This window comes from Felis catus, chromosome C1 (assembly GCF_018350175.1).
Source record: "Felis catus isolate Fca126 chromosome C1, F.catus_Fca126_mat1.0, whole genome shotgun sequence".
Classification (NCBI taxonomy): Eukaryota; Metazoa; Chordata; class Mammalia; order Carnivora; family Felidae; genus Felis; species Felis catus.
Window position 1 is genome coordinate 174,213,563 of NC_058375.1, and position 571,877 is coordinate 174,785,439.

The 571,877-nt window shown below is 35.1% G+C and overlaps 2 protein-coding genes and 3 long non-coding RNA genes across 10 annotated transcripts; 3 read left to right on the top strand and 2 right to left on the bottom strand.

Annotated features, from left to right (window-relative positions):
• Positions 1–56,540: 56,540 nt before the first annotated feature.
• LOC102901483 lies at positions 56,541–295,651 on the top strand. 2 transcript variants are annotated; one of them, XR_006583417.1, is made up of 7 exons: positions 56,541–56,939; positions 59,493–59,680; positions 112,223–112,285; positions 113,825–113,905; positions 119,494–119,636; positions 120,319–120,444; positions 293,497–295,651. It is a non-coding gene; the product is annotated as an uncharacterized LOC102901483 (long non-coding RNA). The 2 variants fall into 2 exon arrangements; XR_006583416.1 differs by lacking the exon at positions 293,497–295,651 and having other exon boundaries at positions 120,319–123,594.
• Positions 253,833–359,216, bottom strand: CALCRL (calcitonin receptor like receptor). 2 transcript variants are annotated; one of them, XM_011285418.3, is made up of 16 exons: positions 359,006–359,216; positions 338,556–338,623; positions 299,652–299,742; positions 299,378–299,491; positions 298,374–298,466; positions 295,515–295,650; positions 292,653–292,763; positions 292,447–292,559; positions 290,952–291,043; positions 273,741–273,867; positions 270,261–270,414; positions 268,206–268,266; positions 268,056–268,122; positions 263,121–263,339; positions 262,925–262,966; positions 253,833–257,227 (listed from the first exon to the last, which is right to left on the bottom strand). In XM_011285418.3, the coding sequence occupies exons 5-16, from the start codon at positions 298,425–298,427 to the stop codon at positions 257,012–257,014; spliced, it is 1,392 nt and encodes a 463-aa protein (XP_011283720.1). In that variant the 5' UTR covers positions 298,428–298,466; positions 299,378–299,491; positions 299,652–299,742; positions 338,556–338,623; positions 359,006–359,216; the 3' UTR covers positions 253,833–257,011. The 2 variants fall into 2 exon arrangements, with proteins under 2 accessions (XP_011283720.1, XP_011283721.1); XM_011285419.3 differs by lacking the exon at positions 338,556–338,623.
• A 207-nt stretch (positions 359,217–359,423) lies between these two features.
• LOC123379208 lies at positions 359,424–410,450 on the top strand. 2 transcript variants are annotated; one of them, XR_006583414.1, is made up of 3 exons: positions 359,424–365,763; positions 368,809–368,933; positions 409,337–410,450. It is a non-coding gene; the product is annotated as an uncharacterized LOC123379208 (long non-coding RNA). The 2 variants fall into 2 exon arrangements; XR_006583413.1 differs by lacking the exon at positions 409,337–410,450 and adding an exon at positions 377,546–378,461.
• On the bottom strand, positions 377,438–482,016 carry TFPI (tissue factor pathway inhibitor). 3 transcript variants are annotated; one of them, XM_045034116.1, is made up of 10 exons: positions 481,898–482,016; positions 459,167–459,299; positions 445,348–445,475; positions 416,664–416,786; positions 409,062–409,259; positions 401,071–401,109; positions 396,787–396,963; positions 395,743–395,928; positions 378,281–378,460; positions 377,438–377,584 (listed from the first exon to the last, which is right to left on the bottom strand). In XM_045034116.1, the coding sequence occupies exons 4-10, from the start codon at positions 416,770–416,772 to the stop codon at positions 377,478–377,480; spliced, it is 996 nt and encodes a 331-aa protein (XP_044890051.1). In that variant the 5' UTR covers positions 416,773–416,786; positions 445,348–445,475; positions 459,167–459,299; positions 481,898–482,016; the 3' UTR covers positions 377,438–377,477. The 3 variants fall into 3 exon arrangements, 2 of the variants coding, with proteins under 2 accessions (XP_044890051.1, XP_019693916.1); XM_019838357.3 differs by lacking the exon at positions 445,348–445,475; XR_002161619.3 differs by lacking the exons at positions 459,167–459,299; positions 481,898–482,016 and adding an exon at positions 382,147–382,171 and having other exon boundaries at positions 377,543–377,584; positions 445,348–445,639.
• LOC123379209 lies at positions 445,425–452,287 on the top strand. The gene is made up of 3 exons (XR_006583418.1): positions 445,425–445,535; positions 447,483–447,568; positions 451,137–452,287. It is a non-coding gene; the product is annotated as an uncharacterized LOC123379209 (long non-coding RNA).
• Positions 482,017–571,877: the final 89,861 nt, after the last annotated feature.

The following is a 571,877-nucleotide window of genomic DNA, read 5'->3' on the forward strand; positions in this document are numbered from 1 at the left end:
AGTGACACAGGCTTTCTTTGGTTAGCCCTTATATTTAAAATAATTAACCAGATATATATGTTGGCTAAATACATCTCAAAATCATATTTATAGAAAAAAATCAAATGGCAAAGATCCATACAATATATCAAAATTATGTAAAGTTATAAAACAATGCAAATAACACTATATATGTTTTTTATGAAATACATATACAATTAAAATATAAAAATGTGGTCAGAAAAGATACATATTAATTTAAGATAGTGAGGTGCCTGGGTGTCTCAGTTGGTTAAGCATCTGACTCTCACAATCTCAGAGTCATGAGATTGAGTCCTGAGTTGGGCTTTGTGCTGACAGTATGGAGCCTGCTTGGGATTCTCTTTCTCTCTCCCTCTCTCTCTGTCCCTCTCTGGCTTGCACATGTGCAGTCTCTCTCTCTCAAATAAAAATTAAAAAACCCTCATTTCAGATACTGGTTACCTGTGTCAGAACAAGGAGAATGGTATGAAATGGATTTCAGAAGTATCTGTAATGTTTTACTTCTTTAAAAAAAATTTTTTTAATGTTTATTTTTGAGAGAGAGAGTGGGGGGGAGGGGCAGAGAGAGAGGGAGAGACAGGATTTGAAGCAGACTCCAGGCTCTGAGTTGTCAGCACAGAGCCTTGAGGTGAGGCTCAAGCCCACAATCTGTGAGATCATGACCTGAGCTGCACTCAGACATTTAACCGGCTGAGCCACCCAGGTGCCCCATAATGTTTTACTTCTTTAGGAAAAGATTTGGATTTTCAATTCCAGGTAAGATAGAGTAAGCACACTTGCCTTTTCTCACTGAACACTGCTTTAAAATCTGGGCAGAAGGCAGAATGTGATTTATATACAGATCTTCCTTGACTTATAATGGGCTTATGTCCTGATAAACTTACCTTAAGTTGAAACTATTGTAAGTTGAAAATGTATTTAATATACCTAACCTACCAAACATCATAGCTTAAATGTACCTTAAATGTGCTCAGAACACTTACATTAGCCTACAGTTGGGCAAAACCATCTAACCCAAAGCCTATTTTATAAACAAGTGTTGCATATCTCATGTAATTCATTGAATACTGTACTGAAAGCAAAAAACAGAAAGCTTGTGTGGGTACAGAATGGTTTTAAGTGTATCAGTTGTTTCCCCTCATGATTGCATGGCTGAATGGGTACCATGCTGTTTATCACTAGCCTGGTAAAAGATCAAAATTCAAAACTTGAAGTATGGTTTCTACTGAACGTGTATCATTTTTGCAATGTAAGATAAAAAAATCATTACATTGAACATTTGTAAGTCGAGAACCATCTATACTGGTTACAGCTGACAGATTGGAAAGAAGATCAAAATTTGGCAGTCAGTTTGTCTTTATTTGCTTTTAGTCCTCTTTAACTGGAGAATGTAACCAATCACGTACTTTAATAGCTTCAATGTCACAACTCAGTACTGACATTCTTTTCCTGTTGTGTAACTTGTGATTATTTGACAAATCCTAAACAACTGGCCCTGGGGACATAGGCACAATTGTTGCAGTGTGCAGCTGAGTCAGGTAAAACCAACAGCCCAACTTTCTGCTTAGGGAGAGCCCCAGGGAACTGAAAAATACTCAGGAGATCATGGAGAGGAAGGAGCTTGGGAAAGTGATCCTGTAAAGTTGTATACATGCTCCTGAGCTCACCCCTGAGATGTGCACGAACAGATCTTGACCATACCAAAGATTTGGGGAACTAAGCAAACACACGATGGACCAGGTCCCATGCTGTCCATTGGGTGGTATACATGTGGGATAAATTCTAACAGCACAATGAAAGTTTTGAAAATGGAACTGATACTGGACCCACAGACCACAGAATGTAGGTTGGAACTTAATTAGGTCAGTTGTCTGCTAAGACAAAATATCAACATTCTCCATAGGATTTAAATAAGACTCAGATTCAAGTGATTGTTTTGTTTTATTAAAAGGCCTTGACCACAGGGCAGGAGAGTGGACTACACTGTAAGAGTTAATTCCAACAGCTTGGAATCATCCTGAGATTTCTACTCAAATAATAACCATACCTCTGCATATGGATTTATAGTACTGCTTTGTAACCTTGAATCTGAGAGGAATTGTATCAGTTTGTCAGTGTTATTTATCGATTACTTTGAAACTGATGATTTGCATCTGGTCTCACTGAGACACTGTAAGGCTCTGCTGTTGTGGCTGGTTATATGAGAATATACCTATATAACCAGCAAAACATATGAAACCTAAGCTGAGATACCCTTTTGGATTCCTTGGTTTGGAGATATTACATGCATACATCAGTGATGCCTGATCTGAGAGTGAAGATGTATCTGTTATGGCCTTTACAGAGGAAGGACAATTAAAGCCCCTGCCTTGGATACCTTACTCAAAGATGCATATCCATTCTTTATGCTATTGTTACATTGTATTGTTTTCTTGTAGATCTGAAGCATTGCCATTTTGGGTCCTGTAAATCTTCTTTAGCAATCAACGCTTCTTTAACTGCCCCTGTCAGAATTCCAAATGATGTTATTGGCCATATGCTATGTACTTGAAAGTCAAGTAATATTCTACCCTGAACATACCTCAAGCCTGAGAGAGATTTTTACAAAGACTTTATAAGGTTCAGCAGAAGAATAATTTCCCAAGTTTTGTCCAACTTAATTAAAAAAATCACCTATAACTATAAAGGAATGGGGACCAAAACTTTATAAGAAAATAACTAAATAACTCATTTATTGCTGATATTTTTACCCTATTCAGAGACATTTCTTCTCTTAGAATGTCTATTGGTAAGGTCTTAAGATTTGTATTTCAGTTAAACTTTGGCTGTGTATTATGGTCATGAAGAGTCACCGTTCAGATCTCCTACAAGAAGCTGCTGTGGGAACATAATGACGGTAGCTTGGACTACCACCCCTCTGAATCTGAGGCCAGGTAGCCCCAGACTGTGCCTAGGCAATGACTGATCACAGCAGGGTATTAGTGACACCAATTTCTGTCCGATACAGGATTCCTCTAATTTGATATAGAACATATCATATTTGATCAAATGTTGGGTCACAATTCAAGTCTCAGTAGAATGAGAATATTAATAAATAGTATGGTGTAGTCTTCTGGCCGTAGTATGATAACATTAAAGTTAATAATGATAGATCTACAAAAATCCAGAAAATAATGATTTTTGTTATCAAAATGGTAAAAATATCTAAAGTTTAACAATTAAGAAAAATGATATATTATGATCTATGAGATCAACTGAAGTAACTCAATTAGGAAGACTGAAGTTTGTATCTCCCCCCAAATCATAGTATAATAATTGCATTAGAAACAAGAAAGAATGAAAAGAAATGCCTCAATTTGAAATAAATACACCTGAAGAACATTTAAAAAGACAACCAAAAAAGGATAGCAAGAAGAGAACCAATAAAGATAAAAGGAGAAAGCAGAAACAAAGAATACAAATAATAAATATGTTTAAAAGCTGTTTATCTGAAAAACAAAACAATAAATAATCTAATAAAGTAAAACAAATCAAAAAGTAAAGACGGTGTCCCTATGTGAGCATTTCCTACATCCCTTCTACTCTGATAATTAATCCATCTGTTCCTTCAGAGCATCTGGAGATGGCAGGGAGCTGACTTGCCTGAGCCTTGGGCCCTGCGAGAATTCTGAAAGACAGAGCTGGCCCAGGGCTTGGGCTAAGACTAACACCCGTCACAAAGCATGTCAGTCTGTCCATAACACCCTGGGGAGAAGCTGAACAGTGGAGTGAGGCCTCCTATGCCTTCCATTACAATATAGGCTTCCAGAGAAATTGCACTACTGGTAACAGAAAACAAGTCAAGCAACACTCCACCCCTCACCTCCTCTCCAAAACCAAAACCAAAAGAAGCTTTAATAAAATTAAAGTAGCAAGTAAGAACTCATGCAAAGAAGAGTGTGTTAGGGCGGGAAATTTTTTTTTTTCCTTTCAAGCAATAGTTACAAATAGAAAAAAGTGTTCTCAAGAACTTTTGTTTAAAAAGTAGAATGTTTGTAGCAAATTATTCTGTAGGTGATTAAAATATGATTAAAGTTGAGATCCAAAATACTGACAGGAGTAATTCAATACACAGAGAAAACTTAAGAGCAAAAAATCTGAATAAAAATAGGAGTGTCTGACTGGCTCAGTTGTTAGAGCATGTGTCATGAGTTCAAGCCCCACTTTGGTCATTGATATTACTTTAAAAAAATCTGAATAAAATAGTAAATAGTAAAATAAAGAGTATATAACAAAATAATAGTAAATAATAAACATAAAATGTAAATAGGGCTCCATGAATAAAAATGCAAACATTTGTAAGAGAAAAAATAATGTAAAAATTAATAGAAGAAAATTTCATTCAACTGAAGAATGACAAATATCTACATTTTCAATGGCGAAAGTTACCCATTAAATGGGTTAAATGGTGTTAAAAATTTCACTAGTAAAGAAGAATAAAAACAAATCAGAACAGTTCCTCATCTGCAACCCCAGCTATTACAATATGATTTTTAAAAAAGTTATAGACTTCTGAGAGAAGAACCAAAGCTCAACCAAAGCCAAGTTTACATTTATCTGCCAGAACAAAAGATATTTGAGAATATAAAAACATCTTATTGTGTATCACACATACATATAAATCATGTGATCCTGAAAAGCAAAGTACAGAGGAAATACGCTAATTAAACAAGTCAATCAAAACAGTCTTATCATCATGGGTGAGGAATGAGCAGAGGAAGCAAGTGTTAGATGATGAATGGTATACATATGTATATAGTTACAGCTGAATGTCATGGACTGAGAATGCATAATAATAAGTCCAAATAAGAATCCTTGAAATGGAGGAACATGCTACAAAGAATACTATAATATTACTTCAGAAAAAACGATAAAAAAGAGTAAAATAAGAAGTATTTTAAGAGTTCATCATCTTATTGAGGTGTAGCAAGTAGGAAGTTATGGAAAAAAGAGTTTATTAATGTAAGAAATTTTTTTTCTTTCAAATAGTACAAAAATATGCTTCTGACTATGATGCTGGGGCAAAAGAAGAAGAGAACCAATAAATGTGTAATAACCTAATTAGATAGCATTTAAAAAGGACAAAGAAAGAAAATGAAATAAGTAGCAATTAGATAAATCAGCAAAATTAAGGAAAAAGAAAACAAGAATATAAAGAACAACAGGAAATAAAGTATAATGGACGGAATAGAATGCATATGTATTGGTCAGTATGCTATAGGTAAATGAATTGTATTTACTAATTAAAAGACAGGTTAATTCAAGAAGCAAAACTGAGGGGCGCCTGGGTGGCACAGTCGGTTAAGCGTCCGACTTCAGCCAGGTCACGATCTCGCGGTCCGTGAGTTCGAGTCCCGCGTCAGGCTCTGGGCTGACGGCTCAGAGCCTGGAGCCTGTTTCTGATTCTGTGTCTCCCTCTCTCTCTGCCCTTCCCCCGTTCATGCTCTGTCTCTGTCCCAAAAATAAATAAACGTTGAAAAAAAAAAAAAAAAAAAAAACAAAAGCAAAACTGATACATGATATTTCTAAGAAAAAATTGAAGTGATAGGGAGATAAGCAAAGAGATAATAGGCACACAAGCAAAACTAATTCAGGAATGACTATTAATATTAGAAAGGCTATTACTTATCTATAAAGGCAATAAATAAGGATAGAGATGGACATAATATCATAATGAAAAATGCAGTTTATGAAAAATATAATAATAAACACAGAATACACAAAAAATAGCAGCTAAAGATAATCAATACATTTAGAAATAAAAGGATAAACTCATAAAACAATTATATTGACAGAATTTTGTTAGTTTTTGAGACTTAGGAATGACTAGTAAGAAAATATAAGCAAGAAAATTTAATTAAATTGTTTTAAAAACTTGGCTTAATAATTTTACAAGATCTCTAAATCCCTAGACATTATGTTTTTTCATTTTTCTATGAGTTGACCAAAAATGGATTGTATATTGCCTATTAAAATATATTTTATGAAGAGTTTTATTAGGCAATTTCTCTGATTATATTAATATAAAATTAGAAATAAATAAAACATTATTGAAATATTAAATACCTGAAAATGAATAATCATTTTCCTAGGTAATCCATGGATAAAAATGGAAATTTCAAAATCATAAATGATCTAGCAAACAAGAAAGAAAAAACAAATATTTATATTGAAGCCCAGCAAAGAAACTCATCTACATTAGAAACATAAAATTCCACACATATGCACTAATCCAAAGAAAGCTAGTAGTTAATATAAAAGTAGAAATTAATGAAATGAAAAACAAAGAAAGTTAAGTATAAAGATTAAGTCCGTCTAAAAGCTTATTCTTTGAGAAAACCAACAAAGTAGACGACCTCTTAGAAATCTGAAGGAAAAACAAGAATATATTAGAAAAGGTACACAACCACAGAATTTGAAGTTATTAAAAGGGTTTTAAGACAGTACGGTATGTAAATCTATGAAAAAAAATTGAAAAGCCTAAAATTAATTGTTTGCTAGCAAGATACAAACTAACAAAGGAATAAAGATTATTGAAAATCTTGAATGAATCAATCAATGATGATAAGATTGGAAGACTGCTTAACCTATAGTTGGAAATGGAAAGAGGACCAGGTGGTTCTAACTTTTAAAAAATAGGTAATTGGAACATTAAACCATTTAAAACCTCAGAAACTATAAAATCTCCCTAATCTATTTACAATGTGAACATATCTTATATGTTATCTTATATACCTTCCATGTATACATAAGCTGCATATATAGGATATCTTAAATGTGTATCTTATGGCTATATTAATTGGTTAAAAAGGTATTAATAAAATGAAGAGCTATTCCTAAGTAAAGTAGGAATTATATGAAACAAATAGTTTTAATAGAAGCTATCCTGCACAATCTATAGCAAATAGTATTCTAATTAGCAAAACATTAATCCATTTAAAACAATAAACACCACAAAGAAACTCTTGATGTAGACTTTATCATTCATATTCATTTTGAAGATTCTAGCAAATTCATTAAGAAAAGAAAAAATGATTTGTGCAGACTTTGGCAAAGAAGAGCTGAAACTTTTTTTTTTTTTTTTTTTTTTTGCTGATAGTACATTTCACAACAAGAAAACATAAGAGCTTCTAGTTAAAAAATAAAGACAAATTAAAATAATTTGGTATGGCACCTGCACATATAATATACAAAATAGAGATTTTTGTCTATAATCTGATAAACGCTTAAAAACAGAAAGAGGGAAACATTTTCATTCACACTAGCAAAAACTTATACAAATGCTTATGAATGAATTCCACACTGACAACTTGGAGCCTGCTTGGAATTCTCTCTCTCCCTGTCTCTCTGTCCCTCCCCTGCTCTCTTTCTATCTCTCTCAAAACAAATAAATAAACATATAAAAAATAAAAATAAGGTCAGGACACATAATAATCATAAAATTTAATTAGAGAGCGTAAAGTGAGATTTGAGAAAATGGGAAATGTAAAAAGGATTGTCCAAATAAATACCATCCATTTTACATAGAGAGACATAAAATACCAGTTCTCCCATAATTAATTTTCAAATTTAATTCCATTCCAAATACAGCTTACTATAGCTAGATAGATGATAGATAAAGAGATAGATAGATATAGATATAGATGTAGATATAGAGATAGATAAGAGCTCACTAGATATAATATTATATATATATGTGTATATATATATATATATATATATATAAAGAATTGGTTAAAATTATCTTAAATGTCATTTAAAAGTATCTATGCCTAAAAGTATGCCTGAACAGTATCCAAGAAAAATATGAAAAAAGTATTCAGCATAAAAGGGACTTGCTTTTATCAGTAAATTAACTGTAATGTGTCAAAGAAAACCAGAGCCAGACAGTAAAGTGGTAATAACAGATTTATTCAAGAACTACTGCAATAGGAGGAAAGGGATCTCGGCATAGAAGCAGGCTCAAGTTTGAATATAACAAGAAAGAGTGAAGATTTATAGCCCAGAGGCATGGTGAGGAGGGTGTGGTAGATGAAAAATTACTAAGAGCTGACTTCAAGGGTAAGGAGACTCTTGCTAAACCAACTTAAAGACTAGATTTTTCCTGAAGGCTGGCCAGGTTGATTAGATATCAAGTGTGGGGATGAATAATTTAACCAGATATTGGTAGCGTGGGTGGGAGGGTGTGTCTATCTAAACTGACTTAGCAGGATTCTTTCTAAAACTGGGCTATATAGGCCCAACGGGGATGGGCACCTAAGTTGATGCTTAGTCCAGAAGAGAGCTCCAAGGAGACTGTCTGAAATTTGGTCAAGGAAGAGGCTTTGTCAAATGAAAACAATATTTGGCACTGGCATAAAAAAACAAATGATTAAACCAAAACTGACACTAGTATATACTTGAATTTAACACATGACTAAGGTGTTGTTTCAGTTCATGGAAAAATGATAATTATTTAGTAAGTGGTGTTGCTATACTGACTATCTGGGTTTTAATTAAACTAAACCTATATCTTATACCAGATACAAAAATCAATGTAAAACTAAAGCAACAGAAATGCTGCAAGAAAATGGTACTTTAGGGATGAGGAAGATCTTATTAATAAAGACAAGAAACCCACAAGTATAAAAAGTGATAGATGCTTTTAATTAAAAGGTGAAAAACACTGTTATAAATCAAGAAACAAATAATGGATTTGCAAAAGTATATTTGCAATGAAAAGAACAGAATGTTAGTATCTATAATAAAGAAACTCTTACTAAATGATATGAGTAAAATAAAAGAGAAAATCCAAATGCCCAACAAATGAGATGTTCAAATTCACTAGCAGGCAAGGAGAATATAAAATTAGATTAGATATTACTTAAATCCATTACTCTGACAGTGATTTTTTTTTAGTTTATTATTTCTTTTGAGATAGAGGGCATGGGCTGGGGAGGGGAAGAGAGAGATGGAGAGAGAGAATCTGAAGCAAGCTCTGAGCTGTCAGCAGAGCCTGATGCTGTCTTGAATTAACAAACTGTGAGATCATGACCTGAGCTGAAATCCAGAGTTGGATGCTTAATCAACTGAGCCACGCAGGTGCCCCATCTGATGATAATTAAAAAGAACTGCTGTTCTCATGGATTCAGGAGAAAAGCTACTCTCACATATTACTTGTGGAAGTATAAAGTATTAATGTTTTGGGGGGGGCGGGGAAGTATTCTGATCACATCTATTAAGAAAATCACTAACTCAGCAATTCCACTCTTAAAAATCTTTCCCATAGAACATGATAACTTATCCTCATTATTACTTAAGGATAATACAGATGTTTATTGATACCTTGCATGCAATGTGAAAAAACTGGAAACAAAGTTAATGTCCACTGAAAAAGAAATGTTTGAATAATAAGTTAAGCTATAAATACCTTAATTCTAAAAGTGAGTTAAACTTACACAAGTTAACTTTAAATAATTTTACATGGTCTTTTTAAGTAAGAAAAGTAAAAAGCCTATTATGGCCACATTTTAATTTATTTTATTTTATTTATCTTTTAAATTTTTTAAAAAGTTTTATTTATTTTATATAATCTCTACACACAATGTGGGGCTCTAACTTACGACCCCAAGATCAAGAGTCATGTGTTCTTCTGACTGAGCCAACCAGGCACCCCATGACCACATTTTATTTATTTACTTGTTTATTTATTTATTATTTTTATGTTATTTTTTTAACTTTTTATTTATTTTCAAGAGACAGAGTGTGAGCAGGGGGCGGGGGCAGAAAGAGGGAGACACAGAATCCGAAGCAGGCTCCAGGCTCTAGCTGTCAGCACAGAGCCTGACACAGGGCTTGAACCCATGAAACCAGAGATCATGACCTCCACCAAAGTCCGCACTTAACACACTGAGCCACTCAGGTGTCCCAACACATTTTAAAATATGATAAAAAAAAAAAATCTCTAATTAGAGTCATGTGTGAAGTGAAGGTAGGTGTTCATAACTTTTTTGTGTATGGAGAAAATTACATTTTCATGTTAGATTGTTCATTCATGTTATTTGCCCATATTGGATGTGGTGGGGCTATTGTGGGTGAAGGGGAGTAGGAGAGGTAGGAAATAAGGGCAAGCAAAACTAATTAAATAAAAATGTTGTACTCCAAAAATTCACATGTATTATATTATCCCATTCATTCATGTAAAGTTAAATATATGTAAAATTTTTAGAAAATTTATTAAAAATAAATAACAGTAAAAAATGAAAAAGTAAAGAAAAAATGTTCTATGTTGAGGACAATGGTAATATACTCACAGATATTGAGGAAATGAAACAAATTATGAGAGAATAAGTCTGAATAGTTTTCCAGTTAGGAAACAGAAACCACAGTTGTGGGGTTTGTTTGTTTTTGTTTTTGCTTTTAACAGAGAAAATGTAATGTAAAGAATGGTAGACCAGATTTGAATACTGAAAATCAAAAAAGGTCACTGAAGTATCACAGAGGTATCAAACATAGGAAACAATTCCCATCCTGGAGCTGGAGGGACCAAAAGGAAGAATTGAGATTAGTAAAATGTAGAGGCTTGGAGAAGGGGCCCATCAAGGATAAGACCCAGAGATCTGAGTTGGGGCAACAGGTGACTTTTGCACATATCTCCGAGGAGGCCCAATGGACCTGGTTCCTGGAGATTTGGGAAAATCGTGAACTGAAGCAGCTGTGCCTGCTTGAACCAAATGATGTTGCTATGGTACAAATCTAATACCTTAGACATGCAGACAGGAACAGGAAGCAATGAAAGGTCAAATTTCCTTAGTCTCCTCCAGTTTTCCAGAGTCTCTCCAGGAAATTCTCCCTATTGGTCCAACCCTGCAGGTTGTGTGCAGGGGAAATGGGTTTGCCCTGTCCTGGCCCCAGCATCGCATATGGTGGGTATGGAATGGTGGATTTCAAGCTGAGCGACACTAGTTTAATAACCAGCAGACCTATGTCAATACATTGAAAAATTGAGATGGAAGACATAATTTTTTTTAGAATAATATGAATTGCAAAAAGACACCAGAAGAAAAATAAAAACCTAAGGAGGTTAAATGCCATTAAGAAATTGAGTTAGTTATTGAAAACTAAAAATTTAACAATGTAAAAAATATATACACATCTATTAAGTCACACACTACATAAAACCTTCAAAGCACATAACATCCTGATGCTTTTAAGTTGTTCTAAAACATAGACATAAAGGGCAATTCTCCCTCGCTCCCACCATCCAGTCCAGTCTCACTCACGGCTCTGGTGCCATCTGACACTCAGATCCAGCCACACCCTTTCCTGCTCACATAACCCTCTGTGGCTCCTTGTTGCCTTCCAAAGAGTCCTGGAACCTCCCCATCTTATTCTGTCTTGCAAAATTGGCTTCATTTCCTTCAAGTGACCCTCACGTTGCCGCCATATAAAATTATTTGCCAAAACACACAGGATGTCTTCCACCTCTGCCCTTTGCTCCAACTGTTTCCCCATGGAGTCTTCCATCCCCTGTTCTCCCTGTTATCCCACAAAGCTGTAGACCTTTCAGGAGCCCAGTAACACCCATCATAAGGCTGGGTAATGAGGGTATCAGAATGAATCAGTGACTTCCTGCGTAGTAAACTATGCATCCATTAAGATTCACCTCAAATGGCTCTTGGATCAAGGCCAGTTTGCAGAAATTGTTTAAATTCAAATCCAGGTCCCGACAGGGCTTTTCTGTGAGAATTTGAGTGTATCCCTCCTCTTTCAGGGACCCAGTCTTAAAGTCTCCAGCCCTGCTAGGTACTCACCCACGTGATCAGCTCGCTGCCCACTGCATTGAATGGACACCACCCACTCTTCCTCTGTGTCTACCTCCTCATTACTCCTTGAACACAGCATACTCCTCCCTCCTCCTGGCTTTTGCTGTTCCAGGAACACTCTCCTCTCCCCAGGTGTTTGCTCCAGCTGCTCCCTGATCTTGGAAGTCTCTTTCAAACATCTTTTCCCAACCTTCTCTGTCCCATAGAAAGAATAATTTTTTTTCCTCCTTAGCAAATTCAGAAATTTTCTTAAAAGTTATCATTACTTCCTGGCAGAAAATTTAAATGTTCATATCCTCCAACCTATGCAAACTGTCCTTAAATTTTCTGTCCCTCCAGATGTTATTTTTCCTTTTACGTTTACAATTTCATTTTTCTATTTCCAAAAAAATAATAATTTTTTTAAAGAAGGAAATTCTCCTAACATTTTAATACCAATCTCTGAGAAATTAAGCAAAAAAAGAAAACCAAGGACTAATTTGATTTATGAATATGAAGTATCTAGTAAATTCAAAATATATATTTGAATAATTAGAGTGAATTATCTAAAAAAACTTTTATCTGTGTTATCAACACACTAAATGTAAAAAAGGATAAACATTTTTCTCTATTGAATGAATGTAGACACAGCTATGAACTTGTACTGATAATGAGCTGTACACACTCAGGTTGGATTGATGAACTATCATATATGCAGTGGTTCTCAATTCTGGGAGTACATTAGCTTCATCTAGAGAACTTTGAAAAATCCTGATCCCTAGTCAGCATCCCAGACCAATTAAAGAACCTTTGGGGAGAGGCCCAGCCCTCAGTATCTGTAACATTCTCTAGGTGAATACCATGTGAAGCCAAGGTTTCAAGTAGTGAATATAACCACATACTAGGTGGTTTTTTTTTTTAAATTTTTTAATGTTTTTATTTATTTTTGAGACAGAGAGAGACAGAGCATGAGCAGGGGAGGGGCAGAGAGAGAGAGAGACACACACACACACATGGAATCTGAAGCAGGCTCCAGGCTCTGAGCTGTCAGCACAGAGCCCTGACTCAGGGCTCTAACTCACAGACCGTGAGATCATGACCTGAGCTAAAGTTGGAGGCTCAACCAACTGAGCCACCCAGGTGCCCCTAGGTGGGTCTTAAATTTCAGAAGTTTAGTGAGTAGCAGTCCAACATCAGCCAATGAGCTTTGAAATAAACGTTTTTTTGCAGAACATTCACCTAATATTTTTAAAAAATTTTTTCAATGTTTATTTATTTTTGAGAGACAGAGAGAGACAGAGCATGAGCAGGGGAAGGGCAGAGAGAGAGGGAGACATAGAATCTGAAACAAGCTCCAGGCTCTGAGACATCAGCACAGAGCCTGACACGGGGTTCGAACTCATGAATGGTGAGACACTTAACTGACTGAGCCACCCAGGTGCCCCCATTCACCCAATATTTTAACAATTTTAAATTATTTTCTCAGTGCAGGGACCTGTTAATAACCAGAAACTTGACTGAGCCAAATGTAGAAGCCACAATCACTACCTTGTGAAGCATGCAGCACTTTGAAATATTTAAGTGTTGAAATGAAACTTTAACCGTTTCCAAATTTTCAGTTAAGTTTAATAAAATACAGCCGTTCCTTAAGCAATTTAAATGAGTGTTCAAAATAATAATTACTTTTTCCTCTGAAGTTAGTCAAGTCATTAGGATCACAAAAAGTGAATATAATACTGGTATGTGTGATGGTTAATTTTATGTGTCAATGTGTCTAGCCTGCAGTACCAGCTACTTCATCACATACCAGTCCAGATGTTGCTGTGAAGGCATTCTTAAAATGTGATTTACATTTAAATCAGTAGACTTCAGGTAAAGAAGCTCATCCTCCAAAATGTGGGTTGGCTTTAGCCAGTCTATTGAAAACCTTAGAGAGAAAGGTCGTGTGCCTTCAGGAAAAGGGAATTCTGCCTTTAGGCTACCTTCAGACATCAATTTTGCTCTGTCCCCAGCCTGACAGCCCACTCAGGTTTTAGTTTCCAGCCTCCGCAATCATGTGAGCCAATTCCTTAAAATAAATCTGTTTATATTATATATACATCCTATTGTGTCTATTTCTCCTGAGAAGCCTAATACAGTATGTTTAAATGCAAAACAATTAGGAAGCACCGAAAATAATTTTATTCCTATTCTCAACCCCACTCCTATTCCTAATGTTTCCCAATATAATTGCAAATTAAAAATTTTAGATTTTTTTTTTCTGTTGGCAGAAATATGAGATCACAGTGTCCCCAACTCAAGATGTTCTTTTGGGAGACATGTTGGGCCCAGTTCTCAAGGTATCTGCTTTGCCATCAAGTCTAGCTTCTGGTCTTAGACAGTTTATAGATCTGAGTGGGTTTTTTTTCCAGAAGGGAATTTTCAAGATCTGGCATAAATATTCTGACCTATTTTGGGAAGAGCATAGGAGAGATGGGATTGCTTAAGTTTGTTTTGCTTTTTCAAAACTTGTTTTTATTTTTGTATTTTCGGATTTCATACTCAAGAAGCCTCCCTACCACTGTGTTTAGTCTTATAAGGAATATAAAAATATTTTCAGTTATAAAGTCAATTACACTTTGTTTCCATAAGGCAATAAAATGGATGAAGCCATTTACATGATAAAATGAAGTGGGGTATTGAATATACTTTGAGTTAAATCTGGGTTTTTTGTTTTTGTTGTTGTTTTAAACCTTGAAATCTTCTGAATGGAAGTTTTGGTGCCTTTGATCAATCACTTAGGCAATTATCTCTATTATCCACTTCATTTTGTTGTCCTCTCAAGCAGCATTTCTTAAAATTGTTGAACCACACCTTCTTTTGATGTCTAGTTTAGACAACTATAGCAAAGTACCATATACTTTGTGGCTTATAAACAATGGAAATCTATTTCTCACAGTTCTGGAGGCTGGAGGTTTGAGATCAGGGGGGCAGAATGGTTGAGTTTTGGTAAGTCTTGCTTCCTGGCTCATAGATGGTTGTCTGTGCTGGGTCCTCTCATGGCTGAAGGGGCAAGAAAATTCTCTGGTGCCTCTTTTACAAGAGTATTAATCCTATTCATGAGGGCTCCACCCTACTAACCTAATCACCTCTCAAAGGTCCACACCCTAGTAGGACATTAGGTTTCAACATATGAATTTTATCAGGACACAACTCTTCAGTCTATAGCACACATCCTCTTTTGATTATTATGAAAATCTTACAAATCATTCTACCTTATCCCACCCACTTCTTTTAGGGAAAGAGCCTCACAGGTTGAGAATCTTTCTTGGTTAGGTGGAGAGAGGAAGAATATAAAATCGAGATCAACCTGCACAAGTTTTCCAACCTTTGTTTTCTGTAGATTTTGTTATGAAAAGAAATCTTCAGACAGATGCATTTTGAGGGTTTCTATCATTTCCCGAAGCCTGATACATACAATGTTTAAAGTTTCAGAGTTTTTTAATAATCTCTAAATCCGAGATAGAAGACAGCAATTCTTTCAACATACTAAGATCTAAAATATTCACTAGCATATTGATTTTTGCCATACAAAGATTTGATAATCTAAGGCCAGAACTCAGAGTGGCTTTGTCCCCTTCTCTTCTCCATCCTTAGGATATAAAGGTTTCCTCTCCTTTCATACTGTCACTATACAGCTGCAATATCTGGCAAAAGAGTGAGCTCAGGCAACAAAGCACTTCCTGGAGTCCTTACTGAAGGCGGGGGGAGGGGAGGTGGGAGAGGTGGCGCTTGGCAGTCAGTGAAGGGGAATTCAGAGCTGGGATGGGCAGTGAGGAGGAGAGCCAAGAAGACAACTCTACAGAGAGCTCAGGGTTGTGACTTGCATTCCTAATGTCCTGAACCACCTAGAAGTATTTGTTAAGCATGCGGGACTTCTAAAGCTGACTCTCTGTGTGATAGGGAAGGATAGGATAAAATGGGCAGAGAGGGAAAGGTTAGGACCTGAGGTCTCTGGGTGGAGCTAAAAACACATATTTTGGAACAATGCTGGGAGCATCTGACTGAAGCAAACCCCCTCATAAGATTCCTCTTAAGAGTATAACAGACATAGAGGCACCTTGGTGGCTCATTTGGTTGAGAGTCTGACTTCAGCTCAGGTCATGGTCTCACAGTTCATGAGTTCAAGCCCTGCACCTGGATTTGTGCTGACAGGTCGGAGCCTGGAGCCTGCTTCAGATTTTGTGCCTCCCTCTCTCTCTGCACCTCCACCACTTACATTCTGTCTCTCTCTCTCTCTCAAAAATAAAATAAATATTTTTTTAAAAAGTGTATAATAGACACTACCTACTCCCTCTCAGCTTCCCCTCAGGAATTTGACAATCAAAATACTTAACTAAAATAGGTAAATCATAAAACTTATGTTATACCAGGGACAGTATGACCATAGTCTGACATGCCTATATTTACCAAGTATGTATACTGGGGTTATAATCTACGTTTAAAAAATATGGATTCTTTTTAATTATCAGGTCATGGTCATTTTTAAATACCATTTAAAGCTATCCTAAGATATTATTTTTAACAACCGCATAATATGCCATCATATTTTTAACCAAATCTCTATTTAAAGTTTAGATTAGTGTTGTCAGTATTGTAAAATTTTAAGAATGCATTAGGTGTTCAGCTCAAAAGGCCTCTGTGAGACCCTATTCATTATCATGAGTCATTATATCAGTTTGAAGTGTTTCCCAGTAACAGTGATCTGTGAAAGATAAAGGCCACAAGGTAATTTTATTTCTAAAGCAGAGTGTCTCGTTCTGGGCACTATTCATATTTTTTGCTTTTTGGCTGAATAAGTGTTTATTGTGGGGGTGTTGTCTTGTGCATTCTGTGATGTTTAACAGCATCCCTAGATGTCAGTAGTGCCACTCACCTCCTACCCAGGTGTGGAGGGAAAACCACATTGGGTTGAGACCCACTGTTTAGAACCATTGATCTTTAGTTGTGTGTACCCATAAACCCATACAAGCTGTTTAAATGAGTTCATCTCTCAGGAGTGTTCTTAAGAGGTGAAAAAACTGTTGGAGAACTCCCATTAATGAAGTTAAAGTCATGTTTATGAGATCTATTTGAGCAGCTTATTAACCTCTATGTCCATAAATACAATCTGGCTCATTCCACTTCGCTGTGAATAATTACTAAAGGTCAATTATCAAAGTGTGCTGAGTAGAAAAAGAGAGATTCAGGTCACCTGGTGGCTCAGGCGGTTGCATGTCTGACTCTTAATTTCGGCTCAGGTCATTATCCCAGGGTCCTGGGATTGAGCCCCGGCATTGATCTCTGTGCTGAGCATGGAGCCTGCTTGAGACTCTTTCTCCCTTTCCTTCTTCCCCTGCCCCTCTCCCCTGCTCATGCTCTTTCTCTCAAAAAAAAAAAAAAAAAGATAAATAAAATTTTGAAAAAAGGAGAAATTCATGTCATCTTATCTGCAAATATAACTCAAAACATGTGTTCTCCTTGTGTTGTGCAGCATTACTTCTATTACAAACATTGAATCAATGATCTCATACCTTAGATACCTTTTCTCTTCATCTAGATTTTTATGATCTTTTTCTTCTGATGAAAAAGTTGTGTGCTTTATAGCTTAAAATGACTACGATGGAAAGTAAAAATGCAGAATTGCTGTGTCTAGTCACGCATGTTCTGTACTGCACAGATCCTGGCACTGCCATTCGGAGCACTTCCAGTGTAACAGGTCTGCTGCAGTTGGGGAACACTTGTTGCAGCCCTGGGACATTTGTCTGAATTGTACTCTCTGCTCTTTTGATGCTGTTGAATCTAAGCATCCTAAAGTTCAACGAATTTTACTCTATGACAGTGCAAAAACCTGTTTATTAATACTGACTGAAATGCCCTTTCACATGGTAGTGTGTGATTTTTTTCAACGTATCTCATCGTGGTTAGTCAAAAAACTGTTCCCTGGGTATGTTTCTTGGTATTTTTATTGTCAATTTCATTTCAACAAGTGCCTGTCAAGATGTGTGAAGCACTATTGGAAATACATATTTGAAATAAGACCATGTAGTTATGGAATCATCTACCTGAAAACCAGGTCAAGAATGCCAGCAGAGATTAAACAGATATAATAAAGTGTTCAATGAAATAACTTACTAAAAAAAAGGGCAAACTATTATGGGAGGAAAGAATTCCTACATGCTTAGGAAATGATTCTAAGGGTTGGCATTTGAATAGGAATTGCAGTGTGACTAGATTAGAAAAATGTTTTGACATTTTTTGACATTTCAGAATATTTATATGAGAATCAAGGGATGGTAAATAAAAGCTGAGGAATTTCTATGGTAGTGAAAATTTGCTGTTTATTCCCAGCATCCACTCCCTGTTCCTTTGGCAACAGTGCCAATTTTATTTGAGAATCAACTCCACATCGCCTGTTCTGTCCATATGCTTAAGTGGGGCTCCACGATATCTCAGGAGTGAAGCATGTGAACCAGTCCTAACACGATCAATGCATTGCATTTTCCTGGCTACAATGATAGATTGAGGATAGACATGGAGGACTCACTCAAACCTCTCGAGAAACAATGAGATTTTTGCTAATTTGCATGCTTTGCAGATAGGGGAACCTAGATGCAAAGCTAGAGAATGTTCCACAAGCTTCGAAGGGTAGAAAACAGTGAAGAAATGAATTTTAAGAATAGCGATCCCCTGTAGATATCAGAAATTGTTAGATAATACACTTTCTCTCACTTCTGTTTATTGCCTCAATTTATTCCACTGCGTATATGGTGTAGCACTATCATTTGAACTGTTGAAAGATAAACTGAGACGTATTAAAAATTTAAGAGTTTACTTGAGCAAAGTTGATTCACACTGGGAAGCACCAAACAGGAAATGTTTAGGAGCACTTCACTGTAAGAGCTTGGGGAGAGACTTTTATAAAGAAAAGGTGGAAGCAAAGTAAGAAAATTATTTGATTGGCTTAATGTGTGCCTTTTTTGGAAAAGCCTACTTGGCTGTTTGTGATTGCTTGTCCTTAGGTTTTGATTTCTTAACCATTAGGCATTTATAGGCATATTTTTTGATTTGCTTTACCTAGGCTTCTAAGGTATTAGAATCACCTCAGTCTAATGGCTTCCTTGTTTGATTAATTTAACAGTACTTATCAGATGAGTAAATGAAAGGTAATTTTTTTTGCAAGGATATTGAATTTGTGAAGAAAAATGGAAACATGAAAAAATGAACTATACAGAGACAATGATTTAATTTGATAATCTTAGCATTACTGGGAAAGGTCATTTGGGCTCATGTCTTTTAGTCACAGTAAGAATTGAATATACACATGATTCTTATTTTGACTTTTAATCAAATCGGTGATGGGGAAGATAAAGTTTGATGGGAGTCCAAAGTGATTATCAAAGGTCAGTAAGAGGGATGAGAGGTGGAGTTGAGCATATCCAAAGATGAATGCAAGGAATCTAAGAACTTAGGTTACTTGAAAATATTTCCCATTCAGCAATATGGGTGATAATGTTGGCCATAAATCTATAGTTCACTTGTGAACATTATAGTTGGCTCATGAGTAATGAAAATATTTATAAAATTTATAAATTTTATGATTGAATGTAGGCATAATACTTGGTTTCATTTTGTGATGGCAATGAAATCTGTTTATTATAAGAAGTCAAACTATGGCTGGTGATAAAAGGGCATTCTATCATATAAAAAGCACATGAATCTGGAATTATAGTTTCCAATTTTGACTGCACTACTGATACACTATCTGACGTTGGTCTCTCATTTCCCAGTGTGTATGTAAAATGTGGATAAAAATTCCAAGAATTTTTATGAAAAGAAAATGTTTGTGAAGTTGGTTAAGAAATGTGAGCCACAATGAATTATAATTATTATTATGAAACATTTTATGTCAGTAAAAGAAATGAAGTGAGCAGTTATGAGAATCTCTAATTTTTTCTGTGCATTATGTATTGTGACAATTTGATGTATTGGTTACAGAAAGTCTATTTTTTCATAAGATTTTTCAGCCCCTTTTAAGAGGAAAATGGCCCATTTGTTTTACATTATCCTTTTATTTCAGAATGAAAACAGCTGAAACACCATGCAGCCAAAGAATGATGTTATAACTCTGAGTACTACTCTGTACACTGTCTCAAATTAGAAATTTAGGGGTGCCTGGGTGTCTCAGTCGGTTGAAAGTCTGACTCCCGATTTGGGCTCAGGTAATGATCTCATGGGTCATGGGATCGTGCTGTTAGCACAGCCCACCTGGGATTTTCTCTCTCTTTCTCTCTCTCTCAAAATAAATAAGCAAACTTAAAAAAAAAAAGAAAGAAAGAGTCATCTAATCATAGAATTTTAATTCTGAAAGGTATTCTTTAGGTCATTTTGTTAACCATTTGTAGATGAGGAAATGAAACATGCAAAAAAAACTTTCATGACTTATTGTACATCTACCAGATTTTCTTGATTTCCAATATGGGTTTTTTCCCCTGTAAAATACAACTAAATTATGTTGTAAATTTATTGTCCACCAAATTTAAGGATGCTTAGGCTCAAGTTTTGCAGTATCTGAAGAAAGTACTCAAAATTTGATTATAACCTATAGTCCTTGGATAAATATGCCTTTTAGTAGAAATATTCTGACACTTCATTACTACAATTTTCAGGCAATGAAATCATCAAGGCTATATCAACCTGGTACCATCCATGGTTTAAGTGAAAAGGTGTCAAAATTGTGGTAGCATTTTGTAGACAGATAGAATCCAGCAGATTGATCAGACAGAAATCATAGATGACAGGGTACATTTTAGAGTGTTATGTTTGTGTCACTAAGACCTGATTCTAATTAATTTTTTTTCCACATTGTATTTATAACATGAAATAAAATTTTTGCAGTTGTATCAATTGGGGACCTATTCAGATTCAGTAATCATGTTAATCAGCTTAATCACAAAGATTTTAAATTTTCCATTGCTTAAAGACTATAGGTGAACATTTCCAATAAGACCTGAATATTTGAAAATTTAGCATTGTGGAGGAAAGCAAGTATTAAAGGGAAAACAGAAAGGAAGAAAGGACAGGATGAAGGAAGTGATGTAGTATCAAAGGAATTATGTATGAGATTTTGTTGGTGTCCTTCCTATATCCTTTTTACTTGATCAGAAAGCCATCCCCTAGCTGTGCAAATGTTGAGACTAACTCTTGAGAGTTGTCCTTTGCTGACTTGAACCTCATCTGCTACTATTTGGGAGGTTATGTGTCTCCCTATATTTAGGGCAGACAATAACTGACTAAAATATGGTACAAAAATCCCAGCCCTCTTGCTTCCAGGTGAGACAACTCTGTGTAATTTACACTTAGGACTAGCCTTGGACTGAATTCACATGCTTGCTGGCTCTTTCCCTTTCCCTATCCTTCCCTTTGTCTCATATAGGTTTTTCCTAAAGACAACTTCCCCAATAAATCATAAATGCCTGAATTCCCATCTCAGGCCCTGCTTCCAGGGAATTCTATTTAAGAAAAGGAAGAAAAAGAAATAGAGAAAGAAAAACAAACACACCCCAACCATGCTATCCAGCCTTGTGAGACTTTTATTATACCATTAACCCCAGGCAAATTGTAACACCTGATTTTGTCTTTCACTCTAATTCACTAGTGAACCTAGTCTTTTTCCAACCATCTATAAAATTGTTCACTAAAAACTCAATACAAGCACCTACTTGGAGCAAATACATGGAGTTCAGTTCTACTGCCCAAAGCAGATTTCCCATGAAATTCAAAGGAGAAGGAACTAGGGAAAGAACAAACTTGATTTCCTTGTTGAAGCCTATGCATTTCATTTGTAGGGATTAGTGTTAGAATAAATAAAGGTTGTTTTTACTTTATCCAGTGCATAGGAATAAATACAAAGAAACTTGTCATTAGAGAAGGTTAAAATAAAATTCACAGAATGTTTACTTAGACAAATGGTAACCATGCTGATTAATAAAGGGAAGTCAGAGGATACATTTCTAACATGAGGAAGCATTATCTGACATTTGACATGTAAAAAGCCATTTACCAAGCTTTTCCCACTAAACAGAGAAACAATATCATGTGTTTTGGGGGTAGTGGGGGGAGGGGTAGCCGTGGTGGAGTGGGCAGAAAGATGACCTAATTCCCAGAATTTGTGAATAGCTTATTACCGGGCAAAAGAGAATTATCAGGCAAATTTTTCCAAACAGTTCAAAACTGGGAGAGTGCCTGAATAACTGTAGGTGGGCCCAATATAATCAAGAATCCTTAAAAGAACCAGCAGGAGGCAAAAGAAAACAGTGTTAGAGGGACGATATATAAGGAAGAATTGGCTGTCTAGGGCATTGCTGTCTTTGAAAATGACAAATGGGGCAATGATCTAAGGCATTATGGCAGCTTCTAGAATTTGGAAAAAGCAAGGAAATAGATTTTCCCTTAGGACCTTCAGAAGGGAAGACCTGCCTCAGACTTCTGACTTACAGAACTGTAAGAGAAGAATTTGTATTGTTTTAAGCCACTAGTTTGTTGTAATCTCATAATTACAGCAGTAATAAGAAACTAATGCAGTATATAAACATATGTATTTTAAAATGTAATGTTATTAGACTTTTTCAACCATAAAAATAGAGTACATGGTCACGTCTATAAATTAAAAGATATATATAGCTTATATACATATATGAACTCAGTAATTTTTCTTTCTTAGTTATTGTTCATTCTCAATGTCATGTTGCATGTCATTCTCTACTTTTGCTCTCTTGTACAAATATAATCAAGCATATCACATATACAGCTATTCTTAAAACTAAATTAATTAATGTTGGCAAAAAGTGAAATTAACCTTGCTTTTTGCACTTGGCTGTAATGTGGGCCTTATTCCAGGGCAATTGGTTTAATCCAATCCTTATTTTTTTGAAATTTTCAATAGTGTTGCTATAGTATAATTTATTCAACCATTCCTCATTGAGAAATAATTATGTTTCTCGTTCTTTGTCGTTGCTGTTGTTTTCCTCTATGCCATGGCTTACAATGCTATAATTTATCTTGGTATGCATATCTACATGTGCTGAGACTTATGGATCAGTTTACAAAGTGTTGAATTTTTATTTTTTTTTCAGTCTTTGGCTTGTAGGCCAAATATGCCATCAGATGTAACAAAGATAATCTCTGAACCTCACTTTAAACATTTTATCCTCCTGCTATATTTAAGGTTTCAGCTACTGGTATGAAAAACAAATCAATTGACAATTTTTTTTAATTCAATTCCCAAGTCCATTTTACTAAAAAAATACATTAAAAGGAAAGAGTACTGATAAAGAAAGGCTGTAAGCAAAGAAAAGCAAAGGGCGTGTGTATTTACTTCTGAAATGATTACCAGAGAAATAGCTCTAATTCTCAATCTCTAGGTAACACCTGTCACCAGTTTGTTTTTTAAATTTACCACAGGATTCAGTTATAAGACATGCTGATACCTCAATGGAAGTGGAGAGTAATGGAGTACAAAACTTAACAGGGGAGTTAACTAGAATATAGAGCTGCTGCTCCTCTAGAAAAGTTGTTAAACATGTTATAATACCCCAACGAATGCACATTTAATTGGCTTTGATATGGGAAGTAAGATATGGTGTCCATGTTTTCTACAACACTTGGAAGGATAGGTAATACTTATTAATGGTATACTCAATATGTGAAATAATATGGTGGAATTGGAAACTGATTTTATCTTTGATGTCATTTTGTTTGTTTGTTTGTTTAAATTTCTTCTATTCCCTGGTAATTCCCCTGCCTCTGGATGAGATCTTTGACCAGCCTCGTGCTTCTTATAGTTATCTTGGGTAGCAAAAAATTCTGTGCTCCCTCCTAACCACAAAGACTCAATTCAATAATTAAAATATCCAATCCCAGGGGCACCTGGCTGGCTCAGTCAGTTGAGGGACCAGCTCTTGGTTGCAGCTCAGGTCTGATCTCATGATTTGTGGGATTGAGCCCTGCGTCAGGCTTTGCACTGCCAGTAAGGAACCTGCTTGGAATTCTCTCCCCAACTCTCTCTGCCCTTCCCCCATTCATGTGCTCACTCTCTCTCTCTCTCTCAAATAAATAAAAACTTTAAAAAGAAAATATCCAATCTCACATAGTGGGCAAAATGGCAAACTTCACTGTAAGTTAAATCTTCCCTCCCCCATTGCTCATGAACATTCCAGCTGGCAGTTTGCATTAGAGGTGAAGGTAGATGGCTTCTTTACCTTCATGGCTATCTTCTTAGCACTGGTATGATTGTCCTGTTCCTGGACCTTTGCTGCCTTCGCCAGGGTGGGACTATGGGAAGTATGAGGAATAAGTGGCAGGATTGTTCTTATAAGAGCTTATGTTGTATCTGATGTTGACTTCCTCTGGCCTCTGCTGTTGTTTTGAGGTGATTCTTTCCTGGGGGTTTAGTGTTCAGGGTGTTTACTCCAATTTTCCTGAAGCCCTCTCCACATGGATAGTAATTTTCTTTAATCTGTCCAGTAGTGATTCCCACCCAGTTTCTGTCCAGCCTTTCTCGGTGAGATTGCCTTGACCCTCGCAGAAAGCCCTCTTGGACATGATTCAAAACCTCTTTAGGCATGGGAGGCTCTGTCTCCCATGTGACCGTATATACCTTGTCTGTTGGAAAACCACTGTGAGATGGCCAGTGGCTTCCCTAACTAGCTCTCTCCTCTACTGCCACAGGCTGTTTTGACTGGCCTCCTGCCCCTTTTATAATCAGGCTTGAGTTGGAAACTAGACTGAGTATCCCCAAACTCCAGGGGATTATGTCAAACTTCTGAAGGAGTGGTCTCTCTGAAGCCTTGCTTACTTGACTTGGGACTAGGGGCAAACTCACCATGTGTCTGCACATGCCCCCTCTAGCTCACTAGCAATGGTCTCCTCTTCTTGTTTTCCAACCCCCTTTAAAAGCCAGAGATGAGTGAAAATCTAGAGTGAGTGAAAACTGATTCACAGACTGCCCTTTTGCAGTCCTGCTAGTATTTCACATGGGAATGTTGAAGTAGTTGGCACTTACTGTCCTGGATCTCAGTAGAAACTTGAGTCAGAAACCGCCCCATTCAATATCCTATTACTATGGTCAGACTTGTAGATCCTGGAACGTGCACAGCCATTGGCTAGAGCTACGCCCTGGAAGTGGTGTGGCTGGCAGGAATAAAACAAAATGTTGTAATATCCATGAGATAGGCTGATGTTCAATGTAGAATTCCAGTGTCAAAAGAGGTTGTATAGTTAGAAATTTACAGCAAAATCTAGCTCTAAGTCCTGAGGAAACAGCAAAGCTGAGAGGGAAAAATCTGCAGGTTGGAATCCAGGCTGTTCATGACACATACTACCCACCGATTGTTGATATATTAAACGTGTTTCTGTTGCTTCAAGTGCTATGTGAACTGGGTCTACTCTCAGGTATTAATGACCTATGTGGCGAACACCTGAATTATGCTAGCCACTGGGGGAATGAGCTATGTGCTGTAATGTGAGGTCTCTCTGAGGCCGGAAAGAAGAGAGAGACCTTATCCGTGTTTATTTTTGTCTTTGTCCCCTTCAATTCTTCTACTTGCTCTGCTCATATTTATAAGTAACTCCAGTTTAAGGGGAGCAATGGCAGATGAAACTGATTAAATCAAGGTGAATTCTGACACTTGACTAAAGCTTAGATGTGATTTGCATGAGAACCTGGAAACAAATGAAGGAGATAGAATTATCAGGGAATATAAATTGTTAGTGCTTCTATTTGTAGGAATAATTAAATGTTTTCTAAATTATTTTGTAATAATTGAATCAGAAAAACAATACTTGCTTTCTCAAGTCCCAGACATTAAAGAAAAAAAATTGCCTTCTGAATGTCTCAGCCTTCTTGGGTTTCATTCTATCCTGTTGCAGTGTTTCCTTTATTTCTAGACCAGGCTGTGACAGAAGGCCAATTACAATCTGAAAGAGATCAGTCACAGTTTTTGGTGTATTAAGAACATGTTCATATTAATAGATTCCTTCTAACGCTATCTCATATCACCATTCCCCAGCCAAGTTTAAAATAACATGTGTAATGCTTTGAATACAGAGATTTAATGCAGTTAAAGGTACCATTCTGTGGATGTTTTTCATGACTGTTATTAAGTGGGATTAACTCCAATCAGTAGGAAGCTGGCTTTTTGTCTTTGGGTCTCTAAGAATTGAAATATTACACTGAGCAATCTAGCGCCTTAATTTTCACTTTTTTGTTACTGTGAGTAGCATGTTGGGTATGAATGCATACTCTTTAGAGATAAGTCCTCTGGGGGACAAAAAAAGTCAAAAGAACACAGTGTAATTTAGTGTCATGGTCAGAGATACAGGTGGGATTCCTTCACTCCCATTCTTGCATTTAAACTTCTAAATCTTTAAGTTTGGGTGGGACTTTAGAGATCATGTAATCTGATTGCTTAATTTTATAGATGAGGAAATTGTAACCCATAATGGGGACTTGACCTTGATTAGCCCAAATAGATTTTGACACATTAATCCTCAGAATCACTTTTATAATACTGGAAGCCACAGATTGTCATATGTACATTGTTTATGTGAAAGGGTATCATTGTTTAAATGTGATTATGATCACATATAAGAATCATATGCAGGTTAACGATAGTTTGTGCATAAGTTATTTGGTCAGGAAATTAGTGAGATTGAAACTGACAACTAGCTCAAAACTGTCAGTTTTCTTTCTCCACTGTAATATAAATTTATTTGTTCCTTAAAACAAAACAAAAAAAACCCAAAACAAGTGAACAAAAGATTCAAATACAGACAACAAACTGGTGATTGCCAAAGGGGAGATGGTGGGGGGATGAGTGAAATAATGGGGATTAAAATACTTATACTATAAAATACTTATAAAATAAGTAATGGAGGGGTGCTTGGGTGGCTCAGTTGGTTAAGTGTCCAACTTTGGTTGAGGTCATGATCTCAGTTTGTGGGTTCGAGCCCCACATCAGGTTCTGGGCTGACAGTCTGGAGCCTGGAGCCTGCTTCGGATTCTGTGTCTCCCTCTCTTTCTACCCTTCCCCCACTTGTGCTCTGTCTCTCCCTCCCTGTCTCAAAAGTAAACATTAAAAAAAAAGTCCTGGAGATAAAAACTACAGCATAGGTAATATAGTCAATAATATTATAGTAATGTATGGTGAAGGAGGGTGACTATACTGATGAACACTGAGTAATGTATGAGCATTGAGTATTGTATAGAATTGTTGAATCACTATGTTGTACACTTGAAACTAATATAACATGGTACGTTAATAAGACTTCAACAAAAGAATAAAGTAAATGTAAAACATTTGTGAAGAAAAGAAAAAGCAAATTAAAAACTGTAATATATTTGAAGTTGAACATTTCTGAAGGCAACCACACTGGAATAGGAATCAAGGATGCAGGGTCCCATACATAAATGTGACAATGACAGCTATTTGAGAATATGTTTATTATATGAGTAAATGGAGAAGTTCACTGCCTTGGACTCCTCTTTATTCAGCTGAGGTAGCTGCCAGCTCCTCACCAGGAAAGAGGCTGCAACACCTCACCAGGAAGCTGGGTAGCCGTGCAAATCCAATCACTTATGATCCAAATGAGGGTACAGATTATTGAGAGAGGCTGACACTCAAGGGAGGGCATTTGTTTATCTTGCCCTGGGAACTGACACCTGGACATTTACATCATTTACTCACATGGAAATTGAGCCTGATCATTTTATACTAGCCTGTCTTTTCCATTTACTTTTTGATTTTCTCGAAATCATGAATTGCTTTTTGCAAAAGAGGAAAGGAGGGAACTAGCCTGCATTCCTTCTTTTCATCATAATGGCAATCAATCTTCAGACTTTACTGACACCCTAGATTTCCTAACGTATAAAAACCTTGAAGGCGTTGTATGGGAATGTGACAGTTTTGTGTAATACTATTCAAGATTTTAAGAGCAATGGGAGATTCTAAAATGCTCCCGTCCCTATTGTAAATGCTGTCATCTTTGCTATTTTACCTGTTGACAAATGCTAGGATTATGTGCTAGCATAGATTGATATTTCTTTCAAACTTCTGCCAGTTCCAAAGGATGAATATAGTACCAAAAATATAGGTACAATGGGAATATTTATAACCTGGCAATTTCATAGACAGAGAGAAAACATATTTGAGAAAGAGCTGAAGCAGTCTTAAGATATTCTATTGAAATACTTTATGTCTCCAAGGCAACTTATACCCCCTGTAACATGTTTAACAATTAATACAGTGTAAAATATGCCAGTATGTATTTTGATAGTCCATTGTCTTTCAAATGTGAAATCATTATTTGAAGCAGTTGTCAGAGTCTTCTATTAATGGACAAACCAGGTATTTCTGAACATGTACTGAATTTGTTTGGCCTTCCTGGAGGAGTTGAAGTTCCTTGTACACGCATATGTAATGATGTAAAAGGACCTTTTAAAGAAATCTCTGCAACTGAAAAGAACTGTAATAGGTACTTATTACAGGCAATGTACTGCATTATGTTTTTCACATATATTGTCTCCTTTGAATTTGGCAACACCCCTGCACATACAAAATAATTGCATTTGTTTTCAGATGAGAAATTTCAGAAACTGAGAAGTAACTTGCTTAGCTAGTTAGGTCATGGAAAGGTGGAGTCAGAATTATACATCAAGTTTGCCTGACTACAAAATTGAGAGTTGCATGGAGGGAGGTGAATGTGGGGCTATTTTTTTCCTTTCTTTTGAGAAAAGCATTGACTACATACACTGATTATTTTTTTCCCCTCTATTTATTGGCAGAGCTTGTAGGCAAGCTACAAGTCCTACATAAGGCATAATGGAAGAAATGATAAATGATGGTTAGAGATCTAACTTGATTCCCTTAACCCCCCAACCAATCCATTACTAAAATTTCTCTATTCTCTAGAAAGCACACCTCAATATAACCTCAGACTGCTGTTATTTCTATGACCCTCATTTCTATGACCTCATTTTTGCCTGGACGTCCACAATATTTTCCTCCTTCTCCCTGCTTCTGTTCTTGCCACCCCCTATTGCATTCTTCACATGCTAGTAGGGCAAATTTTTAAATTGTAATTTGGACATGTCAATCTAGTGAATAATACTCTTTACTATTCTTTCCAATCTGTTTGGAATAAAGCAAAAATTTCTTATTTTGGTAGACAAACTCCTTAGTAAGTAAGATGGTTTTTGGTTACCTCTCCATGCCTTCATTTCATACCACTCTCCCCAACATATTCCATTCTTTAGACACACCTTTTCTCTTTTCTGCATGCCAAGCTTTGTTCTACCTTAGGAGTTTGTATATGTTATTTTCTGCCTGGAAGTTTCTAACCCACAACTAGTTCCTCCACAACTAATTCTCCCCCACCCCCAGCACCCGCTATTGGTTATTAGCTTCAATATCAACTACTCAGAGAGGTTTCTTTGATTATCAAAACTAATATAAGCTCCGTTATGCTTTTTCTTAACATTTAAAAACAATTTGTCATCCCATACAGGGTTTTTTGTTTGTTTGTTTTTGTTTGTGTGCCAACTCTACCCTACTTAACTCTAAGTTCTATAAAGACTACATATTTTGGTTTCACCACAGTATATCCTGTCTTTACTTCTAAGCTAGGCACAAAGTTGGGGTTCAGTTGAACAAAATAAATAAAATTACCATGATCAACTTTGTTTTATTCTGTGATTCTTATTAATAACATGGAAATTTGAATCAATTACTAAATGTGTTTGTTGACTATTTACAATATGTCCAGTCTATTGGAGGAAAACTGACAAAAGATTAGTTATAGTACACCATTACAATGCAAGTGGACTCTTTCAGAGTTAAAGATCACCTACTATAAGGAACACAGAAGAAGGAACAACGAACATTGCTTAGGAATAAATTCATTGACATGGTGACATGGGAACCAGGTCTTAATGATGAGTTATAATTTTTTTCCAGGTTCAGAAGGTTAGACCTGGGTGTGAAGGGATATTTGGCTTTGGGTGTAGGGTAGGGGCATATCCTGATTGGAGTGCTGGTGGAAGAGGAGTCCAAAAGCCAAATTGCACTGAAAGACCTCCTATACTGGACCATGGGGTTTTTAATAGGGAAAGGACCTGATTCATCTCATTTTATAGAAAGGTGATGTGTGAGTAAAAACAAAAACAAAACAAAACAAAACAAAACAAAACATTGAAATTAGAAAAGACTGATGAGAATGATTAGGAGGTTATTGTGACATTCCAGAAAAAAATTGTTGAAGCTTTAATTGATTAATTAATTGACTTTTAATCTGTGCATAAGCACTATGACACCTGTTGGGAATTCAGAACCAGTTACCTAAAAAGAAGTAATTTAGAATATATTGTTTATCTGGGGTTGTCTGCATCTTTATACTTTATCAGTCCGTTTGACTTTTCCACATTTGACTTTACTATATGTTGTATAAAATACTTTACATTTGAAAACAGGGATTTCTCTAGCTGATCTTATATAATAGAAGTGTAGGGTACAACGAAATGAAGAATATGGTCAACTTTACAGTGTTTGAGAATATGTTTCAGGGAGTCTTCATAAAGTATATCATGTTTGAGCTAGGACCTAAAATATACAGGCAGACTCACTTCAGGCAGAGGGAGCTACATAAGTGAATGCGTGGAGGCATGGTATGAGCCAAGAATGGCAAATAATGTAATATGCTTGAGCTAAAGAAATCTCAGTAAGGATTCTCATGTGTCCATTGATTGTGGATTTTGGATGAACAAAAGGGGGCTCAGATAAAACACATAAATCTTGTCCTTTTTGGACTCTATTTGATCATGCGGTCCTCTAATGGTGAGATTGCAGCCATAACTGAACAAGTTACATGTGCTGTTTAAATGTAGCTGGATTCTCATCACTGTTAAGGATGTTCTAAATGTTCCTTTTTTTTAAATTCCTTGAAGTGACTATTTTAAATGTTTCCACCCTTCTTAAACTCCAACCTTGCCTCACCCAGTTTCTTGTAATTTATGGCTTTGAAGTGGGAGCCATCTGATAAGTGATGATGCAACTTCCTGTCTGCTGGTTTCAAAGTTCCTTTTCCCTCTGCCTATCTGACTCCTATCCCACATTCTTGTTCTTAATCTCTGTTACTCCATCAAACCGCTCTTTGAGAGTAATTAAATTTACTGTCACAACTTTTTGCCTCCCACTCACCACCGACCTCTTACGATCCAGTTACCTCCTATACTGCTCTTTGGAAATTAATCCTTTTGTTATGTCTTAAATTCCAGGGCAAATGAACTTTTTTCAGTCCATCTAATTTTTAGCTCTACTTTCTTAATTCTCCTTTACACCTTAGCCTTCATGCTTATAGTCTTTGACTACTCCCTTTTCACATCTTACCTTTTTTTTTTTTTTTTTGTCTTTCCACATGGATTAATTCTCCAAAATCATTTCCTTAAACAAATCTCTTTTTTCTCTAGATTCTCCTTTAAACTATTTTTGCTACATTGATATCAACTAAATGAATATCTTTTAGGGTCCATATCCAAATTTCTAACCTGGATTTTTGAAAAAAATTCTATATCCTGTTAGTTCCTTAAAATTAAGCAATATTTAAGATTTTAAGCCAACAACTCTTACTACCTTCTTCATTACGTTAGGCCAGCAATTTCTCAGTAATCCATGCCTTATGTGGCAAACTATTCCCCCTCCTTAATCTCACACATTTAATACTGCCACTTGAATGTTGAGACAATCTTTCATTTAGCTTTTCTTTTTACATTCTTATTGCTATATGTTGACTAAAACCCTCATTTTTCCTTGTCTATACAAGCATGATGCCATTCTGTTTTCACCTTTATCCTTTCAATATACTGTGGGTCCCCCCTCCCCAAAGTTTAAACCACTGGGGAAAAAATCCCCCCAATTCCTGGGTAATGAAGTCTTTAATGGCCCCTATTTCCTACCAAATTTAGAGACAAAAACCCAGAATATAACTGAAAGTTCTCCACTATATTTTATACTTCCTTATATAAAGATAATTTCTGATTTTAAGTTATTTTTAAAATAGTCTTATTTAATTTATGGATGGTATATTAATAATCTATTGCTGCAAAACAAATCACCCCAAAATTTAGCAGTATAAAATAATACACATTTAATACCTCATAATTTGTGTGGTTTGGGAATCTGGGCATGATTTATCTGAGTCTTCCTCATAATCTTTATGAGACTACAAATATTGCCCAGGGCTGATGTCTTCTCTGAAGGCTCAACTGTGGAAGGATCCATTTCTAAACTGTGTGGTTTTTGGTGGGATTTCATATTTTGATGGTTGTTGGGATCAGAGCTTCAGTTCTTTGCTGGCTCAGGCTACCATTAATTCCTTTTCATGGGGGATTCTTTAACATGCCAATTTCTTTCAATTAAAACCAGAAAAAGAGAGTGATCCAGCAAGAGAGAAGTTACTCTTTTATGTATCCTAATCGTAGAAGTGTCATGTCATCTCATCACCTTTGTCATATCTATTGATCACAAGTAATAGTTCATGCCAACATCCAAGGGCACACCCAAGGAAGGAAATTATACCAGAGGTTGAATATCATGAGACAATGATCACTGGAGCCATTTTAGAGGTATCCTGTGTCTAAGATATTGGAACAGGATATGGGTGTTAAACTGCAACTGGATAGCCCTATATTACAGCCCTACTGAGGGGTAGTCTCAACAGTACATAAGGAGAAGCCTTTTAGTGGGCAGAGGTTTGGATAATGCACCTGTTCATCCAATTTGTGTGGAAAGAGAAGTGGCTTTAGGTTAGATATGTACAGATTCCTATACATACTCCTATACATACTATATGTACATAGTTTAAAGGAGTTTGTATGTGTATGTGTGTGTAGCCAGTGGAAAATGGCTTGGCTAGCTGTTCAGGAGCCCAGAAAGAGAATAATTAGAAAATTGAAGATCAAGAGGTCTGAGGAAGAGGCATTTGGTTGTACATAGAAGTAGATATGAAGTCCAAAATCTTCATATCAAATGTTAATGCCAATCAGAGAACACCTATAAGGTAAGAGGCACTAAAGAACAAAGTACATTTAAAGACCTGGACAGGAGCCAGATTTTGTTACCAGCCATTCCCATGCTGGCAAAATGCACATATGAATAAAGTAAATGATGGAGGCTACGTGTGAATCCAAATGCATAGGCTCCAGCTTACTGAGACTGGTCTACTTACTACTGCCACAAAATGTCCACCCTGTTGATGACAAAGGCCAAGACTAAGTCTCTGGATACGGCACCACCTCTTTAAGGGATGAACTGGCCAGTTAGTGACAAGTAAGCAACATTGGATCATTTCCTTTTCCATGAAAATGCCAGTGATGAGCTCTGATAAGACATTTCAGGGGTGGGTTTGCATTTCCTACTTGTAGGATCCCAGCCAGCACTACTGTCTAAGTTCAGTTTACATCATGTTTGATCTACCAGCATGGGATCCTGATAACTTTGTATCCATCCAGAGGACCTATTTTATACCAAAGGAGGTGTAAAAGTGGGCCTATGAATATTGTGATTCACATATAATGATAAACAGGTGCACAAATATAAATATCTTTCATTCTGGCACAACACCAGACACCTTTGAAAGTTCTTCATCATTTGAGAACTGCCATCAGAGTCAGCTGACGCTGTCAGGACTGCATTGCAGCTCAACTTCTTCCTCTGCCTAATCTTGCTGTGTCTCTCCCACTTCTGCACAAGTGTTGGTTCCAAGCACACTTCTTATTATGAATTATGCATGCTAAAGTTTATCTCAGAGTCTGCTTTCTGGGTAATCCAATCTGCACAGTCAAAATGCTAGGAAATACTTCATAATAAATAGCAAGGGACAAAGTCATGTGCTGATATAAAAAAGTTCAAGGACATATTTAAATTAAAAAAATCATAAAAACATTCATATAATGAATGGATTCATGAAATTATAGTGTTAACTTATAATTAAAGTTCTAAAATAAGTTGAATAGTTGAAGTGAGATTTTAATGGAATAAACAGGCAAACTATTTCACTAATTTGACATGGTTTTTCTCAGTAAAAATTGCCAGCTGTACAGATATTTTAAATTCTAAAAATGACAATAATTGTGGCTTATGTTTGAACAGGAATTGTTCAACAGAACTGTCAAAATTCATAGGGTGTCATAAACCTACATAGACATAACATTTTTTGGAAAAATATAATTGTGGGGTTTTTAGTTGATAAATGTAAATTTCATTTCACATAATGTGAAATAAAGTTAAAATCTACGTGGTCTTCTTCTCTTGATCTATCATCAATGATCTATCATTTATATTTTGAATACTTTTTTCTCTATTACATTTGCCAAAATCTTTTCTATCTTTCTCTTGATGCCAAGATAATGAAATGATTGACAGTTTTGATTGCACTGGGTTTTCTCAACTGAAGGAAGAGATTTTCTTATTACTCCAACCCCACAATATACTCTCTGGAAGTAAAAGGATCTAAACTCCCCCACAAAAGCTCTTTTGAAATTATTTTAGTTACTCATAAACAGAGTGGTTAATTGTTTATAGATTAAGCACAACCTAGAATCAGGGAAAAATCTTTTAGGATGTCTGGGATCATTTATGTGCCTGTACTCAGCAAGAAAACTCTGGGACTGGACACATACACACACAGTCTTGGAGTGTGGCATTGACTGCTGGCTAGGGTAACTCAGTTCTCCATGTGGCCTGTCCATGTGGTTTTTCATCCTTCAGAATTATATTCTGAGCTTCTTACATGGTGACTGGCTTCCAAGAGAACCAACAGAACAACTCCTAAGACCTAGACCTGAAGTCACACAGCATAACTTCCATCAAGGAAGTCCCAAGGCCAGTCCAGATTTATAGGAAAGCGACATAGCTTTTACCTCTTGATGGGAAAAGTGGCCAAATTATATACAAAAGGGCATATTACATGTGAGGAATTATTGTATCTATCTTTGGGAATCTAGAACACCAAGGTTATGAACATGGCAGCACCTGCTATTAAAGGTGAGGGGGAAGGTCTGTCCGAGCAGGTGAAATAAGATTAGGAAGTTGAGTGAAATGAGGGAATGAACTTTGCCAACATAAGGGAAGAAAGAACATTCTTGCGAAGGGAATATCAATTGCAAAAGGCCTTGAAGGTGGAACAAACCTGGTTGTGTTGGAAGAAATCCTACAGCTTCTTATGATAATTCAGGCAAGAAATGGTTGTCTCTTTAAACCATGGGGATACTTGTGAGGGTGGTAGGTTATTTCATTTTGTATATGTTTTGAAATAGAACTGATAGCACTTGCTTTCAGATAGTATGTTGGTATGAAAATGAGGAATCAAAGATGATTGTAACATTTTGGGCTAAAATCTGGGCAAATGATATTACCATTTAACAAGATGAGATGGAGTCCCTTGAAGTGGAACAGATTGTGTATGAAAAATAAAACTTTAGTTTTGGATATTTACTTGTGATTCCTGTGGATATCCAAGTAGGCATGCTGAGTTAGAAACTGGATATCTGAGTCTGGAATCCAGCAGCAGGAATGGACCTATGTACAAAAATTTAGGACTCCTGTTCACCTGAGTGGCTCAGTGGGTTAAGAGTCAGACTTTTGATTTCAACTCAGGTTATCGTCTCATGGTCATGAGATGACGCCCTGTGTCAGGCTCTGTGCGAGCGTGGAGCCTGCTTAAGATTCTTTCCCTCTCCCCAACTTGCACTAAATCTCTCTCTTAGAAAGAAAGAAAGAAAGAAAGAAAGAAAGAAAGAAAGAAGAAAGAAAGAAAGATTAAAAAAAATTAGGACGGGGCGCCTGGGTGGCACAGTCGGTTAAGCGTCCCACTTCAGCCAGGTCACGATCTCGCGGTCCGTGAGTTCGAGCCCCGCGTCGGGCTCTGGGCTGATGGCTCGGAGCCTGGAGCCTGTTTCCGATTCTGTGTCTCCCTCTCTCTCTGCCCCTCCCCCGTTCATGCTCTGTCTCTCTCTGTCCCATGCTCTGTCCCAAAAATAAATAAAAAACGTTGAAAAAAAAAATTAGGACTCTGCATGTGTGATTTAAACAATATGGGATTTGATGAGATCACCCAGAAAGTGACTGTAAAAGGAGAAAAAAAGAGGCGTGGGGAGTAAGTTCTGGAACATTCCAACACGTAGGGGTTAGGAAGAGCAGAAAAATCCAGCAAAGAAAGCTGACAGGAGAAATAATTGGTGTGGACTGTTGGCTAGGGACACAGTGTCTTGAAAACACGTGAAGGAGGGAATTGCAAGAAGGGAGTTATCAGTGGTGACATGATACTGAGAAGTCAAGTTGGATGAAGACTGAGATCTGACTGTTGAATATGTATAGAACTTTGAAATTCAAACAGCTGTTTCAGTAGAGGGGGCAGCTAAGAGAGGAAGTGAAAACGGTGTATATAAAGAATACTTACCATCTTTTGCTTGTTTATTTTTCCTGAAAATGGAAACAAAGAAATGGGGCATTTTGTTGTTGTTGTTGTTGTTGATGGAAATGATCCACAGGGAGGAAAACATGATGATGCAAGAGAGAGGAGAATGGTAAAAAGTGGTGTTTATAGTTGTAAGAGAAATGAGAACAAATACTCAGGTGGCCCACTGGGACTTTTTATCACTTTAATAAAATAGAGGCTTTTTATCACTTTAATAAAATGAAAAGTATAGTTTGGGCTTAAGGACCTGCAAATTGGTAGATTTAATTGTGGAAGATGTGAAATTTCTCCTTAAAATTTTATATTTTCTAAGTGGAAATGAAAGCAAGGCAATAAGTTAAGAGTAAGGTAGTAATAATAGGGTTTTGAAACTGAGAGAAAAAAGGGGTGAAATAATAATTTTGGCAGAAGGAAATGTGAATTAACTAAAGAAATGTCGTACAGTCACCAGACAGCCCTAACAGACCACTTGGGGTTTGTGGTTGTAAATTATGTAGGCTAGTATAAGTTTGCTTTTCTTCAGCTACGCTCAGTTACCTAGCTAGCTTCAGGGGTAGAATTGTTACTGGGATGCTTGGTTCTTGTCCCAGATGCACCAAAGAATTGGAGCCCAGAGACCAAAATGGGGAGATAGATTTCATTGAGTAGATAAGTATAGGACACTTTCAAGAGAGAAAGAGGGCCACTGCCAGAGCAAGAGTGGCAATGGCCCCAAGAAGCTCTAGCCACATCCTTTTAAGCCTGCTTTCTACATGTTATTGGCTTTGATTGACATTTTTGATTGACAGCTGGTGGTTATATAATATTTTGGCTACTGCACATGCACCTACCCATGATGCATTCTGTTATGATTGTATTTATGTATTGTATAATTACGAGTTTCTAATGCTTTTGCTGTGACCTTAAAATAACTTAAGGGCAAGTTGTATTCTTTGTGCACATGCTCAGCTCTTGGAAGACCCCCTGGGCTTTTGAGCCAGCTCTGTGGCTCGCCCTTTCCTGTTCTGTTAGTCCTTAGAGGTGGCTCTAAAGGTGTGGCTGTTAACCCTCAAGGGTGGCACCAAGGGTGGCCAGCAACTGCTTTATCCTTCCTCACTCATGCCTAACTAACTGTCTAACATAATGGGTGACTTTTCACAGATGGAGTTTTTCCAGGTGAGATGGAATGAAGTCCAGATAACAGATATGAAAATCCCAAGGATATGCAAAGAGTAGCTAAAATGATGAATCATGGCATCCAAGCTAGGTGGGAAAGAAGTGGGGGAAATCAAGATGGTATTGGAGAATGAAAGCAGGGAGGGCAGTGAACTGAAAATCCTGGTGGAATGAGACTTGCAATGGTGTGACAGTACACAATTAAGTTTCTTGCAAAATCCTGAAGATGTGACAGTCTTTGGAGAGTGGCTGCCATGGGAAATGACTGTGGCAGCAGAGACCAAATGTGTCAAGAGTCCTGGGATAGGAATGGGATAGACAAGCGTTCATGACCAGAATTAAATATCCTGCCAGCCTAAATGGATGAAAATTGGGATTAGGATTTAATTTAATCTTAAGGAAAGAATCCAGTGTAGAATTTCTTATACACCTGTATATATATGTGCATATATGCATGTGTGTGCATTTCTGAGAAGGGCAGTGGAACTTGGAGAGAGTTGAATGTTTCCCCTTTTAAAAGATTATGTATTTTACAATTTACACAATTTAAAATATAATTTTTTAATGTTTATTTATATTTGAGAGAGAGAGAGAGAAGATAGAGCATGAGCGGGAGAGAGGCAGAGAGAGAGAGAGAGGGAGATACAGAATCTCAAGCAGGCTCCAGGCTCTGAGCTGTCAGCACAGAACCCGACGCAGAGCTTGAACTCACGAACCACGAGATCATGACCTGAGCCAAAGTCAGACGCTTAACCGACTGAGCTGCCCAGGTGTCCCTAAAATATAATTTTAATCAAAAAAGAAACAAGGCCTTACTGGCTATGCAATGAGTGCAATTTGATGCAGAGCATTAAGATATATAAAGAAAGAATGTCAATTTGATGCAAGTTGGTTAGTCATGGGAGTCTTTGAAAAAGAAGCCATGAAGGCAAATTTGGCAATTTCCATCCAAGCATTACCCAGGAGAAAAAGACACTTAGCCAACAGACTTTGAGTATACAGACTCCTGACTCGTTTGGCAAGCCTATCCCTATTTTAAGATGAATTAATCAGCTGTCTGAGCCTAATGCCATTAAAAATTGGATTCATCTAACTTCTTTGTTTTGATTCCACATTTATTAAACAACCTTCTGATTATTGTCTTTCCATGTTTTTGCCTACAAGGACAAAATGTGTTGTTCATATGAGCTTCAAAAATTTTAGTTCCTATAACAATTATTTCACAATGTAAATTAAGTCACATTCTGGTTTTATTTACCTCAGGAGCTTGGATAATGTGAGCTTGTTCTTGCGAAGTGGATTTGCTTTTGGTATGCTGACAAAATCAAGTTATGAGACATATAAAGCTGCAGGCCAATTCACGGGCCACAGTGAATCTACCCAGGTAATGAATATTACCCTGTGTGGCCTCTTGAGAGGAAGCCAGCCTTGCTTCTGGCAAACTCCCCTGCAATCACTGTGTACATCATCTACACTTGGAAACCTGGCTCAAACTTTGCCTCTTCTGTGATGCCTTCTCTGGGCTCTCCATCTACTTTCAGCTGTCTGGGAGGAGTGCATTTCAGAGATTACACAGTCAGCGGGGCTCATGGAGACGTTTGCCTGCTCACAAGCAAAAGTTCCTCGGGAGTCACTTCAGATTTCTTCTTCTAGGAAGAATGTATGACTGGTTGATGTCTGTCCTTAGAATCCCCTGAGCAAGTTATGTCTTCACACTTTGGGTCAGGAGGAGAAGGCTTTAATTACATCCTTCCTTATTCAAATGCGGTATTCCAAGATTCTTGCAGGCCCTGCATGCAAGTTTTCCTATTATAGAGATGGAGTAATTTATGGCCGGGGCAAGAATACACATCAGGATTTTTTTGTGTTAATGAAAATAGAAATTTTGATCACTGGCATGTACTAGGGCGCTGAAGTGGAAATATTTGCCATCTAGTCCTCAATGAAAGTATAGCTATGGTACTTGATATTCCAGGAAATCATTTATGTCAGTATATATAAGTCAGGGTGACAATAGAATTTGTCATGTAAACTAGGACACTTTTGAGAATGAAAGTGTACACTATAAAGTATGCCAGAACAGGTATAAATTAGAACTGTCTGGGGGTAAACAGAAAGGTATGGTTACCCTATATGGAGGCTGCGCTGAGGATGAGCCCGTATAGGTCAGTATAACCATACTGTTTATTAACAGCCATTATCTGCTAAATTGATTAGTTATTTGACAATATCATGTGCTATACTAGTTGAAAAACATTAAAAAAATTTTTTTAATGTTTATTTATTTTTGACAGAGAGAGAGAGACAGAGAGACAGAGAGACAGAGAGAGACAGAGCATGAGCGGGGGAGGGGCAGAGAGAGAGGGAGACACAGAATCTGAAGCAAGCTCCAGGCTCTGAGCTGTCAGCCCAGAGCCCCACGCGGGGCTTGAACTCACAGACCGTGAGATCATGACCTGAGCGGAAGTCGGATGCTCAACTGACTGAGCCACCCAGGCGCCCCGAAAAACATTTTAAAAAGATCACCCCAGAATGTAAAAATAAAAAGGATTTAAAAATTTATACCTGAAAACTTGCTTTGGTAGTGAGAGAATAAAGCCCAAGGGAGATTATTTTAAGCAAAAAAAAGTAGAGGATAAATAGTTTATTCAGCATAAAGGATCTCATTTGATTATAAATACTATATTTTATATTTATATTTTATATTTTTAATTACCAGGAGAGAGATTATATTACACAGAAAAGTTACATTGAAATTATGGCACTTTAGGGGAGGCGCTTTTCATTTATATATATATTTTTTTATTTTCAGAGGAAAGGAATAAAAAAATTCCAAAATTCTAAAGTAGCATATTACAAGCATATTCCATATAATTTGTCATCTTTTTAAATAATTCCATAGAATTTCATCAAGAAAACTGTAATTCCTTAAAGGAATAAAGGAATGGCTAATATAATTATAGATTTTTTGGTAAAATTCTGTATTTATCTAGGAAATCAGACTTTTATATATACCTATTTTTTAAATTATTTATTTTTTGTAATTTACATCCAACTTAGTTAGCACATGATGATTTCAGGAGTAGATTCCTTAATGCCCCTTATCCATTTAGCCCATCCCCCCTCCCACAACCCCTCCAGCAACCCTCTGTTCTGCATATTTAAGTCTCTCTCACGTTTTTTGCCCGCATCCCTGTTTTTACATTATTTTTGCTTCCCTTCCCTTATGTTCATCTGTTTTGTATTTTAAAGTCCTCATACGGGTGAAGTCATATATTTGCCTTTCTCTGACTAGTCAGTTACGAAATTAGACTTTTAATTTAGGTTTTCAAATACGTTTGCATAGATATCTAAAGCCGTGTCTGTTATGAGACTTCATTTTCTGCTGACCTTGTTGCCACGTTCTGTCCACGAGTGTGTAGAAGCGCCTGCGACCCCGTGGTGGTCCCTGCCCACCCGGCGCGGGGTCCCCGGGGCTGCAGCGGGTCCTGGGGGCGGGCTCCCGCTCCGGCTTCAGGAGGGAGCCCCCAGCAGGCTCGGAGGGCGCCCGCACCTCGCGCGGGTCCGCCAGCACGTGCCGAGAGGCGGCCGGTTGGGAGCTGGAGCGGCCGGTCCACCTGAGGTTCCTCCTGCTTCACAGCAGCGTCCTGCTCTTCCCTTTCAGTCTCTGTGGGATCTCAGTGCCGGTGGAGACCAGGCGTGACCCTCCGTGGCGGGGCGGCTCAGGGAGATGGGGCCGTGGGCGCACAGAACTTCCTCCCCGGCGCCCCCCGCGTCACACCCGCGGAGCCAGCTCCCTCGTGGCTGCTCTGGGGTGGCAGTGGCCACGCGGCGCAGACCTGGCAGAGGTGGGTTAGGATAAGACACCTCTCCAGAGGCTGGGGGTCAGCCCTGGGATCAATAACGGCGGAAGTCTGGCTTCCCGCGCCCAGGAGGCTGCCTCTGTCTGGTTAGAGAAGGTTCCGAGGCGAGGTGGCCACTGACAGGAGTGGCTCCGGGGACAGCCGCAGACTTCACCAGAGCTGGCTGGCCAGTGCTCCTGGAGGGTATGATACTGAGGGCAGCCAGGTTTTCAACGCGAGCCGCCAGCAGAAGCTTCTCCCAGGTCCTCTTGAGATTTATGAGGTAATGCTGTTACTTTTCCTTTTGTAGATGATGGTTTCGTTTGGAAGTCAAGGTTTGTGCCACCCAAATGGGTTCCTGATGAAAGGAGTTTGAGGGCATCCTGCTCCTTTATTTGCAGGACATCAAGGGCTCTGGACGCTGTGAAAGTTTTCTGTGAAGTTATAGGAATCCAGAATAACACCTGTATGGATGCCTCTTTGTGTAATGTGGAAAGGCTTGGTGGCATTTATCTTGAGAGGATTGGTTGTGAGAGTTATTAATATTGTTCATCAATATTAACTGCTTCTCTGGAACTGAAGAAGATTGTATTTATACGCCCTTTTAATGCTAGATGTGGCTTGTAACAAAAAATTATACAGATAAGGAGGTTAAAAATATGGGTAATAGTGTCTATTTCATTTATAATTTTTAAAATTTATTTATTTATTTTGAGAGAGAGGGGTGGGGAGCAGAAGTCAGGGAGGGGCAGAGAGAGAGAGAATCCCAAGCAGGCTCCGCACTGTCAGCACAGAGCCCAAAGTGGGGCTCAAACCCACACACCTTGAGAACATGACCCGAGTACAGAGTGCAAGTTGGATGCTTAACCGACTGAGCCACCCAGGAGTCCCTCATTATTTTTATAACATGGTGACCTCTGAAGTTGCTCAAAAGGGTAAATAAATTTTCAGGGAGGAAACTGAGAGGCAGCTCTAGAAAAATCAGCACTTACAGGTTTGAATATTCTTTTTACCTTTTATTTATAGTTTATGCTTGAAAACATTGACTTCTATGTCTGAGGTGTTTTACTTTGCTGTGGGAGAAATGCTATATAGTCACGGAAACCCTTTATAAATCTCTGTTGTGGCTACTCAATGATGAATGGCAATCTCTTTGAGATGACCCCAAGTCTCCATCTCCCAGTAAATGTTGTCTGTCAATTCCAAACATCTTCAAAATTTAGTTATGATCCATCTTTATTCTGGCTGCTATAACAAAATACGAGAGACTAGGTGCCTTATAAATAACAGGAATTTATTTCTTACCATTCTGGAGGCTGGAAATTCAACATCAGGGGGCCAGCATGGTTGAATTATATGGTCAGGACCCTCTTCTGGGTTGCAAACTGATACTTTTTATATCTTCACTTGACAAGAGAGTGAGCTAGTTCTTTGGGCCTCTTTTTATAAGGACACTAATCCCATTTATGAAAGTCCACCCTTATGACCTAATTACCTTCCAAAGGCCCCATTTCCAGAAACTGCCACATTAGGATTAGGGTTCCAACATTTGAATTTGGTTGGGGGAGGGGCACAAACATTCAGATGCATTGCCACATCCAGACATTCTTGTATGATGAAATAATAAACAGGTCATTAGGAATAATTTTATGTGCTTTTTCCTACTATAAAAATAAAACATTGTAGCTTTTCAATAACTACAAAAAGAATAAGAGAAATCAAAAGTGTGGTTCTCAAAGGTGGAAAACAATTTCTCTAGAAGTTGATATGGTATCTTGAAAACCAGATATGACCATTGGAACCCAGATTCAATTTTATTAAGCTTTGTCTATGTAGGAAAATATTAGTTAACTCTTGGCAGGAAATTACTGTGTATTCTAACAGTTCTCGAAGCAGCTACACTCTTGTACACTCTTGTATCTAATTGTTTTTTTTTCTCTAACTTTTACTGAGAACTTATTACTTCTCAGATATTGTTCTGATGCTCTACATGTAAAACTCAGCTTGTGCTTATAGCTGTGATGTAGGTGCGATTATTATCTTAATTTTAGAGAAAAATAACCAGAAGAACAAGAAAATAATTCATCTTTTATTATTTAGTTAATAACTGGAAGCACTAATATTTGTACCTTGCATCTTCGGAGATTTTTATATTAACCATTACACTGTGGTTATTTATTGAAGTTATGGCAAACGGCAGCAATATGTCTGAGATGATTCCAAGCTCCTAGCCTACAGCCTTGCACACAAAGACAGCCTAATATTTGTTTGCTATGTCCTTGTGTTTAAACAATGCAGAGCACTCTCCTTATTTGTACTAACCAAAAGTTACATGGCAACAAGAAAATATATATTTTGTCTCCTTTATTTGGATGAAATTAAAAATAGTAGAATCGGGGTGCCTGGGGTGGCTCAGTCAGGTAAGTAGATGACTCTGGCTTTTGGCTCAGGTCATGGTCTCACCTGGTGGTTTATGAGATTAAGCCCCATGTCTCGCTCTGTGCTAACAGCATGAAGCCTGCTTGAGATTCTCTCTCTCCCTCTCTCTCTCTCTCTGCCCCTCTCCTACTGAAGCTCTCTCTTCAAAATAAATTAATAAACATAAAAAAATAAAAATAGTAGAATTACTCACCTGTGTACACAGAAAATTGGAAATTTATAAAATTAGGAAGCAATAATTCTGCACAAGTATAGCCCATCTTAGCCCATTTTCAAGGTTATAAAGATTTTACTCAGAGCAGAAAAAAGTATCCTCAAAGATGCTGTGCTTTATCTTTTATGTTCCTAATGTTTCTCAAGAGGTATACTTTTATAAACTGTGAATCAAGCAATACCTATTGTGTAATACTGAGATAGACAGCAGTCATGCCTTTATTGTGTTTCACAGTGTATTATTTGGGGATTAAAGTGGAAAAAATCCAGATGGCTGACATAATTTGGGTGATTTTTCACTGTTGAATAGACATTACTGATACATAACATTGAAAGCCAATTTTTCAAAAAAAACTTTGGAACAATCTCTATCAAAGGGAATTGTGCCATAGCTAGTTCACTTTCCCAGAGAAAACAAGATGTAATCAGAATATGTTCTATCTTACTTACTGATTCTTTCATTTGCTTGGGATGCACGTAGATTCCTCTCCACCCAGCTTTATTGAGGTATAACTGACAAATAAAAACTGTGTATATTTACTCTGTAGTGATTGATTACTACAATCAAACACATCCATCACCTCACATGGTTACCTGTGTGTCTCTGTGTGGTAACACTTAAGATCTCTGTTAGCAAATTTCAAGTATATTATGCAGTGTTAATTATATTCACCATGCTGTACATTAGATCCTCAGAACCTGTTCATCTTATAATTGAAAGTTTTTACACTTTGGCTAACATCTCTCCCTTTTCTCCCTCCCCCACTCAACCCCTTGGCAACCATCGCTCTACTCTCTGATTCTGAGTTCAACCTTTTTAGATTCTACATAGAAGATTATGTATTTTTATGTAGTTTTTAATGTATACAAATTCAACTTGTGAAGCAAATATGTTAAAAACAGAAATAGACATTAAAAACTGAGGGAAATATTTTGGAAGTAGAATTCTTATTTGTTTAAGCGAATTGTCAAATGAAAATTAAACCCTGGGTTAAAACCTTCAAGATAGCAACTTGTAGAATTGTGTGTACAACTTCAATGGCAGTCAGTCCCTTCTTTGAGGCTAATTTTTTTGGTGAGATATTTCAGAAGCTCTAGCTTCAGCAGGAATGTGTAAACATAATTGTAAAGTGGCAAAAAGTCTTTTCAAATATAGAGTGCCTCTTTTTCTTTGTGTATCTGCAGCATCTAGATGAGTACCTGGCACAGAGCAGGCTAAACATGAATTATATGTAGAGTGAATGAATTAAATAAGATTTGTCTCTTTTGGATGTTTTAAGCTTTTTTTTTCCATAGAGGGATGCATTTTTATTTTTGTATCTGTTGCAGTGTATGCTTATCTTTCCTACTAGCCAATGAAATTGTCGTAGATCTTAAATTGTCTAAATCTGGCTTATGGGGGGCAGAGCATGTACTAGAATTTTAACAGGATATGATGAAAATATATGTTTTGTCACTTGATAGAAAGTTTAAATCCCATAAGAGAGTTGGGTTAGATTCAGTGAGACATTATCAGCATTCAAGAGAGCAGAATCTAAATATTATTTTTAGATTTGCATGCAGAAGGGAGAATTAGTCTAGAAAATATGGGAGAAGAAAGGCAAATAAAAATACCTGTCAGTATATATATGCTAATTGTTTAATAAAGTTGAAAAGGAACATATTTTAAATGTATGCATTTCCCTTGCAGTTGACTTAAACCATGTGTTCATCAGACCCATTTCAGACCATTCTGGATATATCTGTTTACTATTCTTTGCACTGGTCCCCAGATCAAACAAAAGTTCATGACAAAGTATAGAAGACAGTGAAATGTAGATGGGGGCAGGAATTTGATGTTGCTTGGGAGTTGCTTGTTGAGTACAGCATCCTCTGAGTAGGAAGCCATCTGTGGTTGAATAAGTATTTAATAAGTAGGGAGAGAAATCGGCAAAAGAACTATCTCTTAATTTCTTTTTGTAACACTAAAATGCCATAAATTATTTTCACTATTGAATTATAATTAGAGTAATATTAAAGAATTCCAGAAAGCGCATGCTTTGTAAAAGCTAACCCTAGAAAGTGTACGGGAGGTAAGGAAGATCAGCAGTGCCAGGCAGAGGATGAGAAGAGAATGTTGTTTGGTTGTGAAATATCATCAAAGTGTGTCTGCATTATATTGTTTGAAGTATTGAGGATATCTAGAAACCTGGACATGCCATTATTTATTTTCTAAAGCAAAAGCACACCAAAGGCCAAGCATAAATGACTTTTTTTTTTAATGTTTTTCAACGTTTATTTATTTTTGGGACAGAGAGAGACAGAGCATGAACGGGGGAGGGGCAGAGAGAGAGGGAGACACAGAATCGGAAACAGGCTCCAGGCTCTGAGCCATCAGCCCAGAGCCTGACGCGGGGCTCGAACTCCCGGACCGCGAGATCGTGACCTGGCTGAAGTCGGACGCTTAACCGACTGCGCCACCCAGGCGCCCCATAAATGACTTTTTAATTGATTAATTATTTGGTATTATTTGCCACTACTCCTCTCCATTTACATTTGATCATCACAAACTACCTGCTTACTAATCAAAATGTTCTCTTATTGTTTTATTTACTTTATGGTATGTGTCCAAAGAGCAAAATAAAACTTCTTGATACATGTGATCTCTGAAGAGCAATATTATAGATAATTATTTGTTCTAATATAGCATTCTGTGTTTAAGAACTAATTCTCATTGGTTTGAATATAAATTCTTACTTGTTTATATTTGAAATCCTGTTCGACCCATGTTTTCTCCTTGGCTTTTGAAAATGTTGACAAATTCTCAATATACATTATTTTGTATTCTCATGGATGAACCACTCTCTTTCTTAGCAGTTAGCAAAATCTACTTCTATGTGATCAGCCAACTGGCCCTATTGCTGCCTCTGAACTCCGATTTTTAACAAGTTCCAAGATACTTTGGGGGAAAATTGCAAGTGGAAGAAATATGAGCATTTGTTGAGATTCTCTACTATCTTATTAGAATATCATGTTTCTTGTCTCTTGTGGAGTAGAATTCTCACTTGTGAAAATGTTTCCCATCCAATAATTTTTCAAGGGTCCCAGGAGAATTCCTGGTCAATTAAAACTGAGAACTCTGTTACATAGTCTTCCTGAAGTCCAGGACCTCGCAGAGTGTTTGGGTAAAGAATAACATGCCAAAGTACACATTTTTGTTATTTGGAACAACAAAGTCCACAAAAACTGAAAGAAATTATTGTCAAAACTTTATATACCTATTTGGCTTTTATTTAAAAAAAATTTAATGTTTTTATTTATTTTTGAGAAAGAGAGGGAGACAGAGTACTAGCGAGGGATGGACAGAGAGAGAGAGGAAGACACAGAATCTGAAGCAGGCTCCAGGCTCCGAGCTGTCAGCACAGAGCCCAATGCGGGGCGGGGCTCGAATTCACAAACTGCAAGATCATGACCCGAGCCAAAGTTGGATGTTCAACCAACTGAGCCACCCAGGTGCCCATACCTATTTGGCTTTTAAAGTGCAGTGATTTATTTACCTTAGCCAGCCTGGCAAATTAACCTTACAAATGTAAGACTCTTTTCTCTCAACATTCACTCCTATGAGACTATTAACACTCAAATGGGCCCAGGTGTCACCCACATGAAAAATATTCTTGCATGTACATCTGTAGTCCTTGCATGTGGCCATGTTCTATAAGTTCAGTCCTTATATTATAAAGCCTTATAATGGAATCTAATAATAACTAGTGCCTTATATTTATTTATACAGTGCATTTTTAAATGTTTATCTTTGAGGGAGAGAGAGAGAGAGAGAGAGAGAGAGAGAGAATGTGCACGCAAGAGGGAGAAGGGCACAGAGAGAGGGGGACACAGAATCTGAAGCAGGCTCCAGGCTCTGAGCTGTCAGTACGGAGCCTGACACAGGGCTCAAACTCACGGACCAGGAGATCGTGACCTGAACTGAAGTCTGATGCTTAACTGACTGAGCCACCCACATGCCCCACAGGGCTTTTGACCTTAAAAAATTTTTTCACCTTCAATTTATTTTAATATTAGGATAATGCCTTATGATATTTGAATCATTTTAATTTTCTGTCACTAGAATGCGTTAAACAGATCGCAAACCAAATTCTGTAATATTTTTTTAAAAAGGCTGTATAGCTATGTCAGAAATAACTATATTCCATGTGAAGAAAGTATTGGTTCTACCTTGCTCCAAAGAGCCTGTGCAATATCTGAAATATTGTCATTAGTTCAAGATATCACTCTGTAAGAGCAGCAAATGGAGGCTATCCAGATTAAGCGTATTCTGCAGGGCATTTCTATGAAGAGTAGTTGAAATAGCTTGGAACGGTTATCTGGGAAAAGAAACACTAAGGGCTTCTGTGCAGTACTATAGGAATAAATAAAGACCAGTCGATGGAAGTTAGAAAGAGATGGAATTAAATTTATCTGAAGGAATATATTTATTATACATGCTGTATAATTCTTGCCTAGAGCTTTCACAGAAAATGTTTATTGTCGTAGATGACCAAGATGAATACATTAAACTTTCTACAAAAGGAGTGCTCTCATCGCCACTGCATGTATAGACAGAGACTGTATAAATTTTGGTTGAAAATGTTGCAGAAAGAATTCCTACATTGGGGGTGATGTTTGATATGTTCCACTTCTTAGTTGCTTTTCATATTTATGTATTTGGAGTTCCATAAATTCTTATCCATATTAAAGAGGCTTATATTGGTGTCTCTATGTTAAAAATAACTTTTACAAGATCAAATTTTCCTTTTAATGTGAAAGGTTTTCCCCTGACTTTGTAGATTTGAAAGTTTAATTTAGACTGAGTATCTTAGGAATTCATAGCCTGGCTTATTCAAAAGGGTCACAACGTCAAAATCACCAGTTCCAGACCATAGAATTCTAAGTTGTTTTCTTGCTAAGCCTCAATGTAACACGTTTCTAAGTAGGAAATGTCCTTAAATCTGATGAGAATTTTGGATTTCAACTCCATTTCTAGTTTCTGATCTGGTTCCACCTTTGGTTAGTGATGTCAAGACCTAGTCTGATGCCATATGGTGCAGCAGTAGCAGTCAACCTTGCTTCTTACCTTGACCTGATTTATAGTTCATGCTTCCCTTCCTGGCTTTGGCAATCCTTCATTATTCACTAAATACAAGCACTCTGTGGTTTTTGCAATACAAGAATAATTGGTGATAAGACCTAAAGGGACATGAGGAAGGGGGCAATACAGTATGGGGTGAGGCAGGGTCCTCCAATACTACCTTTCCTGTGCCTTATTCTCAGTGTCTTGCTCTCATCCTTTTGTTACCTTCAGAAAATCTTTTATAATACTACTGAGACCACACATTCCTGGACATATAAACACCATGTTAACAAATATCTCTGTAATGTGTTCTCCAAGACAGTATTTGGATATTTCCAAGTCATCTGACTTGGAATATGCTAGCTTTTGTTCATTCCTTATTTGCCCGTGTGGGAAGCTCAATTTCTCCATGCAAGATGTCTGTAGTTTTTCTTTTTTTCTTTTTAAAAAATAGACTTTATTTTTTAGAGCAGTTTTAGGTTTACAGCAAAATTGAGCGGGAGGTGCAATATTTCCCTCCTACTTCCTGCCCTTATACATGTGTAGCCTCATCTATTATCAACATCCCCCACCTGCACATCATTATCATGCAGATTGCATAGTTTACATTAGGGTTCACTCTTAGTGTTGTACATCCCATGAGTTTGGACAAATTTATAATGACCTGTATCTACTGTTATGGTATCTTACAGAATAGTTTCATTGCCCTAAACATCCTCTGTGCTCCACATATTTAATTCTTCCTCTTTACAACCCCCTGGTAACCTCTGATACCATTACTGTCTCCATACTTGTGTCTGTTCCAGTATGCCATATAGTTGGAATCATCCAGAATGTAGCCTTTTCAGATAGGCTGCTTTCATGTAGTAATACACATTTAAGTTTCCTCTATGTCTTTTCATGGTTTGATATGCATTTCTTTGCAGTGCTGAAAAATATTCTGTTGTCTGAGTCTACTACAGTTTATCCATTCACCTACTGAAGGATATCTTGTTTGCTTTCATGTTTGGCAAAATTATGAATAAAGCTGCTATAGACATATATGTGCAGATTTTTGCATGAACGTAAGTTTCACCTCCATTGGAAAATACTAAAGAGAATGATTGCATGGTTAGAGTATGTTCAACTTTATAAAAAAAGTCTCAAAATCCTTCCAATGTGTGGCTCTATCATTTTGCACTTCCACCAGGAATGAAATAAAGTTCCTGTTGCTCCATATCCTTTCCAGCATTTGGTGGTATTAGTTCTGGATTTCAGCTATTCTATTAAGTGTGTAGCAGTATCTTACTGTTTCAATCTGCATTTTCCTGGGACAGATGATGTGGAACACCTCTACATATGCCTGTTTGCCATTGGTATGTCTTTTTTGGTAAGGCATCTGTTACAGTCTTTAGACTATTTTTAAATCAGATTGGTTGTTTACTTATCATTGAATTTGAAGTATTCTTTGTATGTTTTAGATAACAGTCTTTTATCAGTGTGTCATTTGCAAATATTTTCTCTCATTAGGTGTTTTGTCTTCTCTTTACAATGCCTTTGGCAGCAGAGAAACTCAATTTTTTTTTTAATTTTTTTTCAACGTTTATTTATTTTTGGGACAGAGAGAGACAGAGCATGAACGGGGGAGGGGCAGAGAGAGAGAGGGAGACACAGAATCGGAAACAGGCTCCAGGCTCTGAGCCATCAGCCCAGAGCCTGACGCGGGGCTCGAACTCCCGGAGCGCGAGATCGTGACCTGGCTGAAGTCGGACGCTTAACCGACTGCGCCACCCAGGCGCCCCAACTCAATTTTAATGGTCTTCTTATCACTTCTCTCACGGATCATGTCTTTGGTGTTGTGTTCAAAAATTTAACTTAAAAAGTCATTGCCAAACCCAAGATCATTTAGATTTTCTCCTATGTTATCTACTAAGAATTTTATGGTTTTGCATTTTACAGTTAGATTTATGCTTCATTTTGAGTTAATTTTTGTGAAGGGTGTAAAGTCCGTGGCTAGATTTTTGTGTGTGTGGATGTCCACTTGTTCCAGCACCGTTTTCTGAAAAGACTTTCTCCGTTGTATTTCCTTTGCTCCTTTGTTGAAGATCAGTTGACTGTATTTATATAGGCCTTTTTATGGGCTTTCTATTTCTGTTCCATCGATCTGTTTTTTTCTATTCTTTCAACAATACCATATTCTCTTCATTACTGTAGCTTTTATAGTAAACTTGAAATCACATAGTGTCAATCCTTCAATATTGTGTTGGCTATTCTTTTGCTAACTTCATACAAACTTTAGAATCAGCTTGTTGACATTCACAAAATAACTTTCTGGGATTTTGATTAAGATCAAAATGGAAAGACTGGCATCTTGATAATTTTAAGATTTCCTACCCATGAACATGGAATGTGTTTCTATTTATTTATATCTTTCATTTATTTCATCAGAATTTTGCAGTTTTTCTCATACAGATTTGTGCATGTTTTGTTAGATTTATAACTTAGTATGTATTTCATTTTGGGGAGTGTTGATGTAAATAGAATCGTTTTTAATTGCCAATTCCAGTTGTTCATTGTTGGTTTATAGGACAGTGTTGACTCTTGTGTATTAACCTTGTATTTTGCAATCTTGCTGTTTATTAGTTTCAGGAAGTTTTTTTTTTTTTGTTTTTGTTTTTGTTTTTTTTTCCTTCAAGATTTTCTACATAGACAGTCATCTCATCTGCAAACAAACACAGTTGTTTCTTCCTTCTACAACAGTGTACCTTTTATTTCCTTTTCTTATTACATTAGTTAGGACTTCCAGTAAGATGTTGAAACAGAGCGCTGAGAAGAGACTTTGCTTTGTTCGTGATCTTAGTGAGAAATTTTATAGTTTTTCACCATTAAGTATGATGTTAGCTGCAGGCTTTTTAAAATAGGTATTCTTTATGAGGTTCAGAAGGGTTCTCTTATCTCCCTAGTGCCAATAATTTTTATCATGAATGGCTGTTGGGTTTTGTCATATACTTTTTCTGCGGGTATTCATATGTTCTTATTTTTCTTCTTAGCTTGTTGATGTGATATATTTATTAATTGATTTTGGACTATTTCAGCAGCTTTGAATAATTCTTTTTATACATTGTCAGATTTGATTTATGTTGAGGATTTTGCATTTATGTTTCTGATAAATATTGGCCTATAGTTTTATTGTAATGTCATTGTCTGGTTTTGATGTTGGAGTAATTCTGGACTCTAGATTGAGTTTGGAAGTGTTGCATCTATCTTTAAAAAACAATTGTAAAGAATTGGTATAATCTCTTCCTTAAATGTTTAATATAATTCACCAATGAACCCATCTAGTGGGTGTTGGTCCTTTCTGTTTTGGAAGGTTATTAATTATTGATTCAACTTATTTAATAGAAATAAGCCTATTCAGGAGTGCCTCGGTGGCTCAGTCAGTTAAGTGGCTGACTCTTGACTTCAGGTCATGATCTCAAGGTTCATGAGGTCAGCCCTGTGTTGGGCTCTGCTATGACAGTGCAGAGCCTGCTTGGGATTCTCTGTCTTTGCCACTCCCCCACACTCTCTTTCTCTCTCTCTCTTACACTAAATAAATAAACTTTAAAAAATAAAGAAATAAGCCTATTCAGATTGTCTTTTTCTCCTTGTATGAGTTTTGGCAGGCTGTCTTTCAAGAATTGATCCATTTCATCTTGGTCGTTAAATTTATGGGCGTAGAGTTGTTCATAATATTCTTTTAGTATCATTTTGATATCCATGGTATTAGTATTTATGTCCCTTCTTTCATTTCTAATGGTAGTAGTTTGTGTCCTCTTTTTTTTTCTTAGCTTGACTAGAGGCTTATAAATTTTATTGATCTTTTCAAAGTTTTGTTGACAGTCTCTGTTGATTCCCATTTTTCAATCTCATTGGTTTCTTCTCCAAGTTTTGTTCCTTGTGTTTACTTTGAATTTGCTCTTCTTTTTCTAGTTTCCTAAGGTAGAAACTTAGGTTATTTATTTTAGAACTTTCTTATTTTTATTATTATTTTTTAAAGTTTTTTTATTTTTGAGAGAGAGAGAGAGAGCAGGGGAAGGGCGGAGAGAGAGGAAGAGAGAGGATCCCAAGCAGGCTCCATGCTATCAGTGCAGAGCCTGATATGGGCCTTGAACCAAGAGGAAACCAAGAGCCAGCGCTTAACTGACTTAGCCACCCATGTGCCCAAGAGTTTTCTTATTTTTTTTTAATATGAAATTTATTGACAAATTGGTTTCCATACAACACCCAGTGCTCATCCCAAAAGGTGCCCTCCTCAATACCCATCACCCACCCTCTCCTCCCTCCCACCCCCCATCAACCCTCAGTTTGTTCTCAGTTTTTGAGAGTCTCTTATGCTTTGGCTCTCTCCCACTCTAACCTGTTTTTTTTTTTTTCCTTCCCCTCCCCCATGGGTTCCTGTTAATTTCTCAGGGTCCACATAAGAGTGAAACCATATGGTATCTGTCTTTCTCTGTATGACTTATTTCACTTAGCATCACACTCTCCAGTCTATCCACGTTGCTACAAAAGGCCATATTTCATTTTTTCTCATTGCCACGTAGTACTCCATTGTGTATATAAACCACAATTTCTTTATCCATTCATCAGTTGATGGACATTTAGGCTCTTTCCATAATTTGGCTATTGTTGAGAGTGCTGCTATGAACATTGGGGTACAAGTGGCCCTATGCATCAGTACTCCTGTATCCCTTGGATAAATTCCTAGCAGTGCTATTGCTGGGTCATAGGGTAGGTCTATTTTTAATTTTCTGAGGAACCTCCACACTGCTTTCCAGAGCGGCTGCACCAATTTGCATTCCCACCAACAGTGCAAGAGGGTTCCCATTTCTCCACATCCTCTCCAGCATCTATAGTCTCCTGATTTGTTCATTTTGGCCACTCTGACTGGCGTGAGGTGATACCTGAGTGTGGTTTTGATTTGTATTTCCCTGATAAGGAGCGACGCTGAACATCTTTTCATGTGCCTGTTGGCCATCCGGATGTCTTCTTTAGAGAAGCGTCTATTCATGTTTTCTGCCCATTTCTTCACTGGGTTATTTGTTTTTCGGGTGTGGAGTTTGGTGAGCTCTTTATAGATTTTGGATACTAGCCCTTTGTCCGATATGTCATTTGCGAATATCTTTTCCCATTCCGTTGGCTACCTTTTAGTTTTGTTGGTTGTTTCCTTTGCTGTGCAGAAGCTTTTTATCTTCATAAGGTCCCAGTAATTCACTTTTGCTTTTAATTCCCTTGCCTTTGGGGATGTGTCGAGTAAGAGATTGCTACAGCTGAGGTCAGAGAGGTCTTTTCCTGCTTTCTCCTCTAAGGTTTTGATGGTTTCCTGTCTCACATTTAGGTCCTTTATCCATTTTGAGTTTATTTTTGTGAATGGTGTGAGAAAGTGGTCTAGTTTCAACCTTCTGCATGTTGCTGTCCAGTTCTCCCAGCACCATTTGTTAAAGAGGCTGTCTTTTTTCCATTGGATGTTCTTTCCTGCTTTGTCAAAGATGAGTTGGCCATACGTTTGTGGGTCTAGTTCTGGGGTTTCTATTCTATTCCATTGGTCTATGTGTCTGTTTTTGTGCCAGAGTTTTCTTATTTTTTAATACATGCATTTAATGTTGTGAATTTCCCTCTAAGCACTGCCTTTGTTGCATCCCACCAGTTTTGATAAGTTGTATTTTCATTTTCATTTAGTTAAAAATAGTTTAAAATTTTTCTTGGGATTTCTCCTTTGATTTATGTGTTAATTAGAAGTGTGTTGTTTAATCTCCAAGTGCTTGGGGATTTTCTAGCTATCGTTCTGTTATTGATTTCTAGTTAAATTCTATTGTGGTCTGGGTGCAGACTTGATATGATATATATTCTTTTAAATTTGTTGAAGTGTATTTTATGGCCAACAACGTGGTCTACCTTTGTAAATGTTCCATGTCAGCTTGAGAAGAATGTGTTTTCTGCAGTTGTTGGATAAAGTAGTCTGTAGATGTCAATTATATCTAGTTGATTGATGGTGCTTTTTACTTCAGCTATGTTTTTGTTAATATTCTTCCTGTTGGGTATGTCCATTTCTGTTAGAGTAGTGATGAGGTGTCAAACTGTAATAGTGATTTCATCTATTTCTCCTTGCCATTCTAACAGTTTTTGCCTCAAATATCTTTATGTTCTGTTAAGTGCATACGTGTTAAGGATTGTTATATCTTCTTGGAGAACTGACCCCTTTATCATTATGTAATGTCTTCATTCTTGAAAACTTTCATGCTTTGAAGTCTGTTCTTTCTGAAATTAACATAGCTATTTCTGTTTTTTTTTAATTAGTGTTAGCATGGTATATCTGTCTCCATTTACTTTAAATCTATATGTGTCTTTATATTTAAAGTGAATTTCTCATAGACAACATATAAATGGGTTCTGTTTTTTTACTTACATTGACAATTTCTATTAATTGGTGTATTTAGACCACTGATATTCAAAGTGTTTATTGATATAGTTACCACATTTGTTACTGGTTTTATTTGATGCCTTTGTTCTTCTCATTTTTTCTTTCAAACTTTTCTTTCATTTGTGGTTTTTTTATTTAGATTTTTTTAAATGTTTATTTATTTTTGAGAGAGGGAGAGAGAGAGAGAGGCAGAGAGAGAGGCAGACAGAATCCAAGCAGGCTCCAGACTCCGAGCTGTCAGCACAGAGCCTGACACGGGGCTTGAACTTACGGACCACAAGATCAGGACCTGGGCTGAAGTTAGATGCTCAACCTACTGAGCCACCCAGGCACCCCTCATTTGTAGTTTTAATTGAGCATTTATATAGTTCCACTTTACTTCTTTCTTAGTATATGTTATAATTTAAAAAAAAATTTTTTTCATGGTTGCCCCAGAGTTTGCAATACACATTGTCAGCTAATCAAATAACACTATACCACTTCGTGGGTAATGTTAGTACCTTAAAATAACAAAATAATCTTAATTATTCCCTCCTATATCGTGTATACTTGCTGCCTTTCATTTTAAGCATTATATGTATACATTTTCAAATACATTGTTGCTATTATTTTGAACAAACTTATGTGTTTAATCAATTAAGAATAAGAAAAATAAGAATTTTTATTTTACCATCACTTATTTCTCTCCAGGGTTCTTCCTTTAAGTAGATCCAAGTTTCTGGCCGATATCATTTTCTTCCTTTCTGAAGGATTTAACATTTCCTACAAGGCTAGTCTATTGGCAACAAATATCTCAGGTTTGCTTGTCTGAGAAAGTCTTATTTCTCTGTCATCTTTGAAGAATAATTTCACAGGGTACAGAATTCTAGGTTGGTGGGGTTTTATTTTTTCAACACTTTAAATATTTCATTCCACTGTCCTTTTATTTGCATGGTTTCTGAGGAGAAATCAGATATAATTCTTATCTTTGCTCTCCCCCATAGGTATGACTTTTTTTTTCTTCCAGATTCTTTCAGGACATTTACCGTATCTTTGATTTTCTGTAGTTTGAATGAGGTATGCCTCAGTGTATATTGTGCATTTATCCTGCTTGCTGTTCTCTGAGCTTCCTGGATCTGTGGTTTGGTGTCTGACACTAATGTGGAGAAATTCTTAGTTATTATTTCATTAAATATTTCCTCTGTTCCTTTCTCATTCTTCTTCTGGCATTACCATTACACATATCATACACATAACTGTTGCCCCACAGTTCTTGGAATATTCTATTTTATCTTTCCCTTTGGTTTTCAGTTTTGGAGGTTTCTACTGAGATATCCTCAAGCTAAGAAATTCTTTCCTCTGCCATGACCAGTTGACAAGTAAGTACCTCAAAGGCATTCTTCATTTCTGATAGTGTTTTTGATATATAATATTGTTTTTTGGTTCTTTCTTAGAATTTCCATCTCTCTGCTTACACTAGCCATCTGTTCTTGCATGCTGTTTACTCTATCCATTGGATAAGTGGATATTAATCATAGTTGTTTTAAATTCGGAGTCTGATAATTCCAACATTCCTGTGCCTCTGGTTTTGATGCTTATTCTGTGTCTGTCTCTTTTCCCTGTTGGTATGCCTTGTAATTTTCCCGTGATAGCTGGCATGATATCCCAGGTAAAATAACTGCTGTTTTTAGGCTATTAGTAATGTAGCAGTAAGGTGAGTATGGGGAGAGGAAGAATGGTATAGTCTCATGAGTTGGTCTCAGTCCTTTAGTGAGCTTGTACCTTTGGACTTCCTAAATGCTTGTTAGTATCCCCTCTCTCCTTGGGCAGGATAGGATGACTGAGGGTGGGCTGGAATTGAGTATTCCCTTCCTCCAGGTCATTTAGGCTCTGATAAAGTCCCAGCAGGATAGGGTCTGGTTAATTTCTCCTGCGGGCAAGACATGTTAAGAACAGAATGCCCTCTTGTGTTTCAAAATGGTTACTTTTCCCGTTCCCTGACTGGAATTTCTCCAATATTCGCTGTGAGAACCTGGTCAAGCTTCTGGAGGTGAAACTCACAAAAATATGCCTCTGCCTGCCTTGACTGTGTTCCCCTGGAGCTTTTGATTCTGAGTTGTCTGCATTGGGCCTCCAGAAATTTATCAATTACTGTTTAGGTTTTCCTACCCTGGCCCTGGTTCTGTTACTCTGTGGTGGTTTCTGCTTGTGCATTTCTGCTCTATTATGTTGTGATTCTGTGTATTTGCCTGTTGGTCTCTCCAGTTTTAGAGACAGCAGTTTGCCCTGTGACCTTACTTCTTTTACAGATCTAAGAAGAATTGTTGATTTTTCAATTTGTTTCAGCTTTTTACTTGTTCGGATTGAGTGGTGACTTCCCAGCTTCTTGTATACTGGACTAGAAACCAGAAGTCTGCTCTTGTTTTTACAAGTACTCAGAATGTGTCAATTTGATGACTTTTTTCTTCTAATGTTGGAACAGATAATATTAATTATTTTCTTTTTTTTTTCAAATTTTAATTTAAATTCCAGTTGAGTAACTTACAGTATAATTTAGTTTTAGGTGTAGAATTTAGTTATTCATCACTTATATGTAGTACCCAGTGCTCATCACACCAAATGCCCTCCTTTATACCATGACCCATGTAACCCACCCCCCTTTCCACCTCTCCCTCAGCAACCCTCAGTTCTCTGTAGCCAAGAGTCTGTTTTATGGTTTGCCTCTATTCCCCCCCCCCCCATGTTTATCTGTTTTATTTCCAAAATTCCTCATGTAAATGAAATCATAGTAGCATTATCAACAATAGCCAAATTATGGAAAGAGTCCAAATGTCCCTCTACTGATGACTGGATAAAGAAGATGTGGTATATGTATGTGTATACACACACACACACACACACACACTGGACTATTACTCAGCCATAAAAAAAGAATGTAATCTTGCCACTTACCATGACGTGGATAGAGCTAGAGAGTATTATGCTAAGCAAAATATTAATCACTTTATCTTTCAAAATATACCCCTACCCCTGGCAAAAGTCAATTTATTTTTATAAGTAACAAAACATTTAAAGCATTTTGTGTATTATAGGATACTTTTCTCACATAAATCTATTCTAAGCATTATTTAAGTTATAAAATTGATATTTTTTAACTTGTTTTATTTTTTATTTTTTTAGATTTACATCCAAATTAGTTAGAATATAGTGCAAGAATGATTTCAGGAGTAGATTCCTTAGTGCCCCTTACCCATTTAGCCCATCCCCCCTCCCACAACCCCTCCTGTAACCCTCAGTTTGTTCTCTGTATTTATGAGTCTCTTCTGTTTTGTCCCCCTCCCTGTTTTTATATTATTTTTGTTTCCCTTCCCTTACGTTCATCTGTTTTGTCTTTTAAAGTCCTCGTATGAGTGAAGTCATATGATTTTTGTCTTTCTCTGACTGACTAATGTCACTTAGCATAATACCCTCCAGTTCCATCCACATAGTTGCAAATGGCAAGATTTCATTCTTTTTGATTGCCGAGTAATACTCCATTATATATATATATATATATATATATATATATATATATATATATACCACATCTTCTTTATCCATTCATCCATCGATGGCCATTTGAGCTCTTTCCATACTTTGGCTATTGTTGATAGTGCTGCTATAAACATGGGGGCGCATGTGTCCCTTCAAAACAGCACGCCTGTATCCCTTGGATAAATGCCTAGTAGTGCAATTGCTGGGTCATAGGGTAATTCTTTTTTTAGTTTTTTGAGGAACCTCCATAGTGTTTTCCAGAGTGGCTGCACCAGCTTGCATTCCCATACAATTGATATTCTAACTCCATTTCAGAAAATATGTTGCTCTTTTATGTGCATTGGATTACACAAACTCTGTCTAGCAGGTACTGTATTCTTGTTCTACTTCTCCACTAGGTATATTAGTTAGGTTGAGCCATCCTACCTACATGGTCAAATTGATCAGTGAACCATATGTTGCCAGACCACTTTTGCATCTCCTTAAGAAGCATGTGTATTACCTGGAGACCCTGGACTTGGACCTGGCTCAGCAACTACATGAAACTTTGAATTGTAAGATATATTGGATGCTGGCTTTATATTAGGTAAGAACATTAAAAATTATTATATGAGAAAAAAAATGTGTGGATATTGGCCACTTAAGGAGAGGTGAGTTGCTATACCCTGTGTTTGACCTCCCACAGTTATTCCTCTTCTTTCTTCCTCTGAAATTCTCTTTATTGTTCTGAATCCAGTTCATCTGATATTATTGGTTATGATCCAGTTTCTCCTTCCATAGTGATAATCATGTGATCTGGTTTCATAACAGTGATTGTTTTAAATTTGGACACATTATCCACACTGAGGTAAACAATTTTTAGGTGGGGGGTAGTGTGTAGACACTACGTGTTTCTCTTCCTTGGGATAATAAGTTTAAATTTTTTTTTTTTATTTTTGAGAAAGAGAGAGACAGAGTGTGAGCAGGGTGGGGTCAGAGAGAGTGGGAGACACAGAACCTGAAGCAGACCCCAGGTTCTGAGCTCTTAGCATAGAGCCCAACATGGGGCTTGAACTCATGAACCAGGGGATCATGACCTGAGCCAAAGTCAGACGCTTAACTGACTGAGCCACCCAGGCACCTGGGATATTAACTTTTAGAATGGCATAATCCAGAGCTACTTTCCTCTTCCCTGCACAATTACAAGAAGCCATTTTATTTTTTTTTTATGTTTATTTATTATTTATTTTGGGAGAGAGAGGGAGAGAAATAGATAGCTAGTAGGGAAGGAGCAGAGAGAGAGGGAGAGAGAGAAAGAGAGAGAGAGAGAGAGAGAGAGAGAGAGAGAGAGAGAGAGAGTAGGGAAGGAGCAGAGAAAGAGGGAGACAGAATCCCAAGCAAGCTTCACACTATCAGTGTGGAGCCTGGCGTGGGGCTCATACTCACAAACTGTGAGTTCATGACCTGAGCTGAAACCAAGAGTTGGATGCTTAACTGACTGAACCACCCAGGTGCCCCAGAAGTAGCCATTTTAAATGGAGGAAAAAGAGGCCAGTGAGGTTAGGATGAAGAAAAAGAATGAATCCTGACGATACTGTCGCATACCAGCAAATCCGCAGCTGTGCCTAAGAGAGAACACGGGGCAGCCAAATTAGCTGGGTGAGAAACTCACTTTACATTGATGTCTCACATGAGTTCTTGTACTTTGAAGAAGATCCATTACTAGGCATTACTAGGTTGATGCTGATTTGATAAAATCACTTGAAGACAGTGTTATCACAGGGTATGCATTTATTGTTTAAAATTGCCCTTTTGTTGCTTTGCCTTTTATGATTGTTTTGTACATTTTTCTGTTGTTGAAGTAGGAAAATGTATGAAGATGTACTTCATGTAAAAGATACCAAATACTTCTTTTTCACTGATTTCCACTAAAAGGCTAGCAATGGATAAGATCAATATGCTATATGGTCTCCGTTCAGACAATAAATAAGAGGGCTCCTGGTTGTCTCAGTCAGTTAAGCATCTGAGTCTTGATATCAGATCAGGTCATGATATCATGGTTCGTGAGATCAAGTCCAGCATTGGGCTTTGCACTCTCAGTGAGGAGCCTGCTTGGGTTCTCTCTCCCTCTCTCTCTGCCCCTCCCCTGCTGCTCTCTCTCTCTCTCTTTCAAAATAAATAAATAAACGTAGAAAAGGAAACATAAATAAGAAACTAAGTCATTCTTTCCTTAAACTTCACTGAACAATTCTAGTTGTTTTTGGAAAGTAGAGATATATTCTTAAAATATACAAAATCAGTGAGAACTATGCTTTAAATGTATTTTATTACAGAACTCAACTTTGTTAATAAAAAAAACCCAAACATTATCCATTTAGGTTCATGGATGGTGTGGGAGTGAGACCATAAATCACTGGGCACTGTCGTTACCAGCAAATTGAGAAACATTTAATGAGTGTTTTTTGGTGGGTTGCACTGTATGGATTAATCTTTTAGAAGCAGTTGCTTATTTGAATGGGGATGGAATTTATATATCTAATTTTGATAAGGATTATAGGCAGTATTCAAATTTGAATCGGAAACCTGGTATTGTAAAACATCTGCTGATTGTGGAGAGAAATAAAGTAAGCAAGTAAGAAATGTCAGAGGATCTGGTAACTAACATGGTGGTACTTGTGGTGTATTGCTATTCTAGGCTGTAAGAAAGGGGTCACTACTCTGAGTCTTGGGCACCCAAATAAAGCCTGTAGTGACTTGTACTCATGTTCTTGATAATTCCCTAAATCTATGGACAAAGGCAGGAGATTAAAAAAAAGGTTTTAAGGGTGATGTTTTGGCAGTTTAGATAATGGCACACTGAATATGTCTGGCTATTTGGTAATTTCTAGATTCTCTAAGGAAGAAAATAAATTTTTTTTTCTTGTTCTCACTTTGTTACATTTATCAAATCATTTCTTTTATTTAACAACAGCTGATTATCTCTTCAGATGCAAAATCCTTTAATATGTCAAATCTTTTCAAGGAAATGTGAAACTAAAACCACTCATACTCTTTAAAATTTTTTTATTCACTAATTCAGCAATCGTATTTTTAGAGAACACCTAATAATGCTAAGAAGTGTTATAACTACTGGGATATACAGATTAACATGTACAGCCCATGTTTGGTAATATAAATTGAAGAAGGAGGGAGTTGAACACATAATTTCAATGAGGTAAAAACTACTGTATTACAAGTTCTAAAGGGCACTAAAGAGAAGATGCATTAAATTGCCTGGAGAGTGACATACTTAATAGTTTAAAAATGCTTGTGTGTTTGATGGATAGAAAAATGTAAAGAGGGATCTAGGCATGTACAAAAGACTGGGAACTAGAAAGAACACAAGGCTTTCTGGGAACTATAAATAGTTCCAACTGGCCAAAGAACAGGCTGTGTGTGTGTGTGTGTGTGTGTGTGTGTGTGTGTGTGTATGTGTGTGTGTGTGAAATAGAAGGAGAGAAAACTGTTTGCATTACTTAAGGATTTTAAGGATTGTTTTATGTTGAGGAACAGATTTGCCAGATTTTTTTTTTTACATTTATTTATTTTTGAGAGACAGAGCACAAGTGAGGGAAGAGCAGGTAGGGAGGGAGACACAGAATCCAAAGCAGGCTCCAGGCTCTGAGCTGTCAGCACAGAGCCCGACACGGGGCTCAAACTCATGAACTGTGAGATCATGACCTGAGCCAAAGTCAGACGCTTAACCGACTGAGCCCCCCAGGTGCCCCGCCAGATTTTTTAAAAAATTTGTAATGTTTATTCATCTTTGAGAGACAGAGTGCAAGAGGGGAGGGGCAGAGAGAGAGAGGGAGGCACAGAATCTGAAGCAGGCTCCAGGCTCTGAGCTGTCAGCACAGAGCCTGACGTGGGGCTCAAACTCACAAACTGCGAGATCATGACCTGAGCCAAGGTTGGTTGCCTAACTGACTGAGCCACCCAGGTGCCCCAGGCTTACCACATTTTAAGTGGTGAAGAAATATGTTCACATTTTCTCTTTTAGAAACATTGTACTGGTTTCAGTATGCCTTAATTGAAGCTGCATGGAATTGAAGGTTAGAAGACAAGTTTATAGCCATAGTACAAGTTGATAAATATCTGTACTATATTACTGTACTATAAAGGGAATGGGGGAGGGTGCATACTTGGAAGATGTTTTAGGGGATAGATGACAGACAGCTGAGAACGTGAAATGAAGGTGATGAAGGTAAAGAAGTGGTCTAGATTCTTGGCTTGGGCTAATGGATGGACTAACAAGCTAATAATAAACAGTGAAGAATGAGAAAGCAGATTTTGGGAGAAAGGTAACGAATTCAGTTTTTCACATCCTGTGCTTGAGGTATTTGAGGGATAATCAGGTGGACACATCCAGAAGACAGTTATACATAAGGTTCTAGACCACAGGACAAGCCACTGACTAGGATAGAAGTCATTAAAGAACATGTAACAGTTGAAATCATCACTGTATGGAGAAGAGTAAACCTGCAAGGTTCACATCATGAGTAACACTAAAAATTAGAGGAAAATGTTACTGAAAAGGAGTAGTCATGACAGTAGGAAAAAGAAAAAGTAGTGTCATGGAAGCCATGAGCAAGAGAGACATCCAAGAAGTGGGAGTGGTCAATATTATGAGATACTGTATTCAGATTTAGGAAGATAAAGGTTGAAGGAATCCACGGATTTATCATTTAAAAAATTGTTGGGAGTCTTTAACAAGATTATTACAGTAGTTATGGAAGCCAAAACACATTTTGAATACTCCATCAGCTCAGTGTAATAGAGTCCTGACATATTCATAAAAAGATATGATTGTTTATCTTTCTTGTTTCTTTTCTTTTGCTATGTCACAGAACTAGAACAGCCAGAGAGGTACAGCTAGTGCTTCGGTGCCGGGTACTGTATGCTTTATGACCTTTTAAAAAAATGTAACAGCACATAATGTAACTAGGTTTCTATTTTCCCAGCATAGAGCTAAGACAGTAACTTTCTGTTTCCAAGTGGCTAGTAAATCTCAAATAGGAGTGGAAGCCAGGCATAATGTACAATTGTTATTCTATCTAAATGCATTTGATTTCTTAGTTCTCTTTGTTTCCAATTTTTCCAATTAAAGATGGTTGATGCTATTACACTTTATATAACTGAAAGCATAAACAAATCCAGATGGATTATTATAAGAAAAGGAGATATTTTACTTGGTGACAACCTTGGAACATATTAGAAAGATTTTTGAATGGAGTGATGTCCACTAATTGACTTTAAAGTCAACATTTGAAGATATAAACAACTAACCACTGGTGTGTAAAAAGAGATGTTTGTAAGAATTTATGGCAAACTTGTGATTTAATCCTTAGTCCTTGTATGTAAAAATGTTATTTCTATGTTTATATCTCTGCTATAAAGTCTTTGTTACATTATGTTTTTTACATAAAAACAAGTGGTCATTAAGATAAACATTTGTAATGCTACAGGCTAATATTTCTATCAGGTGGTAACAAAACCCTCAATTTTTAATTTAAATTTATCCTTTTTCTTGCCCTCCTTCCCCCAACTAGATAAATATTTTATAAAATAATGTGATTAGGAACACAAGGATTTGGAGTTGATTTGAATGATGGTTTTTTGTTTACTTTTGTAAATTCTATTTGTTTCTTGATATTTTACATCTTAAATTTCTTTTCAGCCATTCTGTTTTGTAAAATTACTTCCATGGGTTTTACAAAATATATTTTCTAAAATAATGCTTCAAAGTTTTAAACTAATTAATGGATGGTATTTTCCTTCCCTAGAATTTCGTCCCATGACCTTTATCTCAGCTTTCATTACCAAACGTACAAATCCTACCTTAGTCATGCTCCTCATAATTCATTCCTTTGATCCCTAGTGGACTTTGGAATATAGGCATTTGAGAAACTGTTCTGCATATTATTCAATAGTCAGAATAGGAATTGTGTTAACAAATTTGCGTCTAATTTTAACATGGCTACTGAGAGTCTATATTTTCATTTCCTGATACAATTTCCATCTGGCAGTGAACAAAGAGAAAATAGATGTGTTTTAGAAGGCAAAGCAAAATGATGTTCTTCTTTGGTTAGTGGAAGTGTCTCTTGTAAAATAATGTATATAGACTATTCATTGAAGCTCCAAAGCACAGATAGCATCCAGAGCAGTAATTTTGAATATTAAAATATGTTCTAAAATATTTTTATAACCTCAACTGAACAGTTTTCTTCCACTATAGAAACACATTTATTATTCTTTACTTTTTAGGATTTAATTATTAGAAAGTTATGTTAATATTTAATTATTACAGCAAACTGTTCAGTTTTAATAATGATTATTCTTTTTTTTTTTTTAATTTTTTTTCCCAACGTTTATTTATTTTTGGGACAGAGAGAGACAGAGCATGAACGGGGGAGGGGCAGAGAGAGAGGGAGATACAGAATCGGAAACAGGCTCCAGGCTCCGAGCCATCAGCCCAGAGCCTGACGCGGGGCTCGAACTCCCGGACCGCGAGATCGTGACCTGGCTGAAGTCGGACGCTTAACCGACTGCGCCACCCAGGCGCCCCAATAATGATTATTCTTAATATAGTCACTTTATTTGAGGGGATTAAAGACAGTAAAACGTGGAGTAAAACCTGACCCTGGAAGGGAAAACAAATTACAAATTATTTTTGTTTCTATTTTGATTTACTTCGTAATACTATTTTTTATGTGTGAGGTATAATGGCAGAATAGGCCTTTCTCAGTTGATTTTCCAATTAGTTAACAGACGTATACCAAGTCCTTCCTATGTGCTAGGTAATTTACCAAGTACAGAATGAACCAAAGAAACATGGAAATTATCAAAATCATGAGATTCTTTTCATAATGTTATTTATTACTGTCTGCCCTAGGCAATTTATACATTTTTTAAAATGTTTATGCATTTATTTTGAGAGAGAGAGTGAGTGAGTGTGAGCAGGGGAGGGGCAGAGATAGAGGGAGAGAGAGACTCCCAAGCAGACTCTGGAGCTGTCAGCACAGAGCCTGACATGGGGCTTGATCTCACAAATTGTGGGATCATGATCTGAGCCAAGATCAAGAGCTGGTTGCTTAACCTACTGAGCCACCCAGACACCACAATTTGTACATTTTTAAATATAAATATTTAAGAGATATATTGGTAGAAAGTTAAATGCACAATACATGGCAGATCGCATCTGTTAATGGTGTTGGGCTGATGTTCTATAGCTGAAGTGAGAGAGCTTTAGAGGATTGCTACAAAAGATCCTCTTGTGTCTATTTCTATCGTCATTTGGAAAAAATAAAAGCAAGGACTAAAAAAATAGATCAACCTATATTTGAAGAACAACAACAACAATGAAATCAACGGCTGTTCTGTCAATGCTGTCATATGAACTTTTCCACCTACACTCAAAATAAGCAGTTCTCTTCTGTTTGGGAAGTTTATATACCAATTTGGCACAGAACCACTTTGTAATGAGTAGATAGCTGAAGGAAGAAAAGCCAAAAACGTTTTAAACCATGCTTACAGGGGCGCCAGGGTAGCTCAGTCATTTAAGTGTGAGACTGGTCAGGTTATGATCTCAACGCTTTTGAGTTCAAGCCCTGGGTTGGGCTCTTTGCTTACAGCTGGGAGCCTGGAGCCTGCTTTGGATTCCGTGTCTCTGTCTCTCTCTCTCTCTCTCCCTCCCTCCCTCACTTGCACTTGCTCTCTCTCTCTTTCTCTCCCCACCCTTCAAAAATAAATTTTTTAAAAAATAAAAAAAAAAACCCATGCTTATAGTTCTAAGCAAGTAAGTTCTTCTCACTTTTTTTTTAATGTGTTCTTCATGAAATCCCTCGCTTATAAATTTTCTCTGAGAGATCTGCTGATGAAGTAGGAATATTTTTAAACAAAGAAGTTCAGGAAATCCAGTGTATTAAGAGGACAATCTCCCTAGCTCATGTTTATTTGCTTTCTTCTTTAGACAAGCTTTCAAAAGAACTCCTCTTAACAGCACTAAATTTATTATGTTTGTTGTCATGACCTATTATTGAGATAGCTATGGGACCATCCTCAGTTCATTCATGAACTTCTTTTCTTTACCACAGAATCCAGAGAGGAAAGAACCAAATGCATATTTATAATTAATTAAAACTGAATTTAGCTTTAAACTTCTAAGTAGAAGGCCTGACCTTAATGTGATTGATGGAATCATTTTGGAGATTTTCTTAATTTGGTTACAAGGAATAAAAACTCAAAGTATCTTATTTAAAACCTGGTGGAATTTATTAACAGGTTATTAGGTTATTTCATGGGATCCAAGAAAAATTTGAACAACTACTCCTTAGGAAGAGCAAAAAACAAGACAGTGCTGTGATTCTTAGCAGCAATAATATACTCAATAGTTTCTTAGAGAAGGGGGCTGGGGTGTGGACCTGGAAAGAATCCAACTGCTGCCTGCACTTCTGGCCCAGAATCTATCCTACTAGCATACTGAATAGCATTTCAGGGCATTTCTCCTTTCATACTCATACCATGAAACTGACCAACTAAAAATTATTACTAAGAAGGTAAGGAATAATAAATCCAAGGAAAGAAAGACAACGGAACATTGCCCAATGATCAGAGCACAGATTATCTATGTTGTATACCAGGATTCTTCTAAATAGGGTGCATCTTACTTAAGAAAGTCTAGCCCTTGGCTTCACAATGCCTAAACTATCCCTGAACTTGATTCATCTCAATTAACATCCTATTCTTAGGGAATGGAGTTGAATGATGGTTTAGAAGACCTTCGTGTCTTCTTAGATTCCAATTTATTAATCCAACTTATTAGTCCAACTTCTAATCATCAAAATTTCATATTTTGGGAGGAGGATGATATGAAGTTGTTGGATTTTTTTTATACCATTGTTGCTTGATAATCTTCTGAGTTACGTTCTATAATTCTGGTTTTCATTGAGCAGCTTATAAGCTTTGCAGTTCTACATAGTTTTTTCCTTTAAATTACCAGGGTGTCACATTCAACGGTCACTAGCATCCCTGCATTTTTAAAACAGAACCTTTTTTTCCCCTATCACTTCCCAGCTGTTTCTGATCTTATCTTTTTCACTCTGACCATATACTCAGCCCTAATTTTTGCCTTCATATTTTATTGGACGATTTACCACCAACCCTCTTCCTTTAGTTTCTCTTCTTGCTCTATTTTCCTGTCTTTGACAATGGCTCTTCTTTTTTATAACAAATTGGGCATGCTTATTTTACCTTAGGCAAAAGTTGAGGATAATCACTTCTCCAATCTCACAGAATCCTATTAGATGATTTTCCCACAAACATGAACATAGACACAGAAGTGGAATCAGGGGCATGTGGGTGGCTCAGTTGGTTGAGCGTGTGACTTTGGCTCAGGTCATGGTCTCCCGGTTCCTGGGTTTGAACCCCACATTGGGCTCCGTGCTGACAGCTCAGAGAATGGAAACTGCTTCGAATTCTGTGTCTCCATTTCTAAACATGTACATTAAACTGAACTTCTCATGATCTGTAATAATATTAACATCCAAATCATTTTGGAACTGGGCTTTAAAATCTTTAAAATATCTTTATTTACTGTGCATTAATCTAGTCATTTGGTTGCATAGATAGTACTCAAGGTTTAATTGATCATTAAATTGGATTTATAGTTCTTTAAATTATCAGTAAATCAAATTTATATAAGTGATAATTTAGGAGTACTGCACGAATATGGAAACCCTAGCATATTTTCTTTAAGTTGTTTTCAGAACTCTGATTAATGTTCATTTACATGACAAGAATACTATTAGAATTATAATTTATTCCAAGTATAATATGTTAAACATGTTTTTTAAAGCATGATGTTACCTGGCCACAAAGTCTGTTCCTTTTGAAAAAAGAATGTAAAGAACATTTAATTCCCAGGAAAGCAGCTTATTTCTTCTAAAAATATTAAACTTGACTATTAGAAAAATAAAGATGATACCTTACAGCATCAAGTTGCATTGTTAAAAATAAAATTAATATAAATTTTAGATTGGGTGGACAATACTCTAAGCATGGTTATAATGGTTTCTATTTGATCTATTGAAATTTCCAACATTTATGTTTATCAAGCAACAGAAAGAGAGCACAGGAATTCATCTCTAGCCATCTGGCTATTGGATGGGTGGTGGTAGATAATTAAAATTTCTTCTTCATTTGATTGGGGGTACAGATGGGTTTACATCAACTCATATGGGAGGTCTCATTTGTTCACACAGAATTTCACACTAAGTGCCTCTCAAGGACTTCGGGAAATCTCAATGGGTTGAATCAAACATATGGAGGAATGAGTCCAATCATTTTGGGTATTTTGCACTCCTGGCATTAATTTTTTTCTGGACAATGTGATTATCCCCTAGAGTACATCGTTTCTAAAGGCTACAATGCATGGCAATGTCTTTCTCCAGAATTCACTAGGTTCTTCTTCATTCCCTTGTGCACTATTGCCACGATGCTAGTACACTGAAATCTCCTAATGGGTGCTTCCCAAGCTGCTTGTGCTTTGCTGCATCTTCGTGATGCCAGAGCTGCCCCATGGTGTCTAGGAAAGTGGAAAGTGCATCCCTATTTACACTACACCATCTGAAAGGTCTTAACAGACTTCTAGTTTTACTCCTAATGTTCCCAAAAACCCAGTGCACCGTTTTATGCCTACCAATGCAAATGGAAACATAATGAGGAATCATTGATATCTTGGTTACTTTCTTATTGTCTCATGCTCTCTTCTCTGTGTACCACTTCTAGTTTTCAATTTAATTCATGGGACATTACATTGAATATTTACTATATAGTTCACATTGTTTTATTCTTTGTGAGGAATTAAAGAAAAATATAACATAATTCCTACCATAATTTTAATTGACTTATTCAGCAAGGATTCATGGAAATAGTGATGTAAGGGACCTAAACTAGTTTTTAAGGTAATTCATAGAGTTGATTCTTGCAGGGATGATGGGCATTCAAGGTGAAGGTAGAATTAGGGCTTGTCTTTGAAAACAGTGGACATTTTCAGTAAGTTGGTTTTGGGGAAAGAAAGAGAAAGGAAGTCTGTCTAAAGCACATGGATTGAGAAAAACAGATGTGGGAAGTACTAGGATATTGGGTAGCATGGGAAGGTAGAGCCATCAGGGCCTGGGAGGATATACTAAGGAAAGACAAAAAGATAGCTGAGACTTTGTAGAAGGGTAAACATTGTATGCTAAAGAGTTTGGATTTTATTCCAGGTGTATTGTAGAGAAATGGAAAGTTTTGTATCAAGAATATATGAAGAACTTTGTTTAAGGAAGAATAAATTTGTGCTTTGGTGAACTGGGAAAGCTAAAACTGATAATGTGACTCATTATCACAATTTATAACAATTGAGGCAGCCATTGTGTGCCAAATAGAATATTTACTGTTATTACTGAATTGGCTAAGGCCCAAATTTAGGAACAAAAGAGAACACTCGTTCATAAAAATACAGCAATCAACATTCAATTGGAAATAGCCACCCCCTGCGGTGACTCGTTGAATTGGCCAAATCCCAACAGTATTTTACCATCTTTCTTCCCAGTCACATAGGAAATAGCATGACAGAGGTGATTAAACATTGGCCTTGTGGGTTGAGTATTATTTCCGTGGAAGCCCATTCCTTATTTTCTAAGGGTGAAGGTGCTTTTAATAGTGTGTAGTCACATAAGGAAAATACCAGAAAATAGGGATTAGAGGTATCTGAACAAAGAGAGTAGCATCTAATTCTCTAGTTGGAAGCATGATAAGCTGCATACAAATAGGTCCACAATGATGTCATTCCAGGATCAGAGTATGTAGTGAGAGAGTCCTTGGGAGATAATTTGGGGATTCCAGGAATATAAGGTGTTTTCCTTTCCAGTTCCCTCCCTTTACTATTGGAAATAAAAGGGGATTGTGTTGTATGTTTTCTGAAGTTGGGTAGGGAGAGGGTTCTTGAACAGGATTTGTAGTGATCAAGGTGAGCAGGACTTGAAGGACCGTAGAGTAACAAATACATTTGGAAAAGTTTAGGAAACCTTGCATTATAAAAGAGGACCCCATCTCTTCCCATAGCTTCACGTGAAGGATCAAGATGTTAACATGAGGAGCAGAAACTAAGGGGCAACTTGATGGCACATCCAGTTTAGCAAAAGCATTAAGGGTATGTCAAAGGCGGACCCAGAAGGAGTCCTCCGCTTAAGGCTTTTGTGCAAAATAGACTAAATCACCATTCTGGGTGCTTTTGACACAGCCTTGAGAAACTGAGTGGGTACTGGATTTAATTACCCAATTGTTCTTTCAGCTGGGAGTTTTTGTGCCCAGCATCAAGGAAGGTAGGGGTGATGCTGAACATTGCCCCAAGAAAACCACATGCACCAACTATGTGAAGATCATTCCATCAGTAGAGAACATTGGTATCAGAACAGACTGAATCATAGTGATGCACGGAACACATCTTATTGGTGTGTGAGCAGTTAACATCTTTGTCTTCTCTATCTTCCTTTGTGCCTTCAACAGTAGTGAAACTAGTGCCTGGAAAACAAAAAAGGAGCTATCTCTGAGTCAAGCTAATTATGCACCTTCTCATTCTTAGTAAGCAGGAGTCACATCTCCTTTAATGAGAAGACATTAAACATGGATTCAAGTTTGAGAATGAACTTTTTAAAAAGTAGAACTGAGCCTTAAAAATAAAATGAGGCCATGATAATAGCCAAATGTAACAAGAAAATGATGGAATTTAGCCAAAATATCACTAAGTGGAACATAGCATAGCTAGAAGGCAATTACTGGGAAAATTAAAATCATATTATGCATATATCCTGATAAACTGAAACTATTCAGTAAACTGGTTACACGTTAAACTATGAAGGCTCGAATTTAAAACAACAACAAAGAAATGGAAACATAAGCCAAAATAATTATTTAAACTAATCTGTAAATTGCCCAGCTATTAAACATATCTTCTCTGTTCTTCCACTTCTATCTTTTCTTTTCAAATTAGCAGTTTTGCAGATATTGTAAACCATTTCCACACTTTGCATGTCCATGTTGCTAAGTCTCATATTTTTTCAATATTTTCCAATAAGCGTTTTAAGAGCCTTGCAGCACACTCAATCTCTACTCACTTCAGTTTCTTAAATCTGGTCATTTTAACTCTGGAAGGCATTATCTTTATATCTTTCTTCTATCTATATATAGATATATATCTATCTATAACCTATAGAATCTATAGAATCTATCTTGATTCTATATTCTATATAGAATCTATAGAATCTGTCTATAGATATCTATAGAAAATATGTATCTCTCTTCTATCTTCTGTCTATAGATATTTATAGATAGAACAAAGACGTATATATGCAAGAATACACACACACACACACGCATATATATATGTGTATATATATATGTATATATATATATATATATATAAGAACATAGTCTTCCTTAAATGCCCTATAAAATAATACTATTATTTACATGTACATTTTGATGATCCTCAATTCTCTAATGACATATATTTTCCTATGCAGTTTCTTTTTATTACTTGTTTTTCTTTCAAATGGGAGAATAAAAGGACACTTTTTAAGGAAACCAAAAAATGGATCTAAAAATTTAGAGTGAATTTTGTTTTGTGAAAAAAAATTGGGGGGGTCATTTATTTTTTTTAGTGAACTAGATTTAGATTTAGATTTCAGAAATTCAAGATGGAAAACATGCATCAGATTGATTTATTTGAAGCAATATACTAGTTAAAAGAACTGATCATTTTTATATAACTATTAGAATCACTGATTTATTTTAAAATATGCTACATGCATCACTGAATTTTTTCTTCCCAAATAAATTCTAACAACATGTCAACACACATAATAGAATTTAAATATAAATTGTACCAGAATTAAAAATAAATGCAGATAAGTTTTGCCTTTCTATGAAGGAACCTAGCTCTAATGAATAATTTAAGCCAATACTGACTTGAGAATATTATAAACAGTCAAAATACAGCCCTTATATTATTTCAGTACTAAGCTTACTGGGTTTGAGAGACACCTTATTCTCATGAGTGATATATTTACTTACCTAATAGGGTGGATAATTTATGTGTATGGCTTATACATGCATCATATATTATTTCTTATTTGTTTCAAGTTCAAGGTGAAATTGTAGGACACAATATCAAATTATGAGTTTACACATTTTTCAGCGCTAATAGAATTCTTATGTATTGGCTACAGATACAATGTTAAGATCTCCTAATCTAATTCTCCTTTTTAAATGAGTTGAGAGTTATGTCATTCTTTAGTGTCAGAACCTGAGTTTACAGCAAGGAATCCAAAATTCTCAGTTTAGTGTTGTATTTGCCCTACTCCCATGATGTCTGACTTCTAAGTAAATATCTTTTTTTTTTTTTTAATGAATAAAGACTATGATGTGATTGGATTAGAAGTGTGTATCACTTCTGTCACATGTAAAAGATGTTAAAATTCTTGGAAAATGAGAAAATGGTATAAGGTGATAAAAGATTGTTACTTAATATTTCTTAATTTCTTCAGTTCTTCTTCCTGACATCCCTTTGAAACCAGCATTTTTTTTTCCCCTCTCAACCAACTCCTTTCAGAGACGAAAGAGGAAGAATTAGAAAGAATATTATTCTAGGGTGTTTTAAGGCTGTTAAGCTGCTGAAAGATTTAAGTCTTTAAGTTTCAAAGAAACTAGGATGTAGTCTTTCCTGTTTTTGTGGTGAGAATACACAGATACGTAGTTAACATTTAAAATAGCCTATGAATAGTATAGCCAATGAACATCTTTATAATACTGTTATCAAAAATTTGGAAAATAGCATTTTAAAAAAGAAGAAAGTTCATTTTCTGAGAGGTATTTGTGACCTCAGTCCTCAAGAATTGCAAGTTTTTAAAAGTTCATCAACTTCAGGATAAAATAAAAATTCCTTAACTTAGTAATGGGAGACTTTGTGATTTGCCATTGCCCCATCTCTTTAGGTTTGTTTCTGCCATCCTTCCACATATCCCTTGGGCTTTTGTTACTCCAGGATAGGTGCAGTTTCCTAAACTTTCTTTCCTCTGTATTTTTTTTTTTTTTTTTTTTTTTTGCAAATGCTAGTCTTTCTGTCTTCCCCCAGCTCCTTGTGAAGACTTATCTCAGGTGAGCACCACTAGCATTCTGTGTAATCCTCCATTTGATAATTTTCAAATGATTTTTTTAACCTGTTTGTCTTGCCTATGTTAGGCAAACAAGCTTTTTATCACTTGATCTGTGATACATCTGGTGCTAGTTTTTGCTTGTAAAATATTTCTTCAATGAATACATACATACCTACACACACACATAAAGTGAGTGAGTGACTGATGTTAGAACGAAGACATTCAAATGAATGGAAACAAGTGCCCAATTAAGAGTTATTTCCTTTAGCAGATACAACCTTGCCTACCTTTTATGAGCATATCTTGTACTTTTTCTTTGAGATTTCTTTCTAGAAAAAATGGGTACTATGAAATGTTCTTGTATGCACACATTATTCCTAAAAGAATGGCATTTAGAGTTTCACAAATTGAGATGTCTTTGTCACACCTGGTGATATCAGCCAGGCTCACCTCTGACATCAGTGAGTTTACTATAGTTCATTTCTGCACGGATAGGTCCACTTATGGTATTAAAGACTCCTGAGCAGTACAGACATTTTAGCTAAACACAGATGGTACAGGATCACAGGGCTTCACCTCACTTAACATAATCAGTGTTCCTACTAATCAGTTTCAACTGGCCTCCGTAAAATTGGAATTTGCTTACAATTAAACCGTGAAGGAGACTGAAAATCCAGACAGATGTTTTCAATGGACTAACTCCTCACCGTTAATTATAAGAACCATCAAACTTTTAAATTGTAATTTTCATAGAAATGATGTGACACACACACAATGGCTATATCTATCATGGGATTTTTCTTTCTAGTTAATCATTCTATTTACCAAAAAAAAAAAAAAAAGCTAGCAATTTTTTTTTCATATTAAGCTTTAGCTGAAAAATACATGATCTATTTTTATTGGAAAAAGCTTCTCTTCCAGAGATGGATTTCTTTCATTTGTATTTTTAACACTTGTACATCAGAAAGTTTTAATTAAAAAAACTCACAAATGAGGCATTTTAGACTCCCAGCAAATTTTGATTTTAATTTTTTTCACACAGCTTCCAATGCTTTCTAGCCTACGTATTTCAGTTTGCCCTCCATGGAGATTTTCAGAATCATGTGATTAGAAGAGATGCTCATATTTCAAAAGGGAGGAAAGAATTCAAAGCAAGGAGACTTCCAGAACTGGAAATCACTACTTCATAAAGATATAATAAAGATCATTTTTATATTTTGTCCCTAGCTATATTTTCTTTTTAATTGATGAATCTTGCCTTTTTAGGAAGAGATGTGCTGCTCGATATTAAGCTTGATTTATATTTCTTAGTTTGACCCAGTGAAATTAAAATCAAGGCTCCAAACCTCTTTGCTTTGATGTTGTCATCCCCATCTTAAAGAGTTCTGTCCAGAAGTTTCTGAGAGCAGTTTATTGTACAATTTATCACATAGATTGTTATATTTCCATGAAGTTAAAACTCATTGCAAAGAAGACTTGTATGAAGCAATTTTTATGTTTTAGTTCTGAGAGAAATGTGCTTTTTAAAAACAAGTGTGAGGTTAATTTAATTCTAAACATTAAGTTCCACAGCTAATAAAGCATGAATAATGGGCGCACTTTAAAAGCCTCTTTTTTGAATTAAATTCTGATTCTGTGATTTTGATTCTAGCAATTTCCACTTGGCAATGTATAGTCACACGAAGAAGGCACTAAGTTCTAAATCTTAGATCATAATTTTCAGAAAAGAGGGATTCTAATATAAACTTGGGGAAAGAATAGATTGAATTAGATCCTTTAATTTTGCTTCCCCCTTCCCTTTTGCATTATGCTTAAACAATAGAAAATAACACTTACCCTATTTTCATTTTTTGTGAGGAGGGTACTATGGTCTGAATGTTTGTGCCCCCCAAATTCATATGCTGGAACCCTAATACTCAATGTAAAAGCATTAGAAGGTCAGGACTTTGGGAAACTATTAGGTACTGAGGGTGAAGCCCTCATAAATGGGATTAGTGCACTTGTTAAAAGAGATTCCAGAGAGATCCCTTTCTCTTTCCATGGAAGGATATTATGAGAAGCATGTGACCTGGGAGAGAGACTTTCCCCAATGATTCTACCACTCTGATCTCAGACTTCTGGTCCAGAGCTGTGAGAAATAAAGTTCTGTTGTTTTAAACTACCCAGTTTGAAGTATTTTGTTATAGCAGCCTGGTTGGATTAAGACAGAGGCAAAGGAGAAGAAATAGTTGATAGTCACAACTAGGAAGAAATCATAGAGGACAAGTAATACCAACTGTGTAACCTCATAGAAAGAATCTCTCTTAGCTTGTTGCTTTTGGTTTCCTCCTTTTCCTTCCACTGTAGGTTACTGTAAATACTCAATGTAGGTTCATTTAATAGCATCAGAATAGTGATGTCAATGTTGTGTTTTGTAGGAAATTAAATATTTCATGGTACTTTATAAAGTATATTGACATTGGATATTGGCATTTATTTATAGTTAGTACAGATGAATTATGAACACGTAAAACTATATGTTCAAATTATATTAAATAAAGATTTATTACAAGGTACATATGGGCTTATTGGAGCCTAAAAGTCATTAGAAGCTGTGCTAGGTCTAAAGATGAGACAAGCAACTCTGTCTCCATCTCATGGGCAATACTAAATCTCTCTCCTTTTTCTTGTGTGTCTACACCATTCTTTCTGTACAATCTTTCTGCTCTAATTTCCCATTACCACTGGTTTGTTGGTTCCTGATTTTTTCCTTCTAATCAATCTAATTTTTCTTCTCATTGCTTCTGGCTATTCATGGTTTCTGCCACTTAATAACATTATTTTTTTCATAATTCTCCATGGCTCCTAACTCTATGTCAATTTTTATGGCCTTAACTCTTCTTCAGATCTTTTGTTGGCTTTAGATCCTGCTGCTCATTGCTTTGTTCTCTTTCCCATGTTAAATTCTGAGAAGAGATTTGAATGGTCCAGTTCCTCTTTTGGCATTACACCAGATGTCCTTAGTTTCAGTCAACTGTAGATGATGGAGTCATGCATCATGGATGCAATCACATTTAGAGGAGACCGTAACAGTATTAAGAGTAATGTTGCAAAGGCTATGAACTCTGAAGCAGAGGAGATATCTTTAATTTGTAAGATTGTCAGCATATCACCACTGGCAAGTCATAATTTATAATTCTGATGGTAACTCATTTAAGTAATATATATTATTGTATTACCATGTGCCAAACACTATTCTAGCCTCTGATGTTATAGTATGGATCAAAAATAAAAATAAATTGCTCTTACGGATCTTGCATCCTTGTGGAGAAAGGCAATGATAAAAAGAATAAAGATAGTAAGTGCAGCAATGAAGGTAGTAGCAAATGCTATGAAAAAGAATAAAGCAGGTTAAAGGGATGGAGATCTATGCTATGTGGCTAGGGTTATGTGATGCATTGGCATTTTACATAATATTGTAAGGGATGTTTTCTTTAAAAGATGATATTTGAATGGAGACATGACCTAACCCCCCACCCCCTTAGCTTATTACCTCTGAGTAGTCTCAAAGGAGTTTGCTCACACGTACAGGTTTCAATATCCCTAAAATGAGAAAGGATACAAGTGTGTTTTTTTGTTATTTTTATTTGCTTTATACAAATAAAAAGGATGTTTAAGGAAACAGTGAGGAAAGATGATGTTAAGAAGAATATGTCTTCTTTTGCAGTTGGTATTCCATAGATTGGAACCACACAAGATTGGAAAGATTGTGGTACTGTCCAGGAGAAAACAAAAGTATTTGAGTTCTCAGTGATGCTGACAAGAAGGGAGTCAGCCAACTTCAGCCTGAACCTAGGATGAAGTCATGGGTTTCAGGTGTTAGCTATACAAAGACCCAATAATATGTAAAACAGAGCTCATCTTTTACCCCTAGACAATCTTATGTTTTGATGTAATATTGTATTATACCAAATCTGTTAAACTAGAGTCTCACACTCAACTTCAATCTTGTTTTCTCTCACCTCCCTTCTGTACACAATTAGCCATTAATTCCTATCCATCATCTTATAGAGCTATCTACAGAATATGTCTGCTGCTTCCTGTTTCTCTTGCTATGTTCTTCTTCCAGACCTTTCCAATTTCCATCTTGAATTATTACAACATCCTTGCAGCTAGCTTCCCTAATACCAGTCGTTTTTTTTATCCCAGACTGTACACTGATCTCAGAACCATTTTCTTAAATAGACAAAGCTGCTTTTTTTATACACTGACTTAAAATCCTCTGAAAGCCCTTCATTGTCTCATGTGGTGATTCCAAACATGGGCTTCAATTAGAATATGCTTACCATTTCTTTATTTTTCTTATCTGCTACTACAACAGCCCATGACTTGGAAAACTCTTACCCTTTGTTCAAGATCCAGTTCAAATGTCACCATCGAGGAGGAAGGGAAATATTTCCTACACATGTTGACTCCTTCCATATGGAAGGATCTCTACAAGGATGACTTTTATGTGCTCTCCCTATTTTTCTTCTCATAAGTGGAAAGACTCTCAGATTGGTGAGTTTGGGAGGAACAACCAGACAGGCATGGTTCCACTCCTTCATCTCCTCTTTGTGGGAGCTGGCCTATAACAAGGGTATGTTTCTTCTTTCTGCCATGTGGTGAAAGGGCCTACTACTCTCATTTTCTTAATTCTGAGGCTCAGTATTTCTAAGTTTGTTGTTATATAAGTCACCTGGCATAGGTGATCAAATGATTGTTAAACAGATATTGAATGAATAATAAAAGTAAAATTGGTTCTCTATCAACAAGCAGAACTCTGACAAAGAAAAGTAGTATTTTGGTGTACCCCTCTTGAGTTCCTACAATTAGCTACTTGAAGAAGCTTTCAACACCTTCAGAAATGTGAATTTCTCTTCAGTAGACCTTAATTGTACATTAAAAAATCACTTTGGGGTGCTTACAAAATTCCCTATAAATTCCTATGTGACCCTTAAGATTGTGATTCAGTAGGTTTGAAGTCTAGGCCAAGAATTGATTACTTCAACAAGTACCACAGAAGATTCTTCAAATGCAAATTGGCTACTGTCTTTAGATTCTTAAAGAACTCTGTTTATATCTCATTACTGGGTTTTATTTATTCACATGCCTGTCTTCCCCAGTGGGTTATGAACTCAATGTGGGTATTTGTCTCAGAATTTCAAACATATAACACAGAACTTGGAACCTGGTAGCTAGTCAATACATGTTTATTGAATAAATGTTTGTTGATAAAGACACACATGGGATTTGTGCTTCCTTTTTTACTTATAAAGCCAGCATTTGGGGATATTCAAAAAGAACACAATGAAGACATCATTATTCCATTAAATGAGCTCACCATTAGCTTATGAAGAGTCCAAAATTCATGTGTTTTTCAAACTGTGTAGCTTTTAGCATGGTTTTTTAAAAAAATAGTAAACATCTTTTTTATGCATAATTCATAACTTTACATTAAACTGTCATAAGATCTTCCTTTAAAAAACATAGTAAAATGATAATAAGTCATAAAAATCCATGCTATATATAGTGAATTATCTATTTTATCCTGAGATTTGGCCATATCATGAACACATATCCTGAGCTCTCCTAGCTTTCACTTGCATATATTTTTCATTTGACCACAGCAGCTTGTTTGCTAGGCAACAGAAAGAGGAAGATCTTTCAAAACATAAATCCATGAATTCCCCTCAAGAGAGGAAAAGGCAATACTTGCTGCATTACTTAGGAAGTGAAAGGAAAGAGAGAGAGAAAAAAATCAGATTAACTTCTTTGCAGCTGTGCTTCAGTATTCAAGGCCACACCTGGACCGGGTAAAACTTCTCTGATTATAAACCTTTGGCTAAAAGGAAAAGTTGCTGCCTGAAAAAGCAGACTATGTCTTTGGGGATTCCTTTTGGCTATTTTAGTATTTAACAGATGTAATAGCTTAAACTTTATATTCTGAAAATAGCATGAAGCATGTAGGAGCACTGTGTTTCTTCTTAAAAATTCTCACGGTGAATTTGGGTGTTTAAAATGTATTTAGCAATTGGCAATGTATCAGCTAGAAACATCCCTCTAAATCTGTTTGTTTTATTCGTAAGTACAATTTTTATTGTGTAGGTATGTTATGAGTATGATATTTGCATATGTTAATTACAAACTTAGATAATTTTGTAAATGTTTTGTAGTGTCAGGTTGAGATACATATTCTTTTTAAGTCTGAACATCAAACAGCAAATATTATTATAATAATCTGCCTCATTTGTGCATAGCATTCATTCTTGGCTTCCATAAAATAAGTCCTCATATCAGTGGTAAAATGATGTCTTTCTTATTTTACCATTTTAATACAATTATTAAATATTTTGTGGCATAATATTCATAGTCAAAATTGCTAAGATGAAGTTAGGCAGTGAACTGCCTTCCTTCCACAAACCTGCATTGTCTCCACATGAAATTTAAATACAGTTTTGATCAAAATATTCTAGTAGCATAAGGGTAACAAAGCATATCTAAAAGCAAATGCTACTTTAATGGCATTGGGTTAAGTTATAGGAAATTTTATATTGAATGGCAATATTTAGGACTTTCCACTGAACTCACAGTGATCCCAGGAGAATTATAAACAGAAGTATTACATTTTAAAAAGCCACCCAGGAAGAAGTGCCAAAGGACTTATAATATCATCAATTATATTGTTAATAAGTTTGCCCTGGAAGTTAAGGTAAAAAAGAATATCCACTGAATTGGCTGTAAAACTATATTATTTTGAGTTTTTATTAATAGTAATGATGAATAAAAATACCATAAAGATTTTGGGAATGTGTCACAGAATCATAATTAACTTTAATTAGAATGAGGAATATTTAAAAGCTTAATAAGTCAGCTCCTAGTCATTAAAAGCATTCCTCTTAGTTCTTCAGATTTATTTTGGTGGTCATTAGAAAATGTAAATACCAATCATGTAGACTGATTTTATAGGGTCTTTACAAGTGATGTGGCAGAGAGAAGATTTGGTAAATAATTGTAGACACATGGACCATTTACTGAGGAATAAAGGACATGTGATAGAAATTCTTGACTATTAACCCTGATGGGCAATACCTGAGAAATAATTTTGTGATTGCTGTTGTCTCAGACTCAAAGTAGGGGTTCATTAAAATGGGCTGCTAAGGTGTCAGAATACTTATTTATGGGCTTAGAGCAATTTCCAAAGTTCTGTAGTATTAAATTAACAATTTATAAAATAGTATTGACTCTTTTAATCCAATATTCTCCAGTTGAAAGCATAAAGTATTGACAGTGCAAACAACTTTAATAAGGAAATCAGGGCTTATGTGCTGATTTTGGCACTAACTAGATAGTAAATCTTTAGAAATAAAGTTTAATATCAGTCTCAGTTTTAATGCTGTAAAATAAAGTAGATTACATAATATGTAATGTTCATTTCCTTCTTAAACATTTTTCAGTCAACAGATTTACTGAATATTTATTATGGGCTGGGTGCCTTCTATGTGTGAGGCACATCCCTGGGTAGTATGAATATTGTGATAAAGACCATTAGATTCTCCTAGCTGTGGAGTTTATATTCTGCTGGGGTTGACAATAAACCAATAACCAGGTAAGTGTATGATTTTAGATAGCAGTAAGTGTAAGAAGAGCCAAAGAAGGAAATAGCAAATCACTGGAATGGGTTGGTATTTGATTGACATTTTATCGGAGCCAGATGAAAAGGATCCAGCCAGGTAAAGACCTTGATAAGCATTTTCCCTGCAGAGGCAAGATTAAGTGCCAAAAGTAATGCAAATGAACTGGTAAAAAGGAACAAGGATAAATCCAGTATTGCTTGAACATGGTGAACAAAAGGGAGGTGGCAGTAAAAAGGTAGAAGTAGTATTTTGGGCCAGGTAATGTTAGATTTTGGTGAGAGTTTGGATTTTATTTTAAATACTATGGAAAGCCATTTTACAGTTTAAATAAGGTGTCTGGTGTGAGTTAATTTATCTAGCAAAAAGAATACTATGGTGATTGTGTAGAGAGAGCCATTTTGTACTATGTGTTGTGGCCAAATTACATGTATATGCTTATGTATATGAATGCATGAGTATGGACATTAATATGTGTCTACGTATCTATATATGATGAAAATCAAATAAGTTGAATGATTGAATAAAATTTGATTTGATGAATTAAATTGAAATGGTTCTATACAAGTTTCCCTCTAATAATTGAAAAATAATTGAGAATCTAGTTGAGCAATAAGGGTATTCAATAAAAACTTAGTTGTATGTGTGGGAAGATGGTAAGAGGTACCAACTGATATCTGCAGGTTGGCAGTCAGGCAGTAGATCAGTAGTAATGATGAACAGTGGGGGTTACTGCTTTACCAACAAGCAACCATGTCAGATACTTTTTTTTTCTTTTGAATTGACTGTGAGATTAAAGTTTTTAAGTGAAGAGGACTGAGTCCAAACAAGTAGAGTAAGCCTTTTTTAAAAACAAAAGTTACAGGGGCACGTGAGTGGCTCAGTAGCTCAGCTCCGTTAAACGTACATCTCTTGATTTTGGCTCATGTCATGATCTCACAGTTAGTGAGTTTGAGCATTGGGCTCTATGCTGACAGCACAGGGCCTACTTGGGATTCTCTCTCTCTGTCTTTCTGTCCCCCACCCCCCTCAGCTCTCTGTCTCTCAAAATAAAGAGATAAACTTTTTTTTAATTTGTAAAATTGAGCTGTCATGTCTCTAAGGAAGTTCAGCAGAAAAGGTGGTTTGAAGCAACTTTGCTGGCAAAGGTTATTGGAAAATAAGATAATTTCACATTTAAGTTTTACATACTTTGATTTTAGATTATACGTAATTCTGAGTCATATCACATTCTTTTGAAAGCAAAGTGACACATGAATGAGTAAGTAAATAAAATCTAGTTTCTAATCTGTGTAGTTATGTGCCTTAAATGAAATTATTTTTTGTAACTGGTTACTAAATTAGATGTACTTCATAGAAGTGCTTGGTCTACTGACCCTTTTTAAGCCTATCGAACCTCATTAGTGGTAGGTGTGTACATATATATATATATATATTTTTTTTTCTTTTTTTAAGAGAGAGAGTGTGTGAAAAGTGAGCAAGAGGCAGAGAGAGAGAGAGAGAGAGAGAGAGAGAGAGAGAGAGAGAATACCAGGAGGGGGAGGGGGAGAGAGGTGAGGCTCACCAAAGTGGGGCTTGTGTTCACCAGATGCATTTGGGGCACGAGCTTACCCAATGTGGGACTCAAACTCACAAACTGAACCATGAGATCCTGACCTGAGCCAAAATCAGATGCTTAACAACTGAGCCACCCAAACATCCCAGTGGTATGTATGTTTTTAAATGACACAAACTCAAAATTGTGAAAGCCACACTCCCTATAAGCCTCCCTACTGTTTCTTCATTCCCTCTGACTCCTTTCCACTCTCTTCCTACATTCCTTAAGTGACTAGATCATTTAGATCTGTGCCTAGTATGTAGTAACTATACAGTAATACAGTGGTAATAGTATTAGTCATTACAATAATTGTTATTGGCTGTATTTGCTGTATCTACTGACCCAGGAATTTTAATGTTCTTCTTCACTCACACCTCTCAGTTCATAGCCATTTCACATTTCTGCCTTACATTGTCTGACATCATATTGCTGTGTTTGAATCTCATTGTTGTGAAACTGGCCTTTCTTCTCTATTCCACTGTCATTGAGTTAGTTTGCACCTGAATCATCTCATCTTTGTACAACTACCAGCCAAGTGAGAGGACCTCTGTTTTGAACTGTACTCTTTAGAGGAACACCCTCTGGTCCTCTCCGAGCCATGCCACCATGGGTGAGTCATCTATGGAGCTAAGGGGAATGTACCTTTCTAACTTTGTCTCCCACCCTTCTAGACCATACTCCAGGAACCCAGGACTTTTCAAGAGCCTCTTTGCTGGTTCCGTCTTCCAAGGGGTTGAGTGGGGACTCGCAGGATTGAGTTTCAGTCAACCATTCTTTGTTTTCTGGATGTCATGCAGGTGGGTGGTAGTGACAGTGGATGGTTTTGGTCTGAGGTCCCTTGTGGTAAATAGGAGAGCTGGAGGAGGGAACAGAAGAGGGGATCAGCCTAGGCCTCCATTCACATGCTTGTCGTATGCCACAAATGTTAGTGGCAGGTCTCTTTGGACAAATGCAGTCATTACCTCTTAGCCTTCCTCTAGCTAGTCTCTTGCAGCACTCTTCTCTCTCTAGTTTAACACTTTCTGGAGTCTTCTCACTGGTAACAGGAAAGTCTAACCTTGACAAGACATATAAGGGCTTTATGTTGTGTCTCAGGCTCTTCTTTGGGCCTCATTCTGCATTGCAATCTTGACATTGCACTTTTCAACTCTTCTGTGTATCATAATTTCCATACACACTGTGCTCTTTCACATCTCTGTGTAAAAACTGCAGATCTTTCCACGTCCTGGAAGACCTTTCCCAATTTACTGCCTTTAAGAATATGCTCATTTATTCCTCCAGATTCAGGTTGAATGCAGATCTTTTTATGAAGATTTTCTGGTTCCCTATAGCATATTTCTCATTCTTCTGCATACTTGCCCACTCTATAGCTTTCTTTAATTATAATGCTTCTTCTATTACATTGTGCTTATTTCACTGAGCATCTGTCTTCTTTGCCATAATCTGAATTATTCAAGGACAGAGGTCTCATTTGTCTAAGTTTTTACTCTATCTCCCCCTCAACCTGCATCCTATAGTAGAAGCTCACTGCATGTTTTCAGGGAAGAATAAAAACTAGGGAAGGAAGAATGGTATATCACCTTTTGCCTTATCCTCCCTGTTGAGGCTGCTTCTGTTGTTGTTCATCTTTTCTATTTCTTTAATTTCAATCTATCAATCTGGCCCTTCACTTTATTAGTGGAGAATGAAATATACCCTTGTACATTGCTTCTGTTTTCCAAATTTAGAAATAATTATAAATTTCTCCATATCCATTTGTCAGAGTTGATAATTATAAGAAATTATTTCTATGTAAATAATATGTGAATTTGTATTTTTTTGATAAAAGAGAAAATATGTGATTTTGCCAGACTTTTTTAAAAATATAACTTATTGTCAAGTTAGCTAACATACAGTGTATAAGTGTATATACAGTGTGGTCTGGGTTTCGGGGTAGATTCCCGTGATTCATCACTTACATACAACATCCAGTGCTCATCTCAACAAGTGCCCTCCTCAATTCCCATCACCCATTTTCCCTCCTCTCCCCCACCCCCATCAAACCTCAGTTTGTTCTTTCTATTTCAGAGTCTCTTACGGTTTGCCTCCTTCTGTTTGAAACTATTTTTTCCCTTTCCCTTTCCCTATGGTCTTCTGTTCAGTTTCTCAAATTCCATATATGAGTGAAAACATATATCTGTCCTTCTCTGACTGACTTATTTCACTTTACATAATACCCTCCAGTTCCATCCATGTTGTTGCAAATGGCAGGATTTCATTCTTCCTCATTGCCAAGTAGTATTCCATTGTATATATAAACCACATCTTCTTTATCCATTCATCAGTTGATGGACATTTGGGCTTTTTCCATGATTTGGCTATTGTTGAAAGCACTGCTATAAACATTGGGGTACATGTGCCACTATGAATTAGCACTCCTGTATCCTTTGGTGTATCCTAGTGGTGCTATTGCTGGGTCATAGGGTAGTTCTATTTTTAATGTTTTTGAGGAGCCTCCACACTGTTTTTCAGAGTGGCTGCACCAGTTTGCATCCCCACCAACAGTGCAAGAGGGTTCCTGTTTCTCCACATCCTCGCCAACATCTGTTGTTGCCTGAGTTGTTAATTTTAGCCACTCTGACTGGTGTGAGGTATTATCTCAGTGTGGTTTTGATTTGTATTTCCCTGATGTTGAGTGATGTTGAGCATTTTTTCATGTGTCAGTTTGCTATCTGGATGTCTTCTTTGGAAAAGCATCTATTCATGTCTTTTGCCCATTTCTTCACTGGATTGTTTTTCGGGTGTTGAGTTTGGTAATTTCTTTATAGATTTTGGATACTAACCCTTTATCTGATATGTCATTTGCAAATATCTTCTTCCATTCTGTCCATTGCCTTTTAGTTTTGTTGATTGTTTCCTTTACAGTGCAGAAGCTTTTTATCTTCATGAGGTCCCAATAGTTCATTTTTGCTTTTATTTCCCTTGCCTTTGGAGATGTGTCGAGCAAGAAATTGTTGCGGCTGAGGTCAAAGAGGTTGTTGCCTGTTTTTTCCTCTAGGGTTTTGATGATTTCCTGTCTCACATTTAGATCTTTCATCCATTTTAAGTTTATTTTTATCTATGGTGTAAGAAAGTGGTCCAGTTTCATTCTTTTGCGTGTTGCTGTCCAATTCTCCCAGCACCATTTGCTAAAGAGACTGTCTTTTTTCCATTGGATACTCTTTCCTGCTTTGTCAGGGATTAGTTGGCCATAGATTTGTGGGTCCAATTCTGGGTTCTCTGTTCTATTCCATTGGTCTGTCTGTTTTTGTGCCAGTACTATACTGTCTTGATGATTATAGCTTTGTTGTAGAGGCTAAAGTCTGGGATTGTGATGCCTCCCACTTTGATTTTCTTTTTCAACATTACTTTGGCTATTTGGGGTCTTTTGTGGTTCCATACAAATTTTAGGATTTTTTTTTTAGCTTTGAGAAGAATGCCGGTGCAATTTTGATTGGGATTACATTGAATGTGTAGATTGCTTTGGGTAGTATGGACATTTTAACAGTATTTGTTCTGATAATCCATGAGCGCGGAATGTTTTTCCATTTTTGTGTCTTCAATTTCTTTCATAAGTTTTCTATAATTTTCAGCATACAGATTTTTTACATCTTTGGTTGGGTTTATTAGATATTCTTAGATTTTCAGCACACTGTAAATGGGATTGATTTCTTGATTTCTTTTTCTGTTGCTTCATTATTGATATATAGAAATGCAACCAGTTTATGCACATTGACTGATTTTGTATCCTGTGACTTTGCTGAATTCATGGGTCAGTTCTAGCAGCTTTTTGGTGGAGTTTTTCATGTTTTCTATGTAGAGTATCACGTCATTTGTGAAAAGTGAAAGTTTGAATTGTTCTTTGCCAATTTTGGTGCCTTTTTTCCATTCTGTTGTCTGATTGCTGAGGCTAGGGCTTCTAACACTATGTTAAACAACAGTGGTGAAAGTGGACATCCCTGTCGTGTTCCTGATCTCAGAGGGAAATCTCTCAGTTTTTCCTCATTGAGGATGATATTAGCTGTGAGCTAATATGATTTTGCCAGACTTTTTATTTTGCGTTGGCAAATTGCATACTATGCATAAGAGCTCAACACCACAATTTGTTTTTATTCTTAGTCCAGATTGAAGGTGTAAGTCAAGGAGATTCTGGAGGTTTGGGACCTTAGAGACACTTCATTGTGAGATGGACACAGCAAAATTCAGAGGCAACCACACATTATTTTCATGTGCATTCTGTGACTGTCTAGACATACTTGTACTAGTGAAATAATCTGAGTTTTTAACATGCCAATTTGAGAGAGTTTTAATGCAGGAATAGGTAAATGCTTATTTCAACAAGTTTTTGAGAAAAAAACATGCAAAAAAGCAATTATTAAATAATGGAAACATTAATACAACTTCTTTTGTAGTTTTTAAATTTCTGGAAAACTTAGCAATACCAATGAGGGAACTAAATTATGCACCAGGCATTGTACTAAGCACACATTATTTTATTATTTAATTTAGTCATCATTAGTTAGGAAGGTATTATCCCCATGCTCCAGTTTATGAAATGGTTACTTGAAACATAAAGTAATCTGTTCAAAGTCAAATAGTTAGTACTTTTGGAGCCAAGATTCAAAGGTATTTTGTATGGCTAAGAAAGCCTACTTTTTTTTTAAATTCCAGGCTAGTTAACCTACAGTGTTATATTAGTTGCAAGTATACAATATAGTGGTTCAACAATTCTATACATTACTCAGTGCTTATCATATTAAGTGTATTCTTAATCCCCTTCACCTATGTCACCCATCTCCGCCCTCACCTCCTCTCTGGTAGGCATAAGTTTGTTCTCTTTATTTAAGAGTCTTTTTTGGTGTATCTCTCTTTTTTTCTGTTTGTTTGTTTTGAAGAAAGCTTACTTTTAACCATTACACTATAAATCTTAGATCATATGTAGTAATACTACAAGCTACATGGAAGTATATGGGATGCTGAGAAATGGTTAAAGAGATCTCAGTGTCTTTGAGTTACATCATGCTTATAAAAACAAAAGCAAAAACAAAAACTGTCATCTGCCATTTTCTCTCTGAAAGCTTTTAGTGTATTTAAATAGCAATAAAGTTGAGGATACTTCCTGGGGATTAAGGATTACCTAGAATTAAAGGCCAAATGCTTTCAACAACTTCTCTCAATCAAAGATAAATTCTCAGGAAATTCCTTGTATTCTCATCATCATTGTTTAATTGAAAGTTCCTTACTTAAATTTACTAACTCCTTAAGCTTGTGCTAATTATTACTATTGAGGCCTCAGTAATAAATAGCCTTTCTCTGACCTAATATCCATTCCCTCCTCCCACTCCCAAACCCCCGTTCTGGGAGAAAGAAATCAAATCTTAAAATTCTTTATAAAATGTATATATTAATTTATTCCTTAATTGTAAAATATGACAACGGTAATTTGTTACAATGGTATTTAAAGCAAAATGCAATATAAAATCTCTCTACCTCCACTCTATAAATGACATCCTTGCCTAGTAGAATGACAATATTAATTTTCAAGTCATCTTGAATCCAAAAGAGGCCAACCAAAGCAATTTACTTTTACTTTGGGGGGAAATGAAAACAGTGACAATTACTGAATGATTTGCTTATTTGAACACTGACTGAAAAATCCACATATGAGGAATGGGAATGCTTTGTTTTCAAACTACAAGCAATCAGGGGTTTTTTTGGGTGATTTTTTTTTCTCAGTCTCCCATCAGCTCAGTTTTCTCTTGGCACTTTATAATGCAAGGGTATCTTTAAGTTGTTTTCTTTGTAACTTGGCCTTATGTGAGAAATGCTAACACAGGGAAAGATGTATACCTATATGGTTTGTTGCTTCAGAGTATTAGTGGCTGCTTTTTATATGTATTCTTTAACAAAGGTAGGTCGTAATCCCTTCAGTGAATCCTGGGAGTAGATAAATAATGAGGCCACGCTCAGGAAATGTCAGAGGAAGGTGCATCCTGGGAGTGTGTTACTCCATCACTCTCAGGAAGTGACAATCTAGTCCTCTGTCAAGTTGATCTGTACAGGCCTTCTCAATGTAGCAAGCTTCCTCCGATTCATGCCTCTGTAAGTAGTTATGGCTCAGATAGGAGTGGCTCTCCTAGGTTTCAAACTCCCCTTCTAGGAAAATGTTTCCATCATTCACCATTTCCTACAATTGTTATACCTCAAGCTGAAAAAGCTGTGCCTCGCTGGGAAAAGGCGGGATTCTGGAACTCTCCTTTTCCTGTCTATCACCTGAATTAAAGCCAGAGGGAGGGGAAAGGGATGTAGTACATTATGACATCTCCACTGAAAATGGAATTTTACAAAAAAGTTTTAGAAACTTTCAGCTAATTCCTGAATGGATGCTTTAATATGAATAGACCTAGAACTAACTAGGAAATGTACTATTTTCAAAGTTAGGTTTATATTTTTCTTCCTCTACCCTACTTCTTTATTTGTTTTAATACATTACAATATTCTAAGTTACTTTACTTGAAAATGATGAAATAGAGCTGAGGAGGAATCTTATTCTTTGTTTTTCCTTTAGTTTCCTATTACAAATGAAAGCCTAGCTCAATGGCTGTCCAGCTGATGGCTGACTGTATAGTCTGGGTTGGGTTGTTTAAGAAAGCGTTTGTACATTTCTCAGGCACTCTGTCAAATTTGTCCTTTCTTTAGTATTTATTGATAAAAGGGAGGTTAAAAAATAATTAACAGTAGTCTAGAAATTCTTCCTAGTAATCTTTTACCATAGGATTTTCCACAGGCTACCATATAGATATTTTTCAAACCTCTATCCACCATCTCCTATAAGAAAATCACACTATCATACTACTCAACAGAAAAGGACTTATCTCATTTTCCATCAGTATGAAAATAGCCTTTAAATCCAGGGTGACCTTTGATCTAATGCCAATATAAAAAAATAGTATCTATGTCTTTTACCCAACATAAAAAATGGAAAATGACATAAAATTAAAGATACTTTTTATTATCAAGAAGGTGGGATTTAGTCTTATTAACATAATTTTTTTTCATTAGCAATTTTCACATGTAGGTAGAACTTTAAAGATTGTATGATTATGTTCCTAGTATCTGCAACATAGTCTGTTAAACAAAACTGACCCACACATCATACTGGAAATTGTATGTAAAATCCTAGCAAAGATAAATTGCCTAGGGTTTGATGCTCCTTTTTTTAAAAGAGGGGAAAAAAAACCTCCTTTTGATGTATTTATCTATTCACTGTAAATTGGGATTATCAGTTAAGCAAAAATATTAGTGAGGGAAACATGGAATTATATTCCAGTCATTACTCAAACTGTCTTCTTTTAGTTAATATGGAAACAAAATGAAAGTATACTTTATACAAGTATTTAGGTTTTAAAATCTTCCCCCCTCTTCATTTTCTTGATGTTTCAGAGAGAGGATTTTTTAAAAATATGTCATTTGCCATTTTTCTTGTTTGCTTTATTTCTTTGTAAAATGAAACTGTTTTTCCACACAGAATTATTTTGTTTAAACCATTCTGGAGGGAAATTCAGCAGCTGTGATGTGATTCTGATATTCAGTGGACCCTTTTTGGAAGTTTCTTTAGCCACCAAGGAGATCCTCCAGAGTAATGTCTGAAACTTGTTGACTCTGCTCTCCTAAGCCCTCCGTGGAACTGGCCAGCAGGGCGCAGTGGCTTTCTTGGCTTTTGCTTTATTTTTCAGGATATTTCCTGGCCTCGTTGTGATCACTTTTTCATTGTCAGCCAGCTCGTGAACTCTCAGGAACAGACATCCTCACAAACAAAATGACATTATGAAAAACAGACCCTGGATATTGGCACATCAGCAAAACAGATGGGAATTTGGGAAAGAAAAAAAAAAGCGGGGGACTTTTTTGGAAAGATTGGCACTGTTCTACTATATACATATACAAAATGTTGCTCCATTCTTTACCACCCAGAGCAATACAAATTTTAACTTAAACAAGGGGACTTCTAATGTAATTACATTAAAAAAGAACATATTGCATGAATTGATAGAAGGAATTTAATTGTAGGATTTTAAAGAAGTTGCTTGGCAGATCTCTGGGTTTATTGGTAATGAATTTTATTTAAGAACTTAAGGAGCTCAGTGAATTTAAGCAATTGAACCAAAATTTTTATGATTTGTTTCATGTAATATTAAATATTTTAATTAAAATCCTTAGTCTTCCTAATTAACCTAACTCAAAATAATGACTGGCTAAAGATTGTGAAGTAAAGATTTTTTTTCTAACATTGAAGTATAACATATTGAGAATTTACGATGGACTAGGCACTATATTAAAATCTGCATTATCTCATTTAAAGCTCACAATAGCCCTATGATGAAGAAAATTTTATTATCTAATTTTTTGAAAATGAAGAAACTGAGGATTAGGCAATGTGGCCTCATTCACATGGTTAGCACGTGCTAGAGCTGGGACTGGACCCCTAGCAGTCTAATTCCAGAGCCATTGCTCTTAGCTACTACATCCTTCTAAATAACTCTGCTTTCATTCAGTCTTTCTTGATTCCTGTGCTTTTTGACTGTGGTTACATACTAAATAACTGCAGAATTAAAAACAAAAACAAAAAATCCAGAACAAAAGTAACTAACACATCAGACAAATTCAATCAGAATTTCTGTAGTGGGAGATTTGGTCTGGGCATTAGTAATTTTTAAAAGTTTTGTGGATTATTCTGAATTACAGTCAAGATTTAGAACCACTGTTCTGAACCAACAATGTTCTAGGTGGTGAGATACAACATGAAAATGATAAAGTTCTTTCCCTCATACGGGAATATATTAGTTTCCTATGGTTGGTATAACAAATTACCATAAACTTGGTGTCTTATAACAACAGAAATTTGTTTTCTCACAATGTTAGAGGCCAGGAGTCCAAAATCAGGGTTACAGCAAGGCCATGCTCTCTCCAGAGGCTCTAAGGGAGAATCCATTTCTTGTCTCTTCCAGTTTCTGGTAGCTGCCAACATTTCTTGGTTTGTGTCTACACATGTGATTGCATTTAGGGCCTACCTGGATAATCCAGGATAATCTGCTCATGCCAAAATTATAAATTAATCAGTCTGTGGAGATTCTGTTTCCAAATAAGGTAACATTTCCAAATTCCAGGGATTAGGACCTAACATCTTTGGGTGACCATTACTTACCCTTCTATAAAGAGTCAAGCCACTGAAGATAGAATGCAAATAGAAATTCAAATAGAAATAACAATTGCTATGAAGAAGGAAGATCTTTAAAATAGATCTAGGAAAATTATGGAGATAGAGGGAAGGCACCACTAAGTGTTTTTAGGCCATTCATACATTTTCTTAAATACAGCTTACTCTCTAATGTAAAGACTATTCTTTAAGTGACCATCACTTTCCAGATTTAACCTTTTTAAGACAATTCAGGATTTGGATCAGGATCACTAGGGAAATTTATTAAAACAGATTTGTGTGTGACCACTATTTCAGTGTCTCTGAAGGCAGGTCCAGGAAAACTGCTCTGTAAGTTCTTTCAGTGGTTCTGTTAGAAAACATAGTTCAAGTTTCCTGAAAGGTTGTATGTCTTATTAAAATAATTTTTGTTGTTATTGTCGTATTTTGAATCTTTCCAAAATTCTTGATTTGCAGAGAACAGCTTTACACTTGGAATTTGAAATTTCTATTATGAGTGTGCTATTCATGGAAACAAGATTTGGATGGGATAACAGGAGAGAAGAAAAGACACTTGGCTCATTTATAATTATTTAAGAATTTAATGGCCTGGAGAAAATAGGGAGTCTACACACACACACACACACACACACACACACACATATACATTTATACCCATACATATATACATATACATATACATATACATATATATATATATATATATATATATATACACACACATACATATATATGACATTGATTGTGAAGTATTCTTTTTCTCGGAGGTAATAATTTTCAAATTTTTGATGTTTTTTTAACTTTTAAATATTAATAATTCTTAGAAAGATGATGTTATAGAATGTCTAATACAAGAACTTTCTCTAGACCAAATAACATATATCTTTATTGCCCCTGCTGTTGTGAACATTTGTAATTGCCCAGTAGTTGACAATAGATTTCTCTACTATGAATGTGACTAATGTTGTAAAACCTCCCTTCTTACGAGGTTCATCTTCAGTTCAAGTGTAAAGACTATAGGTTTTGAAAAGAAATAATATAGCTCAGCAACTTGCTAGCCAGGTGACCTTGAGCAAGTTATTTATCCTTACCTCTAATACAAGGTTAATATTATTCACAGAACTGTGAGGGTTGAATAATAATACATACTTAAAGTTTATAACACAGAGCCTAACATGGATTACATTCTCTAAAAAGTTATTTGTCAGCTGCAGAAAAGGCTATTAGCCAGATGATTACAGGAAAGGATTGACAAGTTCTAAAGATAACTCCTTTCTTATTGGAATTCTTAGTATCTCACAGAAGCTTAGAGACCTCCTAGGAGATAATCAACACAGCTGAGATAATGGTTATAACCAGGCCTATGCAAAAAAGATCAGAGGAATGGAGTCAATGGTTCTATAAAGGTTTACTTCTTGATAAACTTAGATTAAATTTGACTTTGTTCTGCATAGGAAGCCCAAGTAAACACTATGTACTCTTCCTTACTAAATTTCATTGATGTAGATCTTTTTATTCAATGCTTCATGGTTATTTTGAACACTAAACTCATGTTCTAAAGCATGAGTTAGGATCCAAATTTAGCCACAATCATGGACATAAAGAATACAACATGCTTTCAATTTTATTGCGCATGTCATCCAAAAGCATTCACTGTGGCAAATTTAATTTTATTTTTCAAGTAAATAGATTTGATCAGCAAAATCAAATGATCTTGGAAACATCAACTTCAAAAACATACAAATGAACTTTAGCCTGTGCTCAAAGCATTTTATTTCTTGAGAATTACTAAACAGTATCTTCAGGCAAAGTTGAATAGATTCAATTCACAAAATATTGCATCTAGGCCCTCTTTCAATTTACACAAGGTTATATATCCTTATGTAAAATCATACTTATGTAAAATCCTTATGTAAAAATCATACTATTTTGACATATTTCATTTCAAGACTTACTGGTTTAAAAACTTTATACTACTTACAGTTCAAATGTCTTAAGCATAGAGAAAAAAACGAATGTCTTGCTGGAGGAGATATTTAAACATCTAAACTGTGATCTTATTGTTAAATAAATGGGTTTAGGTATTCCTTCGAAACCAAGAAAATATAGATTTATAAAAGTAAAAGCACCAGATATTCTCTGGAGAGAAAAAGTTAGAAGAGGTGGGATCTTAAATTTGAGTACTTATATATGATAACATGTTTTAACAGTTGTTAAAGTATGGGACAAAAATAAAGTAATAGGAACAGGAATACGGCATTATAAAGGAATAAAATTATATAAATCAAATCAACTAATCCCTGGCAAGATTTTTATATGCTCCAAATCTAAAGATAAAGCTATATAAAATTAAAAAAAAAACAGATTTTACTCTTTCTGTTTTCTAGCCAAAATGTGAGTAGTACATTATTTGCCTTTAAAAACTTGATCCAACTGTTTCATGGCTAAATGATAGTTTTCCCAGAGTTATTCTCTTAGAAAATGTTAAAATAATGTTTTAAATGCTCCTATGGTACTTGCTGAATGATATTTGAGACAGGGCAGATACTCTTTCCTTTTGATCTCAAGCAGGCAAGATTAATTCATCCATAGCTTTAAAACTTACCCGTAGCGGCGCCTGAGTGGCTCAGTCTATTGAGCATCCTACTTAGGCTCAGGTCATGATCATGGTTTGTGAGTTTGAACCCTGCATTGGGTTCTGTGTTGACAGCTCAGAGTCTGGAGCCTGTTTCGGATTCTGTGTCTCCCTCTCTCTCTGCCCCTCCCTCACTCACGCTGTCTCTCTCTCTCTCTCAAAAATAAATAAACATTAAAAAAAAATTAAAACTTACCCTTAGAGACGTTCAGGTTTTATAGTGTTATTTTCACAAGTGATTGTTTCAAAGTTTGAGAGCTTGCAAGTTATATTTCATGTTTTTCTTTTCTTCAGTCCTTACCTCTAATCCATCAGGAAGTTCAGACACTACTTCTTTGCACCTCCACTGATAAAAATCAAAGGACTTTTTTTTTTAATTCCAGTGTAGTTAATATACAGTGTTCTGTAAGTTCTGGGGTACAATACAGTGATTCAACAACTGTATAATTACTCAGTGCTCATCATGATAAGTGTACCCTTAATCCCCTTCACCTATTTAACCCACCCTCCCCACGCCCCTTCCCTCTGATAACTGTCAGTTTGTTCTCTACAGTTAAAAGTCTGGTTTTTTTTCTTTGTTTGTTTTGTTTCTTAAATTTCACATATGGGTGAAATTATATGGTATTTGTCTTTCTCTTATTTCACTTAGTATTATACTTTCTAGATCCATTCAAAGGATAATTTTTATTTTTTATTTAAAAAAATTTTTTTTCAACGTTTTTTATTTATTTTTGGGACAGAGAGAGACAGAACATGAACGGGGGAGGGGCAGAGAGAGAGGGAGACACAGAATCGGAAACAGGCTCCAGTCTCTGAGCCATCAGCCCAGAGCCTGACGCGGGGCTCGAACTCACGGACCGCGAGATCGTGACCTGGCTGAAGTCGGACGCTTAACCGACTGCGCCACCCAGGCGCCCCCAAAGCATAATTTTTAAAGTTAGAAACAAAACTTCTTTACAAATATCAAGTGAGCATATACCAGACATTTTTAAAATCATTAATGAGGGAATCAGCAAGAAGGTAAAGCTAGTTCAAGGAGCACTTAAAGAACAGAGATTGTTATAGTCTGTTAAGAAAGACATGCTGAAGTAGATTTGCCAAGTTAGGGACAAAACAGGTTAATATTCTACAGGGCAATAAAATTACAACCTTTGGGATTGCCTTTTTTTCTAGAAAGAAATTATTTACATCTCCAATATTTCATAGCTGCAAGTGAACATGGAACTTCACAAATTCTTGGTTTTAATCAATAGTAAAAAGCAAGTGGCGTGCCTGCATGGCTCTGTCTGTTGAGTGTCCAAATCTTGATTTGGTCTCTGGTCATGATCCTGGGGTGGTGGGATCAAGCCCCATGTCAGGTTGAGTGTGGAGCCTCCTTAAGATTCTCTCTCTCTCTCTCTCTCTCTCTCTCTCTCTCCCCTCTCCCTTTCTCTCCCTGTCTTTCTCTCTCTCTTTCTCTCTCTGTTTCTCTCCCTCTCTCTTTCTCTCCCTCTCTCCCTCTGTCCCTCTCCCCCGCTCATGCTCTCTAAAATAAAATTTAAAAAAATGGTAAAAAGCAAAGCAAAAAGGCACATACTCTAGGAAATTACATTATTTTTGGGTGATCCTGTTAGACAATTCTCCAGTATGACAGTAAAAGTATATGCACCTTTTCTATTGATTTAATAGCTGTTTTGAATAATTTTGTTGAGTTTCCCCTTGTGATTATAAATAATCTCCAAAGAATATTCTGTGTCACACACAAAAAGGCTAGTTTTCTTGTGTTTTGGTGTGATGAATTAATGTAGGTTAGTTAAAGGCATTAATTAAACATATAAACTTCTTTATAGACAGCAAATCTAGAGCCATTTAATTTTGAACAACTATTATTGCCAGAGAATTAACTTCTTTCTAGAGATTTCATAAGGAAAACATGAAAAGTAATAGTATACCGAAATAAATTGCATTGGATAAAATATGACCACAAATTCTTTTCTGCTTTTTCGATTGAGTCTTACTTCCTTCTTTTAAACTTGCGTTGGTCTTGTGACTTTTGTAACCAATAGAATTCAGCAGAAATGGGTGGTTGTATGTCTTTTCACCAGTGTGCAACATCAGAATCACCTCTAATACATGTATCTCAAAAAATATTTGCTGCAGAAAAAAACCAAAAACCTGAAATTTGTCTTCATACTATCTATCCTATTGACAAATAAGTGATCAAGACATAATTATTACAGAAAGGAGACTATAGGGTTTACTTCTATACTAAGGAGTTTCCTAAATGAACTTCTTGAGTGAACAGTTTATCTTTATGCTCCTGTCTTTCTGAGGCAGGCTCTGGCCCAGTTCAGAATTCTTGTGCTGGCCATTCTTAGATCTTGGCAGCAACAGCCCATGTTGAGTTCTTTACTAGTGGTGTCACATTATCTTTTAATACCTTCCTTATTTTTATTCAAACCCCTTGAAGTCTCTGCCAAGGCAAGATGCATAATAAGATAGCCAGATGCACTAATCTTTGCTTTGGTATTACCTATATAGGAGGAAGCACAGAATAAAGATCGTGGGGTTTGGAGTCAGACTCAGAAATACTAATGTAAGTTGTAATACTACTCTGCAGCTAAAAATCATGGGTATTTAGCCCAATTAATTTATTTCTCAAGCCTCCATTTTCTCGTATGTTTATTGGTGAACATAATACTACCTAGTGAGGCAGTTGTTAGAAAGAAAAAAGTTACATATACATAGTTCTATTATGTAGTAAAGGATTAAGTAATTGTGGCTATTGTAGGAGTGATTTTCCCCCAAATATTATAAGGCCTTTCACTAGATGTGATCAAAAGAAGGGGAGGCTTTTAATATTGAGAAATGGGAGACATCTTGAGTTAGGTGCCTTCTTCATAGATAGCTAGCTATCTCCATCTTCTCCTCCTAGGGCTAACACTATTACCTTGGGAGAAGACACTTTGAGAAATAAATGATGAATTTTTTCCCCTGTGGTTGACTAATCCTGGTCAAATAATCAGAAGAAATTTTAATTTTCCAAGAATAGCTGCAATTTTTGAATCTGCAGCAAATTATAAAATTTGAAATTGTATTTATGGTAGACATTTTACAGTTCTGTTTATATGATATAAAAACTTGATTAGAATCTCTTGATGTGGTTTTATTATTAGCCCTCAACTCTCAAGGAATCTCTTACTACTATGATATTTTACATGTCTAGAAGAGTTAAATTCAGGCTGTGTTTATAGAGCACTTATTTAGCAATAGTTTCTCCTATTCTAGCACATTGTCTGCTTTCTAGGTTCTTCAGAAATGTAATCTAAACAGGCCATATTGAGTATGTGAGGTGAAGGTGAAATACTGGATAAAGAGTAATTTAAAACATGTTGAATTAGCGAATTGGAGAACAGAACAAATGATTTTTTTGGACCATGGGAAAATTTAGTTATAAAAATATTTTTTCTAATTCCTAAAGATTGTACTATTTGAAAATTAAATAAAATTCTAGAACCCATTTCAGGTCATTTGATTCATCTAGCCTCAACTCAAGAATATGCTATCATCTTACTCCTTCAATTAGCAGATTAACTTCTAATTGATAGAGATCTATATTCATAATTGGATTTTCTTTGGGCAAGGCCAGCTTCTGCAGATTTTCAGCTAATGAGTTCATCTCCTATTACTATATTCTACAGCTAAGAGCTTAGTTTTGAAGATTTATTTATTTATGCATTCCTTAAAAAAATTGTTTTTGAAACAAGGTTCAACAGCACACTTGAGACACTTGTTATTGGGGCATATTTACTTCCTTTCAGAAAGAGTAGCTAGTTAGGCTCTTTTGTTTTCCTCATTTTTATTTGTGACATTAAAGTTGTGCTTTAGTGAAGTAAGAGATTCTAATTAGTGTTAGAGTGAATATGATCAAGGTTGATACTCAGATCAAACTCATATTGTTTTCCTCAATAATTATTTGAGGGGCTATGTTATTCTAGAAATCACTGTAACTCGTTCCCTCTGTTTGGTTTAGGAACAGCCTGACATTGTTTTAAAGAGCCTGTCTTTACAGTACTCAAATTTTCCATGAAATTCTATTTGCTCCATTTAAAAGAGTCAGCTGTTCTACCTTTGTTTTAGCTGTTGTGTGCCATGCTTACTGTGGTGACAGGAATCACCTTTCAGAGGTCACACAGAACCAGTAAAAAAGCCATTCAATCAGTGCCAGTGGTATTTTGGTTCTTCTGTGAACTATTCCATCATTACTCAGTGCTATATTCTTAAAACTATTATCCATTCACGAAAAACATAACAAAGGGGAGGGGGAACTATTTCCTTTTTGGCCTTAACAAAATAGATTATAATTCCTTGGTTTCTCTGTACCTGAAAGATATTCTAAGAGGTTTGTCCAACTAAGTCAGCTTTTTATCACTCAGCTAACCCACAGTCTTCATGCTTTTACAGTGTTTGTAGCTTGTCCTCAGCTATTGCTTACAGTTCAAAATTCTTTTTAAATGTTTAAATTTTGGTCTGATGATCTTTTAGTAAAGATACTAATTCTGTAATTTTCTGATACCCAAAAGCCTGTCACAACAAAAATAAAACTATGTAAAGTTGTTTCTAAAATCAAACCAAGATGAAATAAGGCCACTCAGTAGAAGTTTGAGATGAGCCTTAGAGGAGTTTCAGTGTCCTCCTAATTTCCAGGGGCAACACACCGCTGTTCCCCCCACACACATGCACACACACATATGCACCCAGACATGACTCCATCAATTGAGACAACTGACTTTTCCTCCCCCTGTGTAAAATATTATGCTCATGCAGCATCAAAATTAGTCTCCTAATCTTAACTTCTTCCTAAGCCTCCTCTATATAAAACTTCAACAAATGCCACTGTCACCAGTTTCCTTGCATGTTTTGAATTACTGAACAAGTTGATATATGATTCCTTACATCTTTAAATTTCAGTACTAAATGTCTTCATCCAGTGATATGTCCGTATAAATAATGAGATTGAAGAGACTTAATAAACTATAAAATTTTTCTTCAAAGGGCATGTATTTGAGTAAGAAGTATAGACTGATATTGTTTCAGTGGGTCTCATCATCGAAGCTGGCAGTAGTCTACTCCTAGATGCCAAACACCAGCTAGTCAATGATTGTAATGTAATAAACATAGAAAACACATTGCTTTAAGAATTTCACTTTTTACTGGAGGAGAAAAGACAAATACAAACACTGTACACTTGACTTAGGAGATGGCAGACAACTGGGCTATATATAATGTATAAAACATAGTTTCTATAATAGACAATATATGTTGGTTGAATTACCTAACTTTTTGTCTTATTTTGAAAATTTTTTTATTGATATATAATTGATATGCAAAATGATATTAGTTCCAGGTGTACAACATAATGACTGAATATATATGTTGAGAAATGATCACTGTAATGTCTAGTTAACGTCTATCCCACACATAGTTATACGTTTTTTTTTTCTTGTGATGAGAACTTTTATGATCTACTCAATTAGAAACTTTCAAATTTACAATACAATATTAACTATACTCACCATGCCCTACATTCCCATTCCCAGGGTTTATTTGTTTTATAACTGGAATTACCTAACATTTTTGAGGATATGTAGTTTCATTATTCTTTCTGTGTTCCTTTATCAGAAAAATGACATCAATACCCAACTTACACCAGAACGCTGGATTTCTTGGTTCTCTTTTATACTCCACATCTTTCCAATTATCTATTGAATTTACTTACTTCCTGCCATCCCTAGTCCACCACTACTATAATTCAGAATATTTCTTTCCTAAAGTATAGCAATGGCTCAGCACAGGTGGATTCTGTTCCTTTTGTGCTATTCTACCACTTGCCTTCCAAGCTTCATTTACACTGAAGTTTTTCTCAGTTTCCAAGATTTCCCATAGTTTCTTTTTAATATTTTTGTACCTACACTTTTGTTGTTGTTGTTTCGATATACCATCTCCCCTTCATCTTCTGGTGAGGTATAACTTATTTCCGGTAATTTTTTTGAGCCTTACAATCTGGGTTAAGTATCTTTCCTACATTGTACAGAATATTGGACTACCTCCATTGTTACAGTTATCACATTTTATTTGTCTGATTATTTATTTATATCAGTGACTAGACCATAGACCATTAACTCTGAGAGCTGAGAATCTGTTTTGTTCAGCATTGTATTTTTATCTCACATGATGCAATTATATTCTAGGTATTCAATAATCATTTACTGGAATTGTTTGAAACAGGATAGAGGTTGACAAACTATGGGTTGTAGGCCAGTCATCTATTTTGGTAAATTCTAATTAGACAATAGCCATGTCCATTAGTTTGTATATTGTCTATGGTTTTTTTCACTACAACATCAGAGATGAGTTATTGGAGCAGACCTTCTGTGGTCTATTAAGTCTAAAATTATTATGTCATCCTTTGATGAAAAATTTGGTGACTACTGATATAGGGCTATGCAGGCTCTCTATTCTTGAGTGAGCTTTGGTAATTTGTGTCTTTCAAAGGATTTGTGCTTTTAATCTAAGTTCTCAAATTTATTTATATAAAGTTCTTCAACATATTCCTGAATTATCCTTTTTAATGTATGAGGATCTGAAGCAATTCTCCGTTTTTATTCTTGATAGTTATAATTTTTATCTTCTCTCCTTTGTTCTTGACTAAATATTTATCAAATGTTTTAGTCTTGTCAAATTAACCAGATATTAGCTTTTATTTTCTTTACTTTTTCTACTGTCACTCTTATCTTAATTATTCATCACTTCTGCTTGCTTAGGGTATAGTTTGCTCTTTTACTTACAGTTTTTAAAGAATGTTTATCTTGGTTGGAGTTCTCTAGGCTTCTTTATCTGTGGTTTGTTGTTTTCATTAAATTTTGAGAATTCTCAGATTCTATTTTTCCTATTTTTTTTCTTCTGTTCTGTTCTCTCTTTTCATCATACGATGTTGTCACACAGTTCTTGGATGCTCTGTTCTATTATCTTTTCCTTGCTTTTTTTCCTATTTGTGTTCTTTGTGCTCTATTATATACTATTAACATTTGAATAGTAAATTTTGAATAAAGCATATTGCTGTCCATAATATGGGTGGGTTCCTTACAATCAATTGAAAGTTTTAAGAGAAAAAAAGAATAAAATCCTTCAGTGAAGAAGGACTGCTGCTTCTAGACTGCTTTGAAACTTGAGCTGCAAGATCAACTCTTTCCTGCATTTCCAACCTGCTAGCCTGCTGTGCAGATTTAGAACTTGCTGGTTCCTACAATTACATGAGAGAATTCCTTGAAATCTCTCTGTCTCTGATGTATGTGGGGTGTGTGGCAGTTGGGGAGAGGAGGCGTGTGTGCATGCATGTACATGTACATATATCTCTTTTTTCCTCCAGTGAAAACAGGCCTTTTTCTCTAGAGAACAATAATGCAAGACCTCACACCCACCATCCAGTCACCAAGGCAATGTTACATGTTTTAGTTGTTTGCTATGGTTGCATCTCATTTCTAGTACCAATTTCTTTTATTTATCTATTGGTACGTTAACAAACCATCTTAAAATTTAGGAGGTGAGAACAATACCTTTTTTTTTTTTTTTTTTTTGCTTATGATTCTGTGTGTCAAAGAATTTGATATAGTTATTTGTCATACAATTTGACAGGCATAATATCTGCTCCATGTTGTCTGGAACCTCAGCTAGGATGGCTCAAATGGCTGGCAGATGGTAGAGATGGCTTGATTGGGCCCATATGTCTCTGGCCTCCATTCTGAATGTTGGCTGAGTTTCTTGGTTCTCATCTACATGATCTCTAACTCTCTCTAACTTCTTCACAGCATAGCGGTTTTAGGGTCCCAGGAAGGTTTTAATATACAAGCACTTATCAAAACTCAGTTTTCATCGTATTTACAGTATTGACCTGCTAGGGCTTCACAGACTGGGCAGCATAAACAACAGAGATGTAATTTTCACATTTCTCTGGAGGCTGGAAATTCAAAAGGCTCCTACAGGGTTGGTTTCTCATGAGGACTTTCTCCTTGGCTTACATAGCCATCTTCTTACTATGCCTTTATGTGGCATTTTCTTTGTGTACATGTATCCCTGGTGTCTCTTCCTCTTATAAGAATACAGGTCCCACTGGATTCAGACCATACCCTTATGACCTCATTTAATTTCAATTATCTCTTCAGAAGCTCTATCTCCATTACAATTACACTAGGATTTGGGGCTTCAACCTGTGAATTTTGGAAGGACCCAATCTAATCACTAACATTTGCTTATGTCCCATTGGGCAAAACAAAATACATGGCCAAAACCAGAGTCAGCTTGGGGAAATACTACACTGGAGCAGGAACTGGAGGGATAATTCGATAGAGGTCCATCAATAGTCTACAAGTTGGGGAAAGATGTATTTATATCTCAGAGAAACAGATACTCTCTGATGATCATTTTTGAAATTTATTTTTTACATAATTGCTCTCATGGTCTTTTTTTTTCTATAACAGAAGTCAGTATGGTACAAATTATTTTTTAACTACGTTTCAAGGTACCTAGTAGTCTTTTTTTTTAATTTAAAAAAAGATATTTTTGAGAGAGAGAGAGTACAAGCGAGGGAGGAGCAGAGAGAGAAGGAGACACAGAATCTGAAGCAGGCTGTAGGCTCTGAGCTATCAGCACAGAACCCGATGCAGGGCTCGAACCCACGGGCTGTAAGATGATGACCTGATCTGAAGTTGGACACTTAACTGACTGAGCCACCCAGGTGCCCCTCAAGGTACATATTGATTTTGTACTCAGAAGTCAAAATTGGTTTGTCAAGCAATTTATAGAGAGAGGGGAGAATTGAGGTAGTTAATAGATTATTTAAGGCCAAATTAAAGCTCTGTTTTTGCCATTACTGTATTATACAGATGCAGTAAGTGAGGCTTTATATTTCAGTAGCAGAAATTATCCTCAATTATTTTATCTAATTTTATTTGGGGGAAATTTCAGCACTTCTTGTTAATGTCCTAGCCAGCAATTACCAGGAATACATCTGCAGTTGAGCAACTTCAGTTTATTACTCATCACAGTGAGAGAATATACACCATGAGGGACTGTAGGGTACATTGGTAAGAAGATGCTGAAATGGACTTATTGGAGGTTTTGGGCTTTGGGTGATTTGGTGAAGAGTGCTATAGATTGGGAGTTTGCTATAGATTGGCTATTATCAGAAAGAGGGGACACTTCTATGATTGAGCTCAAAATAAATCTTATCTTTAGGGAGGATAGAGTAGAGCAAGGGTAAAGGAGGGATTGCTGAAGCACTCATTTTGGCTGGGAGTAGGGAATGTTTAGAATTTTCTGGTTGGACAGTGTTCGTGTTTTGTCTGTGTTCTGCTATGTTTATGGAGTGGTCTTGTTTTTGCCTTGATCCATCATGATTACAGAGTGCCCTTGTCTGATACTGATGCTCTGTGAGATTATGTTTAACAAAACACCAAGACCTTGCTGTCAGTACTATGCCAGCTTCTGGATGTCAGGTGCTGCCTTTTCTTTTTAGTTCCTGTCCCTTCATTTTACCTTGGTTGGGAACATAATACTTATTATAAACTTCTGTTTCAGTATGTGAAAAGTGAATATGTTTCACATGACAAATAATAAGCTTTATGGAGATTATCTGTATTAGTTCCAAGTTTTATTCTTTTAATTTCCTGGCCTACACACACAGTGAGCTTCATGGAATACACAGAGGAAATCCCTGTGTCCTTCTCTCTCTCCTTATTCTGCAAGCACCCACACTTATGTCCCCAGGTTTTCAGAGTCCAGACTCTGCCTCTGAAGCACCACCCACAGCCTATCCTTTTGAGCTGAGTGCTTTGGGCCTTTCCTCCTTAATTACCCATCAGGATATACTTGCCCTGTCTCATTTCCTCAGTTCCCACAGCTGCATTAAAAATTTGGCTAACAAATCCTTGATAATGCTTTATTACTTTTTTAGCGCTTTATGGCAAATCCTTTTTTACTGTGGCTTCCTGGAAATAACTCCTGACCTCAAAATATTAAGGTTCTCTGGACTAGAAGTGCAAAAGTTATCTGGGGCCAGAAGAGCACTTTTCTCCCCCTCAAATTTCCCAAACAAAGTTGGTGGTTTTCTACCCTGTTGGTCCTGGTTACAGACTATCTCTTTTATAAAGTCAGAGTGGGAAATTTTGCTCATTAATGTTCTGCCAGACTTTGGGAAGTATAAACCCTAGCTGTCTCATTCTGGGAGGGGTGGAAAGGACACTCTGTACTTTGGAATGGCACTTTCTGATAAAGTATAGAAGAAAGAATGTGTCATTATTTCATTGCTGATTTTATAACCATGGGCTAGCTCTCTCTAAATCATACCTTTGATGCATTTGAGATATGACATTATTCTATTTTAGTGTGAAGTCCAAGCAGTTACTTAACTCAACAGATGGTTATTATCATTCTCTTTAACAAAAATATGATTTCTCTTATCAAAAAGTAAGTGTTCTATGGAGAGGATTCAAAGTATCAAACCACAATATTTGTAGGGTGATTAATTATTTTTATCAGTATGCCTTAGCATCAAAGAGAATTTTGCACTTATCCTGAGAGTACCACATGGCCTCCAAAATTGTTAGATTAATTTTCAGGGATGAAAAATTTAAATAGTTTTATTACTGAGTAATGTATTTAGCATGTGTGCTAGAATGATTTCCAGTGGTTATTGGAAGTTCTCTCTTTTTAACACTGATTGTAGAAAAAAGGCTTTCAACTGCTGTTGCAATAAAACAGATGAGGTAGCCCCCATCACTTGGAATGTTGGCTCTACTTGAAGGGTGGTGAATGGGTAGGTAACTATCAGAGGATATATTAAAACATTTCATGTAATTCCTGACATGCCTGCAAAAGAAAGATGCCTTTCATGACTTCTCATAGAGAAAATGCCAGTATATGAAAACAGAGCCTACAGCAGAGACAATTCCTGAAATTTATTAAGTTTCAAATACTTATTTTATTAACTAATACATTAAATCTGGGCAATGCAGTAAATCTGGGCAATTTACTTTAGTGTGAGGAAATACAAACTTTATAATCCATTGAAAACAAGATAAAGCTCAGAACGAAACTTCTAGAAAAATGTAAGATGTCATGTAAAAATATGCCCCAAATACATTGACATCACTGCGGTTTTTACTGACTTCAGCAATATCAATGTTACCGAGAAAAATATGTTGATAAGTTAAGAAGTTCTACCATGTCTACTGTTTGACTTTTATAAATAAATAAACATAATTCAAGAGAACGGTAATTTTTATGAATTGAATTTTGCCTTCTCATATTTTGTATGTTGAAGTCCTAACCTCTAGTACCTAAGAATGTGACCTTATTTGGAAATAAGGTCATTGCAAACATGATTAGCTGAGATTAGGTCATATTGGAGTAGGGTGGGCCCATCATCCAGTATGACTGGTGCCCTTAGTGAAAGGGGAAATTTGGACCCCCTACCCCACACATACAGGGGAATGCCATGTTAAACAACTATTCACCTTCTTCCATTCCCCCTACTGCATGGAAACTTTGACTTTCTGAATTATGAATTTGTCGGTTCCAGATAGTCATAAATGAGGAATCATAAAATATTTTATATATATTCTTCTGAGTCTGGCTTATTTCATTAAGCATAATGTTCATGTGATTCATTCATGTTATAGTATATATAAAAATGTATTTCCTTTTTATAGCCAAATATTCCATTGTACTGCATTTTGTTTATTCATTCATCTGATTATAGACATTTGGATTGTTCTTATCTTTCGGCTCTTGTGAATAATGCATGAACATTGGCATACAAATATCTTTTATAATCCCTGTTGTCAATTCTTTTGGGTATATACCTAAGAATGGAATTGACGACTCATCTGGAAGTTCTATGTGTAACCTTTTGAGAAACCAGCAAACAGTTTTCCACAGCAGCTGCACCATTTTACATTCCTACCAGAAATGCTTGAGGGTTCCAATTTCTCCACATCCTTGCTAACATGTTATTTTCCATTCTTTTTTATTCATCCTAGTAGGTGTGAAGTGGTATTTCATTGTGATTTTGATTTGCATTTGCCTACTGAGTAATGATGTTGAGTATCTTTTAACGTGTTTATTGGCCATTTGTACATTTTCTTTGGAGAAGTGTCTATTTCAGTCCTTTGCCCACTTTTTAAATTGGGCTGTTTGGTTTTTTGTTGTTGTTACTGAATTTTGGGAGTTCTTTATATGTTCTGGATCTTAATCACTTCTGGACATATAATTTCCAAATATTTTTCCTGTATGTTGTTTTTTTTCACTTTTTTGATAATATCACTTGATACACAAAAGTTCTTAATTTTGATGAAGTCTTTCTATTTTTTTCTTTTGTTATCTGTGCTTTTGGGTGTTATATCCGTGAAGTCATTGCCAAATCTAGTGTCATGGAGATTTTCCACAAAGTTTTCTGTAAGATTTTTATTTTATTTTTTATGGTGTATATATGCATAATATATATTATTCAGTCTTTATTTAGTTTTTTAAGAGTACATAATTTATTTATTTAAATTCAAGTTATTTAACGTAAGTATAGTATTGGTTTCAGGAGTAGAGCTCAGTGATTCATCACTTACATATAAACCCAGTGACAGAGAAAAAAATCTTGTAAGATATTTATAATTTTAGCTCTTAAGTTTAGGTTTTTGGTATGTTTTCAGTTAATTTTTGCACGTAGTGTAAGATAAAGGTCCAGCTTCCTTCTTTTGCATGTGGATATCCGGTGTTCCCAGCATCATTTATTGAAAAGACTGTCTTTTCCCCATTAAATGCTCTCTGAACCCTTGTCAAATTCAATTGACATATATATATAAATAATGATTATATATATACATATATATATGTATATATATGTGATGAGTTTATTTCTGGTCTCTCTATCCTATTACATCTGTCTGTATGTCTTCCTTATGCAAGTGCAATACTACTTTAATTAATTGGAGTGAGTTGTGAAGTCTAGGAAGTGCAATCCTCCAACTTTGTTCTTCTTATTCAAGATTGTTTTGGCTACTCAGGGCCCTTTGAAATTCCACAAGAATTTGAAGGTTGGTCTTTTCCAGTTCTGTGTAAAAGACTTGAATTTTGACAGAGACTGTAGTGAATCTGAGAAGTCTTCTTTTGCCACCTGTCAGTTTTGCCTTCTCACCAAGGGTAATTACTATTCTGACTTCTAATGTGAGATTTTGGTTCTGCTTGTGTTAGCCATAATCTTGTCAAAAAATATTCTTCATTTTCTTAAAAATAAAATATTATAAAGTACTATAAACACATTTTCTTTGTAGATTATTTTGGCAATAGTTTAGCCACAGGATTTCCAGATTTTTATTCACCTATTAGAGCTCAAGAATTTAATAATTCAAACCTATTTTATATTTACTTTAAAATGATCTCAAACCTACAGAAAAGTTACATGAATAAGTATAAAAGATTTTTTCCTGACCTGAAAGTAATATGCTAACATGATGATCTATTACCCAAGAATATTTGTGTAATTCCTACAAAAAAAAAGATACATTTTCCTACATAACCACAATCCAACCATCAAAATCAGGAAACAAGTGTACACTGATACGTTAGTACTGTGAAATACCCAGACTCAACTAAACTTTCACCAGATGTCCAAATAATATCCCATATACTGAAACCATCCAGTCAAGGACTGCGTGTGTCAATAGTGGTTGTGTCTCTTTAGCCACCTTAAGTCTGGAACAGTTTCTTAGTGTTTCCTTGACTTCATGAGCATGCAACTTTTTACGAGCCATTTATTTTGTAGAATGTTCCACACTTTGATTTAACTAATAGTTCTTCCTTTTAGATTCAGGGAATGCATTTTTGTCAGGAATATCACAAATGTGAGAGTTTATACTTCTTTCACTCAGGTGGTACACAGTTTTGATTTGTTTTCTTACTGATTTTATTACTTGATTAAGTTGGTGTTTGTCAGATTTCTCCTCTAAGTTTTTTCTTTTTTCCCTTTCTAATTTATAATTGTTTTATAGGGGAGGTATTTTGAGAGCATGTAAATACCCCATTCCTGATGAAGCTTTCACAAACCTGGTTTAGCATCCATTGATGGTTCTCAGCTGAATTAATTCTGATGCTTGCCACATGATAATTTTTAATTCCATCATTCCTTCCACATTTATTGGTTGGCATTGTTCTATAAGACAAAAGCTTTCTCTTTTCACGTTAACTAAATTAACTAAAGTTGGGAGTCATGGGTTTATATTTTATTTAACGAATTATGATCCATTAATGTTATTGCTTATTTTGATCCTCAAATTTTCTCAGATCTGACCAGTTAGAATGCCTTCACAGTGGTTTCTACATCCTCCTGACATGACCCTATTTTCTTGGAGCATGTGCTACTTTCACCTAAAGGAAAGGCTCATTTGTGCTTTCTCTGTCCCAACCCTGGAATTCACCATTTCTTTAAAGAGCCCTGTTTTTCTGGTTGTTGATTGTTTGGTGTTTGTTTGTTTTGAAAGAAATCATATTTGAAAATCAAGATTAGATGTCAAGAGGGTGTTTTATTCTTCAGATATTACTGCTTCTTAGCCATCTGAGTGGACATAAAGGACTAATTTATATATGTTTCATAAATTATATATATGCACATATAAATATGTATACAAATATGTATATTCAAATATATGTTATGTACAAGAATATTATATACCCACACAATTTAGTGAACTGTCTCCTTATCTATCTCTTAACATCTACCCAACACTGTAAGTTCACATCAATACTAATTCAACATCGCAGGATTCATGCTAGATTTTTTTGTTTTTCCTTTTTATTTGAAACTCTTTTCTGGCATTGAGAAACCTGTCTTCTGTTATCCTCACTATAGTAACTTCTTAGGCCAGTGACCCCTGAATGTAACCACCTTCTCATCCTTGTTACTGCTACCCATCCACTAACACCTTTTTCACTTAAATCACGCTCTAATACCACTTCTACACACACCTTCATACAACCAACCTCTTCACACTCCTCAGGCTCTGACATGTTCCTATGGGCTGAAAGTGCTCTATAGTTATAGCCCTAAATGCCATGGACCTTTCAGTGATAATATAGGATAATTATATAATATTTGGCAATCTTTTCATATTGTTGATGAGAAACTTTTGACAGAGTCACAGTGTAATTCCATCACAACAATTGGCCCTTTGACTGTATTAGAGTGTCAAAATTGCTTTCCTATTCAAAAGTGAATTCTACATTCAGGAAAGTCTAGCTCTTAAGGTAAATGACAGTTGTTTTTACAGATTATTTTTATTTTAGGTTTTAAAAGAATTAACTGCATTGTGATCTTGCTGAGGCTACCTAGGAAGTCCACAATGAATTATAAAGTAAATTTCTCTAGGTCAAACCAGAACCAAACTTCAACCTTTGTACCTATCTCACTGTTAGTTACCTTAAGCAAATAAAAAGGAATATTATGAGTAAAATTATTTCGTCCAATAAACTTATTTACTCATAAAATCTACATTAATAAAGTTTGTAAAGTTTACATTTTAAATAAATTTCAGTATTTTCTAGATAAATAAAATGATGGAACACTTTTATGTTGATACATAATGTTTATACAATTTTATTTATTTTTTTAAATGTTTAATTTTTGAGAGAGAGAGAGAGAGAGAGAGAGAGAGAGAGAGAGAGAGAGAGAGAGAATGAGTGGGGGAAAGGAGGGAGACAGAATCCAAAGCAGGCTTCAGGCTCTGAGCTGTCAGCACAGAGCCTGACGCGGGGCTCGAAGTCACAGGCCATGAGATCATGACCTGAGCCAGAGTTAGATGCTTAACTGACTGAGCCACCCAGGTGCCCCAATTTTATTTTATTTTATTTTATTTTATTTTATTTTATTTTATTTTATTTTATTTTATAAAAAAAATTTTTTTTTTCAACGTTTATTTATTTTTGGGACAGAGATACAGAGCATGAACGGGGGAGGGGCAGAGAGAGAGGGAGACACAGAATGGGAAACAGGCTCCAGGCTCTGAGCCATCAGCCCAGAGCCTGACGCGGGGCTCGAACTCACAGACTGCGAGATCGTGACCTGGCTGAAGTCGGACGCTCAACCGACTGCGCCATCCAGGTGCCCCAGCCCAATGCAATTTTAAATGCATACTCTGAATAATGAGTGTGTCAAATTTACTACTACTCCACTTTTGAAATTATCTGAGTCTGAGGCACAAGGTTAACAGTAATTTAGTCTCAGAAACATCTTATTTTGATTAAAGATTTCGCTTAGAAAAATACCTCATGTTCATTTAAGTCATTTGGTGAAAACCTAGGTCATCAAATTGGAAAATTCAGTTTTTGTTAAAATGGTGGCATTATAAAATAATTAAACTTATGTTTCATCATGTATTTTGAGCTCTATCTTTCCATCAAATTAGACTTGCAGAAAGCAAGTTTTAGATAGGTCTATTCAGAAATATCTTCATTGAAGCAAATCTTATTGACAGTGCCAGATTTTAACACGGTTTGGTAAAATTGAGTTTCTTAAGAATGCTTTAATTTGCATACAATTTCCTTAAAATTTCTTTAAAACAAATGATCAGTTATTCTTATAAAAGAGCTCATGAAAGTACTCTTTTTGTAAATGTAATGCTGGTGTAAATTTTCTTTTAGTTAAGCAGAAACCAACTCATCTTTTTTAAGTTGATAAGGATTAACTTTCCTCTTGTGTTTCCCTGTTTGCAGGGACTTCTGGAAAGTTCAGGCTAAGTTTCTTGCTAAATCACATCAATGAAATCAACCTCAATGGTAAATGTATTTGCAACTCCTTCTTCCCACACAGTTTTTGGCTTTTGTAAAAGACCTATATATATTTAATATAGTCTTTTAGTTTTTTAGAAATTGCATATTTGAAATTATGTATTTGTGGATCAATAATTTACATATGACTGATTTTTAAGTGTGAAACATACATAGTTTTCTCAGACTAGATAGGCTCATAGAACACTTTTTAAATATATAATTGAAGGCATTATAGTCATTTTGATTACATAGAATGTTCAGCATCTGTAACAAATACTCAAGTAACAATAGCTTAAACAACTTAGAATTTATTTCTCACTCATGTAATAGTTTAGGCATAAGAATCCAGATATGGTACCATGATTATATAATGGCCCAGACGCTGTATGTGTCACTGCTCTCCCTATCCCTTGCTATTGACAGAAGTGTGCAGGCAAACTGGTTCTCTGGGGGGGAAAACATCCCTGATTTGTGTATTTGCTGGTTCTTGTAGTGCAAATCTCCGTATTAGCCGATTTTAAACTATCAATGGCTTCACCACTGGCTTGCAAAATTCCCGAAAATTTAACAATCAGCTCTAATGAGTTTTGGCTCCAGCCCAGCTCTAGCTGTTGCCTTCATCCTTGTGGTCATGATGGCTCACTAGCAGTACCATATTCCAGTCAGAGGAAAAGGGCCCTTCTCTTAGGAATGTGATTTGATGTTGCCCACATCATTTCCTTTTCCATCCCACTAGCTGGAAGTTAATCACATGGATACACCTAACAGGATAGGGAATATCTTTATTCTGTGTAGGTGATTATGTGTTGGTTCTTATGAAACAAGGGAAGAAAGACATTTGATGAATAATAGTAGATTTTGCTACAGACATGCGTTAAAAATTAGTGACATATACTGATGATTAAGTTAATGTATGACAGCTGTTAATTTGAAGGTTTTTCCACTTCAACTAACAATGGAATGAGTAATAACCAAAGCATCTCATTAATATTAGTCAAAGAACAATGCAATGCTACATTAAAACAGTGACAAGAATCATTAAGATGTTTTCAGAAGTTAAATGTGATTTTTGTACTAATCCATTATTCATTACACATTTTTCACAAAGTGCCCTCATGGAGTTTTTAAAAAGTTAGTCAAAATCACATATTAATAGAATGGATTAAGAAAAAAGTTGAACTCGGAGAAATCTTTCCTACTTCCCAGCTGTCTGTTGCTGAAAGTAAAACAACGATGGCATTTGAGAATTTTATATTCCTAAGAGTTCAGATTAACGAATGAGTAATCGGAGAGGTTGTCTATAAATCATGGTTGAACAACTGGGCTGGGTTTGTTTATAAAGAAAAATAAATAAAGATGTCCATGACAACCAGTGCGTTCCACATAAGATCCTAGAGTTCATACTAAAAGAGCATCTTTAAATTATGCTGTTCAAACCCACAAATCAAAATGCCTCTCTTTGCTAATCAGCAATACTGTCTACAGTATGGTACATCACCCACTTCCTGTATAACACCACCAAAATTGTCTTTGTATTTTTTTCAGATGGTTAACTATAAAGTGAAGGGGTGGTTGCATTGATCTTCTTCCCTTAGAAAATTGCTACATGATTCCCAGTCACATCAGGTATTAGTTAATTTATACCTTTCAATTTTCCCCCAGCTTTAGTGAAGTATTATTGACAAAAGTATATATTCTTAAGATGTACAATGTGATGGTTTGGTATATACATATATATTGTGAAATTATTACCACAATCAAGTTAATTAAAATATCCATTACCTCCCATAGTTATTATTATTTTATTTTGGTATGGTGAGAACACTTAAGATCTACTCTCTTAGCAAATGTCAGTACAATACAGTACTATTAACTATGGTCGCCCGCCATGTTGTATATTAGATTTTCCAGAACTTATTCATCTTGTAGTTCTCTTTTAATTCTTTATTATTTTTAGAAAATCCCAGAAAAGGAGACTTTTTAACATATTTTTCTTTCTTGTTGTTGGATGAAGCCAAAAACAGAAGTCTTTTTAATATAAAGGATTTATTCTAGAATAATTTTTATATAGAGAAATCTGTTTTCTGTGTGTGAATTTTCTGTTTTCTTCGTTGTTTTACACCCTAAATCTATTATTTTTCCATCTTGAGCCATCAAAGTCTTGGGTACCATTTTTCCTTCTAAAAATCATTATCATTTAGGGGCACCTGGGTGGCTCAGTCAGTTAAGCACCGGACTTCGGCTCAGGTCATGATCTCACAGTTTGTGGGTTTGAGCCCCATGTTGGACTCTGTGCTGACAGCTCAGAGCCTGCAGCCTGCTTCAGATTCTGTGTCTCCCTCTCTCTCTGCCCCTTCTTGGCTCATACTCAGTCTCTCTCTCATTCTCTCACTCAAAAATGAACATTAAAAAAAATTAAAAATCATTATTTATCTTGCTTCAGGGACCTATTCTTTGCTTAGGTCCTAAGTATGTTCATATTTGTTAATTCATTTCAGCATACATTTATTAAATATGTAAGTATACAAAGTCTCGTAGAGAAACAACCTTTACATTCTGGAAGACACTATGGAGTCCAAAAATGTGTAGAAAGCTACAATGTCCTGTTCTCAAGGAATTTATAATCGAGGAGATAAATACATACATACTTAGAAAAGAAGAGCACATATGCAGAAATAGAAACTAGAGAGTATAGGAGCATAAAGAAGGGAGGGGTCATTTGGAGAACATTCTTAGTATATTTATTATGGGCACCATGAAGAGAGAATTGCAGTGGAAGTTGCTTAACCCTCAACATCTATATCACTCATTTTACTAATGTGTTTCCTGTAACAAAGAGACTGGAAAGGTAAAAACTACATTTCTCATAAGCCAACTAGTATCTCATTCAATTTTTTTTTTTAATTTTTTTTTCAACGTTTATTTATTTTTGGGACAGGGAGAGACAGAGCATGAACGGGGGAGGGGCAGAGAGAGAGGGAGACACAGAATGGGAAACAGGCTCCAGGCTCTGAGCCATCAGCCCAGAGCCTGACGCGGGGCTCGAACTCACGGACCGCGAGATCGTGACCTGGCTGAAGTCAGACGCTTAACCGACTGCACCACCCAGGCGCCCCCGTATCTCATTCAATTTTAAAAAATTTATTGATTTATTTTGAGAGAGAGTGTGAAAGCGATAGTGGGGGAGGGGCAGGGAGAGGGAGAGAGAGAGAGAATCCCAACAGGCTCCTGCTCTGTCAGTGCATAGCCCAGTGAAGGACTAGAACTCACGGAACTGTGAGATCATGACCTGAGCAGAAATCAAGAGTCAGATGCTTAACTGACTGAGCTACCCAAACACCGCAGAATTTATACAATTTAACTTTGACCAATGTTACGCTTGCATGCAAGATTTGGAAGACAACACTGAAATGGAGGGCCTGATTATGCTGTTTCTGCTGCCAAGCTCAGTCATGAAACAATTTTCCTTCCTCCTTGGGAGGGTTGGCCGAGATCCCAGGATCTTGCCACCCGCCTCAGTGGTGGGTATGTTTGAGAGATAGAGTATGAGGAATCAAATTTGTCATTTTAGCTGTCTCAGAGTGGTGCCAAAGCCTGCTGAGATGGTGCTGGCATCTTGATAGTTGCTATCTCCTGATTTTGGTAGTTCATTGTGGCACTGTGTATCTGGAACCAGTGGCTTCCACATCAAAAAGATGATTTATGGTCTTTTTTAATGGTGCTGGTTTGAGTATCAACCTGGAGCCCATTCCTTCAGCTGTCCTAAGAATGCTATAAGCCATTTAGTACACTGTAATAAATCCCTTTGGTTTTAAACTAGTTAGACAAACTTGTCTCTGCAACTGACCAACATGGTAATACTATAAACTCTTATGTCTCTGTTTTTATGGGAAAATATGATTGAGTAGAACATTCCAGACAGAATGAGTAGCTCAAGCAGAGGCAAAAAGTGTAATATTTGTGAAGGATTCCTCTTAGAACCAAGCAGCTGTAGCTAAAATGTTAGGGGCACTGTGGAGTTTTGGCTAGAAGTGCAATTTGGAGAAGACATGGTCACTAGACTGAGGAGACTTTTATTAGCTAGACAATGGGGAGTCAGTTAATTTGGGAATATTAATCTGGAAATGGGATATGGAACAGATTTGACGAAATGGAGACTGAAAAGGGCCTGATCCAGTATAAGGGTAAGGCAAATAGTGAGGATAAAAAGGATAGAATAATTATGAGAAAAATCTGATGAGACAATGCTGAGTGAGTTCTTATTTGCATTTTAATTGTGATGTTCCAGATAAATGTACTCTGAGCCTCCAACTTTGTTATCTGAATCATTGATGAGAACCTAATATGGATTTCAGTGCAGGCTTAGGAAATGCTAGATGCACAAGGTGGGAGACAGACTGGAGTGAGATAAAAGGCTATCAAGTGAAATGAACTAGTGAATGTAAAAAATGGTTTCCATAAGCAGGAACTCTAATTGGATTACATTGTTGGTTTCAGATAGAATTTATAGAAAATTAACCAATTTTCTATAAATAACCACTTATCCCAAGCAGGCTCTGCACTACCAGCATGGAGCCTGATGTGGGGCTGGAACTCACCAACCATGAGATCATGACCTGAGCTGAAATCAAGAACTGGACATTTAACCAACTAAGCCACCCAGGAGCCCCAACTTGTCTATTTAGTTATGAGTATACTTAAAGACCACTGGACTTAGAAAATATCAGTTCAGGGTGCCTGGGTGGCTCAGTTGGTTAAGTGTCCAACTTCAGCTTAGGTCATGATCTCGGTTTGTGGGTTCAAGCCCCGTGTTGGGCTCTGTGCTGCCAGCTCAGAGCCTGGAGCCTGCTTCAGATCTGTGTCTCCCTCTCTCTCTACCCCTCGCCTGCTTGTGCTCTGTCTCTCTCCCTCTCCCCAAAATAAATAAACATTAAAAAAAATTTAAAAAAAGAAAATATCAGTTCAGGTCCTGGTTTACTTTTTTGTATGTGATTTTAGACAAGTCACCCACCTGACTTCTCTAAGTCTGAATTTCTCTATCTGAAAAATGGGGATTCTAATACCTGCCTTAATGATTTGAAGGGCTTACTTTTAAGAATTATTTCATTTTGAAGAAACATCTTATTCAGTATTCTGTTCTAAACTGGATGAAACTGAGCTCTCATCAAATTTTACAATACATGGAGAATAACTTAAGTTGTGATGAGAAAGTCTCACCATAAATTTTTAAAAATCCTTAATTGAAGTAGAATAAGACAATGGGAGTGGAGTATTTTTTCTAGAAAATATTATTCTGGGGACAGTACTCTAGAAACAATAGTAATACATAATAGTTATTGAACACATATTAGAAGAAAATCACTGTTTTAAGTGCTTTATAGGTATTAATTCTTTGATCCTCAAGAAACCTATGAGATATTCAATGATAAAACAGGAATATTTGTTGAATGTTTAATGCAAACGCTGCCAATGGTCTTTCTGTTCAAATTCAGCCTACATTTAATGCAGAATGCTAATTCTTCTCCCATGTATGTTTATTACTTCTCTTTTTACCTTTAACACTCACTGAGAATCCTATTAAAATTACACCACTTAATTTCCCTGTGATTGAAAAAGAACACACATTTTGGTGTGATAGGTCAAAACTCTTATTTTGTAACTCAAAAACATCCAGTTTAAACTTTTTTTGCTTAAATTTCTCTCATAAAATATTGCTTGCCCTGTCCCAGTTTCACTTTTATTATTATTTTCCTGGTAGATCTTCCCCTTCTCACTTTCTATGTAACATTTCTTTTAAGTATGTGTTTGATAGAGTGCGTAAAGGATTTTTTCTAATTCTTTCAGACAGAGTTTGTTTTAATGGGTGATATATTCAAGATATATGTTGAAATTACTAATTTTTATTTTCCAACTTGTCTGTTTTCTGTTAACCAGGCATTTCTTTGTTTTTTATTCTTTCTCTTCTTGTACCTCCTGTTTGCTCACATTTATTTTTATATTTGACTTTCAGCCATTTTAACCATAATGGTCCAAGAACTGGTTTTATTTAAATGTAGCTTGCTGTGGTTTATAGTGCTTTCTAGAGTGTTTATCAGTTTTTAAAGTTTTGTGACCATTTTCTATTCAAATATTGCCTCTATTTCATTATTCCTCTCCTCTCCCTTATGGACTCCAAATACCTATTATGGACCCTTTCACTATGACTCCTATATATTTCTATATTTCTCTTATTTTCCATTTTTTATCTCATTGTGCTTCAGGCTTCAGATCAGATATTTTTTTGAGCTACATTCCAGTTTACTGCCTCTCTCTTTAGAACTTTCTGATTCTTAGAAAACTTACATATTTTGAATATTTTCACTTTTCGGTTCTAAAATTATTATTTGATTAGTTTAGTTTTGATTCTTGGCTAAAATCCTTTATTTTGTCATTTAATATCTGTGCATATTATTCTCTGCTATTTTGAAATTATTTTATCAAAATTCTATTATCTGGATCTCTGGTAGGTCTGTTTCTATTGGCTGTTTTTTTCATTTCATTTTCAGGTAATTCTTTTCTTTCTTTTTTGCCCATTCTTTTTTTTTTTTTTTCTATTGAGTACCATATATTATATATGAAAACTCTTAGGTGTGATATTATGCTTTTATTTTTATTTCTTTTTAATTTTTAAAATTTATTATTATTATTATTATTATTATTATTATTTTAGAGAGACACAGAGCAAATGAGAAGGGGAGAGGGGCAAAGGGATATAGAGAAAGTCTTAAACAGGCTCCATACTCAGCATGGAGCCTAACTCAGGGCTTGGTCATCACCTGAGCTGAAACCGAGTTAGACTCTCAACCGACTGAGCTGCCCAGGCACCCCTATGTGATATTGTTTTTAGTTTACATTATCTTTTTCCAGAGAGCATTTTCTTTTGCTTCTCTTAGGTAAATTGTAGCTGGTGCAGCTTTATCCAAGTAGACTTTTAGCTGATTCAAAGTTGGTCTTGAATCTCTGTTAAGAGCCAGTTTATTTCTCACATTTACTCCTATAGTGGAATGTATCCCTCTGGGAATATAAACTAAATACTCAGGGTCTACAATAGGATCCTTCTGTCTTGGTTGATCCTGGGATCTAATTTTTGTCTTTAGCATTATGAAATGGCCAAAGAATTTTTCTCAGCTTCTTAGCCTCTCAGCTGTACTTTCTGTTTTTCTCTCCCTTCTCAGATACTGTTATAGAACTAACAAATGCCTCCAGGAGATATTCATCAAATCTTTTGTTGCCCATTAATCCTCTCAGCCATTATGTGCTTTTGGGTGGAGAAGAAGAAGGAAATTAAAGATCTGGATTCCTTGCTATCCTGGAGAGGGTAAAACCTTTTGAGGTTCTTCTAGTTTTATACTTATCTAAGCTTTAATTTTACTACTCAGGAATTATGGTGTAAATGGTGGTTTGCTCTAAAAATACGATCTCTTGAGAAATTTGGGATGCTAGGTTACAGTTCCTTCTGCTCTGGATTCTTATAACCATATGAGGGAGCAATCTATGCATAAGGGTTTCTATTATCCCAATTCACTGCCAGAGCTTAACCTAGAGTTTAGGTTATTAGGCTCATTCTTAGAGGCTCATCAATACTTAAATTCCAGTTGATTCCTTTCTGATTTCCCCTTCCTTGCTCACTTGTTCAAATCTTACCATGTTAAGACAAGGAAAAAGTTCTTATGTCCTCACTTATTCTTCCTATTTTGTATATAATGGGTTCTATGTATGTTCTATGTTTACATATACTTTCATTCTTGATATTTAAAGTCAGGTTTTTGAAGTTACTAACAATATGCAAACAATGCCTTCCTCTCTCTAACATCTGTTATTTTAACTGGAACCCAGAACTTTCAAAATTGCGTATGCTATAGTTTTATAAAAGTCAGCTTAGGGGGAATAGTGGTCCACTGTTTGTGAGACACTGTACTTTCCCAATCCATGGATTATTTTCCCTTGAATGAAGGATATCAAACTTGTTACTAAATTGTTTTTGTTTTGTCATTTGGCAGTTTTGGCAATAAAATGGTACCTGAAGTCAGCTGCTAAAGATTCTGAAGATGACTCCTAGGAGCAAGTAAAGATGCCTGCAGAGCCTTATTTCTTTGTGGCCTCTTCAGCACTCTCCAGGATCTCTGGTAAGCTTCTATTGGATTGAACTCTGCTTATTTTGCAAATTGAGCTCCTTGATTTTGTTTGTTCTAATACTTCTAGATAGGAAATTGTGGTATGAGAGAGTCCAGATTTTTCATGGTGAGATTTAGTGGGCCACGTTTTTGGGTGTGTGGCCAATCTCGTCTACGAGGTAAATGCCTTTGGGAGGTCCTTCCAGGTCTTTGGAACTGTGCACAGACAGCCAGAAACAGTAAATCTGGTTGAATTTGGCAGTATTCTTTCAAGGGAAAATAATGGGTGTGCGTCAGTTAAAATAAAGCAAGATGGCAGCTGTTAGGGGACTCACAAGGGGACTTCAGGTAAGTCCACAGCATAAACTACTTGGGGACTTGAGGAAATAAGTTAAGAAATTCATACTTTTTAGACCAATATCTCATCAAAACCTAGGCAGGCACAAGTCAGACTATTAAAAGCCATTATGGTGTCTGTCACTACAAAGAAATCCAAAAGGAATAACAGATCTACTGCTAATGGGAATCTTGGAAGCCAAAGCTGAAAAATTGGTGGGCACTGGTTGAGCACTTGACTACTGATAGAGGGCTTGTCATCTAACTCTATGACTGCCGTGCTAGGATACATTGATTACAATATAGATTAGATTGACACTAAGTCACCCACCAGACTCAAGAAAATGTCTATGCAACAAAGCACACTGTAAACCACTACAAAGTCACCAACCCAGAAGCACATTGCTCTTAGGTATTAATTTGGCTCCAAGAGGCACAAGGCTCACCTAAAGAAAGGGGCTCCTTAAATTTGAAAGAATTAAGTGTTCTTCCTTCTGGCACACCTGCTAATTTTGTGCCTAAGAGCTGTAATCCTGGAAGCTGTAGATATCTACAAAAAATGGAAAAATCTTACTAAGACAACCTAGAATGGTAATTATAGAGAATATTCCAATTAGATCAGATCATTCATTTAAGAAGAGCTCTTTATAGTAAAGCATCCCAAATCAAACAAACACAATGGAATACCTATTTTAATCGGCAGGCAGAGGCTCCAAAAAAGCTTCAAGATTCCAAAATAGCTTCATTGAAAGCTTCACTGCAAAAGGTTAGTGAAGAGGACACAACAGGTATCCAAAAGAAAAGACTGTAAGACTGACATGTCTCCCATTACACCCCTCCATCCTTGTTTGCCTGAATATTTACAGTCTACTCATCTGAATTGTCTTTCCACTTGGAAGAGGTTGAAGACTGTAAACAAAAAGTCTGCCAAGTTAGTGGCCTTACAGATACCCTCATATCCACCTTCAAAAGGACTCTTATATGAACCCCTTGCAGGGTTGATGCCACTCAGAAATTCTCCAGTAACTGCCAGTTAATTCTTTAAATAGCCAAGGAGAAATTAAAATTAATAGAAAACTTAGCCAAATTCTAGTAGATACTGGAGCTACACTTTGTATGTTAAACTCTACTTGCTCCAGAGTCTGAAGATGGGACCCTGGGAAAACTGTCAGAATCCAGAAAAGAATGAGAATTCTTACCAGAGTCATCTATCCCAGATCTCTGTCTATAGTGTCCAATTCAGGGAGGAAAGTGACATTTCACCTTGTCTCTCCCTTTCCAAATCTATACCCATTGGTTGCCAATTCATTCCTTCCCATAAATAGCTGTTACCCTCTTTATTGCCTAATTTTGTGTCCTAAGAACTTGGCTTGACAGCCATCAGGTCAGGGGCCCCAAAATCTCATCAGACAGAAATGTGGGTTGTACCCCATTTGCTGCTAGACATGGCTGGGCAGAAGTGTGGGTGGCACTGCAGTTGCAGTGGGGGTCCTACCAACTATTACTAGGTCTTACAAAATTGTCTCAATGTTTCTTTTAACTATCTTTGGGAGTGGCTTTGGATCTTGGGAGGGTAATATCTTTTGTACCCCTTTGACGCCTTTTCGGACCATGAGGTTGTTCAGTACTGCCAGAAATATTTATAGTTTGTCCCTGCTGAAACCTGACAAGATATTGAAATATGTTTTTAGAGTAGCTCTATGGTCAGAAGTTGACCTTATTGGAAGCCAATATTCAGAGCCTGATAGGAACTTTTAAAATGCCTTCATCCCTAAGCTAAATGTATCCAGAGGGGGGTGGGGTGGGGAGACATTCCAAAGACAAAGCTCTAAATCTAGGACATAAGGACCTTTTGATTTCATCTTAGTTGAAGATTTTCTTTCTCATCTAAAGTAGCAAATTGAAGAAAATGTAGTTGGATGGGTAGATTAATCCCTTCATGTCAATTGGGTTGCTACCCAAGTCTTGGAGGAATTAAAAACAACTCTCCTTGTCTTATATTGAGTCTTTTCTTTTAAAGATAAAATACAGCTCTGGATTTGCAACTCAAATGCAACTCAAAACCCACTATCCTTTTTGCCAATCATAAAACCTCCCCTATTCATGTCAAAAAGCTTGTAGTTATTATAAAAATTCTGGCCTTAGGAAACAAAAGTCCTTCTTGGAAGAACTTGGGTCCCTGTGCCTTTGAGATGTAAATGTTCTACCTGGCCTTCTCTAGGAACTTTCATCAAGGCCATCTCTTTGAAATGCAGACTTAGGAGGTAATCCTTATCAGAAGGAAACAAGGGGGAAAAGGAAGTTTGGAAATTAGGTGTAAACCTTAATCTTCTCCACAAATATTAGTTCAAGCCATCTGACAGGTATTCTTATTTCATCTGTTAGAAACACAATTTAAATTCAGCAATTGTTCTTTTATAAACTACTGAGTTTTGCTTTATCATACCTGTCTCATAACTAAAATTTTAAAACAAAAGGTAAAGATCTCTGTTTACCTCTGTCTGTATGATGATGTATATCTATGTATGCATGTTGTAAATGTGTTATTTTTTTTTTATACCTTGAGATGGTATTGTCCGAATCAATTTGTGAAGAGCTCTATTTAGTTGGCTTAAACATTTAGGGGTGGCTGGGTGGCTCAGTCGGTTATGCATCCAGATTCTTGATATGGGCTCAGGGGTGATCTCTCGATTATGATCTCTCTGTCAAGAGATCCTGGAGCCCTGCATCTGGCTCCAGGCTGAGCATGGAGCCTGCTTGGGATTCTCTCTCTCCCTCTCTCTGCTTCTCCCCCAATTACATATGTTCTCTCTCAAAATAAATAAAACAAAAACAACAACAAAAAAAGAAAATCAAGAATTTATATAAATCAAGTATATGCTCAGAAATACAGAAATTAACCTAAATATTTTTCAAGTTCTCATGATTTAAGATAATATTCAATAACTAGTTTAAGGTTGTTGGTTTAACTAAAACAGGCATTATTCTGCATTATCAGCAGTACATATAATGCTTTTATTCTACCTATGTTTACTAAAAGTCAAATAAGCTCATGTTACCTCTGTTACAGAATTTGTCAGCAAGCAAGATAATTTAAGACGGTTAGCTGTTTAATGTCTCAAGAAATTTTCATGAGTAATCTAGACATAATTGTTAAGGAAAAGAAAATTAAATAGATGTTAGTAAAAGCTTATAAATGAACTTTTCAACAATAAAAATGTCAATTCAAATGTGAATTATTTGATTCTTTGTTTTTCCTACTCCCACTTGAAGACAGTGCATGTAAAAGTCCTTACTGAAGTTTGGATGATTGGAAGAGGCAAGATTAGGAGTAAATCTTCAATTAAGTAGAGTGCTTAGCGTGTGGTATTCTGAAATAAATAGTATAGCTATAGTCACAATGATCATGTCAGTCATTTACTGGGTCCTTGCTTTGTTTCCTAAATGCCCAAAGTGTTTTGTGAATCTATGATTTCCTCAACAGTCCTATGAAGTTAAAATAGTTACAGGTGAAAATAAATCTTTGAGAGAGACAAGTAACTTGCTCAACTCACCAGTGACTCTGAGGTCTGAGCTCAGGTTTGCCTGACTCTAAAACTCTGTGCACTTTGTATGTTATGCATGCATTTTTAGTTAATTAGACTTTATTTTATTCCTATCAAAATAATAGTGGTAGTATGGAGCATTATCTGGAAAAGACAATTCAATGTATAAAATAATGATGTTCAAATGAAATTTTACCTTGCACTTGATGAAATGATTTATGAGCTGTTGCAATGCTTTATTTCATGTGTGTGTGTTTGGGGAGTGCATGTGTATGCATTTATTTCATGTTCTAGACTTAAAGTTTTTGAAGGCAGGATTTTCTTTTTTCCTTTTGTATTTGTTACTGTATTTGTCATGGTACAATGTAAACAAATTCTTGGTGCCTATTCAGTTCTTACCAGACGATAAGGGATAACTGTACAAACACTGTTTTACAAAATTTTATCTGGAACCAGCTTTGCTAGCTACCATGGCCCCTAAGTTGAAATAAGGGTGGTGTGTGTGTGTGTGTGTGTGTGTGTGTGTGTATGTATGTGTGTGTATATGTATATATATACACATATATATGTGTGTGTGTATATATATACACACACACATATATATGTATATGTATACACACACACATATATATACGTGTGTGTGTGTGTATATATATATATATATCTATATCTTTTGTTTTCTTTTCATATCTGTAGACCAGCACAGTGAGATTTATCTCTGAACAGTGATCAAGGAGATTTCTACCTACTTTTTTTTCAAGAAGCAAATTTATTTTATGGTAAAATGGTATAGTACAGAAACATAATATCAAAATATAAATTCAGGAACTGCATTTGAATAAATGCCAGAGTGATAGAAGAAAGAATGCTGGAATCAGATAGACCTAGGGACAGCAACAATAACAGTATTAATAACAACAGTGATTAATAGAGCAATGACTGTGAAACTGTACTAATATTCCTCATGCAATCCTTACAACTCAAGGTACATTTCATTACACTTTTCTTTGCTGAGGAGGAAACTGAGGTTTAGAGAGGGTAAGTCTGTTATCCAGCCTCACACAGGTAGTAATGAACAGAATCAGGATTATGTCATAGGTCTATCTTAATTCAAAAGAATCTATTTACTATTAGGTTTATAATGCCTCTCAAATGTAGTCTGCACCAATGCTGTTTTTGTTTTTTTTAAATAATTTCCTTGTGTTTAAATGTAAACAACCGTCTTCACACAGTAAAATGATTGTATGCAATCTGACTGGCTCATAATCATCATAAACTCACTGCTTTTAAGTTGTACCCTAGACTTCCGATTATCAGTATATTGCTAGAGAATTTTAACAGTCAAATATACTTAACAATAATGCATGTTTTAGATATTAGAAATAAAAGTCTAAAATAATTCCAAGCATTAAGTCTCTATAACTTAATTTTTCAGTGGACAGAAAAGGAATGTATATTTAGTACTTGATACTATCTAATTTCATCCAGGTCTCTTTTTGCTGCTACATCCTCTGGGTAAATAATTTGACCTTCCCCTTGAACTTCGATTTTTTTTTTGTCATGTATTTTTAGGTTTCTGAATTAACAGGAAAAAAATTAGCACCATTTTCTCTTCTCCACAAACCTCATTTTGTTCACATTTCCTCTTCTTCCAGCCATCTCCCTAGGCAACAAAGCAAACATAGGAAAACTTTTTATTTTCAAAAAATTAAGAAATTTAGATAAATGTTGAAGAAAAAAATGAAGATTGTCTTTTCAGATGCTTATGTAACTAGGAAAAAAAGCAAAAATGTTTCTCACTTACATTCTGACATTTATATGCCAGCTGTTGCCTGTCTCGGAGCTCTGTGTGTAATACTGACCCAGAAAAGCAATGAACCTTTGATCTTGAGTATCTCTTCATTACACCTCTCTTTATCTTCCTTGTTTTTTCTTTCTGTGAAACCATATACACTGTCAGTATGAAGTCATTTCACATGTTCAAAGTAAACAAAACTGCTCATTTTGGTCAAACATCTCTCAGAAGTTTCTTCCAGGAAACTCCAAGCCAGATAAAAAAAAAAAAAAACTTTATGTGATTTTTCAAATCATGATCTCAATATGTTTGCAAGTGATTTGTTTTTCATACTTACTAAAATATCTACTGTAACTCAAGAAATCTCCGTTATGCTTTAAAAAAAAGAGAAAAAGAAAGAAAAATATACCAATGAAATCTGTTAAATGAAGTACCAGTTCTGGATGAAACCAATAGTCAGAAGTTCCTGTTAGATTTAGTTTGGAGAGCATGTTTATTGGGGCTGGGTATGTGGCCAGGGCATCTGGAGTCATCAGAAAAAGCTTCTGTAATATCTGCTCAAATTACAGCAATATTTTTTTCATGGGGAGCTATTTCTTTGACCCTTGTATGCTATTAGAAAACTTTAGTTATTTCAGGGGCGCCTGGGTGGCGCAGTCAGTTAAGCGTCCGACTTCAGCCAGGTCACGATCTAGCGGTCCGCGAGTTCGAGCCCCGCGTCAGGCTCTGGGCTGATGGCTCAGAGCCTGGAGCCTGTTTCCGATTCTGTGTCTCCCTCTCTCTCTGCCCCTCCCCCGTTCATGCTCTGTCTCTCTCTGTCCCAAAAATAAATAAACGTTGAAAAATTAAAAAAAAAAAAAAAGAAAACTTTAGTTATTTCAAACCAAAGTTGACAAAAAGAAGTCAGGAAAACACCAAGGTAATGGTTCCTTTTTTACAGTAGGATAGTGGCCCACATAAAAAAAATCAGTATAAAAATAATAAAAATCCAAAAGCTATTATTAGAGTCACATTAGGATCTTTAAAAATCAATGGGATGAATCCATAATTTCATCACACACCATATTTTCCACCCCAAAAAACTAATAAAGCCACAATGTAATTATCTTATGAAATGAGCATCCCGTCTATAGTCAGATCACATCTTACTCACATCCAAGGCTGGCAGGTAACTCTCCCATTATACTTATGTTTCTCACTTACAGCACAGATTTCTAAGCTGCCATGACCACCACAGACCACATTATTACACCTGGACTAATACTTGAGATGACTGCTATTTAATGAGTACCTACTATGCTGTTAGGCTCTCTGCTAGGTGGTTTATAATCATTTCTAATTTGCCTTCGACATTTAGTATTGTTTTTCTAGTGTGTAGGCGAGAAAATTAAAACCTGAGATGGTTCAGTAGTTTACCAAAAATATATAGCTATGGAATGAAAATCCTGGGATTGAAATACAAATCTCATCCCCAAATCTAGGGTATTTTTACTACAACTTACTGTTTACAGAAGCAATTAACAGAATGAAAGAATCACTATGGGGTGGGACAGGTGGAAATGGCCTTATTTCATGCTCCATATATGGCATTCATTTTTGGTAATTCATTATGGGACAGTCGTTTCTTTTATAATTATCAACTCATAATATTACTACCCAGTTTTTGGTTTCTGTGACTGACAGGTTTGAGAAACATGTTTGAGAAAACAATAGCTTATCCAGTTTAAATATGTTTGAATATATTGAATTTATAGTACTTGTAGGATATCCAATATACCTTTTTTTTTTTAAGTTTTTAGTTATTTTGAGAAAGAGAGAAAGTGCAAGCAGGGGAGGGGCAGAGAGGAGAGAGTGAGAATCCCAAGCAGGCTCCAGACTATTAGTGCAAAGCCTAATGTGGGGGTCAAACTCACAAACTGTGAGATCATGCCCTGAGCTGAAGTCAAATGCTTAACCGACTGACCCACCCAGGTGCCCCCCTAGTTTACCTTTTTTAATCCAGTGGCAAGGAAACTCTGCAAATAAACAACAACCAGGTGCACAGGGGACAGTACCTTTTCACCGTATTTTCTATGTAAACACAGAAATCCTATGGTGGCTTAAAAAAATATATATATATATCCTTATATATATATGTATATATATATATATATATACCCTTATATATAAGGGTATATATATATATATATATACATATATCCTTTGAATATCAGAGTTAATCACTGTAAAGGAACAAACTTAATCATTTTTCATAGCTGCCAGCTGGAATCTTAACTGGAAATTCTGCAGGAATACCTGTTAATGCTTCCAGTTGTTTATGACCTAAAAAAAATTGCTGGATCATTCATTCTTAAAAGATTATTATTATAACTGTATTGTTTTAGTATTAAGGTACATTTCCTATTTCTTGTGATTTATGACTCTACCCTTTATGAATGGTAGCCATCTTCCACAGACAACTGTGCAATGAAAGGATTAAAAAGTAGCTATCCTGTATTACGTAGAGTAGCTTTCATCTGTGTTAAGAATTCCTTTTTTTTTCCTTTGTAATTATCTTACCTGCTTCTATATCGCTGTGTAATGGACTGCTGTTTTCCCACTCATGGTTGGCATTATACAAGACAATTATCTAGTTTACAGTTACTTATTTGAAAAAAGACAAGGCACATTACACATATGTAAAGTTATGTGGCTGTAAATATCAAAAATTTTAAATGTAGAGATCTGGTTTTTATAGTTGTAAATAAGAGACATCTGGATATTTACCTTTGACTGCTTTTATAATTCACTTTGAAAAAATAGATTTTAACAGGATTTCTTTTGACTATAATAGAAATGTGAACTGGAATTGTATTTTCTTGAATTACCAACAAGTAGAGCACAGACTACATAGTTCTACAAATAGTCTTTAAACACTGATTAAACACAAGTAAGCAAACAATTTTTACTTTCACTGTATTAAAGCATGTATATAGACTAGATTTTTTAGCTTATATTTTAATATGGCATAAAATGTAGATATACAAATATTGTTTTTAAATGTTAGAGCCTTTTCAATTTTAGGGAAGACCAATTTTATCCTATTTAAAATAAATTTTTGACCCTTTGTACTAAAAAATTTTAACTTTTCCAATTTAAATAAATTTTCCTCTTCATTCACCAGACAAATACATATCCAGTCATCAACTTTCATACTGACTCACAACATGATTTCCTTAACAAGTTCATTGGGAGGTCATTGATGTTTTGCTTTCCAAGTATTTCAGTCTCATTGGGTATTGTATATTGTAACAGAAATTTAATGTGAGATGATGAAGACTTTGCATAAAACTACAGGCAATTTTACATGGCAGAAAATATACATTACAGTTAATACAGTGGCTTAATGGTTTCCATTTTTCATTCTGTACGTTAAATGTGAAATGTCATTTCGGGCGGTGTTTCTAAAACATTCTCTTAAAAACAGACTATCTGGAGAGTACACATGATATGAAATATTCAAAATGAAATGATCAGTGAATGACTTTTGATTGAGAGACTGTCCCAGTAGCAGAATGTCTGTGTGGTTTGTAGAACATAACACTTCATTAGCATCCTTCTGTAGTAAATGAACTCAGTCCTCCCAAGATTTACCTTGAAAAATAGAAAGCATTTGGTTTGCATATTTTCCAGGTCACAGGCGCCTTTAAGTTTCTCACAGTGCCATTCCCATACATACGTTTTATCATCTTATGTACAATGGCAAAGATTTCCAGACCACCTGAAGCCTGCAGATCATAATGATGAATATTTGTATGCCTGACCAGGGGAACAGACATCATCTTGGGGGTACTTACGGCTTTTGTACCTATGAATTACATTTAGGAACAGCAACACTATTATCATAACACAGTAGTTTCAGCTACAAAAGGCGGAAAAGTCTCCTGAAAAATAGAAGCAAACTGAAGGCACTTTCTTCTGCATAAGATTGGCCATATTCAGCTTCATCTTTTACTTCCTTATGCCAATCTTATGGAAACATAGAAAAAGATTGCCTGTTTGTAGAATGCATGATAGGCTTTCTAGGTTATTTTATGATAGTGTACTTTTAGATATATCACCCTACTAAGACCAATTGAGCTATGTTTTTATCTTAGAAAGACAAAAAAGGAAAAGTAAGCATAGTGCCATCAAATAACAAAATAATTTGTATTTAAATTAAAAAACACATTGAAATGAGAAAATAAAAAATAATTTTTAGTATTCTTGTAAAATTCTATCTTATTTTAGTAAAAGAACACCTAACGTGAGATCTACTCTCTTAACAAAAATTTTAATTGTACAATACAGCATTGTAGACTAGAGGTACCATGTTGTAAAAAAATCTTTGGAGGTCATTCATCTAACATGAAAATATGCTGTTGATTAGTAACTCCTCCATTTTCTCTTCCCCCAGCCCCTTGCAACCACCATTCCATTCATTGATACTATGAATTTGACTATTTTTGAGCTCATTTCTAAAACTCCATCCAAAATTGCAATTAAAAAATTTAAAAGCAATGTAAGTATATTTTGAAATGATATGAAGTTATGTTAATAAGATTAGTTCCTGATGCTATTTTCAAGCATTATTGTTTCTAGCATTATTTTAAGGAACCAGATGTCTCAATTTAAATGTCTATATCACCCTGTAGGTTATGAAGATCAAAACTTCAGCTGATAACTACTTCCCTAAATTAGCTAAGGTGATTTTTCCAGTGCTAACTAAAGGCATAAAATGTACCAATGAATGAAGTATGAATCCAGCTTTCAGAAAACTTACTCTTTTTATATTTAGGTAAAATATGCATATATTAGTAATTAGTAAAGTACAAAAGAGGAAATCCACTACTTTCTCTTCTTTCTTTTGAGATACATCTATGAGGTAAGGTGTGTTAAACTGGGAAAATACAAAATAAAAGAAATGTGACATGATGTATGTGTGTGTGGTAATATGTGAGCTACATTATATTTGGAATTGTTTATTGGTTAAAAATCAGATGAAAATAGAATTTCAATATATTATAAAACACTAAGTGTAAGTCATTATTTAATGTTAAGTGCATCAGCTACTCAACCTAGTGCTTTCTAGGTCCTTCACTGATGTGTTTGGTCAGTCTTCAGGGGATCTGTAAACTTCTTGAAGTTTTAATAAAAACTGTGGTGTGTCTGTGTATCATGTAGTTTTCAGGAGAAAAAAAAGTCTTTAGTTTTCATCAGCTTGTAAAAAAGTATCCAGGACCCAGAAAAGGTAAAGGGTTGGTTACTACATTGTCCTGATTATTCGATGTAAATTTGAAAAATAAATAAATCGAAAACATTGATGTGATTATTTATTTCCAGAGAGCATGAAATAAGACTTAGTATTTTTTGCTGGAATGGAATTAATGAAATGTTCAACATAGAAAACAAATATTAGTCCAGGGTAATGTGAAAAGAAAATTTTCCATGAACCTAATAACTCAAAGAAAAGAAATATGACTGTAAGTTGAAGATGATGAAATTCATTTAAAGCATGCTCTCTAGTGGGAAGAGCCTCATTAAGAGTGAACATATTTTGGGACACCTGGGTGGCTCAGTCAGTTGGGCATCCGACTTCAGCTCAGGTCATGATCTCGCGGTTTGTGAGTTCGAGCCCCGCGTTGAGCTCTGTGCTGACAGCTGGGAGTCTGGAGCCTGCTTCAGATTCTATGTCTCCCTCTCTCTCTGCCCCTTCCCCTACTCACGCTCTATCTCCCTCTGTCTCTCAGAAATTTTCACAATATTTCATACCATCTCTATTTCTATTGGAATTAGTGTTTTCCTCTTAGTTTAATTAATGTCATGCTAATTTGTTAAACAACCAGTATCATCAGGAACATATTTTCAGTTTGAAATTGGTCGTGGTGATTAATCGGGTAGAGATTGGCCTTTATTTGTTAAATTATTGAAATATGTGAATAAAACTGGTTTTTTAAAAGTTGAGAGATATTATGGCTGCTAGATATGCTATAGGATGCCCAGTTAAATGTGAATTTCAAATAAATGATGAATAATTTGTAATATAACTGTATTCCAAATATTGTATAGGACATACTTATACTAAAAAATTATTTGCTGTTTATCTGAAATTGAAATATACCTATTATACTATATTTTTATTTGCTAAATCTAATAACCCTGCATACATATTAAATGCTAAAAATTATTTCAGAGGCAATAGAATATCATTTTATTGCATTATAACTTGAACACTATAAGGAAAAAATTCCCTTGAGAATCAATATTCCCATATCAAAAACAAAAAAAGGAAATGCTTTCTGTATGTCCATAACTGCTAATAAATATACACAATAAATCAGAAGTCACAACAAATTTAAATTTTAAATAAATGTATTATTATGTTTGGTAAAGGAAGAAATCAAATATTACATTTCATAGGACTCTATATCTTTTATAAGGTAAAAAGATGCCCTCTCAAAATGAAATACATTTCCAGTATTGGAACTGATGTTTCCAGAAATGTTTGTAGTAGATAGAATGTAAGAAACAATAGATAGTGTTGGAATACCTCAACATTACTAAATATGGATTTACTGTGTTTATGTTTAAATTAGTAGTCATAGAAGTATCTTCATGTATGTAAAGAAAGGGAGGAAAACACGTTGGAAGAGGAGAATGTTGAAAGGTACTTGAAAACTGAGGGAGGGAGAAATAAAGGAGCAAAAGATAATCTTGGCAGTGAAAGAATAAGGGAAAGTGAAAATTAGACTTAAAGAGTAGCAAAGAGGGAGCACCTGGGTGTCTCAGCTGAGCATCCAACTTTAGCTCAGGTCATGCTCTCATGGTTTGTGAGCCTCACATGGGCTTTGCATTGACAGCACAGAGCCTGCTTTGGATGTTGTCTTCCTCTCTCTGCCCTCCTCTGCTCACAAACTCCCATTCTCTCTCTCTCTCTCTCTCAAAAATAAATAAACATTTAATAAAATTAAAAAAAAAGAGCAGCAAAGAGTTAAATTACCAAGCTGGGTTGAAAATATTCTATTTGGAAGGAAAAAGTAATATAATTAATAGAGTTTCCCAAGGCTAAAAAGCCAGTTGAGAAAGGCAGGCAGTGGGGTGGGGGAGGGGAGGAGGCACTATTCTTGCAAATTCCAGATGACTTGTGTAAGATAGCAACACAATGAGTATTTGCAAATCTTACAGTTGAGGATATAGTTGTTGGGAGGTAGGTTTGAGTGAGTAATGTGATGAGCTGAATGTATCATATGCACAGTGTTATTTGTTAGAAATAGTTTATGGAGAGTATGTGATTATTATGGTCAATTAGTGGTTGCTATGTGTGTATACCAAATAAGATTGTTTATGGGATAATAGGATACGAAACTTGTCTAAACTGCATGCTTGGCTCAATCTCTTGCACCTTGTTTGGGTGCAGGAAGGTGTGAAGAAGTTTCACTCATTTATACACTTATTATTTGTAGAAGAGGAACCCTATCTTGTGACCCAAAGTCATAGTTGAATGAATGAATGAGTGAATGAATGAATGAATGAAAAGAAACCCAGAGGTGTTCACAAATATTGTACCAAAGCAACTCCATTTCCTAAATAATTGCAGTTTCCTCCTATATTTAAGAGTAGAGGTTAAACTACTGCTTCAGTGAGGGAAATTAGTTTTTTTTAAAAAGAAAAGAGAAAGCCTCTGCCTTTTTAATATCATTTTCATGATTCAATATCAATATTCATTAATAGAGATGGAGTTATATAAACCAAACACATTTTCAGTGTAGCCAGAGCATTACCCATGATGAAGCAGGCATGTGGGAACCCATGCTGAGGTAATTATAAAGAAAATATGTCATTTAGGGTAATATGTTCTTGAGGAGCTCATAATACTTCGAAGACTTTGAAAACAAATACCCTTCCACTCAGGTTCCCAGAGCTATCCAGCTGGTTGTAGATCAGGTAGTTGTAACGAGCGCTCATTTAAATTAGTTGCTTTAAAATATATTACCTTTTTTAGAAGCTATCTTTAGTAGGAGTGCCTCAATTCTAATTTAATTCATTTATAACTAAAACTGATTTACAAAGAAAAAGCAAATAAAGACACAAGGAAATATCATTTTATGCCCTCTGGATGTGGAAAATTCAAGAAGTCTGATAATATCAAATGTTGGAGAGTATATGGATCAAAATTTCTGTTGCGAGTCAAAATTTGTCCAACTATTTTCAAAACAATTGAGCACTTTGTAAAAGTATCTTTTGGACTGATTCCTAGAAAAACCTTTTTATAAGTAAGACATGTACAAGACTATTGTAGCAGCACAGTTTGCAAATGACAAACACTGGAAGCAAACCAAGTGTGCCCCGACAAAATTAATTCTAAGACTGTGTTTCACATTTTGTGTTTTCACAAAATGGGGCGCTCCACAAAGTGAACCGTAGTATTATGGATACAGTATGTGACCAGATTCTCCCCTTCAGCACTGAGGCACTCGGGTCTTCCAGCTGCAAGAAGTATTGTTTGCTCCTGGTTCATCATTCTTGGTCAAAGAGACAAAGACCGTCTTTACAGGGGCAGTCTACATTTAAGAGGCTTTGAAGGCTTGGCTGCCTTTTTTCAATCTGAGACTTCTCCAAAGAGACACCTTAGCTTTAGAGCTTTCCTGGGTTTAGCCATGTTCCCTGTTGCAAGTGTATTGCAGTATATTCAGTGTCTCCCTTACCCAAGTCCCCTTTCCTCATTTCTTAGAGGAGTAGTTCCTGCTAATACTGCCCAATAAACCACTTCCACACATATTTTTCTGAGTCAGTTTTCTAGGAGCCTGAACTATGGCAGATGGTATCAAGAGTAGTGTTTGAAATAGATGATAAATGGGAATTTTGTAGGTGGATCCCCAGTTGGTTAGCTGGCAATGAGGACTGTATGGACAGCAGATGGAACTTGTATGAATGTTCATTTATATGAACATGGATAACACCAGGCATAATGAAGTGGTAAGATTGCTAAGTTTTACTGGTTGTGAACAGAAAATAAGAGTAACAGTGTAAGTAATGTACTGCAAATGCTGTATCTTAGTATTGGAAAGGTTCAGGGAAAGTAGAAATTACAAGGAGTGAGGAATCAGAGGGCTACTGATGTGGGAAGAGGTTGGGGAAAAACATGTATGAGAGAAAGAATGTATTTATGACTGAAAACTCTAAGACATTGATGAGAGAAATTGACAAGGACACAAATAAATGGAAAGATAGGTTGTGTTCTTAGATCGGAAGAATTAATATTGTGAAAATGTGTATACTGCCCAAAGTGGTTTGCAGATTCAATGCAATCTTTATCAAAATTCCAATGGCATTTTTCATAGATATAGAAAAAACAATCCTAAAATTCATACATAACCACGAAAGACCTCAACATCTAAAGCAATCTTAAGAAAGAAAATCAAAGTGGGAGGCATTACACTTCTTGATTTCAAACTATATTACAAAGCTATAGGTATCGAAATTATATGGTACTAGCATGAAAACAAACACAGAGACCAATGGAACAGAATAGAGAGACCAGAAATAAACACCCATTCTTGGGTGTCAAATATATACAACGGGGAAAGGAAAGTCTCTTCAATAAAGGGTGTTGGGAAAACAAATGGAGAAGAAATAACAAAAAAAAAATCATCATTAGGCAAACATAGTAACTGATTCAAGCAAGACTTATAAATGTATTCCAGAACTAATGGATGAACACTGAGAATATAATCTATATTTAAAATATGCCTGAAAATATAAGAGTGTTCATTTATATTATCTCAAAGTATTTGTCCACAAGATACTTATTAATTGTAAAGAAACATATAATAATGTTATAGAGGAGAAACCTAGCAGATGACTTTGATATTGTTATAGAGGAGACACCTAGCAGATACTACTTATCACTTTGAAGTGATCAAAGTTAATGTTACCAGTAACGTGACTTTCTGATACACTCTTGTGAAGAACATAGCACTGCTTCTGGGGATAGTCTAGTTAAAATGGATAACCTGAATCTAATTATGAGTCAACATCCAACAAACCCAAAATTCTACAAAATAATTGACCCATACACTTAAAAGACATCAAGGTTAAAAAACATAAGGAATACAGAAAAATTGTACCAGATTGAAGGATAGTAAGGAGACATGACAACTTAAGTGCAACATGTTATCCTGCACTAGGTCTCTGACTACAGATATTATTTGTTTTTCTTTTTCTGTAGAGGACATTATTGGGACTGTTGCCAAAATTTGACTGTAGCTTGTAGACTGATGGTGGTGTTGTATCGGATTTAGTTTCCTGATGTTGATGTACTCTGATTATATAAGAAAGTATCTTTGTCTTTAGGAAACTTTTTATTGAAATCTTTAGCAGTAAAAAAAGTTTCAAGTTTACAGCTTACATTCTAGTGGTTTAGAAAAAAAATTATATACTACATAAAAATTGTATATACATACATATATATATAATATACATGTATATGTATGAATATATATGTATAGAGAGAGAGAGAGGGAGAGAAATCAAATATTTTACATTATTTTAAATGTTAATGATTGGCAAACCGTATAGGAATGCTTTGGACTATTGCAATCTTTCTGTAAATTTAAGATTACTTTAAAGTAAAAAGTTAAAAAGCTAACCTCTAAAGTAAGCTCTAATGTGGGGCTCAAACTCACAAACCATGAGATTGTGACCTGAGCTGAAGTTGGATGCTTAACTGACTGAGCCATCCAGGCACCCCTGGTTTCTTTATCAGTAACCAGGACTATCGGTTTTGTAGTTTGGATTTTATTTATGGTATTATTTTGAGGTTCTGGTTTCTAATTCATAAACTCCCAATGATTAATGGATTCTTGTTCAGGTTTCCTGATTTATGAGACTGAATTATGAAATCTCATAATTCAGAATGTATGTAGTGAAGCCAAATTTATTTTATTGCTGCCTTATTGAGTATTTAGAACTGCTGAATTGCTGTAAGTAGAAATTAAATATAAACAAAGTTCAGAGGTTACAAATGCTTTGGATAGAAATTGCCTAAAGCATTTTTGTGGAGCAAAACTACTAGCTTCATTAAATAATACATTTTAAAATAACAAACAAACCAAAGCACCTTCAGATTCTGAAGTGATTCTGATTATGTCAAGTCAGCTAACTAGCAATATGTTAAAGAAAGAAAATCTAAAATCACTCAAATTACTCCCACTGCCATTTTAGTCAGATCCATTGGACAAGTTATTCAAATAATATTGCAACTTTTAAACATAGGAAACAGCCCATGTACATCCATCTAAGTTTTCAATTTTTTGAAGATCTAATACTCTATCAATATCTCTGGGAGCTTTTTCCACAAGGTGCTACTTATTATTGAGAAGACTCTAAAGTCGCCTTCTGATCTAAATCTTTGGTAACCTCTACGAGACATGATGAATGCTTTGTTTACAAGATTTACTTTTGCCTTTTCCAAAACAGTGTGAGTGAAGTATACAGGATTTATCTGGTATATTTGATCAACACAGATCTTCAAAATTTTTCCACAAACTGATACATCTTGGCTGAATTGTTTGAAAATTTATATCTGCTTTCCCTAAATTTTCCACAATACAAATATGAAGACAAGCAGAGTAGAAAGTCTACCATGGAGTCCTCAAACATAGAAAACATGTGGAATGTATTGGAGTGGAGCTGACACCAAACTAAGAAAGGTCAATGAATAAGATTAGCTGAGGAGCAATGTCAAGGATGTTTGGCAGGACACTGACATTCTTTTTTTTTTTTTAAGCTTATTTATTTGAGAGAGAGACAACACAAGTAAGGGAGGGGCAGAGAGAGAGAGAGAGAGAGAGAGAGAGAGAGAGAGGAAGAGAGCAAGCTCCACACTCAATACAGAGCCCAAAACGGGGCTTGAACTCGCAAACTGGGAGGTCATGACCTAAGCCAAATCAAAAGTCAGATGCTTAACCAACTGAGCCACCCAGGCGCCCTGGAAACTGACATTCTTAAAAAAAAAAAAGATTTCATGGTTCATGGTAAGGTTAAAGAAAAGTAATAATAAATTCTATGAGTCTGGGGACAGAAGAGACAAAATTTTTAATTTATTTTAAAATGTGATAGATTAATGAGGATGTAAATCAAATAGGAGTCAAGGGAAGAGTTGAGAGGAAGTAGAGACAACAGGATTCAAAAATACATTCCTTTAAAACTCATTTGCACACAATGATTAATATTTTTATAGAATTTTATCAGTCAGATGCTTATAATGTATCCATTAGTCTTAATTACCAAGTCACATTATTTTGAACCAAATTATTGTCCCTCCATGACCCAGTGCTATAAAAAAATTAAACTTAAATACACTGTGCACATGACCCTAATAAACACAATTTAAAATATGCACTAAAGAAAGGTCTTTCGTTTTCAACTTTTCAAGTAAGTCTCTCTTAGGGAAAAAAAATTAATTGAGAATGTAACTATATGAAAAATGTGCCTGAAAAAACAATTACACAGTAACTGTGTTCAAAAAGACGTGTGTCTCATCATAACATTTTGACCAGCCTTGATCTATTGAGGAGCTGACTATAAATCATGACAATGGTAGGAAGTGCCCTGGGATCAGAGACTACTCCAGTGTTACTGTAATTTCTACAAAGTATTTCCTCTTTGATACTACTTGTTTGTGATACATAGTTTAAGACTATTCCTCACTCCAGGCATAGTGATGACTCAAATTCTCCTTTTCTTTTCCAATTCCTTAGAAAATTTTCAATAATAATCTTTGTTTAATAGGTGCTATTTCATGTGAGAAAGTCTTATTTACTCCTGAATACTTTTGCTTCTGCTTGTTACTTTAGCCTTTATTTGGGTTTCATGTTGTAATGATCTATTTATTTCTGCTTTCACTCTTGACCAGATGCTAACTTTAGGTTACTCTTACTTTTTTTTATTTTTTATTTATTTATTTTTTTCAACATATGAAATTTATTGTCAAATTGGTTTCCATACAACACCCAGTGCTCATCCCAAAAGGTGCCCTCCTCAATACCCATCACCCACCGTCCCCTCCCTCCACCCCCCATCAACCCTCCGTTTGTTCTCAGTTTTTAACAGTCTCTTATGCTTTGGCTCTCTCCCACTCTAACCTCTTTTTTCTTTTTCCCTTCCACTCTCCCATGGGTTTCTGTTAAGTTTATCAAGATCCACATAAGAGTGAAACCATATGGTATCTGTCTTTCTCTGTATGGCTTATTTCACTTAGCATCACACTCTCCAGTCTATCCACGTTGCTACAAAAGGCCAGATTTCATTCTTTCTCATTGCCACGTAGTATTCCATTTTGTATAAAAACCACAATTTCTTTATCCATTCATCAGTTGATGGACATTTAGGCTCTTTCCACAATTTGGCTATTGTTGAGAGTGCTGCTATGAACATTGGGGTACAAATGCCCCTATGCATCAGTACTCCCGTATCTCTTGGGTAAATTCCTAGCAGTGCTACTGCTGGGTCAGAGGGTAGGTCTATTTTTAATTTTCTGAGGAACCTCCACACTGCTTTCCAGAGCGGCTGCACCAATTTGCATTCCCACCAACAGTGCAAGAGGGTTCCCGTTTCTCCACATCGTCACCAGCATCTATAGTCTCCTGATTTGTTCATTTTGGCCACTCTGACTGGCGTGAGGTGCTATCTGAGTGTGGTTTTGATTTGTATTTCCCTGATAAGGAGCGACGTTGAACATCTTTTCATGTGCCTGTTGGCCATCCGGATGTCTTCTTTAGAGAAGTGTCTATTCATGTTTTCTGCCCATTTCTTCACTGGGTTATTTCTTTTTGGGGTGTGGAGTTTGGTGAGCTCTTTATAGATTTTGGATACTAGCCCTTTGTCTGATATGTCATTTGCAAATATCTTTTCCCATTCCGTTGGTTGCCTTTTAGTTTTGTTGGTTGTTTCCTTTGCTGTGCAGAAGCTTTTTATCTTCATAAGGTCCCAGTAATTCACTTTCGCTTTTAATTCCCTTGCCTTTGGGGATGTGTCGAGTAAGACATTGCTATGGCTGAGGTCAGAGAGGTCTTTTCCTGCTTTCCTCTCTAGGGTTTTGATGGTTTCCTGTCTCACATTCTGGTCCTTTATCCATTTTGAATTTATTTTTGTGAATGGTGTGAGAAAGTGGCCTAGTTTCAACCTTCTGCATGTTGCTGTCCAGTTCTCCCAGCACCATTTGTTAAAGAGGCTGTCTTTTTTCCATTGGATGTTCTTTCCTGCTTTGTCAAAGATGAGTTGGCCATACGTTTGTGGATCTAGCTCTGGGGTTTCTATTCTATTCCATTGGTCTATGTGTCTGTTTTTGTGCCAATACCATGCTGTCTTGATGATGACAGCTTTGTAGTAGAGGCTAAAGTCTGGGATTGTGATGCCTCCTGCTTTGGTCTTCTTCTTCAAAATTACTTTGGCTATTCAGGGCCTTTTGTGGTTCCATATGAATTTTAGGATTGCTTGTTCTAGTTTTGAGAAGAATGCTGGTGCAATTTTGATTGGGATTGCATTGAATGTGTAGATAGCTTTGGGTAGTATTGACATTTTGACAATATTTATTCTTCCAATCCATGAGCAGGGAATGTCTTTCCATTTCTTTATATCTTCTTCAATTACCTTCATAAGCTTTCTAGAGTTTTCAGCGTGCAGATCTTTTCCATCTTTGGTTAGATTTATTCCTAGGTATTTTATGCTTCTTGGTGCAATGGTGAATGGGATCAGTTTCTTTATTTGTCTTTCTGTTGCTTCATTGTTAGTGTATAAGAATGCAACTGATTTCTGTACATTGATTTTGTATCCTGCAACTTTGCTGAATTCCTGTATCAGTTCTAGCAGACTTTTGGTGGAGTCTATCGGATTTTCCATGTATAATATCATGTCATCTGCAAAAAGCGAAAGCTTGACTTCATCTTTGCCAATTTTGATGCCTTTGATTTCCTTTTGTTGTCTGATTGCTGATGCTAGAACTTCCAACACTATGTTAAACAACAGCGGTGAGTGTGAGAGTGGGCATCCCTGTCGTGTTCCTGATCTCAGGGAAAAAGCTCTCAGTTTTTCCCCATTGAGGATGATGTTAGCTGTGGGCTTTTCATAAATGGCTTTTATGATGTGTAAGTATGTTCCTTCTATCCTGACTTTCTCAAGGGTTTTTATTAAGAAAGGGTGCTGGATTTTGTCAAAGGCCTTTTCTGCATCGATTGACAGGATCATATGGTTCTTCTCTTTTTTTTATTAATGTGATGTATCACATTGATTGATTTGCAAGTGTTGAACCAGCCCTGCATCCCAGGAATGAATCCCACTTGACCATGGTGAATCATTCTTTTTATATGCTGTTGAATTCGATTTGCTAGTATCTTATTGAGAATTTTTGCATCCATATTCATCAGGGATATTGGCCTGTAGTTCTCTTTTTTTACTGGGTCTCTGTCTGGTTTAGGAATCAAAGTAATACTGGCTTCATAGAATGAGTCTGGAAGTTTTTCTTCCCTTTCTATTTCTTGGAATAGCTTGAGAAGGATAGGTATTATCTCTGCTTTAAACATCTGGTAGAACTCCCCTGGGAAGCCATCTGGTCCTGGACTCTTATTTGTTGGGAGATTTTTGATAACCGATTCAATTTCTTCGCTGGTTATGGGTCTGTTCAAGCTTTCTCTTTCCTCCTGATTGAGTTTTGGAAGAGTGTGGGTGTTTAGGAATTTGTCCATTTCTTCCAGGTTGTCTAATTTGTTGGCATATAATTTTTCATAGTATTCCCTGATAATTGTTTGTATCTCTGAGGGATTGGTTGTAATCATTCCATTTTCATTCATGATTTTATCTATTTGGGTCATCTCCCTTTTCTTTTTGAGAAGCCTGGCTAGAGGTTTGTCAATTTTGTTTATTTTTTCAAAAAACCAACTCTTGGTTTCGTTGATCTGCTCTGTAGTTTTTTTAGATTCTATATTGTTTATTTCTGCTCTGATCTTTATTATTTCTCTTCTTCTGCTGGGTTTAGGCTGCCTTTGCTGTTCTGCTTCTAGTTCCTTTAGGTGTGCTGTTAGATTTTGTATTTGGGATTTTTCTTGTTTCTTGAGATAGGCCTGGATTGCAATGTATTTTCCTCTCAGGCCTGCCTTCGTTGCATCCCAAAGCGTCTGGAATGTTGTATTTTCATTTTTGTTTGTTTCCATATATTTTTTAATTTCTTCTCTAATTGCCTGGTTGACCCACTCATTCGTTAGTAGGGTGTTCTTTAACCTCCATGCTTTTGGAGGTTTTCCAGACTTTTTCCTGTGGTTGATTTCAAGCTTCATAGCATTGTGGTCTGAAAGTATGCATGGTATAATTTCAATTCTTGTAAACTTATGAAGGGCTGTTTTGTGACCCAGTATATGATCTATCTTGGAGAATGTTCCACGTGCACTCGAGAAGAAAGTATATTCTGTTGCTTTGGGATGGAGAGTTCTAAATATATCTGTCAAGTCCATCTGATCCAATGTCTCATTCAGGGCCCTTGTTTCTTTATTGACCGTGTGTCTAGATGATCTATCCATTTCTGTAAGTGGAGTGTTAAAGTCCCCTGTAATTACCACATTCTTATCAATAAGGTTGCTTATGTTTATGAGTAATTGTTTTATATATTTGGGGGCTCCAGTATTCGGCGCATAGACATTTATAATTGTTAGCTCTTCCTGATGGATAGACCCTGTAACTATTATATAATGTCTTTCTTCATCTCTTGTTACAGCCTTTAATTTTAAGTCTAGTTTGTCTGATATAAGTATGGCTACTCCAGCTTTCTTTTGGCTTCCAGTCGCATGATAAATAGTTCTCCATCCCCTCACTCTCAATCTAAAGGTGTCCTCAGGTCTGAAATGAGTCTCTTGTAGACAGCAAATAGATGGGTCTTGTTTTTTTATCCATTCTGATACCCTATGTCTTTTGGTTGGCGCATTTAATCCATTTACATTCAGTGTTATTATAGAAAGATACGGGTTTAGAGTCATTGTGATGTCTGTATGTTTTATGCTTGTAGTGATGCCTCTGGGACTTTGTCTCACAGGGTCCCCCTTAGGATCTCTTGTAGGGCTGGTTTAGTGGTGACAAATTCCTTCAGTTTTTGTTTGTTTGGGAAGACCTTTATCTCTCCTTCTATTCTAAATGACAGACTTGCTGGATAAAGGATTCTCGGCTGCATATTTTTTCTGTCTAGCACCCTGAAAATCTCGTGCCAATTCTTTCTGGCCTGCCAAGTTTCAAAAGAGAGATCAGTCACGAGTCTTATAGGTCTCCCTTTATATGTCAGGGCACGTTTACCCCTTTTGCTTTCAGAATTTTCTCTTTATCCTTGTATTTTGCCAGTTTCACTATGATATGTCGTGCAGAAGATCGATTCAAGTTACGTCTGAAGGGAGTTCTCTGTGCCTCTTGGATTTCAATGCCTTTTTCCTTCCCCAGTTCAGGGAAGTTCTCAGCTATTATTTCTTCAAGTACCCCTTCAGCACCTTTCCCTCTCTCTTCCTCCTCTGGGATACCAATTATGCGTATATTATTTCTTTTTAGTGTATCACTTAGTTCTCTAATTTTCCCCTCATACTCCTGGATTTTTTTATCTCTCTTTTTCTCAGCTTCCTCTTTTTCCATAACTTTATCTTCTAGTTCACCTATTCTCTCCTCTGCCTCTTCAATCCGAGCCGTCGTGGTTTCCATTTTGTTTTGCATTTCGTTTAAAGCGTTTTTCAGCTCCTCCTGACTGTTCCTTAGTCCCTTGATCTCTGTAGCAAGAGATTCTCTGCTGTCCTGTATACTGTTTTCAAGCCCAGTGATTAATTTTATGACTATTATTCTAAATTACTTTCTGTTATATTATTTAAATCCTTTTTGATCAGTTCATTAGCTGTTGTTATTTCCTGGAGATTCTTCTGAGGCGAATTCTTCCGTTTGGTCATTTGAATAGCACACTTCCCCTGTGCTGTGGTGTATAACTGGAGTTGGTGGGTGGGGCCGCAGTCAAACCTAATGTATGCCCCCAGCCCACCACTGGGGCCACAGTCAAACTGGTATGTGCCTTCTTTTCCCCTCTCCTAGGGGCGGGATTCACTGTGGGGTGGCGTGGCCCGTCTGGGCTACTTGCACACTGCCAGGCTTGTGGTGCTGGGGATCTGGTGTATTAGCTGGGGTGGGTAGGCAAGGTGCACGGGGGCAGGAGGGGAAGGCTTAGCTCGCTTCTCCTTAGGTGATCCTCTTCAGGAGGGGCCCTGTGGCAGCGGGAGGGAGTCAGATCCACTGCCGGAGGTTTGGCTTCACAGAAGCATGGAGTTGGGTGTTTGTGCGGAGCGACTAAGTTCCCTGGCAGGAACTGGTTCCCTTTGGGATTTTGGCTGGGGGATGGGCGGGGGAGATGGTGCTGGCGAGCGCCTTTGTTCCCCACCAAACTGAGCTCTGTCATCAGGGGGCTCAGCAGCTCTCCCTCCCTTTGTCCTCCAGCCTTCCCGCTTTCCGAGCAGAGCTGCTGACTTATGTCCTCCCAGACGCTAATTTGCGCTTGCTGTCGGAACACAGTCCATCCAGCCCCTCCGCTTTTGCCAGCCAGACTTGGGGGCTCTGCTTGGCCGGCAGGCTGCCCCTCCGCCCCGGCTCCCTCCCGCCAGTCCGTGGAGCGTGCACCGCCTCGCTGCCCTTCCTACCCTCTTCCGTGGGCCTCTCCTCTGTGCCGGGCTCTGGAGACTCTGTTCTGCTAGTCTTCTGGTGGTTTTCTGGGTTATTTAGGCAGGTGTAGGTGGAATCTAAGTGATCAGCAGGACGCGCGGTGAGCCCAGCGTCCTCCTATGCCGCCATCTTCCCGGATCTCCTCTTACTTTTTTTTAGAATGGACCAGTGAATACAAACCTAGTATTGTTTAATCCTTTTCTAAATGGCAAATTTCAGTGAGGGTCACACACTGGTAACAAACCCATGTGGGAAATGAACCTCTTTGGGAAAACATGCTACAAATTTGTTTTAGCCTAATGCCTTTTAAATAATTCAAAGTGAGAATTTTAAGACTAAATCATGTAGATCCATTTTCAATGTTGTTTATGGGAGGGTGAAATAATCCGGTTCTGTGTGCCAGCGACTATGTAACCTTTGTCCCTTAGCCACTCTAGTCCTTGCTTGTCTCATTAACAGAGTGTGAAAATTAGACATGGGCCCTACAACTCTGATTCCATGATTTGCCTCTTTCTGCTTCATGAGCGTGATTCCAATACATATAAGACAAAAACATTTCAAAAGTAGAGTCCCATGTCTAGGACACTGTAAACTACTAATAGTTAATAGAATAAATAAATTAATAAATACATAAAGGGTACTTTGAAAGGGAATTAATATTACTAAGTCTCTACATCTTCAGACTTGTCCTTGTCTCTGTTTAGAATTCCTTTTCCCAGTTCCTCACATGGCAGGTGCCTCATCACTCTTATTGCAGATTGAATGTCACTTCTTATGTGTTGTCCTTTCTGACCACCTATCCTAGGGAAATAGTGGGAAATCCTTTCAAAAGGTCTAGTTTACCCCTTGAGAAATATGTTTTTAAAATTTCTCTAGGAGATTTATTTTCAGAAAGTTATTTAATGGCTCTGGTAATCATAAACACATTATTTTGACATAATGAGTTAAATAGTGTACTAAAGATGGAAATGAACATTCAAATGTAATGAGTTTAATTGATTAAAAGAGAGTGTTCTTTGGGGATTAAGCAATATTTGCAGATGTTGAGTTTATTGCCTGAAATGTGCTGATTCAAGGGTCTTAAATGTTAAAAGCGTTTGATTATTAAACACTGCCTTTAAAATATGTAAAAAAAATGGATTCAATTCTCTCTCTCTCCCTTTTTTTTTTTTTTTTTTGGTCCTGCATTGCAGCATCTATGGAAACAGGATTAATGTATCAGCCAAAGTCCTCTTTAAGCAGTATATTTAGCCTTATAAAATTGAGGCAGTTATTGTGACAGAGTTAGGATCCTCTAGACTGTAAATTTCTTTGCTTTTGATGATGTTGGCAGTTTTGAAGAATACTGGTCAGGAATTTTTAGAATGTCTCTCATTTTGGGTTTGTCTGATGTTTTTCTTATACATTATGGCTATGAATCTTTGGGAGTATGACCATAAAAGTGAAGTGCCATTTTCATGTGATAGAGTTTTGTACTCTGTTTATCATGATAACATATCACTCCGTATAATTATCTGATATTATATAGTATACAATATTATTGATAGAAAATTTGTGTGTATAAATTTATTTGTTTAAAATATGCTTCCCAACAAAATAATTGCATGAAAGCTAGTATTTAGCTGTATTTTTTTTTTAATTAATGTTTATTTACTTTTGAGAGAGAGAGACAGAGAGAGTGTGAGCAGGCGAGAGGCAGAGAGAGGGAGTCACAGAATGTGAAGCAGGCTCCAGGCTCTGAGCTGACAGCACAGAGCCCAATGCGCGGCTCGAACTCACAAACCATGAGATCATGACCTGAGCTGAAGTTGTACATTTAACCAACTGAGCCACCCAAGCACCCTGAGTGTATTATCTTCTATATAGGCAGCTGAATCCCATCTCAACTCCATTTTAATGTTGTGGCTACTGTATCATGTAATATACTAAGGCAGGGTCTTTGAATTTGGGTATAATGTCAAGAAGAAGTTACCCCTTGAGATTTAAACTAACTTAAATCAATAATATAAATCAGTAATCAATAATATAAATCAATATCTCTTTACAGAGGTATCTTAGTCTAAGAAGTGGTCTTATATTTGAGTATTCCCTAAATCAAATTAGGACGATCAGAATTCACATAAATCCAATCATGGAGACCAGTATATGTAATATATCCTTTTGGATATATCAAGACAGCATATCAAGACAGTACCCGTGGGGCACCTGGATCACTCAGTCAATTAAGCAGCTGACTCTTTGATTTCAGCTCAGGTCATATCTCACAGTTTGTGAGTGCAAGCCCCACATTGGGCTCTGTGCTGACAGTGTGGAGCCTGCTTGGGATTCTCTCTCCCTCCCTTTTTCTCTGTTCCTCCTCAACTTGTGTGCTCGCTCGCTCTCTCTCAAAATAAATAAACATATATATATATATATATATATATATATATATATATATATATAAATAAAACAGAAGATACTTACTAGGATTTGCTATTAAGATCTTAAAAGGATATGTCATTTGCAAATACCTTCTCTTATTCTGTAGATTGTCTTTTAGTTTTGTTGTTTCTTTCGGTGTGCAGAAGCTTTTTATTTTGATTTACTCCCAATAGTTTATTTTTGCTTTTGTCTCCTTTGCCTCAGGAGACCTATCTAGAAAAAAGTTGCTGCAGCCAGTGTTAAAGAGGTTACTGCCTATATTCTCTTCTAGGATTTTGATGGTTTCAGATCTTAACATTTAGGTCTTGAATTCATTTTGAATTTAGTTTTTCATGTGGTGTTAAGAATGTGGTCCAGACTCTTTCTTTTGCATGTTGCTCTCCAGTTTTCCCAACACCATTCATTGAAGAGATCATCCTTTTCCGATTGGATAGTCTCTCCTGCTTTATTGAAGATTAATTGACCATATAGTTGTAGGTTTATTTCTGGGTTTTCTGTTTTGTTCCATTGATTTATGTGTCTGTTTTTGTGACAGTACTTTACTGTTTTGATTACTACAGATTTGTAATATCATTTGAAATCCAGAATTGTGATGCTGCTAGCTTTCCTTTTCATTTAAAAAAAAATAATGTTTATTTTTCTTAGAGAGAGTGAGAGAGACAGAGCATGAGCTGGGGAGGGGCAGAGAGAGAGGGAGACACAGAATCTGAAGCAGGCTCCAGGCTCTGAGCTGTCAGCACAGAGTCCAACGTTGGGCTCAAGCTCACAGACTGTGAGATCATGACCTGAGCCAAAGCCAGACACTCAACTGACTGAGCCACCTGGGCGCCACATTTGCTTTTCTTTTTAAAGATTGCTTTGGCTCTTCAGGGTCCTTTGTGTTTACATACACATTTTAGAATAGTGTGTTCTAGTTTTGTGAAAAATGCTGTTGGTATTTTGGTAGGGATTGCATTAAATGTGTAGACAGCTTTGAGTAGTATAGACAATTTTATGAAATTTGTTCTTCCAATTCATGAGCATCTAATGTCTTTCCTTTTCTTTGTGTCATCATTAATTTCTTTCATCAGTGTTTTATAGTTTTCAGAGTACAATTCTTCTTTGTTTAGGTTTATTCCTAGGGATCTTATTATTTTGGGTACAATTGTAAATGGGATTGTTTTCTTAACTTCTCTTTCTGTTGCTTCATTATTCTTATTCATTATTATGCAACAGATTTCTGTACATTGATTTTGTATCCAGCGACTTTACTGAATTTGTTTATCAATTCTAGCAGTTTTTGGGTGGAGTCTTTGTGTTTTTTTTTTAAATATATATATATAGTATACTATATATATATATATATATATATATATATATATAGTATCATGTAACCTGGAAATAGTGGAAGTTCTAATTCTTCCTTACATATTTGGATGGCTTTTATTTCTTTTTGCTGTTTGATTGCTGTGGCTAGGATTTCCAGTACTATGTTGAATAAAAGTGGTGAGAGTAGACTTCCTTGTCTTGCTCCTGACTGTAGGGGAAAAGCACTCAGTTTTCCCCATTAAGGATGATGTTAACTGTGGGTTTTTTATATATGGCTTTTATTATATTGAGGTGTGTTCCCTCTAAACCTACTTTGTTGAGGATTTTTATCATGAATGGATGTTGCACTTTGTCAAATGCCTTTTCTGCATCTATTGAAATGATCATATGGTTCTTATCCTTTCTCTTACTGACATGATGTATCACATTGATTGATTTGCTAATATTGAACCACACTTGCAACCCAGGAATAAATCCCGCTTGGTGTGGTGAATGATTTATTCTGCTCTTTTAGGATGGAATTTTCTGAGTATGTCAGCTAAATTCATCTGATCCGGTGTGTCGTTCAGAGCCATTGTTTCCTTGTTGATTTTTTGTTTAGATGATCTGTCCATTGATGTAAGTAGGGTGTTAAAGTCTCTTACTATACTTGTATTATTTTCAGTTAGCTCCTTTATGTGTGTTATTAAATATTTTATGTATTTGGGTGCTCCTATGCTGGTTGGATACGTAAATATTTACAATTATCATATCTTTTTTTGTGGATTGTCCCTTTCATTAGTATATAGTGTCCGTCTTTGTCTCTTATTACAGTTTGTGTTTCTAAGCCTATTTTGTCTGATATAAGTATTGCGACTGTGGTCTTCTTTTGACATCCATTTTCATGACAGATGTTTCCCCGTCACCTACCTCACTTTCAGTCTGTAGGTGTCTTTAGTTCTAAAATGAGCATCCTGAAGACAGTGTATTATTGGGTCTTGCTTTTTTATCCATTCTGTCACCCTATGTCTTTTGAATAGAACATTCATTTCATTTACTTTCAAAGCAATTATTGATATGTGTTTATCATCATTTTATTATTTGTTGTTTCTGAAGATTTTCTCCAATCTGTTCTTGTGTTTCTCTCATATTTTGCTTATTTTCTTCAGTGGTGTGTTTGGATCTCTTTCTCTTTTTTCTTTGCATATTTATTAGTGTTATTTTGATATATAATTACCATTAGGTTTGTATATAACCTCTTCTGCATATAGCTGTCTATATTAAGTTGGTGGTCATAAGTTTGAACCCATTCTTTACTCCTCTCCTCCCCAAATTTTAGGTATATGTTATGTTTTATATCCTTTTATTTTGTGAGTTCTTTGGTTTTTTACAGACATATTCATTTTTACTGGTTTTGTGTTTCATACCTTTATACTGTTGCTTTTAGTCTCTCCTTTCCCCGTCAAGAGTCCCTCTTTAATATTTCTTGTAGGGTTGATTTAATGGTCATGAATTCCTTGTTTGTCTGAGAAACTCTTTATCTCTCCTTCTATTCTGAATGATAGCCTTGCTGGGTAGAGTATTCTTGGCTGCAGATTTTTCCCACTTAACACTTTGAATATATCATACTACTTCCTTCTGGCCTGCCAAGTTTCTGCTGAAAACTCTCCTGCCAGTCTTATGGGTTTTTTCTTGTAAATTACTGTCTTCTTTTGTCTTGCTGCTTTTAAACTTTTTTCATTATCATTATCTTTTTCCAATTTAATTATAATACGTCTTGGTATGGATCTACTTTTGTTGATTTTGATGGGAGTTCTTTATGCCTTCTGGATCTGTTTATTTCCTTCCTCACATTAGGGAAGTTTTTACCTATTATTTCTTCAAATAGCTTTTCTGCCCCTTTTCTCTCTCTTCTTCTGGGACTCCTATAATATGAATGGTATTATGTTTGATGGAGTTCCCTAAGTATATTCTTGTTTTGCATAGTTCTTTTTTCTCTCTTTTGTTCAGCTTGTTTACTTTCCTTTTCTGTCTTTAGGTCACTAATTCATTCTTCTGCTTCTTCCACCCTGTTGTTCAATCTATGAAGCATGTTTTTCATTTCATTTATTGAGCCCTTTATCTCTACTATGTTATTCCTTATCTCTGTGTTGAGGATCTCACTCCTGTCTTCCACTCTTTTCTCAAGTCCATTGAGTATTCTTATGATCATTACTTCAAATTCTCTACCAAACATATTGCTTATATCTGTTTTGCTTAGATAATTGCCTTTAGCCTTGTCTTGTTTTTCATTTGGGAGAAATTTCTGTGTCTTGTCATTTTGTCTACATCTCCGTGCCTGTTTTTTTGTGTTAGGAAAGTCAACTATGTCTCCTGTTCTTGAAGGTAACGGCCTTATGAAAAAGAGGTTCTGTATGCCTTGCTGTCTAGTGTACCCCTGTTCTCTAGGGCCTTGCACTTCTGGGAGTATCTCCAATGTGTGCTGCGTGTGCTCTGCTGTTTTGTCTTGGCTACTTTATCCTTCAGGTCAGTAATCCACAGGGGCTCTCTTTGCCTGTTGTGGGCAGTGTCTGGTCCCTGGCCTGAATGTGGCCTGTTTTAACTAGGTCTGTTTGTGAAATGAGACCTGGCACCATCTCTGCAGGAACTGAGGCTCTGCACAACTCCCATGTGTAGAGACACAGTGTGAGTAGGTGTTAAGCCTGTCTTCTGGGGAGGGGGCCCCCCGGGCTGGGACTGAGGCAAACATGACTGGGAGGGGCAGTTCCCCTGGAATGTAGGGGGGTGAGACTTAGTGTAAGCAAGTTAGTTAGTGAGTGTTAGCCCTGCACTCATTTCTGCAGGTTCTTATGCTGTTCTTATATGCGCCTGTTCTTATGCTGAAGGATGGGGAGAGGGGAGCTTGGCACCAACCAGCTCTTCTGTTCCCAGAGGGGTCTCTCTGTGAACACTGTCTCTCTGGGATATATTCTGAGATGAGTGAATAACCTCCACACTGTGGGCCTCCAGGTGCTCTTCAGATCTCTGTTTCCATGATGTACGTACGTAAGTTACTTCCCTACCTTCTCTCTAAGGGCAGCCCCATGTCCTCTAAGTTCTCTCAGAGCCAAGCCTGCCGACTTTTAAAATGCCAGACTTTAAGCCCCTCCCACCCCCGGTTGCAAGAACTCACTAAATTCAACCTTCCTCACAATCCCCCAAGCCAATTGCTGTGGGGATTTGTTTTCCCAATGTGTTCCCCTGTATCCTAGTCTGTCTCTTACCCTTTTTCACAACCGCATCTTCCTCCCCACCCAAGCAGTTATGATCCATTTCTCTCCCAAGTCAAGTCTCTATACTTCCTACCTTCTTCAGTGTGACCTCTTCTCTACTTTTAGTTGTAGAGTTTGTTCTGCCAGTCTTCAGGTCAGTTTCTGGGGTACTTAGGATGATTTTGATAGTTATCAAGCTGTATTCATGGGATGAGGTGAGCCTAGGGTCCTCCTATTCCACAGCTATCTTCCAGCCTCTATCCTCCACTAACTTACATCTTAAACTCAGAAGTCAATCATAGAAATTAGAAGCATTATTGGAAATGTAAATGGAGAAATAAATCCATTCTGTAAAGGCAACTTAATTTAATGGTTTTCAAGAAGGACAACTTTCAGTGAATTGGTAGAGAGCAATTATAATTAGGAATGTTTGGTGCTTTAAAATATGAAGCAATAAGTGAAAAAACTTCGGCCTGAGATATGTTCACATAAACTATTAGTGAAGCAAAATGAAATAATGCTGTTTAAGGGGAATGGCAAATAATGCTAAGGCAGTTGTGAACAGGGTTGACTAATGATTCAAGCATCACCCCTTCTGATCCACCCTCATGAAGACTTTCTCATTAAGAATAAGGCTGTATTCTTTGTAACACTATATACTTTTGAATTACTATATACTATATATTACTATATACTATGTACTTTTGAATTACTATATACTTCTGAATATAAAACAACACAGTTGTTTTATATATTGCCTCTGTCTTCCTCATGGACTGGGAGATCATTGAGGACAGATATGTCTTTTTTGTCATTCACTGATACATATGTTCACTAATCCAACCATTCAAACATTCATCTATTTATTCTCATGTTCAAAATATATTTTTGAGTATCTACAATAGGGAAGACCAGTTGAGCCTGATTATGAACACTTAAACTTGAAGTCTCCTGCAACTTACACAATAGGTCCCCAAAATAAATATACATATGTTAAATAAATAAATATGCATACACTTCATGTAGTTGTTTTGGTCCGTTACACACTATTTGTATGTCCCATTGGTTCTGGTTTCAGGGGGAAAAAAACAGTGAAACCCATATATCCTGAGATACTGGTACACTAAACTCCACCTCTACTTTCTGTGACCAGTTTTGTCTTACAACTAACTGGAGGAAGCTACTCAAATCCACAAACAGCCTAAAAGGTCTAAAGGTCTACACTGGCTATAGAAAGCTTTGTAGTATCAGAAACTAAAACAATTGTCTACATAGTTCTACACAGTAGTCTTCAATTATGCCATGTATTCTCACTATATATATCTACTTGCCCTCAGAGCCAGAAGCTAGAGAACTTATTGATATCAAATTGTATGGAGCATTTATTTTTAAAAAAAATGTTTATTTATTTACTTTGAGAGAGAGGGAGAGTGAGCATGAGTGGGGGAGGGACAGAAAGAGGGAGAGAACGAACCTGTGCTGTCAGCACAGAGCCCAATACAGCTCAGTCCCACAAATTGTGAGATCATGACCTCAGCTGAGATCAAGAGCTACTTGTTTAACTGACTGGGCCACCCAGATGCCCCTGTATTCAACATTTCCTTATTAACTTCTTACCTTCTGCTGAATTTTGTCTTTTCCCACTATGAACTTAATGCAGAGTGAACATGACATTTCTTCATCTTGCTCCTTCTAATATGGTGGTGCAAATTATGATGCCCCTTAGAACTCTAGGTGCCTACAACCTCAGTTAAGTGCTATTAATGGAGATAGCCTTTCAGATATTCTTTTTTTTTATTTTTTTAAATTTTTTTTCAACGTTTTTATTTATTTTTGGGACAGAGAGACAGAGCATGAACGGGGGAGGGGCAGAGAGAGAGGGAGACACAGAATCGGAAACAGGCTCCAGGCTCTGAGCCATCAGCCCAGAGCCTGACGCGGGGCTCGAACTCCCGGACCGCGAGATCGTGACCTGGCTGAAGTCGGACGCTTAACCGACTGCGCCACCCAGGCGCCCCAGATATTTTTGAAGTAATATGAATACTGTGTAAAGTCCTTCAGATTGTATTATGCCTTGGTTATACGGCAAAGTTTCAAATTCTGGACTGAGAATTGCCAGTAAATCTAGATCGATCATATTTTGACATTTCTCCTCAATTTTGCCTCACAACCACTGACTTTGGTGGTTGATAAGAGCCAATAGCAATTTGACTTCTGGTCCAACAGTGAGAAGTATACCTTCAAAGCACAGAGATAATATCCCTCTCCATCTTGTCTAGTCAAAATAGCTATTTTACTAGACAAAAAAAATCTCTTATACATAAATTCTCTGGCCTATTAAATATTTAGTTTTCAGTATATGTTTATCTATAGACTCTTCATTTGTCTCCTCTTACCCATACTTTTCCACACTTAACAGGCTAACACGCTTTCACAATAAATGTAGGAATTCACTTGTACTTTGGCCATGCAAGGATTCAAAAACATGTTCCACCCCAAATCCCACCCCTGTACCATAAATAACATCTATACAAAATAGTAGAAGAAACTTAGTTTATAAAAGGAGACCTATGTACCAACCTATAGTCTTAGGCAAAGCACAATGATCCATTTGGTGTAAAAAAAAAGCTGCTGGATATCAATAGTACCTTTGAATCATGGAGACATTATTTGGAAGATGTGGCCCTATGATAATGAACCTGGGAAATAAAATTTAGGACAACTCAGTCTAAAAAGTTAGAAACCACTGGAGGGTATTGAGCAGGAAGTGGCATTATCAGCCATGCTTTATTTGGGTTAACTGTAAGGGTAAAAGAAATTTATTAAGACTATTATAAAACTATTAAAATTATCTGAGTCAGAGATGTGACAAGTATTTGAATTCTAGGTATATTTTGAAGGTAAAGTAAATAAGATTTTCTAATGGATTGGATGTAAGTACAAAGGAAAGTGAAAAGTCAGGAATTACCACCCCTCCCCCCAAAACTTTTGGCTTGAGCAGCTGGAAGATGGAGATTCCATATTTTAAATGAAAAAGATTGTAAAATGAGAAATTTGTAAGTACAGCTCAGGATTTCAATTTTGGACTAGTTGAGTTTGTCATGCTTATTAAGTAGCCAAATAAAGATGTCAAGTAGGCATTTGAATATAGGAGTCAAGTTCAGAGGCATGATCTCAGCCAGAATCCTGCATATGAGAACTGCCAGAGCACAGATGGTATTTAAATCCCTATGAACAAAAAATGTCACCTGGGAAGTTAGTGTAGATAGAAAAGGTTAGAAGATACGTAAGAACTAGAGCCCTTTACTACTTACAGGATAAAGATATGAAGAAAAATCCATGAAAGAGATTGAGAAGGAGCAACCAGTGCACTAGGAAGAAAACCAAGGGAGTGTGGTGCTGTAGAAGCTGAGTAAAGGACATACAAACAGGAAGGCATGATCAGCTGTGCCGAATGCTGCTTCTAGGTCAGGTAGAATGAAGAGAAAGAATTGAACACTAAATTATGAGTTATTGTATACTTTAGAACATTATTATAAGTTTTAAGCTACACGTATTTGTAGACAGTTCTTTTTCCATTGAATGGACTATGATATCAACAAATCCTGTTGTTTTTTACATATTCTGAGTAAAAGAACCTCTTCAGATGTTGTTACAATCAATATGTAGACTGTGTTGACTTGAGCTATTACACAAACAAGCTCTGAGTTTTGCAGAAAACTGCATTAATGTGGTTTGTTTTTATTGGTTAGGTTACAGATTGCAGCGAGACAAAGAAGAAACGTATTTTTCCATTTTCAGATTAAAGAAAAACACACACAGATTTTCTTGAAGTCTAGACAACTCTCTTTTTTCAATTTGATGTAAGAAATTTTTCTTTTTTAGGTAATTGCCCTGTGAACTTCAGGTTCCTGATCATCGACATTTATGCTTAGTGTTCCCTTAGCAACCATCGTAAATAGAATGATTTATACTTTTTTTTTCCAAACTACTAATCTGTAGTTACATAAATCTCATTTATAAATGCGACTTTAAAGAAATCCTAGGGTACAACGTAAATGATGTATTTAAAAATAAAGGCACTATAAGTATGTTCACCATGAAACAGTTGAAATATTGTGTCAAACAAAATTATACAATTTGAAATTTAGGGGGAATATCACATGATTTTAAATCTAATTTTAAAGGTGTTTTGTTTTGTTCACACACATTATGCTCAGAGGCTGAGATTGTCTTTGCCAATAATTTATTTAACACAGGTTCACCATGGGAATTATAATTTTCATTGTACAATTTAAATTATTATAATTTAAATTTAAATTATATAATTTTTAATTATAATTTACAGTCACAAGCCAAAAGCATACAGATAATGTCTCTTAAGAAGCCAATAAAGAAATAACATTCTCTCCAAACCAATGACAGATTAATTACACTATTTTTCCAGGGAAAGGAGAGATGAAACAAATAAAGCCCAGATTTAGTTGAGGTTTAGCGTTCTACAAGCTGGTTCTCAGGAAAGTTAGTTTAGCCAGCCAGGAGCTGACATCCAGCTGCCAGTACAAAGTGAAAGTCCCTTGTTGCTAGAGCACGATGCTAGTGGAACAAAGGCACTGGTGTTGGCAGGCGAGATGATCTCCTTCGTGGGGTTGTTGCATGGCTTTCACCACTACCAGCCCAGGGCAGGAGCGAATGTCCAAAGGTCTTTGGAGAGCTATTTAGATCAGTAGAGCAGCCTTGCTCAGGCAGAACACCCTCAGTAAGTCCTCACAAATTCTTGGTATTTAAAGTTTAAATATACATGACTTTATGGTTAGTCACTTCTCTATATATTCACGTCAATGAGCACTCAGTAGCACAATAATTTTGATGACATTATTCTGACATGACCTCTGCATTATAAGCAAATTCACCTTTGGATCAAAGCGACTTTGCTTAAGCCATAAACAAGTAGATTTGAAATCATAACGAACCAATAGACCACAAAAGGCCTTTTATCTCACTCAGATCTTTAATTTGTCAAGACTATATTGATTCAATCACATTATTAGTAATAAATAGAATAAATACATAAATAACTCTTTTTTGCAAGATTTGCCTATAGGTGGAGAAATGAGTCCCTTGAATATTTTACACAAGAATAATATTCGTAATCTCAAATGATGCTAAGATATGCTTTACTTTTAGTGTAAGTATTATCTATTGCTGCTACTTTGTGTAAGTAGTGCATGAGGACATGAGGCTGGAAATAAAATGTACACTTTTTCAAATAATGATAACATGCAAGATCTAAGTGTGTTTCTATGGGCAGCATTTTATAATATTCCACTTGATATTTGATCTTAAATTCCTCAACTGAGAAATCAATATAGAAAGTTGTAAGACCTTATTTCAGGGCCCCACCCAAGGCTGCTGCTGATTATGTTTCAAAAGATTTCCTCTGCAGATTTTCCACTGCCTTCACAGGAGCTCTGAAGCACTTGGGATGAGACACCATTTCCTTTATTTACGGGAAGTGTTGCTAAGTTGGGGCCTCTATACTTACCATGACATTTTGCTTCAGAAAGATAGGAGAAAGAAAAACAACCAAGACTTTTGGCAGATGGTGTCTGCATGATTATGAAACAGGGTTACCTGCGAAGTGGGGTGTGTCCGAGGGGAATAGCGGCAGTGGAAACAGAATAGGTAAAAGGTAATCATGACTGACAAATTTTTAAACAGAAATTTTTGATTTTAAAACATGATACTAAATATTAAATTCTGACTTTCTTATGAACAAGACACTGGCTCATTCAGTCAACCAACCACTTAATTTCAGCTTTCTGAGAAATGCCAGGAGAAGTCACTCAAGAGAGCAAAATTGACAGAGAAGTTAAATTTCTCCCCACATGAATTTTTCTCTAATTGTCCTAAAAATACATAGAAGCATTTCATTGCTTGAGGAAGAACTTCTATACCCAATTTGAAAAACTCAGGGCTATTTTTCTTATGTGTGTGTGTGCAGTTATTTTGCCAGCACTTGTCAATACTGCTCAGCTCACATTTTCTTACCCACAAACCATTTGATTTTAATTTTGGGGTTTCCAAAAAGTTTATTAGGAACAAAAAATAAATTGAGAACATGGCACTCTCTTTTCTTCTCCTAAAGGATTAATGAAATTGGAGATGATATTTTAAATAAAAATTCAACTCATATTTTATTTTTTTAACATTTTATTTATTTTTGAGAGAGAGAGAAAGTGAGCGAATGCGGTAGGGACAGAGAGAGAGGGGAACAGAAGAGCCAAAGCAGGCTCCAAGCTAACAGCAGCAAGCCTGAGGTGGGGCTCAAACTCACAAATTCTGAGGTCACAACCTGAGCCGAAGTCTTGACACTCAACCGACTGAGCTCCCCAGGTGCCCCTAATTTATTTTTTTTAGTAACATAAAATAACACTGTTTCATTTTCATCATAATTATCAAAATACAAACAGAAATGCTAAATTCAAACTAAATGTAAACTAAATTTAAACTCAACCAAAAGTTCATCCTAGGCATTGAAAAAATGGAATTAGACCTACATAGGATTAAAACCAGATTTTCTTGAACACAACTCAAAGAAACCCAAATGGATAGAAAATGTATGAATACAGAATAACATTACTTATTGGGGAGACTACCAAATGTGCTCCAAAATTTATTTTTCACCTTTCCTATTTTGTGTCATCAGACACAAAGTGTAAAAAAACTTTAAATCACAGAAGCATTAAAACAGACTTCTCAGCCTTTGGTGAGATGAATGACACATTTGACTGGAAATGAGTTACCTGGTGAATATTTAAAAGATTACTAAGATATCAAAATGGCTAGTTTGCAAAGATACCACATACAAAGGGGAACACAAGAAATTATTCAATAATCCAGATACCATTTAAAATTACTTTAGTTTTTTTCTAAAAAAAATGTGTGTAAAAGTCCACTCAAGTTTTCTAGAAATACAAAAACAAGAACAAACCCTAAAAGCATTGGATGCAGTGGAAAGAGGGAAGAGCAAATTAAAGTAAAAGAAAGAATTGCACTAAAAGAGAAAATCACCTATAACAAGAAAGAGAAACAGAAGAAGAAAGAAAATGTGAAAAATTCTCATGTGTGCAAGATGGAGAGTTCTAAGGGAAAGATTCAGGAGAGGACCAGAATTTAGCAGGAGAATACAGGAAATCTGAGTTTTAATACAAGTTCGTATTGTTTATTTGGGCTTTGCACTTTGGAGAGTAATTTATATCTGGTTGCTTCGTTGAGCAGTACTGTTATAATAAAGGTGGTGACCATGAGAGCTAACATTTCAAAGAATTTACTATATTTCAGAAATTGTGCTAAGCATTTTACAGGTACTGTCTCTTTGAACAGTTACAATAACTTTATAAGAGGTACAGATGAATAAACCAATATTCAAAGAGATTAGAAAACTTGTTCTTGGCCGCCTGGCTACTAACCAGGCCACCTGGCTACTAATGGTTCGTAACAGACTTTGCACAACTGATTTTCCAACTCTAAAGCTTGGGTCATTGCTGTTTTTGCTCTGCTGTCTCCCCAAAGACTAGTCAAAGGAGAGGGTACATTCTAAAAGGAACAATAATTTTAACTCACAAGGTATTTTTTTTTTTCTTTTGAGATGCCACATAGCCTTCATGCTTCTTGCTTTGGTTTACAAATCAGAGCCAAATGTTCCATACCTCTTACAAAGTATCTCTGAGGTTTACACCACAATGGATGTTTGTGGGCAAAAGGGAAGGCAGGACAAAGAAGCACTCAACTTTGCACAATGAACAGAGGAAGAAAGGAAAAAAGAGTGGAAGAAAAGGACAAAAAGAGAAAGAAGAAAACCAAGACAGAGAAACAAAAGTCCAAAAAAGAAATATTGAAAATTATTGGAATACTAATTACTTAGAGATATTTTCTTACAAAAAGGGGTTACATAACTGAAATTTGATACCAAAAGACTACAGCTATGCAAGATGAAGAATGTCTATAAAATAATAGCTAATGAAAACCTAACACTCCCATGAATTAGACACTCTTCTAACCTTTCCACATATTAACCAGTTTAAAGTAAATTGATTTTATAAATTAGGTCCTATTATTATTCCTACTTAACAGATGAGGAAATTAGGTCTCAGGAAGGTAATTGAGGGCTGTCAGAGTCCCACAGCTGTAAGTGGCAAAGCCAGGATATGAAGACTGGGTTGTTGTCAGAGTCCATGGTCTAAAAGTTCTTCATGAAATATAAAAATACAAAGATTAGTTAAGGGCAGTAAATCTTTTTGCTTCCTCCACTCAAGCATAGTAGCTTTGAGTAGAGCTAGAACAATTCTTTTTTTTTTTTAACGTTATTTATTTTTGAGACAGGGAGAGACGGAGCATGAACAGGGGAGGGTCAGAGAGGGGGAGACACAGAATCTGAAACAGGCTCCAGGCTCCGAGCTGTCAGCACAGAGCCTGACACAGGGCTCGAACTCACGGACCGCGAGATCATGACCTGAGCCAAAGTCGGCCACTCAACCGACTGAGCCACCCAGGCGCCCCTAGAACAATTTTTTCAAATATTCGTGTTTATGCAAGTCATTTACAGACCTTGTTATAATCCAGATTGCCTTGAGTAGATCTGGGGTGGGTCCTAAGATTCTGCATATCTAATCAGTTCTGTTAAAAAATTATTAAATAAGGCAATATTTTAAAGGTTGTTTAGTTGATACAAACAACCTTTATTTGATATTTTATGATGGAGACTGTCTTCTTTGGGAGAAGTGTGATACGAGGTGAAAGGCAGGAAGCTTTTATAAGATAAAGAATAAAGAACAAGGAAGAGACAAACAGAAAATATTTGATGGGCTGGGGCCACATAGTCAACCTTGTTTGAGGTGAGAAAGAATAAGGAAGTCTAGAACCCAGAGTTGACTTAGAATTTGGAGATTGGCTGACTGTATATACTGTATTTCTGTATTTCAAGTGGAGCATTTACATTGCACAATAGTTTTTAAATTTCAGTTTGCTGACATGGCACCCAGGGCAGGAACAGCTCCATCTTGAACCTAAAGGTTATTTCAGCAGTTCCTATGTGATGCTGATGTTGATGCTGTATCTACAGACCAAAACTAAGTAGCAAGGGTTTAGAATGCTGCTGTGGGCTCCTGAGAGGAGCATGGTGGTGTGGGCGTGGTCAGGGTTTTGTGAAATGACACGGAGATTGGTAAGGGAGGGTTCAAGCACCAAGGTTGAGTTAACACACATGATTGATAATCCATAGACCTTTAGGGATGAGGTAGTCTTGGAGGTCATCACACTGAATTAATTTACTTTAAGAATGAGGTCACACTCAAAGGGACTTGTGGCTTGATTATTCAGCAAGTCAGTGATGACAATCTGTGGCTCTTGTTCCTGGACGTTTGCTCTGTTTATTCTGCCCAGCAGTTCTGAAGGGTATACCCACTCTCCTTGCCTAGCTTAGTCATTACAGAAAATTTATCATGCCTATTCTTTTAAAAAGGGATTCCAGAGCCTTGTCTTTTAATCTTAGTTAAAATATACTCCTGGTTTGAAGAAATGTGGAGTTATAAATGAAAGTAAGGGCTTTCTATTAGTCAGGGTTCTGAAGAGAAACAGAACCCATAGGATACAAACACACACATATACATACACATGCACTCACACATGCATATACACACATATATAAAGAGACTTAAAAAGAAATGGCTCAGGCATGTAGTTGGCAAACTGGAGTTCCAGGATTATCACAGTGTAGTTCTAGTTTAAAAGCCAATAGGCTTGAGGCTCAAAAAGAAATGATGTTTCCGTATGAAATCAAAGACCAGGGAAACCCATGTCTCACCTCCAAGTAGGGAGGTAGAAATTTCCTCTTATCTAGAGGAGCATCAGACTTTTCATTCTATTCAGGACTTCAACCAATTGGATAAGGACTACCCATATTGGGGAGGGCAATTGGCTTTCCTCAGTCTACTGATTGAGATGTTCATTTCATTTGAAAACACACAGGTGCACCCAGAATTATGTTTAACCAAATATCTGAGCACTACTTGGCCCAGCTAACTTGACATATAAAATTAATCAGTACAGGCTTTGAAAACTTGACTTAATATATTAGAAACGATTTATTTAGAAATACGTATGTTTTGTAGACACACTTGTCTTGAATGAACCAAAGCTATAAAAATCCTGACAAACCATACCTGGTCTAATTTCCTAACTTTAATAGATCAGCTTTGGGAATTCTATTCATTTTCTTCAGGTGCCCAACAGGTGGTGCTATGCATTAATTTACTATATGAATACTGGGATTATTTTTACTTAGTTGCTTCTTTTTATGAAGAAGAATAAATACAGCCATCTTAGTTGAACAGTAAGCTTAAACACCAGAAACTATTTTTCATAAGCTAGTAGCTACTCAAATCTCAGTTCTCTTACTTCCAAGCTCTTTGACTTTGGAAAGTTACTTAACCTCTGAAATTGCAGTTTTTACCTCTAAAAATACGGAAAATAAATACGACCTTCCCCTTTTTGTGAGTATTAATTGAAATAATACATAATAATCCCCTATCACATAGTATGGCACTTAATATAATTTCAGTAAATGCTAGCTACTGTTGATATCATTATTTCTAAAAATTTTTTCTCTAGAATAAATAACTATTCTAATTGTATTTAGTATGTATGAAATATGTTGCATTTAACAAGCATTCTACATTTGAATAAAGTTTATGGTCTAAGCCCTCAAGGAACATGCACCAGAAGAAGACAAATTATTGAATTCAGCACTAAGAAAGATATTTTAGAATAAATTTCTAATATGTTACAATACTTTAAATGTTTTCTAACCAACTCTTGATGGAAATATCATTGTTAGTATGCACTTGGTAGTTTAACAAAATTATATTTCTTGTTTGTAGATTCTTTTATGGCTTAGTCTTGCCATTAGTGATTTAATTCTGTTCATTCTGCTTCTGAAGGGAGAATCATAATTGTGAAGTTAAATGAGGGTACGTGATTTAGGATAATTTATTTATTTATTTGGCATTATTTAACTATGGTTATTGTTGCTAAAGAATTCTGAAGATGAAGACTGTCAGTTTGTTGAAAAGAATGATTAACATGTTAAGCTCCTTATAAAACATCTTGCAGATAATAATTAAAATGTCCAGCTAATTACATAATAAGCTTCCACTCTTCTGTTAAACTTAACAGCTAAACGAATATTGCTGAAGTTATTTAGTGACAAAAGCAGATTTACCCTGGAATCTTAGTGATTTTCCAATGTAGCACTGAGGTTTTGTCACAGTGGCCTAGCACTCTAAGAACGTTTGACAGTAACTGTTTTTCCATTGATGACTTTCTATTAAAAAGGAAATTCTTATAAAGCACAAAATTGGTTATTTCTGTATCTACTCACTTGACATTTAACAAAAGACATGCCTATTAATCCTTCAAAAAAGAGTACAGCGAAATATCTATTCAAAAGCAGCCATATATTAATGGATACAAGGTGGACCAGGAGCCAGGGTGTTCATGTTCTAGTCCACTTAGCAACTGTTTTACTATGTGACCTTGAATAAAAACTTTATTATGTGAACCAATTTTTCTCTATTTTGAAGACATAGCTAATAATAGTACAAAACTGACTGAGAATATGAACCTTTTGCTTACCCCAAATACTTTGATTTAAAAAGAAAAAAAATATGTGTCCCTTGAAGAATAAATCCCTAATGACATTGGAAGAAAGTCCCTGGACCAGAAATGTTGACACCATTTGAAGATAGATATGGATTGACGAAGGAAATCAGAGCCCTAAATTCATTAATTGACGTCGACTTGGGAGGATTTCTGTGGCTTTATGAGCAGTTCAGGCATGTCTCAAGAACAATAATAATGGAAGAAAGTAATGGTCCTAGGACAAGGATATTGAACCAAATACATTCATATGGAGAGCCCAAGTTGGATCCCCCTCCCCCATTCCCAGCTCCCAACCCTTATGTTGAAAGACGACTCACAGACTAAAGCTGGGAGTTTGAGATCTGGGTTGGAGTGCTCCAGACAAGTGTCCCAGAGGGAAGAGAGATTCCTCAAACCAGAAGATGTAATATTGTCTCAATTTTCTAACAGAATATTCAACTTGTCATCAACATTCTCACCAGAGGCATGTTCCTGTGAACAAAACCAGTATTCACAAAGAGTGGAACGCATTTTAAAAATAATATTGAACAAATCAATATCACCAAATATTTGAAGAAAGTAGTGAGAGACAACAGGGACCAATTCCCAAGACAACTCATTTAATAGCATGAACATAAAAGATATTAAACTAAATAACACATCTGTAAAATAAGAGTAGTTAGAAAAATCAATTAGAGGTCTTAGAAATAAAAAAAATCATTAAAATTATGGTTCAAATAAGGGCTAAAATAATATTTACACCTGTTAAGTGAATTGTTAATTGAAAAACTGAACTTGTAGACATCTCCTAGAATAAGTTGAAAAGAAAAAAATACAAAGTTGGCAGTGTGGCATAAAAGGCAAGAGAAGTGGAAGAAATCATTGAAAGTTTCAACCTACGTGTATTAGGAGTTTCAGAAGGAAGAAACAGAGAAAAATAATAGAGAGGAAACAAACATAAAAAAAAATTCCCAGAACCGAAGGCAGATTAAAATGCATCAGCTCTAGGGAAAGGGGACTGAGCAGTGTCCTGAGACAGTGAGTGAACCAAAACGCCACACTAAACAAAAAGAGAAATTCGTATAGTTTTCAGAAAGGAAAATCAGATTACCTGCAAAAAATGAAAAATCAGGCTTGTGTATGATGTCTCATCAGTAGGATCGATTGTTAGAAGACAACAAAGCAGTATCATTAAAATACTAAGGGAGACTATGTTGAACCTACTTTCTTATACTCAGGAAAACAGCATTCAGATGAAAAGTGGGAAAATAGATATAAATCCAAAGTTTATTGACTTTCAGGCCTTATTTGATATAATTACATCAGTGTGCACCCCAATAAAATGACGAATTAAAGACTGAATATTCTTGGAATTGTGGTGAACGCAATAGCAACAACAAAATAAGCTGTACAATCTGTCATTAATGCATCATGTTACTATTGATGCATAATATCAAAGCAAAAATAGATAAAAATAACTAAGATCCTAGAAGTTTCCACATGAGAGTGACATATACAAGTGAGTATGTGTAGGTATGAGTGGAGTGGGGGATATAAAGACCCAAGAAGACGCTTGTATTATTTTTTTTAAGTTTATTTATTTTGATAGACAGAGAGAGAAAGAGAGAGAGAGAGAGAGAGAGAGCGCCAGTGGGGAAGGAGCAGAGAGAGACGGTGGGGGGGGGGGGTACAGAAGAGCTGAAGCAGGCTCTGTGCTGACAGAGAACTTATGAACTGTGAGATCATGACCTGAGCCAAAGTTGGACACTTAACCAACTAAGCCACCCAGGTGCCCCAACACTTGTTTTATTTAATGGGAAGTTGGAGACTAATTAATGATAGATATTGATAGAAAATATAAGATTAAGTGGGTGTGATTAAGATTAAATGAGCATAACCACCACTGAAAGTTGAAATGGAAATTTTTCTGGACTATTAAAGCCGAAAAGCAGAATACTTCCAACTGACTAGAGGGGGATAAAACACACAAAAAGGCATCCTATAGACTATATCAAGTAGGATGGATAGAACTAATGTAAATAAATTGGTATTCACAATAAATGTGAATGTGTTTAATTCCTGCAAAAGGTAGTAAATCTTACACGGAATAAAATTATAACCTTGGCTGCAGTTTGCTTATAGATAGGCTTAGCCCAGAACAATCTCATTTTATACCTGTTGCCATATTTTCTTAATTAAAGTTCTGTGCCTCAGGAAGATATTGAACAGCTTATAGAATGTGGGAAAAGCTTTAATATTTGCTTCTTAACAAGATTATTTTGGCAATATATGAAAGAGAGATTGAAGAAAAGAGACAGGTGAAATACTCTGGAGATTCTGAATTTACTGTTTCACATGTGGATCAACTAAGACAGTATGTTTTGAGCAGCAGTAATACTGAAGAATGCTTATAGATGTTACTTTTTAAAAATGCCATGTAAATGACTTTATTAAATGCTATGGGGGACTTTATTAAATGCTATGGGGGAAGCATAACATATGCTTTATGTTATGCTATGTGTGCCTTATATAAAAGATGGACTAGACCTGTGGAGTAAGAAAAGTTTTCCAGAGGACCTAATTTTAGAGTGTTCCACCTGATTAACATCTCAGCATTAGCTGGGAGAAATGGGGGTCAAAGGAGAGAACAGAATGCTCCATGAAAGGGAACAGGAGGAAGGGAACATGGTTCTAGGACTGAAAAATTACCAATGTGACTGGCAAATAGAAAGGAAAAAATGTCATGAAATTAGAATGGATAGGTGGGCAGAGTTTCGGTTAAGGACGTATTCAAGTTAATAAAGTTGTTAAGTCCATCTTATCAACAACATCCCAAGTTTCCTAGAATGTTCATTGGGATATCTTACTTAAGGATACAATTAAAAAAATTTTATTCCTAGAGAAATGAAAAGTCATTGTAGGTTTTATAACAGGCAAGGGATGATAATAATAGAATTGTGCCTTACAAAGAATATTCTAGTTTCTGTGTAAAGAATGGATAGTTCAGAGGATATATCTGCAGGGCAGTGAGGAGTGTAGGTGAGAGAAGGTGGTGATTCAAAGTGGAATGGTGATGGATGAGCTAGAAAGAAATAGACAAATTTAATAAATAACAAACAGAATTAACAGGAATTGGTGACTTGGGATGTGAGTACTCTAGTTACCTATTGCTGTCTAAAAAATTAGCACAAATTTAGCAACTTAACACCAATTTGTTTGCTCACATTTCTGTGGGTCAGAAGTCTAGCACAGTGTGGCTGGAAACTAGGTATCATGAGGCTGAAATCAGGGATTTAAAATATTTTTTTTAATGTTTGTTTTTGAGAGAGAGAAAGGTGGAGGGAGAGGGAGGGAACAGAGAGAGAGGGAGACACAGAATCCAAAGCAGGCTCCAGGCTCTGAGCTGTCAGCACAGCGCCTGACGCGGGGCTCAAACCCATGAGCTGTGAGAGCATGACTTGAGCCAAGGTTAGGTGCTTAACCAACTGAGCCATCCAGGCACCCCTGAAACCAGGGATTTCTAATGAGATCTTCGCTGGAGTCACTGGGGACAACCTACTTCCAATTTCATATGTGTTGTTGGCAGAACAACTTTTCTTGGGGTTGTAAAATTAAGGCCCCATTTTTGGCTCGCTGCTAGCTACGGATTGTTCTCGACTAGAGGGCATTTTCATTCTTTGCCATTTGACCTCCTTTATCTTTGAAGCCAAGTGTACAGAATCTCCCACCTGTGGAATGCTTCTACACTAGTTTACTCCTTCAAATCCCTTTCAGCAGGAAAAGCCTATCCTTTTTAAGTACTATACTGATTAGGTCTGGCCCAGGGAGTATAATCTCCCTTTCTTAAAATCTACCATGCCAAATAACATAACATAATCACAGGAATAATATCTCATCATATACATGGGTCCCTTCCACCTTCTGAAGGAGATTATAAAAGGGCCTCATTCATCTGAGTTGTTAGAGAATTCTATCAACTACAGTGAAATTTAGGGAGATGTTAAGAAAACTGACATTATTAAAACTGAGAATTCCTGTCTAAAAAGCATTTAAGTGATAATATTCTGAATATGAATCAAAAGCTCAGAGTTCTTAGAGTACTAATTTGCACTGTGAATTTTCAACTGTGTACCACATCTCCCGGATACATTTGACTAAAGAAATTTGATTCAACAAAACATTGAAGGACTCATGTCATATAGGAAAAATTGCTTAAACATGTAATTCATAAGAGAGTTTATAAAGTAATCAGTCACCGGGAGTCTGAAAATTATTTTTGTCACCTATAAAGGAAGTGAAACAGAAATTCTTTGCTCTACTATGAGAAGTTTGCAAGAATACTGTATTATTTGGTAAAAAATCTTAGAAAGGAAACATGCATTCAAGGAGCTTCCTGTCTTTTGCATTGTCTTGGCTTATTACGACGAACATAGTTCCGGATTTCATTTCTCTGGACAAGGTTAAATACAGTGAAGTTTTTCTGAAGTTATAGAGGGAAAGAGATTTCTGTTTGTTTGTTCTTCCCCATTTAGGTAGCTAATATTTTCTTACGGCCTTTAGTATAATTGCTTGTGGCTTATGAAAATATGCTGAAGTGACAACAGAAAAAATCCCAAAGGGTAAATTTTATTAATCATGAGAAATGAGTGATGTATGGTATGAAACAAGCCAAGTAAGAAGAAATTTACTCTCAAGCCATAAATTTCATGTAGGAAAACAAAAGCATACAAATAGATGGAGAGAATGTTCCAGCCACACTTGAAGCAATACTAGTTTTTGTGAGGAAATTCATGTGAAGATAAAGTACATGATTTGTCTCCTAACATAACCAAGTACAAATGATAGAGTAGTCTCAAGGAGAGTGAAAGTGTGCCTTTGATGGAAACGTAAAGCAGCAAAGAAAAAACGACACGTTTTCAATTGCCGAAATGAAAAGACATTTGCTTTGGTTAAAATCGACTACAGTCAGTTTGCATTCGGTGATTGTAAATCAGTGAATATGTCGTATGCAACTTTTGTGCACCTTAAGAGAAAAAAAAAGTTAAATTACCACTGTATGTATATGGTCATAGTTTATTTTTTTTTGTTTTGTCACGAACGCTGAGGAAACAAATGCTGAAAAATACGATGCATTTGTAACTCTGTTTCCTAAAAGCCAAAGAATTGAGAAATGGTGAGAGTTTCAAAACTTTATTTAGATGACAACACTTTTGTTAGAAAATTAGAAAAAGGTAAATGCGTTCATAAAGTTACTTTTAACAGTTTTGGGGTTCTACACCTGTGGATGGCTACCCTCATATTTTATTAATTCATCATTCATAGATAGAATTGGCAGTGACATTGTTGAATGAATAGTTATGTCTGCTTAAGTACCACTGGAAGCTTCTACTAATGTTAAGGGAGGTGATACCATTGATTCACTTTCATTTTATTGAAAAAGATATTGAATCAAGTAATCAAAAATTCTTCACAGTTTGACTACTGTGTTAATATATGCCCAACTTTCTACTTAATGATTTGAATTGGTGATTCAGTGTCTTAATGACTTCTGACAAATAAGATGAACTGAGACTGTTTCCCCTCCTCCGATAATTTAACAATTTAAGTCTAGTATTTCTATAAATATTTACCTGTGCAAAAAGAGAACAAAAAAAATGGATTTGGAAACCAGCAAAATATATTGAATTACTGATGTGAATGATCCTGTAGCCAGAAAAGATTATTAACACAGGAAGATCAATGTCTTAGTGTTAGTGGTTTCACTGGTATGCAAACAAAGTGTTGAATCAATAGTTTTGGCCATGTGACAAAGGTATTTGGACAGATGGTATTTAGAGTGGGTATAACAGAAACTTGTAGCTTCAGATGACTTGTGTTTGAATTTTGGAAGTTGTATTTACAAATTGTCTAAAATTATGCAATATTTTTAATCTTTTGCACCTAGGTTTCTTTACACTGAATATGGAACCACAGGGTAATTATAGGAAATAAATAGGGTAGGAGGAGAACCAGGAATACAGTGATGTACAATTATTATTATTATAAACCAGCATTTAGTCTTCAGTATACCATGCTTTTCATTCTCCACACCTTCCTGGGTGATTACATGCGAGTTTAATTATCATATAATTTTGATAATACTCAGATTTATAGTTCCAATCTAGATCTCTAAGATTCAGACTTTTATTTCCAATTTTCAATTTCCATTTATTAACATGTCTTTTTTTGCTAGGAAAAGAATCAGTAGTAATGACAACATTTTAATTTGTTTAGAAGAAAGATCTCAGTCCATCTTAATGTATCCAAACTTTCCTAGGAGGTTCATTGAGATATCTTACTTTGAACTCTTCATTCCCACATACTTCTTTTTTGGTATTCTTTGTAAATCTTTTGTGATAGAAAATTTGGGTCCTCCTTGAGTCTCTTTCCTTTATCCATTGTACACAGTGGGGCTGCTGTGATTTGCTTGGGGTTGCACATGTGATTTTTGCTCATGTAATCAAAGAAAATCTCAAGATTTTTGTGAAATTTAGATGTGCAAAAGAAGCTCTTGTTTCATCTAGGTTTGAAATTATGAGGCTGTGAGACTGGAGTGGTTATTGCCACTTTGTCACCATGTGAGAAAAAATTCCTGAAAATAGAGCTAAGATGGGGGAGGCATGGCTGGGATATAGAACCAAGACAGTGCATAATGGTGACATCATTAGTGCCCCTTATCAATTTGTGCTTACACTTGAGCTTTTCATTCCATTTTGCTTGTGGCATTTTGGGTTGGGTTCCCTTTGACTTGGAACTGAGGGATTCCTGACTCACACACATGATTCTCTATCTCCATCATTTCTACTTTCGTTCAGGATTTTATTACCTCTTTCATGGATTGCTCTTACGCCTCCTTACTGATCTCTTCTGCTGTAATATTTCTTGTAAGTTCTGTCTTCCACACAGTTCTGAGAATGACCTACCTAACATACCAGTTTAAGCCTGTCATGACCTTGTTTAAAACGTTTTTTCTGGTTACAGAATAAAAACCAATAGCTTTAACCTTGCGTGTGAAGCTCTGCAAGATAAAGCCCCCACCTAACTCGATGATCTACTTTATCATCATTTTCTCTCTTCATATTTGTCCGCTAGCAGTGCTGAACAGCTGGTACAGTTCCCTCACAAACACTGTGGCATTTTTCAAAGCCTTTACTTTACTCAAGTTCTTTTTTGCCTAGAATAGCCCTTATCATTTTGCCTATTGAAGAGTTTAAACAATACTATTCATTCACCTGTTAAGAATCAAATTATACTTACAAAAACTGACTCACCTCACACTACTCAAAACTAGGTTGGGTACTCTTCACCTATGCTTTTAGAGACCAACCACTATTTTTATCATTGGATTTACCATATTATATTCAAAGTATGTGTTCATCTCTAATCAATCCACTTTCCCCACCACCATCCAATCCCCCTACATATGTGACCGTATATTATTATTTTTCTTTGAATCTCTAGAACCTTAATAAGTTCCTGGTAAATAATGCCCAATAAATGTTTATTGAACAAGTGAATGTATAACAGAAAAACACCGCCTTGCTATTTGGCTCTTACATTAAGGGAATTTGGAGCTGAATGGAAACATTAAAGACTTTGTAGCTGAATAGAAACTCTGGAAATGAATTTCCAAAGAAAATAATATTAAAGAGAATAATATTTCAGTTAATAAAATGTAGGATCAAAATAACTCTCAGGTTTAGGAGTGAAAAATACGATTGCTGCCGTTTCTTTCAATCACTTCAGAAACTGTGATATTTAATTCTTCAGAAGAAGAGAATTGGGTACACTAGTCCAATTTGACAGAGGTTGAATATGTATATCAACTTAAAAACTAAGTTTACACTAATCTTCCATTACAGATGAATCTTTCCTTAATATTCATAAATTAAAGTCAAATTGACACTTCTGTTTTCAATTGAGCTCATGTATTGCATTAAAATTCCCTAACCCCATTATAGCTTACTGACAACCTAATGACTGCAGTATATTTCAATTTTACAAGAACAGAAAGTACAAGAGCCTATTCTAAATTGTATTTGATATTTGCCCCTTTCCATATGGCCATAGGAACATTTTTCCCCCCTGTGGGATTTTCCTTTTCCAGTTGGGATTTTTTCCCCTCTTCCATTTCCTCATTTCATTTACAGCAAAAGCCAGTGGTGTCCTGGCTCTCCAATTCTCCTAACCCATAATACATTTGATCCTTATTCTTCATCTCAGTGTTATTTCACCACATTGTAGATCAGTGCCTAATCTCAGATTAAAAGAGGAAGAAACCTGTGGTGATTGTTCCTTGTACCCACCTTTTGTCCAATGTTACAACAACCCAACTCCAGTGCTAGAGTCATTGGGAACATCCTCAGCTATGTTAAAGCTGTGTGGAGTGGCGTTAAGACCCTGTTTATTTTACATAATCTTTTCCCATTATTTCCATTTTCATTAAGGTTGTTTTTCCAACCCTGGGTGTACTATCCAACAAACTGGCCTATAGGAGAAGCCTTACCAGCTCTCTATTCATAATTTAAAAAAATTGATAAGTGTGTGATTTTTCACAGAAGTAGAATTGCCTTACTAACTCTTCAAATGCAAGTTAAATGAAAAGGGGGAGAAATGTGAAGATTGTTGGTTTTTCCAATAGAAATTTAAGTATAGGAGACAAAATTATTTAGACATATATGTAAAGGAAAAAAGTTGGAAATATTGAGAATACCACACCACTACTATTCAAAAAGAAATGGTCATTGAATAATGCCTACTGAAGAGATTAATGATTCATTCTTTTTACAACAAACAGCATATTATTGCAAACTGTGTCTCCCACAATTTATTCCCTTTTCCTAAACTGATAAAATACAATACAGTGCCTCAAATAATATTCACTTATCGGAACCACTTGATAAGTATCTCTACTTTTTGTAAAAAAAAAAAAAAAAAAAACTATAGAGGAAAAATTCCCTGTGTAAGCTGGCTAACAGTTTCTTTAGTGAAGCAACATTTCCTACTAAATTCTCTTAAGATGGAGTTTTCAAGTTATCTTGCTCTTCTACAGTTTTCTTCTTACACAAATTTATTATAAATTAAGAACATGAATAGCTTTAAATAGAGTTTTTAAAATGATAAATACCTTACAAATTATTCTTTCAGTTATTTTCTATTTAATAGTAAAGGAACTATAGCTCTTGAAATTTAGCTGGAGAAAAAAAACACACCACACATTATCATCCAGATTGACCTAATCTTATTCAATGATGACTGGTTACCTGGAAATAAGAGATGAGGATTTGAGGAATAAGGAATGGATTACAAACAAACGAAAGATATTATTTCTCTATCTTCTTCTTAGCCAGTAAACATTCAGGAAAATAAAAATACAAATTTCGTCTTCATGAAGTTAGTAACCACATTACTAGTTTCCAGGATTTAAGCATCCAGTAAACCACAGTTTTTTTAAGTGCTCAAATATATGTATGTTCACTCGTGTAATACTATTATTTTATAAATTTAACACTTTATTTATGAATCATTTATATCTGAAACTCAAAACCAATTGCTCCATTATGTGTAAAAAATTCAAACTAATGGACAGTCTAAATTCTAGACAGGTTTGTGCTTTCTAGAATTGCACTATGAACAACTCTGTTATGTTATGGCAAATATAAATTGTAATAATTCTTGAAATATTTTCTAAACATATGGAATATGATCATGTAGTGTAATTTATACATTTAACATCAGAAAGTTCATCTTTAGAAGTACTTAAAAGATGAACAAAAATGAATGCCTTTATTGAAATAACATCTGGAGGTTTTGTAAATAAATATATTGTAGTTTGTAGTCATTATGATTTTATCAGGAAAATGAAAACTACTCCAAGTGTTTCAAACAGGAAGGGATTGAAATAGGAAATTAGAAGCTAATAAAACTATTGGAGGACTACAAATACAAAGCTCAGGAGAGTCATAATAGTTCCAGGAAATCAGGATATGGAGGAAGACCTGGAAACAACCAAAGTGGTTTATACCAGCTATCCACACTGCTGAATTGAGTTATGTGTAGAATTGAGTTAAACTGCAAATGAAGTCTCAGATTTACTGGCAATGTTTCATGTGAATTCTCCTTAAGTTTTATGCACAAGTTAAATACCATTTTAATAAATATAGCTCCCTTATTTGAGTGAAGAAGGACTAGAGAATTGAAAATAATTTTGTATGACAAAAATAGTCAATTAATGGGAAAAATTGGAAATCAAACAGCAGCAGTGTAGGGGGTAAATATCCAAAAACATTTATAACATATGGTAAAAGCTCTATTATTTAAAACAGTAAATAAATATCATCCCTGATTTCTAATTTCACCTATATCCTAAAAAACAATAGTTCCAATCCTAGTTGTGCATTATAATCATTTGAATGCTTTTTTAAAATGCCAGTGCCTGTGCCTAAGAGGAGACTTGTATTTATTTTATCTAAGGTGAACACAGAAATTAATATTTTGTACAATATCCACAGATGACTCCTATGTGCACTCAAACATGAAAACTCTTGCTTTAAAGATACTCTACAGCATATTTACAAGGAAATATGTACAGGAATACTTATATCAGCTTGTTTAAAAATCTGGCACATTGGAAACAAAGGTCTTTCAGAATATGAATGTAAAATTGTATAATCATATAATAGAATATGATAAAGCAGTAAAAATATCTAACTAGAACTATCTATATATCAAGATGAATAAATCTTCAAAGCACAGTATTCCAGAAAATAATTTATAATATTAAGTACAGATTATTATAGTATGTGAAGTCTTAAAAAATTATAATTCAAACTCTGTGGGATATGGCCAAAGTAGGAATGTTCAAAGGAAAATTCATGGTATTAATCTATATAATTTAGAATCAAGAAGAATAAAAATATAGTAAATATTCTATTCAGACCATTAGAGAAAACTACAAAAAGAAATAAGCTAAAAGCAAAAATTGTATGCTTATATGCTTATACTGATACATATATCATGAATTATTTTTTATTGGAGGAAATAGACAAAATACCATCTATCACAATCAAGAAACAAAGGTGGAAATCACACATACACAATTCAAATTGTGAATAAGAAATTACCAAAATAATAAAATTATACAATTATTAGTAAAAATATTTGAAATTTTAGAAAAATTAACTCATTATAGGAAAACACAAATGACCAAATTTGACCCCAGAAGAGAGAATTCTTAAATTGAACAATTGTATGGAGAAAAAAAAATACATTAAAGTGCTACATCCATAAAAGTCACTAAGATCAATTATTTCATAGCTTAGGCCTCTCAAAACTTTTAAAACAGATAATCTGATGCTATTTAAATTATGTCAGGACTAAGGCAAATATATTTATTTGTACTGAGATTAACCATCACCAAAATTAAGTAAAAAATAAAGGTGGTTTACACTGTGTTCCTACTTGAGTTTATAGAAAGGCATATGTTTATGAGCAAAACATCTCTGGAATAATAAGCAAAAAAATAATCTGTGCCCATTGGTAGCCTTTGGGGAATAAGCTTCAGAAGACTTGCTTTTTCACTTTATGCTCTTTTGTTTTCATACCATGTGCATTTTTTATCATGTAATTTTTCAATAAAAATAATATTAAATAATGTTAGAATTCTGATAACAAAGGGGTTGAGACTTAAGTGACCATCTACTTAATATAGACTGCTATATGCATAAGGTGTTATATATAAACTTAATGGTAACCACAAATCAAACACCAGTAGCAGATATGCAAAAAATTAGAAAGGATTCAAGTATAACATTAAAGAAAGCCAGAAAACCATGATAGAAAAGAGCAAGAGAAGAAAGGAACAGAGAATAACTATAAAAACAACCATAAAATAAGTAACAAAATGGTAATAAGTCCATACCTGTCAATAATTACTTTTAATATAAATGGATTAAACACTCCAAAAGACATAGGGTGACAGAATAGATAAAAAAGTAAGACCCATCTATATGCTGCCCACAAGAGACTCATTTCAGTCCTAAAGATACATACAGATTGAAGAGATGGAAAAATCACTTACCATGCAAATGAAAGTGTAAAGAAAGCCAGGTAGCAATACTTATATCAGGCAAAATAGATTTTATTTTTTTTTAATTTTTTAAAATGTTTTTATTTTTGAGACAGAGAGAGACAGAGCATGAGCAGGGGAGGGGCAGAGAGACGGGGAGACACAATCTGAAGTGGGCTCCAGGCTCTGAGCTGTCAGAGCCTGACGCGGGGCTCAAACTCACGGAGTGTGAGATCATGACCTGAGCAGAAGTCGGACGCTCAACTGACTGAGCCACCCAGACACCCCCAAAATAGATTTTAAAATAGACTTTAACAAGAGACAAATGAGGACACTATATATAATCATAAAAGGAATAATCCAACATGAAGATGAAGATATAACAATTATAAATATTTATGTACGCAACATGAGAACACCCAAATACAGAAAGCAGATAACAGCAAGCAGATAGGAAGTAATTGATAGTAATACAATAATAGTAGGGGACTTCAACACCCTACTATATCAATAGACAGATTATCCGAACAGAAAATCAACAAGGAACAGTGGCTTTAAATGACACATTGGACAAGATGTATTAACAGATAGATTCAGAACATTCCATCCTAAAACAGCAGAACACATATTCTTTTCAAGTGCACATGGAACATTCTCCAGAATAGATCACATATTAGGCCACAAAGCAAGTCTCAACAAATTCAAAATGATCAAAATCATACTATGCATATTTTCCGACTGCAACACTATGAGACTAGCTATCAACCACAAGAAAAAAATCTGTGAAAACCACAAATATATGGAAGTTAAATAACATGCCACTAAACAGTGAGTGGGCCAACCAAGAAATCAAAGAGGAAATAAAAAATACAGGGAGACAAATGAAAATGAAAATACAAAGGAGAGAAAAGCTGTCCAAAATCTTGGAACATGCAGGAATAGCTGTTCTAAGAGGGAAGTTTATAGCAATATAGGCCTATATCAAGAAGCAAGAAAAATCTCAAACAAACTAATCTTATACCTAAAGCGGCTAGAAAAAGGACAAACAAAACCTAAAGCCAGCAGAAGAAAAAAAAATAATAAAGATTAGAGCAGAAATAAATAGAAACTAAAAATCCAGTTAAACAGATCAATAAAACCAGAAGCTGGTTCTTTGAAAACATCAATAAAAATTGCAGGGCACCGGTAGCTTAGTCAGTTAAGCGTCTGACTCTTGATTTCATTCAGCTCAGGTCATGATCTCAGGGTTTGTGGTTTCAAGCCCTATTCTGTCTCCCTTAGGGTTCTGTCTCCCTTTATCTCTGCCCCTCCCCTGCTCTCTCTCTATCTTTCTCTCTCTCAAAATAAATAAATGTTAAAAAAATTGAAAAGATCAATAAAATTGATAAACTTTTAGTTAGACTTACCAAAAAAAAAACAAGAAAAAAAAAATAAGAGAGGACTCAAAAATTAAAACAAAAAGAAAATCAATAAAATTGATAAACCTTTAGTTAGACTTATCAAAAAAAAACAAACAAGAAAAAAATAAGAGAGGACTCAAATAAGCAAAATCAGGTTGTATGGGTGGCTCAATTCATTGAGTGTCGAACTCTTGATGTCATCTCAAGTCATGATCTCATGGTTTGTGAGCTCAAGCCCCATGTCAAGGTCTGCTCAAGCCCCATGTCTCCTCTCTCTGCCCTTCCCCTGCTCATGATTATAAAGATGATAAACATATTTTTTATGTTTTCATAAAAATGATAAAATCAGAAATGAAAGAGGAATAGCAACTGCCACTACAAAAATTCAAAGGGTTACAAGAGAATATTATGACAAATTGTATGCAAGCAAATTGGACAACCTAGAAAAAATGGATAAAATGGAGAGGAAACATATGACCTCTCCAAACTGAATAAAGAAGAAATAGAAAATTTGTACAGACTGATTACCAACAATAAAATTGAGTCAGTAATCAAAAACTCTCAATAAATAAAAGTCCAGGAGACCAGACAGCTTCACAGGTGAATTCTACAAAAAAATCTAAAGAGTTAATACCTATTCTTCTCAAACTATTTTAAAAATTAGGAGAGGAAGGAAAGCTTCTAAATTCATTCTATGAGGCCAGCATTACCCCAGTACTCAAACCAGATAAAGACATTTCCAAAAACAAAAACAACCAGAAATACAGGCCAATATCTCTGATGAACATTGATGCAGATATCCTCAACAAAATGTTACCAAATCAAACCCAACAATACATTAAAAAAATAATTCAAGATCAAGTGGGATTTATACCTGGTTGGCAAATGTGGTTCAATATTTACAAATCAATCAACGTGATAGATACATCACATTAACAAGAGAAAAGATAAAAACCATATAATTATTTAAATAGATGCAGAAAAAAACCTTTAACAAGGTATAACATCCATTTATAATTAAAAAAATAAACCCTCAACAAAGTAGATTTAGAGGGACTGTAATAAAGGCCATATATGAAAAACTCATGCTAACATCAAACTCGATGAAAACTTGAGAGTTTTTCCCCTAAGATCAGGAACAAGAAAAGGATGTCCACTCTCACCGCCAAAATACCAAGTAATTTTGTACATGTTTGCACAAATGAATAAGAAATTGTAATATTGGCTTACAATTACTTTTAATATACTTTTGCTTGTATATAATTTACAGTTATTTAGCTTCAGAATTGCTTTATTGCTATTTCTTTTGGAAAAAGTCAATAATTGCATTAAATTTTCAGAATGTATAAAATGGCAAAATTAATCCCCTTTGGTGAAAGATATAGTTCATTGTTGTTTAGGTAGTTTATATTTCTTCTTTCATGCATTAACAGTGTTATGTAACATCCATGCTTAGTTTTAAATAGAGGAAGAGATTCATTGTGGTTTTAAATTACATTTGTACTACTAAGGTTTTTCCATGAACTCTTTTAATCATAGATCAAAGGCCTCCTAATGAGAATTAGCCACCCAATCTCTTAATGAGGTGAACAGCCCATCTAACCTCAAAAGGAGTTCAAATTCTTTTGCTTTGAGATATCTACAAATTTATGTCACTCTCCTGCCCAGAGCCCCAGAAAACTTTGAAAAAGACAAATATAGATTAACAGGTGATTAAATGTGAAATTCAATAGCTTCACTGCCTTGGAATTTTGAAGGACATACATATATCACTTAAACACAATACATGTCATTATAGAAACAAGAAAGCAGGCTGGAACACTGATATTAATTATATCTTTTAAGACCAATCTTCAAACTAAATGAGTTAAGTAGTGATAAATTCCTTCATCATTTTGATATGTTCTTAATTTTGAAAAATTATATAAGGTAAGAAATATTGTTAAAACTAAAATATCAGGAAATTACTTCATCTGAAAACAGCATCTGACAACAAAAATAAGGTGATATGCCAGATAGCCCTTATTGTGCTTTAAATGTGTGTTGCGATATAAATTATTTCAGTCAAATATTTCTACTTCGTTGAATTCTTGGCCAATCTGTCTTCATTGTTACACATTGAAGCTAAAAAAAATCTGTGGAATAAGTGTTATATATTAGAAGTATGTTCATAAAGAGTTAATTACCTTCCATAGACTCCTAATTCTTTTCCATGCTTTAGCTGGTTTCCCACTAGGTACAATTTCTATTTTAAAGTGCCCTATAATGGTGAATCCTCCTTTAGTCCCCCTGTCTATACAACTAAATCCAAACATACCCGCCTGGGATTAAAGATCTCCTATAAATAGCATGTTCATACTGGTTGTGCCTGAGCTAGTCTAGGTTTATGCTTGTTGTCCTGGCATAATTAATGTCGTACTCTATTCGCTCTTCAAAGTGTTCTGTCTCAGAATAGAAGAACCACCCTATCTATAATAAAATTCCAGACAACTTTCCCAATCGTATCTCACACTGAAATGCATTTTATGCATCTCATCCTCAATCCAAAGTAAATTGCTTTGTGCTCCCTGTGTGTTTGTCCTTCTCTTTTCTTGTGCCTCTGTTTCTACAGTTCTTTTGTCCTCTCTGAAATGATCTTCATCCCCAATTGCTTTTCTCTCTCCTTCAGTGCTTACCTTAGATATCACCACTATCACAGAACTTTCCTGATTCCGATCCTGTTCTTTCTCTAATTTGTATAGTATTTTACCTAAATCCATTTAACAGTACTATTTTCCATCTTGACTGGAGGTTATTTAATAAACATCTGATCTCCACTGCTTGATTCAGTGTTCCTTCAAGGCAGAATTAGCGCATTACTATTTTATCAGTCATTGTGTTTAACATCTAAAAGTACTCAACAAATATTGGAGAATAAATAAAAAATTTAAAGTCATACATTATGGTATATTTAAAAGGGTTTATATCCAAAATAATTATATTAGTCAGTGTCAAGAAACTGTGAAAAATAAAATAAAATTTAATGTTATTGACGATTATATTAATTAGATGCTTCTCTCCTAAATTAATGGAAATTTGACCTTATTCTTCATATAGTATATTTAAATAACTTTGAATTTGAAACTCATCTCCTTTAAGATTTTAAGGCCTTTGAAAAATATTTCAATACCATTATTTCATGTTAGTTTTGACTTTCCCTGCCCACTGACCTTCAAACCACTAAATTCCCCACCTGTATGATTAAACTCAACAGCTTTGTATAAATAATTTACAAGATTTGAAGTCCTGCATCAGTCTCAGGACTTGTTTGATGTTCTTCTAGGTCCTTTATATGTATTTCTAAAGTTGTTTTATGAAGAAATTACTGTAATCATATTTATAAATTTAACAAAAACAAAAACAGCAAAACCCTTTCTGTAGGAAAAGAAAGCAAATTTGTATTTAAGAAAAATTGCTTTGGGGCGCCTGGGTGGCGCAGACGGTTGGGCGTCCGACTTCAGCCAGGTCATGATCTCGCGGTCCGTGAGTTCGAGCCCCGCGTCGGGCTCTGGGCTGATGGCTCAGAGCCTGGAGCCTGTTTCTGATTCTGTGTCTCCCTCTATCTCTGCCCCTCCCCCTTTCATGCTCTGTCTCTCTCTGTCCCAAAAATAAATAAACATTGAAAAAAAAATTAAAAGAAAAAAAGAAAAATTGCTTTTTTATTTTAACATATATTTAGCATTAAAGGATTAATGACACTGTAGGTTATATATTTGGAAATGAAATAAAAGAAATCCCATCATCAAAAACATTTTCTAAAAGGTGAATAATAATTTTTAAAAGCAGGAGTGAAATGTCAGTAAAGGGAGGATTGTAGTGGATTATTTTACAATATTTCTAAGGCTATAAAGGTAAAATTATTTTTAAAAGTACATAAATATATTTTATTAATATAATATACATTATATACTTATATATATTTAAATTCTAACAAAGAAGTTAATGTTCTTTAAATGGAAATGAATTGTCTAGCTATTGCATAAAATACATAAGAAAAATCATATTAACATTACTTTGTGGCATCATTTCCTTATTTACTCCTTGTAGGATGTTTTTAAATAAAAAATCTTTAAATTTTTTTAATGTTTATTTATTTTTGGGAGGGAGAGAGAGAGAGAGAGAGAGAGAGAGAGAGAGGGTGAGCAGGGCCTGGGGAGGGGCAGAAAGAGAGGGAGACACAGAATTCGAAGAGGAGTCCAGGCTCCATGCTCTCGGCACAGAGCCTGATGCAGGGCTCAGACTCACAAACTGTGAGATCATGACCTGAGCCAAAGCGGAACATTTAACCGACTGAGCCATCCAGGTGCCCCTAAATAAGACGTTTTTAAAAAAAGTATCAACTCATGTTCTAACCACAAATGTAGACATTTTGGGTTTAAATGTTATGATATTTTGAATATTACTGACAATAGAAAAATGTTTCCTGAGATATTGAAAGGAGCCCCATTCCCTCACATTGAAATCTACTGTCTTAGGGAATTTCAGCCAAACACAATCTTGTAACCTTCATTTTTAAACCAGGTTTCTTCAAATCTTGTGCTTTAAAAATTGCTCAAGGTAGAGTCTATACTATAGACCTGGGATGGTGGCAGTAATCCACTGACTCTTAAAGTCAATGAATACTAGAAATGTAAGAAATCATATCTTTTGGATTCTAACTTACTGGGTTTTTGTTCGTTTGTTTGTTTGCTTGCTTGCTTTTGTATGTCCAAAGCCTTTCTTACACTGTAGAGTCTGAGCGAGACTACATATAAAGTCAGAGGAAAATAATATTTTTATTTAGTTAAGCAAGCCCATAAAAATCAAGTGATTTGGTAATAAAAACTCTAGGCACTAAATTAATGAACAAGTATCTACTAAAAAGGTGTATTGTGATAAGATGCCTAATGAAATTCAGAGCAAAGAATGATGCAGTTTATTCAAGTGATTCAGCTCTCCCAATGCTACATGGCATCAGGAACAGTGGCTAAATGGAAGTACAATCCTTTGTTCTTCACCTCTTGTTTTGCCAAAGTGATTGGACCTCAGGATATTTTAAAGGCTAGCTTTCGTGTACTCTAAATGTTTCAGCAGACATGGACACAGGGTGACTATTAATGTGACTTTGGTTGCAACCAAAATGTGATCAAGTGATGCTGTACAAACACAATGCCTTTACAAGAAATCTTTAACGGCATCATTGATAATATAGATCTGTGAATTTTACAAGTTTAAAAATTCATGGCCAAAAGTTAATGTTTCAATTTATTTTAAATTTCTCATGCAATAAACTGATATTTTCTAAATCCACAAATTATATGCCAAAGATATTGATTCTTTTTCTATCATAAAATTTCAATGTTGCATGTCAAAATAGGATTACAGAAAAAAAGTTCTACTCCAAAGACCTTTAGAAAAAGTACTGAATTTAACCAGTATTATTCTGTTTTTAAAAACTGATGAAAAATGAAATTTAAAAAAAACAAAAATTAATTATGGGCAGTGGTTAACAAGGTCTTATTTTCATTTCAAATATAGTAAATATATACTCTGTTTATGGTCTCTATAAATATTCTTTTTTTTAAATTTTTTTTTTCCAACGTTTATTTATTTTTGGGACAGAGAGAGACAGAGCATGAACGGGGGAGGGGCAGAGAGAGAGGGAGACACAGAATCGGAAACAGGCTCCAGGCTCTGAGCCATCAGCCCAGAGCCCGACGCGGGGCTGGAACTCACGGACCGCGAGATCGTGACCTGGCTGAAGTCGGACGCTTAACCGACTGCGCCACCCAGGCGCCCCTCTATAAATATTCTTAATACTCTTTTTGATTAGTAAGCTTCCTTTCTTCTTGGATGATTTCATGTTTTCATCACAGAAGCTACTGATCTTTCCACTCTAAGTCGTGATTTCTTTAAATTTTCCAGATCTTTTCGAAAACCTTTCCTTTTTCATTTTTTTCTTTACCTCAGCTCTGCCTTTTTATACATAAAACCATTCAGCTATTTGAAGTACAAATCAATTTCTATTACATAGTCTTCACTGGTGATTCAAAGTTAATTTAGGGGCGCCTGGGTGGCTTAGTCGGTTAAGCGTCTGACTTTGGCTCAGGTCATGATCTCACAGTCCATGAGTTCAAGCCCTGCGTTGGGCTCTGTGCTGACAGCTCAGAGCCTGGAGCCTGCTTCAGATTCTGTGTCTCCCTCTCTCTCTGACCCTCCTCTGTTCATGCTCTGTCTCTCTCTGTCTCAAAAATAAATAAACATTAAAAAAAAATTAAAAAAAACCCAAAAAACAAAGTTAATTTAATTCAACAGTATTTGTTGTGCATATTATATAATTTACTCCCTAATTATATCCAAATTAACACTTCATTTTATATTATCTTGCAGTGTGCTATAATTCTTTCTTGTACATATACAACTTCTTTCCAAATAAGATTATAAAGATTTAGATGTTTGGGATTAAATTAACAGTAACACACAGTTTCTTATATGTGTTTTATATTTACAAATGTACTTGACACATTACAGGGAACTTATTTTACACTAGGGGTGGTTTTCTAAGACTCAGTTCTATGCTTTGGATAAATTTCTGAAACATACTAAAAAACATACTTTCATAGAAAATTTACTTAGGAGGTGACAACAAAATGATAGAGTAGCAGATACAGTTATTGTCCTCCTGCAAAAAACAATAATTTTTTGTCAAATTCTAATGACATTTTTCACAGGAAAAGAAAAAACAATCCTAAAATTCACATGGAACCACAAATGATCCCTACTAGCCAAAATAATTTGGAAAATGAAGAATAAAGCTGGAGGCCTCATACCTCCTGATTTTAAAATATACTACAAAGCTGTAGCAATCAAAACAGTATGGTAGTGGCATAAGGACAGATATAAAAACCAATGGAACAGGATAAAGAGCCCAAGCAAATACAGTCAAATGATCTTTAACAAGGGTGCCAAGAGTACACAAAATGGAGAAAGGATAAAGTCTTCAACAAATTGTGTTGGGAACAGTGGATAGCCACATGAAACAGAATGAAATTGGACTCTTATTTTATACCATGCACAAAAAAGTCCAAATGGATTAAAGACTTAAGTGTAATATCTGAAATTATAAAACTCCTAGAAGAAAATACGCAGGAAGACTTGATGCTGTTCTTGTAAATGATTTTGTGGATTTAACTCCAAAAGCATAGGCAAAAGCAAAAATAAACATGTGCAACTATATCTAACTAAAAAGTTTCTAGACAACAAAGGAAACAATGAAATTAAAAGGCAACCTATGGAATGGAAGAAAATATTTGCAAGTCAAATATCTGATAAGGGGTTAATATGTAAGTATAGAAGGAAATCATTCAACTTAATAGTAAAATTAATCCCATGAAAAAAACATTGAAAGTGTGTGATAATACACTTCTCTAAAGAAGACCTACGATAGGTCAAAGGTATACAAAAAGATGCTTAACATTACAAATCATTAGGTAAATTCAAATCAAAACCACACTGAGATACCATCTCTTACCCATTAGGATGGCTGTTACCAAAAAGTAAAAAGATAAATGTTGGCAAAGATGTGGAATAAAGAGAACCCTTGAACATTATTGGTGGGAATATAAACCAGTACTTCCATTACAGAAAAAAGAGTATGGAATTTCCTTAAAAAATTAAGAATAGAACCTCCAGCAATCCTACTTCTGGGTGTATATCCAAAGGACTTTAAATCAGTGTCTCTAAGAGATATCTACAGTCTCCTGTTCATTGCAGCATTATCCACAGTAATCAACATATGGAAACAACCTCAGTGTCCATTGATAGATTAATGGATAAAAAAATGTGAGATAGATATACATATACCTGTATTTACACAATGGAATATTACTCAACCTGAAAAAAAATTATATCCTATCATATGCTACACTATAGATAGACCTTCAGGAATTATACCAAGTGAAATAAGTCAGTGACAGAAAGGCAAATACTGTATGATCTCATTTATATTTGGAATCTAAAAAGAAGTCAAACTTGGGTCACCTGGATGGCTCAGTTGGTTGAGTGTCTGACTTTAGTTCAGGTCATGATCTTGTAGCTCGTGGGTTCGAGCTCTGCGTCCGGCACTGCGCTGACAGCTCAGAGTCTGGAGCCTGCTTCAGATTCTGTGTCTCCTCTCTCTCTGCCCCTCCCCGACGCGTGCACGCACATGTATGCTCTCTCGCTCTCAAAAATAAATAAACATTAAAAAAAAAAGTCAAACTCATAGCAACAGGAGTGGAATGGTGGTTGCCAAGAGTTGGAGGATGTGGAAAAAGTGTGGATTTGGGTCAAGGGTAGAAACTTTCAGTTCTAAGATAAATAAGTTTTGAAGACCTAATGGTGACTATAGTTAATATACTGTATACTTGAAATTTGCTAGAAGAGTAGACCTCATGTTCTCAACACACATATACACACCTATGCAAAGTGATGAATATGTCTATTAGCTTGATTATGGTCATCATTTCATAATATGTACATATATCAAAAATAATGTTGCATACATTGAATTTATGCACTTGTCAACCAGACCTTAATTAATAAAGCTAGAAAAAAAGAAAATTTACTTAGCATTCCTGTATGGTCTGCTACATGAAAAAAGTGACTCTAACTGGAGGTCTATTGGACATCTGTAGTTCAACTACTTTGTAATTTTTCAGAAATGATTATCTGTTACTCTTAAAGAAGACATGACTTACCTATATTTCTATGGAGCTGGCTTAGGGGTGTGCATTTTTAACATGCCTGTCAGATGCAACTTATACTCACTAAAGTTTAGAAAGTTATTATAGAGAGAATTCAATGAATTGAATTTCTTAAAATCTCTTTAGGTTATTAAAGCAATTAAACATGAAGCATGCAATAATTTTGCTATTTTTGGTAGGTAGAAAGTAATATACCAATAGTTTATATTTGTAAAATGCTTTACAGTTAGCACAACATGTATATAACATATCAAAATATTTATTTATAAATATAAAAAGATAAATATCTTAAAATTGAATCTTTTAACCATGAAAACATAGTTTCACTAACTCTTACACTGTATTCATGAAGTAGACATAGAAAGTAAAACCTTCAGCTAATTAGGATAGATATTCAAATGTATGACAGTTTATCTGATCCTCCAAGAAATATTCAGCAAATGTTCCAAACTTTGCCTTATAAGTTAGTGCCAAATGACTGTGAATTTATCTAAAATGCAGCATATGAATATTTGCCAAATGTGGACATTGTTTCTAGGCTTATAACAGCTGTTTTAGTAAAACACAATTTCAGTGTATCAGATAATATGAAATGTGTAAAGATTAATCAATATGTAATGACATTTTTGTGTTTGAATCTTATATCCATTTATCTAGAGGTATCAAGATTTGAAAATTTCAAACATTTCTGCCTTAGTACAGAGTTAGTAAGATCAATAATTTCATTGAATTCAAGTGGGGATTTCTTATATAGATTTTTAAGGCAAGAATTCTATTAATAGTAGCATACTCAAGGCACATTTTCTAGGGGCAAATGAGAACCTACTAATACTTTTTTACTGTGTTTTTTTAAATAAGTGTTTCTGTTCTCTCTCTCTCTCTCCCTCTCTCTCTCTCTCTCTCTCTCTCTCTCTCTCTCTCTCTCTCTCTCTCTCTCTTTTATACATTGTTCTATTACAGACCATTTTCCATGTGACCCCTCAGGAAAAGTAAATTGTACCCTTGATGTTTACAAATTTTATTTTCCCCCTTGAGTTACATACATGGTCAGCAATTAAGAAAAAGATCTGTGACCTCAGAAGGCTGGGTATGATGGTGGCTAACCTAGGAGTCCTTCCATTTAACACATAGTTTCCATCAATACTAACATCATAACCGTTTACTTGATAAAAAAAAAAAAGATTTCTATTTTTTATGACCAAGGCATAATCCATAAAAATAACTATCTAGTCATTCCATTTACTCGCTTGTGCAGGGTGGTTACCAAGTCTCTAAGCATGTTTGTTAGATACGTCTTACACTTCTCCTTAATTTTTTCATACAAATTTTTTTTTCTGAATTGTTTCTTTTTTTTTTGTATGAACTATATTGACAAATTGGTTTCCATACAACACCCAGTGCTCATCCAAAAAGGTGCCCTCCTCAATACCCATCACCCACCCTCTCCTCCCTTCCACCCCCCATCAACCCAGAGTTTGTTCTCAGTTTTTAACAGTCTCTTATGCTTTGGCTGTCTCGCACTCTAACCTCTTTTTTTTTTTCTTCCCCTCCCCCATGGGTTCCAGTTAAGTTTCTCAGGATCCACATAAGAGTGAAACCATAGGGTATCTGTCTTTCTCTGTATGGCTTATTTCACTTAGCATCATACTCTCCAGTTCCATCCATGTTGCTACAAAAGGCCATATTTCATTTTTTCTCATTGCCACGTAGAATTCCATTGTGTATATAAACCACAATTTCTTTATCCATTCATCAGTTGATGGACATTTAGGCTCTTTCCATAATTTGGCTATTGTTGAGAGTGCTGCTATGAACATTGGGGTACAAGTGGCCCTATGCATCAGTACTCCTGTATCCCTTGGATAAATTCCTAGCAGTGCTATTGCTGGGTCATAGGGTAGGTCTATTTTTAATTTTCTGAGGAACCTCCACACTGCTTTCCAGAGCGGCTGCACCAATTTGCATTCCCACCAACAGTGCAGAGGGTTCCTGTTTCTCCACATCCTCTCCAGCATCTAGTCTCCTGATTTGTTCATTTTGACCACTCTGACTGGCGTGAGGTGATACCTGAGTGTGGTTTTGACTTGTATTTCCCTGATAAGGAGCGACGCTGAACATCTTTTCATGTGCCTGTTGGCCATCCGGATGTCTTCTTTAGAGAAGTGTCTATTCATGTTTTCTGCCCATTTCTTCACTGGGTTATTTGTTTTTCGGGTGTGGAGTTTGGTGAGCTCTTTATAGATTTTGGATACTAGCCCTTTGTCCGATATGTCATTTGCAAATATCTTTTCCCATTCCGTTGGTTGCCTTTTAGTTTTGTTGGTTGTTTCCTTTGCTGTGCAGAAGCTTTTGATCTTCATAAGGTCCCAGTAATTCACTTTTGCTTTTAATTCCCTTGCCTTTGGGGATGTGTTGAGTAAGAGATTGCTACGGCTGAGGTCAGAGAGGTCTTTTCCTGCTTTCTCCTCTAAGGTTTTGATGGTTTCCTGTCTCACATTCTGGTCCTTTATCCATTTTGAGTTTATTTTTGTGAATGGTGTGAGAAAGTGGCCTAGTTTCAACCTTCTGCATGTTGCTGTCCAGTTCTCCCAGCACCATTTGTTAAAGAGGCTGTCTTTTTTCCATTGGATGTTCTTTCCTGCTTTGTCAAAGATGAGTTGGCCATACATTTGTGGGTCTAGTTCTAGGGTTTCTATTCTATTCCATTGGTCTATGTGTCTGTTTTTGTGCCAATACCATGCTGTCTTGATGATGACCGCTTTGTAGTAGAGGCTAAAGTCTGGGATTGTGATGCCTCCTGCTTTGGTCTTCTTCAAAATTACTTTGGCTATTCGGGGCCTTTTGTGGTTCCATATGAATTTTAGGATTGCTTGTTCTAGTTTTGAGAAGAATGCTGGTGCAATTTTGATTGGGATTGCATTGAATGTGTAGATAGCTTTGGGTAGTATTGACATTTTGACAATATTTATTCTTCCAATCCATGAGCAGGGAATGTCTTTCCATTTCTTTAAATCTTCTTCAATTACCTTCATAAGCTTTCTAGAGTTTTCAGCATACAGATCCTTTACATCTTTGGTTAGATTTATTCCTAGGTATTTTATGCTTCTTGGTGCAATGGTGAATGGGATCAGTTTCTTTATTTGTCTTTCTGTTGCTTCATTGTTAGTGTATAAGAATGCAACTGATTTCTGTACATTGATTTTGTATCCTGCAACTTTGCTGAATTCCTGTATCAGTTCTAGCAGACTTTTGGTGGAGTCTATCGGATTTTCCATGTATAATATCATGTCATCTGCAAAAAGTGAAAGCTTGACTTCATCTTTGCCAATTTTGATGCCTTTGATTTCCTTTTGTTGTCTGATTGCTGATGCTAGAATTTCCAGCACTATGTTAAACAAGAGCGGTGAGAGTGGGCATCCCTGTCGTGTTCCTGATCTCAGGGAAAAAGCTCTCAGTTTTTCCCCGTTGAGGATGATGTTAGCTGTGGGCTTTTCATAAATGGCTTTTATGATGTGTAAGTATGTTCCTTCTATCCTGACTTTCTCAAGGGTTTTTATTAAGAAAGGGTGCTGGATTTTGTCAAAGGCCTTTTCTGCATCGATTGACAGGATCATATGGTTCTTCTCTTTTTTTTATTAATGTGATGTATCACATTGATTGATTTGCAAGTGTTGAACCAGCCCTGCATCCCAGGAATGAATCCCACTTGACCATGGTGAATCATTCTTTTTATATGCTGTTGAATTCGATTTGCTAGTATCTTATTGAGAATTTTTGCATCCATATTCATCAGGGATATTGGCCTGTAGTTCTCTTTTTTTACTGGGTCTCTGTCTGGTTTAGGAATCAAAGTAATACTGGCTTCATAGAATGAGTCTGGAAGTTTTTCTTCCCTTTCTATTTCTTGGAATAGCTTGAGAAGGATAGGTATTATCTCTGCTTTAAACATCTGGTAGAACTCCCCTGGGAAGCCATCTGGTCCTGGACTCTTATTTGTTGGGAGATTTTTGATAACCGATTCAATTTCTTCGCTGGTTATGGGTCTGTTCAAGCTTTCTCTTTCCTCCTGATTGAGTTTTGGAAGAGTGTGGGTGTTTAGGAATTTGTCCATTTCTTCCAGGTTGTCTAATTTGTTGGCATATAAGTGTTCATAGTATTCCCTGATAATCGCTTGTATCTCTGAGGGATTGGTTGTAATCATTCCATTTTCATTCATGATTTTATCTATTTGGGTCATCTCCTTTTTCTTTTTGAGAAGCCTGGCTAGAGGTTTGTCAATTTTGTTTATTTTTTCAAAAAACCAACTCTTGGTTTCGTTGATCTGCTCTGTAGTTTTTTTAGATTCTATATTGTTTATTTCTGCTCTGATCTTTATTATTTCTCTTCTTCTGCTGGGTTTAGGCTGCCTTTGCTGTTCTGCTTCTAGTTCCTTTAGGTGTGCTGTTAGATTTTGTATTTGGGATTTTTCTTGTTTCTTGAGATAGGCCTGGATTGCGATGTATTTTCCTCTCAGGACTGCCTTCGCTGCGACCCAAAGCGTTTGGATTGTTGTATATTCATTTTCGTTTGTTTCCATTTATTTTTTAATTTCTTCTCTAATTGCCTGGTTGACCCACTCATTCGTTAGTAGGGTGTTCTTTAACCTCCATGCCTTTGGAGGTTTTCCAGACTTTTTTCTGTGGTTGACTTCAAGCTTCATAGCATTGTGGTCTCAAAGTATGCATGGTATAATTTCAATTCTTGTAAACTTATGAAGGGCTGTTTTGTGACCCAGTATATGATCTATCTTGGAGAATGTTCCATGTGCACTCGAGAAGAAAGTATATTCTGTTGCTTTGGGATGCAGAGTTCTAAATATATCTGTCAAGTCCATCTGATCCAATGTCTCATTCAGGGCCCTTGTTTCTTTATTGACCGTGTGTCTAGATGATCTATCCATTGCTGTAAGTGGGGTGTTAAAGTCCCCTGCAATTACCACATTCTTATCAATAAGGTTGCTTATGTTTATGAGTAATTGTTTTATATATTTGGGGGCTCCGGTGTTCGGCGCATAGACATTTATAATTGTTAGCTCTTCCTGATGGATAGACCCTGTAACTATTATATAATGTCCTTCTTCATCTCTTGTTACAGCCTTTAATTTTAAGTCTAGTTTGTCTGATATAAGTATGGCTACTCCAGCTTTCTTTTGGCTTCCAGTCGCATGATAAATAGTTCTCCATCCCCTCACTCTCAATCTAAAGGTGTCCTCAGGTCTAAAATGAGTCTCTTGTAGACAGCAAATAGATGGGTCTTGTTTTTTTATCCATTCTGATACCCTATGTCTTTTGGTTAGCGCATTTAATCCATTTACATTCAGTGTTATTATAGAAAGATACGGGTTTAGAGTCATTGTGATGTCTGTATGTTTTATGCTTGTAGTGATGCCTCTGGGACTTTGTCTCACAGGGTCCCCCTTAGGATCTCTTATAGGGCTGGTTTAGTGGTGACAAATTCCTTCAGTTTTTGTTTGTTTGGGAAGACCTTTATCTCTCCTTCTATTCTAAATGACAGACTTGCTGGATAAAGGATTCTCGGCTGCATATTTTTTCTGTCTAGCACCCTGAAAATCTCGTGCCAATTCTTTCTGGCCTGCCAAGTTTCAAAAAGAGATCAGTCACGAGTCTTATAGGTCTCCCTTTATATGTGAGGGCACGTTTACCCCTTTTGCTTTCAGAATTTTCTCTTTATCCTTGTATTTTGCCAGTTTCACTATGATATGTCGTGCAGAAGATCGATTCAAGTTACGTCTGAAGGGAGTTTCTGTGCCTCTTGGATTTCAATGCCTTTTTCCTTCCCCAGTTCAGGGAAGTTCTCAGCTATGATTTCTTCAAGTACCCCTTCAGCACCTTTCCCTCTCTGTTCCTCCTCTGGGATACCAATTATGCGTATATTATTTCTTTTTAGTGTATCACTTAGTTCTCTAATTTTCTCCTCATACTCCTGGATTTTTTTATCTCTCTTTTTCTCAGCTTCCTCTTTTTCCATAACTTTATCTTCTAGTTCACCTATTCTCTCCTCTGCCTCTTCAAGCCGAGCTGTGGTGGTTTCCATTTTGTTATGCATTTCGTTTAAAGCGTTTTTCAGCTCCTCGTGACTGTTCCTTAGTCCCTTGATCTCTGTAGCAAGAGATTCTCTGCTGTCCTGTATACTGTTTTCAAGCCCAGCGATTAATTTTATGACTATTATTCTAAATTCACTTTCTGTTATATTATTTAAATCCTTTTTGATCAGTTCATTAGCTGTTGTTATTTCCTGGAGATTCTTCTGAGGGGAATTCTTCCGCTTGGTCATTTTGGATAGTCCCTGGCGTGGTGAGGACCTGCAGGGCACTTCCCCTGTGTTGTTGTGTATAACTGGAATTGGTGGGCGGGGCCACAGTCAGACCTGATGTCTGCCCCCAGCCCACCACTGGGGCCACAGTCAGACTGGTGTGTGCCTTCTCTTCCCCTCTCCTAGGGGTGGGATTCATTGTGGGGTGGTGTGGCCCGTCTGGGCTACTTGCACACTGCCAGGCTTGTGATGCTGGGGATCTGGCGTATTAGCTGGGGTGGGTAGGCAAGGTGCACAGGGGCAGGAGGGGCAGGCTTAGATGGCTTCTCCTTAGGTGATCCTCTTCAGGAGGGGCCCTGTGGCAGCGGGAGGGAGTCAGATCCGCTGCCGGAGGTTTGGCTCCGCAGAAGCACAGAGTTGGGTGTTTGCGCGGAGCGAGCAAGTTCCCTGGCAGGAACTGGTTCTCTTTGGGATTTTGGCTGGGGGATGGGCGGGAGAGATGGCGCTGGCGAGCGCCTTTGTTCCCCACCAAACTGAGCTCTGTCGTCAGGGGGCTCAGCAGCTCTCCCTCCCTTTGTCCTCCAGCCTTCCCGCTTTCCGAGCAGAGCTGTTAACTTATGACCTCCCAGACGCTAAGTCGCGCTTGTTGTCGGAACACAGTCCGTCAGGCCCCTCCGCTTTTCCAAGCCAGACTCGGGGTCTCTGCTTGGCCGGCGAGCCGCCCCTCCGCCCCGGCTCCCTCCCGCCAGTCCGTGGAGCGCGCACTGCCTCGCCGCCCTTCCTACCCTCTTCCGTGGGCCTCTCGTCTGCGTTTGGCTCCAGTGACTCCGTTCTGCTAATCCTCTGGCGGTTTTCTGGGTTATTTAGGCAGGTGTAGGTGGAATCTAAGTGATCAGCAGGACGCGCAGTGAGCCCAGCGTCCTCCTAAGCCGCCATCTTGACCCTCCATACAAATTTTATTTTAGCCACTATCTTCTGGATATCTTATTCTGGGTTGATAGATAAAAGTCATTAACAAATTCAGTGACAAATATTTTGAGATCTATACTTTTTCTTTGGTGGAAATGAGAAATTTCTTTGCTTTTTTAAATAATTTATTGTCAAGTTAGCTAACATACGATATATACAGTGTAGTCTTGGCTTCTGGAGAAGATTCCCGTGATTTATCACTTACATGCAACACTCAGTGCTCATCTCAACAAGTGCCCTCCTTAATCCCTATATCCCATTTTTCCCACTCCCAATCAACACTCACCTTGTTCTCTGTATTTGAGAGTCTCGTATGGTTTTCCTTCTTCTCTGTAACTTATTTTTCCTTCCCTTCCCCTATGGTCTTCAAATTCCACATATGAAAATTTTCTTTTACATTGACTTGTGCGCAAAGAATCCATCTGACACCTGGTCTTTTTTTCCTGTCAGTTATTATAAGATTAATTCCTTCAGGTTTAAAAGTTGCTTGGTTATATCAGAGTACTTGCTCATAATATGTGCCAATTGTGAAAACATATATGTTTAAGTAATAATTTACTTTAAAATTTCCATGAGCAAAAATATCTGTGAAATCACAACTCTAATGTGCTGGGTCATATTTCTGAAAATATGTTAAATAAACATAAAATTAGCATAATGTTTATCCTGTTACCAGCTATAATTATTATACTTTTATCTGCATTATCACATCCATGAACTTTTGGTTATTTTGTTCCTCTGATGGTTGAAGAATATGATTTGCTCATTATATTTATTCAGTATTTCCCAATGAGATGTCCAAGCATTGTCCCAGTGATATGTAGGTTCAAAAGTTCAGTGAGATACAGAATCAGCCATAACAATAGAGCTTCAGTTACCTTATCTGAGACAGAAAAAGACAATTTTGTACTCTTTATCCTATTTCCTTATTATCATAGTGATTCACACTTGGAAGAATGGCCTGCATTATGGTTTGAGGAATTTGAGGACCTATGAATCCCAAATATTTTGTCCTCCAGATCCATATAATGCAGCTACTCCAACTCATATAGCCTGGAAGATTCACCCATAGAGCAAGTAGATACTGAAATTAAGAAAGTGTTCTGTGTTTTGGGGGCATAAACATGGAAAGAGAGGACTTTGGAAAAGTAAAGGAAAAATTCTAAATCATATAAAAGCATTAAGAAGGACATTCCCTGAGATACAGCATAATGTGGGAGCAAACTGATTATACCTTTTACCTAGGTGATGTGGGAAGATTAGAAGGGGAATTGGGAAAGCAGCTCCCAGTTTTCCCAGGGTTGGTCATAAATAGTGTACTGAGGACACATTTCTTTCAGGCATCTAGGTTACATATAGTATCTGGCTCTGTATCTTCATATTTAACATATTAGAAACCAAACTATCAGTGATTGAGGGCAAGACATCCTAAGCACCACAAATGCAGTATCTGGGACAAAGCATTAAATCTGGAAGATATAATCTTTGTCTCTCTTTCCTTCCTGTGGTAGGGATTACTTATGTCCTACACTGTATTGCATTGCAGTCACGAGAAACAGGCATTGGTGCTCTACTGCTATAGAGAGTTCTCATGGGAAAAGAAAAACATTGGCCCACTGAAGGAAAACAGCCAGATAAAATTATTACAATCTATTGTGTCACTCTCTGAGTCCACCCAGTTATGTCATGAAACAGGATATACATATGTATACAGTGGAATTAGTATTCAATATAAGAAGCATTTGTTCCTTGATTATTTATTCCTTTAAACAAAGGAGGGTCACTTGCACTTATTTTGCTCTGTGTAGCTGAAAATGTATACAGAGATTTCTGGAAAAAAGATTTAATCTGATGTAAGGTATATTAGGTCAAAGTGTGATTAGAAATTTTGTTGAAGAGGGCAGTATAGTAAGATCCTGAACTCACCTCCTCCCATGGTCACAACATCTACAACTACATGTGAAATAATTCCCATTGAAAGAGAACAGAAAACTAACTGAACAGCTTCCTCCACAATGAGAAGTAAAAGGGCTACGTTGGAGAGGCAGAGACACGGCCTTGTCAACCCCACCCTCCACCCCTCCCACCCCCCCACCCCCGCCACCCAGCGTGGTGACATGCAATAGAGAGAGATCCCATGATCCTGGATCCTCTCCCAGAGGATCAAGGGGTTTGTGCCCTGTTATCAGGCATTTCAACCCTTGGGACCTGTACCAGAGAGATGAGGCCTCAAAAATGTGTGGTTTTGGGAATGAACAGTGCTTATATCCATAGGACCTGGGAAAATGTGTAATCTGAGATTTTTCTTTTGAGGGGTCATTCACAGACTCATTTTGAGTGAGCTGGAAACCAGCTCAAAGGCAGCAGTTTGAGAGGTGATCATGTTACATGTAGAGGTTATTCAGCTGCTAATCTTAAAGTGTCTGCCAAAGGGGCAGGGATTAATTGGGATTTTACTTGGGGAAAGAGGCACTGGAGAGTACCATTTTTTGCACTTTCCCTCTACCTCATTAGGACAGACAGGCATGTGTGGACACAACACCACATGCCCTGCCCCTAATACTCATGCCAGGCCTTGCCAAAGTTGTAGACAAATGCAGTTTACACAGGCATGCTTCTTAATTGTGGGGCTCTGTTGGTCAGAGGGGTTTGCACCCCTGGGCCCCACAGGACTGAAACTATCAGAAAGACAGTTCTGGTCAGGATACCATACCCAGGGCACTACACAGAGAGCAGACTGAAACATACCCCATACTGCATGTGAAAGAGACCTATTTAAGTTTCCTTGATAGGTTGAAGCTTGCCACACATATTAAGGCTACAGAGGAACTCTAGGTAATGTAGGCAGGGAGATACTGCCTGTATATCCTTCCCTAGGTCTTGCCACAGCTTACTGGTACCTCCCAGAAAGGAGCTTGTATGCTTATATGAAGGCCTGATTCTTCTGTTGTCTAGGTGACACCTCCAGATCTCCTGGTCTGGAGGTCAGCAGGGTCTATGATTGTAGTCCCACAAGACTCTATACACTTGCATACTTTAAAGGTTTCTGCTTGAGTTCCAATCAGCCCGTGTCTAGGTGCTGACTGAGATCATTTTCTTTGGAAAACAACAGGTCCTGGCATACCCTCAACAACTGAGTTTTATCAACAAATCAGGATACTCAGATGATCACAAAGCTTAGAGAGGCAACCAAGAGCTAGGGCAAAGTTGAATGATGAGTTTCATCCCTTACACAAGTCCATTCCTTCAAGACTGGGAGACGTAACTTTTTTGCCTATTACATAGAAGCAAACACAGAGACTCAAGAGAATTGAAGAAAAGGAGGAATATGTTACAAATGAAAAAACAAGACAAAACCCTAAAAAAAGCATCGTATGAAACAGATAGTAATCTACTCAATAAAGAGTTCAAAGTAATGGTCACAAAGATTCTCACTGAATTCAGAAGAAGAATGGATGGACACAGTGAGTAATTCAACAAAAAGACAGATAACATAAGAAACTGCCAAACGGAGTGACAGGGCTGAACTAAACTAAAAATACATTAGAGGGGTGTAATAACAGACTAGATCAAGTAGGAGAACAAGCCACCAATCTGCCAGACAGAACAGTGGAAGTCCCCTAAAGAGAGCAACAAAAGACAGAAAAGAATTTTAAAAAGTGAAGATAGCCTAAGAGACCTATAGGGTGATATAGGATAACAAGCAGGGTAACATTTGCATTATAGAGGTCCTAGAAGGAGAAGAGAGAAAGGGGCAGAAAACTTACTTGAAGAAATAATGGATGAAAACTTTCATAACTTGGGGAAGGAAGCAGACATCCAGGTTCAGCAAGCAAAGAGAGTTCAAATATGGCAAACTCAAAGAGATCCAAACCATGACACACATTAATTAAAATGTCAAAAGTTAAAGAGAGAATCTTAAAAGCAGGAAGAGAAAAACCATATGTTACATACAAGGGAATCCCACCATAAGAATATCAGCGGATTTTTCAGCAGCAACCTTGCATATCAGGGGGAGTGGCATGATATATATTCAAAATGCTGAAAGAAAAGCCCTTGCAACCAAGAATACAGTACCCAGTACAGTTATCATTCAGAGTTGAAGAGAAAAAGAATTTTCCAGACAAGCAAAAGCTAAAGGAGTTCATCACCACTAAACTGGCTTTATAAGAAATGTTAAAGGTTTTTCTTTAAGCTGAAAAGAAAAGGCATTAATTGGTAATAAAACATAAGAAACTACAAATCTTTCTTATAAGGCAGATTGTAGGGGCGCTTGGGTGGCTCAGTCCGACTGGGTTAAGTGTCCAACCTCGGCTTAGATCATGACCTCCTGGTTTGTGAGTTTCAGCCCTGCGTTAGACTCAGAACCTGGAGCCTGCTTGGGATTCTGTGTCTCCCTCTCTCTCTCTGTCCCTCTGCTCACACTCTGTCTCTTGCTCTCTCTCAAAAATAAATAAACATTTGAAAAAATTTAAAAAAAATATGGCATATTATAGCAAGGGTAGTGGATTAACCACTTACAAAGTTCGTATGAAGATTAAAAAACAAAAGTAGTAAAATTATAACTACAGTTATTAGCCAATGCATACACAAGAGAAAAAGATATAAAATGTGATATTAAAGCCATAAAACATAGGAGAGTAAAAAATGTAGAGTTGTTAGCATATGTTTAAATTTAAGTTGTTGTCAACTTAAAACAGACTGCTAAAAAATACTGTTGTGAACCTCACAGTAACCACAAAGGAAAAACTATAGTAGATACATGAAATATCATGAGAAAAGAATCTAAGCCTAACACTAAAGAAATTCACCAAACCATAAAATAAGAGAGCAAGAGAAGAAGAAAGGAACAGAGAATAACTATAAAAACAGCCAGAAAACAGTTATAACAGAATGGCTCTAAGTATAAATCCTTCAATAATTACTTTAATGTATGGGGCACCTAGGTGGCTCAGCTAGATAAGCATCTGACTTCAGCTCAGGTCATGTATGATCTTGTGGTTTGTGAGTTTGAGCCCCACATCGGGCTCTGTGCTGACAGCTCAGAACCTGGACCCTGACAGCACAGAACCTGTGTCCCTTCCCTGCTTGTGCCCTTGTGCGCGCTCTCTCTCTCTCTCTCTCTCTCTCAAAAGAAATAAACATTAAAAAAATTAATATAAATGGACTAAATTCTCCAATCAAAAAAAGAGTGGCTGAAGGGGCTCCTGGCTGGCTCAGGCAGAGGAGCGTGCAACTTTTGATCTCAGGTTCATGGGTTAGTTGGCTAGAGATTACTAAAAAAAATAAGGAACTTAAAAAAAATAAGACTTATCTATATGTTGGCTCTAAAAGACTAACTTCAGATCTAAAGATACGCATACATATTGAAAATTAAGGAATAGAAAGAGATTATCCAGGCAAATGGAAATAAAAAGCTGGGGTAGCTATACTTATATCACACACAAAAAAATAGACTTTAAAAAAAAGACTATAATAAAAGACAAGCCATTACATAATGATAAAGGGGAAATTCCAACAAGAGGCTATTGTTAGTATTTACACACCCAACATAGGAGCAGCTAAATACATAACACAAATATTAACAGAGCTACGGGGAGAAATTCATAGCAATACAACAATAGTAGTGTTACTATTAAGGGTAATTAATAGTATTACTTATTAATTAATTAATATTAATTAATATTACTTTAATATCCCACTTCAATAGATGGATCATCCAGACAGAAAATCAATAAGGAAACATCACCATTAAATGACACATTATACTGGATGGTCTTAATAGGTATGCACAAAACATTCCATCCAAAAGCAGCAGAATACACATTATTCTCAAGTGTACATGAAACATTCTGCAGGATAAATCACGTTAGGACCCAAAACAAGTCTCAATGATTTAAAATATATTAGACATTTTTCTTACCACAATGGTATGAAACTAGAAATGAATTACAAGAAGAAAACTTGAATAATCACAAATATGTGGAGATCAAACAGCATGCTACTGAACAACCAATGGGCCAATGAAGAAATCAAAGGGAAAATAAAAACAATATCTTTAGACAAATGAAAATACAACAACCCCAAAACTATGAAATGCTGTAAAAGCATTTCTGAGAGGGAAGTTCAACCCTATCTCAAGAAACAACACAAAAACGTCAAATAAAAAATTCAACTTTACACCTAACCAAACCATTAAAAAAAAGAACAAGTGAAGCCCAAAGCTCGTAGAAGGAAGTAAATAATAAAGATCAAAGAGGAAATAAATGAAATGGAGACTAAAAAAACAATAGAAAATTAATGAAACTAAAAGCTGGTACTTTGAAAGGATACACAAAATTGACAAACTCACCAAGAAAAAAAAAAAGAAAAGAAAATCAAAAGTGAAAGGGGAGAAGTTACAATTTAAACCACAGACATATGAAAGATCCTGAGACTGCTATAAACATACATGACAAGAAACTGGACAACATAGAAGAAGCAAATTCCTAGAAATATACATATATCTTACAAAACCGAGTAATGAAGAAATAGAAAATCTGAATAGGTCAATTACTAGTAAGGAGATTGAGTCAGTAATCAAAAACCTCCAACAAACAAAAGTCTAGGATCAGATGGCTTCCCTGGTAATTTCTACCAAAAATTAAAAGATTTAATACTTATCTTTCTCAAACTCTCGTGTTTCCTAATTTATTTTACAAAGGCTAGCATTATTCTGATACAAATACCAGTCAAAAACACTACAAAAAAATTATAGGCCAATATCCAATAGATGCAAATTTTCTCAACAAAATATCAGCAAACTGAATTCAACAATACAGAAATGGATAATACAACATTATCAAGTAGGATTTATTCCAGGGATGCAGACATAGTTCAACATCCACAAATCAATCGTGATACGTCACATTGAGGAAATGAAGGATGAAAATTATAGTTATCTCAATAGATGATAGAAAAATCTTTTGACAAAATTCAACATCTATTTATAATAAAACTCTCAACAAAATGAGGATAAAGGGAAGCATATCTTAACATAATAAAGGCCATATGTGAGAAACCCTTAGTAAATATTATATATAACAGTGAAAAGCTGAAAGCTTGTTTTCTAAGATCAGGGAACAAGACAAGGATGCCCACTCTGACCACTTTCATTCAACATAGTATTGATAGTCCTAGCCAGAGCAGTTAGGCTGGGAAAGGAAAGAAATTAGGCTGGGAAAGGAAGAAGGAGAACTGTCACTACTTGCAGATGACATGATTCCATATGTAAAAAACCCTAAAGATTCCACCAAAAAACTCTTGGAACTAATAAATCAATTCAGTAAAGTCGTAGGATAGAAAATCCACATGCAGAAACTGGTTGTGTTTCTATACACTAACATCAGAAAGAGAAATTAAGAAAAATCCCATTTACAATGGCATCAAAAAAAGTAAAATACTTAAGAACAAATTTAACCAAGGAGGTAAAAGACCTTTACACTGAAAACTATGAGAAACTGATGAAACAAAGATGACACAAATAAATGGAAAGATGTTCTGTGCCCATGCATTGGAAGAATTAATATTGTTAAAATGTCCATACTACCCAAAGCAATCTACAGATTCAGTGGAATCCTTATCAATATTTTTTATGGAACTAGAACAAATAATTCTAAAATTTGTATGGAACCACAAGAGACCCAAATAGCCAAAATAGTCTTGAGGAAGAACAAAGCTAGAGGTATCATGCTCCCTCATTTCAAACTATACATCAAAGCTATAGTAATCAAATCAGTATAGTATAGACATAAAAACAGACACACAGACCAATGGAACAGAAAACAAATCCCAGAAATAAACCCATGCATGTATATTCAATTAATTTACAACGAAGAAGCCAAGAATATATAATGGGGAAAAGACAGTCTCTTCAATAAATGGTATTGGGAAGGGGCGCCTGGGTGGCTCAGTCGTTTGAGCGTCCGACTTCGGCTCAGGTCACGATCTCGCAGCTCGTGAGTTTGAGCCCCGCGTCAGGCTCTGGGCTGATGGCTCAGAGCCTGGAGCCTGCTTCCGATTCTGTGTCTCCCTCTCTCTCTGCCCCTCCCCCATTCATGCTCTGTCTCTCTCTGTCTCAAAAATAAATAAAAAAAAAAACATTAAAAAAAATAAATGGTATTGGGAAGACTGGACACTATCTTATACCATTCACAAGAGTTGACTCAAAATAGATTAAAGATTTGAATATAAGACCAGAAGCCATAAAACTCCTAGAAGAAAACATAGGTTGTAAGCTCCTTGACATTGTTGTTGGAGGTTTTATTTTAGATAAGACCCCAAAAGCCATGGTAATGAAGGCAAAAATAAATAAATGGACTACATAAAACTAAAAAGTTTTTGCACATAAAAGGAAACTATTAACAAAATAAACAGGGAACCATCTAATAGGAGAATATATTTTCAAATCATATATTTGATAAGGAGCTAATATCAAAATACATAAAGAACTCATACAACTCAATACCAAAAAAACCCCACAAAACTTGATATAAAAATGGGCAGAGGATCTGAACAAATATGTTTCCAAAAAAGGCATATGGATGGACAGCAGCCACACAAAAAGACGCTCAACATTACTAATCATCAGGGAACTGCAAATGAAGACCACAATGAGATATCATCCCACACCTGTCAAAATGAGTATTCCCAAAAAGACAAGAAATAACAAGTTTTGAGAGGTTATGGAGGAAAAGGAGCACTTGTTCCCTGTTGGTAGGAGTGTAAATTGGTGTAGCCAATATGGAAAAATTATAGAGATTCCTCACAAGATTAGTATTAGAACTACCATATAATTCAGCTATTCCACTTTTGGATATTTACCTGAAGAAAATGAAACCACTGTTCAAAAAGATATATGCACTCCTATATTCATTGCAGCATTACTTACAATAGTCAATATATGGAAACAACCTAAGTGTTCATTAATGGATGAATGGATAAGAAGATATGGTATATAGATGCAATGGAATAGTACTCAGCCATAAAAAAGAAGGAGTCTTGCCATTTGCAACAACATGGATGGACCTTGGGGGTATTATGCTAAATGAAATATGTCAGATAGAGAAAGACAAATACCATATGATTTTAGTTATATGTGGAATCTAAAAATCAAAACACACAAAACAAAACTCATAAATATATATTTAAAGAACACATTGTTGGTCATCAGAAGGAAAGAGGGTTGGGAGGTGGGCAAAAAGGGTGAAAAGATCATTTGTATGGTGACAGATAGTAACTAGACTTCTGTGGTGATCACTTGCAGTGTGTGCAACTATCTAATTATTATGTTGTGCACCTGAAGCTAATGTAATGTTATAACACCAATTTTACCTCAATAAAAAAATTAACTTGAAAAAAGAAATTTTTTCCTTCCAAAATTATGAGTGAAAAATTTCCAGAATTACATTGACTATGTTTTACTGCTCTTTGATATCTTAATACTTTTAAGACATATTTTCATTGTGAATAGTGGTGTTCATAGAATTTTTTTCCTGACTATATTAAGAGCTTTAGTTCTTTTGTAGGCCATTCCTCTTTCAGCTTATAATATTGTACACACAGATTTTCATTTCATTTAGAAGGAAATAATGAGTTAATTCATTTTGTTGTCATCTTTTTTCTAAATTAAAGAAATTTATGCTGAAACAAAATTATATAGTAATACTGTATAGCAATAATGATAATGATTTTTAATAAAATTTGGTTTATCTCCTAAACACATTTTTTTTTATTAAGCAGTTGTTTTCCCCATATTTTATGTAAGTAAAATATTAACTGGCAACTTTATGTTCAGCCTAAAATGTACAGAAAGTCATTTTCGTTAAGATTTTTAATTTCTTTACTTTGGTTTCAAGAAACTAAGTCTCAATTAATTTAGGAGTCTATAGGTGTGTTGGAAAGATATATATACATAGAGAATCCATGAAAGGCTGGATACAAAGTAACTTATTGGAGTTGAGGTAAACATAGGTCTTTGTACTAGTGCCTTTTCTTTTTTCCAATAACTGAGACACAGCTACACATGTCTATGCTCTTATCTTTACCATTTGGTTTCTTTTTCCTCTTCTTTGTATCTTTTCTCTACCTCATTAGTTTTGTTTGCTTATAATTCTGATAACCTTACAACTTCAGTTTATCAAGCTCTCTACAACCTGCCCTTCACTCTGCATTCTCTTTCTTAAGACTATTCAGTTTCTGAATTTATCGATGCCTTTACATCCTCATTTGACACCCTCAGGTCCCAAACCTGACAATCATGTTGGTCAACCCTACCTTTCATTCCAAATATCACAAATGACTGTTCAGTTTGAGGATTGGCTGCCCTTGGATCCTAGATGCATTTTTGGTCCAGTTTGTGGCAGGGGCTTGGTCCTGTGTGTCTAAATATGGGTTAACAGTTCATGAGAAGGAGAGTTAAAGCTTTTTCCTTTAAGAGAGACTCTAGGCTTGGAAGGAACAGTAATTGGTACGTAAGATTCCATTTTAGCACAACACTCTCCAGTTCCCTCCATGTTGCTACAAAAGGCCATATTTCATTCTTTCTCATTGCCAAGTAGTATTCCATTGTGTATATAAACGACAACTTCTTTATCCATTCATCAGTTGATGGACATTTAGGCTCTTTCCATAATTTGGCTATTGTTGAAAGTGCTGCTATAAACATTGGGGTACAAGTGCCCCTATGCATCAGCACTCCTGTATCCCTTGGGTAAATTCCTAGCAGTGCTAAGTGTTATGCTAGGTGAAATAAGTTATACAAAGAAAGACAGATACCATATGTTTTCACCCTTATGTGGATCCTGAGAAACTTGACAGAAGACCATGGGGGAGAGGAAGGGAAAAAAAAAGGGTAGAGAGGGAGGGAGCCAAACCATAAGAGACTCTTAGAAACTGAAAATAAACTGAGGGTTGATGGGGAGTGGGAAGGAGGGGAAAGCGGATGATGGGCATTGAGGAGGGCACCTGTTGGGATGAGCACTGGGTGTTGTATGGAAAAAAAAAAAAGGATTCTGTTTTGTCTAACACCAAGGAGCTGTGCTTCGGTATTATGCATCATTTTTTTCATTGGTGTTTTCTTATTTGGCAGTTCAATTCATATGTAATGTACATAAACTATCAATTTAATTAAAATATATTGCACTTTGTATCTCTTCCTAGTCCAAGAATAAGAATACTTTATGTGAGTAGGGTTATCAAAGTAAATTATTAATGATCCTGACTGCTGATAATTCCCTAAAAGTCATGTCGTTTGACCTCCTAGTCTACATTTTATAGGATGATTCCCTCATCCCATGTATAATCTTCAGGGACCTTGCCTGCTGATGGACATGTATTTATTATAGGGCCATACTCCTTGGTATTCTGTATCCTAGACTATGTCAACAGTGACCCTTATTAAGTACCTCTGTTCAGTGGGGATAATGGTTCCTTCTAGTCCATGTCGTTGCTGGTATGTTTAGAAGTGGCAATGCTGTTAATGGTAGTGTTCCCATTTTCTTATCATAGTTTTCCATTTCGAGATATTCTTCATACTCAGTCCTCACAGAGATTCTTTTAATAAATAGATGACAGTTATTAACTCATCTTTATTGGTTTCCCACAAAATGAAAATAAGTCCTGTATGCAGTATGCACTCTGACTTTAAGATTTCATGCCAGTGCATTGATATAAACATCATTAATCTTATGATCAAGTTACATGGCTATTATTAGCAATTGTGTGTCATATTCTAACCTTTGACTGTATAAATTAGACATAAATGCAGTATTACATGTTCTTCTAACCACTCATTAAAATTGGAACTGTTTAATCATATAACTCAACAATATTATGAAATTCCAATCTGAAATTATCATCTCAATGTGTAATTAGCTCATTAACTAATTACATAAATATTCTTTATAGCCCTCCTGTGTTTGGGGCCCTTATACTAGATGTTGGAGATATAGATATAAAAATTAGTATCCTAGAGTTTACAGGGGGTTCATAATATATTTAGTGCTGGAGAAGACATTGGAATAAGTGCTATGAAAAGAGTACTACATATTTACTGTGGAAGTTCACATATGGTCACATATCTCAGCCTGGGGAGAGAGGAGTTACTGAGTGTTTCCATATGAAATCATTTTTAATCAATTTACTGAGACATAATTTATGTACAATAAAATGGACACATTAACTCTACAGGTTGATGACTTCTGACAACTATATGTAGCTGTGTAACTTCCACCCCAGTTAAGAAATATAACTTTTCAATATTCTGTGAAATTCTCTTGACCTTTTGCAGTCTCTCCTTGCATACCCTTTCCATCAGCCATCCTAGAATGGCTCATTTTTGAAGTGAATTTTTATTAGGTCTTCAAGTAATTAATTAACTGTTTAAGAAGAAGGAGAAGAAAAAACACCTGACTGAAATTAGGGCTTCTATCAGAGAGTGCAGGAAGATGAGACTAAAGAAGTTAATGGAGTTAGATTATAATGACCCTGAGAGTAATTTTTAAATTTCCAATTTTATCATTATGGTTTTGGGAAGTCTGTGAATGGGCTTAAAACTTAGGTGAGTCATAATAATAGCAGGAAACAACACTGAGTGCTTACCAAGGAATAGGCACTTACAGGCATGACAATTGAACCTTGAAAGGAAGATACTTCTTATCTATTAAAGATGTAACAACAAAGAATCTCAAAAGTATTAAATGAATTGCTGGCTCATAGTTTTTAAGGACTCCTAGGAGGATTTTACACAAAAGCTCATATCATTTCATCTTCAACATCAAGTGTTTTTTAAAACATTAACAGTACATTGACAGATAAAATCAGTTAGGCTGGTAGCAGAGGTACCATTGAGAAATAATGAGGCTTGTACAATGAAAGAGAGGAAGTGTCCAGTTTGAGAGATAATTAGAAGATAGAATATCCAAGGCTTAATAATAAAACATTGAAGGGAGGATTTGGTAGAGAGAGTACTGAGGGTCATTCCCAACTTAGATGATTAGATGATGTAATTACCTAAAATGGTGAGAAGAGAAAGAGAAGCAGGTGTGGAGATGATAAGTTCAGTGTTGGCCATGCTGATTTTAAGTACCTACGTGACTTCCAAGTCTTAAAGTCCGGCAGGAAGTTGGAAATATGGATCTAAATTTCGGAGATTTCTGAGGTCCTGAAAAAGATATAAAATTGTTAGTACACAGGTCTTTGTTAAGGCCGGGGGGTGGGGGGGGGGGAGTAATTAGCAGAAGAGGGCTAAAGATAGGAGAGGGAAATAGGAGTCTTTAAGGAGTTCTGGGAAAAACAAAAGAGATCTATCTAGCAATAAAACAGGAAGACATAGTAGAGACCAGTTGTTGGGAGCCAAGGGCTGGTGGGCTCCACGTACTAGTGTTCAGTGGTATCAAAAACAGTGTGAAGTGAAAGGACAGAAGAGATTTAATGCATCATTACATTTTGAATCCAGGTGGTCACGGGCAATTTGAGTGAAAGTAATGTCTTTGATAGAGGAAGAAATCAGACTGATATGAGTAGGAAAAAGGAAATACAGACAATATAGAAAACTCAAGAAGCTTAACTATGAGGGAAGGAAACAATTGGAGAAGTGATTATAGGAAACCATAAAACTGAGGGAGCTTTTAAAAATTTTTTAATGGAAAATAGGTGATGGACTTTAAAGCAATAGAGACAGTCAACAAGAACAACAAAAAAAGGAAAAATAATGAAAAAGAAGAGACTCTGAAAAGATTTCTGGACTGCTAAGGAAGCTATAAAATTGCTGGTGTACAGGCCTTTGTTAAAGCCCTAAGAAAATAAATAATTAGCAGGGGAGGGGTTAAGTATATAGAGCAAGATGCCTGATGACATAGGAGGGATAGTATTTGAGCACAGAGGGGTAAAGCAATGAGGACAACTCAGCCATGAGGTAGACTGACTGAATGTATATTAGAGAGCAGGCATCTGTAGCTGAGGCAATTTCCCCCGCCCTGTGTTTGTGGAATGTCAGCGTCTGACTATCCTCTCTTGGTGGCAGTGAGGCGGGGAGTTGCAGGGAAAACTGTAATGCTCTGTGGTTCACTTAGGGCGAGGGTTGTGGGCAGCACTTTCTAATGAGGTACAGATTTAGAGGCAATGTTTATGATGAAATTAGTATTGTAGATAGTACAGTGAAAAAAAATTTGAGAGGGAGAGGACTTGTTCATAATGGATACTTCTGTTTTAAGTTTTATTCTATGAAGCATCATTTCCAAGTTCAGAAACCTAGGTGGCCTGTAATTGTCATTAATCATCTTGCAAGAGCCAGGCCTGCTTCCTCTTACTAAGTGTATGTTTTTCTTGTTCTATTCAGTTGCTTAGACTATTTTCTATGGCTCTTTTTATTGCTTTCTCATTGAATTTTCTTATCTTTTTCTCACATTCGTTTCCTTGTGATAGAGACGGGCTCAGTCCTGGTTCCTGTAGTAGCTAGCTACGTTACACTTTTTCAACTGAAAGCATCCTCTCTATCCCTCTTTCTCTCTCTCTTTTTCTCTTTCTCTTTAAATGTTGGGAGGGGTATATATTGGTGGAGAGGGGAGAAAAAGTGTTTCTAGAGTGTGTGAGTGGAAATTGTGAGTAGGGGTTATATCATTAGACCTTTCTTTCCGGCAATTTCAGTGATGACATTTCTGATAACATTGGCAAGAATTTAATAGACCTGTTTTTTCCTGATTTTAAATATACACTTCAGTAAATTAATGGTTCAAGTTACACTATAAGTTCAAGAAGTTAAAGGGGGGGGGGGGGGAGACACAATTCCCTAGTAAAGCTTGAGAAAAAATGAGAATTTAATTTCAATGTCAGACAGAAATATTCTTTGTGTGTAATAGGCAAGACTTATTTTGTGACATATATGTATATATATGTATATATACATATATATGTATATATGTACATATGTACATATGTACATATATGTGTATATGTATATGTATATATGCATATACGTATATACATATATGTATATATATGCCTGCCAATAGACAGATTTCATAATAGTATAAACATTGTAAAATAAAAAGTACAGAAATAATTATGTGAAAAAGGTCAATGCCAGTTGCAAATCATGAAGAAAGTTAACTGGTACAGTTTTTACTGTTACAGAAGATTCAGCTGTTTTATATTTTATTTTGAATACATAGTCTTCCTAGAACAGTATGGATGTTTGTTTTTGAGAGTAGGCAAAGATTTTAGCACAGCATATCTCAGAGGACATAGTACAAGGTTTGTTTTTTGTACAAAAAAAGACATTTCTTAATAGTGTATATACTCTTTGAAAGTACTTGCATTCTAAGAGTGCCTATATTCCAAAGTCAAATGATGTATGTGCCTATAGAAAGCAATTAAAGACAAAAAATTTCCCTAGCCTTCTCCTCACTTCCATTGTAATCCTTCACAAGATTCTTGTTTCTCTAAAGCATAGTACTCTAACTTACTTATTTATCTTCAACATTTAGCATGGTACTCATGTGGTAATAAATTCTCAACGAATATTTGTTGAATAAATGAATAAAATTGGAACAAACTGTTCTAATTTAATTTGGCCAGTTTCTAGATAGAATTTTTAGAGATGAATGAGATTTGATTTTGAGCTTTGGAAAGAACTAAACTAAACTAAACTAAAACAGTCTCAGTTTCAAAATGTCATTTGAAAATTCTAATTACATAATTAGTTCATACTCAATCAATAAACCGCCTGTTTTACTAACTAATGGTTATGTATCTAGAAAAGAGGTTACTACCACTCTAAAAGAGTGAAAGTCATTGCTGAGCTGTGGTAACTTTTCTTATGAACAATGCTATAACAAATACTGCATATGTATATACATGTATATATATATATATGTCCATATAGTAACATATAGACATATATATGTGTCTATATGTTATATAGTACAATAAATACTGCATATATATACACACACACACATATATATACACATATATATACACACACATATATCTGTATATATATACGTATACAGATATATGTGTGTATATGTATGTATATATATGTGTGTATATATACATATGTCTATATAGTAGACATCTCTTCATATTTCTAAAGATACATTCCTAGAAACAGAATTCTTGGGAAGAAGAGTGTCACAGATTAGTGTTTTTGATATGCATGCAATTTGAAAAGTCACTCTTTGCTTCTTCAACCAGCAGGTAAGGGCAGAAAGAACCTATGTAATTCATCTACCTGGATTTTTTTCTAGGTGTAGTCTGTACAAATTGTCTTAAGTTTTAGCAGTTCAACAAGAAGGAATAAGTTTTAACATTTTAAAAATGATTTTAAAAATAGAATCATTTCTAAATTAGTTTTCAGATTATTTTTACCGATTTTAATGTTTCACATATTGTTCCTAGCAATATACTTACATAAGCTGTATCTTATATAGGGGTGCCTGGGTGGCTCAGTTGGTTAAGCAACCCAACTCTTGATTTTGACTCAGGTTGTGATCTCATGGTTCCTGAGTTCAATCCCACATCCAGCTTGAACTGTAAAAATCTGTATTCTATATAAAAAAAAAGCTCAAAATAGATCTGTTTTTGGTAGCATAATTAGGCATTTACATATAGAAATGCTTGGTAATCAAATTAAACTAAGTATAATTTTAACTGATAATTTGTTTTCTGAAAATGTCTGATGAATTTTAAAATCATACTTCCAATAGAACTCCTAAATATATATTTTTCATTGACCAAACAATATCATGTAGTAAGTAATATTGTTCAGGTAATCGTATCCACTTGAATGCTATACACAGTGCAGTTATTTCTACTCCTATGAATTTTGTGATTATTAGTTTCTAAGACTATCAGGTAGTCAAGAGTCATAAAAATCATTCATATTCAGTTGTTCCCATTGTGTAAGATTTTTTTTGTTTACATATTTATTTTGAGAGAAAGAGTAAAGCAGGCTCTGCATCCTCAGCACAGAGTCAGATGCTGGTTCCAACAAAAGAACCATGAGAAATGACCTGAGCTGAGTCAAAGAGTTGGACTTTTAACCGACTGAGCCATCCAGGTGCCCCATAGTATAAAGTTTTAATAACTATTTCATATGTATAATATAGTTGATACAGATTAAGTTTGGTAATTTTTGAATTTATTTTGTTACTTAAAATTTTTTTTTTCAAATAGCAGAGAGTCAAAGGAACCTAATCTGGTCTCTTTTATTTTGCAAATAATGCAACAACACAGGGATGCAGGAGTAGAGTGACCCACTGGTTGGGATAAGGCACCCACCAGCACCGTCCTTACTCAGATTCCATCTCAAGGAAACAGACTATCCAGGCTGCTATGTGAAAATCTATTGCTGTATTTTGGGAAGGTTTTAAGAAACAGAGCACTGTGCTTCTTCTGTCTTCCCAGGAAAAATTACAAATAAAGCAAGCAGTACCTGGTACCAACCCTCCATGAAAATGAGAACATTTTGATGATAAAAATAATCTCCTGTATTTGTATCTCCAAATTAAGTTTGGGATGGCAATAGAAATAGGGACAATACAAAAATTTAGAAACTTTGCAAAAAAATATGGTATTTGAAATGTTTAAACTCAGCATTATTGATCACATGAACATTATTGATCACATGAACATCAGGAAGAATCAAGCTCTGATAGAGATGTTATTCTTTAATGGATTCTAAAATTACTTTAGTGTTCAAATGTCCTTTTAAATTTTTTAAAAAGATTGGAAACCATTAGAGTGCATCTCAGATGAAAAAGTTGCAAATTGTATTAAAATATTTTATGTCAGATAGATAGAGGTATATCCCACATAATAATGTAAAATATACTCCTACAGTAGAAAGCAGTTCAGTAGTGAAAAAGTTAGAAAAAATGCATTTGTTTCATTTTACCATATAACAGTCAATTCAAATGGAAAATAGCTCAAGTACATTATTAATATCTAGTGTTTATATGAGGAACAAGACATTGCATTTCAGGTTTGCAAAGAAAAGGTGGTGACTAGTTGTGGAAACTCATCTGTTTGAATCCTTGTTTTATCCCTAAACATGGAAAGTCATGCTGAGCGGAAGGAAAAAGACTTAGAGTATTATAGAAGATAAATTGCTTATTTTTTATATATATAAGGTAACATTCTGGTTCCTAAAGATATATAACAGTGAAAAGATAAAGTTTTATTACACAACAAAAGGTAACAAAAATGGGGTGGTTTTCAGAACACTATCAGTTTATCAGAAACTGGTTTTCAGAAACTGTTATCATTGATAGGATAATGCACCAGTTTACAGCTTCCGGCCTTTAAGTGTGGTGCAAAAGAAGGCCACTTAGAGAAGCCTTAGCACTCTAGAAGATTACAGAGTACCTAACATTTTTTATGATTCTACAGGGAAGAATGTACAACTTTAAAAATTGGAAAATGTAGTATCTTGGGTCTAATATGAGTGATAAAAAATTAATTAAAGATGAACTGCAGTTTTCTTTTAAAAGGAAAACTGTTTAACAAATTCTTCCCCTTTCCTTAGTTTTTAGTGCTAATATTTTTCCTTTATTAGAGAAGAGCACCTTACAGAAGGGTCCTGCCATGTTGGAATTATTATCTTTCAGTAGTCTTAATTTTTGTCTTTAGAAAATACATTATTACCACCAAATCTTGAAGCAATTAGAAAAATTTATGCAGGAAGTATTCTTTTTTAGAGAAAAGTATAATATGAAATCTGTTCCAAAGTGGGGCATATCTTGTGATTTTAGGCTTTAAAGGCCTCCTCTGGGAATAGCTTTAAATCTAGGAAATACTGTCTTTCATACATAAAGTATTGCTGACCTTACATTTGCAATGTCAGTGTTAATAGTAATATTGTTTTTCATATTTGTAGCTATGAAACAGTATTTCAAAGTACTTTAGAAAAATAAATGTCTCCATCATCAGTTCCTAGTTAAGTAGAGGGTTTTGGCTAATGAATGCAAATATCAATTGCTGTTCTTAAAAAAAACTCATTTTCCCAATGAGTCATTGGTAGTTCTTGAAATTGTACCATACTGGTGACATTATCTAATATTTTATGAGTAATTTCTGTTGTTTTCTTCACATGCCTATAATAAAAAAAATATTTATTTACTTATTCTTCATCCAAAATAAAAGTAATACATTCCATCTAAAAATTATTCCTGGGTACAGTGAATTTCTTTTCTTTCCTTTCAAGATGAAGTCCTGACAATTCTGTATGCAATTTACCAAAAAAATACAGGATACTTTTCTATCCTCCAAAAAATGTGTTAGCTTGTAAAGTTAGCATGTGTCATTAGATAGCATTTTAATTTATGACTTAAAATCAAGTAAATGATGATAGATAAAATTCAAAATGATGTGAGGCAGGAAATTATTCTAGAAGATTTTTATCAAATGGAGAGACTAGCTAGACTCATCCCTCAAGTCTCAGATAATTACTCTTACTTCTGAAAGAGCAACCACATTTTTCAAATGTGCTCAGTTAGAAAAAGAGGTGTTCCTATTTAGTTTTATTATCACCATGAAAATTGGATCAGAGATTGAGATTAAAGTAGAGAGTCAACTATTTTTCTGTACTGAGTGGTTCCAAACATATGTTGGGGTAGAATTAATACTGAATTTGGATCATAAAATCAGTTTCAAGTCCCCAGTCATACTTTATTAGGTGCATAATCTTAACACCAGTCACTTTTAACTTTTGAGTTTTAATTTCCTTAACCTGTAAACATAATGGTGCCCACCTCACAGTAATGTAACTAAGTTTGAATTGTGAGAACCTATTGTAATTAAATACTATACAGAAATAAATTTTTATTCCATAAGGCTCTGAGTTATCGCAAGTGCATCTTCTCCTTGAAATAAATTAGCTTTTTGTAAACCATAAACACAATCATATTGCTTGTACATGGAGAAAATAAATGTTGCACAAAGCTGTTTCAAAGCATAGAAAATTTGGAAAACATGACTATTGAGAATAATGCAGTGCCATTTGTTTACGAGATGAGTTCGATTTGACTTTATTACCATCTTTAATCAATTTGTTCCTATTACAGAAAGGGATACTGGAATTTATTTAGTCTGAAAGATAATATGAAAACTCTGGCTCCAAATATCTTTTGCCTTTGTTAACCTTTCCTGTGGTAGGTATAGCATCCAAGCAGAAATTATAAGAATTAAGTACGAATTAATGCTTTGCTTCTCAAAACCAATTAGATCAGTAGACATGATCCAAACCTTTTCCATTCCAACATTCCATGTAAATAAGGATAGAATAAATATGATAATATTTATAAAATAAATTTGATTTGTAAGTCTTGGTCATGTCAACACATCTATAAGTTGAAACTCTCTTATGCACTAGGTATTTAATTTCCTGTTAAAGGAACTGCCTGTTTTCTCCTTAAACATTTCCCTGTGTTTTTTTAATTTTTATCTTCATCTGACTTAAAAAAAATGCTAATTTTTTAATTTTAATTAATGTTTTAACTTCTCTAATCCCACTTTCTTCCAAATTCATTAGACCAGTTATCTTCTTAGCAGTGGCCTCAACTTCTCACTCTCTAGCTATCTAAGACTAAAAGCATCTTTGAGGGTTCTCATCCTGCAAAAACATTGTTTGTTCTTTTATGCTTTCTAAAAATACCATTCTTGTATTATTCATGAATAATAACTTTTATTCTTAATTTTTATTGAACTAAAGCCTAAACTTAGTTTATTAAACCTTTTATTCTTAACTAAGTCCCTTACTAGTCTACAGTCACTTGTTTCCCTCTTAAATTTGGCTTTTACTACCACTTTTCTGTTGGTGCCTGTTTCTGAAGGTTTAACATGCTTTACCTTTAACTTACATCCTCTTGATGAGGGAGCATGGGGCAAGCTGAGGGCAAAGTACAGACTAAGAGCAGCCACCCCCTCACCCCCAGGTGGGATATGTTTGATATTCCTTGGACACTCCTGGCTGCCCAAGAACAGGGGAAAGCAAAGAAAGCAGATGGTTGACTGATAGAAATCACAGTCATGCAGGACAGGAGTCTCCTTCAGTTTATGGATAACTTAGTAAAGTGCAAGAAAAAGGTAATCTTATCTATAGCCTAATCTCCAGAAACCTTAGACTCAATTTCCTGGGGTTTAAGTGCTTGGCACAGTGATGTGGGAAACTAAGGCAAATGAAAAGTTTAAATTCCCTTACTGGCTACAGCCCATTGACAAGTCCTTGAAACAGGCAGAGTGACCTCCTTCTAGGAGCTCAGCTGCCTCCATGATGACACTTTGCTAGGGGCAAAAGGGAATCTTGGCTTACCATTATCGTGACTCCTCAGGATCCTGTAAGTCTACTTTAACATATAACAATTCCTTTGGAAACTTCCTTTATCTCAACTCCCCCAAGATATATACTAGGAGTCATACTCCAAGCTTATGGCCCCGTGATATACATCCGAAGGGTCTCATAACTGAAGTTTTACTAAACGGTAATAAATGGCATTTTTCTAACAACAGCTAGCCCCTCAATGTCCTGGAAACCTTGATTCCAAAATTCCTTGGAGACTTATGCTGTCCATAACCCCATCCCAGCCTGGGAGTATATAATTAGTTACCTGTCACAACCCCAGTGCCACTCTTTCTGCCCACAGGTCCTGTCCCTGTACTTTAATAAAATCACCTTTTGCACCAAAGATGTCTTCAAGAATTCTTTTTTGGCCTCCGGCTCCAAACCCCACCATCACCCCAAAACTCCATCACTCTGAATTCTTAGCAGCATCCCTTACAGTTAGCTGTTTGATATGTGTGCAGCTTGGTGGAATTTGAGAGTGTTTTACATGCTGGAATCCTGCTTTGCCAGTCTTCTCTCTCCTGATAACATTTCCTAAATGAGGGCAGCCAAAAGAATAATAGTGAATGGGAAACAAATTATCACTTTATTTTTAGCTAAACCAGTGCCAATAACCTCCATTTCTAAGCACTTGCAGAAGTAAATCGTTATTATGTCCCAACTGGAAAACCTATAATCACTTCTTTTTACCACTCTAAACTTAATAGAAAAGATGGGAAAAATCCCAAATATCACACAGAGATATTAAGTTCTCAAAATGAAACTTTTCATTTCTGGATAAAGTTCCAAAGTAACTAACGTCCATTGCTCTCCTCTTTCTTATTGTCTTAAGTTTGTTCATCTCAGAAGGATTTTCACTTAGATTTCTGGGTGGTCTGAATCCCTTGTACAGCATTTGTAGTGTGCCCCCACATTCACTGGAATGGGTGTAGACATCTCAGCAGATCCAGATTTGATTTATTCAATCTGATTTCTTATGTGTTCCACTTTTTCAAAATTTCAAGAATAATCAGTTTTAATAAAAATAGCCCCACACTCAATAAACTTAAAAATCACCAGAGATAATATAAAAAATGTACTATCTAAGCTTTATTTCCATTATTTCAAGAAATAATATACCCAGAGCCCAGCAACCATTAAATTTGGATCTCTTCTTGCTTTAATCAGTCATAGGCCACAGTTAAGGCTCAGAGCAATTTGGAATGAACAGGATGCGCAGAGAACATGTAAGACAAAAACAAAACAAAAATGAAAAGCTTCTTGGTTTCTGCCTTTTTGGGATACCAGTCAGTCCATGCCAATTGTCCAAAAGTTATAACATTTGGGCTTAAATGACATTAGGAGAAATCTCCATTCAGAAAGCTGATTATTTTGTTATGGAAGCCACAAGCTGTCTCATTTTCATGCGGCTTCCATAGGAATATCCCAAACCTAGGGATTCACAGTAAAATCTAATGAGAAGAAACATTATTTCCTCCCAAGATCTTTCCATTTGGCAGAATTTAAATGCCTGTGTATTGATTAATTTTAGCTATCCTTTTCTATCATCTACTTTTTTTACATTAGTTTCAGGGCCTTATTTCCTAACAGAGAAAAATACCATTTCCTCAGTCATATCTAAATATAACAACAAAAACAACAACAACAAGCAAGAAACCATCTAATGCAAACCAATTTTGGGGCATCCAATCTTCTGTCTTTTATCAATTCACATTACTATAAGATGCTGGTCCCAACCTCATGATCTAGACTTCTACTATATATTACTTCTTTAGTTTTGTGGACAGCAGCCATTGTTGGGAATACATCTATATACTAAAGATATGTATATTTTAAGGTGAGTCTTTCTTCCCCTAGCAAGGGCTTAACAGCTCTACAAAGAGCTCCAAAGTCATGCAGAAATGGATCTTCCATTATTATCAGATTACCAACTAGGTTCCATCAGTTCTCTTTTACCATGAATATTAGCTGCAATTACACCTGAGAGTATGACTTCTAACTCATGACTGCTAAACATCTTTGAGCCTTAAATATGCATAGGTAGTACTAGTACCTAGATAGTAGTCTCTGAACATGACATTAGTGAGACTATATAGAAATAGTGATTTTGACAGAATGGAAATTTTGATGGAATTCAAACTAAGGATCTAAAACTTACTCCATGTAGTGAATAGCATCTCTTGTCACTTTCCATTTATACTCTTTGTCATGGGAGCTAGAAGACTGAAAACTAATTAAATACTCCCAACCTTCCTGTTATGTTACACTAGTAGGTGGCTGATGAAAGATGGGAAGGAGGCAAGAAGAGCCATTTCCTTTCATTTGTTTATAAGATGGAAAGCTCTAATGTTCTTCCAGGAGAAATATGGAAAATAGCAGCTCTGCAGCAACTTAGCCTCAGACTCGATGACTGCCTCTTGATTTTTTCAGAAAGCCCTTTTCTCCCCTTTGCTTTTCCAATACCACTATACCACTTGGTCTTCCAGCACTACTGAAAACTTTATAATGAATTTCACTACCTAAATAATTACCATCAGCTAAATTTCCAGAATTATTTTTCCCCTGACTGAACACTGACTGATAGGTTTCTTGATATCAGGAATGGGATGAGGAAACATATCCACAAAAATAAGCATCTGGGATTTGTGATTTGATCTACTTATATTGAAATGCAGTGGAAAACTCATTGCTAGTGGAAAACTCCGGGCTGGTAGTCAAAATTATGCAGTGGGAAGATAGTCATTCAACTTACTTTCTGCAGTTGTCTTGTATGAAGTGTATATCAAAGACAAAATTTTGGGAAATCAAGGGTCTGTTACACTTAATAATAATTGAGTAAAAAGGGCCTTTGACTTAACTGGAGAGATTATATAAATAAAATGTTGGGGTGCCTGAGTGGCTCAGTTGGTCAAGCGTCTGACTTCGGCTCAGGTCATTTTTGCCATTCGTGAGCTTGAGCCCTGCATCGGGCTCTGTGCTGACAGCTCAGAGCCTGGAGTCTGCTTTGGATTCTGTGTCTCCCTCTCTCTGTGTTTCTCCCATGCTCACACTGTGTCTGTCTCTTTCTCAAAAATAAATAAAGATTAAAAAATATTTAAAAAAATGTCAAGCTGAATATTTTAATTAATTCACATCATTGTTGACAACCAGAGTACTTCTAGTATTGCTCTAAGTTTAATTATTTTACTCTAATAGCTGCAAGCCTGCTGAAGATAAAAGTAAGACCCAAAACTTTGATTCTGTGGGTGAAAAATTACAAAGTGAGTTGAATTCACAGTATTGCCAGTTTTTATTTTAAAGTATAACCCAGGAAAAAGTAGTTTATATACAGGATAATGGCACTAATTTCTGCAATGGGAATTTTTCTAAGGATATTAGATGAAAGAGAGTAAAACATAACATGTAAGTCAAGTTTGTCAATATTAGTGCACTTACCAGAGATCCTTGGATCAATTTGTTATCTTGAGCAGCAACTAGGATTGGATCTAATACTTTGCTCTGTTGACTGATGAAACTTTAACTCATATTCAATGAAGTTTAGATCCAAGAATATTCCTTCTATATACTTCTTTAAAATTATATTAAAGAGCCCAAAGGTTTATGGCTATAAGAATATTAAAGTGAATTTATCATGTGTGACTTTCCCTTCCATCCACCAAGAGGCCCAGAGGACTTTCCCTTTAGCAATGCATTAAAAAATCTTAAAAATCTTTGTATTACTTGTTCTTGAAATTTGAGGATGATGATGCAAGATTGAGTCAAAAAATGTATTTCCTGATTTTAATGGAAATTCTGGAAATGGCAAAGACTAAGTTGTGCTTAATGGACAAGAGTTAAGGTGGGCATCATTGCTATAGGGGACAGGTGGCAATCAGAGTGTCAGAATGATTTTTCCTTTAGCACTAATTGTTCAGTTTCTGTGACTGAAATAGATGGGAAGCCTTCTAAAATATCTATATTAAAAAAACCCCACATAACACAACTAACTCTAGACCTGTTATACATCATCAAAATAGGCATGGTGCAGTTTCAAGAACTTACCCACTTTGTATACATTTGACAAACAAAGGCCCAGAACCTCTTAAATGAAGGTAAAGCCAGGCACCTTGAAAAGGGATATGAGAAATTACCACAATTAGGTACTGTTAATCTTCCTTCATGCTTTTTCCAAAGGGACCAATAGCTATTTTTCGGAATTACTGTGCATTCATTGGGAAATGGAAATATTCAGATATTTATGGGATTACTAAAACAATAGCTTTGAATTGTCTTTAATCACTGGAAATCTGAGCCATTATTATAGTCCACTGATCAGAGGAGGGGAATTAATGATGACAAGTTGTAAATGTTGATTGGAACCAAGTCCATATCATAATGGATCTAGTAGGTCAGCAGATACAACCTATGGCTGTTCTCCCTATCTGTGACAAGTTGTTGGAAGACACATATTTAGAAACTGGCAAAATACCCACATGGCTTCCAGATTTGTGGAATAAGAACTACTATAAAAAAAGATCACGTAAAAAGCTCTGAAATGAACCTCCTACCTGAATAATAAGCCAAAACAATACTCTCTCTATGGTGGAACTGCAGAAATCAATGCGATCTTTGAAAACTCGAAAGATTCATAAGTATTACAATCACATTTCAATTTTACTCAATTATTTAGCATGCAAAATAATTACTTGCAAAATAAATACATGCAAAAGTTGGGCAAGTCTTGAAAAATGACATTTAATTATTATAAAATTGATCAAGTTGGAGATGCTGTTCTAAATATGATCTACTAGACAAATCAATACAGTCTTGTTGGTATGCAATATTTTCCCTTATTTCCATGAGTCTACCGCCTACATTTTTGGGCGGTATTAATAATGGAAACTTATTTTGCTAAGACACACCTATGGGTAGTCTAGCTGAAGGGATTTATTTCTCTTTTATTGAGCTTAATTATTATCACATTGACTTCTTCACATTTGTGTAATACTTCACAGTTTGCAAAGTATTTTCATTTTCCCAGTGAAGGAACTGATATATATATAATCTCTATAGTGTTTTCATATATATTTAACAATTTTCCCAAGGGCAAAAGGGTACCTAACTGAGAAGAGGAGATCTCAATTCAGATTTTTTTAAGTCAGTCTCAGACTCTTTGTGTTCACTGAGGAAAGACCGAAGGGCAGGTGAGAGGTGCATTGATGCCTGCATGCTGCTTTCACTAGAAGTATATCTCTCTATGGAATTATAAGTTATGAAGGAACAGAAAGGCTTCAAGGAACCAACCCCCTCATTTTACAGACAAAGAAGCTATTCTAAACAGTTTGAAAAACATTGCAAATATACACCAAGGGGACAAAAATTTCCTTTCCTAATCTAGTACATAAAACTCTCAGAGAAAATATAAATTGTCATTATTCAGTGATTCTCTTATGACTTCTCTTACAGCTCTTATATGTTTATGTATATATGTTTTTCACCATACAGCGTTATTATAATATTATTGACTATATTCCATATGTTGTACTTTTCATTTCTGCAGCTTATTTTATAATTGGAAGTTTGTACCTCTTAATCTCCACCTATTTCTTCATTTATTCTACAGTATATTTTAAACAATATATCATATCTGAAATGTTTTCTTAAACTTTCATTGTTAATGATGATGATGATGATGGTTGGAGTTGTAACCCTTTGCAAGTAAAAAAAATACAGTGGCACTGAACAGATCAAAATAAAGTCAACCTAAGTAATTATTGTAGTTCAATATTTCAGAATGTCAATGATGAATTCAGTGATGAATTCCATCCCGAAATAGCTGCAAGAAGCTAAGGCAAACAAATAGGAATTGAATGCTGTATGGAGTCAAGACAGCTGGCATTTGTTAACGGTATTCATGGGTCATATTAAAGTCAGTGGGAGGAAGTGATGGGTGGGGAAAGTTCTTTTCTTCTTTCCAGATGGCTTCTGTAGCTTAGTCTGTCAGAATTAAAGCATGATGATGGAATAGGAGTGTATACACTGAAGCCTAAGCTTACCAATGCTTGAGTGGACAGTAATATGTTCCCTAATAGCCTGGGCCCATTTTTTCTATCCATTATCTATGGAGACATTGCACCATTTTGGAATGAACACAGAAATTAGTATTAAAATACTTAGGTTCCAATCCTGTCTGGGTGGTCTTGGGCAAGTGCTACTTGTACTAACTACTTTGCGCTATGCATCTTCATCCATAACAGAAAGGAAAGCATAAAACTACTAGAAATATATGTCAAGATGGACAGTAGTTGTGAAACTGTAAACTACTAATCATTCCCTAAATCTTAATAATTGTTACATATACATATACACAGAGTGAATGTATATCAAGAATGAGTCTTTTCTGATCGCCACAAATCTAAAAGTAAATTGCTGGCTCAAGTGGCCACCCGTGATAAATAATTAAAAAGCTGGAGTAAACATGTGATGTAACTGTTTTCAGATTTTCAACAAAAATATTACAAAACTATAATACTAAAGATGAAGGAAATAAATGAGATAATCCCAGGAATAGTCTGTTTTTTGCCTGGAGGTCCTTTCTGGATGTCAGCCCAGAGAAGGGGAGTCCAAGAAGAGCATAGCAATAGTGCTGACCAGACGAAACAGAGATTGGTCATTTACAGGTCCTGGAGTGGCTGGAATTAGTGGGATAGGAGAGTAAAGGAAATTTGGCAGAGAACAACAGGAGAACTGAGGGTAGGAAGTATTGGACCATTGATTGTGTAACTTGCTCCAAGTATTTAAACCAATCATGTACTACAGGGAAAAGTATATTTGAACAATTTTCTATTTAGGCATCATTGAAATATTTCAGAATATCCAGTCTTCTGATCCCTTCTGGATTTAGAATATCAAAATATCATACTCCTCACTCCTAAATCGACCTTTTAGAAAATCCCAAACCATTGTTCTAAAAACAGATGCATAGGGGGGGAAATATCCTAAGGCTCTGAGTCCAAAAGATGGCTGTATCAATACGTTAATCAGAATTCAGACATTTCTTATGAAAATGCTCAGGCTTACTCTTCGTCTCTTAAAGATATACTTCTGTGAAAGAGTGCTTAATTTATGTTATGAGAATAACTTATTACAGATGTCTGTTACTAATCTTCTAAACAGTCACACACCATAACATAAGTTGCCAAAGCTTCCACGTAAACTTTAAAAAATGGAATTTTTCAGTTTAACTGACATTTACATTCTGATTTTTCTGTTTTTGTATTTGTTTGAAAATATGAACTACTTCAGGCACACAGAAAAGTTAGAGAACAAAGTAAAACAAATTATGTAAGGCAGTGATTAAAAACATGGCCTCAAGAGACAAAATGCATGGGTTCAAACCCAGTTCAACCTTTATTTGCTGTGTAATTTTGGAAAGCTTACTAAACTTATCAGCCTCAGTTTTAATCCCATAAAATGGAAAGAATATGGTATTTTTCCTGTAAGTTGTTATAATAATAGGTATAAAGGACTTAATGGTATTAGTGAGACTTCAATAAATAGGAGCGGTTTTAATACAAAATATTCCACTGGTCAAATCATTGGGCCATATTTGCTTTAGATCTCTGTCTCATTTTTAAGAATTAAAATATAACATGTAACTCAAAGTCCCTTGATTTTTTTTCCTTTCTCTCTCCTCATAGGCGGCAAATTAGTTTGGCTTTTATCATTCCCTTGCCAGTTATAGTTTTTACATATTTAAGAAACTAAAATGAATGCATTTATTGTTTTACATACTAATTTTAAAATTCCATACTTAGTGCCTAGGGACAATAAATGAGGATGTTAAGTTTTCAACATGTGTGTTTAAATCACCTTTTAAAAAAGAATTATGCATTTATATCTTCTGTTGAGTAAAAGTTCAGACTTTTACAACTTGGTGTGTCATATAAAAGATCAGCTGAATAAAAAGCTTTATAATATTTCCCAGATAGTATGTTATATCTTATCTGTTAAAATATATACCACAGTTATAATGGGATTAACTCTAAACCCAAGGGCATTTTAAGTCATATTTTAGCGACTTAAAAGAGTAAAGCATTTGTAAATAAAATCTTGGACTAATTCAGTCGATTCCTATCAATCTGAAAGACGGGCTTGGTTTTATTTTTTATTTTATTTAATTAATTAACTTAGTTACTTAGTTATTTTAAGATGGGCTTGGTTTTAGAGGTGCATATGAGGAACTGATGAGAAACTGGATATTGCTTTCTGGAAAAAAATTAATAAAATACTGTAATAATCTTAAGTAACGACTGAGAGAGGAAGACGTGTCTTAGCAAAATGAGCTTCTGTGATTAGTGCTGTTCAAGAATGCAGGAGATAGATATCATGGGAATAAGGAAAACAGTGCCTGAATGGTGCATCAGTTTGACTTGATGGACCCCTAGGGCTTTCTTGTTCTCATATGAGAATGTGCTTCTGTGTTCATTCAACAAAGGTAGTGCTATAGTGTTTCATCATAACAGAAACATCGTATTTTCAAGTTGAGCTCTCATGGAATCTGTTATAAATGGTCTGTTCATGAGACACATATACTTTTAGATTTCTGCTTCCAAGGTGATCTTACGTAATTCACCTTGAATTTCATTTACTCTGCTTAGCCACAATCACATAATATATGGGATCTTACCTGCCAGAAAATAGTTGCCTAATGAGGTCTTAGCAAAACAATGAAAAGTTCCTGCCAACAAAGACATTTATTTTCTCAATCCTTTCATATTCAATGTTTATTCAAAATTATTTTAAAGTTAGCAATGTTGCCTCCTTCCATTTCTTTTTTCTTTTTCTCTCTCGCTTTGTTATTATTTTCTGAACACTGTGTTTGGACAGAGACCTGTGCTAGGAATTCAGGAGGTAAACAAAGTAAGTTATGGAACTATGTGTTCAAGTGTACTTCAAGGATAGAGGCTTCAGACAAGCACAAAAGGAAACCAAAGAAAAACAAAAAGTATATATACAGCTTAAAGATGTTCTAGAGAATAAGCAAATGAGTATGCAAATACTGACAAGAGACAGAGTACTTACAGGCAGAACTAAAGGATTAAGAAAGAAGTAGAAACTAGTTCAGAAAAAAATGGATAGAAATTCAATTAATGGAGTTAGAAGAGTTTTAAGAACATGAGTAGTGATGTTACAGGGAGAATGAAATCCACTTTGGCTGTCACATATGAGGAAGAGTAGTAAGAGAGTAAAAGGAAAGCAGATCACAAGGGAAACCTGAACACACAGCCTCAATCTCAGAATGCAATGGGGGAATATATGAAGAATTTGATTGTCATGGTATTAGATAAAAAAAAACAACATTAGATTTTAGAAAAATCCTCTGATTTTAAAATGTTTGAAATTTTCTCGGTGTCTTCCACATTTGCAAAATGGCATGGAGATGGGTAGATACCGAACATCTCCAAGAGGTCTGAATCTGAGTGTTCATTATTTTGCTATTAATTTCTAGTTTTATTGCATTGTGGTCAAATGTGCAATTTGGGTGTCTTATTTTACGTTATCTATTGGTTCATTTAAGATTGAAGTTACCTTCAACCTAAGTCTGTATCATTCTGCCTTTTGCACCCCTATTCTAATTGCCACTGCCTTCATCCTCTCCTTCAGCTGATGAGTCAAACAGTAGTCAGACATACAATTCCAATGTGCTTTTTAAAACTTTTTTTAATGCTTATTTATTTTTGAGAGAGAGACAGAATGCACACAGGGAAGGGGCAGAGAGAGAGAGACACAGAATCTGAAGCAGGCTTCAGGCTCTAAGCTGTCAGCACAGACCCTGACGCGGGGCTCGAACCCACAAACCGTGAGATCATGACCTGAGCAGAAGTTGGACGCCCAACCGACCGAGCCACCCAGGTGCCCCTCCCACATGCTATTTTGATCACATCACTTCTCTACTAACCGTGGTTTAATGGATGCCTGTTGTTCAGTTGCTTACAGATTTGAATCAAGGTCTTTTTACTAAAAATTCAAATACCTTCATGATCTGATTCATGCCTTTTTTTCTAGCCTTATTTCCCATGTCTTTAAGAATATTTTTTATGTAATAGTCATGAAGAAGTAATTTCTTTCAATGACATGACTTTGTGTCTTTGAATTTGCCATTGTCTCTGCCTAAAATGTTTTTATCCTGTCTTTATATCTTCTATGCTTCCTTGATAATGCACTGCAGGTATTCAGGATGGAGTTTATTCTGACTTCTGTAGGCACAATTACTTCACTGTCCTCTACAGTTTTTTCACCTAACTCTCTTGTCATTTTGCTTTTTGTTGGTTAAATGAAAGAATAAATTATACATTCTACAGGATAGTAATAAACATAAATATCTGTTGAGTGGATGAATGGACAAATATATCTATGGCATTTTAGGATTTTTTTGTGCAAACCCCAAATAAGAAACTTAATATGTTTATAATAATTATTATGTATCTATTTATGCTTTTATCTTGAATCCTGATTAAATTATAGATCACTTCTGGAATTTGGGACAGATTTGAAATGATCATGGAAATAGGTTAACTTTTATTGTTACCATTAATTAAAAGGTAGACAACTACAGGGCTTTGCCCTATAATTGTATATATTCAGCCTGCTAAGTATAATAGAAATAGCAATTATTACTGTAGGCAGGAATATAAAAGGTGGCAATAGTAGAACCTGAACAGAGTTAATTTTAGAGAGATTCGTTTCTGCCAGATCAAAACTATGATGACTGTAGAGCAGAAGAGGGCAGCAAAGTGCAGCCCAGACAGAAACCTGAACTTGATAAAAGGGCCTGAGAGGAGAGGAAGGGTATACCTCAAAGAACCAGCGAGGGTGGGTGCAGCAGTTAGCTGTGGAGAAATGTAGACCCAAGAAACTAATCGACTGTCTCTGTAGCAGGGGCAGTAGCCAATAAAACAGATAAAATAAAAAGTATGAAAACAATATTGTTTTTACCCTCCTTATCACATTTTAATCTTTGAAATAATTCTCTGCAGTATAACTACGCATCACCTGAAGGAAATAACACCCAAAGAAGGGAACTACCAGGCAGCAATATAGCCATTACTTCTCTCAGATAACCCAAGCCAACATGAACATGAACAAGTCATATGGACAAGAGGCAGAGCCAGTAAGGTTTCAACCAGGAGAGCAAAGGCCAAGAGCAGGGTCTAAGAATCAGAAGCAAAATGAGAGTCACAGAAGGCCAGAATTAGAGACAGAATAAGTCCACAAAAGATGCACAATAGCTTTAAAAGGATGTTGGGAATGGATTCTGAAGTCTTAGATAGCATTCCTTCTAGTTAAAGATACTTTGTTATGCTCAGAATCGGGATGAGACTTTACATGGCTATCAGATTTGTCTTGTTGGAACTCAGATCTTTTGACATTTTGTTTTTATTGCCAAAGGTTGTAGCATGGCATTTAAAGGTCAATATGATGGGGGTGCCGGGGTGGCTCAGTCAGTTAAGCATCCAGCTTTTGCTCAGGTCATGATCTTGTGGTTCGAACCCCATGTCGGGCTCCGTGCTGACAGTTCGGAGCCTGGAGCCTGTGACTCCTCTCTCTGCCCCTCACCTGCTCCCACTCTGCCTCTCTCTCTCTCTCTCTCTCTCTCTCTCTCTCTCTTTCAAAAATAAACATTAAAAAAATTAAACAAAGCTCAGTATGATGTATTCATAACCTAGCCATCTTAGTTCCACTGCCTTTTTGCTATGTGATGAAACTGCAACAATTTTACATGAGTTTGAACTGTTCAAGGATAGGGATAGGATAGTATCATAGGCTCTCAAGTAATTTTTATTAAACAAATGTACAAATAGTACTTACCCCAACATAGATTAAAAATTTTTAGTACTCCAACAAAGCGTACAATTTTGCACTTGAATGGTAGTGACTGGGGTGACCATTATAGCCAAAACGAACACAATTCTTTTGCTGTTGCAATGGCAGAAGGATTCTCTGAGTTGTGGCCTCATCCTTAGAGGAAGTAGGTGCCGCAAAACCTCATCTACCCTGCAAGCCTGTCAGAAAATTGCCAACGCAGAGAATCTGAAGAATTTCTGCCACATAGTCACATTTGCACAAGGGCAAAATCAGAAGTCCACTCTAAAAAAATACACATTATGAGCACTTTCCTACCCGTCCCCAATGTCCCTCTGTTTCTCATTTTTTGAAGCCCTTTAGGCAGGAGAGAAAATTTCTCCTACAAAATGAAATTATCATTTCCTTTTTCCTCATAAACACATGTTTCCTTTGGCCGTACACAATTTACCTTCTTAATTATTTGAGTCACATTTCCATGCTTTTTTTTTAATGTTTATTTACCTTTGAGAGAGAGAGAGAGAGAGAGAGAGAGAGAGAGCAAGCACAAGCAGGGGAGGGGGAGAGAGAGAGGGAGACAAAGAATCTGTAGCAGGCTCCAGGCTCTGAGCTGTCAGCACAAAGCCCGACGTGGGGCTTGAACCCATGAACCATGAGATCATGACCTGAGCCGAAGTTGGACATTTAACCAACTGAGCCACCCAGGTGCCCCACATTCCATGCTTTCTAATTATATTTGTTTACATTCTTCTGTCTTAAATTTAATCAAGGTGTATTGTGCCCAGTAAAGCAGCACTTCTAAATCTTACTGGTATAAAGATCAAGAATCAACATTGCTCAATTAGGAGAATTGATTATTGAAGATCATCTTTACCCAATCCTTTGTTCATTGAGGACAATAGGCTTATATACCGATATCATGGTTGAAAGTTTTGTTTAAGAAACGTTATTTTCAACACTTCAGTACCAAAAAGAAACCTCCTAAGGTCATTGTCTAATTTCATCTCTATATTCTAAAAGCATATCACAGTATATTTTAGATTCACTAGTTTCTCTAAGGAAATTTTGTTTTCTTTTTAGCTATTATAACAAAGTTCTGAGACTTTGAAAAAAGTAATATTGTAGTATATAACAAATTTGTTTCTAATATTTTATTTTAACCAAGTCTGCAGTGCTTTTACTAATTATCTGGATAATGGCCATGTAATTAAGATTTTCAAATGACAAAACCAAAATCTGTATGTTGTTTCAAAAAGGAATTTAATTTTAATAACAGTGCGTTTATAAAAAGTATGTTTAAGCATGAAATGTTCAAGTATAATAGCACTACAATTTAGTTGGTGAATTAAGGATATATGTACTCTAAAAATACTTCTTACAATTTCCACTTCTAATATCTAGACATTAGAAAAAACATTTCCAACTGGAATGAAAATCTTTTATACTTGATGCCTAAATTTTCTGTAGAGCATCACATAGTGTATTCATATTTTCTGTTAATTTCAGAACTATATTTTTAACATTGCAAAATAATTTTAAATGAAACTTTCATAGTAATTTCTAATTTTTTCTGTTACTAGGAAAAAATAGGTAAATATTATAGATGTCATGTTGTCATTAGAAACAGATACCCATTCACTACAATGTGTATTATTTTTAGACTTTTTATTTGGCAAGACTTCTTTGTATTTTTTTAAAAAGCAAAAAGATCATTTAGAATATGCATCCGGACACCAACACCTCCATTTAGAGAAAACACAAACAAGTGACCATGGAAGAGTGCTTTTCTGTGTATACTAATTCTGTGTGGCAAAAGTTCAAAAGCAGCAGGACTCTCCCATCTGTTTGCAAGCTGTCCTAGACCATTGGATTTACAGGAATTCCATTTTCCTTTGGTAAAGGACACATTTCTGTAAGATTTGAAGGGAAATTTCAGTGTTACTCAGGAGGTCAAATTAGGTACACAGAAGGTAAACCTAATAATCCTTTATTTGGCAATAATAACTCTACTTTAAAAACAAAATGCAGACATTAATAACTAATGTAATGTTATTTGTTGAAGAACCCAGGAGAAGCAAGTAAAAATGAATAATTTGGAATCGTTTAAAACCACAGTATTCATGTGATAAAATGGATTACAAAATATATAGTGGATTCAATTATAGATAGTTTTTTGGAGAGATGTGTGCAGGCGCATGTGCATGCACACACACACACACACACATACACACACATTTCCTTTCACAGTGGAAATATTGCCCCTGTATTTAGTACCCAGTTTTATCCCATTGTTTTTGAAGACCAGGATGTGATTCATCCTAAAAATAGCTTTCTCCCATATAAAGTGTCTGAATAAAAATAGTTTGTTGTTGTAGTATTCAGGAAAGTCTAAAGACCTTGTGAGTGTGTGTGTGTGTGTGTGTGTGTGTGTGTGTGTGTGTGTGTTTTAAACTTAGCAGCCTTATAACACTGTGAAAGAATCACCAGGGAGTAGAGTACTATGTGTAGAATTATTATTTAATAGTTTGAGATGATAAGAACATGAAAATATATTGGTTTTTAGTTAAAATGATATCTGATTTAAATATTTGTCTTTTATACCAATAATTACACAGTTTGCTTCATTTTATGTAATTCCTTTTAATAATAATCTAGTAAGATTTTAAGCAAACTTTTAAATGTTCCTATTATTTTCCCTTTTCATGTATACTATACTTTGTGTGTTTTAGGTGAATCAATATCCCACTAGGGAATGTTTCCACATTTAATGTTTTCTGTTATTATTGTATATTATACAATTTTATAATGATTCTTTACTTTCAACAATTTTCAAATATAAAAGAAAAAAGGCCTTATGAGAAAAAGGCAAACAAATAAAATGAGAAATTGCTTGTGCTTGTGAGTACTTGTTTTTGTGTTGTTTTACTTTTTTGTTTTATTTTAAATGAAACTGTACTTTACATTACTGCAATAGAGGTTTTTATGAGCTTTTTTTTCTGAATTCAGTAATACTCTTAACCTAAAAATTGAATGATATTAGATACAATATCCACATGTTTGGTGTTTTAAAAATCTCCTGATGTCACTCCAGTAATCATAATTTATTTGAAAAAGACTCTACTACATTACGCAAATAAGAACTTCAGTGTCCGGGTGCCTGGGTGGCTCATTTGGTTAAATGTCCGACTCTTGATTTCAGCTCAAGTCATGATCTTATGGTTCATGAGATAGAGCCTGTGCTGGGCTCTGCACTGACAGCAAGGAGCCTGCTTGGGATTCTCTCTCTCCCTCTCTCTTGCCCCTCCCTCCCTCCCTCTCTCTCTCTCTCTCAAAATAAGTAAACTTAAAAAATTTTTATTTTATTTTATTTTATTTTTTTAATTTTAAAAAGGGATCTTCAATGTCATTAAGATCTGAGGGTTTTGACAATGAAGCATGTTTTATTTTCAATAATTAATAGTATATCACTGTAGTAGTTTTTTGTATTGAAGTTCAAAGTGACCATTCCTTTAGTCTACTTTAGAATTCATTCAAGTGAATTAAGATGAACACATACTAATATTAATGCAATAAGTTGTATTTGTGAGTTACAACACAATTGCAGAGCAAGTGGAATAGTAACTGAAACAGTAAACATTTTTGAGATTAAACTTCTTGAATGCTTTTTATAATCACACCAATTCCTACTCCTCCAACTGTTTTTTTTTTAATTAAAAAAATTTTTTTCCTCTTTTACAGAGAAGTTTTCTTTCATTAATTCCCTACTAGAGTAATTCAGTGTTCAAAAACAGGAAGCAATCATTAGGAGTGGGCCAGACTCTGTTATATATTAAGAGAACTGAGTTTTCCTTGTCATTCTATCTTTGCAAATGGTGATGAATATTCATTAAGCTAGGGAAAAATTGGCCAGCTGTGAATCTTTGCAAAGTGCCCTAATGTTCCAAACCAAAAGGAAACCAAAAATTATGAAGCCTCTATTTCCGTGTAACATAAAGGATGAGGAAAATAAGCTAGCCAAAGTATTCTCAAGAGGAAAAATATTCTTACACAATTTAGAGGGATATGTACACTTTTTTTGAGTAAAACTGTGATTTTCAGATTTTTTCCAATGTCATCTTTAGAAGACAAAAAAGGAAAGGAATCTCATAATTATACTAGTCCTTAAGTTTATTTCCCTTCTACTGTACTATAAGGGATCTGGCTTGTTTTTTTTAAATAACACGTGAGACTTTTTGAAGTAACCAGCACTTTATATTACATTTAGCCAATATGAATGGGAATGGAATGCTTCTGCCTTTAAGAGAACCATATCTTCCTTATAAAAATCCGTGTTACATTCTTGGATATTAAAATATTTGAGTTAGTTCTGTGTTTTCTTGTGCTGTAATGGTGACCGCACTTAAACTGAAAAGAAATATACTCCTATGTGTTAGAAAAATGTTACCTATACTTAGTGAATCATAGTGTATTTTCAGGTTTTTTATTTCTTTAGATAAGAATGCTCTTACATTTTAATACATCAGACCAAAAAGCAACATTTGAAAGTTTTACTTTCACTTTTCTCTATACTTCAGAGTGAAAGTTAAGTATTTAGAACTCTATATTATTTGTATTAAATGAGCATGTACTTGTTCACTTTAAATCATAATTAGGAATAGTAAAAATATTATTTTGTTCCCAAAATATTTATTTTTTTATTAAAAGTCTTTCCTCTTGGTCAGGGAACAAAAAGAAGAGTCCTAAAGCCAAAATTAACTTCCTGATTGCTTGGAATCATTTGGTTATGAGAAGAGGAGTAGATTCAAAGGAAAAGAACCCATTAAAGTCACCATGCCAGGCCATTGTCCTTTTTGGCAATTTGCATTCAGAGACTTACATAAAGTAGTCAGTGTCTATCTTCTTAAACCATTGCTGTCCAACTGATTATTCTTGATAAACTGATCCATCTTTAAAAACTCAACTATTGAAATATAATTAGCACATAACATTGCCTAAGTTTAAGATGTACCTGAGTTGATTCAATACAGTTCTATATTGCACTAGGATTCCCACTGTAGCATTAGCTAACATGCAACCACTTTACATAATTATCATTTCTTTTTATGGTGGGAACAATTAAGATATAGGCTCTTACCAGCTTTGAGTTTATAATACAGTATTGTTGTATGTAATCACTGTGCTGTACATTACATCTCCAGAACTTTATCTACTGTTTGCAAGTTTGTATCCTAAATATCTCCTCAATTTCTCTACCCCAGAACTCCTGGTAATGACCATTCTACTATTCTACTCTCTGTTTTAATGAGTTTGGATTTGATAAACTACTCAGTCCTAATGAGGATCTCTGACTCCCTATAATTTTGTGGGAATTTCAGATGTCAATATTGTCCCTTCATGAAGATGAAAAATAGACACATTTCTGAAAAGAGTGGAAAACTCCTGCTTGTAAAATTATGCTGGGTGTTCTAAAAGGATACCATTAAATGAGCCTTTGGCTATAAAATCATTGTAATACAATTAGGTCAAAAGAGTTCTAAGTCATACTTCTAAACTTTTTACTTTTATAGGCTAGTTGGAAGATACCACTGATAAATTATTTTAATTCCCTATAATGTATTTGTATCTATGCATAACCATGTGGAGGACAAAATTTTAATATAGTACAGGTATGTAGTAAATGTGGTGTAGTAAAGTAGGTGTCACATTTAACTGATTTTCCAAATCTAGGTCACTCCTCTGGGAATAATCTCCTTAACTGCACCTGCTTGTTTGTTTGCCTTGGAGCTCCCTCTAAATGTGACTTCCCCAGGGAAGCCTTACCATCCTGTCTTCCTCTTTTCTTAGGCTAGGTGAGATATTACATATTTCTCCTTTTATAAAAAATATATAATTTTAGGTATTTTTTTTGTGTTATGTTCAACGTCTCCACAAACATATCACAAGCTTTGTGATGGTACACACTATATATATTTCTGTTTATTTTATCCATACTGTATCTTCAGCACCTAGCAAGTTGACTGATGTGAAGTACTCAATAAATGTTTGTTGAGTCAATAAATGTGTAGATAGATAAATAGTTTAACCTTACCACTGGAATAACTCCATCTGTCATATTAATCTTTAGTATGCTTATACACACGTTACTTGACTGACACATCATTATAAGTTGCCTCCAATAGCTAGTAAAACTGAAAATAACAGGTAGATAATTGTGGCAACATCAGCAAACAAGAAACATTGCATACCTAAAACAAAAATATTCCATATCATCATCACCAATCATTAATATTTCCATGATTTAATTCATTTGTTCAAACAATATTTACTGAGCGTCTCTCTCCAGGCACTGGGGAGATAGCAGTCAGCAAGGATAAAATATCCTTGGCCTTATAGAGCCTCCATTTTCATGGAAGCAAACAAACCATAAATTTGTAAGCAAATAAATGAAAAGATGAAAATAATTTAAGAAAATAAACCAAACAGGCTAGTAGAATGAAGATTAACTCAATGGAGAAGAGGGATGAGAGAATATGTTATAGAGAAAGTTTGGGAAGGCTGTTCCGAGGAAATGATATTTGTCCTGATTCACAAAGAGTCAGTCAATAAATGGGTTATATCAGGAAGGGCCTTCATTTTCCCTCAGATCTTTAGTAAAATGATTAACCACAATGAAACACACTTGTAGGACATGCTTTAATTATTCATTTAACCCACAAAATATGGCTTTTCAAATAGAATCTTGAGAGTAATACATTATAAAAGTGTCAATTAATTTACAAATTAAATTAGGCAAATGATTTCATTTTTTAAGGAATTTAGCAGAGAGTATGAGAGATCTTCTTGGTATTACTTTCAAAATTTGATACTGACACAATGTAAGATCTCTAAACCCATAGTAGATTTTAGGAGATAGAGTAAGAGATCCAACCCCCACCCTCACATTAAATATAGATACTATTTTTATCCTTCTCGACTGATTTTTTTAAATATTGTCTTGACAACCATATTATTAATGATAAGAAAATATTTTTTCTTAAATTCTGACAGTTGGGAATAAGGATGCTATCATGGAATTTGCTTTGTGTAGTGGCTGTGTGCAAAGGGTAGGAGGGGGAAGGAGAATTTGTATATAGAATTAATGGCATCAGAGGAACTTCTCAGAATATCTAACTTTATAGAACTGAATGGGGTAATGTATGCAGTATTTCTTTGTCCGATATTTGGACCCTAAGTGTAATTTTCAACAAAAATCCAATGTCAGGTAGCATGTTTCAATTCTTCCAGTCTATATTTAGCAGAAACAGTTTTTAAGGATTGTATCACTTTTTTAAGGTTTTTATCTATGTCTAAGTAAAATTATGATTCAAAATTTTTATATCATTATTGCAACACAAGGAAGAAGCATCAGTTGATATAGAAGTATAGAGTTAAGCATAAAACCACATATCTTTGCCTTCAGAATGAGAGAAAAAGATCCTGGAATTACTTTATATGATTAATTGTGGCTAGTATTAATTTCACTGATATTCATATTTTTAAGAAGTAAATTCTTCATATTATACCAGGGAACAAAAGAGCATCATCCTCTTCTCCTCTTCTGTTTGTCTGAATATTCAGGTATGTTCACCCTTTGATTGTTTAAAATTAGACATTCTCAGAGTCTTCCTTGGCATTTCAATGCTGGATATGAAAATATCCACAGGAGTTATCTATGTTCTTAATTTAACTGCTCTTTGTTATGACATTTGTGAAATCTCTTTTCTTCCATGTATCTAAAAACTTGTAAAATAATGAGCATAAACATATGTAAGTTGTTCTGTGTTATGTATTTGTTTTGTTTCATTTTGTTGGTAGGGACTGGATCGGTCAGAAATGCAGCTTCTTACCCTGTTTTTATTTTCTGTTTGTTTGTTTTTAACGGTGAACATAGTTTTTTCTACTCCAGACGTCTGCAGGTTTCTGGAACCATGGTAGGGGCACTAAATGTCCTTTGTTAACTTGTGCAAAGTCAGTACAATGTATCACCTAACAGCAGAGGCTGCAAAGGTAGAGGACCTCCATGCAAATCCTGGATCTGTTGCCTCTTTATCTTTGAAAACTCCTGGAACCTCCTTAATTACCCTGAACCTTCTTTCACTCATTGATAAAACGAAGATCATAATGTACTCCCTTCATTATGTCATTGTGAAGACTACCTGTGTTAATATGTGTAAAGTGCTTAGAATAGTCCTGGTATATAGAAGCACTACACACAATTAATGTCAGCTGCTATTATTCTCACTTCCCTCCATCTGTGGGAAGGGAAATATGTACACCATGTATCCTACTTCTGTTGTTGAGCCGCTAGGTAATACAAGAACAAGTGAGGGAATGAAATTGTAAAATCAGGGAAACTGTGAAGGTAATGTTGTAAAGTACCTGGTAGAACACACTCAATAAATGTATTCACTTAACTTTATCTTTTCCTTCATTCATAGGATTTATAGATTACTTTTTTAAATTGAGCTATGATTGACATATTATATTTCTTTCAGGTGTATAACATAATGATTCAATATTTGTGTATATTGCAAAATGATCACCACAATAAGTCTAGTTAAATTCTGTCATCATACACAGTTAAATTTTTTTTTAATAACTATCTATGGATTATTTTTTATTCATTTACTCTTTAGTTTAAAATCACAGTGTTGAATGGCAGATGAGTAGCCAGGAAATTTTATTTTGTTGTCATTATTTCAGAAAGGTCCCTCAGCTTTTATTGATCCAGGATTTCTTAATAAATTACGTTTCTAGCCAGTCACATCTGGCATGAATGCTAGTTCTATTGTTTCCTAATTATGTGATCTTGGACAAGTTGCAAGAACTCTGTGAATCTCAGTTTCCTCTTCTGCAAAATGGATCCTTAGTGACTGTCTGAAAATTTATTGTGAAGGTTAAAAAAACAGATTTTGGAAAACATAACATGTCATGGACATAGGGTAGCATTAAATAAATGATATTAGCTATTTTCTAATCTTTCCTAACAGTCCAAATTATAATTTATCGTTTGGGTGACCTCATCTTTTCTTCTTGCTTTTGCATGGCCATTCTTCTTGTCTATCAAGTCAAATGAGGTAACATTCACATGAAAACATTGGTGACACAAAATGTACTACACAATGTTATAATTTCAAAATTTGCATTAATAACCTCTCTACTATGGCTATTATCATGTTTGACCTTAGACCATCTGTTTTCCTTTAAATGTTCTCTCACTATTCCTTCTCTTGAATGACTTCAACCATCATCTTTCCAGGCCCTTGGGCACGATTTTCAGTCTTCCCCATCTCCTCTCCTCTCACTCTTCATAATCAAAATCTTGCAAAATATTCTTCTGTATTCCTCTGAGAAAAAAATTAATTTCATTTGTCCTCTTTTATCTACTCAATAGGATAATCCCTAGTGAAAGTTTTAGTCACATCACGTAGTTTTCATTCAAATCAATGCTCTTTTGTTCTTGATAAAAATTCTCCACCTAACTTGCAGATTCTCTTATTCTTGAACTTCCAAGCTCACTGCTGAGGGCCTCAAGGTCCTCAGATTCTTCCTGATCTATATGACTTTTCTCTTTCTCTCTACTTCGGCACATACTTGCCTTTTTCTTCAATTTCTGTTAACAAATTGAATAATTTTAAGAATCCCGGGGATCATTGACTTTTTTGAACAGTAACTAATGATGTAAATATGATTTTAATTTATATTATTGAATTAATAATATTTGGAAAAATGAACAATATAAAGATCAACAATTTTTATTTGTGCAAATCTAATCAGTTCTTGAACAAAAATTGTTGATCTTATGTGAGACATAATCATTATCACATCACTTAAACATGTCTTAGAAATTGTCATCCACTATAAATGTATATTACTGTGAAAACCATAGAACACTTATGAAAGAAATTGAGGAGGACACAAAGAAATGGGAAAGCATTCCATGCTCATGGGTTGCAAGAATAAACATTGTTAAAATGTCTATACTACTCAAAGCAATCTATACTTCTAATACATAGATATATTTATAAAGATATGATAATCATAGATTTAAGCAAAGAATAACTATATTATCTTAATACACATAAAAAGCCACATATACAAAAGGAGAGATGTTTTCTGACTACATATGTGTTTGTTTAACTCACTGGACAAACAGTGGCTGGGAAAGTACAATTCAGTCTGTGAGTCCTTTAAAATTGGGAGTTATTCTAATTTGATGAAACAAGAAGGAGGAATGGGGGAAGGAAAGGTCTTTTAAAAAAGTTATTCCAGTGGCATTGGTCGTCTTCACTAATCTTAATTTTCGTTATAACAGATGCATAAACTTATGACATTCTGAGTTGGATTGAATTCAGCTATTTAGAGGAAAGAAATTATGATTATTGTCCTCAAGCCAAGATAACAACACACCGATTATGACTAGCCAAGCAGCCTGGAATTCACAAACCGCCTTATATTTATTTCTTCATGTTGGCTGTTTATCAGGAAGTGACTTCAGTAAAGAAGAGCTGTAATTCATTTATTAAGTAAACTCTCAAGGCTCTGAAAAGGGTGGCACATACGCTGTATTCAAACACCGTTCTTTCACAATCTGTGTATGTAGACGTTCACTGCATTTAATTCGACTAACACGGCTTTAATCATTTGGAAAAGTAAGGTCAAGGTGAAATGGGTATATTTAGCTTTTGATCTCTTTGCTTTTGTTTCTGAAACATCTTATTGATCTGCATACAATAAGTTTTCTTCAGTAGTAAATCAAATAATAATAAAGAATACAAACCACAATTTCAGGCATCCTTAAGAACAGAATTCAATGTAAAATTTATATGAATAAACCAAAGACCAGTCTTGATTAAGATGATTTTGATAGCTGTAGATCTAAAAGTACTTTCCCAAAAATCATTTGTAGCAAACACTGAAACGTCTAAATAATAGGGGAAATTTCTCTGTTTCCATTATCTCTTTATCTCTGTTCCAAATACTAAACAAAATAGCAACATTTTTGAGAAGTAATTAAGTTTTTAACATATCCTGTTTTATTTCAGAATTCTTTCAACTTTTTTTCTTTTAATTGGGGGCCTCCAAAGTACTCTTAATTACTGCCTTGGGATTATTTCATTTCTGTTCTCATTTTCTCTCTCTCTCTCTCCTGCTTTTTGAGTAGTTAAACTTTGGGGTAATTATAGGTCCCTTGGAGGATCTGATGAATGTTATTGACTCTTTCTCCATTAAAAAATGCTTCAAATAATTTCATGTCCGAAAGCTCGTTCATGATGCTCATATTAAGAACAATTGTTTTTCTACCTCACTCTTCTTTCTCATCTGTGTACCTAAATGCATATCAGTAGGCAAAACAATACCAACTTTAGGGTGAAGGGGCATGATGATCCTGTTCGCTGGAACTGACTTGAAATCTACACTTTTGTTTAAGGGCTTCTGTAGTACAGTTCTGGGCTGTGTTTTACATGTATATTCATACTATTATGAAACACTTATTATTTGGGGGCAAAGACTAAGATAAATAAAGTCCTTTTCTTTTTCCACATTTCTGATATGGTTTGCTGAATTTGTGAAATTGGCACTTTCTTCAGCTTAGAAAATTTGGTGGCGTATTGCATAAATAATATTTTCCCAATCTCTCCTGTATACTCTTTGAAACTTTCACATCATACTTATTTATCAGCTGTTCTAGCTACTAAATTCTGTAACTTCTTATTTTCATTATACATAGCATACTGATTTCTCTTTTCATCTATAATTTATTATAGAAATTTTTTATGAAGCATTTTTAGTAACAATGCTTTGCAAACCTCTTGGCCACTGGAGACCTGATGATGGAAGACTGTAAGTGTTGTGAGGCTGGTGAGCCGTCTGTGATTGTTTACCACTAACTGCATCTCTCGCACACTATAGGAATTGAATAAATATGTGTCAGAAGAATGAGTGAATTTAAAAAACCATGATAACAAATTATGTACAATATTGCAATTGCCATTGAATAGAAGTTGATTACAATAGTTCTTAGTAAACTTCAGTGTTGCTGAATATATCCTTTACCCTTGCAAGGAAGTCAAGCAGATCATCGAAATACCCTCAATGTCTTACACAAATTTTCATCACTCAGCCATAGATTTTATTCTCTCAGAGAAGCCAATGGATTCTTCTTTGGGGGATATTTATTCTCTATAGCACAATTATAACATACTTACAGTCTTCAAGCCAAATCATATTTAAATATATATATATTAAAATATATATATATTAAAATATATATATATATATATATATATATATATATATATATATATATATGGATAGACTGTAATTTGTAGACTTAGAGCAAGAGAAACCATAACTAATGATCAGTCATGAAGGCCTGCAGCCCTAAGACTAAGTGGCAAACCTAGGGTAAGAGATGGAATTCATATTGACGAATCTACATGTGCTTGTAGGGTGGTATGCAGATTATATTAGTGATCATCATTATAAAAAACATAAGGTGTTTATATAAATTATTTTAAATAATTAACACATTAGGGTTTATCAAAATTTTGAACTAGTGTAAATCATTATGCTGGAAGGAGATATGGATTAAATTTAAAAGGATACTTGAGTGAAATTTTGGCATGTAAGTATGCATGCATAAATTTAAATTATGGTACATTTATTATACTAGAGATGGAGGCACAGAGGAATAAAACAATATAGTGAAGAAGGCAGATACCAAAACCAATTACTATGATAGTTGTAACCACTGATATAATCACTATGTGAACATGAGTCCTTTGGGAGAAGAAAACAGAACAACTACTTGCCTGAGGGAATGAGGAAAGGCCATGGATGAGATACATCTCAACTGGCCATGAATTATGAGTGGGAATTTGCCAAGAGGAGGAGGTGGGGTAGGGTATTCAGGGCACAATGTTCTGAAAGCATGTTGTGTGTTCAGAGAACGAGGAGAAAGTCTGTGTGCTTGCCTCAAAACCGTGGAGAAGGGAGGCAAGATGGGTAGAGAAATAACTTGCACCTGGTTTACAAGAGACTTAATGCTCTGTATGAAAGATTTTAAACTTTATACCACAGGTAATGGTAAGTCAAGGTCTTAGGTAGAAAAATGAAATGGTCTGACTTGTTCTGGGTAAAGAATATTAACTGTTGGGAGCAGCATATGGATAATTGCCCAAAATGAGGAGAGATCAGCAGGAGGAAGTTATATAGGAGGAAGAAATAATCCTCCAACTGAAATATTTTAAGAAACTGAACTAAGGCAATGGAAAACAATGATATTACGGAGACATTGGTGAAAACAAATTAATAGGTAATGGAGATTGATTGAACATATATAGCCAGGAAAAGGGGGTGTGTTTGAGGATTCTTAAAATTTGAGCTTAAGCAAGGGTCGCCTGGGTGGCTTGGTTGGTTAAGTATCCAATTCTTGATTTTGGCTCAGGCCATGATCTCCCAGTTTGTGAACTGACAGTTCAGGGATGCTTGGGATTCTTTCTCTCCCTCTCTCCCTGCCCTTCTCCTGCTTATGAACACACTCTTTCTCAAAGTAATAAGCATTTTAAAAAATTGAGCTTAAGCAAAGACAGAACGTGACAATGCTCATTAAATACAGAATACAGTAAAATCTTGGATTGGGAGTAACTTGTTCTGTGAGTGTTCCACAAGATGAGCATTTCTAATAAATTAGCAGTGTCATGCAATATGAGCAGTACACGAAGCCAAATATCACGTGACCACAACTGAGCCAATGGTCTCTCTCTCTTACTCTCTCTCTGAGGGATTGTGGGTGATTGTCTTCTATGCTCGGATGCTCAGTATCAGGCCACCATGTTTGGCAGAAATCAGTGATTTTTCAGAATGTTGGAAGGTGCCCACAACTGGAACTAGTGTATATTTTTTGTCACTTCAAAGCACCTATGGACAATCCTTTGCTTTTCAATACAAGACGAAGCTTAGGAATGCTTTGCTTCATTCTAGGTCAGGGTGCCTGTAGATATAGACCCTTTCCTCTACTGCCTTATTGCCAGTTACCTTAAATACAGTATATGACAAGATTTTATAAATACTGTACTATAGTCAACATCTGTGGTAGTGTATACAATGGCCCTCATGCAGAAAAAGGTTGAAAAGAAAGGTGATAAGAAGAAGGAGATGATTACGGTGGAAGTTAAGAAGGAAATAATCAGGAATTACGAATGAGGTATGTGAGTGGCCAAAATTGCAAGATTTTATGTTTACATTTGCATCTCTTCTGTAGAGGAGAAGGAGACAAAGGCAGAGAAATCCCTCACTTCAAATGAGATTAGTGAGATGTGTAAAATGTGAGAAACAGTGCAAAATTTTGTAGAAAAGCACCACCCCAATAAGGCTGTAGAAGTACAAGTGATGAATTTGTTTAACGACAATGCAATGTCATATTTGTGTGAAATCCTCAAAAGGAGACAGAAGCAAGTGTCATTGGATAGGTTCCTTGTTAAAGTTGCACAGAAAGAAAAAGATCCCATTGAGCCAATAGATAGCAGTGATTCCATTAGTGATAGTGAAAGTCGTCCTACACAATAACTCTCCTCTCTCATCTCCCTCACACTAGCTGCAAAAGTTTTCAAAGGGAAGTGCAGGTTAATGTGTTTATTTTTTTTATATTTTGTATTTTATTTATTATTTTGTATTATATTACAGTATTGTAATAATTTTTATATGAATATTTTTGGGTTGTGCAACAAGTCATCTGCGTTTCCATTATTTCTTATGGGGAAATTGCCTTTGATATACAAGTGCTTTGGATTGCAAGCATGTTTCCAGCATGAATTATGCTCGCAAACCAAGGTTTTACTGTACTGGGAAAGATCAGGATTAACAGGATGAGTAAGTAATTCTATTTTAGATATGTTGATATGGGATGATTGTGAGTTATATTGATATTTCCAGAGCCAGTGTCCCTCCCTCCTTCCCTCTATCCATTCCTCCCTCCCTTACTCCCCTCCTTTCTTTTTCAACTTCCCCCCTTCTTTTCCCTACTTCTGTTTCTTCAATATAAATGTGACAGTTGAAGCCATAACATTGATTGGGATCACCCAGAGAGAGCGAGTATGATTGGAGAAAGTAATCAAGGGCAACCAGTAAATTACTTGTGTTTAAGAGATGGTTAGAAGAGGATAGTTAGTAAAGATGACAGAGAAAAAAATGATCATAAAAGTAGGTAGGGGGAAAAAAATCAAAGATGTCTTAGAAGATGAAGAGGAGAGTGTAGCAAATTCTGCAGAGACTGAGGAGTAAGAGGATGTTGATGCCCCTGATAAGAGCAGTAAAAAGATTTTAATTCATTCATTTATTCAATAAGCATTTTTCAAAGATCTTCCAGTGTGGTTGTGCTTGGGACACAAATGGTATATATCACAACATACATTGCAGTGAAATAAGGAAACTTTTACACTATCAATAATTTTTCCAAAAAAGTATTCCATTAAGAGTAGACCATTATGGGGGTGCCTGGGTGGCTCAGTCAGTTAAGTGTACGACTTTGGCTCGGGTCGTGGTCTCGCAGTCCGTGAGTTTGAGCCCCGCATAGGGCTCTGTCCTGACAGCTCAGAACCTGGAGCCAGCTTTGGATTCTGTGTCTCCCTCTTTCTACCCCTGCCCCACTCACACTCTGACTCTCTCAAAAATAAATAAACATTTTAAAAAAATAGCAGACCATCATGGTTACTCTTTGGCTTTACATTGCAATCTTCTCTCTAGCAATGGTAATTCTATCAAAAAAATATTTCATTATATGGCATCTATCACCAACTGGTTTATAACGCCTTTTTCATGAATCAAAGACATGAGTGAAATGGGGATTTCAATCAAAATGGTTACTATGGTTTCAACTAAATATTGGTTACTTGAAATGAAAATCCAATAGAAAATTCTCCCAATCATCCCCACCAAACACTCATTATCAGTAGCCACCATCATTATCTAAAATTACTGGGTAAAATGGAAATTGTGTAAGTGAACTTTTTAATTTATCATTTAGAAACACAAACCTTCTCCACATTTTTAACTATTAATCTTTAAAATGAATGACACATCCAGTTGTTAACAGCATGAAAGTCTGGATCCAGATATAATCCTTTACTTTCCCATTTATGGCCTCAGAGGTCTTAAGACAAATGTCTTAATTTCTTTTCAATTCCATAGTAAGCAAACCAGGAATTATAATACCTGCCTTACATAGTTAGGAATGAAAAGGAAATGAACTAATATGTAAGAAATAACCAGGAAGAGTTTGGCAGGTGGAATTTTGATAAATAGCAATTATTAATATAACAAAGTATCTAGCAAAACTTGTAATACATAGTAGCTGTTTAATAAACCTAATCCTAAAACTACATTCACTGAAATGTCTTCCATTTCCTAGTAGCCCACTAGGCATTATAAATATCTTAACTACTTTATACAAAATCCTGAAAATTATTATTTTTGCCTTCTTGCTGAGGAGCAAAAGAAACATAGGAATTTGAGCAACTTGGATAAGGTAGAACATAACAGAACTAACATTTGCACATTGGCCTTTCTAACTCAGAATCCTGTGCAACTAGACATTACATGACCCAGCCTGCTCTCCTTCAAAACTTCTCCTCACCATTTCCTCCATCTTCTGATTTGATTTTTTTTTTCATTTCCCATAAATTATTACCAGCCATTCAGAAAAGCAAAGCAACTGATTTTCTGAAACTCCTTAGGTATATACTTGTTCCCAAGTTCAGTAACTTGGGAGCCTCAGTTTACAAGTTCACATAGGGCTACTATAATATAAAATCCCTTTAGGGGTATCAATAATTTTTATTAGATTTATTAAAATTGTATGCATTTATCAGTCCAAAATATTTTCACCAAAACTAAAATTTTCTCCCTTCCTGATAGACACACTGAGTTTTTTCTCTCTTTGTTTTACTTAAAGCCATGACTCTAAAACACTGATGTCATGGACAAGAAAATGGGAAACATGAAATGATAGTTAAAGAAGTAGTTAGTAATGTAAGTTTCAGAGCTATGTCACTTTTTTTTTTTTTGCTTTTCACATGATAGAGAACAATATCAAAGTAACCATGTGATTGGCTGTTATCATTTACTACCTAATAAGGGTTCATCCTTCCTTCTACACTTGAAAATATTAGAGATGATAATGGTTCTAACACTTCCTCAGCTGCTGCTTCTCTGAACTACAATACATCTTGGAATGTTTTAGAGATCTTGGATACTAATGAAAGCTTTCATTTATTTTGATTAAAAAAAAAGAAACTAAGAGATCTTTTTCTTTTCTGTATTTCAGTCACTCTCCCTGCCATTTCTTTTGTCAGTAGAAAAAAATAATGTTTAGCAGTGGAATGATCCAGGCCTTATCCTCTGAGAAATCTAAGTGCCTTGTTATTTGGAATTCTCAAATTCTAAATGCCTGCAGCCGAATTTGGCAGGACTTATTTAAATTTACTAAGCTTATTTGTTTGCTGATTATCTCACATATTTAGCAATGTTGCTCCACCATAAGCTCTGACAACTGCCTGTCATCCCGGGCATATTGTTTGAATGTCCACCTTTCCTTTTACCTAACAGACATTAATGCTGGTCCCCCATACATTTTATCATTTTGGTTCCCTCTGTGCTCAAATATTACCTTTTAAAATGGAAGCTAAGCTTGAATTGAATGGTTGTGTAAGCAAAGAAATTATGTACACTCCCTGGGTCCAGGAGTATGGAATGATGTTAGAATCCTGAGCTGGACATCAATTTCTAGAACATAGCATGCAGAGAATCCCACATGCATTGATTCACAGTCACCTTATCATTTTTTTTCCTTTCAACTCTTGTCTGTGGATCTATTTCTTCCTTCTGCTAGGAAGGGTTGCTGAATGTATAATAGAATCCATTAACACAAATATAACCCAGGAGCTAATGTTAATTAAAAATCCACAGTCACAAGGAGGAGAGGCTGTACGATGCGAGGTTTATCACCATACATATTTTAAATACTTTTGCCTGAGAAGAAATAGACATACTCAAGAGGAAATTAAAACTCCGGAGGCAACTATTCTCATTTGGAGCAAGACTAACTGAATTATAAAAGCAAAATCAACCTTCAGAATTTAAATCTATTCTAGATGGAAAGATCCCTTCACTATTTATCATTTCAACAGCGACACAATTGTATTTGAAAATATCTTATCTTGGACAGGTTTCTGAAAAGTGACCTGAGGAGGTATAAAAGAAATAGAAGGATTTGTCTATTGTTACAGTGAATCATTCTTCACTCGGGAAGTGAGACTTCACATGCATGGCACACTTAGGGACCCTGAGTTTTGAGGGATGTACACTTGAAAATATCAAAACTAGACACATTTATTCTGGTTTGGTTTCTTGAATACAGCATCCTGACTGCTTGCAAATTTCTTTCCTTAAGGTAAAAGTGTGTTCATCTTTGATAATGGTGTTGATGTTTTCTTTTGATTTATATCATTATGTGTAGAGACCAACTGTTCAAGACATAAATCTTTATACAATGGATTTGCTGTGCTCTGTTAGCAAAACAATAACAACAACAACAACAACAACAAAACCACAAACATTTGAGCATTTCTTTTTAATGGGTATCAATTTCAAGTTCTTCTGAATGATTACTTGCCAACATCCATATGATTTTTTTAAACTTGTTTTATTTTTTATTTTTTTAAATTTACATCCAAATTAATTAGCATATATTTGCAAGAATGATTCCAGGAGTAGATTCCTTAGTGCCCCTACCCATTTAGCCCATCCCCCCTCCCACAACCCCTCCAGTAACCCTCAGTTTGTTCCCCATATTTATGACTCTCTTCTGTTTTGTCCCCCTCCCTGTTTTTGTATTATTTTTGTTTCCCTTCCCTTATGTTCATCTGTTTTGTCTCTTAAAGTCCTCATATGAGTGAAGTCATATGATTTTTGTCTTTCTCTAATTTCACTTAGCATAATACCCTCCAGTTCCATCCAAGTAGTTGCAAATGGCAAGATTTCAGTCTTTTTGACTGCCGAGTAATACTCCATTGTATGTATGTATATATATATATATGTATATATGTATATATATATGTATGTATGTATACCACATCTTCTTTATCTATTCATCCATCGATGGACATTTGGGCTCTTTCCATACTTTGGCTATTGTTGATAGTGCTGCTATAAACATGGGGTTGCATGTGTCCCTTCGAAACAGCACACCTGTATCCCTTGGATAAATGCCTAGTAGTGCAATTTCTGGGCTGTAGGGTAGTTCTATTTTTAGTTTTTTGAGGAACTTCCATAGTGTTTTCCAGAGTGGCTGCACCAGCTTGCATTTCCAAACATCCATATGATTTTTAAAAACAATTTTAGGCTTTGATTTTAAGAGCCACCCATTTTTTCTTCCAAGCAATGCTATTGCAGTCACTTACAAAGCGTGGTCCCTGGGCCAGTTGCATCATCATCACCTGGGAACCTGTTCTAAAAGCAAGTTCTCAGGTCCCCCCACACTGGCTGAATCATTCTCTGGGGATGGGACTCCATAATCAGTGTTTTAACAAGCTCTACAGGGAATTCTGATGCACACTCAACTTTGAGAACCACTGTTCTTCTAAACTATGGCTTTTCACTACTTTGTGTATCTTTCACTCCTTTGGCAGTATGGTGAAGCCTATGGACCTTTTGTCAGAATAATACTTTTAAATATCCAAAATAAAATACACCGTTTACCAAGGAAATAGGTTATATTACAATTCTTTTATCCAAATATTAAAAACAAATTTGTGATACAACTATACATGTAGTTCTTTATTAAATACATTTACCTAATGAGTAAGTCTAATAATGATCACAGTTTTAAAATATTGGTGATCAAAAATGTTATTTCCAGACTTCTGCAACAATCATTATTTGATATAATGATATCCAAATCTATGATTTATATTGATGACAAAGTCATAGTTATGGCTAATACTATTGTGGTTTTTTCCTATATTCATAAAGGAAGGATATATTGAATTTCAGCCTGCAGTTAATGAAAATACAAGCATGAACTTTCTGTGCATCTAAATTCATGGATCTCCTGAATTCTATCCACAACCCCTAGGAGAAAAGAAGCCTTATAAGATGGGTGATTTGCAGTGTATCCAAAAAATGCTTATTTTGTCATATAATAAATATGATACATTGTAAAACAACATAGGAGACAGGATATGAATCAAATGTGTTCTGGAAGCCATAGAATAAATTGTTCTCCCCCAGGGCACCTCGTGGTCTAACACCTGTGACAGTGAAAGCATAGCTGATCTAATAGTTTACTGGAAATTACCAACAGTGCTACATATTTTCCTGCTTAATCATACAAAACCTTTGTATTCATTATAATTTAAAATTTTTTTCCACACACCCTGCCAATCTTTACCTGTCACTTTATGTATTAATTGACACCTCCCATGATTCCTTAGAACCTCTTAGAAACAGTGAATTTTCAACTCTTTGTGTTTTCACTGTTAGCCCCTTTGAGGAAATGGATATTCAAAGATCACATAAACAAGTCAAGGTCATGGAGCACAGTTCAGGGCCTTAACTTCCACTTAGTTCCACATTTCTGGTTCTGCATTCTGGCCTCACTGGCATAGCTGCAGAGAGGCAGGGAGCCAATGAGACCTGGCCTGCCCACCATTTGAGATAGCTGAATGGTGGTATCCATTGAATAAAAAGAACAAAAAGGGATCCTTTCTATTTTATCCACTGATGACAGACTACTCAAACAGGAAATAATCAGAGTATAAAAGGATAAATCTACTTTCATCATGAGACAGAAGAGACAATAGACTGTCAAGAAAGGAACATGCTGTTATTTTGTAGATGGGACATTGTGCAATAGGAATTTGTGCCAATCCCTTATTTCAGAAGCCATTATTTCAAAGTCTTGTCTTTGCCTTTTAGCTCCTTTTATTTGACAAATTCTCCCCCTTACCCTGATTATTAAAGGGCAATAAAAGGTCTTCTGATGGGCTTTCCTATAAATTATTTTCTTCTATGTTGTTTCTTATTGGTATGAATAGCTTGATACTGTTTCTAGTATCAAATATTGACACCTATTTCTAGTCTTAACTTTATAATATGGAAACAGAGAGACATTAACATACATTTTCAAGTGCTCAGTTTAATTATCTGAGGATTACATTTGCCCTACTGATTCAAATATAGTTTTTAATAGTTGAAGGAAAAGGAATGAATATTTATTGAGTGCCTACCATGTCCCAAGCTCTCAATGTAGAAGAGCCAGTGTAAAACAGGGAAAGGGGATAACACACCTGGGCAGGTAGAATAGAGGAAAAGAAAGTAGAAGAACATAAACATCTGCAAATGTGACAGCAATTCGGGAAGCCAGAGGCTGGCTGTGAGAAGGCACAAAGCAAACTATCAGGTAGGAAGAATTCAGGAGCATCTTAGTGGGGTAGAAATATCTGCAAAATATCAGTAGCATCAGGAATTGACCAAAGTATTTTAGTGGTAGACAGTGCTGAGTTTTCTCCTTCAGCTTTTGTGATGGGAAGAGAAATGTCTGTTGGCAGCTGCAGATAGAAAAATTAAGAAAGATGGAAGACAGGGCAAGTCTGTCTACTGTGAAACAGAACTGACTGCATTTTTATAGGACAAAGGGGAGGGGACAGTGCTTTCTGTTAGTTTCTATTTATCATACATAACCTTTATATTCGGAGAGTTGAATAAAAGCAAAGAGGAGAAAACCAGATAGAGCTTCTGTGCAGGAGAGAGTGTGAGGATGCTTTCAGTGAGGGGCTTCTTCATGAGAACCGCTGTCTCCAGAGAAAGAACAACTGCCCCAAAACTCTGATGCATAAGGCCATGTTTGGGAGGACAGTAGATATTTATTATTAGGTTAATTCCAGGAAATAAATAACTTAAATTTTCTTTAGAACAACAGTGAAGCTGGTTTTAAAAATCTATCAGTGAAAAAAGCTGTGACTTCTCTTTTTTTTTAATGCTTACTTATTTATCATGAGAGAGAGAGAGAGAGAGAGAGAGAGAGAGAGAGGAAGCAGGGGAGGGAAGAGAGAGAGAGAGAGGGAGAGAGAGAAAATCCCAAGCAGGCTCTGCACTGTCAATGCAGAGCCTTATGCAGAGCTTGATCCCAGGAACCATGAGATCATGACCTGAGCCAAAATCAAAAGTTAGATGCTCAACCAACTAAGCCAACCAGGTACCCCAAAGCTTATGAGTTCTGAAGGAATCCTATTTCAATTACACTTAGCAAATGAAAGGTAAAGATTGCTAGTTACTTTCAGGAATGGCCCATGCTTGACAGGACCATGAGGTATAATATTTGATCAATAGAGTTGTTAGAATAACACTAGTAACGCTAGTTGTTTTCATGGTTATTGCCAAGAATTATTGAATTGTGAATTATTGAAAATGGCAGATAATTGTGGGCTTTAGTATACATAATAAAAGCATGAAATAGATCTTTGGGGGAAAGAAAGAAAAAAGTCTTAACCATTTAATAAGTACTTTTCAGTTGGGGTCAGGGAAGGTTTAGAGTAGAAGTGAATTAGGGAACATATAATTCATTATCCAAACCAAGAGATGTTTATCTAGGAAAATGTCTCAGACTCTTCCTTAATATCTGTAGAGCCTGAGGCAAGCGTACAAATTGAAGCCCATATATTTGACATATTTCAAGTATACAAAGGAAGCCACAAAACTACTCAGTAGCTTTCTCTTTCTATTTTTACAAATAAATTTTCAAAACACCCAAGAAGATTAGTTTCAAATTAGATGTCATAATTCTCAGAATCCTTGGAGTTTTGTATGAGGACATGCTGATATTGGGTGAGCTGGCCCCAGGCCTTAGAAGGCTCTTTTTGTCCATCCCCAGCCCCCTCTAACACTGGCAGGGTCTCTCATGCAGATGTAAATTCACCCTTCAGCCTGCATACTGAGTCTATTCACTTCTCAGTATAAACAATGATCCTAGGGCCACTCCTTGAGATGAGAGATGGGCACAGAGGAGGTATGGTCCATCATCAGAAAGGGGAATGCAGCCAAAAGACTTGTATAGTTCCCGGGTATGAGCATAAGCCATTTGGGCTGGAAGCTCTGGGGTCCCAAGATGCCCAGGACATGGTTAGAAGGGGAGAGTTAAGCTCCAGGTAGACATGTTTTCTTGCCTCAGATAACCACCTTTCACATGGAAATAAGACCAGAGTTGGGGTCTCTAAAGTGCCAGGACAAGAACAGAGGCCTTTCTCATGAATCTAAGGCCAGTCTTGCAAATGCTAAACTGAAATAGATACAGTAACAACAAGCAACAAACCTAGATGCTTCAGAAAACTGGAATATATGGTTAGCCTAAATTTATGGAGCGTATGCCAGAATGTAAATTGCAGTCTGGAAAAGTGTCCTGGGTGTGTAGACCTGGATCAAACAGGTGTTCTGTAGAAAGTGCTCTGTGTGGGGCACCCAGGTGACTCAGTCGGTTAAACATCTGACTTTGTTTTCGTTAATTTTCTAATGTTTATTTATTTTTGAGACAGAGAAAGAGACAGAGCATGAGGGTGGGAGGGGCAGAGAGAGAGGGAGACAAGGAATCTGAAGCAGGCTCCAGGCTCTGAGTTGTCAGCCCAGAGCCTGACATGGGACTCAAATTCATGACCTCTGAGATCATGACCTGCACAGAAGTCGGACGCTCAACCTTCTGAGCCACCCAGGAGCCCCTAAGCATCTGACTTTTGATTTTGGCTCAGGTCATGATCTCACAGTTCATGAGTTCAGGCCCCACATCGGGCTCTGTACTGACAGTGAGGAGCCTGCTTGGGATTCTCTGTCTCCCTCTCTCTCTGCCCCTCCCCTGATCCTCTCTCTTTCTCTCTCAAAAGAAATAAATAAATATTAAAAAAAGTAGCTCTTTTTATATTATTGGAGATGAAAAGCATTCTTACCAAAACTTTGTAGGAGTAAATAACACAAAAACTAAAAGACAGACACAGCTGGGCAAGCTTCTTGGACACAAAATCAAAAGGAGAAAAATGACTCTGGCTGCATTTGTGACATGAGCATGAAGAAATAAAAGGCTAAAGTGACCTAAATGAACTTTAAGGAGGAAGAAGTTTGTGAGGAAACTGGATGATATCCTATGAAGAAAGCAGATCAAGAAGACAGCCATCAACAACTTTCTGGAACTAGACTTAGGCAATAAGATAACTTTTACAGAAGTCCTATTTCAGAAAAGGAAGCATTATCTGACTTACAGGACAAGTGTAAATTTGAGTTTTGTTGTTGTATTTTGTTTCCTTTATTATGAGGTAATGAGTAGTATACAGACCTTGTGATGAAATAAAGGAGTGTTATGCATTGAATGTTTGTGTCCCCCCCCCCCCCCCAAAATAATATTGAAGCTCTAACCCTCAATGTTTGAAGATTGGACCTCCAAAGAAGTAATTAAGGTTAAATGAGGTCATAAAAGTGGGGCCCCGATCTAATATGATTAGTATTCCTATAAGAAGAAAGATATATTGCTCTCTCATTTTCTCTCCACTTGCCCAAAGAAGTCTCATAAGTGCACAACAAGATGGCAGCTGTCTACAAGCCTCAAGAAGAGGCTTCAGAATGAAACTTTGATCTTGGTACCTTGCTGTCACTATGATCTTGGACTTCTCAACCTGTAGAACTGTGGGAAATAAATTTCTGTTGATTAAGCCACTCCATCTGTTGTATTTTTTATTATGGAGCCTAAGCAGACTAAGACATGAAATAAACAATAACAGACTGGGGATTAGATATATTAATGTGTTTCCAGAAAATTTTTGACAATAATGGGATAGAATATAATATATAGCCTGAGCTAAGATAAAGAGGTCAAGGGAGGGGTGCCTGGCTGGCTCAGTTGTTAGAGCATACAACTCTTGATCTTGGGGTCATGAGTTCAAGCCCACACTAGGTGTGGAGCCTACTTTAAAAAATAAATAAAATAAATGTTTTTTAAATTAAAGAGATCAAAGGAAAGTTGAAAAGACATTTTTTAAAAAAACATTTATTTTCAAGAGACAGACACAGTGCGAGGGGGCAGGTGCAGAGAGAGAGGGAGACAGAATCCGAAGTAGGCTCCAGGCTCTGAGCTGTCCGTGCAGAGCCCGACACAGGACTCAAACCCACCAACAGTGAGATCATGACCTGAGCTGAAGTTGGACGCTCAACCGATTGAGCCACCCAGGCTCCCCAAAAAGGACAAAGTGAAATAGAAAAAATTAAGAAACTTCTTAAAATAAAATTACATGATAAAAATATTTGGGAATTCAGCAAGCCAGAGAAATGCCTTCCAGTTGAGGTCTGAAGGAAAAGAATGTAGATGGAATTTAGAAACGATAGAATATCCATTCAACTTTGCTGTAAGTGTGGGCTAAGGGGTGTTCCTTGGGGTTTTAGTACTCCTAGATTTTCCAGAGGGATGGTTCAACATCACTGAATCTAATATCAGTGAAATTCTAGGCTTTTACTTGTAGCTTGAAAGAGACAACTGGCATCTTCACTTCTTTCCCAGTCAAAAATTAGCAAGGATGGTTTTTTTCTACAGACATCTATACTTGCCAGGTGATGATTTCAACACATTTGCCTTTTTAAAGACAAGACAGCAACCATACCAGTCATGTAACTTGTTAATAAGCCCATTTCTTACATTTGGTATTCCAGGGATGGCATGTTTGTAAAGAAGAGGGAGTAAGACAGAATGAATTCATGATTTTCTGGGTGATAATGTCATTTTACTCCCTGTTTGGATTATCATTTTTGGCTCTGTCTCCAGCAAAATATTAAAAAGAGTGACCTAGACACTTCTTATCCCCCTTTCTCTCTTTTTATCATGTGATATTACCACTGTTTTAACTGTTAGGGTACAAAATATGTCAAGGCTTATCTCCTCTCCCCCCCCCCCACACACTTGTTTAGAGCTTTCATGACTATTTATGAAATTTAGAATCATCATGTCTGGTTTCAAAATAATTAACTACCATACTTACAATGTAGTTTTTAGAGGAAAATTGACATCTTTATGGTGATCTTCTTCTTCAAGAACATCATGTATTTTTCCATGAACTGATTGATGTCTTCTATTGTGATTGTTTGTAGTATTGAAATGTATTTCACTCATTTCTTATTTAAGTTGTTCCTATTTATTTTACCTTCTCTTGATGCTGTTACAAATTTGCTCCTTTTTACCCTACTGGGCGTCTACCTGGTTGTTATATGTGTATATGGGAAATATGTATCTGTGCACATTTACTTTGTGTGTTGTTATATTTCTGAATTCTCCTACTGCTTACAATAGCATTCAAGGGGTGTCCATAGCTATCACCCCCCCACTTTTTTACTTTAAATGTATTTATTTATTTTGAGAGGGAGAGAGAGGGAGAGAAAGAGGCTGTGCACATGAGCTTGGGAGGAACATAGAGAGAAGGAGAGAGTGAGAATCCCAGGCAGGCTCTACACTGTCAGCACAGAGCCTGACGCAGGTCTCAATCCCACAAAACGTGGGATTATGACCTGAGCTGAAATCAAGAGTCAGAGACTTAACCGAATGAGCCACCCAGACACCCTCATCTCTCTTTATATATATATGTATATATGTATATATGTACATACATACAAATATTTATTGTACTTATTGCATGTGCAACATATTGCTTTCTCATTATATAGGCAAGATATATGTTAGAGTCATTGAAGTGTCTTTTGTAGTACTTTCTCGTACATCCGTTTAGGTTATCTCTACCTTTCATTATTTTGAGCTATTTTACAGATTTGTTAGTTGCATAAAATTGATAATGATGTACATTTATTCTCGATTATAGAAATACATACTAGTTATTCAATAGAACGTAACTGATTATTGCCATAAGAATAGAGCATCTATTTATAAATTCATTTCAACATATCTTATATTCTTCTATATACGTGATACTTGAATTTTTCCATGAATTGTGATATATTGTTCCATCAATAATGAAAGAACTAACCAAAATCTGGGACACATTTTCATTTTATATTTGTGAGTCATGATTATTCCCCCTTTTAAAATTATCCCTAAATAGTTATTTTCCTTCTTTTTCTTTCCTCTGTTCAATACAAAACTACACAATGGAACATAATGGAGAAAGGAGAGAAATTCGTGTACATTTTCCTCTTTCTGGGCATCCTTTCCCTTCTTTCAGCCTAGAAAGGAATTTGAATACTTATTTAGAATTTTATTTCTTTAGAGTTTTCTAGCTTGAAAAACAAATTCACAATTTTTTTCAAATTCATAATATTTAAAAAATTGGTTTATGGGATGTTTTACTGGCTTATTGTAGATTTTAAAGAGGGAAAAAGAGATATAGTCATTGATTTTAGTAGTATTCCACTGACTGCTATAAACAGTTATGTGTATAAATTATTCAACACTTCAGTACACATGCGTGAAAATCAACTTTAACTCATAACTTTAATATTTTCATACAATCAAAAAATAGAGATGTACATTAAGTAGACATAATATGACTTATTTTAATTGATCAAAATATCTTGTTTGTGACTTACAGATAAAAGAAGTGGTGGTTTCTATTAGCAGGTTAAAACCAAAAGACAATGAAGTTCACACTTAAAAAAATTATTAAGCCAATAAATACAGCACTACACCTACCACTAATACTATGTACACACTGCGTTACATTTGAGCAAACACCAAATTCCAGAATGGATATTTTATGAATGAATTCACTGGAAAATAACTTTAGAACATGAAAAAGGACAAACTAGAATTTTTTAATTAAAATCTGACTTACACAAGTACTTACAGAAAAGTAGCAGATCTGTATTCTGAAAGGTAGAAATTCCCCAATTAGTGTTTAGCTACCCCAAAAATTTGGCTTTAAAAAGTATTTATTTTATCTTTTCTTTATAAGTAAGATATAAAGGAGATCCTAGTTATCACTTCAGCTTTAGAGAAGTCTAATATTTGAAAATATTACTCATAAAAAAATAAGGCTACAAAACTGAGTAATTATTCGCTGCCTTCATCTAAAAACTGTGCACTAGGGGCGCCTGGGTGGCGCAGTGGGTTAAGCGTCCGACTTCAGCCAGGTCATCATCCTGCGGTCCGGGAGTTCGAGCCCCGCGTCAGGCTCTGGGCTGATGGCTCAGAGCCTAGAGCCTGTTTGCGATTCTGTGTCTCCCTCTCTCTCTGCCCCTCCCCCGTTCATGCTCTGTCTCTCTCTGTCCCAAAAATAAATTAAAAAAAACGTTGAAAAAAAAATAAAAACTGTGCACTAAACAATTATGAGCCATAAAAGAAATCTGATCTAAATTTAATATGATAAAAAAACAGAATAAAAGAAACACTGGAAAATGACAGTAAAATTTTACTGTAATGCTCATGGAGAATTTGACAGACAGAATTTTCTACTGTCATTTATGGTTGAGACTTGACAGTTTGTCTGGAAGAATGTGGAAATATGTGAGCAGTATGAAGCAAAGGATTTGAATCTTTGAAGAATAAGTAGCTAAACAGTGAGTTTATTTAAAGGAATTTTTGTATTATTTAGACAGTGGCAAGTCTAGAACAGCCTGCATTCCTTCCTGTGACAGCTTGCTGTAAAATCCATAAATTTAGAAACAAACGACAAAATCTTTGCATGTGTACAGATGAATTATAAATATATTGACCAAGCCATTTAATCTGTTAGTTCTTACTAATTTAGATAATTTTCCTGGACAATTACAAATGACTTCGGAACTCACAATCTATTGACAGTTAAGAAAGAATCTATGATTACTCAGTCATTAGTTTAATCCATTTTAAGCAAATTGACACACTAGAAAAGCACATACACATAGTAACTTGTCCTCCTCAAATTGAATTTTACTAATTGAAGGCATTTTTGTTTTTCAGAAATTCCAGTGGAAAATAACATTAGGGGAACAACTGAATCCCATTTAAATGTCACTTTAATTCATTAGCAAGGCTTTCTTCCATCTTAATTTAATTACTCCCTAAATGTTCTGACAATTCTTCTTCACTGATGTATTCAAGTCTTTCACTGATTTCTGGTATCATATTATCATAGTAGCTCTAATAAAGCATTGTATATGATATATATGTATATATATTCTATTCCTCTAATTTTTTAAAAAGTCTGAACACTCTCAAAACCATGAATGTTTATGCAGTAAGCGTCAGAAAAGTAATATTTTTAATGGTGTGAAAACCATAAGAATGGCAGATTGGCATTTTTTACCATAGGAATCCATTAACATTACTGGATTAGAATGCAAGTTCATCGTCAAAATAAAAGGAGAAATATGTCAAACATACCTATTATTAAGGTATGAAAGCATCACCTAAGCTAATATAATAAAACAATGGCTTGATTTTTTTAAATAAATATTTTATATCTTATCATAGATATTTCTGTTCTCTTGGTTCTCAAACAAACTTCTGATGCTGGCATCTGGTTGTCTTTAAAATATTTACCAAATATAGAATTCCAGACTCTATTTTATTATAAAATCAGCCCAGACACAGTATCAGATATTAACATGCATACATTGTTACATTATGTATTTGTTTTTTTAAAAACTTACCTAGGTTGTACACATTTGATTTCAGACTATAAAATAGAATAACAGAGTATTTACAAGCTTATTTTTCATAACAATTTTTTTTACAAACTTCCAAGAAAATAAGAAATCCTTCACTGATTTCCTTCATGTAAAATAATTGCCAGTTTGTCTACACAGTAGAAATGGAAGGGGCAAAGTTTCTATTTACAGATACAGGGAAACTGATTCCCTCCCACTTGTGTAGTAAGATAGGAAAGTAGCTGACAAGGATGCTTTGTAATATCAACCAAGATATCCCCCTGATGATGCCAAAGTAGGATTGTATGTCTGACATACTATTCATCAAACCTCAAAAACAGATATGACATTGGATATAACTGTGACGTATCAGCCAATGAGTAGCCAATAGCAATTCTACTCTATTGCTTTTCTTGGGGAGAAGTGGTTAAGCCAACAGAAATAATGACCTCTTTATGCAGTCCATTTGAAAGGGTAAATACAAAAAGGGTTAGAATACCTACTTGGTTAAAAAAAAATCAACTGCACCAATGAATATGGGATGAAGATTTTTAAAACAAACAGATGAAAAGTCAATTTTCCCTCTAAGTCTATAGGCCTCAGCTAGGCCTGTTTAGCCAACAAGAGTAGAATCACGCCCGATGCGTATATGAACTTTACAGTCTTATTCACATGTGAATTCGTGCAGTGGTGTACTAGAGCTGGCACATACCAGCCTACAAGAGTTGACTGTCCTCATCTTTTCCCAGTTTCACATTCAGTGATGTCAGACTGGTAGACCGAAATTAGCCCTGATGGGAATACACCATAGAAACGGGAAAAACATTACAAATCAAGGGTTTTTTTCCCCTCCCAAAGGGCTAGTTGTTAAACATTTAACAAAATACTACTGAATTGATGTGAGGCGTTTCTTTGTGGTATTCAAGAAATTCATTTTATACTGAAGTCTTCTGGTTGTAAAGTCATGGATTCAAGTCCTTGAGTTAGGAGTGACCCAAAATAGTTAAACAGTATTCCCTCTATTATCAATCATATAACTTTTCTGGTTTTAAGACAACATTTTCAATATCGTGGATGCTTTTTCCATTTAAGTGTTCACTGGGACAGTCGTGACTGTATCCTGTACCATCACTGATTGTTGACACTGTGTAAGACGCACTGCGAAGAGCATCTGAATGGGAGAAGCTGTTTCCAAATTGGATTTTATATTGATTCCAATTTCTTTTCAGAATTGCTTGAACCTATCAATCAAAAAGAAACAGAAAGGACAAGAGCAATCCATTATCTGAAATAAAGATACTGTATTTAAAAGTACAATAGAATAATTTATGTAAAACTTTAGAAAAACCAAAAGCATTGATGTTAATTCGTGAATAATATTGCTTTTTTTAAATTAAAACATTAAATTGGAAACATTAGGAAATTTACAGTTAGGAAATTCGTTGCCTTGCTCTTTATTTTAGATTCCCTCAATATTTTTTTCATGCCTTATCTTTGAAGCTTTAATAATGCATATGAATGTATTATGGTCAAACAAGTAGTTAATCCAGACCCCCTTTTGTAAGATTGTGTGCGTAACATTTACTTTTATATCAGTATCTTAAATAATAGAATGAGAAGATAATTAGAGTATAAAAGAAGAGAGGAAGTATAAAAGAAAAAGAAGTTAGGGAAACAGGGAATATAAATCATCATCATCATCATTAACAGCAGCAGCAACTAGTTTTTACGGAGTGATTAACACATGCCAGGTATTGTGCTACATTCTGGAAAAAAAAGATCAGGGTTTTTGTCCTCCTGAGGCTTACTAGCTGGAGGGAAGAAAGCATTCAACAGGTAATGACAAATGAGATGAGCCTGTGAAAACGTTTAGGAATGTTACCACTCCACTTTTTTTTGTTTTTGGATCTCCCTCTGACTGGATGAATTTGATGTCAACTGGCTTCCTTCTCCTCTAAAGCTAGAGACCAGGACTTGTAGGCCATATATAGTGACCTAGGTTTGAATCGAACATGAGACACAAAGGTGATTTTCTTCATACTGAGTCAGTGAGTGGAAATGAGAATATTCAAATACATCTCCAGTTTGGCAACCTGGCTGTTTCCAGGTGTCTGATGATTGGGCACACTGGTGTGGGACTCTGCTCCTACGTTACGAGTGTATTAGCCACATCCCTGTGACCTAATCCAGATCTGTCCAAAACATATGTATAGCTTCGAACTGTCTTCCCCACACTATCTACTGCTCTTTGACCCTTTGCTTCCTCACAGGGAATTTGAGCATCACTAAAAGCAACTTTCCAGTCATCCATGTACTAGAAACATACTCATGCAATAATTGTTTAACTTTCTGCTAATATATAAAATTCCCCAACTTTTCATTCACTGTAATCATGTGTAAAAATTAATATTAACCTTTAAAATAGGATGGCTTAGTTAAGTCTTCATTGTTTTATATAATAGATCAAGAAAACTTCTCCAAATTATGAACAATCTATTACTAATAGCTATTCCCAGGAGATCTTTTAATGAGAGAACTCAGTGGGATACTTCAAAGTCCTTTGAGTCTCCTGTTCTCTGTCACTTAAAATGGACATAAAGTTTTACTGTCTCACTTTATGTTTTAGCATGTAGAAAAACAGAAGACACAGATAGAAAGTCAAACCGTTTCTTTTTTTTAAGTTTTATTTATTTATTTGAGAGAGAAAGAGAGAGAGGGAGAGCATGAGCCAGAGAGGGAGAGACTGAATCCTAAACAGGCTCAGCAGTGTCAGCACAAAACTTGATGTGAAGCTTGAACTCATGAACCATGAAAATCATGACCTGAGCCAAAAACAAGAATTGGCTGCTTAACTGACTGAGCCACCCAGGGACTCCCTAAAGTCAATGGGTTTCTTTAGTTAGAATTCCAAATGAGTTACTAAAATTTCGGGTAGCTCTATTGTAGAATTTAAAAATTATGTAATTAGAAATGCAATAAACTGGTTTTAAAAATTGTATTTTATGAAATTCACAACCTCAGGACTTCCCAGTTTATTTCATTATATATATTCTTCAGGACTTTCAAGTTTATTTCTTTATATATATTAACTATGTCGGAAAGGAATAATTTATATTCTTACACAAGTAAAGAAATAAAAGCCTTTATGGGACAATGAATATATTTATCTTGCAAAAAAAATCATATTTTGTTTCCCTCATGGTTTAGTAATGTCTTTCTTAATTCTCCAAATAGCATATTTAAATTAAAGCAATTTAAAATAGGGGCACCTGGGTGGGTCAATATCTGTCACCTTTTGGTTAAGCATCCAACTTGTGGGTTCGAGATCTGTGTTGGGCTCTGTGCTAACACCTCAGAGCCTGGAGCCTGCTTATGATTCTTTGTCTCCCTCTCTCTCTGCCCCTCTCCTACTTGCACTCTGTCTGTCTCTCAAAAATAAATAACACTTAAAAAATAAAGTAATTTTAAATAATATCTGCATACATAATGTCTTCAAGAGCATAAGCAAACAACAGATGAAAATGGTTTTAGAATGTGCCTTTTAAATATTCAAAGATTTACAACAAAAATGACATTGGGCAGATTATCTAGATATTCCTGATGGGAATTGGTTTTGATCCTTATTTTATGCTAAATTCATTTCTCTTCCCTTTGCTACTAAATGATGGATTGACTGAATACCTTTCCTATATAATTTCTGTTTGAAAGGAAATGGAATGTAGCTATATACAAAAGATTCTACATAAATGTTGGGAAGAAGTTGACAAGAAGAAATATCATAGCTGTGAATGTATAACTTTTTTAAAAATGAAAGCTTAAATTAAATTCCAACAGCCAAGATGCCTTTTGAAATATCTGTTTGCTCTTGAAATATCTGCTTTGATTACAATCATCACCCTATTTCTTCCTTGCAACTAAATCATCAGAAAAGCCATGAAAGGTCAATTTCCTGAACTGTGGGGACATTTTTACTGAAGTTAAAAATGAACCTAATTAAAGACCTATGGGCCTTGTAGACATCCTTTTGTTTATATTATTCTCTATAAGGACTTAAGTTTTTCATCTGCTTCCTCTAATATATATCACATCTATTCAACAGAACATTAAAGTGACCACTCTTAGTACACTTTTAATGAAAAATTATGATGGGAAGAGATAACAAGGAAAATTGACATTGGAAGGGAAGGTGTTAAAGATATGAAAATGTTTTTTATTGCCTTACACATGAGTATTATATAAATAGTAAATCCCACTGTTTAGAATATAACCTTACAACATTATATGCCCATTAGCGCTTCATAAGGAAGCTATAACTCCTTATCCTAAATCAATTAAAAAATATTTAATAGAGCTTCATATAAAAATGCTACCTAGTTTTCATTACAGAATGTAGGTTTGATTACTGTCAATAAATCTTTTTGTTCACTTTATAAAAATACTCTCAGGTATTGTTCGATTTACTCCTGAGGCAAGGGAGGGCCCTTCTAATGACAAGAGCTCTAGTTTGTGCTAACAGTGCACATTTTATCTGAGTGGGCTAGAGATGAGATGAATGTGGCCTGATAATTTGTCAAGCCACCATTATGTAGTGAGAAATGCAAATAGGAATATTTTGGATAAAAAAATACATAAAATTGTTACTTAAAAAAAAAGAAAAGAAAAAGATAAAGACTAAGCTAAAAGGAAGCTATTTGACCTCCCGTGGAAAGCAAGAAGGAGATTTAAGCCGGAGCAAGTGATTTTAAGAAGTACATGACATAGTTGGAACAACACAAAATGAATTTGGCAGCTGTGTCTTCATGTTATGAGAGTGGGAAAAACTAAGAGGCAAAAGGACAAAAAAGGAGGGATTATAGTATTTCCTAAGATGAAAAATGAGTCATCCACAAATAGAGACTGCATCTTGAGAGATGAAGAAAAGGGGACAGATATTGGAGATGTTGTAAAGAACCAAAGGATTTGGCAACAACTAGGCTCAAAGATTTTGTATTATTGTAATTTTTTGCTGCCAAAATTTTCTCAATTTTAGGACATGGCAGAAGATCAAGGTCTCTGTCTCTTTTGCTTACACAGAGAGAGTGCAACAAGATTGTTAGGCATTAGTTTAGATATTCCCTGAGCAACCTTTCCAAATAAAAAGGCCAATTTGAGATTGATTCCAAAATGATTAATGCTCCTACTTGTACATATATTTTTGAAAATAAATGACTTGAAAGATCTAATAAGGAATCTATAATGTACTGATAATCTGTTGAGGGTGGGGCATGGTGATAAAATTTAGATTCCTAGCCTACACTAATCTTTGTGAGACTTGTGTAAGGAACTTGCTTTTTTTTTTTTTTTTAACTCCTTTAATAAAGTAAACACCAAGACTCCAGAAGGTTCAGAATATTGCCCAAATTATTACATCCAGGAACAAAGTAGCATCTTGGGGGTTTAAATGCATTGCTGTGTCTGTGCTTTTATTCTACATTGCTTCCTATCACAAAATATTCTACTAGTGATTATGTTTTGTACACTTAAAAATTACCCTTTAGAATAATATGTCATGTCTCTGCAGATGCAGAGGTGTATTGTTCATATTCCATGCATGTTCTTTGGCCTGTTGTCTATTTCTTTCTCATCTACCTTTAACTGTAAAATCCTATATTGGCAGCAAATAGGATTGTCTAATTCAGTTTATGCAGTCATAAATTTATAGAGGTAATCAATGCTATTTGAATTATATTATCAAAACAAATGATTTCTCTATTTTTCCTAATTTCATATTCTATCTATGCTTCTCATCTACTTCAGAAAGAGTCACCATTGTCTACTATATAGCAGAAGCATCACGGAAGCACCACCTAAAGATATGAAATATAGCCTCCCATGTTTGACAGTTCTATACTCCAATATAAATAATTAAGTGAAATAAAAATTTTTAAAAATCAATTTGATAAAATCAAACATGAAATTTCATTATTTGCTGAGAAAGAAATAAATTCTTATTAAGCAAAGAAAACCAATATTTTATAGATTTTCATGACATGTACATGATTTCCAATGTTGATTTATTTGTAGGAATAGTTCTCATAAAGTTATACCAACTGGTTGACATATTTCCCATCTGAAGCTTTGTGATAAGCTTCACAGTTACCAAGTATTTGAGTCTCACTCGGTGGCTCTCTAGATTTCTAATTTTGCTGAGTTTTCCAATCCTCTAACAGATTAAAACTTGTCTGGTAGATTAAAAACAGATAAAGAGCTAAATCAATATAGCTCAAACCACTGAGCCATAACACTATTCATATGCATAAGAAATATGGTACCAGTTTGTAAAACACCTGAAACTTTCCACTTAGGGAAACCTAGGATAAAAATGTTGAAATATCCAAGAGCATGCTGCCATGTTACAAATTAGAGCATTCTGTTCTCCGAAGTTTTCTAACTTACTGCATGTCCTCCCTGTATAACTGAGAGTTTAATTTTTTTTCAAATCTTTTTGTAACCACCAGAAAACTATTTTCAAAGACCACATTGTGAGCTAGGCAAAACAAAAAAAGAGAGAAAGGGGGGAAATGAAAATGAGTCAATTCTATTTCATATTACAGTGTATGTTTTATGAGGGTGTGGATTGCCTAGCACTGGACCTAGGACAAAGGCCAGACTTAAAAAGGATTCGTTCAAATGGTAGGTGAAAGACTAGATAAATCAAAGTAAATGATAGACTCTTTTAAAGTGAGGCTGATTTTGCCCTACTCTTGAACTCCAGTATGACCCAAGCTTTTGGGTAGAAGAGTTAGATCCATGAAAAGAGATCCTGTGGTTCTTTTTCCTGATCAAAATGGAATTTGAAGTAGTTGTTCCTAGGGAACGTGTGGTTCTCTCTCTCTTTTTAAGGAAAAGATACATTGCAAATATAAAATGATAAAAGGAATAAAAACAATCATGCATACCTCTCCATTAAAGAAGCAGAAAATTGTAGAAACCAAAAGACCCTGTAAAAGAAAAATAGAATTTTCTGACTCCAGATGGAAAAGATACATTATTTGTCACCAACTTGCTATGTACACAGTTAAGACTAAAACCAAAGCCACATGCAATTTAATACCAAATTTCACAAGCTGCCTTCCTGATTCAAGAGCACCATACCTGATAATGCATAAGGATGTGCATGATGTAATCATATATCTCCTCTGCAATCCTTCCTTCAGGTCTCCACGGAAGCAGCACAAATTCAATGCCAAGTAATGGCACCAGGATAAGTGTAGCTCTGACAGCTTTCATGTAGAGATTGGATTCCGCTTGGTGAGTAACTTTTAACTTGGTGATGAGAACACGTACAATGTTTAATAGAAAAAAAAGATTCACCTAAAAAAATAAAATGACATCATGAAAATTATTTCATATTTAATATTAAGAAGCATTTTTGAAGGATCCTTGAATTTATAAATCTTAGATTCTTTTATTTATTTTTTTTAATGTTTATTTTTGAGAGAGAGACAGAGACAGAGTGCAAGCAGGGGAGAGGCAGAGAGAGAGGGAGACACAAAATCTGCAGACGCTAGGCTCTAAGCTGTCAGCACAGAACCTGACGTTGGGCTTAAACTCATAAACCATGAGATCATGACCTGAGACCAAGTCAGATGCTTAACTGACTGAGCCACCCAGGAGCCCCAATCTTAGATTATTTTCAACGTACAAGAATATGTTCTACTACAGAGAATATATGCCCAATATATTAACTTGTATTTCTACAATTGTGATTTATTAACTTAACAAGTACATCAACTTTAATGGACCTAGGCTTTAGAAAAATAAAATTATGGCAGAATTAGTGTAGAACACCTTCAGTTAAGAAATATATGAGTGTTTTTATCAATTCATTTTCTTATGTAATTTTTTAAAATTTCACTGTGGTCCAAAAACTAAATCTTTTCAACATTTTCAGCTCAAAGGAAAGAAATGTTTATGACAAATGCTAATTTTTTAGTGTCTCCTCTGTATCACTGTCCATACTGGAACTTTCCAAATACATTTTCTACCATAAAATAACCATTTTCATCTTTTTGGTTCCTTCTTCCTGTGTTTCTTTTTGTAGCAATAATCCTCATAACTCCCCAGTATAGTATTGTATAAGCTTCTTTATCATTCTGAGGAGGCTGGTCACACACTAAATCAGCTGATGTTCAACCTAGATAATCCTAGAGATAAAATAATTTTGGCATCCCACAGGGACTTTTGTTAATTTCTTTCTGTAATTACATATTTGCTGTGTGTTAACAACTTTCCCCAAGACAAAACATTCTTTTTGAAAGGGAGACATAAAACATCAAAATATAGCATGGATAACTAAGTTACTCAGGCAATGGACAGAATTCTACTTTAATATATCTCTCTCTTTTGCTCTCTCTCTCTCTCTCTCTCTCTCTCTCAGGTTGAATACCACTTTCTTACCTTCATTTAAGTCAAAATCTTTTACACTTGACTATTTTTCTCTGTGCCCATATTTATGCCTTCCATAGGATTAATGGCATTAACTCCAGAAGAGCCCCTCAGGACTCTTATGCTATTATGCTATGTTCTCTTTCCTTTTTCTTCACCCTGACTTCTAGTATCTGTGCTTTAATAATCTAAAACTTTTAAGCTACATACATACATACTTTATGTCTGCATACTTTAATAAATTGGAATAGTAATTATAGCATCTCATTTAATACATAAAACAGTGAACAAATGCTTTTGCTGATTTAAGGCATGTGTTATGAAAATAACTGGGCATAAAAATATCCTACTACTATTCTTAGAGAATCTAATGGAACATATGCTCCAAAGATATACAGCTCACTACAATCCTGATGGAAACACATCTATGAAAAGTAACATGAGTTATAGACACAGGAATATCTCTGCTAAAGACAAAAGCAGAATAAGCCATTTCAACAGGTGTAAGAAGGAAACATGACAAATCAACACATCAGCTGTTATTCCACCCTTCTTATTATATTCCCTTCCTAAATACTCATTGCTGTTTAAAAGTGTTGATTAAATGGAAATCACTACCAGTCCATAGAAGAAAATATAATAATGCCCTTTATCTGCTTATAAATTTAGAATATAAAATATTTTATAATCCTTACAGAGAAAATCATAAATTATAAAATCAGTAGAAATGCTGCAATTTAGGTGTCCATTAAATGAAAATTTCTAACTGCAAACTGCTTCTCCAAAATGGCAAATCTAATTTAAAATGTGAAACGGGAAACTAGAAAGTCACCCTACTATATTTTCTGCAAATACTCCCATTTATTTTGAATAAGAATAGAACAAGAATTTTACATTTCAGACGAACCAGGTCTAAATCTCATGTATCTTAGCGCAAAACTAGTTAAGGTAAAGAAAAGAAACTTGTTTTTACTCCAATATGCATAAAGATCACATAGCTGGTAGGCACAACAGGACATTTTCATATCACGGTACCACCCTGGGAAACAGGGTGCATCAGCACTGTAGCTGTTGGAGGATTCCTACAAGCCATTCCGATAGTAGAACAGCCAGCAATCACTTAACTATGTACTGAACGGACTTAAATATCTCTCACTAAACACAAATTAAATGTATCCCCTCTCAGCTTCCCTTTGGCAGGATCTCAAAAGTGCTGTAGCCACTTGAATTCCACCCAGCTCAAGGGGAAATGTGACAGGGGAAGTCTGAGTGGAAAGAAACCGATTGAGGTTGAAATATTTTATTTATAAAAAATGTACTTAAGCATGTGACCATATAAACAATTGCAAAGTCCCCTCCCAAGACCTTGGAATTGGCCAGAACCAGTGAGGAGCCCTCGAAATTAAACAGAACAATTTATCCTGGTAGAAAAATAGGCTCCTGCTGTTTTGTTAAGCCAAGAAAATGGAAAAAGTTTTATGCAAATAATGTGGATTTTCACTTCCTTTCCTACAGAGTAGATGGGTTATATTTCTATGTGATATTCTACCCTAGCTGTACCATCTACTCTTCCCTCCCAAAATGGATGTGGAGAGGCTTTTCTAAGGATTTTGTTAGTTACGATTACATTTTTCATTTGCTAAGGTTCCTTTACTTATTTCCTGAACCTCTCTGATTTAAGCATTTGAATCAATACCCCTTTGCAGAATAGTCAGATCTCTTGTAATAAATTTTGCCTTATGTTCTGTAAGCTCCTGGGTGGCCCCAAAACGTGTCTTATTTCTTCTAACTCTCCTCAGAACAGAATCAGAGTATTATGTAGAAGTTACAAGAAACTTTTTAAAGCATTTTCTTTGGACAGTTGTTTGTTTTGTTTTGTTTTTTTGTTTGTACTTTTTTTTTTTTTTGTATTGTAGGCACTGGGTTAGCAGGATGCATCTCATATAATTCTTACAATAACCTATGAGGTATCCATTCTTATTATTCCCTAATCACGGAAGAGACAACAAATGCACTGAGAGGTTAAATACAAGACAAAACAAAACAAAACAAAACAAAACAAAGCAGAACTTGCCCTGAGATACCCAGCCAGATGTGGTAGAACTAGGTTTCAGTGCAGGCTCTTTCAAAGAATACTAGGATATCTCAAGGTACAACTTAAACACAGTGTGTCGTGCATGTCCCCAGTAGGTGCAGGGCAGAAGGGAAGGAAATGTTTCTGCCTATGAAATTCTCACTAGAGTCTACATTACAGTATATTAAAACTTCCATAAATGATATAATAAATTCCATGTGTTAATTTTTGAACTGGCTGTCTTATGTGGCCAGGCACAAGTCAGAGGTTTGACATTTGTTATGTGCTTTATACATGCCAGGCTAAGTACTGTATATGTATTACCTCATTTAACTCTTTGTTAAAAGGATTTAAAAATCAGTACTATAATATTCTTTATTTTACCAGGGAAGGAAGGACTTGAGACACAATGTAATTAGTTTAATTGCCTGGGGTCATACAGCCAGTCAAAGGTGGAAAAGGAGTTCAAGCCCAGGCCTCCAGCCTCCAGAAGTTTCCTTCTTAATTGTGACTTGTTTTCGACAATGGCTTGAACAGTGTTCAAACATAATAATATACTAACCTACAGCTAGCAAATGTAGTAAAATAATAGAAGAATATTTGTCTAAAACAAAGCATTTGAAAACAAGGTTTAGGAAGCTCTGAATTTTGGCTGAGAAACATACCACCTTTATCTTTTTATATATAATTGAGTATCAGTTGTAATTACCATCTCAGAGAGTGTAATTACATTCTGGTCTCTAATGCTATATGAAAAAAAAGTGTGTTAATCTGGATTAATTTATTTCCCTATTGAAACAATGTAATAAAAGCATTGAATGTGACTTCTGTTTCATTGTAACCACACTTAAAAAGGTCCAATTGGTGTATTCATATTAAGTGATGATCATTATAATAATAAAACAATAGTTTAACCAATACTCTCTTTTTCCAAATTAAAGTCTTTTCTCTATGGGACTATTACTCTTACTACCAACATAGGTGCGTGGGTTTTTCCCATTTGCCATTCCTACTCACATCATCTATACCCTCTGCCCTTCTCTTCTGCTCTGTGCCCCAGGAAACTCAGAGGCACCTCTAAAGATTGCATCATCGTTCAAGCTTTCTTGCTCTCTGATATTTGCTGCACTTAGCCAAAGGGAAGAACCAAGAAATCAGGGCATAGGAAAAGAGAAGTTTCGGTATTTCTTCCTCCTTCTTCTTCCCTACCAGGCTGTGGTTTTGGCAGTGGCTGTGTTCTTCCACTCAAATCGAGACCTCCTGTTGGGCCACTCCTCCCAGCACTGGTCTAAATCCAGTAACACTGTTCTGACCCCTCTTGGGGTCTAGCCCCATTAACAGCTTCCCACTGCCAGTCCTGGGTGCCTGGCCATCCCTTTAGGAATTAGCTCCTGTTCTGTCCCTGCCTTCACTTCAAATACAACACCTTTATTACACTGTCTTCAATTAAACACTGTGAACATGTCATTATTTCCCCCAGGATCTTGAAAGATATCATAGGCCAAATGATTCAGGAAATAAAGTTGAAATATGAACATCATGAAAAAAGGAAAATTTTAATTACATACCAGTAAAGCAGCACAAATTGGACCATGGATAATATAGAGGAGATGGGTATCAGAACTGATCCAGCAGCTTGGGGAAAAAACAGGAAAATTATGTTGAAGACTTTCATTTTACTTAGTTCCAATAGAAATCAGAAAGAGAGATTATCTTACTTGTCATTGTAATATAAGCTTCTTGCAACAGCATGTATACAAGCAGGGATCAGTGGAAATCCTGTAAATATCAAATGAAAAGAAAATAAACAAGCAACTTTCTCTGTAGATGGAATTTCTAAAATGTGTCATAAAATATGAAACTCCGAGGTACTCCCGGAACAAACATAACTGGTCACTATATGTTTATTGAATAAATATTATGAAGTATTTGTTATTTATATATTCAGGTGTGTGTGTGTGTGTGCGTGTGTGTGTGTGTGTGTGTGTGTGTGTGTGTGTGGTTTCTTCTAATAGAAGTCATTTTGAATCCGTGGACTTCAGAGCCTAAGTCCATAATTTTACTGCCTAAGCCCCAAGACTTAGAAGAATTCAATAGATTTTCTTTTTCTAAGTTACTTCTTTACTTATTTTGAGAGAGAGAGTGCAAGTGGGGGAAAGGTAGACAGAGAGAATCCCAAGCAGGCTTTTTGAACAGTCAGCTCAGAGCCTGACATGGGACTCTAACCCAAAAACCATGAAATCATGACAGGATCCGAAAACAAGAATCAGATGCTCAACTGACTAAGCCACCGAGGAGCCCCAAGAATTCATACATATTTTCTATGATATGGAATTGGCCAATACTTAGTAGATAGTCAGATGTGGGAAGAAGTTGAGACTGATCAGGTGAAGAAAAAGAGAAAGATGATATATATATATATATATATATATATATATATATATATATATATATCAATATCAGATATTTGTATGTTTTTACCATTCTAAATCAGATTTTTCCAAAATAAAACGAAAAAATGTTTTATAAAGGTAACCTTACTAAATATACTGAATATACTAAAGAGTGTGTGTGTGTGTGTGTGTGTGTGTGTACATACCTCCATCTATCAGTGTCTATTTGTTGTCTGGCCGGATAGATAGGCAGATTGATATAGGGAAGTATGATTTCAGTTATGTTTCTGGAAACTAGCCCAATTGAATTCATTTTAAACATTATATATTTTGCATTATTCTACTTATTTTTAAAAATATGCTAGGGGGCATCTGGGTGGCTCAGTCAGTTAAGTGTCTATCTCTTGTTTTTGCTTCAGGACATGACCTTATGGTTTGTGAGTTCAAGACCTGTGGCAGGATCTGTACTGAAAGCACAGAGCCTGCTTGGGAGTCTCTCTCTCCATCTCTCTCTGCCTCTTCCCTGCTTGCACTCTCTCTCTCTCTCTCTTTCAGGATAAATAAATAAAATAAATGTGACTTTAAAAAAATAGATAAAAATATGCTAGAAGCACAAATCAAGAAACAGGCTCTTAATTACAGAGAACAAACCGATGATTACCAGAGGGGAGGTGGGTTTAAGTAGGTGATGGGGATTAAGGAGTGCACTTTTCATGATGAACACTGGGTGATATATGGAATTGTTGACTCATGATATTGTACACCTGAAACTAATATAACACTGTATGTTAACTAACCAGAATTTAAAAAAAAAACTTAAAAATAAGAAGAAAAAGATAAGAAAATATGCTAAAAGTGTATCATTATTTGCTTTGTGAATGATACCATGTCAGGAGATTGTGTGGAAAAATAGATCTTTTGTGTGCCTTTATTCAATAACTGATCCCTCTACCCTTACAATAAAATGATATTTTTTATAAAACAAACTTTTTCAGAGTGGAACTTCAAGGCTGGTTAAGCCCAATGCCCTCATTTTGCACGTAGGAATAAGGAGATTCAGAATAATACAAAGACTAGATCCCTAATTCATGATTCCAATTCTATTGTGTTAGCCACTGCTTATTCAGCCAAGATACACATTGGAATATTAAATAGAAAAAAAAAACCAACAACATTGTATTATTGACCTTTTGACTACTGAAAACAATGAGTCAGTGGTACTTTTAAAAATATTTCAACTTACAGCAATAATCAAAAGTTAGTTGCCTGATGTTGTTTAAGAATGATTAATAATGAGGAAAATTGTATTTCAAAGGAACTCTGCATCTTCCAAGAGCTTTCTTAAAAGGTGAGGCAGCACACACCTATAATGGCACTTACCCCAGCCAAGCAAATAATACCACATCAAGTGCTGCTTTTCCGCAAACACAGCCACCACAATGAGTGTGTGTAGGTAAATGCCTTCACAAAGCATCCAAAAGTAGTTACAGCCCATCAGGTAAAGATGAATGAACTGAGATACTTTACAACTAATCTGTTAGAAAAAAAGAAAGAAGAAAGCAATCAGTATTTATGAATTCACGTGTAAAGCAATAGTCTAGTTTAACTTAGTTATACAGAAATATGGAATTTTCTCTCCTCTACACAAAATCTTATGTGCTAACGATTAAGACTGTAAAATGCCAGTCTTCATCCTGATCTAATTGTGCCTCAAAAGTTTTTAGCCACTGACTCTAAAGATATGTAATGATATACATCCCAAGAAATGTGTAAATTCCAAATTTATTACATTTAGTGGATGTGTATTTTCCAAATGCACTTTTTCGTGAAAAGTGCCCAACAATTCAAAGTCTTGCATATAACTGCTATCAATGCAACTACTTAGTGAATAATAACCTAGCGAGCCATATTTTATCTTATTCATAAATGAGGTTGAGGATTTCATGTAAGTAAAAAGAAGAAAAAAAATATGATTTCCTTCCTCTTCTCCTGAGATCTCCACTTTCTCTTCTCTATTCTTAGGGATAGGAAGAGGAAGGTTCAAATACAGGGTAAATATGAAGAAGGAAGAGATATATTTTACTCTTTTAGAAAGGAGAATAAATTTAAAGCTCTCCCAGAAATACACGGCCAATCACTCTCATGAGCTCCTAATTATCTGTTCAATAAATATTTAGTGGCAATTGTCATTATTTTTGATATGAACTTTTTTTCACTAAAAAGAAAGCTGGAAGTGAAATACATGGAAAATAAATACTTTGTTAACATAGAATAGTAATCATAACATTTGCATATTAGGTAGCTTAAAGTATTTTTTATATATTGTTTTATTTAATCTTTAATGCTGTGTGGCACAATTTATCACTAGGCACATATCTCACGGATAGAAAACTGAGAGAACTTAAGTGATTTGCTAATATTCATATAATATCAACCCAGGTTACACCCTGAACACAAATCTTACAATTCTAATTTTGTTTTCATGATTATACACAATGCTTTCTACCTGAAGGACATTGATAAAACTTCGTCTCCCATTAAATACATTGGCAGAAAACATAACATTAAATTTTAAATAAAGTATCTTGATGTCAAACACAACATTATATTAACAAAGTCTTCTCAAAGGTAATAATGAGTTATTCAATTATATTCTATAGAAATAATGGACTTCAGCTTCAAATTTTTTACCTGTTATAGTTTTTAGAGATGCACATCTAATTGGGCTTCTTACTACTAACTTCCCTTAAAAATAATCTATCAGCCACCATGATAAAAAGACTTAAAACATGCTTCACAAACATATTTTTATGAAGGGCATTGCTGATATAAACAAACAATAAATTTTCCAAGAATACATGAAGAACAACTATATTATAGCTTGCAATTTGCATATTAAATACAATATCCTCATATCTAAATGTAAGATTTATCATCTCTTGCTCTGTAGCTTCTTGACAAAACTCCTAATCTCTTTGCTCTAGAGAAATTCACTCTTAAATGATGGCCCAGTAGCCAGTTTTTATATTGTTAATTATATCCCAGTGTGTTTCCTCACCCAGTGATGTTAGAGTGGAACATATACAAGATGAAACAATCCGGATACATATGTGCAAACAATGCAGGGAATCTTAGCATTTTGGAAATTACCCCAATACAGACATAAAACACATAGGAGAGTATTGTTTATTGACCCATTGAGTGAAAATTCCTTCCCTTCCGTGATTTCAGTAACTAGATAACTTAATCTTTAAAAAAACACTTTATATACACAATACATATCTCCTCCACAAATCCATATCCAAAACTGTAGTATGGATTCTACAAACATTACAAAAGCAGATGATTTTAAATACTTGAATATATGTTTGTTATTTTTGGAGATACTTTGATTTAAATATAGCTCACATGTACATATAGTTTGCATAAAATGTGTGCATTTGTATAAGTAAACTTGCGTTTATGTTTTAAAATATGGCTTTTATATTATGACAGTCTCTGTGCTTATTTTTGTGTATCTTTTGATACTCATCCTAAAAATTGTGTTTCCAGAAACAGACCCATAAATACAGAGAACAAGCTGTTGTTACCAGTATGGAAAGTAGGAGAGCTGGGAGATGGGCAAAATGGGTGAAGGGAGTTGGAGGCACAGGCTTCCATCCTATGGAATGAATAAGTCATGGGAATGAAAGGTATAGCATAGAAAATATAGTCAGTGGTGTTGTAATAGTGATGTACAGCGACAGGTGAGAGCTACACTTGTGGTGAGAAAAGCATATAGTGTTGTTGAATCACTATGTTATACACCTAAAACTAATGTAACATTGTGTGGAAACTGTACTTCAATAAAAATTTTTTTAAAGAAAACAATTGTACTTCCAAAGGCATTATAGAGAAACAATTTATAAATATTTGCCTAGATAATGAAGACTTAGTAGAGTTCTTTAAAAATTTAATGTAAAGAAGTTTAATGTATAAGTCATTTTCCTCTAGTTTTATCAACTATTTAAAGTCAGCCTGATCCCAAATGTAGGATAGGAATTTTTCTATTACCATGTGTTGTTTTTTCTTTTCTTTCTTTTTTTTTTTAAGAGGAGCACCTCAGTGGCTCAGTCAGTTGAGCATCAGACTCTTTTTTTTTTTTTTCAACGTTTATTTATTTTTGGGACAGAGAGAGACAGAGCATGAACGGGGGAGGGGCAGAGAGAGAGAGGGAGACACAGAATCGGAAACAGGCTCCAGGCTCTGAGCCATCAGCCCAGAGCCTGACGCGGGGCTCGAACTCACGGACCGTGAGATCGTGACCTGGCTGAAGTCGGACGCTTAACCGACTGCACCACCCAGGCGCCCCTTTGTCTTGTTTTTTCTAACTGCACAATTATTTGCTTTGATTAATTTTTAAAATTCAACTGAGTAGATGTTATGTGGTCATAAATTCTTATGTCCCACTAGCAGCAGGACCCTAAGCATAAAATTATATATATATATATATATATATATATATATATATATAGTTTATATATGATATGTATATGTATCATATATAAATAATTTAAGCATAGAAATGTATTCTTCCTTTTGATAGTCAACTTTTATAACCTGGGAAAGATTGAGATGTATTTACCTTTGTAGATTGGTGTTATATATATATATATATATATATATATATTTTCTCCATATGCCAGACCCTATTTTGTGTGTGTATACACACACACACACACACACACACACACACACACACATATATGTATTTATACACACTTACATATATCAGGACAACCCCCACCCACGCACCCACCACCTTTCACATTTCTTTCCCTCTAACCTTTGAACCTAAGGATACAATCTCATTTTACTTACAGGATTTGTGGCCACTAAAGCCTGGTTGTTGGCCACTGCAGTGAGATGAATGATTGTTACAACAGAGTTACAAACAAAGGAGAAAAATAGATTTTTGTGCAAGGTAATCCTTTGACAACTTAGGCTCCTAAAAGGCAAGAGAAATCACATATTTTATTTTTTTAATAATAGTTCAAATGAGATACATTCACAGTTTATAGCAGCTGCTCCAAATATGGAAGAGTTCTTTTTTCTCCCCAAAATTCACTCAATAAAATCTTAATTAGGGAAAACCTATAATGCTTTAAAACAGAGACAAATGAGTTGCTTCAGTATGGGGAGACACACATAGGAACAGGAAATTTGCCTATACAGGACCTCTACATAAATTTCTTCTATTAATCTCTTACCATGGTTAATATTTTAATTTATTCTGAAAAATGTAGAAACTGAGATTCAGTGACGTTAGATAATGGATTAAAAAATCCTACAACTAATTAATTTCAAAACTTTGGGTCTGTCAGATTCTCACACAGATAATGCTCTTTTCACTATACCACATAGGTTTTCCTGTTTATATAGCCTGTTTATGATTGTGGTTGTCCTGTTTATAGAGCCTCTGTGTGGTGGTAGTGATTATGCATACCAAGCATGAGAAAGATAACACTGTATTCAGAATAGATAAACTGATAAAAATATAGACTTAGCAATCAATGAGATTGTTCAGCTCTACTGAATTTTTTTCTAATTGGCCCAGTCATATGTGAGATATGAAAATATTACCACCTTTTACTGGAGGTCCTCCTATGTAAAACAAAATTAAATAAATTTTAGGAAAAGTCATTATTAATGACAGGAAATACTATTCCTCAGATTGAATCCACATCTACCTTACCAGATTGTCCACATATGACTGAATTACTTATGCTCAAAGACCAACTCAAGTTCTTTTTTCTTCAAGAAGCATTTATTTGAGGGTTTATTATGGGTAACGTTTTAAACTACTAGAAAGGAATCCTTTTGAAACTGAATAACTATATCAAAACTAAACACAAATGTAGGAAGATATGAGGAAGGATTTCATTACAGAAATTAATATGGTCAATTTAGATAATCTATCCTCTAGAACACAAACTAATGACTTCTACTTTGGAAACTTTAAGAAGATTTTAACTTAATTTTATCACTATATCACCTGATCCTAAGTAAACTATGTGCCCAGGATACTGTAGTTAGGGTGGGATGCCAAGGTTTTCTATATTTAAAAATGCAAAGTTTAAGCTATATTGTCTCTGAAATTTCTTCCAGCTATAGATCTGTGACTTTATATATAGCTTTAGTATTTTAAAGGGTCTAGAAGTGAATTCAATCCAAATCCATATTCGCTTACATGCCTTCCACAGAAGTGGGTGCTATGAGGGAGGCAATGAAAAGTCTTCATGAATGAGATGGCTCTTAAGTCAATCATTGAGCATAAGACAGTTATATGCGACAAGTATGTGAAATCCAGCTGGAACCCTTCAGAATAGAAACAGCTGAGACCTGCTAGTGTTTTCATATTTGAGAGTCCTTGATTTGACCTTGCAGTGCGTGAGGTAGGGAGGTGTGGACAGGGACCAAAAAACAGAGCATAGATGATATTCTATAGAAAGAAGAATCTCCAAAAGTTTTTTTTAACAGAGAAGTGGCATGACTGCTGTTACTATTTAAGTAAAGTCAACATTGATACAAAGATGGCTCTCTTTTGATAAAATACCACAGCAGTGACAAGTGTTTTATGTTCGCTGAGAGTGAAGAAAATTAATGAGTGTGAGAAAAGACCTAGTAAAGAATATTCTTTTCAGGATCGTTTATATTATGTATAGTTTATTTATGTATTTATTTTTATTTTTATTTTGTAATTGATCACTCGTCTATGATGAGCATTATGAACATGTAAAATATGTCCACATGGTCTTATTTTAAAATGCCTTCCTTGAGTTTATTCTGTGTCTGTGCAGTGCCAATTATTTTTAGAGAAAAACTGCTCACCCATGCAAATATACACTTTTTTTTCATAACAGAATTTGAATAACTCAGCTACCATCATGGGAAAAATAAAATAAAATGTTTTCCTTAGCTGGGCTATTTTGCCCCTTTCTGCTGAACGCAATTATATTTGGGTCCGTTGGTTATGACATATATATAAACACAAAATTTCATAGTTTTCAAATTATGGCCAAAATACTAGGAAGGTTTGCTTAGACAGAAAATAAGAAATGTTTGTAAAGAGTAAGTTGGAATGAAGGAAAACAAACACTAAAGAAGGCTTTTAAAAATGACAATTCGTAATAGAAGAGCCAAAAGATAAGCTAAGGGACATAAATGCACAGCACTTATATTATGACTATTGGGATTCGTAATATTCACATGTGCAAAGATTAAAAATAAATAAAATGGAATGCTAACTAATTAGCTGAAAGTAACTTAAACTTTCTTTGTGTGCATTTAAGCTTCCTTTTTTCCTCTATGATTGTGTGTATCTCTGTTCCTTTCAGAATTCCCTCCTTTCTGATGACTCTGCTCCTACCTCAATCTCGTTTGAAAGTTAAGGATGTAAAAACGAGCTGCCTGCATCTATTCTCTTCTAAAGATATAGCTATTTTGAGTCTAGTAGCAAAAACAAACAAAAAGAACAGCTTCTTAGTCTCTTACTCTGTGATAAAGAGAGATACTGCATTTCTTTCTTTAGAACACAAATAAAGCCATATGATGGGTAAAAGTTTGAAATAATAGAATGAAATCCTATTATAAATAAAATATTTAATATAAAAACCAAATACTTAAGAGGATACATGAAATCATTTCAGTACAGAGACATAAAGCTTATTTTGAGTGTTTTACAAAATCGTCTAAATAACATGGGCAACATAGATAATCCACCCTATAGAATTCAAGCCAAATACTTTGTTTTATGAACCCTGATATCCAGTTTAGCTGTCCATATTGTTGTCTTAAACTGAACCACTGCAAAATAAATTCACTTTGTGTTGTGTAAATATGTCCAACTATCTGTAATATTAGCCTATAGCTATTGCTTTAGTGTCTTCCATTTCTTCCTCCAGGTTCTGTGCAACTTAAATGCAGACAGATGCTGTCCCACACATGCTTTCTATCAAGGCCTAGTGGTAAAAATGCTCAAATGTTTCTAGTGCTGCATATTGTTTTTCTCTAAACATATTCATTAACACATGTAAGTACATCAGTACAAATAAAATCAATTGGTAAATGAAAACCAAAATACATCCTTGATAAACACATTGGTTTCTTTAAATAAAACTCTAAAAATATTCAGGTATTTTTTTTCAAATGCAACCAATTTCACCTACTGTAAATTTTAAAATGTGCTTCTTTTACTCAAAATATTAAAACAATTGTTTCATACACTTGGAGAATGTTTCACAAAACACTCTGCTTTGTTTTAATGTTATAGTATCCCTTTCTATCCTAGCATAGCCACAGAATAGAAAATGTGGTTTGTGGGTTTGGATTGTTTCCATTTCATATTCTTACATATGATTATTTTAGAGTATATTTTTTAATGTTTATTTATTTATTTTGAGAGAGACGGGGAGAGAGAGAGAGAGAGAGAGAGCGAGCTCAAGCAGGGGAGAGGCAGAGAGATGGGGGGAGAGAGAGAATCCCAAGCAGGCTCTACGGTGTAGCGATGAGACTGACAAGAGGCTTGATCTCACTAACCATGATTTCATGACCTGAGCCAAAATTGAGTTGGATGCTTAATTGACTGAGCCAGCCAGGCGCCCCAGAATCTATTTCAATGTGCAATTTGACAATCAGAGTGTTAGAGGCAGTTGATGTCAGTGTGTCAACAAATCATCATACCTCATGTGTAATCTAACTATGCCTCTCAGTTCTCTTTTGGAACAATTAGAAGCAGGTCGTATCAAGTCAGTACACATATTTCAGAGTGGGTTTTGAAACCTGGCCTGAGAATGAATCTGGACTGTATTATCTACTGATATTATGATTTAGGGAAAGTTATTTAAAAACTCTAATCCCTGGTTTCTGCATCTGTAATATAGGGATAACAATACTTCATAAGATTGAATGAAAAGTGGAGTGAGATAAATCACGTCTAGTGTTTTTAGCATAATATCTCACCCATGATAAGTTAGCTATTTTTTTAACACAGCTGTCATATGGCTGATTTTATTCAAGTTCTCCAATGTTGGTTTTCTCTCACAAACAATAAAATAGCATCAAGTTTTAGTAATCTAAAACTGCCCATGTTTTAAGTAATACAATGAAACAAAAATTGCCATCTTTTTGTTACAAAGCAAAAGGATTTAGCATTAGAAAGATAATTTACATGAGATGAAGAGCAGGAGACCAAGCAACCTGAATTATCTCCCTAGGCATTTCATCCTTCCCAGAGTTGCCTCCAAATGACTGCTTTCATTATCATACAGGCCCCAAGTATTATGCTGTCCCATATTCAAAGTTCTGCCACACTATGAACAAAATATGTTGCCTTTGTTTCCCATTTGGTTTTGACCTAAGATAGAAATTTCCAAACTACTTTCACTCAATACTAATCCTGAGCAAAACTAGTAAGGGAAAAAGGAAATATAAACAATATAATAGCCCAGTCTAAAAAGTACTGCTTTCTTATGCTAGTGTATCTAATTTAATTTCTTAATGCTCAGCTCTTTTCCCAAGAAAACATTAACCATGTATCTGAGAGGAAAGCCCAGGCTAATCTGAACATAGCTAAGAAACAGGCAGAAATCAATACATGTATTACAAGGGAAAGTCGGGGCACCTGGGTGACTCTGTTGGTTAAGCGTCCAACTTTGGCTCAGGTCGTGATCTCATGGTTTGTGAGTTCGAGCCCCGCATCGAGCTTTGGGCACTAACAGTGTGGAGTCTGCTTGGGATTCACTCTCTCTTTCTCTCTCTGCCCTCCCCCCACTCTGTCTCTCTCTCAAAATAAATAAATAAACTTTTTTTTTTTAAAAAAAGGAAAATCAGTGTGGTTATTTTTTGTCTACTGAAGGGAACCTTGAGTTGATGTATTCACCTGGATAGGTATGACACAAAATACACATAACCTCTATCAATAGATCTCTTTGGAGGCTGCTTCTAATCCATTTAATCAGATTAGGAAGCGTACAAGAGTGTTTCAACCAAAGTGCTCAACGAAAGTTCTTCTGGAGGGAAATGGTTGCTCTTCTCTATCATGCTCCCTTCTCCTTTGCCCCTGCCTTTTAAGGTTGCTCAGTTAAGATAACATATGAATATGGGCTGCCTAAGGAACAGATGTGCACATTTTGTGTGGCCAGAAGGCTTTCTCATGTGTGAGCTGCCCCATGCAAGAGTTCCTCCTGCTCTTCTAACGGGCAGGAAACCAAGAGAAGAAACAGGCTTTCTGAATGACTGTGATTCTTACACTCCCCCAAAAGACCCTTTTAGAGATAAAATTCACAATAATGGCAGCCACCATTTATTGAGCTTTTAGAATAGACACAGAGGTAAGTACTTCACACTCATTATATGATGTAATAACCCCCTGAAATATCATTATCCTTTAATAAAATTGAAGTAAGTTGCTCCAGGTCACAATCCTATTAAGTGATCTGTTGAATTTGAATTTTGAATTTTGAGAAAATAATAAAGCTTCTGTCTCTTTCAGTATTCATTTAATCACTTATAACTATTTGTTGATGCATAAGTAATATATTGTGTAATATTTCTAGGTATTGAAGAAACAGTTGTGAATAATACGGATGTCACTCAGGTGGAGGGTAAATTCACACATAAATTACATCACGTAATTCCTGGTAGTGTTATATCCTTTTTAGAAATTAAAATAGGATTAGAAATAGATAAATACTGTGGCCAGAGTGAGGGGAGACACAAGATAGAAATGAAACAAGAGAAGAATATGGGAGAAAATCATTCCAAGGAGATTAAGAAGTTACTCTGAGTCAAAGTTCAAAAAAAAAATGAGCTTAGAGTTTTTAAGAGGCACAAAGGACAGGGTGAAAAAAAGCATAAGGCAAGACTCCACATTGTTTTTTTTTTCTATTCTAAGATGAAGAAAATTAAAGAGTATAATTTACTAAATGATTTTTGATTCTGAAGCTCATATTCTTTTGTGTTACATTTCAATGTTCTATTAGCAAATGTTAGCAGCATACTGTTCAGTCATTTTTGGGTTTTGTTTTCCCTAACTACTAAAAAGATGCTATACTTTAAAGGGTTTACTTTGGCTTTCTTCTAATATATAGTCATATCCATGGGTACAGTCTAGGAAAATAAACCATGCCTGCAAGAGTGGAAAACCAAATTGCAAAAAATATTATCAGTTTGGGGTTCTCTATCTCAAATCATTATTTATGTTCTCTATCTCAAATTATTAACTTTTAACTCGTTCACATGACTGTATCAAGCAGTGAATCATTCGTTTTCTTAAAATGATTTGTCATTCTATTTCCATGAAAATTTGTGATGCCTAAATAGTGCTTGTTTCAACTTACACAAGCAAAATCGATTAAATATACCTATAAAGAAGTTACATATTTATTAGAAATAATAACAGAAATATGTGATCTTTAACATTCAGTTATAACTCAAGTAATAAGTTTGCTGTTTACAATAAGTCCAAATTATTTAATTCAGTTAATTTACTTTAATTTCTATACCTGGGACTCTTCTCCATAAACCAGTAATAGCAATTATGTCATAGTGGAACTGGTTTTTGTTAGAGTAAATTTATTAATTCTTGTACTACTGTCTCCTTACTCAGCTCTGATACTCTAATGTGGAAATGCAATGCTTTTATTATTTAATTACAATGGGCATACTTAAAAAACTTTCCAACCAAGACTCACATTACTGAGTAGGAATGTTTTCACTTCTCACTGTGTTTAGTTTGAGGGAGATGGATTTCAGCACATTGATTGAAATTCACTAATTTGGAAATAGACTGCATATGACCTAATGAAATGTTACTTGAAATACTGCGGTTAATTAACCATTATTCAATGTTAAGCTGAAGGACACCTGGGAAACATGCAGCAGAATAAAATATGTCTCAGAACCATAGTGCCTAACAAACTTACATTGAATGAAATGTACCAAAAAGTTGAGAGAGCAAGGATGATTCTGGATAGGCACTGAGAAGTATGTTACTCAGGGACCACTTGATGACTGTTTCCGAACTCAGTCATTGTCAAACCTCTGACGGGGCAGGTTTGCCAGATTTTAAACAACTTATGTAAGTGAAAAGTTCTAATTTGCCAAGACAAATACATCAGGCTATGGTTTGTAGAGTAAGACTCTTTCTTCTCTATGTTCCTATGTAGAACGTCTGTAAATAGTTAGCTTTGTTTAAAACTGACTTGAAGATGGAATCATGAACAGTTTTCAGGAGAAAGTTTATAACTTAAAGAAGAAAATGATACTTTATCTAGTTTCAAGAGATATATGAAGAAACTGGAAGTGAGATAAGTGTTAACAATATTGATTGAATATATTCAGATATGATCTAAGGAAAAAAAGGTGAGATCTGGATCACTTATCCTGAAGAGCATAAATATAAGCATTAAAGGATTATTTTATTAAGAAAGCTTTAGCCTATCGACTGGATAGATTTTTTGCTGCATTTTATTTAGGACCTTATCTCAACTACCTAGAAATGACATCATTGTCTATAGGGTTGCAAATGTGCAACTTGGCTTTGGAATTACTTGGAATCAATGTCTGAAATGTCAGCAAAATTAAGATGTCGAAAAAAAAAAAAAAGAACCACTTTCCCCCCCCTACAAGTCAGTGTTATATATGCTCTTTTATGTGCAAGAAGACAGAGCCCTTTATCTGGGTAAGAGCAAGATTTGCTATGCTCTCAAATTTTAAACATTAATTAAAATATAATTTATAACTAATTCTGGTAAAGTTTATTTATTTATTTTATCTAAAGGGTTGTGCTTTGTTTTTCCAAGGATCATTATGAGTAAGAGTCATTGCCTCTCAGGGCTTGGCAAATCCCAAAGCTCTGTCTCTCTCTTCCCCTCCCTTTCGGTTCCCTTTCGTTTTATCTCTCACTCTCGTTCCTTTAATTGGCTCTAATATAAAACTGAAGTATATCTGGTAAATAGTGTTTCGTGTTCTCTGTTTCTAATTTAAAGCATGCCTGAGTGGTAGACTTTTTCTTTTCTTTCTGTAAATAAAAAATAACAAACAGAACCCTAAGTTGACTTTTTATTTGGTTCTTGGTTTTTATTAGGATGGGCCAGTACCTCTGAATTAACAAACAGAAAAAAAAAATGTCACCTCTACCAAAGACTAAGCAGAAATGACTGTAGCAGGAGGAACTGAGTTAAGAAGTAGAAAAGAGATATTGATAGCTTTTTCATAACAATGATGTATGTGAAACATCAACTCCTATAGGATGTTTCCAGGTTGGTGGTAAGAAAGCTAAATTTCCAGTGCTCTTGACTATTTGAACATGCTTAATTAACCATTCAATTCAGTATTTTCTGAGGTGGTTTTGACCTTTCTTCAACCTACTTACAAAGTATCCTATATTGTTTTACACAGATTCTTCTACTGATTAGAATTTTAAGGAATTTTAAGTTCTTTGTCGATGGAGACAAAGAAGGCCAGACAAACTCAAGGGACTTGTTGAAGGTCACAGATAAGTCATGGGAAAGTCAGTCTTAGAAATAAGCTTCCAAGTCAGTTCATGCCTTTCATTTCTCAAAAATGTATTAAGTGCCTACTATGAGCAAGGTCTTGTGCTAACCCCCGGGATGGGTTTTAAAAAACGCAGAGATGATTTGTGCTCTCACAGAACTAACTTCATGATATTCTTTCCACTACTTGTTGCTCAGTGGATAGTTGTTTTTGACAGATAGTGGCTTTTACTGTTTTGAGGAATATATAGTAGAAGTGTCTTAAAATAAAAGTCTAGACATTCTTTAATATGGTTTCAAGTACTGAGTAAGCTAGATGGTATCTTGTGGGCATAAAGAGTTTACTTATTTTTGAGTAACTTAAGTTTTTCTAATATGATTATACTAATATTTTACTTATAAAGTTTTTCACTCATTGTTTACTTATTTTTCTACATGAACATAACAATTTCTTTATAAATGTCATACATACAAAACTAAAAATTGTGTCCTTCGATTTTGTTTTTAAAGTGCCCATATTGTCATAATAGGCCTATCAGGGCTAAAAATTTATATAAAAATCTTTTAATGGACTAATAAGAAAGAGTGATAACTATGCCAATAATAGTGTTTCCAAATTAGACACTCCACTTAGCACTGAACATATACTATGTCAGTCCTTATACCAAACCTGTGATATAGATACCTATAGAGTTTGCATTTTAAAAATATGAAATTGAGGATTACAGAAATGAAAGAACTTGCTACATTGCAGGTGAGTGACAAAGGTGGGTTCTGAGACTAAAGGTGCCTGTTTAGAGAACATACTCTTATGCACTGTCGTGTAAGGAAGGATGTCGAGATATATAAAAAAGTATGTAGAATGCTACACCTGGGTCTTACTTGAAGGGGAGTTTTCACATTTTATCTAAAGCCTAAGAATGTATAATTAAAAAAGAAAAATTAATTGGTACTTTTACTTCATTTTGTTTAAACTCTCCATTTTTAAAAGGTAATTAAAGTCAAATAAAATTACTAAGCCAAGTAGAAAGAACACAAATTGGGAGGAAGTCTGGATAACTTAATTAACTACTTAAAACCAGCTAATCTCTTCACTGATTGTTTACAGTTTTTACCTGTGGAAATTTTACCCATCATTTAACACTTATTTCAGTGTTAAAGTGAGATTATCGCCTCAGGAATCTTCTGATTCTATGAGTCAGAATGAGTCTTTCCTTCCTCGTCTTCCCATAGCTCTTTGAACCTCCACAGTAGCTTTTTTTTTTTTTTTTTTCTTTTTCCACTTTGGATTACTATCAGATAGGGATAATGTTATGGGGCACCTGCATAGCTTGGTTGATTAAGTGACCAACTCTTTTTTTTGTTGTTTAACATTTTTAGAAGTTTAATTATTTTTGAGGGAGACAGAGAGAGCAGGGGAGAGGCAGAGAGAGGAGAGAGAGAGAAACCCAAGCAGGCTCCATGGTGTCAGCACAGAGCCCAATATGGGGCTAGATCTCATGAATCATGAGATTATGGCCTGAGCTGAAATCAAGAATTAGATGCTTAACCAAGTCACTCAGGTGCCCCAGGCAACCAACTTTTGATTTGGGCTCAGGTCTTGATCTCACGGTTGTGAGGTCAAGCCCTGTGTCAGGCTCCTCGAGGGTGTGGAGCCTGCTTGAGATTCTCTCTCTCCCTCTCTCTCTGCCCCTCCCCCGCTTGCATGTATGCTCTCTCAAAAAAAATTTTTTTTAATTTGTTGAAAGAATAGAATAGATAAGGGTAATATTAGATGACTATATAGTTCAGTCTCTATGCCTACATGTTGGATACAGTCCAATGACACAGTTAGTACCTCTTTCTTACCATTTATTGAGAGATTGCTATAGGCCAGGTACCATGTAAGGTTTCTTTGCCCAGTATTTTAAACATTATGACTCATTACAAAAACAAACAAACAAACAAACAAACAAACAAACAAAACCCCTGATGCTTACTGAAAAGCAGAACCAGGCTAAATCCATACTATTAGTAAGTGCGAATGGCAAGATTTGAATATATCCTATATTTGTAATTACTGTATTACACTATCCATTAAAACTAACATAAACCTGAAATCAAGTACACATTTCTCATTTTCACACACCATTTAATATCTTTTTTAGTTCATTATAGAGAATGAACAGTTAATTGCAGTTTTTAAATAAACTTTTAGCATAGGCAATGTAATTGAAAATCTTAATTTTTCTTTAATGTAGAAGCCAACAACCAAATTCTGTATACTGTCAGGACACTCATTGGCTTTGACAAGGTTTTGCCTATGTAGCATGTTATATATCATTTATAAAAGAGTGACATTTTTAGCAAATAAGAGATACATGGACTTATTGCTTACAATACTCTTGATTAAAAAATCTGCTTTCTTTCTAAAAAAAAATAAGGCCTATTTACATTGTAATATGAGGACAATATTTGGGGCAACAAAAAATTTCTGGCTTCTCTTTTAAAATGAAGTATGAATCTACAGATTGTATCTTTAAAGCTAAAGTACTTAGCATATATATACATAATTCCACCTTAAAAAAATGTTTTTCCATACAGAAAATAAACTCTGAAGTTTTAAGTTTTAAGACTTCAAGTAAAAATGAAAATTACTCGTATTAGTTGAATAGTGTTTGCATTAAAAAATTTTTTTTAATGTTTATTTATTTTTGAGAGAGAGAGAGCATGAGCAGGGGAGGGGCAGAGAGAGAGGGAGACACAGAATCTGAAGCAGGTTCCAGGCTCTGAGCTGTCAGCACAGAGCCCGACGCTGGGCTCAAACACATGAACCATGAGATCATGACCTGAGCCGAAGTCGGCCACTTAACGCCTCCAATAGTGTTTGCATTTTTAAATAAAACATACCTAAATATAGGGACGCCTGGGTGGCTCAGTCGGTTACGCATGGGACTTCAGCTCAGGTCATGATCTCACGTCTGGGAGTTGAGCCCTGCGTCGGGCTCTGTGCTAACAGCTCAGAGCCTGGAGCCTGCTTTGGATTCTGTGTCTCCTCCTCTCTCTGCCCCTCCCATGCTCATCCTCTGTCTCTATCTCTCAATAATAAGTAAAGGTTAAAGATAATTTTCTTTTGAGAACCTAAATATAGATATAAAAATATTAAACCAGATTTTCTTTCAATTCCTAATCAATAATAAAGTTTTTCTGTATAGATTGCTTTTAGTTTGCAAAATACTTTCACAAATGCTAACTTTCCTGACACTGAAATTATGTATTTTGATTTTAAAAGTATTAATTTTTTAATTCTAATCCTCTTTAGTAAGTTACTCCTCATTCATAGACTTGGGTTTGGAAGTAGCATTACAGATCATTAGGTCTAACCAAGTATGGGAATACCCCATTTCAAAATTCTGATTAGACTGACATCTAATTTCTGTCTGAGTGACAGGAAGGTCAATAGGTCAATTGGGGTTCATTATATTTTGTTTAGCTGTTAGAATTCTTTTTATAAATTGAGTCAAAAATTTTTTGTTATTATATAAACTCTATTCCTAATTACAGTAATTGATATTCTTGAAGTCATCTGTTGTGCCCCCTATTTTTTGTCTTTTTCTGGCTTACCATTTTTGATATGTTGACTCCCTGATCAGTGAACATTATTTTCTTCAATTGCTTTACTATCCTAATAAGCCAATGCTTATAACACCCTCTTTCCTTTACAAAGTCAGTTCATAATGGACAGAGTAAATGATTGCTCTGATTAGAGATTTGGCATTGGATACTTTTCATTTATTGGGATAATTTGGCTTGTAGCATTGTTTTCACTTGGCAGTCCCACTGCTTCCTCATTAATTCACAGCAAGCATTTGGTCAACTAAATCATAGACTCACAAAAGCTTTGTCAATTTTGCATTTGACTTTATGGAATTAGTGTAGGAGTTTAGTTACATCCTTGCTAAATTCAAACTTGTTTGGGACCATAAGACTTGGTATTCTAGGAGACCATTTTTCTCTTTTTGACTACAGATATTGGCATGCTATATAATTGTTATTCTTCTTAACTTCATGTCATTCAGATATTTAATGTGCTTGAATATTTTGGCTTATTATAAGCAAAATTAAAAAAAAAGATTATTTAATCTGAAGGATCTCTGTTGTATTAGTTTTAAATCTACAGAGATAGGTGGTCTCCTAAATGGTAATTAAAAATTTACTCCACATGCGCTGTATCTAGTCACAGTTTTAGAAATACTACAATAAGGAATTCAGGAAAATTTCACTGAGGAATTGATGTTCAAGTTCAGATCTGAAAGATGAATAAATTTAATTAGGCTGGGGTGGAAGGATAGGCAAGATATTCAACTATAGGATCCATTAATGATTTTGATTTTATATAAATTACAGCAGAAAGTTTAAGCTTTTTAAAGCAAAGGATGACAAAATCATATCTGTATTTGATCTAAGCTTTGAAAATATTCTGGCTTGCATTGTTTAGAATTGAATGAAGGTGGTAAAGGGGAACTTCCTGAGGCTAGTTAAGACAAGGTTGGTGGTGGTGGCAGCAGAGATAAACTAACTGGATCCATTGGAGGGCTGTTAGGAGGTGAAATCCAGAGTATGAGGAAGAATGATTAGGAAGAAAGTTGAGAAGGTGCCACAGATTGCCCCTAACTCAATTAGATTGCTGGTGGTGGTAATCTTGAAGATGGGTCACTCTGGGAGAAAAACTGCTTTGAGTTAGGAGGAGGTATGTATTATGAATTTTTTCAAGCATATTGATATTCAGATACTTTTGAGATGATGTATTTGAAGAGCCATAAAAAGATATATACTCTTTGACCAAAAAAATCCCAAGTCTCTGGGAATGTAGCCTAAAAAAATAGTGCCAAATATGGGAAAAGTTATGGCTTAAAATGTCTGTACAGTGTTTTTTATTAATAGGAAAAATTGGAAGTAATGTTACTATTTAAAGCATGGGACAATTTAATAAACTTTTGTCAGCTTACACAATGGAATATTATTTAGCCAAGTAAATAACTAAATAATAAACTGAAGAGTTTTAAAAACTCTTTAGGGACATGGAAAGAATTATATAATGCTAAATTATAAAAATAGTTAAAATACTTTGCAATTAAAACTTTAAAAACAAATTAATATGAAATAAAACTACAAAAATCTAAGAAATTGCTCAATAGGATATTAAAATTACAGGTTTATATATTCTTGTCTTTATTTAAGAATTAGTAACATGCTTAATTTTTTTTATTTTTTAAAAAATTCAAATTTAAGTGCAAATCTTGTTTCTCAAGATTATAGTTTGTTTTAAAAATACATATTTTGGGGGTCCCTGGGTGGCTCAGTCCCACCACTTCAGCTCAGATCATGATCTCATGGTTCATGAGTTCAAGCCCTGCATGGGGCTCTCTGCTATCAGTGCAAAGTCTGCTTCAGATCCTCTGTCCTGCTCTCTCAGCCTGTTCTCCCTCTCTCTTTCTCAAAATCAATAAACTTTAATAAAAAATTAAAGAATTTCTATTTTTAAGTTTATTTATTTATTTTTGAGAGAGAGAAAGAGTGCATGCACTTGCGTGAGGGCCAGAGGGAGAGGGAAAGAGAGAATCCCAAGCAGGCCCCATGCTCAGCACAGAGCCAACATGGGGCTCCAACTCACAAATGGCGAGATCATGACCTGAGCAGAAATCAAGAGTAGGACTCTTCACTGACTGAGCCACCAGAGCACCTCAAGTTTGTTTTTAATTAAGGAATGAATTCTTTTTCCTAAGGTTAAAAATTTTTAACAGTCATACCTTTTTTCCCCAAGATTTGTAAAACAGTCTTAAACAGCTCTTAAGATTCCTATTTTATGCCTTCAGGATAGAGGCTGACCTCCTTTATATTCAGTCATAGTTGTTAAGTTTTATGTTAAAAAAAAAAGAAACTTAGCCAATATTACTTTTTAAAAAATTTTTTAAAGTTTATTTATTTTTGAGAGGCAGAGACAGCGTGAGTGGGGGAGAGGCAGAGAGAGATGGAGAGAGAAAATTCCAAGCACACTCCATGAGGTCAGCACAGAGCCTGATGTGGAGCTTGAACTCATGAAACCACGAGGTCATAACCTGAGCTGAAACCAAGAGTCGGAGGCTTAACCAACTGAGCCACCCAGGTGCCCCTAGTTACATTAAAAATTTTTTTAATGCTTATTTATTTTTGAGAGAGAGAGAGAGAGAGAGAGAGAGAGAGAGAGAGAGATTGCAAGTGGGGGAGGGGCAGAAAGAGAGAAGGAAACACAGAATCCGAAGCAGGCTCCAGGCTCTGAGCTGTCAGCACAGAGCCCCATGTGGGCTCAAAATCACGAACTGCGAGATCATGACCTGAGCCGAAGTTGGGTGCTTAAGGGTCCACGGAGCCACCCAGGCGCCCCACCACTAGTTATATTTAAATTAATCCTTTCCATGTGTTGGTATGTTATGGTGTGGTAGATACGTAATTTTCGTGAACTAAAAATCTCTGAGTTCTAGGAGTACTGCATAAACTTAATGGCAATTAGCTGTATCATTTAGTTCCAAGAGCCAAGACAGTCAGATTTTAAAATGTAGTATTTTTAAATTGTAAAGATTTGCCTTTAGAATTAGAAAGGATATGAACTATATTTTTGTGAAACTATTTAGTCATTTTAATATACTAAATGAGAATTTGAAATTTTAATTTTATTTTGTGTGGGTTTTTTTTACATTTATTTATTTTTGAGAAACAGAGTGAGACAAAGCGTGCATGGGAGACGGGCAGAGAGAGAAGGAGACACAGAATCTGAAGCAGGCTCTGGGCTCTGAGCAAGTGGTGAGCACAGAGCCTGATGTGGGGCTTGAACCCATGAACTGTGAGATCATGACCTGTGCCAAAGTCGGACGCTCAACCGACTGAGGCACCCAGGCACCCCTATTTTGTGTTTTAAATTCACTAAATATTAACCAAGATTTATTACCATATTTTACCAATAAGTTTGTTAGTATCAGCAACATTGCTTCACTTTGTCAATTAGCATAAATTATATATCACTATGGACCAGAGGACTCTAAAAATTATCACTTTGGAAAATGGTTTATTTTCTATTTTTAGAAGAGATATTTTTAATCTATTATACAATCATAACAAAGTTTTTCCTACTCCAAAGAAAATATTCATTTAAAAAATCTTGTGTAAGCTAAGAGTATATATGAGTAAAGACATGAAGTTTTAATAAGCTGTATGTAAGCATCTGATATGACATAACTAATTACAAATGCATTGAGAACTGGCAGTTGGTTTTCTCAAAAACCTTTTGGTAACTTGTTGCAAAATATAGTAGAGTAAATATAATTCTTAAGAAGTGTTTTCCATATTTTAGGATAAAAATTCCTTTCAACTGACTTTTAATTAATGCTTAATTAGCTTTATTCAGAGTGGAGTTTTTAAAGTCAGTTTCTAATCGTGCCTAGATGATGTTAGAAATTAAAAGTGCCATTAAAAAGTTTCCATGTGGATTCCTCAAAGTAACTAATCTTGAAGATTTTTAAAAAGGCGCAGGTTTCCAAAAATACCAGTACAGTTCTGATGCAATCTCTACATCCTGTGATTTTGAACCCATGAGAGACAATGGTTGGTTGGTTTGTATATTCTTCGATGCACTCTGAATATTTCATGGACTGTGGGCCAAAAGCTGGTGCTCTGGTACATCCAGGGGCTTGATAATTTCCAGATTTGGATTATTGTGGTATGCTACTACTCTACCTGATTCTGAAGCTGCTAATGCTCCAAGACAATTGTTGGAGGAGAAAGAGGAAGATAATGACAATGGTGATAAAGCTACCATGAAATACAGCTACTCACTCTCCATACTGCATTCTATAATTACTTGTGGTGATCAAGTTATGAAAACCATTTTAACGCATAAAATACTGCATGCAAATTTTGATATTTACTTTCCTATCAGTTAAAAAAATCATTTGTTGATTGTCTAAATCAAGAAATTGGAGTTGACTCTCCTTCCCCAAAAAAGAAGTAAATTTCAAGTAAAATTCAAACTGCAATCTACCTATATTAATGATGACCCCCCCCCCAAAAACAAGGAAAAATAACCGAACCATAATATATTTAGGTTATTATTATTATTAGATAATATGTATTATTCCCATTGCCACATTCCCATTGGTTTCTGTAATGTACCATGTATACTGACACTACCATTGACCTAGAAGTTGAAAATTCAGTTAATAAGCTCTATAATATTTGATAGTTTCCAAAACAAATACAGATACATTTACATATTGATTTTGGCTCTCTTCTTTCCACATGACTTCATACTTAGGCTTCAGATATTTCATCAATCTCTGCTCTATACATTTTATAAAGTCAAGGTAAGATCAATATATTTCAGATTATTCTAAATGTTCAATTTATTTTAAACATTATAAATCATCTATTCCTATATTTTATCAGCACATGACATAAACATGCACAAGGCACTGTATTCACCAAAGACAACTGATAAATTAAAAAATATTTTACATGTACTTACTTGAAATAAAAGAATATGCCAAGTGAGATAAGCAGTGATGCAATAGATAATCCATGTCCAATTATAGTCAGGTAAAACAAATTCAGTGCAGTCTACAATTGGTATGAATAAAAAAACAATTAAGATTCCTATCAATACTATAATCCCACATGTGTATAAGCTCAAATCAATAGAACAAATTATATTTCTAAAAATATGTGTTCTACTCGCATTGCCATTTAACTTACAAACCAATAGATACTTAAATACATCTGGAATAAAGAGTATCTGTGCAAATTTATCAAGTGACATCAACATTTATAAATTGTATGTCCTCTTAATGTAGAAAATTAGAAATCATATATTAAACCTAGGAAGGAATAATTTTATTGATCTAGGTTTTGTAATACTTGAAAGTAGCATTTTATGTTTTGAAGGACATTGACAGTTTTTACTCTATCACTTTGTGAATGTTAAATGCTATTAATTATTTTTGTTTATTTTAGATAAGGCTTTCTTTCCTACTGGGGTTTTCTTTTTCCTTTAACAAATTTGAAGCCCCAAGACTAATCTCAATATAGCAATTATAGGAGCCTCTAATCTATACAAATATGTTTTTTCACATGGTTTCACTCTTCCTCTTTGTTTTTTTATTTTTCTGTATTCTATTTGTAACTTACCATTTTATTGTATATTTTTATACTTCTCTTTAAAATCTTCTCTGAATAAGCAAAGTACACATGATTTATAAGTATAGTGATAGCTGACATTTATCAAATGCTTACTATATACCCATGAGTTTTCTAAGAATTTTCCTTGTATTAAGTCAATCCTTATGAAAACCTTGAGGCTAGGTTTATTGTTATCTTCATTTTATATACAAAGAAACTGAGGCAGAGAGAGGTTATAAGCTTGCCTGAGGTCATATGGCTGGTAAAGAATAGGAACAAGAAATCAGGACTCCGTTCCAATCACTGACAAACTGCCTGTATATTCACACCTGTGCAACTGTATTCAGGCACTTTCTATCAAAGCTTAATTGTTGTGACAAACTGTGACTAACCTTGACTTTAATGTATTGTGTTAAAAGTGGGAATGTGAGTGAGTAACCTAGCAGCCAGTCAGGACAGCCTTCTGTTGAGGGACAGATAGAGTTGTGTACACCCTTTTGGACTTACTTTGTTTACTTGAGCACAATTCCTGAACTTAGTTCTAGAAATTCCAATACCAATGAATATGTTCCCTTTTCTTTCCCTTTTAAAATATGTTTTCTTTGGGAAATTTGAAACTCCAATACCAACACATTGACTTGTAAATACACCATTACCTAGCAGGATTGCTTCCTTTGTGTAATGACAGAATGAATAATTATTTCCACAAAGATTTTTCTCCATTGCTTATAAAAAGGCTTTACAACACAATGGAACACTAGCTAAATTTTCTCCAATACCCTATCAGTAACTAACTTTGTAAGTAGATCATGTAAATAACATTTGAGTTCATAATTATTCCATACCTTCACTTTCTCGTGTGTGTTAAGATTACACTGGGTATAATTTGTCCATGTCCTGTTGCTCTCTGGATGTCTAAACCAGTTTCCATCTTGGTCACAGATCTTTGTAACTTTTTCTTTAATTAAAAAGAAAAGAAGAAAACATTAATGCGATTAATTTAGAGTTTATTTAATGTCAAGTGGATCTGTATATAAATCTCTGTTTCTACCTGACGGATCAAAGTCCTGAAAGTAATCAGGGCAGTGCTGCATTGATTCGGTTCCTGCGGCAACATCATTCCAGCATAACCACCCATCCCAGGTTCTGTTACAGTAAATGCCTTAAGAGAAGAATAAAAATCAGTGATTAATAATCCCTTTAGTTATACATGAAGACATAAGTCTTACTGGTGGGCTAATACTGACATGAAATACATACTACCAACTGCAAATGAAGACCATATAAAATCCATAGCTGGCAAGTTTTTCATCAAGTCATTATTGGGTTTATTGCCAAATTAAATTTAGAAATATCCATAAAAGTGTACTGAAGAGTTTAGATTTAATTCCAGTTCTCAAAGGTGGCTATTCATTCAATAAATCAAGTGGTCTTTGATGGCTGTCCTTAACCATAAAGGTGGTAGTTACTTAGTGTCCCTATACTTAAAACTTTGTAAAAGTATGAGAAATTGGAAAATGTTGTGTTCTTAGGGCAAGGTTTTAGTATTTTCTGAGATAAACAAATGAACACCCTAACACTTCCTATTTCACAGTATTGACCCTAACAGATATTCAGGCCCCTCTACCAAATTGTAGCTCTTACTTCCCTTCCTTCACATTTCAAATGGAGTAGAATGTAAACATTCTCATATTTTCCTTTTAGTAAACTGAAAAGAAAGATCCTCTTACATGAACAAATATAAGTTTTTTTTAAAAGGGATGGAGAAATAAAATGACCAATAGTCCAATGTTATAACAGTCTATAATTAAAGAAAATAATTTTTCACCTAGTCGGGCAAGTACTCATAGATAGAAGCCCAAATGTTTCATGAGATGTTTATTATTTTTTAACAGATTTGTGCCACAATCTCAGACTCAATCTAATCTTCATCGAGGTAGAAAAAAAATTCTACTGGCCTGAAAGTGTAAGTAATTCTATTAAATTATTAAGTAAGTAATTCTATTAAATTCTATTAAAAAATAACTCATTTCATCTCTGTTTTTTTCTCCTGTGGTTTTCACTTATTTAAATAGTCTACATTCATATATTACTAAATAAAGTGCATTTTGTGGCCTAATAGAGAAGAATTCCCTGATAGAAAGCATCTCGAACAGATCCTATCACCTGTCCAAAAGATCCCATCTAATTAATGATAACACTGGCAGTATGATAGATTACACAGGGCAGAATTTTTCACATGTGTTGTATGGCATTTGAGTGAGACAGGAGTAGATATTCCATTAAAAGAGTTTCTGTGGTCAAAAGATTTGGGAAGCATAAAGTTGAAATGAAGACAGTTCTTTCTTGCAAGACTTGCTAGAGTATTTAAAATTACAAAGTGTATTATGAAGCTCCAAGAGGAGGATTTATTACACAGTGATTCTAAAATTATTTTATCACAAAATTATTTTATTATGAAACACTCATAAAGATATTCCTATTGTTCAACAATGAGATTCGAAGACTACTTTTACATATATCTACACGATTTGGAAGGGGTTAATTCAATAATTTGAAACTTGAAACTTGGAGTTTAATGGAATAAAGTGATAAGTCAGATAAGTTAACAGAATTTGTATGCAGTTTGTGTACTGGATAATTTAACCCCTAGTGACATAATATCAGATAGTTTGTCAGTGTCTGGTATATATCCAAGATATTTTTAACTGAATAAATATCTCATTAAAAAAATGTTTGGATAGATCTATCTAAATACTTCTCCAAAGATTATCAAATTATATTGTTCCATTAGATTTTTCATTAAGAATTGTTCATTACAATTCTAAAAGTTCTAAAAGTTGACCAATGTGGGAAAATCACTTTTTTCTCTTTCTCACAAGCAAGTTCATTTTGTCAGCTACAAATACTAATAATAACCTACTGTCAATATTTCATTTATATAAGAAACATTATATATTATACCATAAAATATTTTTCCAAAAATGTAAAGATCTTTGTATCCACTGATAATTTAGAAATATCTAAAGTCTAGGGGCGCCTGGATGGCTCAGTCAGTGCGTCTGACTTCAGCTCAGGTCATGATCTCACGGTTGACGAGTTCTAGCCCAGAATCAGTGTCTGTGCTTACAGCTGAGAGCCTGGAGGCTGCTTTGGATTCTGCCTCCCTCTCTCTTTGCCCCTCCCCCGCTCATGCTCCGTCTCCCTCTGTCTCAAAAGTAAATATAAACATTAAAAAAATAAAAAAAAGAAATATCTAAAGTCTTTACATTTTGCTATGTTTCATTGTGAGTTTCATGTTTTACATTTTGAAGATATACCTGTGCCAGATAAAAATACAGGGCCTGCTTTTGGTCTTGATTTTTTATTTTGTTTTTGCTAAATCTAGCAACTCTGATTGTGGTACTCATCCTTGTATCTTCAGAATCCAGGCAAATATCTGGCACTTAGCAGGACTTCAATAATGTTATAAAAATATCTAAAGAATATCTTGATAGAAACAGAAGCACTTAGACCAAATGTATTATACAAAGCACGCGTTATGCAAAAAAATTATAATTTATTATGCAAGCTCCTATCAAGCAGCTTGTGAAAGAGAAATACAAATTACGTAAGTTGAAGAGCAAGTCACTGATTTAATTAAAGACACACATTTGATATTTTAAATATCTTTGTACCATAAAAAACATTACTAAAAATATTCCTGTTGCACATAGTTTGAATTAGAATTTTTTAAAAAGGAGCAAAATAAATTATGTCATAAATTTCTTCATAAGTAAGAGTGCACATGTAACAGGAAAGCTAACTAACCCATTTTTAACAATGAACCTAAGAAATCCATAAATGATATAATGGAGTAGTTTTCTTTTAAAAGGGTATCAAAGGCATTTAAAAATTAAATAGTCATGTTTACCTTCTGTTTGTTGAATAGGGTCTTGCATAATTTTTTGGTAACATTCATACTGAGCTGTCATGATTTTATTTCTAGTATAGACACCAAACTCATTTAAGTCATCAATGTTCTCTTCTGATTCTGCTATGTCAAGAATCTAAGGGATTTAAAAAAAATCAGAATTGTGAGAATGTCTGTCAGAGGCAGTCTGTCACAGTGGAAAAAGAGTAGCTGCAGTGATATGCTACATGGTTAACTGGTTCTGGGGGGAAAATCCCTGATTTGAACCGTTTGCTAATTTTCATGGTTTAAATGTCCCCACCATGTTTAATTTCAAGTGACCTCAAGTAGCTGTAAATGGCAGCTCTGGGAAACAGGCTATAGTCGGTTCTCAGAAGCCTATAGGATCTGGCTCTAGGACGTGAGCTCTGGAATACAGACAGAGTTGTATTGAAAATCCACCTCTACTTTTTCACCTGCTCTGTGAATATGGGCAAGGTATTTAAGTTCCCTAAGGCTCTGCTTTCTTATTGTAAAATGGAATAAAAAAAATTTTAATGGGATAAAATAGTATCAAGATAACAGAGGGAAATGGGGCGCCTGGGTGGCTCAGTCAGTTAAATGCTGACTCTCAATTTGAACTGAGGTCAAGATCTCATGGGTTCATGAGTTTGAGCTCCTCTATGGGCTCTGTACGGACAACATGGAGCCTGCTTGGGATTCTCTCCCTCTCTTTCTCTGCCCTTCCTCTGCTCTGACACATGCATTCTCTCTTTCTCAAAATAAACTTAAAAAAAAAATAACGGGAAGTATTTGACACATGGTAAATATTCAAAACTGTTGGCCATTTTTATTATCAGATTTTGATCATCAAAATATTGAGAAGTTCATTTATGTCATTGGTAAATAGAATTTTTACTGTATGTACGTCAATAAACATTTTGGACAAGGTATATATTTAAGATCTTCCAATTTAGTAGTCCTATTTAAGCTTCACTTCCATTTTAATATCTGCATGACTTTTTGTTACTGTTTTGCAATATGAAGCCTGTATAACCTCCCTCAACCTTACTTCTTCTTCACTTTTGCATTATTTCCTTTAATTATCATTCATAAGCATTAATTTTCTACTCTTATTTTGTTCCCTTATACTTGATTCTCTGTTCTCTAGCCCGAATTCATATTTACCAAAGTCTAAGTAGTTATATTCCCTCAGTGTGTGGTACCACTCAAGCCTATCACCTGAGCACCATTTAACATTTATTCTCTCGTTCTTTGATTAGTTTTAATTTCCTAATAAAGATTTGTGCAGCATTTGTGCTGCACAAGCAATAAATGTAAATTTACAGCATTAAGAAAATTAGTATTTTTCTCCTGTTCTCAGGAAGTTTATAGAATTGCATAAAATCAATATCATTTTTATTCTTAAAAACACAGCTTTGCACTATCTGAATGAATTCAAAAAAAATGGTCACAATTCCTTAAATTACAGTAATCAGATTGGTAATCTGATACAGAATTACCTGCAGGCAACCAGAGTTGGCCTGTGTAGTTCATTGGCACGCTCAGTGCAGGGAGGGAGCTGAAGAAACAGGAGTCCTGCTTCTTGAATTCTAGGCTATTTACCTAAGATAACATCTAAGAAGTGTAGGATTTGGACTGCTCCTAGACTGGAGAATGTTTTCAAATACAAATGCTGATAGGAATGTAGGCTTTTTTTTTTTCCCCATTTAGGTTTTCTATATTTTTCTTGAGTTTCTTTGTTTAAATCCTCTTTTGGGGTTTGCTTGAAAACACCACAGGAAATTTATGTGCTGGCACAGAATCAGATGAGATTACATCTGTCGGTTTCTAATATATATAGTGAGATAAGAGTACAGTCCCTGTTTTAATGTGGGAGAGAGAAAAATGTGAACAAAATATTTCTGTAAATAAACATCCAATTGTGTATGTAAGGAATATGGCCCCTCCGGTAGGGCAATAGGTTTGTAGTCATCCTTAGTCTACCCTCCACCTCCAGTCTCACCTTCCCCGCAGCCGTGTGCAAGGGCACACATGAGTGCTCACACTCACATATACAACTGCCCCAAATTTAGCATCAAAGCCCATCAGAAAACAGGCACTTCATACTCATTTGAATGAATGGATAAGGAAATTGATTGAAAACAGTGCGTGGTTGGGGTGCCTGGGTGACTCAGTCGGTTAAGCATCTGACCTCAGCTCAGGTCATGATCTCAACTGTTGGTGGGTTTGAGCCCTATGTTGTGCTCAGAGCCTAGAGCCTGCTTCCTATTCTGTGTCCCCCTCTCACTCTGCCCCTCCCCCACTCATGCTCACGCTCTCTCTCTCTCTCTCTCTCTCTCTCTCACTCAAAAATAAAACATTAAAAAATTAAAACATAAAACAGTGCATGGTTTCAGTTAATGTAAATCAATCAAATCAGTTGGCAGAATGGGAGAAAAACCAACAGGTTGGAATCTACTTTTAAACAGATCAAACACATACTCAACAGGTCTGGTTGAAAGTATTTTATTTAATATATATGACTGTAGTATAGAGCCATTTCATTTTTCTTTCAAACTCTGACGATTACCTTCCTCTGGTATCTTTTACATTTTTATCATGGACCTTCCTCACTTTAACATCCCACTCCCACCTCACTGTCCAACCATCCTATAGTGCCTCCTAGTGAATTAAAGCCTAAAAGGATAAACTGAAAGAAAATAAAGTATTGCTCTGTTGATTAAAAATGTACTTAATTTATGCATCAAATAACTGTATGTCATTTTGTTGTTATTAATGTTTATTAATTATAGGTTTATTGGAAGTCAAAATAAATAATCATAAATAGAGAGATATATTAGAGGAATTTATCCTTACCATAAAAAAAGGCAAGATAAACAGAAAATGCAGGATACATTTTTTCTCCATCATTGAAGCCAAAATTAAATATGCTGTACAATATAAATCAAACTGCAAATAAAAATGAAAGAAATATAATTAATCAATATTTATAAAATAAATTTATATGGTACTCAGTGGTAATTTTTTTAAAACCATATAATAAGTAATTTAAGTAATTAGAAAACATCTTACTTTCTTTGCTTTTACCAAAATTGGAATAAAATATTTAAAGTATCAAGACAAAGAATTTCACAAGAGCATAAAGGCCCAAATTTTGATAGCATATTTTACCATAAAGCTCACTTTTATCTCCTATATATATTAACCTCATTTTTAATTTTCTGACTCTTCAATAATTTAAGGGGAAAAACTTTCCTCAGGCCAATTTCTTGAGAATCTACAACCATACATCACAAAAATGGCCTTATACTTTAATAGAAATTATTTTTCCTTTAATTGGGAACTAAAATATCCCTAAATTATCTATATTAAAATAAGGTTACAGGAAATGGACAATACTACATAAAGTATTTCTGTGAAATTTTTCTAATGGTAGATACAATCCTGAGCTAATGAAAATGGACTCTAAAACAACACCCCCTAACATCTTAATTCTTAGAGACAAACATTGCTGGGATTGCTTACTCACTGTAAGGTCCATGAGCAACCTACTTTGACAGTGCTTTTATGAGATAAAAATTATCATGATATAGTCATAATACAATATTTATTTAAGTGAATGTATCTGAAGTATTTATCAACAGAGATTTAAAAAATCCAATCAATAGATATTTGCCAGAAAGCTATGAACTAATATTTAATTTTGTAAGAACCTTGTCATGATTTTTATTATAGGTCCAATGGTAAAATAAGAATTATAAAAAGTTTTTCCACATATTAAATTATTATTTTTATTAACACATGCAACAAAAGCACACCAATTTCTAGCAACTTGAATCTATGTCATTGCTTGCCCTTACCAATGACTCACGTAGACAGCTTTTCTTTTTAATTGTAGTAATCTTCCAAATAACGTTTCTCTTCTATCAGATATACTGGGTTTTTATTATTAGTTGATCTTCTTAAAAAAATAGCTAAAAACGAGGAGGCATTATATTAATTTTAGATATTTTAAAAAAATGTTGTAACAAGGAAAACAATGAATAAAAGTTTTGTCAATATAGTAATTAATGAGTTGATATTTTAGTTTTTATTAAATTTTACCATGAGAAAATCTAATTTTCCAATACTTACATACACAATTGTCTCCAGACTCAAATCACATTTTCCCCCGGATCATATTTGATGTTGTCTTGAAGAATTTCTTAAATCCAGGGGTCATGACCTGAAATATTGATCGATGTAATAATTTAATATTATTTAATGAGTCTGCATAATTTCCATGAGAAATAGAAATTTTCAAAGAAAATACATCTATTATAATGATATTTGTATTAAGCTATTCTAATTTTTTAAAATCTCTTTTGCTTACAATATATTTGAGTTTTGTCACAAATATTTGTTGTTTTCCATTATATGGAGAAACTTAATTTCCAAGTTAATTTCCATTCAAGTTAATTTCCATTCATCTAGGATGGTTAAGATACTAAACTTTTAAATTAAACCACAGTTTAATTTTCCTTTGAATAACTTTCTTTATCTAATAACTTCTTGGAATGTGTTATTAGTCTTAGTTACATATATCCATTTCCCTTGCTCATATGTTTTTTTTCAAAGCCAGAAACCATATCTGATTGATCCGTGTATCTTTGGTTAATTTATATTTCCTGTAAATGAATGAAAAAAATAAGCCAATAAACTACTTTAGGATTTTGAACTTGCAATCAAGGAAACTAATCATAACTATTAATTAACTGCTATTTCTTCTATTAGAAGGCTTTAGATAGTGTTGGAATCCATACTGACAATGAAAATCAGAAAAAAAAATGTTGCTCTATCAGCACTTTTACTTTCTTATGAAAGAATGTCCCCAAAACTATTGATCTGTCAAGTTATGTGGTTGTTGAGATACTGAATAAACAGTAATTTACTGCTTTGTAAGTCTTTATAAAGGTTAAGCCAAATTTAAACCTTTATAAAGGTTAAGCCAAATTTAAGCTTAACCTTAAACTTATAAGGTTAAGCTTATAAAGGTTAAGCTGCCAAGTAATTGGTAGCTTACATTTCTCTGTAGTAAATATATATAAAACAGAAATACACAAATAAGAATGTAAAGAAATATTATTCTATTTGTAAATCAAGGTTTTTATGAAATAATGCTTTCATAACTTATACATGAGTTAGGATTAAATGAACAAGGGTCGCCTGGGTGGCGCAGTCGGTTGAGCGTCCGACTTCAGCCAGGTCACGATCTCGCGGTCCGTGAGTTCGAGCCCCGCGTCAGGCTCTGGGCTGATGGCTCGGAGCCTGGAGCCTGTTTCCGATTCTGTGTCTCCCTCTCTCTCTGCCCCTCCCCCGTTCATGCTCTGTCTCTCTCTGTCCCAAAAATAAATAAACGTTGAAAAAAAAATTAAATGAACTATAAAATGCACATAAGCTGGAAAATGGAAGGGGAAAGAGCTTCAAAAACACATTTGGAATTTTGCCAAACCCAATATATGTGAAAAAAACTTTTACACAACATGAGCAGTTATTTTTGTTGCTTATCTAATAGGCTTCAAAATCAGAGTTCTAAAGAGTATTTGAGTGAAATTCCTTTTAGGGTTCACTAGATAATTCTGGCACCGATAATTAAAGATTTTATTCAATTCACGAAATATTTACCAATGCAAATCATTCCACTTTTATAGTTTCCTTCTTCACCCTATTCTTAAATGATCTGGAACGTGTGCTACTAGTAACCAGGGGGTATTTTGCACTGTGTAAACTTGTAGCACTCCTAATCCAGCGGCCAGTCTGTGGCCTCTGGTTTTATCAAGGATGCAGCAGCAAGGTTGGGTGGCAGTTTTTCAAACACATGGTGGACTCCTGTACGCTCCACAAAGTGTAACAATGCCCATTTTGTGTGGTGATCCAATTCATTTCAGTCATCTACCTGACAAAACCTATCAAATTTTCCTGCTAGCGGACACATGTGGGGAGCAGCAGTTATGAAGGAAAGATCACTTTCACCAAAAGTTCTGTAGATCCATAATGGAAGGATCATGACTGGGCATGCAGGTAGCACCCCTACAGATACAGCTGAAGGTCAGTTTAGACTGAGTCTCATGTTGGTAGATGTAATGGCATGATTGTCATCAGAAGTATGTTTAATTGTATTCTTCAGTTTAGCTCAATGGTTCTTTGCATGCTACCTCTACAACGTTCATTCAGCGAGCGGTTCTCTTTTCTATATTTAGCTTACTCCAAATTTACATTTGCTAAAATGCATTTGATATTAACTGACCAGACCTTTTAAGCAAATCATTGTAAATCTCTTTCAAATCTTGTTAAATTATTTACTGACAACTGAGTTGCACGTTGCCTTGTGAGATGTAGTAGCTCCCATTCAATTCTAAGGAGAAATGAAGTATGTAATTAAGGGTGCGGTTAAATGACTAAATCTGCTAGTGAGTTTTTCCAAGTGTCTTTAGGTTTGTGTAGTAGGAAAAGAACTTATTTAAAACTAAGAAAGCTCTAATTTGAACTCTTAAGTGGATTTGTGATCATAATGATCCTGCTAGTAGTTAACTGACATTCTCTTTAACTGCTAGCCTCACGGATCTTATCAGTACTATTTCATTTTCACTTCCCAAAATTAAACAAAGTGGAAGATTTGGTTCTACTACTAGAAACAAAATAATTTTCTTTAGTGTACACATGCAATAAAAAGATCTTCATTCCTCTTGCCAAAAAATCACCAACATAATCTAAAAATGATTTATTTCATCACAGAAAAGAACATTAAGAAATGAAGAATGTTGTAAAACTTCAAAGAACTTTTGAAATATAGGTTTCTAGTCACTTAGGGCTTTATGTAATATCATCCTGGTTTCATTTCCTAAAATTACCATTGATCTGTACCACAAGACATTTTTCATGGATCTACATTTCCAAGTGCAAAACTTCTAACCAATCTTTTTTTGCTTACTTCAGTGTGAAATCATGTTTTATTCTACATAAAAAATTTATAAATCAGTGTGACTTAATCAATACTAAGTTATCACAAAAACCTAAATCCTCTAAATGCATAGTAGTGCCTTGCAAACCTACTTTTTATTTTCTCAATTTTTATATTCCTATATGCACATTTCATTAATTTATTTTCTTTATGATGATTTTTATTTTTAGTTGAGTTACCTAACCCTGATACTAAAAGTATATGTTCACTTCAAGATTAAGAAAAAAACCCACAACTTTTAACTTCCAATCTTCCATTTCCAACGTATTTTGCATTTTTATGGGCCCTATGCCATTTTCTTTTTTTCCACTTATTTATCCACTCACTATAAAGTAGGCTAACAGAAGCATTTCCCACACCTATCTCATTTGCCATGAAGCATCCTGAACCTCTGTGTGAACAAAGTAAGTCGTTTTCTATTTAGTATGTGTCTTTCCCATATGACATATTCAAGAAGTTACATTTCTGAATCAAAATAGGGAATGAGCACTCTCCTTCAACCCCAGTATTCTACACTTGTATGGCAAATGGAAGTTTCTTTCTGTTGTTTGATTCAATGTAGAATAGATTGTGCCACTCAAGAAAAATGTCAAAGTACAAGAATCCTGGTTACCTTTTATTTTCTCCTCACTGTTTATTTCTGGGCAAAACCTAAGTCTTTCTGCTAGAATTATTTTTACAAATTACTTTCTTTACTTACAATCAAATATTTAAGAAAGAAATGACAATATAAGGTTTGAATTTCCTACCCCTATCCTGGCCTGTCCTTAACACTTTCAATAAATGAAGCAGTAAGAAAATTAAAACAGAAGGATTCTTTTTCCTAAACATCTGTTATTGATATAAGGAGGTCAAACTATATGGTTTGTAAAGAAAAATAATTTCACTTGGAGCTTCCATAATTTTTTAGACTATTGAATGAACAGGTAGCAAATCATTGATGTAGCATGAACCATTGTTCCTCCAATCGTGAGTTCATGGATGATTTGCATCACAATCACTACTGGAACTTCTTGAACATGTCAGAATGTCTAGGCCCCACCATAGACCCAACGAATCAGTATCTTCTGGAGAAAAACTTGGAAATCTGCATTTTGTGTAAGCCTTCAAGGAAATTATTGGTCTATTAAATTTTGAGAAGCACAATGTTAATACATCATCCTCATTAGACCATGCTGAGACCTGAACACACCTACATTCCTCTGTCTCTAGGTCCTGCCAGACTATTTTTTTTAATGTTTTTATTTATTTTTGAGACAGAGGCAGAGCATGAGCAGGGGAGGGGCAGAAAGAGAGGGAGACACAGAATCTGAAGCAGGCTCCAGGCTCTGAGCTGTCAGCACAGAGCCTGATGCGGGGCTTGAACTCACGGACTGTGAGCTGAAGTCAGACGCTTAACCGACTGAGCCACCCAGGCGCCCCCCTGCCAGATTATTTTAAAAATAACTACTAAGAGGGTAACTGGCTGACTCATTTGGGGTAGCATGCAACTCTTGATCTCGGAGTTGTGAGCTCAAGCCCTATGTTGGGTGTAGAGCTTACCAAACAAACAAAACAAAACAAAACAAAACAAAAAAAACTTATCAAGTATAAATTAAGCAGAAATATTCTGCCATGTTCCAAGGCACAAGAAATGTCTCAGAACTCCCAGAGCAAATTACTTAAATATCTATTTTAAAATGTACACTGGGGGTGGGGGGTGCCTGTGCTGCTCAGTCAGTTAAGCATCCCACTTCGGCTCAGGTCATGATTTCACAGCTTGTGAGTTCAAGCCCCACATCAGGCTCTGTGCTGACAGCTCAGAGCCTGGAGCCTGCTTTGGATTCTGTGTCTCCCTCTCTCTCTGCCCCTAACCCACTCGCATTCTGTCTCTGTCTCTCTCAAAAATAAATAAACATTAAAAAAATTTTTTTAATCTATACTAGGGGTGCCTGGGTGGCTCAGTCAGTTAAGCATCTGAGTCTTGATTTCAGCTCAGGTCTCACAGTTTGTGGGATCAAGCCCTGCATTAGGGTCTGCATTGGCAGTGCAGAGCCTACTTGGGATTCTCTCCCTCTCTCTCTGCTCCTCCCCCGCTCACACTCTCTCAAATACATAGTCATTAAAAAATAAATAAATAAAAATAAATAAAATGCATCCTGTTATGTTGTAATTCTTTTGTGTGTGTGTCTGTGTGTGCCACTAGATTGTGTGCACGGTAAGAGTAGGACATGCATTATACATACCTCTGTAATTCCCAAACCTAGCCATAAAAAGAATACATAGAAAGTGTGTTTTGGGTGCCTGGGTAGCTCAGTTGGTTAAGTGTCCAACTCTTGATTTTGGCTCAGGTCATGATCTTACAGTTTGTGGGATTGAGCCCTCGTCAGGCTCTGCACTGATAGCATGGAACCTGGTTGGGATTCTGTCTCTATTCCTCTCTCTCTGCCCCTCCCTCACTCATCTCTAAATAAATAAATAAACTTAAAAAAATGGAAAAGAAAGTGTATTTTGAATGGATTGCTTACAAAATGAATTTAATTAAGTTGAAGAAACTGGTGTTAGAGAATGTTATTAGTCCTATGAAGCATATCATACTTTTCGGACACCTAAAAAAAATATCACTGTATGGATTCTACTGCAAGAAATTTGGATTCAGTTCATCTTGATTGGAGCCTAGGCATAAGCATTTTTTTCAAGTTTCTAAGGTGATTCCAGTATACAGCTAGAGTCGAGAACCAGTGGTACAGATAAAAGAATCCTGTGGTAGACAGAAAAATGACCCCCCAAGTATTCCCATGCCCTAATCCCCAGAATCTGTCATTTTAAGGTTATGGACCTTAAACTAGGAAGATTATCCTAGATTACCATGAATTACTCTGCTACACTAAACTAATCATTTGAGCACTTCAAAGTAGAAGAGAAAGGTTGAATAGTCAGAGAGATGCAACAGATAAAAAGGAAGCAGAAGAGATATGACAGAGAGATGATGGCTTTGCCAGGGACCCACATACAAGGACTAGAAAGAGGCCTGCAAAGAAATGGGGACCCCAGCTGTACAACCTGAATGAATCAGGAGGTAGATTCTCTCTCAGAACTTCCAGAAGAGAATTCCTTGATTTTGGCCTTATAAGACTTGAAATAGAGAAACTAGCCAAGCCCACAGGACTCCTGACCTATGGAGCTGTGAGATAATAAATGTATTTTGTTTTAAGCTACTAAATTTGTGGTGATATGTTACAGCCATAATAGAAAATCAACCGTAAATCCTTACCTGATCAAAACTTACATTTTCCTGTCAAATGTAAGTGGTAACTTTCTGCTTCACAACTGGCCAGTCATTCTTCCTAACTTTAGAATACATTTATCATAGTGCAAGACGATCACATTAGCTATAGAATATTTCTTTCCAGCTGCTCCTAAATTGTTATGTGATTTTAAGAAAAGTATTTCAATTCTTTTCTGCTTGGTTTACCTAACTAGAAAAATGAGTTACTTAATCTTTAGCTCCCTTTTTTATATTGCATACTTATTTAAAAGATGTGTGCTGGAGTCAGAGAGACACAGCTTCAAACACTTCAAACATAGTTCTTACAACACTTCAACTCACTAACCCTATTTCCTGACAGGAAAAGTAGTATACAAAGAGTGGCTTAATCAATGTTGCCTAGAATTTTTATCATAACTCATCTTGTCAGATTGTTTTAAGTGTTAAATTACATGATACATGTAAAGAACTCATCTCATAATAAACACCCAATAAGAATTAGCTATTGTTATTATCTTTATTACTCTATAATTTTAATTAGTCATGCCAGTGTTAATCTCAACAGAATGAATGAGAGCATTCATATCTTAGTGAGTTGGCCAAAGACACACAGATGCTTAGGGTTGACCCCAGGCTAAGTACTCAGAATCTCCAACTCTAAATCAGGCCCTTTGCCCTGCACTATACTGACTTAGAGAATTGAGCCATTATTGGGATAATTAAGGTTTAAAAAGTGCAGTATACATTTCTGTGTTGCTTATTCAGTTATTTTGCCTATCCACCCAATTTTCATATTTCATTTCTGTTTTGTTTATCAAACACATATTTTTCCTCACACAATTTCCTTCTTTTAATTCTTTTTCTTAGTGAAGATGGGATATTTTGCTTTTTAAAAAACTTACATTAGTAAATAGCTTTACAACTCAGACTTGCCATTTTGGTAAGGTAATTTTAAATTAAGAAATACTTGTGGACATTCAATTAGTCATCTTACCCTAATTAGTGAGCACCTACTCTCACCTAGTTGTGTAGGAAGATGGGAGTAAGTGAAGATTTCTCAATAAAAATATTTATGATGTTGGAGAATAGTAATCGTATGCTGATTTTAGTGGTTTAATTCATTACTTTTAAACACAGTCCACAGGACTCATTCATAAGGTTCTAAAAAGGGGTAATTTCACCAACATCTAAGACAGGAAGTTAGTCGGAAGTGCTCAGTCAATATGTTGTCATTCAATGAGCTTGAACAAGTTACATACCTTCCCAGATATCTCATTTGTAAAATGAAAGAGTAGGATAAAATAATTTGAGCCTTGGATAGGTTTTCAAATTTATGTAAAAGGCAAACATGGTTAAAATAGAGGAATGGTTTTGTTCAAACTAACCCAAATCCAAAATATCCTTGAAACTAAGTCATTCCTAACACTTTATTTCTGGCTCAAGAAGGGTTTCTCTACGTATCCTCCTACTAAGTTGCCCCAAAGAGTTTGAGTTTGAATCTGAGACAGTGGAAAGTAGACCATGTGGCTACATAATTTTTTTTTTTGTTATATGAGAATTCAGGGATAAAGATCTAAGCCAAAAATAAAAAAAAAAGTACATCTTGATTTCACCTCTACATATACTGCAATATTTTAGAGCTTCTTGCTTTAGAAAGGCCATTTGGGGCAAGTCTAGTTCTCTCTTCTCCACTGCAGAGAATCAAAATAGAAGAGCAAACATACTTCATAAGCCTCCTTGCCACACTTTTCGAAATGGGTTCTGATTAGTTCATCTAAGTCAAGCTACACTTATTGTCATCAACATTTTAATAGACTAAATGTTCCTGGGTTGGAAGCCAACAATTTATGAATTTGGGATACATTGGGTTTTTATCTCTTTTGCCTTTAACAGAAAATGATCTACATAAAAAAAAATTAAAGAGGCACGTGGGTGGCTCAGTTGGTTAAGTGTCCAACTTCAGCTTAGGTCATGATCTTGCGGTCTGTGGGTTCGAGCCCCGACAGCTCAGAGCCTGGAGCCTGCTTCAGATTCTGTGACTCCCTTTCTCTCTGCCCCTCCCCTGCTCTCACTCTGTCTCTCTCTCTCTCTCTCTCTCTCTCAAAAATAAATAAACATTAAAAACATTTTCTTTTAAATTTAAAATTTACAGCACCAGAAATTATAGGGCATGTTAAGGAAGATTCAATAATGCATAAATTCAACAAGGTAATCAATGAAATAGTAAGAAAAATTATTACATTTAATTCAGCAAAGTCTTATGAATGACCCTGTATATAAAAGCACATCCAATAGCCAATTTTAAAAAGTCAATAAAAACCTCCAGAAAGTCATTTATTTTTGAAGAGACTTCTGGGTTTTACTACAACTATTAAATTCCACATGCTAAGAAAATATATATGATAAATATTGTCTTACTGACTAATGATACAGTTTTCCCTTTTTGAGGGAGATATTAAAAGAAATAAAAACAGCATCCAACTGATATTTAATAATTAGTCTAATGGACAATTGTGATAGGTAGAGGCAGTGGTTGTACTGGTTACAAGTGCTGAATTGAAAACCCAACTCATCGTCACACTTTCAAGTTAAACTTCTATAAGGTTTTTTTTGCAAAAAACCCCTTAACCAGAAGGCTGTTGTGAAAATAAAATGAGATAATGTACATAGACTTTTTATAACTCAGTAAAGTTAGATATTGTCATTACTATTATTATTATATCACAATAAAATTTGTAAAACATAAGCAAGCTTATACATGTTTTAAGTTATTTGCTATAATTTCTATAGCATCATAACTGAAAATTAACCCAATAATTCAAAGGGTGGTCATATACATCCCAAGTTCTTTTATCTTTTTCAGAAATAATATGTTTGGTTTTATTGTCATTTCAGTCAGTTTTGAAAATAACAAATAAAATGAATGGTAACAAGTATATTCCCAATATGATGTTCATTTAGTTAACAACATATTTCCTGATATTGAACTTATATAAACTAAAAGTTTAACAAATTGTTTGTATACACTCTAATTAAATAGTCACAACTTAGAATATAACATGCTAATGCAATTAAAAACAAGATATAAAATCTCCCAACTTTGAGTTTAATTTGACTATAATAGCCCTACTGACACTGTATTGGAACCCCCCCAAAAAAAAATATATATATACATATATATATATATATATATAGAGAGAGAGAGAGAGAGAGAGAGAGGGACATTATGCTTAGTTGCTTATCTAATGAACATTCCAGGTTGAATAGTTGAATAGCCATAAAGACAGATAAAATTGTGATTAAATTTGGGACTTAATTTTACACTCTGAAGTACATACTCATGGGAATAATTTTCCCATTGTGGGCATGATTAGCCATTTTCCGGTGATTTTGGTCACCTTCTTTTTATTTGAAAGAGGCAAGTGGCCAAATCTCAGTCCAATTAGTAAAAGGTGGGAGGGCGACTGAAAAAAAAAGGCTTTGTACTTGGTGGAACACTCTCCCTCCAGGAGATCTAATATGGAAAGAATTGCTTGCTCAAAGAGTATAAAAACAAAACATATCTTTCCAGCTCTTTAGACTAAGAGTTTTATACCTATTTCCCTTTCACAAAGTCAGGAGTCAAATTCTATGTGAAAACATGTTTTCTTCCAAAGGCAATAAAATCAGAAAACGTGGAAATCTCTTGGAAATTTAAGTTAACATAGTAGCGCATCATCAGGGTTGCATTTTTGTCATTTGGGGCTTTCAATTTTTCTTAAAAAATCAAATTTATACAATACCTACTAGGATATCTCAACATTTGGGAAGCATAGGAACTCTGATGATCTGTTGATTCAGCACAACTCTTTTACCCCTGATAAAATGAACCCCTCTTTCCAGTAGAGAATCTCTTCCTTCTGGTTCAAGTGAGTCTGTCCTCCTGGCCACAGAGGTAGGAAGTCACTGAAATCTGTTCAGGTTAGCATCATCCTCTGGTTTTGGTGTGTTTAGGCATAGACATGTAGTCAAGCTACATCATCAGTATTCTCTCTGGGACTTTTCTCTTAATGTTATCAGGGAAGATTTTCTCTTTTTGGAGGTTGCAAAGCAAGTAGGGCATGATTACTAGGCTATCCTAATGTATTCTTCCCACCATATGGAAAAAACCTTTTTTTTAAAAAAATGAACCAATCAGCTGAAAGCTACAAATTAGTGGGGAATCCTATGACATTATTAGAGCCTTTGAATCTATCCATATCTGAAATCAGCTGTAATAGTGGACTTCCTCATCAAGGTAACTGGTAAGTTACATTTTATGACTAAACAGAATTGATCTGGAATTTTGTCTCCAAAATATTTGCAACCAAACATTTCTAACTAACATTTTGAGAAATGCTGGTGCAGTGGAAAGATTACTAAGAAGGTTCCATTTTGCATTTTGCCTAGCTTACAAAGCCTGAATATTGCCAGGTTAGTGAGCTTCCTAGGCCTCAGTTTCCTGACTGTAAAATAAGATGACCTAAAACTCTTCTCCATTCTGTAATCTAAATAACTATAGATTATTTTCCTTTTCACAAAACAGGATATTGTTATTCATTCCCAAAGCATAAACCAAGCCCAGCCAACAGGACTTCGGAAACTTTTCTCCCCAAATATATCCATGAAGTGGTTTTTTTTTTTAAATCTGAAATAACTTAGCAGTACATACTCTTGGATAATCCACAACTAGTGTGTGCTTATGGCAAGATATTTATAGCTTGCTCAACAAGTAAATACAACTCTTACATTTGATACCATACATATGATACCAAAAGCACAAGAAACAAAAAAATAGATGGGGACTACATCAATATTAAAAACTTTCGTGATACAAATGATACCATCAAGAAAATGAAGCAAATCACAAAATAGGAGAAAATATTTGAAAATCACATATTTGATAAAGGATTTGTATCTGAAATATACAAAGAACTTTTATTTTCAATAATAAAAAGATGAATAACCCAACTAAAAAATGGGCAAAGGTTCTGAACAGATATTTTTCTACATAAGACATACAAAGTTGGTTAAGCATTTGACTCTTAATTTCAGCTCAGGTCATGATCTCACGGTTTGTGAGGTCAAGCCCCGTATCAGGTGCTGTGCTGGCAGTGTGGAGTCAGCTATGATTCTGTCTCCCTCTCTCTCTGTCCTTCCCCCATTCATGGGCTCTCTCTCTCTCTCTCTCAAAATAAATAAACTTTAAAAGCAAAAACAGAAAGAGACATACAATGACCAACAAACATACGAAAAAAAAAATACTCAACATCATTAGTTTTACAGAAGTGCAATTCAAAACCACAATGATACCACTTCATACCCACTAAGATAGCTATAATAAAAAGACAATTACATGTAAAGGAAAGATGTGGAGAAATTGTAACTTTGCTGATGGGAGTGTAAAATGATGCAGCCAGGTTGGAAAACAGTTTAACAGTTCTCTAAAATGTTAAACATAGAATTACCATATTATCCAAAAATTCCACTCATATATATCTGACAGAAATGAAAACATATGTCCCAAAATACACCTGTATATGAATGTTCATAGCAATATCATTTTTGATCGTCAAAAAGTGCAAATAACTCAAATGTCTATCAATTGATGGATAAACAAAATATTGTATATCCACACAATAGAATATTACGTAGCAATAAAAAGAAGGGAGTAGTAATACATGCTATAACACGGAGAAACCTTGTAAACATTACACTAAGTTAAAGAAGCCAATCACAAAAGACACATATTGTATGATTCCATTTATATGAAGCACAGGCAAATATATGGAGACAGAGATTAGTGGTTGCATGGGGCTAAGGGAGAGTAATGATGGGGACTGATTGCTAATGAGTACAGGGGTCCTTTTTGTGATTTGTCCATGTGATTTGTATGTTAATAAAGCTGTTCTTTAAAAAATTAAATGTAACACAAAACGCATGTGTATATAAGGGAAGATTTGTGCTGAGTGGAACATCTAATTTCCTCTCTCTCGCTCCTTTGTCAAGAGATAATGTTCACACTGTAAAATCAAACACACTGAACAAAAAACCTGCCTGATTTACAGAGCATGCATTAACTCTATTTTATATGTTAAGAACTGTTTTGATTTATAAGGAAGAGTACATTTTCCTTGAAATTTGCTTTCAGAAAGTACTTCTCAACTCATACACAAAAATATATTTCCTTTGAGAAAAAAAAATTAGTTTATAAAAAATAACCATTATACATAATTGAGGCAAAAGCTAAGTGATAAGCTTAGAAAATATTCATTAGGTTTAAATAGTATTTATAATTGTTTATCTCTTTTCTCCTGTCAGTAATTTCTTTTCTTTACATTTCTGCAGTCTTACTTTCTTACAGTCATGGAAATCTGACAGCTTATATACAAAAAGGCAGATAGTTTTATTCCACTTGTGACATATTTAAATTGTGTCATCACAACCAATAATAACAAAGAAACAACAAACAGGAATATTAGCAAGAAAGAGAAGAAAAATTAATGAACTTTAGTCCATTCTTAGAAATTAACCCAAGTTAAAAAGCTTGTATCTCAACTATTTCCCTTCTATGAGTAGGTAAAAGAGAAGTTTAGGAAGGATGGAAAAAAGAAAGGAAGAGAGGAAGGAAGAAAGTGGGAAGGAGGGGAAGGGAGACAGAGGAAGGAAAGAGAAAAATCATTGGATGTGTCCCTGGTAAATGCACATTTTATTTAAAAGTGATTACATTATCCATTATTTTTGTGAAGAAACAGAGTGTTGATAATACTGAAATCTGCTCCTTTATAGGATCTCTATTTCTTACAACCATGAAACAGTTCCGTCTTAATAATTTTTAATATATTCATTTATTTACTTATTCATGCAAAGATTTATTTAGAACCTAGTATATTCCAAAGGCAATATTAAGTGCTGGGGATCCAGAAATGTTATAGTTTTTGCTCTTAGAGATGGTTAAAACCATACAAGAGAAGAAACTCATGTACAAATATGGATAATAAAGTGTTACAAGTATTCAATAAATATTTTTTAGTGTCTGATTGGACAGATGGAATGACACATCTTACATGGGAGTGGCTTTTGTGTGAGTGTGTGTACGCATGCACACACATGTGGAGAAAGCGAGAGAGACATAGAGAATATGACACTTCAGTGGAATTTTAAAAAAATCAGTAATTTGAAGCTCCAGGTGCTTGAAAGTGGTACATAAAGAGATGAGACTTTCCAGGGAGACAGGGAAACAGATTAGAGATGGTATTTTCTTGAGTTTTTATCTGATAATGTAGGCTAGAGATGCCTGCTGTGATTTGCTGCGGTGGCAGGCAAGACTACCTTGAGAAGCAGTGATAAGTCTGAGGCTAAACCTGGTGACAGGCACTGATAAATCAGCGATGTCTACCATGGGTACCAACTGAGAAGGAATAACATGTATTCCAAAGATCTGCTACCTCCACTACAAAAAATAAATAATGATAGTAGGGGACTTAAGCAATAGAGCATTGTGATAAGATTTTCATTTTAGCAAGCATGGAGCACCCGGGCGGCTCAGTCGGTTAGGCGTCCGACTTCGGCTCAGGTCATGATCTCCTGGTTCGTGGGTTCGAGCCCGGGATTGGGCTCTGTGCTGACAGCTCAGAGCCTGGAGCCTGCTTCAGATTCTGTGTCTTCCTCTCTCTCTGCCCCTCCTCTCCTCACATTCTGTCTCTCTCAAAAATAAATAAACATTAAAAAAAATTTAGAAAGCAGGAAGATTAATTCAAGGAGGGCAACAAGGGCAGACATAGACAAATTGGAATACTGTAGTGACTTCTAAAGAGGGAAGAAAATATTCATAAAGGCTAGAATTAAGAATAATAATAATGGGGATGTAGAGGAATATTTAATTGTCAGATATATTAAAAATATTTAATCTGTGAGAATATGAGAATTTAGGGAGTGTAAAACACCTAAACAGATTTTCAGAATTCTAACATGAATATCTGAGTAAGTTCCAATCACTGATATAGGGGATACAGCAGAGGAAAAGGGTTGGTGGGAAAATATCTGAGTACAGATGAGACATTTTGAAGAACAAAGTGCCTGGGCCTTTGTCGAGATGGTTCTCAAAATGAGTAAGGGAGGGCCTTGAAAGAAAGTTCACACCCATAATCATATCATAGAATAGTAAACGATGAAATTTCATCCAGAAGGACTGTCACCATAGGAAGGGAAGAGACAGTGTATTCGAAGAGATGTGTATGCGAACTGAATTAGAGCACATTTCAAAACATCAGCGTTTAAGGAATTCAGCGTAAGAATGTGTGTTGATAGAGGGTAGAGATAGGGTTTCTTAGGACAAGGAACTGGAAAAACAGGGCATAGGTACAGAACAAGCAAGGGTTGTATGAGTGAAGGAAGGTAAAGGTGCAGACCTGTGAGGAAATGGAGGTTCTTTGGGGACTTAATGAGTGGAAATCTGGATACGCCATTTGGACATTTGCTAGGAACACAGTCCCGTGATGCACTCTGTAAAGGGCTGTCATTTTGGACATACCCAACAAAGCTTATTTTTAATTATTTACCGGTGTGACTAAGTCTGGGTTGTAATTTAAAAATAGATTTTCCAGTGCAAAAGCAGTTGCACAGGAAGAAACTCCTTGCTGAATTAAGCTTTGCCTAAGTGAGAACTGCTGCTTAAGAATAACGCGTTCCCTGTGAAAAAAGATGGCAAATCCATTTCAGTGAGTCTAACTTTTACGGGGGTGCTATTATCAACTCAATGGTATGTTTTTTCCTGTTTCACAAACATGTTCCCAAAAGACTTTTAAAATAGCTTTCTTTCCTGCTAAATTGTTGTGTCAAGCACTTTTTCTGAATCTCAGCCTTAACTGGACCAGGATGTGTTAAAGAAAAAAATGCCCTGTCACGCTTGACATGGAGTAACAGGCCTTAATGACAATAGTAAAACATTTTCATAACCTGACTGCCCCCTCTCTCCCTGCATCTTAAGACAATGCATTTTCATGTAAATGCAAAATACACTGAAGAAACAAAAGAAGGATTGATTTCCCAAAAAGTCAAGTATAAAATCTGTCCGCTACAGTAGGACTTTTTCCTAATAAAGAGAAAAAAAAATCACTATGGAAAATTAATAGTTTTTTAGTAAAAGTTAAAATAAAAGGAAAATAGGTTAATCATATGGAATGGTTCCCTAGGAACCTAATAAGTTGATCTTTTTTTTTTCTTCTTCTTTTGGAGGAAAAGAAAAGATTCATAACATCCTGAGGTCTGACTTGGTCACTTCAAAAAGAATCTCATACATTGTTGAGGCCCATTTCTCAAATTGCAACTTGGATTGTAGTACTATGTGTGTTTGTCTTTCTAGTGAGGCGTGTTTCCCCACCGGGAGTCTTTCTTACCAGTGATAACTCTGGCAATCTCAGAGAAAAAAAAAAGTGATGATGAAAGTCAACAAAAGTTAAAAACAGTCTACTGGACAGACATCTGGATGGAGGCTATAGCTGGAAAACTCACATGAGCCCTTCTGGGGCAAGAGTCAATACACCTATCTGAGCAGTAGGCTGCTTTAGGCAGCAGATAACATTTTTTTTCTTTTAAATAACAGTAGGGGAATTGTATTGGGAAAAAAAAGACAGGAAAACAGAAAGCAAAATGCAGGGCATAGAGCACAGGTTTTTGGATCTCTGGTTTTGGATACTAGCTGCAGTATCTACTAATTAAGAATGTAGGCAGATACCTAAACTGCAACCTCTACCTGGGTTTCTGTAGCTTTCAGATGGGCATAATACAACATATCTTAAATACACTGTGGGGGTTACATGTAATAACTCACATAATCACCTATTACAATCTGGGACGTAGTAAGTACTTAAGAAGTCATCTCTCTCTCCCCTGCAGCAGAAAGGGAATGCCTTGGTTTGCTTTCATTGGTCCCAGTGACAAGATTTGTAATTTTGAGTAAAATTATATATGGATATTTAACAAACAATGCCAATTGTCAGCTTTCTTTACAGAAGGACTTTATCGGTCACCATACACATGGGATTACAATATTCAAGAGAGTGTGACAAAAGGCACCCTTTCGAAAAGCGCTTGTCTTATCAGAACTGCCTTTGCTCTGTACATAACACTGCTGACCCTTGCTCTGTTAGGAGGTGCCTTTTCTTTTATATATTAGGCCTTTGATCTAAAAATGGTAATAAACACCTGTGATTAAGTCTCTCACATCTTCTCTTTAGATCCCCAGGACAATACTATCAAAGAAGTAAAAGTCTTTCTTGATTTATCACAAACACACACCCTAAAAAGACTTGGTTTTGCATTATCAACTTTTGGTTCTTATTTGCTTCATCAATTCTTTGATAAAGAAACCAGTGAAACTGAAGGTATCAGAGGCATTGTCTAGAAATAGCAGGAGGTTATTAGTTGGAAATAAAATGGTGCATATATAAACCATAAATGGTTCAAGGGGAAAGAAAGAAAAGTCTGCAGCAGCTCTTAATTAAGTTTATCTTGTTGTCCAAAATAATTAAAACTTAATAATAAATATATACATATATAATAAAAATAATTGAAATAATTAAATTGATAATTTGTTATTAATAAAATAAAACATACTATTGTGTTTTAAAACATAATGTTGTCTTTTATTTTAATATAAAATACTGCCAATATGGGGCTGTGATTCATTTGAGCTTTATCACTTCATTCTTATTGGGAAAGCTTGATTCTGGACCACCCACCACCATCCCCAGCAAAAAAACAAAAACAATAAAATGATTTTTAAAATACTTTCTTTTTCTGTAGAATTGCATAATTTTGATTTAGTTCTTATTATTTAATGAAAATTACTTGTAAGAAAATATGTACTTTTAAAAGTTGGGAATAAATTCTTTAGTGGAGATGTACAGAATATTCAATTTACAATGAAACTGAAATTTTCTGCTACATATCTTCATCATGAAGAAAATCTTAGGAGGATTCTGCCCCTGCATAAAAGGGGGTACCAGTTGGTACAAAAAAGGAGGGAAAAAAAAAGAGGAAGTATAGGGGAACCTAATATGGTGGTTGGTTGGTTGGTTTCTATGGAGTTTTAACCGACCATTGTTTATAGTGGTGTGGTTAGTACTTTTTTTAATGTTTATTTATTTATTTTGAAAGGGAGAGAGCAAGTGGGGGAGGGGTAGAGATAGAGGGAGAGAGAGAATCCCAAGCAGGCTCCATGCTGTCAGTGCAGAGCTTCATGGGGCTTGATCTCACGAACCGCAAGATCATGACCTGAGCTGAAATCAAGAGTCGGATGCTTAACTGACTGAGTCACCCAGGCACTCCACTTGATGGTCTTTAAAAAATATATATAGATTGTTGTACTACACAGAATTTAATTGAATCAAAATATTTAAAACAGTGATTTCCAAAGAAATATGATGTGAAACCCGTAGGTAATTTAAATTTTCTGAAAGCCACTTTGAAAGAGAGAGAGAAAGAGAGAGAGAGAGAATCCCAAGCAGGCTCCAAGCTGTCAGTGCAGAGCCCTACTCCAGGCTCGACCTCACAGACCGTGTGATCAAGAACTAAGCCTAACTGAGTTGGATGCTCAACTGACTGAGCCACCCAGGTGCCCCTGCTATGGTTAATACTTAAAATAAGTAACCAAATAAGTCTTTAAAAAAAAATGTGATTTGATCCTCTTCTGTTGTGGGTGTGTGAAAAAGAGAAAGAGAGAAAGAGAGGAAGCCAAAACTAGAAGATAAGACCCATTTTCCTGTTTTATTTCCTACTCAGGGAAGGAGTGATGGGAATCAACATCCTTAAAAACACATGTTAACTAATCAACTGGAAAATTTTTTAGTCCAATGTGAGAAGAGTAGACTTTTGGAAAAAATAAACTATTTTACACAACAATACTAATAATTCTTTACGAAGGATCTCATTACTGTCTTTTCAGGACTTAACTTTAACTGGGCCATCCTTAAGAAACTCTGAACTTACTTCCAGAGTCTTCCCCCCAAGTTATGCCTACACCACAGATAGCGTAATGCTCCTTTGTTACGCATCCTCTAATAGCACATTATCACACTCGACTTGGTGAGGTCTGATTTTTTATCCTCCCCACTAAATGTGAGTGCTATTTGAGGGCATTGTCTTACTAATCTTTAGGTCTCCGGGCATTGTCTGGAATGTCGTAACTTTCACTAAGCTTTTTAATGAATAAATAAATATTATCCATTACCAAATATGTGTGCATAGTTATAATCATTAGCATTGTTTTAATAATTTACAAAAACTGACCATAGTAAAATTCATGTGTCCATAGAAAGAATAAAAGAAAAGTTAAGATGGTTTGTTCCAGCCATTTTGTTTTCTGTTTGTTTGTTTTTAGTTTATTTATTTTTTTTAGTAATCTCCATGCCCAAGAGGGAACTCTAACCCATGACCCAGAGATCAAGAGTTACAGGCTCCCCCAACTGAGCCAGCCAGGTGTCCCTGTCCCATCCGTTTGCAAAATAAAGAAAAGCACTATTAAATTAGTCATAAAAGTGTTCTCTCATACTTCTGAAAAAAAAGTTTTTTAATTGGTAGGTAAATACACTATGACAATCAAAATGGATAAGTTGTGAACATTTTCAAACGAACTATTTTTTGTAATTCTTAAAAAAATTTTTTTGAACATTTATTTATTTTTGAGAGACAGAGGGAGACAGAGTGCAAGCATTGGAAGGGCAGAGAGGGAGACACAGAATCTGTAGCAAGCTCCAGGTTCCAAGCTGTCAGCACAGGGCGCGATGCAGGGCCGAACCCAAAAACCATGAGATCATGGCCTGAGCAGAAATCGGACACTTAACCATCATCCAGGTGCCCCTCTTCTAATTCTCAAATGGCGTATATTCAAAAGTTTAGTAGTATATTTTTGCCTATTAGCCCTGGAATTTTGCGATAGCATAGACTTTTATATTCTAAGAGAAAAAAATCCAAATTTAAAAATAAAAGAATGAGAGGTCTTTGAGTATAAAGTGAGGGCTGAGATAGAGTGAGATATAAATATATACTGCTTGATATTAAAGGTTTTTTTGGCAATAAGCATATATTTAAATAAAATGTTGCTTTAAAAAATTCAAATAGCATCTGGTTGAATGAGAGTAAACGCAGGGTTCTAATTTTGACCAAACGTGGGGATCAAAGAGGAAACAGAGTGAGAACTCGTTCTAGCAACAAACAGGTGTGACCTAAGGCTTCTTGTGTATAGTGCATTAAAGTTCCTAATATTCTCACCTCTATATGTTGTCTTGGTTTCTGCTACTAAACAAGCTCTACATAATTTGACCAAATCCATTTAACTTTGGTGGTGTCAGTTTTGTTTTGTTTGTAAAATAAGGGTATTGGACTAGATTCTTAAATTCTTTTTTGTTCTTTAATTCTATTATTCTAAGGGGAAAATATTGCTATTATTATTTATATGATAATGCAAATACATTAAGTATCAAAGGCCAAACTAAAAAAAAAAAAGGAACTTTTCCCCATTGATTTATTTCAGGTATACATGCAACAAAATATTTCGTTGGTAAAATAATGCTATTTTGATATTTATTGATATACTTAGAAAACTTATTTTGAGAGTTTTCTTATAGCTATAAGGAGTTTTTTTTTCCTCTTTTCTTCTCAATGCCTTAGTTAATAAAGGAGTTATGTCAATAATCTTAAGCATTATTTAGAAAAAGGGAATCTAAAAATATACCCCAAAGATGTCGAATAATATGATGCTCATAAAATTATGTTATGTATGGTGTATCTTCCTTTCAAAAAGTCAGGATGATACAGAAGCCCAAAGGCCTACTGCAGAAATAAATAAATGAATTCATATACCTTTTAACTGGAGTCCTTTGTTCTGTACAAGTGAAAATTTAAAAACTCCCTTCTGCATCCAATTTTTATATTTTTGCTCTTGTGCTTTTCCAGAACAACTTTTGGGTTTTATTGCAATTCATCTACAAATTCTCTCATCTCAGAAAAGTTACCAAAAAACTTCAGTGAAAGAAATTAAGTATTTTAATCACTGTACAGTGGATGAAGCGATTATACTCCAGTGATAGCTAAAGAATAAGAATAGGTAGACCAAGAAAAAAGATAAGATTAAAAATGTAGTGTTTTCTTTAACATTTTTATTCTGATCTCTCATTCTCCATGCTTTATAAAGTTCATAACTAAAACATTTCATAGAGATACAGAATTTAATTTTTCCTAAAATTTTTCCTAACAATTAAGTAACAATTACATTCTTTTTTTTTTAATTTTTTTTTTCAACATTTATTTATTTTTGGGACAGAGAGAGACAGAGCATGAACGGGGGAGGGGCAGAGAGAGAGGGAGACACAGAATCGGAAACAGGCTCCAGGCTCTGAGCCATCAGCCCAGAGCCTGACACGGGGCTCGAACTCACGGACCGTGAGATCGTGACCTGGCTGAAGTCGGACGCTTAACCGACTGCGCCACCCAGGCGCCCCAGTAACAATTACATTCTTAAAGAGTGTACAAATAAATTAATTCAGATCATATAAAATGCTTATAATTATTCTTGGTTAAAGATATAAAATCTATACCAAGTCTCTCCAAATCTGTAAAAGTCTCTCCAAGACCGGAACAGTCACTGTGAGCTCTTTGTAAAGGAATGTTTTACATATGAATGCCTTTAATTGACTTGGTTTCCCAAACAGTGAAGGATAATAGTCCTGGAACCCCCGGGAAAATGTTTTAAACATTAAGGTTTTTCCCCCTCTTCCACTGGATCAGCTTTTCAAACTCATTTGTTTTGATTCAGGATTTAATCTTAGTAGAAGGCCAGGATTTTCCTCTGGACCAATAAAGAAGATGTTTTTGTTATCTAAGCAACTGTGAGAGAGAGGGAGAGGGAAGGAGAAAAAGAGAGAGAGAGACTGAGAGATAGTCCAGAAGGGGGAAGAAATATGAGCCACAAAAAGTAACAAAAGATAGGGAGAAAAGGACGAACATCAAATGGGCATAGTATTTGTATATATGAATTTCAAATTTCAGAGATTCAAACATTCCATTTTATTTGACATCATATATTATTTTTTGTGATTATTGTCAGCTCTTATTTTTTAAATCTTATAAATTAATTGCTCTATTTGATCACTACTCTATAATTGTTATATTTTTACCAGTTGATTAAATCCTATCTGCCCCCTCCTGTAAGAGGAAAGCAAGAGGATTTTATAGGACTATAATATTATTTAACACACTGTCATTCATATACCAAAAGAACAAAAGTAGGTTTGAGGTAGACTGTTTCCAGCAAATGTGGAAATTACTCTTCTCTTCAACAATTCTGAAGTAGAAAAACTATGCAAAGTCGTTGTCATTGGCCTGATCTTGAAATAATCTTTCATTGAAGCTATAACTTGTGTACTGACACACACAAAATAATTTTGATTTGTGTTTCAATAGATATAAAGTACCACAGAAGGCAACCCAGAGTTTTCTTTGTTCACATTTACATCTTGGGAGAAGTGAGAAAGATTATTTTTTGGAGTTAGTCATTGATTAAGTCTGTATTTTGTTGAGCTCTGATATAAATTTATACTATTTATTTATGTGACAGGCAAATTCTTTGATCCCTATAACCTCAATATCTGCATACAATAGAGATAATGATAATACATCCAATTTGGGGTTGATATATTACATGAAAAATTAGTATGTAGTAAGCTAAGAACACTTTCTGGCATATTAGTAAGCACTTAATAAAAGTTCTTATTATGTATTATTATAAGGCAAAATTAATATTGAATATCAATAATTGTCACCCAGTAGGAGGAATGGAAAGCTAAATTGGGACATCAGCATAGTAAATATTTACTTATGCAAAAATTTCATTTTGGAGAGTAACAGTCTGTTTTCTAGCCTGTGTTATTAGAGTGTGAGTTTGGGAAAGTTATATAACTGTAGCTGTCCCAGAAAGTCAATTAACATATTTTATCCAAGGAAGTTTTTTCGTTCTCCAATATTAGTTAACACTATTTCATTTATAAATATAAAAGTAACTTTAAATAATAAAGCTATAAATCGATGACAACATTTTAAACTCACTGTTCATATATTAATGTAGATAGCATGTCATAATGACTCATTTAAAATCCACTTTCATTAAGAAAGGTCATAACTATTAGCTGCCAAATCTGTAGGAGACTGCAAATACAACCTTTCTTTTATCATGATAGGATAAATACTACCTAAAATCAAAGTATATGTGAATCTTGGCTACAAATAGCATCTGACTGACAGCCTGTGCACTATATGCCATCTACTATCTTTATGGCAACTACACATTGAATACAGAAAAGTTGAAAAAAACAACAACAACATGGAAACACTGATATTCAACACAGATTTTTCCAGGACTGTAGAGGCATTCTCGTAAACACAGAACTGGATTCAGAAACAACCAGTGCCTACCCAAAAGACAAGAAGTTAACACACACATCAGCACCAAATTCTGAAGCTCATAGAACTGAGAGTTGTACTCATCAGGAAATTAGTAAGTGTGGGTGTTTTTTTAAGGGAACCAGAGAAATGAGTCTATTCTTTTTGTACACCCCACACACATCTCCCCTCTCCCCCATCCTCCACCCCTCCCACTGCCTGCCATTCATTCAGGAATCCTACTTCTCAGAAAATGAAATATATCTGTTTGTTGATGGATTGATTTGGTTAGGTGTAGATATTGGTGCTGTCTCAATAAATTCTTTGGTTAAGAGTGAATCTAACAAATCAAGTCCTATAGGGAAGGAATGAAGTAACAAAGAGCCACTGTAGAGACAATATATTTGTTTCTTCCTGGAAAAGAGGTTTTTATGAATTCTACTTGTCAAAGTGTAAGAGCTCCAGATAACAAGACATGTGATATAGGATATGAGACAATTCCACATTAGAAAAATCTAGATAAATGTTTACATAAATGCTCCCTAAATGTTGGGAATTTGGCTAAAATCAGTGCCTACAGGCTTGTCTTTAAATTCCTGACCTAAAAAGAGGAAAGAGATTTTGGTGAAACCTTAGAGAATAAAGAACAAGCTAAGGTCACCTCTTAAAATGTGTATGTCCACAAGCAGATCTATTTTCATGTAATGATCAGCAAACAAAAAAAATTTTTAAAAAGGGACATAATTGAAAAACATTGAAGAACCAAGGAAAGAGAAATCTTTTTGAAGAATCTGAGGAAGAGTATAAATCCGAAAAGTATGCATACGAATATATAGAAAAATTTTCATAAACTGCTGTGGCATTTAATAGTATCTCTGGTAGGAAACTAATAGTGTCTCTGGCATCAGTTTGACACTGAGTCATAAAAGGGTTTCCAATTATAAATAGTTAATGAAATATTTGGCTGAAGAATTCGTTTTGAAGGGCTGATGTGTAAGAAGTTCATACATAACAATTTAAATTTGGGAGTCATTGGCATATAGAAGACATGGATGATTACTTTTTACTTAGAGATTCTAAATTTTTAAAATAATTCTTATCTCTTCCACCTTCTTTGAAATAATTTCTTAGAAATTGTTGGTATTATGGACTAAATCGTTTTTTTCCAAAAATTTATATGTTGAAGCCCTAATCCAAATGGTGACTATATTAGGAAATACGGCCCTCAATTAAGGGGTAATTAAGGTTAAATGAGGTCATAAGTGGGGAACTGGAAGAGACACCAGGGATGCGTACACACAGAGAAAAGGCCATGTGAGGACATGGTGAGAAGGTGGACATCTACAAGCCCAAAAGGGAGGCCTAAAGAGAAACCAAACCAGCCAACACCTTAATCTTGAACTTCCAGCATCCAGAACTGTGAGAAAATTAATTTGTGAAGCCTCCCAGTCTGTTATTTTTTTATGGCAGCCCTAGAAGACTAATACAGTTAGGTTTTAGTTGGTTCTCAGAGCTTGAATCTAAAGTGAAACCTAGAGAAAAATTTCTAAGAGCCTTATAAATGGTATTATAAAAATTATCTCATTTTAAACACTTTCTGATTGATGAATAGGCCATTTCATTTATTCAAAATTTAGAACAAAGAAATATATTTTAATTTGCAAAAGAACAATTTGTGTTAAGGAAATACTATATGTGAGGTTAAATTAAAATGCATTAAAAAGGCCTTCCTTAGAATGTTTTAACTAGAGGCATAAATTTATCTCAAAAGGATCTGTGACATCTGCCTGAAGGCATTATAAAGATGAATATCATAATATTAAGCATTAAATATAGCAGTTTAGGGGCACCTGGGTTGCTTAGTGAGTTAAGTGTCTGACTCTTGATCTTGGCTCAGGTCATGATCTTATGGTTTATGAGTTCTAGCCCTGCATCAGGCTCCATGCTGACAATGCAGAGCCTGCTTGGGATTCTCTTTGCCTCCCTCTCTCTCTCTCTCTGCCCCTCCCATGCTCTCTCTCTCTCTCTCTCTGTCTCTTTCTCTCTGTTTCAAAATAAATAAACTTAAAAAATTACAAAAAAATAAAAAATATAGTAGTTTGGAAAATGCTGTGATTAATAACTCTTAGTTCTAGAGTCACATGCTCATCTTTTTGGAAACAGAGATAGGCTCATATGCCAACTCACCTTCTGTTTCCTCTACTGATCATTGAATCTTCAGTTGTGATTCCAAAATCTATAAAATGAAATAGATGCTAACATTTCTGAGAGAGCTTTCAAAATAAGAACATTAAAAATCATTTTCATGGAGTGGTTGAGGTTAATCAAATCTGTTATTTCATGTTTTTAAAAGATCATATCTTTCTAGGGTAGTGAATATAAGACAGAAGTTTGTCTTTTGTATCAAGAATCAGTTCGATTAAAATAATCATCTAGGGGCTCCTGGGTGGCTCAGTCGGGTGGGCGTCCGACTTCGGCTCAGGTCATGATCTCGCGGTCCGTGAGTTCGAGCCCCGCGTCAGGCTCTGGGCTGACAGCTCAGAGCCTGGAGCCTGTTTCAGATTCTGTGTCTCCCTCGTTCTCTGACCTTCCCCCGTTCATGCTCTGTCTCTCTCTGTCTCAAAAATGAATAAACGTTAAAAAAAGATTAAAAAAAATAATCATCTAATGAACTAGTTACAGAAGATATCAAAGTTTTTTCATGAGATTATGACTTAATGTTCATAATGCATATCTTGGAAAAATGTCGTATTTATTGAACAACTCTTTTCTCAAAATGTAATGATAACATTATAATGAAATTGGTTGAAAGTAGAGCTCAAATAGGCTAATGATCATAATTATAGTGCTTCTTCTTTTCAAAAACTTTAAAAGAAAAGAAGTGGACTAGTACTGGAGAAGCAGCTGTCCCTGTGGTAAAGAGCATGATGCCTTTGCCAAGTTTCATGTGTTTGCCTACAAAGAACTACAAAGAGCTCGGCAGGGCAAAAAAATAAAAAATAAATAAATAAATCTATTCAAAGAATATGTTGAAACTAACTATGAATTCTTGTCAAGTACTTCCAGCAGGAAAATAATGAACAATATGAATTTACTTTTCAAGAGTGTATATATTTGAGTGGTATCTTGAGGAAAAGAAAAAAGAATTTTGAAATGTACAGGAGAGGGCTATAAGTGAGTAGAGGTATGGGGGAAGGCTAGTGTTCAGATAAGAAAAGAAATAACATTTATAATACGTAATCTTAGATTATTTACACATAAGTATATCAATAATATGTGTTTAGGAGTATAAGTACACTTTATCAAATACTGAATGCTTTGCATGGGTTTTAAGAAACAATTGAGTTAAGGGTTTCAAAGCCATTTGAGTTTCCCTGGAACCACTAAATGCTGACTTGTGACTGTGGACTTACAAGAATTTACATGTTGTGTTCTTAGGTAGAAATATCTAAGCCATGAACAGATTAATCCTTAGGGTTATATAGAGCAGTAGCAAGACCTCCCATGTGGAAGAAGCTATGTTCATTTTTTCCTTTCTGAAAATAACTTTATTAGGAAATATCACACACTTGATTTATTGCCAGATGATTCACATGAAACCACAAGATACTTAAAGTCAAGTAGCTAATCCCATAGTTCACTTATTATTTCCATAAATCCAAACACTTTGAAACCTACTCTTGGTTCCATACTATTGAAATATCTTAGTTACAAATAAGACTAAATAGAGACTAAGACTACATAAACTCTTATTCTTGTGACTGAAAACTTGTTGGACCCCAAAAGCCTCTGGATATCAAGTCATGTTATCAATAACTCACAAATTTCTGATTTTGTCTGCACCTTAGAACACTGGACCTCCAGCATCCTGCAAAGTCTCAAGTGTCTCTTGAAATCCCTAAGGGGATGCTTTGCAAGCCAGTCTCTTTCATAGGACCAACCCACACCATTCTTTCCCTAGCACTCTGACTTTCTTTGTCTGTTCTCTCTGCCCTTAGAATCACTTTCAGTGACCTTCATCTTGCCATGTCTTACTACTTCAATTTGACAATAATGTCACAAAGACTATAACCTAATCCTCACAAAGTCTTCACTTCTCAAAGTGCCATAGTCCTTCTGTGTTCTATATAGAAATGGTAGAAAATGACCTCTAACTTTATCCTCTGCTGCCATTGCCACTTGGGCCCTAAGACAGCACAAGTCCTTTCCAGAGTTTTACTAATTTTCTCATGAAAATGTTGTCTGCATCTTCAGGTCCTTAGAATCTCCAAACCAATTCAAATGTCCAATAAAGTATAGGTGCCATGTGATACTCTGAGTCTTTATGTCTTCCTCATCATAGATTATGTCTCAGAAAACAAAACAAAACAAAACAACCTCCTGTTTCTTTCTTTAGCAACATTCAACATTCCTCAGTATATTTTCAAGCATAGGGATAACAGTGGAGGGTAGTAGGAAGTGGGTGAAAGAAGGGTGTTTGGACCAGGCATCTCATCCTGGTTCCTCTAATTAATAAAAGGAAAGCAGAAATTGTCAAGAATTCAATGAGGTAGCATTCAATAATCTATTACCAAAATATCAAAACTAAATAGTAGGAAATAAATTACTATAAACCAAGGTTTAATCTGATGTTATTTATAACTATTGAAATCAGGATTATAAAATAATTTACATAGTAATAGCTACCATTTATTGTTCACTGCATGCTAAACACTGTCTTAGGTATTATAAGCATACTATCATATTCAATTCTGAAGGTAACAAATTATGATATTCTCTGTCTTATTTTTTCCAGATAAGGAAATTAAAGCTCAAAGTAATCCCACTAATGAAGTGAGCAAGGATTCTAACCTGAGACTCTTACTCTTAAACATACACTGTTAACCAGAACTACCTCTGGAACCTGATATATTTCACTCCCCCTAATAGTCACTGGCTATATTGACATTTATTAGTACTATTTTAAACCTTATATGAAGCACTTCTGCCCCTCCCACCCAACAAAACCATCACTAAAAGATCATGTTTGTGGAGCATTTTCTTACTAGGATAGTAAAATAAACAATCCTTAATATTCTTTTACATTTAACTTGGTTTCTTTGCTTGTATTAAGGGCTTTAGAGTATTCTTCAAGAAAAAAAATGGACCATATTAAATAATACTGTGCAACTTCTGCCTTGAAATTATTAATATTATGAGCAATCACATACAATTTGAGATCTTTCTGATACCAGGAAGTACCTTTTTTTTTTTCAGAATTAGCAATAAAGTATGTAACATGAGTTGGAAGATGATGTAGTAAGTATCTTTTGGATAAGCCATACATGTGTGACCAGTTGACAGTTTAGGAGAATTAATCATAGAAGATACTCTCAGTATTTTATCTTGACGTTAATTATACACCCAGTAAGTACCCATGTTTTTGTACACAATTCTAGTGAAACACAGACTGTTGAAACAATTCAGAACAGAACACTGTCAGCCAAAACACTTAACTCAATGCCATTCACGGCAATTAAAGTTAGAAGGACCTAATGGTTTCATTAATAATAATAGCCATAATAGTAACAAAAGCTGTTATTTGATGAGAACCAATTATATGCAGTTTTTGTTTATTATTTTGTTTAAATATCATCATTTCACAATATAAACAAGATCAGTTAGGTCCAAAAACCTTTAATTTATAGATGAGGACACTCAGGACCAGGGAAGTGAAATGTCTTGACCACATTAGCACAGCTGCTCAGGGGCAAAGAACAGACTAGAAACATGTCCCCTAACCCAAATTCCTACTTGTTACCCTATGCTGTCTCAGGAAAATCATCCTGGATATGCAAAACCCTGGGAACTGAGCTAACAGCATTTTCAAGATGAAATGTGAGCAACTAATTATGTACACAAATGGTCATGTGTTCTTTATTACTGAGATTTCAGTTAAAAATTAGCATTTTTAGAAAATATATATTTCCATATGGGTTTAGGCAGATTTAAAAACCAAATGACTTAAACGAGTTACATTTAATGAACAGAATCTCTGCTTAGTCTTTCGTCCATTCCACCGATGTTTGAAGTCAGCTTGATGGCCCTGCTAAGAGTCTGGTTTTACCTTCTGTGAAGAATATATTTTATCACAATCCCTTTTCAATATAAAAACTCACTGCCTAATGAGTTTCTTAAGGCCCTGGTGCTAAGTATGTTGCCACATAAAGAGAGAAAAATACAATAAAATGGCCATTGAGAGACCTGGAAAAGACACAGTGGCCACAAAGTCTCTACGCACATGTGTGTGTTAATTGAGTAGCATTTTCATCATGTCAGGATATGGAGAGCAGTTTCAGAAACTTGACAGGTCAAATTTTTTTCAACAGAGATATCAATCGCGCTATTTATTTGAACAGAGTTCGCATTAAAATTGCATGAGAGATCTTGAGGCAACAACTATCCTCAAGTTTACAGTACATCAGCACATTATGTGACCCCAGTTAGAAAATAACTTGACAAATTCAATGGACACTAGAGTGGTTATGAGCCCCAAAGTTCAGATTTAACAGAATGTGAATGGGGCATTGTGAAATGGATTTATCAAATCTAACAATATCCTAGAATAAATATCAGAGAATGCTTAGTGTCATGTTGACAATATAGAGACCATCCAGAAGAAGATGGAGAAAAATTAAGTTCTGTGAAAAATGGAGTGTTGCTTATAGATAACTTCTAAACGGCATGATTAGGTGGTTTGTAGTCATCGTATAGAATAGTCAATATAAGTATATTGAAGAGAAATAGGTCCTTATTTTGGTTGTGACACCAGATTACTATTTTCTTTCTTTTAACCAATCTTTTTATTTGCCTGCTTCTCTGTTTTTAATTTAAAAAATGTAGGGGTTGTATCAAAAAATTGTAAGGATACTTCTGGTCCTATAGAACAATAAAGCTAATATATTAGAGTAGTGAAAATAGGGCATTTTAAAGCTCTATGGCCAGAAATGGCACCAAAGACTTCCAAGTTATAGAAAGAATAGAAATTACAATTCACATTATGATAGATAGGACTTATCAGAGAAAACATGGATATTCCTTGATTCACTAATAAAATTTTGCAAAGATAAATTTGATCTTCAAAGACAGGAATAGACAATAATAATAAAATGTAATAGAAGAATTTTCTCTGGCTACAGATATATAGACCTTTCCAAACCAGGCATTACAAAATGTAAACCCAAAAGATAGTCTATGATTTTAATTTAATATATCTTGTGAGGGGTTCCTGGGTGGCTCAGTTGGTTATTTGTATATAATTTTCCACCAGGTATTCTATCAAATGCCATGTAGCATTTGCCATGTTATAGAAGAATTCAGTATTATTTCTCCTTTGCAAAGAAAACACAAGACTTAATAGGATAATGTTGAGAAATATTTTTTAAGTGTTTATTTATTTATTTTGAGAGAAAGAAAGAGAAAGAGTGTCCCCTGTTAGCGCGGAGCCTGACATAGGGCTGGATCTCACGACCTGAGCCGAAATCAAGAGTTGGGTGTTTAACTGACTGAGCCACCCAGGCGCTTCATGTTGAGGACTATTTTTATGACCTGGCAATAATCATAAATTCTAAAATCTGCTATGATTCAGAAAATTGATGCTTATGATGGGAAAACTAATTCTAAAGTACGTTGTGATTTTACGTGTATATGTGTATTAGTGCTCCCAGTGGTGTGGCAGCACTGTTTTCAGGGAGCATTTATTGCATGGCCAAAGAGGTTGGGAAAAATGGAGAGTAAATAAGGACTAATAAACTTCTTCTGGAAATAAGTAACTAAGATTAGCACACTCTATAAAGTGGAATCCCCAAATGATTTGAAGTTGGAATTTGTTACCAATTATATAGTAAATATGAAAAACTTTACTCTATTTGTATGATAATAAAAAAAAAATAATAAATTCAGCACAGCATTTTTTTTTTCTTATCAGGAGGGACTCTCCTGCTGAAAGCCTCATTTAGCAATAGCAAAATTGGTTTTTAAAATGTGGAGCTGACCAATGAGGTAATTTTTTATAATTGGAATTGATAGTTATTGGTTACTTAAATTTCTGTTACTCTTTCAGGTCATGTAGACAAAACATTTGACAGAAATGTTGAATTTTCTTCCGGAGGTTTTGGTGCCATGTAAAACAGTTTAAAACAATAAAAATGGGTCTAAAGGCGGGTTGGAGTTAACTAATTGTCGCCAGGTCTATTTGCCAGGCTTATGAATCACAGCTTTAGTTTCCTTTAAATCCAGAGCCTGTTTCTAACAGCCTGTTTCTCATGGCAGGCAAACTTTAGATTCAGCATATTAAAAGGTACAACGATTTGTGTTGGTTTCCCTTTGTCTTATATCTACAGCAGTTTGAGAGAGCAAAGAACTTTTAGCCACAGCAGGAATTTCCTGTAAAATACAATAAATAACTGTACTTTCCTCATATGCCACATCCTTTTTTAATTCCTAGGTCCTAGGCATTTTCCCACTACTTGAGGTAGAAATTTGCTCACTTTTACAGGAAGCGATACATGTAAATGTTTTTCATTTTTTAAATAATTAGCAAACATATAAAGATGTATCATTAAATATAACATTAGCAGGACTTATACATTAATGGAACAAGCCACAAAATGTGGAGGACTTGCCCGTCTGGCATTTACAAGTATACTGTGACTGATGGAGTAACATAAACAGAAAATGAGATAACCTCAGAAATATATAAATATGGACAGTTTAGGAAGCACTGGCTAAGAGCTAGCTCATTTATAACCTTGATAGGTATAAATGAAGTGGCCTAATCTGATTGATAATTTTACTTTGTCACATTCAAGCTAGGCTTTGCACATTTCAGGAAGAGGAAAAGATTTTGTCAAAATTGATATATTCCATAAAAAGATAACTAATTTGCTTTGAAAGGAAGTTTAAGAAAGGCCTGGGAGATAGGATGGAAGACAAATGAAACAATAATAAAATAGCTTAGTGAAACAAACAAGGTTTTTGGTTGGCAGGGTAGGGAGATGCTTTCTTTTTTTTAACATGGGGTTTTCCTACATAGGGGAAATCCACACCCCATCCACTATTAGAATTCATCTGAAGTCTGATGGACTCTGGTTGCGATTTGGCCTGAAGGGCCTGATTCTTAATCATAAGTATGGGACTATCCCACTGAACAAGATTCGAATATCATAAAAATTCCTTCAATATAGGACTCTCTGTTCAACTGATTGCTGAGTCAATGCATCTTGGTAAAAGATTATGGAGTTTTCCTGCATCTGATGGCACCCTCTTATGTTTTTGCAAATGTATCATTATCAAAAATAATAAAAGTAAGCTATTTGTTAATGATCATAAATTGCAAGTATAAATTATTACACAGAGAATTATAAGCCCCAGTTGTAAAGGAACTTTCTTAACCTCCTTATAATTTATTGTCCTTAACAACAAAAGAGAAACCTTTTTGGTATGTTTCAATGCATTGCTTACAGAGCCTTATATTTATTTGCTTACTAGCAGCACCAACAGCTCATTTCTGTGTGATCTATAGTATCTAGTCACATTATCCCACATCCAGTTAATCTTGTTGTAATTAAGCCAGAAAGAGAGAGAAAACTGATCATTGAGTGAGCAGGTGACATTTTTAGAACCATGGTGTTTTTCCTTTTCCTTTGACGTGTTTGCATGGCTACTATGCAAACCTCTCCTAATCTTTTCATAGGAACATTTTCAATGAAGTCTTCCCTGCTCAAAATCTTCTATGCAACAAAATATATACCTTGGTGAAATTTCCTGGGGCACCTGGGTGTCTCAGTGTGTTGAACAACTGACTTGATTTTGGCTCAAGTTCTGATCCCAGGGTCATGAGACCAAGCCCTACATTGGGTGGGGACAGCTGCTTAAGATTCTCTCTCCCTCTCCCTCTGCCCCTCTCCCCCCTCCACACTCTTTCTCTCTAAAATAAAAACTAAAATTCCTGTCCAAATGACTGTCAATGAATGTTTTTAAAAATCCTACTTGATTGCATTACCATTACAATATTTTTTTTTAGAAATAATGACGATGTAGATATTATAGTAACTAACACTTTTTAAAGGTTTACTAAATTCCAAGTACTAAATACCTCTATCTCTACTTGTATCTATAAATTTATATACAGAGAAACCACTAAGTCTGGATACATAAATTATACATAATAAATTATTTTCTCATTTATATTATAATAGTTAAAAAAGTAATATTTAGGTTTTCAGACTTTATGATCACATTATTAAAAACATGTATAGTAGGTACTATGTTTTTCTTAGGTTTACCTGTGAGGAAACTGAGGTACAAGTAGGTTTATTAATTTTACCAAGTGATTAAAAAGTGGTTAACTTAGGATTTGAACCAGGTAGTTTGGCTCTAGAGTTGATACTCTAGATCAAATCATAGTAAATGTATTATAAATTTTGATACATGATTTTTAAACAAAAAAAGTAAAACTTTATTATAAATACATCAATTAATGAGATGAAGAGAGGGGGGAGTTCATTTTGAAGGAGGCTTGGCAAAACCAATGTCTGCATTGTGCATAGCCTCATTTGTGGCCTACGGGATTGTTACACTTTGCAGAAATGCTTTGTAGTAAGACTCAGACAGGTGAAAGAATGCATGTGTGTGTAAAGAAGTAAGACTATAAGAAAGGAGAGGTAAAAATGAAGAACTGGCCTAAAGCTTGGACGTTCGGAATTTTGTAATGACAAGAGTTAGGATGGGGTTCAAATGAAGGTTAAAGATCTAGAATTGATTTCTGTAAAACAAGCTATTTCTACCTACCCCTTAGGGGTATCCATACCCCAGTTTGTAGATCACTAGTCTAAAGTAATATGTCTAATATGTAAGACATATTAAATGATGAAATGCAATTCTACCATAAATAAAACTATATTGTGTTTGAGAACCATTATGCTGGGTACTGTGGTCAGAAAAATGATTAAGACTCGGGGCACCTGCGTGGCTCAGTCGGTTAAGCGTCCGACTTCGGCTCAGGTCACAATCTCGCGGTCCGTGAGTTCGAGCCCCACGTCAGGCTCTGGGCTGATGGCTCAGAGCCTGGAGCCTGCTTCCGATTCTGTGTCTCCCTCTCTCTCTGCCCCTCCCCCATTCATGCTCTGTCTCTCTCTCTGTCTCAAAAATAAATAAACGTTAAAAAAAATTTAAATAAAAAAGAAAAATGATTAAGACTTAAACTGTAATTTAATGTAAAGCAAACGTGGGGCGCCTGGGTGGCGCAGTCGGTAAGCGCCTGACTTCAGCCAGGTCACGATCTCGCGGTCTGTGAGTTCGAGCCCTGCATCGGGCTCTGGGCTGATGGCTCAGAGCCTGGAGCCTGTTTCCAATTCTGTGTCTCCCTCTCTCTCTGCCCCTCCCCCGTTCATGCTCTGTCTCTCTCTGTCCCAAAAATAAATAAACGTTGAAAAAAAAAATTTTAATGTAAAGCAAACGTGAAAAGGAACAAATGATAAGGAAACGAATTTTTTTAAATTTATAGTATTTATACTGCATATAGCATGATTCCTATACATTTCAACAACTTATTTTTTATCTATTAAATTAAATATTATTAAGTATGAAAATTATCATAGCATATTAAATAATGATTATTCTAGCACTGTCATCAGAAATCCTCTTAGGAAAATAACTGTGTTGTTGTTTTTTTTAAATATATAAAATACATTAAAAATGACACTGGGGTGCCTGGCTGTCTCAGTCAGTGGAGCATGCAACTCTTAATCTCAGGGTTGTGAGTTTGAGCCCCATAATGGGTGTAGAGATTCTTTAAAAAATAAAATCTTAATAAATAAATAATAGTAAAAATAACAGTTGGAGTAGAGCAGGCACATAGCTATGAATGTTAGCAGGTGCTCAAATAAGAAGAAATATCCTTTTCACCAATCAGGATTAGAAAATGTAGCATTGATGGGGTGCCTGGGTGGCTCAGTTGGTTGAGCGTCTGACTTCGGGTCAGGTCATGATCTCACAGCTCATGAGTTCAAGCCCCGCAACGGGCTGTGTGCTGACAGCTCGGAGCCTGGAGCCTGCTTCGGATTTTGTGTCTCCTTCTCTCTGTACCCCTCCCCCATGCATGTTCTGTCTCTATCTCTCTCAAAAATAAATAAACATTGAAAAAAATTAAAAAAAAGAAAAGAAAATGTAGTATTGTACCTCCTGGAAAGGAATCAGGCAAACGAGTGATGAACAGAAGGAATAAAGGCAGAGTGGATCCAAAAAGATGGAGAGAGGCAGGAAGTAGATATGATATTGAGAGGACAAGTGACATTTTAAAAATGGTGATGTCTACCATTTGATTTGAAGTTATTTGAGGTTTTCATTGCTAGCATAGCAACCTCTCCTGAATTTTTCATTATGAAAATCTGCAATGAAGTTTACTATGTTCTAAAGCAATTTATATGAACACAATTTTTTTATGGAGATCAAAGGGCTATTTCAGGGACCAATACAAAATAGAACAACTTTAGGCACTAAAAGACAGTCTGGTTAAAAGTGAATTAGCAAGGAGTTTTCAGAAAAGCATATTCATAAAGGACACCAAGGCACTTGATCCATAAGAACACTGAATTTTGCGATGGGTGTTAGATTCATTCTCAATTTTGCATGTGATAACATAAATGACAAGTATATATATAGCAAAGTTTCCTCATCAGTTGCGCTGAATTCATTTTGTTGAGGGGCACCTGAGCGGCTCAGTCATTAAGTGTCTGACTACGGCTCAGGTCACGATCTCACAGTTCATGGGTTCATGCCCCAACTTGGACTCTGCTGACAGCTCAGAGCCTGGAGCCTTTTTCAGATTCTGTGCCTTCCTCTCTCTCTCTCCCTCCCCCACACACACTCTGTCTATGTCTCTCAAAAAAAATAAATAAACATTAAAAAAATTTAATTCATTTTGTTGAATTCGTAATTTTTATTTGAATCATTTTTCTTGGAAACATGGCTCCGTAATTACATAGCAAGATGAGAACAAGTATTTGGGGGAACATACTGTGTATTAGAAATCACATCTTTGATTCTTTAAAAAATTACATTTAAAAATATATTTTGTATGTCTTAATACCTATTTTTATAATAGATCCTTAATCATATCTCTTAGAAAAATTATCTATATGTGGTTTATCTATATTTTGCTCTGAGCAACAGGATACTGTGCAATAAAACTTACAAAGGATGGTAAGACAGTCATGGATGGAGTTGATCTATTGAGCATAGTTCCAAAGACTGAAGATATAATTTTTCTGGAGTATTTTAATACAGTTTACAAACGTTGAGTTTCAGATTTACCTTAATTTACTTCCTACTGTTCTAATCAAACTGACTCACTACTGATTCTCTGAACTATTTGCTGAAAAATAAGATTTTCTTAATTTTTTTAAATGTTTATTATAATTTTTTCAATTTTTTTATTGTTTATTTATTTATTTTTGAGAGAGAGAGTGCAAGAGGGGGAGGGGCAGAGAGAGAGGGAGACACAGAATCTGAAGCAGGCTCCAGGCTCTGAACTGTCAGCACAGAGCCCGATGCCAGACTCCAACTCACGGACTGTGAGATCACGACCTGAGCAGGTCAGACACTTAACCGACTGAGCCACCCTGGCACCCTAAATAGACGTTTGTTTTAATAGATGCAAAACTAAAATGTATGAAGATGTTTAATTGTTTCCCAAATAATCTATAAATCAAGGTAATGAATATACAATCAAGGTAATGAATAATTCTGAAGTTTAACTGAACAAGTAACAAGACAAATGGACCTTTGAATCCAAAATAATTTTAGTAGAATTTAGTAAATATAACAATGTAGTTAGGTTTCAAATCAGTAATAGAAAAGCTTAACTATTTAATACAAAGTGTTGGTACAACTGTCCATCAATTTGGAGGAAAAAATTATATCTGAGATTCAGTGCCAGTTGGATTAAGATTTCAATGTGAAAGTGGACTATTAAAGTGTTAGAAATTTAAAAGTTAATATTGTTGCTATGTTGGAGGCATAAAGAATATTTAGGAAGATTATTAAATTTTAATGATAACCGGAAACAGATCCTTGTATTTCCTGAATTCAATCTAGCCAGAGACATTCTCCTAATTTTTTTCTCTTTCCCACCTCTTAACCACCTGTCATATTTCAGAGTATAATCAATGATTACCTAAATAAAGCAGGGCAAAAATATTCAAAGTTAGAAATGAGCTATTACAAATCACTTTATTTGTTACCAATAACCTCAGATAGTATTCTATCTCCAGTTCCTATCTTTAATTCAGAATAATTAGGGTCAGAGGTTCCAGAATCTCAGAGCTGAATGGACCTGAGAAGTTTTATAGTGTAACCTGTTCATTTTACAGATTGGAAGGTAGGAGTTTAGGAGACTTTTTGCCTCGTATCCCACAGCCATGGTAGATGATCTAAGACCAAGAATTTTCAAAGTCTCACTTCTGTGCTGCTTTCATGAGGTTAAAATTAAATCATATATGAGTCAAACTAATATGATGGCAAACCACAATTCTGATTCTCTGTTATATTTTTTAATCTCCCCAGAGACAATTATTCAGCCTCTTTCGTGCAGGAATTTAAACACACATTCACCTTGAACTGTACTTGTTGGAAATAAAATTTTAAAAACTACAAAAGAGGCAATTGACTGCTCACAGAGAATCTTACCAATACTCTGCAAGTCAGAGATCAATCTAATGAACAGAAAACAGTTTATATTTGTACCTTTCCTTTTCAAGCCACTTCCAATCTATCTCCTTCACACTATCCAATACATGTTAAAATTTGTAAGTTGGAAAGACAGAAAAATATTGTGTAATACTTTTAATTTTCACAAGAAGATGACTAGTACACACAGATGGTAGAGGTCAAGATCAGCTTTTGCCTAGTTAAGTGAATTTTCTTCCATTTTGTGCTCTTTCCTATATGTCTTCATAATTGGGGTTTATAAAAGTTGATCTGGCTCCACTTCACATAAAAAAGTTCAGGGAGAAAAATCCAGCTGTCAGATATAAGTAGGCATTTTGAGCATTCAAGCCTTGTTTTAAGGAACAGTGAGTCATATAAAATGAAATGTGCAGAGGAAGCTGACACATAAAAGGACAGAACAACAATGATGAGTTCCCAAAGACATGCTGTGGGAAAAAGAATAATTATAGAGAGTCTATTTTTGGGTCCAGCAGAATTACTTCGGAATTTAAAAATCAGAAGAAGGAATTATGTCACTTAGCTTTGAATTCAAGATAAAATTATTTAGAAGCCTTTTTCATTAATGTTCTTATAGTTTATCAGGATGAAACATGATTAATTGTTAAATACTTTGCAGCCTAAAAATAAGTTAGGACAGGAAAACCACTTTAATTTTGTCAGGAAGAGGGTTGTGAGGTGTAATAATAATTGCATAATAACAGTTCCATGTTGTCTGACATGGAACTATAATGCTAAATATAAATAAGAAGACAAATCCGTCTATACCAGTAATCTTTCTGGAAGCACCAATGCCCCCTGAAACTTGTAATTAATGCCCAGGATTGAAATGGAAACTATTTGACCAGGGAGTTCAAAAAAATAGTCTCTAGAACAACTTAAATCTTTAAAACAGCTTACACCACTCCCCCATTTTCCTGTTCCCTTATTTATAAATGATATCTTCTTATGTTCCAATTACAGGAAAGTTTTACAATCATTTCTAGGAATCTAACAGTGACTATGTGAATCACAAAAGAACGACCTTTACAGGCCAAAGTTAGTTCAAATGAGCAACCTAGCTCTATAATTTTATAACGTTAAACATAACTTGTTTTCTATGTATGTATATATAGAAACATATATATATATATATATATAGTTATAGTTATAATATTAAAAGCTTAGCTGCAGACATTATGTGTGTGTATGTGTGTCTTTGTGTGTGATGTTTGTGGCAAATACTACCAGATCATTAATATTACTATATCTGCTGGACCCATTCAAATTAATTTAACATCCCTAGTTCTCTGGTCAAGGAAATAATAACTTCAGGGCTAAATCCATACCTGATGATCCTGAGGAAATGACTTTGTAAGTTTGATAGATGTCCATAAGTCTACCCTTACCAGTATTTTGTTAGACTACCTTTCAAAGTTTTCTTTTATTCAGAAGTTATTTGACATTAAGAATCATTCTGTGAAATATTTCTTACTATTATTAACATGTTCATATTATTCTCAACTCCACTGGAAATCCAACGTATTACTTTCATTAGGGCCCGAATGTTCTTTTGGAGTGTATGCAATACCTGAAGGTAGGGCCATCCAAAGATTTGACAGGTGGCATCACAAGTGGTTGATGTGTCATCGTAGAACCCTGGATGACAAGAGAACATTCCTGTGAATTTGTTAATATTATTAGTGAATAATGGGATTTTAGAGATTTTAACTTGAAGTTATATACTAGTGTGCTTCTTTTGTTAAAATCGTAAACCTTGTATTTCAAATGTTGAATTTTAATGGGAAGTTGGGAGGAGATGTATCAGGCACATTTAGGCTGCCAGGTTGCCACCATGTTAACCAAGAAGTAATCAAGAACTTTGTTCTTGGCACCTTATTTTTTAAGAATGGAGATTCTAAGAGGCACAAACATGGAGGATGGTCCCTGTTGTTCAAGATCGTAGCAGTATGAAGAGGTGGATGCTCTGGAATGTTCAGGAGAAAGGTTGTTCCCAGAAGACAGGATGACTCGATGAGTGGTTCTGAGGACAGAATGACATAGCTGTTTCAAAGTATAGAAAGTAGGTCCATGTGATTGAAGTGGAATGAATGAGGGGCAAAGAGTGTCATACACCTTGTCAAAGAGGGAGGCAGAAGCTAGATCATGACAGTACAACATTTAACTTTCTTTAAACATAGGACATTACCAACAAGTAAGATTCATCCACTGCTAAACAAAGAATGTATATGAATGGAGTTTACATGCATCTTTCCAAACTCAAACTAATGTTGAAGGCAAGATATAGCTATAATCGAGTTTATCCTGCTTTGCATTTGCATGGTATTTAGACTTAATAGAACTTCAAAGATGTCAAATTTGTGTTTGTAAATTATGTACCTCCAATGGTTCATATTGTGATTTGAGGGACTTTGACTGAACTTATGTTTATGGATCATCAATGTGTTGCTACTTTTTAAAAATTTTTTAATTTTTTTTAGTTTAGAGAGAGAGAGAGGAAGCACATGAGTGGGGGAGAGGGGCAGAGGCGGGGAGAGGCAGAGAGAGAAAGGGAGAAAGGGAGAGAGAGAAAATCTCAAGCAGGCTCCATGCTCAGCATGGAGCCCTACATGGGGTTCCAATGCAGGATTCTGGGATCATGACCTGAGCTGAAATCAAGAGTCAGATGCTCAACCAACTGAGCCACCCAGACATCCCTATTTGTTGCTACTTCTAATGATAATCTTTGAATTATTGCCAAGGATTTCTATGAAGTCATAGGGATTTTTACATGAAAAGTCAAAAGTACTAAGAAAGCTATGTTAAAAGCAATCTCTGCAATCAAATCTTTCATGACTCAAAAAACATTTTTGTATTACTTTGTAAATGTTTACATCTTCACATATTTTAATAATTTATTATATATTATTATAAGGTGTGTAGTATATGTTCCAATTAGGATCATGATCTGGTCTGATTAAGGAGATGTGTATTTTTACACCAACAAACATGGCACATTTTTAGAATCTGGATTTTCTACAAGCTATTTTGGAAAAAATAAAAACTCTTGTCAGTCTCAGGCTTTACTGGCATATCTATGGAATTCAGAAGGTTCAAAGTTGAAGTTTACTTTGAGAATTTTCCCAACTTGCTATAAAGTAGCACATGAAATAGAAAGGACTACTGTTTTTTTTTTCTGCATGGTTCTAAAAATTTTATTTTTCATTCCAGCTGAAAATGCTATGAAAGAATCTTTTCACCCTTTTGGTGATTTGGGGTGAGTGAAAGAACAAATATGTCAGTAGTCACTTCTGGCTATCAGAAAATTTATTGATGTGGTAATTTTGATTAGTAAATGTGTTGTACTTATTAATAATAAATGTCAGCATAGTCTTACTTCCACTTTCCTCTGAATAATATCCATACCTGTAGTACCAAAGATTAATTAACATCCAAGAAGAAAAGACACAAAGAGGGCACTTGAGTGGCTCAGTTGGTTGAGTGTCCGACTTCAGCTTGGGTCACAATCTCACAGTTGGGTTCATGGGTTCGAGCCCCACGTCAGGCTCCATGCTGACAGCTCAGAGCCTGGAGCCTGCTTCGGATGTTGTGTCTCCTTCTTTCTGTGCCCCTCCCCCACTCAGGCTCTGTGTCTCTCCCTCTATCTCTCGAGAATAAATAAACATAATTTTTTTTTAAAAAGGAAGAAAATGAAATCAAAATCAACTAAACCCTGAAAACACAGAAAAGAAATATAGCAAATAAGGCTAATAGATAAACCCTCTTTATATAACGTCATGATGAAACACAACAATTGAGCTAAAAAAATGCAAGCCTAAGTATGTTTAGTAAGAGGAAATTAGAACAGGGGAGAAATATATTGGTTAAATTCAGCTGATGGGCATAAGGGTAATCATCTCCAAAATGAAGGATTACGTGAAAGACAAAAATTCCAATGCCTTCTATAATGTTTTTATGTGTAAAAAATAATTTTACCACAGTAGAGAGAGAGACACTAATTCTTTCAAGATATTGTAGCTCCATAAATGATTTTAACTATTCAAAAGATTTTAAAAAGCATACAGCACATGTCATTATACATTTGTCCAAAGTCGTGGAATGTTAAACACCAAGAGTGAACCCTAATGTAAAGTATGGATTTGGGGTGATCATGAAGTGTCGACTGTAGGTTCATCAACTGTAACAAGTATACTATGGTGCAGCATGTTGATAGGGAGGGTGTGCATGAGTGGGGGCAGGGGGTGTGGGTAATCTTTGTTCCTTCCATTAAGTTTTGTTGTGAACCTAAAACTGCTTTTAAAAAAATAAAGTCTACTAAAGAAAAAGTGCACATGCACCTGAATGGAATTACTCATTTTCTTCCTCTATTTTTAAAAGAGATTTTGATATATATTTTGATGGGGGTTTTTGAATAAAGGAAATGGGGAGTTAGATATAATTCTGCACATTATCAGTCTGTGTTCTTGATCATGGTGAAAAATGTTATTCATACATTCCCAGTTTTAAAAGTTATAAAACACTTTTTCCTTTCCCTGGACCAGCCAACCCAAAATAGACAATCCTTCTCTTAAATAATTATGAGCAAAAGTGGCTTAACCATAATTCTGCAACATCAAGTCACTGCTACCCAATTAAAAACAAATGTTTCTGAGAAAAATTTTAATTCTTTTTACATACAAATTTGCTGTGATTCATAATCAGGACAATGCAAATTAAAACCACAATGAGATACTATGTTACTCCCACCAGACTGGCAAACATTTAAAAGCTTGACAGTAATACAAAGTGTTGGAAAGGATGTGGTGCAGTGGAAAACTTCGTACACTGTTGATGAGAGTATAAATTGGTACAAGCACTTTGAATTGCTAAATTCCTGAAACCCCACTTGTAAATTATAATCCCTGAAGAAACTCAGACACATGTGTACCAGGAGATTCGTAAAAAATACGTTCATTGCTTTATTGTTTACAATAGTAAAATGGTTGGAAGCAATCCAAATGTCTCAGCAGGAGAAAAGAGACATTCACTGTGGTACATTCATACAGTAGAACACTGCAACCGTGAAAAGAAAGAACCACAGCTACATAGATACATTAACAGGGCTGCATCTTCAAAATGCTGAATGAAAGAAGCAATCTCTGAAGACTATATTCAGAGTGATTCCACTTTCATAAAAGTAAAACAAAATAACGCATTGCTTAGAAACACATATGTATGTGGTAAAGCCATAAAGTAAAGCAAAGGAATGATTAGTACAAGCTTTGGGTAATGGTTTACTGCTGGGGCTGTAAGTGTGACCTAATGGAGAGGAACATGACGGACAAGCTGGGTTCCAGGTATATAGGAATTTATTGATTTAAACAATATATTTGTGCTATACATAATCAGCTATATGTATAAGATTTTTTTTAGTTATAACACATTTTTGTAGAATAGTATGAAGAATATGATTTCTTTCTCTGTAATTATGCATTTTTTGTGGATTTATGTATCAGCATATCAAAATGCAATGTATTTGGGATAGGTCAAGGCACTAGGTGGGAGAGCAGCTGTCTCACATAGTACTGATCCAATTTTTAAATTTTTTTAAGTTTATTTTACTTATTTTGTGAGAGAGAGAGAGAGACAGAGAGAGAGGAGAGAGAGAGAGAGAGAGAGAGAGAGAGAGAGAGAGAGAGAGAGAGAGAGGACAAGCAGGGTAGGGGCAGAGAGAGAGGGAGAGAGAGAGAGAATCCCAAGCAGGCTCTACATCATCAGCTCAGTGGCCTATGTAGGGCTCAAAGTCACGAATTGTGAGATCATAATCTGAGCCAAATCAAGAGTTGGTCGCTTAAGCTACTGAGCCACCCAGGCACCCCAGGACTAATCCAATTTGAAAGTTTACTTCCTTTTGGCAAGATATTGTTAAGATTAGACCCCCTTGGAATATTTCACAGTTAAATCATAGTGCACAATTTAAACACATACTTTTACAAATATGATTTAGGCATATGAATTCTATTTGATTTTAGGTTACTTTCCAGATATGGAGGAAAATAAGCAACACCAATGATGAGCATCTCTTGAATAATGTATATATGTGTGTGCATGTGTATTTATCCCCGAGTCCAATGAAAGAGGAAAGGGTCAGTAAAGTTGTATTTTGGATTATTACCTGGTTCTCAAGACTTTTAAGTTAAGATGGTTCAGACAGGGAAAATATACACCTAAATCACAAAACTAATAATTAGGAAAGCCAAAATTAAAAGAGAAGGTAATATATGTGTCTTGTTATTTATGTGTAATTCATGTGAATTAATGCTTGTTATTTCATTCAGAAAGAGAATTACTTGATTTAAAACATGGGTCATGTTCATGCTTTTATTTTGTTATTATAAATTTGAACTTAATTGTGTTTTTATACCTTAATTCTCATCATATCAGGAGTTCACTAAAGAGAAAACTGTTTTCAGGACACACAGGGATCATGTAAGCATCTCTTCTCTCTATAGGCTGAGCCATCTCAGCCTGATTTGGAAGGTTTAGAATGAGCCAAGGTTATATTTTACCAAACAGTTCTGCTGCTTTAAATGTGGTATGATGGATACAGCCCAACTTCTGGGCTGCCTTTTGAGAAGGTGTCCTAGACAGACTAAGACTTGCCAGTGGGTCAGACTCTATGTACCCTTAAAGTACAGTCATCGTCTTGAGCAGTTGGGTCCAAGCTTTAGAACACAATTATCATCCAGGAGGTGGTGTTTGCTTCTTACAACTTCTCATGAACACTCCTCACCTCTTATCAGAAGGAATAACTTCTAGGCTTAACCCTCAATCCAATTTCCCAAACAAAAGGGCAGATAAAGTTTTCTTATCTGAACTGTTAGACCAAGCAGCTGAAAGGCATTTGCATACTAACTTTTCCTCCATGGCCTTGTATCCAAAGTGTCTCCACATCTTAATTTGTGCAGTTCAGTGCTGGATTTTTTATCTCCTAAACTTTCTGGCAAATAAAATGTATCTTAATGGACCAATTTATCTTCTTTTATTGCCTCTCTTTTATCCTCTCTCTTTTCCTACCTTTTTCACTCCTGGTTTTTAGATCTAATTTATTTTACTTTCAAATCCCATCTCTCACTCCTTTTACTCAGTGAGCAATAATTACTAAGTTAATTACATTCTACAGTCATATATATATTTATCCTGTAAATGAAAATTTTTCTGAATCTTCTCTTTTTTTCTGTTTTCCAGATTGGCCCTTCACTTCCTAACTTGTTTTCTTCATTTCTTGTTTCATCAACTTCTGGGTGAATCTCCAAACCCTTCATCTTGCCATTTACCAAAGACATTGTCACCAGACATGTAACAAAATGCAGTGTTCTGGATTTACTCCAAGGTGAGGGCAGGTTAGAGGTGAGGTGAGGACAGTTGGAAAGGGGAATTTGTTAAAATAGGACTAATTAGGGAAGTGTTAATAACATTTGTTTTGGACAACATCATGAACTACAAAACTGATTTAAGATTCCTTTATGCTTAGGCTCACAATGTATGTCTCTGGTGTTACTATCAATCTCCTGGAATAGAGATACTTAACACAGTCAAGGTGATCTAGCAGATAGACAAGATTAACAATTACTAAAATATATATGAATATTAAGATATATATTCAAATCCACTATGCAGTGGAGAGCAAATTATAATATTTAGTGAAACTATTTTAAATCGACAGCAACTTTTTACATCAGGCAATTAGTCAAACCTCAAAACAGCCTTTTTCATCTTAAAGGTAGCATTATTAGAAAAGGCTTTCAACAATATGTGGTGTCTGCTGAATCTAGATGAGAAAGAACAAATATTTTGGCCCTGCTTCTTTCTGAATAAGACTACTGGGGGGAAAAAAAAAGACTACTGGGAATATCTATTTGTCATTGTAAGGACAGATACTAGCTTGAAAACGTATGATGTATGTCTGCTCACTGTAAGAAATTAGTCATTTGCACACTCTGGTTTTTGAAAGTATTTATTTATTTATTAACAATTTATTTTTATTTTGTCTACACCCAACTTGGTCTCAAACTTATAACCCTGAGATCAAGAGCCACATTCTCTACCAACTGGGCCAGTCAGGCTGCCCTGTACTCTAGTGCAAAGTACTTGAATTTAAAATTCTGTCAGGGCTTTTATTGATATAAAGTTTATTTTTAAATGCCTTTTCCACCCTTTCATCAAGCTCATCTAGATTAAAAATTGTCACTCTGTTGGTGACAATTTATTTTATTATTTTTATTATTTTATTATTTTATTATTATTTATTATTATTATTTTATTATTATTTTATTATTATTATTTTATTATTTTTAATTTTGTCTATTTTAAGCTACATGGGACAAAGAAAATGTGTTGCAGAATATTTGTTTGCTATGCTATCTATAAACATACCAGAAATAAATTGAATGCTGGCTAGTCCTTAAAAAATACAGTTTATTAAAGGGCATTGTTATCACTTACATTTTGTAATAAAAATTTTATTATAAGTACATTATTTGATAATGACCATATCCAACGGTGTCAGGAAGTTCAAAGAGTTAAAGCATAGGAAAGGATGGTTGAAAGGAGAAGCTATTTGACAATTTACTTTTATGTTTTGAGCAAGACTTCCTTTAAAATGGAGAGTTGTTGGGGCGCCTGGGTGGCGCAGTCGGTTAAGCGTCCGACTTCAGCCAGGTCACGATCTCACGGTCCGTGAGTTGGGGCCCCGCATCAGGCTCTGGGCTGATGGCTCGGAGCCTGGAGCCTGTTTCCGATTCTGTGTCTCCCTCTCTCTCTGCCCCTCCCCCGTTCATGCTCTGTCTCTCTCTGTCCCAAAAATAAATAAAAAACATTGAAAAAAAATTAAAAAAAATAAAATAAAATGGAGAGTTGTTTAATCCAAATAGTCTTGTTGCTTGTGGTTTAAAGTTCAGTCAGTGAATTATTAGATAATATGTTGAAATACAGTAAGATAACTACAACACATTTTATATACATATTTTCTCTGAATACTATGAGCATAATTTGAGAATCAGTCTTTCTCAAAGGAAAATTATCATTTTCATAGATGATATGAATATCTGGGCTCAGAAGAAAAAACCTAATTATGGTATTTCTAGGTGAATGAATGACTAGCCCTCAGTTTTAAAAGAAAATAAAATTTACTATGTGAATCTCAACACATGGAGAATCTACATTAGAAAAACAAGTGTTGTTATAATTTGTGAGTCGAGTCAATTCAGAAGATGTATTTTGTGAAAATCCATCATGATGCTCTCAAACAAATCATGTCTTAATTTAATGATAAGTATGTATTTCACGTTATAAAATAGTCCTTTGGTTTTACATTTAGAAAATTTCAAAAACTATACAGTGATGAAAGGGCATTGACAGTTGGCATTCTTTTTAGAATTATCTCTAAATATTTATAAATCAACACTTAAAAGCTTGATAAATTGTGAATTTTCAAGTGCATAACTCATCACTTATCAAACGGGGTATAGTTTTTGTAAATTAAACAGAATTTCTATTTTGCCATATGTATTTTTTTAAAAGATTGATTTGCTTTTCTCTAAATTCCACTGCTGCGTTTTTTTCTCCTTCTATAGACATTTGAGTGTTATTGTCCAGAAAGGCAATAAGTAATGGAGTAAGACTTTTGTTGGGAGGCAACAGTTGGCAGGTCTGCCAGTTTCAACAAGAAATTCTGCCAAATTCAGCCATTGTTTGGCCATTTGGGGAAATGCTTCAACATTTTGTGCTAAAATACCAAGCAACCTTCTCATTTACCCTAGTTTGAAAGGTCACTCCTTGGAATTCAGTGAAACCTGAACACTAACTACGTTACAGAAAAGCATCTTTACTAATTTATTTCCCTTTACAAAGGCAGTGGAGGAATAAATATTAGGTTGACCTAAGAATAACAAAATGATAATTAGTTTCTGAGTATTTTCTCTTTGGCCATGGGTCATGTTTACAACACCTTCAAAATTTCAGCTCTAGAATCTATTGGATACTGCAGACAAAATCATGTAGAGTCTCTCTAGTTTTCCGTGGAGACTGATACAAAGAAACATATTCATTCATTAATCATTTGTTAAGAAATTTTTAAGCACCTACTTTGTATAGGCACTTACCTAGGTGCTTAGGATATATTAGTGGGGGAAAAAAAGCAAGAAGAAGTGCTTGTACTTGTAGAGCTTAGAGATAATGGACAGAAAATGGACAATAACACAGAAAATATGTAAATTGTAGTTGATGATTTGTTGCAATGTGATTGGTGTTCTAGGAAAAAGCTAGGACAAACAAAAATAAATGACAATGAGCAAAAGGGTTATGGTCGTGTAGGTGTAGCTGTGTTTAAATAGGTTAGGTTCCAGAAAAAAGTTTGTATCTGAGCAAAGGCTATAGGGAAGTTTGTATCTGGCAAAGGCCAGCAATGGATTTCTGAGAAAAGAGCATTCTATGTTCTTTAAAAGAAATGCACAGATAATTTTTAATCTTGTTTCAGATAATGTGCTTGCATTCCTTTAATTTTATGCCAGTTGATATCAGAATTTACTTCTTTAATAAGAAATAAATTTGCCTGGAGATGAAGAAAGAAGAAATACTAAAGCCTGGAATCCAGGAACTATAGGCCCACCAGTAATAAAGATTAACATTTTATTATTTATTTATTCATTTTGTTTTTATTCAGGTGCTGTAATGATGAGTATGTGATGAAGAGTAAAGGAGATATAATAAACTTAAAAAGTTACTTAGTTCATTCAAATGAGTACTCTTTCATTAATTGCTATTATAATCTTGTATCAATAAATATGATGCACAACGATCTTTGTTGTTTACTACAAATTTAATTCTAAAGAATTATTCAAGTTGGATTTGATAGGAAAGACAGAAAATCTCACATATTATATTTACAGGTTGTGTCCCTTCCATGATTATAAAACTATGCAGTTATAACTGGGAACAAAAACATAGGCCAGAATGGAGAACTATCCTTGAAGTCTACATGATTTTGAGTAATTAGGAATGGAATGTTGTCTAAATGTAGAAATCTAACTTTTTTTCTTTAAAGCAGATGCTATTTCAAGACCTACATTGTGGTTATACTTAATGAAACCCTCTGAAGACACAATGAGCTAGAATCTCCTATTTCTAAGTTCGAAACCCATTAACTAGATTTATTTAGCTTATTCAGGACTCTAGCTTCAGAAGCGCTATGTAACATGAAAAGTTTTGAACATGTAGTCCTTAATGGTAAGGATGATACTAGAAGTGATATAGTTGAGACTTTGTAACCTTAAATATGTAGTCTTTTATGACACTTGAGAATTTAGTGAATAATCAGATTTCAGAGTTAATCTGAAAAATCACATAATTAGTGGGTTTTTAAAGGGTGTTTGAGTTCTACAATGACTCAAACATAAACTCTTTGTTAACTTTGGTGTATTTATTTTGAAGGAAGTAGGCTGGAATCTGGTTCATTAAGTATGGACATGTATTAATTTTATGATCAAAAAGACTCAGTAAGTGTTTTCTAATAATTTTGAACTGATAACATGGAACACAGCACAGGAAATCCTTTTGGAAAATGTATAATTAAGGAAGTTAACTCATGTGATGAATTCAATTAATAAAAATATTAAACAATATTTAAGAAAATCATTTTATGGACTTTACCCCTGTCAGTTTGTTCTAGACTTTAACGCTTGCTCATATCTCATTTGAAGCCCTTCCTGTTCAAATTAATGAAACCAATCATGCTTCAAAGCTTTATTCTTAAGAATATCTTTCTTTAACCACATTCTTTCTCTCTTAAAAGTAAACAATTTCTGATACCCAACCATGATATCTGTAATTGATTTAGATGCAAGGAAATCTTTCTGTTAAAGTATGAAAGTTCCAAATTACATCAGAAGCAGTTGAAAATAAGAGATTTCAGAATATATTAGCCAAAGCACATACAATTGTGAGCTAAGTAGAATCCGTTAGACTGTTTTTTACTTCAGGTTTTTTTTTTAATGTTTCATCTGTAATCCAAGGTTTCCCAAATATAATAAATATGTACAGAAAATATCAGATTTATCAAGATTTGTCACTTTACAAAACATTCTAGCTCAGGCATTCAGTCCTGATCTTATGACAAGATGAAAAGTAGAGTGGTGGCCAGCAGTATAGATGAAGAGTTCATAGTTTAATCGGCACTGTTACACAGCACTGAGGTGGAGCTGATGTTGTCCAGAGCAGGGGTGCTGTCTTGCTTACCTTTAACATCTAGCATTGGGCCTGGCACGTTGTGAGTGTTTGCTAAACTGAGGATCATTCTGTTTAACCCTAGCACTCCTTAATAGCAAGAAGTCATATAACTTAAAATACAACTGTTCTCTGACAGTATTAAATTCTGATATGAACGGAAAGTTCCCCAGATAAAATATACTGCAAAGAGAACAGACTTTAATTTCATAAAAGGATGAGCAATCTTGGAAGGTCTTATGTGAACCATATAGGGGAAAAACATGCTACCGTTGTGGCAGGAGGGGGTGGAATGTAGAAAACTTATATCCTTTTAGTCTCCCTCATTTATAATATAATTGCTTTAATATTTCTTCTACCTACATTTAGAACCAAATAAAAAAAAAAAAAAAAAAAAAAAAAAGAACCAAATCAGATTCTTCCCCCTTCCAAAAGAACAAACAAAAAGCCCTGAGTAACTGGAGAATTTCTATCTTGCTCATAGTTGGGTGACTTAACATTTTTAAGACATTACTAATTTTTGATTCAACTAATAAATTCATTGTAATTCCAACTATCATTCCAGGAGAAAGTTTGAAGAGTTTCCAAAATTTGAAAACCTAAATAATTTTTGGGAAAAAAGAGCAAATATGGATTGAATGCCCTTAACTTCTTGCAATGTTTAATTGTATGTGTTAACTTGGCCAGGCTATGGTGGCCAGTTGTTGGATCAAAAATTAGCCTTTATGTTTCTGTAAAGTTATTTTGTAGATGTGATTGACATTTACCATCAATTGACTTTAAATAAAGGAGATTATCTAGATAATGTTTATGGGTCACATCCAATTGCTTGAAGGCTAAATAGCAAACATGAGGTTTTCTGAAGAAGAACGAATTCTTCAAAATCTTTGTTTTTCAAGCAACTCTTGACTACTGGAGCCTAGAGAGTAACTACTGGGCATTTGGTTTAGAGGAAGGTGAGGGTTAAGCAAGTATAGATGAAGGAACATAGTGGAAGGAAATGCATACAGAATGAAAGATAGGAAATTACCAATTGCAAATTCTACCTACTGTGTACAGGCTTATCTCATTTTATTGTGCTTCATTTTCTTTTGCTTCTCAGATATTGCATTTTTATAAATTGATGGTTTGTGGTAACATTGCATGTACCAAGCTTATCAGTACCATTTGTCCAACAGCATTTGCTAACTTCCTGTCTCCTTGTCACATTTTGGTAATTCAATATTTCAAATGTTTTCATTATTATTATTATATTGTTATGGTGATCTGGGATCAGTGTTCTTTCCTATTACCAATAGTAAGTGTTTTGTGCACCACTGACCATGTTCATACAAAATGATGAACTTAATAAGTGTGTGTATTCTCTCTGCTCCCCCTTCTCTCTCCCTTTCCATGGGCCTTCCTATTCCATGAGATATAACTATATTGAAATTAGGCCAATTAATAATCCTACAGTGGCCTCTAGGTGTTCAAATGAAAGGAAAAGTCACAAGTCTCTCACTTTAAATCAAAAGCTAGAATTGATTAAACTTAGGAAGATATGTTGAAAGCTGAGATAGGTCAAAAGCCAGGTTTCTTGCATCAGTTAGCCAAGTTGTAGATGCAAAGGAAAAGTTCCTGAAAGAAATTAAAAATGCTACTCCAGGGTACACACAAAGAGTGAGAAAGCTAGAGAGTCTTATTGGTGATGTGGAAAAAGTTTTAGTGGTCTGGACAGAAGATCAAACGAGCCACAACATTCCCTTAAGCCAAAGCCTAATCCAGAGCAAGATCCTAACTCTCTTCAATTGTATAATGGCTGCGAGAGGAGAAGAAGCTGAATAAGAAGTTTCAAACTAGTAGAGGTTGGTTCATGTGGTTTAAGGAAAGAAGCCATCTCTGTAATATAAAAGTGCAAGGTGAAGCAGCAACTGCTGATACAGAAACTGCATCAAATTATCTAGAAAATCTAGCTAAGATAATTAATGAAGGTGGTTACATGGAACAACAGATTATAAATGTAGACAAAACAGCCTCCTACAGGTAGATGTCATCTAGGACTTTCATAGCTAGAGAGGAAAAGTCAATGCCTGGCTTCAAAGCTTCAAAGAACAGACTGACTCTCTAGTTAAGGGCTAAGGCAACTGATGACTTTAAGTTGAAGCCAATGTTCGTTTACCATTCCAAAAAGGCCTAGAGCCCTTAAGAATTATACTAAATCTACTGTGTCTGAGCTCTATAAAATAGAACAATAAAACTCGGATGATGGCACATCTGTTTACAACATCATTTACTGAATTTTTTAAGCCTACTGTTGAGAACTACTACTCAGAAAAAAATGATTCCTTTCTAAATGTTACTGCTCACTAACGATGCATCTGGTCACCCAAGACCTCTGATGGAGATGTACAATGAGATTAATATTGTTCTCATGCCTGTTAAGACAGCATCTATTCTGCAGCCCATGGATGAAGGAGTATTTTCAAGTCTCATTATTTAAGAAATACATTCCCTAAAGCTACAGCTGCCATGGATAGTGATTCCTCTGATGGATCTAGGCAAAGCAAACCAAAACCTTCTGGAAAGGATTCACCATTGTAGATGTCTTTTTTTTTTTTTTTTAATTTTTTTTCCAACGTTTTTATTTATTTTTGGGACAGAGAGAGACAGAGCATGAACGGGGGAGGGGCAGAGAGAGAGGGAGACACAGAATCGGAAACAGGCTCCAGGCTCCGAGCCATCAGCCCAGAGCCTGACGCGGGCTCGAACTCACGGACCGCGAGATCATGACCTGGCTGAAGTCGGACGCTTAACCGACTGCGCCACCCAGGCGCCCCATTGTAGATGTCTTTAAGAGCATTCATGATTCATGGGAAGAGGTCAAAATATCAACATTCACAGGAGTTTGGGAGAAGTTGATTCCAACCCTCAAGGATGACTTTGAGGGAGTCAAGACTTCAGTGGAGGAGTGACTGCAGATGTAGTAGAAATAGCAAGAGGATTAGAAGTAGAGACTGAGAATGTGATGGAATTGCTCTAATCTTATAAAACTTTAACAGATGAGCTTTTTGTGGATGAACAAAGAAAGTGGTTTCTTGAAATGGAATCTATTCTTGATGAAGATGCTGTGAAGATGTTGAAATGACAACAAAGGATTTAGAATAGCACATAAACTTAACTGATAAAGCAGCTGCAGGGTTTGAGAGTTGACTCCAATTTTGAAAGAAGTTCTACTATAGTACAATGCTATCAAACAGTATCTCATGCTACAGAGAAATCATTCGTCAGTCAGTGGATGCAGCAAACTTCATTGACTTATTTTAAGAAATTGCCACAGTCACTCAACCTTCAGCAACCACCACCCTGATGAGTCAGCAGCCATCATCATCAAAGCAAGACCCTCCAGCAGCAGAAAGATTATAACTCATTCAAGCCTCCAGATGATGTTTAGTATATTTTAGCAGTAAATTATTTTTTAATTAAGGTATATGTGTTGTTTTTAAACATAATGCTATTGCACTATACTGTTTCCATAACTTTTACATGTACTGGGAAACCAAAAGATTTGTTTGCCTTCCTTTATTAATTGTGATATTCACTTTATTGAGATAAACTAGAACAAAACTCACAATATATCTGCACTTAAAACCTAAGGTTCTAGGAACAGCATCCATTCACACTAGGGGTGACTAGAGACCAGCAACCAATTGGAAAGGGAAGCAGAGTGATTAAGAGCATGAGCTCTGGAGCCTGATTGCCAGGATTCAGTTCCTGGTACCTCCACTTGAATAGTGATGTGATCTTGGGCACATTACTTAAAAGTTCTCTTGTTTTTGATGTTTCTTATCTGCAAATACTAATACTAATACTAATACTAATACTAATACTAATACTAATAATGATAATAGTATGTCTTGGGGCTTTGGGGAAGGCTAAATGAGTTTATATATGAGTAACTAACAATATATATATATACATGGCACAGAGCAAGTCCTCAAAGAAATTAACTAAATAATCTCAACAGAGCAAGCCATCCTTTAAAAAGGGGTTCTCTTGTATAAGTGCAGTATGGAAAAATTCACCCACTGCTGACATTGGGAGAGAGTACTGCAGCAGAGAAGGCTGACACTCCTATTTGAGGCAAAATAATAATAATAATAACAACAACAATAATAATAAATGATTTTATTTATCCCTCAGGGATATTAAGATATGTGCATTCAATAATGTATCTTCATCTAATAATGTCAAGGACCAGAGAATTAAGCTGACAATAAATATATACATTTACGAAAATAAACCTGACAAGTTCCAAGATATTTTAGTTAGTTAACTGGGAGTTTAATGAAATTATGTTTAACAGATTTCAAATGTAGCAATGTCCTAACTGTATATGACATGAATACTGTCTGAAGTATACTCCATTCCAGGCAGTTGCTTCAAACAGTGATTATACCTACATTTCTAAAATACAAATGCATAGGTTATATTTTTTGCCTTAGCTAAAAAAGTATATTGGCACATTTTAAGAAAGATTTAAAATAAAAAAAATTCATTGAAAATAAATTTTCAAAGACATATGTAGACTGATTAATAAAACATTTAAACATGGAAGTCTAATATTAGGTTTCCATTACCTAAGTGAAATCAAGTCTGCTCTTTTGCCTCACATTTGAAAACAACTAGAGTTAAAAAAAAAACAAGAAAATAAAACAGAAAAACACATTTTGTACTGATGACATCTTTTCCCATAGCTTTAATCCTCCTTATTTTCAGTTATAACATAATTTATTCTTCTCTAGTACTTACCAAAGTTCCCATTTTCCCTTCATATTATCCTTGGAAAGGAAGCAAAATTGAGGTTTATGCACAAAATATCTAAACATCTTGGTCTCATGTTAATCAATGGATATGGATTCAATTAATATTCATTTGTAGAATTTATGAAATTGATACTTGGATATAAAACAAATTTATTTTAGTTTTGATTGATAAAACACCCGTGTGCTCCCGAATATGCTAATAGACCTCTATGTGACTAATCTGTGAGGAGAAGCAGCACTCTTATAAACCACATAGTTGCCATTTCACTGTATCACTGTTATTTAATAGGCCAAATGACATGTTCAGGAGTCACCATGGTTTTATGGAAACCTGGTTGGGCTCAGATTAACCTAAACCTGAATTGGGAAATAATGACAGATTTATATAAAAGTTTATACCATATTAACATCTTTTAATTAAAAAATATATTCGCATGTTAAGGGGAATACGATGTCTCTGAAAATTTGACTGTATCCAACCACCTCAGTAAAGCATTGAGCTATAGTATAGCCTTGATACCATAGAGATAGGTTGGTTATTTATTTATTTATTTATTTATTTATTTACTTATTTATGTCTGTGTTGGGTTGAGTTTTCTGCCCTTTTGATACCAAGGTAAAAAATATATATATATTTAATTAAAAGCGTGAAGTAATAAAAAAAAGTCTTACATTTTAAAAACGAATACACTCTTTTGACCATTTTGCAAATGATACTGTCATTTGCAAATGATACTGCATAATACTGTCTCTTCTAGGTAAACAAACTAATTTAAAGGTAAAAAAAAGGAGGAAACAGGTTCTAGGAAAATATTTGCAATTTATCATCTGATAATTAGTACTAATAATCTAATAAACATAGACTCTAACTCAGTTCACAGTAAGTGATTCTACTTTATTTTTAAATAATAATAAGACTTTTATTGTTTTGTTAAAAATTAAATTCATGTCTTCAATTTTTGGTAAAATAATTGAAGTAAAAACAATTAGATTTAAGATTACACAAATACTGGAAAATACAGATTATTTTATTAATCTGATTTAATGAACAATATTATAATACTAATTAGACATGAAAAAATAATAATCTAGATTTATTGAAGACTTTCCTGTTTAAACGAAATGGCAATATAATGTATGAAAATATATTTCCAGTTATTTAAATAGGTTTGTTGACTTAATTATCATATATCTAATTATATGTTCTTCCTAAATCACACTAGCTCAGTATTTACATTTCAAACTGTACAATTAAATGCAGTCCACCTTTTACTTCTTCGATTTTATACTAATTAAGACTATACATCTTCCAAGTTATGAACCAAATTACAGGGAGGTAAATCAAAGTTAAGGTGAATCAAAATTAAAGTGAAAATCATCCAGATACTTTTTATTCTTAAGGTTGTATTTTATTTTATTTTATTTTATTTTATTTTATTTTATTTTATTTTATTTTTGAGAGAGAAAGAGTGCAGTAGGGGCAGATAAAAAGGGAGAGAGAAAATCCCAAGCAGGCTCCGTTTTGTCAGCACAGAGCCCCATGCGGTGCTCATTCTGATGACTGTGAGATCATGACCTGAGCTGAAATCAAGAGTCAGTTGTTTAACTGCCTGACCCCGCCCCCAGGAGTCCCAAGATACTTTGAGGTGTGTAACTGCTATTGATGAAGGAATTTGGATAGGAATGATTGTTTATGTGAATAAATGGGGAAATGAATGAAATATCTTGTTGGTATGTAACCCTGATCTTGTGTTTCTGGTACATTCTTATTTTCCATAACTTCATCAAAACATTTTCTTATATTAAATGAGCAGATTTTTTGAAATAATTTAATAGTGCAGCAGGGTAGAAGTACTTTGGTAGAAAAAGAGAGCTTTCCTAAGAAATTATAAATGTTTATGGTTCACGCGTGGGCTTTAAACCCAGATACAGACAAATGGTTTATATAGCTGGGTACTGGCTTTTCATATTAAGTGTATTCTCTGATAGTCTGATTGAGTCAAGAACACAGAGGTGTTACAAATTTGACTCTGAGTGTCTTTCATTAACACCATCGCAATGATATAACTTATGTTTTGGGGTTAATAGCATCTCTGAATACGAAACAAAGATAAGATAGAGAATAAAGCCAATGACTTCAAATAATGTCCTTTGAATATATTTGTGTTTTGAAAAGTTGGTATCGTAATCATGATATCTCTAAAACAGAATTATTTTTTCAAGCTGTGTTCAAAATCATACATAGAGTATAAAATCAGTTTTGTTTCATGAATGTATATTTTGATCCTTTAATTTTTTTTGTTAATTTTTATATAAATATCTGTAAGATAATTCTTAAAAATTAAGGTACTATCAAATTTTAACCATGGAGAGAAAAGTTGAAAGCAACATAGTGTTATAGATGTTACAAAAATGATGCAAGTTAGAAATATATACTAATACTATTAACAGAAGTTTGATTAATTTTATGAGTGTATCAAATAATTTATCCACATTAGCATAAAGCATATAATCATCTTTTTTGTCTTAATATTATTTTGAATTTCTTACTGAAATAAATTTGGTGTGTACAAAATAATGGTAAATATGTACGATGAATGTGAAGATTCTCATAAATATGCTAGGGTGTTGATTCCATTTAAACGTATCCTAGGCATCACCAGTAGGTAAAGTATATACACGGTGGTCATTCATTTAACATCATTTTTAAAACTACAGAATCAATTCTAATTTCTTTTTTATTTTCCTATTTTCCCAATCTTTTTTTCAAATTGAATGAGTAGTTTTATATATTCTAACATTTTTACATAGTTTAATAAAACAGTATTTTGGAATGTGCTAATATATATTAGGGGGGGAAAGACCTTGTAGTGGTAACCAAAAGCATATCTCTTAAAGATAACTGAATATTGTAGGTAAAACAGACTTTAACTCACATTATTCTTACAATTTCTCAACCCTATGTTTCATTTTCCATATCTATAACTGGCCTTAGACTCTGCATTGCTTTTACGATCCCATAGCATCTAAAAAAATAAGTGAATTCTTTATGGCTGAAAGCATGCATTGATTCTCTGATACTCTCTTATCATTAAAGAAAACAAACTTTAGAATATAATAATATGAGTTCTTATTTCAAATGTTCAATTATTTTCTCAAATAATAAGTCTTTGCCTAATGACCTTCAAAATTCGTTACCTAGTGTTTCTCAACAGTATTTTCTGAAAATAAAAATTATAAACCACACTATTACTACAGTTAACAAAAATTTAATTGTTATGGAAGAAAATTATGGGTTTTTGGTTAGCAATTAAGTAAAAATTAGATATGTGTGGGGAGTGCCTTATTAAAAATATTATATTAATATAATATCTTCTTCTAAGAAAATAATATAAATTAAAAATAATGCTATTTTAATTTTTATTACTAACCCATGGCATTGGTTAGGCATTTAATGTGTTCTTTTCATTTCCTTCCCTAATTACCTAATGGCTATTTACAAAGTCACATTCTAAAAACACTTTTTCTAATTCTACGCATGTGTCAGGGCATTCAAAACAATTAATGGTTGAAAGGCGATAGGAAATCAGCCACAATATTTTTGAGAATCACAAAATAAAAGGTTTAATTGAAGTTTCCATTATTTGGAGAAATTTGTGGAAAAATTGAGCAGAAAATTATGAGGGAGTTACTCAGAATAAGTTTGTTGTACACTGTTAATGTGCCATTATGGGTGATTAAGTACAGGATTTCTCCACTGAAGGACATTCTGCACAGTATAATTACATAGGTAAGAAAGAATATAGACACAGATAAATTATGTCAATCAATATAATTTGAACCCAAATCTGACACTTAATTTTTATATAAGTAAATTATATCAATCAATATAATTTGAACCCAAATCTGACATCTAATTTTTCTTAGTAACAAATTTGTGACATCTCTATACCAACACTTGAGTAGACAATTGTTTCTTAATAGTCCTGGACAGTCTGTACTGGTGAAAGAAGCATTAACAGATGTTTCATCTCAACATTACTGTAAGTTTTTTTCTGGAAATTCTTTTTTAAAAAATACACACTTTAAATTCTCTATTTAATAATCTGCTATACTTATTTGGGAAAACTTTGTCACTTTTCTTTATTCACAGTTATCTCTATTTCACGCCGTCCCCCCAAAAGCTTGCAGAGAGATACCAGAGAAATTGAAGCAATGCATTGTTAGCTAAAGTGTTGTAAAATTATACTTAATGTGGAATTAACATTTTCTTATTCCTAGCTGGGATTTTTTTTTTCTTTTATAGCCCACCCCCTGATCAGATACAGCGGAAACAATTCAGGGTTAGTAAGAGAGAGACTTAAGCACATCTGGCCACAATGAACAGTGAAAATTCTATTAGTTCAATAACTAGAGATATATGTGCAAATAAAAGGCAAATAGAAGACACATACAATAATAATTCCAAAGTGATTACTTTTCTTTTTAATTCTCCATTTTGTTCAATTTTGCAGAGACTCCAAGACCCCATAAGTAGTTATTCTTCTCCCCCCCACCCCTTCTCAGAGTACTAACTGTATGAAAAGTTTAAAGACCCTTCCTGGGGGGAAAATGTTTTCCAGCTGTCAAAATTTAAGCTTAGCTAATAGTAGAGCTAATTTTAAAAGGCATTGTTCCCTGATTAAGTATTTGTTTAGAAGTATGCTTTTTAATCCATTTAGATTTTTATTACTTGCTAAATTTATCTTCTAGAATATCACTGTACATAATAACATCTAGTAGTAATAGATTTTGTATACATTTGGGAGTAATACACTGTAGTTTCTTTAAAATGTGAAATAAATGAGAATATGTTTCAATATTATTTCAATGTCACTAAATTCACAGTAGGAACATTGCCAAACTAAATGAGAATACTATTCAGAATACATATATTTATTCTGAATAGTGTACTTACCCAGCACAGCTTCTAAGGAAATTCTTGGTGAAATATTCTTAGGATGGAATTTGATTTTCTGAGATTCCGCAGAAGAGATTTACCCCCAGGCAAGGTGGGGAAGAGTGAAAGCTTTGCAATGTAATCCTGCAGGCAGGGTCAGGTCCAGTGAACAGAGCCTGATGATCCTAAATCAGGAGGTGATACTCTCTGCTGGAGAGGGAGGGTTGTTCTGAGTGGATTGGAAGTGTTGTCACATTGTATGTGCTCAGCAGCAGAAGGGAAACATCAGAGCTTCCTGTTACATCACTCTGACCCCGCCTGCAGTTAGTGTTAGGTTACTTTCTTTCTCAAATAGCATACCCCAGGAAAGCAGCACTCCTTTCTTATTCTGAGACAAGAGCAAGAAGCAGCCTGAACAGACAGAGATCATATGCTGTATGAATACATTGTTAGCAGCCAAAGCTGGCTGCATTTCACCTTGACTGAGTTCTGTTAGAACTTGCCACACAGAGCAGCCTGTGATTTGAAGGAAATCTGAATATAATATTCTGTTCCAAAATTAAAGGAGTTAGGGAAGTGTGTGTGTGTGTGTGTGTGTGTGTGTGTGTGTGTGTGTGTGTGTATACTTTACAAAGCTTTGGGGAACTGTTTTATCTAACATGTCTTCTTCAAAAAGGAACACAAAAATAATACCTACATCCATCATAATTAACTCTGTGATCCAACTTTTGAGATCTAATAATCAGTTATTAACTGATCAGGTTTTCACAATTAAATGATGAAACTTTATTCTGTAGGTTTTTAAACCTTTTTTTTCTTTGCCCATGACATAACTATGTGCGTGTGTGTCATGAACAAAACCATTGTGTGTATACATGTTGTGTGTGTGTATATACACATATACATAGAATGGTTTTTCATTATATGTAAGTATATGTTTTAGGGAATAAACTTTTGAGAACATATAAATTTAAAATCATTGCACTTATTTTAAAATATTTAACTTGATTATGTTATCATCTATAAAATAAAATAATAATATATTACATTTATCCCTCAAAATAGCCATAACAAAAGTACAGATAATTTATAAACATAATGGTTATGTAAAATATGTAACATGCTTTAATTTTTTAGAAGTTTTCTATCAAAACATAATTTTATTCCAAATGTGTTTAATAAATCATTGGACATTATCAGGGAAGAAAATTTTAAATTTGAAATGCACTTGTCTTTTGATAATATGGTAAATGTGTGAGATATGACAATAATCATAATCACTGAAATATAAACAACACTGGGCATAGATTTCCTCATCTGTAAAATAGATGAATCAAATAATATCTAAAATCATTTATATCTCTAAGACTTTGAGTCAACAAATTATGTAACAATTAGAAATAGATAAGACACTACAATAATTATTCAATTCTTGGTAAATTTGAGATCAGAGGCACTGAAAACTTGGTAAATTCCTTCAATACAGGAACAAAATGAGATGCTCATACTTTCTATTGACTAATAAAGGAGGACAAGGCAACATTAGTTAAAGGGATACCATGTTTCCGAAGCAGTATGCTCCTGTTGACATTTTTATTACCTGGATCCATGGAAGAAACTTAGTCCACAATCTTTTATTTTAAGATCAATAGGATCAAGGTGAAAAAAAAATACATATAAAAATAGGTCACATACTAATCCCTGTTGGTTTATATTTAAAAGACCTGCAAGAAACTGAGTTATACCCATTTGGTCATTGAGAAAGAGAAATAACCAGAGAGTTAAATTGCCAGGTTATAGAATATTGTGTTTCCAGTTACAGTTTGGTTAGCTTTGCTTCAGGAGGCTGCTGAGATGTACTTCATTTTGAGCTATTTCCTTCAGCCTGTGAGAGGAGAAGTCAATGTTGCAGATTATGACTGGCTCCACTAAGAAGAGTTGTTTAATCAAAATACTGCTGTAGATATTTCCAGATGAAAGCTTTACTGAATTTTGCTATCGAGGCAGCACATTGCTTAGGAACCTCTAAGAAAGAAGTAGAAAACACTGGGATTAGACCCAGACACATGAAATTCCAGTCCTGGTTCTGACGCTCTCTAGTGTGACCCTGACAAAACTTTTTAGGTCTTGGTGTTCTCATCTTAAAATTCAGAAGAGAATAAAAAAATAGATTTTAGTATCTGAACGATCCTTGTCTATGTCTTCTCATCCTCCATGCTTTATATAATATCTGACCCCTGGAAAGAGATTAATATAACTTTTGAACTTCAGTTATGAAAAACTAAAACTTTTCCCAATAAGCGTGCAAAAGCATTAATACTGTTTTCAAAGATTTGTTTGTTTCATTTGTCCAACACTAGTAAAGTCTAGCGCATAAAAAAAAACCCTATGCTTTGAACTTATGTCTTAAGACTCTTATACCAATGCTCTTTCTCCTCAACATCAAGTGCTATACTAAATGGGAAGGCTAATAGAAGTTATAATATTTATATTTAAATGATTGGTCAGGCCATGGTTATAGTCCATGAAGACTCTAGGATAATTTTTATCAGTATTATCTACAAGACTTATTTAGAGGTAATAGGCAAATTGCACCCCACTTAAGAGTTGTCATTTTCTAAACTCCAGATGAAATAAATGGCATTGAGGACTTCCATGGAGGCATGGAGGCACAAGACAAAATATAGGTAATGCCAACTCTCAAGTACACACTGAAATATGATGAAAAATATTTAAGAAAATGCAGCAGAGCAAAATGAAAATGTTTCAATAATCAATGTAGCGATTCTTAGGCAATATGGTATTAATCAACACATTAATTCCATCTTATGTATTTCATATATATATATAAAGTAATCTTTTCCCATAACAGATTGAAGACACTTGCAAGCATTTAATAGTGAGCAAGCTTGTTTTTTGAACTAGAATGCTGTACCAGTTATGTTGAGGAGCTAAGGAAAAAATGGGATGTGTCCTACTCTCTAGTTGTTTAAATCACGGATGGACTAGCACATAGAGATTCAAGCACCAAATTCTCGGTAGTTAGCAACTAACGCTACAAACACAGAGTCTAGATATAACCACGCAGATACTGTCAATAGTGGTTTCTATAGAACTGGGGAATAATGTATAATTGAAGAATGACATATATAATGACAGTCATAGTTGTCTATTTCAGAGTCTTACACGCAGGCTTGTGCCTACATTTGGGGTCCCACGTAAGGCTCCCAAGTGCCATGGTCCCACAGTAATGAATACCAATTACCATGTGAAATGCACTTTGACTCATACCAGGGGAAGCTAACTCAAAATCTCTGGAATACTGTTTATATTCTTTTACTAAGGTAGCCAAATGAATAAAAAAATGTCGTTTGACAAATTTAGCTCTCTACCGGCTTAACTGACCACTTATTTTGAATTTGTGTAGTTACAGCCTTGGAGCATAGTTCTGCCATAAGAATAAACAGGACAAAACAAAACACTTTTACATAAAACCTATTACAGACAGACTACCTCTAGTGAGAATGCAAGAAAGATCTTTAAAAATGATTTCCATGATTGTGTTGTGAGTTAATAGGTTTCAGGTATTATGTTGTAAGTTAATAATTCCTATGTTCACAATTGTCTGCAAGCCATCACTTATACTCGGAGATAATTTATGCAGTCAACAAAATTATGCATACCATGCTTTATTAAAAATGTACCAACAATTTGAGAAGAAACACATAATTTTTATAATCTTTACATCAAAAAATTCTACTAAGGAAATAAGTTGACCTGACCTTTTATTATTTTACCTTGCAATTGCTTAGCAGATTTAAAGTTATTTCATTGCTAAATGAATTGCATTTAGTAAAAGGAACGAGATCCAATGACTAGGCCATTAAGAGTGAATATGCTGTTTTTTATTATTAAACCAAACAGCTGATTTTTAGTTCTAATTGTACACATAACTTACCATCTTCAAGGACATTATAATGTTATTGTTAAAATATCTCCCATGACTACAAATTTGAACAAGAGCAGAAAACTCTGAATTTTAAATGAGTAACATTACATCCATATATACATAAATAAAACTATTTTGTTAATCTATAGATAGTATTTCTTCTAGTATTTTATAATGTGTTTCCCCAAGAGAGTCAAATAACAAATCAAAAGCAATTGGCTAAAAGTCTGCCTATTCTTTTCATTATTCTTATTCATTATTCTTATTAAGTATTCTTGGATTTGGATCTCTCAAGAAAATCAATATTTTTTATAGATATTCATGATTGTTTGAGCCTCTCCTCTTCCAAAAGGAAGAATCCTTGCTAGAATAAAGAGCTGACACTGGCAAATGAGCTATGACATAGACTAATTCAAAATGAACATTTCAATATAACAAAATTATAAATTCTCACTTAAATGAGGGTACAAAATGACCTTTCCAAGAATGAACACCATTAATTATGGTGACATTATGCCTCAGTTTGCTAGGTTAGTCCCAGTTCATATTTCCACACTCAAAACTGTCATGATTTGAATGTAAAAGTATATATATGATCACCTTAGCCATACTTACGCATAGTGCACTGACAAGTGGTAGCATAAATATTGAGAGGAATTCCTTTGCAAACTTGAGTCTCCTTTCCCAGAAGAGTTTAAAATAGTTCTTCCTATTTCTAGGATAGTTTTAGTTGGCATTGAAAAAGATGCCCTTTTCGTCTCTAGATATGTATTTATTGTGAATTTTTGCTGAATTGCTTATTTGCAGAATGTCAATCTTGATTACAAAAATAAACTGTTTATTTAATTTTAAGCTTATGTGTGTTGACATAAGTAGCATAAGATTAAATGACCATGTCTTAAGTTCTAAAGATGCCAAATAGTATGAATGTTCTCCCACTACAGACTTTTTTATTCAGCTATTGTCATACTTATATAACTGGTAAAGTTACTAGTAATTTATATGTTTCTCTTCAATAATTTACTCATGTTTAACATCACTCTGTTGTATACAGTGAAAGTTTTTAAACATAAAGGAAGTGGAATTATATACAGTACATATATTAAAGAGTACTACAACGTATTTGCCTAAAAATTGTCAATACCTTTGAGAAACCAGCAGATATTTTACACTTAGCTTTGAGGAGTGAGGTATCTACAGTCTCATCCTGCCATCTAGTGTTAAGCAGTCTCACATTGTAAAAAGCTGCTTTCTAACGGAATAATGAAATTCTTTTTTTCTCTGACAAAAATCCCAACAACTAGGAAAGATCACTAAGAAAATATTCTGAAGCACTTAACTAGATTTACAGTGGGCAGATATTTACTGTAGACTATACAATTAAAGTATCAACTTATATATAGTGGAAAAAAGTACATCATAAAATATTTAGATACAAAGACAAAACAATAAATATATGTTAAAACATAATATAAGTAAAAAATGCAAATTAAAAAGACATACTATCTTTTGTCTTCCAATGAATGTATATATCAGGTGCATATATAATATATTTAAATATTGATTTAAATATACACAATGCTGAAGCCCATGGCTAGGCTAGAGGGGATTAACTCCTATGTATCTGACCAGGAATACAAATCAGATCTTCAAAAGCTCACAACAGAGTGACAGTGTCTCTGACATCTGACAAATGAAGCCCTCACCATATCCAAGCATGAAAGATATACATTCCACCACTGTATGTTAGAAAAAAATCAATTGCTAATTGGCTATAATCCTGTTCTGGCTTAATACAACTGACACTTGAGAGAGACATTATTTGGGGGCATAATTATTACCTCCAAGCTCTATCTCTATAAACATTTGTATCATAAGAAAGCAAGTTTCTGAACAATAACCATCCATAAAACACATATTAATTGATCATCTACCATATGCCAACATTTGGATAGATACCAGAAGTACAAAAATTGGTAATAGAGACATGATCCTTGATCTGAAAGAATTTACTTTCTATCCTCAGGTAGACATTTAGAAAAATATACTTATTTTTGCTTATATTGCTTAAACATTCAGATTCTAAAAAGCACTATGTTCAATGACTAAAACAGGTGAGCACTGAAGGGAGGATGGAGGGAGAACATATTTCCTATAGAAAAGCACTTTCTCTGAAGATAATAATTACTCTGGAACCTAGAAGGGGAGAAATATGAAGCATTCTATAGATTAGAAAGAAGTCTGAAGTAGGGCTTCCCAGATGAGAGCTTGAGAGGATTCAGATGCCACAGTAATTGCTGGAGGAATGCTCTTTAGACTTTAGGCAAAAGCAGTAAGGGAAGGAAGCAGATTTGGGGAAAAAAACAAACAAACATGAGGTGAGCAAACACGTGGTCTCAAGTAAACTCTGGATTTGGCCTAAACAATAGGGATAGGGCTCTGGAATGTAATCTGAATGACAAGTTGGCCTCCCTTGATGCAAGGGAATCCCTCTTTAGCAGGTCCTTGTTAGTCATTGTATGAGCCACTCTGGGAGTGGGAGTGCGAGTAGTGCTTTCAAGGGAAAGAACTACCATCAGCTGAGGACAGTTTGGAGAAGGATGCAGCTGAGGGCTATTAGCAGCTAATTCTCCCAACAACTGGGAGATGAGTTACCGGCTCAGTAAAAGAATGTGGGAGGGGGCACCAAAACAGAGTTTGCTTGAAGACTATTGCAAGTAAACAAAACCTGTCCAGGTGGTGCACCTAGAGTCTGGAGACCAGTGAGCAAGAAGGGAGTCCCACACGAATACATCAGGACATAAGTTGTAGGACCTTGTAGACTGTGGTAAGGAATTTGTATTTATTCTATTTGCTGGGTCAGGCAATCCCAATCAAGTTTTATGCTTTGTTCTGGTGCAGTTGGGTATGGCTGGGGTGGTGGGGCTGGGTGAGGAGGCAAGTCCAAAAAGTTTTCTTGTGAAACGTTTCCATGACTTTCTGAAAGGCTATTAATTGAAGTTAATGTCCATAGTGTTAACCATGGTTCCTCATATGTGGTATTCTTAAAATCCCCTTCTCATAGTATTTGTGGATATTCAGAAAATAAAAATACCACAATTGAAGGGCTCTCTTTTTTGGGGTTAATTGTAAAGCATAAAAACAAATTCAATAGTGAATTGTAGTAATTAGTATATTTCCAAGTACTTAACATCTAGTAGTGCTGCTGGGTCTCTGTTCTGTTTCAGGGGAAGTTGAGGACGAAAAACAATGTTGATAACCTGTCATTTTTGCAGAAATATGCTATATGCTTTAGATATTTTCTGTAACTCTGTGAGGATTTTATATTGACTCATCAGATGAGGGAATAGAATCTTAGTAAGTTTTTACAACTGGAAATTGGTAGAACTGGAACTTGAAACCTAAGTGGTTTAGTTTTTAAACCTGTCCTTCTTTACAACATTATTAGCAAAATATTTAACCTGGCAAACTACTTCAGATAGTTGTGGAAGAAAATTGTATGGAATATAAATCAAGTGATATTGGTTACCGGGGCTTCAGTTAGATAATTCCACATAGGAAAAAAAATGAGTATTAGCAAGAGAGGAAAGCAAAGCACAGTGTTTAGAAAATTTATCTGAAAGATTCCACACTAAGTTAGCTATTTTTCTGTTTCAATATATTCATATTCTGGTTTCTATCCAGATCATGCATTTTTCAATATTATTCATATATGAATGCTAGTGTAAGTTTTTGAACATTTGAGAGAATTACACAAGGAATAATGGTGGTCATTTAAAAAAAATAATGCTTGTTTATTTTTAAGAGAGACAGAGGATAAGCAGGGGAGGGGCAGAGAGAGAGGGAGACACAGAATCCTAAGAAGGTTCCTAGCTCTGAGCTGACAGCACAGAGCCCAACGCGGGGTTCAAACTCACGAACCATGAGATCATGACCTGAGCCAGTCGGACACTCAACTGACTGAGCCACCCAGGTGCTCCAATGGTGGTCATTTTTTAAACTCAAAATCTCGTAGAAACATGAGACATATTTAAAAATTGTAAGATAAGTTTTATGTAGGTTCAGTTGAGAAATAAAAAAAAAAAACATTCACTGATTTTACCGTTTTTACCCGTGTCCTAGAACTTTCCACATTAAAAAATATTTTAGCAACTCTTAGGCAATTATTTCAAAAACAAATTACTAAACGTTTTAAAAATTCTCAAATATATAATTTTTACATTTTTCTCAGTTAATCTTAAGAGCACTTACATCAATTCCATTTCTCATATTATAAAATTGTTATTTTAGTGAACATTTACCTAAAAGTTCCTACTTTAACTTTTATTGCTTGACTTATTTGAGTAATTGTTAGAGCTCAGAGACTATTCAAAATATTATATATTCAACATATCCTAGTACCAGTAGTTACCATTTTATTGAAGACTTACGAGGTAGCAAGCACTATGTTGAATACTTTACACATGTGCTCTTACATACCCTCATAATCATTTCACAATAGGGACACCAAGGCTTAACAATCTTGAATCCAAGTTGATTTGAATCCAAATCCTATGCTTTTCATTATTTTATTTGATTTGTTTTTTGTTTTCTCTTCCATAATTGAAAAATAGTTCTCATTTGTGTCTGACAGTTTATTGAAGCTGTGAGATATACTAAATTTTAAAGATTTTCTTCCTTCATTGATTGTATATGTGTGTAGTTTGTGAAGGAGAAAAAGAGAATATGCAGAGTTAAATTAAAAAATTTCCTAACCTATATTAGCTTACAATTCCAAAGACTTTCTCCTTGAACAGTAGCAGATACTTTGAGTAAAAAATGGTAATTGTTTATTTCTTCTCTGAAGTAGAAATTTCTTGGCAAGATGGATCATTTAAGTAGCTCATAACTGTTCACATTTAGAAACTCTGGAAACTTCCCTAGGGTGATTTGCAAAATTGCAGAACATTTGTTCAGAGTGGGGAATATGTTTAAAAAAATAGACTATTGGAAAGTAAAAATTCCTTTTTTTAAATTTTTTTCATGTTTATTTTTAAGAGAGAGAGACAGAACATGAGTAGGGGAGGGACAGAGAGTGAGAGAGAGACACAGAACCCGAGGCCGACTCTAGGCTCTGAGCTATCAGTACAAAACCTGACGCGGGGCTTGAACCTAAGAACCCGAGATCATGACATGACCTCAACTGACTGAGCCACCCAGGCACCCCTGAAAAGTAAAAATTCTTCAATTCTAAAATTCCAAAAATTGACAAAGAAGGAAGTAACAGTTTCCTCTGGCTTCTAACTTGAGAGCCCTTGCAACTTAAGTGTTCGGTATATTAGAATTATACTCTCTGTGAAAATACAGATTAAACATGGATTAAAACCCCAAAGATTTCGTAATTGATTTAGCTGATGTTATCGCATAAAGAGAAGCACAGCAAATGAAGAATAGCAAATCATCAATAATGCTGACAGGGATGAGTTAATTTTGGCTACAATTGGATTTGCTTAAAACAGAGTAAGTTTTATATCGAAATAAAAGATTTTGGTACTAGAGATAATTTATTTTCACTAAGTTTTGCTAGTACCTCTAAGAATGATTTCAAAAAGATTAAATACTTTAAAAATTATTTCAAAACTTTCCATGGGCTTGAAATGCCTTGATAACTTAGTGTAAATCAGAAGCACATGTATTATTTCTAGAATGCATATAATCTTGAGAGGGAAAAAAATTTAATGGTTCAGAATTTTTTTAAATCATAAGCAAAACTGCAATGTTAAGGCATTCAGAATCTCGCAAAGTGATTGGAATCTCTGTAATCAATTGGAAGCTTCTCATACAATCTTCTGATGTTTGGGAATTGGGCACTGAAAAAGAAAATCTGTTATAGATGTAGTCAATTTGGAAATGGCGAGCTGCATCAACATAGGTCAGCGTTGAAGAAATACAGGGGACCACTGAGAATGGACCACCTTATGCTAGAAGAGATGTGGTTATTACCAAGAGAAGAGCCAGGTCAGTGGTGATTTTTGTCTTTTTGATCACGAGGCATCTTAACACCTTTCGGCTTACTGTGTATTGGTGTTGAATGTTTTGAAATAGAGAACAGCTCCGTAAAATCCAAAAATACTAAAATTGGAAGAATTCTTATAGGTAGTCTAGTTCAGAACACTCATTTCAAATATGAGTAAATGTGGGCCTGAAAAAATTAGATGACCAAATCATCCACCAAGTAGTGTCTGTATTGGTACAAAAAACAGAATCTTAGTTCACATTCCAGAACTTTCCCCAAAGCCTCTGATGGAAGGCGAAAGCACTAAACACCTTTATTTTAATTTAATGTTTGTTTTTCAGGAAGCACTACAGGCACATAATTGAAAGATCAATTAGCATTATTAAAGCCTTTTAACAAGTAAACAGCTATTATCCTCTCTCAGACTTTCGCATCCAACTTTATTTTGGCTTCTTTCCATTCTTGCCATGGAGATGTACAATTCCACTTTATTTCAACTTCTCTGTGATTATTCCCCCACAAGCTTTTCTGTCCTTTAGGAATTTTCTCTTTATCACTAGTATTTGAAATTTCATGTGAGTATAGGGAGTGTGCTGGGCAGGTTTTCCTTTGTGGGTTACAGCACACCATTTCAATAAAGGAAACCTATGCTGTTCTATAAAATCTCTCTCCCCTCTCTTCCAGCTGTTCTATTTTTCTGGACCTTCTGTTACTTCAGGGTTGCTCCTCAATTGATTTCATAATTTTCTTATTTTTTTTATTATCCAATTTTCATTTTGTATATCTTTTTTTAAAAATTTTAATGTTTTTTATTTATGTATTTATTTGAGAAAGACAGTACAAACGGCTGAGGGGCAGAGAGAGAGGGGGGACAGAGGATCCAAGTGGACTCTGAGCTGACAGCAGTGAGCCTGGTGCGGGCCTGGGACTCATGAACTGCGAGATCATGACCTGAGCTGGAGTCAGATGCTCAACCAACAGAATCGCCCCGGTGCCCTTGTCTTTTTCTTTTTATAGGTTAGAGATTTTTATCACTCTTCTGTTTTTTAATTTATAAAATGCTTATGTATTTTAACATTTTTTCCCTTCATCATCTAATGTTCTTGTGTTCTTTCTCTGCAAATACTAAGGGCTACAATAAATAGAAGACTATTTAGTTCTTTTTATGTCCCTCAGTAACATATTTGAATTTTCTCTCAGGGGTTTTTTTTCTAAATTTTTTTTAATACATCCCATGGGATTTAATGTTAAATGCATTTAGGTTGTTCTTCTATTGTGGCTAGTACATTTTTTCTATTTTTCTATTTAGTGTACAAAAATGCTCTTGAGGCACCTGGGTGGCTCAGTCAGTTGAGCATCCAACTTCAGCTCAGGTCACAATCTCATGGTTTGTAAGTCAGTGCAGAGCCCGTTTTGGATCTTATGTCCCCCTTTCTCTCTGCCCTTCCCCCACTTGTGCTCTCTCGTTCTCTCTCTCTCTGTCAAAAAATAAATTAGGGGCACCTGGGTGGCTCGGTTGTTTGAGTGTCCAACTTCTGCTCAGGTCATTTCCTGGTTTGTGGGTTCGAGCCCGAATCAGGCTCACCGCTGTTGGGGCAGAGCCTGCTTCAGATCCTCTGTGCCCCTCTGTCTCTGCTCCTCCCCTACTTGCACTCTTTCTCTCAAAAATAAATAAAAACATTTAGAAAATAAAAACATTAAAAATTTTTTAAAAATTTTAAATGCTGTTGCTTTCATGTGTTGAAATGGCATGTAGCAATCTTGCTGTACTCATATTTCCATTTTTGGTTCTGCTGTATTTTCACTTATAACAAGCATATTATATGAAACTATGATGTAATATTTATACTTAGTTTCTGTTTCTTATCTTTTTGTTTCAGTATAAAATTAAGACTACCTGGATGTGTTGAATAGTAATGGTAATGGAGAGCATTTTGGTCCTATTCCTGAATTTAATGGGAATGTTTCTGAAATTTTACCACATACATATCATGTTCTAGGTTTTTGGTAGATCTGCTTCATTAGGAAGATCTCTGTTTTGCTCAAAGTTTTAAATCATGGAATGAGTGTTGAATTTTAGTCAAATGAACTTTATTTATTAAATAATAACTTGGTTATTTTTGTCTGAAAATACTTTTTATTACACTAATAATGACCAAATGTGAACTGTCTTTATATTCTTAACAAATCATCAATATTAGTGTTTTTTCCTTTTGCCTCAGATTCCAATATGGTTGTTACTGATCCTGTCTTTTTAATAACTTGGATATTTTCACCATGAATTGCTTTATTTTTTAAGAATGCTGTATTAAAAAATTATTTCTTAGTTACTGACTTCTTTTTAACATCCTCTCAAATTTTGTGCCTGTGGTCTCACTCTAGTCCCAACCCTAGCAGTCTGATCACAGATTTCAGATAGTGCTTATATCAGTTGGATATCTTGGAATGGACTTGTGAATCAAACCTGGTTAATCAGAAAGTCACAGTTCTCTACACATGATGTTGGGTCAGGGCTGGCCATAAAATATTTGGGTCAAAGAGTGTAGCCACGATTTTTTTTAATAAAAAAAAAATTAGAGCAATTTTATGTTCATAACAAAATTGAAGGAAAGGTCCAGAGTTTTTCCGTGTATACTCTACCATGACACATGCATGACCTCCCCGATTATCAACATCCCCCAGCAGAGTGGTATTTTTGTTATAGTTGAACCTCCGTTGACACATAAATCATCATCCGAAGTCCAATAGTTTACGTTGGCTCACTCCTGTTGCTGTACAACCTGTGGGTTTGGATAAATATATAATGATGTATTTCTATCATTGTGAGATATCATACAGAGTATTTTTACTGTTCTGAAAATCCTCTGTGCTCTGCCTATTCATCTTTCCTTTCCTACCTATCCCTGATCTTTTTACCTTAGTTTTACCTTTTCCAGAACACCATATATTTGGGGTCATAAACATATAGACTTTTTTCAGATTGGCTTCTTTCACTTAGTAATATTCATTAAAGTTCTTCCATATCTTTTCATGGTTTGGTAATTCATTTCTTTCTGACATTGAATAATATTCCATTGTCTAGATGTAACAGTTTATCCATTCATCTGCTCGAGGACATCTTGGTTTCTTCCAAGTTATGGCCATTATGAATCAAGTTGCTACAAATAGCTGTGTGCACACTCTTGTGTGGATAAACATTTTCAACTTCTTTGGGTAAATAGCAAGGAGAATGATTGCCAAGTGGTATAGTTAAGAGTATGTTTATTTTTGTAAGAAACTGCCAAATTGTTTTCCAAAGTGGCTGTACCATTTTGCATTCCTACCAGTAATAAATAAGAGTTGTTCTTGCTCTACCCACATCTTTCCTAGCATTTGGGGGCGTCTGTGTACTGATTTTGGCCATTCTTTTTTTTTTTTACATTTATTTATTTTTGACAGAGACAGAGCACAAGTCAGGGAGGGGTAGAGTGAGAAGGAGGCACAGAATCCAAAGCAGGCTCCAGGCTCTGTCAGCACAGAGCCTGACGTGGGGCTCGAACTCCCAACTGCGAGATCATGACCTGAGGTGAAGTCAGACGCCCAACCGACTGAGCCACCCAGGTGCCCCTGATTTTGGCCATTCTAATAGATGTATAGTAGTAGCTCACTGTTGTAATTTGTAGTTTACTGATGGTAGAGAGCATCTTTTAATATGCTTGTGTCATCTGTAGATCTTCTTTGGTGAGGTATCTGTTAAGATCTTTGAACCATTTTTTAATAAGGTTATTATTTTTTTAGTTTTAAAAGTTCTTTGAATGTTTTATATAACAGTCCCTTATCAGATGTGTCTTTTGAAATATTGTCTCCCCGTTCAATATCTTCTAATCTCTTGATACTAGATTTTGTACAGCATAAATTTTTAATTTTAATGAAATCCAGCCTATCAATTATTTCTTTCATGGATTGTGCCTGAGGCCAGGGAACAAGTCTAAATGTTTCTAGAAAACTTTATTGGAGAGGATGTGGGCCTTAAATTCTGGAAGTCATCTTGAAACCCTGTGAGATTAAAAAAAGGTAATAAATGTTGGGCAGCAGAATCAGGAATAAAGATGGACTGAGTTTTATTGACAGTATAAAGCCCTGAGTCCATCTATACTTAGGTAAAATACCTTTGGCCTTTCCAATTATTTTTTAATGTTTGTTTTATTTTGAGAGAGAGAGAGAGAGAGAGAGAGAGAGAGAGAATATGCATGAGAGAGTGGGGGAGGGGCAGAGAGAGAGGGAGACACAGAATCTGAAACAGGCTCCAGGCTCTCAGCTGTCAGCACAGAGCCCGATGTGGGACTCGAACTCACAAGCTAAGATATCATGACCTGAGCCTAAATTGGATGCTTAACAGACTGAGCCACCCAGACACCCCTAGCCTTTCCAATTTTGTGATCAAATATATCCTTGTTTCATTTCAGACTGCTGGGGCCAGAATTTTTTTAGATGAAGAATTTTAGTCAGAAGTTTTGGATGAGGAAGTCCTACTCATTGTCATAATGCTCTATTTTATTGTATTATATGACTAAATGCTTACACACATCTCTCTCTCTCTCTCTCTCTCTCTCTCTCTCTGTCTCTCTGGTAAAATGAATTACCATGTATCACTACTCCCTTAAAAAAGTGGTCTGAATAATTCTAGCCAAGACACCAGCTATAGTTCAGAGATTGGTCCTGAGAGACTAAGATGAAGGTCTCATGTTCTATAGAGCAGAATACAGGAAAAGCAATTCAGGTGTGTTCATGCTAAATTTCTTAAGAAAGAACTGAAAGTCAAAGGTTGGAGACTAAATTCAAATGCTAACTTCAAAAAAATGAGACACGAGCAGGAGCAGCTTATGAAAGAACCCTAGATTTCTCCTAGTTACTTTAATGTCATTTTCTTCTGGTATGGAAATGGGCCAGGGCATTTTCAATAGTCAAGATTGGAAGTCATATATAATACATAGTTACATGAAATATATTTAAATATATATATACACACACACACACACACACATATATATAATTTATAGAATTATATGAGGTGATTGGTAGAAATATGGGATGGAGTATGGATTTTAAAGCACATGTACTAGTGTGTTCGACAAATAAGAAGTCCTAGTACATGAATACACATTTGTAATTGAAAGGAGATTATTAGCAAATTCTAATTAAAGAAGGTGAAAATCAACTGGAGTTTATGGAACAATTTTTTTCTTTGTCTTAGGACTTCATCTGTGTAATAACTGAAGAACACTAAATTTTTTTCTGAAGTATAAGAAACTTCATGATGGGACACCTGGGTGGCTCAGTTGGCTGAGCATCCAATTCTTGATTTCGGCTCAGGCCATGATGTCACAGTCATGGGTTCAAGCCGGGGTTGGGCTCTGCACTGACAGCAAAGAGCCTATTTGAGATTCTTTCTCACCCTCTCTGCCCCTTCTCTGCTCACATGCATCTCATGCTTGCAGGCTCTCTCTCTCTCTCTCTCTCTCAAAATAAACATTAAAAAAAAAAACTTCATGGGGTACCTGGGTGGCTCAGCGGTTGAGTGTCCAACTTCAGCTCAAGATGATTTCACAGCTGGTAGGTTTGAGCCCTGCACTGGGCTTGCTGCTGGTAGTGCAGAGCTCAGTTCAGATCCTCTGACCCCCTTTCTCTCTGCCTCCCCTCCCCCCACCCCGCCCCATTCATGCTCTCTCTGTCAAATATAAATAAAAAATAATAAAAAATAAAACCTTCATGAGGGGTGTCTGGGTGGCTCAGTTGGTTAACGGTCCAACTTCATCTCAGGTCATGATCCCATGTTGGGCCCTGTGCTGACAGCTCAGAGCCTGGAGCCTGCTTCAAAATTGTTTCCCTCTCTCTCTTCCTCTCCCACTTGTGTTCTGTCTCTGTCTCTCCCCAAAAATAAATACACGTTAAAAAAATTTTAAAACAAGAAAGAAAAAAAAACCTTCATGAACATAACAGCTATGCTTCATTCAGAATATTTTATTTATTATAATGTAAACACTAAAATCATTTGGGCAGTTTTCAGCATGATTCATTAATTTTGAACAGAGAGAAAACTAAGTAGGTATATACATATAAATGCTGTATAAAGTAATTCTATATAAAATTCACAGTTAGATGTATTTAATTATGTAACACAAAGTAAGACAATACAACCAGAGAGCTTCTTATTTAAAAACACAGTAAAAATAATATTCTCATGCATTAAAAATTAGAAATCATCTGAGTGTATTTCTTGGTTAAGTAATGAACCCGTGAATGATTGTTGGAGAAAACCGTCAACTCACTAATGTGCTACTTCTATGTCCTTGGTGGCAGATAGGTTAGCTTAGGAGACCATATTGTTTATTTAAAGGTATTACTCTCCATGTATAATGATACAAAGCATATTTCACAGGGATTTTGATTTCCAAGTCTCAAATTCCACAGCAAAGATCCAGTCTAAGGCAGTTAGTTATGTATATATTATGTATATATATTATATTTGAAATCAAGATATAAAATTTTTAAGTGAAAAAAATTGACACTATTTTATAATGATATAATTTTTATGCCTTAGGATGAAAGTAATTTGTAATTGTATCTTAGGACTTCATATTCAGCCACAAAACAGAGTAATTTTATAGCTCACATCAGCTGAACCCTGACTTCACATGGATAGTCTGGAAAAGATAATATTTTTAAGTAGGAAATCAGCATGAATAAGCTGACTAAATAAAGAGTATTTAGTGAACAGTATATACCCTTTTAATTAAATTGAAATAGTCATGAAAGAGGGCAGTAGTGTAATATATATAGAACAAAATAAAATTGTGGGGGATGGGGTGGGGTTAAGTACCAACTAGTGAGTCCTTGATGGATTTTGAGTGGTGGAGAAATATGCTCTAAGGAATTAATTCTTAGGAATTAAATCAATACTGATGTGAAGAATGCAGTAGGGGCAAAAACCCTGGAGTTGGATGAACTTTATGAAAAAGGAAGCACTAGTGTTTAGAGACTGATCAGATACGTACATGAGAAAAAAGAAGTCAAAACTGGGGTCAAACTTTCAAGTCAGAGGAACAGAGAATTATAATACTATTGCTAGAGAGAAATCATAAAGCTAAACTAAGTGGATGAAGTGATTAGTTGTTTCTAGATGACAAGTTCAAATTTAAATGCAAAGTTTGAGGTGAATATTATAGGAACTAAAATGTCTAGGAGGCTGTTGAGATGCCAGACTGCACATAGATCAGCAGAAAAGGATCTGGATAAAGTGAATTAACTCCACGGAGAGATTATTTAAAACCCTGAGAGTGAATAGTACATAGATTTTCTGGTGGAATCTTCCTTGCTGATAGACTTTTCAGTAGTAGACCTTCCTTTTCTACATAAATAATATGACTTTTTCTTCCCCCTGAAGCTTACTTCCCCCATGACTTACTTATTGGTTGCATTGCATGCAAAGCTTAATGATAAATGAATAAGTTTCAGTAGGATTCAATATTCTTGCTATTTGGGGTAAGAGAAAATTTTGTTAAACAATAAAATTAGGAAGTATATAAACACAATTCACTTTTGATTGCCATTAAAAACTTCCCTTTCCACCAAGTTTCTTCTTACCATGATCTGTACTTAACATACCACTATTCAACCATTTTTACTAATATAGTGAGTCATAAGCACACATACATACACAAAATAGTTAAATCAATCAAAATCAGGCAGGCACATGATAGAGTTGACTCTTTTTGTTCAGTTAATGGTATGGCTCAAGATTGAGGTACTTGTTTATAAGAAAGAAAAAGTATGTCTATGGAGGGAAGCACATAATAGAATTGTATTATTACCAGCTTTCGCACAGTTGAGTGATCCTTATAGAAGCAAATGCTTGTCACCATATTTGATGTGAAATCCAAAAAGTGCTTGATCCTTAATATCTGCATTTATCAATTTGGGCATAGACTATAAAGATCATCATACACATGAGCAAAACAAATAAATGACAACATATTCTCAAACAGATAATCACCAAATGGAAAAATGGACTGTCTTGGTGTGGCCAGTAAATGATAGCTTGTAGTTAATGAAAAATATAAAGGAATTGAGAGAATAGGTAAATTCACAGTAGTCAGTTAATAAATCATTGTCCTTGAGTAAGCAATTTGACTAGATTAAGAAATGAATTCTGATAAAAATGTATTAATAGCAGTTAACTTGTACATAGAAAATTGATGGAAATATTCATTAAAAGGATTTCAGGAAAAAAAATTATAGTGAAAAGTTTCATCCAAAATATTTAGAACTAATGTAACAATGTAAGATTTATTTATTTATTTATTTTGTTTATTTATTTATTTAGAGAAAAAGAGAGTATGTGAGTGGGGGAGGGCAGAGAAAATCCCAAGCAGGCTCCATGCTGTCAGCACAGAACCTGACCCACAGAGCCCAAGGTGGGGCTCAATCTCCCCAACCATGAGATCATGACCTAGCCAAGAGCAAGAATCAGACGCTTAACAGACTGAGCCACTCAGGTGCCCCCAAATTTATATTTTTTTAACAAAAATTTTTTCGTATCCTATTTTCACTGTCTGCTTCTTTCTTTTTCTTTTAGTTTTAATTAATCCTCCTTTTGATGTTCTTTGGATGAAGCCTACAAAAGGAAGAGAAACAAATTTATTATGCATATTAAAGTAATATAATAAAACATTTTACCTAAAATTTTCTCAAATTATCCTTTAATATTTAAAACAAAAAACTGGCTTAAAAGCCTCTAATTTGTCTGTCTTTGTGTAGAACAACCTAATTCTAAGGAAGTCATTTTGCATATATAAGAATTAGCAAAAATGGATAAGAATGTTATTGATTTTTATTCATCTTCAGTTAGAAATTCATGCTTGTTTTATTAAAGTGAACATGTGGCTGTATATGGTTGGTGGAATTATATGTGATTTTTATTTATATATTGATATTCAGTAAACATGCATCATTTTTATATTCAGAAGAAAATTAGTAACCACATTAAAATGTGCATTATAAGATAGCTTACAAATATTTTGGTATAATCATTTTAAATGAAAGCTTAGTATATAAATATTAAAAGAATAAAATGTTTTGTTTAAAACTGATTATTTTTTGTGAAGACACATTAAGAGAAATTGTAGTTGACATCTCCAGAACTATCATCTAGATGTAATAATTAAAAGGGGGACATATATTAGCTTAATTATAATAATTTTTATTATAAATAGAACTAATTTCATAATATTTTCTTAGATTAAAATTTGTTCACAATTTCATGAAAATTGTTATCCTAAGTACTACTGAAGGGGAAGAATGTTTTCTATACCTTTTTTACAAGTCCTAAGACATGCATTTTTAGAAGTAAAATTATTTTCATTCCCTCCACATCCACTGTATTTAAATGGGCGGCATTTCCCAATAACTGAATTATAGTAGAATCGGCTCACATTGGCTTGACACAATCCTCTGTCTGCTGGGGTCAGACACCAGGAAGGACCGTAAAATTCTAAGAACATCAAGAAAACACGGTAAATCGCATATGATAGTTAATCTGAGACTTTAATATTTATTGTTTATAGATCAGTCTTGTGGCATGTTTATATAAAACAGTAATCTGAATGAATAAAGGTAGTACTCTCTGTAATCCATGTATTTCAATTTGAGGAAAATGCTTTACTAATCGCCATGTGTACACTACAGTAAGATCTATCGCAAATAAATAAAAAAGTAGATATATTTGTTAAAGGGAAGTGCTATGATGACTCTTTAAAATGAAAAAAAAAACTAGTTGTCCTAATAAGAGAAACTACTATTCAAAAAATTAACTTACAAAAATTTGTTAATTTCAAATTCATTTGAAAAAAACAATCAATGTTTATATATCATTTTTGTTCATGAATGTTCAACTTTGGGGGCGGTGCAAAATCCTTATTTGATGTAGCAAATCTTTATTTGCTGCATGATGCAAGAATTGAAGCTGAGGAAGAGTGTTTTCTTGACTAAAGTTCTAAATGATGTAACGTAATCACAATTTAAAGCACAGGAATTCAGGTATAGCAAATTCTAATTTCAAGCTTCAGAGAAGGAGCCCTGAAGAGATGGTTTGATTTAGTAAGAAAGTTTTCTTGGGAATGGAAAAATCAGTTCTAGATGAGTTAGATGTTTTTGCAAAGGAAGGGATATTGCTGAAGCAGGTAAGATAAAAAACACTTGGTTGAAGCCAAGACAGACACACTGATGTGTCAATGGGACTAACCACTTTAAAAACAGAAGAAAGAAAATGCAACTAGGGTAGTAAAAGGATCACTCGTTTTCTTCTTCTTCTTCTTCTTCTTCTTCTTCTTCTTCTTCTTCTTCTTCTTCTTCTTTTAATGTTTATTTTTGAGAGAGAAAGCATGAATGGAGGAGGGGCAGAGAGACAGAGATGGGGAATAGGATCCAAAGCAGGTTCTGGGCTGATAGAGAACCTTATGTGGCTCCCCCCCCCCCCCCGCCCCGAACACAGTTGGCAAGATCATGACCTTAGCCCAAGTCAGACACTCAGCCACCTGAACCACCTAGGAGCCTCATGGATCACTCATTTTCTTAAGGCAAAGCAGAGAAATAGTTTTAGTTCAATGGTAGCTTTTAGTTCTTTTGGGAATTCTTATCAGTGAGGGGAAGCTGATACTCTTAAACAGCAGATTTCAACTGCTTGATCTTAGTGAGCCAATACTGCAGGCAAGGTGGTAGATGGTGAGGAATCAATAAAAGAAAACTGTACTGGCTTTGCCAAATAGTGAGATGTGGCACAGAAAATAGAGAGGATATGCTAAATGTGCAAAATTGGCAGAAAATAGACTTTGAGGAATCCAGCCAACGAAGGCAAAGAGGTTGTGCAGAAAGCTGTAAGTGGTTTGATGGCAAGCAAACCCTAAATGAAAAGACTATAAAAGAAATAAAATGAAACAATTTGAAGGAAACATGAGATCTAATCTAAAGTAATGAACAGTAGTATAATCCTAATTAGACATGAAAAAAATAAGGATCTGGATTTACCTCCTGCCTTCTTGATAATTTAAATAAAGATTAGAGTGTCTTGATATAATGGCTTATTTAATAGAGAAATTCTGGAAAATAAATGGAATGGGATGACCATAGAAAGAATATATAAGACATTTTAGAAAGATGATGATTCTGTCAAAATTCAAGAACTGTAATCACATAAAGAATACTGTCTTTGACTTTAAGTCTTTGCCTAGGTCTACAAATACTGATTTTAAAAGAACATCTTCGATCTATAAAACTAAAACAAAGTCATGTAGTCTAAATTCTTTTTTATGTATTCCTATTTGGGGGCTATAGTATAGCGCGTGATTATTGCCATCATAGATATAAATTAAGATGTTATTTGGTGAAAATATATGCTTAACTTCCAATGTTGAAGTCTCCTGCCTCCAATATTGGTTTCCGTGAGAGAAATTTTCTAACAGTATAGTAGAGATACACTGTAATTGAGCCCTACTATTGTGCAAACTTGCCCAATGTATATGCTCTGGATTCTCATTAACCCAGAGTCTGGAATATGAGGAGGTTACCAGTTGCTACCACTTCTGTCTCCACAAACTTTCAAGTTATCACCTGTATTCAGATACAAAAGAAATACTCCACAAGCAATCAGCCTGATTTGAGAAATAGAGAAAATGGCTATTTTTTTTTCTCACCAAGCACCCATAGATGCTTCATAGCTGGTGTGTGAGTATGATGATAAGATTTATACATCAGTTTCACTTTAGCACTTTGTACACAAGATTTATTAGCCCACAGTAAGTTGAAGATAATATACATAGATGTACCTGTAAGTTGTACACTTCTTCTTTACAAATGTTAATTATTATGTCTTAATATCAAGATTCTACCTACAGTTCCTTATTCCAAGAGAGAGAATTTTTTTCTTTTTTTTTTAACATTTTATTTTTTATTCTCTATACCCAACGTGGGGCTCGAACTTAGAACCTGGAGATCGAGAGTTGTATGCTCTACCAACTGAGCCAGCCAGGCACCCCCAAGACAGAATTTTCTGAAAACATGAAGCAATTCCATCCCTCTTTTTCCTTAACCTGAAGTAAACCTGGCCCCACAAAATTAAGGCTACTTCAAAATAAGAGCAAAATAGACTAGTACATCTCAGGCTACAATCCCTAGACTAAAGGTAACAAAGGAGGAACCTCTGTTATCCTAGGCCAAGAGCCTAGAACACCAGGTGAAAGCTAGAACAATAACAAGCCTCTGCAGGGGGATCTGAAGCCATGGAGGATACAAGTTTGGTGGGGAGAGGTACCCTAGCTTTTGTCTTTCTTTGGGCACCAAGTCTTCCAACAATGTCTGCCATTCACCAAATCTACTCCAAAGCCAAGGGAAAGGGTTTCCTATAATATGGGACAGGGCAAGAAGAAGGCAGGGGTTTTATAGTTGACCAGCACAGATGCCATCAGAGAGTTTCACTACAAGTTAATTTGTCTCAAGCATCAGATTGCCTCTATCTGAAACTCTGACATCGGAACCAGAGTGTGTCTGGCTTGCTGCTCTCTGACCTCCTGGGAATTGGTATATGGACTTGAATTGTCCCTCTTATCAGACACTGGCTCCTGCTTAAAAAGCATCTATCCGTGACTGACCCAGTTACTGTTGTCCATCTATCTCAATTTGTTTGTCCTGACTTTAATCACTACCTACACAGATTATCAAATACAACTCACCTTCGACCCAGATAAATATCGCAGTTCCTAACTCTAAAAATACAAGTATTTTGATAGGTTAAAATCTGAAATTAGTTACTAAGAATGTTGTATTATAGTTAACTTTTAAAAGTTTTTAATACAATAATTATCAGATGGGGAGTCTTTGTAAGGCTATTACCTTCAGAGCATGAATTCTACCTTCTATGTAAACAAAGTCATTTCTCCTAAAATCATTTTAACTCAAAGAAGTTGAGAGTATCATTGGATTACTTTAGCACAGACAACAATATAATTAAAATATGAAATAGATGGTTTCTCAAGGACATTTTAGCTCCAAGATTTTTTGAGTCCTTGATTACCATCTGGCTCAATCTCCAAAAGTGAGGAAATTGAAATTTCTTGTACCTCATGAGGAGATAAGCTTGACTGTTTTCAATTGACATATTTATTCTAGATAAACATAAGCACTCACCTACTCACAATCCAGACTTTGATATCTACAATGAAAGAAAATATAAAGGTTTTGAAGTAGTTGCATAATGTAATTGTTTTGATCCAGGTTATAATTATTCAGATATTTAAGCAAGAATAAAAGGACACTAACCTGACTTCTGTTCATTTTCCAAAGGGAATTTAATAACCAAATGCATTCTGTCTTGATCTTGCCATTAGCAACAAGTTGAATAGCTTCCATTTAGAGGGTCTATGATAGATTTCAGAATTCAGGATCCACTTCTATTCTGCCAGGAACTGCCATGATCTAGTATGGCTGCTAAATTGGTGGTACTCCAAAAATCAGTTTTATATTTAAAGTGGCTTATGTAAATTTTCTCTGAAACTTAGACTGTAAACCTTAAATTTTATAGTCACTTTGGATATTTACTATGGTGTCTTTCTGCTCCCACTTTACATACATAATATTTAGGCTTTTATTTTACCAACCAACTTAGGATTTATGAACCATCCCATGACTTGCTGGGAAATTTTTTGTCTTCTGAGATTATTTAAGGGAATTGAATAATAAACCTTTTTCCTTTGAATGACATATTCTTTTTTTCCCATGATTTTCTAGTAGAGAAAACTATTTTAACTTTCTAATTACAGTTTATCATTGTAAAACACTGAATTAATACAAAAGTATAACAAATAGAAAACAAAAGTTCTCTATAATTTGACCCTTGTCCCATAACCACCCTCAGTGTTTTGGTGGATATCTTCCTGCAAATTGTTTGCATAGGTAAACATATACTGTATGAGCATATAGTACTGTGTATCTTTTTATGCTTGATAATATTTTGTGAATGTTTCCATATTCATATATATCATTTTTAATATGTACAGTATTTCATTTCTTGAATCGACAATAGTATACTTAGTCAATCCATTACTCATGTGTATATAGATGACTTTTTTTCAATTCCAGATAATGGCTCATGAGCATCTATACACTGGTTCAGATATTTCTAGAGACATTTCTAAAATTAGAATTGTGTAAAAGCTATATTCAACTTACAATTGGGTAGATGCTGCTGAATTTTCTGCTGAAAGTTTATATAAATATATACTGACACAATGATGTTTTAAATTGCCTAAACAATTACTTACTGTGGGCCTTACTGAAGCGTATGTATGTATGTATGTATGTATGTATTTATTTATTTATTTATTTCAATGTTTATTTATTTTGGGTAGAGAGAAAGAGACAGGATGCAAGCAGGGGAATGGGAGAGAGAGACAGACACAGAATCTGAAGCAGGCTCCAGGCTCTGAGCTGTCAGCACAGAGCCCAGTGCAGGGTTCGAACTCACGAGATGTGAGATCATGACCTGAGCCACAGTCAGATGCCCAACTGACTGAGCCCCTCCAGTGCATTTATTTATATTCACTTTTATTCTCTCCTCATACCCACAAAAGTAGCTGATTACTGTAGAGATGGTTTTCATATGTAGGAAGCTTTCTGTTCTCCAGGTTATAGCTCCACAATGCCGAGCTTCCTCTATGCTGTTAGGGATTCTCCAGAAGCTACTTTCAGTCTTGTATTTTATTTACTTCATGGTGTGGTAGGAATCAAAAATAGCAAAGAAATATTAGAAGGAAATATGCTAGAATGTTTGGCCACGATTGCCTCTGTGAAATGCAAATATGGTTGATTTTCCTTTTTCTTTTCTATTTTTTCAAGTTGTCTGCCATTATAATGTTCACATTACAAAATAAAATATATAATGTTAGAAATATTATTAGATAATAAAAATATTTTTAGATCCCAGAGTCCTGGGGCCATAAGGAAAAGGCTGGATATTGGAATCTGTGGTTAGAAATGGAGAGTAAACCTGCCATCTGTCAATTTGCTACTTATAGAGAGTAAATCTGTACTACAGGAAAAGTCCATTCACTAACAAGGGAGAATTGGTGTTAAATGGCAGAAACTGACATTCTATATAGAAAAGAAAAGACAGCAGGGAATGGGAAAATGAGTACTGTGGAGTTTTGTTTTGATTTGGATTTTTGTTTTTTGGTTTTGGGGTTTTGGGTTTTTTGTTTGTTTGTTTTGTTTTTGGCCTATGTGTACAGTAATGTAGCTGAAAGTGAAATGTAAAAAGCATTTCAGGGGGCGCCTGGGTGGCGCAGTCGGTTAAGCGTCCGACTTCAGCCAGGTCACGATCTCGCGGTCCGTGAGTTCGAGCCCCGCATCAGGCTCTGGGCTGATGGCTCAGAGCCTGGAGCCTGTTTCCGATTCTGTGTCTCCCTCTCTCTCTGCCCCTCCCCCGTTCATGCTCTGTCTCTCTCTGTCCCAAAAATAAATAAACGTTGAAAAAAAAAATTTAAAAAAAAATAAAAAAAAAAAAGCATTTCAAATTGAAAGGTCATGGAGGAACAGACAGTAAGATACCTTGCCCTGATACGGAAGCCTTCACAGATTAAAAAAGAAGAAGAGAAGTTGTATAGCTACTTATTGGTTGGATTTCTTGGCCTAGGTATGGCCTAACCCAATAGAAAGTGTTTACAAAGTTATCATCATCCAGGGATATTTCTAAATAAAACCATAAAGAAAGCAAGCCATGGTAAAATTACAAATTATGAAACTGTTCCAAGTATAATTTATCCTGAGATAATTATGTCTTATATTTAGAAAAGTTTTTCCTCATGAAATCTGCAAAATTGAACACCCTACAAGATTTTAGTGAAAGGTGAAAATTAATGCTTATTTAGTTTCTTGATTGGCATTTAAGGAAGAGTGTAATTTCAACAAGGGGAAGAGATACAGGGAAAATAGGTGAAGGAAAGCACAAAAGTCAGGATATTCCTGGTTTGTTTGGGGTACTTTGAAATCTCCAGGCTATCTGAAGAACAGAGTACATGGAGAGTATAGTGGGATGCAGGGCTGGAAGAGTAGATTTAGATCAAATTAAGAAGGTTTTTGACTACTTATAGACTTGGATTTTATGATATAGACATTAATGAACAGCCAAAAGTATCGAAGGATCAAAAAGACAGTTCCGCTCTTTCTTGATACATGAAGCAAGCTCAACCAGGCATATGCAGGCTAAATTCTACAGGAGACTTGCAACAAAAGAGAATATGAGATGACCCTAACTGATGTAGGTACATTGGAGATAGATAAAATTAATTACCACATTGACTGTGGGCAGGAAGAGAGCTAGAGAGAAGATAATTCTAGTATTTCTAGACTGATTGACCTAGAAGATGGAATATTTTAAAATATAGTATGAAATATAGCTATAAGCTTTAGAATTTATGTTTTTTAGTTTTTAATATTTATTTATTTATATTGAGAAAGAGAGAGAACACACAAGCAGGGGAGGGACAGAGAGAGGAGGACAGAGATCCCAAGCGGGCTCTGCACTGTCAGTTCAGAGCCTGACACTGGGCTCCTTCCCACGAACCATGAGATCATGACCTGAGCTGAAACCTAGAGCAGGACACTTAACCAACTGAGCCACCCATATAATTTTATCATGGCTTTCTTTCATTGTAGCTTTACTTAGAAAAATCCCTGAACAAAGAGAGAACTGTGAACCATGCCCATGCATTAGCCAGCATCTACACAAATAAATCCAAGATATTAGATAGAAGATAGAACCCAGGCTTTAAAAAGACAAAATTTTAATTGTGATACCCTGCAGTGGAAGTACAATATTGTGACCCTGTCCTCCCATAACACTTGTGCAGCTCTGTGTCTTAGCATATAGTGCAGGCAGTGAAGTCATCTTTGTATCTATGCCTTTCCCCCATTTCAAAGGCAAGCCTATGAAGGACTAAAACCACCTTTCCTTTTTATTATCAAAAGACTTCCAGTTCCCGTGACAATTCCCATCATATAGGAGGTATTTGTTGAACTGAACCGACATTAAGTATAATGGATCTGAACCTCAGGTCATAAGAGAAAGTTGGAAACACAGATTTGCAAGTCTTCTGATTAGAAATATGATCCAAAGACACTATGTATTGGTGTTTTATAATTATGTTTGAATTTTAGAAGTGCTTTATTTTATTTCAGGTAATAGTATTAAGTATACTGAATGAAGATACTTCAGATCAAGGTTACAGGCTTTAGTTATATTAAAAAACTATTGCTAATAAAATATATACAAGTAATACCCGATTATTTTTTCCTACTATAAACGTCCACCAACACCAGATAATCATCATCAAAAACTTCAAATACTAATACTTTTGACCCCTTATTGCATGTTAAACCTGGGGCTAAGAATTTTATATATGTCATCATAATGATCACAAAATTTTGTGAGATATGCTCTCCACATATAACAAATGAGGAAGCTGAGGCCAAGAGTTGTATAATTTTTTTTCAAGGCCACAAAAAAGAGTTGGCAAATAGAATTAGAATTTAAATCCACATCTTTTTGCCCCAAACCCAGTGCTCTTAACCACTATGATATGTTCTCTGAAAACTAACTAGAAGATAACAATAAGTAAAGATATTTTAATAGTTATTAGAAAAAGAAAGCTGTCACAACTTCCTTTTTATATCCAATTTCCAAATTCTCTCCTGTGAAGCTCAGGTTCAGAATGTCTTCTATATTTCTTACCCCAAGTTACATGCGTAGAGTTGGAGTTTATCAAGTTTGAATAGGGAAAAGATAGGTCATCAAATGAAGACAGTGGAAACAAATCTTGAGAGTAACAGTGCTGAGCCAAGCAGTAATCAAAGACATCAAATATTTAAAGACAAGAATTATTGAATTTGCATATTCACCCTGGACTGATTCTAGAAATAACAGACCAGAGTTCCAGGCTTTTATGTATTCTGTGATCATATTTGCATTAACCAGTCAGCTATCCACTTAATAGCATTAAGATCTGATGGAAGACTAGGAACCATATTCTACTGTGTCCCTAGAAAAGATGGAGTTGGGATTTTCCTACTTAATAGATTTTATAATAATGCTTCTCAAACTTATTCTTGCAAAGATGGGTCATTATTCAAAGAGAAGAAGGGCCGTCAGAGAATTACAACATAGAGTAGCACAAGATTTTCTAACCTATTCCTCATTCCTAACCTGCTCTATAGCAATATATACCAAATTCATATGATAATGGGGATTTTTTCCCCTTTTAACAAAAAACATGTGCCACTAAAAATCAGACACACAGATCAATGGAACAAAAATGCCCAGAAATAAACCCAAACTCATATGGTCAATTAATCTATGACAAAGGAGGGAAGAATACATAGTGGACAAAAAACAAGTCTTTACAATAAGTGGTTTTGGGAAAACTGGTCAGCTACTTGCAAAAGAATAAAGCTGGACCACTTTCTTTACCATGTTCAAAAATAAAATGGATTAAAGACCTGTATGTTAAGACCTGAAACTATAAATAAACTCCTGAAAGAAAACATAGGCAATAAACTCCTGAACATTGGTTTTACCAATATTTTAGGAGTTTGTCTCCTCAGGCAAAGGCAACAAAAGCAAAAATAAACAGGTTGGACTACATCAAGATAAAAAGCTTTTTTGCACAGCAAAGGAAACGATCAACAAAACTAAAAGGCAGCCTTCTAAGACTGAGAAGCTATTTGCAAATGATGTATCTGAAAAGTGTTCATACACAAAATATACAAAGAACTTGTACAATTCAACACTAAAACAACAATTTAAAAGTAAGCAGATGACCTGAATAGACATTTTTCTAAAGTAGACATACAAATGGCAACGAAATACAGTAAAACCTTGGATTGTGGATAACTTGTTCTGTGAGTGTTCCACAAGATGAACAAACATTTCTAATAAATTTTAACTTGATAAATGAGTGGTGTCTTGCAATATGAGTAGTATGTGATGCTGAACATCACATGATCACAACTGAGCCAATGGTTCTTCTCTCTCTCTCTCTCTCTCCCTCTCTTCCTCTTGCTGCGGGATTGTGGGTGATTGTCTCCCATGCTCGGATGCTGGGTCTCAGGCCACAGTGTTTGGCAGAAGTCAGGGATTTTTCAGAATGTTGGAAGGTGCCCACAACTGGCACTAGTGTATTTTTTGTCACTTCAAAGCTCCTGTGGACAGTCCTTCACTTTTCCATACAAAGGTAAACTTAGGAATGGTTTGCCTCATTCTAGGTCAGGCTGCCTACAGATATAGACCCTTTTCCTCTGCTGCTTTATTGCCAGTTACATTAAAAGCAGTATATGACAAGAGTTTATTAATACTGGCCTGTAGTCAACATTTGTGAGAGCATATACAAAGGCCCCCATGGAGAAAGATTCCACTGAGCCAAGAGATAGCAGGGATCCCGTTAGTGATCATGAAAGTCATCCTACACAATAACCCTCCTCTCTCTTGTCTCCCTAATACCAGCCACGAAGGCTTTCAAAGGGAGGTGCAGGTTAATTTGTTTATGTTTCTTTATATTTTATATTTTCTTTATTATTTTGTATTATATTACAGCATTGTAATCATTTCTATGTGAATATCTTTGGGTTGTGCAATGAATCCATTATTTCTTATGGGGAAATTCACTTTGATATACAAGTGCCTTGATTACAAGCATGTTTTTGGAACGAATTATGCTTGCAAACCAAGGTTCTACTAATTGTATTAGGTAATCCAAGACAAAACCAAATGGTAAGTTTAGTGAAATTACTTTTTCTCCTAAGTTTCATTATGAACAATTTCAAACACAGAATGTTTCCAGGACAAATTATGCTCAAACCAAGGTTTTACTGTGCATGAAAAGAAGCTCAACATTACTAATCATCAAGGAAGTGCAAATCAAAACAACGAGTTGTCACCTTAGACCTGTCAGAATAGCTAGTATCAAAAAGACGAGAAATAACAAGCGTTGGCAAGAATGTGGAGGAAAAGGAACCCTCGTGTGCTTTTGATGGAAGTATATTTCGAGGCAGCTATGGAAAACTATATGGAGGCTTCTTAAAAAATTAGAAATACCTTATGATCCAATAATTTCACTACTGAGTATCCAAAGAAGGCAAACACTAATTTAAAAAGATATGTTCACCCCTATGTTCACTGCAGTGTTATTTACAATAGCCAAGATAGGGAAGCACCCCAAATATCCATCAATAAATGAATGGATAAAGATGTGGTATATGCATACATATACATACCCCCAATGGAATATCACTCAGCCATAAAAAGAAAGAAAGAAAGAAAGAAAGAAAGAAAGAAAGAAAGAAAGAAAGAAAGAAAGAAAGAAAGAAAAAGAAAGAAAGAAAGAAAAGAGAAAGAGAACTTGCAATTTGTGAGATCATGGTCAGCCATAGAGGGTATTATGCCAAATAAGATAAGTCAGAGAAAGACAAGTTCCATTACCATTCCTTATACTGGAATATAAAAAACAAAACTTATAAACAGAGAGAATAAACTCGTGGTTGTAAGAAGGCAAAGGGGTAGAGGAATAGACAAAAATATATAAAGGTGATTAAGAGGCACAAAGTGCCAGTTATAAAATAAGTCATGGGGGTATAAAGTACAACAGAGAGAGTATAATCAATAATATTGTAATTTGTATGATGACAGATGGTAACCACATTTATGTGATCATTTTATAGTGAACATAAATGTCAAATCACCATAAATGTACTCCTGAAACTAACATAATATTGTATGTCAACTATATATATTTTTTAGTGTTTGTTTATTTTTGAGAGAGAGAGAGAGAGAGAGAGAATGCGAGAGGAGGAGGGGCAGAGAAAGAGGGAGACACAGAATCTGAAGCAGGCTCCAGACTCTGAGTTGTCAGCACAGAGCCTGATAAAGGGCTCAAACTCATGAACCGGGAGATCACAACCTGACCAGAAGTTGGCCGATTAACCGACTGAGCCACCCAGGTACCCCCAATTTCAATTAAAAAGTGCCGTGGGGTGCTTGGATGGCTCAGTTGGTTGAGCATTTGACTTTGGCTCAGGTCATCATCTCCCAGTTCATGGGTTTCAGCCCCACATCAGGCTCTGTGCTAACAGATCAGAGACTGGAACCTGCTTCTGATTCTGTCTCTTGCTCTCTCTGCCTCTCCCCTGCTCCTGTTCTTTCTCTAACACTGTCTCTCTCTCTCTCTCTCTCTCTCTCTCTCTCTCTCTCTCTCTCTCTCTCTCTCTCTCTCTCAAATAAATAAATAAATAAATATTAAAAATATTTTTAAAGTGCCATCATTAATTTGTTTGTAGCTTGTATTAATTTGTGAATAAGTTTTGATTTATGGTTGTATAATCGTCACATGCATAACTAGTTTATTCCTACTATTTTACTTGTCCATACAAAATTAATGTCATACAATATAATTTGGTTTAAAAATAATTAGAAGTCTATGGTTTTTTTCTTTAAAAGTATCTGTGTATTCAAGTTTTAGAAACACTTCTCTGGGGGAATCTCATGACTGGGGCAGAAAATTTATCCTTGTTAAAACCAGAGATGGTCCAGGAAGAAAAGGATTAGTGTAAGTAGTCAGTGGTCACCTCGGGTGACTGTATTTGGATGAAGCAGTCTTGGCAGAGATGAAGTGCCACATTTTTGTTTTTCACCAGCTCTACCGGCAGGAAATAGAAGGTCTTATGGATCCCTTCCACAAGCTATCTATTTTTAGAAAGTCACCTTATCAGAAAATCAGGGTATGAGGCATCAGATTCACCATGCAGGCATATTTAGGTTATGAGGGAAGTTTCTATGCTTCTTGGTCTGAGAGCACATTGTGAAAAACAAGACACTTTTTGGGGGCTATTTCAGTGGGTTTTTGATGAAGTGGGGTTTTTCACAGTTGTTGACAGTGCTGGTGATTAACTGTGGTATGTAGCTGCATGTTTAACTCTTTAGATTATGGGGGATGGTTTCTTTCCAAGAGTTTCCACGGTTGCCATGTATAAGCACATCTTCAACAAGAGGCCAAATAGAAGACAACATTGTCTTGCAAATCTATAAATTAACAGTAATGGTGTGTGACTTTCATTCAGGCAGTTTATACAACATCGCTTCCAAAAGGCCAGTGAAGCAATGAGGGACTAGGTCAAATATATAGGTGTTTCTTTTCTCTGTCAGATGTATGTGTATGTCTACGTGTGTCTGGATATGTTTGTTTTATGTTTATGTTTTTTTTTTCTCCCTGTTTTTTTTTTTTCACATGTATGTAGAATCTGGCCAGTAGGGCATATGCTGAATACAGTCAGGCAAGAGAAAGTGAGTCTCAGGTACCCAAATGACTTTCCAAATATCAGATTGAGTTGCCAGTGGGCTTTTGAAGTCTATCTGAAGATTTTTCTCCCAAATATCATATAACTGATGTAGTCCCAAGGCAGCTATTAAGAGCTGACATACAGAAGTAAAGAGAACTAAGAAAATAAATCACTTTTTTAAAAGTTTATTTAGAGAGAGAGAGAGAGAGAGAGAGAGAGAGAGAGAGAATCCCAAGCAGGCTCTGCACTGTCAGTGTATTTCTATGAATCCCATAAATAATAATAATGAGTAATATTTATATAGCATGGAATAGGTATCAGGCGCTATGCTAAGTGAGCTATGTATATCGACTGATTTCACTTGACAACAAAACCTGTGAGGTGGGTACTATATTATCATCTTCATTTTACACTGGGAAAAAAGGTTCAGAGAGGTTATGAAGTATCTCAAGGTTGCACAGCTAGTAAGTGAAAGACCTGGGATTTGAGCCCAACTCTTCAGGCTCGGAGTCTTTTATCTACTATAATATAGTGCCAGTCACAAGGGAAAAGTCAAAGAAAACTAGTTGTGGTAGTTTTTCATTCTGAAAATTATGCACAGAACTGCACATGTTTACAGAGATTGTTTTAGAATTATTTCTCTCACACATGTAGTGAGAGAATGCTTGGTAAGCATTCAGATATCTTCAGTCAAGATGGTTCACTAGAAAAAAAAAATTCTCAAGATTATGTGCAATATGTAGTTAAGAATAAATAGCAATTTAAAAAATCACCAAACCGTTTTCTAGTAAAAGCATGCAAAACTTTCAAAATGTTTCCTATTATCATCATGAAGAGAAACTTTAAAATTATATTTAAAAATATTCTACTTAATAACAACAACATAATCTAGCGTGTTTTGGGAATATTCAAATATCCTACCTAAGGACTGTTATTTAACAGAAAGAATTTTAAATGAATACTATCCTATTTGTGTTGTGGGGTATGATATTGTTCCTATTCACTGAATCAAAATAAAAAAAAGATTTACATGTTTTCAAAAGAAACTAATACAGAGAAGCTTACACATTTGCTAAAACCTAGAATAACAAGGTCTTACATAAACATGGAACCATAGCGGGGCTTGGGTGGCTTAGTTAAGCTGCCAACTTCGGCTCTCGTGTCTTGATCTCACATCCGTGAGTTCGCACCCGGCATCGGGCTCTGTGCTGACAGTTCACAGCCTGGGGCCTGTTTCGGATTCTGTGTCTCCCTCTCTCTCTGCCCCTCCCCCACTCATGCTCTGTCTCTGTCTCTCAAAAATGAATAAATGTTAAAAAGAAAATGAAAAAAAAAACCATGGAACCATATTTTCTTAAATTGTAATAAAATATCTTAATATAATTGCAAACTTTGGTAGATGTAACTATTTTAGAGCTGGAATATGAAGAGTGTCTTCATAGACCTCAGCAAAAACCTTTGGTGGAATAGGAGAGAGATAATCTAGGTATAGGAAACGTGGGGGCACAGTTGCCTTCCTGCATTCCGCTACTTGGATGAGATGGAGAAAGGATCATCCAGGTCGCATTGAGGAGGGATGGCTGCATTCCGACCTGCACTTGGATGGGGTGGACGAGGGATCATGAAGATCTTAAAAATAGTTAAGGTGGAGCTTCACTGTCACCCTTTACACATTAAGCCACTCTTGGTATCAAACTTCCCATAGTAGTTCCTGCAACATTATTTCATGTTTTGACTTAGGAATGTTAGAAAAACAAAAGAATGAGAAATAAATACTCCTAGAAAAAAAAAAGGAAAAACAGTCAAACTGGCTAAAGGAATTTAGATTTTGAAGCCAGCAAATACAATAAAAAATAAAATTCTCTAGACAAAAAGAAAGGAGGCAGATTTTCCCTAATTTTAAATGCAGTTACTATGAAAGAATTAAATGTCTCTTGTGTTAAATAAAAATCCTCTTAATGTTTTCTTTTAAGTTCATGTTGTGAATTTTTACTGTTTCCTTAGTTAATAATTTATCATTATAACCATTAATTTGGTATACTTTTTATTGTGTAGCTACGTAAAAACTCAGGACATTTATCAGACAGTATTGAAAACTCATTTACTTTCTCACATGTATTTTATCTCTTCCTTTCTTTTTTTTTTAATTTTTATTAAGACATTTCTTCTGAGTTTATTTATTTTGAGGGAGAGAGCACAAGCAGGGGAGGGGCAGAGAGAGAGGGAGAGGGAGAGACAGAATCCCAAGCAGACTCTGCACCATTAGCACAGGGCCCGATGGAGGGCTCAAATTCACGAACCTCAAGATCATGACCTGAGCTGAGATCAAGAGTCTGGACGCTTAACTGACTGAGTCACCCAGGTGCCCATCTCTTCCTTTCTATATTGGTAAAGTACCTGCCAAAAATCATTTTTATATTTCATAGAACTTTAAGGCGCAAACATCTCCTGACTTACTCCATTGATTATAATGACAAATGAATGAAGACATTTATTTGAATTAGTGAAGTAATCCAAACAAAAAATATTGAAACATATTGAAAATTGATTTCATGCATTTATTTTATTAGCAGATATATTGTATCACATGTATCTTTAAGCCCATTAAGTTTGTTATTCTAAACTTCCACATCTTTCACACCATAGGATTTAGCATGCTTTTTCAATATGTGACTCTTAACTGGATTAAACAAAATGTCACTGAAAGACACAGGGCTGCAAGAACACAAACAATGCAATGAAATTACTTAAGTTTACAGATAAAAAATCAGAACTAGAAAGACATTTATTCTTACCATGATTACAAAGTATTGTTTAAAAATGAGACTCAAATTCATCTGGCACTGAGTTCATTGCTGTAATTATAGAATCTAATCTAAGGACCTGAAGGCATTTGAATATACTATGTTTTCAAACTCCCTCTGAAATGTTATATGCCCTTTAATGACATCTCAAGTGCTATTAGAATTTGAATGCCTACAATTTAGGGAATTTAATCCCTAAACTACCCATTCATTTTTTAAGACCTCACATTAAAAAATAAACACTTTACAGAAAGAGACATCTACTTTAGATTTCACAAATTAATCCTGATCCTTAGGCTGGCTTGAGGGAAATAAGGAAGGGTAAGGATGTGGGGAGGAGCGGATTAAAATGGAGAGGACAGAGGTTTAGGGATGTAGAGAACCTAATTTTTCTTTCACATGATAGAGCCTATATGATGTTCCCTCTTTAGCTCTCACATCTCCTTATACTTCCCAGTCGTTCTGTAAACATGTTTCCGGTTCTCTTTGTGACTTCGAAGGTATGGCATTCAGGGCTGAAGCAAATCCCACAGACGTGATCAGGTCAGTGTGGGACTAAACTCGGTATGTATATCCCTCCTTCTAGGTGAGGGATAGTTAACATTTGCAGTGCTTTAAATCCATCTGGGCAGACATTTTGTTTGCCATGTGCTTGCTCGTTTGTTTGTTTGTTGCAAAGACCTGCTCAGAGACTGTCTGATTCTGAATACCATCTGATTCTGATACATGGCTGGGGTGGAGAACCCCTGCCCCTGTCTCTTTTTACCCAAAGGCTACAAATTTAACAGCCACAGAACTCTTCCAACTCTTGTCAACTTTACGTTTAAAACTTTCACATGGACTGCTTCTAAGCAAAATCTCCAATTCTTGAATGAGCACATGTGACTTTTAAAATTTAGGTAGAACCTTATCTTTATCCTGTTAACTTTCAGCTTTCTAGATTCTTTTTAACTGCCCAGATATTTGTGGTGTCTGGTTACGTTTTCCAATATTTTACTATTTTTTCCAGCTCTGGAGTTTTGTTGGTATATTTCCTTAATGTTTGTTTAAATTTGATAAATATGCTGAAAAGTATCTTCAGAATAGCCCTAAATAGCCCAGGCATAGCCCAGAAAAGAATTTTGCAGAAATCCAAAAGAAAATTCCTTTCAGAGAGTGACCTAACCTTTGGGGATGGCTAGTCAACAAATTCCTAATCTGTTCTGTGACCAAGCACCTGAGGCCTTGCCCAATACCATGCTCAATTTAAGAGCACCTTACACATTGCTGCCATTATAGCACTTTACCATCAGATGTTGATGCTGATAATCGTGAGAATTATTTTATATGATAATTTGGCATAGAGTTGAATATCATAGGGAAGTTTTCATGTGATATATAATCAAAAGCCTACTTCACAGCATACTTTAAAATAGATTAGGAAAATTATCACCCTTATGAGACTGAAAGACTTAAATATTTTGAATCTCAGTATTTCAACACACCTATTATTAGATAACAAGAGCTACATTGTTTAAAAAAGCAAAGTTCTAATATACCTTCCATTTCTATTTCTACCATAATATTTTTCTGGTAGCAATTTTAAAAAGATTCTTACCAAAAAAGCTAGGGACGTTGGTAGGCTGGGGAGTGAAGGAGTCATTATTCACAGAATCAAGCGGTAATGTACTATTCACAGATTCAGGCAGTAACATATTAGTCGTAGAATAAAGTGGTAATATACTGTCCGTAGTCTCAGACAGTAATGTATTATTCACAATCATATCCAGCTGGTTATCATTCACTGGGAAAAAAATACAGCCAATTAAAACACAGCAGTGTCATAAGTTCATAATTGTACATGTAAAGCATAGCATAGTGGTTGTGTTAAGAGTAGACTTCTGAAAATTTTTTCACATTGCTATGTTAAATTAGTTAACAGTAAATATTTACTATACTCACATATACAGTTAATATACAGTTATATATACAGTTAAAAAGATAATATTTCTGTGAGCAACTTTGTAGTTCTTGGCCAAAAAAGTTAACAGTTAAAGTTTAAGGCAATCCTTTAATAAATTTTATGGTTAGAAAAAAGATGATTGATTTTCTGTGGTAGGTTCCAAAGTACTACTTGCTCTCAAATTGTTATAAATCTAAGGGATTTCAGCAGCCTGATTCTTATGCCTACATTGTACTACAATATTCTCAGGAAAGAAAATTAAGTAATGTAACTTAAAAAAAATCTATGGAAATAATTTCCACTATACATTTCCTAACTTTCTATTGCTTTACAAAATTATTTATTTTATTTTAGAGAAGAGGAGAGGGAGAGAGAGGAGAGAGAGAATCTTGACCAGTCTCCGCATTGTCAGAGCAGAGCCTGACGTGGGTCTTGAGATTATGACCATGAGATCATGACCCCAGGATCACGACCTGAGCTGAAGTCAAGAGTTGGATGCTCAACTGACTGAGCCACCCAAGTGCCCTCTTTTTTTTAAGTTAACATAGTGACTGATTTTTAGCAGATTTAGTGGATGCAAATGTATCTTCATTTGCATGGCTGGAACAAAAACTGAGTAAAGCTGAACATCTTCTAAGATGCCTTATTTTTAAAGGAATGACTCTAAATGAAGTAAAACGAGATGGGAAATAAACTTACCTGCATCTTCACAGGTGTTCTTGCATTCCTCAAGTGATTCAAAGTTGTTTTGATTGCCAAGGCACCCACCGTACTTGAAACGTTCACACTGCTTTGTGTCATTGCTGTAAAAATACCTAGTCATATAACCTCGACAGATTCCACTGTCTTCATCCAAAAAGCAGAATTCTGGCTTTTCTAGAAATTATAAAAATGTCAGAAAGAATACTCTTTTTTGTGCATAATTTGTGTTGATTAAATGTATAACTGACAAAGTGGAAGTTACTTAGTGAGTAAACATGAAAAGTGAAAGATAAAAGATAAACATAGAACTTTATCCACAACTGCACAATATTAAATAATCTGCATCTACTGTGACATTTAGAATAAGGAAGATACATCTATTGTCACATATAGTTGCTATTGAAATTTCAAGCTCTAAATTTCTCATAGTAAATTAGTAGGGCAATAACTATCAACTATTTCATGAATGGAGAGAATAAAGGTATTTTATTTTACCCTTGGTTTGGAAGTACAAAATATTATGACAAAATTTTGGTCTAATTATGTTTATTAGGCTTACGTGCATTGGCATTTAGGAAAGACCTAGGAATATTTCATATTTTTCAGGGGTAGGCTCTCATTAGGGAAAGAAGTGTAATGTCTTGCGTTATTACAATGGTTTCAATTTTTAAAATATTGGAGCAGAAGCTTTGAGGCGTATGGAAGCTTTCAGAGCTATTCTTAGAAGTTCCTGAATACTTATGCTGGAATCTGTATTAGGTGTGACATCTACCACTGTGTCTCTTATTTTTCTTCTTCCAGGCATTGGAGTGACTCCAACAGTATAGAATCAGAAAGGAAATACATGTTCAGGGATTGGAGAGGCATTTGAAAAAAAACCTAATACCCATTCTTTGATAGTACTCCAAACCAGACTAAACACAGCTGCCACAAAGTTGTGCCACTGTGATCTACATTACAAACCTTGTCTACATGCGTACTCTGTAAAGAAGAGAATTAAATTTATTTTCAAAATTATGACCGTAAGATATATGGGGCTTGAATTTTTTAGGGCAAAGCTCCAATTTCTTCATTTTTCCCCTGCACCTATATTACCAGAGTGGCAAAATGAACTGTAGTATATCCTTTTACATCTTAAAGCAACTTGTTCTTCTGTCTCAGGGAAGCAATACTCAGGAGTGTTTTACTATGAAAAGAGCATATATTTAATAATGTTAAAGATTTCTGCAACAGTTGCAGATCTTCAGAAAAAAAAAACAATTTCCCATGAGAGCACTGTTTTATTAAATAAAACATTCTATTTAATATAGTATAAAATATCTACTTTCTATTACTTCTCAAAGTACCAATTTGAAGGTTATTTTGTTTCTTTATTGCCTCTTGTTTCTCAAGGTGAATGTTACTATTATTCCCATAGTAACAATTTGTGGTTAAGTTTATGGCAGAAGGGAAAAAAAACAATTCTAAATTTTTGTAATGCTTTTCTATAAGAGAAAGAGCAAAAAATACATTCAAATATTATTTTGATACATTTTGACCGTAGTGTGTACTTCTTATGAAATTTGAAATCATCTTGACGGAGAATATAAGAATTCTATGTTTAACAAAAAGGAGGAGGTAAAATATATTGCATATAAAAATAGAAAACAATAAGAAACTATGCTGAGAACTATAATTAAGAAATTCTGCAACTACAAGTTGTTATTTATGGGGACCCATTGTAGGATATGAATTTATTTTAGGACAGAGTTGAAATTGCACATTTGCAAAATAATTCTCCTTGGGTCTACAGTTTAAAATAAGGCTACAAATCAAGAAACTCATGCACTATATTCCTCAGATAAAGTAATATTCCTATTAAATCTATATACACAATCCTTGGCCTAAACTGATGCTTGGTTAAAACACAAAATACAGACTTCAAGCTATAGACCAACCTCCACAAACCACATTAATTTTCACTGTTAACTTTTGTTTGAGGCTGCATACTTGACAATTGTTTAAACCAGACCATTTCAAAATGGTTGCCTTTATAACTGTTCCAATATTGATGCTAGAAAACATATCACAGAGTTAACTTCAAATTGATATGCTTAGAGGTCTTTATTATACATTGGTTATGGCATCTGAACATTTTTTAACACATGTGAATAGTATTAATAGCCTTAGTCTCTAATTTCCATGTACTATATCAATTAAGAATGAAGAGAAGAGGAACTCCTAACTAGGAAACTAATTACCTACCTGCCTACCTCACTGCTAACAACCTTTTAAGCCAAGCAACTTTGCCACCTACCTCCCTGACTCTTGACAAATGTTTTCATTCAAGTTGCTCCTTGATCTTTGCTCTTCCTTTGACACAGCATATCTCTCATCCCTGGGTCTCCTACTTATTGTCATATCTCCTACAAATGCTGAATTTGAACTCTACAGATTGGGGATTCTGGAGGCTTGGTGATCACACTGAGCAAAGCAATGCAGTGAACTGGAGTAGATTATAATCAAAATTGAGGAGCCCTTATTTTGCTCTTGAATATGACCACTATTCTAGGATGATTAAGAACTCCATAAACCTACACAGGATGAACATTTCTGCCTTGTATCTAAGGAAATGATATATATATTTTTTTCTTGAGTTGATTCCAATCTGACAAACTCAGAAAAAAATATAGATTCATAACTTGTTAAAGGTAAAAGAATTGTTTCTCTGAATATGCTCATTTCATAGAGGAAAGGAAAAGGAAATAGGGATTCAATTAGGGGAAGTGATTCCTGTGGTTCTTAGGTAAGCACCTGTGTATCCCATGTTCTTTTCCCTCACATCTAATAATGTATACTGTGCTTTACAGTTTATAAGATTGTATTTCATACAGTGTCAATATTTTTACTGTTTGGAGCCAATTAACTTTGGTAACAATAAGATACTGCATTTTCGGAAAAATATTAACATGAATTAGTAAAAAAAAATGGATTCTAAATTATTAAATATACAATAAATACCATAATTATATGTTAAATTTTTTCTGCATGTAATTTTTTCCTAATTTCACATTTTTATAAAAACATTCTAACATTTAAATGTTGGTATTTCCGGGGCGCCTGGGTGGCGCAGTCGGTTAAGCGTCCGACTTCAGCCAGGTCACGATCTCGCGGTCCGTGAGTTCGAGCCCCGTGTCAGGCTCTGGGCTGATGGCTCAGAGCCTGGAGCCTGTTTCCGATTCTGTGTCTCCCTCTCTCTCTGCCCCTCCCCCGTTCATGCTCTGTCTCTCTCTGTCCCAAAAATAAATAAACGTTGAAAAAAAAAATTTTAAAAAAAAATGTTGGTATTTCCTTTCTTTTAATTGAAGCATTGAACATTTTTGTAAAGATTAACTTGGCATTTTAAGAAAGCTAATTTAAAATTTGTAAATAAATATATCCACCAATGGTATTTGTACAAACTTTGCCACTGAATTTATTTTACAAATGTTGATTCAAAGTCTAATGTCTTAAGGTTATCACTCACAAATCTTTCAACTCCCTCACACAGTTAAATCAAAGTCAGTAAAATTAAAATACACTGAATTTTGTAGCTTTTTCATGTCTGAGTTAAGTAATTTGATCTCATTGTTTAGTGTTATGTCATTCAAATGCAAATGATATAAATGGTAATTGGACCAAGTAAGTTCCTAGACTTTCCTAAAAGGAGAATATCTTTCTTAATATATTGGTACATTTTTTTCATGTGCTAATATAAGATATTCATCAGAAAATAATTATTTTTAGGTAAAATCAATAAATAAAATAATTTAAATCACAAAATAAAAAGTATGCACACACACTAAATAACATTGACAAGAGCACTTATTGTTAAATATTTCCATTTACTTCTGCATACAGACTGTTGACAACTCAAAGGCATATATTCATTCAGGGGAATACTGGATAAAGCTTGCCAAAGCTACACAATGCTGAGATATCAAGGGATTAGAGCTCTGAGAACTAAAGATTAGAGGCATCTAAAGTACTGTTCCGGAGATGTTGAAATAGCATGTGCATGACTCTGGAATGTGACTGATCTAATACTAAATATCATGCTTTATTAAAATGGGTGTAAATATAGCATCTGAAGGCTTCCCTACCAAATAGCATGTATTTGTTTCTAATTTTTCATTATATCTACTGAAAACACCATTTCAAAGATGGCATGGGGTTATGATGAACTCCGTATCAAAGAAAACTAAAAATTGAATTTCTAAGTGCCTTACACACATTCTAGTTAGCATACAAATGAATGTTTACCTTTTTCTAATGTGGTCTCTGTCCTGGTCTTTACATAATCTGCGAGAAAAACATGTATCAATTACCACAAATTATAAATAAATTACATATACATTTCAATTTAAAAAAATTAGAATGATGTGTTTATAACCATTAAAATTATTCTTTCCTATGTCAATAAATAAATTTCTTATTTTATCTAAAGATTAATTTTAATTATTATAAATATGAAGCCATCTACATTGTAACATAGTACTGTCTCAAAAATGATGTTGAAAGTTTCTAACACATTGACAAAAGCAAGAATTCATGGTGAACTTCATTTGCTATTCAAAAGATCTGTGATTAAAAGTGATTAAGATATGGGGTGCCTGTGTGGCTCAGTCAGTTCAGCATCTGACTCTTGATTTCGGCTCAGGTCATGATCTCACGGTTCGTGAGTTCAAGACCCACATCGGCCTCTGCACTAACAGTGAGAAGCCTGCTTGGAATTCTCTCTCTCCCTCTCTCTGCCCCTCCCCGCAATGCGCTCTGTCTCTCAAAAGAAATAAATAAACTTAAAAAAAAAAAGTAATTGAGATAGAATCTACCCCTGAAACCAAGAACACACTGTATACACTGTATGTATTAGCTAACTTGGCAATAAGTTATATTTTAAAAAAGTCATTAAGATAATGTGAAATATGGAAGTAATTCAAGTAGCCTACTTTGCAGATAAAAACAGGCAATTTCTATAGAGAATTGATAGTAGGGGTGGAAAAAACCAGAATTATCTTTTTTCCTGATTCCTTTCCCTGAATAATTATTTCAACCCAATTACAAGTTGTATTATTATTTCCAAGTACAGAAGAGAAATGAAACAAAAAGTATCCGTGACATATTTTTTGGTTTAACATCAAAGAATCAATGGAATGACTCCACTCAAGAACTAGGATGCCACTTGTCTTTGACCCACTATATAAAAGTATGGATTCTAAGTTCTAATTTAAATGATAGGTAATGAGGGGTGCCTGGGTGGCTTAGTCAGTTTAGCTTCCCACTCTTGGTTTCAGCTCAGGTTATGATCTCACAGTGGTTCCTGAGTTCAAGCCCCAACTCTAGTTGCAGGGCGTGGAGCCCTACTTCAGGCTCCTGAGATATTCTCTCTCTCTCTCTCTCTCTCTCTCTCTCTCTCTCTCAAATAAATAAACTTTAAAAATTAACTATAGGGGGTGCCTGGGTGGCTCAGTCGGTTAAGCGTCCCACTTCAACTCAGGTAATGATCTCCTGGTCCGTGAGTTCGAGCCCCGCGTCGGGCTCTGGGCTGATGGCTCAGAGCCTGGAGCCTGTTTCCGATTCTGTGTCTCCCTCTCTCTCTGCCCCTCCCCCGTTCATGCTCTGTCTCTCTGTCTCAAAAATAAAATTGATTAATATGTGGTTTTAATTTACTCATGTAAAAGTAAAGCTGAGTGATGCTTGTTGTACAATCATTTGGTTTACACAGAAAAGCTTTGGTCAAGGCAGCTTATAATTAGTTGTATGGCCAGAGAGACAGGCAAAGAGGGAGACTGAGAGAGAAACAAAGAGAGAGAGAATAAGTTGGCTTATATACCTCTTTCAGACCCAAATCAGCAGTTGGGTTATTTTTTGGAGAATAAAACATCTTTGAAAGAGAAGGTAATGAAGTCTCTTTTTTGAATTTTGAAAACTATGTTTCATTCAATAGTCTTTTAAAAAAGATATATTTCGGGGCGCCTGGGTGGCGCAGTCGGTTAAGCGTCCGACTTCAGCCGGGTCGCGATCTCGCCTCTGGGCTGATGGCTCAGAGCCTGGAGTCTGTTTCCGATTCTGTGTCTCCCTCTCTCTCTGCCCCTCCCCCGTTCATGCTCTGTCTCTCTCTGTCCCAAAAATCAATAAACGTTGAAAAAAAAATTTAAAAAAAGATATATTTCTAATTGTATTTTTAATATTAAGGAAACCTCAGGAGTCTTTTTCGTTGTAAATAAAAACCTCTCATTTAATGTGCTTTAATGAGATAGTGAATTGTTATAATAGGCTTATACTAAAATATTTTTATATACAACTAATTTGTTACAGTTTTAATTTATGAGAGCAAAAGAATATATACAGATAAACATTATATCAGACTAGACTGCTAAATAGTTTATACTGTTTTGCCTACAACAGCCATTGGATGGGAACATAGAAATGCCTAATTTCAACGTTCAAGCAGTTTTAAAAGAGATAACTTGTTTGTTTTCTGATTCCATTCCAAGTTTGATTAATTTAGCTGATATACATGTGAATTAACTCAACTATGTGATTCAACACACTAGAATTTAAATGTTTTTATATTACCAATGATTATCTTTTAGGATTCTGAAAATAAGAACCATGAACACCCTATTTAATTGATAATTATGCCAATTACAGTCCGAAAAATAGATAAGTTTTACAGTAAATTATCCAAATTGTCATATTTTCCTAGGTTTATTTAGAACATAACATTTACTGGGACAGGTGGGGGGCTTAGTCGGTTAAGCATCTCTTGACTTTGGCTCAGGTCATGATCTAACAGTTCATGAGATTGAGCCCTGCATTGAACTCTGTGCTGACAGCTCAGAGGCTGCTTGGGATTCTGTCTCTCCCCTTACCCCGCTGGTGCACATATGCGTGCTCTCTCTCTCAAAATAAATAAATAAACTTAAAAAAAAACCATAACATAGGGGCACCTGGGTGGCTCAGTCGGTTAAGCGTCCGACTTCAGCTCAGGTCATGATCTCACGGTCTGTGAGTTCGGGGCCCACGTCAGGCTCTGTGCTGACAGCTCGGAGCCTGGAGCCTGCTTCAGATTCTGTGTCTCCTTCTCTCTCTGCCCCTCCCCCGCTCATGGTCTCTCTCTGTCTCAAAATAAATAAAAACATTAAAAAAAAAACCCATAACATTTACTAATGATATATTAAGGAGTAATGAGAGTATATTTTACTAATTCCCATTTTAGTAATTCCCCTAACCCCAATATATATGAATTCACATTTTAAATATTTTATTACAGATATTAAAATGTAATTAATATCCAATAATTTAGTTCATAATTATAGGACACATTTTAGGAATTGTAACTTAATCTATTCTTTTTTCATCTTTTTTCTCTTGAGTAGGAGAGCAGAGAGTAAGAGCTTAAGACTAATTTTTAATGTTTCTTATTTGTTGAAATCAGCCTGGAAAATATTCTAAGCAGGTAGGAAAATGACTATATGGACAGAAGACTCTCATTAGTAAATAGGTCTTCACAATTCTGAACAAAAAAAAAACCATGAAATGACAAAGTAAAAAGTAAGGAGAATGGAAAAAGTATTTACATGCTCTTTAATTCCTTATGGAGAAAATCCCCATGAAAAGCCCCATGAAAAGTCACTACTAGCCCAACCAATAAAATAGTAATTAATATAGACAGCATACTCTCTAGAGCCTTTAAACCTGTTTGAGGAATTGATGAAATTCTATGAAATTAAATATACCTATTTTAACTTTGCTGTAGAGGCTGACTGGTTATAAAGTTCATGAGAATTTGGTATCTTTCATCTACTTTAATTTCCGACACTACAACGTGCCTATTTTCCCAAAAATAGCAATCAAAGATAATGTTGTGGGAAAAAAAGCAACTAACCCAAAAGACAAAACATCTTGAAAGCCATGCATCTAAAGCCATTTTGCAAACTTTTTATTTTTTAAAACCTATTAACTTCGTTTCCATGCCTCTATTATTACATAGGTAAACACACCAAACAAAAGTATACATATTTGAAAACAACTAACAAAGCAACTTTACATGCACAAGGAGAGCTGTGCATACATATCCAACTAAACACATTCATAGTTCCTGAAATGTTTGGCTTGCCCTGTTCTCAGGCACGGTAGTTCACAAGCTAGAGTTCTCATTGGTCTTCCCTCATAATACAGAATTTCACTTTTCAAGCCGTACTATACAATGTATGTCATATGTTTTACGTGCTGCATACTTATACGATCTTCCCTTTCCCTAGGAAAAACACTTAAAACTTGGTATGAATTTCTATAATGAAACATCTAATAGCATTCTGTCAATGATTTATGCTTAACTAATTACATATTAAACAAAAACCAACAATTTCTTAAAATAGTCACATTGATCTTAGTTAATTGTAAAATAATTAGGTTCTCTGCATAAAGAGGACCACTTTTGAGAGATTTCACTGGCTGCTTCTATAATATTCATACCTTATCATGTCAACTAAGCAGCATGTTTTACACATGAGTAAAAATTGCAACTACTTATGAGCATAACGAAAAAAATATATAATTTAGTAGACAGAGACATGAGCAGGCATGGCAGGATAAAATGACAACATGTTGATGTTATTTTCTAATGTTTCCAAGTGCTTTCAAGCCTACAGTCACATTATTTACTTGAAAGGATCTTTCCCTTGGACAAGTAATATAAATATTTGTGTAAGTAACATTAATGATTTGTCTATGTGATTATCACATCCTCAATGTGCACAGGAAGAAACAGAGTTTCGGAGAGTAACAAGTAACATTCAGGTTGTAACGAAGCAGAGCTTTTTATCATGTTTATTACTTTTTCTTTATTAAACTGTTATTCTATTTATAAAAATAATATGTCCATCTTCATAGAAAATCAAATAACCATGGTTGTGTACTATCTGTTTCTAGACTATTTATTCTGTTCCACTGATTTCTGTCCTTATACTCACATCCTCCTCCTCAATTTTTGCGGCTGTACTATAACTCTTGAAATCAGATAAAATTCTCCAAACTTTTATTCAGAATTGTTTTGCCATTTTAGGTCTTTTGTATTGCATATCAATTTTAGAGTTGACTAATTAATGTACAAACAAAAATGTGCTGGAATTTGATTGGAATAGGATAGAATTTCCAGATCCATTTGGGGAGAATTTATATCCTAACAACAATGAGTCTTTCAATCTCTTAATAGGTTTTCTATCTCTGTTTATTAAAGTCTTCTTTATTTGCCAATGACTTTTTAACAATGTTTTATAGATCTCATTGTACATGCTGTGCACTTTTGAATTTATATCCACCCCTAAGAATTTCATGTTCCATTTTTTTAAATGGAATTGTCCTTTTAAAAATTTTGTCTAATTTTCTATTTGTTCATTGCCAGTATACGTGTATATAAATATTTACACTGTCCTTTCATCCAGTGAGATAACTAAAATCTTCTGTAAGTTCTTATAATTTTTCATCAATATATTTGGGTTTTCTCTCCGTTATATGAGAACTCTGGGAGTTGTCCCACTTACAAATCACTATAATTATTTTCTCAAACTTAAGGAATTTCATCAAATGCATGCAGTTTTGTTATTCAGTGACAAATTCAAAGGGACCCTTATCCAGACTTTTTACCTTTTTCTCCACATATGTCCATTGTCTCCAACATATTATGCCTCAGAGCCCAGTCACCTCAATCCCCAATCTCCAATTCCATATTCTCTACCAGGGAGACCACCATGCTGTGTTTGGGCTCCCCTCCAGTGACTGTGGTTTGGAAGCGCGTTCATGCAGAAAGCTGAGAGAAGGCAAGCCTCACCTCACGTGTCCCTTCTCTCAAAGATCGCAAGCCTGCACTGCCTTTTTTGTTTTATTTTTTTTAATGTTTATTTATTTTTGAGGGAAAGACAGAGCATGAGCTGGGAAGGGGCAGGAAGAGAGGAGACACAGAATCTGAAGCAGGCTTCAGGCTCTGAGCTGTCATCACAGAGCCTGACATGGGGCTCGAACCCATGAACCATGAGATCATGACCTGAGCTGAAGTCAGACACTCAACTGACTGAGCCAACCAGACACCCCTGCACTGCCTTTTGATCAATGTCTGCAAACAGTTGCTTCATATATTTTGTCCACTTTTCTAGTCATTTGTATTATGAGAGAAAATTCAGTTCCAGCTACTCCATCATAGCTGAAGGTGGAATTGCTCCTTTGATGATTTTTTAAAAGTCTAGCAATGCTTTTTCTATATGCCAGCTATATCCTTAACAGTAGCTTTCTATATAAAACGCTCAGATATTCAAACAGTAAAACATAAGTGGCTTTTGAAGATATAATAAGGATATGGAAGCAAGAGACTCGTATTTATACATTAGGTATATGAACAGATAATAATGTTTTAGAAGATATTATAAGCAAGACAGTCAGTGAAGAACCAAATGATTATGTTTGATTAATTCCTAAAGAAAAGGGTAACTTTTGCACAATGGTGAAATAAACGATTTGTGAATTGTAAAAAAGAAACAAGTATGTATTTCAGGAAAGAGGCCAGGTGATGAAAATGTGTTGGCTGCCAAACGAAAAAGTGAGAATTACAAAGAATGAAGCAACCAGGCCTCTGAGCCAAGGTGCTGAACCTGAGTGATATTCAACTCAACACAGAAGGATACTTGGCCCAGTATGGAAGAGAAAGAGGTATAATGAATGGAAAATGACCCGGCAATCACAAAAACCAAAGGCACTACAGAGGATCACTGAACTGCTTAATCTGTGTTAGTAACATTTCCAGCACATCTATGGAGAAGAAAGAAGGAAATAAGTGCTCTGAGGTCAAGGAAATACATTCGCATCAATCCTTTTCTGTCAGCTCTGGAACGTACAACAAAGCACCCCACAGAGTCACAGAGGAGAGAAGTTCTCTCTTTTCACCACACTGACATTTTCCCACAGGCAAGAGCATCATGATGCCAAGGCTGTTTTGTAAAAGCTATTCTGGAAAACATTATCAAAGTGAAAATGCACAGCTGCCTGTTTTGCGAAAACGAAAAAGCAAGGCACCTAGTGTTACTAACTAAAGATATCGTCTCTATAGTACTACAGTTTCATTCAACGAGCTAAGAACACACTATGGGGAAATTTGGGGCTACAAACTGGGGAAATAAACATAATTCAGCTTCTTCTGTCCTTTAAATAGCTCACAATTCAGAAGAATAAAACAGAGACAAAAGCATTCAAAATGTGACCAGAAGTGATTTGGGATCTATCACGAGACGAGATGAAACCACATTATAGTTTGTAAAATTCAGGAAACAATGTTGTTTTAATAGGATTAAAGCAAAATAAAAGTGTTCAATAAACCTTAACAATATAATATGATATACTTTTAAACATTATTACTTAGTAAAAATATGAAAAGTTGAGCTCAGTAAAATCTACAGGGGTCAGTAAGTATAGTATTTTCTACAATATTCCAAGGTCCCAGAGAAAATGACTTAATTTTCATATATATATATTTCTTCTTTTTTTAATGTTTATTATTATTATTATTATTATTTTTGAGACAGAGTAGGAGAGGGGCAGAGAGAGAGAGAGAGAGAGAGAGAGAGAGAGAGAGAGAGAATCCCAAGCAGGCTCCTCACTGCCAGTGCAGAGCCCAGTTCGGTGCTTGAACTTAACAAACTATGAGATCACAACCTGAGCCAAAATCAAGAGTCAGATGCTTAACTGACTGAGCCACCCAGATGCCCCTATTTTTGCTTTCTGATGCAGTTTAGAATTTTCTCATTAGTAGCCACTGAGAGCCTCAAAGTGGATTCTCAGATTCATTATTTTGACAGGAATAGCTATAAGATCACTGTACTGATAAGGAAAGACTAAGTCAGTGTGACTATCAGTTTCTTTCCTGCCAACTCACAGCTGCCCAGGAAGACTGAATTATACTCACTTCATTGCAGATATAAAATCAGTGAACTTAAAGGTTTTTCTTCTTTATTTTGGAGAAATAAATATGGGACAATAAGTGGGGCTTAATATAACTTATGATAACTGATGTAAACAATGAAAAACGATATTTGCACATGAATGCCAAAAATGTGAACAAAATGTTCCTTGGAATGTTAAAATAGTTTAACTTTTTTTTCTAAAATTATCAAATCTATGATTAGATCTAATAACCCTGAACATTTTGAAAAAGTTAAAGGAACCTAATGGCTCTTGGGTAATGATTGTCCCCAGAAACCTACCTCCTATACATTTTTCTTCGCACTCTTCCAGGCTTTCAAAGCGATTCTGATTTCCTTCACATCCCCCATATATAAATTCTTCACACTGTTGAGTGTGAATATTGAAAAAGAATTTCGTAAGGATTGCTCTGCATGGGCCATTATCTGCTTTCAAAGCACAAAATGAATGTGCAAGTTTCAGTGGTGGTAACCCATCATCTACAAGGTAAAAATAAAAGATATATAAGCTTTCATCAACACTGCAATAATGTTCTTTATTTTCATTTCCTTTTCAGAATGTCCTAATTTTTCTGAAAAAGTACAACAGAAATAACACAGGCTGAAGAAACCATGACAAGTTATTCAAGATTATCAAACAGGTACATAAAGTTTATAAACACACCAATGAAACAGGTTTTATCAACTATTAAAGTTTAATAGTTGATTACTGATTATTAAAGGAAAATGTAGAATAGTTTTCTAGACTCTTGTTATGGATTTGTTTAAAAATATACCAGTTGATCAATGTGGAACTGAGTAGCAATTGTAAGGTAACAAGTGTGTTGACATTAGAAATTAAATAGAGACATCTTTTTAAATTCAACAGTTTTTTAAGGGCAGACATTAATGTCAACTCTTTGATTTGCTCTCTCTAATCCACAGTTGTGCCATTTTTTACACATAACTTGTTACAAACAATAGTATATCTATTCTCATATATATTAGTACTATATCATACCATGTTAAATCATTTCCCTAATTATGAAAGTATAGGTGTTTGATATTACAAGTACATATATATCATGGTCCATTCTTTTACTTACCATGGTTGGTAATGGTATTTTAGCAATGTTGAAAAAGTTATACGACACTGTCTATGTTTTAAAATAGAATGAGGCAATTATTTTGATCTTGAGTTAGAATTTTTTTCCCTCATTATTCCGTCACTTATTTTAGTCACAGAAGAATTTCATATCTTGTGAAGGGAGTTGTACATACAGAAAACTCAATTTTTTTCATTTTAATTTTTTTTAATTTAATTTTTTTATTTTTTAAAATTTACATCCAAATTAGCATATGGTGAAACAATGATTTCAGGAGTAGAATTTTTTTAATTTTATTAAGTCCAACAATAGAGGCCTAATTTTAAAGAAGTTGCATTTGCTTATAGATTTATCGGTATGATAGACATGGACAATTGTGGCTGGTACCACCAAAATAATAAAGACCAAATAATGCCATTTCATACTTCTGGAGGATTGTCTATAATATATTTTCTAAGACTTTAAGTATTCACTCTGGTCACTTCTGAGGGATATTGAAACCTCAAAATTGGGGCGCCTGGGTGGCGCAGTCGGTTAGGCGTCCGACTTCGGCCAGGTCACGATCTCGCGGTCCGTGAGTTCGAGCCCCGCGTCAGGCTCTGGGCTGATGGCTCGGAGCCTGGAGCCTGTTTCCGATTCTGTGTCTCCCTCTCTGTCTGCCCCTCCCCCGTTCATGCTCTGTCTCTCTCTGTCCCAAAAATAAATAAAAAACATTGAAAAAAAAAAAAAAAAAAAAGAAACCTCAAAATGACCTAAACCAATTTGCCCTTCAGAGGGCAGCAGTATTCTGCTAAGTGAAAACTGATGAAGTCTAGGTATCTTCCCCCAAAGGGTTTTAATACACTATAAAATAATTTACATTGAAAAATATGAATGAATGTCATCATTGTAAAAATATATGCAACATTTTAAAAGCATTAAATAAAAAAAGTTTGTGGATATAAATCATCAAGAAGGAAATCAGCGTTGAATTCCTGTAATTTCAAAATTTCTGTGAATTTTTTGAAAGAGAAGATAGGCATATCATCAAAGTTAGAATAAGTAAGTTTATCTAATGTCTTCTACCCTTAAGGTTTTGTTATTTTAAAGATCTATATCGAATTAATGTCTAGCTTTAGCTATATTTCAGTAATGTTAAAATTCTTTGTGATAAAATAATTGGAATATTATTTTTCATTTTCTATATGGGTCATAAAATGATAAGTATGCCCTGAAATCCTAGAAGGATTAAAAATATAGCTTTCTATGCATAAGTTATTAATATGCTGTTTCATTCACTCCATGGTAATTATTTATGAACATGTAAATTTTATATCAACCCCTTAATGCAACTTTTATTTTTATTTATTTATTTATTTTTGGCTTATATATTTTTTTCAATATATGAAATGTATTGTCAAATTGGTTTCCATACAACACCCAGTGCTCATCCCAAAAGGTGCCCTCCTCAATACCCATCACCCACCCTCCCCTCCCTCCCACCTCCATCAACCCTTAGTTTGTTCTCAGTTTTTAAGAGTCTCTTATGCTTTGGCTCCCTCCCTCTAACCATTTTTTTTTCCTTCCCCTCCCCCATGGACTTCTGTTAAGTTTCTCAGGATCCACATAAGAGTGAAACCATATGGTATCTGTCTTTCTCTGTATGGCTTATTTCACTTAGCATCACATTCTCCAGTTCCATCCACGTTGCTACAAAGGGCCATATTTCATTCTTTCTCATTGCCACGTAGTACTCCATTGTGTATATAAACCACAATTTCTTTATCCATTCATCAGTTTAATGCAACTTTTAACCATAAAAAAATCTAAGTTTAATTTATAAAATACCATATCACCATTTTTATTTCTTTGATAATATAATTGACATTTTTTTCAATTGAAATAAATGGAGCTGACAAATTATAGAACAGTTAAGTTTTCAGATTCCAAATGTGGTAAGGTAGAAAAACATAGAACAGAGATTTATTATGACATATAGATCTTCATCTACAAAAGACATATATACTCTCACACCAAACACAATTTTCATGAACTGGCTAATTACAAGTTATAATACTGGTCAAACCTTTAACTAATTTGAATTTTATGCACCTGTGCACTTGTCTGTTTTCAGCTTCCTGTGGGGTATGTGCAGTTGAAAAATATAATTTGGGTGTTTATACGATATTTTTAAGTAATTTTTATACCAATTATATAATGTCCCAAAAGCCAATCAATCTCTATAATATATATGTAAATAGTTTACCAAATGAGTAAATAACTGATTGACGTATATAAATTTAAATCTCATTTCCTTTTCTTTTTAATGATGTACCTAATATTTTATGCCGATGAACTTTTTGAATATGATTGGCTTTAAAATGTGTCTAAAAAAATTAAAAAATTAAGAAATAAATAAAATGTCTCTCAAGGCATATTAAAAGTTTCTGGCACCTAATAATGTGTACTTCAGAATTATAATTTTGCTTAAATGTTCTTAGACTTCCCTGAAATTTTATTTTCTTAAATTATACACACAGGTGCTTTTTTCTATAGTTCATTATAAATGTTATTTATATAAGAGCACTTATATATAATATATATATATTATATATAACAGCATTTTAGAGTTGGTAAAAATATTTTCCATAGATAAATATGTAAATATAAAGAAAAAATGATTTGTGAAAAAATATCTTTCCCATCCATCACTGAAATTACAGTTGTCAGTTTGAGTTCAATAATAAATGAAAGCCTTTTCTGAGCGGTAGTATATTTGTGAATAATTATAAATGCTGCTTATATTCCCTTTCTTTACTTAGAGATTTAGAATACTGTGACTGACATTCTGACCTGTTAAAAGTTGTGAGAAGCTAGAAAGTTTGCCTCAAAGACTCTAAGCAGTGCACTTGATTGAGAGCAGACCCACGATAAGTATCATTGCATTAGCACAATGTATTTGTGGATGCATTTTTATGTGACCGATAAAAATTTGACCTGTCAGTTCTATAAATGTCTGATCTTAGAATAGGTCTCAGGATCTCAGGAGTCACATAAATAATTTTGAGAATTAGCTAGGAATAATAAATAATATTCGGATATATTTTTTTTAATTTTTTTTTTCAACGTTTATTTATTTTTGGGACAGAGAGAGATAGAGCATGAACGGGGGACGGGCAGAGAGAGAGGGAGACACAGAATCGGAAACAGGCTCCAGGCTCTGAGCCATCAGCCCAGAGCCCGACGCGGGGCTCAAACTCCCGGACTGCGAGATCGTGACCTGGCTGAAGTCGGACGCTTAACCGACTGCGCCACCCAGGCGCCCCAATATTCGGATATTTTTAAGCTTATGGCTTATATCCCATTTTTTCAGAAATTCCTATAGCGCTCCTTATATAATATTATGGTTCCTTATTCCCACGTTGATGCTACCTCAGATCTTCAGAAATCTTCACATCTTCATTGATGACTCCTCTGATTTTGACTTTTGATGTATTTGATAGTCCTATTCATCATGCCAAAACTTTTACTTTACATTTTGTCTATTAAATAAATATCACTCCCTCAACTTGCTATTTAGTAATTATGCCACCAGGTGGCAGGCCATCACCACAAAAACGAAAGCTAGTACCATATTTGTGCCTGTAGTAGTCGTAACAGCTGTTGTTTATGAATAATTGTGCTCTAGACATTTTGTAATTGTATTATTTAATAATCACAACAACCTTCTGAATTAGGTATTTTTAAATACCATTTTAAAAATTATAAAATAGCACTATTGAAATTAATTGCTCAGCTCACATCATAAGTGCTGGCTTTAGAATTGACCCCACATAGTTTTACACCAAATATCTCACACATTCTTAACATTGCATGATACTGTCACAGATCTGCATGACTGAGATTCCTAGATTGGCATTTAGGTCAAGGACATAGATTTAATCCTAGGATTTCCACTCAATACATTTTTTTCTCAAATTTACTTTATAAAAACTAAAAATGTTTCAATAATGAAAGCAGGTGATTTTACAACTTCCCAAATGAAACACTAAGAATTAATTGTAAACTATATTTTTATTAAGTTATTACCTGGTTCTTTATCGTTACTGTTCACATTTTAATGTATTTTTTAGATGAATCATGTATTAGAATATTGTGTTGTCCCATCAGCTTACGACCCACACTTTGCACATCGCTGACGTGGGGGAGTGATGAGGTGCGCTCCCTTGAATGTGGTGCCATGCACTCCATCCAAAAGGGATGCAAGTCTGTCTTGGTTTTTATTTCTTACTTCGGATAAATCCTTTTGAAAGTTAACAATCGTGTGTTGATCATGTGTCAGGCACTGCGCAGTCAGGGCGGATGTGATAGTACAAATATCAGGTGGCAGCAGACACCCTCCCCCCCCAACACACACACTCTCATGTAGCATGCAGACACTGAAGACTTACTTACATAAATATTCAGGACGTTCAAGGTGCTGTGTTTGTGTGTACTAAGATGCCTAAGCTTGTCTGAAGGATCAGGGAGAGCTTTCCTGAGACTTGAAACTGAGACTTGAGGAAAGTGTTAGTGACAAGGATCTGCCTAACACCATGTAACTAGAAAACACATACAGAGCAGTATCACAGGAATTTAATCTGATGCAGCCAGACAGAATTATGGTTTATATTATGTCATTTTTGTCATTGATTTCTTGTATTTTATGTCTCATAGTCTGAGGATTACAATCTCAGTCTCCCTTCCCCCTGCCCTGGGATGTTGGATAGACGGCTCATGATAATATTTGGGGATATGTCACATGCCTTTTAGAGTCCTCATTCTCCTGGAACTTGTTTGGGAGTCTAGAGTTTTAATGGAATTTACTATTTAAGAACGCAGCCATATGCTCTGACTTCTCCCTGCCACAAAATGTGCCAGGTGCTTCTACGCACTTCATATAACAACCATATGAACATAATTATTTACATCTTTATATATGAAGACACTGAGAGTCAGAGAGTTTACATAACTCACCTAATTTTGCAAAGCCACTGAGTGACAAACCACACATGCAAACTTAGGTCTGTCTGATTCTAAATCTTATGAAGGACACCTGCTTCTCTTTAAATGCTCCCTGCTAATCTTCTCTCTCCCACTCTAAAGGAATTTAAAAAAAATCTTGTCACTACTGTTTTTTATTATCAAAAGGTTTATTGTTTTTCATCCTCCCCGCTGGTTAGACTGATTAAGAAAAGGTCTACTATTCCCTTGTGAGAGAAGCAATAAAACCTTATGTTTTCTTATAAGATGATAATACTCTATTCAATGAAATGGTATACTTCTATAAAAAGATGTCATGACTTTGGCACAGTGTGATAAATGGCATCTTCAAAATTGAATGGATTCTGATATGGAATCATGTTATTGAAAGATTAATTAAAAACAAAACCCCAAACCCCAAAACTGGTTAAGACTGTGCAGCTAGTCAGTTTAGTGACCTTCAAGTCTAACTTTGAGATAAAGGTGTTTTCTTAGCCAGCTTGGTTTTTTCTGAATTTATCCAGAGATTTTAAACTCTGGCTTAATTATTGATGGGTTAATTCTGGCTTGTTGGCCGACTGTGGCAACAGCAACATTTTCAGGAAGCTTCTGGTGACCTGGCGTGCATTTTCTCAGGCTAACTGAGGAGATTAAATTAGGTCAATATTGGGGATCCTCTCTCCTCCCACCTCCCAAGATGGGTTGCCCGCTGTTTGTCTGCTGGGATTTTATTCTCTACATTCCTTCTCTGCTCAACTTCCAGAATATCAGAAGCTATCTCTTTTGATAAATGGGGCAAATGAAGAATTAGAGCTTATTTCATAATGCCTAAATTCTCATTTTATAAAAGCAGATTATAGTGTTTATTAAATAGTTTCATTTTTAGGAAATTTTTATAACAATTTTTTTTTTCACTGACAATAGAACAGTCTCTCCGTGAAACAGATTCTTGAGAACTTGGTCTGACTCATCACTGCTTCCCTAGGACCTACCAATCTCAGGCACATAATATATATTTATTTAGTCTTTATCAAAGGGAAATATATTGAATTAAATCCCTTTAAAGAGTGGTTAGATATATGAAATAAAAATGTATTTATGGAAGTCTTTTGTACATCATAAACATTACATATGAATAGAAGCTATCACTTAGTTCATATTCTATCACTATTACCAATGACTTGAGATTTCTATCAATGTTTTACTAATTTGCCACAAAAATATTACTTTTAAGAAAGAAATCTATAATAACAGTCATGGTACAGTCTTCTTTTTGTTCTATTGCTGATTGTTAATATATTTTTTTAGATACAGAGCTTTCTGGGATGAGAATTAACTTGCACTAAGCCAGATCTCCCAGTGTCCTGTGTGGCTAGGTTCTCACACTGGACTCATCTGGGAAGTTCTTATTTTGAAAATAAGGCAAGAAAAGGAGAGAATGTCTGTAGTTTTCTTTTTCTTTCACACTTATCCCAGCCAAAGGGTGGCATCACGGTTCACAGAGAGCTGTTTCTACAGCACTTTGCTACCTGCACTTGTCCAGAGATGCTTCAATGTTAAGACGTTATAGCCTGAAAAAAAGAGCCTTCCTTGCTAAAGTGACTTTTTTTGGTGTAAGTTTCATTTTTTTGTTGTTTGGATTTTTTTTTTTAATTTTACATATAAGACATTTCCCAAGAAAAATGTCACTTCTGCAAAAGCTAATTTTTCTACACAATGGAGAAAAATATATTAAATTATTGAATTAAAATTGAGAGCTTTAGCTAGCTGAAAAAGATGAATGCTTCTAACATTTTACCTGTGACATCTGTATATTCCTCAGCATCCTCGGCGACAGCACTAAGAGGGGCAGAAGCACAGTTAAGCAGCAGATACACAGAAGTCCAAAAAATCTGTTCTTTCTTCATTGTAGAAATTATCTCTGAAATACAGAACCCAGATATATATAATTAAGAGTAATGTCAAATTATCTACAGACCGGTAGGAATCTTATGCATGTCTCCACATGTAAATTTCTATGACATTTAATGTGTATTCTCACACACTTCTGTCCACAAATTCCATGAGTCATGTTTAAAACGTGTATGTGGCATTTACTACTGTAGACAGACATTCAGGACATATGTCTAATATTCAAGTACATAGCTCATATTTGAGCCTCGAAAACGCAAATTTAAAATGGCAGTATTTGAGAGACATGGGTAAATCCTCATCAACATGGCTAAGTATGTATTTTTTTATTTATTTTTTTAAATTTTTTTTTCAACGTTTATTTATTTTTGGGACAGAGAGAGACAGAGCATGAACGGGGGAGGGGCAGAGAGAGAGGGAGACACAGAATCGGAAGCAGGCTCCAGGCTCCGAGCCATCAGCCCAGAGCCTGACGCGGGGCTCAAACTCCCGGACCGCGAGATCGTGACCTGGCTGAAGTCGGACGCTTAACCGACTGCGCCACCCAGGCGCCCCAACATGGCTAAGTATGTATTAAGATCCATTTTCATATGCGATTTTATCTGCATCAGTTCTAATGCAAGAATATTTGCTACCCTTCTTTCTCAGCCAGAATTAATTACATTTTAATATTTTGTACATTCTTCTGTTATTTCACTAATGCAGACAACGTTAAATTCCTGATTTCACTTTCCCTTTGTTTCAGTACTTCTTTTATTTATTTATTTAAAAATTTTTTAAAAAAATATTTATTTATTTTTGAGACAGAGAGAAGCAGAGCATGAACGGGGGAGGGTCAGAGAGAGGGGGAGACAGAGAATCTGAAGCAGGCTCCAGGCTCCGAGCTGTCAGCACAGAGCCCGACGTGGGGCTCGAACTCACAAACCACGAGATCACGACCTGAGCTGAAGTCAGACGCTTAACCGACTGAGCCACCCAGCGCCCCCAGTACTTCTTTTAAAAAAAAGAAAGGTGTTTTGCAAATTTTTGTCTTTGTTTCCTTTAAAATAGATTTGTTTTTATAACCAATTTCCGAACCAGGTTTTCTATGAGAGAGCAAACGGAACTGCGGACAAAATACCTGTCTGGCATTCTATTGAGTCCTTTACCCCAGTTCGTCCACCCTCGTTTTAGGCAGTTATTATCTGATTCAAAAGAGTTTAACAGAAAAGTGACTTTAAGTGATAAACCAACACATTTACACTCTGAGGGAAATAGATTTCAGCAGGAAAGTGAGACTTCCTCTTTCAAAATGATTTAGAGATCCACAGTAAAAACTAATGGAAAACAACACTGAAATTTTTTTAAAGGTTCTGTCTCCTTTGGATTCAAAGATGGAAGGAAATGTGTTCATGCAGCACAGGAAGAGAAAAAGAAAGAACATAGGCACATGTTCAGCCACTGAGGATGTTATCAGCGTCAGGAAAGAAAACAAAATCTTATCAGTAAATAGCCACAAATGCAGGAATGGATATTCCATCTAAAACAATTTAGAGAATTCTGTGTTTACGCCTGTAACAAATCATAGCTGCAATACATACCATTAAGGTGTTTGTAGCTTTATAATAAATAATAAATAATCCCCCTTTGCTTTAAGCTTCATAAAAATTACTAGTGAAATGTACAACCTGTTTTCTCACAACACTTTGTAAATGTTAACATACGCTTGATTTTTAGTCAGTAGCAGTGTTATGTACTTTCTATATCATATCATAAACTATTTGAATCCACAAGTAGGTATGTATATATATGTATGCATATAGATATATAATTTTGAAGAGTCTATCAGCTAAATTTCTAGTCTTTCAAGGACTCTTCTATTTCTGTTAGTTTCTTTGAGATATACAACCTTGTTATACCTTGATTGTAAAATATAGCATGTTTTCCTGTCCCATGGTTTAGGGAGCAGGCTGAGGTTGGGTGCTTGAAGAAGTTGATGAGAATTTGGGCTTCAAACTCATCAAATTATTCTCTGTAAAATATTGGCCTAGAGTGTTGCCTAATTTTAGTGGTTTTAGACTTTCCTTAGTTGTAAGAAACACAAGGCAGCTCAGACAGTTTAGGTCAAAAGGCCATCAGCTTATTCATTCTAGAGAAGGTAGAATAATCTGGGATCACAAAAGAAGGTTTGTGGTTGGATCTGAGAGTCGGGGAGCTGAATACTGCCAGGAGTCGCTCATTGCTACTGCACTCCTTAGACAAGCTTTATTCCCCCTCAGTGCAGCCCAGCCTTCTCTACATAGTAGGATGCACCGCACTGATATTTTAAACCTTAAAACATTCTTCCATGAAAACAATGTGCTTCTCTTTATGGACTAGTTTCAAATAGCTTAATAGCACTGATGGTTTCAATTTGGAAGAATTGAAACTTTTGGACCAATACATTTGAGATGACAAGCTGTTGGGAGACTGGAATCGATTTGGGCGAGCTGAAATGGACTTGTTTCAGGTTTGGAAAATAGGAAAATGTAGTAACCTTGCAAATCTTAACATAAGTGTATGGGTCTTAGGGTGGACAAATGTAGCTCCAAGAAGGAGCGGATTGTTGCTTCCAGAAGAAAGGAAGGGTGTCGGACAGATAAAACTATAAGAATGCTCTGCAGCAAACTACAGCTAATTAATGACACACAGAGTTTGAAATCAAGTTAGCAGATTACCAGTCCAGTCCTCTTTCTTCTCCATAATGTTGCCCCTGAAGAGTGGCCAAAAGCACTCAGCCTTCCAGAGCAAAAGACTGATTTGGGCACACCACTGAAAAAATACTATAATTTGTTATGACACTGGTAAAGCTGTAATTTGTGGAGATCACTTAGAGTGAACTGACTTAATTACATATCATTGTAATTGATTTCTTTTTAAAACTTCCAAAAGCATCACTAACTTACATTGCAAAACGGTAAACAAGACAGCAAACCCAAACTGAAGCTGTACATCAGTTAACTCACTATACCTTTCTGCATTCTACTTTCTTGAATATCTGGCCCCATTAAAAATATCTACTACCCAACCTGGTATTGTACAGAAAGATTGACTCAAAGGAGTTTGAAGATCTGACTGTGAAATATAAAACATTAAATCTTATAAAAGAAACATAGGATAATATGTTCATGACAAGGTTGGCAAAGATTTCTGAATCAGGACATAGCACCAATTATAAAATAAAATACTGTTAATTACATTTCATTAAAATCAAGATTTTCTGCTCATCAAGATAAGCACCATTAAGACACTGAAAAGGAAGTTGTGAGAAAGTGTTTGAAACTCATGTATCTGAAGATTATACATTGAAAATGTATAAGGAATTAAAAATAAATAATCCAATTAAAAATGGGTTAAAGATTGAATAGGCACTTCTCAAAAATTATATGCAAATGGAAAATAAGCATATTAAAAGATACCCAACATAGTCATCAGAAAAATTAAAATTAGCACTATTGTGAGAGAGTACAACTAAAATTAATAAAAGCTGACAATATAAAGTGTTAATGAGCATTTGGACCTTTACTATTGTTGGTGGGATTATGCTGTCGTCTGAATTATTAGTGTTCCCCAAATTCTTATATAGAATCTTAACTCCCAAATGTGATGGTATTAGGAGGTAGGGCCTTTCAGAGGTGATTAGGTCTTAAGGGATAAGGTTCATGCTCTTATAAAAGAGACCCCACAAATACCCCTCATCCTTTTCACTATCTGAGGACACAGCAAGAAGGTGCCAGCTATGAACCAGAAGGAGGACCCTCAGTCTTACCAAGTCCCCTTTAATTTTTAATTATATAGCAAGAATATATTACATAAAGGTGTTATGTTAGTGACTAGTTGTGCATGATAATATGTTAGACACTAAGAGAGACTCAAAAATCTAGAGGAAGCCTTGAATTTACATGTAACCAACAGAGTTAAATAAATATACAATGTTAATAACAATGCCTAGATAAATTGTCAGGACACCTTTGTATATGCCAGGTACATAGTAGTGGACAATAAATTCATGTTAAATTATTTAACTTGAATAAAAATAGTATTTATCTTTTGGGGGACAAAAATTAAAACTCCTATACTTAGTTCTGCCAACAGCCTGTTAAGTAACCTTTGGAAATAAATTTATATTTTTAAACCTGATTTATAAAACGCATGAATTTTGCTACATTGTCCTTAAATTCCATTTAAGTTCTAAAAATTTATGCATTTTAATGAACACATTTTATACACTTCACAGAATAATCTATAGTTAGTATAGTTTACGTTTTCTATTTTTTACTTTAGTGCTAATTTGCAGCATCAATTTTATCCTTTTAGGTCAAGATGTGTTCTCAGAATATGAGTTAGGCAATGTGTTATTAGTTGTTACATATATATATATATATATATATATATGTCAGAATTAAAAAACTTATAAAGGTTTCTCAACTGTAAGACTTTCATAGGATCCTTATTATGGTAATGTACAATTGTATTTTCTATGGGAGAATATAGTAAATGCATTTCCAAATTTATATGGGACTATTGTCCCATAAAATATTTTGGGGAAATACTTTGACAAATAATGCTACATTTAAGGAAAAGTCAGTAGATTTTCTGAACCAGAAAAAATATTAAAAAGCATGATGTGATCTGTGCTTTAATAAAATCCAGCATATATGGAAACATGTCAAAGGGCAAAGTTTAAGGAATTAACAGCTAGAATGTTGCAGAAGATCAGATTGAAATTATGAACAGGGAGTTGTCCGTGGAACCACAGAGAAAAGGGCAGGTAGGAGAGACTTTTTAAGTATTGATAAAACTGAGTGAGTAAATGCAGGATATGAAGGGCAGAGAATTCAAGCACATCCTGAGTAAACTGTTGTGTAATCATAGAAATAGGGAAATTAATGTAAGTATTGGTGTGCATATCAGGGATGAATTCAGTCTGGACAGATTGTATGTGAACGTTATGTCTTCTAAGTGGGCCTGTATAAAGGCAATTAAAAATATAAGACAGGAGCTGGGAAATGTTTCGCTATACCATCATCATCATCGTGAGGTAGGGTCATTTCACCAAGGGAAAGGGTGCCCAATAAGTCATTTCCAGCTCCCCTTCAATTTTATTTCCTGTCTTTCCTGTAATTGCTTGGCTTTATGGACACTACCTACTAATCCATTGGCCTCACTGAAACTGCCAATTCTTGACAAACCATACAACTTCTAGGTTTAAGACTTTGAAACTACGATTTTTTTAAATTAATTAATTTATTTGAGAGAAGGATGGGAGAGGGGAAAGCAGAGAGAGAGAATCCCAAGCAGGCTCCATGCTCAGTGGGGAGCCCAAAGCAGGGCTCCATCCCATGACCCTGGGATCATGACCTGAGCTGAATTCAAGAGTCACGCGACCAACTTAGCCACCTAGAAACCCCCAAAACCACTATTTCTTGTCATGGGAATACGCTTTTCTGAGATACTGGATTAGCAAACTCCCTTCTTTTAGTTGGTACCCTTTCCAGATATCTTCTCCTCCAAGAGATTTTCTTAGAGCACCATATTTAAAAAGTAACCAGCACCAGTACCTCATCATTCTCTATCCCAATAACCTGGTTTTTCTTTTTTAAGCTTCTTTGTCTCTTCATTACTGAACTGTAGAAGTTCTGTACCTATTATGGACATAAATTCTTTGCCAAACATATACATTATAAATATTTTATCTTGGTTTATGGCTTAGCTCTTCATTTTCATATAAGTATCTTGAGCACCAATTTTTATTTTTAATACATTTGATTTTTAAAAATAATCCAATAGTTCAGTAACTATTAGTGTATCTATAGAGTTGTACAAACACTGCCCCCATCAGTTTTAGAATATTTTCATCAACCTATAAGGAAACTCCATACCCTTCAGCCATTACCTCCTCCCTTCCCAGTTTCCCCATTCCACATCTCTAGGTAACCATTAATCTAATTTCTGTCTCTATATATCACCTAACTCTAGATATTTCATATAAATGGAATAATACACTAAATGGCCTTTTGTGTCTGACTTCTTTAATTTAGCATAATGTTTTCAAGGTTCATCCGTGCTATAGCATAAAGCAGGATTTCATTTCTTTATATTGCTGAAAATATTTGATTGTATAGACATACCATAATTTATCGATTTATCAGTCAATGAGCATTTGTGTTGTTTCCACTTTTGGGATATTATGAATAACACTTGTGTACAAGTTTCTGTGCAGACATACGTTTTTATTTCTCTTGGGTATATAACTACGGGTGGAATTGCTGGATCATACGGTAATTTTGTTTAATCTTTTAAGGAACTGCCAAATCAGCTGCACCATTTCACATTCCTACTAGTTATGTCTTGCTTTGTTTTTTTGAATAACACTTATCACCACTTACATATTTATTTGTATACATGTTCACTGCCTTGAACAGTAAAGCATTTTCCATTGTGAGCATAGACACTTTATGCAATTTTCACATTCTATGTTTGATGCCCCCAAAATGACAAAGTAATACTTGATAAATAAGTGAATTAATTTGAGTATACTTTGTGAGCTAAAATTAGGGTATAGCATGGATCTTTGGATATATCCATGCAGTTTTATTTATTTCTACCACTCCCACACACAAAAAATAATAAAGAGGGGTTAGCGGCAAATGTGATAGAGTGGTCATTAATCCATATTTCTTTTTCTAAATGTAATTGTCTTTTTTAAATTGCATACTCTACTTTTCCGGAAGTATGAAATATTTCAGTTGAAAAATTTGTATAAAAGGAAATTTTTAAAGGAAAATATAACATGAATAGACTAGATTTCATGTTTATAAAATTTTACTTAAGTGGCAGGTATTTTCCAAATCAAAGGAGGAAAAAGAGCAATTGCTAACACCCAGTCCAAAGAGATGGTAGTGTGTAGGAGGGATGCCTAAAAGTGAACTTAGAGGGGCATCTAGGTGGCTTAGTCAGTTAAGCGCCTGACTCTTGATTTCAGCTCATGTTATGATCTCATGATTCCTGAGGTCAAGCCTCATGTTGCACTGTCAATGTGGAACTTGCTTGGGACTCTTTCTCTCCCTCTCTCTCTGCCCCTCCCCCCGCTCTTTCTCTCTCTGTGAAAATAAACAAATAAGCATTTTTAAAAAGTGTACTTAGAAAAGAGATAATTAGGTGAAAGAAATGTATTATTTGTTATTTCGCTATTATGATATTAATATTCTTGAGAGATTATGTGAAAGAAAGGGAAGTAGTCAGTATAAAACTAGGAAGTGAGGAGCCAAAAATGGAAAGGAAAAGGGAAGAACCTTGAGATTTTTACTTGTTGAGGATATAGGCTTATCTATGAACTTTCTATCAACTACAATCCTTTTAAAAAATATGGGGCACCTGGGCGGTTCACTTGAGCATCAGACTCTTGATTTAGGCTCAGGTCATGATCCCAGGGTCATGGGATTGAGCCTTATTTTGGGCTCCACACTAAGCATGGAGCCTGCTTAAGATTCTCTCTCCTTCTGTCCTCACCCCCCCCCCCAAATAATCTTATTCTACATGAAATATTATACCCATCTTAAGAAAACTGAGGCTCAGAAAAGAAGTATGATTTTTCCAAATAGAATAAGACAGCTAATATTTGCATCCCTGTTTCTGTAACTCCAGAGTTCATAGTCATATCACCATACCTAGCTGTCTTCCCAAGAATTGGGGAATTCTGTCTTCAGCAATGTCTATAAAGTACCCAGCTTCTGGCTGCCTACAAGGTTATTCTGCTTGGCAATTATATCACTGGGGTAGAGATGACTATATCCCTTATGGAAACCAAGAGCCATCAAATCAATCCAAGTAATGTCCCATGCTCTGATCCCAAGTAATATCTTTCCTTCTTCCCTTCCTTCTTTTTTTCTCTTTCTCTTCTGTTTTTTCCTGCTATCCTTCCTTCCTTCCTTCCTTCCTTCCTTCCTTCCTTCCTTCCTTCCTTCCTTCCTCCCCATCTCCCTTCTGCCTTTTCTCTTTTTTAGGTTTGTTTAATGGCTAACAGAAGGAGTCTGGAGTGAGACTGTGCTATGGGCTCAGTGTGTCCCCCTACAAATTCATATGGCATCTTAACCCCCCAGTAACTCAGACTGTGCTGTATTTTGAGATAAGGCCTTTAAAGACATAATTAAGGACCAATGAGATTGAGGTGGGCCCTAATCCAATATGACTGGTGTCCTTATATAAAGAGGAAACATTAGGATATGGATACACACAGAGGAAAGACTTACTACCTATAAGCCCAGAAGAGAGACCTCAAAAGAAACCACTCTTTGTTGACACCTTCCTCTTGAACTCCTAGCTTTCAGAGCTGTGAGGAAATAAATTTCTATTGTTTAAGCTACCCAGTCTATGGGATATTGTTTTGGCAGCCCTGGTAAACTAGTACAGACTGTAAAACTTCACATACCAGTTTAGTCACTTACCAATTATGTGAATTTGATAATTTATTTATCCCCTCTTTGCTTCTGTGTACTCATCTATAAATTGGGTATTTTACTAGAACCTACTTCACTGGATGTGAGGATTAAATGTAAAGGAATTAGAATGGTGACTGCTTCAGTAAATTTTAGTTATTATAATTTGTATAAGTAATGTTTGACATCATGTTGGGTGCACTGTAAAAAATCCGAAGCTCAATATTCATGGAGCTTATTCTTCCTTGAGGATGTTATCTCAGATTCTATGAAGGTCTAGAAAATAATTGAAAGCGTAGCACTAATTTGGAAAGAGATTAGGGAGAAGCTGAGAAACATTTTTGTACTGATTTGGTTAGTATGCAAGCCAAGAATTCCTGGGCTACAAATTAGAAGATGAGCAGTACAGATCTTAAGGTAAAGTGAATATTCTAAGGATTGCAGTCAAGTAGAGCTAGAAATATGTTGGCAATTTGGCTTTGGTGACTGGAAGAGAACTCAAAAGGAATGGCAATGGACATTGATGTGAATGAGAACTTACGGCAGGATTCAAAGAGCGAAAAGCTCACAGAGAATGGAAGACACTAAGAGTAGGCTGGAATTACAGCATTAGATTTCTAGTACATAATTTTGGGAAAGACATGAAACAATATGTAGACAGTTACTGATCTATTCTACCTTTAGTTCCGGGAATGTACTCTTTCTTGTTATCTTCTGTGATCTGTCATCTTGAAATTAATCTGGAAAAATTTCATATTGTGTAATTGTGTTGTGTATTATCAGCATGGTGCTTATATAATTTAAAGTTCCGAGCTCACATATTATTGAACTTCTTTTTTAAAGTTTTACTGTTAATTTGCAAGATCAATGCATACTTTGCTATGTCTAAAAGGGAGGAATTTCATTTTGGCTGCTTCTTTGTGGTGTATCAGTGAAAGACAGGACAGACAAACCTGACAACCAGAAAAGAGGAAAAAATAGATTGAAGAATAACTCCAATTTTCTGCTCAGCAGTTGCTAACGTTGTTATCCTCTTGGTGTTTATTACTGCCATCCACTCAATTTGGCTGATCCCTTGGGGCCTACCTTTCTGCCCACTAAAATTTGGAGCCTTCTTTTATCTTTAATCTATGTGCCTCCTTGGCTCTTTCACATTTTGGGTGAGTTTGCTGCACACTAACACCAAGGATAATGAATGAAGAAATAGAGAATTAAAATAAAACTTATGGTGAGAGAAGGGGAAGATAAAAACCCTTCAGTGATTTTTATAGTTTTTTATTTTCTCTGTATGTTTTGAAGGTCGTTTTTATGAGTAGTATTTTCAATGGAAAATTTCCAAATATTCATAATGACCAGGGTCCAGAAATGTTTTTTTTTAAAACTATTTTTAATAGGCTTCCAACTCTTGTTCCTGGATGGAGAGTTTCTGAACTTGCATAATCTCAGTAAGAGATTTCAGAGCCAGACTTTTCTCAGGCAAAAAATATTTTTTTAATAAATACATTGTGGGAATGCAAATGTTTGGGTGGCTTCTCAAGAGAGGTCTAAGGCTGTGTGACTGCACATTTGCCACATAATAAATTCTAACAAGTCTGTACAGAGCCTTCTTTATCTCTTTATTAACTACCCCCCCCCCACCCCCAGGTCCACATTCTTGGAACACTGAATCATCATTATAAGCATTATTTTGGCATCAGGATTATTTATCTATGAAATAAGGTTAAAATTAGATAAAATGTGATGAGATTCTGGCTAGAGGGAATATACACCACATTTGTTTTAAGAAATATTAGAAGTGCACAGTGCCTGGGTGGCTCAGTCGGTTAAGTGTCCGACTTCGGCTTGGGTCATGATCTCATGGTTCGTGGGTTCGAGCCTCATGTCAGGGCTATTTGTGCTGACAGCTCAGAGCCTGGAGCCTGCTTCCGATTCTGTGTCTCCCTCTCTCTCTGACCTTCCTCCGTTCATGCTCTGTCTCTCTCTGTCCCAAAAATAAATAAACGTCAAAAAAAAATTAAAAAAAAAGAGAAATCATAAAACATAAAGAACAGGAGAAGAAAATCCTAGAATAGCCATCAACCTACACACTCAGAGAAAACAAAACAAAAAACACTGGTGCATATGATTTCAGATATATGTGAACATGTGTGTATTAGTGTATGTATATGTGTGCTAATATTTACGTAAACGTGAATAATCACAGCACATATGTATTTTGGTAACCTCCTTTGTCATTGAACATGAGGATATAGGTATCTCTCTAAAATGACCTATATAACCTCATTTAATAACTGTATAATATTTTATTTTTTATTGTTTTAGAATTTATTTTGCCAATTAGAAAATTAAGTTATCACAAACATTACAAACATCAATGTAATAAATATATTTGAAGTTTAACATTTTAAAATTTCCTTCACTATTCCTTTTTGGTACATTCACAGGCAAGGAATTATTAGGACAAAATCTTGTACATTTTTAAGAATTTGCACGTGTGTAAATTGCCATTCAGGTATATAATTCCAATATACACCTTTTTCAGGGGCTTATAAAAATGTTTATTTCTTTGTCTTTGCCTAAATCGTGTGTATGTGTGTTATGTGTGAGAGTGTATATGTGTTTCTTTAAACTTTACCAATCACTCATTTGAACTGCAATAAAAAGTGACTGTCTTTGTGGACAGTATGATGTCTGTGACCAAATTAGAGAAATATTTTACAAAGTATGAAGATGCAAAGTAAAGATTGGTAATAATAAATATATGCATCTGCTCTGGTATACTATTTTCTTTCAAAATAAATTAAGGGTCTAAAGAGATGAGAGAGCAAACAAATATATTAATGTTATTTCATATGTAGGGTAAGACTGCAAAAAATAAAGTGAAAAGAATGGACGTAAGAGAGGAACAAGATGCCTTTTGAACATCAATCTGGTTCTTTCTAGTTGTCAACTAGGAAAAAGCTTTAAACATCCATGCAACTCTAGGTTTTTAGCTGCTAAATAAAGGGTTAGAACAGGTTATAATCTGTGTTGATTTTGAATAAAGATAATAATATGTGGAAAACACACGTAACAGAATGCGTGGCCTTAGTGGGTTTTCCTTAGCCAAATTTCACCCCTGCAAACTCCAGTGTGTACAGAAGTAGCAAATATCTCCAGAGTACAGCCTAAAGTTTGATGAGAGTAAAGAACCAAAGAAATGGCCACATTTGTTTTCAGAATGGTAAATGTGACTTATCCCAATTCAGGCAACGAGGAAAAAAAAATGGAAGGGGGTTAAATGTGGGGGAAAAAAATTGTTTATCCTCAATTCAAAGAATCATTGTTTGAATCACTGTTTTCAAGAGAATTCCTGACATCTTCAATATCACCAAACGTCATACCTCATCAGCATTCTCATTTATAATCCTTAAACTATTTGAGTTTAGCTTGATACTAAACAAAGTAAGTTAGATTAAGACTTTTCTCTCCACTCTGCCTGCTGTGCACTCGCCTGTGCCCCTCCTAACCATGCCTCACAAAATCGAAGAAATCAAGGACTTTCTGCTCATGACCAGGCAGAAGGGTGCCAAGTTCGCTGGCAGCCACCATTCTGCTTTCTTCATGGACTGTTCTAGATCTCTCCTCCGTCAAGATTAAAAAAAAATAATAATAATAAGGATAATGTGAAGTTTAAAATCCGATGCAGCAGATACCTTTACACTTTGGTCATCACAAAGAGAAGGCAGAGAAACTGAAGCAGTCCCTGCCCCCCAGGTTTGGCAGTAAAGGAGCTGAAATGAACCCGGCACACTGATTTGAACTGTATTAAAATTTTAAAAATTCTAAAAAAAAAAAGAAAAAAAAAAGAAAAGAAGAGAAAAGAAAAAGACTCTTCTCTTGAAAAGAAAATTGCAAAATAAGGTGAAAAAACACAGTATGTCAAATCATATCACACTATGATGAACATCAGAGTTGAGCTATATACTCAGTATTAGATGATTAGTACTCTTAATAATGTAAGAGTTGTAAACTGGAAAGGGTAATATCTGGGAAACACATCCTAGACAAAGTGAAATATCAAAAACCTTTGAAGTCTTGGGAAGAAAACTTGAGAAATTAGGATAAAGAGCAAGCAAAATGTACAAGAAATGTTATACATTAAAGTTTAATGAAAGGAAAACTCATATAATAAATTTTATTTAAAGGAAAGAATATACCCTTAATGAAAACATGAAATAAATGTAAGGGACAGGATCAAATAATGGCAGGTTCAGATTGCCTTAGATTTTGAAGCACAGTGTGACCCAACGAAACAATATATTATCATATATAAAAATTATCAAGCATTATTACATGTATCCTCCATACTTCATGTCATAACATCACAAATGTTTACCAAACACGCACAAAATATAAAACATGAAACTAAGAAGTCCTCCTAACATGTACACTTGGAAGTTTTTATGGAGTCAGTTTAAGTATATTCTGGAATATCAGAAAACCCAGAAGCTTCCAGATAATATTTTAAAATGAAAGCTGTCTATGATATGTAGTACCATTGGAGGTGGAGTTTGGGAGAAGTGGCCCGATTTGTGAGGAAATTAAAAAGTAAATTCAAGATAATTTGTTGATTAAAATTACATGGAAAGTGAGGAGAGAGAAGAATCAAGGACAATTATAGTTTCTGAGTTAACAAAAAAGTCAGTGGATGGTTCCAGGTAATGAGTTAAAAAGAAGAAGAACCTGTTGCCTTAGGAAGGTGATGAATTCAGTCTGAGGCACTTTGAGTTTGAAGTTTCTGTACGACATTCATTGGAGCCATGAAATAAGAAGCCTAATACGTACATGTGGCGCTCAGGACGGACATCTCTGCCAGAGGTGAGAATCAGGGGCACCCGGGTGGTTCAGTCAGTTAAGTGTCCAACTCTTGGTTTCGGCTCAGGTCATGATCTCACAGATTCGTGAGTTCAAGCCCCGCATTGGGCTCTGTGCTGATAGCATGGAGCCTCCTTGGGATTCTCTCTCTCCCTTGCTTTCTGCCCCTGCCCCACTCACGCTGTCTCTGTCTCTCTCAAAATAAATAAGTAGGGGCGCCTGGGTGGCTCAGTCTGTTAAGCGTCCGACTTCAGCTCAGGTCACGATCTCGCGGTCCGCGAGTTCGAGCCCCGCGTCTGGCTCTGGGCTGATGGCTCAGAGCCTGGAGCCTGCTTCCAATTCTGTGTCTCCCTCTCTCTCTGCCCCTCCCCTGTTCATGCTGTGTCTCTCTCTGTCTCAAAAATAAATAAACGTTAAAAAAAATTTAAAAAAATTAAAAAATAAATAAACTTAAAAAAAAGAAATGTGAAAATCAAAGTATAAATGATAATTTCTTCTGTGTAGTGGATGGAACAGTTTTAACACATACTTGTATAGCACTTGCTAAGGAGCAGACATTCTTCCTTTTACAAACTTTAATTTCATGTAATCTGTGACTCTGTGAGGGGAGTATGAGGATTAGAAAGGAATACCCTAGAACTAAACTCCAAAGAATGAGAATGAGGAAAAAGGTCTGAGAAGACAACTAAGAAATGGCCAGGGAAGCAGGAGGAAACCTGGGAAGCTATAGTGATATGGATGCTAAGGGAGGCACTTCAAGAAAGTGTTGCAGGTTGACAATGTCTGAAGCACAGAGGGTTCAAAGGAAGGCATGGTGGTTAGTGTCAATGACATTGTCAGTACCCTTGCAGAATGACAAAAGATTTGATATAGTTGTGTGGGCAGGTGAGCTGTCGAAGGAACTGGAATAGAGGCTGTGAACACAGCAAGTTAGGGTATCATTTCATGAATGTATCCGGAAAAATAAGAAAAGTAAAGGGAAACTTCTCTTGAGGGTATAGTTTTATACATTTCTGCCATTAGAGAGAGAGAAAAAACTAAAGCAGAAAAAAAAAAATGAATAGAGGATCCTATAACATGAATAGAAGATACTGGGCAACAGATGAAGAGGGTCTAAATTTAGACCTGAAGAAAAGAGTATATTCCATTAAAATGAGAGGTGGAGGCACCTGGGTGTCTCAGTCAGTTAAGCATTTGACTTTGGCTCAGGTCATGATCTCCCAGCAGTTCGTGAGTTCAAGCCCCGCATCAGGGTTCAAGCCCTGCATCTCATGACAGCACTGAGTGGCTTCAGGTCCTATCTCCTTCTCTCTCTGCCCCTACCCTGTTTGTGCTCTTTCTCTCTCTCAAAAATAATAAATAAATATTTGTTTCAAAATGAGAAGTATTCTTTTGGGGGGGTTGGGGAGGTATGATACATTTTCAGATGTGTGAGTGTATGTACATGTATGTATTTTGTGAAGGAGTTGTTGAAGAGCAAATAGAAAGTAGATGTTGTTGCTGTGATTCAGTTTTCTAGGTGAATAAGAGGTTGAGATTGTTCAAAATGTCAAGTAGTAGTGGATTTTTAAAAATGTGAGGGTTTGACATCTTCTCTAGACAAAATAAAAGGAGGTATTGAAAATTTCTTGTTAAAGGATTTCTGGACCTCTAGGATCCAAAATTATAAATTCATAATAATTGGCCTCTGAAAATCAGTGCTCCTTCTCTCTAGATATCAAAAATAAACTTTTGAAGGATCCAGAGTTGGATTTTATCAATTGGACAGAGATAAAAGACCACAAGGGCAAGACTTTGAGGAGTGTTGGCAAGAGGAAACATGTAAGTGGTTTGCTATTTAATCATCCACAAATAATTTTTCCTATGTGTACATTCTTTCTTCAAAAAATGTAGATGATATGTTATGCTAGCAATATCACATACTTGGAAGTTTAAATATATGAAAATGGCTAAATGCACACTCATGTTTATTTTAGTATAAAAATGTTACATTTTTAATGTAGATATGCAACCTTATGATAATTATCAGATATGGTGACACATCCATCTATCAGATGTAATATTACACAAAGTTAAATTGGTAATGTTAATGACTAGAAGCTAAAGTGGGGGAATAATCATGATAATATGAATTTTAAAAGCTGAATACAAAAAAATATATGTCTATTTTAAGATCAGCTAAAATTGATGTTCATGCAGAAAAATATGTTTTAAAAAGTGAAAATACATTAGGCTAGTGAGAATATGGATATCTTTTTGTCATTTTTTTAACTTTTTAAATTGTTTCAGTTTTCTTGTTTGTTTTTATATTGAACAACCATTTGAAACCACTTTTTATCGATATTAGTAAGCCGAAAATGTTCAAAATCCAGATCTCAGGGAAAGATAGCCTATGTCTACTCCAGGAATAAATTTATAAATAATAAGCTTCATTACTCCACTTTAATCGTAGTGATTCCACTTCCCCTATGGTGATTGGTTTAATTATTTCTATATGATAAGTTTCTGACCAATGATATGAGAAAGAAAGTATGCTATTTTCCCAGGGTTCGAGATTATGTACTTTTGAAAAAGATTCTTGCTTTAAATGGAGCCACATGGAAAAGGCCACATGGTGTGTCTGTCCATTTGTCTTTATGTGATGCTTGTGACTGAAGCAATCATCTTATAATATTGAGACCTACCTGAGATAAAGACTACCTGCTATAAATGATAGAAATAAAATGACAGGGGAACCTGGATTTGTGTTGAATTAACTGGTCTTGAAGCATATTACCTCTGTGCTTTGTACAGTAAGATAATATAATGAAATAAGTAGCCTCATTATCTAAGCTAGTTGGCTGTGGTTTTGTCCTACACCCAGCCAAATGTAACCCTAACTGAGAGTTATTTTGCTTTTATTACTTTCACAAACTGCTTATTAACCAATTTTTTTCAACTGTTTTGATAAAGGATGCTTGGGGGATGAGAATCAGTACTACAGTATCAGTACTATCAGTACTACAAAGTCTATGTAAGAATCCCCTTTTCTCATCATTAAAACTGTTTTAACACTAAAATAATGCCTGATGTTTTGCTATTGGAGTCTGATTTTTAAAGTTCTTAAAAATAGTTTGTCTTTTGTTTTTTTAGTTTTCATTTTTTAAGTAATCTCACCGCCCAAGTTGGGACTAAAACTCACACAGAGATCAAGAGTCACATGCTCTACTGACTGAAGCAGTCAGCGCCCCTACAAGAGTCAAATTTTTAGATTATGTTTTAGAAATATACCCAGGGTAAAGATAAAATATGGAAAACAATGAAGCAAAACATTCTGACCTGATAAGTAAATTAATATTAGAAACACAGGGTGATTCAAAAATAAAACAACAACAAAACACATCCTGAAATAACTGCAGACTATTGACTTTATTCGTGTTTACTTAAAGACTGGCAGTCCACTAGGGAAACATCTACTAGATCTGGCTCCTGTTACAGGAAGTCATATTTCCGGAGACTTGTGTAATGTGAAATTCCCTAATGTTAGTTAATAGGTCACATCATAACACTTATCTGTGTTTTAGATTGTGACAATCTCATTGATAAAAAACGTTGTTACTCTCTTTTACATTCAGAAGCAGTTGTCACATATGATTTTATAAAGCTGGAGAGTTTCTTCTAAGAATAATACATTAAAAGCTGTTCACTGTGTGAGCCTAACTGCTTGTCATGCATAATGTAAGAAAAAAGTAAAGACAATCCCATAGAAAGGAAATGGTGACAGTAGGGAGAAAGAGCGAATATCTTCATGTTATAATCCAAAAATAAAAACTGAAGTGGAGAGCATGATGATACAATTATATACTATTAGAGATAAAAGAAACCATAGGGATAGGTATTTTTTAAGGAGAAAACTGAATCCCACAAACAGACCCCCCCCAAAGTCTTGCATTTGCAAATTGGCAGAACTTCAATTCAAACATGGGAATTGCGAACATTCAAGGAAAAGGCAACTGGTGCAAGAAAGACCCACTGTTCTTGCAAGTATCTTCCTCTTTTTTCCCCTAAAGTGGATTTCAGGTTATTTACAATCTCTAGAAACTAACATTTCATCAAGTTCTAACTAGGGGATTTTTATTCTCTGTTTTGGACCTATGTCCTATAAGTAAAATAAGTCAAGAAGAAACTCATCAATTAAAACAATTTAAAATCTTTAAAAATTTTTCTATGTTTATATATTTAAAGAGGAAAAATAATCTCCCTTTAAATAATACTAAGAAATACTAATTCTTTTAAAAAAAATTTTTTTTTCAACGTTTATTTATTTTTGGGACAGAGAGAGACAGAGCATGAACGGGGGAGGGGCAGAGAGAGAGGGAGACACAGAATCGGAAACAGGCTCCAGGCTCCGAGCCATCAGCCCAGAGCCCGATGCGGGGCTCGACGCGGGGCTCGACGCGGGGCTCGACGCGGGGCTCGACGCGGGGCTCGAACTCACGGACCGCGAGATCGTGACCTGGCTGAAGTCGGCCGCTTAACCGACTGCGCCACCCAGGCGCCCCAAGAAATACTAATTCTTATTGCTAGTTAAGAGAGAACAGAGACCTGGGAAATTGAGAAGGAAAATTGAGAAGTGATGGGCAGGGAGAGAGGAGAATAAAGAGATAATTAGAAGTTATGAGTCGGGAAAATGTAAATATGTATAAATATTTCTAAAAATCTGTAAGTCAAGTCTGAAGAAAATATGATATAAATCTTCAAATACTAAAAATATAATGAACAAAGAGAAATCACGTAGAAACTCATAATAAAGGAAATAATGCCAAAGATTGTTTGTTATATATTTACCCATGATTACCAAAAGTCTTTTAGAACAATATGCGTGGAATTATATTGTCTAGATTTTACAGTTAAATTTGTAAGACTTTTTTTTTTTTTTTGCTGTTCAGAAGTAGATGTCATTCATTTCTTTGAGTTTATCTTTCCTTATCAGAGTAACTCTGCTTCCCATACTAAGTTTATTTAAAAGCAAAGCGTTTCACAACATACTGTATTCATGTCTTTTCTTTAGCAGGAGGAGGGAGACAAAAGTTGGTATTCTATATCAAACCAAAATGGAGGTTTCTGAGAATTCAGTTCTGCTTAACTACTGAAGCCAATAGCTTCAAATAGAAGGAAATAGAAAAGATACAAATGAATACAATAAATACAGCTGTGAGGAGAAAGAACTGAATATATTAACTGTGTATTTTTTCTATTATTATCAACATCCATATTTAAAAAGAGAACAATATTGGAAGATCTACAGTTGCTTCTATTTTTCCTACTTTTTATATTTGCTTTTCTAGGTACCCATTATAGAGCAAGATAGGAAACTGGTATTGCAGGACCATTGCTTCTCTATATAACTATCTATTTATCTATCAACATATCTGTCATCTATTATCTTTTGGTTATACAAATACTGTATTAATTCTAATGAATCTATTAACTCACATTGAATGTAACATCTATGATCAGAGGGTATATGTACTTTGGAAAGACACAGAAAAATGGTTGAGACCCTCCTAATAGGGTTCAAATTAAAACTTTGATTCATAGCTAATGCAATTCAGGTTGATATTACCTTTTTTTTATTTCAAGGATCAGTAACTAAAGTCTGGTCAAGTTTTCTCATTTCCCCTCAGAGTCTCCTGTCATCACAGATTTTGTCTCTGCTTAGACAAATATATTAGAAACTTCTCAATTTTCTGCTTCTGCTTATCTTAGTTTATATGAGAAAAGGACAGCAAAATGTTAGCCCATGTATGGTTTGGGGGGCCCAAGCAGACTGCCTCAGGATGGGCCACTTTGGCATAATGATTATTCTGAGCTGAAGGCAATCAACACCTTACGAGCTCAAGAGAAATTTTGGGATAACCTGGTGGTTCAGTCGGTTGAGCGTCCAACTTCACCTCAGGTCATGATCTTGCGGTTTGTGAGTTCAAGTCCCACAGTGGGCTCTGTGCTGACAGCTTAGAGCCTGGAGCCTGCTTCGGATTCTGTGTCTCCTTCTCTCTCTGCCCATCCCCCACTTGTGCTCTGTCTCTCAAAAATAAATAAATAAATGTAAAAAAAATTAAAAAAAGAGAAATTTTTATTTTCTTTCCCAGAATAAGGGTTACTAGCAGAGATGAATTTTATGTTGAGTGACCTCAAGATTTGTATGGCAAGGCAAGCATCTAATTACCAAACATCTGTTCTTCTTACTGCTCTGTGAAGTGCATTCCTTTCCTCTGAAGTCTCAGACTCCCTAGTTCAGGATGACATATATACCTCATTTGCCTGACTGTCTTTGGAATTTCCATGTCTCTATATGGATTCCCCATACATACGATATTAAATTTTATTTTCTCCATTAATCTGTCTCACATCAATTTGATTCTTAGTCCAGCTAGAAGGATCTTTGAAGAGGAGGAAGCAGGTAACTTTCTTTCTGACTGGAAAAGTATTATGGTTCCAAATATTAGCTAAAAGTTTTGTTTAATCTCTATTTATTTATGTTGAGAGAAAGAGTGCTCACAATCAGGGGAAGGGCAGAGAGAGAGGAAGACAGAGAACCCGATGAAGCAGGATCTGTACTGTCAACACCCAGCCCAATGCAGGGCTCCATCTCATGGACCAAACCGTGAGATCGTGACCTGAACCAAAATCAAGAGTACGATGCTTAACAGACTGAGCCACCCAGGAGCCCCTATGAGCTAAAGATTTTATCCTGAAGTACAGTTAACATGGTGAACCAATTATGATCAGTTTTCTCACTCAGTGAGAGTAATTGCTGGTGAAATAAGTCCTCATATGGAAAAATCCTGGAATTTATGCTTGTGCTCTAATGAAAACTATCTGGAGGTGTCTGAGCTTAGTTCCATATTGAAACTGCAGCTGTTCGTGACTGTACCCATATGTTTAGATGACATCCTGAGTTCAACTTCTCTGAATCACCACTGTAAAGGAACAGGGAAACCCCAGGGAGCTGAGTCATGGACTTCCAGGAACCATTAGCATGTTGATCTTCAGCTACTTCAATTTAGACTATAAAATGTCAAACCCATAAGAGAATGAGAACTGTAGGCCCAGAGAATGAAAGGCAATTGGTGCCACTTCTTTTTTTACTCATAGGATCCAATAAATAGTTCTCTGTTTTTCTTGGTTCCTCCTCAATGAATGCTCATTATTTTACATTTTTATAAAAACCAGTTAGTTTGTCCAAATTGTCATTTCTTTCTCTCCCATCCAAATTCAGTCTAATACATACTCATATAATCAGGAATCCGATAACCTCTTCTTGTTAAATGCCCTACTTAATTCCTTTGATTGTAATTTTCTGAGAATAGAGAACAGAGTTTTGATTTTTTTGTAAGCTACTTTAAATATTAATAATTAAATTAATTTATACATTATTGAACTGTATGGCATTGCATACTTTTTGTATCATGCAAAGGACCTAATATATAAAAAGCATATTGAATTAATACTCAGCTTTGAAGATATTAAAAATTGAATCTGCTTATTCAAGTATAATGATAGAACTGAGAGATATCTAAAAATGATTTAATCTCTCCCTTGGCTTTTCAAAAAGATCTTTTCTCAAAGATTTCTTTTTCGTTGGATAACTTTATGGCTTATCTCACACGAAAAACTTTATAAAGAGGAGCTCCTGGCTGTCTCAGTTGGTAGAGCACGAGACTCTTGATATCAGGGTTGTGAGTTCAAACTCCACATTGGGTGTAGAGATTATTTAAAAATAAAAATATTCAAAAAAAACTTTACAAAGATAACTTCTTTATCTAGCCTTCTCTAGGACATATTATTACTTGATACTCTTTTTGATCCTAACTCTATATTCTGTTTTCTTTAGATATTTAATCACATCCCAGGTATGTCCTTCATGGTGAGATATAAGCTACTGAGATCTGAGGGAAATTAGACTCCTTTCTAAAATACAAATACACACATGCACAGACATTTTTTATGCACATTTCTGGGCATCTATGGATGCCCACTCACTCTGTTTAATTGAGGCGTCCAGTACCTACTACAAAGAGAGACCGTCACTTGTATGTCTCTGGTTTCTGAATATGGAGATGATAATATGGAATGCAGATAAGTGGTAGTGGGGAGAGTAATGTTGATATAACAATGAAATGGCAAACAATGGTATTTCAAGGACTTTTTACTTTTTAAAGGGCTTTAATTAATGCATGCAAACTTAAAATGGCTTGAAATGAACTGACCATATATAGAAAAAATTTAAAAAAAGAAATCTCTTGCCATGTGAATTGTGGCTAATTTAAGTTCTCCTGGATTAAACATCTTTCTTTCTTTTTTTTTTTTTTTTTTTTTTTTTTTTTAATGTTTATTTATTTTTGAGACAGAGAGAGACAGAGCATGAATGGGGGAGGGGCAGAGAGAGAGGGAAACACAGAATCGGAAGCAGGCTCCAGGCTCTGAGCCATCAGCCCAGAGCCTGACGCGGGGCTCGAACTCACGGACCGCGAGATCGTGACCTGGCTGAAGTCGGACGCTTAACCAACTGCGCCACCCAGGCGCCCCTAAACATCTTTCTTTAGTTGATACATTCATCAGCAATTCCTTAAGAGAAAACATACAAAGCATACACAAAAAGGTTAATCCTGGGAAGACTAAATAGGAATAAAATTATGGGCACTAAAAAAAAGGTTTAGGTGTTTCTAAGATAAATTGCTTATCTCACAATTTTTTGAGAAAGCACATTAACATCAGGATGTGGATGCACAATAATTTCTTTGTTGTGTACCTGTTTCCTATCCTCATGGACTGAACAACTATGCTAAAAGAGATTAAAACCACAGAACTCCAATAAGATATATAGAAATCTGAATAATGTATCCACTTTCACCTGATTATAAGACCAAATTCTAATGCTAAATATAAATTTTGTCTACAGCATTTATCATTTGGGATTATGTTTGCCTCAACTGGTATAAATAATTGAGCTTTGAGGTATTTCAAGCATCTTAATTAATATACATGTAATTGGAGTCCTGGAAAGAAAGGAATGTGCCTAAGAAGGCAAATGGCATCAGATGGAAATGTGGATCTATACAAAGGAATGAAGATGCCAGAGCATGTAACTACATGGGCAAATATAAAAGATTTTTTTTTAACATTTAAATCTCTTTAAAAGATAATTAGCTCATCAATTTGACAAATGTATCCTACTAATATAAGATGTTAATAAAATGAGTTTGGAGCATATGGCTAGTCTTTTTAGCTTCATAAATTTTCTGTAAATCTAAATGTATTTAAGTAAAAAGTTTATTTTAAAAAGATGACTAATTGAAACCAGAATAAATTTATAATATGTAAGGAAACAAAGTATATGGCAACAATAGCACAAAGGCCAGGGAAGGAAAAGTAGAAGTACACTGTTTGAAGTTTCTTGTACTATTAGAGAAATGGCTTAACATCTCTTGAAAGTAGAATGGGATGAGTCAAAGATGTACACTCTCAGCCCCCAAACAACCACTAAAATAATAACGAATGATAGCAAATAAACCAACAAAGGCAAGAAAATATTATCATACATAATACTGAATTCAAAAGGCCCGAAGTAAGTAAAAAAGAAAACAAAAATAGATAGGACCAATAGAACAACAGCTAAGTGAGAGACATGAATTCAAACCTATGAATGATCACATCAAATATAAATGCTCTAAGCACTCTAATTTAAAGGCAAATATTTCCTGATTGAGTAAAGCATCAAGACCAAATTATATATTGCCTAAAAGTCCATTTTATTTATGAACAAACAAGTGAAAAATGAAAAGATCTTAATATAGACTGATAAAAGAATAGAGAATGTACAAGCCACTAATATCAAGAAATGAAGGTTTCACATTATTACAGATTCTAGTATAAGGAAATAGTCGTATGCATATAAATTTGACAACTTAGATAATTGGACCAATTTCTTGAAAGACAAACTACCAAAGTTCACTCAAGAAGAAATGAATCATCTGAATAGCTTATAATTATTCTTTATTGAATTTTGTAATTACAAACCTTTCCACAAAGAAAATTTCAGTCCCAGAAGGTTTCACTGATGAATGCCACCAAACATTTAAAGAAGACATGATACAAATTTTACATTAACTACTCCAGAAAATTTAACAGAAGGTAAGGAGTACTTGCCAATTCAATCTGTAAGGCCTGAATTACCCTGATACCAAAACCAAAAACGACAATATGAATAAAAAACATTAGCCTCCAGGACAGCAATATCAGGTAAAAATAGGTTCCAGTTTGCATCAGGAAACAAAACAGGAAGATCCTGTTTTCAGTTTTTAAAATTTAGGTATCCAATATTATAATATTTGTACTTTTATTCTATTGAGAAAATATAAAAGGTATATTATCATGAATCTAGAATTCTTCACACTGAATTCTGTTTTTTTTAATATGAAATTTATTGTCAAATTGGTTTCCATACACTGAATTCTTTTTAATAGTTTTGTTTTTATTTTTTATTGTGGTAAAGTAGATATACCATGAAATTTGCTATTTTAACCATTTTTTAACATCTAATTTTGAGAGAGAAAGAGAGAGTGAACAACTGGGGAGGGACAGAGAGAGAGAGGGAGGGAGAGAATCTCAAGCAGGTTCTATGCTGTCAACACAGAGCCCAACATGCTCAAGCTCATGAACCATGAGATCATGACCTGAGGTGAAATTAAGAGTTGGAGGCTCAACTGACTGAGCCACGCAGGTGCCCCTGCTATTTTAACCATTTTAAAAAAAAATTTTTTTTCAACGTTTATTTATTTTTGGGACAGAGAGAGACAGAGCATGAACGGGGGAGGGGCAGAGAGAGAGGGAGACACAGAATCGGAAGCAGGCTCCAGGCTCTGAGCCATCAGCCCAGAGCCTGACGCGGGGCTCGAACTCACGGACCGCGAGATCGTGACCTGGCTGAAGTCGGACGCTTAACCGACTGCGCCACCCAGGCGCCCCTATTTTAACCATTTTTAAGTGTACAACTCAGTAGCATTAATTACATTCACAGTGTTGTACAATCATTACTGCTACCAACTGCTGAAATTTCTCATCACTCCAAACAAAAACTGTATGCATTAATCAGTAACTCACCATTTATCCCTTCCTCTAGATGCTGGTAAACTCTAATCTACTCCCTGGCTCTATGAATTTCTCTATTCTGGATATACACATGGAACTATATACTATATGTTCTTCTGTGTCTGGTTTATTTCACTTTAGCATGCTTTCAAGATCCATTCTTGTAGTATGAATCAGAAATTCATTCATTTTACATTCATGCATATTTGAAAACAGTTGGCACAAAAAAGAGCAAGAGTAGGCATATGATATTTTAATATAATCATTTTGATTCATTTTGTAAGATAATTTGAAGTTTCCTAAATGGATTTTAAAAATATCAAAAGTTTGCAACAAACACTATTATTCTGAAGGCTCATCCCATTACTAAAGTTTACTCCATTTTTAAGTCTTGTAAAGTAAAGAACGAGGTGGTGCTTAGAGATGGGATATTATGGGATTTGAGGCGAGGATAGACATTGATATGAATCATGAAGAGGAGAGATAAACTGAGGTTGGTAGCAGAGTGGTGGCGGCACTGGGGGTGTGGTACAGTTGAAGGATGCCAGTGGCAAATTATGCTTGGTAATAACAACACTACATTTTATTAGTGCCATATTGATTGATACTTTCACATTTCTGATGTTGAAATAGTCTAATCAACAACATATAATATTTATTCAGTCTACAGAGAATGATACTATGCTATTATTACATTTTGATTAGGGAATTCCTTGCAGTAAGTCTATGTCACCTCAGGGAACTGTGGTCCACCAGACAGAACAATTGGAATAGAAATACTGCATCACTGGCACTTCTACTACGGATCACGGTGTCCTTTTACTCTTTTGTTTTTAAAATAAATTTAAAATGTGTTTGTTCCAACTAAGAGAGAACATAGGATCCCAAAGGAAGTCCTGAAGAGAGATGAACATAGCAAATTTGACATGGATCCAGTGCTTTTTGTTATTGGTTCTGGAAAGAAGAAATGTGGCAATGACTAGGTCATCCTTAGCCTTTTGGTAGTTGAATCCTAAGCTTTGGTTCTACATGACACCTGCCACTTGGAGAAGAAGTGAAGACAAGGAAAAAAGAGTAGTGGGAAGACTGGGCTCCTGGCGATGATACATCACACCAAGAAACCAGTCATGGAGGATTTCAGAGACCTACTAGAGAAAGAACTTTCTGGAATAACTTGCAACATTTCTTCATTTTGATGAAATTTAATATTCAGAAACAAGGACTTTAATAGTCACTCAATTTCTTGAATTCAGATATATCCAAGGCACAAACAAAAAATTATAGCTTTGGTGTATTTCTATAAAAGGTATAATACATTTAAGAATATTTTTTGTTTTTAGGGGCTCTTGGATGGCTCAGTGGGTTAACTGTCCGACTCTTGATTTGTGCTCAGGTCCCAATCTCACGGTTTGTGACTTTGAGCCCCGTATCAGGCTCTGTGCTGACAGTGGGGAGACTGCTTGGAGTGCTCTCTCTCTCTCTTTCTCTTTCTCTCTCTCTCTCTCTTTCTCTCTCCCCCTCTCTCTCTGACGCTCTCCCACTCTCTCTCTTTCTCTCAAAATAAGTAAATAGACTTTAACAACAACAAAAGAACATTTTTGTTTTTAAAAAGACAAATCTGTAAATTAATTTCCCAAGTTAAATGTTTTAGATGGAAAACAAAAACGGGAGGGTGCTAGAGTCAGGCTTTACTGAAATAGGTGAATTATAGTACAGTTCTTAAATCATGTCTACATAGCAAAAATAAATTGCTGATATAATTAACTTATTTTAACCAATATTATCATTCAACTTATTTATGTATACTAATAAATAAGGTACTTTTTAAAAATCTTATTCTAAGTACTTCCCTTCCCTTTTCATATTGTTTATCCTGCCCTTTATTCTTTTATTTTGCAAAGATTTTTACTTTGCACTTTTTTTCCTGCTAATTAGGTAGTGATCTGAGTTGAAATGTGTCTTAAAAGTTTGTGACACTGAATTTAAACCAACCATTTCTAAAGAATATATAGCATTTACTATTTGGTCAGTTGTTAGGTATTCTGAGAATAAGTAAAGCCTTTTGAACTTGGCCTTTTCTTCCAGTAGTTACTCATCTTGTCCAATTATCTTTTGAATTTGAATAATACAGATAAAATAATGGTCAGGAAATTAATTCTCAAGAGAAGAGTAAATTAATATTATAAAAAGTATAGTTTAATAACACAATTTCCCACTTCATAGATTATTTTATTTTTAAATTTAGCAAAAATGTTTATAATAGAAGATTCTAGTCAGAATAGTTATATGACCAACAAGCAAGTGAAGCCTAGAGTTACAATCAGACCAGCAAGCACCAACTGATGGCATAATCCATTTGAACAGGAGCCACATTTTGATCTAGTCTATTGAATGTAAAACAAATACTTAAAGGTATCAGACCATACCTTTAAAAAAACAAAAACAAAACAAAACTTGTGCCATTCAGCAAACCTAAAGGAAAGAGGAACCAAACAGTAATATGTATGTCATTAAAGTTCTCCAACAACATTCTTTAATTTTTTAATTAAAAAAATTTTTTAATGTTTTTATTTAATTTTGGAGAGAGAGAGAGAGAGAGAGAGAGAGAGAGACAGGGCACGAGCGGGGGAGGGGCAGAGAGAGAAGGAGACACAGAATCCGAAGCAGGCTCCAGGCTCTGAGCTGTCAGCACAGAGCCCAACGCAGAGCTAGAACCTGTGAACTGCAAGATCATGACTTGAGCCAAAGTCTGGATGCTTAACCGATTAAGGCACCCAGGTGCCCTTCTCCAAGTATTTTAAAGTTTTGCTTTTACATCTATAATGTTAGTTACCTGTATTTACATTAATATTTAACCCCTTTGATCCCTATGAATATCTTATATAATTTTATTAACCCATACGCTCTGAATTAAATTGCATACTCCAATACATTTTCAAAGACAGTATTCATTTTTTAGTTTAAAGATTAGAGGAGATATAGATAAAATGTCTTGAAATAATCATGCACTAGAATGATGAATTAAAAACAATCTAAAACTGTTTTAGGAAAGGATTTTCTTAGGTTTAAAAACTTTGCAGTGTCTCAAAATTGACATGTTTCTCTTCTGATGTAAATACTATGCCTTTATACATAAAATATGACTCTCTGGGCTGTAGATTTCCTGCTTGGGTTCTGCCCTCTGTGTTTATCACACAATTTACAAAGTCATTTTGTGACTAATTTCCAGAGCACTGAGTCACACTGTGGCTGTTGCTTATCTTTTCTTTTTTTCCTACATGGCACTGTTTGGCCTTCATTTTTTGGTATTACTTACACAAATGAGCTTTTTCCATAGTTAAATAACTTTGTCTCATTATAGTTCGGTGGTTGTGTACTTTTATATTATGTGCTTTTATTGGCTACCAGAAGCAAATTTTAATGTTTCATAACCAACATGAACATGATAGTACATCATGTAGGTATGTGATCTATTGCTTTAATTAACATCATTGTACTACAAATAGTGAAATGATATATATTCTTATTTAAGTATCTTAGAATGTGAGTTTTATTCTTCGAAGGCTTGTAAAGTATTTCCTTAGAGAGATTAGTTAATACAGGCATAAAATATTTAATTTAGTTTACAAGAATTCTAATGTTTATGCTTCATTTTAACTACCAACAATTAAAGGTAATGGAAGAAGGTTCTTTAAACATAAGGCTGCCAGGGAGTCTCTCAATCATATTTCTTTATATGTTAATATATACTATTTAAAAGTAAACCAAATCTTCAGAAAATTCCAATTAAACACACAATTAGTAACAAATTGCTACCACAAGCTAAGAATTACAAAAAAAGACTACATCTCACCAACTTCTTACAAAAATGTTTAAGGTCCTCAAGCATAAATATATACTGCATATATATTTGCATTAGAACTAAATGCAAAGTGCTGAGAACTTAATTTTGCACTGAAATATGAGTTTACTTTGTTTACAGAGAAGAGTCAATTTTCTTTATAGGGTTACAGACAATGGTCCTCCCCTACCAGCCTTTACCTCTCAGTACCCTGTTTTTCTCCCAAGAAAAAATAAATAAAGGTTATTTCTCATGGGCTAGAAAGTATATTGCCAAGTACTCACGAGTCAAATCTCTGAAGAAAGTTCTTGGAAAGATTTTTTTCAAAGCGGAGTTGAGGTTATTTTGTTTTCCCTTCCAGGCACTGAAGAGAAGATTTATCTTTTCTACTTCTTTTAAACAGATCAAGAAACTGGGGAGTGGAGAATAGTGAAAGAAATGTAATCTGATCCTACTAGCAGTGAAGGGCGAGGTAAGAATTTGATGATTATGTAGCCCAAAGTCGCTCCTGTCTATTGGAGCAAAGAGGGAGCCCCAGAGCTGGTTTCAGAGATCACAGGCAGTTGGGAATAGCCAGGCTTCCTGTTTAGGTCACTCCAATAGTATTTAGGCTAATTTCGCCAAACACTTTGAAAGGCTTTTCTATTATGGACAAAATGAAGGAAACAGAATTCAGAATTACTGTTCTTGAAGAACTATATCTTTCACTTTCCAGGATTCTTTTTATAATCAGTTAAAAAAAGAAAAAAAAACACTTTTCCCCTCAGAGCTATATATTTTTACAATATATATTTACTATTACATTGTTACTTAATAAAATGACCTCTTTTTCCAGTTTGTTTTTTCTTCAAATTATTTTATCCACATTATCGGTATACTTAAGAAAACAATCTGAGGGCTTCTGAAGTTTCCTAGGATTAGAGAATTATCTATTGCAGAATGATGGGCTGTGAACCCTGAACCTCAGCTCTTTGCTAGTTTTGCAACTTTGGTCAATTATTTAAACTCTCTGAGCATCCATTTCTTTTTCCCTAACATAATAATAATAAAGGTTTTTAAGTTTGATATATGTAGTAAGTGGGTTAATACATATATGTATACGTATAAACATATATAAAGCACTTAAGACACGCACCTTCAATAAATGTAAATTTTTGTGTTTATTACTATTGTTTATATTATGATGATAATGATATTATTATTTCACATAATTTGTAAATTCTTAAATATGTCCAATTGTTCTGCTGTAAGTTGCTGTCATGAGGTTAACCTTTAGTGTTTTCTTTTTTTTTCAATATATGGAGTTTATTGTCAAATTGGTTTCCATACAACACCCAGTGCTCATCTCAAAAGGTGTCCTCCTCAATACCCATCACCCACCCTCCCTTCCCTCCCACCCCCCATCAACCATCAGTTTGTTCTCAGTTTTTAAGAGTCTCTTATGCTTTGGCTCTCTTCCACTAACCTTTAGTGTTTTCATATCAGACTAAGATCACTAAAGATTTCCTACGATTTCAGAATCTACTATTCCATTAAGGTTTCAGTCATTTGATCAAAAAATCCATCAGTTTCCTGTTTTTCCCTTTTTAGATTGTCTTTGTGCCTTTGGCTTTTCTTTTTTTGTTTGTTTCATTCCTTTAATCTTTGTGTGAGGGGTAACTTTTCTTCTTCTGTATTTTTAATATTTATTGAATAATTATTAGGGGTCTAGCACATAAATAACCTCATTTAATTCTCACAACTAGCTTATGAAGAAGGTGCCCAGGACAGGCCACCCCAAGATGGCTCAATTTGGCATGAAGATTATTTTTTATTTAAAAGCACTCAAAACTCAGCAGATTCAGAAAAGACTGTTTACCTTCCCCTCGACAGCCTAAAAGGATTTAGACAGAGGATCTGCTTCGGAAATAGAACTATCACTAGAGATAACTACATTATGATATGAACTAGGCATGGTAGAGAAGAACCTAGCAAGACCCGTTTGATCAAAGTCTCTAGGTCCTATTGTTTTTGATAGCCCTGCAAATGTTTGTTTACCGAATATTTACTCTTTTTTATCTTCCAGTGAATTGCATGCTTTCCATTTGAAGTATCAGACCCCTAACCGCTCCTTAGTTCAGAGTGACACATATACCTCATTTTGCCTGTCTTTGGAATTTCCATGTCTGTGTGGATTTCCCATATGTACAAAATTAAATTTTATTTTCTCCTGTTTATCTCATGTCAATTTAATTCTTATTCCAGCTAGAAGGACCTGGAAGGACAAATAAAATTCTTTCCTCTAGACAATGGTGTAGGAGAGAAAAAATAATTTTCCCTCTACCCTTCTAGGTTCTTGGGTGAGACCACCCTATAATAAAAGATTTACAGGGAAAAACAAACAGAAGTTTAGTAACATATATACTTTCTGTATACATAGGATATACCCAGGAAAACAGAATGACTCCTTGAAGTGGCCCAAGCTACCACCTGAAACATCTCTAAAGACAAAAGATGATGTTGGGGGTGAGTGAGCCAGTTATGGGAGACTATCAGGAAAAGCACAGCAAACAAGGATTAGGTTGCTATGCAAATTTAAGTCTTTGCCTTCTCCACTGATAAATTTCTAAAGATTTAGTTACTCTCTTCTTCCTGACACACAGAGGGAGATGCCTGTACTGATGGGGATTTCTTGTATAAACGTAAATGTCCCTTAATAAAAGACAACTTCTCCTTTTTCTTTTTTTTTTTTAACTTTTTAAAATGTTTATTTTTGAGAGAGAGAGAGACAGAGTATGAGTGAGGGAAGGGCAGAGAGAAGAGGAAACAGAACTTGAAGCAGGCTCCAGGCTCTGAGCTGTCTGCACAGAGCCCAACAGGGCTTGAACCCACAAACCCCAAGATTATGACCTGAGCCGAAGTCAGACGCTTAACCGACTAAGCCACCCAGGGGCCCCGATAACTTCTCCATTTTCAAAGCTTTTCCTGTGTCTGTTTTTTTTTTTTTTTTTTAAATAATCACCCTAAGTAAGAGATACAGACTTTCAGTTATGGAATGAATGTCATGAGGATAAAAGGTACAACATGGGGAATACGGTCAATACTATTGTAATAGTGTTGTAATAGATGGTAGGTAGCTACACTTGTGATGAGCATAGTATAATGTTAGTTCAATCACTGTGTTGAAACTAATGTGATATTATCAGCTATACGTCAATTAAGGAAATTTAAGTAAATAAAAGTTATAAAGCAAGCCAATGAAATATTAAATAAAAATAAAGGCTTTCTAACTTGGCCAAAAAACAAAAGAAACAAAACCAAAACAAAACAAAAAACCCCACAACAAAAAACAGCCTAAAATAGTCCTTATGCCAGAGAGGCATGTTTTTGGGATGACAAATCCTGCTCCCTTCTAATGGCTGTTCTACAGGTTTTGGAAGGTTAAGTATAGTTTGTGCAGCTCTGATTCACATTGTGTGGTCTGACTTCAAAGTGCAGATGCTTAAATACTCTTTTGTGTTTTCTCACACCTATTCTGTACTTCATACCAAAAAAACCCAAAAAACAAACAAACAAAAAACTTTGCTGTGTGCATTAAAACTTTGGTTTTAACAATGAAACTTTGCTGCATAATTACCCCTTATTACCTCAGACTCTGCCTCTCAAGCATATTCAGTGTTCCCTTCCTACTCACATTTGTGAGGAAATTTGCCTGGTTTTGGATTGGAATGAACACTGATTAATTTGGGGGCTAATCTACAGGCTTTGTTGGGGTAGAATTAAGCTCAGCCAATCAGATTTCTTTTTTCAAACTTGAACTAAGAGCTGTAGAAAAAGTATAGAGTAGGTGCCAAGCTCTTAACTAAAAAGCTGACATAGAGAAAGAGCTGGCAGCTGTAATGATATATGCAAGATGATTATGTGGAGACAGAATGATGAAAAGAATGACAGAGAATGTACAGCCTCTGAGAGGAGATGAGAAAGAATGAAAGCAAGACAAGACTGGGAACAGGAGAGGTGAGAGAGGGTGTCTGAATTCTACAGCAAAGTCCTTCTCCAGATCTACTTCCAGTTCTCCTAAGTACTCAGAAACATACATCCTTGTAGTACTCAATCCCTGTTTCCCTTGTTAAAAAGATAACCAGAGGCCCAAAATGGCATCACTTAGGCCAAGTCACTAAACTGGGGCTTAATACCTAATTGCAATTTCAACCTCCCCCAGCAGAAAGGTAAATCTTAACCTGTTAGTCTGGAATTTCCTGATAAGCACCGGTGAAGTAATCTGTCACATGGGCCCTCACACATCCCCAAAGGCAGATAAGATAATTCACCCAATATTGACCTCCTGCCCTTCACGCTAAGGAAAAGTGACCTTGCCTGGAACAATCCTTTCTTTTGTTTTACTTTCTTGTTCCACCTACTTCCTATAAAAAACCTTCCATTTTGTACAACTCCTTGGAGCTCTCCTCTATTTTCTAGATGGGATGCTGCCCAGTTTATGAATCGCTTAACAAAACCAACTGGCAATTGGTTAGATTCATATCTACTTGGTTGAATTTCTGCTCTTTAACACACTAAAATCTTGAGAAATCTTTTTTATTATGTAAAGAACTTTATTTGAAAGAGTGACAGCTGAGCCAAAATTAATTTCCCAGAAATCATCAACTTCATATTTATGTTGCATCAGTGAAAACTTTTCACCATTTTCTTCCATATAACTTACACAAACTGGAATATTCTTGTGTGGAAGAGAGCCTGGGGACATGAAGTTCAATTATTATTAAGATAAGATAGTCTGTCACTACCCTGCTTTGTGGACTCACATTTTCTCTTCTCTGAGGATTACGTGCACTCCCTCTTGTAGTTCTGCCACCAGCTTCCCATTCCACTGTGTACAAGTCAGTTTAAGTCTAAATTAGTCGGATAAAAACAATTTTCTCACCAACAATTTGACTCTTTGCCATTGTATCTTAAAGTTCTTTGTATCTAATCAGCATCTGGATTTTCAACTGCCCACCTAATACTAAGGTACTTTCCTTTTCATTCCTTACCATTCTGTTCACTTTTTCTTTCCAACCACCACACAACACAAATAACATTCCAGGCTCTTACTAGGAGTTTGTTTAATTTATATCCAAGCTAGGAATTAGTCTTTTTTTTTTTCTTTACTTGTTCTATATATCAGAAAACATTTCCTAATTTACCCATTAAGAATCTTTTCCATTAAAATATACTGAATGTTTCAACAAGTTCAGGTAACTAGATGAGTGAGACAAATATGGAAGGAAATTAATTCCTTGAAGGAACTATAAGAAGAGTACACTATGAGGAACTATGAGAAGAGTTCTCTTCTGTAGGACAGAGAACAAACTTAGGATGTCAAAAACCAAAATATACAGAAGTTTTGATAAACATCTAAAATGAAATTAAGTTGTATCACATTGAACAACTATTTTATTCATGTCTGTTTACTCTAAAGTATGTGAAAGATTAGACATTCTATTGCTTTATGTTTCAACCAATTACTTATCACAAAGTCACAAAGTGTGACTACAAAAGTCTTGAATTGGATTCGGCAAGGGATGAGTGTTTGAGCTTCAATTCTTTGTCTCAGCCTTCATCCTTTATCTAGAATATAAACCATGGACAGCTTGTAGTTCACTTTCCTGAGAATGAGTTTCTGAAAACTGATCAGCAAATGGAAACCATACACATTTTCAGATTTCAAATGTAAAAAAGAATGGCATCTAAATTTTAACAAATTGTATCCAGAGAAACTCTGTGTAATAGGTATGACACATACAAACATGGGTACAAAATTGCTTCTATTTATTTTATTATGAACAAAACTAATTAACTCTCAAGCCCCTATTTTTACTGATACGAAAATTCATTTTGGTTTGGTTTGTTTTAAGCATGAAGTATCTCAATTTTCTTAATTTCTGAAAGGAGTTTTCTAAAAGCAATTCTTCTCATAGGGAAGTAGGGGCTTAGATATATGTCAGGGAGTAAGGGAATACTTAGCTTCTTTGTCTACTTTTCTCTGTGGTAAATTATATTATTTGTTCAAACATATTTGCTGCACCTCCCACAGAGTCCTTCCTTGATAACCAAGAGACAAGAGGATATTTTCCCTCCACATTGACATCAAGTTTTGCTATATTGCTAGGTTTGGTTCATAGAATGAACAGATAAAAAACAAAGAAGTAATAGGTAAGTAGATTTTTATGAGTTTTATGAGAAGTTTATGAATTTTATGATTCTGTAGTTTTGTTTTTTTATTTTCTCTGACAAATGACTCTCCTGACCCACATGATCCAGATCATTCAACGCACAAAAGTGAGTGAAAATAAATGCTTTCTTGCTAAAAACCCTGTAAATTTGGGGGTACTTTGCTATCAAGTGTTAAGTAGAAATGCATACTATACACTCTACTTATATATCTTCTTCCCTCATAGATATATTATCTTGACTGCATACATATTATTATATTACATAATCTTGAATACAGAACTATGGATACCTGGTTACTAAAATTAGACCCCTGGACCTCATTCCTTCTTTCTGGAGCCCTATTCCCTTTTTTTTTTTTTTTTTTCCCTTTTCTTCCTATGCACTTGATTGTAGGATATGAAGTATTAGGGGGGGAATGCTTTCTGGAAATTTACTGATGGTAAACAACAGTATAAACAAAATTAAGCACCAATCAATTTGAAATATGTTGTGGATTAAAACAAATTCTTGTTAGCAGTATAATCATAACAAAAAGGTTTTTAGGAATTTTATGGTCACAAGCTGACTCCATCTACAGAAAAATAAATTCTTCTCAAACTAGACTGAATTTTCACATGGAAATCAGAATGAGTGCATAAATGCAAACTTGAGAACTGGAATCATTATGTTACTTTTGTTTTGTCTGGTTCATGTTTTAATTAATAGTATATATTTTCTTATTTTTTTATGAGAATGGTTATTGAGAACTAGTGGTAACAGTGGGAACTTGAAGGTCTACTCATGGTTGAGGGTTATTTAGCATTCTCAAGAGAGTCTCCACAGGACTCTCAGTTATAACTTACATTATTAATAGGCAGACATCTTGAACAATGATTTTTCTCATGAGACAAAAAAATATTAACTAAAAAAATAGGGAAAGCTAAATCTTTCTATCATCTGTGCTTAAACATTGCATTTCACAGTTATTGCTACTTATTGATATCTTTATTTATTTATTTATTTATTTATTTATTTATTTAATTATTTATTATTATTTTTTATATCTTTATTTATTTTTGAGAGAGTGAGAGAGAGATAGAGTGAGAGCAGGGGAGGAACACAGAGAGAGGGAGACACAGAATCCGAAGCAGGCTCCAGGCTCTGAGCTGTCAGCACAGAGCCCGACGTGGGGCTTGAACCCACGAATCATGAGATCATGACCTGAGCTGAAGTTGGACACTCAACCGACTGAGCCACCCAGGCGCCCCTACTTATTGATATTTTTAAAATGTAATGTCTCAGAGGAAAAACAAAACAAGTTGAATTCCTAGCTTCTTCTTTCTAGGTTTTTAGAATCAGATATTCTTTTTTTTTTATTTTTTTTTTTTTTTTTTTTTCAACATTTATTTATTTTGGGGACAGAGAGAGACAGAGCATGAACGGGCGAGGGGCAGAGAGAGAGGGAGACACAGAATCGGAAACAGGCTCCAGGCTCCGAGCCATCAGCCCAGAGCCTGACGCGGGGCTCGAACTCACGGACCGCGAGATCGTGACCTGGCTGAAGTCGGACGCTTAACCGACTGCGCCACCCAGGCGCCCCTAGAATCAGATATTCTATTAGATAGCATGGTAAGATTAGTTAGAACTTTCACTTTCATTAATGTGATTTTTTTTCCTAATCATATTTAGTTTGTCTAACTCCTTCTGAGAGAATCTGGAATGTATATCTGTATCTCTAAAATGTGAATAAAGAGTAAATTCTGTTGCTTTTCATTGATGTGTATAAAATTCATCATACATCTACCTCTGTGAAGTAACTCCTATGGAAGTGACATGACTGTTAAAAAGGTGTCATACAATCTTAGGTCACAATAATTGATCTATATCATCTAGCATAAGGAAAGTAATACTCCCACTTCCCTTTGCAGTATTGCAGTATTTTGCTCTTATATTTGGACCATAGTTTAGGAGAACAATTGTCAAAGCAGAATGTGTTCAGAGTAGTGAGATAAAACCTAGTTTTTTTTAAGGCATACACTTTAGATATTTTAAAAGTACTTATGTCTAAAACATTTTGATTAAACCCAGAATATTTAATTTTCAAAATAGAAACTGAAAGTGTGGGGAGAGTCATTGTATTTATTATCGTAAAGTATAGGGGCGCCTGGGTGGCACAGTCGGTTAAGCGTCCGACTTCAGCCAGGTCACGATCTCGCGGTCCATGAGTTCGAGCCCCGCGTCAGGCTCTGGGCTGATGGCTCAGAGCCTGGAGCCTGCTTCCGATTCTGTGTCTCCCTCTCTCTCTGCCCCTCCCCCGTTCATGCTCTGTCTCTCTCTGTCCCAAAAATAAATAAAAGTTGAAAAAAAAATTAATAAAAAAAAATATTATCGTATTCAGGAGATGGTTGTGTAGAAATGACAGTAAATTTAATCTAGTTTGCTCCAGAATAATTAGGTGAATGAAGATAATGGGGATATATATTTTTAGCTTAAAATTAGGATAACTTTCCTACCAATTATAGTTTAAAAAGATAGGATGAGCTGTTCTATGATAAAGAGTATGTTCACTCCTAGAAGAACTAAGGGAGGGAAAGTGACATGTGGAAGCTGTTCAGAAGACATCCTGACATTAGATGAAACAACTGGACAAAAAGACCCAGAGAATTACCTCCAGTATTCAAAACTCTTGAGTCCTTCTTATGCCTTGATTAATAGTAACGATAATATAGCTACACATGTAAAAACAATAGTATAAATAACAAACATAACAACAATAGTTAATATTTACTTAAGGCTTACTTAGTGCCAGGTATTATTCTGCATGTGCCATATTTAAGACCCATCTCATGATGGTGTCCATCACCATCTTATTTTCCTATTTGAAGATAAAGATAAATGATTCATTCATTTGTGCAAATTCAAGCAGCTAATTAATGAAAGTGGGATTTGAATCCAGATAGTTTGAATTCTGAGCATATAGTCCTATTAGGTAAGACTACCTCTCTGTTTTAGATTATGTTACCTTTCTTATATGTTTCCATAACCATAATAATAAATACTTATTGGGGCACCTGGGTAGCTCAGTTGGTTAAGCATCCAACTTCAGCTCAGGTCATGATCTCACGGTTCATGGGTTCTAGCCCCGGGTCAGGCTCTATGCTGACAGCTCGGAGCCTGGAGCCTGGTTTGGATTCTCTGTCTCTCTGTCTCTCTCTGTCTCTCTCTCTCTCTGCCCCTCCACTTCTCATGCTCTGTGTCTGTCTCTTTCTCTCTCAAATATAAATAAGCATTAAAATTTTTTTTAAATTATGAATACTTACTGTCCTTCTTAGTAAAATAGAAAAAAATTTTCACAAAGCCGCATTAGTAATTTTTAAAATTATGTATAATCTCTAACCTATAAATTCTACCTCTATTCTAAAAAAAAATTTACATACTGTTTTTGTGCACCAATAGATATTTACAATATCAAGTGCAATATTTTTGTAAAAATGTAAAAAACAATTTAAAAATCAACAAATATGGCATATATAAATACATTGTAATATCCATTTGATGGAATACTATTTGGAAAAGTAGGTATTCATGAATATGTATAAACATGTGAGAATTTAAGAATATATCAGTAAGTAAAAAATGTGGGGCACCTGGCTAGCTCAGCTGGTAGAACATGTGACTCTTGATCTCGGGGTTGTAAGTTTGAGCCCTATGTTGGGTGTAGAGATTACTTAAAAATAAAATCTTAAGAAAAATTCAAAATCAAGAATATCATTTACTTAACTTTGGAAATACACACAAGTAATACTGTATATTTAATAAAGATATATATGTAGTAAAAGGACACACATTTATTTTGGTTGTTCTAAAAAGGAAAGGAGAGGAATACAACTGGAAAAGGCTATAAAAATTGTTCACCTTCAATGGTATTTGTAATATTTTATATCTTTTATATAAAAATACTACATAATACTATATTTTATCTAAAATAATATGCACCATAATGTAAATACATAGAAAATGTGATGAAAATGTTAGCATATATTAATTCTAGATGCTAATTACTTGGATGCTTGGTATTTTCTTTTCCTTTTCCTTGATATGTATATTTAAGTTAAAAATCAATAAGGAAATATAATAACAAAAGACTAGAAAGAGAACATTTTCACTGTTCATTTTCTCAAAATTTTTAATTTTTAAAATTCTAAAATCTGCCTAAATGAAAGCAAAAAGTTTGGCATCAATGAAACATTAAAAAAAAGAAAAAGTTCTGAAACATTATTCTATTTGACCATTTTTATCACAGTGTGACTGAAAGAGTAGAGAGTCTTTTATAAAATGAGGCTGTTCTCTTTTATAATATAATTTTCAAAGTCAATGTACATGAAAGGCAAAAAAAAGTTTCCTGGCTAACTTCACTACCAGTTTCATAGAATTGATAGCCGATAGGTGCTAATATAACAACTCTTTGGAACTAGGAAAAGCACTCCTCTTCTAAATGTACTGATTTTTCTTTTAATAGCCTTTCTCACAAAGGAGGTGACTAACCTTGGCAAGATGCATGAATTTTAACATAGCACTCTCTTTGGCTGCCTGTCCCATGCTCGCAGGGCAACAAACATCTTTAGAATTTTACTCTAGCAATGGGTTTCCTTTTGCCTCCATTTTCTTTTTTCGTGACGAAAATAAATAAATAAACTTTCTTTGGTACTACTTTGCTCTTTATAGATGGAAGCATCAACTTATTTTACTATGAACTGGGTGGCTAATAAACTAAAAGCTGTAATAGCATTCTTGACATGTAATCTCGACACAGTTTAAGTCTTGCAATATCGAAGTATAAATCTTGGAACAAACACAATGCAGCACCAGGAAAAGCACACAATCCCTTGATAGATCCTGCCCTCAGAGAGCCTGGGTGATTAGATAATGTGATCTTGCCCTGAATTTCAGAACACAAGACAACAGCCAACTATCCTCATGCTTTCTTTGATTGTAATCTCAGCTCTCCACGCAAAGATCAACTAAACTAAGGGAGACCCAGGTTCTTAGAGTCTTAGCTCATTCTTTCAGATAAGTACAGAAGGTCATTTCGAGAAGATTTCAGTTTCTGCACAAAGGTAATAGCATAGCCAACTTAACTCATTACAGCTTTCTCCCAATTTATTGGCCTTCTCAGCAGTTACATTTTACATTTATCCCAAGTTTTCAACCTTTCTACTATTGACATTTTGGGACAGAGAATTCTTTGTTGCAGTGGGCTTTCCTGTGCATTGTAGCAACATCACTGGTCTTTATATATCAGATGCCGGTAGCAATTTCCTCTTTTTTTTTTTTAAATTTTTTTTTCAACGTTTATTTATTTTTGGGACAGAGAGAGACAGAGCATGAATGGGGGAGGGGCAGAGAGAGAGGGAGACACAGAATCGGAAACAGGCTCCAGGCTCTGAGCCATCAGCCCAGAGCCCGACGCGGGGCTCGAACTCACGGACCGCGAGATCGTGACCTGGCTGAAGTCGGACGCTTAACTGACTGCGCCACCCAGGCGCCCCAAGTAATTTCCTCTTAATGGTGACAACTAAAAATGTCTCCAGACATTTGCAGTATCTCCTGGAGGGCAAAATCTGCATTAGAACCATCATTCTACTTTGAGCCAAATCCTGGCAAAACTAATCACTTTTGGGGATTCTACCCAGCTGCCTGATCCTGCACCAACTGATAGTATGTCCCATATTCTTTCTCTGAAATTCTACTCTGCAAGCTTTGGACCTGCTAGGTGGCTTCTCCACAAAGTTCATCTAAATATAGGAAGTGGACATTCTTTCAAATGGTTTTCATTTCAAATAAAATAAAATATCAGTGAAATACCTAATGAAATAAAAGTATATGTTAATTATAGAAAATAAGAAAAGTACAGAAAAGACCAAACTCAAATAAAACTTTATTCATATAGGGACGCCTGGGTGGTTAAGTTGATTGAGCTTCTGACTCCTGATTTCGGCTCAAGTCATGATCTCACAGTTTGTGAGTTAGAACCCCTCTTGGGGCTCTGTGCTGACAAGGCAGAGCCTGTTTGGGATTCTCTCCCTCCCTTTCTCTCTCTCTGCTCCTCCCCCACTCATGCTCTCTCTCCCTCTCCGTTTGTCTTTCTCTCTCTCTCAAAATAAACTTAAAAAAAAAACCAAACAACACACACATTACTCATATGTATTGCCCAACTCTAGGCATTACAAAACTTATTTTATATATTCTCTGTCATGGATAGCTCTATATACATGCATGTACATTATACATTTCTATTTTCAAAATGAGATTACATTGTGTCTATCTGTATGTAGTCTGTTTTTAATCATTTAACATGTTTTTGTACAGTATATAATCTTTAAGAGAGAGAGCACATGAGAGCAAGCCAGGGAGACAGATTGAGAGGGAGAGAGAAATTCCAAGCAAGCTCTGCACTGTCATCACAGAGCCTGAGGTGGGGCTCCAACTCACAAACTGTGAGATCAAGACCTGAGCTGAAACCAAGAGTTGGAGCCTCAACCGACTGAGCCACTCAGGCACCCTTCTAATACATTACTTTAATAGTTCCATGTTATTTAATTACAAATGTTTCATTATTTAGTAAGTCAATATCCTGCTGTTAGAAAGCTGCAGGCTTTTAAATGAATGTAAAAGACCTAAATTCCACAGAAATATATTCTAGAAAGCCTGTAGTCCCTGCCACCATATTGGCATCATTTATGTATTTTATTATTTTATGTCAAAGGTGTGAGGCCTGTTTACTTCATGAAGTCAGCCAGGTTGTTGACACAGATCCATGGACCTCTATATTTTATTAGGCAAATGGCTGCATCTTCCAATAATACTATGACACTGGAAGAACATTTGTCTCCCAGGAACTAAGATTCTTTTCTTGGAATGTGACAGGATGGAATTAAAAACTGTAGAGATGCTTATCTGATAATATTTCTTCTAGGTTATTACAGTATTAGAAAAAGTTATAAAGGTGGAATAGGGTTGTTGAGCTTTAGGTAGAGGAGAAACTGTATAAAACTTTGGTAAGTCTATTTAAAAACAAGACTTAGACGAGAGTACAAGTTCATCTGAGTAAAATTAGTCTAACTGCTATATGTAATGTGTACATACGTGTATTAGAATGTATCTGTATTATATTAGGGTCTAAAAATTATGTTTGTGATAATATATCTCAAAAAATGTTTGAAATGATACCAGGTAATGGGTTACAAAGAAATTGTATATAAACTGTCTTTTTTTAAATTTTATCCTGATCACTTAAATTTCTATGAAATAACTATTTGGATAATAATGTTTCATTCAAAATATTTATTTTACTTAAACTAAAACCATTTTTATCTCTTTATTATGTATTTGTGTTTTCACTAATCTTTTCTAAAAAGAACCAGAAAAAAACATACTGCTCAGTGTCATTTGTAATTCTTAAGAAAAATGGCTCACCAGTGAGGTTTTGTGATTATCTATCTCCCTTTGTCTAATGATACAAGACACAGCTACAAAAGCAAGAATGGTTGGTAGTCAGAGTTTGACTAGATTTTTTGGTAAGAATCATAAAAATATTGCTAACAGATAAACTTTTTTTAGAAATTTAAGAAGTTACTTCTCATAAGTTTATATATTTTTATTAAAATATTTTTACTTATAAACTTCTTAGGAAAAATTTCAAAGTGTCAAATACAACAGCATGTACATACACAACACGGACATATTTACTGAGTACTAACTATATGACAAACTATTCTAGAATAAAGAACTAGACAGGTAAAAGCCTTGTCTTCTTGAAACCTTCATTTTAGAACAATAAACTGATGTCAATAATGATGACAATTCCTATTCAGTAAGCAAGGAGTACAGAGAACAAAAGAAAAATCTCACCTTGTAAAATATCTTCTTTTAAAGCTGGGATTAGAAAGAAGTTATTCCAAGAGCTTCATGTAAAATTCTATTTCTTTAATTTATACAAAATTGTGTAAGTTTATCTTCTAGAGGTTTTCACTGATTTCAATATCTAAAAAGTAAAAACAAATTCTTGTTCAATTCACATCTCGATTAATTTTTTAAACCTTTTAGGATAGAATGTCATGGTTACAGTTATATTTTCAAATAAATGTGTAACCAATTGAGCTTCACACCTTATGAGAGTACTCATATACCAACTCCCTCAAAGGTACCTTTAAAAAGTTTGTTTTCTGTTTTATAGGCAAAATGTGCAAAAATTTTAATTTGCAGTCCATTGAGTAACAGCGAAGTTGAATGTTCATTTTCTTAAAAATATTTTTTCTTAAATGTTTATTTATTCATTTTTGAGAGAGAGAGAGAGAGAGAGAGAAGGCAGAGAGAGAGGGAGAATCCCAAGCAGGCTCTGCATTGTCAGTGCAGAACCAGACACGGCACTAGAATCCACGAAATGTGAGATCATGACCTGAGCAGAAACCAAGAGTTGGATGCTTAACCAACTGAGCCACCTAGGCACCCCATCACTTTTATTTTTTCTTTTGTGAAGTGCTATCTATATTCTTTAATCATTTTTCACATTTTTAACATGCATATTTTTTTGTTTTATAAACAACAAAAAGTTCTCATCCAGTATCCCAGGTTTTTCTCTCTTAAAAGGTTTAAAATTGAGGTAAAAGGTAAACTGATATTCATTTTTAACTATTAAAACATGTACCAAATTTCCAAAATTTGGTTCATAAAAACAAAATGTTGGTTATTATTTGTTAAAGGAATATATACATACATATATACACATGCATGTACATTATACATATACACACACACACACACACACACACACACACACACATACACAGTAAAGCTTTGGTTTGCGAGCATAATTCATTCCAGAAACATGCTTGTAATCCAAAGCATTTGTATATCAAAGAGAATTTCAAGAACCATTGGCTCAGTTGTGATCATGTGACATTCAGTGTTATGTACTACTTGTTTTGCAAGACATTGCTCATTTATCAAGTTAAAATTTATTAGAAATGTTTGCTCGTCTTGTGGAACACTCATAGAACAAGTTATTTGCAATCTAAGGTTTTACAATACATAGTTATATATATTTATTTGTACATACATATATATGTTTAAGGATAAAATGCAGTATTTCCTCTATCAGACTAAGTTGTACTAAAACAAGGAGATCTGTATGATAATATAGTAGCAAAAATAATCATGATATTAATAAACATTATCGAGCAACTATATATATATATATAGTATTTTCCTATATATTTTATAAATAATTATTTTAATCCTTAAACAACCCTTTAAAGTAGCTATTGCTATTATTTTGGATTTGAAGGAATATAAGCTTTCGAAAGTTTCATTCAGTTCGCCAGAGTTTAGCATGTACAGACAGTAAGTAGCCTAGAATAGTTGAAAATCCAAATCTGTAGTAATCCTTTGTCTCTGATCTTTCCAGTGGGCACTACTGTATCGACATGCACCACACAAATGATCAGAAGGCAGAGTAAATGACATTCTAATTCCCATCAACAAGGCCTTGCCTTATCACGAAACTCACTTTATATTCTTCCCTTTTTATCTTTTGTGTCTCATTTCCTTTTTTCTTTTAATTTTTTTAATGTTTATTTATTTTTGAGAGAGAGAGACAGAGCACAAGCAGGGGAGGGGCAGACAGAGAGGGAGACACAAAATCTGAAGCAGGCATAGAGTCCAATGCAGGGCTCACAGCCACTAACTGTGAGATCATGACCTGAGTGGGAAAAAGCAGTGTTTGTTTGAAGTATTTATTTGAATGGGAGAAAACTGGAATATAATCACAATTTTAAAAAGTAGCAAGAAAAACTGTGGTACTCTGAATACTATCTTCCTTCAAATTCTATGAATAGGATTTATTTCTTGCTCATGGAAAACATGGGACTATTTGTGGTTAATTACTGCCCTCTGTTGACAATATGTTAAATGCCTTAATATATTCTTAAGAGTATTTAAGATTATAATTACAAGAAATTTCACCTATAAATCTCATCTATAAAGATGAATAAATCTAAAAGAATTGAAGTGCCTTTGCTTAACAGACATAGCTAGTTAATGATTAAGGATGGAATGACACCTCAGGTACCATGACCTATGATCAGTCTTGTGTTACATAATTTAAAACAATATATTTTTTTTCCTGAGAATAGTTTCCATTTTCTAAGACTCAAAAACAAAATTTACAAGTCATAGAAATTTTAAAAATTATTAAAAATAAAAAAAATGTCTGTTTAGGTTAAAAATAAATCATACAGTAAAGAAAAGAGTAGAAAGTAGAAGTAGAAAATAAACATCTTTCTCTCTCCACCTGATTCCACTTCCAGAGGTGGCCATTATTAACTGTTTCTTTGTCATTCTAGAAATTATTTATATATGTATCTAACTTTTTTTCAAAATTGACGCACAGTTCTCCAACTTTTTTAAAAAATTTAAAACATATATCTTAGAGTTAATTTCATACTAGCACATAAATCAAGATATAAGGCATTTTTTCATACCACGGCTTTTTATTGGCACTTTGAAATTTACAGGCAAGTTTAGAATGTCCTTAATTAGGTTTGCCTCGTATTTCCTCATAATTAATTTAGGTTATGCATTTCTTCTTGGACTATTACATAAGTGAGGCTGTTTTGTTCTCATTTCTTTCCATCAGAGGGCACGCGATTTGGTTTGTCTCATTACTGATGATGGATGTTCATTTTGATCATTTAATCCAGGTGTTATGTGCAGACTTCTCCAATTGCAAGTGATCCCATTTTTCTGTTCCTGCGCACAGAGAGGATTTGAATGGCAGATGTGCTCAGCTAATTACAAAATCAAAAATAATTACTTTGTCAAATCCTTTGTCTCAGGTAGCAGGAATGGAATAGATCTCAGAATGTATTATTTTCACAGTAGTACTGGCTTCTCTGGCCTCTCATTTGATTCCAATGCCCATTTCTGGAGGAACACACAGATTCAGGAGTATTTGACCAGTTGTACATGGAGTGTGAGGAAGGGTCTGGTATATTAAATAATTCATATAAGTATGAAATTTGTTAATACGTAGGTCTGTATGTAATGTGAAGTATAATAATATTTTCATTGGCAACTACATGAACTCCAAAAACCAGAACTGCTGAAAATTTACTTTTAAACACTTAGTAAGGTTGTCATATTTTCAAAAAATCCTATTAAAATTTCAGTCATTCTTTTAAATTTTGATATTCATTAAAAATGTTCACTTTGCACATATATTTTAATAAATAACTTTCAATACTCTAAAAGAAAAAACTTTTTGAAAATATGAAATTTTTAAATGTTTAGATTTAATTTACATTTGACAAAATATTTGAAATTGCATATACTTAAAGTAGAACAAAATTATCAATATGTTGATTATAATTATTAATTTTGCTAAAATGAAGTCAAGAAAGATCAATGCTATGAAATAAACACATAAATACTTATGAATTGTGCATGCATCTAGTTTGTTATTCATCCAAAGCATCACTGGACAATTTAAGTGATACCCAAATATGCACAATACAAATTCAATTGATATGTCCTTAGACATTGATATGCCTTGGTATTTTGCCAACTTTCAGCCCTATAAAACTTATAGCTTTATAACATATTTTACAACTTCATCTTTATGAAGTATATTGTCTAAGTAGGATAGAAAATATCTTATGCAATAATGTACTAACGTGATTAATAACTTTTAATATTTAACATATGGTCATCATTAATGCTTTGCTGCTTTCTACTTCACCATAATACAAACAGGTGTTTTCTGAATAATCCATTTATCAGCTATTTTTTGACCACCTATTACATGACACTACTGGGACTATAGCAGTGAACAAACCAGATAAACATTGCTGTTTTCTTGGAACTTACATTTAAGTGCATTTTTCATCACAGGGGTCAGGGGAAGTATTCAGGCATATGACATAGCTTTTGGCCATGTAATGGCACAGACTATCTCAGTTTTCTTTGTTGACAGATTTTGTCTGAATAAACATGTGGTTTGGGTAGGACAAAGTCATAATTGCAGAGGGATTTATCGGAAGACTTGAAGAAAAGATCTGGCTTTGGGGAAAATTTTAAGGGGCAAAAGGAAGCAGAAGAATAATAGGAAAATGTCAATGTAGGTAATAGCGTTCTCAGAATTTAATGAGTATAATTAAAAGAAGAAACAAGGAAAATATAAACTTAAATTGAGTGTTGTTTCAGGCTAGAAAGGTATTCTAGAAAGTAAGCAGAATAAGGTTGAATAATTGGTACCTTAACATGTAATGAGCAATCACAAAACCACAACCCTTATATTCCAATGGAAAGATAGTGATAAACAGGTGGTGTCCATTTTGCACACTCAGAAAAGCAAGGCTAATTAGAAGTGCTGTACTTGTAAATTCAGTTCCATTAAAAGCAAAACCAATTCAGGAAATGGTATTTTCATGGCATGATTTTTTTTTCTGAGTTCTACTAGGATTGTGTCAAATCCATATATGAGTTATTCATTTGAGAGTTTAGAAAGTGAGGCGCCTGCCAAAAACCCATCTGGACGGAGAAGAGTATCTATTTCCACTTTTTTGACAATAGTCATTTTTCTTTCTTTTGATGTTGAAGTCATTCAGAATCCAGGTGACATTCATTAAAGTAAGACTAAAGTAAGACTAAACCATGAAAGTATGACAAAACTTGGTTTTCATTCTCTCACAAAAATTGAAGTAATGAAATGTATAAGTGACAAGATCAATCTAGATTTTTCATGTTTATCTTATTTAGGGAGTGTATCCTTCCTTTTACAAAAATAGATGACAACTGATATGCATTTGCTTTAGTGTAATATTTCAGGCTTCATTATCTACATGTCACTAAGCATGGAAATAATCTTCGGTGAGTATTAACATTTTTTTATGGCACATGGGTTAGGGGGCTGTTTTCCATCTTGAAACATTTCTCCTGATGCTTGTTCTATTCATTCTTTGTGGATAGCATGTACCACTCATAATCAATAAGGACCCAGATTTATTTACTGTCTGAAATAACCTTAACTCCAGTACACTCCACAGTCTCTCTTCCTCTTTAGTAGTCAGTATCATGAAGTTGGGGTGAATATTTTTTGTTTACGATGTTGTACATTGCTATATATGATTTTTTACACAAATAATTCATCCAATTGTTTTTTATTTTACTTAAGATTTTATTTTTAAGTAACCTTCCCACCCAACACGGGACTTAAACTCACAACCCCAAGACCAAGAGTCTCTTGCTTTTCTGACTGGGCCAGTCAGGTGCCGCAACCCCCCTCACCCCGCCAATTGTTTTTTAAAAAACACATTAATAGTATATTACTCTATTTCGTTTGCAACTACATTTTTTCACACATGATTACATTTCTGAAATGTATATGTATTTACCTTTGTGGATCTCCTTTCACTTTTGCTTTGGTATAGTATTCCATTTATTTTTTTTTAATTTTTTTTTAACTTTTATTTATTTTTGAGACAGAGAGAGACAGAGCATGAACGGGGGAGGGGCAGAGAGAGAGGGAGACACAGAATCGGAAGCAGGCTCCAGGCTCTGGGCCATCAGCCCAGAACCCGACGCGGGGCTGGAACTCACGGACTGTGAGATCGTGACCTGAGCTGAAGTCGGACGCTTAACCGACTGAGCCACCCAGGCGCCCCTCCATTTATTTAAAAAAAGGCAATTAATTTTTTTCATCTCTATGCTTAGGGGAAGTTAGTTTGATTAGCTTGCTTTCACTTGTTTTTGCTTCAGTGAACATTCTTACAGACACCCTGCACAAATCTAAGCGTATGTTCTAAATAGATATGTAAGATTGGAATTGCTGCATTGTAGAATAAGAGGTTTTTTAGTTAATGCAAGGTATTCTATATTGATCATCACAGAACTATATAAGACTACTTATTTCTCCACATGCTTGCCAAAAAGTGTTGTCAGAATTTTAAATTTCTGATATACTGACATTAAGAAATGCCATCTTATTGTTGATTTTGCTTTTATTTCTTAGATTTCTTGTAAGGAAATATTCATATTTATTGATTTACTGATCTGAGAAATGCCTGTTCATATCCTTTGACTCTTTAAAATACTAGGTTTGCTGTTCTGTCTTGTTTTTATTTAAAAAAAATTAATGTTTATTCATTATTGAGAGAGACAGAGCATGAGCAGGGAAGGGGCAGAGAGAGGGGGACACACACAGAATCCAAAGCAGACTCCAGGCTCTGAGCTGTCAGCACAGAGCCCGTCACGGGGCTCGAACTCACAAACCATGGGATCATGACCTGAGCCGAAGTCGGACGCCCAACCGACTGAGCCACCCAAGCTCAGTCTTGTTTTTATTTAAATAATAAATGTTTCTTATATATTTTGGGAAATATTTTCTATTGGTTATATGAATTAGAGATGCCTTCTCCAAATATGTATGTTGTCTTTCTGGTTTGCTTAGAGTGGGTGGTTTTTGTTTTTGTTTTTTTTGTCAAATAAGGATTAATACTGAGGCAGGTAAATATATCAGTCTTTTCCTTAATGGCTTGTGCTTTACAAATCTTATATAAAAAATTCTACCTATCGTAACATGGATGAATATATTATTCTACATTTTCTTCTAAAATTTTACTTTTAAATCTTTAGCTTTGAAATCTTCATTTTCATCTTCTGTTTCAAACATTTCAAAGTTCTTTCAGCTATTTTTTTTCACTCTTTACATCTTCCATATGAAGTTTAATATTGGTGTGCCAGTTTCTTCAAAACCAGTTACTGTTGACTGGTAATGCATTGAATTAATAAATTAATTTGGGAAGAGCGAGCTTGAATAACTAAGAAGAGCTAAGATTTAGTGACTTGGGAGATGTACTGAGCTTCGCTCAGAGACAAGCAGCTCATTAATAAAAACAGAAGTAAAGGTTGAACTCACTGGGTTCATGCCAGTGAGACTGATGCAATCATGCAGGGGACTGCACTAAGAAGGGTTCTATGCGTAGTTTAATACTGTGCTATCACCATCTTAACTTCTGATCAACTGATCCACAGTTTCCTTTTGCTACTAGGCCCCCCAAATTATGTAGCTGGTGTTAGAGAGTACATGGGTAGAGTGGCATAACATGGGCAGATCGGGTGGTGGGTGTATTTGGAAGTTCTCTTCCATTGGCTTTTATTTTCTCAATGAAATAGGAAGAAAAGGTTATTTTTCTCCCTGTGCTGCATTCTGGGTTATATCTCAAGGTCTCATATTCAGTTCATTAATTCTTTCTGTGTCTAATCTGCTGTTTGATTGATTCAATACTTATTATTTTTAATTAATTTATTTTTTAATGTTTATTTACTTTTGAGAGAGAGAGAGAGCATGAGAGGATGAGGGGCAGAGAGAGAGGGAGACACAGAATCTGAAGCGGGCTCCAGGCTCTGAGCTGTCAGCACAGAGCCCGACGCGGGGCTCGAACTCACTGATAGTGGGATCATGACCTGAGGTGAAGTCTGACACTTAACTGACTGAGCCACCCAGGTGCCCCAATTCAATAAATTTTTAATTTTTGTGCTTGTATTTTAATTTTAATTCTATTTGATTTTCTTTGAACTCTGCCTTTTTTTCATAATTTGGTGTTTTTTGTTTTATGCTTTTCGTTTCTTGTTTTTTAATGATTTTATATGTACTTTCTGGCCTTTTTTTTCTTTAGTATTTTCTTTTTTTTGAAGTTTTAGGTACTCTAATCATCCTGTTGATTATGTGGTTGCTAGTGGTTATTTATGACACAAATAACTTTCAAAATGTTTTCAGCTTCACAGTGAGATTATTTGTGATAATCCTGTCTTGGGTTATGTATCTTTTCAGAGAGTTTGTACATTTGCATTTGCCAGGTATTCCAGATGACAGCTATTATCCCATTTGGAAACTTTGTTTCACCCTTTATACAGGCATTTTATTTCATAAAATTGTCATAATGCATTGACTTTATTAGAACAACATAATTTACTGCTGTTTTTGGAAAACAAACATGTGTGAGTGAATGGGGGAGGGGTAGAGAAAGAGGGAGAGGATCCAAACAGAGCCCAATGCAGGGCTCCAACCCACAAAATCGTGAGATCATGACCTGACCCCCAGTCAGACACTTAATGGACTGAGCCACCCAGGTGTCCCCAATAAGTGAGTTTTAATACAACTGGAAGGTCTGCAAAACAATTTGAGTAACAACTACACTTTAATTATGATGTACTGTTTTATTTTCTTTATTTGTTCTTTAGTTTCACAATAATCAATTAAAAGTCAAAAAGAGGAATACGGTTTAGTTTTAAAACATTAAATTCAGTAAAAACTTGCATGTATGGGATAAAATTTTTGCCAACTAAAACATTATTCTTCCCAGTTCATACTCTATTTCAGTGTTTTAAATTTTAATCACACAAACAGAGCTCTTATTATTTAATAACAGCTCTATATAAACATAAATTTTTATGAATAAAACATTAAAGCTTTATGTAACATGAAATATTCTAGATCATAGAAAAAGGGAATGTTTCTTATATCATTTTACATATTTATCATAACCTTAATATCATAACACATTAGGAAACTCTAGAACAATTCACTTAGCACTATTCATTTTCTAAATACATTGATTAGAAATATAATTTCCCATAGCATGAAAATAATAACACCAGAAGCAGAAAGGAGTTAGGAATATAAGTTTTGTTCAGAATTAGGGCACCAAATAAGCAATTACACATACACATTAAAAAGAAACCCCAGGGGTGCCTGGATGGCTCAGTTGGTTAAGTGTCCACTTTGGCTCAGGTCATGATCTCACGGTTCATGGGTTCAAGCCTCACATCGGGCTCTCTGTTGTCAGCACGGAGCCCGCCTCATATCCTCTGTCCTCCTCTTTCTTTGTCCCTCCCCCACTCACATGGTGCTCTTTCTCAAAAATAAACAACAACAAAAAAAGGAAAAAATACAAATATTTAAAAAAAGAAAAAACATGTCAGGAAATATTTGTTAAAATTCTACATGCAATCAGAATTAAATATCTAAACATTATTAAGGAAAGAGGAATCGACAGAAATTGCTTAAAAACAATGAAGAGTATTCATACACACACACATACACAGATAAACCAGCAAACAATACGTAAAACAGTGAAACACTGAGATAATTAAAAGTAACAAAAAGACAGGAATGTCCATTATCATGAAATTTTTCAATATTATTTTTGGCACTTTAGATCTGTACTGCCCAATACATTAGCTATTGTTCACATGTGAATGTTTACATGATTTACAATTAAATCAAACTTGAAAGTCAACTCCACAGTTATACTAGCCATGTGCACCTAGTAACTCCCCTGTTGGTAGTGAAGATTTAAAGCATTTCCATCATCACAGAAAATTCTGTTGTATAGTGCTGTTCTTCTAGATAATGCAACAAGACAATAAAAAAAAATTGTATACACATTAAAATAGGGAGAGAAACTACTCTTAGATGTAGGCAACCAGATTTTATACCTAGAAAACTGAAGAAACTACAAGTACATCAGTAAGGAAATTTGTTGACTGTTTAGGTTAATACACACAAAAAAATCAATGTAGCCTTTTTTCTCTATTAGCAATTACCATTGCAAAATGGAAATAAAAAATACTCTGTTATTGTAGCAAATAATGAACACATAAGTAGTAAACAGTAAATGACAGAGTACCCATATGTAAATTTAATGGCAAAAATGAAAAATCTGTATAATTTGTTTTTGGTGTATTTTTGATGGGCATTAAAGAGGACCTGTGCAAACTGGAGAAACTATGTACCTAAATAGAAATGATTGCAAAATTAATGAAGAATTTCAAGCAATTCCATAATAATTTGATTTTTACTTTAGATTTTAAATAAGATTTTATATTTCAGAAGAATTATACCTAGTAAAATTACAAAGACAAACTGGAAGAAGAGGTTGTGTTCTTGCTTTACTAGATATTAAAATTGAATATGAAAACATCATATGCAAAAGAAAGTATATTATCTCATTAAGGTGCATAGTAACTCGTGGAATATATAAAAAGCCTAAAAGAGTCTAACATGGTGTTATATAGGAAATAATTCAGTGGGAAATTGTTTATTTAATAAATGTTGCTGTGGGTTGATGAATCATCTGACAAAAGAAAAGCCAGATTCTTATTTCATTATTTAAAAACCACTGTCGGGGCGCCTGGGTGGCGCAGTCGGTTAAGTGTCCGACTTCAGCCAGGTCACGATCTAGCGGTCCGTGAGTTCGAGCCCCGCGTCGGGCTCTGGGCTGATGGCTCAGAGCCTGGAGCCTGTTTCTGATTCTGTGTCTGCCTCTCTCTCTGCCCCTCCCCCGTTCATGCTCTGTCTCTCTCTGTCCCAAAAATAAATAAACGTTGAAAAAAAAAAACAAAAAAAAAAAAAATAAAAACCACTGTCAATGAAGTAAATGCTTAAATGTAAAGAAAATGAACAAATACTTTTCAAAAATAGTAGAAAAATGAAGTGCTATAGGTGTTACTAAATGCAGAACACATTCAGAAAATAGAAAAGGGATAAAAGTATAAAAGGGATATAACTAACTACACATTTTTATTGTGTGGCAAAAGATACCACAAAGTAGCTAATGACAAATGATAGTAGTAAAGGCTAAACAAATATATCTTAATATAAAAAATTAATATATCCTACAAATATTTCTGATAAGTTGATTTAAGAAAAGACAAATACCAAGCTAGAAAAATGGCAGTTGTGGCAGACATCGTTAATAGCCATCAAATATTCCCCAGATATACCTCATTTGTATTTCCCAGACTTACTAACAGTCTGATACCATAAGACTAGGTAGCGTGAGAAGTCACAGTATCTGAAAGCTAAGGCTGCAAAGAGCTTTTATGTCTCCTCTGCAATTCTTTGAGTTTTTGGAAGCTCTCTTGGAACAAATACTATAGGTAGTTCAGATATAACACTGAAGGGTCTTTTCCAGTCTAAGTCCCTGAGTGACTGTGGATCTGGGTTTGCTGCTAATTTATTCTGGGCATGTAACATGATTGAGAAATAAAATTCTCCTGTGTTAAGCCATCAAAGTTTCTGGGTTAGTATATTATCGGAGCATATCCTAGATTATCCTAATACAGCAGGCAAGTTATGGAAGAAGAAATAAAACAGTAACATGATCACTAGGAATATTTCAGCCTCACAGGAATGCAAGTTAAAGCAATAATTAAATAATATTTTTGTCTTCAGATTTACCAAACTTTCAAAATTTGATAATATCCAGTGCTATGACACAATAGGAGAAAATGAAACTCTTTTTCACTTTTTTAATGATTTGTTACGAGTTTTGGAAAACCAATTTGTAATAATATTAAACAAACAAGAAAATACATAGTCTTTAACCCAGCATTTCCACTTTAAAAGATGTGTCCATGGAATATCATGTAAAAATAAAAGCAATAGTAGTTACATGCATACACATACAAAGATGTTTGTTGCAGGCAGCATGATTTCAATATAAAACTAAATAGCTGGAATACTGAACATCTAGCAATAGAAAAAAGGTTGAACAGGCTTTTGACCTAAGGAATGGTCAATATGTTTGTCAAGAGAATTTTTTCAAAGTTCAAGTGTACTATTTGTGACCCATATTTTTGTAAAAGAAACAAATAATCTCTACGTGTGTGTATCTAAGATATTCATATGAATATAGGGAAAGTATGAAAGAATATACTAAAGACTGTTGAAATTAAGTCAATATTGTGGGAAAAGAAATACAAGAGTGGAGATGATTAAAGCTTTCTTTATACATTTTTGTATCATCTTTACTTGAGACAATATGCACATACTAACTTAGGGATGAAAGAAGAAAGAAGTCATTTCTAAATATTACAAGGAGAATTTTATGTGCTTCTGAGCCTTTCATGTGGAGAGATATTAACATTATTTGTTAACAATTTCATAATGGGTAATTAACAAAAACTATGTTTTTCTCTCAAGATTTCTATCGTTCGACTTTACTTATGTTGCATAAAAATAGAAATGGGTTCTAATTATGTTGAAAGGATATGTCAATAAGTGTCTTAATGTTATGTTAATATAGTCAATTCTGTGTGAACAAGTTATGTTATATGTTAGCTTAAGTGAAAATCATTGAAATAAAATGTGTTTCCCTGTAAGTTTCACCTATTGCTAATAATTTTCCTGTAAGCCTAAAAAATGTTATCTCCACAGGGAGACTTCAAGTATTTAAAGGTAACTCTTACTGATTATTTATGCTTTTCTTTCTTGGCTTAAACATTCTCAAGTTTCTTCAGCTCTCATATTACAAATTTCAACACGTAAACTCTTCTTAAGATGCTTTAACTTATCAATGACTCTCTTAAAATAGGCAACAAGAACTGAACATAGTATTCCAGATGCAATCTAGGCACCTGGAGTTCACCATTGACTTATTTCTCCCTTTGTTTTTGAAAAAAAAAATTAAAATAAAAAAATAAAACCAGAATAAAAATAGAAATTAAAAAAATTAAGGCAATTTAAATCAAAACCTTTAATGTGAACAGGCTATATCAAACCTGTGGTCAGCTAAGATCTCTTAACATTTACTTTTTAAGTGTGAACTATTATCACATTGTATCTCTCTTATAATATATTTTTGTAACTCATGTGACATTTTATATGTACCTCTGTTAATTTCATAGTGGGGGCATTCCATTTTTTTCATCCTATCATGATTGCATTAAATTGTGATTTTTTAAAAAAAAATCCATGTATTAACTTTTACCACTATGGTTTTAGAAATGGTAAATTAGGGGCGCCTGGGTTGCTCAGTTGGTTAAGCGTCTGACTTTGGCTCAGGTCATGATCTTGTGGCTGGTGAGTTTCAGCCTCACGTCAGGCTCTGTGCTGACAGCTGGGAGCCTGAAGTCTGCTTCAGATTCTGTGTCTCCCTCTCTCTCTGCCCCTCCCTCCCCTCAAAAATTAAACATTAAAAAATAATAAAATAAAGATAGAAATGATAAACTACAATGAAAATATTGAATTACTCAATGCCACAGAGCAGCATGACTGTGAAGTCCTCCACATCCCAAACACACATAACACCCAATTTAATTTATGCAAGTTTGTAATATACCTACACATTCACCATTTCACTCAATATTCACTTTCCAAATATTCAATAAGAATGATGAATAATCCCATGAAACATCTTGGTAATGATCTACCATTCAGGGGAAGACATGCATTCAGTGCAAGAGATTAATATTGTAAATAATTGTTGTTTGACTCTTTTTTAATTAACAGACTCTGCTTTTGAGGACAGTTTAGATTTACATTAAAAATGAGAAGATAGTACAGAGTTCCATATTATTCCATACAAGCAGTTTCAGATTACCCCATTATTATTAACTTACTGCATTATGTAGCACATTTGTTACAACTGATGAATTAACATTGATATATTATTATTAACTAAAGCCTGTAGTTAAAATTGAGGCTCACAATTGTACAGTTCTATGGGTTTTAATAAATGCACAGTGTCATGTATTCACCTTTATAGCATCATATGGAATCTTTAGAATAGTTTCACTGCCCTAAAAATCCTCTGTGCTTCATCTATTCATCCCTCTCTTCTGATAACCACTAAACATTTTAATTTCTCTATAGCTTTTTTTTTTCCAGAATGTCATATAATTAGAATTATACACTACATAGTCTTTTTAGACTAGCTTTGCTTTCTTGAAAATATGCATTTAGCTTTGCTCCATGCCTTTTTGTGGCTTGATAGCTCATTTCTTTTTATGGCTAAATACTCCTCTGTTGTGTGGGTGTATCGCAATTGTTTTTTCACTCACCTACTGAATGATATTTTGGTTGCTTCCAGTTTGGGGTGCAAACTGCTGTATAGAGCTGCTATAAATATTTGTGTGTAGGTTTTTGTATGGACATAAGGTTTTTAGTTTATATCAGTAAATGCTAAAGAGCACAATTGCTGGACTAGATGATAAGACCATTTTTAGCTTTTTAAGAAACTGCAGACTTCCCCAGCAGGTGGCCATAACGTTTTGTATTCCCACCAGCAATGAATGAGAATTCCTGTTGCTCTACATACTTACCAGCATTTGTTATAATCAGTATATTTTTATTTTAGCCATCTATTAAGTGTGTAGTGATACATTGTTGTTTTAACTTGCAATTCCCTTGTGACATAGGACACTGCATTTGAAGAGTTCTTCGTATATTTTGGGTATAATCCTTTATCAGCCATGCTTTGCAAATATTTTCTCCCAATCCATGGCTTATTTTTTCATTCTCTAAGTGATTGGTTTATATTTTCACCCAATGATTTGTTATATGGATACATTCTTAGAACATTTAAAACAAATAGAAAAAATGTGTGTAGTTTAATACTTAATAACACTTTTTCTTTTCCTCGTATAGCAAATCTAAAACATATTCTTTGATTAAATCTCAGTTGTCACTGGATGTCACTGTTGCTTTACAAAATATGACTGTTTTGTTCATAAAGACTGTTTAGAACATTTCCTAAATAAGCACTTCATTAAAAGAAGAAAATCCACATTGTTAAGTACCTGTCAATTAGGTTTAGGTACAAGCTACATAGGATATCAATAATTAGGTAAACATTTATTTTTTAATTTACAAGATATTAGTTTCTTGCTAAACTTACAGACATGTTTCACATAGCACAAAGAATTCACTAGGAAGACTATACAGAACTAAGATAGTTTTTTGAACAATAATTTTTTTCAAGGTAGAGGATTAAGATTTATTCCACATATGGTACATGGCTAATATGTAGCACATTAAGAAATTTCAAAGTATTTTATTACTTATAAAACATTTTAAATCAATATATGTAATATATATAATATATATTTAAATATGTGTATGTAAACATATTTACATACATATATGCTCAAGCACTAAAAACCTAAATGCTTAATATGGAATAAATTCATAGTATAGACACTTTTTATCATAACCTCTGTATAACCCCTAGATATCATAACCATCAGCTAAACCTGCCTCTACAGATCAGTTTCTCTTGCAAAATGCCTTATACTGAAACAGTTTTTGCACATGTCCTTCCGTGCCTTGACTTTGTCCCACCCCATTGTCAGGCTAAACTATTCCACTGTAAGCATCGTTTCCTCAAAGACTCCTATACTGGGTTAGAATCTCTTATTTTACATTATCTTAGATCTGCCCTATGGGGCTATAAACTTTCTGAAGGTGGTAGAGTATCTGCTTTATTGATTCCTAATGTCCAGTAGCACATATAACATCATTCGTAAAAATATGTTTAATTGTGAAATTTTGGTTAGCAATGACTACTTTAACAGTGTAAAATATGTAATACTAAAAGTAACTTACAATCATAAGAAATATTACTAAAAACTCATTTGGAGAGATATGGATAAAGTTCTAAATCTAAAATAAATATAATTGATAAATAATTTACTTAATTATTCCTTAGACCAAAGGATATAACTAATTACTCTGTTACATATCTATACCTAAGTCTGAAATGGATGGCACTTCCAGTGTGTTATATTAGTCACAGAACATAATATTTCTAGTCTTGTTAATTGTTTATGCAGGTTATATTCCTAGGCATCTAATTGGATTTATGTAACAATGAATCCCCCATTTGCTCTATGCAAGTTTTTCTTAGCTTCGTATATTTTGTAGGAACAGAAGCGGAAACAGTTTGCAGTGGAGACTACGTGGCTCTCAGAACACATTGCTGAGGTTGCACAGAACTTTGCAAGGGATACAAAAAATTGTTTTAGGTATTTGCATTTCATATCAGAATTGGAACACAACTTTAGATCTCTATATTGAATGGGAATGGAACAAGACAAAAATCCTCTGGGATTTACAGCACAGAATTAGGGCATAGGGCTTCTGAACACCTAAACTTGACATAATGAAAATAACACCTAACCTTGACATAATGAAAATAAAGGAAACAGACAAACTCACTCTCCAAAATAAAACAACGAAGATTCAATACATTCTCTTAACATACCAATCCTATGTATAATCTTTCCTATGTATGATCACGTTTTCCTATGTATTATCCTTTCTAATTTAAAAAATACTTTATACAACAAGCAATTATGTCACTATGAACCTGATTTGTTGAGTGCATTAGAGAGGGTATATAGATACAAGAGACTCTGTCTTATCTGTACAAAGCAATAGCCATTGGTAGCATTCATTGTTGGTCCTTGGAAGATGATTGTTAACAAAAGTCGTCAAAAATATAGACTGACAAAAATAATACTCTTAAGTCACAGTTAGGAAAACATATATAAAATAATATACTTATGCAGAATGAATCAGAAATCTTATGATCCGTGATATTATGGTGAAAGAGTGGTTTGCTAAAAATTACTTGAAACTCACAGCACATGATCAACTTTATGTGATAGAGGTGTATTAACAATGTGGGTTCACTTAAAAGAATAAATACTTTGGAAGGAACAAAAAGGAAAATAATTACAGTGAATTACAGTGTTGTTAAGTAATATATATTCAAAAACAGTTATGAAATTTCTCTTGTTTTTGTAATAAAACCTACACATAAAAAATTCCTCTTTTCTACACACCAATAAAATCAGTGGTTTTTTTTAAAGGATAGGTTGTGTTTAATATGGATATAGAGTGAGTCATGCAACCATCCACCATGGTATTCTGTTGATTTCTAAAGCAATGCATATGGGAACATTATTTGCCACGGTAAAATGTGAATGTGAACATTTCAATGATGTTACTAAGAGAAATGGTAATGAGAGTTTTTGTCCTGCAACTATCTATAATTAGTTTATTATCGATGGAAAGAAGATTTCCATCAGTATAGGTTATCTGATAATCATGCAGAATAAAACAATAGGATCAAATCTGAATTACCATAGTAGATAAAGAAGTTGACTTTGTATCTGAGAAACAAAGGAATATATAAATATAGGTAATGAAGAAAGGCAATTGGCAACTGAAACTACTTACCACGGTAAGTAGGTATAAATCTAAGATTTATTAATACTGGTACAAGGAGAGCATTTTTAAAAATTATTTATTTGAGAGGAAGAGCATGCAAATGTGCAAGCAGGGGAGGGGCAGAGGGAGAGAGAATCCCAAGCAAGCTCTGCACTGTCAGTGCAGAGACTGATGCAGGGCTTGATTCCATGAACCATGAGATGATGACCTGAGCCAAAATCAAGAGTCTGCCGCTTGACCAACTGAGTCACCCAGGCGACCCCTAAGGAGACCATTTTATTTATTTATTTATTTTTAAATTTTTTTTCAACGTTTATTTATTTTTGGGACAGAGAGAGACAGAGCATGAACGGGGGAGGGGCAGAGAGAGAGGGAGACACAGAATCAGAAACAGGCTCCAGGCTCTGAGCCATCAGCCCAGAGCCCGACACGGGGCTCGAACTCCCGGACCGTGAGATCGTGACCTGGCTGAAGTCGGACGCTTAACCGACTGCGCCACCCAGACGCCCCCCTAAGGAGACCATTTTTAAATATAATACAGTTTGTAGGGGAGATTGCTACTTTCTCCCGATATCATGGTAACCATATAATTTATTTTGCAAATTGGAAGTTCTCTAACAGTGAAGGAGCTTAAATATTAAGGGATTCCAGAAGAAGGACTACATTTTTACCTGAATTTACAGCAATTTTTTACCTGAATTTACAGCAAACTTGGATACGTGTTCAGTCTACCTAAGATCCATTCTCTACTTCTCTTAGGATGATAACAGAGATATTAGAACATATTAATGTGCATAAAATAATTTGTATTGCAAGAATATATAGTAAAATGTATATTTCATAATATTGGAAATATTTATACATAAATATTACAATATACATTTCTTCAGATAAATGATTGAGTTCTTTAGGTAACAACTCAGGGCAACATAATTGCAAAGCATATGCCTGGGAATCCAAGCAATTACTAATAACTAAATTTATCTATAATCTATCGATCGATCTATTTAACATCACCTATCTATCTTAAAAAAATTCGTGTAAGGTGAAAATGCTCTTAATAGAAAAATTGCTAAATCAACCAACATTGACTAAATTATGCAAAATTAATGATTCAACACGTATGTCTATGTAGCTGATATAAGCAAGTACCGCCTTAATTAATTCTAACTGCATTAAAGAGTGGGAAATCAGTGAAAAATTGTAAAAGCATTAAAATGTTTTTCTTGGTAAATTAATTTTCTCATGTTTTGATAAGGCTAATGCTAAGTTACTTTGGAAACTACCTTTGCTATAGCTTCCACTGTGTTCCAGAAGCTAGTCATCATTTACCTCTTTATTCTCAAAATCAATCATCACACCTTATATTTTATAGTACCTGATAATTTATAAAATGTTTTTATATCCATACATGATCCTGATAGTTTCATTATGAGTGATACATATGAATATTTATGCATTCAGTTTGAGTGAGAAGGAATAAAATTACCTTCAATGTATGCATATTTTCTTTTAAATTTAGTTCTACCAAAGAACCACTTCGATTGGTTTGACAAGCAAGTTTCAAGCTTTGACATGCACTTTATGTATTCCTGCACATAAACAATCTAAACACAGTGGTTTAAAATGGTGTAAAAGGCCAGACAGCAAATATTTTACACAGTGTGGACCACATGCAGTTGCTTTTGCATGTTGTTATTATTGTTGTTTATCTCTTAAAAATATAAAAATGATTGATTCTTAGGTGGAAGTCCCATACATAAAAAATTGAAGGATGGATTTGGCCTGTGGTTGTGGTTTTCCCAGCCTTGCTTAAACAACAACCATTTTATTTACCCTAATTCTGTGGATCAGAAATTTGGGCTGGGTTTTGCTAAGTGGTCTTTTTCTGGTCTCACTGGGATCATGGCTCTGGTTAACTAAGAGCTCAGCTGGAACTGTATGGTCTAAGACAGCCCAATTCACATCTGAGTTTGGTGCTGATTGTAAGCTGTGTTGTGGTGTCTCTCATCCTTCAGGAGGCTGACCCCAACTTTTTCAAACAATTACCTGAGGATTCTAAGATCATATTGGAAACTGCAAGTTAGAAGTCCAGCCCTAATTCAAAGGAATGGGAAATAAACATCACCTAGTGATGGAAGAGTATAAAACCACATTAAAGGTGCATGCATACATGGACAAAAGTAATTATAGCAGCTATTTTTATAAGAAATATATCACATTACTTTAAGATCTAGAAACTTGATGATTTTATGTTAATGATGAGATTTGCTGGAAAGAAGTCATATGACAAGCTAACCTAGCATACCAGTTTATTAATTTGCAAAGGGATTTGACTGCCAAGAAGCCCACAATGCTTGTGCCAGCCAAAAATATATATATATTTTTTCTATAAACAACATGGAAGTCCACATTTTTTCCTAAAGTTTGCTTCATAAGGAAGAAACTGGTGTGTTTTTGGCATGGGAAACATGAGGTATGGGTAGGAGTAAATTTTTTAATGCTTACTATCCTTGGGACAGATGCTCTGACTTGGGACTTTCAACATAGATACCAGCTTCCCTAGCCTGTGTTCCTTTACTGCAGAGGCATAAAACATAAATAGAGTTTCGCAGACTCTCCTAAGCTAGATATGACATAGGTTCTACCTTGCAGTTGTTCTATCAGATTCAGAAGGAAAAGAAAAAGAAAAAACAAGCATGAATCATGTGTGAGGACAGTAGCTTAGCTTCTGAACACCATGATGGTGGTGTATATATACATACTCTGTAAAGCTTCTAGCATTCAAACTAATCTATAAATTCAATACAATTAAAACTAACATTCCAGAAATTTTGTAGAATTTGATTACTTGATTTAAAATTTTTCATGTAAGGGGCACCTGGGTGGCTCAATTGGTTAAGTGTCCAACTTCGGCTTAGGTCATGATCTCACAGGTCGTGAGTTCAAGCCCCACATCGGGCTCTGTGCTGATAGCTCATAACCTGGACCCCGCTTCGGATTCTGTCTCTCTCTCTGTCTCTCTCTCTCTCTCTTCCCCTCCCCAGCTGACACTCTGTCTCTCTCCTTCAAAATAAATAAACATTTAAAAATTAAAAAAAAATAAAATAATTTTTTTAATGTTAAGAGTTATTGCCCAAAGATAGCTAAATGAGTTCTAAACACAAGTGTCTCCTTTATCAGATATTAAGACACACTGTAAAGATACAACAATCAAAACCTCATGATATGTGCATATGACCAAAAAAGCCCCTACTAGAACAATGTAACAAAACAATAAAAAAAAAGTTCCATTAACACAGAGGAACTTGGTTGTCATGGTTTAACAAATTTGTGGGGGGAAGGACAGATTGTTTAGGTGGTGGGAATGAGAAACTGGCTTAAATCTATAGAAAAATAAAGTTTACCTGGAGCTCAAATCTATATGTAACTATTAGGTGGATCAAAGACTTCAGTGTGAAAGGCAAAGTATAGTACTAATTCTAAAAGTAAGAGAGACTATTTTTGTTACTATGATGTCATGAAGTATTGCCAAAGTCCCAAGTGAATGACATGTATTTATTCACACTTCTCTTCAGTGAAGGAAACAATAGAGAATTCAAGAAGGTGAATTACAGGCTGGGGGAAGATGAGTAATACCGAGGGATTAGAACCTAAGATCACAGAGTAAACTTTGCCCATTAACAAGAAAAAGACCAGAAACTAAGAGAAAAACATTCAAAGGAGGTAAGTATTTTTTAGAATTAATGTGCTGGCTAAAATGTTCATGAGGAGATGTTCAACTTTACAAATAATCAAATAAATAAATACAAATATTTAAAACATCAGTGTCACAGGGTGAACGACCTGGTTTGCCTAGCATAACCTGTTTATGATTTATATCTCTTTGCAGTTATCATTATCTCTTCTTAGCTATTAAAAATGCTCTGGTTTGGATAGATAAGATTATATATTTTCTTATTAGCTATTGTGTTCTATGCTTCAGACGTGAAATAAGTAAGCAGACTGTACCAAGTTGTTGAAAAGACTACAGAAAATTAAGAGCAGATTAATCTTGCTGATGGGAGCGTAAGCTGTCAGTGCTACTATGGAAGGCTAACTACCAACCCTTATTGGGACTGTAACTGTGTGTTTCCTCTCACACTGCAGTCCCACCACTGACTGTTTGCCCAAATGACACTGTCACTATTTGTTACTGCATGACTGTGGTAGCAGGAAATTGGGGGCACTTATGTATCCATGAACAGAAAAATTAAAAATGATTTGAAATGGGATACTGTGCAGAATTTAGCACTTGGAACTAGATAAATATAAAACAAAAATCGTCAACTATAATGTTAAATGAAAAAAATTGGAGAAATTATACTCGTAGGTAGATATCATCTGTACATATTAAAAACACAGCCATAAAATAAAATTATTTAAAAATAAGAGTACATACATATTAAGGACATATACCAAACACAGTAGAGTGAAGCAATGGGAAGAGGCAATGGGGGCGAAAACCTATGGTGAAGGAAAAAACACGCAATGTAAATAGAGGAAGCATGGGGGTGTGTGTGCATGTTTATACTGTACAATATTATACTATGTATAGTAGCATATTTATTTCTCTCTTGCATAACTTAGCAATTGGCTTTTAGTTTACATTTTCTTGAGCCTTTATCTTTGAAAAGTAACACTACATAAACAGCCATATATTTTTATTTATTTATTTATTTATTTATTTATGTAGTAACACTACATAAACAGCCATATATTTATTTAGTTTACATTTTCTTGAGCCTTTATCTTTGAAAAGTAACACTACATAAACAGCCATATATTTATTTTTATTTATTTATTTATTTATTTATTTACTTACTAACACTACATAAACAGCCATATATTTATTTATTTTCCTTCAATTATTGGAAGTATTTCTGTAGTCTGTAATTCTTTGTTGGACACAAGGAAGAGCCAAATAAAATTACTTTAAATATTTGTTTGAAACAATTCCAGATTTGAAGGAAAAATATTAGTATGGATATACACAGTGAAATCAGTGAATTATAGTGGAGCCACAATGATTAGTTGTAAGAATAAACCACTTTTCAATTTATCTTTTGACACTCTAAATCAATGACTGACACCACCAGCAATCACACATACAGACTGATTCTTCAAATTTCAGTTGGCTTGGTGATGTTTGTATTTGACTTTTGTGGAAACAAAAAATAAAGAGAAGCAACATTATACAAGTCAAAAATAAAAATAACACACTGGAAAATTTATTTAACTCAGAATTCTGGCAAAACATACAGAATATCTTAGATTTTGCTTATGTAATAAAAGATATATATTTATACAAATAAAATACATTCACTAAAAGATGTCTTTACTAATTTTTCTAACATTTACTGATGGCCAAACACTGGCTTCTGAATTGCTTTTATATTTCATCACCTACATTTTATCCTCATAACAGCCCCATGAGTTAATGTTTAGTATGGGTTCAACTGAAGTTAATGGTGATTCTCCTATCTAATTTAAGCGAAGAGGGTTTTAATACAGGGAATGGTACTTACAAAACTCTGGAAAAGACTGGAGGATCAGTCATTAACCTGTACTCCTAAGAATCACTTCCAGCAAAATACTGTAAGACCAGCCCACTGAAGATTCCATCTATGACAAACACAATCTGAGATTTCTGGTCACTGATTCTAGAATTACACTACTTTTGTCAGTCTTGGAGCGAGGTAATAACCAGCAGAATTGATGATTCTAGAATCCCGCCACTTTGGCTGGAGACTAGGAATCAGAAAACTGCTGTCCAATGATTATCTTCTACTTGATCTACTTAAGGAAAAGAGAAACTTGAGGCTTAGCCGCTCTTCTCTAGTGATTTACTTCTCGAATCTAAGTCTCAAGCAGATGCATCTCTTCGGAAAAATCTAAATCACATCCAGAGCCATAGTTGGCCAGGAATCTGGGAAATGTAACATTTTTAGTTTCCTGCCTAAATAGACAGGACATTAGACAGGTTGAAATGCATGTTGTGTAAGTCGAAGCAAGAATCAGAAATGGAGGAATTAAGTCAGTTGTTGAGGCTACATATTTAATTAATGCTTTGCAACAGGTTCTAATTATACTAAATTTCATAAAGAATTCTTCCTTTCTTCCTTCCTCCCTCCCTCTCTCTCTTCCTCTTTCTTCCTTCCTCCCTTTCTTTCTTTCTCTTTCTTTCTTTCTTTCTTTCTTTCTTTCTTTCTTTCTTTCTTTCTTTCTTTCCTTCTTTCTTTCTTTCTTTCTTTCTTTCTTTCTTTCTTTCTTTCTCTCTCTCTCTCTCTCTCTCTCTTTCTTTCTTTCTTTCTTTCTTTCGAGAGGGAGCTCAAGCAGGGGAGAAGGGCAGAGGGAGAGTGAGAGAGAATCCCAAGTATGCTCCACACGCAGCGCAGAACCTGACTCAGGGCTGAATTCCATGAACCATTAGATCATGACCTGAGCCAAAATCAAGAGTTGGATGCTTAACTGGCTGAGCCACCCAAGTGCCTCAAGAATTATTTTCAATTGGAGAAAACTTCAATGCAAATTGCAAGTTTTCTAAAAGAGGGAGAAGTTATAACAAAAATTATAAAAATTGACAAACAACTCTGCTCTTCATATGTAAATAATTAATGTGAAGCTGATAATTAATAAAACCTCTTACTGTCTAAACTAGGCAGCATCTGTTAACATCCCAGGTTCTTAAAATGCTGCAATAAATAACAACAGCTATGTATGAATTACTTACATTTAAAGATATTTATAAGATGAGATGTTAGAAAATAATTCTAGGTATTGACTCCCTCACCCTTCCTAGTCCAAAACCTCCAAGATAAATACCTCCCTCCCTCTTGGACTCTTCCTGAGAGAGCCCTCTGTAGTTTGGTGCCTCTAACTCCATTGTTTTCTCTACTCCATTCTCCCCAAGTAATTTCATTTTTAGCATCAAATTATAATATAATTATTATTTGGAAACTTGAATTGTGTAGTTTACCTAATAATTTATCAATGCATCTATAAAACCACTGAGCTAAGAAGTGAGATATTTCTTTTATTAACTTGTTGATAAAATTGATGTCTATTTTAGTTTGACTTTTGAAGTCAATGTCATTTATTTTTAGAAGTTTAGATTTTAAACATAGCATAAAGTTGTACTTTTATTTTACATCAAGTAGTGACTGAAACTAAAATTCTCTTTCTGTATCTCTATCTCTATTATATTCATATCTATGTCCATATTCATATGTAATTTTTCTATCACCATTTTCACTAACATCTTCAGTTCACACCATATTTAGCTGTTTTAATGACATAATTATTATTTCCTCTCTTCTTATGAATAAGAGGTCTACCCATAAGATAGCATAATAGATGGAGCTAGTACAGAGATAACCATTTTTTAGGGAGTTTAAAAATAAATCTAGTGCATAATATAACTGACTGAAACTTCTTGCTATAAGACAAGTAAGTCTGTAACTATTTCAGAGATATAATAGAAAATATTTTGGTTCAAGATAAAAAGTTCACAAGCACAGTTAGTTTCAAAGGGGCAAATTAAAGGGAAAGGAAATATGCTTTGTGAAAAACTACAAAACATCCCACTAATAAGTAAAATTGTATCATACAACTTGTTCAATCTTGTTTCATTCATCCAAAAACATGAAAAAAGGAAGTGCAATAGGAAATGGATATAATCAGGAACTCTTAGAGCAATGTAAGGTTTCAATATTAGAGGCAAATGCTTGTCATTTAATGGAATAAACGTAGTTTGGTTTTTTTCCCATAAATAGTATTTTCCATTTATGAATAACAGCATATCTAGATATTTGTAAAAATATTTAAAAAATACATTCGTCATAATGGTATTCCCCCTCCAACTTCATTCTAGAACAGCATATCTTTTTTTTAATGTCTATTTATTTTTGAGAGAGAGATGGGGAGAGAGGCAGAATGAGAGTGGGGAAGGGGCAGAGAGAGGGAGACATAGAATCTGAAGCAGGCTCCAGGCTCTGAGCTGTCAGCACAGAGCCTGACGTAGGCCTCAAACCCACAGACCATGAGATCATGTCCTGAACTGAAGTCGGAGGCTTAATGCCACCCAGGCACCCCTAGAACAGTGTATCTTAAAACACATTATGGTCAGGACCATAATACATCTATTAACCTGTACACTATTTACACTATTCTACTTATCACAATACCTAAGTTTTTTTTCTACATAAAAGAAATTAGAACCTTGTGAAAACAAACTTAAAAGCAAAATCAGGTGTTAATAATCACAATACAGTCAGTAATGTTTAATTGAAAATAATTTTCTATAAAAGAATATAATATATATTCACTTAGAGTTTTGTCCACATTGAGAGACTGAAATCCTCTTAGGCAGGTATGACTATGAGTAGTCTTGTACTGTCCTGATGGAATGTCCTTTGCTTATGATACTGATCACGTGCTACTGATTCCTTTTTGTCCTGTGTTGTTCTTTACACATGCTGATTTGAGTTGCAATGTCTCTTTTGCAGGAATCCTTATTTTCATCTGAAAGTTCATACCATAGTTTATGTGAAATCTATTTATTTTTAAAAGAATGTTTATTAATCCATTGTTCCAATGTATTGTATAAAGTGTCTGCTATAAATTATATGTTCTACAATTAATAGTGGATTTTCTATTGGTGAAGTACTACACTTTGTGGGTTTGTTTCTCTGCCCTGATTTCTCTGTTCCTGCATATACATTCTCCCTGATGATTTTTGTGACCTGAATCTCCTCCATCTCCAGAGTGTTCTACTCTTAGAGTGAAATGAAAACAGATGGTCAGAGTTCTTACAGGAAACCATGGCTCACATACATTCAGATAATTCAAAAAGAGTTTATTCCCAAAATACAAATTACAAATTTGGGGAGAAATACAAGAATAATGTAGGGATCCAAATAGAACAGCAGTTTGCTATCAGTACCCCTATGCCTGAAGTGTCAAAAGGAGGGAGGAAACTACAATCGAGAAGGAACAAACAAAAGTCAAGATAGAGCACACCACCTTCACAGGAGCCACACTGATGATGTGACCTTATGTGAGGGCATTGAAAGCTCAAGGCAACTTCACAAAGGGAGAGCTATGGGAATACATACCTTGATATTCCTCTTCTGTTTTCTCTCTCACTCTCTCTCTCACTCTTAGTCTGTCTCTGTATTTCTGTCTCTGTCTCTTTGTTTCTCTTTCTCACTTCCTGCCAGGACTCCCCAAAGACTGCATTTAACTCCATACCAGTGTAAATGGTGATCTTATTGATGTAATCCATAGGGATCAGCCTCCTGAAGAAATAGGGCAGGATGGAGACAGGAGATAAAGTGAATCCGAAGGATCAAAGATACCTAGCACAGTCCACTTTTTTGCCTCTTGTCTTCTTTCTAAAGCTTGTCTCTACATTTGAAAGCATGAGGTCTGATCAGCTACTTTATCATAAAAGGGTACCATTAATTAGTTCTTACTCCTACCTAAAACCTAAGGTTTTAAGTACTCTTGTGTTCTCCATATAGTGGTGGTGGTGGGGCAGTGGTGGTGGGTGGGGGGGAAGGATGTTGTAGAAAGTAACTTATTAAGTGATATAAAACTGTAGCTACTATACTCCTTTTCTGTCATTAGCATTGAGGCCAAAGTTGACAATTGTAACTGTTTTCCACCACTATTCAACATTTCTCTTACCCTCTGCCTCAACCAAGTGAGACTCTACCTGTGGATACGCCAGACCTTCTTTTCTGCTTAAGCTGAGTACTAACTGGTTTTACTGGTCTACTGTGTTCTTAGAGTTTTCTAAGAAGAAACACTACTGGGCATAGCAGCACTAAAAGGCACCCGAAGGCATCTCATAAACATAGTTTTCATTGGCACTACTGAGTTGGAGCAGTCCAATTTCCTCCTAGTCATCAGCATCAAATACCCTGTTCGGTACAGTGAGCTTTTCTCTTCTTGTTGGTTCAGTGGCATAGGAGATCAAAATGGCCTGGGACTTGGGACCAAGTCTAGGAAAATAGTCTACTATTTGGGAAATGGTATCTCTAAACCTATGGAACCAAAGGTCCTGTTGATAGAAAATATATAAATTTTAGTAGTGTATATATATATAAATTTATATATATATTTATAAATACACATATATATTTATATATATATATATATATAAATATATAAATTTTTGGGCATGAGTTCATTGCTATACTTCCTTTGTCCTAAAATATGCCCCTGGCCTCTGACGATTTTGTGCAGCATAACATAATAGTAAACAAGGAATTCTGTAATGCTACCAATGGGTGGTGCTTGCAGAAGCAATGTAGTTCAAGAAGGCAAATCCACATCCACATATATGTCAATCCATTCAAAGATACCAGAAAGAGAAAACAAGGTTTCTGGTACTAGATACTTTTCTTGAGAAGGGTTATTTCAACAAGGATTTTAAGATACATACATATTCCTTTAGCTAAAAATATATGTCATACTAATTTCTATGTAATACTGGTTCTTGTATATTTTCATTTTTAAAAAAATATTTTCAATGTTTATTTATTTTTGAGAGTTACAGAGACAGAGCACAAGCAGGGGAGGGGCAGAGAGAGAGAGGGAGACACAGAATCTGAAATGGGCTCCAGGATCTGAGCTGTCAGCACAGTCCCCAACGTGGGGCTTGAACTCGGGAATGGAGAGATCACAACCTAAGCCAAAGATGGATGCTTACCCAACTGAGCCACCCAGGAACCCCTTATATTTTTAGATTTTTATAGTCAAGTAACATTTTACTTAAAAAATTACGTGCTTTACAGAGAATACTAATTTTTAATTTTTCTAAGGCAGCCAAAAAGAAAAAACCCTTCTGCTTACTTTAGCCACATGAAAGAAAAAATATTTTAACATCTAAAAAGAAGGAAAAACATAATCTCAGATAAAAGGTGATTACTTAAAAGAAATAATTTTAGCATAATGAAAAACTTTCTATGGTGTCATTAGTTTTCTTATTTTTCTGTGAATATTTTTTTTAATTTATTTTGAGAGAGAGAGAGCATGAACAAGCATGAGTGGAGGAGGGGAAGAGAGAGAGGGAGGGAGAGCATCCCAAGCAGGCTCTGCACTGTCAGTACAGAGTCCAAAGCAGGGCTTGATCCCATGAACTGTGAGATCATGACCTGAGCTGAAATCAAGAGTCAGACGCTTAACTGACTGAGTCACCCAGGTGCCCCATTTTTCTGTGAATATTTTAAAAAATCATGGACCAACAACTAACTGAAAGATTAGAACCACTGATCTGTAACATTTAAGATCATTATATTGTCCTAATATCCCATCACAACTCCAACACGGCATAAGGTAAAACCAGTGAACTTCATGAGTATGAGCTCAGTGTAACACTTCCTTATCATAAAAGTGCCTTCCTAGGAACTAGTAGTTTAAGGAGATTACTAATTAACATTATACCTATGAATGTAGTGTATGTTTGTATTGAGTGATACAAGAGAAAAAGAGAAAGAATTATTAAAGAGTTACTAAGACCTGTTAAAGAATCTCAAATGTTATGGCTACTGTTTCATATCAGTCTAACTGTTGGATAATTGATAAATTCTAAAATCTCCTTTTATCTGATGTACACCCTAATGGTACAAAAATATAAAGGAATGCTAGACTACCATAACACCTTCCTCTAGCCTGTCAAGTTGCATAAAATTTACAATGCCTAGACACACTATGAGAAATAAGTTTAGTGGAAATATTTATATTTCCCACTAACTTTATTCTGGTCTCAACATATTATATCAAGATACACTTTTTCATTTATATTCTTAGGGAGAGAACCATCAATTCACTTAATTTACATATGAGATACTATGAAAGGGGAAAGGTGGTTCTATGGAGAGTTATAGTAATGAAATCAAAAGGAGTAATTTCTTGAATTCTAAAGTTATAACAAAGCTTTTCTATATTTGTAAAGAATAGAGTATTTATATTATGGTGGATATTTGTTTAGAAATTTCAAATACTCTATGACATAATAGAGGACTGCGTTGTAGATAAGAGATAGAGTGATACCTGATATAAAGCATATAAAAACTACCTCTGCTTATGTACCTAGAGAAAATAGCCATCTCATCTTTGAAATTAGCCTTAATTCCTTTAGGATCTAGGCTAACTCTCATTCTTTTCATTCTTTGATCAAAAGCAATGAAAATCTGAAAAAAAAATACAGTATCCTGTGCCAGAATTCTTCGTGAGTTGGCATCAAAAGCTTAGCATAGAGAGTACAAACTTTAGAGTTTGACAGATCTGGGTTTTAATCTTGCCTCTGCCACTCAGTAATTCTGGACCTCTGGCAAGTTACATAAACTCACTGAAACTGCAATTTCTCATGTGTAAAATGAAAGCACAATATCAGCTTTGATATCTATCTCTAACATTCACCATCTGTGTGATTTTGGTCATGCTACATCAACACTATGTGGCTCATGTTTCTTATCTATAAAATCATGATAACGACAGTATCTCCTTCCAGAGGCCGACTAACCAAGTGGCAAATAACAAATCCTTCCAAGATCCTGTACTTAAGTATATATTCATAATTTTATATTACTTTTTAGCCTCTCATATTAAAATCTTCAGGTCCTAGAAATTCTGGATCCTTTTCTGCCCACTTCCTTGAGAAGTTCTGATATTATTATTTTTCATAATTACTATTATCTTTCCTGGTTAGAAGGCTTTATGGATTGTGTCTGGATCAAAACAGGTGCACATGTAAATGTAATTTTAATAATTATATTAGCAGTATTATTATTGTTATTCTATGAAGGCAAAGTGATTTTGTTTACCCTGATTGCACAATTTTTGCATGTGTAATTTATAATACTCAAATTGTTATCTAACTTAAGGAAATTCTTAGTCCAGTTATTTCTCATTCGCAAAAAATATCCACTTGTATATATATTCTTGGTTTCTTAAAATAATAATGGTTATTTTTACTGTCATTAAAGCTAGCACTTAATGAGAGCTTGTTTAGTGCCAAGGACTCTATAAGTGCAAACTTTAACAATGGTAGGTAATACTAGTAATAGTAATTAGCCCCAACTAATTAGCTAACTACATTTGGAATTGTGTAGTTTTTTACTCTTCATGATGACTTCCATGAAATTAGTGACAGAGTGCAATAATTATATTGTATTATGGTGCATTTTTGTTTAGAAATTTCAAATACTCTATGCCATAATAGATGACTAGTGTATGTGAAATAAGGCATAAATAGATTACAAAATATGCTCAAAGTTTTACAACTTGAAATGGTAGAGCTAGAATGTGAGGCATATCTGTCTGACTCTAGGGCCTTAATATTACTAAAATATTAATGTATAATGGTTCTTCATATTTATAGAGAATGTAAAAGTATAACCATGTAAGACAGAAGCATTGATTTACTTTAATTATGAAATGTCCATTATATTTGGCTATTTTGGCTGTTCAGTATTCATTTCCCCCTTCTTTGACAACCCTAATTTCTTTTTCAGGTGTCATTTCATTCTCACTTTGTATGGTCTTAGTAGAATGTTGATTAAGGTGTTTTGCCCTCCTCTAGGGTCCGTTTTAGAACTAGCGTGGGTGCCTGGGTAGCTCAGTCAGTTAAGTGTCCGGCTCTTGGTTTTATCAGGTCATGATCTCATGGTTCTTGAAACTGAGCCCCCCAACTAAGGGTTCTGTGCTGACAGCATGGAGTCTGCTTGGAATTCTCTTTCTCCCGCTCTCTGCCCCTCCCCATTCACACTTGCTCATATACTCTCTCTCTCTCTCTCTCTCTCTCAAAATAAATAAATAAACTTAAACAACAACAACATAGTAAGGCAGTGGGAACTTTTCATGAGAAGGGTTTTCTATCCAGTTGAGTCTAAACCCTGCCTTAAGCTTCTAGTAAACGTTTTGCCATGCTTTCAAACCCGTACTTGATTAGATATTTGGCAATCACAAAGCAAGTCTTTAAAACAGCTTTCAATGTGGGTGAATAATAATAATTATTAAAAAAACACTCAGTAAATGTAAATTATCCATGGTAGTAAAGGTAGTGCAAAGTGAGACTCATATTACAACTATTTCTGTTAAAATATTATTATTTAAAAAAACTAATAAAAAAAAGGTTAATAATCTTAGGTGAATGAAAAATGCCATGGCTTTCCCTTACAGTAAAAAAATTATAAAACTGGGGCACCTGGGTGGCTCAGTTGGTCAAGTGTCTGAATTTGGCTCAGGTCATGATCTCACAGTTTATGAGTTCAACCCCCACATCAGACTCTGTGCTGACAACTCAGAGCCTGCAGCCTGCTTCGGATTCTGTGTCTCCCTCTCTCTTTACCTCTCCCCTGCTCACGCTCTCTCTCTGTTTCTCAAAATAAACATTAAAAATTTTTTTTAATTATAAAACTAAGTTTCTAGAATAATTTCCAACCACAAAGGAAAAGGCATCTCATAATGAAGTGAAGGCTGTCTTCTGTGATGTCACATCATTCATTACATCATTCCTAAACATCGCCATGTTTAGGAATGCCCCAGTTCCTCTAAGTCCCCACATTGTTAGACCCCAAAGTATATAATACTCTGACAAATAGCATAATCAATTGAAAATGTTTAGAATAAAAATTAAAATTCCTCTGAGTAATCACAGAGAATTCTTGTGTCATGTCTGGCTGATGTTAATGAGCAGTGAAAAGATCTTTAATGAAACTGTGTGATGTGTGAGCTTGGTAATTGCTGTGGTCAAATTCTTTAAATCACTGTAAGGCTTCTAAAGGAAGATCCAAATGCTCTTGATTAAAGGAGGCATGCTTCAGCAGATCTGCAAGGAGCATTCAGCTGTGTGGCATTCTATTACCACTCATGAGTTAGCTTACAGCACATTGTTTAAAAAATGCAGATAGAATTTGTGTTAATAAAGGGTATTTTATTTGGCAGCATACAATGTTGACTTCGTGAGAGATAGACTTTGCACCCTTTTGTTTTAACCTTCCACAATATGAATTTATGCAATAATATCTGCAAAGCCTGTGAAGCAGAAAAAGCCTATTTTTTTTTTTCATGTTCAACAGTCAGATTGCTCCACTACACCATGTTCTACTTGCTTTTAATGACCTGAAGGATGCTCAGAAGTGACTGATAAGCAAACTGCTTTTGGTAGTCATGCCAATGGCCAATGTGCCTGATGGGACAGATCTAATAGGCAAGTGGTAAGCTCTTAACGATGGCTCTTAAGGGGAAGAATAAAATCTATCTCTTGTGTAGCCTTAAACATTTCCTGGGACTCTGGAGATTACTCTCTGCTCTTGGCAAATATGAGACACAATAGACAGGATGGAAATCAAGTGCAAAATCACAGAGTTAACAATGTTTTAGAATTTGTGTAAAATAAGCTTTATCTGATATTTGTTCACCTTTTTTGTGCCTTTTCTCTATGATATGTGAGTATTTAAGTCATATACCTCATGGGCATATAATTAACTTTGGTTTGTGTAATTAATGGATCAAATTTGCAGATTATCCATGGTGGTATATTTTTGAACATGAAAATAAGTGATATGAAAATATGAATTCCCTAGGGAAACACTATTATCTCTATCAATAGATGTATTAATATCAATATCTATATCAACCTTGTATTAACATTTCCCTAAATGTACAACAAAAAAGTATAAGTACTTACAATTTGAAAATAATATTTTGTTTTTAGTAATTTCTTGAATAAGGATTTATTTTGTGAGGCATAATAAGTACGACATGAAGATACATCACTTTGCATACAATCTCCGGTTGTTCTGGGGTACTATATATAAGACTGCACTTAGATTTGTAAATGAATTCTGTATCTCTGTTGGTCACAGGTCCTTGAAGAACTCTCCCATCTATGGATATTGTGTCAGAGTTCAGCATTCTCAGTCCATAAATGGTCTATAAAGAAAAATAAAGAAACTCTTGTAACTCCTCTGAGAGGATAAATATAGCCAGAATGGAACATTAAAGAAAAGGAGATTAAGTTGTTTTCTGGAAATCGCAGGTATAAGCTGAAAGCATTAAGTTATAAAATTGTGTTAGAGATTTATTTTTTATTTGGTCAATAAATTCTGGCAAAATGGTCCCTGCAAGTTATATAATTCAGAGTTTAATTCTTTAATAGTATTTAATAGTAACCACCTCCATGGTTACCAAAGAGGTTAAATAAAGTAAAGATTATTTACGCAGATAGACAACTAATTTAATTCTCTTGTGCTTAATTGTCTAAAAGAAACCTGGTATATTTATATCTTGGTAGCTAGCAAGCTATCAATATATCAAAAAATAGGATTTAATAAAAAAGACGAGGTGTATTTCATGAGCAATTGTTACACCAGAGTAAGAGGTGAAATTTCCGAGTATTTTTAGGGACAGTAGTCAGAAGCTGAAAGGTTTCAGCAGTACTTATTCACTTTCAATACTGCAATATTTATTTATAAACAATATCTGTAATACTTAATCTAAAAGTAAGAACTCTTTTATCAGTAAGAACTATGTAGCTTCTTGATGCAAATTATCAGATTAGGTAAATTATCTCTTGGTTTTGAATTGTGGTAAACAGAAGTGCAGTGTCACATCAGGAAGATTAATGGTCGTCGGGACAGTAATGTCAGTGAAGTACTTGTAAGAATGAAAGAGTCAAGAGTACCTCTTATGTTAGTACCAAATGAATTTACTTCCATTTTCCTTCTTCTTTGTCAGGTATTCCTAATTTAGGGTATTTTTTCTTCCTTTCCAGACACACAAAAGTATAATTTAGAAAATTACTTGTATGTGTATTTGGCAATTATGCTTACATTAAAATGGCAAAAGAGATCTTGATTTTCAAAAGTTTAGCAGGTTTTTTTGGGAACAGCCAACAACACATTTTACTTTGGGAAAAAGTGACCTTTAAAGCTATATAGGTAGGTTGAGAAAGTATTTGGTTGGTCTGTGAATTTTTGTATCTAAGATCATCTAATGAGACTAGTTTAGGGATTTATAAGGATGTGATGTCATTTAGTGTAGAAACTGTTTTCTCTCATAATTGATTCTTCAGCATTTTACACAGTACCTAGCACATACTATGGCACACAGTGAGCTATTGTTTTTGTTGTCCATCATTATGCTCCACAAATATAAAAATTATAGACAACCCACATAACTTTCAAGTTACTTTTATATAGTAATATTTTCTTTATCCCTCTTCAACCTCTGGAACTTTTGAATGCTTTTAAAAACACCAGAGAAGGGGCGCCGGGGTGGCGCAGTCGGTTGAGCGTCCGACTTCAGCCAGGTCACGATCTCGCGGTACGTGAGTTCCAGCCCCGCGTCAGGCTCTGGGCTGATGGCTCAGATCCTGGAGCCTGTTTCCGATTCTGTGTCTCCCTCTCTCTCTGCCCCTCCCCTGTTCATGCTCTGTCTCTCTCTGTCCCAAAAATAAATAAACGTTGGAAAAAAAAATTAAAAAAAAAAACAACCACCAGAGAAGAAGTTAGTTTTTTTCCTAAAGTTTACTTATTTATTTTGAGAGGAGAGAGAGAGAGAGAGAGAGAGAGAGAGAGAGAGAGAGAGAGACAGAGAGAAAGAAAGAACAAGCAGGGCAGGAGACAAAAGAGAGGCAGAGAGAAAGAGAATTTGAAGCAGGCTCCTCACTGTCAGTGCAGAGCCCAACATAGGGCTCAAAATCACGAACCATGAGATCATGATCTGAGCTGAAATCAGGAGTTGGTGGCTTAACTGACTGAGCCACTCAGGCATCCCAGAAGATAAGTTATTTTTATGTTTCCCATTTTATCGACATTTCCTTGAACTGCTGGGCAAACTTGAGAGAATGGGAGTTGTTATTCTCTGCAGAGAATCTGTAAAATGACCAAAGCCAGACTTAATTTGTAACATAGGGGCAGATTCTCAGGCTACTTGGGAATATGGCCTCACAACTCTGAGCGTATGCACCAGAAGAAAATGAGAAATGTATTGTTAGAGGCAGTAAGTCTCTCTTTGTCTGAACAGTGAAATTATCGTCTTTGAAGTTCAGTTGAAAACATAATATTGAGGAATGTATTTCTGTGGTGACAATCTCTGGGAATACCACATTTTACAACAATAGCAGACAAAATTAAAATTCCTATATTATAGTATTTGTGATTTGGGAATCTCTTCTAAAAATTTATGTTGTGGTCACGGGAATACAATACATGGAAATTTATAAAAGAAATTTTAACAAGTTGAAGAAGTAATCAGCTACACGGTTTTTCCTTTTTCAGTTTAAGTATTTGTTGCGCTCTTTAAATTATTTTTATTTTTAGAGAGAGAGAGAGTGTGTGAGTGGGGGGGGAGGGGCAGGAGGAAACAGAGAGAGAGAGAGAGAAAGAGAGAGAGAGAAAGAGAGAGAGAGAGACTCTGACTCTTAAGCAGGTCAGGGCGGAGCCTGACACAGGACTCAATCCCGTGACCCAGGATCATGACCTGAGTCTAAATTAAGAGTAGGATGTCAACTGACTAAGCTACCCAGACACCCCTATTGATTATTGCTTAATCAATGACTAATATTCTGCCATAGATTGATATATTCTGTGATCTAATGAAGAATGCACTTTGCTATTTAAAGTGTCTGAGGAGGCCTAAATTGTTCTCGTGTGTTCAAGGTCATAGTTGTTAATTATAAAGGCTAATTTTTGATGTATGGATTTTTTTTCTTTACAGTTCCCCATATTACTCTTCATTGTAATATTAAATGAAGTAGATTATGTTGACTAAATCGGGAAAGAATCAGGAAGGAATAGCTGCTTGAAGACTGCCTTGCCAAAGTAAATAGCTGTTAACCAAGCAAAACAAAGATAACAGAACAGTCTAAGTGATAAGAACAGCAAAAATAAAGGCAATAAAGTGTGAAATTAAAAGTTAAACTGAGTAGCCAAGATGGGCAGAAATTGACTTCTTTTCAAATCAGAGTAAAACCAATTAAGGCCATCTCTTTGCTAACAATACTTTTGCATACTGCTTGTGGAGTATTTGAGACTCTCTCCCTAAAACCTGATGGTGCAACTGTGGTATTTTTACATCTGTTCCTGGAGCAAATAGCCAAAGCAGAGGGTTTTACGATATAAAGTAAATTATACGTTCCCCCATTTTAAAGGAAAGTAGACTCTCACCAAGTTGCCATAGAATCTTGAAAGCTGGCAGGGGTAAGAGTGGACACCCCCTCTGTGCTTTGGTATGTTGGGGTTACACACCCATGGTGCCAGGAGGGCAGGCTAGGAAGAGGAAGTGATAGGAACATAACATGACCATGCTGGAATAGGGATAATGGCCCGCTTCCTGTGAGACTTCTTCTATTCAGGTGTGATAGTCTGTTTCCTGTGGTAATTCTGTCATTCATGTTTACTTCCAATGGCAGTCTGTTTTTCTGATTGTAAACTGACAGTGCTGGAAATCATTAGTCGATTTTACAGAAACCATTCATGAATAAACAACACAGTAGAGCATGGTGAGTATAAGCACAGTAACTAGATGGGTTTCCTTATTAATTACTTTTCTGAGTCTTATTTTCCCTCTTTTGGAAAGTGAGGTTCCTAATAGCAATCTCTCAGGGCTCTGTGTGGGTTAAACAAAATGAAATAACAAATGTAATATTCTTTAGCTAGTGTCTGGAATTTGGGGGTCTTTGTTAAAATACACAATTGCCTGAAATTCACAAGATCTTTTTGTATTGTGGGTTGACCCTATACCTAAGTACTTTGAAAGAAGTTCCTGGGACATTTTGAGTATAAGCATAATGAAGAAAAGCACTTAGGAGAGAGGGTTACAAGGGTAAACTGTTTTCACACGTCCTTTATCTTCTTAAAAATGTTTATTTATTGAGAGAGAGAGGGAGAGAGAGAGAGAGAGAGAGAGAGAGAGAGAGAGAGAGAGAGTGCATGTGTGCGTGAGAGGGAGAGAGAGAATTCCAAGCAGGCTCCACGTTGTCAGCACAGAGCCTGGTGCAGGATGTGATCTCACAAACTGTGAGATCATCACCTGAGCCGAAATTAAGTCAGCTGCTTAACTGACAGAGCCACTCAGGCTCCCTTCACATGTCCTTTAGAAGGTAGTTATTAGGACTTTCACATATCAAAGGGAAGCATTGATTTTGATTACTGAACCTTTATATTTGAAGCTGTTCCATTTCCTTACATACTGTTGATGGCACAGCAGTCCTGACTTTGTGGCATTGCTGTGCAATACACTGAATTAGCCACCATCTATCAATGTGATGGTTATTGGTTTGTAACTATTGGCCATTTTGCCACTCCCTAATTTTAGTCTTGACTGCAATTTTTTTTATGTACTTTAGTGTTCACCTAGTAGAAGAATGTTTTTTACAATATCTCTCCACAAATTAATGAGTTATACAACTCCTAACTAATAACCAATGGTAATATCTGGACCTGCAAGGCATTCCAATTTTTAAATTTCTGGATGGTAAGTAAATAATTCTTAAATAACAGATCACAGTATTTTTAAAGAAATAGAATTATGGAATATATTTTTTAAATGTATTATAATCAATAAAAGTATTGTTAGAACCAGTCTAAAGAAATGTTAAAGAAAATTAAGAGGTCAATTTTTAAGAGATTTTCTGGCATGGTTTAATTTTATGGATCTTCAGTTTTACTTATTAAAATATGAGGAGTTTTATATTTCATTAGTAATACTTGGTGACTATGAACATTATAAATTTCTCTTGAAAATGTTACTTTTAAATAATGGTGAAATATAGGGAAGTAGTGGAAGGCACAGCATGTGATAGCAGTAATAAAGATTGAGTACCTTAGTGAGGAATATGTTCTAAAAAAAAGTTACAAAGAATAAGCCTAACAAAAGATGTGAAACTGGAAATAAAGCAATTCTGAAAGAAATTTAAAAGAGGTAAATAAGTGGAAAGATACATCAAGTTCATGGATTAGAAGTCTCAATATTGTAAGGTCTTAATTCTCCCCAAATTGATGTATAGATTCAAGGCAATTCCACCAAAAATCCCATCAGACTTGTGTGTACAAATTTATAAGCTAATTACAAGATTTTATGGAAAAGCTAAGGACCTATAATAGCCAAACAGCTGTGAAAAATAACAAAACTGGAAAACTTGCTCTACTATATTTAAGATTTACTAAAAGTTACAGTAATCCAGGCTGCTGGGTACTGGCAAAGATAAATGAATGGAAAAAAATAGAGACTCTAGAGACAGACACACACATATATTACCAGTGGATATACAATAAAGGTGCTAAGAAAGTTTAATTGAAAAAGAAACCTCCTTTCAACAGTGATGTGAAGATATGTTAGCACCTACCTTTCAGAGTTGTTATGGACGTATTATCTACTGTTGCATAACAAATTAAAGTTTAGCTGCTTATATACAAAAACATATTGGGGTGCCTGCGTAGCTCAGTCGGTTGAGTGTCCGACTGTGGCTCAGGTCATGATCTCACTGTTCATGGGTTCGAGCCCCGCCTCGGGCTCTGTGCTGACAGCTTGGAGCCTGGAGCCTGCTTCAGATTCTGTGTCTCCCTCTATCTGTCTGCCCCTCCCTTGCTTGCGCTCTGTCTCTCTTTCAAAAATAAATACATAAAAAAAAAAATTAAAAAACATCTTATCTCACACAACTGTTTTAAGGATTAGGGATTCAGGTGTGGCTTGGCTGGGTCCTCTAGCTCAGGGTCACTCCAAAAGTTACAGTCAGGGTTACAATCACCTCATGGCTTAAGCAGGGCTGGAGGACCACTTCTAATATAACTCACATGATTGTTGGCAGGTCCCTGCCTCTCTGGCTGTTGACAGGAGGTCTTAGTTCTTTTCCATATAGCCTTTCCGTAGGGATGTTCACAACACCGAAGCTTGCTTACCTTATAGTCAGTGATAAGACAGAAAGAGAGAGCACCCAGAATGGAAGCTTTGCCTTTAATAATCTAATCATGCAAATGGCATACCATAATTTCTTCTGCATGCTATTGGTCAAACAGAACAAACCCATACAAAAGTGGGAGGGCACTGAACAAAGCTGTGAATATCAGGTATGTGGGCATCAGATGACAACCATATTGAAGGCTGACTACCATGTGGGAAAAAAGGAAATTTAGTACATAAAGCACTCAGAATAGGGGCTGACACAGCAGAAGCACTAAACAGACATTACCTTTTCCTATTGTGACTATAGCAATTATCTAAATTTTTTAAAATGTTTTTATTTATTTTTGAAGGAGAGAGAGAGAGCATGAATGGGGGAGGAGCAGAGAGAGAGGAAGACATAGAATTCGAAGCAAGCTCCAGGCTCTAAGCTGTCAGCACAAAGCCCGATGCACGGCTTGAACCCATGAACTGTGAGATCATGACATGAGCCGAAGTCAGATGCTTAACCGACTGAGCCACCCAGGTGCCCGATGACTCTAGCAATTATTTTGATTATTCAGTGACAATAATCTAACATTACATTCAGGGTATTATTATTATTTATGACACATTTATAATTATGATTTTCTTCTTCCTACCCCAACTGAAGTATACAATTAGTAGTTAGATGTTGCTCTGGAAATTTAGGTTCATTAAATTGATGTCAATGCAGGAAATTATTTTAGTATTTACTGTAAAGTTCTCAGAGTATAGTTATTGAATGAATATAAAGAGTGTCATTTCAGCATCAATGAAATTCAGAAAATTGTCTTCATAACTACAGGCTGACCCTGACTGTATTACATTCTATATTCAACCTCTATCCTTCTAAACTTTGATAGATAATGCCAAGTGGCAATTTCCAGTTTCAGTGTCAGCAAGTAGAGTCAATGTGCCAGGTGCAAGCTGAGATGATGTTTCAGTACAAAACAATTTGGATGCCAGTGTTAGTGCTTTGCATCCTCTGGGTCAGCTCATCTTTATGACATTGAGCTGTTACTGGCTCAGTGCTCTCATATGAGGTCATAATAAATAGAGGTCATTGTGGATGATTCTTGCTACACATATGTCTTTGCCCAAAAAGTTGTTAATTTTATTGCTACTTACCATCTTCCTTTTCAAAGTGAGAATCATGACCTCTTGGAATTTTCATAGGTCGAATGAGTAGGTTTACAGTGTCTCTGAATGTAATAGATCTACCTAAAAAATGAGGAGTCAAAACTTCAGATTTAAAATAAACTGGTCCAAAGTGAAGTGAAGGGTGTTTCTCAAACTGTATTTTTATAGGATGTAAATAGCTGCTACATGATGTCAGAGGCATTTGTAATTTCTTGACCATCTGCAAATCACGTTCCTTTCACAATAATCTCCTAAATTATTTTCAGTAAATTACTTTTCTCTCAGAGTGCATTAGCCTAAACTCCCTAAAAAACATGACCTGAGGCAAACTTTCATGCAAATGTTTTATTGGTGAATGTCATTCAAATGAAGAAAGCTGAGGAGAAGAGGAAATGAGGCAGAGAAGGAGGAAAAGCAAGTGCAAACATTTCCACTCCCAAGAAAACTCAGATGTTGGCTCAGTCATGAAGAATACCTCCAGGGAGGCAGTTTAAAACACTGCTCATTAAATAGCACTATTTCCTGTCTCTCAAGAGATAAAGTCCATCCTATCGTGTTATGTGCTCCACCCTTCTGAGTTGTGTTTTCTGTCTCCTCTTGACAGCATCTGGAAGAAGACAAGCCTCCATTGGTCTGGTTTCCTTGATGCTGAAGTTTCTAGACTCCCTTCAGTGATGCTTTTAATGGAGGCCATGGGAGACTGTTCCTCACCCCAGCACAGGCTGAGACAATGTTTTGAGTTATATGAATGTGGCTTTATGGCTGAACTATGAGAACTGGCATGTGAGGCTACAGGCTAGGAAATAGGTCAATTAGGAGAAGGCCTAAAGGCAAGTGGTGCTGAGCTATTCTGTAGAAGGCATTAACCCGGTCTATATACAAGATGCGTATTTGGTGGGGGCAGGGGAGGTGGGGAGGCTTCTATTGAAGTCAAAGGACCAATCATCCCATCCCCTTCTTCAGCCAGATAGAGTAAAATGAAGTGCTTGTCCATGCATTAGGATTTCCAACAGTTTTAAAAAATTGTATTTGCAGTCTTTGGCTTCTCGACCACTTGAGGATATAAAAGCAAAGTTGAAAGGAGTTTCAAGTAAAGTTGTAAATTTGTTATGAGGAGATTATGCTTCTCCCTTACCTCAGACATAATGATAAAGACTTAAATAAGACTAGTTGGAGAATCTGATAGGTTACTGAAGTTTGGAAGTTTAGGGGACACATTAACTCATACTTCCTTCCTAGAAAAAATTAAAAAAAAAAGTTTATGGCAGCAAAGTAGTGGTCTGGATGGTTTGGAAAAGAAATCCCACTAATGACTGGTCAAAGGACTGGGTCTATCATGGACTGTTAGAGAAGGAGAGAGAATAGGAAAGAGAAGGGCCCAATTAAGGAAGTCCATTTGGACCAGAAGCTCAAAGGAGAAGTCATAATGTCCAGGTAGGTCTTGTATTTCCTTTACATTGGAAGTATAGATTAGAAAACTTCATTTAAGAAAGACCCCATTATCATTTACATCTTCTCCCCTCTATCTTTCCAACCTTGAAGTTGTTAGATGGGGTAGGAGAAGCTTGTCTGGCTAGAATATGGAAGCATTTTAACTTTGAATTTGAGGGTTTTTTAGACCTATATGTGTATACTAATTACAGAGTGAGAGCTGTTTCAGCACTAAAATGATCATAGTGGTTTTGTTAACAAAGAGTGAAAAGCAGTGGGGCTGCCCAGAATTTATCTTGGACACAGACAAAATTGTCTCATGTAGTGAGTTTTCAGGGGCAGTCTTATGAAAAAAACAAAAACAGAAAAAAACAAAAAACAGATTGTTTTATATTGTTTTATAATTGTTCCCTAGCACTCTTGCTCTCTCAGTGTGTTGAGTAATGTAATATTCATTTTCTTCTTTACTATTTGCAGAAATGAATTGAGATTTCTTCATTGTTATCCTTTAATAGTAAATTATCATTCCTACCATTGGCTACTTTTTTATGCCTTTTTGCTCCACTAGTATCATTATTCTTTTAAATATTTTTGATTACAGAATTTATTATTTATTGTAAAGGAAGTTTAAAAATATAGAAATTCTATGAAAAGTGTGTAAAAAATAACCCACAAATGCATTACCCTGGGAGAATAGCTATTATCATCTTGTTTTATCTTTCAATAGATATGCTTATATATATATATATATATATATATATATATATGCTTATATATATACTATATTTATACACACTATATTTTTAAGGTGATTTTAAACACCACTTGTGGTCATTTTCCCTATCAGTTATTTTTTTAATTTTTTTTTCAACGTTTATTTATTTGTGGGACAGAGAGAGACAGAGCATGAACGGGGGAGGGGCAGAGAGAGAGGGAGACACAGAATCGGAAACAGGCTCCAGGCTCTGAGCCATCAGCCCAGAGCCTGACGCGGGGCTCGAACTCACGGACCGCGAGATCGTTACCTGGCTGAAGTCGGACGCTTAACCGACTGCACCACCCAGGCGCCCCGAAAAACAGACTCTAAATGGAGAATAATTTAAGGAAATTTGGGTAAGTAATTTAATGTCAAGACTGCAAGTCAGTTTCCACTTGGTTCTTCTATTCCCTAGCCCCTAATTGAGCAGTTTGTCTTTATTCCCTGCTTCAAAGCACATACTTAATACTTGGGGGGGGGTTGTAATGTTTTTTCCCCCTATACATAGTCCTTACAATATTCCCCCCTCCCTTGCCACGGTTTAGCATCTTTGTCTCTGTAAACTGGGTTTTTATCACCTATCAAAATAGTTCTCTAGGGTGCCAGGCTGGGTCAGTTGGTAGAGTATGTGATTTTTTGTTTTTTTTTTTTTTTTGACTGTGAGACTCTTGATCTCAAGGTCATGAGTTCGCGCCCTACATTGGAAGTAGAGCTTATTTAAACACACACACAATCATTAAAAAAAAAAAAAGACAATTTCCTATTGTCTACCTACTTGTATTATATGTATATATGTATTAGGAACATGATAATACTGGTATTGATTATCAGAAATATGTGAGACAGATTTTAATTACAGGTGAGTTGGAAATACTAATTTTGGGGACTCCCAAATGTTTTGTCTTTGATTCTTTGCTACAATAAGGATGATGGGATTTATGATGATTTATTTAAATTTCTAAACTTCTGCTAGAAATCCTCCAAACTTAATTTCTTTACTGATGGTTTGCAACAGCATAACCAGTTAAATCATGCTGGCTTATTATGTAGCCAGAGAGCCATAAAAGCCATGCTTGGAACTTCGTATTTGAGGTCTCCCAAAGCTAAGATTGTTTGCACAGATCTTGGTGGTTTAAGCTGGAGAAGGAGCAAGGTCAGTGTGTATGAATAAACAGCCCTGGGAAGCTCGCTCATGGGAATGTTTCTTGGAACCTTCATGCTTGCCTGTATTCTCTTCCATTTGTCTTTTTCTTTTTTTTTTTTTTTTTTTAAGTAAGCTCTACACCCAACATGGGGCTTGAACTCACAACCCTGAGATCAAGAGTCTCACACACTACCTGAGGCAGCCAGGTACATCATCTCTTTCATTTGTCTTTAAATAAAAGCCAACATGAGTATGATGTGTAGAATATAGTGAGTCTTTTCCAGTATCTAAATTTGGGAAATCTTTGCAATATATACTGGGAAATTGAATTAAATCCCTCTCAGGACATTCTCTTTATCAGTAACAATTGGCCTGAAGAAGACTTAGACTTGATTAATGGTAGATTATTTTCTTAATCATTCAGTAGATATATACCATAAAGTACTGAAAGCTATATGATCAGGGAGGTAAAAAATTATAGTTAGTACAAAAATATGAAAAAGTTTATGCCAATATTATTAGATGGCATTGCTGTCTAATTCCATACCAAACCCAAACACTGGGTATTACAAATGTTTGGACTCTGTATATAGCTTTGATTATCTATCTTACTATATAACGTTATAAGGCAAGCGCTATTGACAGACTAAAAACGAGCCTTTTGTCCTAAGAAGGCCTTGACTATCAGTTGGCAGATTGACTGTGTTGTGAAAATTTAAGGAGGTCTGGAATTAGTCTTAGCTTTCCTGCTAAAATAAGAAATACACATTTATGACACTGCCCTCTGGCCAAGATATGAAACATATTGATTAATAGTGTTGCTTTGTGACCATGGGTCTGAGGAGATTTGTGGGGGGTTGTTAGCTTGTTAGCATTGTTTATTGATTCCAGTGAGATTGATGATTTCAATTTGGGTGTTGAGGTCCCTGGAGGGTTCCTCAAGAGGCTGGAATAGCCTACAGAGCCAGCACTTGCTAAGTATGTACCAGCATCTGTGTTTTGAGGCATTTTATACATATCTTTTTCTATTGTCAGACAATGGTTTCCTTTTGCTGTTGTGCTCCATCTATATGAAGCATACATCTATCATCTATTACAGTACTTTCTTCATGCCAAAGTCCTACCCACATAGACACCTTTATGTTGCCTTTTCTAAACCTGTGGATCCATCTAATCCTGAGAGCTAAACTTTTATTAGATAAACTTTACTAGGTTCATTCTATGGAGAATAAAATCATTTATCTTATAAACCTAATTAGAAAAAAAAAACTAAATAAAAATTTTTGCTCTTTTAAATTCACTACTGGGCCACCCATAACTTCTTTAAGGGGCCTGGAATCTATCACCTTTGTTATGCTAAGGCATATGTATTACCATCAGAAATCAAAATGCATCAACTTCTATTGGAAAATGATGTTAATTTAGAACTTTGGATCATAAAACTTAAAACTGGAAGAGCCAGTTGTATTGATGTTTCCAAAAATAAGTCCTATAGTGAAAGAATTTAAGATATATTTAAGAACTCAATCTGAAAATCTGTACCTTTGAATTGCCGCTTGAGAATAAAAGAGGGACTTCAGAAAACTTTATCAAAAAGCTCTCATTGTTTGGTTTACTTAAAAAAAGTTTTTTAAGTTTATTTATTTATTTTGAGAGAGACAGAGACAGTGTGAGTAGGGGAGGGGGCAGAGAGGGAGAGAGAGAATCCTAAGCAGGCTCTGCACCATTGGTGCAAAGCCCGATGTGGGGTTCAAACTCATGAAACCATGAGATCATGACCTGAGCCAAAACCAAGAGTTGGGGATGGTTAACCAACTGAGCCACCCAGGTGCCCCTCTAATTGTTTGGTTTATTAATGAATTCAATAGGGAACATAATTTGTGCTGTAAAATTGGTTAAAATCTGCTAAATTTAACTTTATTCTAACACTTGATTTATATTTAATTTCAATAGGCCTATGCATGGGAAAAAATCCTAAAATCATTTTCAGATCTTCAAAATATATTCAATTTAAGCTAATCAAATTAAATTTAAGTTGACTCATGATCAATTAAATTTATCATGGGGGCACGTGGGTGGCTCAGTCAGTTTAAGCATCTGACTCTTGATCTCAGCTCAACTCATAATTTCATGGTCTGTGAGATCCAGCCCTACATAGGGCTCTGCACTGATAGCACAGAAACTGCTTGGGATTCTCTCTCTCTCTCTCTCTCTCTCTCTCTCTCTGCCCCTCCCCCACTTATGCATGTGTACTCTCTCTCTCAAACCAAGTAAATAAACTTAAAAAAAAATATCATGACTATATGAGAGTAAGAATACCTAAGGGGCACCTGGGTGGCTCATTCTGTTGAGCATCTGACTCTTGATTTCGGCTCAGGTTATGATCTCGCGGTTTGTGAATTTGAGCCCCACATCAGGCTCTGCACTGTCAGTGCAGAGGCTGCTTGGGATTTTCACTCTCCCTCTCTCTGCATGTCCCTCCCTCTCTCTCTCTTTCTCAAAATAAGTTTTAAAATTTTTGAAAAAAATATCTAAGAATAATTTTGGTAATAAGTTAATGTAAATTTATTCAGAAAAAAGATAAGATGTTTAAATTATTGCAAACATTCTCTTTTTAAAAGTATGTATTTATTTATTTTGAGAGAGAAAGAGAGAGAGAGAGAGAGAGAGAAAGGGAGAGAGAGAATCCCAAGCAGGCTCCTGCACGCTGTCAGCTCAGACCTTGGTGTTCGGCTTTATCTCACAAACTGAGAGATCATGACCTGAGCTGAAATTAAGAGTCAGACACTTAACCAACTGAGCCACCCAGGTGCCCCAATTATTGCAAACATTCCTAACCAGAATAAGAGAAATATGTTCAATGTTGAGCAGTTAATTTAAAACATGCATAAAATTCACCCATAAATGATTCATTTCCTTTGAAATCATTTTCCCTCCATAGTAGTTAAAACTTTTATTTTGATTTAAAAAAGCAAAGCAATCAATCATTCTTTTTCAAATTGCATAATCTAAAATAAATTTTCTTTGGTCAAATCTAGAGATTCCTATCAAATGTAAAAGGCTTTTACTGAGATTTTCAAAGGGAATTGATTCAGGGAATGAGATTACAAAATGGTTTTGCTTTATTTCATCTTGTTTTAAGAACCAAATTATTTTATGAAATGTCCATGTTTTCCTACATTCCTCAGGCTATTTCAGTTTCTAAATTCTTAGTAAAATAAGACTCCTTAGGATAAATATTTTTATAGTTTTGTCTTGAAAACTTACTTCAAAGTATATAAACCATGGTTTCCTAATTGATATTTTAAACTATTGCATAAACAAAGCACATGAAGTACTCTTTAAAGAAACAGAAGAAGAAATGGAAAAAGAGAAAACAAGTATATATAAATCAAACTAAGATCATAAGAGAATTTTTGAAATTATAGATGACAATATAGAAAATTTCACTAATTTTTTTTAAGTTTATTTTTGAGAGAGAGAGAGAGAGAGTGAGCATGAGCTGGGGAGAAGCAAAGTGAGAGGGAGACACAGAATCTGAAGCAGGCTCCAGGCTCTGAGCTGTCAGCACAGAGCCCCACATGGGGCTTGAACTCACAAACCAAGAGATCATGACTTGGCTGAAGTTGGATGCTTAACCGAGTGAGCCACCTAGTGCCCCAGAAAATACCATTTTAAAATAGCAGAATCCTGCTATATTTGAATGCCAAACTTATTTCTCTTAAAAATTCCATGTACATTAATACTTACTACAAAACCCAATTAGTCTGAATCATATTGCATAAACAAGACCAAGATTCTTCTAAAAGAGAAGGCAATCTTTTTTCCTTTGCTGGCCACAAACTGAGCACTGTGGATTGAACTTCTATTTGATTTCTCCACAAAGAGTGGCCCAGACTAGCTTGTTCCTGATAACGCTTGCAAACTAAAGGGAGATCTATTCACCCTTCACAGACAAGCAGAATCCTGAATAACAATAAATGCGTTCCTCTTTTTCCTAAATACTCTGCTAAAGTGTTTGGAAGAGGGAGTAATAACTACATTTTTACTTCTCTTCCTTTCTCCCTCCTCCTCTTCCTACTTTTTATTGTTATTAGGTATAGTTAACCATAATTCAACATTATATTTATTGGTTCTGCATCAAATCAGTTCTAGCCAAAATTCCATGGTGATTCATGAATTAAAGAACTTGTCTTCATCTTACTTTATCTGTTAGAAAATTCTGGAGCTACCAAATCACCATTAAAGAATTGAACTTCAGTGACCTGATGATCAGCTGTGAAAAAGACTTAAGGGTTATAGATAAACAATGGGTACTTCAGCTACCTGACAAGGAATAGAACAACCTTTCATCCACTGCATGTATCTTCTCTAGACTCAGTAATAACCTGTTGCAATTTCTCCTGCAGAGCCTTCCATAAAGTTCTTTATAAACTGATATCACTAGAACAAACATCTTGCTGTGGGGATGAGAGAACCTGAACAAGGACAGAAAGAACTGGAGAATATTATTGATTGGCTTTAAATTTTGTCTAGCATGCTGCCGTTTATAACTTCTTTTATAAGTTTATAAGTTCTTTTAAAGAAACTTAATCCTAAGTAATTTTTTGAAAATTCAATTACTGAGTTAAAGTGGAAAAAAGGAAACAAACAAAACCCTCCACGTTTGGTATGGAATTACATGGTAATAATAGGTGAGCAGAAGATCAAGAGTAGAAGACCAAATGTGAAAACACTGAAAGGAGAAAAATAGTTATCATTGTTTTGGTTGCCATTTAGCTATACATGTTTAAATTGCCTAAATTTAATTTTTTCTTCAGTGAAAACTGGTTTTGTAATTTAGTATACATTTGTATTTAGTATAAATACAATAAATTGTAAGCTATCATTAGATAAAAATTGATATTCTCTGTACTACAAATTTCTATGATCTTGGTCTTGCTACTTAATTTACTTGTATGAAAGATTCCTCATAGTTTAAATAAAAATTTCAGCATCATTTATAGCAGTAGTGAGAGCATTCACTGAAATGGGAAGTATATTAAATCAGTGATTATGAATATAAACTCTTTTAGGTAAAATAGTTTATATAAATGATAAATTACAATGCAGACAACATGACAAATTTACAGTTCATAAAATTCAAATTTTGGAAGAGAAACTGTGTTTATCGTCTATATTAATATGAAGCTGAAAGTAATTGCAAATAAATGGGTGTACCCAATATCTTTCCTTGATTTTTTAAAAAAGCTATAATTGAATTGTCCTTAAAATATAATTGTGGTACAAGGTATTTTACTAAATGCATAATAAGTTGACTCATAGTCAAATCACTTATACTTAGTCATATAGTCATGAGTAGCTTGCAGCTGACAGCGAATTTTTATGTTACAATCAGTAAGGACACATTTGCAAAGCCCTCAAGAGAAAATAGTCATGATACATCACATTTTTAATTGTGATACTTCCAAATCCATATTTAGCTGAACATCAAGCTTTCATCTGTTACCAAATCCACATTTAAGGGAAGAAATGAAGCTTTTATGACATAAATATTACTTGTTGTACCCTTCAACAGACTAACCATAAAGAAGATAATATGAAAAAGGGATAATTGAAGGGTATTAAGAGTACATTTTAACATTATTTAAAGATTATAATCCATAGAAACAAGAATAGGTGCTATTTAAAGTATATATGTATATCTTTATAAACTCTATTACATGTGTATAGATACTTATTTTCCCTGAGATAGAATTCAGTAATATATTTCAAGCATAGTTTTGGGAGGAAATGCTGTGGTTTCTCTTTTGAAAGAAATGCTTAAATAACTATGGTATAATATTTATTTTCCTTTTCATCATGGTTTCCTAGGCTGATTATCATTTAAAGAAATGTTCTAAATGGGAGGTGGGTAGAAGAAGAGATACAGGTGGTAGGTAAGGAAAGGGATTTGAAATTTTTGTGGGGATGAAGTAAAGATTTTTCTAAAACAAAACATATATGACAAAGAATTATGGAATTTTCCAAGTCATTTTATAAAGTGGTTATGTATTTGTTTTACATAGCTCAATTTCAAAATCATATAGGAATTTCCATAATTATAAATGATTTCAATGGAAATCCACTAAAATAAGTCAACAAATAAATTGTTAATTACTAAGATACACGGAGTAATTGTTAGAAGTAAAGCTTAGAAGTAATTGTTTAAAGTACAGAAAACTTCTAGGTATACAAGAAACAATTTTTAGTAATATTATTGGTACTATTGGTTTCATTATTCTGAGACTGTAGTATATTTCTTACACAGGATACAGCAAATGGATATGCTGGTGTCATTTGAGAACAAGGAATTTTAACACTAAAAGGAGGAGATACAGAGGTAAGATTAATGAGATTAAGAACAATCCTGGGGTGCCTGAGTGCTCAGTTGGTTAAGTGTCTCTTGGTTTTGCCTCAGATCATGATCATAATCTCTCAGTTCATGAGTTCAAGCCCCATCTGGGGCTCTGTGCTGATACTCAGAGCCTGCTTGGCATTCTCTCTCCTCCCTCCCTTTCTCACTCTCACTCTCCTCTGCCCCTCCCTCTCTTTCTCTCAAAATAAATTAATAAAAAAAAAAAACCCTGATATTGAATTGGAAGCATCAATATACTTACACTAAAGTGTATTCTCTAGTTCTGTCTTATAAAAAATAATATCGATAATGACCAATCCAGTAATAACATGCATTACTAGTATCAAGATTGTGCTTATTACCATTTCTCACAAAAAATATACAGAACTCCTTGGAGAAAGAGCTGATTCTAGGTCTGCATCAGGATGTGAACAAACTGGGTTATTCATGTCTGATAGAATAATGAAGAATTTATAAAAGATTACTAACTCTTTAAAAGGACTCCAGAATCTAATTTGAATAGGTTCCCTTTGCCTAAATTTGGGACAATTTGAGCATCTTAAGAATAATATAGTTGCAATGGACTGAAACACATCACATACATTTCAATCCATTACTTACTTTATAATAATGAAAACATCCTCCATGCTCATCTGAGGAACAAGCTTGGAAAGCACTTCATTGTTTTGAAAAAATAGGAACTTACACTTTTCCTATATGAACTATGCTTCAGGGAAAACAAAAATAATTCATTAGAGACTTTTTATAGAAATACTTCAGCTAATAAATAATTATAGAATTAAACACACAATTTTGCAGCCCTAGTGAAGTAACAGATCTAGGCAATAATCATCAATGGATGCCAGTTACAAAGAAAAACAAATGATCAAGTGCCTCTATAACCTCTAAAAACTGCCTCTATAAATACCACATACAAGGTATTCTTGCTAAATATAAACCTGATTCTAGATCTGGCTGTGAATTTATAGGAAGTACTGGTGTTAGAGAAACATGTTAAATGGAACCACAAAGTTTCAACCATCAACATCCAGAATGTAGAAAACTCTACAGTACAAATAATGTGGTTAATCCAATAAATGAATTATATAGAGGAAAAGAAACAAATAAAAAGAGGAACTTTAGATCTAAAGACCTAGCAGTCATATTAACCAATTGTACCATATAGGTTTTACAGGATAGTGATTGAAACATATAAAATATAATTGTACCTAAAATTGTAAGATTGTTTGATATTAAAGAATTACTGTCATTTTTGGTATGATGTCTTACGGTTATATTACAAAAGGGTAGTTATATTTCAGACATTTACTGAAATATTTACAGACAAAAGGATATATGTCTTGAGTTAGCTTCAAAATAAGCACGAGTAAAGTGGTGTGGAGGTATAAAAATTATATAACTTTATACTTGTTCAAACTAGGACATACATGTAATAAAAGTTCATTATGTTATTCTTTCTACTTTTATGTTTAAATTTTTCATATATGTTTTAAAAAGTAACTCTAAAAAAGAATAATTATAAAACAACTGATTATCAATTTTTAAAAACTGAATGTAAATGCTGACTTCAAAAGGCCTTTTTTATATGAAGTTAAATAACATGTACACCAATTGTCTCTAGACCATGAAGTAAAAACAATTAAGATCAAAGCCAATTGTTTACAATAGTAAACAATCTTTTTGATATCTTTCATAAACTGTGTATAGTGCATAGAATTTATAACTTTGCTATTAATTAGGGGTTGGCAAACATTTTCTGTAAAGGAAAAGGTAGTAAATATTTTAGGTTTTGTTGATTATGTGGTCCCCATCATAATGGATAAATTTTGCTGTTGTAATGAAAAGCAGCCATGGAGACTACATAAATAATCATGACTGTGTCACAATAAAATCTTATTAGCATAAATAGGTGACAGGCCAGATTTGTCTCTTAAATCCATTGACTTTTTACCATTTCTGTCACCACCAACATAATCCAATCCTCTCCCTTCTATATCACTACAATAGATAATTGTCTTCCTTATGTAATGATGAAATCTCTTGAAACATATTGTTTTTTTAATGTTCCTGAACTCAATTTTTTTTTAAATATTTTTTTATGTTTTTATTTTATTTTTGAGAGAGAGACAGAGTGCGAACAGGGGAGGGGCAGAGAGAGAGGGAGGCACAGAATCCGAAGCAGGCTCCAGGCTCCGAGCTCTTGGTGCTGAGCCTGAAATGGGGCTTGAACTCATGGACTGTGCGATCATGACCAGAGCTAAAGTCAGACACTCAACCGACTGAGCCACCCAGGCACCCCTCCTGCACTCAACTTCTATTTGATTAACTAATATCATATATATACTATGTGTGGGGTATAAACAGAGTAAGAATTAAAACTGTTATAGTTATACAAACAGCCAAAAAAAAAAAAGTCAGTGCTTAGCTTTTATTATCAAAAAAAAAAAAAAAAAAAACCTTAAAAAAATTCCCTAGCAATATAATGGTGTCAAGTTAGAAGGTTTCTCTAAATTCATTAACCTCTTATTAACAAATTATGAGCCAGGACTAGTGCCCTTGAATATTTGTTTCACTATAAGCAAGAGATTAAGAGAACTCAGACTATCATGGGAGGGAGGGTGGTTTGGGCAGAATTCTGTTCTCATTAGAAGGCGAAAGGCAAAGGATCCAACATCAATGTCCTTTCTATGTCCTCTGAGGAAATGCAAGGATATGTGTGCATTTTTGTGGTTCTGCTGGATGGATATGATGGTATTTCTGGGGATGCAATAGAAACTTCCAGAAAGGTAAGAGTATACATGAGAACACTGGAACTAGTGACCCAATTTCCTGGATGAGATCCATGAAAGTCTCCATTTGGCCTTGTGCTATATTGTACAATTGTAAATATGGGTAAGGGCAGTGGGACAGAGAAGAATCTAAGGTGACATAAATAGTCTCCAATAGGTTACACATGTTTTATAGAGCACCTGGATGCATTCTCATTTCCTAGGATGCAAGGGTAGGAGGGTTGTTGAGAAATGGAACAGAAATGCTAAGAATATTTGTGGATCTAAAGAATGTTGGAATTAAAATAGGGAGCCACAATGTTAGGGAAGTATAGCCAGAGTTGGATGAGCAGTTTACAGCACAATAGAACCATTTATACTTCAGTAGGTACTAGGTTAGGAGCCTATGAGGAAACCCATTTTGTCACGGAGACCAATGGGGACCCAAAGGGCAATCTGAATGCTTGAACCCAGAAACCCTTTGGAGAGAAGCAGAGGAAGGGAGAAAAGAAAACCAAATGAGCATTTAACCAGAAGAAACTGTTTTAACTGTTTTATGTTTCTAAAATACAAAGAAGTGGTAATATTGTGTGACTTCATTATCCCTTTTATTATATTCTTTCTGGTTTCTTTTTAGTAATTGTTTGCTTGAAAGCATCCAATCTTTTTATATTACAAATCTATACATGTCACCTATCCTTTGAAAATGCTCATGGTTTTTCCCATTGCTTTAATAAGTACCTAAATTCTAGATATGACCTATTTATATGACCTACTTGCACAAAATCCAACCCCTACTTCTGTGTCTCATCTTATATTTCACTCTGCCATGTACCTTCATTTCAGCCATAGTGACCTTCTTTCTTATCTATGCCTGACATGAGGTCTTTGCCCATAATGCACCCTCACACAGAATGAAATGTTCTTCCTTCTTTACCTGGTCACTCTTCCAACAAATCTTAATTTTAGTCATCTTAATCCCTCATACTCAAATTTCATTCATTCTAGAGCCATCTTGTTAATATCTGACATGACCATGTACTAGTTTTATCTGTTGAACACCTTTACTATTTGCTACTTATTATTTCCAATAATCCATAAAAACAATTATTAAACAAAAGAAAGTTCACTATTCATGAATAGATGTTTTAAAAATATTTTTTAAAATATTACTTGGACATAAGACACTATAGGAAACTCCATGGAACAAGCTGAGAAGAAAGTAGAATCAACAATCCTCCCATAGATTTAGAAACAAAACCTGTCACCCTAGTTCCCTGGCCCACAAATTTATTCAAGGCCCTATATCTTCTTTATGATCTATCCCTTATCTGATGTTATGCCAATTGCCTTTGCTTCACTGTTATGAAAATTATCATATGTTAATTGTATTAACATTATGTTATTTCTCCTATTTGATTATACTTATGAAATCTAGTGCTACACTATCTTACACAGTAGTGAAGAACTGTAGATAGACAATATTTAACTATTTTAAGTTAAAAAAATAAAATTACTTTTAGCTTCAGACCTTTTGAAGAGAGAAAGAATTTTTTAGGATAAGAACATACTCATATCTTAACAGCACTTTTATTTCAACCTCAATACCCTTCATGCATCATGTGTGGAAAATAATAAGTGTTTGCTAAAGACACCCTTAATGAATAGAAATGACTTCTCATTTAAATAGGAAATTTATTTTACGATTGTTAAGATGACCAAAACAATTTCATGATAATCATAGGTCATGTCATTCACACAAAGCGCATATTACAAAAGAAATGATATTTTGCGGAAGTAATTATACCGTGACAATACTAATCCTAGTGATCAAAGTTCAACTAAGTTTCTTAATTTTAATATCATTGTTACTCCAGTGAAAAATTAGCTTCAATTTCACATAGTATATGCACAATTTTATCGATCAGGCAAAATTGTTCTTTATAATAAATTAAATATATGGCTAGAATAAAATTTGAGGAAATTCCACAGTAGATGGCTTTGTGAAAATTAATGGTCTGTTAAGTTCGATAAATATGTTCCTTTCTCTTATCAGAAAAAAAAGTACTTTAATAATAAACAGTGCAGTCCACTCACTTTTCTGCTCAATTTTAGCAATAAAAATTATGAAATAAAATCCCCCTTGAAACCATAAATCATATCAAATGTAGCTCTTTAAACCTAAAAACAGAGTCATTGTAATTAAGCATTCATCTTCAGAAACAGTTTATTAAATACAAACAGCACAGTCTTTTAGGCACTGTTTTTATTTTTCTCCTGCATCATATCAAGTTATATTATTATACCAATACAGATTTATGTGTATATTTAATAAATGTAATGAATTTTTAGAACATAAAACAAAAGACCAGAAGTATATAATCAAGTTTAGTAATAACATTGAGAAGTGCAATTCATAGTAAATACTCATTCTCTCATTTGTGCCTGAAAAGAGCTAATTCTGAAATACTGACTGCTTTCACCCAGTTCTAACTCTGGAAAGGATCATCTATGTAAACTCTGATTCCTTTTAAAAAAGCCAAATTTGAAATCAATGAGTTATTTAAGTGATTAAAGACGTAAAATCACCTTAACAATGTAGGTTCCCCTATCAATTGTAGGATTAAAAAAAAATGATCTCAAACTTACAGAAAAGTTGCACAAGCAATATAGAAAGGACTTTTCCCCCCTAGCCATTTGAGACTAAATTGCAGAGCTGAAGCCCTAACAGCGTGGAATCTTTTCTTGCAAACAAGGACATTCTCATAAATAATCACATTACAACCCTCAGAAACAGGAAATTAATATTGATACATCACCACTATCTAAAAATCATCCCATTCATTTTTCACCAAATGTTACAATAATGCCTTTTATAGCAAATATTCCAGTTCAGAACCACAAATTGATTTTAGTTGTCATGTCTCTAATCTTTCTTGGTCTCTTGATTCTTCAATCTTTCCTTGACTCTTTTGACCTTGACACATTTGAAGATTACAAGGCACTTCTTTTGTAGAAAATCTTGGTGTTTCTCAGATGTATCTTCATATTAGATTAAATTAGTTATCCTGGCAGGAATGTTACAGAAGTGATCCTATATTCTCATTAAATTCTACCACTTTGCACATGATTTTAATTTTTCCTATTATTAGTCTGTTTTTTTAAAATGTTTATTTATTTTTGAGAGAGAGAGAGAGAGAGAGAGAGAGAGCGAGCAGGGGAGGGGCAAAGAGAGAGGGAGATGTGGAATCTGAAGCAGGCTCCAGGCTCTGAGCTGTCAGCACAGAGCCCAATGCAGGGCTCGAACCCACGAACCCTGAGATCATACTCTGAGCTGAAGTGGGACATTTAACCAACTGAGCCACCCAGCCACCCCCAATGAGTCTATTTTGATGAGAGCAGGCACTCTTGATTACTCCCAAATTTATAGGAAAAGTTTTCAACATTTCATTATTATGTATGATATGTGCTTTCGGAAATGTGGACTTACATAATTTGTACCCTTATAAAGTTTTAGAATTTTCATTCAATTTATAGCATGCTACACATGAAAAGATACTGGAGTTTTCAAATACTTATTTTGCATACATGGAGTTCATTGTATGATTTTTATCCTTCATTCTATTGATGATAATATTGATGGTGCTTAAATTCTTAACTACATTTATATAACAAAAGGTATGATCCATTGTCCTCATTTCTGTATTACTGGACTCGGTTTGCTAATTCTTGTTTAGAATTTTTCATTATCTGTATTTGTGAGAGAGATTGGTCTGAGTTTTCTTCTAATCTCCTTGTCAGGTTTTGATGTCAAGGTTATGTTCACTTTATATAATGAGTTTGGAAATTTTCCTTCTTTTCCTCTTCTCTGGGAGAGTTTATATATGATTAGTAGCTTCACTTAGGAAACCATATGGTCTGAAGTTTGTTGTGAAAGGTTTTTAAATACAGATCCAAATTACTTGAAACTATATCAAACTGTCTTTCCCTGTGTTGGGGAAAAAAAAAAAATTGATCCTGAGACAAAAACTTATCTGAAGGTAATTTAATTAATATCCTATAAAACAGGAGTGAGGGAATTGAGAGGAAGAGGAAAGTCAATGCAGATTTGCATAATCAAGCTGTTAATTATTTTAAGTACCTGTGGTTTGATTCCCTGGAACCTGATGAATAGGCGTGAAGAATCCACCCCAGAATAGTCTGTCTTAGTCCAGGAAATGAGAAATGTTCCTTCATTAGCTTGTATGCAACATTGGCTAAGGGTTGCCCCATGGAGTGTTAAGTTTCTCAAACTTGTACTTCTGAGTTGAATACACTTGGGAGCCTATTAAAAGGTAAACCAAGTGGAGGCAAGACAGAACAGAAGTATTTAAAACAAACATTTTTCAGATTTTCTATTTTATCTTGTGTCAGTTTTGCTATAGAATAACCAAAAAACCAAACCTTTGGTATTATTAATTTTCTCTGTTGCATGTTTATTTGGCATTTCATTAAATTTTGGCTTTTGTTTTTTATTATTGCCTCTCTCCTATTTTGTAGTGTTTAATTTTGTTTTCTCAGGATTTGACATAAATGATTAGATCTGATTATTCAGTTTCTTCGTTCTCGTGTAGTCAGTAAAGGTTGTACAATTGCCTTTAATCTTACATCAGTGTTGGCCCTTGTGTTTAATGTGTTTCATTTAACTATCATTCTTTTTATTTTCCATTATGATATCCTCACTGACCCATGGCTTTTTATTTTGAAGTAAATAATTTAATTATAACCTTTTGGGTGTTTTCTAGTTATATTTTGTTTCTGAGTTCAAGCTTAATACCATTTTGGTAAAATAACATACTCTGTATAATTTAACATCTGCTGAGTGTTATAATCTAGCCCAGCATTTGGTCAATCTTGGTAAATATTCCAGGTTTCCTGAAAGGAGTATGCATTCTGGAATTGCTTGATGTAATATTCTATATATGCCAATTAGGTCAATAAAGTTAATTTTGTTACTCAAATCTTTTATATCTTTAAGACATTTTTTTGTCTGTTTGATCCCTCAATTCCAAAAATAAAAAGTATTACATTTTCCAGTATGATTGCTGTTTTATCTCCTCTTCCTTATGAATTATGTTAATTTGTCTGCATTATACATTTGAGACTGTGTTTTTAGGCACATGAAATTTTAAGACCTTTTTACTATTATTGCATATCACTATTACTATTTTTTATTTAAAGCCTATTTTTATCTGATATTAACATAACTATATCATCTTCCCTTTTGTTGATATATACATGTGTTTTAAAAACTTTTCACTTTCAATATTCCTATATTTTTGTATTTAAGGTATGTCTGTTATAAGCAGCATATGATTAATTTTTTTAATCTGATAGTGTTTGTCTTTCATTTGAAATACAGTTGACCTTTGAACAACGGGAAGGCTAGAGGCACCACTCCTGCACAGTTGAAAATCCACATATAACATTCACCTCCCCCCATATTTAACTACTAATAGACTATTGTTGACCAAAAGCCTTAATAATAACACAAAAAGTCAATTAACACATATTTTGTATGTTATATGTATTATACACTGTATTCATACAATAAAGTAGGCTACAGGAAAGAAAATGTTATTAAGGAAATCGCAAGGAAGAGAAAATACATTTACAGTACTATACTGTAAAAAATCTATGTATAAGTAGACCCATGCAAATTCAAACCTGTGTTAAGGGTCAACTATATTTGGTTCAACTGCATTTATTGTAGTTTACTGGTATATTTCTGTTTAAATATAATATCTTACTATATTTTTTGCTCTTTGACCAATCTGATTTGTATTCCATTTTATATCCTTTGTTACTTTTTTGCATTAAGTAACCATAGATTTTAGTTTTTTCCTCTACTATCTTGATTTTTTAACATTGTTTAACAATTTTTAATGATTATACCAGAGATTCCATGTCATTATTTTAAACGAGTGCAGAAGAAAAAAGTATTGCTTCAAAAGACAAAGAGTATCACAAAATTTTAAATGGGGTCTATTAAAATTTTAGAGGAAAGATGTATTGTTTAGGAAAGGAATTATTCTTTGAAAATTCAGTTATCATTAAAAAATTGCATATGGTTTTATTACTTTTTCCTCCCTTTAAACAACTAGTTTTGGAAAATGTTGCATTCCAATGGACTAGGTATATACATTCTCCTTTTAATATTTGCATAATATTCTACAATACGTCATTTCTATTTCCTTGAAAAAAAATTCAGTTATCACCCACTATCTGAACAAATTTTATTTTGTCCTCTGTTGAATAACTGAATGGTAAGCAAATCTTTGACCTCTTTCCATTCCTTAAGTGTGTCTTGTATAGTGACAGTGAAGCAGAAATTCTAATTAAACTAATCAAAAGGCAGTTTGGGATGATGAATTTTGTTTACAGAAAAACTAGTGAAGCTGCGCTGGTCAGAAAATGAGTCATTATCTAGTAAAAAAAATTAGTCAATAGGACAAATTTCTCTGTCAATAATATGAAGAACATCTTTCAATACTTAAAGTTTCTTCCTTCCATTTCAGCAGATTTTACATTTCTGCCATCTGTTTGAAGTAGACATAATGTTGATATCTAAACAGCTCATGCACAGCATTTTTCACGTATAGATTTTCCTGAGTCATAATAGCAGACAGCTAATTGGTTCACTGAGTTGCTCAAGCACTAGGCTTCAGAAGCAGTTTTCAGAAGAGAATATGGTGACTGTGGTAGTTAGAACTGCTGTAGGCTAAAACATTCCCAATTCCCTCCACCTCACCACCTTTCAGACCCACAGGAGGACTGCACTCCTGTCTCTTGTGTTTGGAAATATCTTGGTGCCTAGTTTTGGCCAATGAGTTATAAGCATTTAATTGCTGAAGCCAGGACTTGGTATTTACTTGCAACAGCAGAACTCTTAGAGCCTTCCCATTTATCTGACATTGAGATCAACATCCTGTGCAATAGCAGCTCCTGCATCATCTGGAGTCTCTGAGTGATTGCAATAAGCAAAGGTCCATGATGGTCACAGAACATAAACAAGAAGTATATCTTTGTTGTTTTATGCCTCTCAGTTACTAGCGTTGTTTGCTACTGCAGTAATTCTCAGCCCTAGCCCATATCACCCATGATTTTCAAACTGAGTTTCTATTCCTCAGAGTATTATACTTTGTCATGCACGAATACAGTAGCATATTGTTTTGATGGAGAGATATTTTCTGTCAAGGACTTCAATTTCAGGAGAATTTACTGTCCAAAAAGCACCTGTATATCTTTTTTTTTTCACATTAGTTCAGCTTTTCATTTCTTTGCATCAAGAAAGAGTTAAATTTTTGAATAGTAGGCTTAGCACAGTCTTACTTTATGTGTGGTACATCATCAACAGCACCACGATTAGTGTTCTTGTTGATTAAAATGCAAATTCCATAAACCTCATGCAAAAAGTATTGAATCTGAATCACAAAAGATTTGAGACTGTACACAGAATAAGCATTTTAAACAAGCTCTTCTGCTAGTATATATCAGTGTTGGAGAATCAGCATTATGGAATATTTTTATTAAAAAATGATCATGTTTATTTAGAGCACTAAATCAGCCAACTTGTGTAATACCTACTATTAAGAGGACTGATGATTGATAAACTAATAAAATGCAGTCGATAAACTGTATTTTATATCCCAAATGGGCTATGATTCTTTTTATAGTCCTGAAAGCTTGGAACTGTTTTGTCTGATTTAATTTTCTGTCAGACTAATGGTTAAATTGTTTCTGTGTCTTTCTGTTTCCAAAGAATTCAAAATGGTGACCATGTCAAATTTAGACGAAAATACAATAAGATCTGTTGTGGAGTCATGATTCAGATTTTTTTTCACTGGGGAGTTGTCAAATTCCAAAGGCAATCCTATCATTTTCATTGAATGAGATATAATAAGTTGCTCCTCATCCTTCCATTCTCAGAATAGTTTAGAGACTATAGTATGATGGCATCATCTAAATTGATGTTGGTCTACCATGGCAAAGTCTGAAAAATTATTTTGTTTATTATACAAATCAGAGTATGATTTTATCATAATTGTACTACATATTTGCAAGCACAGTCTACATTATTTACACCTTTGATGTCTATTGGTCTCAAAGGCATCATTTTCAACTAGCATGAGATTGACTGATATTTTATTCGTGGGGAAAACAAATGTTAGTGCAGATATATGTTCACAGTTTGGTTAGGATGTTGTGATAGACACAGATATGGTCTCTTTACCTGTGTTATATATGGCCACTCTAAGATATTTTAAAGGGAAGTAATCAATAGCTAAGTGAACCTATTTAAGTGAATCTGAGGGGAAAAAAATCCTCAAGTATAGTGCCTCTATAAATATCCCTCACATAAGCACCCAGATGAAGTCGTCATCCTTTCTTATATAACAGCATAGTAGTTAACACTATTTTAAAAAATCCTTTATGTAAGTTATCTCATATATTTTTCATGATGACTGTATGAGATGTGTACCATTTCTCTTTTTTTTTAATGCTTACTTATTTATCTTTGAAAGAGAGAGACAGCAGAGGACGAGCAGAGAGAGAGGCTAAGCAGAGAGAGAGCCTAAGCAGGTTCCATACCGTCAGCACAGAGCTTGACGTAGGGTTCAATCTCATGAACTGTGAAATCATGACCTGAGTCTAAGAGTCCAACGCTTAACAGACTGAGCCACCCAGGTGCTCCAGATGTGTCTATTTCTATCTCCACTTTACACATGAGGATACTGAGGCTTAGAGACATTAAGTAAATGTGTCAATTAGTTTTTTTTTTTCCTGTTCAGCTTAGTGAATGCCTTTTCTCTAACCAGACTGTAAACTGATAAAAGAATTATTCTATAGATTATCTATAGGTAATCACTGATGATTTATACTGGCAGTTTTTTTTTTTTTAAATGTTTATTTATTTTTGGGACAGAGAGAGACAGAGCATGAACGGGGGAGGGGCAGAGAGAGAGGGAGACACAGAATCGGAAACAGGCTCCAGGCTCTGAGCCATCATCAGCCCAGAGCCCGATGCGGGGCTCGAACTCCCGGACCGCGAGATCGTGACCTGGCTGAAGTCGGACGCTTAACCGGCTGCGCCACCCAGGCGCCCCATATACTGGCAGTTTTAATGTTACATTAAATACATAGAAGTTACATGCTTTTTCTATACAAGAAAATTGTACAAATACATCTCAGATAAAAGTAAGTAAAAATATGTCCTTCTGGCCATGTTTTACAAGAACACTGATCATACAGTATGAATTTATTTTTTCATGATTTACTGGTTGAGTTTTTAAATATTTAACAAATACGTATAAGAATTCCTGGCATGTACTAGACAATGTTTTATGTGTTAGGTATACATCAATAAACAAAACAACAGTCTTTCCCTCAAGGATTTTGTTTCCAAAGAGGCAGTGATCAGTGAGGCAGGCATTAATGATACACATAATTAATTATATCTATTGCATGTTACAAAATTATAAAAAACCATTAAAAAAAGAAGAAGAAGAAAAGCACAGCAGGGAATACTGAATTAGTAATACTGTGGGTGTGTGGTGAGGTTGAAATTTTAAGTTAGAGCTCCAGAAGGTCCCACTGATGGTGGATATTGAACAAGACTTGAAACAGAGTTCTATGACAACGTTAAATGTCTGGTTTTATTAAAACTAATACGGATAACTTAAAGATACTTAAGTACTACCATCTCTCTATTTCATGAGTTCTTCTATGCATTTCCTCTCACAGTTTAACCTCTCTAAAACAAGAATACACATCACCAAAGTTTGTGGCTTACAAGATTACAGTTCCCAACTGGTAAAGGGCTGATATAACTTGGTTGTGTGAAAAATTCTGTTAACTGTAATAAGATTAAGAGTGAGCCAGCATGAAAGTACCTTAGATTCCCTAACATATGGTTATATGAATCCAATATATGTGAGTTGATGCCACAGCACAGCAGTTCAGTAAAGAAGCTTTGGAGCTGGACCTAAGGGTTTTCATCTTGGCTTAGCCATTTATTTGTTGTGTGATTTTGCCAAGTTATTTAACCTCCCTGTGCTTACTTCCTTATTAGTAAAAAGAGGTAACAATGGGACGCATGTCACAAGGTTGTTATAAGGACCACACCACATATAAATGCAATGCCCTTTAAAGCCTCTGGCACACAGTAAGTGCCTTACATGTGCTAGCTGTGTGTGCCCTCTCCCGCAAACATGAAAACTAAAATCTTATATCCAACGGGTTAGAATTACGATCTTCCTCAGAATTTTACTTCAAATGAAGCATCATTTCATAGAGTTATCTTTTTCTACTTGGGGAAATTTATAAAGAGGCTTTTTATGTTCTATAATTATTTTCTAATTTTGTGAATTATGATATGTCTAGTTTTGAAGTTTTGTGTTCATACACATAATCTTAACATGATTGTTTCTTGAGGAGAAAACTGGATGTATCTCATCTATGGCCTGAAGGATGCAAAATGTTTAATGAAGGTAGTATTTATGGAAATAAAATATTTTATGATTGGAAAACAAACAGCTAGTTGAAAATAAACTAAGATATTTAAAAAAAAATTTTTTTTTTCAACGTTTTTTATTTTTGGGACAGAGGGAGACAGAGCATGAACGGGGGAGGGGCAGAGAGAGAGGGAGACACAGAATCGGAAACAGGCTCCAGGCTCTGAGCCATCAGCCCAGAGCCTGACACGGGGCTCGAACTCCCGGACCGCGAGATCGTGACCTGGCTGAAGTCGGACGCCTAACCGACTGCGCCACCCAGGCGCCCCTGAAAATAAACTAAGATATTAAAATCATCAAGAAATAAGGTATCTGACACAAGATACTAGGTTAAGTAAATGCTTTTTTTCCATGATCTAAATGCTAACATATTTCTTTAAAATAATTCAATACAAATTATATATAGTAGTTAAAATAAATCAAAGAGGCTTCTGAATTTCTTGTTCACTTAAGTATCTTTCCTATTTGTGATTCTAAAAATGCATGAATCACTTGATCAATGTTTACACATTCCATTAAGAAATCTCAATGTTTATGTTAGTTATTTATATATAGATTAAAAAAAAACTATGGCAAGAAAAATATGATTTCCATTAGAACATGACTATTTAATAAACCACTTTTTTATTTTATCATATAACTTACACTTCTTTAATGTTGGGTGGGAGAAGCTCAGAGAAACTGAGAAATAATTTAATCCCATTAAAGGAAATCAAGTATTCCTCGCAAGAAATTTGTAAACTTCATATAATAATACCATATTACAAAATTATGCCATACTTTGACTAGGATTATAATACAATATTCTCTATATTTCAAATGAATATAACTTCATTTTTAACCTCAAGTACATAACAGTTTTCTGGAACAAAAAAATGGTTACCTTTTTTTTTTATATATATGAAATTTATTGACAAATTGGTTTCCATACAACACCCAGTGCTCATCCCAAAAGGTGCCCTCCTCAATACCCATCCCCCACCCTCTCCTCCCTCCCACCCCCCGTCAACCCTCAGTTTGTTCTCAGTTTTTAACAGTCTCTTATGCTTTGGCTCTCTCCCACTCTAACCTCTTTTTTTTTCCTTCCCCTCCCCCATGGGTTCCTGTTAAGTTTCTCAGGATCCACATAAGAGTGAAACCATATGGTATCTGTCTTTCTCTGTATGGCTTATTTCACTTAGCATCACACTCTCCAGTTCCATCCACGTTGCTACAAAAGGCCATATTTCATTTTTTCTCATTGCCATGTAATATTCCATTGTGTATATAAACCACAATTTCTTTATCCATTCATCAGTTGATGGACATTTAGGCTCTTTCCATAATTTGGCTATTGTTGAGAGTGCTGCTATGAACATTGGGGTACAAGTGGCCCTATGCATCAGTACTCCTGTATCCCTTGGATAAATTCCTAGCAGTGCTATTGCTGGGTCATAGGGTAGGTCTATTTTTAATTTTCTGAGGAACCTCCACACTGTTTTCCAGAGTGGCTGCACCAATTTGCATTCCCACCAACAGTGCAAGAGGGTTCCCATTTCTCCACATCCTCTCCGGCATCTATAGTCTCCTGATTTGTTCATTTTGGCCACTCTGACTGGCGTGAGGTGATATCTGAGTGTGGTTTTGATTTGTATTTCCCTGATAAGGAGCAACGCTGAACATCTTTTACCTTTTTTCTTTTTAATTTACTTATTTATTTTGAGAGAGAGACTATGAACAGGAGAGAGGCAGAGAGAGAGAGTAAGAGACAGAGAATCCCAAAAAGGCTCTGTCTGCGCTGTGAGCAGAGCCCCAGGCAGGGCTGGACCTCACAAACCATAAGATCATGACCTAAGCCCAAACCAAGACTCAGAAGCTTAATTTACTGAGCCACCCAGGTGCCCCGCAAAATGGTTACTTCTAATCTTAAGTGTTAATATGTATCTTTGACTAATGGTGAAAATAATTGCTTGTATTTCTCTAAAATTTAGGGTAGGAATTTCCGGGGTGGGGGGTGGGGAAAGCAAGCAGTAGCAGGAATGAGCAGTGAGGGCAAAATGTTTATAATGCTCGTGCATTTTACATATTTCCAGGAAAGCATGCTAGCAACATGACTTGAATAACAATAGAAAACTGTAATAGGTGGCTTGTACTATTTCTTAAAGTGATCATAAAGTGTGATTTCTCTGACAAATCATAAAATAGAGTAAAAAATAAGTCTCATAGAGAGGTGTCAGTACTACGTGTAGTGATTTGTGTCTCCTTCCTTATATCATTTTCTCCAAATAAGTAAGGAAAGGTGTAGAATTTTGTTGCCCGCATAAAATACCATGGCTCTTTCCATAATTTGGCTATTGTTGAGAGTGCTGCTATGAACATTGGGGTACAAGTGGCCCTATGCATCAGTACTCCTGTATCCCTTGGATAAATTCATAAAACAATGCAAGTTCTACCGTCACATTCAGTTTCTCAGTTTATGAAAACCTGATTTGAAAATTATCAATTTGCAAAAACTTTTTAAAGGATCTCTTTTTAAAGGATCCTCAGATTTTCTTTAGACAATTTTCTCCCTCAACATTTAAATTAGCACTCATTTTCTCTCACTTCTTTGTCCCCACCTCAATCATTTCCATGTAAATGTTCATGGACATCATGGATCTTATCAACCAATATAGATTCCAGCAACTAATAGCAGCAGATATAAAACTTAGAGTTGACTCTGTGCTGCCCACTTCACTAATAATAGCAACAACAAAATGAACACTGACCAACCACGTGGATCCAGGATACGAAGTCTGACATACAGGTCTGACAGAGAACTTTGGACGTGACGCTCTCACGGAGTCAGAAGCACCCACCTAACAGTCGTAAATGCGAGTCTGGTTGACGACGTGGGACGCGCGGAATTAACACACGAAGTCGTAAGTGCGGGTCTGACCTACGGCGGCGGCGGAAGCGCTGGTCTAGCACACATAATGTGCTAAGTGCGGTTGTGACTGACAGACGACATTGACTGCCCGCGTTCAGGAGGTGACTTGGGAGGATCAATCTGGGAGACCGCACGTGGAGGGCAGAGCAAAGACGGCGCTGACAGAGCACGCACTATGCAAAGGACGTCATGATCTTGGAAGTTAACCTCGTGGACCCCCGTGTGGAATAAGGTGAGGGTACTTGTACGGGCTAAAGAAGCCCCTGAAAGTTGTCTCAGCCACAGGGTGGCAGGGAAGGGGGGGATGTGAAAGGAAACAAAGAACTGCCTTTTTGGCAACCAGCTGCCTGTGAACGTGGCCCTGAAGAGGAGGCTCTGAAGAAGCTACTAGCGATTTTAAGTCTTTGAGAGCTGGAAAGGGTTAAACAAGCCACACAGAGAGAGATGAATAGGGGAGGGAAAAAGGAAGCGGGGATGGGGGGTGATGGAGGAGGGAAGGAAAAGGGGGAGGGAAGGAGGAAGAGAAGGAAGATCTATTGTAAACAAAAGGAGGATGAAGAGTACACAGCAGAATAATGTTGCTGTGGATGAGAAGAAAATGATGCCATGCAACTGTAGATGGGTTTAAGGAACTGAAAGATGCACAGTGTCTATGCATAATGAACTTATGGCAGAGACACAGGTTCAAGGATGAAATAAGACAACAAAAAATGAAAAATGAGTGGTGTTCAAGAAAGAGGAGGAAGAAAAAAACTAATACATGAGAAGTGAAGTCGTATTAACTACAGAAAGAAGGGGAAATGATATGGATGAAAACAGCAACAGGGAGAATGTATTTGAAAAGTAGATTGAACAAAATTACATTTAAGAAGAATAAAAGGAGTGGCTAGGTGGCTCACTTGGTTAAGCATCTGAGTCTTGATTTTGTCTCAGGTCACGATCTCAGTTCTTGAGATCAAGCCCCTCATCACATGAGAGCCTGCTTGGGATTCTTCCTTCCTCTCTCTCTGCCTTTCTTCTACTTGTGTGTGTGTGCATGTTTTCTCTTCCTCTCTCTCTCTCTCTCTCTCTCTCTCTCTCTCTCTGCAAGTAAATAAATAACATTAAAAATAGAATAAAAAACATTGCTATGGAAGCAAAAGGAGATATAGGATATTTACAGTTTGTATTCTTAACGAAGAGGAAAAATATGAAAATACCCAGAGAGATGAGAGAGCTTTTCTGAAATTGAGGAAGGGTTGAATCCACAGATTGAAATGTTGCAGCGTATATTCCAGAGACAATCAATGTGGATTTAACAGTCCTAAGATCTGTCCTAATTTTATGAGACTTCAAAGAGAAAAATACTCCTCTAAATTTCAGGCAATAATAATAACAGCAAAAACAATAACAACAAATAGTAAGGGGAAAATTCAGACACCTTCAGACTTTGCCAAACAAAATGAGACATTTGAAATGCAGCCATTGTGTCTGAATGGAATTAAGTGAAGGAGAGAAATAGAGATGTGGAATGAATTCGAGGAGAGCAAGGTCCAGATCATAATCAAGATTTTAATTTTATTAAAATTTATTTTAATTTTTAAATTTTATTAAATTTTAATTTTATTAAAATTTAATTGAGTCGGGATTTAGATTTTAATTCTAAGTGCAATGAGGATTCGGGACATGCTTTTGCAGTGGTCTAGGTGAGAGATGGTAGTGATGGGGGCTAGGGTGATAGCAAGGGATATGGGGAGAAATGGATGGATTCAGGACATGTTTTGGAAGGAGAGGCAACAGGACTTGGTTACTGTGTGGGTGGCAATATGGAGAGCAGGGTAAGTGAAAGCATGGAGGTGAGCATATTTTTTTAATTGAGCAGCTACATTGTGATACTGTCATAGTTGTGATACTGGGATACTGCATACTGAGATGCAGAGACTGGAGAAAGAACAGTGTTAGGGTAAAAAGTTAGTTTTTGGGCATGTTAAATTTGAGAAGTTAAGTGTGATATTAAGATAATTAATGCTGATATTCTCATAGGAACCTGTTAATGAGAAGGGTATTTGTCTAAACAGAACAGATATGATTCAGTATACATAACTGACAGTGGAGTTTCCTACTAGAAATCATGGTTTTATATTGATTTGGCCCTATATTTTTTGAGTGGGAAATTAGGGAAAGAGACCAGTCTGAAAACCAACAAACATACAAATATATGAGTTGTTTTGATAGCATGGTGGTCCCTGGTGACTTTGACAAGAGTAGTTTCAATAGTGAAGTGGGCACTTAGCTGAAGAAGGTAAAGGGGAATATAGGAGATAAGGATGCAGAGGTGGTCATCAGAGACAGTTTGACCAAGAAGACAAAAGTGGAGTGGTAGCTGGAGAGAGATGGGTATCAAAGAGAGTCTTTTCATTTTTTAAGGTGGCACATATTGAAGCATATTTATATACTAGTATGACTGATTCAGTATAGAAGGAGAAGCTGCTAGTGTAATAGAGGGGAGAGTAACTAAAGAAGGGCTTTTGAGTAGGGATGAGGTGAGATGCAGGGTATAGGAGAGGGATTGGATTCTAATAGGGGAGGGGACACATGAAGCATCACATCAAGAGAGAAGGCAAAGGTCATTTGTATACAGGTAGATAGGTTGAAGATGTGGTGGTGAGAAGCTGAGGAAACTATTGTCTAATTGTTTCTCTTTTCTTCATGAAATAGGAGTCCAGTTTTGTGAGCTCAGAATAGGAGAAAGAAGACCATGTGAGAAGCTTGAAGAGCAAAGCAAAAGTTTGAAAGCATTGTTTTTGAGAATAGAAATGAAGTTTACCAAGGCAGCTTAGTGGTGTAATTTGAGATCTGAAGACTTGAATTCACAGTGAGACTAGTCAGCACAATGTGTGCTTTTCCTGCAGTTAACACACAGCTCTGGGGGCAGGTGCAGGTTAAACGGAGAGTTGGGTTTAAATTGAGTTGGCTTTGCCTAGTGAATACAATGGAATGAAATAGGGCAGAGGAGTTAATGATGTTTGAAGAGCATTGAATTTACGATCATCCAGGGGGAGTGAGGGCACAAAAGAGATGATGGACAGTGAGAACACGGAAGACCTGATGTTTTCACAGTGACAACAAGGTCAAAGAAATTTTGAACAAAGATCACTGTATCATGTGAAGTGAATGGTCAGAAAGTGGAATAATTGCAAACAAGATGTTAGAGGTGGAGTAGTTATTAAAGATGGCAGTCTCTCAGGAGGTAGAGTGAAGGTGAAGGCCACTAGAAAGGATGATGTCAAGGAATAGAAAGGATCATCTATGTTTCACTTGTAATATGTTCCAAAACAGGCAAAACTTAATGTATTGTGTTAGGTGTCAAGATAGTGGTTATTTGGGGGAAGAAGGATGGACAGTGACTGAGAGGGGCCTATCGGGAAGTGTCTGGGGGCTGAAGTTCTGTGTTTTGATCCAGGTGCTGGTTGTGTTCACTCTGTGAAAATTCATTAAGCTATTCCCTTATGATTATGTACTTCTATGTTTGTTATAATTCAATACCGAATTAAAAATATAAACAAGAAAAATGAAGAAAGATTATAATTACTAAATTTCCATCAGAGATGCAGATCACCTTCAGTAGAAAATGTTTTCATTCCAGGCATCAAAAACAAATTTTTTTTGACGTTTATTCATTTTTGAGAGACAGAGCATGAGTAGAGGAGGGGCAGAGAGAGTGAGACACAGAATCTGAAGCAGGCCCCAGGCTCTGAGCTGTAAACACAGAGCCTGATATGGGGCTTGAACTCACGAACTGATATCATGTCCTCAGCCGAAGTCGGACTCTTACCAGACTGAACCACTCAGGCGCCCCCCATGTATTTTTGAATAAAGTATTAGTATAAAAATTTAAATCACTTAATTAAAAATTAAACTAGATAAACATTTTTAAGACAGAGTTAAATGATATATTAGAGAAATACAAAAAAAATTCAGGGAAGGAACATTTGTAAGAAGAATATTAAACTCTATGTAAATTAATTATATTGAGCCTTACTGACTTCTCTGTAGATCAGTAATGTGTTTAAGCAGTAGACTAAAGTTCTTAAGAAAAATATGAAGGAACTGAGAAGGATATGTGAAAACTCTCAGAGAAATATCACATGCCTTGAAATAAGAACGTATGGAGAAAAATTACCTATTGTTACTCTGCAAGGTAGAATATTTGGGAGGTAAATTCTGAATACATATATGATAGATACGATAGAAAGATATAACAATGATAATTTTTCTGTTTTTCTGTTGGGATTTTAGACCTGATACAACAGGATTCTTTTGAAAAATAATTTTGGCATCCTATGTGTAAGAGTATAAGAAGTATGATTTATATACTGAAAGAATCAACTAAGGAATGAAATTCTTTGGCAGTATAAGGGTGATTTCGTATCGCTATAATTTTGGAATGCAAGCACATGCCATAATCTGCAGTTGCAAATATTTTCTGTGGCCAATAGTTCTTCTAGATCTTTTTTTTTAAGTTTATTTAGTTATTTTGAGAGAGAGAGAGAGAGAGAGATCATGAGGAAGGGGCAGAGAGAGAGAGAGAGAGAGAGAGAGAGAGAGAGAGAGAAAATGAATCCCAAGCAGGCTCTGCACCTTCAGCATGGAACCTGATACAGGGCTCAAACTCATGAGCCATGAGATCATGAACTGAGCTGACATTGGAAGCTTAACTGACTGAGCCACCCAGGTGCCTCTAGTTCTTTTAGATCTTGACCCAGAGTCCACATCTGAACAAAGATGGAAGAAGCCTATATGTTACACCTTTCTTTTTCTTGGTAGCTCTGTAAGAGTTAGATATGGAAAGCATATGTAACATCTCTAAGAAGTTGTGTCAGTCGAACAACATTCCTGGATACCTAATGAAATCATATTATGTGGGTATGTGTACACATAAATTCAAAGACCATATTATTTGGAGATTGTCTTTAATTGATAAATTAGTATATTGTTATACTGAACCTGAATAAAATATCAGAAATAGAAAGTATGCTTCTGTTACAAAGACTTTAAAGAGGTGTATACACTTACATACACTTATATATATAAGGAAAAATAAAAAGAAAAGATTAATAATAGGTATAAAATGTACAAACATTGAGGGGTGCCTGGGTCGCTCAGTTGGTTAAGTGTCTGACTACAACTCCGGTCATGATCTCACAGTTTGTGAGTTGATGTTCTGGTGGTTCGTGAGTGCTGACATTTCACCACCTGGATCCTGTTTCAGATTCTGTAGCTCCCTCCTCTTCTCTCTGCCCCTCCCCCACTCGCACTCTCTTTCTCTGTCTCAAAAATAAATAAACATTAAAAAAAATAAAAAGAAAATGTACAAACATTGAGACTTTCAGAATAAGAAAATCTACTACAAGAAAGAAACATTATTGGAGCCTTATTGGACCATTGGCTTCTTGAAATATAAACAAAATTTGGAAGAGAGGAATTTTTAGACAGGGAAGAGTGTTCTATGTTCAATGACTCATAGAAAGGAATAATCAAGATTTCAATATTAGGTGCTAAGTAATTTGTTGCCAGGGGCATATAAGATAAATAGAAAATTGAGATCAAGTTAAAAATATATATTATATGCTATGATAAATGAAACATTCTCTTTTTTTTATTCCAATACCTTTTATTTTATTCTATTTTTATTTTTTTTATTTTTTAAAAATTTTTAAATTTACACCCAAATTAGTTAGCATATAGTGCAACAGTGATTTCAGGAGTAGATTCCTTAATGCCCCTTACCCATTTACCCCATCGCCCCTCCAACACCCCCTCCTGTAACCCTCTGTTTGTTCTCCATATTTAAGAGTCTCTTATGTTTTGTCCCCCTCCCTGTTTTTATATTATTTTTGTTTCCCTTCCCTTATGTTCATCTGTTCTGTATCTTAAAGTCCTCATGTGAGTGAAGTCATGATATTTGTCTTTTTCTGACTAATTTCACTTAGCATAATACCCTCCAGTTCCATCCACGTAGTTGCAAATGGCAAGATTTCATTCTTTTTGATTGCCGAGTGATACTCCATTGTGTGTGTGTGCATATATATATATATAGATAGATAGATAGATAGATAGATAGATATACCACTTCTTCTTTATCCATTCAACCATCGATGGACATTTGGGCAGTTTCCTTACTTTGGCTATTGTGATAGTGCTGCTATAAACATGGGGTTGCATGTGTCCCTTTGAAACAGCATACCTGTATCCCTTGGATAATACCTAGTAGTGCAACTGCTAGGTCGTAGGGTAGTTCTATTTTTAATTTTTTGAGGAACCTCCATACTGTTTTCCAGAGTGGCTGCACCAGCTTGCATTCCCACCAACAATGCAAAAGAGATCCTCTTTCTCCGCATCCTCACCAACATCTGTTGTTGCCTAGTTGTTAATGTTAGCCATTCTGACAGGTGTGAGGTGGTATCTCATTGTGGTTTTGATTTGTATTTCCCTGATGATGAGCATGTTTTCATGTGTCAGTTGGCCATCTGGATGTCTTCTTTGGAGAAGTGTCTATTCATGTCTTTTGCCCATTTCTTCACTAGATTATTTGTTTTTTGGGTGTTGAGTTGGATAAGTTCTTTATAGATTTTGGATACTAACCCTTTATCTGATATGTCGTTTGCAAATATCTTCTCCCATTCTTTCAATTGCCTTTTAGTTTTGCTGATTGTTTCCTTCGCTGTGCAGAAGCTTTTTATCTTGATGAGGTCCCAATAGTTCATTTTTGTTTTGGTTTCCCTTGCCTCCAGAGACATGTTGAGTAAGAAGTAGCTGCGGCCAAGATCAAAGAGTTTTTTGCCTGCTTTCTCCTCAAGGATTTTGATGGTTTCCTGTCTTACATTTAGGTCTTTCATCCATTTTGAGTTTATTTTTGTATATGGTGTAAGAAAGTGGTCCAGGTTCATTCTTCTGCATGTCACTGTCCAGTTTTCCCAGCACCACTTGCTGAAGAGACTGTCTTTATTCCACTGGATATTCTTTCCTGCTTTGTCGAAAATTACTTGGCCATACGTTGTGGGTCCATTTCTGGGTTCTCTGTTCTGTTCCGTTGATCTGAGTGTCTGTTCTTGTGCCAGTACCGTCCTGGCACATACTGTCTTGATGATTACAGCTTTGTAGTATAGCTTGAAGTCCGGGATTGTGATGCTTCCTGCTTTGGTTTTCTTTTTCAAGATGGCCTTGGCTATTCGGGGTCTTTTCTGATTCAATACAGATTTTAGGGTCATTTGTTCTAGCTCCGTGAAGAATGCTGGTGTTACTTTGATAGGGATCACATTGAATGTGTAGATTGCTTTGGGTAGTATCAACATTTTAACAGTATTTATTCTTCCTATCCAGGAGCATGGAATGTTTTTCCATTTTGTTTTGTGTCTTCTTCAATTTCTTTCATAAGCTTTCTATAGTTTTCAGTGTATATAGATTTTTTGCCTCTTTGGTTAGATTTATTCCTAGGTATTTTATGGTTTTTGGTGCAACTGTAAATGGGATCGATTCCTTGATTTCTCTTTCTGTTGCTTCATTGTTGGTGTATAGGAATGTGACTGATTTCTTTGCATTGATTTTATATCCTGCAACTTTGTTGGATTCATGAATCAGTTCTAGCAGTTTTTTGGTGGAATTTTTTGTGTTGTCCATATAGAGTATCATGTCATCTGCGAAGAGTGAAAGTTTGACTTCCTCCTGGCCAATTTGGATTCCTTTTATTTCTTTGTGTTGTCTGATTGTAGAGACTAAGACTTCCAATACGATGTTGAATAACAGTGGTGGGAGTGGACATCCCTCTCTTGTTCCTGAGTTTATGGAGAATGCTCTCAGTTTTTCCCCCTTGAGGATTATATTACTGTTGGGTCATTCATATATAGCTTTTTGATCTTGAGGTATGATCCTTCTATCCCTACTTTCTTGAGGGTTTTTATCAAGAAAGGATGCTGTATTTTCTCAAATGCTTTCTCTGCATCTATTGAGAGGATCATATGGTTCTTTTCCTTTCTTTTATTGATGTGATGAATCACATTGTTTTGCAGATATTGAAGCAGCCCTGCATCCCAGGTATAAATCCCACTTATTTGCGGTGAATAATTTTTTTCATGTATTGTTGGATCCGGTTGGCTAATATCCTGTTGAGGATTTTTGCATCCATGTTCATCAGGTTAATTGGTCTATAGTTCTTCCTTTTATTGAAGTCTCTGTCTGGTTTTGGAATCAAGGTAATGCTGGCTTCATAGAATGAGTTTGGAAGTTTTCCTTCGATTTCTATGTTTTGAAACAGCTTCAAGAGAATAGGTGTTAACTCTTCCTTAAATGTTTGGTAGAATTCCCCTGGAAAGCCATCTGGCCCTGGGCTCTTGTTTTTTGGCAGATTTTTTATTACTAATTCGATTTCCTTACTGGTTATGGGCCTGTTAAAATTTTCGATTTCTTCCTGTTTCACTTTTGATAGTGTACATGTTTCTAGGAATTTTTCCATTTCTTCCAGATTGCCCACTTTATTGGCATATAATTGCTCATAATATTCTCTTATTATTTTTTTATTTCTGCTGTGTTGATTGTGATCTCTCCTTTTTCATTCTTCATTTTATGTATTAGGGTCCTTTCCTTTTTCTTTTTGATCAAACTGGCTAAGGGTTTGTCAATTTTGTTAATTCTTCCAAAGACCTGCTCCTGGTTTCATTGATCTGTTCTACTGTTTTTTTGGTTTCGATGGCATTAATTTCTGCTCTAATCTTTATTATTTCCTGTCTTCTGCTGTTTTTGGGTTTTATTTGCTGTTCTTTTTCCAGCTCTTTAAGGTGTAAGGTTAGGTTGTATATCTGAAATCTTTCTTCCTTCTTTAGGAAGGCTTGGATTGCTATACACTTTCCTCTTATGAGCACCTTTGCTGCATCGGAGAGGTTTTGGTTGTGGTGTTATCATTTTCATTGGCTTCCATATACTTTTTAATCTCCTCTTTAACTTGTCGGTTAGCCCATTCATTCTTTAGTAGGATGTTCTTCAGGCTCTAAGTATTTGTTACCTTTCCAAATATTTTCTTGTGGTTGATTTTGAGTTTCATAGTGTTGTGGTCTGAATATATGCACAGTATGATCTCCATCTTTTTGTACTTGCTGAGGGCTGATTTGTGTCCCAGTATGTGGTCTATTCTGGAGAACATTCCATGTGCACTGGAGAAGAATGTATATTCTGCTTTAGGATGAAATGTTCTGAATATATCTGTTAAGTCCAGCCAGTCCAGTGTGTCATTCAAAGCCATTGTTTCCTTGTTGATTTTTTGATTAGATGATCTCTCTATTGCTCTGAGTGGGGTGTTGAAGTCTCCTACTATTATGGCATTACTATCAATGATTTTCTTTATATTTGTGATTAATCGATTTATATATTTGGGTGTTTCCACATTTGGCACATAAATGTTTACAATTGTTAGGTCTTCTTGGTGGATAGACCCCTTAATTATGATATGATGTCCTTCGTCATCTCTTGATACAGTCTTTATTTTAAAGTCTAGATTGTCTGATATAAGTATGGCTTCTCTGGCTTTTCTTTTGTTGACCATTAGCATGATAGATGGTTCTCCATCCCCTTACTTTCAATCTGAAGGTGTCTTTAGGTCTAAAGTGGGTCTCTTGTAAATGGCATATAGATTGATCTTGTTTTCTTATCCATTCTGTTACCCTGTGTCTTTTGATTGTGGAGCACTGAGTCCATTGATGTTTAGAGTGAGTACTAACAGATATGAATTTATTGCCATTATGTTGCTCGTAGACTTGGAGTTTCAGGTGGTGTTCTGTGGTCCTTTCTAATCTTTGTTGCTTTTGATATTTATTTATTTATTTATTTATTTATTTATTTATTTATATTTTCTTCTTTTCTCGCCTCAGAGAGTCCCCCTTAAAATTTCTTGCAGGGCTGGTTTAGTGGTACACACTCCTTTAATTTTTGTTTGTCTGGGAAACTTTTTATCTCTCCTTCTATTTTGAATTACAGCCTTGCTGGATAAAGAATTATTGCTTGCATATTTTTCTGATTCAGCACATTGAGTAGATCCTGTGACTCCTTTCTGGCCTGCCATGTTTCTGTGGATAGGTCTGCTGCAAGCCTGTTCTGTCTTCCCTTCCTTGTAGGTTAAGGCCTTCTTTTCCCTTGCTGCTTTCATGATTCTCTCCTTGCCTGAGTATTTTGTGAATTTGATTATGATATGCCTTATTGATGGTCAGTTTTTGTTGAATCTAGTGGGAGTCCTTTGTGCTTCCTGGATTTTGATGTCTGTGTCTTTCCCAGGTTAGGGAAGTTTTCTGCTACAATTTGCTCACATAACCTTCTACCCCTGTTTCTCTCTCTTCCTCTCTGGGACCCCTATGATTCTGATGTTGTTTCTTTTTAATGAGTCACTGATTTCTATAATTCTTAAATCGTGCTCTTTTGCCTTAATCTCCCTCTTTTTTGCTGCTTTGTTATTCTCCATAAGTTTGTCCCTTGTATCGCTGATTCTCTTTTCTGCCTCATCCATCCTTGCCACCGTAGCATCTGTTCGTGATTGCAGCTCGGTTATAACATTTTTTATTTCATCCTGACTAGTTTTTACTTCTTTTATCTCTGCAGAAAGGGATTCTAATCTATTTTCGATTGCAGCTAGTATTCTTATTATCGTGATTCTAAATTCTGGTTCAGAAATCTTGCTTTTATCTGTGTTAGTTAAGTCCCTGGCTGTCATTTCTTCCTGCTCTTTCTTTTGGGGTGAATTCCTTTGTTTCATCATTTTGAAGGAGAAAAGGAATTAATGCGATAGAAAAAATTAAAATTAAAAAAATAAAATTAAAACATATTAAAATTAAAAAATTACACACACACACACACACACACACACAAAATCGAATAGATGATGCTAGATCCTAGTTGTGTTTTGGTCTGGGTGTTGAAAGTGGCTTGATACATTAAAGAAAAAGGGGAAAGAAGCAAAAAAAGGAAATATTTTGAAAATTTGAAAAATGAGTACACTGAAGTAGACTAAAATGATGGAAGTGAACTAGAATTTGAAAAAAATTACAGAAAAGTAAAAAATATAGTAGACAAAATTAAAGAATAATATTTTTAATAAAAATTAAAAACAAAGATGAATTTTTGCTTTCTGTTTCAGAAAAAGAAAACAAAAAAGAGAAAAAAGAAAAAAAAGAAAGGAAATAGTTTGAAAATTTGAAAAAATGAATACACTGAAGTAGACTAAGATAAAATGATGGAAGTAAAATAGAATTTGAAAAATTCACACAAAGATAAAAAATATATTTAAAAAAATTAAAGAAAAATATTTTTGATAAAAATTGAAAATGAAAATGATTTTTTCTCTTTCTGTATTCAAGAAAAAGACATGAAAAAGAGAAAAAAGAAAAAAGAAAATTGAATAGATGGACCTGCTAACAGACTGAAGTATGACTGAAATTACTTCGTTTTGTCCTAGAAGTCAGACTATGAAGTGCTTTATAGTCCATGAACTAAGCAGGCAGTGAGACTTCTTTTCTTTTGAGCGAGGTTGGCCCAGTTGGGCGGGGCTTAGTGTAATGGCTTATTCTGCACTAGATGGCACTGCTAGCCTAGTGAGGTGGATTGTTGTGGCCCTCGTAGGCGTGAATGCACATGAATGGGAGCAGTGAAAAAGGCATCACCCAGCTACCTAGTCCATTGTATCAGAACTCTGTTCTCTCACATCAGCAATCGTGCACCTGTCCTTCGTTTGCAGCTTTCATCTACTCCCTGCATTTACACTGTCCATGACCAAACTCCAGGTAGTAGCTCTCTCCTGAGTTTTGTCTCAGATATGGCTGTTTTTCCTGGTCCCTTGCTTCTGAGGGACTGTGGCTTTGACCTGTTCAGCCCCTCTGTGGAGGGTCTCACTGAGCAATGACCGAATACCGGCCACACCCAGGAAAGTTCATGGGACCATGCTGCTGCTGAAGCCCAGAGCAGCCAGATGCCAGCCCACCTCAGAAAAAGCTCGCAAGATAGTGTAGCAGCAGCTTTTCAGGGATTATGGAAAATCACAACACACATCTCGCACCAGGCTTCACCTTTAATGACCTTGTTCCAGCACCAGCAAATGTGGCTGTTCTCTGACATCTGCTGGGCCCAGGTTGCCTCATAGCCTCTACCGAATGCCCTTCCAGCAGTGGAACTGCTTCTCCCTGTGTGGCCCGAGAATCTCCCAGACCCCAATCTGCTCCTGGGAATTCGCCCTTCCTACCAGAGCACCTCCAGGTATCGAGCTGTGGAGCTGCACACTCTGCGTTCCCCCTGTTTACAGTCTTAATGGAATTTGAACCCTCTCCTTTCTCCTTTTTTAGTTCAGTCCCTGTGGCTGTTTCCAATTTTCCACTTTCTCTCCAGCTGCTTTTAGGGAGGGGTGCTTTTCCCATATTCTCCTCACTGTCTCTGTCCTCTCTCTGCACACAAAGCACCTCCCTGCCCTCCGTGGCTTCTTTCTCCTCTCTGCGCCACGTACCTGCTGAATTCTGTGGTTCAAGTTATGCAGATTGTTATGTTAATCCTCAGATCAGTTTTCTAGGTGTGCAGGATGGTTTAGTGTTGGTCTTGCTGTATTTCATGGACGTGAGACACACAAAAAACTTCCATGCTGTTCTGCCATCTTGGCTCCCTCCTGTCTGTTCCAATACCTTTTAAAGAGCCAAGTATAGGTGATTTTGATGATGGTGGTGGTAACAATGGAATGGTGTATTGATGGAATTTGCAATTTAAGTTTGGGATTGAGAAGCAGTACATATTGCTTGGAATCTAAAGTATTAATAGCTTGACAAGTTAGAAAAATTAAGAGAATACTGCAGTGTTGTAGGATCTAGGAGTAATCTACTCCACATGATTATCTATTCTTATATTTATTTATTTATTTATTTAGGGTTTATTTATTTTGAGAGAGAGCATGCAGAGAGAGAGGAGAGAGAGAGTTTCAGGCAAGCTGTGCGCTGATAGTACGGCTTGATCTCATAACTGTGAGATCATGACCTGAGCTGAAATTAAGAGTTGGATGCTTGGGAGACCTGGGTAGCTCAGTCAATTGAGTGTCTGAATGAGGCTTAGGTCGTGATCTTGTGATTCGTGAGTGAGTTTGAGCCCCGCATTGGGCTGTCTTCTGTCAGCCCAGAGTCTGCTTTGGATCCTCTGTCTCCTCTCTCTGCCCCTCATTTGCTCATTTGCACTCTCTCTCTCTCAAAAAACAAAAAAAAATAAAAATAAAAAATTAAAGAGTTGGACATTTAACCAACTGAGCCACCCAGGCACCCCTTAATATTTCTGATACCATTTAAATTATATTTTAGTAATATAATACATCTGCATTTGTAAATACTAATTCTAGATAAAATTACGACCTGATGACCAAATAAAATGTACAATTTCTCATGTGCCGGAAATCAGAAAAATTCCATATGTACAACTAAAAACAAGAAACTATAAGAAGGAGAACTTTTCAGTTATAAACTTAATATAGTGAATTACTAATAGAGTATTATAGGTTCTTCACTTAAGTTATGAAAAATATTCAAAATCACAGAAAATATAACTATGACTAAAATCACTTATCACTTATTTTAAAAACTAAACAACTCATTTCTTTATTGATTTTCAGCCAATGGTAGTAATACTTCTGATTTTTCTGCCACAAACCCATAATGTGTGGTCACATCCAGTAAGGTTTAGGCTATGACTACTTTCCTGGCAGTGATACAGTGATCACCATACCTCAGTAAGTTATCTTTTCTGTGTCCCTTTTATTTATTCAGTGAACACTTAAAAGTAGCAGTTTAGTGCTAGTGTTCTAAGAAAAAAGGTTTCATAGTGGACCAGCCTTTACACTGCAGGGGAGAGAGAGAAAAAAAATGAGTGAGCTTTGTTTGAAGGACATAAGGAAAAATTAGGAAATCTAAGGGAAAATCTTACCTGTTTACTGTGCCCTCAAGGATTTCTGGACATTTTTCAGATACCCCAGAAACTCTAAAAAATCAACTTTGGAAGTCCTAAAATATTCAGAGTCATCTCCTATCTTTCCTGTTTCCTAATAACTCTGTTGATTGCCCCTTCTCTACTCTGGTTTCTTTTACATCTGCCTTTTGCTGATTTGTGTCTTTCAGCATTTATATTTTTCTGCTCTGTAACTTCTGTTTAATCACTTCTAGAAGCTAGCAGAGTTAGCTAGCAACTATCAAATAGAGTCTGTGTTGGGGTTTGGGCAGAATTCTCAATGCCTCCTAATGCTGCCTTTGGAACAGGCACCAATCCCTGGTGAAAGCAGTTAAGATCAAGCAGGCATATGGTTACAGAGTTCAAAGTGCTAATGTCTGGGCAGGTATTCAGAATGTTATAATTTATGTAAATAATAGCCCTAGAAAAACTTAAAAATAAGATAAATATAAATGTGTTTTCTGTCATGGAAAATACAGTTACCAACTGCAGGACAACAAAATTGCAAGGAATGAATCATTAAAAATAAACCAAACTAAAATATAACATGATTTTTAAAAACAGAATTTTGTGTAAGAGAAGAGAATACTCTTTCACTGGTATTTGTAATACTCATGAATGAAAGGATGTTTTCTTCTCTTTCAGTCCAATCATAGTAGTTGGTGTTTCAATGAGCATTATTTTCATTATCATGCAAAAATTAATTGTGTTTGTTGTTTGGTAATAAAATGAGTGGCTGAAAGAATCCTATAATTTCCTCAGGGTAGATTTAGACAGGTTTCTATGTTGAGGATTCAGCCAAAAGAAATACCAGGCCTTTTATTCAATGGGCATCTCTCCCACAGGAGCACTAAATATAATTAAAATTATAAATGAATGAAATCTAAAAAAGGAAACAACTTTAAATATGAATATCCACTGAACTAAAGAACTTTTCTCTAATTAAACACTGTAAACACATTTTAAAAAATGAAATTCTATTAAAAGTAATACATATGTATGTTGTATCACTTGTATATACTTATCTTATAACTGGAAGTTTGTACCTTTTGACCACAACATGATGAATACAGTTAACATTGCTGTATGATATATATGAAAGTTAAGAGAGTAGATCCTAAAAATTCTCATCACAAGGACAAGTGTTTTCTTTTTTTCTTTTATTGTGTATATATGAGATCATGGAAGTCAACTTAGTGTGGTAATAATTGCACAAAAATGTAAGTCAAATTATTATGCTGTGCACTTTACTGTATGTCAGTTATATCTCTAAAAGTAATAAGTATGTGGATATTTCTTAAAATTATATACAAAATGGGTGTGTATTTTTTTTTTTAATTTTTTTTTTAATTTTTTTTTTTCAACGTTTATTTATTTTTGGGACAGAGAGAGACAGAGCATGAACGGGGGAGGGGCAGAGAGAGAGGGAGACACAGAATCGGAAACAGGCTCCAGGCTCCGAGCCATCAGCCCAGAGCCGGACGCGGGGCTCGAACTCACGGACCGCGAGATCGTGACCTGGCTGAAGTCGGACGCTTAACCGACTGCGCCACCCAGGCGCCCCAAAATGGGTGTGTATTTAGAGTGATCTCTAACATTTAATTTATGTTGTATGTTATATAACCCTAACTCTGTTTTTGGCGTAGTTTTTTTTTTTTATACTAACAATTGGAAAATACTTTGAATAAATTTGACAAAACAATGTTTTCTATGTTCATGCTAAGAAAATAATCGATTTATTTCATAGTATAAATTATATGTGTTTCTTGAAGTTGTAGGGAAATGTTAAAGATATGTCCAATTTGCATCCAAGCTATAGTATTGCTTCAAATCATCCTAAACATGACCAACAGACATCCAGATATGTGTGAGGTCTTCCTGCAGAATGAATGTTCACATTTTTATTATTCCTCTATTGCTCATGGGTTTCAAAACTGTTTGAATAATGTCATGTAATCTTAGCTTCTTCAACCAGGTAAATGAAATGTCAAATTTCAATTTAAATTTAGATCCATATTACATGAGAAAAATAACTGTTATAAGTAATTCCAGGAGTACATTCCAGGAGTAATAGTATCAAAATATTTATCATACAGAATCATTGTAGATGTGGCTTAAAATAAAAAGCTAATGAGTTATAGCTTCCTTTTTGTACAATCATTGTCTGGGATGAAAATGGAAAGCAAACTATTTTTTAAATTAAGACTTACAGTGGTTTCTTTATTGTAACTCACCAGTGAGCAAGTTAAAATCTTGAGATAAATATAAAAATGTAATCAATTTCTTGGCTTTATATGTACCACATATGTCACATTTGCATTGCTCTCTTTATTCCAAAGTCATTACTAAATTTTTAGACAACTAGTCATATTAATAAAAAATATTCTGTTATGAACAATAATATTCAAAATCACAAGAAACATAAATATGACTAGAATTTCTTAATTTATCATACTTGCTTTAAAACTATAAAAACATCTGATATTTTTGTATCAGTCACGTCTGATTCTCTGATATGATGTCATATCTGTAGAGTTCAGTTTTTTATTGATTTTCACCCACTGGGTAATGGTACTTCAGATTTCTGCCACCAACACAGTGTGTGGTCACATTCAGTAAGGTTTAAGCCTGGCAGTGAATAAGGTGTTCCCTCTACTTCAGCAAGTTACCTCTTTTATGTTTCTTTTATTTTTTCAGTGCACATTTAATGGTATCAGTTTGGTGCCATACACACTGGACAAGCCCTTATATATCAGGAAGAGAGGTAGAAAATGAACAAGTGAACTAGATGAGATAATTTCATATTGTGGTGACTGCTGTTAGGATAGTTATCTCTGTCTTTGATAAGACCGTGGGGTATTGGGCTTACAGATTGAATGGTCTATTGGACTATATCAGATAAGATGGTGGTAAATATGTAGTTTAAAACCTGAATATTGGAGGGGCGCCTGGGTGGCGCGGTCGGTTAAGCGTCCGACTTCAGCCAGGTCACGATCTCGCGGTCCGTGAGTTCGAGCCCCACGTCAGGCTCTGGGCTGATGGCTCAGAGCCTGGAGCTTGTTTCCGATTCTGTGTCTCCCTCTCTCTCTGCCCCTCCCCCGTTCATGCTCTGTCTCTCTCTGTCCCAAAAATAAATAAATGTTGAAAAAAAATTAAAAAAAAAAAACAAAAACCTGAATATTGGAAAGAGAACAGGTAAGCTAAAAACAAGAGAGTGGGAGCATTTCAGAAGGAGAGATAACAGATAAAAGGGCCCCAAAGCAGGAATGAACTTTGAGGATAGAATATTCAAATGGCTTTGAGGCTGGTCCATAAAAAACCTTTAGAGCTGTATAAGTCTTGATCTGTAGGGAGAGTAATTTCCTGCTTGTGCATGCCATTCCCTGAAATACAGTGAACTTGCTGGAGCAATGATGGACAAGTGTCATTAAGCCGATCTGCTGGCATATTTCTCCTCCTTGGTATTTCACTGCTGTGTGTGCCTGTTCTCTTTACCTCTGTTCCCCTCAGTTGCTATTGTCTCCTTTTTCCAGATGGAACTCTTAGAAATGTGCAGCAGAACATCAAGGAGACATCTTCATCCACCTACCTGTCATACAGCGCATTCTGTGAGAAACAGTGAGGTACTGAATGGAACAGGTTGGTCAAATTATGTCTGTTACAAAATTCACCTCAGAGAGGTGCTTCTTATATATTTTTTTGTTCATCCCATGAGGTGTTAGAGGAAATGTAAAGATCATTTTTGTGGTCATCTGATTGCTCAAGGTCATATAGCTGCTTTAAGGCTTCTACCAAAAGATTGATAGAAGCAGAAAGATGAAGTGCATTTCTAATTATTCCATGCAAAATAAGTAAAACTTGTTAGAGTCTCTATTAAAAGGTTAAATTGGGAAAGAGAGTTGAGTTATTTGCATAATGAAACATTAAGAATTTATTTTTAGATTCAAACAGAGTATGCTATTTTTGACCCCAATTAACATGACTAATCAAGACTGGACTGCATTTCTTGTACATATCACCTTTTACTCACAGCCTTAGTGGTCAGTGGACATCAGTTACTGCTGGAAATACTGCCTTTAACAGATCTATAACTTTGTTTTTTCTGTGTGGTGAGTCCCATGAATTGGAATTGTGCTAGTAAACATGGATGAATCTACAGTTACAGTGTTATTGGTGGGGTAGAGGCCAAGAGTGATCAGGTTGTTGGCATCTTTGTGAGGTCTGTTTCTTAAACTTTTGGTCAGTTTAGTAAGAGATGATTAAAGACTTCACATAAGCTACACGTTAAAGAGATTGGATTTATAAGCTAAAATCCAGTGCATTCAATCTTGTAGAGGAAAATGTATTTTTGGATATGAAAGTATTTGTCCCCTCTATTTAGGACTGCTTTTTATGGTGTCAGGTCCCATGTTTGCCTAAGGAATAAGGACTCAGAAGCAAAGAGTTTTGAAATTGTTCGATTATTTCATCTGAAAGGATAGCACTCAGAGAGATACTTATTTCCTTTATGATGTCTGTCTTTGTGGAAACAAGGACACATGTACTAATCAGTGTCCATCATACTTATGCTGTCCTGGACTAGAGAGGAAATATAAACAGATGTGCAAAAAAAGAGTCAAATTACAGCTTCCATCATCTATAATTCTTTTCCTGAATACAATTAAATTGTATATTTAATGTATGAAAAGTCACTGTATAACTTTACCTTTACTCATTAGTACTTGGTATAAATATTAAATATTTGTCATCAAGGATTAAAGTGCATAAACAACTTAAATTCTTTATACTTACATTTTGCCATGTAATTAAACATATATCACTAGTAATAAATCCTATAAATTGAAAATGTAAAGATATTTATATCAGCCACTGCATGTAATTCTAATGACAGAAAAATTAATGGGGAAATATCAGAGAATATCAGTATAATTTAAAACCTGTAATGTATTTATGAGGGTGTATACATACACAGACACATGTGTAACATATGGAATGATGAATCCAGGAAACAACACATAATGTCCATATTATTTTCAAATATATTTGAAATATTTATAGTATTTAACATACAGAAATCAGAAAAATGAATCTTAAATTAAAAATATGTCAGGGTGCCTGGGTCTCTCAGTCAGTTGAGCATCTGACTTCGGCTCAGGTCATGATCTCACAGTTCATGGGTTTGAGCCCCGCGTCGGGCTATGTGCTCACAGCTTGCTTAGAGCATGAAGCCTGCTTTGAATTCTGTGTCTCCTTCTCTCTCTGCCCCTCCCCTGCTCATACTCTGTCTCACTCTGTCTCTCAAAAATAAATAAATGTAAAAATAAAAAAATAAAAAATATGTCACATATATTCTGGAAAAAGGCAATTAAAAGAGATGAACTAAATACACATAGTTTATTTTCCATTAGAAATGAAAAATATATTTCTACATATATCTTCAGTTAGAGAGGAAAATATAGAAATAATAAGCTATTTAAAATGGAATTTTAGTGGAGTAAATAACAAAATGTATGTAATGGCCAATACAGTTCTCAGAGAATAATATATATTCTTTAGTTTAAGAAAGTTGAAAATAATAACCAGAATTGAAAAGCAAACACAAAAGACTAGAGGGAAGGTAATAAAAAAAGAAAAAGTTAACATAAAAATTTTGAAGTGTTGGTTCATAAAACCAAATGATTGGCAACATTGTATAAACTGTCATAGACCATACAGAATTTTGTGTGGTTTAGAAGGTTAGTATTCCTTGATATCAAAAACAGGCAAGCACAGAACAAGAGAAATGTAGACTGATTTTACTTTTGAAAATAGAAACAAAAATCATATGAGATTTAATAATTCTACCTGTTTCTATGTCTCATTCTCATTCTCCTTGAGCTATCAAGTTAGCCAGAGTATGTTTGTCTCACAGAAGAATCAGAGCACATGAGGGCAAGTGAAAAGAATAAATCTTGTCGTTTAGGCTCCAAAATGGTACAGACCAATTTCTACCCAGTTGATATTCTTCAAAACTTGTAATGAAACAAAACAAAACAAGCAAAAAAAAAAAAAAAAAACACACACACACACACACAAAACCTAATCACATGCCTGGCCCAGTCAGGAAGTGGGGAAATACATTTCCCTTTAATGAGGCCATGGAAAGAGTGTGGATGTATGGCAAATTGAAAGATCATGCCAATTAATTCCTTTAGCTACAGAGCCTCATCATTAGAAAATTACCTATACTAGTAGATGAAAGTAGAAAAGCATATAACCAACAAAATAAAGGTTCAAAAAGCATTTGCTAACATTTAACATACACTTACAACAAATTACTAACACATTAAGAAGAGGAATGTCTTAACTTCAAAATGGTGCCTACCAGAAATCTTCTACAGATATCCTACTTAATGTTGAGACATTAGAAGAATTCCTATTAAAATTAAGAAAAAAGGGAAGGGTATTGGCTACCATAGCTTTAACATTTTCCATTGGAAATGGAAATAAATACCATAAAAATAGAAAAAGCAAATAAAAGTTAGAGGACTGTATAATAAATAGTGTAAAGCAATGCCTTATCCCAGGTGAGGGTGGGGTGGCCAAGATCCAATGACTGATGCTGACACCAAACAATTTTGACAGGCCATTTTAGCATCAGCTCTATGCAGTGGGGTTGAAGGAGACCTTTGGACCTGCATTACAGCTCTGCTGCTTTCTCCGGACTATATTCCCACTTTACGTGTGTTAGTCCCTGATAAACATTCTGTTCACAGACCTTTTCCTCAGACTGTTTTCCAGAAAATACAACCTGCCAAATAGCATAGACAAATTTATAGCATATAAATATAGTATGTACCTATCAGAGAAATGAGGTACAAAAGTCTTTGTGAGTGGCTTGGCCATTTAACCCCATGTTTCATAAGATAAATAATATGACTGTGAAACCTGATTGAAAAGTCCTGGTGGCCAATTCTTTTTTCTCCTTACAGTCTTAATTCTTAATTGCTTCATAAACATGTCCTTGATGGACAGAACTAATAGAAAACTATATTCAGTTACATGTATCTTATTTATATCAAAAGTTTTAGTTAGAATAGTTTACATTAAATACTAATCTGAATTTTTTTTTTTGCCAAAGTCAGTTTAGAAAATGGAGAACTAATTAAACCTTTAAGAATGGAATAGCTATGCTATACATTTTATTTTTGTTTCCTTTTCAGAGAGAAAGGGTTCCATTTTTTTAGTCTGGTCTAGAATTAATATGCTTCCAATGATCTGATTTATCAGATCCCTGGTGCACGCTTGCCAGGGAGGAGCAGAGAAAGAGGGAGAGAAAGAATCACAAGCAGACTCCACGTACTCAGTGCAGAGCCCGACACAGGGCGTGAACTCACAAACCGTGAGATCATGACCTGAGCCAAAATCAAGAGTTGGTCGCTTAACCGACTGAGCCACCCAAGCACTCCTCCTCTTGCATTTTAATAACAAGGGATAGGGGCACCTGGGTGGCTCAGTCGGTTGAGCGTCTGACTTTGGCTCAGGTCATGATCTCACAGTCTGTGAGTTCGAGCCCTGCATCGGGCTCTGTGCTGACAGCTCAGAGCCTGGAGCCCGCTTCAGATTCTGTGTCTGCCCCTTTCCTGCTCATGCTCTGTCTCTCTCTGAGTCAAAAATAAATCAAAACATTAAAAAAACATTAAAAAAAACGAGGGATAAAAGTAAAAAATCATTAAATAGAGTGCTTTTTCATTAACCTGAAGAATGTATAACTGGGTGTTCTGACTACTCTAAGTTTGGAGATTTCAACATGCTTCATCCATGTCTCATTAATCTGAGAGGTAGAACATCAGTATAACCTACCATCTCATAGAGTAGTTTTCACCAGTCACTAAACTATTTAATAAACATTCCTTTCATCAGTAATATGTCCAGAATGACACCTCAGCACTAAGCTTATTCAATCTTGAAGAGTTCTATAACTGCTAATTTTAAGACACTACTGCTTTATATTAAGCTTCTCTATGAAAAGCTCTGGATTTGGTATTAGGTCATCTTAGTCTATGTCCTGATTCTTTACTAAACAATGTGATCTTGGATAACTCATAGAATCCATGCTTTACTTATCTAAATCTGCCTGGTTATAAAGAGTATTTTCAGTGGCTTACAAAAATATATAAGGTATATAAATATAGGTATTATGTATAAATATATAAACTAGCAAGTAAACAATAGGTATATTTTTTTGAAAAAGGTTACCATAATTATGTGAATTACCTTGGAAAAATTACCAAATCTATAAAATGTTGATTATATCAGTGCCTATATTATTGACCTGTCACAGGGATTAAATGGAAAACGACAATAACAATGCTACATTACATTCAGTAAAAGTTACCTATCATTAGTGTAAAGTTGTAAGGAGAAGGGGAGCATCTAACTTAAAGAATGAGTAAATGACTCCATTTCAGTTGTCGATAACCATCAGTATCTCCCTCCCCCAAAGAATGGTTAAGACAAAATATAGAAGGGTAAATGAGATTAAAGGAAATTTAATACACAGGAAATAATTTTATTCAGTACTGTACTGTAAATGAATATGCACAGTTTTGTCATTGAATCTTTCTGTGACTTTGCCTTAGTTAATTCAGGCTACTGTAACAAAATACCAGAGACTGGGTGGCTTATAAACAGAAATTTACTGCTCACAGTTCTGGAGGCTGGCAGTCCAAAATCAGGGTGCCATTGTGGTTGGGTGGTGGCCTTTTCCGGGTCACAGACTTCTTGTGTATCCTCATGTAGTGGAAGGGACTAGGGAGCTCTGTGGGATATCTTTTATAAGAGCACTGATCATATTCAGGAGAATTCTACTCTCAAGAACTAATCACCTTCCAAAGGCACCACTTACTAATGCCATTACTTTTGGGAGTTAAGATTTCAACACATGATTTTGGGGGCAGGGGAGGCAGGGACACAAAAATTCAGGCCATAGCAGAATTCCTCTGTAAAGTTAAAAAGCTGGAAAAGATGATTTCTGTGATTTCTTCTAACATTCCTTGATATATATACACACCTATGCTCTTCCTTTTTCTCTAGGAGGACATGAAAGAACATGCTAGATAAAGAAACAGATGCATGATTCTTGAGATTAAAGATAAAGGAGAGCGAACAGGAAAATTACTGATTTATTCCACTGAAATAGATATAATTTTTATTTCTATTATATTTGTATATTTTCCATAAAAAGAAACAAGCTACTGGAATAGAAGTAAATGATGCTTTTTGTTTGCATCTCAGCAGAAACTGAAGTCTGTTGGGGCACCTGGGTGGCTCAGTCAGATAAGTGTCCGACTTCAGCTCAGGTCATGATCTCACGGTCCATGAGTTTGAGCCCCGCATTGGGCTCTGTGCTGACAGGTCAGAGCCTAGAGCCTGCTTCAGATTCTGTGTCTGCCTCTCTCTCTGCACCTTCCCTGCTTGGGCTCTGTCTTTCTCTCTCTCTCTCAAAAATAAATAAACATTAAAAAAAAAAAGAAACTGAAGTCTATTTAGCTCAATAAAAATGAAACATATTACTCCCTTAATTAGGAAAGTCATAGATGACAATAGCAATTGAGATGGGCTTTTGTTCACCATTAAGACTTACCTGGTCTCTCATCTTTGTTCTCCTCTGTCGGCTTCTTCATTGGAGATGTGGCTACAGACAACTTTAAATTGGCATCCTGAATCCTTTGTCAGAGAAGAAAGGGACTTTTATTACCAGCTCTAGTATGAAAAAAATGTGTTAGTTGGACTCCAGTGTTTCAACAATAGCCTTTGTGGCCAAGGATGTTTTACCAGAGGATGGGAAGTAATGGCAGTAATGACCATTTAAGGAGTTGTTGAACTATCTCTCCTGTTACATATTTATGGTAGCTGAATAATATATTTTTAAGAACCAGGAAGGTAAATAAGTAGCATGTCCATGCACATTTATTTAAACTGGGACATTACTGAGAATAAAAATATTTATATTTGAGATTGAGATGTTGTGACAAGTCAGGACTATACTGGGCCCATAGAGAAATATAGTCACTTTTTGTATGACTAAAAGAGGCTGATAATTTTTGTTTAGAACTAGAAAAAACATTTTCCATTTAAAGGAGTGTTCACTCCAAAGCAGCATTGTGGACTTCTGTTGTTATATCTAATTTATTTATTTTATTTTTTTATTAAAAAACATTTTTATGTTTATTTTCTGAGAGAGAAATAGAGCATGGGCAGGGGAAGGGCAGAGAGTGAGAAGGAGACACAGAATCCGAAGCAGGCTCCAGACTCCGAGCTGTCAGCATAGAACATGATGCGGGGCTTAAACTCATGAATTGTGAGATTATGACCTGAGCTGAAGTTGGACACTTAACTGACTAAGCCACCCAGGCACTCCTTATATCTAATTTATTAAGAAAAACTAGAAATGTATATTGTATGTAAATTTAAAACTTTTCTATCATTGTCAATTGATTCCATTTTTTTTTTTTCATTTACTTCTGTGTTGACAAATCTGCATTCAGTCTAATAAAGCAGACAGAATTATTTGGACTCTTTCACTGCCTTGCCAATGAAAATATTTATTTCAAGTACTCCTGTATATCTCTATTCTACATACATGTTAATCTGAATCATACGTGCACATAAACTTAATTCACAGGTATTTATCTTGTTGTACTATATGATGATCTAAATGTAGGATACTGACATGTCTTTGCTGACATGAAGCAAATTATCTCTTCAGGCAAGCAGTGCTAGATACATATACTCAAACACATGGAGGTATGCATGTGTGTGCATGGTGCTGAATGAGGTGTAGGTGAGGAAAGGGAAATGAGGTGGCCTATGATAACAAAGGAAGTGAGCTCAAGGTTTTTGATCTTATGCTCTGATGTCATCCAGCTGTGATGATATCATAACTGGAAAGATGTGGGTGGACTATTTAAAAAAACAGAAGGGACCTCAAAATATTTACAGCCTTCTAAAAATTATTTTGACTTTGGCACCTTTTAAATAGCAAAACTTTGGGACAGAGCTCTTCTGTTCTATCCACCATGACTCATGAATAGAGTTTTTTACACTTTAGTTAACTCTCATGATTTATCATTCCCAAATAATACGTCTTATTGACATATCGTAAAATACTTTTGGAAGGAAAGCTAAAGGTGTATGGATGGATGATGGAGGGAGTTGTAAGCCAGGTAAACCACATATATGGATCATTTCATGAGTATTAGAGATAACAGCCAAGGCTCTCAGGCCAGGGCCCACAACAGAAGAATGAGAGTGGAAGTGAAGCGCTAAAGCTGAAATGTGACTGTTGAATGGCAATTTGTTCAGCATACAGGGTGAAATATCACCCATATATTAGCTTTTGAATTAAGTTCTATTTTTTTTGATGTGCTCTATATATTTTTCAAGGAAAAATTGTCAGTTACAAAGGTTGTGGTAGTCATTTATATTTATTCATAGCTCATGTGCTGGAGGCCAGCCCTACCACCATAAATATAATGTGAAAGTGTTAAAACCACTACAACTGCTATTCCCGAACATGGAACGTATTGTTAAAATAACTGTATTTTACCTGCATGACTTAGTATCATATGATTATTTATTACCTTTTTGTTTTCATCATAAAAAGTATACTTTTTAATCACCTCAACTATTTCACTCATCCCTCCACCCACATCCCCTCTGGTAATCATCTGTTTGTTCTCTATTATTAAGAATCTGTTTATTTGTCTCTCTTTCTCCCTTTTCTTCCTTTGCTCATTTGTTTCTTAAATTCCACATATGCAAATGAGGTCATATGGTATTGGTCTTTCTCTATTTTCCTTAGCATTATACTCTTTAGCTCTATCCATGTTGTTGCATATGGCAAGATTTCATTTTTATTTATGGCTGAATAATATTCAAGTGTGTGTATGTGACATCTTCTTTATTCATTCATCTATTGATGGACACTTAGACTTCTTCCATAATTTGGCTATTGTAAATAATGCTGCAGTGAACATAGGGGTGAATGTATCCCTTTGGATTCGTGTTTTTGTATTTTTTGGGTAAATACCCAGTAGTGCAATTACTGGATAAAGACTCCACAAAAAAACAGAGACTATAGGTCAGTATCTCTCATGAATATACATGCAGAAATCTTCAACAAAATATTAGCAAACTGAATCCATCAATATATTAAAAAGAAGTCATATACCACAATCAAGTGGGATTTATTCCAGAGATGCAAGGGTGGTTCAGTATTCACAAAACAATCAGCATGATACTTCACATCAATAAGAGAAAGGATAAAAAATATATGATCATCCCAATGGATGCAGGAAAAGTATTTGACAAAGTACAACATCCATTCATTACAAAACCCTCTGCAAGGTAGGTCTACTGGGAACATATCTCAACATAATAAAGGCTTTATATGAAAAAATCACAGCCAATATCATACTTAGTGTTGAAAAACTGAGAGCTTTTCTCCTAAGGTCAGGAACAAGATAAGGATGTCACTCTCACCTCTTTTATTTAACATAGTACTGAAGTATTAGCCACAGCAATCAGAAGAAATGGAAATAAAAGGAATCCAGATTGGTAAGGAAGAAATAAAACTATGTTTGCAGATGATATGATACTATAAATAGAAAACCCCAAAGACTCTACCAAAAAACTACTAGAACTGATAAATGAATTCAGTAAAGTCATAAGATATAAAATCAATGTACAGAAATCTGTTGCATTCCTATACACTAATAATGAAGCAGTAGACAGTGAAATTAAGGAAACAATCCCATTTATAGTTGCACCCCAACTTTGGTTAAGTTTATCTATGAATAAACTTAACCAAAAAGTTGAAAGGTCTGCACTCTGAAAACAATAAAATACTGATGAAAGAAATTCAAGATGACGTAAAGAAATGGAGAGACATTCCATGCTCATGGTTTGGAAGAACAAAAATATTGTTAAAATGTCTATACTACTCGAAGCAATCTACAAATTTAATGCAATCTCTTATCAAAATATCAAAAGAATTTTTCACAGAACTAGAACAGTCTTAAAATGTGTATGGAATGACAAAGACCTCAAAAAGCCAAAGCAATCTTACAAAAAAAAAACCCAAAAAACAAAACAACAAAAAAATCCCCCACAATTGGAGGCATCACAATTCCAGATATTAAGTTATATTACAAAGCAGTAGTATATAAAACAGTATGTTACTGGCATGAAAATAGACACATAGATCAGTGGAATAGAATAGAAAACCTAGAAGTAAACCCACAATTATCAATTAATCTTCAACAAAGGAAGAACGAATATACAATGGGAGTAAGATAGTCTTTTCAACAAATGGTGTTGAGAAAACTGGACATCTATATATAAAAGAATAAAACTGGACCACTTTCTTTCACAATGCACAAAAATAAACTCAAATTGGATTAAAGACCTAAAATGTGAGACCTGGACCCATAAAAATCCTGAAAGAGAGAACAAGCAGTAATTTCTCTGATGTTGGCTGTAGCAACATTTTTCTAGATATGTCTTCTGAGGCAAGGGAAACAAAAGCAAAAATAAACTATTGGAACTACATCAAAATAAAAGCCTCAGCACAAAGGAAACAATCAAAACTAGAAGGTAACCTACTTAATGGGAGAAGATATTTGCAAATCGTATTTGATAAAGTGCATTTTCCAAAATATTTAAAGAATTGATACCATTCAACACCGCCAAAACAAATAATCCAATTAAAAATGGGCAGAAAACATGAAAAGACATTTTTCCAGATGTCCAGCAGACACCTGGAAAGATTCTCAACATCAGGGAAATGCAAATCAAGACTACAATGAGATATCACCTCACACTTGTCAGAATGGCTACAATCAAAAACACAAGAAACAAGTGCTGACAAGAATGTGGAGTAAAAGGAACCCTCGTGTAGTGTTGGTGGGAATGAAAGCTGGTGCAGCCACTCTGGAAAACAGTATGTAAGTTCCTCAAAAGTTTTTTAAAAATATTATTAATTTTTATGGGTGCATATCTTTATTAATAAGTAGTTTATGTAATTTATTATATTTTATCTTTATATTTTTAGTTTTGTGCTATATTCACATTTTTTAATTAAAAATTTTTTTAATGTTTATTTATTTTTGAAAGAGAGAGAGAGAGAGAGAGAGAGAGAGAGAGAGAGAGAGAGAGAGACAGTGTAAGTGGGAGAGGGGCAGAGAAAGAGGGAGACATAGAATCCAAAGTAGGATTCAGGCTCTGAATTATCCGTACAGAGCCCCACGTAGGGCTTGAACTCATCAACTGCGAGATCATGACCCCAAAACACTAGTTTTGGACATTTAACTGACTGAGTCACCCAGATGTCCCATATTCACATTAAGTACAAGTACTTACCACTTAGTTTCTATTATTTTTTCATACATATATGCTGTATGTTTGTCAGCTCCTTTAATATTTAAATATATTATTTTATTTCCATTAAAATAGTAATATTCAGTTACACATAGAGTTTTATAAACTACATCTTACTTATGAAAGAGTTTGGATAAAAGTATATTGTATTCATAATTAAGTCTTTGTAATCATCACAGTTTTGTTTTAATATTAAGTAGAAAAAGAACATGACTGATGTATTTAGAGATGCTCAACACTTAGCCCCCGGGGTTCTCAGCTTCAGCAAAGATCCCTGTGCCCAAACTGGATGCAGAAACAGCTGGACACCTGGGCCTCAAAGATGAAGTGATGAAGACTGGGCCATTTCAGAGGCAAAAGGTAATGAAGAGATGAGCCAACACTGGGTGGGTGTCTTTGGCTTTGTTGTGATGCAAACTCCAAGGACTTTTTCTCAGTCATGGCCATAAGTGGTTAAGGAATCCTAACAGAGCAGAGATAGAATGGAATCTTAGAATTAATTTGCTTAGAGGATGTAAAGTAATGTGACTTTTTTTGCCTACCGAATTTAAGGGTGTAAGCATAATGTCTATTAGAATTTCATGTACATTTTTTCCTTAAAATAGCTAACTATTTTCGTTTCTTACTTAAGTTATAAAAAGTTTAGGGAACTTTTTTCTTTCCTATTCCCAAGCAGTAACCCACACCTTTGAAATGCTCTGAGTTAAAAAAATGTATACAACAGAACTCATGGATCAAGGTGCCCAAAAGAAATTAATTTTTTTCAACAATTTTTTCCATGGATACTTCATAATTTTACTTACTGTTTTTTGATGGGAGCCAAAGTCATCTCTTTCTCACCAGAAGCAGGTCTCTGCAAAGAATAACTAAAACAAGAATAATAACCTTAGAGTCATCATTAGCATTTTCAAATTTTATTGTTAACCATCCAGTACATAGTGTGTTCCTTACTCAAGGTCAGTTGTGCACATCATTGTGGTATCATCCCTTACACAAGTTTTGAATTGCCTTTAAAAATGTCAGTAAGCTGAAGTAAGCTTTATTTCTAGATAGATGAATAAATAGATGAATTCATTACCATTAATTTGAAGAGTCAGCCTGGTTATACATGAGATAATTAGATGCACTGTAGTTTTAAACAATTTAAAAGAAATTAGAGAAAGGCTGGCTGTGGACCTTAGGATTTGGCTGGGAGGGAAACAATTGAAAACAAGGAATAAACAGTATTCAAAGGGAGAAAGGATATTGCAAATGCTTATTCTCTTTCTAAAATCATTATCTGAAGCAGTTAAAGGATGTATACTCCCACCAAATCTATTTACACTTTACAGATGTTTTAGTACATAAAACAAGAAAAATAAATAAAAGGCATAAAGTATAAAAGGGAGAAAGTAGAGAGTTTTATTACCTTCATTATCATATAAGGGGATTATTTATTGACAGTCTATGGAATCTATAAATATAAAACTACTAAAAGTAATAGCTGAAATAATCAAGGTCTCAGTATATAAATTTAATGGTATCAATTGTATTTCCATACATAAACAATCAGTAATTGAAAATTTAAAATAATATTTATAATAAAAGGACAGATGTAACACAAGATTATAAAATTCCCACACCGAAAGTAGAAAACAATGCTGAAATTGTGAACGACCTAAATAAATGGGAGATACATTATGTTCCTGAAGTGGAAAACTCAATATTGTTAACTTATCCATTCTCCACAAGTTCATCAATACATTCAATACAACTTCAATCAAAAGCACATCAAGATCTACTTTAGAGATGGACAGAGTACTCCAAATTTATGTGAAATTGAAGAGGTCCTAGAATACCTACAGCCATCTTGAAAAAGAAGAAGAAAGCTAGAGAAATGATAACCATACTCTATGATATGTACAAATCATTACTGTACAAATGATTACTGTACTATAAAAGTACGGTAATTCAAGCAGAGTATTACTGATGTGAGGATGGACAAATATAATTATGGAGCCAAACAGAGAGTCCAGAAATAGAATGATCCATATATGTCCAACTCATACTCAACTCATAAGGCACCAGAAGAATTCAGTGGGAAAAATTTAATGAGAATTAGTGAATAAGTAACTTTCATATGAGGAAAAAAAATGAACCTTGAAACCTACCTCACACTAAACACAAAAAACTGTTTTGAGATGTGTCATAGACCTAAATGTTAAATCTGAACCTATAAAAATTTGGAAGAAAATATGGGAGACTATCTTCATGACCTTGAGTAGGCATCTTAGAAAAGGAAAATCTCTAAGCATATTAAAAATTGGTGAGTTGGACTTCCGTAAAATTATTCTTCAGAAGACAACCTTAAGAAAATAAAGACAGATTTGGACAAACTATTATATATATGGTGCGCTCTCTATCATTTTACATATATTATATCTATCTATAAATAGATAGATAGATAGATATGTATCAGTTTGTATCTAAAGTGTATAATGAATTGTTACACCCAAAAAAATACCCAATAAAATATACAAAAAAGATGAACACATAAGTCACAAAGAAAGGTATATAAATATTCAACAAGTACATGAAATAATGCTCAATATTATGTCATCAGTGAAATGAAAATATAAACCATTTGAAATACCCCTACATGTCTACCAGAATGGCTACATTTAAAAGGCAGTCATTTAAAGATACTGGCAATATAGGGAGCAAGAGGAAGTCTCAAACATTGCTGGTGGGAGTGTAAATGTTGCAAGCACTTTTTAAAAAGTTTGTCAGTTTCTTACAAAGTTTGACATATATTTACCTTGTGACCCAGCAATTCCCCACCTAACCAAGAAAAATGAAAACATATATACACAAAAGGACTTGTGAACAATTTTCATAGAAGTTTAAACTATAATAAACAAAAACTGGAAACATCCCACATGGCCATCAAGATACTAAACAAATTGTGGCATATTCATACAATTGAATAGCACTCAGCAATAAAAATTCCAATATGCATAACAATATGGATGATTGCAAAAACATTATTTTGAGTGAAATACAAAAACAGACATAAAAAATACATACTGTATGATTGCATTTATAAGAATTTCTAAAAAAGGTCAAGTTGTTTATGATGATTGTAATTAGACCATTGTTTGGTGAGGGATGGGGTAGGGACAGAGATTGAAAAGTGGCATGAGGGAAGTTTCTGCAGTTGGGAAATAGCCAGTTTTGAAAGAAGTGTAGGTTAGAGGACTGTATGCATTTTTCTGAAATCATCATACTGAGCACAAAAGATATGTGTATTTTATGTATAGTGTAATTTGAGAAAAATAATAATATAATGGAAGCAAGATTTAGTATTTATAGGTAATAGCCAATCAGAAATGCCTGTCACTAACCCCCCCCCCAAAAATGCAAGTTAAGTTTGTGAGGATTTCCTATCATATTTCAAAATAATTTCTATGTAAATATATTAATTTACATTGTATTAAAATCAAAGGCAACATATAGAGAAATCTCTGTATATAATATATCTTCACTGAATTTCCTATTCACTACATCTACAACATCTACTCACTTTGATAATGTATTCTTTAATGACAGAAATAGAAACAAAAGTTTAAAACGCATCCTTATATTAGTTTTTGTAGTTAAAATTAAGCGTGTTATGTGAAAAATTTAACACAGTTTAATTACTTACAAATTATTCCTTTAAAATATCTGGATTTCAAAATGTTATATAAAATTGGTGATTTCTTCAGATATGTGAATAGAAATATATTAAGATAGCATGTTATTTCAATAATTTTTCTATTCTAGCCTTCTAAAAATACTATTATGTTGTATTTAATGTTTGTTACCTTGATCCTTTTACATAATATATTTAATATCCTTACCCCAACTATAGTATTGTTTTAATTGGAAAAACTATATTAAAATCATATATGTGATAGAACAGCTTTGAAAGAGAAATTTAAGGAAATATTCAAGCATGAGCGATTTTTTTAATGAATTAGCAACAGAGTTGGCTTATATTTATCTCTAAGAATACTTACATTAAAATTTAGTGATTATACCAGAATGTTATATTCATTTTGAAGCAAGAAATCTCTTGGATAAATGGATTTATTGAGAAAGACAAGTGAACCAATATATTTCTTAAGTTAGAAATTTTTATTTTTTCAAATGTCATCGTAATAATTAGTAAGCATGAATTAATATAAACTTATATACTCTGCCTACAAAACTTACATTTTTTATTCTACTTGATGTTAGTACATATATTCATGCCTAAAGAATGTTCATTTTTTAAAATACATATTTCTGTTTTTAACTATAAGCTTTTCATAGCAGTAATATAACAAGATGGTATTTTTATTATTTCAGTGGTATATGTATATATATGTATATATATCTTATAAGTATCTTACACCTCATATATATATAAAATCTTATAAATGTTAATACCGCTTTTAAAAATATATAGAGACAGTGAACTATATTACAAAAGAAAGAAGTTACAATACCAGAAGATGCTGCTTCTAGTTCATGTTCTGCCTCATGTATATCAAAATCTATCACATAAGCTTTCTGAGCCCTGAAAATTTGATGTTAATAGCATCTTTCTAACCAGGATGTTGGAGGATTACATATTTTGGGGATCATATGTTAGAAGGATTACTTTGGAAAGAACCTTGTAAACTTTAGAGTTCTGTAAAGATATTAGGAATTATTATATAATTAAGGGTAAGTAAATACATGAAACGTTTGTGTTCGTAGAGTAAGGCATGCTGTTTTTATCATTATACTTTACACTAGAATGAAGAAATGACAATTATAAATTATTGACTATAAATAATGAAAATAGGTATTATCGAATACATGTTACTTCCCAGGAACTACTATAAATAGCTATTCTTATTAACTAATTCTGACTTAGATAGGATACTTATTTTATCCAGGGTCACACATCTGTAGCTGTGCTCTTAACTGCAACAATATGCACTGTGTTGTATACTATAAATCTTTTATATGTATTAATTGCATTGATTCACATTGGTGCAAAAAAGATCATTAGATGGAGTGCATTAACTAGATTATTTTTAATATTTAGAAGAAAACACCGCATTGCTTTTTATTTTAATTTATTGAAGGAAACCATTCCTGTATTTCGTTTCTCCTGTGTCCAGGGAAAGCTTATGTAAGTTGTTAGTTTATCTCACTATTTCCTTTGACATATCAAAATATATTCAATTTTGAGAAGATAAACCAAATAGTTACTTGCATGCATTTATAGGACAATATTATTTGTTTCTTTCAAAACAAACTTGATTTTTAGAGTTTAATTTCCCACAAGCAAAAAAGCATCAGAAAATCTAAATGAACAGTGAAGAAATAAATTGGGAAACTTCCACATTGAAGATATGATGGAATGACATAGGTTATATTTACGTTCCCAACTTAAACAACCAGAAAACTAGGCAAATATACAGCGTGGAGGGTGGTGATGGTGGTGGTAGTGAAGTTTTCCAGACATTGGACAGTGGGTAGCACAAGGCAATGATCCCAGCCATAGTAAAGCTGAGAGAATTCATTACCAGTGGGCCAATACTATGATATATGTTAAGGAAATCTTTCAAGAAGATGGTATACAAATGAGGTGAGCCCCATGATTCCACCAGCTGACTGGCTATAGAGAATTTCCAATCCTCAATAGAAAGATGGGAGCCCAGACAGAGACAAGAAGTCTTCTTGAATTGAGGAGATAGAAAGTATAGCTTGGGGAGGCCAAAGAGGCTAGAATTTGTGGGGAAGAGTAGAGAAGAGAGATGAAGACACTTCAGAGAGAGAGAGAGAGAGAGAGAGAGAGAGAGAGAGAGAGAGAGAGGAGTGTGAGAGAGATTGGGAGAGACAGAGAGAGGGAAAGAAAAGTGGAGGGGGTAGGGCAGGAGGGCAGAGAAGAGGAGATAGGAGATATACTAGGGTTTAGTGAAGAATCAGGTAACTATCATATACTGTTGTTGTTGGGAGTATAATCACTTTAGAGAGTAATTTGGTATAATTTCACTAGTGCACACAGCCTAACTCAGCATTTAAATACTTAGTTAACATTCTAGAGTAATTGGCAAAGTTGCATAAGGAAAGATATGTAAAGGATGTTTTTTTTTTTTTTTTTTTTTTTTTTTTTGCAAGAAAGAAGGTGGCTCACTTGAGATCAGCAGAGTATTCCCCTTGTCTTTGGTTGGGTATTGATTGACACACACTTGAGAGAAAACTGCTCTTCTTTGATTTCTGATATTAATAGTTTGTATGCTCTCTCTTTTTAATCTTAGTTAGCCTGGCTCAAAGCGTGTTGGTTTTACTGATCTTTTCAGAGAGCCAGTTTTTGGTTTCATTTATTTTACCAATTGATTTCCTATTTTCAATTTCATTGATTTCTACTCTGAAGAGAGCTGATTGGAGTTGAATATTTCCATTTCCTTGGTTCAGTTGGGCTCTAATAATACTCTGGCCTGTTAGGTTCTGGTTAATTAGTTTCTCCTGAGGACAGGCCTTGTTAAGAATGCAGTGTTCTAGAGTATTTCAAAATGATTCCCTTCCCCTCTCCCTGTAGGGAGCACAATGGGATTTTTCTCTGATATTTACAGGGAGAACCTGGATAATCTGGAGATGAATCTCACAAAATTGTGGAGGCTCCCCTGTGACTGGGTACCCTGGAGTTTTTAACTCTCAGAGTTCCTTACACTGACCCTGAAGGAATTACCCAATTATAGTTCAGGTTTTCCTACTCTGGCCTGGATTCCTGTTGCAGTTTCCACTTGTGAATCTCTGCTTTGGTAAGCCATGACCTGCTATTTTTACTTGCCTTTTTCTCCAGTCTTGGGGAATTGTACCTCTTAAATCCATTTCCCTATTTTTGTCCATCCTCCAACCTCTTCCCCTCTGACAGCCATCAGTTTGTTTTGTGTAACTTTGAGTTTATTTCTGTTTTGTCTGGTTTGTTTGCTTTGTGTTTTAAATTCCATATATAAGTGAAATCACATGGTGTTTGTCTTTTCTCTGACTTATATTTCACTTAGCATAATACCCTCTAAGTCCATCCATGTTGTTGCAGATGGCAAAATTTCATCCTCTTTTATGGGTAATATTCCATTGTGTGTATGTATACTACATATTCCTTATCCATTCATCTATTAATGGACATTTAGTAGTCCTCCTTACTGTTAAGAATTTATAAGAAAAAACAAATGCTATTCAGAAGTATATCTCCTTTATTTATAATAAGGATTACTGTGCTGTATTGATTTTATGAAACATGTCTTTAAGCATTTATACTTATAAATTTAATTTCAAAATGCCTTTAGGCATCATGGTGCAACAAAGGAGATTAATTAGTGACAACTCAGATTGACTGATGAGACTAATAGAAGATTTAGCAACCAATAGGTTTTGCTTAGTGTTATTTCCAGGAGGAAACATTTAATCTACTATTGAGTGGAGATGAAATTTTGATTTTTAACAGATATATTCATTCATAGTATTCCTAGTCATATTATTTGGCATAATATATATATGTGTGTGTATGTGTGTGTGTATGTACAAGCATATTTCTATATACACCACATACCTAGTCACTTCTATTTAAGATGATTATATTGTGTGTATATATGTACATATACATATTTGTATTCATATACACATACAAATGTACCTATACACACTCATATTTATACAGACACTTCTTATTGTTTCTGCAGCATAGTTCATAGTTACTCAAAGTTTGGTGAAATGTTTATTAGTATTTTTTCAAGAGAAGAAAGAAGTTCTTTAGAGGTTCAATAAGTTCCTCTTTAAGTGTTTGTATCTTCGTGGACATTTCCTTTGTTAGTTTGCATGTGTCTTGTCAGTAGTAAAGGTGTATATTTCACACTTTAGTGGGCACAGCTGGACCTTACCACCTGGTACTTTTTTTAGTCAGCTTTAGAAAAGTTATAAATAGGTCAGCCTTCCAAGAAGTACTCTTTGTGAAAGAATATTCTTCGATTAATAGTTCTGTTGATATTTTCCTTCAACTGGTCTTAATACCTGTCAACGTTCCAAGTTTGTGTTCCCACATGTAATTCTTTATCTCTATATATTTAATTGATTAATATATTTCATTCCAGTCCTTATTATAGTAACTATCATGGATGCACAGCTCTGTTTTTTAACCCTTGGCAAGATGCTCAAAAGTTTTTCTCAGTATCTTCATTTGCAGCATGATAACACAATCTACTTCACAGGATTGTGATGACAGTATTTTAGTACACTTGAGCACTTAGAACAGTTCATAGTACATAGTAGTCACTCAGTAACTGCTAATTAATATTTAATATTTGTTAGAAAGGCTAATGTTAAATACTTTGTCATAAATTGTTAACTTTATATCATTGGCATCGCTGCATTATATTCTGTCAGTTTTACCTTCACAGAGACTTTTGTATGGAGACATTTATGTCTCCAGAATCACTAATCTCTAACCCTTTACATAGACCACTATAATATCTTTTAAAAATATTTGTCTTTAGACTTTAATGATTAACCAATATACACATTGCCAATATAATTTATTTATAAAACAAATATCTATTACTCTTCAAGTCTTCCATTGAATACCATTACTCTTCAAGTCTTCAATGGGTTTTTCTAATAATGAACTACAATATTCTAAGTATGGCATACAAACCTTTTGGTGGTTTTGTTTTGAACATTATTAATAATAAAGTAAAATCTTCTGCCATCCCAGAAATCTCCACGAATGTAAAAAGGAAAGAAAATAGTTTTATTATTTATTATTGAGTAAGCATTAAAACAGATTGCAGTGTATATCATGGGCCATCAGCTAAAGACATTACAAAGACAGAAAGAAGTCTCATGCTTTCATACAACCAGGCAAATACAATCTATACATACAAGTTCATTATTTTATTCAAAAGAAAAATAATCTCATGTCTCCAAGACAAGCAAAAAGTTACCACTTGTATCCAAATGTCTAGAAACATAGGGAGACAGGACACAATCTTCCCTGATGTTCACATTTCAAAAAGATGGACCCTAAGAAAATTTCCTGAGATGCAAAACTAGCAAAAGTCCTATTTAGCTTTTAAAAGATTTTCATACCTTTCTGGAGTGCCTGGCTGGCTTAGTCGGTAGAACATGCAACTCTTGATCTTGGGGTTGTGAGTTCAAGCCACACGTTGGGTGTAGAGCTTACTTTAAATTAAAAAAAAAAAAATACACACACACACACACACACACACACGCATATATACATAAAGGGGCACCTGGGTGGCTCAGTCGATTTGAGTGTCTGACTCTTGATTTCAGCTCAGGTCATGATCTCACAGTTTGTGAGACCAAGCCCCATATTGGGCTCTGTGCTGACAGCACAGGGCCTGCTTGGGATTCTCTCTCTCTACCTATCTCTCTACCCCTCTCCCACCCATGTTCTCTCTCTCTCTCTCTCTCTCTCTCTCTCTCTCTCTCTCTCTCTCCTCTCTCTCTCTCTCTCAACAAATAAACATTTAAAAAATATTTAAAAAATAAAAATAAATAAAAGATTTGCATACATTTCAAAGAGATAGAAAAAATTTGCAATTACAAGTTTAAATTACAAGGAAGTACTATAAGAAAAAGAGAGAGGGAAAATGTTCTTTTTCAAATTTGGTGCTAGGGAAAATTAAATTTTTTAAAGATTTGTTATTACTCCTAACTCTTGTCACAGTTTTTCATGTTAGCTTAATTTTCTGGCAATTTCCTATACCACCCTGAAGCACATTGTGTTTGTACTAATTTCCACCATACCTTGATACTTCCATGACTTTACTGATATAATTTTTCCCTCCTCCTAAAACATCCTTCCTTTCTTTGTCTTTCTGAAACATCTAGGCATTTCTCAAAGATCAGGCCAAATATCACTTTATTTATACATTTGTAAATATCAGAACTATTGTATCTAGTGAGAAAAAAAGTATATATATGTAAAAAACATACTGTTTACCAAGCAAAGATATTTCACAGCATACAAAAAGTATATTTCTTATAAAAGAGACAAGTTTGAAGTGCCTGGGTGGACAGTCAGTTAAGCGTTAAACTTGTGATTTTGGCTGAGGTCATGATCTCACAGTTCATGAATTCAAGCTGTTTGTCGGGCACTGTGCTGAGTGTGGAGTCTGCTTGGGATTCTCTCCCTCCTCTCTGTGCCTCCCCCACTTACATGTATATGCTCTCTCTCGAAATAAATTTAAATGAATGAATGAATGAATGAATGAGACGAGTTTGATAGGTTTATATATAGAATAATACTGGGGGTTCCCGGGTGGCTCAGTGGGTTAAGTAGCCAACTTGATTTCAGCTCAGGTCACGATCTCATGCTTCATAAGGAATTCTGCTTTGGGCTCCATGCTGTCAGTGGAGTCTGCTTGAGATTCTCTCTCCTTCTCTGCCCCTGCCCCACTCACACATTTTTTTCTCTCTCCCTGTCACAAAATGAATAAAGTTTTTTTTTTTAAATTTTTTTTTTCAACGTTTATTTATTTTTGGGACAGAGAGAGACAGAGCATGAACGGGGGAGGGGCAGAGAGAGAGGGAGACACAGAATCGGAAACAGGCTCCAGGCTCTGAGCCATCAGCCCAGAGCCCGACGCGGGGCTCGAACTCACGGACCGCGAGATCGTGACCTGGCAGAAGTCGGACGCTTAACCGACTGCGCCACCCAGGCGCCCCTGAATAAAGTTTTTTTTTAAAAAAAGAATAATACTGGACATATGTGATCAAATATGGCAAATGTGAATAGGTGCATGAAAAATATACAAATTTTAATGCTTTTATTTTTTTACTTGAACCTCACCAAGCAGGAAGTGAATATGCAGAATAGGAAAATAATGTACACATAGGTTACTTGTCAATGTACTACAAAGTCTCTGTAATTTGGAAGAGGAGAGAGCCATAATTCTGTATATCAGCTGTGAGCACAGGACCACAAACAGCTGCTTCTGATCTCTATGTTGCCCTTCAACTTTCCAATTTGGAGGATCCATAAACACATCAAGATGAATGAGATAGGGATTTGAGGCTTCCCAATTTTTGGTGAGCCATTATAAAACTTGCCTCTCCAACATATTTATAAGTTATGATAAATGTGCTGGCAATTTACTTTGTAGTATAATCAGCCACATTTCACCTGAGAGTTGTATGTACGCTTATGTAACTTTGACTTATCTGAGTTTTTATTTGAAAGTGATTAGTCATCCAATTCTTCAACCTTACCTAGCATCATGTCTAAAGCAGGAAATTGAGAAACCTCATATTTAATTTCCTAAGAATAAAATTTCATTGCTTTGATAATATATTTAAGTTTATAGCAATCTACAAGAGCCCTGGTTTGTTTTTATGTCTATGGATATTTTTAAGCATTAGTTGTCAAATGTCAGATAACATGTACTGCCAATTAGTTTTTTTCTGACCAATGAAGCAAACTTTGTCTTAAAATGGGTTTTTTTTTTTTGGAACACTGAAAAACTGAAAAAATGAAAGTGAAAATTGATTATATTTCAATGATAGGAAACAATATCCAAATTGGAATGAATTACAGAAACTCATAAACCATTTGCCAAGTGGTCTGAGATTGTGTCCCACTAGCACATAGAGGAGAGAAACAGATAATAGGAAATCTAGACACAAAGACCTGGGTATCTAAAGAGGTGTTATGGGAGCATAGGAAGGGGATTCAGGCCTGAATCCAAATTAGCCTCCAGCACTGATGAGCTGCTTGCTTGTGAGTGTGTTGAATTTCATTCTTGGTGCATGTACACTTTCCATCTGAGAAAAATTTGCCTCTAAGAGTTGTAGAGAACTGAATTGAGATATGTCCTAAATGGTATTTCAATGCCTAGAATGTCTTAAGATCTTAACCAAACTTACTCCTGTTTTACTCTTTTTCTGAACCTTCTGCTAGAAAAAACCTAATGTTTGATGCCTTAGCAACTGTGAAAGGTAGATTTATTCATGAAAAGAACAAATAATTTGGGAGTGCCTGGATGATTCAGTCACTGGAGCATCCAACTCTTGATCTTGAAATTGTGAGTTCAAGTCCCACATTTAGTGTAGAGATTACTTAAAGAAAAGAATAAATAACTGCAATATGGATGATCCCTATATTGTTAATAAGCAAAGCTCCATCTTACTTGCTTTTTACATAAGATGTATCTTGTTTTCAAAATTTAGCTCTGACATTGGTGAATAAATTTTACAAGGAGAATAAAATATAAGGAAGATAATAGTACCTGAATCACAGAGTTATTGTGAAGATCAAATAGCTAATGTAAGTGTAAAAAAAAGAAAAGATAACAAAAGCCTAATCTAAAACATAGAAGGCACTTATAAGTGATACTTTTGATTAGGCTGCTTATGTTGTTGATTTGACAGAATTAGTGTTGATGATGATGAAGTTATCTCCATATTTTAACACTGAATAGAGCATATTCAAGCTTATTTTTTTAATGTATTTACTCTCATAGGCGAGAAGAAACAATTAATGATGTACACCATACATTTATTAAAATATTTCAAATTTTTTTCACTAGATTCTACTTTTTAAAAATTTTAATGTGAATGTAAACACTCACCCTTTCATCAAGTAGATCAGACTTATCATTGGTAGAGTTAGTCTGAATACTGAAACAGGAGCAGACATCTTAATTATGACATTAAATGACAAAAAACACAAGTGGGTATATTCAGTACCAGTTTTATGCTGCTGACAGAATTGCTCATGTTTAACTGACTGTTGGGAGAATGCTATTTATGCAGTTGCACTGATGATGATTCCACTGGAACTAGAGTCTTCGTGTCATATTAACCCCTATAAAGGAAACCCTGCACTGCTTAACTTTTCTCCTTCTTTCTCATGGTATCTTTCATCATATCATTACATGTGTCTCCATAGAAACAGAAAGCATTTTTCTTAAAAGACAAAAGGTGAATGATTCCTGCCTAATCCCATCATTATTCTTCAGAGATTACTTTATTTTATTGCAAGTGAAAATGCTTTCAAAAGCAGTCTCTACTCTGCAATTAAGAACAGCGCAGTTTAATCCTTGCAATAAAGCTGAACCAACAGCAGCTAAGAACTGTTTTATTAACTTCCTAGAGGATTTGTAGCTACGTAACATTAAAGGGTGCCTCATAGTAAACTAAATTCCAGGGGAAAAAATAGTATATTTCAACCACATATGAAATGTCAGGAAAGCCCCTAAGGAGGTATGATATATTTGGTCTTCTTAAGTACCTATCAACAAAATGACACCATGTAGTATCTGTTTATCGCAGGCTGACACTCTACCAGTTCTTAAATATTTGAGATTGATATTTAAGATTAATAAAAATGCTGATAGTAATTTATGGTTTCTGGCTACTTAGTACAGAAATTGTATGGATCAGGGACCATCTCTCAAATGCATGAAGCTTTTGCATATTTCTGTTTTCATTATTGCTTTTGCATATTTTTAAATAAACACATATGGTTTATAATCCATACTACAAACTATTACATTGATTCATCTACTTCCTTTCAAAAGCATCATACAAAGATCATCAATGACCTTTCATGTCCCATACCCTGATATTTAGGGCTTTCTATTTTTATAAGCAATTGCCTGTTTTCTGTCCTCCTTTATTGCCTCTTAAAAATATATGGATAGGCATGTGGTGTCTGTAGTTTGCAGCAGATGGGAGGAGTTCAAAACGTCCTAGAAAAAAATCTACAAAAATATTAACACTTCATGCAGACAGTTATCAAAAACTTCACAAATTGGTATTGGAATTTTGAGAAGATGCAAATGACTTTAGGAGTAGAGAAGTAATAGGATGTGTGCGTGTGTGTGTGTGTGTGTGTGTGTGTGATGCATGTATGTACATATGTATATATGGTGTGTGTGTAACTGTTTGATGTACTTAATTTATTTCTCTGAGTTTATGAAACATGATTAATTTCAGTCAAAATTAGAAGAAAATACAAAAGATAAGTTTTTGGTTTCCTCCAATGTAACTGTTTTTACATTTTCTTCTTTGGTAAAGTGGGTTAATTGTGTTGAAGTAGGGTAATCATGTGTATACTTCCTTTTGTTTTTTGAGTCTTTAAAGTGTGGTTAACTTATTTTTTAAATAAAAGGCTGAAAATTAAAAATGATGCAAAAGAATACATGGTTGTAAGCAGGTGACAGAAGCTGCTACAATCCCCTTTTCTTTCTTTACTAATGAACAGATCTTTAAATTTTAGGCCACTTAGAATATAGACTAGAATATGAGGCTTTATCACAGCAGGTTGAATACATGTGACTAATCCTGATTAACATCGTGCTAATCTAAGTAATGGATGCATGAACTTGAAATGACAGCATGTAGCCTAAGTGCCTTTTTCCTTTTCTCGCTGGCTCAAACACAGCTTTGGTTGTGATCCCGTTGTGGACAAAGTGAATTTGAGTTGTGCCATAAAATGGGTGAGCAATAAGTTAGAAGGAACTTGAATCTCTGACATATTGCTATTATAGACAGGTCACTCTTAATTCTGGTTCTTTCTTGGAGCAGCTGAACTTGTATTCTCATTAATGTAGAACGCCTTATATGTAAGTGCAAATATTCACTTAATTAACAAATACTTACTGAGAGTTAACTATATACCAACAACTGATTCTTTCATGGTAATTAAATTCTTGTGCGATAGGGAGATAATAAAAACAATATAAATAAGTATGGAAGTAAAAGCAGGTTGTAATAAATAAGGGCTTTTCATTTAGACAGTTTTGCAATTTAGAATACTAGAAGATTAGAGTTTGAGAAGGTTCCAGTGGTTTTAAGCGTCGAAAGTGATAACAATACACAAATTCAAACTAGGTAATAATGTAATATTTGAAGAGAATAAGGTTTTGAAGATATGATATTGCCAGAAAAGAATAGTAACAAGTTTGAAATGACTGAAGGACACGTTGAAGCTACAAATTGGTGATAATAACTTTCTTGTTTAATGGGATGTATTCAGAAGTTGGTATATATATTTATAAATGTATATGAATAAATATAAAAGTTATAAGAAGAAAATAATATATAATACTGAAGCAAGTTAAATGGTACTTTAAAACATAATGCTTAAAAATTATAAAGCCATCAGAAAATACAAATTATACTCCTTAATGAAGGAATGGAAACTCCTAGGAAAACATTTACATATATCTCTTTTAAAGCAATATGTATTTATTTCATATTAAATTTTAGCTCCGGCCAATGTTTATAATATATTATTTTTATGAAAATAGTCCTTTGATGATATAACTTAAAATTTATCTATTTTCTATGTATATCTGCTTTAATCTTTAAAAAAAAATAACAGTTTTGACTGTTATGCCATGGACAGATGCCTGAATATTTAATGGACCAATTCATAGTATGCACAAAATGAGACAAAATATTGAGCTATTTTCAAGAAGCAAAAATACCTTGAAGAATAATTCTGACTTATTAAGAAATCAGACATTGAAAATCATAACATGATTGTCTGCAAAGTGCCTTAAAAAACAGTAATTGTTAGTTCATGCTTTTAAATTTGTTAATAAAAAAACCCTTTATTCAAACTCTTCTCTCTTGCTGTGAATTGAATCTTTTATTTCATTGGCATAGTCTAGTCAAAAGCTTAAAGCAATTATACACAGATGTGAAATCCAGTGACCTCTAATTAACCTTATTTCAAGCCATGCTCTTGACAAAGAGCAGCATCACCTTAGGAAAGAATTAAAGGATAAGCAGATGCTCAGTAAGTATTTGTTGAATGAGTAATTTTAATACCTGTGTCATGTCTCAGCATTGAACACAGTTTAATTATAGTCAACTGAAGGTTAAATTGTTGAGATGGATCTTGTTGCTATCTTTATAAGGAATGTGAACAAAATACTGTATACACAGTTATTAATTTATATTAAAGTAGAAGTATGTTTGAATATATAGAGACAAGTTTAAGACTTCTGAATGCATACTTAAATATGGAATTATAAAATATGCCCTATTAAGTTGATATTACCTAAAGCCAATCTCTTCACTTGGTCACTACATCCCATCTTCTCTTTCTACTCAAGAATTTTGGCCTACAGTTATTTTCTCTCATGTCATAAATTTTCCCTTCTGTACGGGATTATCCCCAGTAACATATAAACAACATATTATTTATTCCATCTTAAAAAAAAACAATGAATAAGCATAAACTTTTGTTCAATGTATTGTTTCTCTTTATAGCAGTGATCCTCAAAAGAATTCTTGGGGTACCTGTCTGGCTTAGTCAGTAGAGCATGTGACTCTTGATTTCGGGGTTATGAGCTCGAGCCCCGTGTTGGGGGTAGAGAACTTAAAAAGAAAAAAAAAGAATTATCTACATCGTCAGTCTCTAGTAACTCTCCTCCCATTAACTCTCTCCAACCACCCCAAACCGTATTGCCCTATAATTCCCAGTGAAACTACTCTTGAACTCTCTGTTGCTAATGGTTGATTCTTTCAATTCATTAATTTACTGTGTGCTTTATCTTGTTATATAGTTTCTTCACTTGGCTCCTGAAAACCACATTTCATTGCTTTTTCTCCTACTTCACTGAGAAGAGTTTTTGTTTGTTTGTTTGTTTGTTTACTTATGTTTTATTGATTATTTCTCTTCCCTTAGAACTCTTAAGCATGGAGTGATCCATGCCTTAGTCTTTGGCCCCTTTCTGTGCTACCTACAGTCTCTTCTTTGCTAATTTCATTTAGTCTCCTGGTATTGTATAACATTTGTATGCCAACTGCTTTCTACATTTATATTTTTAGACCATTTTCTCTAGCTCCAGCCTCATATATCAATTGCCTTCTTGATAAAGCTGATAGGCATGTGAAACACAATGTGCTTGCCTGAAACTAGACCCTTCTGATCTCTCCCCATCCTAAATTTGTTCCTAACCCAGACTGCCCCAGCTCAGTGATTACAGTTTTATCCTGTATGTTTCTCAAGACAAAAACCTTAGTGTCATTGACTCCATTTTTTCCTTGTCATACCACATTCAGTCTGTCATGAAATCTTGTTTGCTTTCCTTTTGAAATATACCTAACATCAGATTTCTTTCACCATCTCCATTTTGTTCAAGCTACCCATCATCTCTTCTTTGAATTAGTTTATTAGTTTCTCAACTGGTCTTGCTCCTTCTCATTTTGCCCCCCCCCCCATACTTTGTATTAGCAACACAACACTCAAAATTATGATTTTGATAAAATACATATCAGATGATGTTACTTCCTCTGCTTGAAAGTCTTCTCAGGGCTCCTGATTTCACTCACTGCAGATGTTGAAGCCCGGAAAAGACCTTATGAGTTGGTCTCTTGCTTCTCCTCTCACCTCATCTCCTATTGCTCCCTCTCTTGCCCACTCCTCCAGTCAGAGTGACCTTTTTCTTCAGATATACCAAGACAATAGGGATACCACTAACTAAATGTCCTTATTGCGGTAGTTTCCTCAGAGTGGAACTCCATTCCTTGGGAATCTGTATGATTTACAATTTCATATTGGTCATTGTTCAAACATCACCTTCTCACTGATGTTTACCCTGGCCATGCTAATATAAAATTGTTACCCAGCAACCCTCCTTCTACTATATTCTTGTCAGTCTTCACTGACCCTGCCTAGTTTGCTTTCTTTTTTCAATAGAACTTATTACCACCCAATATACTTTATTTATTATGTTTACAAAGTTACAGTCATTCCTAACAATTCCAAAAAATCAGGAATGTGTATGTTTTGTTCATTGTTGAATCCTAAGTACCTAGAACAGTGCCTCCCACATACTGTATGCTAAATAAGTAGTTATTGACTAGATGAGTACTGTTATATTAAAACAGAAGTAAAAAAAATTATCACATGCATTCAATGATTATTTAATATTATTTGAATATTGTCAAATGGCTATCCAATGGTGCATTATAATAAATGCACTTTTATTTATTCTTTGGTACTCTATTT

Excerpts from the sequence above, each read along its gene's own strand:
- CALCRL (XM_011285419.3), bottom strand. The coding sequence starts at position 298,427 with ATGATGGAGAAAAAATGTATCCTGCATTTTCTGTTTATCTTGCCTTTT. Across the intron at positions 291,044-292,446 it reads ACACACACGAGAAAGTGAAG|ACTGCACTGAATTTGTTTTA; the intron begins GTATGGAATAAT and ends TACCAATTGTAG. Across the intron at positions 268,267-270,260 it reads GTATTATTTGCTTGGCTGGG|GATTTCCACTGATCCCTGCT; the intron begins GTAAGTGCCATT and ends TGATATTTACAG.
- TFPI (XM_019838357.3), bottom strand. The coding sequence starts at position 416,772 with ATGAAGAAAGAACAGATTTTTTGGACTTCTGTGTATCTGCTGCTTAAC. Across the intron at positions 395,929-396,786 it reads GAACACCTGTGAAGATGCAG|TGAATGATAACCAGCTGGAT; the intron begins GTAAGTTTATTT and ends TTTTTTTCCCAG. Across the intron at positions 378,461-395,742 it reads CAACGTCCCTAGCTTTTTTG|AATTTTACGGTCCTTCCTGG; the intron begins GTAAGAATCTTT and ends TGATGTTCTTAG.